The sequence below is a fragment of the Hyperolius riggenbachi genome, chromosome 3 (genome assembly GCF_040937935.1).
Source record: "Hyperolius riggenbachi isolate aHypRig1 chromosome 3, aHypRig1.pri, whole genome shotgun sequence".
NCBI lineage: Eukaryota > Metazoa > Chordata > Amphibia > Anura > Hyperoliidae > Hyperolius > Hyperolius riggenbachi.
Window position 1 is genome coordinate 133670293 of NC_090648.1, and position 576716 is coordinate 134247008.

Genomic DNA, 576716 nt, shown 5'->3' on the forward strand with positions numbered 1-576716 from the left:
ACACAGCATCTCTGCCTGCACGCCGTGTGATTGTCTGCACTAAAACTAAGTCAGTCCCCACACAGCATCTCTGCCTGCTGGCCGCTGCTGCCTGCCCCAAGACTAAGTCAGTCCCCACACAGCATCTCTGCCTGCAGGCCGCTTGACTGCCTACTCCACCACCACCAACAGGGTCCAGGACTCTAGGTGGATTCCTAAATTTTTATAGCCGCTGCTGCTAGCAGCGGCTGCTACCAAACATAATAATAATTTTTCTGATGCGTGTACATGCCGAATTTTTCTGGCTGCACTGCAGCTGCAACAACAAAACAAAAGGCATGTACATGTGTCAATTCTCCTTCGTGATCATAACCTTGCCGCGGTGAAGGGGCTTGCGAATCACATTGAAGCAATGACCTATATGAGTGTGTTGGGGGGAGACACACCCAAGATAATATGGTCATTGCTTCATTGTGGACAGTTGTTCTGTTATTGAGCTACCTCAGCCCAACCATATGAGCTTGAAAACCGCCATCGCCTGCACTCTTGCCATCGTGCACACCAGTCCAGCACAGCTGTTTGTGGTGCGTTACACAGCGAGTTTGGTCTGTCAGTGTGAAGCAGTACACTAACTGCTGATCCATGTATACACACGCAAGATGTTTTCAAGCACTTTAGGCCTCCAATTTAGCAATGCAATGTGATTTCTGCCCTTTAGGGATTATAACTCTGCTGTGCGTCAAATCTGTAATTTTCCCTGGGACTTTTGGCATGTATCCCACTCCGCCATGCCCCCCTCCAGGTGTTATGTTAGACCCCTTGAAACATTTTTCATCACTTTTGTGGTCAAAAACAGTGTTTGTAGTTTTTTGCCTGCCCATTGAAGTCTATTGCGGTTCGAAAAGTTTGCAGGTTCGCAAAATTTTTTGGAAGTTTGAGTTCGAGGTTCGCAAACTGAAAATCGGAGCCATCTCTACTTTGCATTCACTTTAAAAGGACACCCAGCACCGCTATCTAGAAAGGAGAGGTTGAGCGGTACCTTCCCTTGTATCCTGTCTACTGCTCTGCATGGCATGAAAGACGTATGTGAGGCAGAGTGAATTGTATATCCACAGAGGTGCCAAGCGTGCATTGGACCTGTGATACTCCGTATGTTTTAATGCCTGATGAAGTGGGATTGTGCCCATGAAACGCGTTGCGATTTGTTCGTGGAGTATGTGATTAAATTGTCTTTCTCTCAAGTGACAATTTCGTGTCCTCTTTGGAGTGACCGGTCCACCACCGCCACCCGAATATTTTAACCGTTTTAGCGTACTTTTATCCTTTTGGCGCCTCTGTACATCTTACGATCAAACTTTTCCACCCTGGTGGAAGGGTGATACACCCCTTTTTTCCTTCTTCAGAGAGCGACATCTTATTCCTGAGCGGGGACAGGTCTAATCTCCCCACCTGCCTACACAGTGGTTGCCTATGTGGTAACCCACGTTTGTGAGTATAATACTTACTTGTCATTGTATCTCCCGGTTCCAATACATACTACACTATACTGGGCTCTCGGTTTCTCTGTTTTATCTTGAATTGTATAAAGAGACTTTCTTCTTGACATCACAACAGCACCGTTGGTCAAATAATTTCAAGTTGATGCAGGATTATGCAAATCGTGTATGCATTTATTTATTCATCTTAAATATGCGCTCATCGAGTCCCAGTGAGGTGGTTTTACTTGGTCCATTTTCAAGCTGCATAAATTAGGAAAATCCTATATTAACTGAGAATAGTTGGTCTCTCACTGACCTACGCAAATCAGTAGTAGCAGAGCAGTACTACTGTTGAACACTTCACAGCAGACCCCCATATAACAATAACATTACACAACAATATTCCTGTCATCATATAAATTGCAGTCACCACATTACATTCCCACTCACAACACTGCAGTCCCGGAAGCAGGAAATTTGGGTACCTGCGGCTGATGGACAGTTTGCGTGCCGCCATAAGTGCTAATGCAAATGCGCCGAAAGCAGAAATTTGGGTGTCCGATAAATATTGTTTTGAAAATTAGAGCATTATAGTTTTTGAAATTGTTATCATCTTGAGAACATTAGAACATTATAGTCTTTGAAAATGTTATTGTTTTGAAAATAAGAAAGTTGTATTGTTTGAAATACTTTCGTTAATTGTTTTTCAATATATCGTTTGAAAATTAAAGGGTTAGGAAAGGGGGGTTTAGGTTTAGCCGTCATGAAGAGGGGCTTTAGGGTTAGGAGTCAGGAAGGGCGTTTTAGGGTTAGGCGTCAGGAAGGGAGGTTTACGGTTAGTTGTTTTTTTTTTTTATATGATGTGTACAGTGTTGAGAGAAAGAGTCCTAACCCTTCACAAACTTGTATTTCTTGTGGTATGGTGCAAACATTTTCCTGTTTATTAATGTAATACTGATATTTTTTTTTATCTGACAGGAAAACCTCTCAAAAAAGAATATACCCTCTTTCCCTGAAATTAAGACATCCCCAGAAAGCAAGCCCTAGCAAGAATTTCGAGCATGCTTGAAATATAAGCCCTACCCCGAAAGTAAGCCATAGCAGCAGTAAGGGGAAAACGTATGACAACTCGTGTTGTTACTGGAGCCCAGAAACACAAGTTGTCGTACTTCTTCCCCATAGGCAGAAGCTCGTGGGACACAGCAGCATGGAGCTGGGGGAAAGAGGATGCAGGGGAATATCAGAGGACATTGGGGAAAGTGGAAGACACAGGAGGACAAGGGGATAGAGGATTAGAGGAGGACACTAAAGGCACAACGGGAACACAGGAACACACAAGAGGTAGATCCTGCAGAGGAAGAGTCGGCGCAGTGGGAAGGCACAGCACAGAATCTTGTGTATTCATAGAAATTAAGACATCCCCTGAAAATAAGCCCTAGCACATCTTTTGATGCAAAAATTAATATAAGACACTGTCTTATTTTCGGGGAAGCACGGTATATATATATATATATATATATATATATATATATATATATATATATATATATATATATATATATATATATATATATATATATTTTATCACCTGAAATTCTTTGAGCATTTCTTCCAAAGAACAGACATACTGCATATAAAACTAGCTCTGATCCAGTTTGAATAAAACCTCCCCCAGCACTACCTTGTCAGTGGTCTCAATTATTTTATAGAATCAGCATTACACAGCAACAAATAAATATATGCCTCACTTGAGTCTTGGTTACTTTAGAGCAAATAAATGGCCCACTGTTGCACACATAAAATGCAGGACAGAGAAAATTGCACAGAACTGAAATATATCAGTTGCTGTCAGTTGTAACTGAAAGGACAACTAGTGAGCAAGGTAATGTCCATGTCTCACTAGGGCTCATGTGGGCTATATTACAGTTCAACAGTGTGCTGACCCAGAACCTGTTATGGGGTCACCGCCATTTTTTAAAATGGAAGATGGAGAATTCCATTGATTACAGTGAACAAACAGGACGCAGTAGAGGAGAAAGACATTAATAAGCAGACTATGCGGGAGGTATGTATGATGTTTATTGTGACTTTTAATTTTTAGTTCAGGTTTGCTTTAAAACTTAGCATACACAAGCAATAACTTTTGCTTGGCAGGGATCAGGAAATGATCCCTCAGACATCCATCTGGGGCCAAATGCCATACAGACATGTTGCTATCCTTCAGGCTAAGGATGTGTTCTGTTGCTATAGGTTGGAGGGTCGAGGTTCAATGAGCTGCGCATGATAGAGCTGCTTCCTGTGGGCGGGGGGGGGGGGGGGGGGAGAGAATGACAAGAGTAATAGGATTGAGGGTGCTCAGGTGACGAGGTTGTTAAAGGGGCACTATGGGGAAAAATTGTAAATTTTAAAATATGTGCAAACATAAACAAATAAGAAGTACATGATTGTTCACTCATCTAGTTTGTGTACAGTGGCTGTTTAAGGTCGGTTAAGGATCCAGCATGCTGGATCCTTAAAGGGGCACTATAGCGAAAAATTTTAAAATTTAATATAAGTGCAACCATAGACAAATAAAAAGTAAATTTTTTTCCAGAGTAAAATGAGCCATACATTACTTTTCTCCTATGTTGCTGTCACTTACAGTAGGTAGTAGAAATCTGACACAAGCGACAGGTTTTGGACTAGTCCATCTCTTCATGGAGGGATTCTCAGGGATTTATTTATTTTTAAAAGCACTTAGTGAATGGCAGTTGCTCTGTCCAACTGCCAAAAAACTGTGTAGTGAGAAGGGCAGCTGGCCAGCATCATTGTTTTAAACCTTTTTAGGGAATACCTTTATAAAGAATAAAAGCCTTGCTGAGAATCCCCTGTGATGAGATGGACTAGTCCAAAACCTGTCGCTTCTGTCAGATTTCTACTACCTACTGTTAGTGACAGCAACATAGGCAAAAAGAAATTTATAGCTCATTTTACTCTGGAAAAAAATTTACTTTTTATTTGTCTATGGTTGCACTTATATTAAATTTTAAAATTTTTCGCTATAGTGCCCCTTTAAGGATCCAGCATGCTGGATCCTTAACCGACCTTAAACAGCCACTGTACACAAACTAGATGAGTGAACAATTATTGGTCAAAGTGGTCATTATTGGTCGTTTTGGCTGACTTGTATCTAGTGTGTGTACGTATCTTTGTACCTAATGGGAATACTCATTTAACCTCATACCATCAAGGCAACATACCCCTCTCCACACTGACCTTAAAGTGAACCTCCGGACTAAAATCCGACTCAGCAGCACTGAAAAGGCCTGGTTTTTCTTTAACAGTTTCACAGCATCAGAACTTTGTTTCTCTTATACAAGCCTCATTTTTAGCTGCACAGAAGAAAACTGCCCGGGCTTTTTTCCCCTGATGCTGTGCAAAGCATGATGGGATTTTTGATGATGTTGTTCTCGTTCTGCTGTTTTGGTGCAATTTTTTTTTTTTTTACATTTTGAATTTGAGATGTGAAGCGTAGCGCGTGCAGCTGGGAGGGGTGATCCGGACACAGGACAGTTGGAACTGTGTCTTCTGCTCCCTGTCACCTCCTTTCAACCAAAAAGATGGCTTCCCCCATGAATCACAAACATTTGCCTGTTCTTTTAAAACAGGGTGGGTAAAAGATTATATTACCTATCAATTCTAATTAACATAACTAATGTAAATTAATGACAGTATGTTTGTTTAGGCTAAAGTTCCCCTTTAAATAGCATAAAAAAGATATCATTACCTGTCTGATGTCTCCCGAGGCTCCACACATCCCCAACACAATGTGCACATAATAAGCTTTCATAACAGCATCCCTCAAAAACGCCCAGAACACAAGTCAACAAACATCGTGTCAAATCCAGTAACTCCTCCTTATGGAAGTACAGCCAATCAGAGCCACCGGGAGGGGAAACCAGTCATCATGCTGATGAAAATCATGTCCAGGTGATTAGGGTATAAGAAGCCGTCTCTATTACCATTACTCGCAGTCACTTACAGTGCTTTTAGAATACATTATCCCCATATATATTATTCATGCAGCAACAGATTACACACAGAGATGCCTCTCTGTACTATTTACGCTAAAGATTTACAACGGTGGATCATTACATAGCATTAATTAGGAACATTTTTCTGCTTTCAAATGCCTCCAAATTAATTTTAATGAAAAGGAAAAAAAAACATATCACAGCTCAACTTTTCCAAATAGATATGAAAGTGCTTTGTGGAGGATTCAAGCATAACACAAATGCACAGTATTGTTTAGATGGCACATTCCTTCTCGTGTGAGTATAATGCCCTCCGAGGGATTTTAGAAGTGTTATTATCTCTTTTGTTTATCACAGGGTGAACAGAGGAATTCAGGATGTAATATGTAAATTAATTTATTTAGTGAAATGTTTCTGTAGCCAGAAGTGCTGCTCGCTTTGCTGTTGTGTTGCTGATCCCTTTCTTTGATGGCAGGCATGGAATACCTGCATGTCTTTTCACTTATTATTGTTATTATGCATGTACTGTGTATAACACTGACAATTTCACAACATAATCAGTGTTGCTTGCGAGTTTCCACCAAAGCCATTTTCGCATTGAAAATGCTCATTTTCTATTTTGAGAAAATTTTCAAAAAATAGCTTGTATTTTTGCACTTTTGAGATTTTAAAGAAAATGCAAAAAAAAAATCAATATTATACCATGAAAATGCGGTAAAACAATATTTTAACCATGAAAAATTAATAATTTACTGCAAAAAAATCACAAAAAGCACAAAACACGTGATTGATAAACTTATTTTTTATGCCATTTTTGTTTGAAAATTGAATATTGGCATTTTCGCTTATCACTGATATTTATTTATTATTTATAGGGGTTGATTCACTATCAGCCATTAGTATTGTCATGCACAGAGTACCGCTGCATGATAGTACTTCATATTGTGCAAGTAGCAATGGATAATGTATGCATTGCTATGGTAACATGCAGGGGCGTAACTAGAAATCACTGGGCCCCCCCTGAAAAACTTTGCATGGGGTCCCCTAAACCCTCCCCCCTCCCCAAGCTATCTGGGAGCTGATAGTGTGCTGTAGAGTGATGATTGGTGGCTGGCTGTAGCAGCTTGCACAGCACACACTATGCACACACTATATATACATACACACACGGTACATACATTGAATGCACACACTACACATACATACACACACTGTACATGCTACATACACACACTGTATATAGAGTACATTGACTGCACACGTTGTAAATATATACACACACTATACATACATTGACTGGACACACTGTACATACTTACACACATGGCAGTATTATTTTACTACAGGAGAGCACATGCTATATGGAGGGACAACAATGATATGCTGTAACATAAAATATAGTATTCACTGTAACTTAGGCAAAACAACACAACACAAAAATCAGAAGGTCACTGCTTCTTGATACTGTTATTACAGGATCTTGGACTCAGTATGAGACAACAAGCTTTCATTGAGGCAGCAACAGTGACAGTCAGACATCAATCTTACCCTCTCCACTGTCTCCGGAATCAAACACCATAAGGTCACTAGCCTGTGTGTGATAAGACTTTAGGAATGTCTTCCAAGGGCTGGCTGAATAAGGGCCAGTCTACAATTTTTTACAGCCTGTGACTCCATTGCTTGTAACATGTACATGAAGTCATCAGAACTTTGCTGCAGTCTGAGACAGATGATTTTTACGAACCCTAGGGTGGAGGGACAGTGTACAAATTCTGGCAATTCCTTATCTGTGTGAATGGCACATGCAGGAATTAGAACAATGGTACAGATGCCCTTAGTCATCAGTCTCACAAACTTTTTCTCCCACTGGGCCCCCTGTGGCTTCTGGGCCCCCCTGTGGCTGCATCCCTTGCAGGATCTATTGTTACGCCACTGGAAACATGCATTACACAAGTAGTTGCACATTGTGTAGTACTCTGCTGGTATACGTACTGGTTGTATTGCCGTGTGTTATCTGCACGTGTCAATATTAATGGCTGTTAGTGTATCAGCTCCATAGAGTTCTGACATCTTCCACAGTCTGTAGTCTTGTCACTAGCTGTCCCTCTGAGGCGAAGCAGGTCATTTTGGGGCTCGCTCTTCCTCATGCTGTGCATGACCTGGGCGCCACCGTAGTAGACATCATTTTATTATGTCTTTGGCCATGCAACAGTGTAATTTGGAACCCCAAATTACTCTTCCCTTTGAGTTGCTACATCTCGGAGGGGGAATGCTTTTTAATGCTGACTATAATTTGAGCCGCAGCAGGGTGAGCTGTCATTTGGCACACCCTAAGCCAAAGTGACCGGGCAGAGATAATCCATGTTCGCCCTCAGAGGATCTCACAATCTAATTCCCACTATAGTCATACTGTATGTCTCTGTCATGGTCTAAAGTCAATTTGGGGCAAGCCAAGTAACTTATCTGTATGTTTTAGGAATGTGGGAATACAACTGAAGGACCTGGTAGAAACCCACCCAAACATAGGATGAACATACAAAGTCCACACAGATAGTAACCTATCAAATCAAGGACCATACTGCTGCAAGTCAAGAGTGCTATCCACTAAGCCACCATGCCACACACTGAGCATATCATACCATTATCTGTCCTTCAAATAGGTTGACAATCTAACGTCACTTCCACAAGTTAGGGCTTATTATTGAGGGTTACCCAAATAGCCTACAAATATGTTTTGGATGGCTATGAAGAAACTACACAAACACAGGGATAAAATACAAAAGCAATACAGATGCTGTCCTGGTCAAACACCATGCCCATTTCTAGAGATGCACAAAGCGGGACCACACCCGGGGGTGCAGAAACTGTGGGCTCAGAGGGGGGCGCAGCAGTGGTGGGCACTTTCAGAGTGGCAGCGGGAGCGCAACTCACTTCTCCAAGATCCACACTTGCCGCCCGCATCTCCTTCCTGCTTCTCGGCTTCATGTCTCACTGGTAACAGCCTAACCAGCCACAATTCTTATAAAAAAATAAAGTGCAGGTTAATATGTTTCACTACTATATGCTTTTTTACTTCATACAGTACAGTACTTTGCAGTAAATATTTTTCTATGAATGTTTTTGGATTGAGCAACAAGACATCAGTTTCAAATCATTCTTAAGGGGAAATTTGCTTTGATATAAGAGTGCTTTGGATTACAAGCATGTTTCCGAAACTAGTTGTGCCAAGGCACCACTATATTTATCATCCTTGGCGGTAACCCCGAGTCAGGCTTGGGGTGGAAAAAAGAAGCCAAGATGGCTACCGGGAGGTATGGGGAGGCAGCGTAGGATGGCAATGTTTCTTACTCCCCTTCCCCTGAGATCCAGACGCTGGCAGCCATTCTTCTTCCATTCCTCTGAGGCCCTGGATCCCTCAGGTGAGATCGCCGTTTGTAGACATGACAACAGACGGCTATCTCACTATCGGGTTACAACGCCACGCGGAGAACAGAGAGGGAATTGCAGTGCTGGATCCCAGGGAGGTGAGTCTGTGCAGGGCTGCCACAGATCTTACTGTGGTATGATTATTTTTCTGCTTTTAGGGTCTAAAAAAAAAAAAATGTGTGAAAAAACTACACGGCTTTTAGACTCTAAAATGCAGAAATAATCATACCACCAGGGAATATATATATATATATATATATATATATATATATATATATATATATATATATATATATATACTGTATATACACCTGGATAATAGATATGTTCTTTCATTTATGCTCTATGTTGCCTTTGCCCCAGCAGGTTTGCATGGCACATGGCTTCCCCACACAATGACTCAGTGCCCTGGCTGCCCTGTTTTATAATATCGCTATACAGCCGCAGCAGATCTGACCAAGTCTGAACTGTGTTTGTACACAAGTCAAGACATATTACTTTTAAAAGCAGAAATTCAGAGGTGACTCGGCTCAGCTTCTTTGTGTTTATACACAGGCAGTTATTCAGAATAAGAATTCACAGACCACAATGCTTCCACTTAAGCAAAGAAGATGGCCCGATGCTTCCTCCGTCATCATCCTTTATAGCAGTATATAGCTTTTTTCCCTATGAAGTCGTGGACAGAAGAAAACATAAGTCACACGCTACACAGAAAACCTTTATGACAAAGGAGAAAGGTTGCATATATTCAGTACTGAACAAATGGCTACACAATAAACCCATCACATTTCAATTTCCTATCTGTACTTTGTGCATAATACTTATTCCTGTTATTATCCCATGTCTACTAAAGGACAGCCAGTTCCATGGTGTGCACTACTGCCAGTTACTGCTTCCTGCAAACAAATCTCGCTAAAGAACTTACTTCCACCTATTATAGTGTAAGTGACTTTTTACAATGTACTCAATATAGAACATATCCATGAAACTTGACCGCTTCAGGTCCCGGGATTTTTTAACCCTTCAGATTCCTGAGCATTTTGGCATTTTTGGCTTTGGATTTTGGCCCTATTGAAACAGCAATAACATTGTATTACTTATGCCATCAAAGTGATACTAGAGAGTGTTCAGCAATTTTACTGCTCTAATCGTGGGTAAAATTACCTGTGCAAAACGCTAGTGCTAAGGGCTAGCATTTTTCTATTGCAAGTGTGAATGGGCCCTAAATAAAAGTCAATGGGAGCATTTTTTAAAAAGCTCTCCGAAAGCTCTGGAGGCCGAAAAGCGCTCAGAAAAGCGTTTATAGTGTGTCTGAGCCCTAAAGTTGTCTTTGTACTGTAGAAATGGAAGTGCTTTAGACACCTTTCCTTACCTTTTATCTTTTAAGCAGGACAGGATTCATACAAATAACCTTGGCAGTGGAAACCATCCTTAAGTACAGCAGCCAGAGCAGCTGACTCACAAAATTGCAGAGAACTGTTTCTGAACCACAGATGCAGATTCCTCTACAGTGTTAAAGGCAAGGAGGGTTCCTAACCCCCTGAGAAAATAACTACCTGCTACATTTAATGGAACAGCATGTACTCTGCTCAGGAAAATAGCACCTGATGGCAAAGCCGCTGGCTCTGCAAATTCACATCAAAAGAAAAAAATCTTGGATGCCAAATTCGCTTATCAATCATCACGCCACAGCGTGAGCAAATCAAACCACCAACAGCACGGCTAATTTGCCCCTAATATGCAAAATTAGATTATACAGAATAAAAATCAACGATAAAGCCAGTTAAGGAAGTTTCCATTGAAAGTTGTTGACTTTGAACATTTTTGTTTCTACATATGAACAAGTTTTGCTGCTTTACTTTGTTATTAGATTATTGTTTTTAAATTAAGCTTTAATTAATCTATTTAATTACAGAAAATGATTGCATAAGAGTTAATTTACTGCCCTGCTCTAAATGGATTTGAGTGTTAATGGAAAGCCCAGTGCAGATTTTTTCACAATAATTCAGATATATTTGGCAATATTGAAACATGACAAACAAAACAGATTGTCTTAACGGGTCTGCTTGGTACTTTTTTCAAAATTGTATTGAAAAGTACTTATCCAATAGGATGAGGAGCCTTATGAAAGCTAAAATATTATCTTTATTAGATTTAAAACGTGAGTTTAAGGGTGACACAAACAAAAACACTGTCTATAAAAAAAAGTGGTGTTTTGCTGTTTTTAATAAAAGAAAACAGTATTATTATTATTGATATAGCGCCGACATCATTGTGCACATTGGTTCACACGCTAGTCCCTACTATTGTCATATGTCCATCAAAGTCAAGGTCCAATATTAGGGGCAAGCTAATTAACTTATCTGTATGTTCATGGGGTGTGGGAGAAAACTCACATAGTCACGGGGAGAACATACAAACTCGATGCAGATAGTGCCCTGGCTGGGATACAAACCAGGTACCCAGAACTGCAAGGCAAGAGCACTATCCACTACGCCACCGTGCTGCCATGTATAGCAACACAGACATAAACATTAATTGTTGGCAGCTCTTCTGATTAGATTTACTTTCTGATTGGATTTACAATAGCCAATCAGAGGTCCTCAACAAGTGCACTGTGCTGAGCCTAGCAAACAGCTCAGTGGCTACACAATGCTGCTGATCTACTGTATAAACTGAAAATACTGGTACAAACACATTGCAGAATAATGTTTTTTTTCTGACAAAGTGATGTCTACAAAATACCTACTTTAGGGATTTTACCAAGCTGGTGAATGAATTATCACATCAGCTTTTCTATGGAGTACAACCACTTGCTTTTTCTATGCACAATATGGAATTTTCATATGAATTTCAAATGTTCCAATCAGTCAAATCTGATAATAATGGATTAATTCAATTCTCACTGAGGCATCTACTTATATGAGTGATTGTTTTTCATGTGGTTCTTACCTGCACATCCAGTATTGTTTTTATGTCACTGATCATCTTAAGTGGAGTGTAAACTGACTATAATGGAGGTCATAAAGATGCTAGAGAAACCTCTATTCACTATTACTATTATTTGTCTTAGTTTGTTTCAGTGTAGACCTGCCGGCTCAATTATTTTGAACAGCTGAAGCATAAGAATGATACTGAAAAACACCCAAGACAGCAGTGTGCATGTTAAATAAAATGGTCAAATGTTGCCATCACTGATATAGAAAAAGCTGCTATACTTTGTAACAAATACAGTATTCCCATCTGCTCATGTATATGAGATTTCACTGTTTAACGTTCAACTCTGGGCTTACCTGCCTATTAACATCCTGCACACCACATTCTATTTATTTAGCTTAACATTCTTCCCCAAATGCCAAAACCCAGACGAGATCTCACATATCCATTGGTCACGAGCAAGGGTCCAACACTACTGGACAACTATAGTAGACCCTTCTGGTCTACTATAGTTGTCCAGGCATAGAGATCCAAATGTCCAGTTCTTCCACTCCTCTGAGACAACCTGGATACAGTGCTGCTCAGTTTGAGTGGCAAATAAATCTGCAGTAGTCACACCGAACTTACTTGAACGTGTCCCTTTCAGTGGAAGGTCAAATTGCCTTATGTCAAATTACGAATGGGGGGGGGGGGGGGGGGAAGGGATCTGAACTTCATGAGAAGGAGCTCACTAGTAAGTTCCTTCAAATATGATCCACCTTATAATGTTTTGATAGACTGCAACCAGATAGGTTGGTACTTTACAGAGAACTCACTCACTCACTTTTTCTGTTAAATTTTCTCAAGAGATAATTTTTAGTCTTCTGTTTAAAATAACTTTTGCATTCTCCAATTGAAAAAATACAAAAAAAGTGGGCAAAAAAGTACAGTCAAAATTATTCTCTTGCTTTCTGGGGACTTTTATTTACTATGTGAAAATATTACCTAGGAGAAAACTTAGGAGAAAAAGTTTATTGGGTCGGGCCCACTTCATTCATAACATTGCATATCATTTTAAAGACAATACATTAATTAAGTAAAAATCCACATTACTCCTAAAATATAGAATAATGTTGGTTTTGGACTGCTCTCACTATGAGACAGTAAAGAACAAATCTTTCAACGTGAGTCTTCAAGCTCTCTCATCTTTGGCAAAGCAGCAGCCAAGATCTTACATTTCTGCCATTCTCATGAATAATGTATCAGACGACTGTTGTAGCTTGGTGTGGGTTTCATAGTTAATTGCATCTCCCTCTTGGCCTGTTGCGGTCTCCCTCAAAGTCAGTCTGGTAAGTGCAGAGTGACTGTAGAGTTTAGACTTTCTCAAGCAAAGTAGAGGAATACTATCAGCATTCTCATTATGATGTACATTAGTAAATTGCTGGGATCACAGCCACTCACCCCTCTAGAATTTTTGCATAAACAATGTCAATTATTTGACTGGGAACAGATGAGATTTAGGGTTGATCCATACTCCTACAGCAAAGTACATCACACCACCTGGGGACCATTAAGAAGTTCTTTAACCTTCTTCTTAAGGGTAATTGTCTGTGTTATATAGTGAGACTTCACATGCTGAATATATTAAGTCTTAGGATGGTTTATGCAAAATCTTTGTTATATAGCTATACCTCTAAAACAAAATTATTGTAGGAAATTAGGATTTTTGATTTGTTCACTCCTTTTCCTTCAAATAACCCCAAAAGTGTGTGTGTGTGTGGTGTGTGGTGTGTGGTGTGTATAGTGTGTGTGTGTGTGTGTGTGTGTGTGTGTGTGTGTGTGTGTGTGTGTGTGTGTGTGTGTTTGTGTGTGTGTTTGTGTGTGTGTGTGTGTGTGTTTGTGTTTGTGTGTGTGTGTGTGTGTGTGTGTGTGTGTGTGTGTGTGTGTGTGTGTGTGTGTGTGTGTGTGTGTGTGTGGTGTGTGGTGTGTGTGTGTGTGTGTGTGTGTGGTGTGTGTGTCCGAACATAATGGAAGTCAATGGGGACCCGAACTTTTGTGCTTTGTAAAGCCTCCTTACATGCTACATACCCCAAATTTACAGGGTATGTGCACCTTGGGAGTGGGTACAAGAGGAAAAAAAATTAGCAAAAAGAGCTTATAGTTTTTGAGAAAATCGATTTTAAAGTTTCAAAGGGAAAACTGTTTTTTAAATGCGGGAAATGTCTGTTTTCTTTGCACAGGTAACATGCTTTTTGTCGGCATGCAGTCCTAAATGTAATACATATAAGAGGTTCCAGGAAAAGGGACCGGTAACGCTAACCCAGCAGCAGCACACGTGATGGAACAGGAGGAGGGTGGCGCAGGAGGAGAAGGCCACGCTTTGAGACACAACAACCCAGGCCTTGCATGAGGACAAGAAGCGTGCGGATAGCAATTTGCATTTTGTCTCCATGCAGTCATAAATGTAATACAGATGAGAGGTTCAATAAACAGGGACCGGAAACGCTAACCCATCACAGATGTTCATTGTTCATGTTACTTGGTTGGGGTCCGGGAGTGTTGCGTAGTCGTTTCCAATCCAGGATTGATTCATTTTAATTTGAGTCAGACGGTCTGCATTTTCTGTGGAGATGCGGATACGCCGCCGATCTGTGACGATGCCTCCGGCAGCACTGAAACAGCGTTCCGACATAACGCTGGCTGCCGGGCAAGCCAGCACCTCTATTGCGTACATTGCCAGTTTGTGCCAGGTGTCTAGCTTCGATACCCAATAGTTGAAGGGTGCAGATGGATTGTTCAACACAGCTACGCCATCTGACATGTAGTCCTTGACCATCTTCTCCAGGCGATCGGTGTTGGAGGTGGATCTGCACGCTTGCTGTTTTGTGTGCTGCTGCATGGGTGTCAGAAAATTTTCCCACTCCAAGGACACTGCCGATACCATTCCCTTTTGGGCACTAGCTGCGGCTTGTGTTGTTTGCTGCCCTCCTGGTCGTCCTGGGTTTGCGGAAGTCAGTCTGTCGGCGTACAACTGGCTAGAGGAGGGGGAGGATGTCAATCTCCTCTCTAAAGTCTCCACAAGGGCCTGCTGGTATTCTTCCATTTTGACCTGTCTGGCTCTTTCTTCAAGCAGTTTTGGAACATTGTGTTTGTACCGTGGATCCAGAAGGGTATAAACCCAGTAATTGGTGTTGTCCAGAATGCGCACAATGCGTGGGTCGCGTTCAATGCAGTCCTAGGCCGAAGAGGTCATAGCCTAGGGTCACAAAACCTGTTTATTTGGGCAATTTCAATGGTGGCGAGTCTGACGTACATAAATCGCAGCAATGGCCGTTAGCAAAGTCTGAATCTCACGAAATGTCTCATGCAGGTAGAAGACATATTGTTAGACTTGGGCTCCAAAGATGGGTTCCCTACATCTCTGCAAACCAGAGTTACAGGGCTCCAAATTTGGTAAAATCCCTCTAGGCTTTCATTGCGCCTCCTATTTACAGTTCCAAAATCTCACATCTTTTCAAAGGGCAATTACCCAGCAGTGGCAAATTTTCTAGCATTGTAGGGACCCTTAGGGGGAACATGACTGGTGAGTTTCGGGCCCCTAGGCCAAAGAGGTCATAGCCTAGGGTCACAAAAACCTGTTTATTTGGGCTATTTCAATGGTAGTGATGGTGACGTACATAAATCGCAGCAATGGCCGTTAGCAAAGTCTGAATCTCACGAAATGTCTCATGCAGGTAGAAGACATATTGTTAGACTTGGATTCCAAAGATGGGGTCCCTACATCTCTGCAAACCAGAGTTACAGGGGTCCAAAATTGGTAAAATCCCCCATAGGATTTCATTGCCTCCCTATTTCACTTTCCAAAATCTCACATCTTTTCAAAGGGCAATGGCTCAGCAGTACCAAATTTTCTAGCATTGTAGGGACCCTTAGGGGGAACATGACTGGTGAGTTTCGGGCCCCTAGGCCGAAGAGGTCATAGCCTAGGGTCACAAAAACCTGTTTATTTGGGCTATTTCAATGGTAGTGATGGTGACGTACATAAATCGCAGCAATGGCCGTTAGCAAAGTCTGAATCTCACGAAATGTCTCATGCAGGTAGAAGACATATTGTTAGACTTGGATTCCAAAGATGAGGTCCCTACATCTCTGCAAACCAGAGTTACAGGGGTCCAAAATTGGTAAAATCCCCCATAGGATTTCATTGCCTCCCTATTTCACTTTCCAAAATCTCACATCTTTTCAAAGGGCAATGGCTCAGCAGTACCAAATTTTCTAGCATTGTAGGGACCCTTAGGGGGAACATGACTGGTGAGTTTCGGGCCCCTAGGCCGAAGAGGTCATAGCCTAGGGTCACAAAAACCTGTTTATTTGGGCTATTTCAATGGTAGTGATGGTGACGTACATAAATCGCAGCAATGGCCGTTAGCAAAGTCTGAATCTCACGAAATGTCTCATGCAGGTAGAAGACATATTGTTAGACTTGGATTCCAAAGATGGGGTCCCTACATCTCTGCAAACCAGAGTTACAGGGGTCCAAAATTGGTAAAATCCCCCATAGGATTTCATTGCCTCCCTATTTCACTTTCCAAAATCTCACATCTTTTCAAAGGGCAATGGCTCAGCAGTACCAAATTTTCTAGCATTGTAGGGACCCTTAGGGGGAACATGACTGGTGAGTTTCGGGCCCCTAGGCCGAAGAGGTCATAGCCTAGGGTCACAAAAACCTGTTTATTTGGGCTATTTTAATGGTAGTGATGGTGGCGTACATAAATCTCAGCCATGGCCGTTAGCAACGTCTGAATCTCACGAAATGTCTCATGCAGGTAGAAGACATCTTGTTAGACTTAGATTCCAAAGATGGGGTCCCTACATCTCTGCAAACCAGAGTTACAGGGGTCCAAAATTGGTAAAATCCCCCATAGGCTTTCATTGGGCCTCCTATTTACCGTTCCAAAATCTCACACCATTTCATAGGGCAATGGCTCAGCAGTGGCAAAACTCACCAGTCATGATCCCCCTAAGGGTCCCTACAATGCTAGAAAATTTGGTACTGCTGAGCCATTGCCCTTTGAAAAGATGTGAGATTTTGGAAAGTGAAATAGGGAGGCAATGAAATCCTATGGGGGATTTTACCAATTTTGGACCCCTGTAACTCTGGTTTGCAGAGATGTAGGGACCCCATCTTTGGAATCCAAGTCTAACAATATGTCTTCTACCTGCATGAGACATTTCGTGAGATTCAGACTTTGCTAACGGCCATTGCTGCGATTTATGTACGTCACCATCACTACCATTGAAATAGCCCAAATAAACAGGTTTTTGTGACCCTAGGCTATGACCTCTTCGGCCTAGGGGCCCGAAACTCACCAGTCATGTTCCCCCTAAGGGTCCCTACAATGCTAGAAAATTTGGTACTGCTGAGCCATTGCCCTTTGAAAAGATGTGAGATTTTGGAAAGTGAAATAGGGAGGCAATGAAATCCTATGGGGGATTTTACCAATTTTGGACCCCTGTAACTCTGGTTTGCAGAGATGTAGGGACCCCATCTTTGGAATCCAAGTCTAACAATATGTCTTCTACCTGCATGAGACATTTCGTGAGATTCAGACTTTGCTAACGGCCATTGCTGCGATTTATGTACGTCACCATCACTACCATTGAAATAGCCCAAATAAACAGGTTTTTGTGACCCTAGGCTATGACCTCTTTGGCCTAGGGGCCCGAAACTCACCAGTCATGTTCCCCCTAAGGGTCCCTACAATGCTACAAAATTTGCCACTGCTGAGTAATTGCCCTTTGAAAAGATGTGAGATTTTGGAACTGTAAATAGGAGGCCCAATGAAAGCCTATGGGGGATTTTACCAAATTTGGAGCCCTGTAACTCTGGTTTGCAGAGATGTAGGGAAACCATCTTTGGAGCCCAAGTCTAACAATATGTCTTCTACCTGCATGAGACATTTCGTGAGATTCAGACGTTGCTAACGGCCATTGCTGCGATTTATGTACGTCAGACTCGCCACCATTGAAATTGCCCAAATAAACAGGTTTTGTGACCCTAGGCTATGACCTCTTCGGCCTAGGACTGCATTGAACGCGACCCACGCATTGTGCGCATTCTGGACAACACCAATTACTGGGTTTATACCCTTCTGGATCCACGGTACAAACACAATGTTCCAAAACTGCTTGAAGAAAGAGCCAGACAGGTCAAAATGGAAGAATACCAGCAGGCCCTTGTGGAGACTTTAGAGAGGAGATTGACATCCTCCCCCTCCTCTAGCCAGTTGTACGCCGACAGACTGACTTCCGCAAACCCAGGACGACCAGGAGGGCAGCAAACAACACAAGCCGCAGCTAGTGCCCAAAAGGGAATGGTATCGGCAGTGTCCTTGGAGTGGGAAAATTTTCTGACACCCATGCAGCAGCACACAAAACAGCAAGCGTGCAGATCCACCTCCAACACCGATCGCCTGGAGAAGATGGTCAAGGACTACATGTCAGATGGCGTAGCTGTGTTGAACAATCCATCTGCACCCTTCAACTATTGGGTATCGAAGCTAGACACCTGGCACAAACTGGCAATGTACGCAATAGAGGTGCTGGCTTGCCCGGCAGCCAGCGTTATGTCGGAACGCTGTTTCAGTGCTGCCGGAGGCATCGTCACAGATCGGCGGCGTATCCGCATCTCCACAGAAAATGCAGACCGTCTGACTCAAATTAAAATGAATCAATCCTGGATTGGAAACGACTACGCAACACTCCCGGACCCCAACCAAGTAACATGAACAATGAACATCTGTGATGGGTTAGCGTTTCCGGTCCCTGTTTATTGAACCTCTCATCTGTATTACATTTATGACTGCATGGCGACAAAATGCAAATTGCTATCCGCACGCTTCTTGTCCTCATGCAAGGCCTGGGTTGTTGTGTCTCAAAGCGTGGCCTTCTCCTCCTGCGCCACCCTCCTCCTGTTCCATCACGTGTGCTGCTGCTGGGTTAGCGTTACCGGTCCCTTTTCCTGGAACCTCTTATATGTATTACATTTAGGACTGCATGCCGACAAAAAGCATGTTACCTGTGCAAAGAAAACAGACATTTCCCGCATTTAAAAGACAGTTTTCCCTTTGAAACTTTAAAATCGATTTTCTCAAAAACTATAAGCTCTTTTTGCTAAATTTTTTTTTCCTCTTGTACCCACTCCCAAGGTGCACATACCCTGTAAATTTGGGGGTATGTAGCATATAAGGCTTTACAAAGCACGAAAGTTCGGGTCCCCATTGACTTCCATTATGTTCGGAGTTCGGCCATGTTCGGCCCGAACCCGAACATCTAGATGTTCGCCCAACACTACACGTGACCCATTCGGCCAATCACAGCGATAGCCGAACGTTCGGGTAACGTTTGGCCATGCGCTCTTAGTTCGGCCATATGGCCGAACAGTTTGGCCGAACACCATCAGGTGTTCGGCCGAACCCGAACATCACCCGAACAGGGTGATGTTCTGCAGAACCCGAACAGTGGCGAACACTGTTCGCCCAACACTACTTCCTACCACCTCCGAAGAGGTGATGACATTATTTTTTGCTTACATTACTTTGTCAGCTACAAGTAGTATACAGCCAACAGCATGCTGAAACTGAGTTGCACACATTGTAGAAGCAGAGAGAGCTGACACGCGATCACTAGATAGCATTTAATATATAAATAAATAATAATATATCCGTTGGAGAACGGGTGGACTTCCCCATTTAAGGAGAATTATCCTGTTGTGTTCCTATACCAATATTTGTGATAGGAATGTGTTATGTGATTTCTCACAATCATGTTATTTATACATGTTGTTTATACAAAACTAATATTACTAGTTTTATGTGCGCTTCTTTTTTTCTGTGTATCGATACATTTTATAATGTTTGTACCATTTTTGTAAAATAAAAATTGTGACTCATGATATACTAAATCTCTCCCCTTATCACTTAGCCAAACACTTTTCCCTAATTAAAGCCTTCAGGTACTTACAAATACAATATGAGCATCGTATTCAGGATGTGGTGATATCTACATGCATATTAGAGTTTATATATGAATTGTTTGCATCAAGGGTAATACCCTTTGGTTTTAGAACAAAGCTTCATGATTCAGATCTAGTATTTTATTTTTCTGCCTTATGTTTTTACATCATACACACTAACTGTTAAGACAGAAAGTTTTAAAATCAGGATGATGCCATCTATACAATAATTACTTGTCCACAACATGTTATTTCAATCCTGTCTTTTGTTCTTTTAGTCAAGTTTTTGAATTATAGGTTGCCTGTGTTTTGCAATGGCTGCATATTAATCCATTCATTTTAGAGTTTTGCTCAGTATTCTGCCATTTCATGAACATAAGTTGATGAAATTATGATACTTTCTGGTTCTGGTATGTGACCTAACAAATTTGCCCAGATTTGCCAAGCAGTTACACATCACACCCCCTCAGTGAAGTTCTGCTGTGGTTGCCTAAACACTAAGCTAGCTGCAGATAAGGCTCAGATGTGCAAGCTATTGTAATGAATGAATAGGGAAACAGTATACATCTCTGATCACCTCAGTGGCCCAATGGTTGCCCATCCACAGTAATATCAACAGATTAGTGGAGGCCATGCAGTGTGACACTCAGATATACCTCTTTTCACAGCACTGTAGCATGCAGGTAGGGGAGTCCAAAGAACTTGCAGAGCACCCTTGTCCAGTGGTATGGACAAGGAGCTAATCCACACATCATGCTTAGAGGGGGGGTAACTATGATAGAACTGTAGAATCTAGGTGCCCATTTTAGTAATAAGGTAACCCCAATATTCCTCCTACAACTCCCCCACCACCCATGTAATCTAAAATGGGTAATTTTTTTTATCCATACCAATACCTATAGGAAAGGCTTAAATGAAACCTGAAGATACTTACCACAATAGAGGGAAATCCCTGGATAATCCCTCCACCTTGCATTTACAGCACTGGGATACTTCTCTCCCCCGAAACCTGCAAGAAGGGGTTGTTGCTGGAGCTCAGCCACACTAGCACAAGCACATTATGATACAATTGTATATTGCACTATTTTGCACATAGATTTGTGATATTTTTGTGAATTTTTGTACTTTAGCAGCTTTTTTCCATTTTTTGTATTACTGTTTATGCATGTGCTCAGCACAGAATTTTTTGCACCAAGCACTGACACTTTATAATTGAGGTAGTCCGTTTACCTTATATATTGTGATCTTGTTATTTTGTGGTCTTGAGGTGATTGTTTATCTACAATATTGGGGGATTTTAATTGTATTCGTTTTTAACCTGTTTTTAAAGGGATATGTCCCTAATAAATTGTTGATATTTTGGAGACATTTTGAACTCATTATTGAATATATTTAAATACTCTAGGGTTTTGGTACCCTCCACCATTCAGAGGCAGTCTTTTTCTTTTGTGTGTGTGCATATATTTTGTGCCTAGGTGTATTTATATCAATGAATGGGCACTCTTACTCACTTTGTAAATGGTGATTGCTCCAGATAGGTAACATTTTGTTCTGTACAAAAAAATTGTGAATCACCCTCCATTTTTACCATGGCTACATTGCTGCATATGGCTGCATTAGATGAATCTTTCCCCAACTCATCAATCTGTAACGTGTTGGAAATTCTGTGAATGCAAATCGTCAAGGAAAAGAATGGCAAGTCAAACAAAACAGGTGGTTTTGGCACACGGCACTTAGCGCCAACACTACAGGGGTTGGACAAAATAATGGAAACACCTCGAAAATCAACAAAATATATTTTAATATGGTGTAGGTCAACCTTTTGCGGCAATTACAGCCTCAATTCTCAGAGGTATTGATTCATACAAATTGTGAATTGTTTCCAAAGGAATTTTAGCCCATTCTTCAGTTAAAACACCCTCCAGTTCTTTTAGAGACGATGGCGGCGGAAATCGACTTCTTAATTGAATCTCTAAAAACGACCATAAATGCTCAATGTTGAAGTCTGGGGATTGTGGTGGCCAGATAAGATGCTCAACTTCATTAGAATGTTCCTCGTGTCATTCTTTAACAATTCTAGCTGTATGGATTGGGGCATTATCATCTTGAAAGATGGCATTCCCCTCCGGAAACAGTTCTTGAACCATAGGATGAACTTGGTCGCCCAAAATTCCTAAATAGTCTCAGCTGTTAATTCTTCCATGAAGGGAAATCCTTGGCCCGACGGATTTCCAAGAAATAGCACCCCAGATCATCACAGAACCCCCACCATGTTTTACGGTTGGGAGAAGGCAGTCTGGATGAAATGCTTCTTTCGTCTGTCTCCAAACGTACACTGGGCAGGAGGTCGGAAATAAGGTAAACAATGATTCGTCAGAGAAAATCACATTTTTCCACTGCTCGAGGGACCAATTCTGGTGGTTTCTACACCACTGTAAATGCATTGAAACATTTTTCTTTGAGAGCAGAAGTTTTCTAATTGCAGTTCTTCCGTGGAATCCAGATTTGTGCAGCTCCCGAGTTTTTTGTGGAAACTGGGTTCTGTAGGTGTTCATTCAGCTCTGCAGTGATTTTAGGAGCCATGGTCTTGCGAGCTTTTCTAACAAATCGATTTAGAGTCCGACGGTCTCTCTCAGACAACTTCGACTTTCGGCCACAACTGTGCTTTGCTGAGGAAGTTTTTCCTTCTCTTTCAAAGGCAGTCTTTACTTATGAGACAGTGGGCTTGATTCACAAAGCCGTGCTAACTGTTTAGCACGGGCATGCTAAACAGTTAGCACATGAAGTGCCGTTCGCTTACTTTTGCGCGCGCAAAGTGCCGCGATTCGCGCAAACGCAGACTTTTGCGCGCGAATCGCGGCACTATTAGCGAACGGCACTTTAGCATGCTAAACAGTTAGCACGGCTTTGTGAATCAAGCCCCTTACCTCTTGAAATGCTAAGCATTTGGGCAGTTTCTGTTACAGTACCGCCTGCCATACGACCACCAACAATTTGGCCTCTTTGAAAGTCTGAGAGATCTGCCATTTTTATAAATTATAACCAACTTTAGTTTAAAGATCTGTAAAAAAAACAATAATTTTAATTAAACATATCAAATAACAAAAATAATAATAATAATAATAAATAAACAAAAAAATGTTCACGTATGTCAAGTTTTGATTGCTTAAAACATGTTCAAAAATTATGATGTCAAAATGTTAGGTGTTTACATTATTTTGTTCAACCCCTGTATATCACTATAATGCTATAGTGCATGACCGTAAGGATAATCCAGAGTTCTGGCAATCGTAGTATAGAATAGTATTTAATGCAATTATTTCAGAAGCAGCAGGGGGAGCCACCATTCAGCTCACCCTGCACCCAGGACTCCGGCGGCGTACCTATAGGTACACAAGTCAAAGGCTACAGAGCAGCATTTTGTGGTTTTGAGAAAAAACAGTATTCTCCCCACCTTCATTCTCGGATAGGCATCTGCCTATCTCTGGTTAATCTCTGATGTAATTAATCATATTTTTACACTTCACATTTTACATTTGAATTTAGCATTGAATACATAGGGAAGCTGTGCTGGTCTCCTTCAACGCATGGGGCACAGTGGGACTAATCTCCCAAGTTGTTCACAATGGAGAACACAGCAGGGCTTCCAAATGATCCTGAAGCTGGAAATGCCACCGAATTCTCCTGTTCTATGCTTTATCTTTGTGTTTGTATACAAATCATAAGAGTTATAAAGCAAGGCGGTAACAAGCCACCAAATAATAACGGTGGAAGAGGCATACAGCTGAGCATCATGCTGTGAGGAACTGCCATGTAGTCCTTAAACGCTAATAAAGAAAACTATTAAGGTGATGTAGAGGGAAGTAAAAGATATTTATTTCTAAGAAAGCTGCTAACAACGCCTTAAGTTCGCTTAACTTTTTCAATTGGAGAGTAGAAGAAATGTTCTGGTGATCTTTGTTATAGAGTGAGAGGAGATTTAACAATACTTACTGGGTCAGGCAAGTACAGTATTTTGATATTACATTTGCAGTAGCACTGAGCCAATGACCCAATAAACAAAAATAATAAGATAACTACAGGAGAATATTTCAAAATGTCTTAAAGTTTCAGCTGTTTTTCATGTGTCTGTAATTTTAGCCACTTTTTCTGTACATCTGTACATTTTTGGGAACTCTACACTGGATAAAGTTTCTCATTTTTAATGGGAAAATAAAAGGAACACACCTGTACATAGCAAACTAAGCAACAATTCAGACCTTTTCACATTCACACTTTCACTGATACAAAGCAAGGTAGTAGAAGTCCACATCAAATCTGGAGTTACTTCCATTTATTGTTTCCATTTAAAAGACAAACAATAAAAAAACTCTACTGCAGCTACTGAAGCACCCTTCTATATATATAGGGGGTCAAGGGGGCCATATATAGGGGGTCAAGGGGGCCGAATACTTTTGCAAGCCAATATATATATATATATATATATATATATATATATATATATATATATATATATATATATATATATATATATATATACATACACACATAGTGGCTTGCAAAAGTATTTGGCCCCCTTGAAGTTTTGCACATTTTGTCACATTACTGCCACAAACATGAATCAATGTTATTGGAATTCCACATGAAAGACCAACACAAAGTGGTGTACACATGAGAAGTGGAACGGAAATCATACACGATTCCAAACATTTTTTTTTACAAATAAAGAACTGCAAAGGGGGGTGTGCGTAATTATTCAGCCCCCTTTGGTCTGAGTGCAGTAAGTTGCCCATAGACATTGCATGATGAGGGCTAATGACTAAATAGAGTACACCTGTGTGTAATCGAATGTCAGTACAAATACAGCTGCTCTGTGACGGCCTCAGAGGTTGTCTAAGAGAATCTTGGGAGTAATAACACCATGAAGTCCAAAGAACACACCAGACAGGTCAGGGATAAAGTTATTGAGAAATTTAAAGCAGGCTTAGGCTACAAAAAGATTTCCAAAGCCTTGAACATCCCACGGAGCACAGTTCAAGCGATCATTCAGAAATGGAAGGAGTATGGCACAACTGTAAACCTACCAAGACAAGGCCGTCCACCTAAACTCACAGGCCGAACAAGAAAAGCGATGATCAGAAATGCAGTCAAGAGGCCCATGGTGACTCTGGACGAACTGCAGAAGTCTACAGCTCAGGTGGGGGAATCTGTCCATAGGACAACTATTAGTCGTGCACTGCACAAAGTTGGCCTTTATGGAAGAGTGGCAAGAGGAAAGCCATTGTTAACAGAAAAGCATAAGAAGTCCCATTTACAGTTTGCCACAAGCCATGTAGGGGACACAGCAAACATGTGGAAGAAGGTGCTCTGGTCAGATGAGACCAAAATGGAACTTTTTGGCCAAAATGCAAAACACTATGTGTGGCGGAAAACTAACACTGCACATCACTCTGGACACACCATCCCCACTGTCAAAAATAGTGGTGGCAGCATCATGCTCTGGTGGTGCTTCTCTTCAGTAGGGACAGGGAAGCTGGTCAGAGTTGATGGGAAGATGGGTGGAGCCAAATACAGGGCAATCTTGGAACAAAACCTCTTGGAGTCTGCAAAAGACTTGAGACTGGGGCGGAGGTTCACCTTTCAGCAGGACAATGACCCTAAACATAAAAGCCAGGGCAACAATGGAATGGTTTAACCATCTTAGCGGTATGGACGAGCTCAGCTCGTCCATCACCGCCGATGGCTGCCGCTCAGGCCCTGCTGGGCCGATTTCCATCAAATAAAGTGCAGCACACGCAGCCGGCACTTTGCCAGCCGCGTGTGCTGCCCGATCGCCGCCGCTCTGCGGCGATCCGCCGCGAGCAGCGGCGAAAGAGGGTCCCCCCAGCCGCCTGAGCCCTGCGCAGCCGGAACAAATAGTTCCGGCCAGCGCTAAGGGCTGGATCGGAGGCGGCTGACGTCAGAACGTCGGCTGACGTCCATGACGTCACTCCGCTCGTCGCCATGGCGACAGGAGAAGCCAAACACGGAAGGCTGCTCATTGCGGCCTTCCGTGTTACCTCTGGCTGCCGGAGGCGATCGGAAGAACGCCTCCGGAGCGCCATCTAGTGGGCTTTCATGCAGCCAACTTTCAGTTGGCTGCATGAAATAGTTTTTTTTTTATTTAAAAAAAACCCTACCGCAGCCGCCCTGGCGATCTTAATAGAACGCCAGGGTGGTTTAAAACAAAACATATCCATGTTTTAGAATGGCCCAGTCAAAGTTCAGATCTAAATCAGGTCTAAATCCAATCGAGAATCTGTGGCAAGATCTGAAAACTGCTGTTCACAAATGCTGTCCATCTAATCTGACTGAGCTGGAGCCATTTTGCAAAGAAGAATGGGCAAGGATTTCAGTCTCTAGATGTGCAAAGCTGGTAGAGACATACCCTAAAAGACTGGCACCTGTAATTGCAGCAAAAGGTGGTTCTACAAAGTATTGACTCAGGGGGCCGAATAATTACGCACACCCCACTTTGCAGTTATTTATTTGTAAAAAATGTTTGGAATCATGTATGATTTTCACTCCACTTCTCACGTGTACACCACTTTGTATTGGTCTTTCACGTGGAATTCCAATAAAACTGATTCATGTTTGTGGCAGTAATGTGACAAAATGTGGAAAACTTCAAGGGGGCCGAATACTTTTGCAAGCCACTATATATATATATAAGTACAGAGGGGCTGCAGCACACAACAGGAAAACAGTGACAGGGGCTCTTGGTTACGCTTTAACGCGCTTAAGCTAGTGATGCTCAAATACCCCTTTTTAAAATTCGAGTTTGGTCGAATTCGAATAGTAAATTATTCGAGGTCAGTCGAATATTCGAGTCGAATAATTTTTACTATTCGATTCGACCTCGGACTTCGAGCTCACTATTTGAGTCGGTATTCGAGCTAACTATTCGAGCTGACTATTCGAATTGGCCTTAAATAGCTTCCCAACACTTGTTTTGAGGGTTAATGATGCAAGAAACATATTTTTTTCCAAGTGACAACAGCAAGTGATTATGTGGGGATGTTCCTTTTAAAAAAAAAAAAGGTGAAAAGAGAAGTTGTGTCCAGAATTTTGTTCAGTACTGTATATACTTCTTCTTCTTCTTCTTCTTTATCTTCTATATCTTCTTCTTCTTCTTCTATATCTTCTTCTTCTTCTTCATCTTCTTCTTCTTCATCTTCATCTTCTTCATCTTCATCTTCTTCATCTTCTTCATCTTCATCTTCTTCATCTTCTTCTTCATCTTCTTCATCTTCTTCATCTTCATCTTCTTCATCTTCTTCTTCATCTTCTTCATCTTCATCTTCTTCATCTTCTTCTTCTTCTTCTTCTTCATCTTCTTCTTCATCTTCTTCATCTTCTTCTTCATCTTCTTCATCTTCATCTTCTTCATCTTCTTCTTCATCTTCTTCATCTTCTTCATCTTCATCTTCTTCATCTTCTTCTTCATCTTCTTCATCTTCATCTTCTTCATCTTCTTCTTCTTCTTCTTCTTCTTCATCTTCTTCTTCATCTTCTTCATCTTCTTCTTCATCTTCTTCATCTTCATCTTCTTCATCTTCTTCTTCATCTTCTTCATCTTCTTCATCTTCATCTTCTTCATCTTCTTCTTCATCTTCTTCATCTTCATCTTCTTCATCTTCATCTTCTTCATCTTCTTCTTCTTCTTCCTCTTCTTCTTCATCTTCTTCATCTTCATCTTCTTCATCTTCATCTTCATCTTCATCTTCTTCATCTTCATCTTCATCTTCATCTTCTTCATCTTCTTCTTCTTCTTCTTCTTCTTCTTCATCTTCTTCTTCATCTTCTTCATCTTCTTCTTCATCTTCTTCATCTTCATCTTCATCTTCATCTTCTTCATCTTCTTCTTCATCTTCTTCATCTTCTTCATCTTCATCTTCTTCATCTTCTTCTTCATCTTCTTCATCTTCATCTTCTTCATCTTCTTCTTCTTCTTCTTCTTCTTCATCTTCTTCTTCATCTTCTTCATCTTCTTCTTCATCTTCTTCTTCATCTTCTTCATCTTCTTCTTCATCTTCTTCATCTTCTTCTTCATCTTCTTCATCTTCTTCTTCTTCTTCATCTTCTTCTATATCGTCTTCTTCGTCACTTATTTCTCTTTTCATTTTTTTTTTTTTAAAGAAATGCAGCTATTTTTGAGCGTAACAACAAATAGCTGGTGGCGCACGCATGTTGGAAGCGCCATTGTATGTGCTCCCTGGCAGTGGAAACACACAGACAGCAGGAGGTAAATTTAGCAGCAGGAGGAGGAGGATGAGTGTGTGGCAGCATGCAGTCAATGAGGCAGGCAGCGTGACATAATAGCCCTGGTACCTAGCGGTGATACCATGGCTGTAAATAAACACAACAGGAGGTCCCAGACAGCGGTCGTGCAGCCCACATTGTGTCCAATACACAACTGGGACAACACAGTTTTCAACCCGGGCACCTCAGAAAAATTAAACCTTTTTTTGTAATGGTTTTGTAGTTTTGGTTTTACAACCAATTACACAGATATATAGCTATTTTTTGACGTAATAGCTGGTGGCAGAGTGGCAGCAGAAGGTAAATCTGTGTACCCTGGCGGTGGGAAACACAGACAGACAGCAGCAGAAGCAGGAGGAGGAATGGAGGAGAGTAATTATGTGAGCAGCTATTGTTTGACGTAATAGCTGGTGGCAGTGTGGCAGCAGAAGGTAATTCTGTGTACCCTGGCAGTGGGAAACACAGACAGACAGCAGCAGCAGGAGGAATGGAGGAGTAGTGTGAGTGTGGCAGCAGGTAGGCAGCGTGACATAATAGCCCTGGTACCTAGCGGTGATACCAGGGCCGTAAATAAACACAACAGGAGGTCCCAGACAGCGGTCGTGCAGCCCACATTGTGTCCAATACACAACTGGGACAACACAGTTTTCAACCCGGGCACCTCAGAAAAATTAAACCTTTTTTTTTTTTAATGGTTTGTTTGGTTTCGGTTTTGCAACCAATATAGCTATTGTTTGACGTAATAGCTGGTGGCAGAGTGGCAGCAGAAGAAGGTCATTCTGTGTACCCTGGCAGTGGGAAACACAGACAGACAGCAGAAGGGCAGTACACAGCAGCCCACTGTAGGTGTAAAATGTGTGGCTGCAGGCGACGTAATAGTCAAAGTGAACCAGGCTGGCTTAGTGAGCAGGAGCCAGGAGGTGGTAAAGGGTGGTAAGGCACATTAACGATGGTTCCGGCAGCCAGTTCATGTCCCCCTCTCGCCGACAACAGGGGCCAGGAACTCGCCTTCCACCCACGCCTGGTTCATCTTGAGAAACGTCAGTCTGTCCACAGACTTGTGAGACAGACGTGAGCGTTTCTCGGTGACCACGCCACCAGCTGCACTGAAGCAGCGCTCGGACAGCACGCTGGAAGGGGGGCAGGACAGCACTTCCAGGGCGTACTGCGCTAGCTCGCTCCAGATCTCCATGCGCTTGACCCAATACTCCATGGGATCAACAGGGGCATCGCTGTCAAGCCCGCTGTACGACCCCATGTAGTCAGCCACCATGCGGGTCAGGCGCTGGCTGTGACCGGAGGAGGATGCTGCTGCATGCATCTCCTCTCTAGTCACTGTTGCCGGAGCCTCTACAGTCCTGTAGAGCTCGTGGCTGAGAGACAGCAGGTCTGTGGGGCGCTTGCTGCTGCTGGATGCAGGCACCTGCTGCTGCCTCTGTGCTGGCTGCTGGACAGTGGGGGTGGAAGGCTGGGGGAAGGCTTCCTCCAAGCGCTCAACAAGGGCCTGCTGCAAGCTCCTTATTTGTTGCGCTGGGTCTCCTCCTGCAGGCGGCAGGAACTGGCTCAACTTCCCCTTGAGGCGTGGGTCCAACATCATGCTGATCCAGATGTCCTCCCTCTGCTTCATCTGGATCACCCTGGGGTCCCTGCGCAGGCACGCCAGCATGTGCGCTGCCATTGGGAAGAGGCGGGCCACGTCTGCTGGCACATCGACGTCAGTGCTGTCCTCATCCTCCTCCTCTGCCGCCTCATCCTCTCTCCACCCCCGCACCAACTCAGCTGCGCTGTGCTGATCCCCCTCATCAGCAGCCAGGTCAGGGACCTCCACCAAGTCCTCCTCCTCCTCCCCCTCAGAGGTGGACTGCGCAGCTGGTTGCCGCTCCTGCTGGTCCAAGGCTGCCGCTCCCTGTTCCAGCAAACCATCGAGGGCCCTGTTCAGCAGAGAAACCAGGGGCACCCACTCGCAGACCATAGCATGGTCCCTGCTCACCATGTTTGTGGCCTGCAGGAAGGGAGCCAGCACAAAGCACACCTGCTGCATGTGCCTCCAGTCATCATCGGGGACGATGGACGGGATGTTGCTGGTCTTGTCCCTTCTCCGAGCTGCGGAAACAGTGGCCAGGGCAAGGTACTGGTTGACAGCGTGCCTCTGTTCAACCATACGCTCCAACATCGCCAGGGTGGAGTTCCAGCGAGTCGGAACGTCAATGATCAGCCGATGGCGTGGCAGATCCAGCTCCTTTTGCACGTCTTCCAGGCTCGCACAGGCTGCAGCCGAGCGCCGGAAGTGACGCACAACATTCCTTGCCGTTTCCAGCAGTTCGCCCATCCCCTGGTAGGTGCGCAGGAACTTCTGCACCACCAGGTTCAGCACGTGGGCAAGACAGGGGATGTGGGTCAGGTTTCCCCTGTCTATGGCAGCAACCAGATTGGCCCCATTGTCGGACACCACCTCTCCGACTCTGAGGCCTCTGGGGGTCAGCCAAATCCTCTCCTGCTCCTGGAGTTTGGCCAACACGTGGGCTGCCGTCAGCTTGGTCTTGCCAAGGCTGACCAAGTGCAGCAGCGCTTGGCAGTGGCGGGCCTTCACGCTGCTGCTGAGGCGGGGGGTTTGGCCAGGTGTGGCGGAGGATGGCAGAGGATCGGAGGAACCCGCTGCAGTTCCCCTGACCCTGCGGGGTGGCACCACCCACTGTGTTGCTGCTGCTGCTGTGCCCGCTGCTGCTCTCCCATCCTCACCCCCTTCCACCAAGCTGACCCAGTGGACAGTGAAGGACAGGTAGCGGCCTGTCCCGAAGCGGCTGCTCCAGGAGTCCATGGTGACGTGGACCCTTTCACCAACCGCGTGCTCCAGCCCTCGCTCCACATTGGCCATCACAAAGCGGTGCAGTGCTGGAATGGCCTTGCGGGAGAAAAAGTGTCTGCTGGGGAGCTGCCAGTCTGGGGCTGCACAAGCAAGCAGCGCCCGCATGTCGCTCCCCTCCTGCACGAGCGTGTACGGCAGGAGTTGGGAGCACATGGCCCGTGCCAGCAAGCCGTTCAGCTGCCGCACGCGACGGCTGCTGGGAGGCAGAGCCCTAACCACCCCCTGGAAGGACTCGCTCAAAAGGCTCTGGCGTGGCCTTTTGCTGACACGGGAATCACCAGACACAGCGGAGGAGGCCACTGAGGACTGGCTGCCAGAACAGGCCTCAGTGTCGGCGGCAGGAGTTGCAGAGGGGGGAGGAGCAGTGCGTTTCCGCACTCCTGCTGGTGCTGCTGGAGGAGCAGGAGGGCGGGTGGCTGCTGTTGCTGCTGCTGAAGGCTGTGCAGTGATGGGTGTGGTGCCACTGCCAGCACCAGATGCCTTCAGCCTCTGGAACTCCTGATGCTGGTGGAAATGTTTAGCCGCAAGGTGGTTGATCAGCGAGCTGGTGCTGAACTTTAAGGGGTCTGCACCTCTGCTCAACTTCCGCTGACAGTGGTTGCAAGTGGCGTACTTGCTGTACACAGTGGGCATGGTGAAAAAGCGCCAGATTGGTGACAGAAACATCCCCCTACGGCATGGAAGCGCTGCTGCCTGTCTCCCTGTGGTGGTTGGGGGGGGGGCTTGGGTGCGGCTGGTGGTGGTACTGGCTGATGCTGCTGCTGCTGCTGCTGAGCCTGAGACACCAGCAGGCTGTGGGTCGCTGCCAATGCTTGCAATGATGCGCCTCCTTGCAAGGCCCACAAGCGCATCCTCCTCCTCCTCCGAGCTGCTGAGGACGACATCCCCTGGAGGTGGTGGCACCCAGTCTCTGTCTGTCACCGGGTCATCAACATCATCCTCCCCCTCCTCAAACATGTCCTGCTGGGATGATGACCCCCCAAACTCCTCTCCTGATGCATGGATGGGCTGCTTGACTGTCGCCACAGTCTTGCTGTCCAATCCCTCATCCCCCAAAGTGCCCATCAGCATCTCCTCCTCAAAATCGCCAACAACAGCAGACAATTGACTCATCATGCCTGGGGTCAAAAGAGTGCTGAATGAGAGGTCGGCGACTGACGGTGAACTGGCCTCCTCCCCAGACCCTGCTGGGCGGCTGCTGCGAACAGGGGTGGTGGTGGTGGTGAGGGTGGAGGCCTCGGATGCAGAGCTGATGGCGGGCTGCTCATCCTCCGTCATGAGTTGCACCACAGTGTCTGCATCCTTTTCCTCAATGGGACGTTTCCGACCCGGCTGGAGGAAAATCGGAGCAGGTGCTACACGCTGCTGCTGCTGTGTCTCTGCAGCGTGAGTTGCAGATGCTCCTGCTGGGCGGCGCCCAAGGCGTCCACGGCCAGTGGCTATGGGAGGAATGTTAGCCACTGACGCTGCTGCTGCTGCTGCGGAACTGTGCATGGTGGCGCGCCCGCGGCCGCGGCTTGCCACAATGCTGCTCCCTCTCCTCCTGATTCCCTTGCTGCCCTTCCCCTTGCCCAAACCGCGCTGGCTGCCACTTCCAGACATCTTAAATGTTTTGGGCGTATAGACAAAAGTTTTGTAAAAGGGCGGGTGAAAAGTGGGGTACTTTAATGGAGTGGGTTGGTTGGTGAGGTGACTGAGTGAGTGTCCCCTAGTACAGTAAGTAAGTAGTAACAGTCAGGAAGTACAACTAGCAGTTACAATAATCAGTAGTAATCACAAGTAAATTTAGTGTGTGTACACTCAGACAGTGAGTGCACGCACGCAGGAGCTAGTAGCCTATGAACACAGTGACTGAGTGTCCTAGACTCCTAGTACAGTAAGAGTAAGTAGTAACAGTAAGTAGAACTAACTAATTACAATAATCAATCAGCGATCAGAAGGAAATGGAGTGTGGGTGGTGTGTGTACACTCAGACAGTGAGTGACCGCACGCAGGAGCTAGTAGCCTATGAACACAGTGACTGAGTGTCCTAGACTCCTAGTACAGTAAGAGTAAGTAGTAACAGTAAGTACAACTAACTAATTACAATAATCAATCAGCGATCAGAAGGAAATGGAGTGTGGGTGGTGTGTGTACACTCAGACAGTGAGTGACCGCACGCAGGAGCTAGTAGCCTATGAACACAGTGACTGAGTGTCCTAGACTCCTAGTACAGTAAGAGTAAGTAGTAACAGTAAGTAGAACTAACTAATTACAATAATCAATCAGCGATCAGAAGGAAATGGAGTGTGGGTGGTGTGTGTACACTCAGACAGTGAGTGACCGCACGCAGGAGCTAGTAGCCTATGAACACAGTGACTGAGTGTCCTAGACTCCTAGTACAGTAAGAGTAAGTAGTAACAGTAAGTAGAACTAACTAATTACAATAATCAATCAGCGATCAGAAGGAAATGGAGTGTGGGTGGTGTGTGTACACTCAGACAGTGAGTGACCGCACGCAGGAGCTAGTAGCCTATGAACACAGTGACTGAGTGTCCTAGACTCCTAGTACAGTAAGAGTAAGTAGTAACAGTAAGTACAACTAACTAATTACAATAATCAATCAGCGATCAGAAGGAAATGGAGTGTGGGTGGTGTGTGTACACTCAGACAGTGAGTGACCGCACGCAGGAGCTAGTAGCCTATGAACACAGTGACTGAGTGTCCTAGACTCCTAGTACAGTAAGAGTAAGTAGTAACAGTAAGTAGAACTAACTAATTACAATAATCAATCAGCGATCAGAAGGAAATGGAGTGTGGGTGGTGTGTGTACACTCAGACAGTGAGTGACCGCACGCAGGAGCTAGTAGCCTATGAACACAGTGACTGAGTGTCCTAGACTCCTAGTACAGTAAGAGTAAGTAGTAACAGTAAGTAGAACTAACTAATTACAATAATCAATCAGCGATCAGAAGGAAATGGAGTGTGGGTGGTGTGTGTACACTCAGACAGTGAGTGACCGCACGCAGGAGCTAGTAGCCTATGAACACAGTGACTGAGTGTCCTAGACTCCTAGTACAGTAAGAGTAAGTAGTAACAGTAAGTACAACTAACTAATTACAATAATCAATCAGCGATCAGAAGGAAATGGAGTGTGGGTGGTGTGTGTACACTCAGACAGTGAGTGACCGCACGCAGGAGCTAGTAGCCTATGAACACAGTGACTGAGTGTCCTAGACTCCTAGTACAGTAAGAGTAAGTAGTAACAGTAAGTAGAACTAACTAATTACAATAATCAATCAGCGATCAGAAGGAAATGGAGTGTGGGTGGTGTGTGTACACTCAGACAGTGAGTGACCGCACGCAGGAGCTAGTAGCCTATGAACACAGTGACTGAGTGTCCTAGACTCCTAGTACAGTAAGAGTAAGTAGTAACAGTAAGTAGAACTAACTAATTACAATAATCAATCAGCGATCAGAAGGAAATGGAGTGTGGGTGGTGTGTGTACACTCAGACAGTGAGTGACCGCACGCAGGAGCTAGTAGCCTATGAACACAGTGACTGAGTGTCCTAGACTCCTAGTACAGTAAGAGTAAGTAGTAACAGTAAGTACAACTAACTAATTACAATAATCAATCAGCGATCAGAAGGAAATGGAGTGTGGGTGGTGTGTGTACACTCAGACAGTGAGTGACCGCACGCAGGAGCTAGTAGCCTATGAACACAGTGACTGAGTGTCCTAGACTCCTAGTACAGTAAGAGTAAGTAGTAACAGTAAGTAGAACTAACTAATTACAATAATCAATCAGCGATCAGAAGGAAATGGAGTGTGGGTGGTGTGTGTACACTCAGACAGTGAGTGACCGCACGCAGGAGCTAGTAGCCTATGAACACAGTGACTGAGTGTCCTAGACTCCTAGTACAGTAAGAGTAAGTAGTAACAGTAAGTAGAACTAACTAATTACAATAATCAATCAGCGATCAGAAGGAAATGGAGTGTGGGTGGTGTGTGTACACTCAGACAGTGAGTGACCGCACGCAGGAGCTAGTAGCCTATGAACACAGTGACTGTCTGACTGAGTGTCCTAGACTCCTAGTACAGTAAGAGTAAGTAGTAACAGTAAGTACAACTAACTAACAATAATCTATCAGTAATCAGAAGGAAATAGAGTGTGTGTACACACAGACAGTGAGTGAGTGCACACACGCAGGAGCTAGCTAGTAGCCTATAAACAGTGACAGTCAGTGAGTGTCCTACTCCTAGTACAGTATAACTACAATACTATTAGTAAAGGACAGCAGAAATACTGGTATAGATGAGAGAAATAAACAGAGGACAGCTGCCCACAGAGGCAAGGCCCCCCTGAGGCCTAAACCTGTAAGCTTGCAGCAGCTGCCTGTCTCTAATGTAACACACAAGCTACTAACTAAAATACAATGTCTATCTAACTAACAACAATATAGGTGTATATGGCAGGTGTAGGTGAGCAAAAACGCTAGGTAAATGATCACAATAGAGCACTTGCTAAGCCAAAGCACAAAGGAGCAACTCTCTCTCTGTACAAGTCTCAGGCAAGCATGGAGAAACGTAACATGGCGGCCGCTATTTATAGGGTAGGGGCTGGCCAGGGTCCCCCTCTGTGATTGGCTGCCGTCAGAGGGCCTGGGAGCCCTCTGATTGGCTCTAAGGACATCAATCTGGGCTATGACGCTATTCGAGCTCGGTACCGAGCTCGAATAGCGCCGAGTTGCTCGAATAGCTCGAATAGTGAATGGGCTATTCGAGTGTACTCGGATAGCCCATTCGAATAGCTCCAGCTATTCGGAGCTCGAATACCGAGCTCGAATAGCTGAAAAAGAGCTCGAATATTCGAGCTACTCGAATATTCGAGCTCTGCTGAGCACCACTGCTCACCAACTGCGCCAAAGTGTCCCCAATCTGGTGAGTCCTACTCTACCATGCAAAATGACAGTTTTTATAAGCAGTCTAGTGGGAACTAAACCAAAAACCCTAAAATGTCAACTAGATGGGAAAAAAAGGAAATTAAAAACACCTCACCCTTCACCTAGCTACCAAACGAACTCTCTTAACATGTGCAAAGCACTCATTTATATACTTAACTGTGCTAGAGGTGGGCGTGGTCATGCAGGCTCACAGGGGAAAATTATAAATAAATTACCAAGGGGTGAGCAGCACAAACCAAATTTTTTTATGCAATTCTATGCAAAGCATGCACGCAGCGCTGGAGGTCCCCAGACTCCATAAGAAATATATAAGTACAGAGGGGCTGCAGCACACAACAGGAAAACAGTGACAGGGGCTCTTGGTTACGCTTTAACGCGCTTAAGCTCACCAACTGCGCCAAAGTGTCCCCAATCTGGTGAGTCCTACTCTACCATGCAAAATGACAGTTTTTATAAGCAGTCTAGTGGGAACTAAACCAAAAACCCTAAAATGTCAACTAGATGGGAAAAAAAGGAAATTAAAAACACCTCACCCTTCACCTAGCTACCAAACGAACTCTCTTAACATGTGCAAAGCACTCATTTATATACTTAACTGTGCTAGAGGTGGGCGTGGTCATGCAGGCTCACAGGGGAAAATTATAAATAAATTACCAAGGGGTGAGCAGCACAAACCAAATTTTTTTATGCAATTCTATGCAAAGCATGCACGCAGCGCTGGAGGTCCCCAGACTCCATAAGAAATATATAAGTACAGAGGGGCTGCAGCACACAACAGGAAAAACAAAATTTGGTTTGTGCTGCTCACCCCTTGGTAATTTATTTATAATTTTCCCCTGTGAGCCTGCATGACCACGCCCACCTCTAGCACAGTTAAGTATATAAATGAGTTGACATCTAGTTGACATTTTAGGGTTTTTGGTTTAGTTCCCACTAGACTGCTTATAAAAACTGTCATTTTGCATGGTAGAGTAGGACTCACCAGATTGGGGACACTTTGGCGCAGTTGGTGAGCTTAAGCGCGTTAAAGCGTAACCAAGAGCCCCTGTCACTGTTTTCCTGTTGTGTGCTGCAGCCCCTCTGTACTTATATATTTCTTATGGAGTCTGGGGACCTCCAGCGCTGCGTGCATGCTTTGCATAGAATTGCATAAAAAAATTTGGTTTGTGCTGCTCACCCCTTGGTAATTTACTATATATATATATATATATATATATATATATATATATATATATATATATATATATATATATATATATATATATATATATATGGACTTGATGGGGAATTGCTAATTATGTATGCATGACAACTCCCACAGGCCCCTCCTCTATGATCCCATAGGTCAATGACTATAAACCACAATACAGCAATAAACCACAATACTGCCTGACTATCTGACTGATTATAATGCAAATAGTCTTTTAATGGAAAAGGTCTGGCAAATGTCTCTGTAGATTCACCTGTCCCTTAGTAAAGTGAATAAGTGAAACAGGTCAGCTTCTCACTACACGCACGCACACACACACACACACACACACACACACACACGATTTTAGTTATTAGCATTTTTTTAAGGCAGAAAAAGCAATAACAAAACAAATCAATAATAGGTTAACCTCTTCCTGACCACCAAATGCCGATAGGCGTTGGGAAGGTGGCAGGCTGAGGACCGCCTAAAGCCAAAAGGCGTCATGTCCTGGGGCGGGGTTTTACAGAGGATCACTGTGCTGATGCGTGCGCATCCCCGCTTGAGTGACAGGCCTCCGCTATGGCGATCGTCGCTAGCAGACTGTTAGACGGCGTCTATTTACATTGTACAGCACTGCAATCTACTGCAGCACTGTACTGGGGACAGCCATGTCACTCGGCTGTTTCCTAGAGCTGCTCTGATCGCGATCCCCTCTTATAAGCTGATGCCTATGAGAGAGGATCGCCATGATTGGCTGACGGGAGGAGAGAAAAAAAATTAGAGAAATTTATGAAAAACAAAAAATAAAAAACAAACAAATAATTTACTTAAAAAAAACATTAAACATGCCACAAGCGATCAGAGCCCACCAACAGAAATCGCTGTTGGTGGCACAAAAGGGGAGGGGGGGGGGATTCACTTGTGTGCTAAATTGTATGGCTCTACAGCAAGCTATTAAAGCTGTAGAGTGCTAATTTGTAAAAATTACATGCACCACCTTACAGGTTTTGTAGTACAGTGATAAAGCAATAGTATGACAACATAGGAGGAGCAGATGAATACAGTGGTGACATTCTAATAGCAAAAGCTCGTATAAATGGGTAAAAGCTCATAACTACTGGCAAAAGAAATAATATACTATAATTAAAGTAATAACATAAATGTATCCACTTAGAAGCCCAAACCTGGAGTTTGGCACTAAAGACGCGCAATAGAGTCGAACCCCATTCTGACCCAGGATAACCTTAAAGTTTGCCTTAAGAGCACACTTAATATCCATAGTAGAAAGGTTGTTTTAAATTGACCCAAGAAATCTCTCCCTGTCTTGTAGTACCTGAGCCCACCACCAGTGGCTTCACCCATAAACTCAGGGGAGACAACTAACAGAGGCTCCCACAACATCGTATGTGGTAGAGGAACCAGCAATATTTGACAACAACAAGGTAAGATGAGTAAAGAAAGGATAGAGTTAGAAGAACAAGAGTAAAGGAGAAAGGGGGACAGAAAGAAGGGGGGCAGAGGAGATCGGGAATGTGGACCTAACGCTGTGCAGATATCAATTATCGTTGTGTGGGGTTTCGATGGATGTCAGCATTTCTATGCATCAGGCAAGGCTATACTGCAGTCAAATAAAAGGGTGATGTGTCATCATTCATATAGTTCTCATAGTAAGGTGATCAGATAGTTTCAAAATTCTTAAGCGTATTGTCTTGGGTTGGTTTTATTCTCTAAAAGAACAAAACATGGCTCAATCTTGATTTGAATTGGTCTATATTAACCACTTCGGTACCAGCAGTCTCTGGCCCCTTAACCTCCTTGGCGGTCTGATTCTTTCCCGATTTTAGGGTCTAAAAGCGGTGCAATTTTTTTTCACTCTTTCAGACCCTAAAACCTGAAAAAAAAATCATTCTGGCAGGGAGATCTGCAGCAAAATAAAAAAAAAAAAATGTACCTTCCTGGGCTCCTGTGCTGCAGTTTTCTCTTTGCCCACAAGATGGCGCTAATATACATATAAACGAACTTCTCTATATTTCTCTAATATAGAGAAGTTCGTTTTCAATATTAGCCCCGCCCCCGATGACGTCACGCTGCCACCACTGCTCTGCTGCCACCACGGCTGCGCTGCTCCAACTGGCTGCCGGGTCCCCGGAAGAATAGCGGGGACATGGGGGATCCCGGCGGCCAGGGAAAGACCCCACACTGCCGGGGAGAGATGCTGGAGTCCCGCTGCGCAGCGAGATGGCGCGCGGGACTCCACAACTTCAAGTAAAGCTCTGCAATGCATACCCCGACCTGAGCTCGGGATAACCGCTAATAGCTTGTTTTTTCTACCCCGAGCTCAGGTCGGGAAAACCGGCAAGGAGGTTAAGGATCCGAGACCGCTGGTACAAAAAGTGGGCCCAGCCGATGTCACGTTGCAGAGATTTGCCGCTACTACCGATCACCCCTCTATCCTGTTGTTGAAGCTCACTCACTCTGCCGTCACTGTAATGGTGAGCCATTCAGGAGCCAATTTCATTGGCTCCTGACCCTGTGGTCAATGTGAACCAATATGATTTGCTCACAGAGATCATGGGGTCAGGAGCAAATTAAATCGGCTCCTGATTGGCTCACGGAGCTCTGCCATCGAACTGACAGCAAAGCAAGTGGGCTGCAGCTGCAAGAGAGCGTCGCGATCGGTGGTAGCGTGAGGCAGGCTAACAGTTCCAAAACAGGGCGTAGATTTCAATGAGCCCAGTCTGGAAGTGGTTAATGTTTTCTTTCAAGGCACACACCTGATTTCAAAGAGTTTTTATAAAACCTGTGAATACAATAGGGAGACTGAGAGGATGAGAGTGAGGCCTCTTGTTCTTCCAGACCACCGCTTCGCGCTCTAAAAGTTTGCCGCTGCGCCTTCTGTCTGTGAAGGAGTGCAGCTGCACTGCACAGGATCATTCAGGCCTACACAGAAAACAGAAGCCCAAGCAGCTGTGTGCTACTGTGGAGTCATGAGCATCTTGCGTTCCTGTTGACAGGCCCATGTTGATGAGGTTTGGGGGTCCCCAGCACTGGAAGAGGGAGATGGTGGGAAAGACTCTGGATTATCTCTAGAGGCTTACCTCTACAAAAGTATCTAACTCTAACCTCTACAAGAGTCTTTTTTTTAAAGTCACAGGTAAACTAAAATCCACCATCATAATCTACATACTGTTTATTTTCTGAAGCATCATTTTCTTTTCTTCATCTGTACTATTCTATTCTTTATCTGTAAAATTTTTTGTTTATTAAAAAAAAAAAAAAAAAAGTTCTGATAAACTGTTGGCTCCTGCAGCCTCTTCGCTGCACATTGGCTGAGAGCCCTAGAGACGAGAAGTTGAATTTTCCACCAAGACTCCGCCAATTTTCCTCCAAGACTTCCCATTGGCCCAAATGGGTGGGATTCCTCAGAACCTTATCTGGATATGGTCACTGTTCTTTTTCCTGCAACTGACAGAAAAAGCCTCCAACTGGCGGCAAAACCTCATTCAGAACTAACTACTTCATTTCTGTAATTCCCACTATTAGTGTGGCGCATTGTATTGTATAAGTGACAAGAGCTCTTTATGTTTGGTGATAAACATCTTTGTATTAGAACTCACCAGGTTCTTCAGAGAACCGCATGGTCCATGCTGTTAGAAATGTCAGATTCTCTAGTACGTAATATATTAATAAATCCAACGCACATCGCGGGATGTGTTTTTCCATCAACAGAAAGGTCACATTTTCCTGTTGGTAAATATAAGGTGAGTTGATTCCTGGATTTGATGATAAGAAAAGTGATTGACAATCAGACAAAAAAACAGCGAGAGCTGCGAACCGCTGGAATGTTTAGCTGAAGTAGAGCAACAGGACAAGTCCAGCTGGCCTTCTGTTTAAAGGGCCTGTTGCTAAGCTTTCATGTAAGACTGAAAGAATAGGCTTGTGTTATTGTGCATCTTTTCTATTGTATTATGTAGCACGGCGTACAATGAGGCACTAGAATACGCAAGATTTCCCCAGCTGTTCCTCTACAAGCATATCTCCTCTTGTAACACAGAGCATAATACAAAACAGAACACAAAAGTTACTGTGAGGAGAAGCTACCCTGTAAGTTTCCTTTTATTGTTTCACTATTTCTGAGTTTGACGCATTGTCTGAAAGTTTTTGTAGTCGTTACAAAGTGAAGCATATAACTCGACATCTGCAAAAATAAAATATTAAAGTATAGTTGCAAATGATAAAAGACATCTGGCTGATGTATTTGATAAGTTCAAAATCCCTAATGCTATAACATTGCATTATTAAGGCTTCTTTTCTGCAGACCGCTGAACTGCTCGTTTGTAGTTCAGTTCATCGGCCCCGCTTCCGTCCACAAGCTCCATTCGGCTGAAATTACATCAATTCTGTACATCAACCTTTTACCTGCTCTACTACCGCCGCTTTACTACTGCTGTCCAGATCAATGCAATAGAGATAAAACCTCAGCCTTGTGTATTAACCGGTGAATACCCAACAAGCTGGTGGCAGGTACACCACTCCTGTCTTCCAACACAAAATGAAATAAGGACATGGCACTCAGTAAGCTGTGAGCAGCAACAAGTTGTATTGGAGCTCAGTGGACACACAACATGTTTTGGGCGGAGCCCTCCCTTAGGTGTAACACCCACAGTCCAAACAGGTATTAAATACCCACACCCAGGAAGTGACATAATGTACATACCAATCAGGGAACCACACATTACTGCCTACCCTGAAAAAACAGAGGAAAACACCTGTGCATAACAAGAATTAGGATCAATCTTAAACATCATGTTATGCAGAATGATCGCTCGATGCTTAAAGAGACACTGAAGCGAAAAAAAAAAAAATGATGATATTATGATTTGTATGTGTAGCACAGCTAAGAAATAAAACATTAAAGTGGATCCGAGATGAACTTTTACTCCTTGCATAATTGTGTTCCTTACATATAGTTTATAGGGCATTCCTCAAGCCAAATACTTGTTTTGTTTTGTTTTAATACCCTAATTTCCTATAAACTAAACAAACCACACCCACAGCTTCTCCAGAGTGCCTTGGCGCTTGCAAAGGATTGTGGGATTTCAGTCTGGGCAGGTGAAAAAGGTGTTACTAGCTATAGATTTCAGAGGCAGAGTTTTCACAATCTGAGAGCTGCAGTGCAGATACAGATCAGTTGCCTGTGTAATGGAGGAGATAAGAGTGGAGTTTTCACAGAATATGCTGTCAAAGACCGCTAGGCCGGTCTGCGGATGGGGTAAATCGATCAGCGTCAGAAATCCTCTTACACGGTCATTTGTTCATCACGAAGGGTAACCCGCGTTCGCAATTTGATGAACTGACTCGCGAAGGGAGCGTTCTGATACCAACCGAATCACTCCACACACATATACAATTCAAAGATCTGCCACCAAGCGAGTTACACAGCCCGCTACTGTGATTTTACTAGGACATCGAGAACGCTCTAGTAACCCTTAGCAGTATGCTTCTATTAAACACAGGGTAGCGAGTTCAGGAGAATAGGTACGATTGTGTATGTTCAGCAACAGGTCATAACCGCTAAACGATTTTTAAACGTTTAATAACACAAATGCATTACATACAGTTATATACACCTATTAACATATAAAACACAGAGCTTAAAAATAAAAGGAATAAAATCAGAAAATTCTTACTTCGTTAGCTGAGCAGTCCATTTGAAAAATGAAGAAAATAGTCCAGTTTAAAGTAGGCATTCAGGTTAAAGTCTTTGTACACAACATGCGCCCGGTTCTCCTTGAGCTAGACCTTCCTGGTAGATGGGAATTGAAGAACTGGGAGGAGTTTCTTGCAAACGCTTTTTACTGACCAGAGTTTTGGGGCGGTCACTACCTGGAAAGTAGGTGTGTTTGAGGCAGGGTTACCTCCTGGCAGGCAAGTTACCACCCACAGACTTGGAGCAAGGAATGTACCAATTATTAATAATTTGTGTAATTCCGCCCCAGATGGGTGCAACGCAAATCCGAGACCATATTCATAAGCAGCACGCGACTCTGTATTAACTGAGTCTATACACGCCTAGTCTGTCGAATTTGCTCTATGCAGGCTGGATCAAGTGGATTCTCTATTGTTTCCTGATAGCTAGAGAATGATAATTCATGTGAATTATAGACCTGTTTCCTAGGTATCAGGAAATGTAATTTTGGTCTTGCTGTGCCAAACCTATTTTGAATTATTAATAAGTTAACGTTCCCTTTGTGTGAAGCTATACGCTTGGAGGGAAATTTTGAATCTCAACCAGTTTGAGCTGGGTTTCCTTTTGGGGAAAGATGAGCTATGTACCAAATGGCTTCTCGGCAGGGGAGCTAGCCACGTGTGAATTCTTTCCTGACCTGAACAGGATGTGGGGGAGGGCTGTCCTCTCTCAGTAAGAGAGAGGAAAATTGACATCTATTGTGCATTTACCCAAGACTGACAGGAACTGTGCACGACATGCGAAAGTCGATGGCGCTAGCGCACGACTTTTCCGTAATGTTCGTCACATATGCAGATTAGCATGCCTAGATACAGATAAGCTTGCCTGTGTGTGTAATTGTGTAATAGTGACAAGCAGAAAACATGTCTGCTCCCATTGTATCACAGGAAAAAATATTAATATACTGTTGAAGCTGTTTGAAGATAGATTTGCTGTGTAAACTATCTAAACTTTAGATAAGATATATATAGACAAGTCACTTGTTATATTTAGTTTTTCATCTCGGATCCGCTTTAAGATCAGATACATCAGTGTAATTGTTTCCAGTACAGGAAGAGTTGAGAAACTCCAGTTGTTATCTCTATGCAAACAAGCCATTAAGCTCTCCGACTAACTTAGTCGTGGAGAGGGCTGTTATCTGACTTTTATTATCTTAACCCCCTTGGCGGTATGAAAAATACCGCCAGGGGGCAGCGCAGCAGTTTTTTTTTTAATTATTTTTTTTTTAAATCATGTAGCGAGCCGAGGGCTCGCTACATGATAGCCGCTGCTCAGCGGCATCCCCCCAGCCCCGCCGATCGCCTCCGGCGATAGGCGATCAGGAAATCCCGTTCAAAGAACGGGATTTCCTGGAGGGCTTCCCCCGTCGCCATGGCGACGGGGCGGAATGACGTCAGCGACGTCGGGACGTCATTGGGAGACCCAATCCACCCCTCGGCGCTGCCTGGCACTGATTGGCCAGGCAGCGCTCGGGGTCTGGGGGGGGGCGCGCGCCGCACCGGATAGCGGCGATCGGGCGCGCGGCGGCGGCGATCGGGGTGCTGGCGCAGCTAGCAAAGTGCTAGCTGCGTCCAGCAAAAAAAAAATTAAGTAAATCGGCCCAGCAGGGCCTGAGCGGCACCCTCCGGCGGCTTACCCCGTGTCACACACGGGGTTACCGCTAAGGAGGTTAACTGTTCCTGGACTATTTACTTTTATTTTTACTTTTCCTCTGCACAGACTGCTCTGAAAGACTCATTCTGAATGCTGAGTGTTGTGTAATCTGCACATATTATAGGATGATGCAATGTTAGAAAAAACACTATATACCTGAAAATAAAAGTATGAGAATATTTTCTTTGCTGCTAATCTTCTAGTAATTATTCATAGTACACAACCAATTCACTATATCATATTTTTTTTTTCGCTTCAGTGTCTCTTTAAATATATATATATATATACATACACACACACACATACATACATACATACACATATATATATATATATATATATATATATATATATATACACACACACATACACACACACCCTCATCTGCATATCAGAATCAGACTTGGTCGTGCCCGGAATTGGGCTTGGCATAAGATGGTACAGGAAAAGACAGACAACAGATAACACAGTAGCATACATCAAGCAAATGCAATACAGTAGTACATAACAGAGAGAAACCTTGTTCACAGTAAATATGAAGTACTACAGACATGCTTAAAGGGATACTGTAGGGGGGGGGGGGGGGGGGTCGGGGCAAAATGAGTTGAAGTTGCCCGGGGCTTCTAATGGTCCCCCGCAGACATCCTGTGCCTGCGCAGCCACTCACCGATGCTCTGGCCCCGCCTCCAGTTCACTTCTGGAATTTGAGACTTTAAAGTCTGAAAACCACTGCGCCTGCGTTGCCATGTCTTTGCTTCCCCTGATGTCACCAGGAGCACACTGCGCAGGCACAGACCATACTGAGCTTGTGCTATACACTCCTGGTGACGTCAGCGGGAATGAGGACATGGCAACGCAGGCGCAGTGGTTTTCAGACTTTAAAGTCTCAAATTCCAGAAGTGAACTAGAGGCGGGGCCGGAGCATCGGTGAGTGGCGCGTGGGTACAGGATGGCTGCGGGGGACCATTAGAAGCCCCGGGTAACTTCAACTCATTTTCCCCCGACCCCCCTACAGTATTCCTTTAAAGGACGGATCTGGCTAGTTGAGTAAGAACAGCGCAAGGAGAGGGCAATGGGAGTGAGTCCAGAGAGTTCAGTGATTTAACCGCTGAGGGGAAGAAGCTGTTCCTGTGTCTTGAGGTCCTGGTGTAGATGGACTGGTACCTCTGGCCCGAACGGAGCCGACTGAAGAAGCAGGAGCCTGGGTGTGAGGGATCGTTAGCGATCCTCAGTGCTCTGAAGCTCAGTCTGGTGCTATAGAGGAGGCCTAGTGGGGGGGAGAGGTTTTCCAATGATTCTTTCCGCTGATCTGATGACCCTCTGTCTATAACATTCAGAGGAGCTGGAGTACCATACCAGGATAGAAGAGCACAGGACAGATTCTATTGTGGCTGAGTAGAAGCTTGTCAGAAGTTTCTGGTCCATGCCGAACTTCTTAAGCTGGCGGAGGAAGAATAGTCTCTGCTGGGCTTTCTTCTGGGTGGAGGTGGTGTTAGCCTTCGACCTCAGGTCGTTGGAGATGAATGTGCCCAGGAGTCGAGTGCAGGGGACTTGTGCGGCTTCCATGCCTTCTATATGGATTGGGGGTGGGGTGGGAGCGCGCTTCCTAAAGTCTATGATCAGCTCAACAGTTTTCGTGGTGTTGAGGACCAGCCCATTCACCCACCAGTTGCAGATACTTTCGACCTGGTGACGGTATGCCTCCTCATTGCTGTTGGTGATGAGGCCAACAATGGTGGTGTCATCCGTGAATTTGATAACTTTGACAGAGCTATCAGTGGATCTGCAGTTGTTTGTATACAGGGAGAACAGGATCGGTGACAGGATGCAGCCTTGTGAGGCCCCTTTGTTGGTGGTCCTTGGCTGTGAGAGGATATCCCCTAGCTTGACGACCTGGGATCTGTTTGTGAGGAAGTCCGTGATCCACAGGCGCAGGGTGGGGTGGACATTGAGCGCAACAAGGTTCTCCTGAAGTATTTTAGGGCTGATGGTTTTAAACGCTGAGCTAAAGTCAAGGAGGAGGATCCTGGTGTATGAGTTTGGTCTATCCAGGTGCTCGTATACTGACTCCAGGCAGATGTTAATGGCGTCATCTGTAGACCTGTTCGCCCTGTATGCAAACTGGTGAGGGTCTAGCATGGACTCTGTTGAGATCTTTCCCTACTAATCCATGGTAGATCTGATCGGCAGATGAATGTCTGTTAAACAAGATGTATATGAGATCTGCAAATATCATAGACTATGAGGCCCCAATCACACTAGAGCATTCTGCCGTGATTTCAGCAAAACGCTCAAACGCTAGCGCTTTTTAAAAGCGCTAGCGTAATGAACCCCTATGGGCCCGTTCTTACTTGGGCGATTTGCACTAATCGCCGCAAATTGCCCAAAAACAGGCAAAAACACCAAACGCATAGCCTGCACCATTTTCAGGCGATTTCCAGGCGATCGCGTTTCAGTGCTATAGAAGCGCAAAACTTGATCGCGCCAAAATCGCCACAGTGTTCAGTGATTTTTCCGCGTGAAATCGCGGAAAAATCACTCCTGCAAAACGTTTTGAAAACGCAGGTGTGAATAGAGCCTGAATGCATTCTGCAGAAACTGTTCTTTTTCAGGAACTGATCTTTTGCAGATACTGATCTTTTGCATGTGTACAGCATCTTTGTGTGCAGCATCTTGCAAAGATTCTTATCTGATGGGTGTACTCAGCTTAATAGAATGGACTGTGTTCTCATACTACATGCAAGGTGGTGAAATTGGTCCATGAGCTTTTTTTTTTCCAAAGGCTTTTGTCTCAAGTGTGTAGCTTAACATTGCTTGTAATGATGATCGGGCGGAAGGAATATCAGAATGAAGTGGCAGAGTAAAATCCTGTGCACTAGGGATGGTCAATGAGATGCTCAATTTGGTGAATTTCTAGTTGATGCTGTATTATGCAGATATATGCAGATCTATACAGCTTGAAAATGAACCAATCAAATGTAGCTGAGGTCCATTTTCAAGCTGCATACATTTGCATACAAAATGTGCATAACCCTGCATTAACTCAACATTATTTGCATCTCATTGACCATCCATCCATGGTGTGTACACACTTGAAAGATTAATGAAAGATATCAGACCAATTTTACCGCCTTCCTTGTAGTATGAGAGCCATACTCTATACAGTCTATTCTATGGAGCTGCACTCCCCATCAGATAATATCTTTGCAAGATGCTGTGCACATTCAAAAGATCAGTATCTGCAAAATGCATTCATAGTCTATGATATCTGCAGATCCTCATACACACCTTGTTTAACAGACATTCATCTGCAGATCAGATCCACCAGGATGGATTTTCAGATCTGCAGATGATTGTCAGATATGCAGATGAATGTCTGTTAAACCAGGTGTGTATGAGGATCAAGGCCGGATTTGTACTCTTTACCGCCCAAGGCCACTGTTACCAGTCACCCTCCTTAAGCATAGGTAGCGAGTTGACCCTCCCACCTTTCCCTCCAGTATAGGTAGCCAGATGACTCCCTTAATCCCTCCTTCCTCCCTCCCCCCCTTTCAGTACTGGTAGCCAGCTCGCCTTCACACCCCAGAAGCCATGTGCGTCACTCATTTCTCCACTCATCTTCAGTGCAGAAGCTTCATTTTCTTCTGCATCTACGAAGCTGCCCCAATCAATAGCCGCTGGCCACAATGCAAACTTGCAGCAGAGTACCACGGTCAGGCGCTCGCCTGATCTCCCTGCATTGCTGCATTTGCAAGCTTGCAATGCTGCACCAATTTAGCCTGCTGCGTTGGTGCCCTTGCAGCTGTGGTGCCCTAGGCTATGGCCTAGGGGGCCTTGTCCTAAATCCGGCCCTGATGAGGATCTGCAGATATCATAGACTATGAATGCCTTTTGCAGGAATGGATCTTTTGCAGATACTGATATGTTGCAGGTGTACAGCATCTGTGTGTGCAGCATCTTGCAAAGATTTTTATCTGATGGGGAGTTCAGCTCAATAGAATAGACTGTATAGAGTATGGCTCTCATACTACATGGAAGTGGGTAAAATTGGTCTGAGATCTTTCATTAATCTTTCAAGTGTGTATGTAGCATAATGTGCAAACACCAGAGGGTTCTTAGCCAAGGCAACAGGTCAATAACATTTTAATATAACTATAAAGGATATTACTATCCTGCTCGGTAATCAGAGGTGGGACAAGGTTCTCCAGCACCCAAGGCTGAGACACCAAAGTGCGCCCCTCCATCCCTACCACCCCAGCCGTCACACACTGATTGCTATTAGAGTAAGAGGCGCCACAGGGCCCACAACCTCCCCAACACCTTAATATCTAGTTATCTGGCTTGCAATCACTGCCATGTATCCCCTTTTCTTATTTATTTCTGTTTCAAACACAATTAGGAATGACAGCTGAATGAATTGTGTGCCCCCTCCTACACTGCGCCCTGAGGCTGGAGCCTCTCCAGCCTATGCCTCAGCCCGGCCCTGTCTGTAATCTACCTTCTACTTTAGCTTGTGTTGCCTGCCTAGCTGTGAGTATCAGCATTTAAATATACTATTCATTGGTATCCCCTCAAAGCATAATACCAACATTGGTCCATATTTAATTTAGCCCATGTCATGTGGAAAGCTAGTGCTACTACTATGTGGGAGACTACTATTTGTAGACTTTGACTTTCAGCACATCTTTATGGAGATACCTGCAATTGTAAATGGTCAGTGAAATACTAATAATTCATGGTCAATACAAATGTTTATGTTAGGTTTATGCAAAAATAGGCAGCTTGAAACTGGAGCAAATTTAGCAGCTAATGAGTTTGATGTACTCTCATTTCATGTTATATAATTTATTAAAATAATTGGCATTCCAGTGACCAAAACTAGCCACAACTCAGAGCAGCTAGTGCTAGCAACTAGTCATAGGAACTAGTTGCTATGGTTATAGACTAGTTGCTGCAACTAGTTCCTAGCAACCTAGTCATCTGTGTCACAAGGCCTTCAGAATGACAGGTAGGCAGCAGAGGAAGGACAGGTTTCACAACATAATTACGTGCCTCTGGTTTAAGCAAGAAATATTTTATAACGTTGATACAAAAAAACAACCCACCTCAGTAATTGCATTTAATAAAATGTCTGCCTGTCACCGAGCTGATGACAGATAATGTTGTGGAGTGAGATGTACTGAAAAATTCAGCTAGCTGAACCTGGGGATGTTTTGCATTGCAAAACATTCTGGGTCTGGGAAAATGTTTGCATTATAAACTAAATCTTAGCCATCTTAGGCAATGTTTATCCAACAGGTACTTTAAAACTATGTCATTACTTTCTCTGAAATGACTGTGGATGGAGAGAGTGGATGGCACCTTACAAATTGGTGGAGTTCTTAAATAAATATCTAAAAAGTATGCTATAATGCAAAATATCACATTTTCAATACGGACTGCTTTCCTGATATTTTGTCATTTGTCTGACCAGGACTGAACAAAGCAGGTGAATTTTGGAGCCCATTTGGCACCCGCTCTGTATCAGATTCAGACGCCATGAAAAAGGGGCTTTAAAAAATAATACTAATTTTATGCCTATTAAAGGAAACCTGAAGTGAGAGGTCTATGGTGGCTACCATATTTATTTGCCTTTAAGGCTTCTTGCACACAGGGACGTTACAGGCGCACGTTAGTGCAGCCTGTAACGCTCCCCCAACGCACAGCAATGTAACACAAGTGGGCTGTTCACACTGCCCACGTTGCGTTACATTGTAACGCAGCAAAGTGCTGCATGCTGTGCGTTCTACGCGGCTAAGCCATGTTAGACTGTTTGCACATGCTCAGTCATGTTGGGGAGGAGGGGAGAGCGGCCGGGCACATGACTAATTAATACGTGCTCACTGCACTCAGTGACGTGCAGTGTTTACTTCCTGGAGCGGCCGCTCTGTGCGGCGATTGACCAGGCGGGACCACGTGATGCCGCATGCGTCCAAGAGTACGCATCACGGCATCACAGACGCCAGAGTGAGCTGCTCACTCCGACCTCCACACCAGAGAGCACCAGGCGTTGCGTTAGGGGCACGTTATGTGCCCTATAACGTCCCCTAAACGCAATGTCCTGGTGTGTAACTAGCTTAAAGGGACCCTAAACTGAGAAGGATATGTTTTTTTTTTTCCTTTTAAAATAAGACCAGTTGCCTGACTCTCCTGCGTCTCTAATACATTTAGTCACAACCCCTCAACAAGCATGCAGATCAGGTGCTCTGACTGAAGTCAGACTGGATTAGCTGCATGCTTCTTTCAGGTGTGTGATTCAGCCACTACTGCAGCCAAAAAGATCAGCAAGACTGCCAGGCAACTGGTATTGTTTAAGAGGAAACATCCATATCCCTCTCAGTTAAGGTTCCCTTTAAACAATACCAGTTGCCTGGCTATCCTGCTCATCCTCTGCCTACTACACTACTGCAGCCAAATAGATCAGCAGGGCTACCATATCAATCTAACATCGGGTTCACTTTAATGTTATTGGGGTACTTATCCGTTAGCCGGGCGCATCCGGCAGGTGGCGCTAATTACTATTCCCCCTCCAGGCTGACATGGATAGTAGGGAAAGATGTAACTCTGGTGGAGTTTTGTCGCCACCTGCTGGATGCGCCCGGCTAACGGATAAATACCGTTATTGGATGTATGCACTTTTTTTCATGATTGAAGAGATTGTTTGTCAAATCTTTGCAATTTTGTACATTGAAGATAAATTTAGACAATATTTTGGTTTCCAAAATTCTACTTTTTTGATATCCTTGTAATAAATCTCTGTGATCATTTGGTGTAACTGGAACACCTCTAAGGATATACTTCCTGTACTAATCCCCCACCTATTTTTGCATACCGGATTCAGCTGCTGCCATAGCCCATTATGTTAATTATGGCTATAGCAGTGCTCACTGTGTAAGGCCTCTTTTCCAAGAACTGTTGATAGGCAGTTAAATGCCTCTCAAACGCCTGGTGCACACCAAAAACCGCTAGCAGATCCGCAAAATGCTAGCAGATTTTGAAACGCTTTTTCTTCTTTTTCTGTAGCATTTCAGCTAGCGTTTTGCGGTTTTGTGTAGCATTTTTGGTGTAGTAGATTTCATATATTGTTACAGTAAAGCTGTTACTGAACAGCTTCTGTACCAAAAACGCCGGCAAAACCGCTCTGAACTGCCGTTTTTCAGAGCAGTTTGCGGTTTTCCTATACCTTATATTGGAGGCAGAAACCCCTCTGCAATCCAAAATCTGCAGCAGCCCAGGAGTATGCGTTTCTGCAAAACGCCTCCCGCTCTGGTGTGCACACCCCCATTGAAATACATTACCCAGGCATATCCGCAGCCACAAGCGGATCGCAAAATGCTGCCAAAGCGCTCTGGTGTGCACTAGGCCTAACTCTCACAACTGCTCACTGCTGCCTGGTAATTGTTTGTTGCTGCCTGATATCTGCTCACTGCTGGCTGAGCACACAGCTCAACAGTCCATGGAAAAGAGGCCTAATTCAGGTGCAGGCAATAACCGGAGCCCAAAATAGGTGTACAAAGGAATAAAATGGTGATCACCAGTAGAAGATTTTTTTTTGTATATTCCCTTAGATTCCCTAGCACAGGGAGGGCCATCTTACAACTTTTCCCTGCGCCCAAATAAAGCACAGCTGTAACATATGTAGTCAGGACTGAGGTCACAACCAGAGCACAATTTGATCTTTAATAGGAGTGCTCAATTCAATGCAAATACTTCCATGTTGATGCAAAATTATGCAAATTCTGTATGCAAATATATGCTGCTTAAAAAAAATAAACCAATCGAATCCCATGGAGGTGGAATCCAAGTGGTTTCTTTTCAAGCTACATAAATTTGCATGCAAAATTTACATAATCTTGCATCAAATATTTGTATCTCACTGACCATCCCTACTCTACTGAGGGTCGAAGATTCAGGCTAGGCTAGCACACCAATATAAGCATTCCAGGATGTTTATTCCTTATTGTATGCACAACATAAGGAATAAACATCCTGGAATACTGATATTGGTGTGCTAGCCGAACCTGAATCTCTTACGTTGGACTGATATGGCTTTTGCATCTAGGCTAAGCACCCAACCACCCACGGTAAGGTGTGCCTCTCCAAAACTCGATATTACTCTTTGAGGGTAGGAACACACTACTGTATGTTTTATGAAAAACGCATATGCAATTCTGCCTGGTGTGTTTCTTACCTTGAATCCTTGTTCACCCGCACTGAGCGATCTCTTTTTTTTTTTTTTTCAAATCGCTCTACTCTGCATGTTATAAGCGCTTTTGTAAGTGCTTTAGCAGAGCAATTATTTAAATCCCTTCCTGACGTCAGTCAGGAAGTGATCACTTTGCCCCCGGGAATGAATAAACACAATGTATTTATTCAATAAAGCGCTGGGGAAATCGCTATACAAAGCGCTTTTTCAAGCACTTTGCAATTTCCCTATACATTCCATTCAGAGCAAATCACCTTGAAAAGGATACATGCAGCACTTTTGTTAGAGGAAAACAAACGGAACGCCCCAGTGAGAACTATTTCATTGGAAAGCATAGTGTAAGCGCTTTTAGGGCGATTTGTACAAATCGCCTGCGGTTAAAAAATCCACAAAACGCCTGTAGTGTGAACAAGCCCTAAGGCTACTTACACACTAAGACGTTGCGTTTTAGGGGACGTTATGGTCGCATAACATGCCCCTAACGCAACGCATGGTGGTGCGGGAGAGGACGTTAGAGTGAGCCGTGTTAGGCGGCTCTATCCGCATAAGGACTCCCAGAGTGGCACTGATTGGCCGGCGGGACCACGTGATGCGGAGCGAGACACTCCGCATCACGTGGTCCCGCCGGCCAATCAGCGGCCGCCAGTGCAGTGCATATTAAGTAGCCATGTGCGCAGCTACTGTAGCGGCATCTCCCCGCCTCATCTCCGCCCCCACTGAGCATGTGCAAACAGTCTAACGCGGCTAAAGCCGCGTAGAACACACAGCATGCTGCACTTTCACTACAACGTGCAGCGTTACATGTAACGCAACGTGGGCACTGTGAACAGCCCACTTGTGTTACATTGCTGTGCGTTGGGGGAGCCTTACAGGCTGCACTAACGTGCGCCTGTAACGTCCCACTGTGAAAGCAGCCTAAGGGTCCATATAGATGGATGTAATTCCATATCTTATGCTACATACACACTTGAGATAAAAGTCTTTGAAAAAGGCAAGATCACAGACCAATTTTACATGTAGTATGAGAGCCATACTCTACACAGTCTATTCTATTGAGCTGAACTCCCCATCAGATAAAAATCTTTGCGAGAAGCTGCACACAAAGATGCTGTACACATGCAACAGATCAGTATCTGCAAAAGATCATTAGAGATGTGGCGAACTGTTCGCCCAGCGAACATCTCTGAGGCTTTTACTACTTCCGGGTCGCTCTGACCCGGAGTAGTACGCCTGCGCTGCCTGGCGGAGCGCGTCCTAGATCGTGCTCCTGTTGCCGGGCACTCTCTGCACATGAGCGTGACATCGTTCATGATGTGACGCACATGCGCAGAAAGTGCCCAGCAACAGGAGCGCGACCTAGGACGCGCTCCGCCGGGCAGCGCAGGCGTACTACTCCGGGTCAGAGCGACCCAGAAGTAGTAAAAGCACCAGGGATTTAGAGATTTTCGCCGGCGAACGGTTCGGGAACCGTTCGCCACATCTCTGAAGATCATTTCCTACTAAAGATCCATTATTGCAAAATGCATTCATAGGACCAGTGTACACCAAAACCTCTAGCAGATCTGCAAAACGCTAGAGGTTTTTGAAGCAGATTTCAGAGCGATTCTAGGGCTAGCATTTTTTGGAGCGTTTTTGTGTAGCAGATGTCAAATATTGGGTACTTATCCGTTAGCCGGGCACATCCTCTAGGTGGCGACAAAACTCCACCAGAGTTACATCTTTCCCTACTATCCATGTCGGCCTGGAGGGGGAATAGTAATTAGCGCCACCTACCGGATGCGCCCGGCTAACGGATAAGTACCAAATATTGTTACACTAAAGCTGTTACTGAACAGCTTCTGTAACAAAAATGCCTGGAAATTTGCTCTGATCTAGCGTTTTTCAGAGTGGTTTTCCACTTTCCTATACTTTAACATTGAGGCAGAAACGCCTCAGAAATCTAAAAAATGCTGCAGCCCCAAGTTTGCATTTGTGAAAAAAACTAACCGCTCTGGTGTGCACCAGCCCATTCACTTTCATTAGCCAAGCGGTTTTCCCCCTGCGAGCGTTTTAAAAAATGCTCTAGAACCGCTCTGGTGTGTATACACTTGAAAGATTAATGAAAGATATCAGACCAATTTTACCCCTTTCTATGTAGTATGAGAGCCATACTCTACACAGTCTATTCTATTGAGCTGAACTCCCCATCTGATAAAAATCTTTGCAAGATGCTGCACACATTCAAAAGATCAGTATCTGCAAAAGATCCGTTCCTGCAAAATGCATTCATAGTCTGATATCTGCAGATCCGCATACACACCTTGTTTAACAGACATTCATCTGCAGATCAGACAATCATCTGAACTTCTGAAGATCCATCCTGGTGGATGTGATTAGTGTTGGGCGAACAGTGTTCGCCACTGTTCGGGTTCTGCAGAACATCACCCTGTTCGGGTGATGTTCGAGTTCGGCCGAACACCTGATGGTGTTCGGCCAAACCGTTCGGCCATATGGCCGAACTAAGAGCGCATAGCCGAACGTTCCCCGAACGTTCGGCTAGCGCTGTGATTGGCCGAACGGGTCATGTGGTTCGGACCCGAACGCGCTCTGATTGGCCGAACGGGTCACGTGGTTCGGGTAAATAAATACCCGATCCACGTCATTTCTCCGCTATTTGTCTGTGGGTTTAGCTTTGGGTAGGCAGGCAGGGTAGTTCTCTCTCCAGCCAGGCTAGCCAGGGTCCCCCCAGTCATTGTGTCGCTGCTGGGAACAGTAGTACACCGCTCACCCACACTATATAGCATTGTGTTTACTGCCACTCTGTGTCTCTGCTGGGAACAGTAGTACACCGCTCACCCATCACTGTTTAGCATTGTGCTCTGTGTCGCTGCTGGGAATAGTAGTACACAGCTCACCCACCACTGTATAGCATTGTGTTTACTGCCACTCTGTGTCTCTGCTGGGAACAGTAGTACACCGCTCACCCACTACTGTATAGCATTGTGCTCTGTGTCGCTGCTGGGAATAGTAGTACACCGCTCACCCACCACTGTATAGCATTGTGTTTACTGCCACTCTGTGTCTCTGCTGGGAACAGTAGTACACCGCTCACCCACCACTGTATAGCATTGTGCTCTGTGTCGCTGCTGGGAACAGTAGTACACCGCTCACGTACCACTGTATAGCATTGTGCTCTGTGTCGCTGCTGGGAATAGTAGTACACCACTCACCCACCACTGTATAGCATTGTGCTCTGTGTCGCTGCTGGGAACAGTAGTACACCGCTCACCCACCACTGTATAGCATTGTGCTCTGTGTCGCTGCTGGGAATAGTAGTACACCGCTCACCCACCACTGTAAAGCAAATTGCTATCCGCACGCTTCTTGTCCTCATGCAAGGCCTGGGTTGTTGTGTCTCAAAGCGTGGCCTTCTCCTCCTGCGCCGCCCTCCTCCTGTTCCATCACGTGTGCTGCTGCTGGGTTAGCGTTACCGGTCCCTTTTCCTGGAACCTCTCATCTGTATTACATTTATGACTGCATGCCGACAAAAAGCAAATTGCTATCCGCACGCTTCTTGTCCGCATGCAAGGCCTGGGTTGTTGTGTCTCAAAGCGTGGCCTTCTCCTCCTGCGCCGCCCTCCTCCTGTTCCATCACGTGTGCTGCTGCTGGGTTAGCGTTACCGGTCCCTTTTCCTGGAACCTCTCATCTGTATTACATTTATGACTGCATGCCGACAAAAAGCAAATTGCTATCCGCACGCTTCTTGTCCGCATGCAAGGCCTGGGTTGTTGTGTCTCAAAGCGTGGCCTTCTCCTCCTGCGCCGCCCTCCTCCTGTTCCATCACGTGTGCTGCTGCTGGGTTAGCGTTACCGGTCCCTTTTCCTGGAACCTCTCATCTGTATTACATTTATGACTGCATGCCGACAAAAAGCAAATTGCTATCCGCACGCTTCTTGTCCGCATGCAAGGCCTGGGTTGTTGTGTCTCAAAGCGTGGCCTTCTCCTCCTGCGCCGCCCTCCTCCTGTTCCATCACGTGTGCTGCTGCTGGGTTAGCGTTACCGGTCCCTTTTCCTGGAACCTCTCATCTGTATTACATTTATGACTGCATGCTGACAAAAAGCAAATTGCTATCCGCACGCTTCTTGTCCTCATGCAAGGCCTGGGTTGTTGTGTCTCAAAGCGTGGCCTTCTCCTCCTGCGCCGCCCTCCTCCTGTTCCATCACGTGTGCTGCTGCTGGGTTAGCGTTACCGGTCCCTTTTCCTGGAACCTCTCATCTGTATTACATTTATGACTGCATGCCGACAAAAAGCAAATTGCTATCCGCACGCTTCTTGTCCGCATGCAAGGCCTGGGTTGTTGTGTCTCAAAGCGTGGCCTTCTCCTCCTGCGCCGCCCTCCTCCTGTTCCATCACGTGTGCTGCTGCTGGGTTAGCGTTACCGGTCCCTTTTCCTGGAACCTCTCATCTGTATTACATTTATGACTGCATGCCGACAAAAAGCAAATTGCTATCCGCACGCTTCTTGTCCGCATGCAAGGCCTGGGTTGTTGTGTCTCAAAGCGTGGCCTTCTCCTCCTGCGCCGCCCTCCTCCTGTTCCATCACGTGTGCTGCTGCTGGGTTAGCGTTACCGGTCCCTTTTCCTGGAACCTCTCATCTGTATTACATTTATGACTGCATGCCGACAAAAAGCAAATTGCTATCCGCACGCTTCTTGTCCGCATGCAAGGCCTGGGTTGTTGTGTCTCAAAGCGTGGCCTTCTCCTCCTGCGCCGCCCTCCTCCTGTTCCATCACGTGTGCTGCTGCTGGGTTAGCGTTACCGGTCCCTTTTCCTGGAACCTCTCATCTGTATAACATTTATGACTGCATGCCGACAAAAAGCATGTTACCTGTGCAAAGAAAACAGACAGTTCCCGCATTTAAAAGACAGTTTTCCCTTTGAAACTTTAAAATCGATTTTCTCAAAAACTATAAGCTCTTTTTGCTAAATTCTTTTTCCTCTTGTACCCACTCCCAAGGTGCACATACCCTGTAAATTTGGGGTATGTAGCATGTAAGGAGGCTTTACAAAGCACGAAAGTTCGGGTCCCCATTGACTTCCATTATGTTCGGAGTTCGGCTCAAACACTCGGCCCGAACCCGAACATCTAGATGTTCGCCCAACACTAGATGTGATCTGCAGATGATTGTCCATTAAACAAGGTGTGTATGAGATCTGCAGATATCATAGACTTTAAATGCATTTTGCAAGAACGGATCTTTTGCAGAAACTGATCTTTTGCAGATACTGATCTTTTGAATGTCTACAGCATCTTTGGGTACCGCATCTTGCACAGATTTTTATCTGATGAGGAGTTCAGCTCAATAGAATGGACTGTGTAGAGCAGGGCTGCCCAATAGGTCGATCGCGATCTACCGGTAGATCGCGACCGCCTCCTCGGTAGATCGCGGCCTCTTGGCCGCGTCTCATTAAATTTTGCGGCCAGCAGCTCATCATGTTTAGCTGCTGGCCAATAAGAATGCACGCCGGGAGACGGGGAGAGAAGACGCGGCGAGCAGAGAGGGAGGAGAGAGGCGGCGCGGCCGCTACGTCATGGCTGGGGGCGGCGCCGGGCAGCCTGCAACGTGCGCTGCCCCAGCCGTGACGTAGCGGCCGCGCTGCCTCTCTCCTCGCCGCGTCTTGCCGTCTTCTCCCCGCCATTCATATTGGCCAGCGGCCTGCCTGCCGGAGGTTCCAGGAGTCCAGAGGACCCTGGCTAACCTACGCTGCAGGTACCTATACCTGTCTAAGCTACACTGGGGGCACCAATACCTGGCTAAGCTACACTGGGGGCACCAATACCTGGCTAAGCTACACTGGGGGCACCAATACCTGGCTAACCTACACTGGGGGCCCATATACCTGGCTAACTACACTGGGGGCACCAATACCTGGCTAAGCTACACTGGGGGCACCAATACCAGGCTAACCTACACTGAGGGCACCAATACCTGGCTAAGCTACACTGGGGGCACCAATACCTGGCTAAGCTACACTGAGGGCACCAATACCAGGCTAACCTACACTGAGGGCACCAATACCTGGCTAAGCTACACTGGGGGCACCAATACCTGGCTAGGCTACACTGAGGGCACCAATACCAGGCTAACCTACACTGAGGGCACCAATACCTGGCTAAGCTACACTGGGGGCACCAATACCTGGCTAAGCTACACTGGGGGCACCAATACCTGGCTAACCTACACTGGGGGCCCATATACCTGGCTAAGCTACACTGGGGGCACCAATACCTGGCTAAGCTACACTGAGGGCACCTATACCTGGCTAAGCTACACTGAGGGCACCAATACCTGGCTAAGCTACACTGGGGGCACCAATACCTGGCTAAGCTACACTGGGGGCACCAATACCTGGCTAAGCTACACAGGGGGCACCAATACCTGGCTAAGCTACACTGAGGGCACCAATACCTGGCTAAGCTACACTGGGGGCACCAATACCTGGCTAACCTACACTGGGGGCCCATATACCTGGCTAAGCTACACTGGGGGCACCAATACCTGGCTAACTTACACTGAGGGCCCATGTACCTGGCTAACCTACACTGAGGGCCCATATACCTGGCTAACTTACACTGGGGGCCCATATACCTGGCTAACCTACACTGAGGGCCCATATACCTGGCTAACCTACACTGAGGGCCCATATACCAGGCTAACCTACACTGGGGGCCCATATGCCTGGCTAATCTACACTGAGGGCCCATATACCTGGCTAACCTACACTGGGGGCCCATATACCTGGCTAACCTACACTGGGGGCCCATATACCTGGCTAACCTACACTGGGGGCCCATATACCTGGCTAACCTACACTGGGGGCCCATATACCTGGCTAACCTACACTGGGGGCCCATATACCTGGCTAACCTATACTGAGGGCCCATATACCTGGCTAACCTATACTGAGGGCCCATATACCTGGCTAACCTACACTGAGGGCCCATATACCAGGCTAACCTTCACTGAGGGCCCATATACCAGGCTAACCTATACTGAGGGCACGTAACCTATGCTGCAGGCACATATACCTGGCTAACGCGTGCTTAGCATTTGGGACGTTGGTAGATCTCCTGGCCTCGGCAAATTTTAAAGTAGCTCGCGAGCCGAAAAAGTGTGGGCACCCCTGGTGTAGAGTATGGCTCTCATACTACATGGAATGGGGTAAAATTGGTCTGGGATCTTGCCTTTTCCAAAGACTTTTCTCTCAAGTGTGTATGTAGCATAAATTGTAGCTAAGCATTACTGGAGACCAGACCTTGTATTTTACTGTCAGGACGTTTTGAATCAGGTTGATTATTAACTTTTGTTTTATACAAACAATAAATTAAGTTTTCTATGTATTGAATAGTTACATATAATTCTTACAGGTTGAATACACCATACAAGTTGGTCTGAATATTACAGCACGCCCAATCTCAAAAACAAATCAAAGAAACTAGTGGAAAAAAACTTTTGATTTTCTGCACAACCACTCAATTTCATCAAAATTATCCATGTGCGTTTTTACATGTACTCCCGCAGAGGGGCAGTTAATGGCATGACTATGTAAGGTGCTGACGGAAGGTGTCAGTGTTACATAAATTGACAATGTAGCAGGAAAAAAGAGCGTAGGACGAGGGTGGACGAAAAGGGCGATACATATCGTTAACAACATCAGAGTATTACAGTTTTTGAAGTAATTATCATTTTAGAAGCTTGCAACGTTTTGTTTTTGTCATATTATTTTGTTTATATGTACAGATTTTACGTTATCAAAGATATTATCGTTTTAGTGTGTAAAAGGGTGTTCCTGCAGAAGGAGTGGCTAGGGTGGTTGGGTTAGGCACCACCGGGGGTAATTAGGGTTAGGCACCACCAGGGGGGTGGTTAGTTAGGTACCTCGGGGGGGGGGGGGGATAATTAGGGTTAGGCGCCACCAGGGTAGTAGTTAGTTTTAAGCACCACCAGGAGAGGGTTCTGTGTAAGGCCTGGTGCACACCAAAATCTGCTAGCAGATCCGAAAAATGCTAGCAGATTTTTAAACACTTTTTTTTATTTTAATGAGACGTTTTGCTAGCGTTTTGTGGATTGCTGCTGCGGATTTCAGTGTAACATATTTCATATATTGTTACAGTAAAGCTGTTACTGAACAGCTTCTGTAACAAAACCGCCTGGCAAACTGCTCTGATCTGCTGTTTTTCAGAGCGGTTTGCGGTTTTCCTATACTTAACATTGAGGCAGAAACGCATCCACAATCCAAAAAAATGCCTCACCCAGGGAGTATGCGTTCCTGCAAAACGCCTCCTGCTCTGGTGTGACCCACCCCATTGAGATGCATTGACCAAGCGTATCCGCAGCCGCAAGCGGCTGCAGAAACGCTCAAAAAGCCACTCGGTGTGCACCAGCCCCGAGAGTAGGTTTGGGTTAAGCTGCATTGTTGAATTACGTAACGAATTTTAACGTTAATATATTTTCGTTATTATTTCACGTCTGTTTTAACAACTGTATTTATCGTTATTCGTTAACAAAGTTTGACAGCAATGTTTATCGTTATCAGATTTTGTTATCCACCCGCGCCATTTCATTATCAAGCCAAGCCCTATTTTCACTGCGCCCTTTTTTCATGCACGCTTGATAGCAATAATTTTTCAAATACAATATTATTCGATTAGTCATAAGGAAGGTATGCTGAACACTTTTTTTTTGTATTTCTGTTATCATGCCAGTTACAATTTAAACTACACTGGTGTTTGGGGTTGTTGATTTGCTCCCAGTACCCTTACAGTACAGGATGTTCCATTCAGAAATCAAAGATTTAAAAGACGAATAGGAAGCAGCTGGAGGAAGAAGAGGTATTTCAGTAATTTGTTTACACATCTTTTGGGATATTTGATAACATTTCTGCCCTAAGTTCAGCTTTAAACTATTTAGCCAGAAATGGTATAAAAGTTACATATTTTATTTTTCTGTGAAAGGAGGGCTTCAGCGCCTGAGTACACGTTCTGACAAACTTGGTATTTATTTATTATTATACATATCTCATTTATGTTGCTCTGACTTTATCACTGCGCTTTGCAAAGAAAACGGAACATTTCACATAAGCTGGTATTAAATTATATGTAGAGACTCATTTTGTGTGAAAATAATGTACTTTGTACAGGCTCCGTGTACAGGCACTAGTGAAGGAATGCTGTACAGAAAGCAATAGTTGTGAATAGTAGTGAATTTGCATTCTGCAGCTTAAAGAGACTCTGTACCAAAAATTACGTTTTTTCTACCATCCTACAAGTTCCTAAAGCTGTTCTAATGTGCTCTGCCTTACAGCAGCACTTTCTACTATAACTGTCTCTGTAATAAATCAATGTATCTTTCCCCTGTCAGACTTGTCGGCCTGTGTCTGGAAGGCTGCCAACTCTTCCGTGCTGGTCTGTTTATGCACAGATTCCAGGCCCCTCTATGCACACTCCAGTGTGTGTGTATTTACATAAGCCAGCAGCGTCTCTGCTATCTTATCAGTGATAGAAGAGAGCTGGATAAAAATCCTCCTCTGTTAAGGCCCATACACACGTCGGATTTTATCGAACGACCCGTCGTTTGAACGTTCCGTCGTTCGGACGTTTTCGCGTCAAATCCGACGTGTGTACAGACTATCGTTCGGGTGATAAGACTGGTTACCAGCGATCCGCCCGGCGGATCGTTGGTAACCAGTCTTATCACCCGAACGATAGTCTGTACACACGTCGGATTTGACGCGAAAACGTCCGAACGACGGAACGTTCAAACGACGGGTCGTTCGATAAAATCCGACGTGTGTATGGGCCTTTAGGCTGTGAAAGTAGCTGGATGACACATACTGAGGAATTACAAACACAGGCACAGGCAGAGCTGTCTGCAGGAAGCCTGTCACTTCAGTGCATGAGAGAAGCAGGGGACAGAAGGTAAACACACAAATGATCTTTTGAGATTCAAAAGGAAGGCTGTATACAGCCTGCTTGTGTATGGATGTATTTTCTATGTGTGGACATATTGTACATCAATCTACTTCCTGTTTTGGTGGCCATTTTGTTTGTTTATAAACAAACTTTTTAAAACTGTTTTTGACTACTTTTAATGCGGCGGGGAGCGGCGAAATTGTGACAGAGGGTAATAGGAGGTGTCCCCTAACACACTGGTATGTTTACTTTTGTGCGATTTTAACAATACAGATTCTCTTTAAGCCCGGTTCACGCGGGACGGATCAAAAACTGATCCATGTAAAAACTGATCCTTAAAATGGATCAGTTTTTAATAGACATTAGTTTTCGATCCGTTACAGTCCATTCCATGAAGAAGTGTTGCTTGCAAGTTTTCTCCAAAGTCATTTTCGCATCGAAAATGCTATTTTCGATTTTAATCTCACGTTGTATTTTTGCAAAATGGTCCAAGGAAACGAATTTACACAAATTCAGGAAAACCACAAAAAAAATTATTTTCACCACGAAAATTCACAAAAATTTGTGAAAAATGCAAAATAGGGCCAGATTTACTATAAGGCACTGTAGGCACGTGACTACAGGTGCCTGAAGATAGAAAGGTGGCTCACTACCCTCCCCTATTGCCTCCCTCCTTCCCTATGCAGAGTCCTGAGTGGAGTGTAAATGAGAGGTTTCTCACCCGCCTCTCTGCATTCCACTGACAAAATCTCCCTTCAGTCAGGGGCCCTTCTAGCTACTTAAAGAGAATCTGTATTGTTAAAATTGCACAAAAGTAAACATACCAGTGCGTTAGGGGACATCTCCTATTACCCTCTATCACAATTTCGCCGCTCCTCGCCGCATAAAAAGTGTTTAAGAAGTGTTTTAAAAAGTTTGTTTATAAACAAACAAAATGGCCACCAAAACAGGAAGTAGATTGATGTACAGTATGTCCACACATAGAAAATACATTCATACACAAGCAGGCTGTATACACCCTTCCTTTTGAATCTCAAGAGATCATTTGTGTGTTTCTTTCCCCCTGCAGCTATCTTCCACTGAAGTGTCAGGCTGTTTCTTCCTGCAGAGTGCAGACAGCTGTGCCTGTATGTAATTCCTCAGTATGTGAAAGCCCAGCCAGCTCAGAGGAGGATTTATCCAGCTTGTAAAAGATAATAGAGCAGAGAGAAGCTGCACTAATCTAAATAATACACAGGCAGTGTGCAGAGAGGGGCCTGGAGGGGGGAGATGCATCACAGAACCACAACACTGAAGAACTTGGCAGCCTTCCAGACACAGGCCTGACAAGTCTGACAAGAGAGAGATAAGTTGATTTATTACAGAGATGGTGATAGTAGAACGTGCTGCAGTAAGCCAGAACACATTAGAATAGCTTTTGGAACTTGCGGGATTAAAAAAAACAGGATGTAATTTTTGTTACGGAGTCTCTTTAATACTGAGGGTACCCCTGGCTACCTAATACTAACGGGTACATGTAGCTACCTATGTCAGGCAAAAGAAGTAAGGGAGAAGTGACAGCTGGTACAGCCAGCACACTTGCGGTGCGGCTCAGCAAGGGTTTGTAGGTTCATGGAGGGCAAAGTCTAAGGGCCAGTTCACACTTGTTTTAACAACATATCCATGGAATGTGTTTTTAAAGTGCTGCGGAAATGCTGGAAAAGAATCCTATATTAACCACTTCAGCCTACAGGGTTTAAATTTTTTTGCATCTGAGCAACTTTCACCTCCCATTCATTTGCCAATAACTTTATTACTACTCGGCACAATGAATGGATCTATATCTTGTTTTTTCCACCACCAATTAGGCTTTCTGCGGGTGATACATTTTGCAGAAAATTAATTTTTTCTAAATCAATTTTAACAGGAATATTAAGAAAGAAATGGAAAAAATTATTATTTCTCAGCTTTTGGCCGTTATAGTTTGAAATTAATACATGCTACCATAATTAAAACCCGTGTACTTTATTTGCCAATTTGTCCTGCTTATTACACCATTTAAATTATGTCCCTATCACAATGTATGGCGCCGATATTTTATTTGGAAGTAAAGGTGCAATTTTTCATTTTGCGTCCATCACTATTTACAAGCCCATAATGTTAAAAAAATATAATAATACACTCCTTTGACATGCATATTTATAAAGTTCAGACCCTTAGGTAACTATTTATGTTTTGTTTTTGTTTTTTTATTATTATTGTAATTTTTTTTATTAAAAATTGTATGTGGGTAATTTTTGGTGTGGGAGGTAAACAGTTATTTTTTACTGTAAAAAAAGTGTATTTGTGTAATGTAAAATGTATGTGGGTGTAATTTACTATTTGGCCACAAGATGGCCACAGTCAAATAGTCCTGGGAGCGATTGAGCTCGCTCCCAGGAAGAAGATTGAAGCAGGGGAACTTTTTGGAATGCAGAAAAGCGGCAGCGTCTGGAGAGATGCTGTTGGCTTTTCTCCGGTGGGATCCGATAAGTGAAAGGGATCTATAATCTCTTTCACTGTTCGCTGGGCTAACGGCCCGCGGGAGCGCGCGCGACCCGCGGGAGTGCGCGCAGCCTAACTGGACGAAAAATTTTGTCCAGTTAGGCTGAAGTGTTTAAAAATAGTACTCACAGATTCAGAAACACGGATCGCACATGGATCCATGTTGCACGGAAAGAAAGAGTCTGGATTTTACACTTTTTCCTGGACTGGACGGGAAAATGTGTCCAATGCAAGCCTATGAGAATGGACACTGTCTGCTCTCAGTAGGCTAGTCGCCGCATCCACATCGCCCATTTTGGCCATATCCTGTCACCATTGTGACGTCATACTCACGCGTCTCGCTGTCCATCACCGCCACTCGATCCATTTTCAAGAGCCCGGAGGCCGACAGAAGCATGGGGATTCTCCATTGGGCTGCAATAGACCAAAGGGTATCCTCAGCAACAGAGAGAATTCTCATTGGTTCATGCTTAACATTTTCCTATTTTTGGCCAGTCTTAGGACTTGGAAAAACTCTGTATTATTTAGCCAATCTGAGAATATGGTAGTTTCCTGCAAAAATCGGAATACCACGAAAATTTTGAACCCATCACAAGATTGGTTACAGTGGTATTCCGATTCCTGCAAGAAACCACCACATTCTCTGATTGTATTCGGTAGTGTATCAAGGACACCCTTAAAGAGACTCTGTAACAAAAATAGCATCCTGTTTTTTATCATCCTACAAGTTCCAAAAGCTATTCTAATGTGTTCTGGCTAACTGCAGCACCTTATACTATCACTGTCTCTGTAATAAATCAATGTATCTTTCCCCTGTCAGACTTGTCGGCCTGTGTCTGGAAGGCTGCCAAGTTCTTCAGTGTTGTGGTTCTGCTATGAACTCATCCTTTCTGGCCCCTCTATGCACACTGCCTGTGTGTTATTTAGGATTAGAGCAGCTTCTCTCTTCTCTCTTATCTTTTACAAGCTGGATAAATCGTCCTCTGAGCTGGCTGGGCTTTCACATACTGAGGAATTACAAACAAGGGCAAACAGGGCCGGATTTGTACTCTTTACCGCCCAAGGCCCATTACCTCCAGCCGCCCCATGACAACAACGTGGTTAGGATAGGGTTATCGTGCATTGAAAAGGGGGGAGGTTAGAAATACTAATAGATCAGGTTATTAGGTTTAGGTACTTACAAAAAAAAGAAAAAAGTGCTTAGGAAAGATTAAAAGCTGGGCCTTTTGGCAAATTATGTTGAGGCTAGGAATTTGAGAATAGAATTATGGGAAAAGGGTTAAAATTAAGTATCAGGTTAGAGTAAAGCTGGCCATACAATTATAGATTTCTACCCAATCCAAAGCGATCGGCTCCTTTCTGAAAGGAATCAATTCAGAAGGAATTGATTCCTACCACACACAGCACATTACTTTTTAATAGATTCCAGCAGGGAATCTATTGAAAACTGATCGAACCCCAACGCTGCACTGTTTGATTTAATGCAATGCTATGGCCTATCAATCATCTGCCACTCCTGCTCCACCCCCAATTGACCTAGGCGTCCAGTTGGATCTATACTTTAGATCATACATGTCAAACTCCGGCCCGCGGGCCCAATTTGGCCCTCAGAGCCATTAAATTTGGCCCTTAAGTGCTTTCCCTATTTTGCATTATGTTTGGCCCACTCTAGACCACCAGGAAAGCTGTATTGGAGGTGAAGCCCTAGAACACCAGGGAAGCCATATGGGGAGAAAGGGGGAAAGCACTAAACACTAGGGAATTGTATAGGGGAGTCTGGGCATCTCTAGACACCAGGGAACTGTATAGGGAGGGAGGACCTCTAGACAGCTGAGAACTTAATAAGGGAGGTAGGTGGCCAGTAGACATTGAGGTTGGCCCGCGACTGGGTCCCAGTGTACAATTTTGGCCAGGGACTAGGCCCCAGTGTACAATTTTGGCCAGCGACTAGGCCCCAGTGTACAATTTTGGCCAGGGACTGGGTCCCAGTGTACAATTTTGGCCAGGGACTAGGCCCCAGTGTACAATTTTGGCCAGGGACTAGGCCCCAGTGTACAATTTTGGCCAGGGACTAGGCCCCAGTGTACAATTTTGGCCAGGGACTAGGCCCCAGTGTACAATTTTGGCCAGGGACTAGGCCCCAGTGTACAATTTTGGCCAGCGACTAGGCCCCAGTGTACAATTTTGGCCCACGACTAGGTCCTAGTGTACAATTTTGGCCCACTCTGTATTTGAGTTTGACTCCGCTGCTTTAGATCAATTTTTGGTCAAAATCAATCAAATATAAAGGAATTGATTTCCATTTGATTTGATCAGAGTGAACAAATCCACAGGGAATCAAATTAGAAATTCAATGTGTGTGTATGATCACAATTCTAAGGTGATTAAAGGGAACCAGAGGCCCCAGGAAAAAGATACTATACATACCTGGGGCTTCCTCCAGCCCCATACGCACGGATCGCTCCCACGCCGCCGTCCTTTGCTGCCTGGATCCGCCGGTACCGGGTCCCTTCATGGCCGCCAGTCGGCCGGCAGACGCGGCCAATTGTCCGCATCACACGGCGCTCCCTCTATACAAGTACGCATGAGGCTGCCTACTGCGCAGTCGCATGCGTACGGGTATGGAGGGAGCCGCTGTGATGCGGACAATTGGCCGCGTCCGCCGGAAGTGACGGGACCCGGTACCGCCGATCCAGGAAGCGGAGGATGGCGGCGTGGGAGCGATCCGTGCGTATGGGGCTGGAGGAAGCCCCAGGTATGTATAAAAGCTTTTTCTTTTTTTTTCCTGTACGTTCCTCTCTGGTTCCCTTTAAAGGACCACTATCGTGAAAAAAGTAGGCCGTTACAATCTGACAGAACTGACAGGTTTTGGGCCAGTCCATCTTCTCATGGGGGATTCTCAGGGTTTTCAACAGCATTTCCTGAACAGCAGTTTAACTGCCAAAATAGTAAGATACCAGGCAGCCTCCCTACTCGCTTTCTAACTGACAAAATAGTGTGCAAGTGATAAGGGAGGCTGGCTGGTATCTTACTATGTTGGCAGTTAAACTGCTGTTCAGGAAATGCTGTTGAAAACAAAGAAAACCCTGAGAATCCCCCATGAGGAGATGGACTGGCCCAAAACCTGTCAGTTCTGTCAGAATGTAACTGCCTACTTTTTTCACGATAGTGGTCCTTTAAAGTGCTGCAGAAGATGTTAGCACTATATAAATACATAATAATAATGTAGGACATTAGACTATGACAGTGCAGTGCAAATCACGCTGGATCAATTAGATAAAAACAAGTGTAATAAATTTGTACGTGCTTTTATGCATATAAAATAGCTGCAGGGAGAAAGTGCTGGTGCTCATAGATACAGTTAGGTTGATTCATGAAATGTTAATGCGCTAAGTAGTGTTGGGCGAACAGTGTTCGCCACTGTTCGGGTTCTGCAGAACATCACCCTGTTCGGGTGATGTTCGAGTTCGGCCACATGGCCGAACTAAGAGCGCATGGCCGAACGTTCCCCGAACGTTCGGCTAGCGCTGTGATTGGCCGAACGGGTCACGTGGTTCGGGCCCGAACGCGCTCTGATTGGCCGAACGGTCACGTGGTTCGGGTAAATAAATACCCGAACCACGTCATATCTCCGCCATTTGTCTGTGGGTTTAGCTTTGGGTAGGCAGGCAGGGTAGTTCGCTCTCCAGCCACGCTAGCCAGGGTCCCCCCCAGTCATTGTGTGTCGCTGCTGGGAACAGTAGTACACCGCTCGCTCAGCCACACTATATATAGCATTGTTTACTGCCACTGTGTACCTCGCTCAGCCACGCTATATATATAGCATTGTGTTTTCTGACACTCTGTGTACACGGCTTAGCCTGACTAATATAGCATTGTGTGTACTGCCACTGTGCACCTCGCTCAGCCACGCTATATATAGCATTGTGTGTACTGCCACTGTGCACCTCGCTCAGCCACGCTATATATAGCATTGTGTGTACTGCCACTGTGCACCTCGCTCAGCCACGCTATATATAGCATTGTGTGTACTGCCACTGTGCACCTCGCTCAGCCACGCTATATATAGCATTGTGTGTACTGCCACTGTGCACCTCGCTCAGCCACGCTATATATATAGCATTGTGTTTTCTGACACTCTGTGTACACGGCTTAGCCTGACTAATATAGCATTGTGTGTACTGCCACTGTGCACCTCGCTCAGCCACGCTATATATAGCATTGTGTGTACTGCCACTGTGCACCTCGCTCAGCCACGCTATATATAGCATTGTGTGTACTGCCACTGTGCACCTCGCTCAGCCACGCTATATATAGCATTGTGTGTACTGCCACTGTGCACCTCGCTCAGCCACGCTATATATATAGCATTGTGTTTTCTGACACTCTGTGTACACGGCTTAGCCTGACTAATATAGCATTGTGTGTACTGCCACTGTGCACCTCGCTCAGCCACGCTATATATAGCATTGTGTGTACTGCCACTGTGCACCTCGCTCAGCCACGCTATATATAGCATTGTGTGTACTGCCACTGTGCACCTCGCTCAGCCACGCTATATATAGCATTGTGTTTTCTGACACTCTGTGTACACGGCTTAGCCTGACTAATATAGCATTGTGTGTACTGCCACTGTGCACCTCGCTCAGCCACGCTATATATAGCATTGTGTTTTCTGACACTCTGTGTACACGGCTTAGCCTGGCTCTATAGCATTGTGTGTACTGCCACTGTGCACCTCGCTCAGCCACGCTATATATAGCATTGTGTTTTCTGACACTCTGTGTACACGGCTTAGCCTGGCTCTATAGCATTGTGTGTACTGCCACTGTGCACCTCGCTCAGCCACGCTATATATAGCATTGTGTTTACTGCCACTCTGTGTACACCGCTCAGCCAGACTATATACCATTGTTTACTGACACTCTGTGTACACGGCTCAGCCTGACTATAAAGCATTGTGTGTACTGCCACTGTGCACCTCGCTCAGCCACGCTATATATAGCATTGTGTTTTCTGACACTCTGTGTACACGGCTTAGCCTGACTATATAGCATTGTGTGTACTGCCACTGTGCACCTCGCTCAGCCACGCTATATATAGCATTGTGTTTACTGCCACTCTGTGTACACCGCTCAGCCAGACTATATACCGTTGTTTACTGACACTCTGTGTACACCGCTCAGCCAGACTATATACCATTGTTTACTGACACTCTGTGTACACGGCTCAGCCTGACTGTAAAGCATTGTGTGTACTGCCACTGTGCACCTCGCTCAGCCACGCTATATATAGCATTGTGTTTTCTGACACTCTGTGTACACGGCTTAGCCTGACTATATAGCATTGTGTGTACTGCCACTGTGCATCTCGCTCAGCCACGCTATATATAGCATTGTGTTTACTGCCACTCTGTGTACACCGCTCAGCCAGACTATATACCGTTGTTTACTGACACTCTGTGTACACCGCTCAGCCAGACTATATACCATTGTTTACTGACACTCTGTGTACACGGTTCAGCCTGACTATAAAGCATTGTGTGTACTGCCACTGAGCACCTCGCTCAGCCACGCTATATATAGCATTGTGTTTTCTGACACTCTGTGTACACGGCTTAGCCTGACTATATAGCATTGTGTGTACTGCCACTGTGCATCTCGCTCAGCCACGCTATATATAGCATTGTGTTTACTGCCACTCTGTGTACACTGCTCAGCCAGACTATATACCGTTGTTTACTGACACTCTGTGTACACCGCTCAGCCAGACTATATACCATTGTTTACTGACACTCTGTGTACACGGCTTAGCCTGACTAATATAGCATTGTGTGTACTGCCACTCTGTGTACACCGCTCAGCCAGACTATATAGCATTGTGTTTACTTCCACTCTGTGTCTGCTGGGCCTGGGAACAGTAGTACACCGCTCACCCGCCACTGTATAGCATTGTGCTCTGTGTCGCTGCTGGGAATAATGGTACTGTATAGCATTTCTGTACTGCCACTGTACTGCTGCCAGTCAGCGTGTACTGTAAGGATAAGTGAAATGAGGAAGAAATCCGGTGAAAGAGGAAGGGGCAAGGGAAGAGGTGTTTCCCCTGACGGTTCACGTACAGGCCACAGGGGAGCACCCAAGAAAACCCACTCAATACCGCCCATGTTGTCCAGGACAACAACCCTCACAAATCCAAAAGAACAGGACCAGATAATTACTTGGATGACCTCTCAAGCGTCCAGCAGTGGGTTAAGCAGCACCAGCACATCACGCACGAGGTCCGAGTCCTCAGCCAGTTACAAGGAGCCAGTGGGCACAAAGCTGACACAACCGGCAGCGACACCACGCACACAACTGCCAGATAACCAGTCCTATGAATTACCTCAGGACACAATGGGGTATTCGCAGGAGCTATTCCCAGCCCAACAAACTTCCACCTATGAAAGGTCAATGGAGGAACAGCCAGAAATGTTGTGCCCGGATTCACAACCATTAACTGTGGGAAATGCACCGCGCACTGAAATACAAGGCGAGTCCGAGGAGGACTCGGAAACCCAAATCCCAGAGCAAGTTGGGCAGGAGGGGTTGCAATTGCAGGAGGTCGGCCGACAAGATCTGGAAGACGACGTTGGAGTGAGCTGCGCAGAGGTTGTTCTGGGGAGCTCTACTCCACGGCGGCGGCCCCCCACAATGACATATGACGAGTTTGAGGAGATGGAAGAGGAGGGTATGGACAATGTGGACAGAGACCCAGATTTTATTTGTGAACGAGAACATCGCCGTCGTAGCAGCAGCACAGATGAGTCTGTTGAAGAACCCACTGCTGCACGAGTTCGCCTTGTGCCACAAGGTAGGCGGCGCGCAATTTCAGGCACCACAAGCGTGGAAGTTAGAGTGAGAGGCAAAAGAGGAGGAAACAGAAATCGCCAGCAAGGAGGCAGGTGCTCCAAAGCCTGGGCTTTCTTTGAAGACTGCACTGAGGATGTTACCATGGCGATTTGCAAGGTGTGCAAGACTCGCCTGAGCAGGGGGAAAAGTATTAACAACCTCTCCACCACCAGCATGAGCCGCCACATGCTATCCAAACATCCCACTCTGTGGGCAAACGCGGCAGGACAGGGTACGAGCAACACTGCCTCCCTTGGGTTCACCAGACTCACCACCAGACCCGCCTCAGCAGCAGCAGTAGCCCAGCCATTGCGTGGTTCACAACATTCACAAACATCAGACGACGCTGACACTGTCACTTTCCGGAGTAGTGCTCTTGAGGTCTCCCAGTGTTCATCAAACACAACAACCAACAGCCCTTCCGTGTGCAGCGCTACGGTTCAGTTGTCTGTGTCGGAGATGTTTGAGCGCAAGAGGAAATTGCCAGCAAATGACCCCCGGGCCGTGGCAGTAACAGCCAGCATAGCCAAGCTTCTGGCCTGCGAAATGCTGCCATATCGAGTGGTGGAGACAAACAGCTTCAAGGGCATGATGTCAGTGGCCATCCCACGTTACGTGGTTCCCAGCCGCTACCACTTTGCGCGCTCTGCAGTGCCTGAGTTGCATGAGCACGTGGTCAGCAAAATAACCCGAAGCTTGAAGAATGCCGTTGCCTGCAAGGTTCACCTCACCACTGACACTTGGACGAGTGCGTTCGGCCAGGGTCGATACATCTCCCTTACCGCGCACTGGGTGAACCTTGTGGAGCCTGGCAGCGATTCCTCACCTGCTACGGCGCGGGTGTTGCCCACGCCGCAAACAGCTGCACCGCCGTCCCTCCCACTGGATAACAACAGCAGCAGCTACCTCTCTGACTCCTTCTCCTCAAACGCATCTCAAAGCTGTACCTCATCCGGAAACGCTAACCCAGCAGCAGTAGGATCGTGGAAGCAGTGCAGCACAGCTGTTGGCATGCGTCAGCAAGCGTTGCTGAAGCTGATCTGCCTTGGGGATAAGCAGCACACAGGGGAGGAAATTTGGAAGGGAATAAAGGAACAGACGGATTTGTGGCTGGCACCGCTGGACTTGAAACCGGGCATGGTTGTGTGTGATAATGGGAGTAATCTCATTCGCGCTTTAAGGTTGGCTAAGCTGACACACATCCCTTGCCTGGCGCACATGATGAACCTAGTAGTTCAGCGGTTCCTGAGGACATACCCAGGCGTGGCCGATCTTCTGTTGAACGTGCGTCGAGTGGCCAAACATTGTAGAAATTCCAGTACTGCTTCGGGGGCACTCGCCAAGATGCAGGAGCGCTTCAATGTCCCCCACCATCGCTTGCTGTGTGATGTCCCTACGCGCTGGAATTCTACGCTGCACATGCTAGCACGCTTTTGTGAGCAGAAGAGTGCAGTGGTCCAGTACATGACGGCGCAGTACCGAGGCGCATCCGGACAGCTGCCAAGCTTCTGTGGATCCGATTGGGCCAACATGTTGGACCTCTGCCAAGTCCTCCAAAATTTTGAGCAATCCACGTTGCTTGTGAGCAGTGACAACTCTTCAGTCAGCATTACCATACTACTGCTGTGTTTACTGAAGAGGTCAATGTTGAAAATCAAGGAAACAGCTGTCATGATGCAACTGGGGGAATCTGAAGGAGAAAACGATCAGCGTGATGGTACCAACATCAGGCCATCCGCCTCAGGGAACGCTGGCCCCAGCAGCTATGACGAAGAAGAGGAGGAGGAACAGCTGGAGTTGGAGCAGGAATTTCATGCCACCACTGACGAGGGCCAGAGCGGTGCACGTTGGACTTCCACAATTCAACGCGAATGGTCAGCAGAAGCAGACCAGGAGGAAGGTGACGACTATGATGCATCACAACAACTATCACAACGCTCACAAGAGGATGATGAGGATTCTGGTAGGACTCTGGCACACATGGCTCAATTCATGCTAGACTGCATTGAACGTGACCCACGCATTGTGCGCATTCTGGACAACACCAATTACTGGGTTTATACCCTTCTGGATCCACGGTACAAACACAATGTTCCAAAACTGCTTGAAGAAAGAGTCAGACAGGTCAAAATGGAAGAATACCAGCAGGCCCTTGTGGAGACTTTAGAGAGGAGATTGACATCCTCCCCCTCCTCTAGCCAGTTGTACGCAGACAGACTGACTTCCGCAAACCCAGGACGACCAGGAGGGCAGCAAACAACGCAAGCCGCAGCTAGTGCCCAAAAGGGAACGGTATCGGCAGTGTCCTTGGAGTGGGAAAATTTTCTGACACCCATGCAGCAGCAGCCCACTGAACAGCAAGCGTGCAGATCCACCTCCAACACCGATCGCCTGGAGAAGATGGTCAAGGACTACATGTCAGATGACGTAGCTGTGTCGAACAATCCATCTGCACCCTTCAACTATTGGGTATCGAAGCTAGACACCTGGCACGAACTGGCAATGTACGCAATAGAGGTGCTGGCTTGCCCGGCAGCCAGCGTTATGTCGGAACGTTGTTTCAGTGCTGCCGGAGGCATCATCACAGATCGGCGTATCCGCCTCTCCACAGAAAATGCAGACCATCTGACTCAAATTAAAATGAATCAATCCTGGATTGGAAATGACTACGCAACACTCCAGGACCCCAACCAAGTAACATGACCAATGAACATCTGGGATGGTGTAGCATTTCCGGTCCCTGTTTATTGAACCTCTCATCTGTATTACATTTATGACTGCATGGCGGCAAAAAGCATTGCTGCTATATCCGCACGCTTTTTGTCCTCATGCAAGGCCTAGGTTGTTGTGTCTCAAAAACCGTGGCCTTCTCCTCCTGCGCCTGCCTCTGTTCCATCACGTCTGCTGCTGATGGGTTAGCGTTGCCGCGTGGTCCCTGTTTATTGAACCACTTATCTTTATTACATTTATGACTGCATGGCGGTACAAAGCATGCTATCCGCACGCTTCTTGCCCTCATGCAAGGCCTGGGTTGTTGTGTCTCACAAAGCGTGGCCTTCTCCTCCTGCGCCTGCTCCTGTTCCATCACGTCTGCTGCTGCTGGGTTAGCGTTGCCGCGTGGTCCCTGTTTATTGAACCACTTATCTTTATTACATTTATGACTGCATGGCGGTACAAAGCATGCTATCCGCACGCTTCTTGCCCTCATGCAAGGCCTGGGTTGTTGTGTCTCACAAAGCGTGGCCTTCTCCTCCTGCGCCTCCTCCTGTTCCATCACGTGTGCTGCTGCTGGGTTAGCGTTACCGGTCCCTTTTCCTGGAACCTCTTATATGTATTACATTTATGACTGCATGCCGACAAAAAACATGTTACCTGTGCAAAGAAAACAGACATTTCCCGCATTTAAAAGACAGTTTTCCCTTTGAAACTTTAAAATCGATTTTCTCAAAAACTATAAGCTCTTTTTGCTAATTTTTTTTTTCCTCTTGTACCCACTCCCAAGGTGCACATACCCTGTAAATTTGGGGTATGTAGCATGTAAGGAGGCTTTACAAACCACAAAAGTTCGGGTCCCCATTGACTTCCATTATGTTCGGAGTTCGGGTCGAACACCCGAACATCGCGGCCATGTTCGGCCTGTTCGGCCCGAACCCGAACATCTAGATGTTCGCCCAACACTAGCGCTAAGCCGCATGGGTTACACCGGTGAGTGCACGCTATCAGCGTAGCGAGCGCCCTTGGCTACGCATGCTCCTTTGAAGTTTGGTATGTAGCACGACTGTGATAGTTTAATAGTGCGGCCGCTGCTACATTGCTGATAGTGTGCGCTCACTGGTTTAACCCATGCGGCTTAGCGCATTAACATTTCATGAATCAATCTCAATAGCCTTTAAACAACAGAGTGAACCACTGATCTCAAGAAGACTAAAAGTGCAATAAGAGCACCAGGCAGCCCTGTTTAAGTAGCTTCGGGAGTCACAGGCTCCCGGGAAGGAAGGGGGAGAGATAGGGGGATACCAGCTGGTCACTCATTCCACAGGACCAGTCAGGCACAGCGTGCTTCTAGTCTGCAAAATGCTTGCTGTTGTGCAGACACTTTTCCTCCCTCCCTTCCCTCTCACAGCGCTGCCACCATGCACAGATACCTGTATGCTGTGCTGCTGAGAGTAGCCGCCCTTCTTCTTGAACCTAGTCTCGCGGCTTGGCTTCTCTGCTCAGCCCCTCCTCCCTCAGTGTCAGAGCGGAGAGGAAAGGAGGGGAGGGGCGCTTTTCTCTATGCAGCCAGAATGTTGTAGATCGTAGGAGAGACTGGGGACAGCGCGGCTGTACAGTCAGTGTGTGACAGCCGCCCCAGCTCTCCTGCCGGCAGGTTTCCGCCCTAGGAGCCGGCCTAGGTGGCCTGTGCGGAAATCCGGCCCTGAGGGCAAAGCTGTTTGCAGGAAGAAAAGAGCAGCCTGAAACTTCAGTGCATGGGGGAAAGAAACACACAAATGATCTCTTGAGATTCAAAAGGAATGCTGTATACAGCCTGCTTGTGTATGGATGTATTTTTCTATGTGTGGACATACTGTACATCAACTTACTTCCTGTTTTGGTGGCCATTTTGTTTGTTTACTAACAAACTTTTTAAAACTGTTTTTAACCACTTTTAATGCGGCGAGGAGCGGCGAAATTGTGACAGAGGGTAATAGGAGATGTCCCCTAACGCACTGGTATGTTTACTTTTGAGCGATTTTAACAATACAGATTCTCTTTAATAACGGACATCCACAAACTATAGCCGATTCCATAAAACATTTTTTTTAAATATAATAACGCTATTAACAAAAATGGTAACCCCCTATTATCAGAAATCGGAAATGGGTATCAGAAATTCTGATATCAGTCATCAGCATTTGCAGGAAATTGGAATTTCCTTAAAATCGGAAATCACCATTGCTGACCATCCCTATTTCTGAGCTCTCTACATTCTACTGTTACTCAGAATAGTGATGTTTTGGTTGACAGCTCAGCTGTTCTCTCAATACCAGCCTGTGTAAAGAGGCTGGACAAAGGCAAGTTGGAAGTCAACATTTTTTTCTTAAATAAAGATATATATTTCAATCTTTTGTGCAACGTACATAGGAGGTCAAAAATAACCCCTTTTACTAATTATTTGGAAGGAGATTGGAATCTGGGGAGGGCTCCCAGGTTCAACTATTAGCCCCCCAGGACCTATCACTATCACTTCTATGGTATTTAGGTTGGGATGAGCCCCTTGTCCTTGACCTGGACAAGGGATGCTTTGTAAGAAGCAGAGAATGATTATCGCAGTGTCTTCCCAACTCTTTGACCATATGGACTGGTATTGTTCAGGTGGCAGAGTCCCACTCTGTATGACTCAGCTCACATGCAATTTCTTCAACCATTCCAAATCTAAACAAAAAAAACAACAAAAAAAGTTGGTTGTCACATGTTTATGGGTGGTGGGGAATTCAATGAATTCACTTGTTGTTGGGGGGAAGGGATGTGGTAAACTAATCATACTTGTTATAAGGAGAAAATGGGAACACATTTTAGGGAGAGGGAAAAAAAAATCAGAATTAAGATGGCTGCTCTTGTTACATGAACCAGGGGTCACCACGAAGGAAGAGAGCAAACAGAGAATGGGGACTGTCATAGTTTTGCTACCCCATGACGTATAGTTACATCTCCAGGGCTAATTAATGCTATCCCATCCATTTCATAGGCTAACCCCAATTGAAGGTGTTTAGCTGATCACTACATCCAAACTCCAAACACAAGTCACTCAGCAATGGACAGGTTTTCAAACACTTGACATATGTTTCAGAATAGTATCATTTTGAGTGGTTAAACTTCAGATATTCATTTTTTTTAAAATCCAAGTTTAGTTATAATGTTAGATGTTATGTCTGGTGTCTTTTACATGTTTACCGAATAAGTATTTGGAGTGTGACTAGCAAGACCTTGAAGAGCAAATCCAGACACGCTAACTATAAAGGGACCTTTATCTTTCCAATTAACATTTTCCTGCTGCATTCATTGTGCCAGCAAGAATACATTTCTAAACCTTTGCATTATGCCAGGCTCTTTCAGCTCCTGAAATATTTAAACAACGCATGCCTCCAATATTGACCTCGTTTGTGAGAAGCTCTGATTAAAATCCATTGTGTTTGGAATGTCTTTTCAATTCAGGCAAGTTGTACGAAGCTGCAGTACGCTGAGGCACTATTGCTGTGAAGTGGGAGAACGTGGTACAGGCGATGATGCTTCCGTCACAAAAAAAAATTAAATTATATAGGTTTCAGCCAGTAGAATATAGAGCAATGTATCACACCGTACCCCAGAAAACAAGTGAAAATGATGTATTTCACCATAGTAACCAATCAACTCTTTCTTTTACATTCTGTTATCAGCTACAAAAAATGATATATGCTCCTGCTAGGGATATTCGTTTGGATTCTGCGGAAATGAAATTTGTGCATTTCCAATGGTAAAACGGAAATAGAATTTCAGCAGAAATGCCCCATTACTGCAACTTGGTAATTTTAGCCCAATTACAGAGCTCGGTCGTAAGCATTGGGCCAATCAGAGTATGCAGAGTCAACCTGGAAGTATTGGGCCAATCAGAGGATGTAAAAAATGACTAAACAGAGACTCCACGGAAAATGGAAATTAGAAATCTGATTTCTGCAGAAATATTGCATTACTGCAACTGAGTAATTTTAGCCCAATGACAGAACTTGGAAGCATTGGTCCAACCAGTGAATGCAGAGTGATCTCTGAAGTATTATGCCAATCAGGGAATGCAAAAAATGACCACAAAAAAAAGACTCATCGGAAATCCGCAAAATCGGTAATTGGTATTGTTGTTGTTATAAAAAAAAATGTTATAAAAAATAAATAAAAGCTATGTAACTGAAAATAAAAATAAGAGACTCTTTTCTTTGCTGCTAATGTTCTACTTATCCATACTACACATACAATCAGGGCCGGTTCTCTTATGAAGCAAGGTGAAACATTTGCATCAGGCGCAGAGATTACAGGGGCAGCATTTTTATATTGAGTTTACACTAACAGCATGCAGTAATTGTAGGAGGACAAGCGAGAGGAGAGTGAGCGAGGTAAGGAGGTCATCATTGGGGAAAAGCAGCTTGTTGTGCTGTGTGAGGAGTCTGACAGTGATTGAGGAGGGGGAGGCTGGAGAGCAGCAGCGTTTCATTTGACTTGCACAGCAGAAGGGAGGAGGTGGCACTGCTGTCCTGATTGAGGAGGACGGCCCACTGGCTGAGGAGGATGAGCAGTTTGTTTGTGTAGTGTGTTATTGATGAGCTGCAGCATGTTAGATGAGAACTTTAATGAAGCAGGGTAAATTGTCGGGTGCTGTGTGATCATTACAAATCGGTGGGAGGGGGGGGGGCGCATCCTCAGAAGTTTGCCTTAGGCAGCAAAAAGTCTAGAACCCGCTGTGCATACAGTTTATTGTATCATACGTTTTTGTATTGTTTTTTCACTTCAGGTTTGCTTTAAAGGGGCTTTCTCACTTTTCCACTCCTGGTAGGCTGAAGTCAGTACATTTGTAAAGGAGATTTCAGCTTAGTGTGTCTGCACCCCTGTAATATGGAGTAGTTCTTTGTCCTTATCCACTTGTTTATAAACACTCTTCTTTGCATTAGCCTTTTAAACACGTATTCTTTGCATTAGATTGGATAAGCTAAGGCCTCTTACACAGTAAGACGTTGCGTTTGATGCAACGTTAGGGTCACATAACGTGCCCCTAATGCAACGCATTAGGAGTGTTTGGTGCGCCATTTTCGTCGCACAGTGATAGAACAAAAACGGCGCATGCATAAAAAAAAAAAGAAAACATTACTGAGCATGTGCAAACAGTCTAACGCAGCTAAAACCGTGTATGACACAGAGCATGCAGCACTTTCCTTTAACGTGCAGCGTTAGACACCAACGCAACGTCTGCACTGTGAACAGCCCATTGATTTTTCATTGCTGTAAGTATTTGTGCGTTACATGTTGTTGTAACGTGCAACTTTAACGTCACACTGTGAAAGAGCCCTAAAACAAGAAAAAAATGTTGGCCAAGATACAATGCTAGCAGTAGCTATAAAGCCTTGAAGACACAATCACACAAGGCGTGTCACCTGGCAGGGATTGGGACTCGATCCCTCGGTAGAGATGTCGCGAACCTCCGATTTTAGGTTTGCGAACCCTGTTCGCGAACCTCCGCGAAAGGTTCGGTTCGCGGAAAAGTTTGCGAACCGCAATAGACTTCTATGGGGAGGCGAACTTTGAAAATTTTAAAAAATTCTACCGGCTGGAAAAATGATAGAAAATATGTTTCAAGAGCTCTTATATCTGGAGGCACACCTGATTGAGTGAAATACACATCACTGCTGGAGGACCCACCCGCCCTCCTCCAAGCAAGGTCCTTATACCATTTGACTCAGTTGTCTGCCTACACTAATTAGTTATGGGACAGCTGCTACACACTCTGCTAGGGAGTTTTTAATTAGCCTCTTGTGGGTCTCCTCCCTCCTCCCCTTCTACCTTTCTACCTATTCCCTCCTCCCGGGGGGGAGGGGGGAGGAGGGTCTCATCTGCCAGGGAATTATCCTATTTCAAAAACCAGTATACATCATACCATGGCTGGGAATCGAACCCAAATATCACGGTGTGGTGGGCAAGCACACTAACCACTGTACCACTACAGTAGTAACTGAAGCTGGCCTAAAATTTACCATTTATGCTCAATGCAATAGAAACATTAGGTTGCTTAAAAGGAACCTTAACTGAGAGTGATATGGATGTTTCCTGTAAACAATACCAGTTGCCTGGCAGTCCAGATGATCTTTGTGACTGCAATAGTGGCTGAATCACACCCTGAAACAAGCATGCAGCTAATCCAATCTGACTTCAGTCAGAGCACCTGATCTGCATGCTTGTTCAGGGGCTGTGGCTAAAAGTATTAGAGACACAGGATCAGCAGGCGATTCAGGCAACTAGTATTATTTTAAAAGGAAAAATCCATATCCTTCTCCGTTTAGGTTCCCTTTAAGGATTTGTAGTATAAAAGCCAACTATAGGGATATAGGTATAAGGACCTTGCTTGAAGGAGGGAGGGTGGGCCTACAGCAGTGAGACCAATGTGTTTGGCAATAATGTGTCTGCTGACAGTGATATGGAGGGTCAAAGTTTTGCTCAATAGAGCATTATGGGGCGAATCGAACTTCCGCAAAAGTTTGCCTGATGCAGGCGAACGCGAACCCCCAAAGTTCGCCTGGAACCGTTCGCAGGCGAACCGTACGCGACATCTCTACCCCTCGGATGACACCGCAGGGCTGAAACGGCAGGCTAGTGATGCGTTCTGTTGCTATGTGGGATGGGCTGACAGAGCAGTGCACAAGTGATGTCACATGTCAGGCAGGGTAAACGGAGATAACAATGTTCTCGGCCAGCACTCGGCCGAATCGAATCAGGCGGATTGATGGCTGAGGCATTCCAGCGCAGTGCATCAGGGAGCTGATGTACACACGCTACATTCTCAGCAGAGGTGGTTGTTAACAGCTGCCTTGGAGGAGTTTCCGCTACCATGTCATGGGCATAACAATCACCCCTGTGACCCCTACAGGGGGGCCCAGAGGCTTGGGGGGCCCCTTCACCTCCCTCTCCACAACCGCAAGTGCAGCCAATTAGTACAAAATCCTCCCCGTTCACTTACAAAAACTGTGTGCAGGAGTGTGTGTAATTTTTCCAGCTTTCACTCACAATCATGTAACCCACATGGTGTTTGGGGGCCAAGGGGGCCCATGCTCTCATTTTTTGCAGGGGGGCCCTATTAAGTCTATTTACACTAACCATGTGTACAGTACACAACTTTTATAAAACTATTTTCTTCTGTCTGTGTTGTTTCTATCTATATTTTTTTTTCTAATACAGCAGAGAACCTGAATAAATATACCATTTATTAAACAAAATGTAATTCACTTCATCTTGTGTGAGAAATGGAATGGCTATGTTACTTTTTCAGAACAAACTAAAATCATCAGTCACATCATTTTATATATTCACTTTATAAGTCTATTTTCCTATTAGCTGAGGGGAGTTTGTGACAGAAAATGAACCCGTTGACTTAAATCAGGATATGTAATTATGGATTACACAATGAGCTGAGGTTAAGAGGAAAGTTCTCAGTGAAATAATTGTAAATCAGTGATTTCTCATTATAGGGTTATTGAGAAAAAAATACTGTATACTGCACAGTCTGTCACTATTATTTAAACAAGAATAAGGCAGAAGGGACAAATGAGCTTATTGGATGTTTTTGATAAGTGAATTGCTGCATCAAAATTAAAGCTACCACCGTGTTTAAAAATGCAAACATGCAAATGGGATTTTGTTTGTGTTTTTGATTCTGAGAGCCTGTTTCCCAGCATGCAACACATGGGCGGCATCGGGGGGCGAAGGGCTTTTATGGCCCCAGCATCTCCATGTTTGGGGCAGCCTAGCAGGTGGAGGAGAGAGGACTAGCAACAGCCAGCTCAGTGAAAGAGACTTAATCCTCTCAGATTGCCTCCAATGCCAAAGTTTCTTCTTCCCCTCCGTCATCAGATGCCACTGTGTATCTGTCTCTGCAGCCGGCATTTCCTATCATGTGATATGCCGGTAACATGCCGGAGGTCAGCAGCTACCCCCGCCAGTAGATCCAGCACTTACATAGTACCCTCAATAAAAAAAGAGGCTAATTATAGGCAGGACTCACAACTTGCATTCAAAACAGATGCACCAAAATGGACATTGTGGAGGATGTTAGCTTCCAAAACAGTTTGCATGCAGAGTGTTTGTACAAGACCCTTCCACCGCGAAGTGGTCATCCTTCATGGCAGAGACCCTAACCTCTAATTACCAAACAAACATAGTGTGAACTTGGGGGAAGCTGGCCATAAACACCATTACCCCACCAAGAGCAAGCAGGGGGCTGCAAAATCTACCTACCCTGGAGGATGGAGTGAACTTGTATGTTGGAGATAGGGTAAGTACGGCAGTTGGGCTCTCTGTACACCTGTATGGTCGCTGGGGCTGCTCTCTTATAGTTCTGTCTCCATCTGTACCAATTTCAAAGAAACTATGCGTATATAAGGAAAGGGCAGGGCCGGCCCTAGACTTTTTGCCGCCTGAGGCAAATTTAGGAGATAGCTGCTCCTGCCGCCGCCCCCCCCCCCGTCCGTGGGTGTGAGGGGGACGGCCGCCGAGCCGGAGGGGTAGCGGGCAGGTCGGGGGTATTGGGCCTAGCGGTGGGGAGGGGGCTGGACCCCCCCCTCCCTCGCCTGGGTCCCCCGATCTGCGCTCCCCTCCAGCCTGTAATTAGGAAGCTGCTGCCAGATCGTAAGAGGCACGGGCGGGGAGGACTCACCTTATCCGCGTTCCATCGTGCGCTCCACTGACGTCACTTCCTGCATCGCTGTCCACTTACAATACAGTGGGCGGTGATGCAGGAAGTGACGTCAGTGGAGCGCTCGCTGGAACGCGGAGAAGGTGAGTCCTCCCCGCCCGTGCCTCTTACGATCTGCCAGCGGCTTCCTAATTACAGGCTGAAGGGGAGCGCAGATTGGGGGACCCAGGCGAGTGAGGGGGGGGTCCGACCACCCCTCCCCACCGCTAGGCCCAATACCCCCGACCTGCCCGCTACCCCTCCGGCTCGGCAGCCGGCCCCCCGGGCGGGTGTCGCCCTTAGAAGTTTGCCGCCTGAGGCAAATGTTTCACCCCGCCTCATGAGCGGGCCGGCCCTGGGAAAGGGTGCATGTTTACGGTAAATATATATACTGACAGTTCAACAAAAATCTTTTCTCTCCATGTGTCTGAGATATTGCTTGTAAAAAGTGTTTTCTTTAGCTCTTTTTTCAGAATTCTTTTAGCACAAAATACTTATTTTCTCTGTTTACTCAAAAGTGAGATTACCCCATAACTAATAGACAGCAGTAGGATGAGTGCTGATGTATTATTTTGCATGTCACTGATACATTTGTGTGGCGCCTCCAAAGCTGATAGCCTGCTGTCACACCTGTGCTGGGGATACGGCTGTTTATCAGTCTAGTTTATGACCCGTCAAGCCTTTATCTGTCCTTCAAATAACAAAGCCAGAATTTATAGCTGTCTGTGTCTATTAAATTATATCATTGCTGTGTCTGGTAAGCATGTAACCGTAGACAGTTTATGGGTATGTGGGGGAGTTTAAGAAATGTAGTTTAGTGCTGAAGCGGGATAGCGTTTCTGTACAACTCAGAATCCCTCTGTAGCTATCTCTTTACTTACTGATAAAGAGTGACAATGTTTCTAACTTTTAAGAGACTCGCTCCTACATATGCACTACCAATATCCTGCAACTCCATTTCTAAACTGATAGTCTAGTTCTGTTTTTGTGTTAGGGGAACAAGAACCCTGGGGTCCTAGAAAATCCTTACACACATTTGTTCTCCAAAGAAGGCCTGTGCACACTATAAGGCCTGGTGCTGACAGGGATGAGCAGAAACTACGCCAGTGCGAATTTACGCATCGTAGTTCGCATCTACGCATCGTAGTTCATAGGCGAAGTTTCAAAACTACGCTTACGAATTTACGCGTAGCGAAGTACCGCTACGCGTAGCTTACGCCCACTATGCGTAGTTAACATGTGTATTGCGTAGTTAACTACGAATGCGTTACTCGCGTCTAATTTTCCGCATGCGATTGTATGCATACAAATTTACGCTTTGGAAAGGGGAATGTACGCATAGAAGGGTTCCCAGTAAATGCATTTATAAAGAAATTAATGTGTACAATTTTTTTGCATACGGGCAGAAGTATCCGCATACACTACACTTTGCACTACGCGTAATTGCGTATTTTAACGCGTATTCTACGAAATGCTTACGAAGCGAATATTTGTTGTCGGAGCCGTAGTTTGGCGAAGCGTAATTGCGTAAAACTACGCGTATTTCCAGCGTAGCGAAGTTGGCTGACTACGACCATCCCTGCACAGTGGTGCACACCAAAAACCGCTAGCAGATCCGCAAAATGCTAGCAGATTTTGAAACGCTTTTTCTTCTTTTTCTGTAGCGTTTCAGCTAGCATTTTGCGGTTTTGTGAAGCGTTTTTGGTGTAGTAGATTTCATGTATTGTTACAGTAAAGCTGTTACTGAACAGCTACTGTAACAAAAAACGCCTGGCAAACCGCTCTGAAGTGCCGTTTTTAGAGCGGTTTGCGTTTTTCCTATACTTAACATTGAGGCAGAAACGCATCCGCAATCCAAAATCTGCAGCAGCCCAGGAGTATGCGTTTCTGCAAAACGCCTCCCGCTCTGGTGTGCACCAGCCCATTGAAATACATTACCCTAGCGGATCCGCACCCGCAAGCGGATCGCAAACCGCAGCCGAACCGCTCTGGTGTGCACTAGGCCATAGGGATCATCAATTTATCATTCTATCACAACACTAAAGGTGGCAACACACCATACAATGTTTTAAATATCTGTTCAATTTAAGAATTGCAATAAATTTTTCTGACTGATTGTAACATTTCAAAAATATGACCAATGTACCACACACCTATGTTCAATTTTTCCCCAATTATGATAAAAATGATTGGAAACTCTTAGAAAATAGCTAGGGGGTGTATAGTAATAAATTGACAATCCAACACACACGATACAATCTTTAGTAGAAATTGAAGAGAAATATCTATTCCGAATCGATTTAATTCGAAAAAAACGGGAAATCCGATCGGATTTTTCAGTCGATTGAAAAAAAAGCTTTCAAATTTTGTTCAAGAGATACAATCGTTTTTAATGAATTGCTGTAAAATTGGATCATTTTTTTTGTATCGTGTGTGGCCACCTTTACAATGATCTGGCCAATCGTCAATCGTTTCGGGACACTGGAGGCCTCCCCTTTCTAAAGGGACAAGGCAGACGATAGTGTTTTTGTTGTTTATACAATACATTGTTTATACACATTTGTGACCCTCTTCTGATAAGGTTCATAGTAAGACTTAAAAAAAAATAAAGCTTTCACATATCTTAAAGCGGACCTGAACTCAGAACTTCCTCTCTGCTCTAAAAGATAAGCAACAGCATAATAACTTTTAAAGAAAAACATGTATTTGTTACAGCTGATACAAATCCTGCAATAAATCTACATTGTCTCTACTTCCTGTAAACACCTTTTGTGTTTACAAATTAGCTGCTCTGCCAAGGCAGCCAGCTGACATAGCTGAGAGATCAAATTACAGTTGTGCTTAGTCACAGACGAGGAGGAATTAAACAGGCTAAACTCTCTAAATACATACAGGGTGCATTTCTCTATTTTTTCCTTCTGTCCTGCACAAGAGTTTAGGTCCACTTTAAAACCAACCTGAACTGAATATACACGTATGAGCATAGCCGGCCTTTGACCTGTGCGACCAGAGTGGTCGCTCAGGGTGCCGGCTTCCAAGGGGGCGCCTAATAGCTGGTTACCTCTACTGAGGGCACCTACACCTGATTTCCTATACTGGGGGCACCTATAGCTGGCTACCTTTACTGAGGGCACCAACACATGACTACCTATACTGGAGGCACCTACACCTGGCTATCTATGGGGGGATGGAGACCTTCAACTGACTTCCTATACTGGGAGTACCTATGCTTGGCAACCTATATTGAGGGCACCTACACATGAGATTGGGGGGGAAGGGCATTTTTTTTTTGTTTGGGGGGTGTGTGTGCACTGCGGCTATAACGCGTGGTGCAAATTGTTGGTGCTGTGCTATCATTCTAAATGAGGGGGGAGGGGGGGGTAACTTTCTCACTGATTGTTTTTATTAATATTCCTGAAAGGTTCTAGCCTTCATTTTTAAGTATATTCAGGATAATGCACTCTTTCCATCCATTCGTGGTTATTAATAGTATTTTTCCTATTATACATACGTGACGTATCACAGAGATCTGAACATTTGGCGTGATGTGTCACGATGTCAAAAATGTTGGGAACCACTGTCCTAGGAGATATCTCAGGAGAAAAGGTGAATTGCATATGGGCCTGTGTGTGTGTTAGTGCGTGAGGGTCCGCGCATGCGTGAAGAGGATGAAGGGGGGCACAAAAATCAGGTTTCGCTCAGGGCGCTGTGAAACCTAAGGCCGGCCCTGCGTATGAGATCATTTATTGTATATGTAGTATTAAGGGGCTTAAAGAGAGACTGAAGCGACGCGAATATAAATTGTTATTTTTACCTGCTAGTTAGCATAAGGAGTATAAGGAGAGGTAAAACGCTGCATTGCCCCGGGGATTTGGGGGGTCTTTATACCCCCCAAATCCCTGGGGGAAAATCCTGGGAGCGCTTTCTGAAAGAGGCAGAGCTTAGTGCAGTAGCTCTGCCTCTGCTGAAGTCAATGCCGCTGATCGCCACTTCTCCCCGCCCCTCTCAGTCTTCCTTCACAGAGAGGGGCGAGGAGAGGTGGAGATCCGCAGAGATCGACTCCAGTAGAGGCAGAGCTGCAGCACAAAGCTCTGCCTCCCCGAGCAGCAAAATCCACGACTTTGAAAGTCATGGATATTTGCCCCGGTATTTGGGGGGTATAAAGCCCTCGTTTTGCCACTGGAATGCGGCGTTTCACCTCTCCTTATACTCTTTATGCTAACTAGCAGGTAAAAATAACAATTTATATTTACTTCAGAGTCTCCTTAACAATATCCCCCATGACCCCCATGAGGTCTGCTTCTCCTCTTTCCCCCCACCCACATGCAGAGTAGTGCAGGGAGCAACGTAATATTTTCCGGCTCCAGAGCTGAGGGTGTCCTCCATGCTTGATTGCCGCACAATCTCTTCTAACATTGGCAAGCTCCTGATAACATAACCGATGGAAGTCAGAGGATGCCAAAGGATGGCAGCAAACAGTATACATTTTGTATATGTATTTTCTCTTTATTTTCTGGCTGCTTTTTGGAGGGAAGAGGGGTTTAATGGGCCTGTGGTGCATCATGCTATCTGTTTTTTTGTTTGTTTGTTTGTTTTTGGGGGGGGGGGAGGTAGGGGAGGCATGCATTCTAGTTATGCCCCGGTAGTACTAATGATAAATAGAACATTAGTAATATAGAATGGAGTTTAAAGGGTGGATTTAAAAGATTGCCTTCTGCACAGCAGACATGACAGTCTGATGTAAAAATCAACTTCATTCTGCTGCAAAAAAAACAAACAAACAAAAAAAAAACGAAGTACCGCTATGACCCTTTAAACGTTTCAGTGGTAAAATGCTATCAACAGTCTTTTCTTAGCCAAATAACAAGGTTTTAGCTTCTATTTACTTTTCAGGATGTGGGATAAATTAGACTCTGTTTGACTGCCTCATTTGCATAGATAACAGAGCTAGTTTTTAATCCTTGTTTTGCAGGAAAACAAAATGGGACTTCAGAAAATGTCTAAGTAGGATTAGTATCACAGTATGTGCACATATGCTTTTCTCATCATGTCACATATAAGGTCAAGTACCGTTTAAAAATGTTTTTAACATCTTGATGTCTATCTGCTTTCTCTACATTCATGTAATCGTGTTTGCATACCTGAAGTCTCTGGCCCCTTAAAGACCAGACTTCTTGGCAACAAAAAAAAAAACGGGTCTCATCAACGTCACGCCGCACGGACCTGTGCTCTCCCGCCGCTGCAGTCTGGAATTCTGTTAGCAGTATAATGTTGCTGCAAAAAGTCACATGTTGATGTGGCGCTAGAGGAACTTTTCTCATATGCAAAAGATACAGCTTATTGGCAATTAACCTAGTAAGATTAAATTTAACATGTATTTTTATAATTGTTACCCAGGAATTTCACATTTAAGGGCAGTGATACATCTTAAAGTGAACCTCCGGACTAAAAATCTACTCAGCAGAACTGAAAAGGCTTGGTGTTTCTTTAACAGCTTCACAGCATCAGAACTTTGTTTTTCTTACCAAAGCATCATTTTTAGCTGCCTTTTTAGCTAAGCTCGACCCATCAAAGAAAAAAAGCCTGGGCTTTTTCCCCTGATGCTGTGCAGAGCATGATGGGATATCCTATGTTGTCATTCACGTTGCCTAGCAACTGGGAGAGGTGCTCAGGACACAGGACAGTTGGAACTGTGTTTCATGCTCCCTGTAACCTCCTTTCAACCAAAAAGATGTCTGCCATCATGAAATCAAACATTTGCCTGTTCTTTTAAAACAGGGTGGGTAAGAGATTATATTACCTATCTATTTTAATTAACATAACTAATGTAACTTAATGACAGTATGTTTGTTTAGGCTGGAGTTCCTCTTTAAGCATTTTACAATGGTTTTCCTATGCAAAGGGAACCCCGTGATGAGAATCCTAGGAAGAGATTGTAACTTGCATTGGCATTCCTTCCATATCACCCATAAGTCACTGCAGTGCCCCATGCATGTTGTTGCCAGAGAGGAAGTGTAAACTTCATGAATCTTGGATCTGTCCCCAATGACTGAACTTGTGTTTATGCAGCCTTCAGGAATGTTTTAATGGCACTTCTGTTTAAAGCATCGTTTTATTTTGCATTTTCAATGTTTTGCGCCTCCCTTGTAACTTAACCAATATCTGTTCTTAAAATGTAAGTTTCTTATTTGTCAGCATTGCTCAACATCTGGTATGTAATTTTGTGTTCCTCTGTCTAAACTACTTATTTTTCAAGTTAAATGACAGTAAAATCAAAATGAATGACATGCATCTACAAATACACTACAACTGGAACAATTGGAGTGAGTGAATATCAGCACCATGGACAGCAGCATTCATTCAGCATACAGGAGATCTTATTTTACACAAGTTAACATCCAACATTGATTTAAAGTGCAACTGTCAGGCATAAAATCAATTATTTATTTTTATCTGGTAAACAAGTAATAAGGGTGCTAACCAGGCAATCCAAAAGTTAAAAAACACTTACTTTTCTTCTCCATAAAACATAATTCCCTAGTGTCCCTGGCTCTTATTTGGTACATCTGCCGCACAAAGGAAGTTGCAGGGCATTATGTTTTGGGTTTTTTTCTCTTCATTTTCCCTTCAGACACTAATGCAGCCTGATTGGCTGAAGCCAATTTCCCTCCCATACCTCTGTTGCTGCTAGGGTCCCTGGAGATTGTTCTTTGATCTCTAACTGCAGTGCACAAAAGAGGGCATAATTTAGGTAATAGAGCGGGCAGTGGCGCACATACCATATGGCTGCAGGTGTAGCCATGGCTAGGGTTGCCTCTGTGGTGCTCAGCCACTGTGTTCTTCCACCTGGGACCTTTTCTCATACTTTGGCAACATTTGGGAAAATAGCAGCAGGCAGTGCAGGAGACTGTACTACTTCCTGCACTAGATGCAGCACCCCTCCCCCTTCCTGTCCCGTGGACAATGTGTCTTCTGGCTCTCTACACACAGCCTGCAGTGAGTGAATGTGCAGAACAGCAGGGTGAGTAGAGAGAATGACTGCTGTGCTGCAGCTGGGACATAAGCAGGGAGAGGTGGCAGGATGTGTTTAGTGCTTCAGAAGTTGCCTGTCATTAGTAGCCATGTGCACTGGCTGCTGTAATAACAGATTGCCCTGGATTATTGATTATTTATCCGGATTAGAGTAATTAATTAATAATACATGGTAGTCTGCTGTTGCAGAAGCCAGTGATACAGGTGCTGACAGCTGACTTCTGTAGTGAGAAGATAAGCAAGCTACAGGAAATTTAGATTCACTTGATTGCAGGTAATCTTACCTCTTTTTCCAGGTCCCCCTCCCACCCTGTTGTCTTTCCCAATACCCTTTCCTTTTTCAGATTTCAGTGGCTTCTTTAAACAGCACACCCCAGCCAAACAGCACTGGTGATGTCTGCAGTCATGATGAGAGATCTTCCTGCCATTTCTCCTCTCCCATCAGGCTCTCTGTTTTGTGCCTCTACCTCTTTACCCCCCCTCCTCCTATGCATCCCCCTCTTTCATATGTCCCCCTTTTCTGACTGTCCTCAGAGGAGCTCACAATCTAATTATATCAAAGTCATAGGGCCTGATTCACAAAGCAGTGCAAACACTTTGCACACCTGTGAAAAGCCCTTTATCATGCCTAAACTTAGTTTAGGCGTGATCTCTAGTAACTCTCGCGAAGCTCCCGCTCGCAATCGCGCAGGCACTCACGCGCAGCGTACAGTGCTGCGCGCGCAGCGCCCATTAAGCCCTATGGGACTTTGCACACGCGCCTGCACATTTGCGCGCACAAAACTTTGAGCGCGAGAGCTTCACGCGATCAGCAGCACAAAGCGGTGATAACTCTGCTAGTGCAAAGGTTATCACGCCTAAAGTCTTTTAGGCGTGATAACTGAGTTATCACCGCTTTGTGAATCAGGCCCATAGTATAATGTCCTACTGTATTATTATTGTGTATTTATATAGCACTGACATCTTCTGCAGCACTGTATAGAGTACAGAGTTTCATAACAAATAGCTCTGTCCACACCTTGACAACTCCTTTTCCCCAAAATCCCCTTCAATCAAAAAGATTGGTTGTTTTGGATGGGGGGGGACTGTAAATAATCAGCACTGGGTGTTAAATTCCCTAGGTATGCCACTGAAAGCGAGAATAAAGTTTATACAGATGACTACTTCCAATATGTACTGTTTGAAAGGCTTTTCTCCCTTCAAAGTCCAAAATTTGTGAGCTGGGACTAAAAACAAGGTGTATGTTTCTTCACACAACAATTGTAACTTGTCATTCCATGTGTTGTTCAAGACATTGAGGCTACTTGCACACCAAGACGTTGCGTTAGGTGCTACGTTAAGGTCGCATAACGTGCACCTAACACAACGTATGGTGCTGCAAGAGCCGACGGTAGAGTGAGCCACGTTAGGCGGCTCGATTCCTATAATGTCTCCTAGAGTGGCGCTGATTGGCCAGCGGGTCCACGTGATGCGTAGCGAGACACTCCGCATCACGTGGTCCCGCCGGCCAATCAGCGCCCGCCAGTGCAGTGAATATTAAGTAGCCATGTGCGCGGCTACTGTAGCTGGCTCTCCCCGCCTCCTCTCCGCCCCCCACTGCGCATGTGCAAACAGTCTAACGCGGCTATAGCCGCTCCAACGCCGTAGCATGCTGCACTTTGCGGAGAACGTGCAGCGTTACATGTAACGCAACGTTGGCTGTGTGAACAGCCCACTTGTGTTACATTGCTGTGCGTTGGGGGAGCGTTACAGGCGCACTAACGTGCGCCTGTAACGTCTTGGTGTGTAAGCAGCCTGAATGTCAAGACATTAAATGCCCCAGATGTAGAGATGGCCCGAATTGTTCGCCGGCAAACAGTCTTCTGCTGTTCACATTCGCAGCGAACATTTGGCATGTTCGATCCGCCCCCTATACATTATTGTTGAGCTAAACTTCGACTCCTTAACTCACAGTCAGCAGTCACATGGCACTCAATTAGCTAGCACCCCCTCCTGAACCCCCCACCCCCCTTTCAAAATGCAGTTGCAGGGGTCATATTGGATTAATTCTCTGCTGGCTGAAGACTGATAGTGAGAGCAGAGTCAGACTTGCTGAAGTTGCTGCAGATAGGTAGGGAAAGCATTAGCTAGGCCTGTGTTCTTGTTCCTCACTTTCTGTGAAAGCACCACAAACACCCCTTTTGAGGGCTAGCACTTTGTTCTCCTGTGGTTTTTTTTTTTGTGGTTTTTTTTTTTTTTTGCTGTGACACCCCACAGCCCACTGACTCCCAGAGCTGTGTGCACAATACTGCTATTGTTGTTGCCTTCTTACCTTGCAGGCACAGAACCACTCCAGTGCATTATTATTTCACTGTATTCTGATAGTACTATTGCATTTCTCTGTGTGTGACACTCCACGGCCAACTGACACCCAGAGCTGTGCAATGTGCATAATGTGATTTCTGCCCTTTAGGGATTAAAACCCAACTTTGCATCAACTCCGTCATTTTTGGTGGGATTTTTGGCATGGACCCTCCTCTGGCATGCCACAGTCCAGGTGTTAGACCCCTTGATACAACTTTTCCATCACTTTTGTGGCCAGAAACAGTCTTTGTAGGCTTTAAAATTTGTCAGCCCATTGAAGTCTATTGTGGTTCGCATGTTCGCAAACAATTCTATGTTCGTGACATCTCTACCCAGATGTACATTTTCCAGCACCCCTGCATTAAAGTAAAAAGCATGTGCCATTGTACACGATTGACTTGTAGTTCATAGAACATATATGCTGAGCGCTTGTAAGATTTTAAAAAATTGGTCTATGAAATCCCTCAAGTTTATAGGCCTTAAAGGATAACGTAAGCGAGAGGGATATTGCAGCTGCCATATTTATTTCCTTTTAATCAATACCAGTTTACTGGCTACCTTACTGATTCTCTGTATCTAATACTTTCAGCCATAGCCCCTGAAAAAAGATGCAGATCCGATGTTGCTGATATTTTGTCAAATCTGACAAGATTAGCTGTTTGTTTCTGGTGTTATTTAGACACTACTGCAGCCAAGTACATCAGCAGGGCTGCTAAGCAACTGGTATTGTTTAAAAGGACATAAATATGGCAGCCTCCATATTCTTCTCACTTTTTGTTGTCCTTTAAGTCTGTATGGATAGGTGGCTAGATGCAAAAGCAAGCAGAGCTACATGATGCCTTTTTGAACAAAATATGAAGGTTCAGTTCAGAAGGTAATATTTACAGTTTACTGTAATCAACATAATTGCTCTGAGAATTTCACTTGTTCAGCTTTAGGTTTAATTGGGCTCTAAAATCAAAGCTAATTTATTACATTTATAAAATTGCAGCCTTGTTGTGTTCATTTCAGTAGGATTCTGTGGCCTATTTATAAAAAGCCGTGCTAAAACAGAATTGTGAAATGTCATTTCACATTTTAATTGCAAAAAACCACTAGGTACTGCATATAAATGTGATGAGGCAGATCTGTAGTGCAGCATCACACGTCTTCTCAAGAATATCTTCCTCGCCTTACAGGTAGCATATGCAAGATCAGGTTATTTGGGCGCCAGGACTGGCAGGCATCTTATAGAAGCCAATGTAAATTATCGGTAGGCCAGATGCAAAAAAAAAAAAGCATAACATTTTTCACCATTACTACAGCCTATGGAGCACCACCCGTTAACTCATTAGTGCCACTTGCAGAAACATACACATTACTGTGGTAACATGAATTACATTGTGCGTTACCATACCAATGCGTGCGTTACCACAGTAACTTTACATTGCTTATTACATCTGGCCCAATGATTGCTGCCAATTGTCTATTTTTAGATGATCAGCTACAAATATTGGTCAGCTGGGCACCAGGATTAATGTTAGGTAATACAAGTGGGGTGGTGTGTGTGTGTGTGTGTGTGTGTGGGGGGGCGGGGGGGGTTGGCACTGGGGGGCAGAAAGGGATTTAGATGGGGCCCTAGGCAGGATAGCAGTTTTTGTCCAGCGCTGATGGTCACCTGGCTTTTTTGTGTAAGATTTTGGGGGGCTAGTACTCACCGGACCCCTAGACTCTCTCCATACCCCAGGCAACTGCCTACAATTGCCTTTTGGATAATCCAGCCCTGCGGGGGGGGGGGGGGGGGGTAATAGTGTTAGGTATTAGATGATGGGGTTAGTGGTGGGCAGTAGGAGTAGAAGGTTAGTGTGTGAATAGGGTCCAGGGTAGTCTATAGTACAATACTGGTAATAAAAATTACCAATATTTTTACTAGCGGCACCACCTGGTGCCCATCTCACACAGTGGTGCCACACTTTCTAAGCATATGCTTTTAAAGTGTTAGTGTCTCAAAGGAGCTTATGTTTAGCGATAAGCATAATCCCCTCCCAATCAAAGGGCCTAAGTTTGGTCAACCCTTACCACGAACCACAATCATTGCTTTCTCATTATGGGAAGAGTTGTTTTGCATCAGGTGACCTGATGCAGCCAATCCAGAATGGGCAGCCATGTAAGGTACAATCCTAGATCACAGAGGTGTTCTTTACCACAAAAATTGTCATTTTTGTGTTTTTTATTTTCATTTTATTTTTTATTTATTCTTTTTTTTTTTTTTGGGGGGGGGGGGGGGGGGTTACTCTGTTGATGTGCTGTGTAAAGACCAGAAAACAGTCAGTCCGATCCTGAGCCAAGTATTTTCTGAAGTAGGAGGTCATCATACAGCAGTCTTAGAGGAAAAAACACAACTTTTATCATAATCTTCACTTGACACAACAGCAGAAGAACAGTTCAGCAGCATTTTGTCATTTGAAATTTGTCATGGCACCACATGTATGCCAACTAGCAGCACAAGCCTGGCGCCGCGACAACCTGGAAGCAGTTATTTCAGACTGCAGAGAATTTGAAGTCCTTGTTAAAAGCTGACAAATGTTCGCAGGTAGCAATTTACTTTTCATTTGTGGTGCTGTGTTCCAGCCATTCTTTCAATTTGCCAACTGCCAAGTGTGATAAGGAGGGAGTTAGCACTCTATGGGCAATCTTTGGGGACATTTAATGCAAAGGGAAATGATACCGCTTAGAGGTGGAAACTCCCCTGCCAAATGACTGCAGAGAAAGGAAGGGGTAAAGCAATAATGCTCAGACATCTCTGAACAGTTCAAATCTCCTGGCTGCAGACAGTATAACAGAGAAGGGAATAGAGACCTATGCAGACAAACAAAGACACACAGAACCACCACACTGCCAAAAGGAGGCTGTGTTTATTCCATTTGTCACTCTTTTAAAGGACTAGTGATGTAGTTATATAATGCAGTACTGATTTTGTCTTCTTAAAGTGTACCTGAGCCTGAGGTGGCTTTAAAGTGTACCTGAGATGACTTAAAAGAAAAATTCATGTATACCTTAGGCTTTCTACCTCCTGCCCCTTTGGCCTGATTTCCATCCTACGCATTCTGGATCCTCTGCAATCCTTCCGGTAACTCAATCCTTCCGGTAACTTTGGAGAGTCGAGGCCATTCGGCACAGGCACAGTGCACACACTTACCCGTCGCACTTCCGCAGCCAGGGAGCGTTCTGCGTCTGCACAATAGTACTGAGCAGGTGCAGAATTCTCCTGGCGAAGGGGAGGTGGGCATGGCCGGGGAAGCACATGTGCAGTAAGCCCCCAACTCCTGCAGTTAACACATCGAAGGATCCAAGGCTTGGCGGTGTAGGATGGCGGCGAGGGACAGATCAGGCCAAAGGGGGCTGAAGGAAGCCACACTGTATGCATGAACTCTTTCTTTTCAGAGCTCTCAGGTTTATTTTAAGGAGGGAGGGGGGCCGCAAATGGGACACAGAGGCGTATTCCCTTCTAAATAAAATGCCTCTGGGTCCTCTCTGCACCGCTCTCTGCCCCCCCTCCTTTGTGCTAAACCTAACCACCCCCCACCCCAACGGCAGCTTATCAGCAGCCTTAAAGGGGACAGAGCATCCTTTGCAGGAAAGGCACCCCTGCACATTGCCCTATCTGGCATTAAGAATGTTAAAACTAAAGTCATGTTATCTGCTCCAATCTGCAAATAGATGGAGAATCAAACCATCTACGAATAGATGGAGAAAATGTAGAAGTTGTAACAGATTTCCTCTTCCTGAAATCGAAGATCTCTGCATATGAGATAAAGAGAAGCTTGTTGCTTGGTAGGAAAGCTATGGTAAGTTTGGACAAGGTACTAAAGAACAGAAATGTCCTTTTTAACAACGAAGATCAGGATAGTTAAAACCATGGTCTTCCCAGTAGTAACATTTGGCTGTGAAAGTTGAACTATAACAGTCATGAATAGAAAAATGTATGCTTTTGAACTGTGGTGTGGGGAAAGCTACTGATAGTTACCTGGACTGCTAGAAGATCTCACCAGCCAATGCTTAAAGTGGACCTGAACTCTTGCACAGGACAGAAGGAAAACATAGAGAAACGCACCCTGTATGTATTTAGAGAGTTTAGCCTAGCACAGCAAAATCGCAATCGCAAACATCAGGAAATTTTGGACTTTTGCTGATTTGCAATCGCTAGCGTTTAGCGCGAACGCTAGCAATTGCTAGTGGAAAAGGGCCCTTAGCGTGAAATGGAGAAATCAGGATCACACTGCATGTGTGTGTAAATCACACTTTTCAGTAGAAAAGGTTCCTTATTTGCTCCTCTCTACCTCGCAGTGTGAAATAGAAACTTCCTCTATCATACTAACCTGGAAGGAGCATTGGAACTTGAAGTGTCAGGTAGGATATACAATCATAGCACAGATTAATGCAGCTTACCTCTAAAAAAGGGAAGGAAAAACTAGCAATTTGATGCATATGCTTTGTGTCCCCGGGAATTTACACTACACACGGCCTGCACCATCTTTGATATAACAGAAAACAGACCTATTATTTGCTGCTTGCATCAATAAAGTGTTCTCTTGAATCCCTCCAGCCATTTCAACTATAAAAACAACACAAGCGCTTTCAGAGGAGCCGGGCTGTCAGAAGCGGGAAATGTCAGCTGAGCAAGAGGTTTGTTTTGCTAAAGGATTTAGTTAGAGGTGTGATTTTTTTATGTGTGTGTGTCTGCCTGTAAATGAATTGCAAAGAAGCTGCTGTACCAACGATCGGCTTTATGAAAACAGAGGAAGCATGAAGTGGCCAGGTGGCGTCCATGAACAGCAATGCAAATATTAGTCTGTGATATGCAGAGGGGCCTATACACCATTATAATGAGTATTTTTACTGTATTCACACATGAGAGATTCCCATATTCACATTACAGTGTTTTTTGTTTGTTTGTTTTGTTGGGGGGTGGGGGGTGGGGGGTGGTCTATGGTTGTAATGTTAATAATAGCATAATGTTTCATGATTAAAATAATGCATATTTGGAGGGAAATTAAAGAGGGGAATTACGGAGGCTGTCATCTTTGTTCTCTAGTAAACAAAGCCAGTTGCTTGACTTCTAGCTGATGTTATGCTTCTAATAATTTAAAGTGAACCTGTCAGAGTTCTTGTTTGTTTATGCAGGAAAAGCTGCCATATGTACCGTATTTTTCGCCGTATAAGACGCACTTTTTCTCCCCCAAAAATAGGGGGAAAAAGTCCCTGCGTCTTATACGGCAAAGGCAGGGAATTCCCGACTTAGAAACGCCCGCCGATACGGACCGCGACCCGCCGCCATGTCGGGAATTCCCTGCCTGTGTGGCTGCACCCGATGTATGCCTCTGCCCGCTCCCCATGCCTGTAATGTGTCGGCGTGTGTAATACGGTAAGTTCCCTCCCGCTGTGTGGCTGATCTCTGCGTGCCCCGCTAGTGTTTAATATGTCCGCTCCCCCGCCTGCCTTATCTCCCTCCCCCATGTGTTCGCTGGCCCCCCCGGGTGTTAATCTGCAGCGGCTTACCTCTCCGCCATGCCCGCGAGGATTGGAGACCTCCTTCACAGCCGCGCATCTCGCTCTAGTGATCGGCATGTGGTAATGACGCAATCTTCACATGGCGATCACTAGAGCGAGATGCGCGGCTGTGAAGAAGGTCTCCAATCCTCGCGGGCATGGCGGAGAGGTAAGCCGCTGCAGATTAACACCCGGGGGGGCCAGCGAACACATGGGGGAGGGAGATAAGGCAGGCGGGGGAGCGGACATATTAAACACTAGCGGGGCACGCAGAGATCAGCCACACAGCGGGAGGGAACTTATTACACACGCCGACACATTACAGGCATGGGGAGCGGGCAGAGGCAACGGTCGGGTGCAGCCACAATTTACACACATGCGGGGGACACAGGCACATGGGGCAGGCATGAGGGACACAGAGGACACGGCAGGCATGGGTGACACGGGACACATGGGGGACACAGGCACATGAGGGACACGTGAGGCATGCATAGGTGACACATGGGGGACACAAGCACATGGGGTAGGCATGAGGGACACACAGAGGACACATGGGACATGCATGATTGCCACAGAGGACACATGGGACAGGTATGGGGGACACAGAGAACACATAGGGCAAGCATATAGGGCAGGCATGAGTGACACAGGGCACATGGAGCATGTATGAGGGACACACAAATGACACATGGGGCATGCATGTGTGACACAGAGGACACATGGGGCAGATATTGGGGACACAGAGGACACATGGGGAGACAATGGGACACAGGAGGACAACATTTGAGGGGTAACATGTACAAGACTCTCCTGGAATATGGACGCACCAGGTTTAGTATATATCTTTTTTTCTCTGGTTTTTGCCCTCTAAACCTGGGTGCGTCTTATATTCCGGAGCGTCTTATACGGCGCGAAATACGGTATACGTTTTAAGTTTGAATGTGCTATGCAAAATTTCATAGTAAAACTGCGGAGTTAGAGTACTTTTTAAAATGTTGCTCTGGTCGTGTTTTGTGTTTTACGATACAAAAATGGTGAAAATTTGCAAGCAGCACTGATTACCATCAATGATGTTCCTGCTCATTACACAGAGAAGAACAAAAAAAAAACCCACCCTTCCAATGATTCACCTTCCAAGTAGTAAACATGCTGGCATCACCAATACATTTAAAACAAATCTGAAGCAATAAATACAATTACATTTTTATACAAAGCTATGCAGAGGGAAGACTTTGGATACCAAAGAGCCGTTCCTCACTCCATCTCATTTTTCTTCTAGGTCTTCAGCACTGCTTGTGCACATTTAACTGCTTTCTGTGAGAAAACGCAGAAGAGCCGCCGCAAATACTCAGAGTGAGGCGGCTGATTCCGCGTCTAGCATGGCATCTGGAGTGTTTAGGCACGCATCCACTAGCGGGACGGAACGCGGAGAAACCGCCGCATGCCCAGCGGTCAGGGCAGCGGAGTCCGCGTCCGACGCGGCAGTCGGTACGCATAGGCCTACTACTGACACAGTAGCTGAGCGCGGGGAAACCGCCGCATGCTCGGTTGGCGGTGCAGCTGCCCCCGCGCTCGAACAGGCTGACACATTACAACACATGTCTGGTGTGGCTGGGACTGATAGTCCACACTGGCTCAGGACGACGCGCGCGCGCGCAGAGAGGCAGGGCCTTTATGACAGTCAGAAGGGAGTCAGCTGACCAAGCCGGTCAGCTGACAATTTCAGCAACTTCCATTGGTCCGGCACTTAGGGGAGGCGCTAGTGAGCGCTGGTGTATATATACTGGATGCTGGTCATTTCTCTGGTGTCTGGCGTTGAGATCACTACGTGGTAGCACTCAGACCTTGTCAGTTATCTGTGTTATTAGACAGTTTCCAAGGTGTCGATGGCCAAGGATCTCACACCTTAGTCTAGGAAGTCTGTTATTATCTGTATTATATTCTAGATCAGTTTCCAAGGTGTTGACTAGTGTTGGGCGAACACCTGGATGTTCGGGTTCGGGAAAGTTCGCCGAACATGACCGCGATGTCTGGCATGTTCGGGCCGAACCCCGAACTCCCCGAACATCCCGCTTTTGGGGGCCCTATGGGGTCGCAGGCATAAGGGGGGAGCATACCCCGATCGCGGGGGAGGGTCGGAAATTCCCCCCACCCCCTCCACTAGCGCTCCCCCCTCTGCCCGCTTCCTCATACAAAAGTTTAAGGAAAGTACCGGTGGTAGTGGATGGCCTGGCAGTGGCACTGTGGAGTGAGGAGGAGGAGTCCGGAGAGTGACGCGTTGAGGGAGGCCGGGCAGCGGGCGGTTCAGCGGTAGTACCCTTGTGGTACTTCCGCCCTTTCTCTGACCTCACGCCTGCTGCCCGGACTCCCTCAACGCGTCACTCTCCGGACTCCTCCTCCTCACTCCACAGTGCCACTGCCAGGCCATCCACTACCACCGGTACTTTCCTTAAACTTTTGTATGGGGAAGCGGGCAGAGGGGGGAGCGCTAGCGGAGGGGGTGGGGGGAATTTCCGACCCCCCCCCCCGCGATCGGGGCATGCTCCCCCCTTATGCCTGCGACCCCATAGGGGGGCCGTATTCGGCCGAACAGGGCCCTGTTCGGCCGAACAGGGGCCCTGTTCGGCCAGGTTCGGCCAGGAATTGAGCCGTTCGGGCGAACGCGAACAGTTTGGCCGAACACCACCAGGTGTTCGGCCGAACTCGAACATCACCCGAACAGGGTGATGTTCTGCAGAACCCGAACAGTGGCGAACACTGTTCGCCCAACACTAGTGTTGACGGCCAAGGAACTCACACCTTAGCTTAGGCATTGTTGATTATTTGTTATGACCTTCTGCTTTCCTGACCATTCTTCTGATCTCTGATTTTGTACCTTTATCATTCTGATACTCTGTTGCCAAATCTCGGCTAGTCTCTGGATTCTGCATCTGCCTCCTGTCTCTGTACCTTATCTGTCCGTGTGTTTACGACCTGGCTTGTCCGACCTCAAGAGCTATCTCTCTTGTTAGGAGATAGCTCGCAGATCTGTCAGTGACACTTCTCCATTGGTGTCACTCACGCTCTGTCCTTCCCACTGTCAGTCTGACTCCTCCCCGTGGAGAGTCCAGACTTCGGAAGGAACCAGTTGCCGAGCAGTATTCCTATCTGCTCTTGCACCTGTCTTCCAGGTGCGATCCTCAAAGTATTACTGTTGTACCAAAACACTCTTATCACTCAGGTGTCCAGAGGTTAGAGATATATCTGATTATCGGTGATACTGCAGATCATCAATAATCTGGTATATATCTGCATTCTCGGTGATACTGCAGATCACCGGTAATCAGATCCTCTCTGTGTTACACCGATCGTTACAGAACGCCAGACCTAAAAAACAAATGGACGCACACACTGACTGTCTGGACACACTTGCCACTTCGGTGGATAACATCAACCAAGTGCTGGGTAGTCACAAGACGATGATTGACGCCTTGTCCGGTTCTTTACAAACCCTCCAGACGGCTGTGAATGAGGTGCGATCCCCTCCTAGCACAGACATACGTATGCCTGTACCTGAGAAATTTTCTGGTCACAGATCTGACTTTCGAAATTTCAGAAGTAGAGTGTTATCATACTTTGAGTTGAGACCTAGATCTTCAGGAACTATGGCCCAAAGGGTCACATTTATTAAGACCTTGTTATCAGGCGATTCCCAAACTTGGGCATACAGTCTGCCCGCCGGAGATTTAGCTTTAACCTCGGTAGATGAATTTTTTAAAGCTATGGCGATAATTTACGACGATCCAGACATTGCCTCGACTTCTGAGCGGAAGCTCAAGATGTTACGTCAAGGCAAGAGTCCGGTCGAGGATTATGCTGCGGAATTTAGGAGGTGGTCAGTTTCAGCCAGGTGGGACACCTATGCCCTTTTAGATTGTTTTTTATCAGGGTTATCAGATGAGGTCTCAGATCTTATGTTAAGTCAGCCCGAACCTAGAACTATCGATGAGGCCATTTCATCGGCCATTAGGAGTGATCGCAGATTACGATATCAAAAACAGACCCGGGGTAGAAACAACATTAAAATGGTGTCCTACACTGCGCCTCCTGTGACTCCATCTCCTCCCGCCTCACCTCCACCCGAGCCAATGCAGATTGGCCGGCCCAGATTGTCTCAAGTGGAGCGGAGACGCCGGATTTCGGAACAGTTGTGTCTTTATTGTGCAGAGGGGGGTCATAGAGTGCGGAATTGCCCTAAAAAGTTGGGTACTGCCTAGGAGTAGTTGGGGGTAATACCCTAGGCGTACGACTCTCACCCCTAGAAGATAAACGGTTACTTCTTCCTTGTACGATTAGTAGTTGGGGGTAATACCCTAGGCGTACGACTCTCACCCCTAGAAGATAAACGGTTACTTGTACGATTACATGGGAGAATAAATCTGAAGTCTCTGAGGCTTTCATAGATTCCGGCTCAGCAGCTAATTTCATGGTTTACGAATTTGCTAAGAGATTGGGTATCCCGCTTACCCCGGTAAAACCACCCATCCAGGTTACGGCAGTGGATGACTCCCCCCTGCAATGTAACCATCCTCTGTCTCAGACACCAGAGGTGGAAGTCACTATAGGGGTACTGCATAGGGAAAAAATTACAGTTTTTTGTATTACACATGTCTACCTCCACAGTCATCCTTGGCATGCCATGGCTACACCTTCACTCCCCTCAGTTTAATTGGGCCACGGGTCAGCTAACAAAGTGGTCAGCCCATTGTTTCCAGCATTGTTTAGTGAAAGTGACATTGGGTCAGACCGGGATTCGGGTGGAAGGAGTACCAGAACAATATTCCGAGTTTTCTGATGTATTTTGTCCCAAAGCTGCTGATCAGTTACCTCCACATCGCCCTTTCGATTGCCCCATTGATCTCCGTTCAGGTTGTATGCCCCCTAGAGGTCATCTCTACAATTTGTCTGGGCCAGAAAAGGTGGCTATGCAAGAGTACATCCGTGAAAACTTAGCCAAAGGATTCATTCGCCCTTCCCGGTCACCTGCCGGAGCAGGTTTCTTTTTTGTTAAGAAAAAAGACGGAGGCCTTCGGCCATGCATTGATTACCGGGGTCTGAATAAGATTACAGTAAAAAATCGCTATCCATTACCCTTGATAGACGATTTATTCACGCAGGTCACAAACGCTAAGATCTTCTCGAAATTGGATTTACGGGGTGCATACAACCTGGTGCAAATCAGAAAGGGTGATGAATGGAAGACGGCCTTTAACACACCCAATGGGCATTACGAGTATCTGGTGATGCCCTTCGGGTTGTGTAATGCCCCGGCCGTCTTCCAAGAACTAATCAATGAGGTATTCAGGGAGGTGTTGGGTAAATTTGTTCTAGTATATCTAGATGATATACTTATTTTCTCAGACAACCTTTCCGAGCACAGAACTCACGTCAAGTGTGTGCTGAACAAACTAAGACTGAACATGCTTTACGCCAAACTGGAGAAATGCATTTTTGAGAAAACTTCTGTCACCTTTTTGGGGTACATAATTTCCACCTCGGGTCTTTCTATGGACCCTGCTAAAGTCTCTGCTGTGTTGGAGTGACCCCAGCCAGTGGGCCTGAAGTCCCTTCAGAGATTTTTGGGATTTGCTAGTTTATATAGAAGGTTCATAAAGGGGTACTCCACAGTCATAGCACCCCTTACCAGTCTCACTAAAAAAGGGGCAGATACTAACCACTGGTCCCCTGAGGCTCAAGTTGCTTTCTCCACTTTGAAAAAGTTGTTTTGCTCTGCACCCATTCTGAGACACATAGAAACCTCTTTTCCCTTCATTGTTGAGGTAGACGCCTCAGAGGTTGGAGTAGGGGCTGTGCTGTCTCAGCGCTCTGGGTTACAGGGCAGATTGCACCCGTGCGCCTATTTCTCTCGTAGGTTTTCACCAGCAGAGAAAAACTATGATATAGGCAACAGGGAACTTCTAGCCATTAAATTGGCCTTTGAAGAGTGGCGTCATTGGCTAGAAGGGGCAGAACATACTATTACGGTTTACACAGAACACAAAAATTTGGAATACATTGAGGGGGCTAAGAGATTGAGCCCCCGTCAGGCTCGATGGTCATTGTTTTTCTCGAGATTTAGGTTTATAATTACGTACACTCCTGGTAGTAAAAACGTTAAGGCAGACGCCCTGTCCAGATGCTTTGAGCCAGAGACAGCACAGCCCTCAGATCCTGAGACTATTATTCCACAGAAAGTTGTGTTGGCAGCCACAGAAACTTGGAAAGATTGGAGGGAAACTTTAAGCCCTTTCCAACAGGATGTTCCTGAGGGAAAGCCTCAGGGGGTTATGTTTGTGCCACTGCCTTTTCGCCTTCAAATATTGCAGATGTTCCACTCACACAAGAATGCTGGACATCCTGGGGCCTCCAGAACACAGGACCTAGTCACTAGGTGTGCTTGGTGGCCGTCATTGGCAACAGACTGCAAGGAGTATGTAAGAGAGTGTGCAGTATGTGCAAAAAGTAAACCCTCCCGCCTGGCACCTGTGGGAACGTTGCAGCCTTTGTCCACCCCGAGTGAACCGTGGACCTACTTGTCCATGGATTTTGTGGGTAAGCTCCCGAGGTCTGAGGGCATGTCGGTCATTTGGGTGGTAGTTGACCGTTTCAGTAAAATGGCCCATTTTGTGCCCTTGAAAGGACTCCCCTCGGCCCAGGAACTGGCCGATCTTTTCATCATCCACGTTTTCCGACTACATGGTATTCCGGAAAACATAGTGTCAGATCGGGGACTCCAATTTATTTCCAGATTTTGGAGGGCATTTTGTCATCAAATGGGCATGGAACTGTCATTTTCATTGGGCTACCACCCACAGACCAATGGTCAGACTGAGCGAGTGAATCAGTCATTGGAACAATTTTTAATATGTTATGTTGCGGATGCGCAAAATGATTGGGTCAAGTTCTTGCCATTCGCAGAATTTGCGCACAATAATTTGAAAAGTTCTTCCTCTGGGTTTTCGCCATTTCAGGTGGTTACTGGGAAGTTGCCCAAGTTTTCCCCATTGCCAGTAGCTTCCACTCCGTTTTCAGCTCTGGAGGCATGGCGAACATCGTTTAAGGATAATTGGGGGATTGTAAAGAATAATTTGGAAAAAGCTTTTCAAAGTCAGAGAGGTCAAGCTGACAAGAGACGTTCTTTAGAGTGGAAGTTCAAACCAGGAGATTTGGTCTGGGTAGCCACCCGTCATTTGGCCCTGAAACAACCCTTGCCCAAGTTGAGTCCAAGGTTTGTGGGTCCTTTTCCAGTTACCAGGCAGATCAACAATGTTTCTTATGCCATTGATCTTCCTGCCAGCATGCGTGGGGTTAAATCTTTTCATGTGTCCCTGCTTAAGCCAGCAGTCCATGTGGGTGCCACTCCTGCTCCTCCTGTGATGGTAGATGACCAACCTGAGTACGAAGTAGAAAAGATTTTAGACTCACGGTTGGTACAGAACTCAGTACAGTATCTAGTTCACTGGGAAGGGTATGGTATAGAGGAAAGAACATGGGTACCTGAATGTCGCGTGCACGCGGACAAATTGAGAAAGGAATTCCACACTTTGTATCCTGAGAAACCCGGTAGGAGTTGTCCGGAGTCCACTCCTCAGGGGGGGGGGGGGGGTACTGTGAAAAAACGCGGAAGAGCCGCCGCAAATACTCAGAGTGAGGCGGCTGATTCCGCGTCTAGCATGGCATCTGGAGTGTTTAGGCACGCATCCACTAGCGGGATGGAACGCGGAGAAACTGCCGCATGCCCAGCGGTCAGGGCGGCGGAGAGTAACGTCCTTTATCCTCTATTCTGCGAGCTATGCCATCGCATAGCTCGCAGAATAGAGGATAAAGGACGTCACTCTCCGTGCCTCCGTAGCCCCTGAGGAGTTGCTAGGGCAACGAAACGTTGGGCGGAGCCACGGAGTGACGTCACAGCGCACGACGCTCGCTGGACGCGGCGGGATTGTCTGTGTGCAGCAGGCTCGGTATCTTTTAGAGCACTAGCCAGTAAGCTATTGCGGAGAGGGACGCTAAATGACAGAGGCATGCGCCTTGTCACCAGCTTAGTGCATCTCATCTCTGCATACCTCTGTACCTGGAATCAGGTATCTTGTAAAACAAGGGGCTGGCTGTGTTTTTTCATTTTTGATGAAGTTTTCTGACCCAATGAGTGGTTATACACCACTGATCTGTTTTTAAATTTTTTAAAAATAAACTGGTACGCTTTTACGCGATGTGGAATCCGCTTTTTGCTTACACAGACTGGGAATAGCCAAGAGAGGACTGCCAGAGAGGCTGCGGGGTGGCCAATACCCCGAATGCGAGCATTGGCCTTGGAGGCCTAGAAGTCTGGTGAGTCTCTCCCCGAAGGGGGGGCTTTTTCATTATATGACATATTTGCTGTGTCTAAGAAGGAACAGGCAGAGAAGAGCGCTTAACCATTTTTACTGAAGAACTTTATTTTGATGGTTGCACGCATCTAGGAAGAGCGCTCCTACATGATAATTATTATATGAGCAAGGACATTATACATGTGGTTACTGCCTGCTATTGTGTTTTTTACTTAGAATTTAGCACATGTAATATGAATGTTTGATGAATGTTTGATTCATTATCTTTTATATAAAACATTTTTTAGAGGTGACCTATATAACATCTGACTCAGCATATGAGCGCAGTATCAGGGTGCTGTAATTGTTGTGAATAATGTGAGCAGTGTTGCTTTGCGACTTTTCATCAAAGTCATTTTAACATTGAAAATGCTATTTTTAATTTTCGGGAAAATATTCGCCAAAATACATTGTATTTTGCAACTTGGTCAAAGAAAACTATTTTTATGTCTGATGCAAAAATTCACAAACATGAGAAAAATCATTATTTTTACATCAAAAATTCACAAAAAGTACAAAAATCTTTTTTATTTTAACGTGAAGTTTTGCGAAAAATGCAAAAAAATTTCCAAATTTATTACAAAATGATTTTTAACGGCATTTTCACTTGATAGTCGGATGTTACATTATCTTTGTGAAAATGAATGTGAAAATATCTGCAATTTTGCACATCACTACACTGACTGTGAATTGCATAGTTTACGTACACAAATACAGTTTAATGTCGGTTAGTGAATTTGGGCCATTGTTTTGTGCTTTTACAGATAAATTCTACAGCCTGAAGGAAAACTGAAAATAGATGCATTTTGTTTCTATGATCTGCAGAGTTTTGTTAGTCTTCTGAGCCAGAATTTGTCACCCCATTGTACATGTACATCGTGGTTTCTTCTTCTGGCAAGGCTGGCTGATCATTCATGTTGAAAGGTTTAAATTCTTGAAAGATGCTTTTTCACATTTGTAAGGAATAGAAATAACAAAGCGTTTGCAGTGAGATCAATACTCTTCCAACTTGAAAACATGCAATACAATGTTGGGTGAAAAAAACATAACAGATGGATATATTGGTTTTGATGTTGTTCAGTGTATATATCACCTTTCCATTGCCATGGATATTTATGTATAGCATTGTTCATCTTACAGTACTTTTAGTCTCCACAGTTACTAGGCACTTATGTTTATTATCTGGAGCCTGATTCAATAACATTTGCCAGCGTTAAAAAAAGACCAGTGTATAGTGAAGGTAAAAAAGTTAAATAAATAGCAACCATGTGGAGAAAAGTTAAATACTTCAGGAGAGGGAACCCTCAGGATGATCCAGAGATGCTCCAATCCTCCTTCACTTCATTGCTGCTCGCTTGGGACCCTCTTCTGCGTGGTTGGGTGAGTTCAAGGGGAAGGGTAAAAAAATGGCTCCGTTGGAAAGTATGGGGCAGTAGAGAATGGCCTGTATAGTTCGTATAAGACGCAAATGATGACTGTTCAATGGGAACTGTTCGCCTGCCCTTCCCTACAGGACCAGTGCCATTCTGGGGTCTATACACATACAAACAAGCAATGAATGCATCCAAAAATAGCATCCACATCTGGATGGACATCTGAGGTTGCTCATTGGTTGAGAAGCCCTAAACCTCACAGGATACAGCTTACGCCAAGTGAGTGTGAAGATGGGGAAAACCACCGTGAATATCAGGCTGTGTCACTGCATATATCAAACAAAAAAGAAAAAGGGTTCAATGAATCATACAAATAACCAGCATGTGATGAGCTCACTGGGCAATGCAATCACTGCTTTTGCAATCAATGCAATTTTGCTGATTTAACAAGAAAGCCAGTGAATTTACATATGACACCTCAAAAAATGGTTTCAGCTACTTGACCAGTGATGATGAGCAAAAATACCAATATACCTTTTGCACAAATTTTCACAAAAATAATGGAAAATTTGATTTTCGAATGGAAATCGAATTTGAAAATCATTTTTCAAGTTCTGAGAAAATACCATGGACGTTTGCAGTTTCCACAACATATTTTTGCAGAAGCAGCATAATTGTGAAAATACGTTCAGAGACATACTCAGGGGGTTGACTGTTGTCTGATTGGTTGATAGCGATGAGGTTCCTGAGTCAATAGTATGCATAAAATTATGGGAGTCTAAATACAGAGTGAAAGGCAATTGGTTCCTGTTTATTTTTACATTAGCAAGCACATTTTGAATTTAGCCCTTATTTAAAAAAAAAGAAAAAGTGTGTTTTTCCCTTACTTTTTTATATATGTATTAACGTGGTATGCAATACAGCATTTCCTCTTTGTTCTTCAAGATTATTTACAGTAAAAATCTATTACCTAAAAAAATGTGTAGCAGAACAGCATTCATACAGTCAAACACAGCACTTTCCTGTTTAGTGGAAGGCCCCTTGCTTCAGTGGAAAGCTTCTGGCCACATCCGAAGAGGTGTGTCTAATACTACCTGATGGCCAGGCGTTGCCTGAGTATGTATTTGGCTGGTGTTAGCTCCGCCCACTTTTTCTAACCCTAAAACACAATTACTCAATGACCTAGTTTTTGCATTGAAATAAAAAAAATCTGATTGTCTGTGGCTCCACTCCCTTTTCCGAATTTGAACCCCAGTTACCCAATGACCATCTGTACCAGGTTTGAGGCTTGTGTGATTAACAGTGCAAGAATGGCAACAATTAAATATTCCCCTTGAAAATCAATAGGTGAATTTTCATTGGCTTTTTTAGGCTTTTCTGAATATTAATCCCAGTCACCCAGTGACCAATAGTGATGGGCGAACAGTGTTCGCCACTGTTCGGGTTCGCCCGGATTTTGGCCTGTTCGGGTTCGGTTCGGCACCCCCCGAACACCTCATGGTGTTCGGGAGGGTGTTCGGGCACGCTCCCCTATCCCGAACAGGCCTTCTTTGTTCGTCCGAACACAGCCGTGTCCGGCCGAACATAGCCCCCTATAGGGTCCCAGCATAAAGGGACAGCATGCCCCGAGCGCGGGGGGGGGGGGGGGTCGGAAATGCCCCCCACCCCTCCCCGCTAAGCTCTCCCTTCTGCCGGTTCCCTATAATGTTAAATTTAAGCCCCCCAAAAGTACCTGAGGAGGAGGGCAGGAAGCGGGCAGCCGGAGATGCTAGGCGCTAGTACCATCTGGTACTTCCGCCCTCTCTTGACACACTTCCTGTTTACATTTGAAGTCGCGTCAAGAGAGCGCAGAAGTACCGCGATGACGTGTACGAGGGTACGTGTCATCATGTAGATGTAAACAGGAAGTGCGTCAAGAGAGGGCGGAAGTACCAGATGGTACTAGCGCCTAGCATCTCTGGCTGCCCACTTCCTGCCCTCCTCCTCAGGTACTTTTGGGGGGCTTAAATTTAACATTATAGGGAACCAGCAAAAGGGAGAGCTGAGCGGGGAGGGATGGGGGGCATTTCCGACCCCCCCCCCCCCCGTGCGCTCGGGGCATGCTCTCCCTTTATGCTGGGACCCTATAGGGGCCCCAAAGGGACATGTTCGGGTTGGGTTCGGGGTTCGGCTCGAACATGGCGAACATCAGGGGCATGTTCGGCCGAACCACACCGAACCCGAACATCCAGATGTTCGCCCAACACTAGTGACCAACTGTGCAAAGTTTGAGAACCCTGCCATAAACAGTGTAAGAATGGCTGCAGTTTACATTTTCCCAGTAAAATTTGTATTTGTCTCCACCCACTTTTTGGTTACGGATATAAAAAGTATCCTATATGTTATTCCAGGTAATGTACTATGTGTGTGCCAAATTTCATTCAAATCCGTTCAGCCATTGCTGCGTGATCAAGTAACAAACATCCAAACTTTACCATTTATAATATTAGTGAGATTAGTTGACCATATGTGAATATTTTTTCATTATAACAATAGTATTTTTGGTGCAAAAATTACTTTGGCGAATAACTGTTAACTTGACCATGAATAAGAAGGTTGGCCCATTATTGTGGGGTGAAGAAGATGTGTGTGTCAGTTATTCTTTATCTACTGTGTAAGTAATTTTGTAAATCTAATTACGGAAAGTATAACAGGCAGCTTTTCATTTTAATTTCTATGGTAGACTTACAAACACCTGTTTGTTTTGCAGTTTATTTAACGCAACATAATGTCACCCACAAGAGCTGATGTACTCTTATCTTAGAAGAGAACTTCAGCTTCCCACTATAGAGAAGGTCCTGCTGATCCGGTGGGTTGCCAATTTCTCCATAAGTGAAAAGGCAGTCTGAACAGCCGGGGGCAGTAAGTAGCACTAGTGGAGAACTTGTGCTAACAGCCAGACCCATTTCAGAGGTCAGAAGTGGATCAGCACACTCATTTATGCAGGCAATTAGTATTTGTTAGCAGAAACCAGCTAAATTATCATAAAACATCAACCATGGACTATTTTCAATGCGAGCCACTGCTGTGGGCAGAAGAATGGGAGCGTGAAGAGAGAGTTTCGTATTTGTGCCGCCAAGAGGTGGGAGGGCTACCTTAATAGAGTCTTAAAAACTTCCAGTTGTCTAACTGAATCAAACAGGAGATTAAAACCCGATATTAACATGGCCTGTAATTATTAGCTTATGCTGAATAGAGGAGAGAGAACAAAAATGAGCGAAATATTTAAGAGCTTTGGAAAAAGAACAAAATGAAAAAAAAAATACTATATGAATAATACAATCATGTCCTGAATTTATGTAGCTATTTCAATTGCAAAGCAATTTCCAATTATGCTTTGGAAGACATTCATGCATTCAGCCAAGTCTGGGAGCCTGGTACACGGGCAGGAAAGTGAAGAGGATATGTTCTTATTACAGGAGCTTAAAAACTGACAGAGGCTGAGAAGTATTAAACACTACCGGGGGCTCATATTTTTTTTCATCTGCCACGGATGCAAATGAGAGTTCAAAATTGCATCATCTTCTAACTGCTAGACAAAGAAGCGTTCTATTGCCGGTACACAGATCTTTAATAATGGAAGTTATTCCGCTTTAGATTTGACTGGTCAAAATTGCTCATGATTCCCAGGGCTGATCAATATCTATTCTGATTTTAAGAGACAGGAACGGTAGCTGGAAGAAAGCTGTATTTATTCGTATGTGATCATCATAACAACACCTTTCTGTTGGAAACATTGCACAAATGGGATATTTGGTTTCCAGTCTGCAAACAGTACCAAATTGTGAGAGGAACGAAGAGATATTTGGCCTGCATGTGTGATAAGCTGTGAAAATGGAAGGTTTTGTGATAGGGAAAGAATTACTAATGACTGCTGTATAGCTCGGCAACATTTAAAGGGGAATGCCACTATTGCACTAAAATTGCTAAAAAAAAACTATAGATCAGTGTTGTACAAGTCTGTTTGAAATGAAAAGGTAATTTGTCAAAAGAATAAATTATCATTTTCAGGCCGAGAATGGAAAAAATGGCAATAGGCTGATATACCGTATTTTTCTGCTTCATGAGATGCTTCAGACCATAAGATATACCAAGGTAGGGGGAGCTGTGAGCTGCTGAAAGAGCCTCTCTCTCTCTGTCACTTTGATCTCAATTCTCAAAATGGAATGGACAGGCAGAAGGGAAGAGGGGGGTACATCAGGCATTAGCCTATTTATAGACCTTTGCTTTCTAAGCTCTGGCTTGGTGTCAACCCCCTCTGCAGGTGACACATGGTACAGTCACACTTCACAAAGTAAAGCTGAACTGCTTGCAGCATACAGAGATGCAGCATTCACTCCAAAAAACATAGAAACTTTTCCTTCCCCGCTTTGGGGGCGGGGAAGTGCGTCTTATAGAGCGAAACATACGGCAATGCTTTTTTGCAGGCATGGCAACAGTACTTTGGTGTAGAGATTGTTCATAATAAAACATTTTCCTGCATGAGTAAATAGCTACATGCAGGGGCGTAACAATAGCTCCTGCAAGGGATGTTGCCACAGGGGAGCACTTAGGGGGAGGAGCCTGAGGGGGGCTGTCTCTGGGACCTTCTAGGGTCATTTTTAGGGGGGTCAAGCGCAGGAAGGAAGAGAAACCAGCACAAACTGTGGGGAGGGGGACCCGACTTCCCCCTCCCTCACCTCAGGCTACCATCAGCACTCCCCCCTCCAGCAACGACAGCTGGGGGGCCCCATCCAAAGTTTTGCAGGGGGGCCCAGTGATTTCTAGTTACGCCCCTGGCTACTTCGTTTGAAGTCTTGCTAAATGTTTATTTAATTTTGGGGCGCATTACACATGGAATTGCATGAAATTATCTTCCGTGAGTTTGAACCAGGGCCGTTGCTGGCCCCAAAGATCAGTGGCACGTGCCCCAGATGTCCCTCAGGCAAAGTAGAAGCACCACAGCGCCCAGCAGGGCAAAACACAGTACCCAGCATGCCCCACAGAGGCACCACAGCACCCAACATGGCACTACAGAGCACCCAGCATGGCACCACAGAAACTAGCATGGCATTAAAGTACCCAGCATACCCCAAAGAGGCACCATAGCACCCAGCATGGCACCACAGCACATGGCAATGAGGGGTAAGCTGGGTGCTATGGTGCCTCTATGTAGGCATATTGAGTGCTGTGATGCCATACATGCTTGGCACTGTGATGCCTTTATGCGGGCATGCAGGGAGCTGTGGTTCTTCTATAGGGGCATGCCGGGAGTTGTGGTGCCTAAAAGGGAGGCTCATAGGAGGGGGTCCACTAGAAGACCAGGGAATTCTATTTGGGGGGGGGGACTTGCAGTAGGCCAGCTCGCCCAGCAGAAAGCCACACCAGCCAGCACAGAAACCAGGTAACTCTGCCTATTTAGGTGACATGCTGCATTTAGGTTTTTTTTTTTGCATTAATGAAGAGGGGGCATCATCCAACATTTTGCTGGGCAGGCCTGCTTAGACCGCTGTTAAGTTCATGTAAATTTTGCTCCACCCATGGCCACCCCCACATTCTTGGCATGGCCACACCCATTTTTCAGCTGGAGTGCCCAAAAGTGCCCCGGATCTCTTAGGATTTGAACAGCCAATAGAATGCGCCCAGGTATGATGTGTAATGTCCAATGCGATACATACAGACTTGTCAGCCCATCTTGAATTATCTATCCTCCTGCCTATGTAAAATACTGGAAGGCTGGGCTACTGCCTACTACTCTCATCTTATGCAGTCATTAAGAAGAGTTAGTTGGAGGAGATCTGTGCTCCTGTCTGCAGAGAGGGAGAGACAATGCAAACTAGCTAGCAAGCAAGTCCCTTCCCAGTTTATTTCACTATGATTTTGGCACCTATATTTGTTATTACTTTTTGTTATATTTGTTAATTTTGTGTGATTTTTTTTTTTTTTTTTTGTGATTTTTTTGGTTTACATTGAGCATTGTGTGATAGTATCTGCCCACTGCCATTACTAGCCATTACTAGCATTAATTTATCCTAGCACTGGCAATGACCACAGCTGGTTTTTTTTTTTTTTAAATTTCAAACTGATTACTTCTGAGTTTTCCTCACATATTATTGCAAGCTGCTAGCTAACTGCCTGCCTGTATCTGCTGCATACGTATAATAAAGTAAAATATAACATTATGTTTCACTGACAGCTTGTAAACTGCTGCCAGTCTCAGTGTTTGACTATAGTTATATTGCCACACAGACACACCTTCCTATAAACACACTTTAAAACTGTAACGTTCCCTGTCTTACACACATCATGAATTGATTACGCTAAGTTTTTGTACACTTACGGGCATTTTTACAGCTCTGGAACCATTCTAGCTACGCAAAAACGTATAAGTTCAGCTTTCCCCATTAACTAAAGTGCAACAATACTGGATGCTTAAAGAGGAACTCCAGTGAAAATAATGTAATAAAAAAGTGCTTCATTTTTCCAATAATTATGTATAAATGATTTAGTCAGTGTTTGCCCATTGTAAAATCTTTTAAATCCCTGATTTACATTCTGACATGTATTACATGGTGACATTTTTACTTCTGGCAGGTGATGTAGCTGCTGCTTGCTTTTTTGGCAGTTGGAAACAGCTGTAAACAGCTATTTCCCACAATGCAACAAGGTTCACAGACAGGAAACTGTCAGGAGTACCACGGTCCTCAGATTTTGTTGTGGGAGAAGTTTCACCACAATATCAGCCATACAGCGCCCCCTGATGTTCTGTTTGTGAAAAGGAATAGATTTCTCATGTAAAAGGGTGTATCAGCTACTGATTGAGATAAAGTTCAATTCTTGGTCGGAGTTTCTCTTTAAAGCAGTGGTTGCTCCATAGGGAAGATGGCAAACCTGATACGCATAGGGGCTGGAGGAGTAGCCCCCTCCCCAGTAGTAAGTAATACACACACACACACTAGATTCTTGGCCAAGATGCTCCTTAAAGAGAACCTGAACTGTGAAATTAAAAGTCAAAATAACCATACACAGGTCATACTTACCTCCTGTGTAGTCTACTACTCAATCTCTTTCTCCTCTCCTGCATCCCATTTGTCCACTGTGATCAATGGATTTTGCTGTCCTCCATTTTAACCACTTCGCCATATCTGGACGCATATATCCGTCCAGACAGGCAGTGGTGCTGCAGCCGTGTGGTGCGCGCGATCGGGCGTGCACCCGCGCGCGCTCCCGCTGCCTCCCGCTGCCCCCCGCTGCCCCCCCCCCGATCAGTGAATGGGAATATAATTCCCATTCACCGATCTAAGTCCCCGGCAGAAATACCGACGCTTTCTCATCAGAGAGCGTGGTATTTCTGCCCCCAGGAAACTTCTTCTCTTCTTTTTAGTTCCTAGATGCGACATCGTTCGCATCTAGGAATTTTTTGAATGTGGCCATCTTGTGGCCAAATAGTAAACTGCACCCACATACCTGTATTGAATAAAAAAATACATTACATTACATCTAAAATTGGCTATTTACCTCCCAAACTAAAATTACCCAAATACATTTTTGTATTAAAAAAAAATAAAAAAAATTACAATTAAAAAAAAAAAACTACATAAATAGTTACCTAAGGGTCTGAACTTTTTAAATATACATGTCAAGAGAGTATCTTATTAAATTTTTTAAAATTATAAGCTTGTAAATAGTGATGGACGCAAATTGAAAAAATGCACCTTTATTTCTAAATAAAATATCGGCGCCATAAATTGTGATAGGGATGTAATTTAAATGGTGTAATAAGCGGGACAAATGGGTACATAAAATGCATGGGTTTTAATTACTGTAGCATGTATTAATTTTAAACTATAATGGCCAAAAACTGGGAAATAATGATTTTTTTTCAATTTCTATCTTAATCTTCCTGTTAAAATGTATTTACAGTAAAGTGGCTCTTAGCAAAATGTACTACCTAAAGAAAGCCTAATTAGTGGCGGAAAAAGCGAGATATAGATCAATTAATTTTGATAAGTAGCGATAAAGTTATTAGCGAATGAATGGGAGGTGAACATTGCTCGGATGCATAAGATTTTCGAAGCTGTAGGCTGAAGTGGTTAAAAATGGCCATTACCCCATAGCAGCTTCCTGGTCAGCACACTGTTCAACTGTAATGTCGCCCACTTGAGCCACAGGGAAACATGAACATTACCTTGCACATTCAGTTGTAACTGACAGCTGCTGATATATAACTGACAGCAAATGGTATTTTTCAGTTCTGACAAAATGTTGTCAGAACTGGAAGAGATCACTGTAAGACGAAAATGGTGAGCTTCTGAGAGGAACTGATTGTGAGGTTAGTATGTAATATTCATTTGCAGCTAAATCATGTGTTTACTTTAAATAATTTTCCTCACTTCAGATTCCCTTTAAAAGCCACTTCGGCTGAGTTTAAGTAGTTATCCACTGAGGGGATTTTCCTCTTATGGACCAGGGCAAGTGCTACTCTCTTTCATTTGCCACTAACTTTATCACTACTTATCACAACAAAAATGATCTATATCTTGTTTTTTTGCCACCAATTAGGCTTTCTTTTGGTGGTACATTTTTCTAAGAATTATTTTATTCTATATGCATTTTAACAGGAATAATAAGAAAAAATTGAAAAAAAAAAATCATTATTTCTCAGTTGTTGGCCATTGTAGTCTTAAAATACAACGTGCTATTGTGGATAAAAGCCATACATTTTATTTGCCCATTTGTCCCGGTTATTAAATGTTTAAATTATGTCCCTAGAACAATGTATGCCGACAATATTTTATTTGGAAATAAAGGTATTTTTTTTAGTTTTGCTTCCATCACTAATTACAAGCTGCTACTTGCAAAAATAACAGTAACATACCGACCTGGCATACATATAAAAAAAAAGCCAAGTACCTAAGGTAAATATTTAACTACCTTTTAATGTCTTTTTTATACAAATGCTTTATTTTAGTAATTATGGGAGAGTGGGGGAGGTAAGGGGTTAATTTTAATGTACGTATTTGTATTGAATTTAATGAGTTAGGGTGTAATTTACTATTTGGCCACAAGATCCCACCCCAGTTTAGTTCTCCTGTTTACTGTTTGTACACAGAAGTAATGTGTGTATGTTTCACTTTCACTTTTGTCAATGACCAGTGGCATCTCATTGTTGCCGGTGATCATTGATCACAGGCACTTAGGTCTATGAATGGGAACTGTGTTCCCTTTCACTGATTAGTGTACTAACATAGGGGTGTATGTGATGTCACACACGCACTCACATGGTCGCAGCCCTGTGGGAGAGTGTATGGACCAAGGACTGCACACAGAGCCAGCAGTGGACAAGCAACAGCCACAGACAGGTAATGTATGGGGCACTGGGCACTGAGGGGAGGGAGGTGGCACATTGCACATTATGGGGACAGCGTCGGGCCGGCAAGGTGACAGATGTGACATCACATGGCTGATTCCAGATCAATTTCCGCATGAAATTGATCTGGAATTGGCCTGTGGGGTATGAGCAGCCAACAGATCTCTCTCTAATCAAATTTTTAAAAAATTGCCACCGCCGCTGCCCCCCCCCCCCCGCTGAGCTGGAGGGGTAGCTGGCAGGACGGGGGTATTGGGCCAGCGGCGGGGAGGGGGGTCCCCCGTCCTCCGCTCCCCTCCAGCCTTAAATAGAAGCAGCCGCTATGTGTAAGAGGAACGGGCGGGGAGGACACTCACCTCTTCCCAGCGTGCGCTCCACAGACGTCACTTCCTGCAGCGTTGCAGGAAGTGACGTCAGTGGAGCGCACGCTGGAACGAGGAAGAGGTGAGTCCTCCCCGCCCGTTCCTCTTACACATAGCGGCTGCTTCTATTTAAGGCTGGAGGGGAGCGGAGGACGGGGGACCCAGGCGAGTGAGGGGGGGTCCGACCCCCCTCCCCGCCCCTGGCCCAATACCCCCGTCCTGCCAGCTACCCCTCCAGCTCGGCGGCCGGCTCCCCGCACCCACGGACGGGCGGGTGCCGCCCCTGGAAATTTGCCGCCTGAGGCAAAAGTTTCACCCCGCCTCATGAGCGGGCCGGCCCTGACTAGATGTATGGCTACTTTTACTGGTAAACGTTAAGATACACCCTTCAGACTTGTTCCATTAATAGGCTTTGTAAGCAGAAATTATTATTATTATTCCAACATATTGAAAAATCAGGTCAACCAGAAACACAAGTACAAATAAACTGATGTGTAGTTTGAGATATTACCAATGCTATTATAGTACTGATACTGGACTGGTATTTTTACAGAATTAGGAAATTCATCATTACACATTTGCAGGTCACAATTTATTGTATATACACAACATACTTTATAAGGATAGCAATTTATACTAATGATAGGCTGCTAGATTTTGGCTGAGCCACGTTGAACATTACCTTATTTAAATCATTGGATATCCACGCTAAATAGTATTTCCAGCCACAAACACGCTGCTCTGTCCTGTGTCAGCCACTATATTTGTACCAGTAGCAATTGGAGATAAAGTGGTTATGTGACAGTCCAATCATCTTTGCCTGAAACGCTGTAAAAGATTTGGAATGCCAGACTGACATTACCGATTAATGAGTCCAGTCAAACATAACAAAAGACATAAAATAAATGACTCCAGCTGAATATAATTAAATATTATAGTGTGAAGAAAATTACTTTTATTGGCAATCATGCCGTAACACCATTAAGAGTTGCATTTACAGCCACCTTGTATGTAATGTGTACGTGTACACTAAATTAATGAGCACGGACTTGTCACCTTCCACCAATTAGCTGAATTTAGAGCCAATGTGCCCGCCCTCTCTACCCACTCGCGGGAGCAGTGTGATTTCCAGCATAACACTGTCAGTGTTGTCAGCTTCCAGCGGCATTTAAAGTAAACAATTTTATTTGTAATTCAGTATTGACTTGTTTCAATATTGTGCTGAATTGACACATGTAGTACAATTCCCCAGAGGGATTGTTAGAACTTGAAATATAATTTTAGCTCTGAAACAGCGTATTAATTCAGCTGGCCTGCAAACAATAATGTCCTGGAAAAACAGGTCAGTTTCAGACGATTTATGTTTCAATGACATTTTTTTTCTATGTTTAATTCACAGAATAAAGTAAATATATTGTATGGCCACCAAGTTGAGGAAACTGTGCCTGTGTATAAGAGAGGGCCTTGGAAGAGAGGCTTAAAGGAATACTGTAGGGGGGTCGGGGGAAAATGAGCTGAACTTACCCGGGGCTTCTAATGGTCCCCCGCAGACATCCTGTGCCCGCGCAGCCGCTCACCGATGCTCCGGCCCGCCTCCGGTTCACTTCTGGAATTTCTGACTTTAAAGTCAGAAAACCTTTGCGCCTGCGTTGCCGTGTCCTCGATCCCGCTGATGTCATCAAGAGCGCACAGCGCAGGCCCAGTATGGTCTGTGTCTGCGCAGTACACTCCTGGTGACATCAGCGTGAGCGAGGACATGGCAACGCAGGCGCAGTGGTTTTCTGACTTTAAAGTCAGAAATTCCAGAAGTGAACCGAAGGCGGGGCCGGAGCATTGGGGAGTGGCTGCGCCAACACAGGATGTCTGCGGGGGACCATTAGAAGCCCGGGGTAAGTTCAGCTCATTTTCCCCCGACCCCCCTACAGTATCCCTTTAAGTTACCTGTATCATCAACATTTGCTTTCGCGCTCCATCTTACCCACACTTCCTACTTTAAATGGGAAGTTCTAGCCAAGAAGGAAGAAGTGGCAGAAAAATGGAAAAACAGCATGTTATGTGGTTGCAAGAGGCAGTGACACAGGTAACTTAAAGCGGAACTGTAAGTTTCCTTAAAACAAACTGTTTCACTCACCTGGGGCTTCCCCAAGCCCCCAGCAGCCGACCTGTCCCGTGACGGTCCTGCACGATCTTCCGTTTTCACCTGTAGTAATAAGCAGGTGCTGGTAATATGGAAATCAACACTTGCAACCAGTTAAAATCAAGAAATGCTGTTTCAATCTTGGTTTTGGTTGTCTATGTGTGCCACACTCAGCATGTGGAAGAGAAAGAAGAGTGAAGAATTGCCTGAGGATTAGAGATGCTAGAAAAGTATGAACAATCAAAAGGCTACAGGTCGATTTCCAGAGATCTTAATGTTCCTGTGTCCACTGTACACAACATTGTAAAGAAGGTTACAGCAGAGGCGTAGCTAGGATTTTAAGCACCTGGGGACAAAGTCCATAAGGGTGTCCATCATGCTTTCCCAGAGATGTTTGAGTTTTAGAATAATTTCCTGCATGTCCGTTCTGCACCTGATTAAGAACAGGGGCGATTTGCAGATCAGCACTGCACAAAATCGATCCCATTCTCCATCAGTGGCAGATTGGACATACCGGAAATGATCAATTTGACCCATCCACCTGACAGGAAATTGCATCGCAGAAATACATAGGATCTACTTTGCTGATGCATACATGGATGTCTCACCCTAACTTTCTATCCCTAACAATGGCCCTTAACTTTCTATCCCTTACAATCACCCTAACTTTCTATCCCTAACAATGACCCCAACTTTCTATCCCTTACAATCACCCTAACTTTTTATCCTTAACAATGACCCTAACTTTCTATTCCTTACAATGACCGTAACTTTGTATCCCTTACAATGACCCTAACTTTCTATCTCTAACAATTACCCTAACGTTCTATCCCTTACAATCACCCTAACTTTCAATCCCTTACAATAACCCTACTGTTCTATCCCCAACAACAACCCCAACTTTCTATCCCTAACAATGACCCCAACTTTATATCCCTAACAATGACCCTAACTTTCTATCCCCAACAACAACCCCAACTTTCTATCCCTAACAATGACCCTAACTTTCTATCCCTTACAATGACCCCAACTTTCTATCCCTTACAATCAACCTAACTTTCTATCCCTTACAATCAACCTAACTTTCTATCCCTAACAATGACCCTAACTCTCTATCCTTTACAATCACCCTAACTTTATATCCCTAACAATAACCCTAACTTTATGCTCCTAACAATGACTCTAACTTTCTATCCCTAATATCCAAACTTTCCACTATTCTATCTAAAGGTAACCCTTCTTATTTCTGTACTTAATCATAACCTACCTACCTGCCGATCACAGGGTTATTGGGTGCCACAGCCAGGCACTTTGCACACCAATGTTTTGGTCTATGGCACTCAACCTTATTGGGTTCCCTTATTTCATTATCTTACCCTAACAACACACTTTATCTGATTCTTCAGATACTTGCTTTCCATCATTCACTGTAGATTCAAAGTCCTGGCTCATTAGGATAGTTTCTATATCTTTCTGATATCAGGGGTTTTAGGTGCCCTAACCAGGTACAGTACTTTACACACACCCATAAGCCCTGGCACATGGCTCCCACCCAGATGCAACTTACTTCCAGAGCACAACAGCATGGCCGGACTTCTAAAAAAGGCAACAAAGGCCCAGTCCTTGGTGCGGCCGCAGCCCAAAGGGCTGGCTGGACATGGAAAAGGGGTTGCTGAATCTAGAAGAGTAGCATCAAAAAGGGAAAAAAAAGACTGTTAATGGGGAGCAACATATGGAAGAGGAGACATTTATGCTTAAAGAGACTCCGTAACAAAAATTTCATCATGTTTTCTACCATTCTACAAGTTCCAAAACCTATCCTAATGTGCTCTGGCTTACTGCAGCACTTTTTACTATCACAATCTCTGTAATAAATCAGCTTATCTTTCCCCTGTCGGACTTGTCACCCTGTGTCTGGAAGGCTGCCAAGTTCTTCAGTGTTGTGGTAATGTGATGCATCTCCCCCCTCCTGGCCCCTCTATGCACACTGCCTGTGTGTTATTTAAATTAGGGCAGCTTCTCTCTGCTCTATTATCTTTTACAAGCTGGATAAAATCATCCTCTGAGCTGGCTGGGCTTTCACATACTGAGGAATTACAGATGGGTAGAGCTGTCTGCACTCTGCAGGAAGAAACAGCCTGACACTTCAGTGGGTGATAGCTGCAGGGGGAAAGAAACACACAAATGATCTCTTGAGATTCAAAAGGAAGGCTGTATACAGCCTGCTTTTGTATGGATGTATTTTCTATGTGTGGACATACTGTACATCAACCTACTTCCTGTTTTGGTGGTCATTTTGTTTGTTTATAAACAAACTTTTAAAAACTGTTTTTAACCACTTATAATGCAGCGGGGAGCGGTGAAATTGTGACAGAGGGGAATAGGAGATGTCCCCTAACGCACTGGTATGTTTACTTTTGTGCAATTTTAACAATACAGATTCTCTTTAAGGCTCCCTGTACACTGTATGCGATTCCGATTCTGATTTTTAATCGTTTTTTACATCTGATTTCAATTTTTAATCATTACTGCATGCTGCGTTTTTTCCTCCGCTTTTCTGTTGATTGTATTTAGGGGAAATCTGAATTGGAAACGGAATCGTAATCACAAAACGGATTTGTAGTGTGCAGGGAGCCTCAAGGAGGTTTACTTAAAAAAGAAGGTTGCTGTATATGACTACACACAGAAAAGGGAGCTTAACGTGGAACGGTAGGTAAGCTGTGGTACATGGATAGGAAACAACAAGAAAGTTGGCCTAGAGGCTGAAAAAGTAAAAATGGCCTTGCACAAGAGGAGTGTTAAAGAAACAACACCTCGTTCAAATTAAAAAACTTGCAATGTATATCACTGTAACTGATTTGGTAAGGATTTTTTTCTTTAAGTGTAAAGATACATACATGCACATGCATGTGATAATTGTTGACCAGGACAGTGTACAGAGGCTGTCCGATTGATCCTGCTTTTGTGTCAGGTGTTATTAACGATCCATCATGCCAGATCCTTCACGGCCCCCACACCCGAGCAAGACCATTTGTAATATTATTTTGACTTCCCTCACCCACAGGAATCCACTCTGTTGTGCACCGATCATCATCCGTCCATCTCCCTCCATAGCATCAAAAAGTGCTAGCGATGTGTCTGTACAACACTTGTCCCCAATTTGTCACCCCAGGGATTGTTTCCTTATCCCTGGCAAGCGACAATTATGGCATCTGTGTACTTAAGTAGGGTTACAGCCATATCCCACACTCCCTCTATTAGCTTCATGCTTGGTGTGTGTCTGGGACTTGCTAACCACTGAAGACAAAGAGCAACAGTTAAAGGGAACCTGAACTAAGTAAAATTATTTAAAATAAACACATGACGTAGCTGCAGATGAATATTACATACTTACCTTGCTGTCAGTTCCTCTCAGAAGCTCACCTTTATCTTCTTACAGTGATCCCTTCCAGTTCTGACAATATTTTGTCAGAAATGAAATATACCAGTTGCTGTCAGTTATATATCAGCAGCTATCAGTTACAACTGAATGTGCAAGGTAATGTCCATGTTTCCCTATGGCTCAAGTGGTCAATATTGCAGTTGAACAGTGTGCTGATCAGGAGGCTGTTATGTTATAATGGCCATTTTCAAGATGGAGGATGGAGAATGTCACCAATCACAGTGGACAAACAGGACACGGGAGAGGAGAAAGAGATTGATGAGTAGACTACACGGGAGGTAAGTATGACCTGCGTATGTTTATTTTGACTTTTAATTTTCAGTTCAGTTTTTCTTTAAGAAATACATTATAATATAGAATAGAAATGGCGGCACCCATATCCCCCTCACTTCAGTTTTTCTTTATTGTCTAAATTGCATCAGCGCATAAAGCTTTACGATGCTGTACCAAACTCACTTGATTTCACTTAGGAAGTTCCATCTGCAAGATCATGTACCTAAGCACTGAAACATTCACAGAACTGTAAGATCACTCCTAGGAACAGAAAATCTGCAATTTGGTGTAATTACAGCCTACGTTAATTGCATGCTGATTGGAGGATGATATCTGTTATTCATGTGGCTGCCTGGCTATATTTTTAAACCGTACAATGTCAACATGTATTTCTTCTGCTGCGATATCGTGTATGAAATGATAGTGCATAAATTATACTGTTAAATTGTCATTTGATGCAAGGGTGTGAAATAGGTCATGGAAGCCTAGTTCTTGTTGCTTATATTAAGAGCCAGGTGAAAAGTTGTATTTTGTCTGGCTGGAAATGTCTGTAATCTGGTAGATAACCCTCTGTCCAGAAATGTGTTTATACAAAGCATTTCAGTGTGTGTCACTCTATAGCTGCTTGTCCTTGGCAATCGAGGTTTGCTTAACCCCCCTGGCGTTACAATAAAATTGCCAGGGGGGGCGGCGCAGCACTTTACATTTTTTTTTTAAAATCATGTAGCTAGCCTAGCGCCTAGCTACATGATAGTCGCTGTGCAGCGGCATCCCCCCTCCCCGTACGACCGCCTCTGGTGATCAGAGCAAACAGGAAATCCTGTTCAGAACAGGATTTCCTGTTTGGCTTCCCCCGTCGCCATGGCGACGGTCAGGATGACGTCATCCACGTCATAGCGTCGGAGGGAGTCCCGATCCCCCCCTTAGCGCTGCCTGGCGGTAATTGGCCAGGCTGCATGAGGGGTCTGGGGGGGCGTCGCGGCGGGTAGTGGCGAAACAGCGCGGAGCGGCGGCGATCGTGTAGTACACTTAGCTAGCAAAGTGCTAGCTGCGTGTAACAAAAAAAATGTGTGCAAATCGCCTGAGAAATCCTCCATGGCGGCTTAGCCCGAGCTCAGCTCGGGCTTACCGCCAGGGAGGTTAAGGGCTCGTTTCCACTGTTGCGGTGCGGAATCGCCTGGATTCCACCGCGGACGAAATCGCATGCGGATGCGTTTCCGCATGCTGTTTTCCCTGCGATTCCGCATGCAATTTCGCATGGCTAAGAAGCAGGCAAATTTAACCATGTCACTGCCTGTGTAAAATGTCATAGCAGTACATGCGAAATCGCACGCGAAATCGCGGGGAAAACCGCATGACAAAGCCGCATGCGATTTCCCTATTAAAAGCATTGCGGGCGATTCGCCCGCATTCCAGCCGCACGCGAAATCTGACGGCTCTGCCGTGCAGATTTCCCCCGCACACCAAAACGCACTCGCACGACGCACAAGTGGAAACAATCCCATCCACTTGTATTGCCTATGCGAATCCGCATGCGGTGCCTGCATGCAGATTCGCTATAGTGGAAACGAGCCCTGAGAGTAGTGTTGGGCGAACACCTGGATGTTCGGGTTCGGGCCGAACAGGCCGAACATGGGCCAGATGTTCGGCATGTTCGGCCCGAACGCCGAACTCAATGGAAGTCAATGGGACCCCCGAACATGCCCATTTTGGGGGCCCTATGGGGTCACAGGCATAAGGGGGGAGCATGCCCTGATCGCGGGGGGGTCGGAAATTCCCCCCACCCCCTCCGCTAGCGCTCCCCCCTCTGCCCGCTTCCCCATAAAAAAAGTTTAAGGCAAGTTAAATAGTACTTGGTGGCTGGCACTGGCAGTGGAGTGAGGAGGAGGAGGAGTCCGAGTAGCAGAGTGACGCGTTGAGGCCGGGCAGCGGGCGGTTCAGCGGTAGTACCCTTGTGGTACTTCCGCCCTTTCTCTGACCTCACGTCCTCTACGTGATGACGCATACGAGGGTACGCGTGACGCGTACCCTCGTATGCAGAGGACGTGAGGTCAGAGAAAGGGCGGAAGTACCACAAGGGTACTACCGCTGAACCGCCCGCTGCCCGGCCTCAACGCGTCACTCTGCTACTCGGACTCCTCCTCCTCCTCACTCCACTGCCAGTGCCAGCCACCAAGTACTATTTAACTTGCCTTTAACTTTTGTATGGGGAAGCGGGCAGAGGGGGGAGCGCTAGCGGAGGGGGTGGGGGGAATTTCCGACCCCCCCCCCGCGATCGGGGCATGCTCCCCCCTTATGCCTGCGACCCCATAGGGGGGCCGTATTGCGGCATGTTCGGGCGAACAGGGCCCTGTTCGGCCGAACAGGGGCCCTGTTCGGCCCTGTTCGGCGGCCATTCAGTAGTTCGGGGCGAACCCGAACTTAAAAGGCCGAACACCATCAGGTGTTCGGCCGAACTCGAACATCACCCGAACAGGGTGATGTTCTGCAGAACCCGAACAGTGGCGAACACTGTTCGCCCAACACTACTGAGAGTACATTTTCACATAAAAAGAAATGTTTTTTGGTGGCGGTAAATCTCAAAAATCCACGTATGGGAGCTGACCTATCAAGTGCATAGCCATACTGTTCATATTTAAAAGTCCTGTACAAGGTGCAAATGCTCGAATCAGGTAAAAAAGGCACAGGATCCCTTATGCAAAAACTAGCGCCATAATAAAAGCTACAATTATCCACAAACAAGGGAAATTTGGGTGCATGGTGGTGGCCGGTGTCAGGCACCTGAGGGGTGTCGAAATTTACCCTCTTTGCTGCTAAACGCGGCTTTTATAATGTGACAAAGAAGGTACATTTGGACGCCCTCATGCGCCTGATTACCGTAAAGCAGGTAAAATTCCAGCACTCGCAGGTGCCTGATAGTATTGTGGCCACATGGGGTTTAAAGAAATGCAAATTACGGCATTGAGTAGCTATGGCATGACTATGGCACAGCTATACAATGCCGCAATTTGCATTTCTGCAGCTCCCCCATGGCCCCAATGCTATCGGGTGTCTCCAGTGCAGAAATTCAGTCTGCTTGCAGTAGGGGGCCCCTGTGGGCAACCAAATGTACCTTCTTCTGGAACAAGAGGGTTAAGGTTTAGGGGGAGTAGGGTTAGGCACCATGGGGATCTTAGGGTTAGGCACGGGGGGAGGGGGGTCTTAGGTTTAGGTCCCACCGGGGGGTCTTAGGATTAGGCACCACCAGAAGGGTTTAGAGTTAGGGCCCTTTTACACTTAATCAGTTGCTCTCAGTTAAAACGGAAAGAAAACTGATTTTCAAAGTAATGCCCATGTTTTCCTATGGCACCTTTTACACTTAACGCGTTTTCACTGAAATCTTCTTCCCAATGCACTGCTATGGAAAAACGCGTACTAACGCGAACCAACGCGTACTAACGCACACTAACTGATTAAGTGTAAAAGGGGCCTTAAGCACCACTGGGGTAGGGGTTTAGGGTTGGGCACCAGCAGGGAGGATCTTAGGGTTAGGTATTGTAGAGGGAGAGTTCTGTGTAAGAGTAGGGTTAGGTTTAGTTATAGTACAATATTAGTAAATTTTATTGATATTTTACTATCGCAATCCAGCAGTAGAATATAGCTAATTTTAGTGTTATTCTACTAGTGGCAATCCCCTGCGTCCTTTTTTTTTAGGCACCTTTATTATATGCATGTGCAAATGCTTTGCCTTGTGCAACTACTTGAAGGCAGAGGTGTTTTGAGTAGAAGGACCCATTAGCTGCCACTACATGTAACAAAATGTATAAAGATTGTCTCGCACTATCTTATGGTAATGCCAGTCTTAGCAGGAGTGCTCAGTGAAATCTGGAGGGTGACACATCTTATACAAATCAGTCATCAAAGAAAACTGGCACTTCCTGATGAACTTTATTTTTATTTCTAGACAAATAATGCAAAAGCCAACGTTTAGGTATCATGCAGGTTCCCTTTATGAAGGCAAGATTGCTCTTTGGTAAAAATCTGTCTGCCACTCAGGACCATACCAAACGGGGAAGTTGCAGGTGAAATGATAAGAGAGGCCTGAGGAATGCCATAATTCCAATTAAGCAGACCCATGTCATATGAGTTAATTATAAAGTATTATAGCCAAATGATCAGGAATGCAGATAAAGAACTAGAGTTTATGTGGAATGCCAGCAATGGACTGTAAGAATAAAGTGACAAAAAGGTGAAAGAAAAATAAAACCCTGGACAACAATTCATGCAATAAACCACTATGAAGGAGCAGAAGTCTGCCAGTAACAACATATTAACAGATACAAAAGAAGATGTCCACAACAGGCTAGCACAGGATTTATTTCAGTATTTTATTGTTCTTCACACAGCATAACACAAGTAAGCTGACATTATTCAGACCTCAATGATCTCTGTAGTCATAGCTTAGTTACATAATACATTCCACAGTATAGAAATCACTTGGAAAGCAAAAAACAACAAAGAAACAAAACCAAATGCAAAAACTGAGCCAGGTGCTCATATATGATGGTCATAATACCCTGATACAAGTCCCGCCAATAAATACGTTTTTCACCTGTGTAATTAGACAATTCTGCATATTCCGAATGGCACAATTTCACCTCCACATAAATTCCTTCTTCAAAAAAGCTCCATTAGACCAGTTTGTAGAGCTCTAATAAATACTCAACCTCAACCCCTAAAAACTATATGAAGAAAGCCAGCTAGAAGTCACCATTATAGTTCTCTCACTACACTATTAGTTGGTTTTGGTCCATACTGGAATATCTTGGTCCTATTTGGGTAATATCCCCCCCCCCCCCAAAAAAAAAAAAATATCTCAAAGCTAGGTAGCGAGTCAAAGTCAGATCATCTATAAGGCAACCTAAGCTGGTGCGGAGAGAGACCAGGGGCCTGGTTGACGCTAGCCCCCACCAAATCTTACCAGGTGACCATCAGTGGTGGGCAAAAACTGCTATCTTGCCTAGGACCCCACTTCCCCTTAATTCATCTCTGGTCAAAGTGCAAAGCAGGTTATTTCAGTTAGTCACTACTTTGCACCTCCAAAGACCACAAACTAAATTCGCAGGCATGGGCCCCAGGTGCTTAGTTTGTGTGCAAGTGCTTGGTTATGATATAGCCAACTGCATGGACTGGTTATGAGTTTGGCAACACATAGCAGCGGGGATGGGAGTTTAGTGTAAGGGGAGAGCCGAGCTCCAAAGGATAGTGTTAGGTGATAATGTAGCTGGGAGAGAGGTAAGTATTAGGCAAGGAGGGAGAGGTTAGTGTTAAACATGGTGAGGGAGGCTTGTGTTAGGCATGTAGGGGGAGGTTATGGTTAGGCATGGAGGCATGGAGAGGTAGGTTAATATTTGGCATGGAGAGAGAGGTTAGTGTTAAGCATGGAGAAGAAGGCTAGTGTTGGAAATGGAGAGGGAGGCTAGTGTTAGGCATGGAGAAGAAGGATAGTGTTAGGCATGGAGAGGGAGGTCAGTGTTAGCAGGGATGGTTCTACACTTTTTGCTGCCTGAGGAAAACTTGTAAGGATGCCCCCCCCCCCCCCCCTTTCACAATTTGGAATGATCGCACAGCACCCAACAATTTACTCCGCTTTATTTAATGTTCTCAGTCAGCAAGGGAGCATATGACAAACACATAGCTCACCCTCAGCCAGTCGGCTACTCTAAGTCAGGACAGCAGTGACACCTCCTCCCTTCTGCTGTGCAAGTCAAATGAAATGCTGCTGCTCTCCTGCCTTCCCCATCCTCACTTACTGTCAGACTTCTCACACAGCACAACAAGCTGCTTTTCCCCAATGATGACCTCTTCACCTTGGTCACTCTCCTCTCGTTTATCCTCCTACTTTGACTGCATGCTGTAAGTGCACAAACCCCTGTAATCTCTGTGCCTGATGCAAGTGGATAAGGGAGGTTAGCTTTGGGAGTGTAAAGCATGGAGATATTACAGGTATTTGAACTATTTACAATATCTTGTGCCAAACTTCCCCAGCGGTAATGATAAACATACCAGTCTAAGGCCCATATGCAATTAACTTTTTCTCCTGGGTTTTCTCCTAGGAAATAATTTTTAATCTTCAATTAAAATAACTTTTCAGCACCCTGCAATTGAAAAAGTACTAAAAAGTCAGTGAAAGAATACTATCAAAATTATTTTGCATATTTTCTTGCTTGCTGGTCGTTTAAAAAGGAATTTTATTAACAAGTTTAAAAATATAACCAGGTGAAAAAGTGAATTGCATATGGGCCTATGTGTTTTAAATGCTATATGACTAACGAAAGAGATTCTTACAGGGAGACATTTCTAGAGTATGCAGGGCCGGATTTACAACTCATAGGCACAGGCGTCCTGGTGCCCTAAACTCCGCCCCTGAACACAGGCCATACTCCAAGTAAAAAATACTCTGAACTCTAATCCCTGCCTCATGTGACTGACTGTGACATGAGACAAGGATTAGGGTGCAAGTGCCTGAGGTCACTGATCTGAGGAGGAGGGGCGCCTCTACCACACAAGACGCATGTAGGCACGTGCCTACAGTGCCTTATGGAAAATCCAGCCCTGAGAGTATGATAAATTTTATATGCAGAGAGATGAAAGAATAACTTTACCTATGCAGAAAATCTAATAACCTAGATGTAATTATTTGTTATGTCAGTGTGAGCAGATCTGTATCAGTGACCTGTCAACAGTGGTGCTCAGCAGAGCTCGAATATTCGAGTAGCTCGAATATTCGAGCTCTTTTTCAGCTATACGAGCTCGGTATTCGAGCTCCGAATAGCTAGAGCTATTCGAATGGGCTATTCGAGTAAACTCGAATAGCCCATTCACTATTCGAGCTATTCGAGCAAACGGCGCTATTCGAGCTCGAATACTGAGCTCGAATAGCGTCATAGCCCAGATTGATGTCCTTAGAGCCAATCAGAGGGCTCCCAGGCCCTCTGACGGCAGCCAATCACAGAGGGGGACCCTGGCCAGCCCCTACCCTATAAATAGCGGCCGCCATGTTCCGTTTTTCCGTCCTTGCCTGAGACTTGTACAGAGAGAGATCTGCTCCTTTGTGCTTTGGCTTAGCAAGAGCTCTATTGTGGTCATTTACCTAGCGTTTTTGCTCACATACACCTCCTATACACACCTATATTGTTGTTAGTTAGATAGACATTGTATTTTAGTTAGTAGCTTTTGTGTTACATAGAGACAGCTGCTGCAGGCTTACAGCTTTAGGCCTCAGGGCCTTGCCTGTGTGGGCAGCTGTTCTCTCCTGTCCTCTGTTTATTTCTCACCTATACCAGTATTTCTGCTGTCCTTTACTACTGATTGATTGTATTTTGTATTGTAGTTATACACTGTAACTGTACTAGGACAGTCACTCAGTCACTGTTCATAGGCTACTAGCTCCTGCGTGTGCGTGCACTCACTGTCTGTGTACACACACTCTATTTCCTTCTGATTACTGATTGATTATTTTAATTTCTAGTTTTACTTCCTGACTGTTACTACTTACTTACTGTACTAGGGACACTCCCTTAGTCTCTGTTCATAGGCCAGCTCCTGTGCGTGTGTGCGCGTGCGTGCACTCACTGTCTGTAGTGTACACACACTCTATTTCCTTGTGATTACTACTGATTATTGTAACTGCTAGTTGTACTTCCTGACTGTTACTACTTACTTACTGTACTAGGGACACTCACTCAGTCTCTGTTCATAGGCCAGCTCCTGCGCGTGTTTGCGCGTGCGTGCACTCACTGTCTGTAGTGTACACACACTCTATTTCCTTGTGATTACTACTGATTATTGTAACTGCTAGTTGTACTTCCTGACTGTTACTACTTACTTGCTGTACTAGGAACACTCACTCAGTCTCTGTTCATAGGCCAGCTCCTGCGCATGTGTGCGCGTGCGTGCACTCACTGTCTGTAGTGTACACACACTCTATTTCCTTGTGATTACTACTGATTATTGTAACTGCTAGTTGTACTTCCTGACTGTTACTACTTACTTACTGTACTAGGGACACTCACTCAGTCTCTGTTCATAGGCCAGCTCCTGCGCGTGTTTGCGCGTGCGTGCACTCACTGTCTGTAGTGTACACACACTCTATTTCCTTGTGATCACTACTGATTATTGTAACTGCTAGTTGTACTTCCTGACTGTTACTACTTACTTACTGTACTAGGGACACTCACTCAGTCTCTGTTCATAGGCCAGCTCCTGCGCGTGTGTGCGCGTGCGTGCACTCACTGTCTGTAGTGTACACACATTCTATTTCCTTGTGATTACTACTGATTATTGTAACTGCTAGTTGTACTTCCTGACTGTTACTACTTACTTACTGTACTAGGGACACTCACTCAGTCTCTGTTCATAGGCCAGCTCCTGCGCGTGTTTGCGCGTGCGTGCACTCACTGTCTGTAGTGTACACACACTCTATTTCCTTGTGATTACTACTGATTATTGTAACTGCTAGTTGTACTTCCTGACTGTTACTACTTACTTACTGTACTAGGGACACTCACTCAGTCTCTGTTCATAGGCCAGCTCCTGCGCGTGTTTGCGCGTGCGTGCACTCACTGTCTGTAGTGTACACACACTCTATTTCCTTGTGATTACTACTGATTATTGTAACTGCTAGTTGTACTTCCTGACTGTTACTACTTACTTACTGTACTAGACACTCACTCAGTCACCTCACCCACCAACCCACTCCATTAAAGTACCCCACTTTTCACCCGCCCTTTTAAAAAACTTTTGTGTTTACGCCCAAAACATCGAAGATGTCTGGAAGTGGCAGCCAGCACGGTTTGGGCAAGGGGAAGGGCAGCAAGGGAATCAGGAGGAGAGGGAGCAGCATTGTGGCAAGCCGCGGGCGCGGCCGCGCCACCATGCACAGTTCCGCAGCAGCAGCAGCAGCGTCAGTGGCTAACATTCCTCCTATAGCCACTGGCCGTGGACGCCTTGGGCGCCGCCCAGCAGGAGCATCTGCAACTCACGCTGCAGAGACACAGCAGCAGCAGCGTGTAGCACCTGCTCCGATTTTCCTCCAGCCGGGTCGGAAACGTCCCATTGCGGAAAAGGATGCAGACACTGTGGTGCAACTGATGACGGAGGATGAGCAGCCCGCCATCAGCTCTGCATCCGAGGCCTCCACCCTCACCACCACCACCACCACCCCTGTTCGCAGCAGCCGCCCAGCAGGGCCTGGGGAGGAGGCCAGTTCACCGTCAGTCGCCGACCTGTCACTCAGCACTCTTTTGACCCCAGGCATGATGAGTCAATTGTCTGCTGTTGTTGGCGATTTGGAGGAGGAGATGCTGATGGGCACTTTGGGGGATGAGGGATTGGACAGCAAGACTGTGGCGACAGTCAAGCAGCCCATCCATGCATCAGGAGAGGAGTTTGGGGGGTCATCATCCCAGCAGGACATGTTTCAGGAGGGGGAGGATGATGATGACACGGTGACAGACAGAGACTGGGTGCCACCAGCTCCAGGGGATGTCGTCATCAGCAGCTCTGAGGAGGAGGAGGAGGATGCGCTTGTGGGCCTTGCAAGGAGGCGCATCATTGCAAGCATTGGCAGCAGTAGGCAGGTCCCACAGCCTGCTGGTGTCTCAGGCTCAGCAGCAGCAGCATCTGCCAGTACCACCACCAGCCGCACCCAAGCCCCCCCCCCCCCAACCACCACAGGGAGACAGGCAGCAGCGGTTCCATGCCATAGGGGGTTGTTTTTGTCACCAATCTGGCGTTTTTTCACCATGCCCACAGTGTACAGCAAGTACGCCACTTGCAACCACTGTCAGCGGAAGTTGAGCAGAGGTGCAGACCCCTTAAAGTTCAGCACAAGCTCGCTCATCAACCACCTTGCTGCGAAACATTTCCACCAGCATGAGGAGTTCCAGAGGCTGAAGGCATCTGGTGCTGGCAGTGGCACCACACCCATCACTGCACAGCCTTCAGCAGCAGCAGCAGCAGCAGCAGCAACAGCAGCCACCCGCCCTCCTGCTCCTCCAGCAGCACCAGCAGGAGTGCGGAAACGCACTGCTCCTCCCCCCTCTGCAACTCCTGCCGCCGACACTGAGGCCTGTTCTGGCATCCAGTCCTCAGTGGCCTCCTCTGCTGTGTCTGCTGATTCCCGTGCCAGCAAAAGGCCACGCCAGAGCCTTTTGAGCGAGTCCTTCCAGGGGGTGGTTAGGGCTCTGCCTCCCAGCAGCCGTCGCGTGCGGCAGCTGAACGGCTTGCTGGCACGGGCCATGTGCTCCCAACTCCTGCCGTACACGCTCGTGCAGGAGGGGAGCGACATGCGTGCGCTGCTTGCTTGCGCAGCCCCAGACTGGCAGCTCCCCAGCAGACACTTCTTCGTCCGCAAGGCCATTCCTGCACTGCACCGCTTTGTGATGGCCAATGTGGAGCGAGGGCTGGAGCACGCGGTTGGTGAAAGGGTCCACGTCACCATGGACTCCTGGAGCAGCCGCTTCGGGACAGGCCGCTACCTGTCCTTCACTGTCCACTGGGTCAGCTTGGTGGAAGGGGGTGAGGATGGGAGAGCAGCAGCGGGCACAGCAGCAGCAGCAGCAGCAACACAGTGGGTGGTGCCCCCCCGCAGGGTCAGGGGAACTGCAGCAGTTTCCTCCGATCCTCTGCCATCCTCCGGCACACCTGGCCAAACCCCCCGCCTCAGCAGCAGCGTGAAGGCCCGCCACTGCCAAGCGCTGCTGCAGTTGGTCAGCCTTGGGAGGACCAAGCTGACGGCAACCCATGTGTTGGCCAAACTCCGGGAGCAGGAGAGGATTTGGCTGACCCCCAGAGGCCTCAGAGTCGGAGAGGTGGTGGCCGACAATGGGGCCAATCTGGTTGCCGCAATAGACAGGGGAAACCTGACCCACATCCCCTGTCTTGCCCACGTGCTGAACCTGGTGGTGCAGAAGTTCTTGCGCACCTACCAGGGGATGGGCGAACTGCTGGAAACGGCAAGGGAGGTTGTGCGTCACTTACGGCGCTCGGCTGCAGCCTGTGCGAGCCTGGAAGACGTGCAAAAGGAGCTGGAGCTGCCACGCCATCGGCTGATCATTGACGTTCCAACTCGCTGGAACTCCACCCTGGCGATGTTGGAGCGTCTGGTTGAACAGAAGCACGCTGTCAACCAGTACCTTGCCCTGGCCACTGTGTCCGCCGCTCAGAAAAGGGACAAGACCAGCAACATCCCGTCCATCGTCCCCGATGACGACTGGAGGCACATGCAGCAGGTGTGCTTAGTGCTGGCTCCCTTTCTGCAGGCCACCAACATGGTGAGCAGGGACCATGCTATGGTCTGCGAGTGGGTGCCCCTGGTTTGTCTGCTGAACAGGGCCCTCGATGCTTTGCTGGAACAGGGATCGGCAGCCTTGGACCAGCAGGAGCGGCAAGCAGCTGCACAGTCCACCTCTGAGGGGGAGGAGGAGGAGGACTTGGTGGAGGTCCCTGACCTTGCTGCTGATGAGGGGGATCAGCACAGTGCAGCTGAGTTGGTGCGGGGGTGGAGAGAGGATGAGGCAGCAGAGGAGGAGGATGAGGACAGCACTGTCGTCGATGTGCCAGCACACGTGGCCCGCCTCTTCCCAATGGCAGCGCACATGCTGACGTGCCTGCGCAAGGACCCCAGGGTGATCCAGATGAAGCAGAGGGAGGACATCTGGATCAGCATGATGTTGGACCCACGCCTCAAGGGGAAGTTGAGCCAGTTCCTGCCGCCTGCAGGAGGAGACCCAGCGCAACAAATAAGGAGCTTGCAGCAGGCCCTTGTTGAGCGCTTGGAGGAAGCCTTCCCCCAGCCTTCCACCCCCACTGTCCAGCCAGCACAGAGGCAGCAGCAGGTGCCTGCATCCAGCAGCAAGCGCCACACAGACCTGCTGTCTCTCAGCAACGAGCTCTACAGGACTGTAGAGGCTCCGGCAGCAGTGACTAGAGAGGAGGTGCATGCAGCAGCATCCTCCTCCGGTCACAGCCAGCGCCTGACCCGCATGGTGGCTGACTACATGGGGTCCTACAGCGGGCTTGACAGCGATGCCCCTGTTGATCCCATGGAGTATTGGGTCAAGCGCCTGGAGATCTGGAGCGAGCTGGCGCAGTACGCCCTGGAAGTGCTGTCCTGTCCCCCTTCCAGCGTGCTGTCCGAGCGCTGCTTCAGTGCAGCTGGTGGCGTGGTCACCGAGAAACCCTCACGTCTGTCTCACAAGTCTGTGGACAGACTGACGTTTCTCAAGATGAACCAGGCGTGGGTGGAAGGCGAGTTCCTGGCCCCTGTTGTCGGCGAGAGGGGGACATGAACTGGCTGCCGAAACTTAGAACCATCGTTAATGTGCCTTACCACCCTTTACCACCTCCTGGCTCCTGCTCACTAAGCCAGCCTGGTTCACTTTGACTATTACGTCGCCTGCAGCCACACATTTTACACCTACAGTGGGCTGCTATGTACTGCCCTTCTGCTGTCTGTCTGTGTTTCCCACTGCCAGGGTACACAGAATTACCTTCTGCTGCCACTCTGCCACCAGCTATTACGTCAAACAATAGCTATATCTGTAATTGGTTGTAAAACCAAAACTACAAAACCATAAAAAAAAAAAAGGTTTAATTTTTCTGAGGTGCCCGGGTTGAAAACTGTGTTGTCCCAGTTGTGTATTGGACACGATGTGGGCTGCACAACTGCTGTCTGGGACCTCCTGCCTCCTGCCTATCACCGCTAGGTACCAGGGCTATTATGTCACGCTGCCTGCCTGCTGCCACACTCACACTACTCCTCCATTCCTCCTGTTGATGCTGCTGTCTGTCTGTGTTTCCCACTGCCAGGGTACACAGAATTACCTTCTGCTGCCACTCTGCCACCAGCTATTACGTCAAACAATAGCTGCTCACATAATTACTCCTCCATTCCTCCTGCTGCTGCTGCTGTCGGTCTGTGTTTCCCACTGCCAGGGTACACAGAATTACATTCTGCTGCCACTCTGCCACCAGCTATTACGTCAAACAATAGCTATATCTGTAATTGGTTGTAAAACCAAAACTACAAAACCATTGAAAAAAAAAAGAGGTTTAATTTTTCTGAGGTGCCCGGGTTGAAAACTGTGTTGTCCCAGTTGTGTATTGGACATGATGTGGGCTGCACGACCGCTGTCTGGGACCTCCTGCCTGCTGTGTTTATTTACAGCCCTGGTATCACCGCTAGGTACCAGGGCTATTATGTCACGCTGCCTGCCTCATTGACTGCCTGCTGCCACACACTCATCCTCCTCCTCCTGCTGCTGAATTTACCTTCTGCTGTCTGTGTGTTTCCACTGCCAGGGAGCACATACAATGGCGCTTCCAACATGCGTGCGCCACCAGCTATTTGTTACGCTCAAAAATAGCTGCATTTCTTTAAAAAAAAAATGAAAAGAGAAATAAGTGAAGAAGAAGAAGACGATATAGAAAAAGAAGGAGAAGAAGAAGAAGGAGAAGAAGAAGAAGATGAAGAAGAAGAATAAGATGAAGAAGAAGAAGAAGAAGAAGAAGAAGAAGAAGAAGAAGAAGAAGAAGAAGAAGAAGAAGAAGAAGATGAAGAAGAAGATGAAGAAGAAGATGAAGAAGAAGATGAAGAAGATGAAGACGAAGAAGATGAAGAAGAAGAAGATGAAGAAGAAGAAGAAGAAGATGATGATGAAGAAGATGAAGAAGAAGAAGATGAAGAAGAAGAAGAAGAAGAAGAAGAAGAAGAAGATGAAGATGAAGATATAGAAGAAGATATAGAAGAAGAAGATATAGAAGAAGAAGAAGATATAGAAGAAGAAGAAGAAGATATAGAAGATAAAGAAGAAGAAGAAGAAGAAGAAGAAGAAGAAGAAGAAGAAGAAGAAGAAGAAGAAGAAGAAGAAGAAGAAGTATATACAGTACTGAACAGAATTTTGGACACAACTTCTCTTTCCACCTTTTTTTTTTTTTAAAGGAACATCCCCACATAATCACTTGCTGTTGTTACTTGGAAAAAAAGATGTTTCTTGCATCATTCACCCTCAAAACAAGTGTTGGAAGCTATTTAAGGCCAATTCGAATAGTCAGCTCGAATAATGAGCTCGAATACCGACTCGAATAGTGAGCTCGAAGTCCGAGGTCAAATCGAATAGTAAAAATTATTCGACTCGAATATTCGACTGACCTCGAATAATTTACTATTCGAATTCGACCAAACTTGAATTTTAAAAAGGGGTATTTGAGCACCACGGCTGTCAATAAAAATGTCATTGGCCATTCCTCCCTCTCTACTGACTATGTCATGTTTACTCAATAATTACTTCAGACAAGCAGAGTCTTGAATTAGGGTGGCAATTCTGTTATCAGTGCCAGTGCTGACGTCTGGTTTGCATAATTACAGCAGCCTTATGGGGGATTAAGAGGTAGATGAGGGAGCAGCTCTCCACACATGCAAATCGCCAGGATTTGTGGCTGTATTAGTTGAACTTCTATTAAAAAGAGAGCGAGATAGTAGGCATGTGCCAGTAAAAGGCTAGTACACGACTTATGCTGTTCAAAAACAAATTCATGGTCATTTTGTCACCTGATGTCCATAGGCTTGTGACTAGCGATCAGATGTGTAAAATAATGCCTGCCGGCTCAGGGCCTGTTCTCACCTGAGCGGGAATCGTGCGATTCCCGCTCACGGCAAACCAAACCGCTACACAATGTAGCGAGTGGAAATGTTCTCACTGCCGCGGTTAGCGATAACCGCAACCGCGTTGCATGCAGCGGTTTGCCGGCGACGAGCGCTCTGCGATTAGCGATTGTGATTAGCGTGCAAATAGCGATCGCCCCAAAACCGCCGCAGTGTCCAGTGATTTTTCCGCATTAATCGCGGGAAAATCATTCCCGCAAAACGCCGGCGGTTATCGCCGGCGTTTTGCGATTATAAGTGTGAACGGGCCCTCACTCCTGCTCATCCTCTCCCCTCTTTATCCACAGGGCACAGCACACCGTTTGATGCTAGCAGCATGTTTATAGGGGATCAGTCATGGGATATCATTTTAAGAGATCAAAGCTTAAAGCCAAGCTGAACTCAGAACTTCCTTTCTACTCTAAAGATAAGCAAGGGCATAATGTCCTGTGCAAGAGTTCTGGTCCACTTTAAAGGACAACTGAAGTAAGAGGGATATAGTGGCTGCCATATTGTTTTCTTTTTACCAGTTGCTGATCTCTTTGGCTGCAGTGGTGTCTGAATCGCACACCTGCAAAAATCTGCTATCTGCATACTTGTACTGGGTGTATGGCGAAAAGTATTAGAGGCAGATGATCAATTGGACGCCAGGCAACCTGCATTGTTTAAAAGGAACTAAATATGTCAGCCTATATATCTTCTCTTTAGGTGGGCTTTAAAAAGTTATTTTACTGTACATAAAAGTGCGAATATTCTCAATATTCATTTATACATTGTAACCTAGGCTAAACATCACTAGGAGGGTGGGGTGACATACCTATATACATCAATATACAAATAGCGATGGTCATGTCTAGGGGAACTCATGGAGAAGCATGTGATTTGTTTGCTCAGCTGATAGATTTACAAAGCTCTGATTTGCTGTGATCACATCCTGCTTTAGCACATAATCATGAGTAGCAAATCAGACACTCACATATCTATCACCTGACCAAACTGATCACATGCATCCCCTTGAGTTCTAGACCGGACCATCACTGTATATAGAGATGTCCCGAACGCTTCGCCGGCTATTCACGCTCGCCGCGAGCACATGGCGCTATTCGACCCGCCCCCCTCATAAATTATCATTGGGCTAAACTTTGACACCTTACATCACAGTCAGCAGGCACAATCAGCCTGTACTCCCTCAAAGACCCACCCGCCCCCTATAAAAACACTGCAGCGCCCGCCATGTTCCAGTCTGTCTTTGGCTATAATAGAGGAAGGGACAGAGCTTGCTGGAGATGGGGGAAGAGTTAGCTAGGCTTGATCCTCGCTGGTTGATTGCTGTTTAATCACCCCAAACAGCCTTTCTGAGAAACTACTTCATCTTTCTCCTTTTTTTTTTTTTTTGTGTGTGTGTGCGACACTCCACAGCCCACAGACACCCACCATTGTGCCCAGTGCCCACTACAAGTAAAACAGTGCTCCAGGGCCTCTATTATTTATCACTAAATTGTGTTTGAACTGTTGCAGCAGATTCTCAGTGTCTGTCTGATAGTGCACAGAAAGAGCACACTGGCACTGAGTTATACCTATGCCCACTTGTAGTGATATCAAATTGTATACTGCATAAAGGCACAAGCACATTTTTTTTTCCACTACTGCTCCAGGGCCCCTGCCATTATCACTAAAGCGTGTGGGCAGGTATATCACCCACAGCTCTGCAGGGCTTATTCCACATCCAGCATCCCAGTGCAGTAATAGCATTTTTTTTTCAAAATAACAATTACATTTTCTTCATAAATAACATTAACAATATTTTGCTCATATTAAATTTGTATGTGTAAACCTGCGCCATCATGTGCAGAACCAAGTCACTGCATCTCTGGCACACAGTGTTGGGGCAAGGGTCCATCTAACCACTGACAACCGGTCTGCAAAGCATGGTCAGGGCACGTATATTACCTATGCCGCACATTGGTACACCTGGTGACCACTAAGGCAAGCCTCCACTCTGTGGCTCTGCATTGGAGTTGGTGACACCCACACCACAAATGGCAGGCAGGCCCTGCCACCCACTGAACACCAATGGCAACTGGCAAGCCTCCACTGCATGGCTCTGCATTGGAGTTGGTGACACCACCACGAAGGGCGGGCCTGCAGTAATTTGTTTTTTGTAATCTTTTTTTACAAAAATAGTTTTTAAATTTAAATTACATTCAAATTTAGTCTTTTTTTGTTTTTTTGTTATAACTTTGTGTTTGTGTTGTCTTTATTACATTTTTTTCATAAAAAAACTTTAAAAATATTTTTTTGCAAATAAATTTGACACATATATGCTTTAAGAAAATAGGTTGTAAAGTGAGCCTGTCTGGTATCTGCTTCAGTTGAGCGTGCATGAAGCACCACACACACACGCACGCACACACGCACGCACGCACACACACACACACGAGACTTACAGACCTGTTAGCGCTCAATCTCAGTAAACGCTGGTCTGTCACTGTGATGCGGGCATAACCCTTACATTTTCCACCCTGAACATTTAACCTCTTGAGGACCGCAGTGTTAAACCCCCCTAAAGACCAGGCAATTTTTCAATAAATTGGTCACTGCAGCTTTAAGGCCAAGCTGCAGGGCGGCACAACACAGCACACACGTGATTCTTCCCCCCTTTTCTCCCCACCAACAGAGCTCTATGTTGGTGGGGTCTGATCGTGTCACACGGCTGTCCCCAGTAGAGCGCTGCTGCTGATCGCAGCGCTGTACATGTAAATAGACGGCGACCGCTGCTCGGAGACAAGCAGGAGATGCGGGCGCACCCTGCGCGCGATCTCCTGCAAAACACAGCCCCAGGACTTTACGCCAATTGGCGTTAGACGGTCCTGGGGCCCATTGGCGTGACGCGGGCGGCAACAGGTTAAAAGCAGCCCTTTATTCCTCCAATGTAGGAATGTACGGTGAATTCTGCCCTTTAGGGATTAAAACCCGGCTCTGCGTCAACTCTGTAATTTTTTATGGGACTTTTGGCATGGATCCCCCTCCGGCATGTCCCTATCCAGGTGTTAGACCCTTTGAAACAAGTTTTCCATCACTTTTGTGGCCAGAAACTCTGTAGGTTTCTAAATTCGCCTGCCCATTGAAGTCTGTGGATGTTCACCCAGTTCAAGCAAACTCAAACTTTTACGAAAGTTCGCCGTTCGCGAACTGAAATTTGATGTTCGCGACCTCTCTAACTACATATAGATATAAGAACTGTTTCAGGGAGCGGATTCATATTTACCTGATCCAGACGTTGCATCAGGTCTCCACTTCCTCCAGTGAGCAGTGTGGTATGCTGACATCATCCTCTGGTTCTCATTCACATGGCATGTCATGTGATTAGGACTCAGAGGATGATGTCAGCATACAGCACCTCTCCCTGGAGGAAGTAGAGACCTTATACAGCGTTCGGATCAGGTAAACTACAAAAGCGCTCCCTGCTCTACTCTGCATTTGGAAGATGGCCTGGCTGTTGGAAGCAGGATAAGTATACACCGCCACAGAGTGCAATATAAAAAAAAAGTCAGCGGCCAAAAGGTTAAAAACTTAATAATATTATCTTGCACTTTGGATTCATTGCATTCCAGGCAGCACGGTGACATAGCTGGCTTTTAGCTCTAGGTCCTCGGTTCAAATCCCAGCAAGGGCCTTATCTGCACGGAGTTTGCATGTTCTTCCAGTGTCTGTGTGGGTTTCCTCCAGGCACTCCGGTTTCCTCCTACATTCCCAAAACATACAGATACGTTAATTGGCTTTTCCCTAAATTGGCCCTAGACTATTATACATACACTGCAATATACATACATAGACATAGGACTATGGTAGGGATTAGATTGTGAGCTCCTCTGAGAGACAGTTAGAGACAAGACTATATATACTATGTACAGCGCTGCAGAAGATGTGGGTGCTATATAAAAAAAAATATGTTTCCCAAAAACTTAACATTCACGCCAAACTTTTTCTATTTTTTATTTCTATGTAAAAAGTGATTCAAAGCGAAGTGAGTCTGCTTCAATCATTACTACACATAATGCTGTCTGTGCTGGCCTCTGGAAATAAAAAGAACATAGTCTAATGAAATGATTAAAGATGGACTGGAATGTAAGAATGAATTATTGTAACGCCGGTTGTATTTAGTTTACCTGTAAATTTGATCAGCAGTGCAGTTTATGCTGCAAAGTCTTCATTTCCCAAGTCTGCATATTGTATCCCAGAAAGCTTCATGCATCCATCAGAGGCACATTATGATGTGTAGTTTATAGCCTGCCTGCCATCCAGTAGGTACCCAGTGAGGAATTCATTGCCTCTCCACTCAGATAGGCCTGACTCCTCTCTCCAGAAGCAGACATTTCTCATAAACATGCTCTATGGCTGTAAACTCATATTGGGACAGGATCCATAAAATTCTGCTTCACTGAGACACACATTCAGATACCTGATAGCAATGCATGCAGGCTGTCTCTCCGTGTTTCCTATTTTAACGGTGGCTGGACAAGCTATCGGGCCACCTGCAGCGGAGGAGGTTTGTCTACATGCATTCCTTATCTAAAAACAGTGTTTGTAAATTATTCTGAAGAAATTCCAAGAGAGCTCCCATTCCTTTTATCACTTGAAAGATTTCTATTTTCCCTTTGCAGCTAAGCACAATTTTCTTTGTAAGGCTTCAGTGGTCAATCGCAGCCGAACCGAATGCCCAGAGAAGCAACATAGTCTTTCCTTTCATCCTAAAACTGGCACAGCTTGATTTGGGATGCAGCAGTTTTGGAAGGATACATCTCAGCACAGGGATGTTTGGCATCGGTAACATTCAGTTAGCAATCACTGGCGTAAAGTCACTGAGGGCCTAAAACACAAAGTCAAGTAAGTAGAAGTGCTAAAGCAGAATTACAGTCAAAATGTTACCTCTATAGGTTAACCCCACCAAACATAAAACATATTTCATGATTTATCTCACCTTACTCATGAAAGCAAACTGAAACGAAAAAAACAAACAAAAACAACTTGTGATATAATGAATTGTAGTCTTATTACATGTAACGAATAGAACATTAGTAGCAAAAAAAAGCCTCAAATTTTTATTTTCAGTTACATAGCAATTTATAACATTGTATCATTATGTCATATTTGCAGTTTACAAACCACATTCTGTCTTTAAACTATTAAACAAAGCAGAAATAATGACCCTTTAAAAAGCATAGAATAGCTATCAACACTCTTTATATCCCTAAGAAAAATGGAGGATTTAATCTTCCGAACATTCATTTATACTACTGTGCTTCCATACTAGAAACCTCCAAACATTGGTGGTCCCCTACAAGTCTTAATCTCTGATTTAACCTAGAGAAAGAACTCACATCTATCTACCTCAAAACGCTGATCTTTATTCAAAACACCTTATACTAGCAAACAATTCCCCCCTATGGAAGTCACTATAAAAGCGTGGAAATGTATACCTCATATCACCCATCAACAACCAGATCATATCCAACTAAAAATTCCAATCCAGATACTACAGCTAATAATTCCCAACTTCTCAACCAAACCTCGGATAAATGCTGGCATCACAAATCTGAACGATCTCCTCCTCAATGGGAAAATTAAATCCTTCCCTTCCCTTCAATCTCAATTTAAACTCTCAAAAGAAGATTTCTTAAAATATGCACAACTTTCCTATCTCTTCCACAATAAACCAATAAATATTCCTGCATTACCAAGAGCACTATACGCTAACTTAAACTCCACTATTCACCTCAAAAAAGGTATCTCACCTTTGTACGACTTTCTAATCCAAAACAACTCCCCATCTTTACAAAAATTTGCTTCTGCTTGGTCAAGTCTAACCAAATCTGATATAACCTGCAAACATCTGATACAAGCTTCATCCAACATTTCGAAAACATATTCCAACATACTCCATCGGGAGACTCATCAAAAGTTAACCTTTGATTGGTACCACACACCGACCAAACTTTCTAAACTTATTCCTCAACAATTCAATTTATGTTGGAGGAACTGCAATAACCCAGGAACTCTGTACCATATCATGTGGGAATGCCCTCTAATCAAAAACCTGTGGTTGAAAATAGAAAAACGAATAAGTCACCTATTATGATCCATTTTTACACCCCCCCCCCCCCTGTCCCCTCTTGACCATACTTCAAACCAATCTCCAAACTATTCTTATACCCTTCCAAAGAGCAGTATGCCACATTCTTTACGCAACAAGACAACTGATATTACTTCAATGGAGTTCTATATCCATACGGGAACCATCGCAAATAATATCCTTAACGACTCATAACATAAAATTAGAACTCATCTCCAACAAAAATCCAGAGGTAATAAACTCTCTCCAATTAATCACCAATTTAGGCCATCACAGTATGGTTTATTAAGTTTGTCTACATGCTCAACTGAAATGTAAATGCCAATGCCATTGTATTTGTTCCTTTTTACCTTATTTAAAAGGTTTGTGTTTTCCCATTTTACTATAAGTTTTCAACTGTTATATACATTACTGTATACTTGTTCTACTTCCCTTGTATACATAGTTATATTTCAAAACTCACATCTGGCTCGCTATAACATCCACTTTCGATAAAAATATACTTCTATAATTGCTCCTAATGATACTCTATACAAGGCAATCCCTCCCTTCAAAGTCAAGTTGCAGGCAGGTGGCTTTGCCCCTGCAACTACTGCAACTAATGCAAAATGTCTCTACTATCTTACAATTTCTACTGGGCCAAGTAATCTGACTAGCCCTTCCCCCTAGAACTTCCCACAAACAATGGAGCACAGCTTATTTTCTCAACATTAACACCATTCCCTAAGTTCACCCACGCTGAAGGTGACCCAGATACGGAGTCTACTCGCTTACTTACATGCAGCTACTCAATTACTGTGGTGTGAAAAACTATTTGCCCCCTTCCTGATTTCTTATTCTTTTGCATGTTTGTCACACTTAAATGTTTCTGCTCATCAAAAGCCGTTAACTATTAGTCAAAGATAACATAATTGAACACAAAATGCAGTTTTAAATGATGGTTTTTATTATTTAGTGAGAAAAAAAACTCAAAACCTACATGACCCTGTGTGAAAAAGAAATTGCCCCCTGAACCTAATAAGTGGTTGGGCCACCCTAAGCAGCAATAACTGCAATCAAGCATTTGCAATAACTTGCAACGAGTCTTTTACAGCGCTCTGGAGGAATTTTGGCCCACTCATCTTTGCAGAATTGTTGTAATTCAGCTTTATTTGAGGGTTTTCTAGCATGAACCGCCTTTTTAGGTCATGCCACAACATCTCAATAGGATTCAGGTCAGGACTTTGACTAGGCCTCTCCAAAGTCTTCATTTTGTTTTTCTTCAGCCATTCAGAGGTGAATTTGCTGGTGTGTTTTGGGTCATTGTCCTGCTGCAGCACCCAAGATCGCATCAGCTTGAGTTGACGAACAGATGGCCAGACATTCTCCTTCAGAATTTTTTGGCAGACAGTAGAATTCATGGTTCCATCTATCACAGCATGCCTTGCAGGTCCTGAAGCAGCAAAACAACCCCAGACCATCACACTACCACCACCATATTTTACTGTTGGTATGATGTTCTTCTGCTGAGATGCTGTGTTACTTCTACGCCAGATGTAACAAGACACGCACCTTCCAAAAAGTTCAACTTTTGTCTCGTCGGTCCACAAGGTATTTTCCCAAAAGTCTTGGCAATCATTGAGATGTTTTTTAGCAAAATTGAGACGAGCCTTAATGTTCTTTTTGCTTAAAAATCGCCATGCGGAGGCGCTTTACGGCTCTTTACGACGGGGAATGCGGAAGAAGAGGACGCTTTGCCCGAGGACGACTGGCAGTCGTCCGAAAACGAAACTTAGCGGCGGAGGAAGACCGGAGGGCACCGAAGGACCGGCGCGGGCACAGGATGGCTGCAGGAGGCTTGGGAAAGCCCCCAGGTAAGTGAATTTTTTTTTCCCCGCCGGTTAAGGTTCCCTTTAAGTAGCTTTGTGCACACTAAAAGATGCACAAAGCTACATCGCGCACTGCACCGCGCACGCGTAATGCGCCAATCTTTGCCCGTGGTGCGACGATAATGTCGCACCCGCTGTACTGTCCAATTTGTGATACCAATCCAGACTCGACCAATCCAAACCAGGAGATACTCCAAAAGATTATCGTTTATTTACAGCGGTTTTACAGCATAAACAGACTAGCACTAGAGATGAGCGTAATGACTTAATTACGATTTCGCGAAATTTCGTGTAATTAGTGTAATTACGATTATGGCCGTAAGTACATAATCATAATAAAGAAGGATTTCGCGAAATTCCGCGTAAGCGTAATTTTCGCGTAATTTTCGCATTACGGTGGGTATCGCGAAATTACGTTTGCCTTGCATGCAAACGTTTGTAAGCATAGTTTACACCCTTGAACTGCGCATGCTTAGTTTTTACATTATTTAACGCGAAAAAGCGTTTATATGCGAAAATTTGTTACCGTTCGTCTGACTACCGCTGATTCGCTTCTGATCGGCTAATGCGAACAAGTAATTTTTTTATAGCTAAGAAGTAATTACGAAATTTGCGAAATTACGAAGAAATGCGAAATTACGGTATGGTTTAACGCGAAATTACGTTATGGTTCAACACGAAATTACGTTATGAACGAAACGCGAAATTACGCGTTGAAAATTACGCTTACGGTATTTTCAATTACGATTTTAATGGCAATTACGCTACCATAATTTCGCATCGTAATAGCAAATTTTGCATGCGTAATTATAGTAACGCAAAATTTCGGCTCAACCCTAACTAGCACTAGTTTGTTTATGCTGTGCTAGTCTGTTTATGCTGTATGACCGCTGTAAATAAACGATAATATTTTGGAGTATCTCCTGGTTTGGATTGGTCGAGTCTGGATTGGTATCACAAATTGGACTTTACATTGGAAGTTTGATGGACCCTCTTTCCGATCTTTGACTCCCAATAGAAGTGTGTGTTACTGAGGCCCGCAGGTCATGTGCTTTATTGGTGTAGCACCCGCTGTACTGTACATGATGCGATCTTAAGGTTGCATAGGATGCGACCAAAATGGCGCATCATATACAGTATAGCGGGTGTGACATTATCGTGCAGTGCGCGATGTAGCTTTGTGCATCTTTTAGTGTGCACAAAGCTACTTAAGGGGCACTAAGTTCAGATAAGGCACACTAACCTCAGATAAGGCACATAAGGCACACTAACCTCAAATAAGGCACACTAACCTCAGATAAGGCACACTAACCGGCTTAGCGCTGGTTAGTGAATCAAGGCCCAAGAGCCCAATATAGTGTAGTATGTACTGGTAATGGAAGAGTTATAGAGTAATTCAAAATGTAATACTCACAAACCAGGGTTACCATTAGGCAACCACTGTCAAGGCAGGTGGGGAGATTGTCCTGACCCCACTCAGGATTAAGAGGTCGCTCTCTGTAGTAGAAGAAGGAAGTGGGTACAACCCTCCACCTAGGGTGGACTCAATGTAGCAATAAGATAACAGAGTTGCCAAAAGGATAAAAGGGACTAAATGAGCTTAAAAACCAATTTGGTAATAGAGGACGCAGTGGTGGACTTACCCCCTCCAAGCAGACCACACGACTGTAGATTTTCAGTGAAAAAACATTTATTGGGTACTCCAAAATAAAGTGCAATGCGTTTCGCAGCTTAAACCTGCTTCCTCAGGCAATACAGACTGAGTAAAAAAAGCATCTGCTAGTAACATCAAAGCTGAGTGTCTCTGTGGAAATCACAGGATTTACTTTTTCAATAGAAAGCTCCCTGCAGCGAGATTTGAATCCAAAGAGGTGATAACATTATCTTGTGTTTACTTAATCGTAGCAAGAGAGGAATGTAAACATTTCCTGGCAGTGGTGAAACTCCTTCTAACGTGCAGATCAGACAAAAAATCTACTGGATACATTACAATGTATAAATACTGTAGCAATGAATAAAATGCAATTGCAGCTTCCAGAGCAAATAAACTATACTATGGGAGTGTCAGGTCTGCGGAGCTTACCTCCGCTGCAACGGCCAGCAGCGTGTCTGCGACTTCCGGGTCAGCTGGCCGCGTTGCTAGAGATGACGTCAGCGGCTCTCCAGCGGGGCCTCAGTCGCGTGACACACAGAGAGTGAAAGAGGGTGGACGCACACACTGTCAGCATCGCGCCTCTTATGCTCTGAGGAAACGTGTCAGCTGACCGGCTGTTAGCTGACACGCCCGGCTCCACCTCCGGATTCTGATTGGCTGAACGGGTTTGGGGCGTGGTGATCTGCTTACCCGGGCTTCTTAAGCTCTGGTCTGACATTCACTCACTGTCTGCTCTAGCTAACACTTCGCAGTGAAGGCTTCAGACCTTAGTTAGTCCATGTGTGGCTTGAACCGGCAGGACCCCGAGGATTCCATACTAGATCAGCTATTATAATATTGATTACTTGTGTTTGACTTCTGCCTGTTTCTCTGAATTCTCTTTGCCTGGCGATTCTGTACCTTTGCCAATCTGATCTGTTGCCGACTTCTGCCTGATTACTCACCTAGATATTGCCTGTCGATTCTGTATCTTTGCCAATCTGATCTGTTGCCTGATTACTCACTTTGATTTTGCCTGCCAATTTTGTACCTTATCTGTCTGATCTGTTGCTGACCCGATTGTTTGACCATTCTCTGTACCTGTATTCAGTGTTAGTACTGCCTTCTAATACTTGTGCACAAAAGCAAATATGATAACTGTATGGGTTATAAAAAGTAGGAAAACACAGTTTATTGAATATTATGTCAGAGTTTAATACCATTTTAAGGTACATACATCTACACAATGCTCAAACCTTCAGATGATGGTTAGGAAGTTGAGTGCTGTTGCAGGGTGACACTTTTTTGTTGCTATGGGAAGAGAAGAAGGGACGCTATGCGTATTCTGATGTGAGGGGCAAAGAGGCAAGAAATGGACTCAGCTGCTGATCACCAGACTTCAGGGGACGCCTGTACACATGCCAGTTATCTGTCAAAGATGACCCCATCTGAGCAACGGTCTAGTTTACATGAATTCATTTTCCTGGGGTGATCATGGGAAACATTCACTATAATGCAATAAAACTGCAATGCACAGAGAGTGCTCAGCAATTTTACCAGTACTTCCCACAGGTACATAGTACACATGGAATTAGCTGCACCCACGTTAGCTAGGTGACAACACCATGGTACCCTACACCATGCAAGTAATGGTGAATGCAGTATAAGGCAACATATTACCTAGATAACGTGTGCTATGTACCGATGCGTCGAAAGTATCAGTAAAATTATGGTGCACTCCCTGCATGTAGCAATTTTACCACAGTATAGTGAATATGCCCAGGGCCAGTTTAGACTTTTTTCTGCCTGAGGCAAACTTGTGAGGATGTGCCCCCCACCCCGATTCAGAATGATCACATAGCACCCAACAATTTACCCTGCTTCATTAATGTTCTCACATGACATGCTGCAGCTCAACACACTGGCTGGCTGTGAGTCTGTGAAAAATAAACTGCTCACCCTCAGCCACTCCTATCTTCCTCATAAAGGTACACACAGTACAAAAGGCTGCACCTGAAATCTCTGCACCTGATGCAAATGTTTCACCTTGCTTCATGAGAGAACCGGCCCTGATAGATGCCCCAATGTTCGTGTAAAGAGAGCAAAAGGGGGACCCAGGAGTGGCACTCCCTATACCATGAGCATTAGTTATGTGAGTGTACAAAAAGCAATAGAATCTCACCATACCATCAGTGGTACCTCTGTCGATTGCTGGGACGTGTGCTCTGCGGTGTTTGACAAGAAGAAAGCGCCAATACGTCATGTAACTGTAGAAAAAGAAAAATCATCCCGGGCACCTTCCGTCCAGTGTAATTTATTGTTGCAGAAAGTGACAGACATCCATCTGGATCGTAGATACCACAAACAATGACTACCTCATCCTAGTGATGTTCAAAGGTGATGGTCCGGTGGAGGTGGAGGAGCCAGGGCACAGAGTGGGACAAGCGACGGCCGTTTCGCGTCTATGCAGACGCTTGGTCACGCTGCGTCACTTTCTGCAACAATAAATTACACTGGACGGAAGGTGCCCGGGATGATTTTTCTTTTTCTACAGTTACATGAGGAGATGCCCCAATGTTCCCATGATGTAATACCAACCGAACACCCCTAAGGATATGATTTCAGTGATAGCAGCCAGGGGCGTAACAATAGAGGATGCAGCCCCTGCACAACAATAGAGGATGCAGCCCCAGCAGCGGCGGCAGCTATACATACCTCTATCCACCACGGAGGTTTCCAATCTCTAAGTGCTTCATGCTACTTCCTGTTTAAACAGGAAGTAGCATGAAGCACTTACAGATCGGAACCTCCGCGGTGGATGGAGGTGTGTATAGCTGCCGCCGCTGCTGCCAGTGCCAGTAATAGATGCTGGAGGGGAGCGCTGAGGGGCGACCCCTCCTGCCCCCCAAACAGCCCTTAGCGGGCACCCGGGTGGGCATCCAGATTGTTGCAGGGGGGCCCGGTGACTTCTAGTTACGCCGCTGATAGCAGCTACTGAGCACATTTGAAAGTGAATTTAGCTTATTTCTCACTAAAATATGCACATTTTGAAAGTATTTGGTGACATTTCCCCATCTGTGATCACCGGCAGGCTTAGTACATGTTCAAAACAATTTATTTTTTATCAGCAATCAAATTTTCACACATGAAAGTGCCCTCTCTCCGGTCAGTTGTAATAGCCTCTGGAGGATGGATTAAGTAGGCACACAATAAATGACAAATTCATTTGACAGTGCAAACATTTCACATCACTTATTCACTCTTCAACAAGCAGGGAAACCTTGGCTAACATGAGGAATTTCTTTGGCAAATACAAACAGTAAGTTATTTTAATTATTGATTCGTTAAAGTACTGAGCAGATTAGGCTTAATGAGATTCCTTAATGGCTGAAATTTTTTTTCTAATGAAACCTCCAATTATTGAAAAAGGATTCCGTAAACGCTTGCAAGAAGGATGCTTTTCTTGTATATTTATGTCTAATTGTTTATGCCAGGGAACTGGTCAATAAGAGTCTTAGAGATCTTCTTCCTGATTTACATTAAAATTACTGAGATGTGGAGATTAGAGCCACAAGGAAAGATGCTCAGTGCAAAGTCTTGGTTTCAAAATATGTATGAACGTGATTTACACAGAATATAGGGTATACTGTAAAGCGGTGTTCCCCAACCCTGTCCTCAAGGCCCATCAACAGTGCATGTTTTGTGGAAATACACAGAGGTAGTTAATCAGCTCTGCTGCAACACTGATTACCTCACCTGTGCAGGTTTGTGGTTTTCTGCAAAACATGTACTGTTGGTGGGCCTTGAGGACAGGGTTGGGGAACACTGCTGTAAAGGAAAGATCGAGAGCCCACTATGGTGTAGTATTTTTAACCAATTAGGAATAAAGTAGTAGTGAAGAGTTATACTCACAAGTGGGGATTATTAAAGAGAATCTGTACTATAAAATTCTTACAATAAAAAGCATACCTTGCTGCTTCCTTGCAAAAGTCTACTTTACAATCTGTGACTGCAATCATCTGCACGTCTATGGTATGATTGTTGCATACATTGCTACTAAGACTGTTTAATATAAATTTGAGTAGTTCAGCAGTGTTTGTAAATTCACATATTACATTTGTGAATCCTTGTTCCAGCCCAGTGACCACCAATTATTTATGGCAGGGCTGTTTTTGGTAGCCACACCCATCCTCAGCTGAACTGTTTTTCCCAATTTCTAATTGAGAATCACTTCCAATCCACCATGGTAGCTATCATACCTATTTAAGTTCTGGAGCTTGGTCACTCGTGGCCTAGGTCACTCGTGCCATTTAATTCCGAAGTGCCATTTATTACAAAGTGCTTCACAACTTACCAAGAATTTACCAAGAATTCACCCAGGAATTCAAACAGGATTCAACAGCCACAGGACTCTGCTGGAAACTACTACGCTGCATCCACAACTTCCTCCCATGCTATTGCTAAAAATGCCACTGCTGGATATATGTTGCACAGCCAAGTAGAATCTGCTTCTTCATTTACACAGGTTTGCTTGCACTACCTGCATACTCATATAAACTGTTTAGTGGTTGGAAACTTCCTGGTTATAATCAGAGACCATTACTAGGTTTACTGCACTTTTTCTCATGTTCTGCCTGTCTGCAAATATCTACAAGTTGCATTGCAATATGCATCCTCCCAGTGTACCACACTCCATATTAATTTCACCTGCTCTGCTTTCCTCACCTTACTCAGCTTCTCATGAACTTTTAGCTCTCCTGAAATCTCTCTCTCCTTCCAGCAGCTCAAAAACCCCACAAACATTTAAATCCCATTCACATTTGTCTACTTTCTCCCTCCTACTCTTACTTGCAGCTGGTGATATATCACCCAATCCTGGACCAGAGCCTGCTGCCAGACAAGCATCCCCTGCTGACCTGCTTCATACACTTCACAGCCCTCTGTCCACAAATAACCTCAACACCCATCCTCGCTCCAACCTTATTTCCATCCATCCCACCCACAAACACATGCTCCCCCTACCCTGCGGTCTCTGGAATGCCAGATCCGTCCGCAATAAACTTACAGCAGTCCACGACCTCTTCCTCTCCAAATCCCTCACCATCCTTGCACTCACTGAGACATGGCTCACCCCCTCTGACTCTGCCACAGAGGCTGCCCTCTCCTATGGTGGGCTTCACCTCAGTCACACCCTCAGACCAGACAACAGGACCGGGGGAGGGGTGGGTCTGCTCCTCTCCCCATCCAGCACCTTCCGTGTCCTCACCCCACCTACCTCCCTACAATTCACATCATTCGAGGCCCACACCATCCGCCTCTACCACCCCCTCCCTGCCATTGTTGCGGTCTTATACCGTCCTCCAGGCTCCACCCCACAATTTCTCGATGACCTTGCTTCCTGGCTCCCTCACATCCTCTCCTCTGACCTCCCCACCATCATCCTTGGGGATTTCAATATTCCCATCGATGAAGCCCAGAACTCCGCTGTGACCCGGCTACTCACCATTGCCAACTCACTTGGACCAGTACAACACACCAACGCCCCCACTCACACTGCACGTCACACTCTCGACCTTATATTCACTAAATCCACCGCTATTGCAGACCTTGACATCGCACCCTTTCCACCCTCAGACCATCACCTTCTCACCTTCAACCTCCTCACGGAAGGCACCTCCAAACTACCCGCCCGCCCACCTGGTCGATGGCAGCGAGACCTACGCAAGCTCAACCTTAGCGTCCTTGCTGACCCCCTCCATGCCCTCTCCTCCACTCTCCCCACCCTAACCTGTCCTAATCTTGCTGCAGCTCAGTATCGCCAAACTCTCTCATCAGCCCTAGAGAAAGCTGCTCCACCAATATTTAGTCGCAACCGACCCCCTAACCCCCAGCCCTGGCGCACTACCCATACTCGCAACCTCCAGAGGGAAACACGCGCCACTGAACGGAAATGGAGGAAATCTAGACTTAACCAGGATTTCCTACAGTACAAGACCAACCTGCTGCAGTTCCACACTGCCCTTGCTCATGCGAAGCAGGAATACTTTACCAAGCTCATCGGAGCACAAGCTTCCAACCCCCGGCGTCTCTTTGCCACTTTCAACTCCCTGCTTAAACCCACTCCCCCACCCTCTGTTTCCTCCCTCTCTGCCACAGATTTAGCCACCCACTTCACCAACAAAATTGTCTCTATCCGCCAGGAAATATCCAATCTCAAATCTTCACCTCCCACCCCCTCCCAACCAGCTCCTCCTCCACCCTATCCTCCCCTCACATCCTTCACTCCTACTACCACCAAGGAAGTCATCCACCTACTGCAGACTTCCCATACCACTACTTCCCCCCTTGACCCCATCCCTTCTGATTTACTCCAGCCTCACTTCATGGAATTGGCCCCAGTCCTCACTACCCTGTTCAACCTCTCCCTATCCACAGGCACCTTCCCCTCAGACTTCAAGCAGGCCACTGTACTACCTCTGCTCAAGAAACCCTCCCTCGACCCCTCGCTACCCTCCAACTACCGTCCTATCTCCCTCCTCCCCTTTGCCTCAAAACTCCTTGAGCGTCTGGTTCACAAACGCCTGACCCAGTTCCTCAATGCCAACTCACTGCTAGACCCACTGCAATCTGGATTTCGGCCTGCCCACTCAACCAAAACTGCTCTCACCAAAGTGGTCAATGACCTTGCCTTAGCTAAAGCTGAAGGTAAATACTCCATTCTCCTCCTTCTTGACCTTTCAGCAGCTTTTGACACAGTAGATCATCCCCTACTCCTTCAGTCCCTCCAGTCCATGGGCATTCACGATCTTGCCCTGTCCTGGCTTTCATCCTACCTCTCCAACCGCTCCTTCACGACCGCCTTCAATGAGTCCTCATCCACCCCCATCCACCTCTCGGTGGGAGTCCCCCAAGGTTCGGTCCTTGGCCCCCTACTGTTCACCCTATACACATCCTCCATTGGCAAGGTTATCTCCTCCATGGGTTTTAACTATCATCTGTATGCAGATGACACCCAGATCTACCTCCACACTCCTGACATATCCATCACTACCATGGACAAGGTCTCCTCCTGTCTATCAGCCATCTCCTCCTGGATGTCCGCTAGGTTCCTGAAACTAAACCTAGACAAAACGGAATTTATGATCTTCCCACCCCGGACATCCATAAACCTCCCAGATGTGCATGTCACTGTTAACCACACTACCATTCACCCTACCTCTCAAGCCCGCTGTCTGGGTGTCACCCTGGACTCCGCACTCTCCTTCACTCCCCACATCCAAAACCTTACAAAGTCCTGCAACTTCCACCTTCGTAACATCTGTAAGATTCGCCCTTTCCTGACCTCTGCCACCACCAAACTCCTCATCCATGCCCTCATAATCTCCCGCCTTGACTACTGCAATGCCCTGCTGTCTGGTCTCCCTATGACCCGAACAGCCCCACTGCAGTCCATCATGAATGCAGCAGCCAGAATTATCCACTGCTCCGATCGCTCCACCATGGCGGATCCCCTCCTTGAATCCCTCCACTGGTTTCCTATCCAGTCCAGAATCAGATTCAAGATACTGTGTCTGACCTACAAATCTGTCCACAAAACCTGTCCAACCTACATTTCCGATCTTACTCAGAGGTACACACCTAGCCGCTCACTCCGCTCTTCCAATGAACTTCACCTAACCGCCCCCCGCATCACCCAGTCCCATGCACGCCTCCAGGACTTCTCAAGAGCTGCTCCAACACTATGGAACTCCCTTAAATTATCACACTATAGCCGCGCCAGTATTCTGTATCACTGTTTGTGATCCAAGCAATTCCTAGAAGTAAAAACACAGCAGACCAGGCCTTCTCATAGTGAGTATCGTCTCATCAGTGACACCCTTGTGCAATCGCACACACTGCGTGAGGGATGAAAAATGCTATCACCAGGGTAGATGGGGATCACACGCCCCCCCCCTTTCCTTCCCTGCTCACCAGAAGATTTCTTGTCAATACTGCATATCACAAAACATCCATGCCGTTAAGAACCTGTAACAATGGAATCTCATGATTGGAAACCTCTGCATCTGCCATGGCTCTGCTTCTGCAGATGCAGAGGTTTCCAATCATGAGATTCCAGGAGGTGAGTACTACTTCCACTATTTTTATTCATTTTAACATTGTTTTATCCTGATTAGCCCCCCCCCCCCCCCGTTTCATCGACATAGTATACACAAACTATAGAAACATTATTGCTAGATTGTTTTATTCAGTAACTGAAACCTGCTTATGTATATCTACTATAAATTCCATGCTGGATCATGTATAAGGTAAACTACATTCAGTAAACATTACATTCTAGAGGGCAATAATGCTGGGAATACACGAGTCGATCCGCCGGATCGACTCCTGCCGCGTCCCCATCCGGATCGATTCCCGCTTGTCCCCGCAGGCGCTTCCTTACCTTCGGCTCGATTCCCCACTATTGTCCGCCCGCGGGGATGGAGCGGGGAATCGATCCGGCGGGTCATCGGACTTGCGGAAATTATCAATTGAGCCATCAGCGGCTCAATTGATAAGGGCGCATCGAGCCGTGTATGCCTAGCATTACAGAGACAGGATCTAAAGTGCTTCCAGTTGAATTTGACTGTAATTTTAGTTCCAGTGTAAAAACAGTACGGTTTTCAGCTGTCAGCTTAAAATAGCCTATTATGTTCAATTTTGTTAGATCATGCAGTCATTGTCCAGAAATGCTTTTTACAGGTCATATGTGCTGTCTGATCAAGATTGTTGTTTGCATGGCTTCTGAGTTGGGCAGGTTACAGGATCTAACCTGTGGCTTCATCTAAAATGTCATCTGAATGTGTTTACTGTGTGACCTTGGGTATATGGCTGAGCCTGAAGTACCATTGATGTCCCCAACTTGTTCATAAACTGTTCGCATAAATAAAATAAAAGTATTATCATCATTATTCATATTATTTAATTACTATTGTTTTGCACAGTGTTTAGTGTGGTTTATTGCACTCCCTATGGAGTAGAGTCTGCTGCTGCTGATGTAAGATTAAGAGTTTATAAAGCCTACCTACAGATTAATTAATGCTGTGTGGATTTTATACAAGTGATGCATGACGATGGTATTTGGGTTAGGTGGTGATACAGGACCAGTGCTACCATATGGGCAAAGGGGGCAAAAGCACCCATAGGGGCCTCCAAGTGTCCACCTCCACGCCAATAAAATATGTGGATGCCAGTCAGAGCTCCCCCACTCACACTCCCCCTCCCAGCATTGCTGCTCTGCACTTCCTGTTTCTGCGTTTGGGCTCTAGTGCCCGATGTGAGAAGCAGGAAGTGCAGAGCAGCAGCACTACAAAGAAGGCAGACAGTTGGGACCTTCATCTCCTGAAGCTTGGAGGAGGTAAGTGTGCTTGCCTGTCACTAGAGATGTAGCGAACGGTTCGCCGGCGAACGGTTCCAGGCGAACGTTGGGGGTTCGCGTTCGCCTGCACCAGGCAAACTTTTTCAGAAGTTCGATTCGCCCCATAACGCACTCTGAGGGTCAACTTTGACCCTCTGCATCACAGTCAGCAGGCACATTGTAGCCATTCAGGCTACACTAAGCCCTGGAGCCCCCCCCCCCCCCCCCCCCCCCCTTATATAAGGCAGGCTCGCTGGCCATGACACTCACTCGTGTGCCTGCTGCAAATAGACAGACTAGGGAGAGCTGCTGCAGATTTTTTCTCCTAGGGAAAGATTAGTTAGGCTCTTGGCTTGCTCCTGGCTGATTGTTATTGCTAAAATAGCTCCCCTCAACAGCTCTTTTGAGAGCTAATGTTTTCCTAATGTGTTTGTTTTTTTGTGTGTGTTGCTCACTGACATTATACAGCCCTATCTGTTGTAGCTGGACCTTGGTAATTGTTATTACTGTGCCAGCCAGGCCCTGCCTAACTATCTATACTGGGACACCTACCTATGCCTACCTAACTTCTGGGGCACCTACTTACCTATACTGGGACACCTACCTACCTACCTATACTAGGGGACCTACCTATGCCTACCTACCTATAGTGGGTCTCCTACCTATGCCTAGCTAACTACTGGGACACCTACCTATGCCTACCTACCTATACTGGGTATCCTACCTATGCCTAGCTAACTACTGAGGCACCTACCTACCTATACTGGGTCTCCTACCTTTGCCTAGCTAACTACTGAGGCACCTACCTACCTATACTGGGTCTCCTACCTATGCCTAGCTAACTACTGGGACACCTACCTACCTATACTGGGTCTCCTACCTTTGCCTAGCTAACTACTGAGGCACCTACCTACCTATACTGGGTCTCCTACCTTTGCCTAGCTAACTACTGAGGCACCTACCTACCTATACTGGGTCTCCTACCTATGCCTAGCTAACTACTGGGACACCTACCTACCTATACTGGGTCTCCTACCTTTGCCTAGCTAACTACTGAGGCACCTACCTACCTATACTGGGTCTCCTAACTTTGCCTAGCTAACTACTGAGGCACCTACCTACCTATACTGAGTCTCCTACCTATGCCTAGCTAACTACTGGGACACCTACCTATGCCTACCTACCTATACTGGGTCTCCTACCTATGCCTAGCTAACTACTGAGGCACCTACCTATGCCTACCTATACTGGGACTCCTACCTATGCCTACCTACATAAAAGAAGATAATGATGTCGTTGCTTCATTGTGGACAGACCAAATTTGATCAGCTGGGCAGTCACTGTTCTATCATTGAGCTACCACAGCCCGGCGACCATATGGGCTGGAAAACTGCCACGGCCTGCACTCTGGCCATGTTGCGCATCAGTCCAGCACGGCCGTCACTACGCAAACAGCTGTTTGTGGTGCGTTACACAGTAAGTTTGGTGTGTCAGTGTGAAGCAGAACTCTAATTACACTCCCTGATTGATGTATACCCATGCAAGATGTTTGAAAGCACGTTGGGCCTGCAATTTAGCATTCAATGTGATTTCTGCCCTTAAAACGCTGCTTTGCGTCAAATCCAGATTTTTCCCCGGGACTTTGGGCATGTATCCCACTCCGCCATGCCCCCCTCCAAGTGTTAGACCCCTTGAAACATCTTTTCCATCACTTTTGTGGCCAGCATAATTTTTTCTATTTTTCAAAGTTCGTCTCCCCATTGAAGTCTATTGCGGTTCGCGAACTTTTCCGCGAACCGAACCTTCCTCGAATCGGGTTCGTGAACCGAAAATCGAAGGTTTGCGACATCAGTCACCCACTGCTTCTGTAACGCTGTCGGGGTGGGGGGGGGGCTTTGTCATTAGGGGCACATTTGGCTACAATAATACTGGGGAGGGGTCATTAGGGGCATATCTAGCTACTACACTGGGGGAAGCAGGTCTGACTATTACACTGGGGGGGGGGGGGGTATTGCTAGGGGCACATCTGACTACTGTCTGTGCTTTGGGTGAAGTGGGGGGTGGGTATCAGGGGGCCCCTGGCTACTTTTGCCCCAGAGCCCCATTGTAGCTATAACCGGCCCTGGGGTGATATTTACCACAACATTGCATTAATATTGATTCCCATTAGTCCCTGTAGGGAGGCAGTTTGATAGTTTACAGGCCCTGTTTTGATCATTGTTGTTTGCATGTCACACATTGTCTACATGCTTTTCATTATATTATAGCTTAATATAGTTAAGTATAGGTTTAGGGTTACATAGTAATCTGGTTTTCTATTATTTTGTACTGTAGACCGAAAATTTGGCTTGGATTTAAAACTGTAAAAGACTTGAGGCCTTCCCAACCTACAAAGATTCAGAAGTATCATCATGGGATGTTGCCTGTACCTCTCAATGCTGCCATTTGCATTATTTGGTCAATGTTCGGGATGGTAAATTGATGTTACTGGTCATTACAGTATTGTCCAAATGCACTGATGATTACATGGACAAAAACATCTTCTGCCTCCTCCTCTCTCTGTGTATCGTTACATTGTGTTTTTTTTTTTCAAATGATAAGCCACAGCTCGGTTGCCTCCTTGTATTGGCATGTCTATTATCCACACCTGCCCGTTGTTATCATTAGCCACTATGATTTTAGGTTTATTATATGTAGCTTTTTATCCATCTCTAAATTATGATTAGATTTTTACCTTTCTATTCTCAATGTTCTTGATTTTTTTTATATTTTTCTCTACTTATAATTAGTATTATTACCATCAGGGCTAATTCTGGGCATAGGGCACCCAGGCAGAGGCCTGGGGTGCCCTCTACTGTAGAGGATACTATACTTCACCCTCTTTGTTAATGGAGTTTTATTCCAGGGAGTCTGTAGCATACAGGCCAGTATATTCTAGATTTCTATAGTAACTGTGATGTACTACAGCGAACCAGTATAGTATAATCCTTGGCCGATGCTACTGTACATAAGCAAAGTGTGTGTGTGCATGTGTGTTTTGAGGAAGAGGGACACAAATTATCTTGTCTGAGGCACCAAATAGATAATAGATAGGTGGTAGTAGTAGTAGTAGTAGGAGGAGCAGTAGCAGCAGCAAGAGCAGCAGCAGTAGTAGTAGTAGTAGTAGTAGTAGTAGTAGTAGTAGTAGTAGTAGTAGCAGTAGTAGTAGTAGTAGTAGTAGTAGTAGTAGTAGTAGTAGTAGTAGTAGTAGTAGTAGTAGTAGTAGTAGTAGTAGTAAGGAATTTCTAAGAAGATAATTTCCATGGTGGAGACAAGTCGGGGAGAACTGACACCTAATAGGAGAAGCAAAAGGCAATGCTAAGCAGTAAAAAGGGGTGCAAAAGCTACCTGAAGCAATAAGCAGGATGCTCCATCCTGTTGTGTAACCTGGTGTCAGGGGTTTGAACTTAGTATAATGGTCAGGCTGATTTTAAGATAGGGAGGGATAATGGCGAAAGTTAATTGAAAGCATGTACTGTATACATGTAAGAAACCATGGTGGTTCCAGAGACAGGTCAGAGCTAGGAATCATTTAAAGTGTTAATTTTATGGTTAATTTTGGGTATATGTGAAAGGTCAGGTTAGTGTCAATTGTTTTAGAGGGCTAAAGTTTGATGCAAAGTTAGGAATGAAGCATGAAATACACCAAAAGCTTAGGATTAATCATAGTTGTATACTGTAGCTAGAGTTAGGCCGGGTGCAGTGGACTGACTCTAGGTTATAAGTCATCATCAAGTAGGGAAGCAAAAATCCTGCAACCAGTGAGATGGTGCAAGACCTCTGACAATGCAAATAGACCAGGTTTTTTCCCCTGTGTATTGCTTCAGAGAAGACACTCCCCATCATCAGTCTGTCCTTGCTTTGAAATCTGGGCCCAGGTCACATGACATCTGCTTTGGGTGTGAAAGAAAATATATATTGGGTTCATTCCTTCTTGGAAATACTTCTCTTTGTGGGGATTAAAGAAAAGTAGATATAAAATAATTTGGTAAACTCTCCATGTACCTTGAGTAAGAATCTCATCTGTTATAAATCATTATTATTTAAAAGTGAAACTTAGCGGACAGCTCATGTATCTTTATCAATGACTGAGAACATTTTTATGAGCTAAACTCTCCATGGTGCAATACCTGTAGGATCACAGATGTATGGTTAATGTGAAATATGGAAGTGTGAATCCTTGCCACTTATTATCCTTAGCTCTTACCACCGATCACTTATCATACTTAGAAAAAACTTTTTGGTTTTGTGATTTTGATGGAAAGGAAAGAAAAGTCCTCTGCCAAGATTTTATTGCTGTTGTATTGATCTGTCTGTACATCAAAGATCTACCCTCGGTTCATGCCAATTACAGGTGTGAATTAAAATAAGCAAATTAAAATCATTCCAGCTGTTATCATGATGGTATTAAAGCACTTCAGTTTATAGAGGAGGGGAGTTATAGAATGTACAATGGCAACCTTACTACCTCAGCAGTGCTAAGCCCTAGTGATGGGTGAACTTCTTGGAATGGTATGCTGGCCAAACTGCCAACCTGTAAGCTAGCATTTATGGACACATGGATTTGAGAACATTGCAAATCCTTACACAAACTCAGGTTCACCATTTACCCACCAAAGGCACCACATGTTTAGCCATCAAGCAACCTCCTGATTCCCAGCTGGGAACTCTTTGCCCTTTCCCCGCCTGCTCACTCACTCATTCACACATGTGGGGGATGGGCTGATGCCACATCTGTGTAAAGGGAGCATCAACAGTTGGATGGGAGGTGCATAAAGAGTGCTGTCTGGGAATCGGGAGTGAACTTATTTCAGTGCCTGTCGAACTGCAAACCCATGAGTGGGGTGAACCGCCATCACTACTTTGATGTCATTAATTGTCAAAGATAGTTTTTATCATATTCTGAACTTTTGATCTTCAATTTTCTGAATAACTTCCTCTCCTTCTGTCCCTGAAGCTAGTTGCTGCTTTTGCTTCGTTATAAAAATAAAGTTAGAGCAACGTGCTGCTTCATCTTAAAGTTTTAGCTCTTGCTCGAACAACTTTTTCTGCCTCTTATCTGCTTCACCAAGTCAATTGAACCTTTGGCACACCAAAACAGACTTAATGCTGGGAACACACGGTTCGTTCCATGCGTTTCTGCTCTTGATCGTTTTTGCCGCTTGATTCAGCTCTCGACTCTCTTATCTTCCGCTCGTTTTTCTTATCTTTTTCCATTCACTTCTATCAGAAAATTAGCGGCCAAAGAATCGAAAGCGAAATCGGACATGTCGGAAATTATCTATCGAACCATCTTATCAACTTAAAAACGAACCATGTATTCCCAGCATTAGAATTAAAGGACCACTCCAGCCAAAAAAGTAAGCAGTTATAATCTAACAGAACCAACAAGTTTTTAACAAGCCCATCTCCTCATGGGGAATTCTCAGGGTTTTCTTTGTTTTCAAAAGCATTTCCCGAATAGTAGTTTAACTGCCTTCCTATTCACTTGAACACTATTTTAGCAGTTAGACTTAGCAACTGCCATTTAGGAAAGGATTTTGAAAGCAAAGAAAACCCTGAGAATCCCCCATGAGGAGATGGACTAGTCCAAGACCTGTCAGTTCTGCCCGCCGTCACACACTGGTTGCTATTAGAATAAGAGGTGCCCTGGGCCCCCAATCCTCGCAACACTTTAAAGGGGAACTTCAGCCTAAACAAACATACTGTCATCAAGTTACATTAGTTATGTTAATTAGAATAGATAATATAGGTAATATAATCTCTTACCCACCCTGTTTTAAAAGAACAGGCAAATGTTTGTGATTCATGGGGGCTGCCATCTTTGTCATGGGGGCAGCCATCTTTTTGGTTGAAAGGAGGTGACAAGGAGCAGGAGACACAGTTCCAACTATCCTGTGTCCTGATTACCCCTCCCAGCTGCACACACTAGGCTTCAAATGTCAAATTCAAAATGTAAAAAAAAAATAAAAAAAAACAGCAGAACGAGAACAAAATCAGAAATCCCATCATGCTTTGCACAGCATCAGGGGAAAAAAGCCCGGGCAGTTTTCTTCTGTGCAGCTAAAAATGAGGCTTGTATAAGAGAAACAAAGTTCTGCTGCTTTGAAACTGTTAAAGAAACACCAAGCCTTTTCAGTGCTGCTGAGTCGATTTTTAGTCCGGAGGTTCACTTTAAAATCTAATTATCTGGCTTGCAGTCACTGCTATTTATCCACTTTTCTTATTTCTCTTTGCTTCAAAGACAATAGGGGAATGATAGCTGAGTGAGTTTTGTGCCCCCTCCTACACTGCGCCCTGAGGCTGGAGCCTCTCTCGCCTCTGCCCGGCCCAAATCCCATTTACTTATAGTTGATTGATGTAACAATTATTGTGCCTCTTTAACAATACTTTAATTGACCTGCATGTTCTGTACCAATGATTAGGTGATAGCTTTATGTGAATGCGAAAGGAATAGACTTGAAAAACGAGGTACAGCACAAATGTCACCTGCAGTTGGCTTGAGTCCATTATCTGACAATGGCAGCCCCATCTCCGAGCGCTCGTTTTGCAGACTCAAGTTGTTTTTGATATGTAATGAGGTGCATCTGGAGCACACTGAATTGCTTTGCTCTTTAAAAAAATAAAAACACCTCATCTCGGGGAGCAGCAAATATGGGATTTACTTCTACGGCTTCTGCTTCTTTATATACATCACTTTTTTCTTTTTTTTGGCAGATCACTCTATAGACCTATAACCTCACTTGTTATTCAGACAAATTAAGCACTTAACTTTGCTGTGCTGTCTTTTTGCCCCCCTTTTTTTTGCTTCCAGTATAAATTCCCAGGAAAAATAGATGTCTGGCATTAGAGAACAGTGTTTGTATAAATAAGAACTGAAGGGCATATTTGTTGAGCAAATAAAACTTGTTAGAGACCTCCTTAACTACACAACCATTACACTGAGCCAATTATTTACCAAGCCGGTGAAATGAAGCTTCAACCAAGTTAGTAATACAAAGACCCAGAGGGCATTAAAGTTGTTATTACACTGTCAGACTTTTCCCCTAGAATGTAAACGGATTGCCACTTTGGTCTTTGCAGAACGCCCGGTAAGGTCCTGTGGCTAATCAATATCATTAGGGCAGCCGGCCAATGATCGAGTCTTTGGCTTATGTTACGAGCAAGAAAAATGGGTGTCTAGCGTTTAAGCCTTGTGGAATTCCTCTGGCGGAAGTGAAAGCTTTATATGAGCATTAAAAACTAACTTTAATTGTACGGTACATGGGAGAACGATAAAAGTCAGCCTAACGTCAATAGTTCTTTAACTCTGCTGGGGCCGTATGTCAGGGTCATTGGAAATGGAGCTGTCTACACAACCTGTCATGGTGTGAATGCTTAAGCCTTTGTTTGGAGAGAAAGTGCAGAGTGAGCTAGACTACGCCCTTCACATAACTTTGTATTAGGGTAGAATTAAATTACGTGCTCCCCCCACCATCCTATGGAAAAGGAGACAGGGTGGAGGAAATTAATCCATTATGGGTGGAAGATCTATTTCAAATCATTTTAAAACAGTGTCTCTGCAGGAACTTGCAGAGCTATGCAGAAGCCAAGTCTTTAGGACAGAGATCAGAGCCCTCTGTTGACTATCTGCCAGCACGGAAGATAAAATCAGACATTGAGCACCGCCAAATCCCTGGAGACATCATCTATGAACTCCGTGAAATGAGCACTGCCACTGCTGTAACCATACACTGTACATATTGTAAATATTATGCGTCTTCCAAGATTTTCCATTTTGATAATGGCATTGGCTTTCTCCGTAATATAAGTAATGCTGAAATATGTAGTCACAGCAGTTCAAAGCCAGACAAAAGAAAAAGGAGCTCTAGATTGTAAGATCCAATGTCACTGGAAGAGTTTAGCATCCTGTTAGCAACACAAAGATTGTATAACCCAACCCTTTGTTAGAAAACTGATATAACAGATATACGGTACTTACGATACAAGATATTTTGCAATCTAATGCTATCAAAATTGGCTTTGATATGTTATTTTACTGTCAGTTATGATATTCTTAAAGAGTAACTGTAACCAAGGATTGAACTTCATTCCAATCAGTAGCAGATACCGCCTTTCCCATGAGAAATCTTTACATTTTTTCATATAGCTCATCAGGGGGATCTGTATGGCTGATATTGTGGTGAAACCCCTCCCACAGTGTGATGTCACAACCAAGAATATGACAGTTTGCTGCTTGTGAACCCCGTTGCATTGGGGGAAATAATGGCATTTCCAACTTCCAAGCAAGCAGTATCTCCCTCTGTGCATAGAACTCTCAGTAACAAACATTTCGTACAGATTGCCTGTCAGAACTAAATATGTCACCACCAGTGAAACATTTTGGAATGTAAATTAGGGAAAGGAAATATTCTACAATGGGCAAACACTGACTAGATAATCTATAAATGAATATTGTAAACAATAAGCAATTGTATTAATTATGTTATTTTTGCTACAGTTCCTCTTTAAGCCATCAGAAATTACACATTTGTTTATTTTTTAAAAGTGTACGCTATAGGCAGAATATCTCATTATGGGCCTGATGTTTTAAACTCCGGTAAAGTTGCCATGTACAGGGAGCATTCTGCAAATTTACCGTAACCAGCACAGGGGGAGCACCGGCCGTTAACTCATTAGCTCCACGTGCGTTACGGTGGGTAACATGTGCATTGCTATGGTAATGTGCCCTATCCCAGCAACGCACGTGGCACTAATTTGTCAATGGCCGGTGCTCCCCTTGCGCTAGTAATAATAACATTGCCGTACGCTCCCTGCACACAGCAACTTTACTGGAGTTTAATGCATGAGACCCCATATCCCAAGAAAGGCATCCACTATGTCAGTTATTTACAAGCATATGCAGACCTTGAGGTCAAATTTTAGTCATCTTTTCAACAAGTCCTATGCTCCTAAACAGGCACCTTGATCTTAGGCTGGTTCAACTCTACTGATATCAAACAAATGACAGCGCTCATAGGCTGCAACTGAATTGTAGACCAACAGAGGCATGCAGAGCCCCACAGGGCTAAATACATGCCTTGAATGCAAATCAGATGCAAATCATGTACTAGTCCTAATCTATAATTTGAATGCAAATTGGTGCACATGGATGCCGCTACCCATAAGTATACTTACATGAGTTTTGTACAGCAGGAGACATTGGCAGCGCTTCCAAACAGAGGCTGCACCCGAATTGACTACCTGCAATAGATGTGCATTTTAGTCCACAATTGTGGAGCTCTGCACATCTATTGCAGGTAGTCAATTCGGGTGCAGCCTCTGTTTGGAAGCACTGCCAATGTCAACTCTACTGATGCTGTTATTATATTACAGTTGGCTAAAGCTCCTAATCAACACTTTCTTTCAGAAAATAATATTGTATCTCTATAACGCAATTAATCTATATAGCCTTGGCCAATTTTGTCTAAAAGGGTGCACATGTAGTAACTGCAGTGCAGACCTGACGATGTTCTAGCTCTAACACAGGTTCTTAGCATATAGTACATGTACCACAGGGGGTATTCTTGGTGGTTTAGTAGTTACTTCTGCTTAAAGGAACACTATCATGCATGGTCCTGTCAGCGTAGCATGCTCGCTTCACTTACGCACGATCTTCCTACTGCCGCACGATGCATGGTTGCACTACCAGCACATCACGCGGAACATTGAAGGATCACGCATAAGTAAAGAGTGCTCGCTACGCTGACAGGACCACGTGTAGTGTGCGCTCACTAGTATTAGCCCACACTGCTTATGCGCAGTAGGCTTCATAAATAAGCCCCAAGATTAGCTGCATGCTTGTTTCTGGTGTGATTCAGACACCACTGCAGTCAAATAGATAAGCAGGATAGTCAGGGAACTGGTATTGTTTAAAATGAAATAACTATGGCAGCCTCCATATCCCTCTCACTTCAGTTGTCCTTTAAAATATATTAACCACCCTGGCGTTCTATTAAGATCGCCAGGGCGGCTGCGGGAGGGGTTTTTTTAAATAAAAAAAAAACTATTTCATGCAGCCAACTGAAAGTTGGCTGCATGGAAGCCCACTAGAGGGCGCTCCGGAGGCGTTCTTCCGATCGCCTCCGGCGCCCAGAATAAACAAGGAAGGCCGCAATGAGCGGCCTTCCTTGTTTTGCTTAGATCGTCGCCATAGCGACGAGCGGAGTGACGTCATGGACGTCAGCCGACGTCCTGACGTCAGCCGCCTCCGATCCAGCCCTTAGCGCTGGCCGGAACTTTTTGTTCCGGCTACGCTGGGCTCAGGCGGCTGGGGGGACCCTCTTTCGCCGCTGCTCGCGGCGAATCGCCGCAGAGCGGCGGCGATCGGGCAGCACACGCGGCTGGCAAAGTGCCGGCTGCGTGTGCTGCTCTTTATTTGAACAAAATCGGCCCAGCAGGGCCTGAGCGGCAGCCATCGGCGGTGATGGACGAGCTGAGCTCGTCCATACCGCTAAGATGGTTAAGAAATGAAACATGACAGCAGTCCGTGGGGCTACATATAACTAACAACCCCACTCCAAAAATCTGTGTAACTCTTCTTGCTATGCAATAGATAATACAGATGGAGAACTTACATCAGACATGAGATGCAGTAAATTGGAAAAAAAAACACCTAAATTACGATCTCCAAATGGGATGCTATTAAACCACAGGTGCAATGAGACAGTTAATTAACAATAATACATTGTAAAGGATAACTCAAAAGTAGTTTACACATTGCAAAAACATCCAGCAATATAAAAGCATACAATTTATTAAAAACACATGGTTATGCTTTACAATTTCTTATTATTGACTTATTGTCACAATACACTTTTGGTTTAATGATACTCCATTCAGTGGTAGTAATGTAACTCAACAAAATTCAAAACATTAAAAAATGTATCCAAGGAATTTACTTATACAATTCAATTCCTGGAAATGTGTCAATAGCTATTTATTACTGTTCAGTGCTAGTCAATCTTAGCTAGCTGGGTAATGGTGAACTTGCCCTCAAAATCAACTGTATTTTTCGGGAAAGCCACAGGTGAATATTGTGAGCAAACAACAGGCGTTTAATGAGACAACTACCCAACCGGTAAAGGAGTTTATGTTCAGATTTTCTCTCGAAAAAAACCCTGAACCAAAACTGAAAACAAGCAAGCAGAGCAGAGTACTGTTTTTTTCTAGTTCTGAAATTGCCTCTCTTTAGTTATCAATCTTGGGGATTTTATATCACAGTAGTGATGACTGTAATCAGCTAATAAAGATTACGTTAAATTTCGCATACATTTTTGCAATTATGCCCATATGTAATTATGATTGTTCATTCAATTTATTTTGTGTAATCATTTGTAATTTTGTGTAATTTTCGTGTCATTCTCTATAATAAAACCTCCGTGTCCCTGCGTCACGCTGTCCCTGTCTAGCTGGGTCCGTGCTTTTTGCTAGTGCGCATGTGCACAGCACGGACCCAGACAGCAGTTGTGAATGGAGGACGGGGCCAGTGAGCCGGGCGGGCAGGTATGCGCTCGCACGAGCGGCGGGTGCGCGTGCGGCGGGTGCATGCATGCTCACTAAGATGCAGCGGCGGTGGTGGCGGTATCACTACCTAGAGCCCGTTTTTAAATGGGCTTAAGTAGACTAGTCCCATATAATAAAACCCCTGTGTCTCTGTGTCCTCCTGTGACCCTGTGTCCGTGATTCCAGTTTGCTATCTGAGAACCTCATTGCATTGTGGGAAATAACAGCTTTTTCCAACAAGCAGGCAAGCAACAACTCCCTGTGTGCATATACTTCAGACAGTGGTGGGAAACGGGTGAGCTGGACACATCGGTATGCGTGTTGCCGGGGCTTAGCGGCCGTGGCCTTTTTACTAGTTTTCACATAATTTCATGTTAGTGGTGAATAGCAAAGCTCAAGTCGGCACAAAAATTATCACCAAATTTTCTACATATGTTAAAGGACTACTGAAGCGAGAGGTATGTGGAGGCTGCCATATTAATTTCCTTCTAAACAAAATCAGTTGCCTGGCTGTCCTGCTGAACCTCTGCCTCTAATACTTTTAGCCATAGAACCTGAACAAGCATATTCAGATCAGGTTTTTCTGAGATTTCCCCCCCACCTCCACCTTTCCCCCCATATGCATTTTCTGACATAATTGTCAGATCTGACAAAATTAGCTGCATGCTTGTTTCTGGTGATATTCAGACACTTCTGCAGCCAAACACATCAGCAGAGCTGTCAGGCAACTGGCGTTGTTTAAAAAGGAAATAAATATGGCAGCCTCCATATTCTTCTCTCTTCAATTGTCCTTTAAGGAGAATACAATGCAAGTAGATGTTGCCCTGTGCACAGGATCACTCTATGGCTACTCAGGGAGTGCTATAGATAGAGCAGTGGCAAATAAATTACTTCCTCAGTATCCTCGCAGCCCGGTGTGGTACTGTATTCCAAAAATACATAAATCCTTGGATAACCCACCGGGCCGCCCGATAGTCTCGGCAATTGGATGATTGACAGAGGCACTATCTCAGTTTGTGGATTTTCAGCTGAGGCCTCTGTTAAGATCCTTGCCATCATATGTAGGTGACACTACAGAGGTTCTCAATGTACTAGGTGCCTTTGAGTGGCAACCTGGTTACCACTTAGCATCAATAGATGTTGTCTCTTTGTATAGCCGGATTTGCCACATGGATGGTTTAAAAGCTATTGAATCTTTCTTACCAGAAGTTATTGATGATGAGTCCTTACAGTGGTTTGTTCTGGCGGGTCTGGAGTTTGTCCTCACCAGGAACTCATTCCTCTTTGACCGCCAGTGGTACCATCAGGAGGTCGGCATGGCAATGGGGAGCCCGGTGGCCCCCACCTATGCCGGCCTCTTTATGGGCCACTGGGAGGCTAATCACATTTATTCATTGAGGAATGGGTTCCTGAAGCGGATTCAACTCTGGATCCGCTATATTGATGACATCCTGATTGTGTGGGAGGGGCAACAAGAGGAATTTAATGAATTTATGAAATATCTTGGTTCTAACGATGTTAATATGTTCTTCATGCATGTCTGGGGTGACCAGCAATTACAGTTTTTAGATCTAGATATTAAGATACAAGAGGGAGTGATATTAACTAAAACCTACAGAAAGCAGACGGCAGTTAACTCCTTGCTGAGTGCAACGAGTTATCGCCCTACCTCAACCTTGAGGGGGGTCCCATATGGGCAGTTTCTCAGACTGCGGAGAAATGCCAGTAGCTGGAAAGACTTCCTTGAACAGTCAGAAGACCTGGGAATAAGGTTGCAACAAAGGGGATACAAATTTCATACAATTCAGCAAACGTTTTCTAGGGCAGCTTCTAAAGATAGGACCTCATTGTTGGAACATGGCAAGAGACAAGTCAGAATGATTCACAGGATAGATTCTATATGCACTTTTCATATTCACCAATGTTTCAGGTTATTAAAAAAACGATTAGAAAAAAATTGGTGGATCATCCAACAGGATAAAATGTTAAAATCCAGAAATGTACTCCCCCCCTGTGTGTCATATAAACGGGTCCCCAATTTAAAAGATAAACTTTCTCATAGTGAGTTTACTAGCTCACAATCTTTGTGCTGGTTAGGCTCAAATCGCCCAAAGGGGAATTTTAAATGCCAAAGGTGTTCCTGCTGTAATTTTATTGAGTTGGGCGATACCTTCACCCGCTTTGGACGGACGTGCAGGATTAGACAGTTCATTAACTGTCGATCAAGAGGCCTGCGCACTTGTTTGCCCTTGTCAGCGTATTTATGTGGGTGAAAACACGAATATGCTCAAGCATAGATACCAGGCCCACTGCAGGTCAGTTCACAGCGGGGAGTGCTGTCCAAGGGTCATTGATCATATGCGGGAGGTCCATAATAGTGATGTGACCAAATTAAGATTCCTGGGCCTAGAGCAGGTGGGACATGATAGAAGAGGGGGAGACTGGCATCGCAAGCTTTTGCAGAGGGAGAGCTATTGGATTTCATACTTTGATGCGGTCGGCCCTTTAGGTCTAAATGAAAGAAATAATTTAGCCGTATTCATCTGAGATTAAGTGTGTTGGTTTTAAATGATATTAGTATCCTGGTTTGTTATTTCTCTAGTATAGTTTTTAATATGCTTGCTCGATTTGTTCTAATAGAGACACCATAGGCTCTGACATGCAGTCCTCTGGGTGGTGGTGAGCATATATGATGTTAAGATCAATGTGTTGATACAAACTACAAGATTGCTCTCCCCCATAGAGATGGACTACTGTTGGGAATATAATCTGGTGGATTTGGATAGATAAGGGCATGTATACTGATATATGCTCCTCCCAGATTAGTGATGGTCGTTTCTGGTAGCAGCTGCCATCATTTTTTACCACCAAGTGGTCCATCTGCTGCTGCCAGCACTATGTATGTGTATTAGATGTTATAAGTATTTTTTGCCGCTTGATGGCAGCAGATGGTCTCTTTCTACAATTTGGGACGCTGAGTTTGTTTATATGCGCTTTTACAGCGGATTTTTTACTGCCCTCCGGTGGACGTTATGATAACCCGCGTAAAGGACGCATTGATCCCACGCAGTGCGTCATGGCCATGCGTACCGGAGCTGACGTGGCTGCGACTTCCGGTTTTGCGCTCCAATGGACGGATGTCCCTTGATGTGGCGTCTTTCCATGTTCTAGCGTGCGTTCCATACACAATGGGTGCGCTCTTGGCACAATGATGGCGGCTGCTCCGCATGTATTGTGGGTGAGTAGTTTTATTCTATATAAGGGGAGATGACTTAAGGGGTGGTTGTCCTGATGATGCGCCACTGCATATAATCGGCGCGAAACGGCTGTCGACCTCCCTTACTGCCTGTACCCCTCTTTCCATGTGCATGGACATGTAATGTATATTTTTACTTGACAAATTAAAAGTGAAGTTTTATAAGGGATGTGCAAGGCCTTTTTTTCTATTGTTCTGGAAGTCCTTTAAGGAGAATAGTGGGTACAAGTTAAAAAAGAATGTTTTTTAAACTCAGAAAAACAACAGTTAAAAACATTTTCCTTTGCATTTTTAAAATTAATTTTCTCAAAAACTGAAAAGTTCCGATTTTTTTTTTGGACTTGTATCCACGATTCTCCATAACATATGTAGCAATTTTGGTGGCAACAACATGTATGGGGGCTTTGTTATTAACCGCTAAAATCGGCACAAAATTACGCAAAATTTACACAGCATTATCAATTAGTACAATTACAGACACAATTAATTACGATCCTTACCGAAATTTCGCATCACTATTTTTTTCGTAGTTGTGAATTTCAATGGAAAATGACATCTATGCGAAATTTGTACTCATCACTACATCACAGAATCACGTGACAAGTGGCTGCAGTTCCACCCTCATGTATTGTGAAAAGCCTTTCTAGTTTGTGGATTGCCCAAAGCTGTGATTGAAGTTTATCTGCAGAGAATGTCCAGTTCAGCACAGCTGCAGCGTTCCTGAATAGCATATTACTGATTGTGCTTGTTCATCCGTTGTGATCTTTATTGGCATATTTTACATTTACCTTTATGAATGTGTATAGATTTCAAAAGAAGACTACACTGCTGTAGCCTGTCTGGCTTCTCTGAGCTCTTAAATTATTCTTCATCTCCCTGCAGTCCTTATGATAATATATGTTGTTTGTAAAAGTTTTATGTATTGCGGTAAATCCCGGCCAAACTCCAGAAAAGGGAAGAGCTTGTGTTACTGATGATGGATTTCTGTATGCAGAAAACAAACGATGGTGAACCTTCTCAAGATATAACGATGGATAAAAGATTAAAGACCTCAAAGAAGAGTGTCAAGGGGGTTATATTTGGACTACAACACAGAAAAATTATATCTCACCGGCAGGTGCAAATTTGCATTGTATTGTTTTGCATTGATGGAGTTATAAAGCGTTCAAAAAACCGAACTGAACTGTAGAATCAAAATTGTTGACAGAAAATGTAGGCAGTAGGAATAATTGCCCTGGGAAAACACAAACTGTAATGAATCTGTAGGCTTTATTTCTCTTATCCTATATACCACATCTATGTATCATAGGTAGATAGACACAGGTGGAGGGAGACCTGGGCAGCCAGGCAGGGGGCGGCTCCACAGATTTTGAATCAATGTCAGGCTGAAATAGATTCAAAATCTGTGTACAGTGTGTGGACAGCCAATACATTCCTCTCTGATCAGATGTAATCAGAGAGGGATCTATCTGATGGTCGATCTGGTGGACATTGATAGGTGTATGGCCATCTTTTTTTCTGAAAATATGCATGCAAAAATTTGCATTAGAATGGACAACAAATGCAAAATTATTGACTTGTATTAGAGGTGCGGCAACCACGAATTTGCAAAAAAAAAATGCATTCAAACGAAAATTCACGTACGATTTCTCGCAAGTGTGAAAAGAGCCTAAGCGCTTCTTTACACAAATAAATGCTTTGAAATTGATTATAGTGTAACTGTCAGGCATAAAACCAAAAATCAATTCTTTATTTTTATCTGGTAACCAAGTAATAAGTGTGCTAATCAGGCAATCCAAAAGTTAAAAATCACTCTTACTTTTCTTCTCCATAAATCATCATTCCGCAGTTTCCCTGGCTCTTAATTGGTACATCTGCCACAAAAAGGACATTGCTGGGCATGCTGGGTTTTGTTTTTTTCTTCTTTACATACCCCTCAGACATAGATAATGCAGCCTGATTGGCTGAAGTCTCTTTCCCTCCCGTTTTTCCCCTCCCACACCTCTTATCCTCTCTGATTGGCCAATATTTCTCATGCTGAGACAATGCACTTTCTACTGCATAGCTGAGTGGGAGTATCTGAAGATTGGTAGGAGGGCGGGCAGTAATACACAGACAATAAATCCTTGTTCACATTGCGTTCGGCTCGTGTGTTGCGTTGGACTGTTTTTGAGAAGCATTTTTTTCCCATTCCCAGCGCTTGAGTGGACGATTCGTTTTTGTGCTTAGCGGTTTTCTAAGCGTTTTTTTCCAAGCGGTTTTGTAATTCACTCCCTGACGCAAGTCAGACAGTGAACTCTGTGACCCAGAAAATAATAAATACAATGTATTTATTCTTAAAAATGCGAATGCAATTGCTACACAAAGCGATTTTGTGAGCATTTTGCATTTCTCCTATACTTTACATTGAGGCGGAATCGCCTCAAAAATGGTGCAGGCACTGCTTTGCTAGCTGCACAGCGCACGACTTGCGCTGATATGAACCTTCTTATAGACATTCATTGTCCACGCAGTCGAAGGGTGTTTTTAAAAACCGCACGTGGGCAAAAAAAAAAGCTGAATACGCCTGCAGTGTGAACAAGCCCTAAGGGAGGAAATGATGTCAGGATTGGCTTCAAGATAGACCCAGACAAATTGAACAAATCCTGAGATTTTCTCTTTTTTTTGCTATAGAAAAATGACTAAAATCAAAATGTGGACGGTGCAATACAAGTGTTATGTAAGTAGAGCAAGTATTTATCTACTTATAGATGTGTTTTTTCTCTGATAGTAAAAATTTATGAATTTGTCGGTGTGCTTTTGTGCATTTCATCATTCGTTTCTATGCCTTTTAATGCATTGTCAAACCACTGTGAAGTGATGTAGAGGGAAAGGAAACCAGCTGCATGGTGCATGCGCTGAAACACATGTAGCATGCATTATTACTATGCACTGCAGTGCAATTTAATCACTCCCAATGAGTTGAAATGCACTGCTCAGCAACTCACTGCTGTACTATGAATGTTAAAATGAAAGTCTACGGACTTTCATGTTACCATGTTTATTGCACACTATGTGCAGTGTGTCAACACTCACTGGAACTCGCATAGAGGTTGATCCACAAAAGTGTGATAACTGCTCTCACAGCTGTTATCACGTGATCTGCCGTCGCACCGAGGTTTGCGTGGTACACCATTACTCCGCGTGATAAAGGAAGGCTTGTGTGCGATTGGCCGTGTGAAACACGCAGCCGAGCCGATCGTGCGCAAACCTTCCTTTATCACCCGGAGTAATGGTGTATGCGCGCAAACCTCGGCGCGCCGGCAGATCGCGTGATAACTGCTGTGAGAGCAGTTATCACACTTTTGTGAATCGAGCCCATAGTGTGAATGAGCCCTTAGGCTTGCGATGTCTTGGTGTTATATTCTCCATTAACCTGCAGACTAGCATAGCCTTAGTAAAGGAAGAAATTCATCTTTGCTTTGGGTTTCAATATGTCCTCTTTCAGAGTGCTGAAAATGCTGCAGACCAATCAGGTAAGGTACTTAGATCTGGCCAGCGGTGTCCACAAAAAACAGCAATTAATCATATTCATAACTATGAACAGGCACGTCGCGTATCTAACATTTTTTACTTCCACTTGACATTTGTGTTTTCAGAATTAATTTGCATGTGTTCTTTTCAAAGTGTAATTGTTTTCCATTAAAATAGAAGAGATTAATGCAATTTAATTTCCCTCTAATATTTGTGTGTGTTTTTTTCAATAAAGCACAAGCCAAGTAATAATTATGTCATACAGGAAGAGAGGATTTTTAATTCTTTCTTTCATAATTCACAGCGGTTTTATTGTTACCAGGCGCCACTAAACAAGTCCGTCTGTTAATCACCTACAGATTCTGATAATTGCAGTTCATGCTCAATGCCCGGTGGTACCCTTTGGTAATGCAGACCACTGGCTTTGTTAATTCACAATGATGGAAGCATGCAGTAGATTGAATGTAGCAGTTACCTCAAGATTTCATCGGCCATTATTCAATCCACTTTTTCTCCTGAGTTTTCTCCTAGGTCAGTGTTTTTCAAACCTGTCCTCGTGGCTCCCCGATGGAGCATATTTTGCAGTAATGTATGCTTCACTGTATGCATCACATGATACTGATAAGTTGGGTACTTACTCAACTAGCAATAGAGTAAGATGAATTTAGCGGCGTCTCCCTGAGGATGAGTGCTCCCCAATCCATCTTACTGGTGGCAGGTGTGCGTGACGTCACACAACGGGCACAAACGAGACTTCAAGCGACTGTGGTATTTTGCAAAGGAGCCGTCAGGGATCTTAAAGGCGTGCATGAAAAAAGGGCGCCGTGAAAAAAAAGGCCACTTATTAACCAATTTGGCACCAGGTATTAATGAAATTTGCTAACGAGAACCATCGTTGTCAAGCTTTATTAACGATAATTACTGTTGCAAAAACAAACAAGAAATAATAACAAATAAATATTAACGTTAAATGTCATTACTTTTTTCGTCAATACGGCTTAACCCAACCCTACCCTCACACAGAACCCTCCCCTGGCAGTGCCTAAAATGAACCGCCCCCCTAGTGGCACCTAACACTAACCACCCCCCCTGGTGTTGCCTAAAACGAACCACTGTCTAGGTGGTGCCTAACCCTAACCACTCCCCCTGGTGTTGCCTAAAACTAACCACTGCCTAGGTGGTGCCTAACCCTAACCACTCCCCCTTGTGTTGCCTAAAACTAACCACCGCCTAGGTGGTGCCTAACCCTAACCACTCCCCCTGGTGGTGCTTAAGCATAAGCACTCCCTCTGCAGAAACACCCTTTTACATATATTAATGATAATCCCTTTGAAAATGTAAAATCTGTAGTTATTAATGAAATAATATTACAAAAACTACATCGTTGTAAACTTCTAAAACGATAACTACCACAAAAACTATAATGTTGTAATGTTATTAAAAAAAAATTCGTGGCGCCCATTTTTCTGCTTTTGTCACAGTATTAACGATAATTGCATTAAAGTCTATGCCAGGGCTCTTTGCGTCCACCGTCAGCTGGCACCCTTTTTTCCTGCTACCTCTTAAAGATCTGTTCTGCCATGATGGTATTTGTCGTTGCACAATGCTAAACTACAATCGCGAGATCGTGGAAACAACCACTAAAAAAATCGCCAGTCACCGGGAAAATCGTCAGAAAAATCGCAAGGTAGGTATGGACCTTAAACCCTCCATGTGACTTTTCAATATTGTTGGGTTGCCATCCACTCATCAGGATGGGCAACACACATGCTTGTTCCAAGTGTGGGGCTAAAAACCTATTCCAGCCCAAAAAAAAAATCCAGGTGACAGGAAACTGCTACTTTTTTTTCCAATGTAATAAAAATAAGGGATTCTATTTCCATATTACTCTCACTTCAAGTTTCTTTTATATAAAAAGGCCAGGCACTGTGCTTTCAGTGTAGATCTTCAAGCCAGGTCACTGCTGCTGTTACATACTTTATACTTCTTACAAACTGTGTTTAACCTGGCATAATGGAGACTGGGGAGTTCTGACTCCAGCTATGGGTAGCCTGTCACCTGTGATAATGTGTGCCAGCTGCAAAAGGACAGTTTCCTACTGCTACTAGCTTGCTTGAAGTGGCTCATATTTTTACTGACTACTCACTGGAAACTGTGCAGGAGGTGAAGAATATTCCCACGATGTGGGTTTCTTATGTATAATGGCAACTTCTTCAAGAATTGAAAACCTGTCAAAAGAAAAGAATTGTCTTCAGTACAACTAAAAACAATGTAATTAGCATTCAAGGATTTTCAAAGTTCCACATAAAAGTCACATGCAAATTAACTTTATGACAACTTTCCTATTTCAAGTGTATCTGAACTCACATGTGTCATGATTAGATACACATGTATACATGTAGTTCTTAGACTAGAACCTGCTTGTGTCCACTCTTCATTTACCTGCATGTAAAGAGTTAAAAGGGCAGTTTTATCTGTATGCAAATAAAGCAGAGAAATAGCAAGTGGAAGTGCAGAGCAGCTCAGTGGAGGAATAAACTGAAGCAACTTAATTCAATCTACTGTAGTTGAGCAAACACTACTGATAACAAAAAAGTTGAAAGTAAAAAGTTGAAATGCTTATTATTTATTTTCAGCATCTGAATGAAACAGATTATAGGTCACACTGAAATGGCTACTGAGCAGACTTCAGATTTAAAATGTAAATCAAAATTAAAATTGCCATTGCACAAATGTGAGCTTTGCCATCTGTATCATTAAACTTTATAGTGCTAGACTTCACCTCTCTCATTGCTTGTCCAATGTTTCCTTTAAAGAATACTAGAGCCTAAAAGCTCTGGTAAAAAAGTAAAGCTGTACTAGGCAGGGGGGCATAATCAAACACTCACTGTGCCTCTCGTTCCCCTCTGTCCCCCCATCATTCTCCTCCAGTCAGTTTGGTTCTCCTGGGCAACTCCAAACCCGGACCTACTGCTCTGCGCATGCACAGTATGTCCGTTCTGCTCCCCATGGCCGCGCCAAGTGATGTCCCAGGAAAAGAGACAATCAAAACTCATATCGGGATGCAGGAGCAAGCATACTCTTGTCCTGTGACATCACTATACAGCCACAGGGGAGTAGAACGGACATGGGGTTCGATTCATTAAAGCGTAATAACTGCTTTCACAGCAGTTATCATGCGATCTGCCGCACGCGGTGATTTGCGTACGCAAAAAATTACTCCCTGTGATAAACAAAGGTTTGCTTGCGATCACGTGCTTGTTTCACGCACGTGATCGCGCGCAAACCTTTGTTTATCACGCGGAGTAATGTTTTGCATGCGCAAACCGCTGCGCGCGGCAGATCGTGTGATAACTGCTGTGATAGCAGTTATCATGCTTTAGTGAATCAACCTCACAGTGTGCATGCCTAGCGCAGTATGTCCGGCTTTGGAGTCACCCAAGTCGCCCAGGAGAATGGGACTGACCGGAGTAGAATGGCGGGGAAAGAGGGAATGGGAGGCACATTGAGTATTTGATTATTCTCCCATACCCAGTATAGCTTTACTTTTTACCAGAGTCTTTTGGCTCTGGTATACTTTAAAGTAGGACCTTAATAGAAATGTGGCAACCTGGTAGGAAAGCCTAATAGATCTTAAGCCATGTCCATGAAGCCATCAAATCATATACCATTCTTTCAGTGAATATAAGCACATTTGCCAGGCTACTTTAAGCCTGGATACCTGAGAATGCAGCAAAGATTGCATACCATAGATGATTTCTGGGTGCTGGACCAGAAATACAATCAGAATAAATCCATAAGGTCTGTACACTGTAGAATCTATGAGGGTTTATTTTGTCGTAAACATATCTATAACCATTTGATCACCAACAATCTTTTAAAGGCCACAGTAGGTCCCCTTTGTGAGTCCGTAAACTCACTAGGAGCGATTTTCTGAGCGCTTTGCGATTTGAAAACTCTTGCTAATGTAATGCTATGGGTGTGATCCCACTGGGGCGATATGATTTTATAAAAATCCCCCATAGCATTGCATTAGCAAGAGCTTTTTCAAATCACTATCGATTAGAAATCACTCCTAGTGGGTTTCTTGCCTCAAGGTGTAAGACAGTATAATGAACAAATGGTGAAGTGTTGAAGAACATTTTCTCGTCTAAATGTTGACTACATTTTTTGGGGGGAAAATTATGTTTTTAAACTTTTTTTCTTTTAGATGAAGGATATGAGTAAACTTTAACCCATTCAGGTTCCGTCGTTTTCACGTGAGAAATGTTCACCTCCCATTCATTAGCCTATAACTTTATCACTACTTATCACAATGCACTGATCTATATCTTGTTTTTTCCGCCACCAATTAGGCTTTCTTTGGGGGGTACATTTTGCTAAGAGCCACTATACTGTAAATGCATTTTAACAGGAAGAATAAGAAAAAACGGAAAAAAATCATTATTTCTCAGTTTTCAGCCATTATAGTTTTAAAATAATACATGCCTCCATAATTAAAACTCACGTATTGTATTTGCTTATATGTCCCGGTTATAACACTGTTAAAATTATGTCCCTATCACAATGTATGGCGACAATATTTTATTTGGAAATAAAGGTGCATTTTTTTCCGTTTTGTATCTTTCACTATTTGCAAGTTTAAAATAAAAAAAAATATAGAAATATTTCATCTTTACATTGATATTTAAAAAGTTTAGACCCTTAGGTAAATATTTACATGTTTTTTTTTTTTATTGTAATTTTTTTTTTTTATATTAAACATTTTATTTGGGTAGTTTTGGGAGGGTGGGAGGTAAACAATAGATTTATAATGTAAATGTGTGTTAATTTTACATTTTTTTTTTTACAGGTGTAGTATTACTTTTTGGCCACAAGATGGCGGCCATGAGTTTGTTTACATGACGTCACTCTAAGTGTAACATACGCTTACAGTGACGCGTCGGGAAGGGAACGGCCAGAAAAGGCGCAGCTTCTGAGAGAAGCTGTCGCTTTTTCAGCGGGGGAGAAGAATCAATGATCAGGCACCGTAGCCCGATACATTAATTCCCTGGCTACCGAATTTGCGGCCGGGGGAGCGCACGGTGGCGCGCATGGTTCCTGGACGTAGAAACTACGTCCAGGAACCAAAATAGGTTAAGCAAAGTCAATTCATCTTGAAACAGAAAAGTGTAACTTGAATGTTGATCATTCAAAGTTTGAGAATCATGTCCTCGTTATATTATAATAAGCTGTAAAAATTCACAAACAAAAAATTCTGGTTAAAATGTACCCAACAAAACACGGACACTTACCTAGGTAGAGAAAAGCCTCTGGATCCTGCAGAGGCTTCCCAACTCTTCCTGGTCCCCACCGTTGCCGAACCCGGACAACCCCGGACAAGGAAATACGACAAGTGCTTGCTCCATTCTGATCACGGCTATACTGCAAGTATGAACATGCCTGCAGAGTGAGCCAGAGCTCATGGTGCATGAGCGGCTCTGTGCTATTGCGCAGGCACAGCCATAATCCTGCGAGAGCAGCACGGTCACACTTGTGCATGGAGAGAAGTATGGTCATGATCTTCAGAAGGGTCCTGAGCAGTGGGGGCGAGGAGGACATGCCCCTGCCTCCGAAGGATCCAGAGGCTTGCCTCTACCTTGGTAAGTATCTTCTTTTTTTGGCCCAGGTTCACCTTGGGTTTACTTTAAATGAATGACTATTTTTTGCCAATTACCGTATATAGTGCATTCCCTAGAGCTGAGATGGACATGAGCACAGAGGTGGGCAGATCGATAGTATAGGATGAGCACTGTAAAACTTACTTTCTTTTCCCATTATATTTGCCTCTTCTTTAGCATCCACAAGCCACTCGGCACAAATTCCCGCATAAACCATTGGGTCTACTTTTTTGTTAAAAGCATTTTAGAAAGCTGTCACAATTGAACATCATATCAATTTAAGCTGTCCCTAGAGTTTATGATAATTAAAGTCCTTTTTTATTTCTAAATTGACAATCATGCAATTCTAATGTGTATCATCTTTCTTGTTAAACAAGACTTTTTGTCTAGCAAATGCAGAGAAAATAAAAAAACCAAAAGCATATAGCCGATGATTGTCTGCAGGCAGCAGGGGTATGCGCACTCAGTGTCTCTACTGATTTTCTTGTTTTGCTTAAAACTAACTTTCAGGCATGAAAAAGTAAGACAGTGATATTCTTAGGGAATATTTATTACCATCAGGAAGACCATTAGTCAATGAATTTAGGGCATAATAATCAAAGCTGAAATTCAAAACAAATGCAATGGTAAACATACCTATATACAATTAAAACTCTAAGCAATGTTTTACATTTGCCTACAAGTGTGTGTTGCGTTACCCTGTTTTATCGCAGGATAATGCAATGATAATGCAATTCAATGGGGCCTAGCACATTTACCCCGCATCGCGTTGCATCTGAGGTGCCCAATCGGCCGCCAAGCCTCCGCAAGTCAACAGCGCGTTACTATTAGAGATGGCCCGAACGGCTCGCCGGCGAACTTGTTCTATATAGCGAGTTCGACCCGCCCCCTATACTACATCATTGGGCTAAACTTTGACCCTCTACATCACAGTCAGCAGACACATGGCAGCAAATCAGGCTGCACTCCCTCCTGGACCCCCGCCCCCCCTTATATAAGGCAGCAGCGTCGGCCGTTTTCTCACTCTGTTTGCTGCCTACTTTAGTGAGAGAAGGGAGAGGTTGCTGCAGAGATAGGGAAAGCGTTAGTTAGGTCTTGTTACCCTGCTCCTTGCTAATATTTGTTGCTGAAAAGCACCACAAAAAAAAGCTCTTTTGAGAGCTAATGTTCTTGTGATGTTTTTTTTTTTGTGTGTGTGTGTGTGTGTGTGTCTGTGTGCCACTGACACTGCATATACAGCCCTGTCTGTCACAGCTAACCCTTGCTAATTGCTATACTGTGCCAGGCCCAGCACAGTCAGTGCATACCTTTCACTGAATTTGTGTGACTGCACATTGTATTATATCAGCAGTCAGTGTATACCTTTCACTGAAACTGTGTGACTGCACATTGTATTATACCAGCAGTTAGTGTATATCTTTCACTGCATTTGTGTGACTGCACATTGTATTATACCAGCAGTCAGTGTATACCTTTCACTGCATCTGTATGACTGAACATTGTATTATACCAGCAGTCAGTACCTTTCACTACATCTGTGTGACTGCACATTGTATTATACCATCAGTCAGTGTATACCTGTCACTGCATCTGCGTGACTGCACATTGTATTATACCAGCAGTTAGTATATACCTTTCACTGCATCTGTGTGACTGCACATTGTATTATACCAGCAGTCAGTGTATACCTTTCACTGCATCTGTGTGACTGCACATTGTATTATACCAGCACTCAGTGTATATCTTTCACTGCATCTGTGTGACTGCACATTGTATTATACCAGCAGTCAGTGTATACCTTTCACTACATCTGTGTGACTGCACATTGTATTATACCAGCAGTCAGTACCTTTCACTGCATCTGTGTGACTGCACATTGTATTATACCAGCAGTCAGTACCTTTCACTGCATCTGTGTGACTGCACATTGTATTATACCAGCAGTCAGTGTATACTTTTCACTGCATCTGCACGACTGCACATTGTATTATGCCAGCAGTCAGTGTATACCTTTCACTGCATCTGAGTGACTGCACATTGTATTATACCAGCAGTCAGTACCTTTCACTGCATCTGTGTGACTGCACATTGTATTATACCAGCAGTCAGTGTATACCTTTCACTGCATCTGTATGACTGCACATTGTATTATACCAGCAGTTAGTACCTTTCACTACATCTGTGTGACTGCACATTGTATTATACCAGCAGTCACTCAGTACCTTTCACTGCATCTGTGTGACTACACATTGTATTATACCAGCAGTCAATGTATACCTTTCATGCTGTCCAGCCTGTTAAGGGACCCCCGTATAAAAAACTCAAGGGGAATGACTTGTGCTGGGTGGCAACACTACTAGACCCTCGGTATAAGCGCAAAGTGGCAGAGATGTTACCAAATTATCAGAAGGCACTTGCACAACAAGCTGGCAATTATGCTTTACAGTGCATTTAAGGGTGATGTCACAGCACAACGGAATAAAGGTGCCACTGCCAGTAATCTTCCTCCTCCTCCCATGTCCACGCAGGCAAGGACAGGACGCTCTAGCGATCTCATGGTGATGTCAGACATGTGGACATTCTTTGGTCCAACACCTCGCCTTAGCTCTTCTGGATCCACCCTCCACCAACTCCTCGACCGGCAGGTAGCCAAATACCTGGCTTAAGTGCGGATATAGACACTCTGAGCAGCGATGAACCCCTGGACTACTGGGTGTGCAGGCTTGACCTGTGGCCAGGGCTGCCACAATTTGCCATCCAACTTCTGGCTTGCCCTGCCTCAAGCGTCCTGTCAGAAAGGACCTTCAGCACAGCTGGAGGCATTGTCAGTGAGAAGAGAAGTCACCTAGGTCAAAAAAGTGTTCAGTACCTCACCTTTATCAAAATGAATGAGGCATGGATCCTGGAGGGCTACTGCCTGCCCAAAGACTAAGTCAGTCCCCACACAGCATCTCTGCCTGCAGGCCGCTTGACTGCCTTCTCCGCCACCACCAACAGGGTCCATGATGCCAGGTGGATTTCTGAATGTTTAAGGCCGCTGCTAGCAGCGGCCGCTAACACAGGGAATAATTTTTCTGGTGCGTGTACATGCTTAATTTTTCGGGCTACACTGTGGCTGCAAAAACAAAACAAAAGGCATGTACATGTGTCAATTCCCCTTCGTGATCGTTACCTTGCCGCGTTGAAGGGGCTTGCGTATCACAATGAGGCAATGACCTATATGAGTGTGTTGTGGGGCACACCCAAGATGAAAAGGTTGATGCTTCATTTTGGACATATCAAATTCGATCAGCTGGACAGTCACTGTTGTTCTGTCATTGAGCTACCTCAGCCTACCATATGGGCTTGAAAACCGCCATTGCCTGCACTCTCGTCATCGTGTGCACCAGTCCAGCACGGCCATCAATACATAAACAGCTGTTTATGGTGCGTTACACGGTGAGTTTGGTCTGTCAGTGTGAAGCAGTACACTACTTACACTACCTGCTGATCCATGTAAACACACGCAAGATGGTTTCAAGCACTTTATGCCTCCAATTTAGGAATGCAATTTGATTTCTGCCCTTTAGGGATTATAACCCTGCTCTGTGTCAAATCCGTAATTTTCCCCGGGACTTTTGGCATGTATCCCACTCCGCCATGCCCCCCTCCAGGTGTTAGACCCCTTGAAACATCTTTTCCATCACTTTTGTGGCCAGAAACAGTGTTTGTAGTTTTTCAAGTTCGCCTGCACATTGAAGTCTATTGCGGTTTGCACAGTTCGCAGGTTCGCAAACTTTTGCGGAAGTTCACATTCGAGGTTTGTGAACCCAAAATCTGAGGTTCGAGTATCTCTAGTTACTATCAAATTTCTTCAGCGATGCAGCAATGGTGTAAATAATGTTATAATACAAAGAAACTGCTGCACTCTCCAGATCCTAAACAAAATCAAACTCCACATAGGGAAATAACGTTCAGAATATGCAAATATTTCCACATAAAGTGACACTACTCAGATTTCAACAGAAGCATGTGCATGAATAGAACCTCCGTGCTTGGTGATCTCACTCAGTGCTCACTCAGTGCCAATCCCAAAAGAATGTATGCCAAAAGGCTCACCAGATGTTGACCACCTCTGCTTGCAGGTGGATTAAACGCTTATGTTTAGCTGTCACTCAATGCCACAGATCTGGTCATGTTAATTTTCTTTTGATCCGATAAAATTATCTTTTCTACATAGTATCCAGTCCCGACATCAACTAGCACATTAGACACGTTGTTGAGTGTGCCAGGCACATACATAGAACTTGTCAAAGGAACAAGCACTGGTTTCCCTTCATTGCTTTTACTGAGCGTATTCAGACATTCCTTGGCCTCTACAAATATGGTTTGCACCACTTTTAGCTGGGCAATGGATGAAGACAGGAACTCTACCTTCTGGTCCAGCTGCCTCTTTAGTCCCTCCAGCTGCGGCAGAGACTTGTCTCTGCCGCAGCTGGAGGGACTGAAGGGAAAATTACTGGCGGGAAAATTACGGATTTGATGCAGAGACTTGTCTCTGCCACAGCTGGAGGGACTGAAGGGGCAGCTGGACCAGGAGGTAGAGTTCCTGTCTTCATCCATTGCCCAGCTAAAAGTGGTGCAAACCAAGTTTGTAGAGGCCAAGGAATGTCTGAATATGCTCAATAAAAGCAATGAAGGGAAACCAGTGCTTGTTCCTTTGACAAGTTCTATGTATGTGCCTGGCACACTCAACAACGTGTCTAATGTGCTAGTTGATGTCGGGACTGGATACTATGTAGAAAAGATAATTTTATCGGATTAAAAGAAGATTTACATGACCAGATCTGTGGCATTGAATGACAGCTAAACATAAGCGTTTAATCCACCTGCAAGCAGAGGTGGTCAGCATCTGGTGAGCCTTTTGGCATACATTCTTTTGGGATTGGCACTGAGTGAGATCACCAAGCATGGAGGTTCTATTCATGCACGGGCTTCTGTTGAAATCTGAGTAGTGTTACTTTATGTGGAAATATTTGCATATTCTGAACGTTATTACCCTATGTGGAGTTTGATTTTGTTTAGGATCTGGAGAGCGCAGCAGTTTCTTTGTATTATATCATCCTAAATTGGACTTTCTGCAGCGATCCCAGGGACTGGTGAACAATTAATTTTTTATATGACAACTCTGGAACTGTGGCGCAGTGTTTTGTATTAATTATTGGTGTAAATAATGTAACTCAATGGGCAAGGCAGTAACATACTTCCTGTCCAGAAGGGGGTAAGCCATTGGGCAAGGAGCGTGCTGGGGGCGGCACTATGCATATGACCCTATTGGTGCACTCTGCTTTAGGGTCATATAAATGATGTTTTGCGTGTTGCAGTGTAATGCAATGGGGCGGGGCATCACATTGCAAATGCACTGGCCAGGTGTAAAACTGGCCTTAATGGAACCCAAGCACCTGTACATTGAAAAAAAAAAAAAAAAAAAATATATATATATATATATATATATATATGCTGTACATATACAGTAGCAGTAACAGGTATGTGAACCCTTTGATTTATATGGATTACTGCACAAATTGGTCATAAAATGTGATCTGATCTTCACCTAACACACAATAATAGACAATCTCCTGGGGAGAGTAGCAGCAGTGCTGAACTTTCTTCATTTATTTGTTCATTTGTCTTACCGTGGACTGTGATAAACAGCAAGGCTTTTGAAGATACTTTTACAACCCTTTCCAGCTTTATGCAAGTCAACAATTCTTAACTGTAGGTCTTCTGAAAACTCTTTTGTGCGAGGCATCATTCACATCAGGCAATGCTTCTTGGGAAAAGCAAACCCAAAACTGGTGTGTGTTTTTTATAGGGCAGGGCAGCTGTAACCAACACATCTAAACTCATCTCATTGATTGGACTCCAGCTGACTAACATCTCACTCCAGTTAGCTCTTGGAGATGTCATTAGTCTACAGCCGCGTTCACATTGGCTTGCATCCGCTTCTGCGCTGCCGCTGCGTTCCGCTCCGTGAAGCGGAGAGGAAGAATCGTGCATGTCGGGAACGTCCGCTCCAACGAGTGGAACGCAGGGAGCGGAACTGAGCGGAACGTAGCAATGTTAATTTTCCCATCGGGAAAGCATTGCTTCCGCTGCTGCGTTCCACTCAACGGAGCGGAACGTAAGCTATTTTAGCCTAATGTGAACCAAGCCTAAGGGTTTACATACTTTTTCCACCTGCACTGTGAATGTTTACATGGTGTGTTCAATAATAACATGGAAACATTTAATGATTTGTGTGGTATTAGTTTAAAGAGAATCTAAAAGTATTTAAAATAAACACATGACATAGCTGCAAATAAATATTACATACTAACCTTACCGTCAGTTCCTCTCAGAAGCTCACCATTTTCTTCTTACAGCGATCCCTTCCAGTTCTGACAATATTTTGTCAGAACTGAAATATTCCAGTTGCTGTCAGTTATATATCAGCTGCTGTCAGTTACAACTGAATGGGCAAAGTAATGCCCATGTTTCCCTATGGCTCAAGTGGGTGATATTACAGTTTAACAGTGTGCTGCTGACCAGGAAGCTGTTATGGGGTAATGGCCATTTTTAAAATGGAGGATGGAGAATTCCATTGATCACAGTGGACAAATGGAACGCAGGAGAGGAGAAAGTGATTGAGGAGTAGACTACTCAGGAGGTAAGTATGACCTGTGTATGGTTATTTTGACTTTTTATTTTCAGTTCAGGTTCTCTTTAAGCAGACTGTGATTGTCTATTGTTGTGACTTAGATGAAGATCAGATCACATTTTATAACCAATTTGTGCAGAAATCCATATAATAGACTGCCAAAGCACACAGCTAGTGATGAGCACAAATTTTAAATTGCAATTCGCAATCACAATGTGAAATTTTAATGCAAAATTTCTGGAAAATTCGTAATATATTTTGCATGTAAATGTAATCCATCCATGATATCATGTAATTTCATGAAATTTTGCATAATTTCTTGCAGACTTTGGCAGTTAACCAATTCTGCCACCATGATGTAACGTTTGTTGGTTTCTATTTCCGTGGTCAGTGCACAAGATGCTCGTTGACACAGCGGAAATCCTCCACAAGCGTATATTAGATAGTACCCAGCTTGGATGCAATGCACCAGTAGAGGGCAATTCCCACCGGCAGATGGAGCTATGGAGTGCAGACGAGCACAGTCTCTGCACGGCCACAGATGCCAGTGGGAATTGTACGAATAAAGGCAAAGTAGGGCACGATAGCCCTCTAAGAGAGAGAGCACAGAGACAGACTAAATGTGTGTTCCCCAATCTAGTCACCACCCGGCGACGGTGAACACACATCCGCAGAAACAAAGCGGGAACGCAATCGCAGGAGAGAGGCGATTGCCAGAAGTGACACAAGGCTGAACAGAACAGAGCATGAGAGTAGCAAAGGCACAGCAAACAACAATCAGAAGATAAAGAAAATAACAAACGCTAGCTAAACGCGAACACCGCACTCATTCGCAACAGCGAACATGTTTAAGCACGATCACCGCGCGATAGGCGCCCAGTGATAAGCATGGAACCCTAACTAACCAATGACACACAACACGAAATAGAGAACGCGAACACTTGCTAAACGGTTACCTCACCGAGCCTACAGCAAGCGTTCGTATCAGACAAGACAGAGAGATAGAGCAGCCAGCAGCAACCGCAGCTCTGGCCTACACTCCCAGACAGAGTTCAGAAGGAACCACCGCTGCTACCGCTAGAGCGAGTGCGATCCAGACAGACAAACAGATGGGGCTACCAGTAGCAACCGCTGCTCTGGTTAGCACCCCTGAGGCAGAATACAGAAGGAGGCACTGCCACTACCACTAGGGCGAGTGCGATCCAGACAGATGGAGCAGCCAGTAGCAACCGCAGCTCTGGCCTACACTCCCAGACAGGCAGAATACAGAAGGAGGCACTGCCACTACCACTATGGCAAGTGCGATCCAGACAGATGGAGCAGCCAGTAGCAACCGCAGCTCTGGCCTACACCCCAGACAGACAGAACGGTTTCCTGTCGACCGCCGCTGGTGACAGGACAATCGCAGCAGAGAGACAACACAGGCAAAACAGATAATGCAACCTGACTGCACTAGAAGAGCTGCCTAGTGCAGTCCCAAGGAATTACTCTAAGATAAACTTTAACAACAAACAGGGCTGATACTCTAGGAGAGTTCATCAGTAACAAACCATGAAAACGACCAGCCAAGGATTCTGGGAGAACATGGTATTTATACTGCCAGCCTTCAAAGGAGGCAGCTAGGCAATTTGCATGACAAGTGTATGCAAATTCCTCAGCAAAACAACTCTGAAACTTGAAAAGCAGAGACAAGTCTCTTTTCCAGAGACCTGCAGCCCTCAGACCTAAGGAATGGACAAACAGCTGTCTGCCCGTGCAGACAGCTGAGCAGATCATTACAGTAACCCCCTCTAGGGACGGATTCCAGACGTCTCTCCAAACTGCCGTTTCCAAAAAATTCTAACTGAAGACTCATGAAGGTCGGGTCAGCCCGACAAGGCCCAATTCCAGAGTCAATCCTCCTGAAACCGACCTCGTCGGAAGCAGAAGCCACCGAAACATGCCCATCAGCACTACAAGTCTCAGCGCAACACCCATCAGAACTGTGAATGCCAGAGAAGAAGCCATCGACACCCTCCAGGCAATACCCACCACCTTCCAGGGAGCGTCCAAAAACACCAAACCTGCCACAATACCTATTCGAACTGTCCCTTTCAACAGACAAGCCACTGTTGATCCCATCCAGGTCACCAAGAAAATATTCTCCCAGAATCTCCCTGAACACTTTGAAGCTCTGCAGAGATCCCAAGAGGCCAGAACGCTCACCAGGCTCACACGGAGAACTACCAAGAACCCCTATGGAACCTATGATTATTCCGGATTCAGGATTACCAGGACAACCATCAAGATCAGGGCTGTCAGGGACCACTTCTGGGCATGCAGGCAGGCAGGCAATATCAGAACATGTCTTCACCGAGGAAGCATCTGAGCATGCTGGTAACCGAGGCACACTTGGGCTTTCTGGGTCACAGAGCACATCAGGGTACACTAGCACAGGAGAAACCTCAGGACATGTCGGGGAACTGCCAACCTCAGAGTCCGTCACGACAAGACCAAAACCAGGACCGGGCAGAAAATCATCACGAGTAGAGGTCACAGGTACTGGTCTTTCAAAAGAAGACTTGGACTCAGACTTAGAAGTTTCTGTGACTGTAATATCATCTAACCAAAACTCATCATTGACTACACATGAGTGAAGCTCCACAAGAGCTGCAAAGGTAGTCAGCATAATAGCAATGCCTACTGAAGTGGGCAAAACCTCAGATGGATCTGGGGGGCAGGAGGCATCTTCCAGAAGTTCTGCACCCTTTAGGAGGGACTTGGAAACCTCCAAAACATCAAATAAGACCTCAGAAGTGTCATTTTCCAAGTTTTCTGACAAGGATTCTGAACTATCCATGTTACAGGGCCAAACATTAAATACCTTCTGCGGACAGGGCAAATGTCCCAGGAATGGTTCTACCATATGCTGAGACTGAATTTCATCATCAAGACAAGGATACACAGAAATATCTATTGAAACTAGCTCTGACTCTCTGAGTTTCGTTTCACTGCAGGCAGAATCTTCCATAGCAGTCGAACCAGACTGCAATTCTGAAATGGCAGGACAGCAGATGCAATTAGCTGCAATACCTAGAGGAGCTTCTGGGCTCCCTGCAGGAGGTTCATTGCAAGATAATATTGACTCATCCAGAGTACAGGGTGGAAAATCATTACTTACCTCAGTATCAGATTCGCAAAACCAAAGCGCTGTCTCACCCCTAGACTCGGCTAACAATGTCGAATCTGAGGAGACAGAACGCAAAATTTGCGAATCCAGGTTCGCTTTAGGTTGCGAAACTGACGCTTCCAAAGCGCAAGCCTCCGCAATCTGTGGAGCAGACTGCAAGGTGTTGAAAAGGTTACTTTTGAGGCTGCATGGATTAGGAATTTTCCCCATAGCAGGATCATCTGAAAAACAGGCATCAGATGGCACAGATTCAAACTCCAAACAAACAGAAGAAAATCCATCAAAATGCACACCCATTCATTTCGGGTCGCACAGTGTCCAAACTCACTTGCTTTACCCCAGAAAGGCAGGAATAATCATGTGACAACGGTGTCTGTTTATTGGAATCAATTGGTTGGTGTGTGTGCAATTCATCCAAAATCGTCTGCCACACACAAATCACTGGATCCACAAAACACTCATCACATTCATCAGAATCAATCAAAATATACATAGAATCAACACAAGCATTAAGGATCTCTTCGCTTTTTGCGATGTAAAAATTGCAAAAGGCCTTCCAATCAAATCCAAATTCCTCCATCAAAGCTCCCAACTCCCAGGGAGCAAATGGAGGTTCAAACAACCCTGTATCAAGGTAACATTCATATGGGTTGGGATCAGGAACATGCACAGATTTTTTAACTGCTTTAATATAATGTATGATCCTACCTATAATAGGATCCACATATGCCTTTGCCTTAGGCAATGAAATCTGAAGCAAATCGAACATTCCCTCTACCCTGGGAATTTTGGTGGGGCTCTTCATTCTGTAATGTTTGCGGGTGTCTATTTCCGTGGTCAGTGCACAAGATGCTCGCTGACACAGCGGAAATCCTCCACAAGCGTATATTAGATAGTACCCAGCTTTGATGCAATGCACCAGTAGAGGGCAATTCCCATCGGCAGATGGAGCTGTGGAGTGCAGACGAGCACAGTCTCTGCACGGCCACAGATGCCAGTGGGAATTGTACAAATAAAGGCAAAGTAGGGCATGATAGCCCTCTAAGAGAGAGAGCACAGAGACAGACTAAATGTGTGTTCCCCAATCTAGTTGCCACCCAGCGACGGTGAACACACATCCGCAGAAACAAAGCGGGAACGCAATCGCAGGAGAGAGGCGATTGCCAGAAGTGACACAAGGCTGAACAGAACAGAGCACGAGAGTAGCAAAGGCACAGCAAACAACAATCAGAAGATAAAGAAAATAACAAACGCTAGCTAAACGCGAACACTGCACTCATTCGCAATAGCAAACGTGTTTAAGCATGATCACCACGCGATAGGCGCCCAGTGATAAGCGTGCCACCCTAACTAACCAATGACACACAACATGAAATAGAGAACGCGAACGCTTGCTAAATGGTTACCTAACCGAGCCTACAGCAAGCATTTGTATCAGACAAGACAGAGAGAAAGAGCAGCCAGCAGCAACTGCAGCTCTGGCCTACACTCTCAGACAGAGTTCAGAAGGAACCACCGCTGCTACCGCTAGAGCGAGTGCGATCCAGACAGACAAACAGCTGGGGCTACCAGTAGCAACTGCTGCTCTGGTTAGCACCCCTGAGGCAGAATACAGAAGGAGGCACTGCCACTACCACTAGGGCGAGTGCGATCCAGACAGATGGAGCAGCCAGTAGCAACCGCAGCTCTGGCCTACACTCCCAGACAGGCAGAATACAGAAGGAGGCACTGCCACTACCACTAGGGCAAGTGCGATCCAGACAGATGGAGCAGCCAGTAGCAACCGCAGCTCTGGCCTACACCCCAGACAGACAGAACGGTTTCCTGTCGACCGCCGCTGGTGACAGGACAATCGCAGCAGAGAGACAACACAGGCAAAACAGATAATGCAACCTGACTGCACTAGAAGAGCTGCCTAGTGCAGTCCCAAGGAATTACTCTAAGATAAACTTTAACAAACAAACAGGGCTGATTCTCTAGGAGAGTTCATCAGTAACAAACCATGAAAATGACCAGCCAAGGATTCTGGGAGAACATGGTATTTATACTGCCAGCCTTCAAAGGAGGCAGCTAGGCAATTTGCATGACAAGTGTATGCAAATTCCTCAGCAAAACAACTCTGAAACTTGTAAAGCAGAGACAAGTCTCTTTTCCAGAGACCTGCAGCCCTCAGACCTAAGGAATGGACAAACAGCTGTATGCCCGTGCAGACAGCTGAGCAGATCATTACAGTAACCTCCTCTAGGGACGGATTCCAGATGTCTCTCCAAACTGACGTTTCCAAAAAATTCTAACTGAAGACTCATGAAGGTCGGGTCAGCCCGACAAGGCCCAATTCCAGAGTCAATCCTCCCGAAACCGACCTCGTCGGAAGCAGAAGCCACCGAAACATGCCCATCAGCACTACAAGTCTCAGTGTAACACCCATCAGAACTGTTAATGCCAGAGAAGAAGCCATCGACACCCTCCAGGCAATACCCACCACCTTCCAGGGAGCGTCCAAAAACACCAAACCTGCCGCAATACCTATTCGAAGTGTCCCTTTCAACAGAGAAGCCACTGTTGATCCCATCCAGGTCACCAAGAAAAATTTCTCCCAGAATCTCCCTGAACACTTTGAAGCTCCGCAGAGATCCCAAGAGGCCAGAACGCTCACCAGGCTCACACTGAGAACTACCAAGAACCCCTATGGAACCTATGATTATTCCGGATTCAGGATTACCAGGACAACCATCAAGATCAGGGCTGTCAGGGACCACTTCTGGGCATGCAGGCAGGCAGGCAATATCAGAACATGTTTCCACCGAGGAAGCATCTGAGCATGCTGGTAACCTAGGTACACTTGGGCTTTCTGGGTCACAGAGCACATCGGGGTACACTAGCACAGGAGAAACCTCAGGACATGTCGGAAAACTGCCAACCTCAGAGTCCAACACGACAAGATCAAAACCAGGACCGGGCAGAAAATCATCACGAGTAGAGGTCACAGGTACTGGTCTTTCAAAAGAAGACTTGGACTCAGACTCAGAAGTTTCTGTGACTGTAATATCATCTAACCAAAACTCATCATTGACTACACATGAGTGAAGCTCCACAAGAGCTGCAAAGGTAGTCAGCATAATAGCAATGCCTACAGAAGTGGGCAAAACCTCAGACGGATCTGGGGGGCAGGAGGCATCTTCCAGAAGTTCTGCACCCTTTAGGAAGGACTTGGAAACCTCCAAAACATCAAATAAGACCTCAGAAGTGTCATTTTCCAAGTTTTCTGACAAGGATTCTGAACTATCCATGTTACAGGGCCGAACATTAAATACCTTCTGTGGACAGGGCAGATGTCCCAGGAATGGTTCTACCATTTATACTGCCAGCCTTCAAAGGAGGCAGCTAGGCAATTTGCATGACAAGGTATGCAGATTCCTCAGCAGAAGAACTCTGAAACTTGCAAAGCAGAGACAGGTCTCTTTTCCAGAGACCTGCAGCCCTCAGATCTAAGGAATGGACAAACAGCTGTCTGCCCGTGCTGCTGAGCAGATCATTACATATGACATGAGCCTCATGTCCGCAGCTTCTACAGCCGAAGGGACGCGCTAGTCATGTCCCTGCAGTTTGGGATGCTGTGCATGCGATCTTGTGGGCAAATGTCCATGATCCGTGATATTACTGGCAACAGGGGCGATTGACTGCAGTGGACAAAAGTCCCCTGAGCCAATCCGTTCTCGTCCGCCGAGAATAAACACTGTTTTTGTTCCAGAACAGTGTTCATTCTTAAATACTGCATCCTCCTGCCACTGATTTCCACCGCTTACCGCCGCCGATTGTTAGATTTATGAATGGGAACAAAGTTCCCATTCATTAATCTCCCCACAGGCCACTGTGATCGCAGGCATACATTGATCTCTGCATCACTTCCATAGTTACAATGTAGCAACGTAGTACTTACTATTGTGAACTTATTGTACACAAATAGGTAGTGCTCAATGGGGACATCTTGTGGCCAAATAGTAAAATTACACTTACTGTGTTAAAGAGAATCTGTATCGTTAAAATCACACAAAAGTAAACATACCAGTGCGTTAGGGGACATCTCCTATTACCCTCTGTCACAATTTCGCCGCTCCCCGCCGCATTAAAAGTGGTTAAAAACAGTTTTAAAAAGTTTGTTTACAAACAAACAAAATGGCCACCACCAAAACAGGAAGTAGGTTGATGTACAGTATGTCCACACATAGAAAATACATCCATACACAAGCAGGCTGTATACAGCCTTCCTTTTGAATCTCAAGAGATCATTTGTGTGTTTCTTTCCCCCTGCATCTCTCATGCACTGAAGTTTCAGGCTGCTCTTTTCTTCCTGCAAACAGCTTTGCCCTTGTCTGTAATTCCTCACTACGTGAAAGCCCAGCCAGCTCAGAGGACGATTTATCCAGCTTGTAAAAGATGAGAGAAGAGGGAAGCTGCTCTAATCTAAATAACACACAGGCAGTGTGCATAGAGGGGCCTGGAAGGGGGAGTTCATAGCAGAACCACAACACTGAAGAACTTGGCAGCCTTCCAGACACAGGCTGACAAGTCTGACAAGAGAGAGATAAGTTGATTTATTACAGAGACTGTAATAGTAGAAAGTGCTGCAGTAAGCCAGAACACATTAGAATAGCTTTTGGAACTTGTAGGATGATAAAAAACAGGATGCAATTTTTGTTACGGAGTCTCTTTAAGGGAATACAAATTTTCAATATGTATGTCAAGGGCATATTATTATACATTTATGGGCTAAAAATGAGTAATGGATGTAATACTGAAAAAAATGCACCTTTATTTCCAAATAAAATATTGTCACCATACATTATAATAGGGATATAATTTCAATGCTGCAATAGCCGGAACAAATAGGCAAATAAAATGGGTGGATTTTAAATACAGTAGCATGTATTATTTTAAAACTATAATAGACAAAAACTGAGAAATAATGATTTTTCCCATTTTTTTTATTATTATTCTTGGTAAAATGCATTTAGAATAAAATAATGTATAACATAATGTACCACCTAAAAGAAAGTCTAATTGGTGTGTGTGTGTGGGGGGGGGGGCAAGGTATAGACCATTTCGTTGTGATAAGTAGTGATAAAGTTATTGGAGAATGAAAGGGAGGAGCACTGATATATGAAAATTCCTTTCGTCCATAAGGTGAAAAATTACCCACGGGCTGAAATGGTTAATACCAAAGCCCCCAAACATGCTATCATCACCAAAGTTGCTATGTATGTTAAGGGGAATACTGGGAACAAGTCAAAAAACGACTTCAAAAAGACCTTGTAGTTTTTGAGAAAATCGATTTTAAAAATGCAAAGGAAACATGGTTTTTACGTATGCTGACATTTTTTTCTGAGTTTAAAAAACATTTTTCCTTGCATTTTCTCAAAAACTACAAGGTATTTTTGAAAAATTATCTTTTGACTTGTTCCCAGCAGCAATTGTGGTGTCAATAGCATTTATGCGGGCTTTGCTTTTCACTGCAAAAGTCATCAGAACAATGACACGAACATTGCGCAAAAATGTAAGCGAAATTGCAAATGTGTATACGACATCACTTGAATTAACAAATCGTAATTTAAAAAAATGTATGCAAAATGTTGCGTAATTGTAATTAGCTGATTAAGATCAGCACTACACACAAAAAAAAATACTTTGTAAAGTTCTATAGCTGCTCCTCCCAGGCCTGGTCCTGTCTGCACATTTTGTTTTAATGTAGATTAGATGCAGTGAAATGAGCTCCCTTCTTCCTCTACCTCCCCATCTGTGAAATAATATTCCTCCCCCCAAACACCTTCTCTGCCTACATCCACTGCACATATCTCATGGTTATTATAAAATTGCTGTTCCTGTGAAAAGCCTTTAGTAAAATAATTATCTTTAAACTTCAAATCATGGTTCTAGTGCCACTTACTCAGGATAAGGATAGGGAGTTACTTCACATAATTAAGTTAATATATATACAGGTATACTGAACAATCTGGAATAGCAATAGTCCTACCCTATCGTTTAAAGTAAAACTCCCTTTGTGTTGCGTTGTTATGCTGGGAATACACGTTTCGTTTTTGCCTTCGTTTTAGCCTTCGTTTCGATTGTGCCTTTTGTCCTTTTCGTTCCCGAAATAATCGAACGTACGGTTAATATCACCACCCACGGTTTCGTTTTTTTTTTCGATTCTGATGGTTTCGTTTTTCCAATAATCGAAGGCTGCAAAGAAACGAAACGAAAATCCCTTTTTACAGGGACGGACTAACATAAACGAACATATAATCGATCTGAACAGCCATCAAGCCTACCAATGGCTCGATTAGATGGATAAAGAGAGATAATATCAAACATGTTCGATCACTAGTCGTTCGTTTTTGGGGTCTATTAATCGAAACTATAATGAGATTATGACTATTTTCACATACGTTTTCAACACTCGATTTGTTTACTGAACGAATTGAAGGCTAAAACGAAGGCAAAAACGAAACGTGTATTCCCAGCATTACTCATGGGTGCACTTTTTTTTCCCTTTGCAAGGCAATGAATAGAAACAAAATGTGCTTTTCTTTTGCTAGAAGTTTAGTATACAGTGTATTTAAAAGAATGCTCAAAACCTGTAAGTTGAAGACTATATGCCCAATATTCCATATGGTTAGTGTTGAGCCGAAATTTGCGTAATTTAGTGTTTCCGTAATTACGGATGTGAATTTTGCTGATATGTCGTGAATTCGTAATGTCGTAATTGCCACACAAACAGTAATTCGAAATTCCATACGCAAAATTTCCATCAAGCATTTTGGCACAAATTTGCATTTAACACAAAATTTTGTAACAGTTATTTTAATTATGAAGATGGATGTGATTTTGTTTTTAATAGTAATTATGCACATTTAAGTCATTACTGAACTCAGGAAAGTCACTCATTCATTACTGATTGCAATTACTGATAATGCAAAGGCATGCTGTTGCTTTAATTGTATCAGGAGGCTCTACCTGCAGCCACTTTTAAGACAGGTGCTCTTTGCCATGGTGCACTTAGTGGTCATACATGCTAAGACACTTGATTTTGGGCCTTGCAATATCTGATAATGCAAAGGTCCCTGCAGGTGCTGTCGCTTTAAATGTATCAGAAGGCTCTACCTGCAGCCACTTCTAAGACAGGTGCTCTTTGTCAAGGTGCACTTAGCGGTCATGCATGCTGAGACACTTGGTTTTGGGCCTTGCAATATCTTATAATGCAAAGGTCCCTGCAAGTGTTGTCACTTTAAATGTAGAGTTGGGCCGAACCTCCGATTTTAGGTTCGCGAACTTCCGCGGAAGGTTCGGTTCGCGTTAAAGTTCGCGAACCGCAATAGACTTCAATGGGGATGCGAACTTTGAAAAAAAAAATAATTATGCTGGCCACAAAAGTGATGGAAAAGATGTTTCAAGGGGTCTAACACCTGGAGGGGGGCATGGCGGAGTGGGATACATGCCAAAAGTCCCGGGGAAAAATCTGGATTTGACGCAAAGCAGCGTTTTAAGGGCAGAAATCACATTGAATGCTAAATGACAGGCCTAAAGTGCTTTCAAACATCTTGCATGTGTATACATCAATCAGGTAGTGTAATTAAGGTACTGCTTCACACTGACACACCGGGTTCACTGAACAGGTATACAGTGGCGGGTCCACTGAACAGAACAGGTATGCAGTGGCGGGTTCACTGAACAGGTATACAGTGGCGGGTCCACTGAACAGAACAGGTATGCAGTGGCGGGTTCACTAAACAGAACAGGTATACAGTGGCGGGTCCACTGAACAGAACAGGTATGCAGTGGCGGGTTCACTGAACAGGTATACAGTGGCGGGTCCACTGAACAGAACAGGTATGCAGTGGCGGGTTCACTGAACAGGTATACAGTGGCGGGTCCACTGAACAGAACAGGTATGCAGTGGCGGGTTCACTAAACAGAACAGGTATACAGTGGCGGGTCCACTGAACAGAACAGGTATGCAGTGGCGGGTTCACTGAACAGGTATACAGTGGCGGGTCCACTGAACAGAACAGGTATGCAGTGGCGGGTTCACTAAACAGAACAGGTATACAGTGGCGGGTTCACTAAACAGAACAGGTATACAGTGGCGGGTTCACAGAACAGGTATGCAGTGGCAGGTTCACTGAACACAACAGGTATGCAGTGGCGGGTTCACTGAACAGGTATACAGTGGCGGGTCCACTGAACAGAACAGGTATGCAGTGGCGGGTTCACTGAACAGGTATACAGTGGCGGGTCCACTGAACAGAACAGGTATGCAGTGGCGGGTTCACTAAACAGAACAGGTATACAGTGGCGGGTTCACTAAACAGAACAGGTATACAGTGGCGGGTTCACAGAACAGGTATGCAGTGGCAGGTTCACTGAACACAACAGGTATGCAGTGGCGGGTTCACTGAACAGGTATACAGTGGCGGGTCCACTGAACAGAACAGGTATGCAGTGGCGGGTTCACTAAACAGAACAGGTATACAGTGGCGGGTTCACAGAACAGGTATGCAGTGGCAGGTTCACTGAACAGAACAGGTATGCAGTGGCGGGTTCACTGAACAGGTATACAGTGGCGGGTCCACTGAACAGAACAGGTATGCAGTGGCGGGTTCACTAAACAGAACAGGTATACAGTGGCGGGTTCACTAAACAGAACAGGTATACAGTGGCGGGTTCACAGAACAGGTATGCAGTGGCAGGTTCACTGAACACAACAGGTATGCAGTGGCGGGTTCACTGAACAGGTATACAGTGGCGGGTCCACTGAACAGAACAGGTATGCAGTGGCGGGTTCACTGAACAGGTATACAGTGGCGGGTCCACTGAACAGAACAGGTATGCAGTGGCGGGTTCACTGAACAGGTATGCAGTGGTGGGTTCACAGAACAGGTATGCAGTGGTGGGTTCACAGCACAGGTATGCAGTGGTGGGTTCAATGAACAGGTATACAGTGGCGGGTCCACTGAACAGAACAGGTATGCAGTGGCAGGTTCACTGAACAGGTATGCAGTGGTGGGTTCACAGCACAGGTATGCAGTGGTGGGTTCACAGAACAGGTATGCAGTGGTGGGTCCACAGCACAGGTATGCAGTGGTGGGTTCAATGAACAGGTATACAGTGGCGGGTCCACTGAACAGAACAGGTATGCAGTGGCAGGTTCACTGAACAGGTATGCAGTGGTGGGTTCACAGCACAGGTATGCAGTGGTGGGTTCACAGAACAGGTATGCAGTGGTGGGTTCACAGCACAGGTATGCAGTGGTGGGTTCAATGAACAGGTATACAGTGGCGGGTCCACTGAACAGAACAGGTATGCAGTGGCAGGTTCACTGAACAGGTATGCAGTGGTGGGTTCACAGCACAGGTATGCAGTGGTGGGTTCACTGAACAGGTATGCAGTGGTGGGTTCACAGCACAGGTATGCAGTGGTGGGTTCACAGCACAGGTATGCAGTGGTGGGTTCACAGAACAGGTATGCAGCCAGACAGGAACAAGTTAAGCCTAACTAATCTTTCCCTGAGAGACAGTCTGCAGCAGCTCGCCCTACTCTCACTAACGCAGGCAGCACACGAGTGACCGTAATGGCCGCCGCTGCCTGCCTTATATAAGGGGGGGTGGGGCTCCAGGGGCTAGTGTAGCCTAATTGGCTACACTGGGCCTGCTGACTGTGATGTAGAGGGTCAAAGTTGACCCTCCATGTGCATTATGGGGCGAACCGAACTTCCGCAAAGGTTCGCCTGCGGGACACGAACGCGAACCACTGAAGTTCGCATGGAACCGTTCGCAGGCGAACCGTTCGGCCCAACTCTATTTAAATGTATCAGGAGGCTCTGGACTGGAACACAATTTTGAGAAAAGTATCATAATTACGGAATTTCGCATAAACGTGAAATTTCGCGTAATTGTAATTAGGTCATTACGCTCATCACTACATATGGTTTTAAACTGCACGTGGTTTTAAAACATACAAATGAAATGATGGTGGTCATAAAGTGTAAAGTGAACATTGTCAACACAAGTGACAGGTGTGTTGATAACGTAAATAAAGAAAGAAAATGTAGATTTCATTTCTTAGTCATTTGTTAGCCACTCCTGTCCTTCATAGGAGCCAAGTTCTGTGTTTACAGGGGTCTTCTCGCCTGCTTACCATATTTTTGGACCATAAAATGCTCCTGACCATAAGAATCAACTAGGTTTAGAGGAAAAAAATCTAAAAAAAATATATACTAAACCTGGTGTGTCCATGGTGCAAGGGCGTCTTGTGGACCTTTGGCCCCCAAGCTGTCTCTATCAAAACTACACTGCCCAGCGACACTAACCCCTTCTGCTCCCATCATCTACACTAATCTCTGCATAAACTAACCCCTGCATACACTAAAGGTGCGTACACACACACTACTGGTTAGAACGACGGGTTCAGCGGATGTGTCAGAAACAGCCTTATCAGTCTGTCTGACACACTGTACACACGCACTACTGTCAGGAGGGTCTGACGGACCCATCATTCTAACCAGTAGTGCGTGTGTATGCACCTTAAACTACAAGTACAGGCCTTTATCACCTTTCCAGCCAGCAGGTGTCCACCATCTGCTCCTCAGTGTCAGTCTGGGGCAAGTGGAGGGTCCAGAGGTACTTCGTCCAGTGTGGATAATCAGCAAAACTGCAGGCAGCTTGTCCCTGACTCCCTGAGTCAGGAGCCACGTGGAGAGAGTTCCGGGCAGATGATTAAAGGAGTATGAACTGTTGCAAAATGGAGCGAGATAATGCCCCAGGGGATGCAGGCAGGAGGCCCAGAATAACGTTCCCCCGGGCCGAACCGGTGCAGTGTAGCATGATCAGACACTGCACAGGCACACTTCGGCTCCTATCTTTTCTTACTCACTGGTCTCAATGCGGCTAATTTGACGGCAACGCCTTCTCCTGTATTTGCTGCCGGCCCTGCAGTACATGGGGATTGGTGGAGACAAGATTGCTAGGACCCATCTGCGAAGCTGTTTGAGCCAATAGTAATGTTTTTTAAAGGTGCACATAGTGGGACGTTCAAAAAAAATTTAAATAATGATTCTGTTCAAATAGAAAACTGAAAGAGAAAAAAAACTTTTTTGCTATAATTGCTATAAAGTTGATTTTGCATGACAAGCCAACTCATCGTATTATTAAGAAAACATCTAAAAGGCAAAACATTAAAAAGACTAAATTCCCTTAAACGCGATAATTAGATGTCTTGTGTTATCATTTCGTGATTTCGGCCCCCAACTAACTTAGCAGGTGGACACCAGAGGATTTCAGCAGGTAAAGCAAATAAACAGACAATTAAAAAAGCAAATACTTGGTTATTGCATTCTCTTCTTGAAAAATGCAATTACATTTCTAACAAGATTGCTTTTGGATTACTGGGATTAAGAGAAAGTTAAAGGCAGCTTTCACAGCAGTTGATCAGCTACAAGGGATTCAAGTTATATCAGTTCCAGAATTTTGTAACTTTTTGATCTGCTTACTGGTCTTCAGAAAAAGTTTTCAGTTGTTTATTATATAAATAATACAATATATATATATATATATATATATATATATATATATATATATATATATATATATATATAATTTTTTTTAATGAATTGCCTTGATTGGTTCCTTTTATTATTATTACTGTGATTTTTATCATATTATGAATTGCGATCATGCACATATATTTATTTACTTATTTATTAAGGACCACCTACAGTATCAAGCTATTGGTCCAATGATTTTTATCATAATTATCAATTTAATTATTAATGCCATTATTAATTCTTTATTTTACCCTCTCATGAGGACTGTCATTTAACATACTCAACAATAACAATAACAATAACATCTCTATTGCGCTTTTTTCCCATAGTACTCAAATCGCTTAGGCTCTCTCAGATTCAGTAATTGGTAGTAGGATGAAGTATTAACACAACAATATTATATTTCTGCAAATGCCTGACTGAACAGGTGGATTTTCAGTTTGAATTTAATCACGTCAAGAGATGGAGCTGTCCTGATCTGCTGAGGTAAGGAGTTCCATAACGTAGGAGCAGCATGACAGAAGGCTCTGGGACCAAACGTTTTCAGGTGGACTCTGGGTATGATTAGATTATTAGAACATGTGGCTCTGAAATTGCAGGGATTGCTACACGGCTGCAAAGTTTCTTTCATGTATCCATGGCCCAGATACATAATTATTTTCCTTATCACTGTTTATAACTGTTTACATTGTTATGGATATAAAGACCAAACTGTGAGCTTTTATATTGTTTACTTTAAAACTCTGTTATAAAGACATGAAGAAGCAGGTAAGGCCCATGAAATATGTTGTTTGTGTCCAGTGAATATATTTTTAAAATTCCATTCCTCACCTGAGATAAGATCACTTACCATTTCATCAGTGCCGGTTCTAGCTACAATGGGGCCCTGGGACTAGAGTAACCTGGGGGGCCCCCGACACCCACCCATGGCAACAACCCCCCCCCCCTCCCCCCACTGTGTCCCAAGACAAGTCAGGAGGAGACCTGGGGGGCCCAATAGCTCTTAGGGTCTTTGTAGCAATTGTCCAGGTTGCCCTTATGGTAGTGCTGGTGGCCCCCTCCCCCCCGTATTATAGCCATATGCACCCCTAATGACCCCCACCCCAGTATTATAGCCACAGGTGCCCCTAATGACCACCCCTCCCCAAGTATGATAGCCATATGTGCTCCTAAAGATTCCTATCCCCCAAGTACGATAGCCATATGTGGCACTAATGACCACCCCTCCCCCAATATGATAACACAATTTAGGGGAAGAGGGGGACACTTTGGATCCCCTAATGGCTCTGGGGCCCTGGGGCAATTGCCCCCTTTGCCCATATGGAAGCGCCGGCCCTGCATTTCATATAGCTTACAAGAGCCATTTACACCCTGGGGGTGCCTCCTCACACCTATTAAAAGGTCTATCCCAGGACTGGGCAAACTACGGCCTGCGAGCAGCCAGTGCGTAATACGCTGGTACGTCCTGACGGTGGACCATGTCATGCCCTGTGGCCATGGAGATGAGATGGTGGAATCGGCGTTCATGTGAGTTTTAACCCACCCTAATTTTTGCCCAATTGCAACTCTGCAGGGAGGAGGGAAAGTATTTTAGGAATGCGGCCCAGGGTCCGAAACATTGCAGCCTGGAGCGCGTAAAGTTTGCCCAGACCTGGTCTATCCCCTAGGGGCCAATCCTGTAATTTATCCAGTGTTTTTTTCTTGAGATTGGAAAGTGACAGATCCCCCAGTAGAGAAGAATCCAGACTTGTCTGCATGGAGACAGGCTTTGAATGTGGTTGCCCAAAGCAACCCACCTTTGTAAGTAGCATTCTTGTTGCTCCTTATTCAATATCCAGAAATACTAAACTATATTGGTACTCCTGATTTCCTGGAACTCATCTGCAGAGAGCCCCTCGCCAGACATATCTACTACTACTGTAGCAGTAGTAAGGCGAGGGATTGCTGGGGACAGTGTCTCACCTTAGTAAATCACAGTTAATTTGAACATCTTTGTCTATTGGAATACACTTCCAGGATCTAAAAATATATTAAAACAATAACACAGAACCAAAAAATGATTCCCGTTAATATTAGTAAATGTCCCAGGTGCTGTACTTAATTACTGAGATATTGTGCTGATCCCCCTGGTGTCTGAAGAAAGCAAGTCACTGCGCAGGGCTATGCGGCATGCCATTCTACCTTGCTTATTGTAGTGTATTCAGCAAAGACATGGCTTGGGCATGTTGTTCAGCAGTCTATCCAAATAGCTTTACAAACATGTTAGTAAATGGATTGTCATATTGTTACAGCTCTAATGTGCTGCATATGAATGAATTTGATACATTTTATGTGGCAGTCTCTTGGGATGACTACTTATCTGCAGATAGGCATGAGGACATACTATTGTTATTATCTTGTGCAGTTACACAATTCTATCTGCTGTGTTGGGATACTATTGTTTTACAGTTGCCATGGCAACTCTTTTATAAAAAAAAATGTCCTTGTACCACATGCACTAATTATTTTGTTGCATTCATCCCTCGCATTACAAAGATGTATGTCTAAAGTTAACCTCTTCATTATTATAACTAGCAGCGATGAGTAGAGATGGCTGGAACCTCCGATTTTCGCTTTGCTAACTTTGAACTTGAACTTCTGAAAAAGTTTGCAAACTTTTTGAACCACAATAGACTTCCATGGGCAGGCGAACTTGAAAAACTACAAAAGTGATGGAAAATATGTTTCAAGGGGTCTAACACCTGGAGGGGGCATGGCAGAGTGGGACACATGCCAAAAGCCCCGGGGAAAATTACGAATTTGACGCACAGCAGGGTTATAATCCCTAAAAGGCAGAAATCACATTGCGTTGCTAAATTGGAGGCCTAAAGTGCTTGAAAACATCTTGCGTGTGTATTCATGGGTCAGCAGTTAGTGTAAGTAGTGTACTGCTTCACACTGATAGACCAAACTCACTGTGTAACGCACCGCAAACAGTTGTTTGTGTAGTGATGGCCGTGCTGGACTGGTGCGCACCATGGCGAGAGTGCAGGCGATGGCGGTTTTCAAGCCCATATGGTCGGGCTGAGGTAGCTCAATGACAGAACAACTGTCCACAATGAAGGAACGACCTTATTATCTTGGGTCAGGTGTGCCCCCCCAACACGCTCACATAGCCGGATATTGCTTCATTGTGATACGCAAGCCCCTTCATCGCGGCAAGGTAATGATCACAAAGGGGAATTAACACATACATGCCTTTTGTTTTGTTGTTGCAGCCGCAGTGCAGCCAGAAAAATTAGGCATGTACACGCACCAGAAAAATTATTATTATGTTTGCTAGCAGCCGCTGCTAGCAGCAGCAGCCATAAAAAAACAGGAATCCACCTGGAGTCCTGGACCCTGTTGGTGGTGGCGGAGAAGGAAGTCAAGCGGCCTGCAGGCAGAGAAGCTGTGTGGGGACTGACTTAGTCTTGGGGCAGGCAGCAGCGGCCGGCTGGCAGAGATACTGTGTGGGGACTGACTTAGTCTTGGGGCAGGCAGTCAAACGGTGTGCAGGCAGAGATGCTGTGTGTGGGGACTGACTTAGTATTCAGGCAGGCAGTAGCTCTCCGGGATCCATGCCTCATTCATTTTGATAAAGGTGAGGTACTGAACACTTTTTTGACCTGACTGCTGGTGGTATAATACAATGTGTAGTTACACAGGTGCAGTGAAAAGGTATGCACTAACTGCCACTATAATACAATTGTGCAGTCACACAGGTGCATTGAAAAGATATGCAGTGACTGCTGGTATAAAATGTGCAGTCACACAGGTGCAGTAAAAACAAATGCAGTGACTTCTGGTGGTATAATACAATGTGCAATTACACAGGTGCAGAGAAACGGTATGCACTGACTGCTGCTATAATACAATTGTGCAGTCACACAGGTGCAGGGAAAAGATATGTAGTGACTGCTGCTATAATACAATTGTGCAGTCACACAGGTGCAGGGAAAAGGTATGCACTGACTGCTGCTATAATACATTTGTGCATTCACACAGGTGCAGGGAAAAGGTATGCAGTGACTGCTGCTATAATACAATTGTGCAGTCATTAATCACAAAACCTGATGGCAAAGTACACTAAACAAATGTTTCCCTCGTAGATAGATCTATTAAAACATAACTTTTAATAACTTACATCTATAAAATAAAACAATGTAGGATAAACTGACTGTCAAATATTAAATCTCCTTTATAATAAACTTGAGGTGTCTAGTAAGCATTAATGAAATATATCTCCACCTCAGAGTTCATTCTAGTAATAATCAATTACACATAACCCCCACCAAAACAATAACCCGACATGTTTCACTTCCTCAAGGAAGTGAAACATGTCGGGTTATTGTTTTGGTGGGGGTTATGTGTAATTGATTATTACTAGTCACACAGAGGCAGTGAAAGGTATGCACTGAATGTGCTGGGCCTGGCACAGTACAGCAATTAGCAAGGGCCAGCTGAGACAGACAGGGCTGTATATGCAGTGTCAGTGGCATACACACACAAAAAAACACATCAGAAGAACATTAGCTCTCAAAAGAGCTGTTTTGGGGTGCTTCATTAACAAATATCGTCAAGGAGCAAGCTAACAGACCTCCTAACTATCGCTTTCTCTATCTCTCCAATGTCTCTGCCTTCTCTCACTAATACAGCAGCACACAGAGTGAGAGCATGGCCAACGCTGCTGACTTTTATAAGGGGGGAAGGGCTCCAGGAGGGAGTGCAGCCTGATTGGCTGCCATGTGTCTGTTGACTGTGATGTAGAGGGTCAAAGTTTAGCCCAATGATGTAGTATAGGGGGCAGGTCGAACTTGCTAAGTGTTTGCTGGTTGACCGCAAACTCGAACCAGCTAAGTTCATGCGAACAAGTTCTCCGGCGAACTGTTCGGACCAGCTCTAGCGATGAGTGGTCTTGTTGATTTGCATGAACCATAATTGATTTTCAGGGATAGCACCACCTATATCAGTGAAAGATGAGGGAAAGGGGGAAGAGGGTGTGCAGGGGTACTGCTTATTAACCCATTCAGGTTCCGTGGTTTTCACGTGAGAAATGTTCACCTCCCATTCATTAGCCTATAACTTTATCACTACTTATCACAATGAACTGATCTATATCTTGTTTTTTCCGCCACCAATTAGGCTTTCTTTGGGGGGTACATTTTGCTAAGAGCCACTTTACTGTAAACACATTTTAACAGGAAGATAAAGAAAAAAATGGAAAAATTCTTTATTTCTCAGTTTTCACCCATTATAGTTTTAAAATAATACATGCCTCTATAATTAAAACTCACGTATTGTATTTGCCCATATGTCCCGGTTATTACACCGTTAAAATTATGTCCCTATCACAATGTATGGCGACAATATTTTATTTGGAAATAAAGGTGCATTTTTTCCATTTTGCATCTATCACTATTAACAAGTTTAAAATAAAAAAAAATATAGAAATATTTCATCTTTACATTGATATTTAAAAAGTTTAGACCCTTAGGTAAATATTTACATGTTTTTTTTTTTAATTGTAATGTTTTTTGTTTTTTTTTATAGTAAACATTTTATTTGGGTAGTTTTGGGAGGGTGGGGGGTAAACAATAGATTTATAATGTAAATGTGTGTTCATTTTAATTTATTTTTATTTTCAGGTGTAATATTACTTTTTGGCCACAAGATGGCGGCCATGAGTTTGTTTACATGACGTCACTCTAAGCGTAACACACGCTTAGAGTGGCGCATCAGGGAGGGAATGGCCAGAAAAGGCGCAGCTTCCGAGAGAAGCTGTCGCTTTTTCAGCGGGGTAGAGGAATCAGTGATCGGGCACCATAGCCCGATACATTGATTCCCTGGCTACCGAATCCGCGTCCGGGAGTGCGCGTGCACGCGCGCGATCGGCCACGGGGGCGCGCGGTAGCGCGCATGGTTCCTGGACGTAGTTTCTACGTCCAGGAACCAAAATAGGTTAAAGATCCCTGGCTTTCTCGAGAGTAAGGACAGAGCAGGGTAAACCTAGTATAGATGAGGATAAAACAAGGGGAAATTGGTAGACTCTGCACAGTATATCAAAAAGTCTTAAAGTAAACCTGAGTTGAAAGCACCACAAGGATTTATACTTACCTGGGACTTTCTCCAGCCCCCTGTAGTCTGTGGGCTTCCTCAGAGCCTGTCTGGTCGCATCCGCTCTCCCACTGTCAGCCATGGTAGTTGAGAATTACTGCGCATGCTCAGCCCTGGCCACGCCCCTACTTAGTCAGGATCCTATAGCTGGGACCATTCTGCACCTGTACAGTTAGCTAAGGCTTGTACCCACACAGGTGCAGAACGTCAATAGTCTTTGGCAGGCTATGTTGAGGACTTTACCAGGGGCTGCCAGTGATGGAATGGACAGGACTACAAGGGGGTGGAAGAAGTCCCAAGTAAGTGTAAATCCTTGTGTTGTTTATTATCTCAGGTACACTTTAAGGGTATAACAATACCACAAACTGGACATTTTATTTGGACACAGGATTTGGCTACACAATATCCAAGCACTGGTACACAACAAATCAAAAACCTAGTGCACAAAGCAGCATACATGTGCTAATTTCCATTAAATGAATACACAAGCCAGCTATTCACCTGCTTTGACTTCAGGGCTCTCTTGAAACCAAGGACTTATTAGCAAGTGACATCAAATACATCTTCACTCATCCATTTTATCTTAAAACATGGAAATTAATAGGTACACACAAAGTGTGTGTGTGTGTGTGTGTGTGTGTGCGCGTGCGCGCGCGTGCATGGTTTTATCCAGTTTTTAGAATGCTTAAAGATGGTAAAAATTCATTATGATGCTGGAGTTGCTGCTTTTTATCCACGTAATAAAATAAGTAATGTATACCTGCTTTCATATGCACTTTACAACTATATATATTCCTACTTTTAAAAGTAGATCACAGCTTTTGCATATGTAAACAAATGAATATGTAATGAAGCATACATTTATAAAAATGCAATTACAAAATGTATATTCATAAACTTTAGTTTCCTTTGGAAAACCAGAGCACTTGAACAAGGCTGTATACAGTGTTGCTCTCCACGAGCTGTTTTTCCTGACCATGACTTCGGATTCCGAATTTGTGAGAGCCTCTCGATCCCAGCTTCAGTTCCGAATGCACCCGTGATCGATGTCCAAATCCGGCTCATTGCACAAGGAAAAGTATATGACCATTGTCACGGACGGTTGCGGGGCCGCAGACGCGTCCTGGAACCGCCCGTGAAGAAAAAGCATTCGCACTCGATTCTCTGCATCGATTGCGCTTCAGATCACTAGAATCGGGATTGATTGTGTAGGAGCCTCTGCTGAACTGCAGGATGGCTCTTTTGATATGCTAATGAGCAGGAACAAACCCTTGTGCTCAGGAAGCTAATCCCAGCAGGGGGCTATTCAAAACCTGCTTCTTTCACAGACTGGCCGGAGCCACTTAGCCAGCCATAGGAAAAGCATGGGTGGTATGTTTTCCTGTCGGTATACGAATACCGTGTGTCGCACAGCTATAAAATTCATATCGTCTTGTTCGGTAAAACCTGGCTATCGTGCTGATATGACATTCATTGTGATAGCCTGTCCGGTTATTGAGATATGAATCTTCTCAGGAGCCTGACCCGCTGGCTTATCCATGTCTGATGTCATATTAATCTGCATTTTCCAACAAGTATGAATCTCTTACCCCCCTAAATATAACGTGTGTGGTTCAGGAGTTACAGCATTTCATAAGTTTAGCCCTAAAATCTTTCAGAGGGAATGAACTGTCATTTGTTGGTAACTCAGAGGGGGCCGGCATTGCCACACCCCCAAACCAGCTTCATCAAAAGCACAGAGCCAGCAGGCGGGCTTCAGTCCTCCAAATTCCACCTTCCTGAGAGCACATTGCCAGCCAGAGGACACATGGTTGGCGGCCATCCTGTCTAAACTGAAACCTAGGACACATGGCTAGCGGCCATCTTGATTGGCCATCTTCTGTAACCTGGAACAAAGGACATTTTCCATGTTTGCGTGGATTTTAAACTTTGCTGGAACTGAACAAAAGGAACTCTACAATTTTTCCCAGAACGGACATATTTCCACAAAATCCTAAGTATTTTCTCCCTTTTATTTCATACTGGCTATTACTGTTTTAATAGTTGTTGATTTTAATAATTGTCTGTATATATTAATTATTTATATTGCTTTCAATAAACTGACGCTATCGTCAGTTGTTGTTCTAGCTACCCTATTATTCAGCACACACAGAACTGATCCCAGGTCTCTGAAGAGACGCTACTATTGTTTGTTGTTGGCTAGACAGAATACAGCGTGTTTTAACCGTTTTTATTCGCAGGATCAGTCAGGCAGTCGGGTCCACTGGCCCATATGTGGTGGTGGCAGTTATACCCTGGAATCGTGTGTAAGTTGTAGTTACCGTACCTCACAGGCTCCCTTCTGGTTGGTCTGCGGCCAATTCCCAACGGTTCCTGAGCATTGACTGCGACCAGAGTTCGCATGATCCGTGCGCTGGCACCGTTTGGAAGGCCATTTGCGGTCTGACCACTAGGGCTTACTGTGACAACCATAAAATAGCACTCCATGTAATAGTATTCAAAAAATATAACAATATTTATTAGGAACAACATATAACACCATACATATAAATACATTAAAAAGACACCAATAGGTCAAACCTCTTCAATAAGATAATGAAATAATGGCACCTCAAATAGGTGATCCAAAAAAGTAATTATACATTGTCATTATCTGAGTGGCTCAATAAGAGCCCACGCAGTGATAGAACCCGGGTTCTGTAACACTCAATATGTGCCTGGAAAAAGTGCATATATGTAAAGTGCAAAGTACAATATAGGACAATAACCTAGAAAAAATAATCATATAATAGCTTCAAACAATGCAAATAGTGAGTAATTAGTGCAAAAAGGAGCAGCAAGGGATGCCATATAAAGTGTATATTATGATGCTGGAACTGACAGCAATGTGCAAGGAGAGAGCGCTTACGTGACCCAGGAATGAAGATCAGAGAGGTGATCAATAGGAAGGGACGCCCCCGGCACACAGCTCTACCGGTATCGCGGCAGTCACGCCGCTTTATCAAGAGAGGGGGATCCTTGTCCGTATAGGTGAATTACGCCATATTATATAGTGCGGAGAAGCCGGTCACGTGAGCGCTCATGATCACGGATTTAGCAATGATCACGGCCGTGATTATTAACTGAAAACTCGCCAATCGTGATCGGGGGGATCCGAGCAACACTGACTGTATATAGGGATAAATTAGCTTGGTTAGGGAGGTATTCAAATGTGCAATATCATCGATTTCTTCTAGATGGTTGTGACCCAAAACCAAGATAAAAAAAAAACACTAATATTTCAGACAGTCTTACACACTCTAATGACCTGAACTGCTAAGTCTCAGGTCTGATACTTACCGGGGGCCTTTTCCAGCCCCCTTGAGGCTTATAAGTCGCTTGCCCTCTCCCTGGGTCGCTCCTGTCCCATGCTGGGTGGCCCAGTATTCTGGCTGCATTACGTTTCATCGCTCATGCGTGGCCCGGCTTGTGTGCCCTCCCTCATTGCTCCGCGCCTGTGCGCCTGCGGTAGTTAGTGGGACCGGAGCGGCAGCAAGGGGCCGAGGAGCCTCAAGGGGGCTGGAGGAAGCCCCAGGAAAGTATAAAATCTGAGACTTAATTAATCTCAGTTACACTTTATATGTGTCATTGTCCTTCAATAGGATCTAGACTTGGACAGTTTTAACAGGAATTGTGGTGGAGCCCTGTACCATTTATCTTCTATCAGATGGGCTATTTCTGTACTGTGCACACACAAGCAGTCTGCTTTGATGAAACATCCTCCATCTGTTCCCATTTTATGACTTCTGACTGCACTATGGCCACATTTCCTCTTTCTTCACATGCCCATACTTTGCGACACGAGTAAAATAGATCACATAAGATGGCTGTCTCTTTATTCCCAAATGGTGCTTCCTCTTATTATGATGCGCACCATTTCTGAGCAATCTACATTTCAACATCGATTATTACACTGAATCCAAAATTACAGTAATAACAGCTGAGAGGGAAAGTTGGAGCTATAAAAGCAGATGGTATTTTTACAGTGATGAGAGTAAATATGTACCAGTAAATCTCTTAAAACACCGCTGACTGAAACTTCTGTTTTCTTGCAGCAAGCACATTTTAATAAACTGCAGAATATCATGTCAGGACTATCGTATGTCACATTCCCCGGCTTATACAATAAGTCCAAGCACTGAGAAAACTGTGCCAAGCATAGCAATCCATTGTGGACAATTCAGTAACACGATGGGGGCTATTTACAAATATTTTTTATCAGCTTGCCACATCACTCTTCTTCACTTTTTATAATCACTGTTATAACACCATATTTATATATGTGTGATTAGAAAACATACTGATAGGTTCATTGGCTTCCCCAAAAAATTTCACATTAGGAGCTCATTAACAACTGACTGTCTGTTCTGTTGCTATCGACCATTAATGATTGTTCTGGCCCACCAATGGATGAGAACATGATAGGCCATCCGATCAGACTAAAAGAAACATTAAAACATTTTGATTAACAGAACGATTGATAGAACAATTGTGCGTCATCAATCAGCACCTGATCCGATCAATCATATGGATGATTATACTGGAGATTGCACTGTTAATGGGCACCTTTAGACTGCAGTAGTACGATAAGAAAATGAATGACTATCATAGGGAACCCTTTGTTCCGTTAGCATGCAGTCAATGTGATGCATCCTTTGATACGGAAAAATAGCTGTAGACCCAAACTTGCAGTCATTGCAGCGGAATGGAATAAATGGATCCATTCGAACGGACCAATGTAAACAGATCCTTTAGTTAACATTCGATCTGTTTGCATCCGGTCTAGTCCATTCCGTTATGGTCCGCAACACCTTCCGTTTTTTTAGGCCAATGTGAACCAGGCCTTACTGTTTTGCTGCCACAGGACTGGCTTGGCTGGAGCTGCCTACAGGAACGTACAGCACAGTACAATCCACATAACAGCTGACTAAATTATACAAGAGATCACCTCATTCACCAGTGTCCAAACACTTTCATCATTATCCAGGTAAATAAGTCTCCAGAGCCTTATTTCAGTTAAAGAGGATATAATCCTATGTTTATTCCAGTCTAAAAAGCTCACTGGCCAACAAATTCTCTCATTCACTTCTGCCTTTCCATTAAATGCCAAAGCTGCAGGGTTGTAAATCCAGGCGTGACCTCTGTTCATGGCAGGGGTCATTGAAAACCTTTCCAAGCACAAGAGTAATGTTTAGAGGTTCCACACTCCCTGCTGCAAGAGCAGAGTGTACATTAGTCAGAGAGATGCAAGATTAGTTGCACAGTAGATATCTGAAATCTGTCAGCTTCATGAAAACTGTTATCCAAGCATAAGAAATATTTAGAAAATCATATCTGAGAGAAAAATCTTTAGATTACTGCCAAAAATGTGTGCTTGACGCTCACGGTAAGAATGGGTAGTCATTACCTGTTAAAAGTTTGGCAATATTTGTCCTGCTTATGGTTGTAAATATTTGAACTGAAAATCCAAGAACACATTTAAACATTAATCCAGTTGTGTGCAGAATTTTTATTTACAAGAAAAACTACTTGATTTTGTCTCGACATCATCTCAAGTATTGTATTGCCTTCCCAGTCTGCCTATGAAGGGCTGCATTGTAAGGCAGTATTTTACAATCTTTTTAGTCTGAGGGTCCTTTCACACTGGCGTGGTACAGCAAATTTCTGCACTGCTACAGCCTAATTATACCCTATGGGGAAGTTCATACTTTCCACGTTGCGGTACGCTGCACCGGAACTATGCAGAATGCAGAACTATGTTATCATGCGTGATCTGCAATGACCTGCAGCGATCTGCATTAGCTCGGTTAATCTATGGCGACGTGTTTTTTTTTAAAAAGTTGACATCGCAGCGCACGTGTGGAAGCATATTTTTACAAAATATCGCAAAGCAGGAAGTGACCAAAAGCGCATGTCACTTCCTGCTTGGCTGGTGGCCAGACAGGGAACACTAACGGGGTGTTCTATGAAGGCCTGTTTTTGGCTGACACCCTGACGAAGAACTAGTAGGCAGTTCAAAACGCGTAGGTGGGGGAAGCCTCAGCCAGGCGACATCCACATTAGTTGTGCTGTTGCATTTGACTGCCCTAACTCCCGGTGGTAATCCCCGCCATGCCTGTACCTACTGGTTGGTTGCTGCGGGACGGACGTGAGCCAAGATCCCCAGGAAAGACTGAGTGGTCAGTGTGATGACAAATTGGGTGAGATCAACCCCTCGTATATGGCATAACATTGGAATCTGAGAGACAGTTTATGAAGTAACAGCTGGAACCCTAGTGGTATTAGGACTCCATACAAATATTGCTTGTTGCCTTAAAGTGGACTTAAGTGGGCCCCTCAACTTATTTAACATAAAACACAGAGCACTTTAGTGTGTCAATGCGCGGACGTATGGAATTGTGTGGAATATTATCTGGCCAGTGAGAACTGCATAATATCCTTATTTATGTATTTATATTGCCAAACACAAGGGGCTGACTTATGAGGCTGCTGTCGGTTGTTTTTAATTGTGTGTACATTTGGTGTCAGATCTTTTTGAAAACATTTTTTTGTATTTTCTATAACTGAATTAATCTATCACATATTTAATTAGTTAAATGATGGATCCTTTGCAGACACAATGGCCTATTGCTTGATTGCTTGATTTGTTGTTTGCTGTTTTTGTCTGATGCCAGTTTGCAGTGTGAAACCAGCCTAAAGCTATGTACACAAACTAGAGTTTAATTACCTGAGATGATCATTTGTGAACATCTAGTGTGAGTAGTACTAGTCTAGTCTAGTCCATCTAGTGGAGTCTATCGACAGCGTTGGCTATCTATCATGTTGAATGCAGCTTGTCTGACTGCTGTAGTTCTACTGTAATTGCCATAGTGGGGTGACTAATTTCTCCATATAATAGGACTTGATCATCAGCAGATAGCCAAACATCATATTTGCTGAGAAAAAATACAATGATTAATGATTGTTTTGGCTTTGGTTTTAGCGGAATGTGGAATGACTAATATCACATCTCTGTAGATCTTTGATTGAGAATTCAAAATAATGAAAAACAGCAGAATATAGATCAGTGTTAGAGCTACAAATTGCAGATTTCTGTGCTTCAACCAGCAAGGTGAGCAAGTTGTGACATTAGGGGAGTATGGTGGCCCCCGTGTATTGCAGGTCTACTTGTACTATCTGTATAGAGTTCTTATGCTTTCATCTTTCTATGGCTTTTATTTGGGTGATCTGTTTTCCCCTCACAGCTCAAAAACATCCTGGTAGGTAAATTAGGTGTAGACCAGCGGTGTAACTAGATGGGTGTAGCCCCTGCGACCACAGGGGGGCCCAGAGCTTTAAGGGGGCCCCAGCTACTACTTCCCTCCCTGTGATAAAGAGGTCCATCCTTCAGATCAGGTGTTTTTGTGGCCACACTTGTTATGGGTGTAAACATCATGATGGCCACACTTGGTTTATGACCCTTGCAAGATGGGCCCTCAGGCTGTGAGGGTCACCAAGACTAGACAAGGGAAAGGGAGTGAACATTGGGGGGCATCATCAAGGTTTTGCTGGGAGGCCCCATGATTTGTAGTTACGCCACTGCTATAGACAGTGTCAGTGACATATAATAATTATTATTATTAAATATATAGCACCATCTTCCACATTGCTTTACAGAGTATAGAGTCTTGTTACTTACTGGCCTTCAGAGGGGATCACAATCTAATACCTACTCATATGTCCATTATAGTCTAGGGCCAATTTTACAGGGAAACTGTAACGATCGGTGTCAGCACACAGAGAGAATCTGATTATTGGCGATCTGCAGAATCGCCAAGAATGCAGATATATACCTGATTATTGGCGATCTGCAGAATCACCGATAATACAGATATATTGCTAACCTCTGGACACCCAGCAAAGAAACACAATAAATACAGTGATATATCACAGAAATGTGGAAATATCCACCACACGGCAATTCCTCAGAGGTGTGGTTACCTCTGAATGGGAACCCCGTGAGTGAGATCCTCTAACCAGGCAGAGTGAGGAATCTCGACCCCTAGCAGCAATCGTCTGCTTGGGGCAGGCGTGTCGGAGAGGCAAGCCTCAGAGATAACCCTCCAGTGGGAGACGTTCCACTGAAGGGAGAAAGGTCAGACAGGCAAGGGTCCAGCAACAGAGATGGCGGCAGCGGTACAGGAGCGGAAGGCAGGAGAGTAATCGGTAATCAGGCAGAGGTCGGCAACAAGAATCAGATAGGCAGAGGTACAATAGCGTAGAGAGAGAGAGAGTAGTCAAGGATAGCCGGAGTCAAAACACAGATACAATATCAAATACAATTCTAACTAAGGTGTGAAATCCTTAGTATCAACACCAGGGCACTGAGCTAAGGTCTGAGCGCTAACACAGCAATGTATTCACGACAGCAGACAAGGAGCAACTGAAGAAAGGCTCCTTATATGCTGGGAGCGCATCTGCAGCACCACCCAGCCGCCCAGCCAATCCTCAGTGCTCCAGCAGTCAGCTGACTGGAGAGTCAGCTGACCCTCCTATGTAGGAGGTATACCTCCTGCCTCCTTGCGCGTGCGCGTGTGACCCTTTGCCTCTGTGTAGCGGAGAGGCCAGGCCCGGGGTCCGCACGCGAACGCGTGCTGAAGGCTGCCGGCTGCACCACCGGACCCGCCGCCAAGTTGCCAGCCGCGGCGGCGGTGTCCCCACCAGCCCGTGCCAGCAGTTCCGCATGTGAGGCGGAACTTGCTGGCTGGGAAGCGGAGACCGCCGCCATGCTGCCCCGCGTGGCGGCGTCTCCGCGGATTCTCACAGTGCCCCCCCTTGAGGAGTGGACTCCGGACACTTCCTACACGGTTTCTCAGGATGTAAGTGATGAAATCTCTTCCTCAATCTTTCAGCATGCATGCGATCCTCTGGAACCCATGACCTGTCCTCCACACCATACCCCTTCCAGTGGACCAGATACTGGAGCGAATTCTGCACTAGACGAGAATCCAAAATCTTTTCAACTTCAAACTCTGTCTGGCCCTCTATAACCACTGGGGGGAGGGGGGAAGAGGAATCCACATACACTGCTGGTTTCAGTAAGGAGACGTGGAACGATCTCCTACATCTCATACTGGCTGGAAGATCAATGACATAAGAAACATCATTGATCCTTTTGACCACCGGATAAGGCCCTATGAACCTAGGACCCAACTTGGTGGACGGTTGTCTGAGTGCCAAATGTTTGGTTGACACCCACACCTTGTCTCCTGGAGCAAAGTGCCACTCAGCAAAACCGTCTCTTATCGGCTTGTTTCTTTTGTCTCTGAAAAGCTATGCCTAAATTTCTTTTCACCTGTCCCCAATGCTCCCTCAAAGCCCTCTGCCAATCCTCTAGGGCAGGGAAGGGGGAAGAACACACAGGCAATGGGGAAAACTTAGGGGATTTTCCTGACACAACCTGAAAAGGGGACAACCCTGTTGATGAACTCTTCAGGTTGTTGTGCGCAAACTCGGCAAAAGGCAAGAATTTAACCCATTTGGTTTGCACGTCCGTCACATAGCACCCCAGGAACTGTTCCAGGGCCTGATTAACCCTTTCGGTCTGCCCGTTGGTGTGTGGGTGATAGCCTGAAGAAAAGGACAGGTTCGTACCCAATGTATGGCAAAAAGCCCTCCAAAACTCTGCCACAAATTGGACTCCCCTATCAGAAACCACATCATCCAGGATTTCGTGTAACCGGAAGATGTGTAGTATAAAAAGACCGGCCAATTCTTGGGCTAAAGGAAACCCTTTAAGTGGAACAAAATGGGCCATCTTGCTGAACCTGTCTACAATTACCCAGATGACTGTCATACCTTCGGACCTGGGAAGCTTGCCAACGAAGTCCATGGACAAATGGGTCCACGGTTCACTTGGTACTGGTAAGGGTTGTAAGGTGCCCACTGGAGCCAGGCGAGAAGGCTTGTTCCTGGCACAGACAACACACTCTCTAACAAATTCTCTGCAATCTGAAGCCAATGATGGCCACCACACACACCTAGTGAGCAGGTCTAGAGTGCGAGTGACCCCAGGGTGACCTGCATTCTTATGGGCATGGAACACCTGCATGATTTGTAATCGGAAAGGAAGTGGCACAAAGAGAACCGCCTCCGGCTTCCCTTCCGGGGTATCTAACTGATAACCAGCTAGTGTGGCTGCCCAATCCTCCCAGGTCTCAACTGCAGCTAGCACCACCTTGGGAGGCAGAATACCCTCGGGAGATGTTGACTGGGCTGTCTCAGGCTCGAAACATCTGGAGAGGGCATCTGCCTTGACGTTTTTAAAACCTGGGGTATACGTAATGACAAATCTGAAGCGAGTAAAGAACAAAGACCAGCGGGCCTGTCTGAGAGTAAGTCTCTTGGCGCCCTCAATGTACTCCAGGTTCTTATGGTCAGTATAGACAACAATGGTATGTTCTGCACCCTCAAGCCAATGACGCCATTCCTGAAAGGCTAGTTTGATGGCAAGAAGTTCCCTGTTGCCTACATCGTAGTTTCTCTCAGCAGGAGAGAATCTATGTGAAAAGTCGGCACAGGGATGTGTCTTGTCCTGCACACCTGAACATTGAGACAGGACTGCCCCCACCCCAATCTCCGAGGCATCTACCTCTACCATGAAGGGAAGGGTGACATCGACATGTCTCAATATTGGTGCAGAGCAAAAAAATTTTTAAGGGTGTTGAAGGCTGACTGGGCCTCTGATGACCAATGGTAAGGGTCCGCCCCTTTCTTGGTTAGGCTAGTCAGAGGGGCTACTACCAAAGAGAATCCCTTGATAAATCTACGGTAGTAGTTAGCAAAACCAAGGAATCTCTGAAGTGCCTTCAAACCTACCGGTTGCGGCCACTCTAAGACAGCCGAAACCTTTTCTGGGTCCATAGAGAGACCTGATGTTGAAATAATGTATCCCAGAAAAGGGATTTGAGTGACCTCAAAGAGGCACTTCTCTAGTTTTGCATACAATAAATTTTGTCTCAACTTCTTTAATACATATTTGACATGCTTGTGATGCTCGACGAGGTTTGGAGAAAAAATCAGTATGTCATCAAGGTATACCAAGACAAACTTTACCAACACCTCCCTGAAGACCTCGGTAATCAACTCTTGGAAGATGGCCGGGGCATTACACAACCCGAAGGGCATGACTAGATACTCGTATTGCCCGTCGGGTGTATTGAAGGCCGTCTTCCACTCGTCACCAGCCCTAATGCGCACCAGGTTGTATGCCCCACGTAGGTCCAATTTTGAGAAAATACTGGCATTGGTAATCTGGGCAAAGAGATCGTCTATCAGAGGCAACGGATAGCGATTCTTTATGGTGATCTTGTTTAGACCTCGGTAGTCAATACAAGGTCTAAGACCACCATCTTTCTTTTGAAAGAAGGAAATCCCCGCCCCGGCCGGTGACCGAGAAGGGGTCTGAGAGAGAGGTTGTCTACACTGTAGGGGAGAATCATCCACCGCTGTGACGACTATCTGTCGGTCTAAGGGCTGTAGGGGAACACCCAGTCCTTTCACAAACTCGTAATCTATAAAATTGGTCGCGGACCCAGAGTCCACGAAAGCTTCCGTACAAACAGTAAAATTCCCCCAGGAAATGGAACACGGGAGGAGTAACCGATTATTCTGACTTAGAGGTAAACTCTGTGCGTCTAGGGTATTACCTCTAACTACACCTAGACAGCAGCGTTTCCGATTTCCTGGGGCAATTTTGAGCAATATGACCCTGCTCTGCGCAATATAAACAAAGATTTTCTGCCCTTCTGCGTTCTTTCTCGGCCCGAGTCAACCGAGAATGTCCGATTTGCATCGGCTCGTCAGTAGGAGGGGTAGGTGATGAGGACGCATAAGAGAGAGCTCTTACTGCGTTCCTTCCTCTCGATTGGCGCTGATATCGCAATCTGCGATCCGCACGTATCGCCAAGGAAATGGCGTCGCCGACGGACTTGGGTTCTGGGTGTCCTAACATTAATTCAGAGACTGCTTCTGACAGGCCTGAGAGGAAGCAGTCTAATAAGGCGTAGGACCCCCACCTAGATGACACAGCCCACCTTCTGAATTCGGCTGCATAAACTTCAACCGAATCTTGACCCTGCTTGAGAGTTTTGAGCTTCCTCTCAGCAGTGATCGAAGCATCCGGGTCATCATAAATTATAGCCATTGCTTTAAAGAACTCCCCAACTGACGTCAGTGCTGTATCCTCAGGCAAAAGACCATATGCTCAGGTTTGTGAGTCCCTGGACAATAAGGTCTTAATAAAGGTCACCCTTTGCTGCTCAGAACCTGACAAAGTTGGTCGTAGCTCAAAATAAGACAAAACCCGGTTGTGAAAGTTCTGGAAGTCGGATCTTTGCCCTGAAAACTTTTTCGGGCACAGACATACAGAGATCTGTGACCGGAGGGGATTGCACAGTCGTCTGCAAGACCCGTACAGACCCAACCAATTGGTTGATCTGAGTCTGTTGCGAATTAACCACCTCAATGAGGTTGTTAAGTGAGGTGGTTAGAGTCTCGATCTGACTGCGTAGTGCTTCCATACTAGTGGTCTGCTGTTCTGTAACGATCGGTGTCAGCACACAGAGAGAATCTGATTATTGGCGATCTGCAGTATCGCCAAGAATGCAGATATATACCTGATTATTGGTGATCTGCAGAATCACCGATAATACAGATATACAGTATTGCTAACCTCTGGACACCCAGCAAAGAAACACAATAAATACAGTGATATATCACAGATGTGTGGAAATATCCACCACACGGCAATTCCTCAGAGGTGTGGTTACCTCAGAATGGGAACCCCGTGAGTGAGATCCTCTAACCAGGCAGAGTGAGGAATCTCAACCCCTAGCAGCAATCGTCTGCTTGGGGCAGGCGTCTCGGAGAGGCAAGCCTGAGAGATAACCCTCCAGTGGGAGATGTTCCACTGAAGGGAGAAAGGTCAGACCGGCAAGGGTCCAGCAACAGAAATGGCAGCAGCAGTACAGGAGCGGAAGGCAGGAGAGTAATCTTAAATAAAACCACGATGTCTCAGCCGCTTTTGACGCCATAGCTCCCTTAAAGATTAAACGTTCCGCACCATTACACCACGCTCACTGGTTTGACAACTCTATAAAGGAACTAAAGAAACAGGGACGCAGACTGGAACGAAGGTGGCGCAAACATCAGTCTCCTGAGGACAAACTTTCCCTAATTGCTCACCTGAAAAAATATCAAACGATGATTAACAAAAAGAAGTCCTTATTCCTGTCTCACGAAATTGCAAATGCAGCCAACAGACCTGCCCAACTCTTCCGCACGGTTGACAGTCTCTGCAATCCATCTTGCAGGAAATCCAGCATCAGACCTTCACAGGAACTGTGCGAGAAATTTGCCCACTTCTTCTCAGACAAAGTCTCCTCCATACGATCTGCCATTGAATTCACAGCCCCAGAAACCCATGCAGAGCCATATAACAGGTGCAAAAATAGCCCACCACCATGGTCTGATTTTAAGGTAATCACTGAAAAAGACATCTTGGATATCCTCTCAAACCTTCGCCAGACTACCTGCGATCTGGACCCTGGCCCCACTAAGTTCATGTTAAAATGCCCTGAACTATTTACACCGGCATTCCACAAAATAGTCAACGGCTCCTTACAAGAAGGGTGGTTTCCCTCTACTCTGAAAGAAGCAATCGTCAGGCCTCTACTCAAGAAACCATCCTTAGACCCAGATGCTCTAAACAGCTACGGACCTGTCTCAAACCTCCCCTTTCTTGGAAAAGTTATTGAAAAGGCTGTCTACCTCCAACTTGAAGCCAGGCTCTCCAGAAACAACATCCTTGACCCTCTTCAATCTGGCTTCAGGAAATATCATAGCTGTGAAACAGCCCTCACCCAGATTTGCAATGATCTGCTCATTCCAAGAGACAAGGGTCAATGTTCCATCCTGATTTTGCTCGACCTCTCAGCGGCTTTTGACACAGTCGATCATGAAATCTTGCTCAACAGGCTACAAGAGTACTGTGGCATAGATGGCATTGTTCTCCGGTGGTTCAACTCCTTCCTGGCTGGCAGAACACAAAGGGTAGCCTTAGGGCCCTTCCTCTCCAACCCTGTACCACTAAAATACGGTGTACCTCAGGGCGCAATATTATCCCCTTTACTGTTCACCATATACATGCTGCCACTTAGAGAAATCATACAAAAACATGACCTGACATATCATTGCTATGCTGATGACACCCAGCTATACTTGTCATTCAAACCTGACGTCACAGACCCTACTCCACAAATAAACGCATGCTTAGCTGAGCTTCAGGAGTGGATGAATAATAATTGGCTAAAACTTAATGCTGACAAAACTGAGGTTCTTATTATCGAGGGCCAGGGCTCAAGAGCAAAGCAGCCCAAGTCTCAACCAACACCGCTAAGGATAGGGAGCTCAGACCTGAACAACTCAGACTGTGTGCGCAGCCTGGGAGTACTGATTGATGGGAAATTAAGCTTCAGGAATCAAATCTCAGCTGTTGTGAAACATTCCTTCTTTCACCTAAGGAATATTGCAAGCATTAAACACCTAATTCCTTCAGAGGATCTTCCAACCCTAGTTCATGCCTTCGTCACATCAAGGTTAGACTACTGCAACGTCCTCTACACAGGCCTGCATAAGAAAGACTTACGCCGCCTGCAATTAGTACAGAATGCCGCCGCAAGGCTGTTAACGAGCCAACCCCGCCATTGCCACATAACACCAACCCTGAGCTCACTCCACTGGCTACCGATAAAATGGAGAATTTTGTTTAAGATTGGCTTACTGACATTCAAATCCTTGCACAATCTGGGCCCTGGATACCTGAAGGACTTGTTGCAACAACATCACACCCCCCACAATCTTAGATCAAAAGGACGTAACACCTTGGTCACCCCCAGAGTCCACCTCAAAACCTTTGGAGACAGAGCCTTTTGTCATGCTGCCCCTACACTTTGGAACTCCCTGCCACACCCAATCAGGACAGCTCCATCCCTGGAAGCATTTAAGTCTAAACTGAAAACCTACCTCTTCAGTCTGGCATTCATGAACATCTGACTATCTCCTCTGTAACACAACCCAGCCTGCAACCCTATATTAATCTGAGACACAGCTATGCGCTTTGAGTCCTATGGGAGAAAAGTGCTTTACAAATGTTATTGTATTGTATTATTATTGTATAATCGGTAATCAGGCAGAGGTCAGCAACAAGAATCAGATAGGCAGAGGTACAATAGCGTAGAGAGAGTAGTCAAGGATAGCCAGAGTCAAAACACAGATACAATATCAAATACAATCCTAACTAAGGTGTGAAATCCTTAGTATCAACACCAGGGCACTGAGCTAAGGTCTGAGCGCTAACACAGCAATGTATTCACGACAGCAGACAAGGAGCAACTGAAGAAAGGCTCCTTATATGCTGGGAGCGCATCTGCAGCGCCACCCAGCTGCCCAGCCAATCCTCAGTGCTCCAGCAGTCAGCTGACTGGAGAGTCAGCTGACCCTCCTACGTAGGAGGTATACCTCCTGCCTCCTTGCGCGCGCGCGTGCGCGTGACCCTTTGCCTCTGTGTAGCAGAGAGGCCAGGCCCGGGGTCCGCACGTGAACGCATGCTAAAGGCTGCCGGCTGCACCACCGGACCCGCCGCCAAGTCGCCAGCCGCGGCGGCGGTGTCCCCACCAGCCCATGCCAGCAGTTCTGCATGTGAGGCGGAACTTGCTGGCTGGGAAGCGGAGACCGCCGCCATGCTGCCCCGCGTGGCGGCGTCTCCGCGGATTCTCACAGAAACCAATTAACTTATCTGCATGTTTTGGGGATATGGGAGGAAACCGGAGTGCCCGGAGGAAACACACACAGACACGGGGAGAACATACAAACTCTGTGCAGATAGTGCCCTGGCTGGGACTCAAACCAGGGACCCAGCTCTTCAAGGCAAGAATACTATCCACTACGCCAAACAATTGTGGAAAATATTTCAGCTGTGATGGTCTTACCTCCGGGATCCAGCGATGCGACCCTCCCCGCTGAAACTCCATCGTGCGCTGACACTTCCAGGTTGGCGCATCCCTTGCACGCTCGCTGCAGGCATGGCATCCTTAGCAACAGGGGCGGGTGTTTGCTTCCTGTCAGAAAGAAGGGATGGATGCAGCTGAGTAAGCGTCAGTCCTATGTTACTAGTAAACGGGTGGTTTCTGTCAGCTGACATGTCTGGTCAGCTGACACATAGGCAGGGCTCTGTTGCTGGTCTGTGATTAGATGTTGTTGTATATGTGGTCGGCCACTGATTGGGGGATGATTGTTATTTAAACCTGCTGTGTGTTCTGACAAATTGCCTGTGTTAGTGTTGGTTTGCTAACTGCTGGGTGTTATCTTGCTACTGTTTGGATTTCCTGGAATTGACCTTGCCTGTTTACTGGACTTCTCTTGCCTGCCACCTGCATTGACCTCAGCTTGTTACTAGACCTCTCTTGATCGTCGCCTGGACTGACCTTTGGAATTACCTTGATCTGAGCTTGCCTAATCCTTATCTGTACTGCGATATATCGGATTTCTGTGTATGACCTTGGACTGTTTCTGGACTATTCTCTGTGGCTCTGCTGAGTTATTTTACTGATCTACAATCAGCATTTATACCTTGTACCATTAAAGACCTGAGTGTAACCGTAGTCAGGCAGGTGTTACTTCCATACCTCCTATTCAAGCGGGGTCGCGCCACATAAAGTGAAGACGGTGGAGATAGATTGGGGCATTGGTGCTGATCTGCAGGTGAATAGCTTGGCAAGCCTCACATCAGCACTGTCCAAATACATAAAAAATAATTGTCACCTATCAATATACATAAAAATAATAAAAATGCCACCTGTCATTTATAATGGAGCAACATATTACGGAACACTATACAAAAATTAGGAGTGACATTTTGGGTTGTACAGCCCTGACAAAAGCAAATCATAAATCCTGGCATATTTTAGTCCTCTTGCGATTATTCATTCTCAACTAAATCATGACAGAAGAGGAGCAGAAGACCTTACATGCAAAATAATAAATAACCAAAATTAAAACATACCTTCATTAACATTTACCAGGGCTCAGCACAAAACTATATTCAAGTTTTATTAATGCTTCTTAATTTCCTCAAAAGTGTTTTGTAACCCAATGAAAACATAAATATTTCATCCCCTTATAAACATGCAATCACTTCTGGTCTTCCTTTTCCTCTCACAAAGCTTTATTGACTCAATGAAAATGTACAACTAATTACTTTTCAGTCCCTTGGGCCACACTATCACAGTTTTAATCTTCAGCATGTCCTGAAATTACATCAGAAAAGGAGGTGTTGTGACTTTTTTGGCTAGTCAAGTAGTCATACTCTAGTGGCAGCGCTAATTTGTCTTTTTTTACACCCTAGTACACATTCATCAAACAATCTTATTTTTTGTACCACAAGATAAATAAAATGCTGCGCTCTGGCATTCTTCAGGGCTGGTTGTGGAAGCCTTTCAAATATGACAGGTCTGGATAACGAGGCTATGTGGATGATGTGATATAAGGAGGCTATAGACACGTTGTGAACTAAGAAACATCCTTGGATACTGAAGCAATGTCACCAATCCCTGGATACCCTTCCCTGGATTCATAAACAGTGGCGTAGCAATAAGGGGTGCAGAGGTAGCGACCGCATCAGGGCCCTTGGGCCAGAGGGACCCTGAAGGGCCCACCCTCAACCACAGTATCAGCTCTCTATTGGTTCTATGCTGGTAATAATCACTTCTATAGGTGCTGTTATTAGTAGTAATCTTTAACAAACTGTTCTCCATCCCCTTCTTGCATCTCTGACACTGTGGTTGTCCTTGGCAGGTTTTGGTGTGCTGTAGCAATTGTTATGTATAGAGTGCTTGGGGGGCTCAATGTAAACCTTGCACTGGGGCCCATAGCTCCTTAGCTACGCCACTGTTCATAAACTATTTGTGCTCTATGAATGCAGTTTTTACCATATGGTCAAAGTGAATTGGAGGAATCATCTATGTAAATCACTGCAAAACAAAAAGTCATAATGAAAAAAAAAATCTCTGGATTGTTACTGTTAATCAGTGCGGGACACTCCTCATTTCAATGGCTACATTTTCTATTTCATAACAGAAATGTAGCTGTCACACTCTGCTCTTCCTTAAAGTGGACCTGAACTCTGGCACAGCACACAATGAAAAGTATTTATTTAACATATAGTTGCTAAAGAAATGCACTTCACCATGTTCTGAGCTTGTTTAGGCAGATCAACCTGTCTAATTCGTTCTTACCAGTATCTGTGAATAGACTGCAGGAGAGCTCTGCCCAGGCAGCTTTCCATTTAGTTAACCCTCCCAGTTCATTTTGCAAAAGTAAAACCTAATTTCAGTTTATTTGTTTATTATTATTAATATTTTTTTTCATAAAGGTTATCATGTTGTGGCAAATCTTTTAGAGCAGAGAGGAGGTTCTGAGTTTAGTTCTACTTTAAATGTGTATTGGTCCAAAAAGATCTCAAACCCATAGATTTTCAGCTTTTAGATGTGGTAAAATGGAATTGCACTGGGTCACATCAAACATCTGAGATGAATGCATTTGACATTAAAGGATACCTCAAGTGACATGTGACATAATGAAATTAGCCTACATTTATATATAACACCAATCCTATTTAGGACTTCCCTGTGATGACTTTTTATTTTGATTACATGGCTTAAAGTGCTGTGAAGGATTAAAAACAGGCATCTTTACATGAAAAAATAAAATCTGCAATGTCATGTTTTAGTATTTAAACGCAAACTTAAACTGGGGATTCCAGGAAGAATCTTTTTAAGATTAGGACTATAGATATGAGTTTTAACACATCAGATTATTTTTAGTTCGGCTTCACTTAAAAACTAATTACAAGCCATAAAACTTGTGTATGATTGTGGAAGCACTCATAACAATAACAATAAAATTTATATAGTGCTTTTCTCCCTGGGGACTCAAAGCGCTGTGACCCTGCATTATGCAGTCTCAAAGGCTAGGGAAAAGAGGAGAGTTTTTGGCCTTTTTTTAAAGCTGTCCAGAGAAGGAGCCTCTCCTACTGATTGTGGAAGTGAGTTCCATAGAGTAGCGGCTGCATAGGAAAAGGCCCGAGCACCAAATGTTAAGTGTATCCTGGCATGATAGCAGGACAGTGATCTGGGGATCTGCGCACTTCATAAGCAAGTGGACAAAAGGCAGATAAGCTTCAGCAGCACCATATATGTTGTATCCTCCAATTTGTAAAGGCGCAGTAATAATGAGTGCTTGCCCTGATTTCTTTGATTAAGCTTACATGGCGGTCCACCTGTTGGAGCTCAGAGCACGCTTCCTAGACATTGCCGGGCCTATAGCATAGGTGTGCAGGGTAAGCCTCTTGCATATTAATGTTTAGGATTAGGTCAAGATACAATTTACTGATATCATACGTTTATTTCCACCTCAGGTTTTCTTTAAGACGCTAGAACTGAAAGCAGTATTTTCAAGATCCGATTGACTTTATTTCTTGTAATTCTGTATAAAATTGCTGCCAAGTGTCAACTACACTTTACTATAGCTGAAAATAGCACTCATAAATCAGTTACACATCAAACTTGCATAAATGTCAAACTATATGTGGGTCTGAGTCATCATTCATTCTTCATGTAACAAATGCTATGTGTTGCTCTGTGACCTAAATTAGCCTTTTATTTTAGGTGTGCAGGTCTTTTTTTCAGATACTTTTCATGACCTTTATTATGAGTAAAAAAATCATTAGAAGCCACTCTGAACACAGAAGCTACATGCGTAGGTTCCAAGGATACATAAGCATAATAAGCCTACAATTAATCATGATAATGTCCTCATTGTACCAGGGACTCTTGCAATACAGTTAAAGAGACTCTGAAGTGAGAATAAATCTCGCTTCAGAGCTCATAGTTAGCAGGGGCATGTGTGCCCCTGCTAAAACGCCGCCATCCCGCGGCTAAATGGGGGTCCCTTACCCCCCCCCCCAAAAAAAATCCCCTCCGTGCAGCCGGGGATCTCTTCCTGATTGAGGCAGGGTTAACCGCCGCAGCCCTGCCCCACGCGCGTCTGTCAGCGCATATCTCCGCCTCTCCCCCGCCCCTCTCAGTCTTCCTTCACTGAGAGGGGCGGGGGAGAGGCGGCGATGCACCGCTGATAGACGCGCTGAGAGGCAGGGCTGCAGCCGTTAGCCCTGCCTCTAGGAGCAGCAAAATCTACGACCAATTTGGTCATTGATTTTGCGGGGGGGGGGGGGGGGTTTGGGGGGGGTGAAGGGACCCCCGTTTTGCCGCGGGATAGCGGCGTTTTAGCAGGGGCACACGTGCCCCTGCTAACTATGAGCTCTGAAGCGAGATTTATTCTCGCTTCAGTGTCTCTTTAATACGTCATAATGGATTTATAGCCTAGTAATTGGGAACAAGCAAATTAGTCAATGTAGTCACAATAGTTACATAGTCAATGACAGAATTCAGAAACAGAGTAGAAACTCAGAACATACATTGGTCATAAGCAATCCAACTGTAACAGGAATCTATGCATATAATGGAGTGGATTCACTATAACAAATCGCGTGCCCTATCAGAGTTAACATGCGTTATCAGGGTTAACGTGCCGTATCAGAGTTAACATGCCTTATCAGAGTTAACGTGCCTTATCAGAGTAGCATAGCGAGCGCTACAAAGTTATGCCTGCTAACTGGCAATGAAGAGAGCGCCACTCGTCATACCATGAGCCCCTGCGGGTTCAATCAATTAACCACTTGAGGACCTAGGGCTTTCTACCCCTTAACCCCCTTGGCGGTAATCCCGAGCTGAGCTCGGGGTATGCCGCCGGAGGTCGCCGCTCAGGCCCTGCTGGGCCGATTTTCAATCTGAAAAAAGCAGCACACGCAGCCGGCACTTTGCCAGCCGCGTGTGCTGCCCGATCGCCGCCGCTCCGCGGCGATCCGCCGCGTGCAGCGGCGAAAGAGGGTCCCCCCAGCCGCCCGAGCCCAGTGCAGCCGGAACAAACAGTTCCGGCCGGCGCTAGGGGCTGGATCGGGCGGCTCTGACGTCAGGACGTCGACTGACGTCCATGACGTCACTCCGCTCGTCGCCATGGCGACGAGGAAAGCGAAACAAGATAGGCCGCTCATTGCGGCCTATCTTGTTACTTTCGATTGCCGGAGGCGATCGAAAGTACGCTTCCGGAGCGCCCTCTAGTGGGCTTTCATGCAGCCAACTTTCAGTTGGCTGCATGAAATAGTTTTTTTTTAATTTAAAAAAAACCCTCCCGCAGCCTCCCTGGCGATTTTAATAGAACGCCAGGGAGGTTAAGGACCGGCCACTTTTTTTCCATTCAGACCACTGCAGCTTTCACGGTTTATTGCTCGCTCATACAACCTACCACCTAAATGAATTTTGGCTCCTTTTCTTGTCACTAATAAAGCTTTCTTTTGGTGCTATTTGATTGCTCCTGCGATTTTTACTTTTTATTATATTCATCAAAAAAGACATGAATTTTGGCAAAAAAATGATTTTTTTAACTTTCTGTGCTGACATTTTTCAAATAAAGTAAAATTTCTGTATACATGCAGCGCGAAAAATGTGGACAAACATGTTTTTGATTAAAAAAAAACCATTCAGTGTATATTTATTGGTTTGGGTAAAAGTTATAGCGTTTACAAACTATGGTGCAAAAAGTGAATTTTCCCATTTTCAAGCATCTCTGACTTTTCTGACCCCCTGTCATGTTTCATGAGGGGCTAGAATTCCAGGATAGTATAAATACCCCCCAAATGACCCCATTTTGGAAAGAAGACATCCCAAAGTATTCACTGAGAGGCATAGTGAGTTCATAGAAGATATTATTTTTTGTCACAAGTAAGCGGAAAATGACACTTTGTGAGAAAAAAAAAAAAAAAAAAAGTTTCCATTTCTTCTAACTTGCGACAAAAAAAAATGAAATCTGCCACGGACTCACCATGCCCCTCTCTGAATACCTTGAAGGGTCTACTTTCCAAAATGGGGTCATTTGTGGGGTGTGTTTACTGTCCTGACATTTTGGGGGGTGCTAAATTGTAAGCACCCCTGTAAAGCCTAAAGGTGCTCATTGGACTTTGGACCCCTTAGCGCAGTTAGGCTGCAAAAAAGTGCCACACATGTGGTATTGCCGTACTCAGGAGAAGTAGTATAATGTGTTTTGGGGTGTATTTTTACACATACCCATGCTGGGTGGGAGAAATATCTCTGTAAATGACAATTTGTTAATTTTTTTTACACACAATTGTTCATTTACAGAGATCTTTCTCCCACTCAGCATGGGTATGTGTAAAAATACACCACAAAACACATTATACTACTTCTCCTGAGTATGGCAATACCACATGTGTGGCACTTTTTTGCACCCTAACTGCGCTAAAGGGCCCAAAGTCCAATGAGTACCTTTAGGATTTCACAGGTCATTTTGAGAAATTTCGTTTCAAGACTACTCCTCACGGTTTAGGGCCCCTAAAATGCCAGGGCAGTATAGGAACCCCACAAATGACCCCATTTTAGAAAGAAGACACCCCAAGGTATTCCGTTAGGAGTATGGTGAGTTCATAGAAGATTTTATTTTTTGTCAAAAGTTAGCGGAAAATGACAATCAATTTCCGCTAACTTGTGACAAAAAATAAAATCTTCTATGAACTCGCCATACTACTAACGGAATACCTTGGGGTGTCTTCTTTCTAAAATGGGGTCATTTGTGGGGTTCCTATACTGCCCTGGCATTTAAGGGGACCTAAACCGTGAGGAGTAGTCTTGAAACGAAATTTCTCAAAATGACCTGTGAAATCCTAAAGGTACTCATTGGACTTTGGGCCCTTTAGCGCAGTTAGGGTGCAAAAAAGTGCCACACATGTGGTATCGCCGTACTCGGGAGAAGTAGTACAATGTGTTTTGGGGTGTATTTTTACACATACCCATGCTGGGTGGGAGAAATATCTCTGTAAATGGACAATTGTGTGTAAAAAAATCAAAAGATTGTCATTTACAGAGGTATTTCTCCCACCCAGCATGGGTATGTGTAAAAATACACCCCAAAACACATTATACTACTTCTCCCGAGTACGGCAATACCACATGTGTGGCACTTTTTTGCACCCTAACTGCGCTAAAGGGCCCAAAGTCCAATGAGTACCTTTAGGATTTCACAGGTCATTTTTGTTTCAAGACTACTCCTCACGGTTTAGGGCCCCTAAAATGCCAGGGCAGTATAGGAACCCCACAAATGACCCCATTTTAGAAAGAAGACACCCCAAGGTATTCCGTTAGGAGTATGGTGAGTTCATAGAAGATTTTATTTTTTGCCACAAGTTAGCGGAAATTGATTTGAATTGTTTTTCTTCACAAAGTGTCATATTCCGCTAACTTGTGACAAAAAATAAAATCTTCTATGAACTCACCATACTCCTAACGGAATACCTTTGGGTGTCTCCTTTCTAGAATGGGGTCATTTGTGGGGTTCCTATACTGCCCTGGCATTTTAGGGGCCCTAAACCGCGAGGAGTAGTCTTGAAACTAAATGTCGCAAAATGACCTGTGAAATCCTAAAGGTACTCATTGGACTTTGGGCCCCTTAGCGCACTTAGGGTGTAAAAAAGTGCCACACATGTGGTACCGCCGTACTCAGGAGAAGTAGTATAATGTGTTTTGTGGTGTATTTTTACACATACCCATGCTGGGTGGTAGAAATATCTCTGTACATGACAATTGTTTGATTTTTTTTACACACAATTGTCCATTTACAGAGAGATTTCTCCCACCCAGCATGGGTATGTGTAAAAATACACCCCAAAACACATTATACTACTTCTCCTGAGTACGGCGATACCACATGTGTGACACTTTTTTTTGCAGCCTAGGTGCGCTAAGGGGCCCAACGTCCTATTCACAGGTCATTTTGAGGCATTTGTTTTCTAGACTACTCCTCACGGTTTAGGGCCCCTAAAATGCCAGGGCAGTATAGGAACCCCACAAGTGACCCCATTTTAGAAAGAAGACACCCCAAGGTATTCCATTAGGTGTATGGCGAGGTCATCGAAGATTTTATTTTTAGTCACAAGTTAGTGAAAAATGACACTTTGTGAAAAAAACCCAATAAAAATCAATTTCCGCTAACTTTTGACAAAAAATAAAATCTTCTATGAACTCGTCATACACCTAACAGAATACCTTGGGGTGTCTTTTTTCTAAAATGGGGTCACTTGTGGGGTTCCTATACCGCCCTGGCATTTTACGGGCCCAAAACCGTGAGTAGTCTGGAAACCAAATGTCTCAAAATGACTGTTCAGGGGTATAAGCATCTGCAAATTTTGATGACAGGTGGTCTATGAGGGGCCGAATTTTGTGGAACCGGTCATAAGCAGGGTGGCCTTTTAGATGACAGGTTGTATTGGGCCTGATCTGATGGATAGGAGTGCTAGGGGGGTGACAGGAGGTGATTGATGGGTGTCTCAGGGGGTGATTAGAGGTGAAAATAGATGCACTCAATGCACTGGGGAGGTGATCGGAAGGGGGTCTGAGGGGGATCTGAGGGTTTGGCCGAGTGATCAGGAGCCCACACGGGGCAAATTAGGGCCTGATCTGATGGGTAGGTGTGCTAGGGGGTGACAGGTAGTGACAGGAGGTGATTGATGGGTGTCTCAAGGTGTGATTAGTGGGGGGAATAGATGCAAGTAATGCAATGGCGAGGTGATCAGGGCTGGGGTCTGAGGGTGTGGGCGGGTGATTGGGTGCCCTAGGGGCAGATGGGGGTCTAATCTAATGGGTAGAAGTGACAGGGGGTGATTGATGGGTAATTAGTGGGTGTTTAGAGGAGAGAACAGATGCAATGCACTTGGGAGGTGATCTGACTGCGGGTCTGCAGGCGATCGGATGGTGTGGGTGGGTGATCAGATTGCCCGCAAGGGGCAGGTTAGGGGCTGATTGATGGGTGGCAGTGACAGGGGGTGATTGATGGGTGATAGGTGATTGGCAGGTGATTGACAGGTGATCAGTGGGTTATTACAGGGAAGAACAGATGTAATTAATGCACTGGCAAATTGATAAGGGGGGGTCAGAGGGCAATCTGAGCGTGTTGGCGGGTGATTGGTTGCCCGCAAGGGGCAGATTAGGGTCTGATCTGATAGGTAAAAGTGACAGGTGGTGATAGGGGGTGATTGATGGGTAATTAGTGGGTGTTTAGAGGAGAGAATAGATGTAAACAATGGATTTGGGAGGTGATCTGATGTCGGATCTGCGGGCGATCTATTGGTGTGGGTGGGTGATCAAATTGCCCGCAAGGGGCAGGTTAGGGGCTGATTGATGGGTGGCAGTGACAGGGGGTGACAGGGGGTGATTGATGGGTGATAGGTGATTGGCAGGTGATTGACAGGTGATCAGTGGATTATTACAGGGAAGACCAGATGTAATTAATGCACTGGCGAATTAATAAGGGGGGGAGGGGGGGTCTGAGGGCAATCTGAGCGTGTGGGCGGGTGATTGGGTGCCCGCAAGGGGCAGATTAGGGTCTGATCTGATAGGTAACAGTGACAGGTGGTGATAGGGGGTGATCGATGGGTAATTAGTGGGTGTTTAGAGGAGAGAATAGATGTAAACAATGGATTTGGGAGGTGATCTGATGTCGGATCTGCGGGCGATCTATTGGTGTGGGTGGGTGAGGTGTGGGTGGGTGATCAGATTGCCCGCAAGGGGCAGGTTAGGGGCTGATTGATGGGTGGCAGTGACAGGGGGTGACAGGGGGTGATTGATGGGTGATAAGTGATTGGCAGGTGATTGACAGGTGATCAGTGGGTTATTACAGGGAAGAACAGATGTAATTAATGCACTGGCGAATTGATAAGGGGGGGTCAGAGGGCAATCTCAGCGTGTTGGCGGGTGATTGGGTGCCCGCAAGGGGCAGATTAGGGTCTGATCTGATAGGTAAAAGTGACAGGTGGTGATAGGGGGTGATTGATGGGTGATTGATGGGTAATTAGTGGGTGTTTAGAGGAGAGAATAGATGTAAACAATGGATTTGGGAGGTGATCTGATGTCGGATCTGCGGGCGATCTATTGGTGTGGGTGGGTGATCAGATTGCCCGCAAGGGGCAGGTTAGGGGCTGATTGTTGGGTGGCAGTGACAGGGGGTGATTGATGGGTGATTGATGGGTGATTGATGGGTGATTGACAGGTTATCAAGGGGGATAGATGCATACAGTACACAGGGGGGGGGGGGGGGGGGGGTCTGGGGGGGGGGGTCCTGGGGAGAATCTGAGGGGTGGGGGGGTGATCAGGAGGGGGCAGGGGGCAGGGGGGGAGATAAAAAAAAATAGCGTTGATAGATAGTGACAGGGAGTGATTGATGGGTTATTAGGGGGGTGATTGGGTGCAAACAGGGGTCTGGGGGGTGGGCAGGGGGGGGTCTGAGGGGTGCTGTGGGCGATCAGTGGGCGGGGGGGGCAGATCAGTGTGTTTGGGTGCAGACTAGGGTGGCTGCAGCCTGCCCTGGTGGTCCCTCCGACACTGGGACCACCAGGGCATAAGGCAGCCTGTATAATACACTTTGTATACATTACAAAGTGTATTATACACTTTGTAGCGGCGATCGCGGGGTTAACATCCCGCCGGCGCTTCCGTATGGCCGGCGGGATGTTACGGCGGGTGGGCGGAGCCAGTTGCCGGGGGAAGCGCGCGTCATCAATGACGCGATCGCTCCCCCGGCATAGGAAAAGGACGCAACGCCCTAAGGCGTATTGCGGTCCTTAAGGCATCCACTTTGCCGCCGCCCATGGGCTGTGGGCGGTCGGCAAGTGGTTAAAGGACATTATCCTCGTGGTTTGGCCCCATAGGCTGCCTGTCAAGTTTCCTGTCAAGTGACAGGCACCCTATTGGGCCAATCAAAGTTCAGGGATAATGTCCTTTACATTGTTAGGACTCGCAGGGGCTCAGGGCAGAACGAGTGGAGCTCTCGTCATTGCCAATTAGCAGCAGGTATACGCTTGTAGTGGTCGCAATGCTACTCTGATAAGGCATGTCAACTCTGATAAGGCATGTCTGATAAGGCACGCTATTTGTTATAGTGAATCAACCCCACTGTTCTAATTCTTGATGGAGATTTGAGATAACTGCTGAAGTCTAGTAAATAATCATTATACAAAAAGACAGGTCTTTGTGTAATTGTCAACATAATGCTATTATTAAATGTAATGGGGGTGCTGGCAATACACTGATCCCAAATTACTTTTCCCTCCGAGTTGCTCGAATGGGGAAAAGCATTTAACGGCGGCTGGAATTTCAGTGGCGGCAGGGTGAGAAATCAATTGTCTCACTCTGCGCCCAACTGACCGGGCAACAGGTCCATACCTACTCCCCAGAGGATTTGGTGTAGATGCAGAGCTTCTGTTTGGGTTCAAGGTGCGTTTGCAGTTTCTGGGGGGCCTCAGCGCACCTCTGATTGTAGGCCATTCGGAGGCGGCCTGGTGATGCGCTGATCCACCTTTTGCGCAATTTTAAATTTTCGATTTTACTTGGTAGTGCACCCAGGCTATGCATATGCATAGGTTAGGATTTAGTTAGTGTTAGGTCCCCTGCCATAGGGGGATGACTTCTCCGCAGTGGGAGGGACGAGTACTTAACAAGTTGCATGCAAGCTGTTACAGGAAACCAACATCCTCCAGTGGCAGACAGGTTATGTGTATACTAGGTGTGTATTTTATCCCACAAGTGGGGCTTGCACTCTCTTGCAGGTAGGCACTTATCTGTTTTTAAGTAGCGCTGTTCATTTATTTGCTATGTACTAATTTAATTCATTTTTGGTCAGCTGCTCCCATTTAGCAGCCTTGCTTTTGGTGTATATGCAGAGCTTCTGTTTGGGTTCAAGGTGCGTTTGCAGTTTCTGGAGGGGCTCAGCGCACCTCTGATTGTAGGCCATTCGGAGGCGGCATGGTGATGCGCTGATCCACCTTTTGCGCAATTCCCAGAGGATTTGCCAACCCTAGTTCAAACATCATTATATGGTCTACTGCAATGCCGGTACACAGATCTATCAAATAGGGACCCACACCACCTGCAGTTACTAGAGAATGCTAATGCCAGGCTGTTAACTTAACAAAGCTGCCAATGCCACATAGCGATTCTTTTTTTCATTCCACTGATTATCCATAAAATGGAGAATAGATAGATCCTCTTTCAGAGTGTCAAACTAACATTCAAATTATTATGCAATATAGGTCCTGGCTATCTAAAGGATTTGTTGCACCTACTGCACCAATCACATTTCCGAAAACCTCAACTCATCAGGATCTAATAACTTGATTGCCACTTCTGTCCACCTCAAAATATTTGAAACCAGAGCCTTCTGTTATAGTGCTACCCTTTGGAACTCCTACTACACTCACTCACTCACTCACTCACTCACTCACTCACTCACTCACTCACTAAGGACATCTACCTCATCGGAGGTGTTTAACGCTGAATTTACACTGGTATTTAAAAACATTTAGCTGTTTCCTCCATAACATATTCTACTACTGCAGTAAATACTGGTACTCCTGTGGGAGTACAGCACTTTACAAATGTTATTATTGTTGACCTGTTTGTTCCAGCAGTGGCATTGAAGGGGTTAATATTAACCAGTGGAGGTCCGTACTCTGTGGCACTTTTCCTGTGCATGATGTGTCATCTGATGGATAATGCTATTGATATTGATGCAAGACTACATCCAGCACTAAATCAGCAAGTACACTGCTAGAAAAATGTTTATGGATAACATCTCACTGCTGGGTTGGACCATCATTTATATACATGAAACAGCATGACAAAACTAATATTTCAGACAGGGAGATGCAGATTGCATTCTGCAGTGTAAGCATATCGTCTGCTTAACAAATTTAAGGTTTCCCAGTACTGACATTGACTGTAGCTCTACAGCATTCTCAAACATCCAACAATGAATCAAGCCTCGGTCTTGTACCGTCCATGCAAATAAGCCTATCAATCACAACATAAGGTTTTAAAAGTTTCTAATTACTGCAGATACGTAGCTCCCAGCTATACACAAAACTTTCATTGAAACACAGTAGATTGCAGTGGTGACCTCTGTATTTTTTTACCTCTAACTAGGACTCATCTAAAGTCTTGCTATGAATATTCAGTCATTGAATACCAAGATCATAGTGATAACAGCACTTTTCTGCATTATTTCACTATTGCTTTCAAACTTTGTTAGACTCTTGTGGAAGAAGCAGCTTAAAGGACAACCCCAGTGAAAAATGTAAGCAGTTATAAACTGACAGAACCGACAGGTTTTGGAATAGCCCATCTCCTCATGGGGGATTTTCAGGATTCTCTTTGTTTTCAAAAGTATTTCCTGAATGGCAGTTGATAAGTCTAACTGCCAAAATTGTGTGAGTAGGGAGGCTGGCGGGCAGCTTTCTATGGTAGTTAGAATGCTTTCGAAAACCATGATAACCCTGAGAATGCCCAATGAGGAGATTGGCTAGTCTAAAACCTGTCCGTTCTGCCAGATTTTCACTGCTTACTTTTTTCGCTGGAGTGCTCCTTTAAAGGATACCGCCAACAGTATGACCAACAGTGCATGTTTTGCGGAAATCCACAGAGGTAGTTAATCAACATTGCTGAGGGCCTTATTACTTCATCTGTGAATATGTGCAGTTTCCTGCAAAACATGTACTGTTAGTAGGCTTTGAGGTGAGGGTTATTATTATTTGTATTTATAAAGCGCCAACATATTACGCAGCACTGGACAATAAATAGGGATACATACATTGTAACAAGGGGTGACAGACAGAGAGGTAGCAAACAGTTATACAACATAACACAAGGTTATACATGCAATCAGGGTATAAAATGCGTTTTACAGAGACCCGGCAAAACAAGTCCGAGTTCGTCCATAAGAAGGGTGTCATTGCTGGGGTAGTATAATTAAGAAGAACACACTAAGGGAGGAGGGAGGCCCTGCCAAAGGCTTTCAATCTAAAGGGTGGGGGAAGGACACATAAGATAGGACTGTGGAAAAGATGGTTGATAGAGAGTTAGAGTGTGGTAGATGTGGGGTAGGCCATTTTAAAGAAATGTGTTTTGAGGGCTTGCTTGAAGGTGTTGAAGGAAGGATCGAGTCTGAGGGGGAGTAGAAGGGAGTTCTATAGGGTGGGGGCAGCTCTTGAGAAGTATTGTAAGCGTGCATGGGAATGAGAAATGCGTGGGGAGGTCAGGCGGAGATCATTGGAGGACCGCAGGGGGCGGGGAGGTATATATCTGTTAACGAGCTCAGAAAAGTAGGCTGGGCAGGTCTTGTTCACAGATTTGTAGGTAAGGCGCAGAACCTTAAAACTGATCCTGAAGCAGATAGGGAGCCAGTATAGGGCTTCACAGAGGGGAGAAGTGTAAACAGAGCGGTGGAAAAGATGATGGGATAAGTCTAGCTGCTGCATTCATGACTGATTGAAGGAGTGCAATACGTTTTAAGGGGAGGCCAGATAGTAGGGCATTGCAATAGTCAAGGCGGGAGATGAGGGCATGGATGAAAAGCTTGGTAGTGTCCAAGGTCAGAAAGGGGTGGATTTTGGAGATGTTGCGAAGGTGGCAGTTGCACGTTCTGGTAACATTTTGGATGTGTGGGCTAAAGGAGAGGGCAGAGTCTAGGGTGACGCCCAGGTAGCGGGCCTGGGAGGTAGGGCGGATGGTAGAGCTGTTGATAGTGACGCGAATATCTGGGAGTGGTGGTGCAGAGCGAGGCGGGGAAATTATGAGCTCAGTTTTATCCAGCTTAAGCTTCAGGAACCTAGCTGACATCCAGGAGGATATGGTTGAGAGGCAGGAGGAGACCTTGTCCATGGTGGAGGGGGAGAGATCGGGGGTGTGGAGATAGATTTTGGTATAATCGGCATATAGGTGGTATTTAAAGCCCAGGGAGCAGATGACTTTGCCGATAGAGGAGATGTAGGAGTAGGGGGCCCAGAACAGAGCCCTGGAGGACTCCAACCGAGAGTGGTGTGGGAGGATTGGGAATTAGGGGCATAAAAACAGCCCCCATGATCCCCACCATCGCGAAAGGTCTGGGAACTGGGGTGGCCTGGTAGCAGGAGCTGGAGGAGCTGAAGTGCAGCATATATTGCATTTGCAACTAATCAAGAATCGGATCACATTGCATCACAAGCAGTGGAAAGGGAATACCACCATTTGCATAAAAAAGCCAGTGCCTTTGCAATCAGTAAGTTTCATGCACTCTGAAAATCACATTGAAGAGCATGCTGTGGAAAGGGGCCTTAAGAGGGGATAGAGTGCCTCACTGAATGCAGGGCCGGATTTCTGGAAAGACCTGGGCCTTGGGCACCTGCAGCTCAAGGGGGTGGCTGAATATAAGAGGGAGTGGCTGAACATAGGAGGGGGGTGGCTGAACAGGGAAAACAAGGATATGAATTGAAAAGGGAGACTGGAAATGGGGTGCTGCTGCCCATGAGAGCTGTACATGAAAGAGTACACGCCATGGGGGGCGCTGCACATGGAGAGGAAGCAACAAGAAAGTTGGCCTAGGGATGCTAAAAGTATAAATCCGGCCTTGACTCAATGCTCAGTTCACTACAAGTTATTGCCTCATCCCACTATTTTTCCAGACACCAATGTGGGATGACATGTCATAGACCCAGGAGGTAAAATTGTTACTAAGTGGCTTAGTGTGTCAGAATCTGTCTGCAACTGAAAGTCATGTTTGGGTGAACTGACTGACCCTTAAATACAGAATGCATGCAAATATTTCCCTAAGAGATGGGGAGCACTATATTCCCATACTAGCCTTCTTTGCAGCTTGTGTGATACGAAATTGCAGAAACATATACTAGTTGTTGGGAAATAAAATGTCCTTTTTTTTCTTTTTCTTTTTTTACAGAAATGGAAGTAGAGCTGAAACTTTCTCCTTGTTCTATGACAGTGATCTGGAATATATAAAAGAAAAGAAGTGATGTCTGCACACAGGAAGCACACACGTAGATTGTCACTATCCCTATTCCCATGTTGTCCCTGGCTGTGTTCCAAAGCAATGTCAAAAGGTAAGAAAGCCCTAGTTGAAATCTATGTAGTGTGACGTCTCAGAATATGGTGTCATCCTGTAAAATGGCAGCAGGTAGCACAGGTCACATCTGTACCCGTCTTGTGTAATTCCTAAAATGGCTCATCTACCGATTTTCCTAAAATTATAGCAAGCTTGTCAGCGGTAATTACATTTGTGATGAAGGAAGATATTCCGTTTGCTTGCCAATGCTCTGGCAGAGGGCCTACTCTCATCTCATTGCTAATCTTCCACCCTCTCTGCCTGCCCTCACTCTCATGCCCTTCACGGCTGGAGTGGGCTATTAGACATGGAGATTATGCAGCTTTGGTAGCCCTGCTTCTTTCATGCTTATAATACCCCCTGATTTCTCACGGCGAGAGCTGGAGACTTGATTACACCAAGCTCTTCACAGACATGTAGATCTAGTTAGGGAGATTGCTCGCTTTGATGACTTGATTGATACTTTCAGCTATTTCCTCTCTGGCAGAATTAACCCCTTTCAGAACAAGCTTGGGCCAGAACATTCGGCGGGATGTTTAACAAGCTGCTGTTTACCTGTTTCTTGCTTCAGCCCTGAATGCAAATCGTGAGAAACATAAGACCAGGTCAACTAGAATGATACAGACAGTCCCAATCATGAAAGAACAGAGTATGATATACATAGCAATTACTGTATATATACAGTATAACATTTTAAAGAAGGACTTTGAACATTCAATGATAGGTGACAAATGGCAATATACTTATTGTTTAAAGGGAGATTTTACTTCTGCAAACTCTGTGCATTTGGTATAGTGTCATAATGTGTGTGAACTGCAATGGAGACTGGATATAGATGTTAATTCAAAGGCAGAAGTAAGCACAAGAAAAAAAAGCAGGAAGAGCAGGATCATCCACCAGGCGGCCTAGGCAGGTATGTGGGGCCTAGAGGGTGTCAAGGGGCCCACCTTCCACCTTCTATGACCTCTCTCCAAATCGGAGGAGGACGGCGTGGGACATTACTGCTACATGGGGCAGATAGAAGCCCCAGGTAAGTGGCGGTTTTTATCCTCAGGTTCCCCCCACAGAGCCCCTTTAAGTTTATGTTTGGTTAATATTGGTTTATTATATTCTGGTTCATGTCTTGTAAAACCCCAAAAAACAAAGGGCTGCTGTGGCCCATAAATGGCAAATAAGTGTGTAGGTGTCTTTAATTATAGTATAAGTCAGAGGTGTCTTAACCCATAGACAGTTCAGGTGGTGGCTTGGAGCGCAATGATGGGGAAATGCACAGTAATTTGCTGTCAGTCCAGGGAAAAGATTCCTGTCCTGAAAGACTGTTGTATGGGTTTGGAGAGAAATAGGCTTCTGCTCTCTTTGCAATTGTTCTAATGCATAGGGCCAGCCACTGATAAAGAATCAATCAGAGTTCAGATTTATAGACTCTTCCTAAGCAGAAGGTCTGGTTTATAGCTGTCCTCAACCTCTCCAAGCCCTCCAAAGGTGTTTCAAAACACAGAACTGATTAGAAAAAAAAACATTTTTCGGTTCTGAATTACTGACAACTAAGTGTACGGAAATAAAAAGTTTTCTGTTTTCACAATTGTTCTAATGACTCATCTGCTCAGCCACTGATAAGGATTCATACAAATATTTGTAGACGTAGATTTGTAGACACTAGACGGTCCCTATTCAGTGTACAGTGCCCTACACTCAAATTGCTGTACTGTAGTGATGCTGCTGGAAGGAGTCTGCAGAGCCGACAAACAAACAGGAAGCATTTTGTTTCAAGCTGAAGCAGACAGTGTTCTGCTCTGTTAGAATGTCAGGCACTGTGATTGCCATGACAAGCTACCCAGCAGTAAGATCCTCTCCTCTTTCAGGGACACACAGGTTGCACTTCTCACTGAATTCACAAGGACAGTGTTTGAAGTGTGAAATGGGCACAGTGGGAGATGCAGGTTTTGTTTGTCTTTCACTATGAGTGAGTGAATAGGAGGGCATAAGCATCTAACAACAAAGTACACTACCCTCTGAGCACACTACAGGGGAGCCAGTAGCATTTGGAACTATTTTTATTGTGTATGTATGTAGCACTGACATGTTCAGCACTTTACAGATTACTGTCCTCAGAAGAGCTCCCAATCTAATGCTACCATAGTCATAGTGCAATGTCTCACCATATTATTATAATGATGAATCTATATAGCACTGACATCTTCTGCAGCACTTTACAGAGTACATAGTCATGTCACTGACTGTCCTCAGAGGAACTCACAATCTAATCCCTACCATAATTATAATCTAATATTTTTTTTTAATATTAGATTATTTTGGGGTAAACCAGTTGACTTATGTGTATGTACATATGAAAACAGGTACCCAAGAGATTGAAAAACACAGCCTGGGGTATTCTGGAAAGCCTTTTTTGTTCTGCTCTTACCGCTGCTGCCTAGGAGATCGGGATTCGTTGAAAAGGGCGCCTGAGCTGCCTGTATGAAAAGGGCTCCTCCATAGACATCAATGTTATTTCTGCAAATATCAGCTACAAGGTGGTGAAAAAGGGCGCCCGAGTTTTGATATAGGCTACAAGCGGGCACCCCTTTGTAGCCCACATTTTATTTGGCTACTTTCGGCTATAGTAGAGCACCCCTTTGTAGCCCATATTTTTTTCGGCTACAAGGTTTTCGGCTACAGTTGGGCACCCCTTTGTAGCCCATATTTTTTTGGGCTACAAGGTTTACGGCTACAGCAGGGTGGCCCTTTGTAGCCAATATTTTTTTCCGGCTACAAGGTTTTCGACTACAGTAGGGCACCCCTTTGTAGCCCATATTTTGTATTCGGCTACAAGCTTTTCGGCTACAAGGTTTTTGATTCTGCTACAAAAGGGAACCCTTTTATAGCCGAGATTTTTGATTTGGGGGTGCAGGGGGGGGGGGGGGGGTTAGGATTAGGCATCACAAGCGGGGGAGGGGAGGATTTGGGTTAGGCACCACTAGGGGTGTTTAGGGTTAGGCACCACCAGGGGGGATATAGGGTTAGGTACCACCTGGGGAGTCTTAGGGTAAGCACCACCTGTTGAGTCTTAGGGTTAGGCACCACCAGGGGAGTCTTAGGGTTAGGCACCACCAGGGGAGTCTTATGGTTAGGCACCACCAGGGGAGTCTTAGGGTTAGGCACCACCTGGGGGGTCTTAGGGTTAAGCACCACCTGGGGAGTCTTAGGGTTAGGCACCACCTTGAGGGTTTTAGGATTAGGCACCACATAGGGGGTCTTAGGGTTAGGCACCACCTGGGGGGTTAGGGGAGGGTTCTGTGTGAGAGTAGGGAGTAGAGTGGGGCCGAACCTCCGATTTTAGGTATGCGAACCGGGTTCGCGAACTTCCGAGTAAGGTTCGGTTCGCGTAAAAGTTCGCGAACCGCAATAAACTTCAATGGGGATGCGAACTTTGAAAAAAAAAATTATGCTGGCCACAAAAGTGATGGAAAAGATGTTTCAAGGGGTCTAACTCCTGGATCCCCAGGTGGAGGAATGGGATACATGCCAAAAGTCCCCGGGAAAAATCTGGATTTGACGCAAAGCAGCGTTTTAAGGGCAGAAATCACAATGAATGCTTAAAGGGATACTGTAGGGGGGTCGGGGGAAAATGAGCTGAACTTACCCGGGGCTTCTAATGGTCCCCCGCAGACATCCTGTGTTGGCGCAGCCACTCACCGATGCTCCGGCCCCGCCTCCAGTTCACTTCTGGAATTTCTGACTTTAAAGTCAGAAAACCACTGCGCCTGCGTTGCCGTGTCCTCGCTCCCGCTGCTGTCACCAGGAGTGTACTGCGCAGACACAGACCATACTGGGCCTGCGCTGTGCGCTCTTGATGACATCAGCGGGATTGAGGACACGGCAACGCAGGCGCAGTGGTTTTCTGACTTTAAAGTCAGAAATTCCAGAAGTGAACTGGAGGCGGGGCCGGAGCATCGGTGAGTGGCTGCACCAACACAGGATGTCTGCGGGGGACCATTAGAAGCCCCGGGTAAGTTCAACTCATTTTCCCCTGACCCCCCTACAGTATCCCTTTAATGACAGGCCTAAAGTGCTTTAAAACATCTTGCTTGTGTATACATCAATCAGGTAGTGTAATTAAGGTACTGCTTCACACTGACACACCAAACTCACCGTGTAACGCACCACAAACAGCTGTTTGTGTAGTGACGGCCGTGCTGGACTGGTGCGCACCATGGCGAGAGTGCAGGTTTTGATGGCTTTACAGCCCATATGGTCGCCTGGCTGATGTAGCTGAATGACAGAACAGTGACTGTCCAGCTGATCAAATTTGGTCTGACCACAATGAGGCAACGACCTTATTATCGTGGGTGTGCCCCCCGAGACACTCATCTAGGCGCCGGTCATTGCTTCATTGTGATACACAAGCCCCTTCACCACGGCAAGGTAATGATCACGAAGGGGAATGGGCGCATGTACATGCCTTTTCTTTTGTTGTTGCAGCTGCCCGCAGTGCAGCCAGAAAAATTAGGCAGTCATGTACACGCACCAGAAAAATTATTACAGCGGCCGCTGCTAGCAGCGGCCTAAAAAATTCGGCAATCCGCCAGGAGTCCCGGACCCTGTTGGTGGTGGCAGAGAAGGTAGTCAAGCGGCCTGCAGGCAGACATGCTGTGTGGAGGGACTGGGAGCGACTTAGTCTTCTTGGGGCAGGCCAGGCAGCCAGTCACACGGCGTGCAGGCAGAGATGCTGTGTGTGCGGGGACTGTCTTAGTCTTGGGGCGGGCAGCAGCCCTCCGGGATCCATGCCTCATTCATTTTGATAAAGGTGAGGTACTTAACAGTTTTGTGACTTAGGCGACTTCTCTTCTCAGTGACAATGCCTCCAGCTGCGCTGAAGGTCCTTTCTGACAGGACGCTTGCGGCAGGGCAGGAGAGAAGTTGGATGGCAAATTGGGACAGCTCTGGCCACAGGTCAAGCCTGCGCACCCAGTAGTTCAAGGGTTCCTCATCGCTGTTCACAGCAGTGTCTACATCCACACTTAAGGCCAGGTAGTCGGCTACCTGCCGTTCCAGGCATTGGTGGAGGGTGGATCCGGAAGGGCTACGGCGAGGCGTTGGACTAAAGAACGTCCGCATGTCCGACATCACCATGAGATCGCTGGAGCGTCCTGTCTTTGACTGCGTGGACACGGGAGGAGGATTAGTGGCAGTGGTACCTTACTGGCGTTGTGCTGTCCCATCACCCTTAAAGGCATTGTAAAGCATAGTTGACAGCTTGTTCTGCATGTGCTGCATCCTTTCCACCTTCAGGTAAGTTGGTAACAGGTCCGCCACTTTGTGCCTGTACCGAGGGTCTAGTAGTGTGGCCACCCAGTACAGCTCATTCCCCTTGAGGTTTTTTATACGGGGGTCCCTCAACAGGCAGGACAGCATAAAAGACGACATCTGCACAAAGTCGGATGCAGATGTACCATCCATCTCCTCTTGCTCTTCCTCAGTGATGTCACGTAAGTCAACCTCCTCCCCCCAGCCGCGAACAATACCACGGGAAGGTTGAGCAGCACAAGCCCCCTGCGACGCCTGCTGCGGTTGTTCTCCTGCCGAAGTCCCCTCCTCCTCCTCCCCCAAAGAAACACCTTGCTCATCATCCTCTGAGTCTGACTCGTCTTCTGCACACGACTTCTCTTCTTCCTCCTCCTCCCCCCTCTGTGCTGCCGCAGGTGTTGAGGAAACAGCTGGGTCTGATGAAAATTGGTCCCATGCCTGTTCCTGCCGTAACTGTTCCTGGTCACGCTCATTCGCAGCTTCATCCGCCACTCTACGCACAGCACGCTCCAAGAAGTAAGCGTAGGGAATCAAGTCGCTGATGGTGCGACTTGATCACTGCGGCTCACCAGGTTGGTCACCTCCTCAAATGGCCGCATGAGCCTGCATGCATTTCTCATCAGTGTCCAGTTGTCGGGCCAGAACATCCCCATCTTCCCAGACTGTTTCATTCTACTGTAGTTGTAGAGGTACTGGGTGATGGCTTTCTTCTGTTCTAGCAGGCGGGAGAACATGAGCAGGGTCGAATTCCAGCGAGTCGGGCTATCGCAAATCAGGTGTCTCACCGGCAAGTTGTTTTTCCGCTGAATTTCCGCAAAGCGTGCCATGGCTGTGTAAGACCGCCTCAAATGCCCACAGAACTTCCTGGCCTGCTTCAGGACATCCGCTAAGCCAGGGTACTTTGACACAAATCTTTGAACAACTAGATTCATGACATGTGCCATGCAGGGTATGTGTGTCAGCTTCCCCATATGCAAAGCGGCAAGCAGATTGCTGCCGTTGTCGCACACCACGTTGCCTATCTCCAGGTGGTGCGGGGTCAGCCACTCATCCACCTGTTTCTTAAGAGCAGCCAGGAGAGCTGCTCCAGTGTGACTCTCCGCTTTGAGGCAAGACATGTCTAAGATGGCGTGACACCGTCGTACCTGGCATGCAGCATAGGCCCTGTGGAGCTGGGGCTGTGTAGCTGGAGAGGAGAACTGCCACTCAGCCAAGGAGGAGGAGGACAGCGAAGAGCATGTAGCAGGAGGAGAGGAGGTGGCAGGAGGCCTGCCTGCAAGCCGTGGAGGTGTCACAATTTGGTCCGCTGCGCCCTGCTTGCCATCGTTCACCAGGTTGACCCAATGGACTGTGTACGTAATGTAGCGGCCCTGCCCGTGCTTGGCAGACCAGGCATCCGTGGTCAGGTGTACCCTTGACCCAACGCTCTTCGCAAGAGATGACACCACTTGCCTCTCAACTTCACGGTGCAGTTGGGGTATGGCCTTTCTAGAAAAATAAGTGCGGCCTGACATCTTCCACTGCGGTGTCCCGATGGCCACAAATTTATGGAAGGCCTCAGAGTCCACCAGCCGGTATGGTAACAGCTGGCGAGCTAACAGTTCCGCCACGCCAGCTGTCAGACGCCGGGCAAGGGGGTGACTGGCCGAAATTGGCTTCTTCCGCTCAAACATTTCCTTCACGGACACCTGACTGCTGCTGTGGGCAGAGGAGCAGGAAGCGCTCAAGGGCAGAGGCGGAGTGGAGGAGGGTGCCTGTGAAGGTGCAAGGGAGAAAGCGGCAGAAGCAGATGATGCACCTGAAGGAGGAAAGAGGAGAAGGAGGGTGACTTTTCTTTTGTGTGCTGCTGCTGCTTTTGCTCAGGTGGCCATCCCATTGCTGTTTGTGCCTTTTCTCAAGGTGCCTTCGTAAGGTACTTGTCCCTACGTGAGTGTTGGCCTTTCCACGGCTCAATTTTTGTTGGCAGAATGAACAGATGGCTTTGCTCCGATCTGAGGCACACACATTAAAAAATTTCCACACCGCTGAGCCACCCTGGGATGTGGGCACTATGGGGACCTCAGCAGCTGATGCTGAAGGGAAAATTGGCTGGCTGTACATAGGTGGCGATACATGGTGCTGGACACTGCCACCAGCTGTTTCTGACGAAGAGCTGCCCCAGCTTCTTTCAGCAACTTCTCTCCTCCTACTACTCTCTGACTCCCCCTCTGAACTGTCCCCCTCTTCATCTCCTCTATTGGGAACATACAGAGGATCCGTATCATTGTCATCATCGTAATCATCCTGCCCAGCTTTGCTTGCCTCAGAAAAATCCAAACATGCACCATTTGTAAGTCCTTCATCCTCCTTACACGTTACATCCATAGTGTTGCCGCGTAACTCAGACATATGAGCTGGTTAAAATTCATCTGGCTGTAACAACAATGGCTGTGCATCAGTGATTTCACCACTAAATAATTCTTGCAAAGTGTCAAATGCAGCGGAAGTGGTGCTAGTAGTAGCGCTGGTGGCTGAGCAAGATGAGGTGTTCTGTGTCGCTAAATACTCAGCCACGTCCTGACAATCTTGGGAGGTGATGGGACGTGCCTTCTTCCGAGCACTGTACTGTGGGCCAGGTCCACACGAAATTACATTTACACGACCTCGCACAGACCTGACGGGTGGCCTTCCTCTGGCTCTGGCACTACCTCTTCCTCTACCTATTTTGTCCATATCGGGTATGCACGGAGTGATATATCACACTGCGTGCACTCACGTAGGTAGGTGGGTTCACTTAACTGCACAGGTATGCGCACTGATGCGGTGGGTTCACTGAACAGAACAGGTATGCAGTGGCGGGTTCACTGAACAGAACAGGTATGCAGTGGCAGGTTCACTGAACAGGTATACAGTGGTGGGTTCACTGAACACAACAGGTATGCAGTGGCGGGTTCACAGAACAGGTATGCAGTGGCGGGTTCACTGAACAGTACAGGTATGCAGTGGCGGGTTCACTGAACAGAACAGGTATGCAGTGGTAGGTTAACTGAACAGGTATACAGTGGCGGGTTCACTGAACACAACAGGTATGCAGTGGCGGGTTCACAGAACAGGTATGCAGTGGCGGGTTCACTGAACAGTACAGGTATGCAGTGGCGGGTTCACTGAACAGAACAGGTATACAGTGGCAGGTTCACTGAACAGGTATACAGTGGCGGGTTCACTGAACACAACAGGTATGCAGTGGTGGGTTCACAGAACAGGTATGCAGTGGCAGGTTCACTGAACAGGTATACAGTGGCGGGTTCACTGAACACAACAGGTATGCAGTGGCGGGTTCACAGAACAGGTATGCAGTGGCAGGTTCACTGAACAGGTATACAGTGGCGGGTTCACTGAACACAACAGGTATGCAGTGGCGGGTACACAGAACAGGTATGCAGTGGCGGGGTTCACTGAACAGAACAGGTATACAGTGGCAGGTTCACTGAACAGAACAGGTATACAGTGGCGGGTTCACTGAACACAACAGGTATGCAGTGGCGGGTTTACTGAACAGGAATACAGTGGCGGGTTCACTGAACAGAACAGGTATGCAGTGGCAGGTTCACAGAACAGGCATACAGTGGCAGGTTCACAGAACAGGTATACAGTGGCGGGTTCACTGAACAGAACAGGTATACAGTGGCGGGTTCACATGAACAGAACAGGTATGCAGTGGTGGGTTCACTGAACAGAACAGGTATGCAGTGGTGGGTTCACTGAACAGGTATGCAGTGGTGGGTTCACAGAACAGGTATGCAGTGGCAGGTTCACTGAACAGGTATGCAGTGGTGGGTTCACTGAACAGGTATGCAGTGGTGGGTTCACTGAACAGGTATGCAGTGGTGGGTTCACTGAACAGGTATGCAGTGGTGGGTTCACTGAACAGGTATGCAGTGGTGGGTTCACAGAACAGGTATGCAGTGGCAGGTTCACTGAACAGGTATGCAGGTATCCAGTGGGCTCACTGAACAGAACAGGTATGCAGCCAGGAACAAGCTAAGCCTAACTAATCCTTCCCTATGAGAGACAGTCTGCAGCAGCTCGCCCTACTCTCACTAACGCAGGCACACGAGTGAGCGTAATGGCCGCCGCTGCCTGCCTTTTATTAGGGGGGGAGTGGCTCCAGGGGCTAGTGTAGCCTAATTGGCTACACTGGGCCTGCTGACTGTGATGTAGAGGGTCAAAGTTGACCCTCATGGTGCATTATGGGGCGAACCGAACTTCCGCAAAACTTCGCCTGCGGGACGCGAACGCGAACCACTGAAGTTCGCATGGAACCGTTCGCAGGCGAACCGTTCGGCCCAACTCTAAATACAGATAAGAGGTTCCAGGAAAAGGGACCGGTAACGCTAACCCAGCAGCAGCACACTTGATGGAACAGGAAGAGGGCAGCGCAGGAGGAGAAGGCCACGCTTTGAGACACAACAACCCAGGCCTTGCATGAGGACAAGAAGCGTGCGGATAGCAATACATTTTGTCGCCATGCAGTGGCGGGTTCACTGAACAGAACAGGTACACAGTGGCGGGTTCACTGAACACAACAGGTATGCAGTGGATGGTTAACTGAACAGGTATACAGTGGCGGGTTCACTGAACAGAACAGGTATGCAGTGGCGGGTTCACAGAACAGGTATGCAGTGGCAGGTTCACTGAACAGGTATACAGTGGCGGGTTCACTGAACACAACAGGTATGCAGTGGCGGGTACACAGAACAGGTATGCAGTGGCGGGGTTCACTGAACAGAACAGGTATACAGTGGCAGGTTCACTGAACAGAACAGGTATACAGTGGCGGGTTCACTGAACAGAACAGGTATGCAGTGGCGGGTTAACTGAACAGGTATACAGTGGCGGGTTCACTGAACAGAGCAGTAATGCAGTGGCGGGTTCACTGAACAGAACAGGTATGCAGTGGTGGGTTCACAGAACAGGTATGCAGTGGCATGTTCACTGAACAGGTATACAGTGGCGGGTTCACTGAACACAACAGGTATGCAGTGGCGGGTTTACTGAACAGGAATACAGTGGCGGGTTCACTGAACAGAACAGGTATGCAGTGGCAGGTTCACAGAACAGGCATACAGTGGCAGGTTCACAGAACAGGTATACAGTGGCGGGTTCACTGAACAGAACAGGTATACAGTGGCGGGTTCACATGAACAGAACAGGTATGCAGTGGTGGGTTCACTGAACAGAACAGGTATGCAGTGGTGGGTTCACTGAACAGGTATGCAGTGGTGGGTTCACAGAACAGGTATGCAGTGGTGGGTTCACAGAACAGGTATGCAGTGGCAGGTTCACTGAACAGGTATGCAGTGGTGGGTTCACTGAACAGGTATGCAGTGGTGGGTTCACTGAACAGGTATGCAGTGGTGGGTTCACTGAACAGGTATGCAGTGGTGGGTTCACTGAACAGGTATGCAGTGGTGGGTTCACAGAACAGGTATGCAGTGGCAGGTTCACTGAACAGGTATGCAGGTATCCAGTGGGCTCACTGAACAGAACAGGTATGCAGCCAGGAACAAGCTAAGCCTAACTAATCCTTCCCTATGAGAGACAGTCTGCAGCAGCTCGCCCTACTCTCACTAACGCAGGCACACGAGTGAGCGTAATGGCCGCCGCTGCCTGCCTTTTATTAGGGGGGGAGTGGCTCCAGGGGCTAGTGTAGCCTAATTGGCTACACTGGGCCTGCTGACTGTGATGTAGAGGGTCAAAGTTGACCCTCATGGTGCATTATGGGGCGAACCGAACTTCCGCAAAACTTCGCCTGCGGGACGCGAACGCGAACCACTGAAGTTCGCATGGAACCGTTCGCAGGCGAACCGTTCGGCCCAACTCTAAATACAGATAAGAGGTTCCAGGAAAAGGGACCGGTAACGCTAACCCAGCAGCAGCACACTTGATGGAACAGGAAGAGGGCAGCGCAGGAGGAGAAGGCCACGCTTTGAGACACAACAACCCAGGCCTTGCATGAGGACAAGAAGCGTGCGGATAGCAATACATTTTGTCGCCATGCAGTGGCGGGTTCACTGAACAGAACAGGTACACAGTGGCGGGTTCACTGAACACAACAGGTATGCAGTGGATGGTTAACTGAACAGGTATACAGTGGCGGGTTCACTGAACAGAACAGGTATGCAGTGGCAGGTTCACTGAACAGGTATACAGTGGCGGGTTCACTGAACAGAACAGGTATACAGTGGCAGGTTCACTGAACAGAACAGGTATACAGTGGCAGGTTCACTGAACAGGTATACAGTGGCAGGTTCACTGAACAGAACAGGTATACAGTGGCGGGTTCACTGAACAGAACAGGTATGCAGTGGCAGGTTCACTGAACAGGTATGCAGTGGTGGGTTCACTGAACAGGTATGCAGTGGTGGGTTCACTAAACAGGTATGCAGTGGTGGGTTCACAGAACAGGTATGCAGTGGCAGGTTCACTGAACAGGTATGCAGTGGTGGGTTCACTGAACAGGTATGCAGTGGTGGGTTCACAGTACAGGTATGCAGTGGTGGGTTCACAGAACAGGTATGCAGTGGTGGGTTCACTGAACAGGTATGCAGTGGTGGGTTCACAGTACAGGTATGCAGTGGTGGGTTCACAGAACAGGTATGCAGCCAGGAACAAGCTAAGCCTAACTAATCTTTCCCTATGAGAGACAGTCTGCAGCAGCTCGCCCTACTCTCACTAACGCAGGCACACGAGTGAGCTTAATGGCCGCCGCTGCCTGCCTTTTATTAGGAGGGGAGTGTCTCCAGGGGCTAGTGTAGCCTAATTGGCTACACTGGGCCTGCTGACTGTGATGTAGAGGGTCAAAGTTGACCCTCATGGTGCATTATGGGGCAAACCGAACTTCCGCAAAACTTCGCCTGCGGGACGCGAACGCGGACCACTGAAGTTCGCATGGAACCGTTCGCAGGCGAACCGTTCGGCCCAACTCTAGTAGGGAGAAGTTAGGTCATAGAAATCACCAGGAACTGTCTTATGGTTAGGCACCACCAGGGAGTGGTTAGGGTTAGACACCACCAGGGAGGGGTTAGGGTTAGGCACCATCAGGAGAGGGTTCTGTGTGAGAGTAGGGATAAGTTAGGTCATAGTAATCACTTTTCTCAGCTATAGCTAGGCCCGGTTCACACTTGCGGTTCTCTGCCAAACGGACCGGATGACCTGACCGGATCCGGTCAGGTTGCATCAGGTGTTCATCAGGATGCGATCCGGATCCGTTTGGCAAAAGTTAGTACAAACCAAATAAAAATGTTGGGGTCTGGGAGGTCAGCAGAAGGGGGACCTGTGGAATCAGGCCCTCCGCTGTTTAGCACTCACCTCCACCTCCGACATGCTGCCAACATCTCCAGCTCGTTTAAAGTCACTGCTGCTCCACTCCAAAATGCTTGCCCATGTGTCCCCATCCAAAATCGCCGCAACAATCCGCATAGGAAGTGGGGTAGAACATCCGGATTTTTAGCCAGTGTGTTGTGCGCTCTCCGGTTCTCATAGCTTTGTATTGGCCGGATGGTGCAGTCCGGCTCCGCCCCGGATACGGCTGCCGGAGGAGCCGGACCAAAAAATAGCGCATGTTGGAACGGACGCCGGAGTCCGGATCCGGTCCGGATCCGGTCCGGCAGAACGGACGCATGTGAACGGACGCATAGGCTTTCATTGCTATGCCGTGCGTCCGTTCCGTCCGTTCTGCAAGCGGTCCGGCTCCGGCACGGCGATTCCGGACGGCCACCGCTAATGTGAACCGGGCCTAAAGAGCCCTTTTATAGCCTGACACATTTTGCCTATAACAGCATCCTTTTTATAAACTAAAACTAGCTTTTTTCGGCTACACCAGTAGCCCTTTGTAGCCAAATTTGGCATATATGGGCTACACCAGGCACTCTTTGCAGCTGAATTTGGCATATATGGGCTACACCAGATGCCCTTTGTAGATGAATTTGGCATATATGGGCTACACCAGGCGCCCTTTGTGGCCGAAGTTGGTATATGGGCTACTCCAGGCACCCTTTTTGTAGACGAATTTGGCATATATGGGCTACACCAGGCGCCCTTTGTGGCCGAAGTTGGTATATGGGCTACACCTGGCGCCCTTTTTGTAGCCGAATTTGGCATATATGGGCTACACCAGGCGCCCTTTTTTCCAGGCGCCCTTTTCAAATAGATGCGGGAGATCTGTCTCCAATAACTTTGCTCTTATCTGCAACCTTATCATCTCTTCAAAGCAAGCGGTATTCTCTGTCCCAATACTGCCTGCTCTAATCTTTATGAATTGGCATTTAGTAGTGACATGTGTTGAGATAGTCACTGCACAAGGCAGTAATTTACTTCACTGCTCAGGAATGTCAGCTTTTCATGCGGTAACAGCTTTTATGAATTGACATTTTGCTAAGTGGTTGGTAAAGTCAGCTGTTTTCAGCATTACCGCATGTGGGAATGCTTTATGAATCGACCCCTAAGTCAGTCCTTCAATGTCATGATATAACAACTTCAGTCCTATCCTAACAGGTGGTAACATATTTGCATATCCCATAATGTTTGTGAAAAATGATTTTGAAATGAAGAACGTCTTGCTTAATAATCTGATCCTGCAATGTGATTGACATGATGTTGGAGTATGTAGTGTGAGTGCTGTTTTATTTGAGGTCAGGGCCGGAGATACCATAGGAAAAAATGGGCAATTGCCCCAGGGCCCCAGAGCCTGTAGGGGCCCCCAAGTTGTCCCTCCCCATCTTAACTGTTGCTCCCCAGGGACTCTGCAGAGTCTGTTAAGTTGGGAGGTGATTGGGAGAATGTCAGCAGCCAGCTCAGGGGCCCAGGTGGGAAATTTGGCTGCAACAAAGGACCTCTAATGACGCTTTTTGGTCAGGGGGGGGTCTGTTGGGGGGCCCCAGGCTAATTTTGCCCTTGGGCCCAATTGTTACTTGAACTGGCCCTGTTTGAGGTGCATAGTGGCAGCAGGTGCTGTATGGCATATAATGCTGGATCATCCACAAGGGAAACCTAGGCAGCTGCTTAGGGTCTGGAGTCGAGAGTCTAGGGGCCTGGTGGATGCAAGCTCCCACCAAATCTAACCAAACAAACCAGGTGGCCATCATTGGACAGCAAAAAGTGTCATCTTGCCTAGGACCTCATTTCATAGTAATTATTTTCTGATGGCCTATTTCATGTGCGAAGTGTTCTATAATGAATGTGATTTTTTTTTATTTTTTATTATGTGTGTGTGTGTGTGTGTGTGTTTGGGGGGGCACAGGATTTCTTGTCTGGAGTGACAAAAAGGCTAGAAAAGCCCCTGGTATAAGTTAACTGTTATTTGCATTAGGAAGTGTACACGCAGTATCATGTTTGTTTTGGTACCCACTAATCAGAAAGCCGAAAGGGCCAGAGCTGTAGTATTTTTTTTTTATTACAGTGACAGCTGTCTAACCTGAAGTCCATTTCTGCTCCTAGCTTGTTATTTTCCTTACAACTACAGCAAGGAAAAGACAGATCTGAAGCTCAGTAGCAGCAAATAAAAACTAGCTATTTATTAAATCATAAGGACAAGTACAAAATTGGCTCAAGCGTATCAGAGCAGTAATGAGACCTTAATCATAGCCACAGACATAAACACAGACTGGATTTGTGCACAGATCCATACATCCCGCCTCCTTGTCAATTACCTGGGAGGTAGGAATTTACAGGGAAAAGGTAGTGAAAAGCAAATGAAAGCTACCTTTTTTTCCTTAAGCTATGTCAATTTCCTGGTTTTCCTGCTGAAACTGTGTCTCTTTGGCTAGTTCCACACAGAGGTGTTGTGCTAAAAGCAGGACCTTGATGCAGCAGAGGGGAAAGGTTGCATTGCGCATTATGCTTGTGGTGCGATGCATATGGTGAAACATCCCGTACATACAAAGTACGCGTCACCGCAACTGCTAATTCGCCCAGCCATATGGTACAACACCGCATGCATCGTTTATGCCAATGGATTATATATCACTCTGCTAATGCATGCTAGCAATGCAATTATTTTGTCCGACGCAACACAACATTACATCCCAGTGTAAACATAGCCTAAAGGGAAAGTCCACTTTTGTTGAGAAAAATGCAATGCATTCAGTTCAACTTTATGTATTTTAAGAATTACTTTAAGAATTACCTTACATCTCATTTCAGCTTACTTAACCATTTCAGCCCACAGGTATTTTTCACCTTATCGACGAGAGGAATTTTCACATTTCATGGCTCCTCACTTTCATTCCCCAATAACTGTATCACTACTTATCACAAAGAAATGAGCTATACTTTGTTTTTCCGCCACCAATTAGGCTTTCTTTGGGTGGTACATTATGTTAAGAATTATTTTATTCTACATGCATTTTAACTGGAACAATAAGAAAAAAAATCATTATTTCCCAGTTTTCGGCCGTTATAGTTTTAAAAGAATACATGCTACCGTAATTAAAATCCACATATTTTATTTGCCCATTTGTCCCGGTTATTGCAACATTAAAATTATATCCCTAGTATAATGTATGGTGACAATATTTTATTTGGAAATAAAGGTGCATATTTTCAGTTTTACATCCATCACTAATTTTTAGCCTGTAATTTAATAATATTATGCCCCCTTGACATACATATTAAAAAATGTTATTCTCTAAACACATTAGTTATAATTTTACTATTTGGCCAAAAGATGTTCCCATTGAGCGCTTCCTATTCACGTACAATATGTACGCTTTATGAAGCGTGTTGTTACATTGTAACTGGGGAAGTGACGCAGGCATCAATGGAAGTCTGCGATCACGGTGGCCTGCAGGGAGATTAATGTATGGGAACTTTGTTTCCATTCATAAATCTAATGATCCGCGGTGGAGGAGAACGGATTGGCTCAGGGGATTTTTGTCCCCTGCAACCAGTCTCCCTTGTTTCAGGCAGCATTGCAATTGCGGGCATCCGCCCGCATGATCGCCCACACAGCTCCCCTAGCTGCAGGGACATGACTATTGCGTCCCTTCCGCTGTAGCAGCTGCCGCTGCGGACGTGAGGCTCACGTCCCAGCGGCAGAAATGATTAATTTGCTTCTGTGTGCATATAAAACACAGCTATCTTATATGTTGTTAACCCAAACCATGGTTCTAGAATTAAAGAGGAACTTTAACCCAGGATTGAACCTCATCCCATTCAGTAGCTGATACCCCCTTTCCCACGAGAAATCTTTACCTTTTCTCAAACAGATCATTCATCAGGGGAGTCTGTATGGATGATAATGTGGTGAAACCCCTCCCACAGTGTGATGTCATGACCAACGTCCTGACAGTTTGCTATCTTGTAATCTGGGAAATGTGTTGTGGAGGGTGCACCAGCAGGTGTCCAAAGAGCAGCAGTGGATTTCTGACAGCAGGTGGTGGCAGCGGCTGACTGAGGTAGGGTGCTGAGGGCTGCACTGGCATGTGAGACTGCCGCTGGTGGCTGGAGTAATCCTACCTCAGCTGTTATGGGGGGCTGCACAGTCTAGTGCACAAGGAGCTACAGGGGAAATCTGGCTGCAGAGTGAAAGTAGTGACTAACTGAGGTAGGGTGCTGGAAACAGGATGCAGTGGGTCTGCAGCAACTCGAGTGGTGCAGCCAGAAGAGTGGGGTCCAAGGGCACTGTGGAATGGATCATTTCAGGTCCACAGAAGCTCTGACGGTGCAGCTGGGGTGCTCAGGGATTAAAGCTGCAGGCAGGAGCAGCATAGCTGGGGGTCCAGGTCAATGAGCCGATACACACTGCACAACTGCACAACATTCTGCACCCCAGCACAGCTGAAAAAAAGTAAATGTTGACTCTCATTTTAGGTAAAGCAATGGGGCTTTTTGTCTCCTCCAGTCTGCAGCTGCGGGCAGGGCCGGGCCGAGGCATAGGCTGGTGAGGCTCCAGCCTCAGGGCGCAGTGTAGGAGGGGGCGCAGAATTCATTCAGCTGTCATTCCTAATTATGTTTGAAGCAGAAAGATTAAGAAAAGGAGATACATGGCACTGACTGCAAGCCAGATAACTAGATATTAAGGTGTTGGGGAGGTTGTGGGCCCTGTGGCGCCTCTTAGTCTAATAGCAATCAGTGTGTGATGGCTGGGGTGGCAGGGATGGAGGGGCGCACTTTGGTGTCTCAGCCTTGGGTGCTGGAGGACCTTGTCCCGGCTCTGGCTGCGGGTGTCTCTCACTATCAAAATCTGGTCCTGATGTTGCGGACACTAAAATATGGCTAGTTGAAGAAACTTTACAGCACAGAATGATTAACAGGGGCCTGCAATTCAGCTCAAATGCACTCAAAACCATCTTGATTTGGCTGTAAGGTTCTTTGCGAAAATGATAGAATATCCAAATTTTGGGAGAGCTTAATGCTAACAAACAATATTTCCTGGATGGCATTAGCAGTTTAGTGAAGAATTTTACTGGCTGCCTGAAGCTGCACTTTTTAAGCAGCGATCTGGAGGCCGAACACATGGCAAGCTGAAAGCTCCATCAAACTGACCTTCTTACCTGTCAGTGCTGAAACTTTGCATACTAAACAATGATAGATCATCATTTTTATGGTTTGTCTCCAGGCTTTGTTAGGCATTCAGCGCAATCGTGTACTCTGTGCCTGGAAAAACACACAGTTTAGCAGAGCTGGTGTGTAAAATCAAACACACAATTCAGCAGGGTCTGTTCAGCAGAACCCAGAACTATGTACACTTGTATAAATGTTTAATTTGCTACATGACAGTAAATGTGTACTGCTCATTAACGGCAAGGAGGCGGCGTATGTATTGTAAATTCATAGGATACATATTTTACACAGCAGAAATGTATTCTGTCCTTTAATAATAAATGGGACTCTGCTGGAAGTGGGTGTACATAAAATTGTATGTATCTCACTAAAAATACAATATAGTGTGCATCTATTCTATTAAATCAGAAGGACAGGGTTGTATCCCTGGAAGCTGCAAGGGCATTTGTCACTACAGAGACCCACTTATTCTTAAAGACAGGGTGTGCAACCAGAAATTTCATTCGGGGACTGTTGATATACGCTCATATCATATATGATATACTATGCTTTAGTATATAGTATAATATATATATACTGTATATATACAGTGGGATGCGAAAGTTTGGGCAACCTTGTTAATCATCAAGATTTTGTTGTATACATTTTTAGTTATTAGAATAAAAAATGTAATGTAACCACTTAAAGGGGAACTGAAGAGAGAGGTATATGGAGGCTGTCATGTTTATTTCCTTTTAATCAATACCAGTTGCCTGGCAGCCTTGCTGGTCTATTTCTCTGCAGTAGTATCTGATTAAAACCAGAAACAAGCATGCAGCTAGTCTTGTCAGATCAGACTTATAAGTCTGAACCACTGAAACACCTGATCTGCTGCATGCTTGGTCAGGGGCTATGGCTAATAGTATTAGAGGCAGAGGATCAGCAGGGCTGCCAGGCAACTGGTATTGTCTAAAAGGAAATAAACATGACAGCCTCCATATACCTCTCTCTTCAGTTCCCCTTTAAGGACCAGGGCTGTTCACTGTGATCTGTGCTGCGTGGGCTCTCCAGCCCGCAGCACAGATCATGTTAAAGGCACTAGGGGGATGACCTGCTGGGGGGGTCTGATCGCCGCCGCTCCGTGTGGCAGAGCGTGGGGGGGGGGGGGCTCCTCCCTCCCTCCCCTTCCCTCCCTACCTCTCCCTCCATGGGCGGCGCAGGACGGAGATTCGTCCTGCGCCGCCTCTGATAGGCTCAGCCTATCACACGGTGGCGATCCCCGGCCACTCAGAGGCAGGGGATCGCCGTTCTCCTTTACGGCAGCGCCGTATTGATGTAAACAGCGGGGTTTTATTCCCCGTGTGTTTACAATTAGCCTGCGAGCCGCGATCGGAGGCTCGTAGGCTATTCATGAAGGCATCCTCTGTGAACTGACATGGAACGTTTCCATGTAAAACCACAAATGACCAGCCGCCGCCTATCGGCGTTAGCTGGTCGTTAAGTGGTTTTTAAATATATCATATAGGAGATACACATAGTGATATTTGAGAAGTGAAATTAAGTTGATTGGGTTTACAGAAAGTGTGCATTTGTGCAATAATTCCCTTTAAAGGTGTATGCGCTCAATACGGCCTACTAGGAAAGTTCATATATGCATCAATACAATAAAAGTCATCGATTTGAAGGTCCACTGTCCCTGAAGTACTCCTCAGAGAAAAAGATAAATAAGGAAAAAGACCATAATAGTGTAGTATGCCTTAATTCATATGCACCTCCACCTCCACTTTGTGGTACTTGATATGTGACACCCAGTAATCAGTAGTACAATGCGCTCACCAGAGATGTATGCTGCTCAGTTACAAACAGCTTTACAGGCATGAATCATATCACTGTTCCATCAATCCTCATAGGTATCCATCTATCCTCTGCCACAGATGAAGGATCAATTTTCCTCAAAAATAATTAGATGGTAACAATAGTGCAGTAACCTCCAGACTAGTTGAACCTCCCCCTTACCATGAGGTCCCCTTTATGTCCTATAGGCACGCAGTGCAGTGATTTTTCATGCAGCTGAAACTACGCCTCACCGTGAAGCTGAATGCACACTGTGAGACCACCTACGTGCCAACACAGATTGCACTCACCAGATAAAGTAGCTGCTCAATCACAAACAGCAAACTCATATATCATCATAACGTGGCATAGTATAACCTCCTGCTTGTTCCACTCCGTAGTACAGGATTGACCTTTAAAACTAAACACACGCCTCCATAGCGCAATAAAAGACTTTAATATAACATAAAATGTGGTATCACACTCACGTTTCTCAAGATAAAAACAGCATTTCAATAAAATCCAGCGTCCTGGAACTTTACTTCAAACACCTCTGTGTGCCATCCTCTAGCTCCGCCCAACACGTTTTGTCACGTGGACTCATCAAGGGCTGATGTGCAATAACTGTTTAAACAAAATTAGGCAGGTGCAAAAAAATGAAATCAATTTAGAGTAGATCCTCCTTTTGCAGAAATTACAGCCTCTAAACGCTTCCTGTAGGTTCCAATGAGAGTCTGGATTCTGGTTGAAGGTATTTTGGACCATTCCTCTTTACAAAACATCTAGTTCATTCAGGTTTGATGGCTTCCAAGTATGGACAGCTCTCTTTAACTCACAACATAGATTTTCAATTATATTCAGGCCTGGGAACTGAGATGGCCATTCCAGAATGTTGTACTTGTTCCTCTGCATGAATGCCTTCGTGGATTTTGAGCAGTGTTTAGGGCTGTTGTCTTGTTAAAAGATCAAGCCCCGGTGCAGCTTCAGCTTTGTCAATGATTCCTGGACATTGGTCTCCAAAATCTGCTGATACTGAGTGGAATTCATGCGTCCCTAAACTTTGACAAGATTCCCAGTCCCTGCACTGGCCACACAGCCCAACAGCATGATGGAACCACTACCATATTTTACTGTAGGTAGCTGGTGTTTTTCTTGGAATGCTGTGTTGTTTTTCCTCCATGCATAACGCCCCATGTTATGCCCAAATAACTCAATTTTAGTTTCATCAGTCCACAGCACCTTATTCCAAAATGAAGCTGGCTTGTCCAAATTTGCTTTAGCATACCTCAAACGTCTCTGTTTGTGCTGTGGGTGGAGAAAAGGCTTCCTATGCCTCACTCTCGCATACAGCATCTTCTTGTGTAAAGTGCGTCGAATGGTTGAAAGATGCACAGTGACTCCATCTGCAGCCAGATGATGTTGTAGGTCTTTGGTGCTGGTCTGTGGGTTGACTCTGACTGTTCTCACCATTCGTCGCTACTGTCTATCCAAGATTTTTCTTGGTCTACCACATCGAGCCTTGACTTGAACTGAGCCTGTATGTTTTCCATTTCCTCAATATGTTCCTAACTGTGGAAACAGACAGCTGAAATCTCTGAGACAGCTTTCTGTATCCTTCCCCTAAACCATGATGGTGAACAATCTTTGTCTTCAGGTCATTTGAGAGTTATTTTGAGACCCCCATGTTGCTTCAGAGAAAATTCACTCTTCAGAGAAAATTAAAAGAGGAGGGAAACTTACAATTGACCCCCTTAAATACTCTTTCTCATACCTGGATGCACCTATGTATGCAGGTCAGGAGTCACTGAGCTTACCAAGCCAATTTGAGTTCAAATAATTCATTCTAAAGGTTTTGGAATCCAATAAATGCACCTGCCTAATTTTATTTAAACAATTATTTCACACTTTCTGTAAATCCCATAAACTTCATTTCACTTCTCAAATATCACTGTGTGTGTCTCCTATATGATGTATTTAACTGACATTTTTTTATCCTAACAACCAATGATTTATACAAGAAAATCATGACGATCAACAAGGTTGCCCAAACTTTCACATCCCACTGTATATACATCACTAATATTACAGTATAAATGTGAAAGTTTGGATGTTTGTTACTCAATCACACAACAACGGCTGAATGGATTTGAATTAAATTTGTAACACACATAGTACATTACTTGGAATAACATATATGATATTTTTTATCCCCATAACCAAAAAGTGGGCGAAGACAAATACAAATTTCACTGGGAAAATGTATACTGCAGCCATTCTTACACTGTTAATGGTAGGGTTCTCAAACTTTGCACAGTTGGTCACTGGAAGACTGGGATTAATATTCAGAAAAGTGGGTGGAGCCAACAAAAGCCAATCAAAATTCACCTATTGATTTTCAAGAGGAATATTTAATTGCTGTTATTCTTGCACTGTTAATGGCACAAGCCTCAAACCTGTTACAGTTAGTCATTGGTGACTGGGGTTTGAATTCATAAAAGTGGGTGGAGCCACAAACAGCCAATCAGATTTGTTTCATTTCAATGCAAATTATTGATGTCAAAGACATCAAAGCTCACAAACTTGTTCATTGAGTAATTGTGTTTTACGGTTAGAAAAAGTGGGTGGAGTCAACATCCGCCAAATACATACCCGGGCAATGCTGGGCCATCAGCTAGTATACACACACACACATATATATATACATATATATATATATATATATATATATATATATATATCATGTTAGGGTGCTGCTGCTTGAAGACTTCTGGTATGAAACCCAACTTATGATCAGCTGTGAAGCCATAGGGGAAACAGATGTTGCCACTGCACCAGTGAACCTGGTCCAGTCACTGCATTAGCTCTTTATTGGTGCTATAGTGGTAATGATTGCCTCTATATTGGCGTCCTTATTTATTTAAGTTTAAATGTTATTAATTATAAGATTTGAGCATTTCGTGCAGCACCATGCACATTATAATTGTGAACAAGGTCTTAAAGCTAACCTGAGATGAGGGGGGTAAAAGAATTCATACTTACCTGGGGCTTCCTCCAGCCCCATGACCACCGTTGCCTCCCTCGCCGTCTTCCCGAGTGCCTCAGTTCGTCCGTTATCAGCCCTCAGTATTCCTCCTTCAGTCGCGTAAGTCAGGATCTTCTGTGCATGCCTGGACCGGCCGTGCGCCCCCCGCTGCGTTCACGTCGCTGAGAGCATTCTGCGCCTGCATAGTACTGCCAGTTACGGTCTCGAGAAAGCCCTCATTGAGGGGCGAAACGATCGTCGACCAGCCTCCGCACCACCTTCACTACCTCTTGTTGATAAGTATTGCCTTTTGATGTCTTTTACCTATGGGAATTTTTTACTGAAAGAATAGCATTAAAGTTTTGGATGTTTTATTGAATACTGGAATGGCGAAGTTGCTCCTGGATTACCTCTTTCTCAGTTGCTACTTATGATCTATATCTATTTTCATCCGGATGATGCACCGCTGTAATTTGATGTATTGGGATGTTTAAGGCATAGGTGTGCACTCGCTCTGTTATCTTGAACTGTCTAATTGATAGTACTGCCAGTGAAGGTGCAGAATGTTCCCGGCAACATGAATGCAGGTGACGCAAGTGGCCAGGCCGCCCTTACTCAGAGGAACCCGACTGATGTGACTGAAGGAAGATTACCGGGGCTGACAGCGGGCAAACGGAGGTTCCCGGGAGGTAGGCGAGGGAAGCAACAGTGGTCATGGCGCTGGGGGTAGCCCCAGGTAAGTATACATTCCTTTACTTTTACCCCCCCTTTGTCTTAGGTTCTCTTTAAAATGCCAATCTGTTGTGGTAATTTTCCAATAATCTGATTATGCTAAGCAAAGCTAGATCTTGTTTTGTTTTTATGTGGAAGAGTAAGCAAACTACTCAGTCTCATACCGGTGCTTAGGATGTATACAATGCAAATCACCTTCTGAATCTACTTTTTACTATATAAAAAAAAATACAGCAATATAATTACAGACATGGAAGCGATACTTTAACTATTTCTGCTTCAGTAATTTCTATAAAAGCACCCTTATCCTTTAATGCTCGCTGGCTTGTTCCAGTAATGAATTATCCCTATGTGTTTACTCTTTTAGTAACCATGGAAACACAGTTTCAGTGACAACCCCACAGAAATGTAACCTTGTGTACTGTAAATTTGACATTTCTTTGTTTAAACCCAAAGCTGGGCATTCTGCATAAATATTCCTAATGAACACAGTAAACCGTTCAAAACCGGGAACAAAATAAGTCAACTTCTCACCTCTGTAGGATTTCAGTAACAGTAATTTTACATGTCTGAACAAGTCTGGCAGTCTTGTGCAGATAAATACATAATGGGGAATATTTTTTCTTTTTTTTTTTTTTTGTGCTTGGCAAGCTTTCTATTTGATCAAAACGCCACATTCTGGCATCAGCTTTCTGCTTGACGCCTCTCAAAGATCACACAGCTAACATGACTTTCGGAGCATGTTATTTTAAGTGTTGAGCAGTGGAACAGGAAAATGTGGTGTGTCTTCCGTGTGCTTTGCTGGGGTGCCCATCTGGAGCTATTCCTGTGCAGTCATGTCTTTGCATGAAATAGAACTCCCTGGAAATGTTCTGTAAATAAACCCAACAGAAATCATACAGGCATGTGATGTGATTGATGTGCATGATGGGAACCTGGGTTTTTGAGGGAACAAACTGTGATTTCTTATTTCAGGCGCGCCATTGTGTATGTCACAGAGGGGGTTGTGTCAACAACATTGCCGTGAGCTGTTGTACTCCATGTATGTATAGCTGGCTGGTACCATAGCTTACTATATGTCTAATTCTAGAAATTAACACAAGGATTACCTCACATACAAGCCAGTATACAATGAGAAAAGACTGTGTAATGAGCAAGTATTGCTATACAGCTCCTTGGTGTTTAGTGGTTCTCCCTCCCTCCCCTATACAACTCCCTTATGTTTAGTGGTCCTCCCTCCCCTATACAGTTTGCTGGTCTCTAGTGCCCCCACCCTTTCCCTATATAGTTCCCTGGTGTCTTTTGCATCCCTCCCTCTCCTATACTGTGGCTGGATAGTGTAACGGTTAAGGGCTCTGCCTCTGACACCAGGGTTTAAATCTTGGCTATGCCTGTTCAGTAAGCCAGCACCTATTCAGTAGGAGTCATTGGGAAAGATTCCTTAACACTGCTACTGCCCATGGAGCGTGTCCTAGTGGCTGCAGCTCTAGTGCTCTGAGTCTGCCAGGGGAAAAGTGCAATATAAATGTTCTGTGTCTGTCTGGGTCTATACAGTTCCTTGGTACCTTGTGCTTTCCCCCTCCCCATATGGCTATCCTGGTGATCTAGGGATTACCTTCCAATATAGCTTCTCTGGTAGTCCTAAGTGGGTCAAACATAATGCAAAGTGGGGAAACCACCAGAGGGCCAAATCGGATGGCTCCGAGGGCCAGATTTGGCCCACGGGTTGGAGTTTAACATGTATGACTTAAAGCAAACTTGAACTGAAAATTAAAAGTCAAATTAAACATACCCATGTCATACTTACCTGTCGTGTAGTCTACTCATCAATCTCTTTCTCCTCTCCTGCATCCCATTTGTCCACTGTGACCAAAACAGCGGAAGCAGAACAACAACAGCAGAAATCCCATCATGCTTTGCAGAGCTTTAGGGGAAAAATGCCCGGGCAGTTTTTTCTGTGCAGCTAAAAATGAAGCTCGGATAATGAAAACAAAGTTCTGATGCTGTGAAACTGTTAAAGAAACACTGAGCCTTTTCAATGCTGCTAAGTATGCTAAGTAGATTTTTAGTCTGGAGGTTCACTTTAATAATTTTACTCAGTTTCGTTTCACTTTAAAGGGAACCTAAACTGAGAAGGATATGGATTTTTCCTTTTAAAATAATACCAGTTGCCTGACTCTCCAGCTGATCCTGTTTCTCTAGTACTTTCAGCCACAGCCCCTCAACAAGCATGCAGATCAGGTGCTCTGACTGAAGTCAGACTGGATTAGCTGCATGCTTGTTTCAGGTGCGCAATTTAGCCACTACTGCAGATCAAGAGATCAGCAGGACTGCCAAGCAACTGGTATTGTTTAAAAGGAAACAACCCTATCCTTCTCAGTTAAGGTTCCCTTTAAGGTGACCACACATGATATACTAAAATAATCAAATTGTACAGCAATTTGTTAAAACCGATCGGTTGTACAGAAAAATGTGAAGCTTTATTTATTTTTTATTAGAAAAATCTGATCGAATTTCCAATTTTCTTTTTATATAAGTCGACTAAGGTGACATGTAACATGATGAGATAGACGTGTATCTACAGTGCCAAGCAGACAACTAACTATGATTTGTTCCTTTTTTTACTTTCTCTGACTGAAAGAGTTAAACATCAGGTATGCAAGTAACAGTTTCTGTCCAACCTGGTCAGGATCTGGTCAACTATAGCGTAACCTTTACTGATAAGGAATTACAGCAATAAAACACTTTCCTGGCAGACAATGACTTCCATCTTTTACATAGGGGGGAGACTAGTTGGGGGTCCCTCAGTCATCAGGAAATTGAACACCACTATCGCCTCGCACTAAACCGAGCCCCTTCAGTCGAGATCTTTCCAGCATGCCGGATTTATTCTTTACTAGCTGGACGCCCGGCATTGCCTGGGTATGTATTTGGCAAGTGTTGGCTCTGCCCACTTTTCCTAACCCTAACACACAATTACTTAATGACCAAGTATGTGAGCTTTGCGGTCTTTGGCATCAATCATTTTCAATGAAATAAAATGAATTTAATTATATTTGGCTCCACCCCTTTTCTGAATTTGAACCCCAATCACCCAATGGCCAACTGTACCAGGTACAGGTGATTAACAGTGCAAGAATGGCAGCAATTAAATATTCACATTAAAAATCAATAGGTGGATTTTGATTGGCTTTTATAGGCTCCACCCACTTTTTTGAATATTAATCCCAGTCATCCAGTGACCAACTGTGCAAAGTTTGAGAACCCTACCATTAACAGTGTAGGAATGGCTGCAGTTTACATTTGCGCAATGAAATTTGTATTTTTCTCCACCCACTTATTTCCTAACATTGTTCAGTTATGTATTTAGCTGGTGTTGGCTCCGCCTACTATTTCTAACCCTAACACACAATTACTCAATAACCAAGTTTGTGAGCTTTGCTGTCTTTGGCATCAATAATTTGCATTGAGATTAAACAAATCTGATTGGCTGTTTGTGGCTCCACCCCTTTGTCTGAATTTGAACCCCAGTCACCCACTGACCAACTGTACCAGGTTTAATTTTGAAGAGGAGAAAACACAGTACCTGGCACCAAAATGCAGCAGGGCAGACACACCGGACCCAGGACCAAGGAGCGTGCACATCCACAAATGAGTTACATCCAGCAGAGTTGAAGACAAAAAGAAGGGGCACCGCTTCTTAAAATTCCTTTATTCCGGTGGGGGAAATAGCAGGTACACAGCAGTGGGGGTGGAAAGAGCCTGACAGCTGTTTCGCTGGTTTAAACCAGCTTCTTCAGAGGCAGAGTGCCTCTGAAGAAGCTGGTTTAAACCAGCGAAACAGCTGTCAGGCTCTTTCCACCCCCACTGCTGTGTACCTGCTATTTCCCCCACCGGAATAAAGGAATTTTAAGAAGCGGTGCCCCTTCTTTTTGTCTTCAACTCTGCTGGATGTACCAGGTTTAAGGCTTGTGCCATTAACAGTGCAAGAATGGTAGCAATTACATATTCCCCTTAAAAATCAATAGGTGAATTTTGATTGGCTTTTGTAGGCCCCACCCACTTCTCTGAATATTAATCCCAGTCACCCAGTGACCAATTGTGCAAAGTTTGAGAACCCTACCATTAAAAGTGTAAGAATCGCTGCAGTTTACATTTTCTCAGTGAAATTTGCATTTGTCTCCTCCTGCTGATGACCCGGCATTGCCCATTTATGTATTTTGCAGGTGCTGGCTGCGCCCACTTTTCCTAACCCTAACACACAATTAATCAATTACTCAATGACCAAGTTTGTGAGCTTTGCGGTCTTTGGCATCAATAACCTGCATTAAAATGAAAAAAAAATCATATTGGCTGTTTGTGGCTCCACCCCCTTTTATACATTTAAACCCCAGTCACCCAATGATCAACTGTACCAGGTTTGAGGCTTGTGCCATTAACAGTGCAAGAATGGCAGCAATGAAATATTCCCCCGAAAAATCAATAGGTAATTTTTTATTGCCTTTTGTAGGCTCCACCCACTTTTCTGAATATTAACCCCAGTCACCCAGTAACCAACTGTGCAAAGTTTGAGAACCCTACCATTAACAGTAGAGTTGGGCCGAACCTCCGATTTTAGGTTCGCGAACCCTGTTCGCGAACTTTCGCAAAAGGTTCGGTTCGCGAAAAAGTTCGCGAACCGCAATAGACTTCAATGGGGAGGCGAACTTTCAAAGTTTTAAAACATTCTATCAGCTGGAAAAATGATAGAAAACATGTTTCAAAAGCTCTAATACCTGGAGCAACACCTAATTGAGTGAAATACACATCACTGCTGGAGGACCCACCCTCCCTCAAGCAAGGTCCTTTATACCATTTGCCTACCTACACTAATTAGTTATGGGACAGCTGCTACACACTCTGCTAGGGAGATTTTATCCTCCCTCCTCCCTTTCTACCCATTCCCTCCTCCCTCCTACCGGAGGGAGGAGGGTCTCTTCTGCCAGGGAATTATACTATTTTAAAAACCAGTATACATCATACCATAGCTGGGAATACATACATGAGTATACATCATACCATAGCTGGGGATACATACATGAGTATACATCATACCATAGCTGGGAATCGAACCCAGATCTCACTGTGTGGTGGGCACGTCACCCTAAGCACTGTACCACTACAGAAGTAAGTGAAGCTTGCCTAAAATTTAACATTTATGCTCAATGCAATAGAACCATTAAGTTGCTTAAAGGAGAACTGTAGTGAGAGGTATATGGAGGCTGCCATATTGATTTCCTTTTAAGCTATACCAGTTGCCTGGCAGCCCTGCTGATCTATTTGGCTGCAGTAGTGTGAATCACACCAGAAACAAGCATGCAGCTAATCTTGTCAGATCTTACAAAAATGTCAAACACCAGATCATACCATAGCTGGGAATCGAACCCAGATCTCACTGTGTGGTGGGCACGTCACCCTAAGCACTGTACCACTACAGAAGTAAGTGAAGCTTGCCTAAAATTTAACATTTATGCTCAATGCAATAGAACCATTAGGTTGCTTAAAGGAGAACTGTAGTGAGAGGTATATGGAGGCTGCCATATTGATTTCCTTTTAAGCTATACCAGTTGCCTGGCAGCCCTGCTGATCTATTTGGCTGCAGTAGTGTGAATCACACCAGAAACAAGCATGCAGCTAATCTTGTCAGATCTTACAAAAATGTCAAACACCAGATCATACCATAGCTGGGAATCGAACCCAGATCTCACTGTGTGGTGGGCATGTCACCCTAAGCACTGTACCACTACAGAAGTAAGTGAAGCTTGCCTAAAATTTAACATTTATGCTCAATGCAATAGAACCATTAGGTTGCTTAAAGGAGAACTGTAGTGAAAGGTATATGGAGGCTACCATATTGATTTCCTTTTAACCACTTGAGGACCCACCCTTTACCCCCCCTTAAGGACCAGCGCTGTCTTAGCTGATCTGTGCTGGGTGGGCTCTGCAGCCCACTAGGGGGATGATGTGCTGGGGGGGTCTGATCGCTCCTGCCTGCCGGGTGTTGCAGGGGGGGGGGCACCTCAAAGCCCCCCTCCGCGGCGAAATCCTCCCCCTTCCTCTCCTACCTGGCCCCCCCTGGAGATCCGGGCTGCACAGGACGCTATCCGTCCTGTGCAGCCAGTGACAGGCTGTCTCCTGTCACATGGCGGCGATCCCCGGCCGCTGATTGGCCGGGGATCACCGATCTGCCTTACGGCGCTGCTGCGCAGCAGCGCCGTACAATGTAAACAAAGCGGATTATTTCCGCTTGTGTTTACATTTAGCCTGCGAGCCGCCATCGGCGGCCCGCAGGCTATTCACGGAGCCCCCCGCCGTGAATTGACAGGAAGCAGCCGCTCGCACGAGCAGCTGCTTCCTGATTAATCAGCCTGCAGCTGGCGACGCAATACTGCGTCGCTGGTCCTGCAGCTGCCACTTTGTCGACGCACGGTATAAGCGTGCGGTCGGCAAGTGGTTAAGCAATACCAGTTACCTGGCTATCCTGCAGATCCTCTGCCTCCAATACTTTTAGCCCTAGACCCTGAACAAGCATGCAGCAGATCTGGTGTTTGACATTTTTGTAAGATCTGACAAGATTAGCTGCATGCTTGTTTCTGGTGTGATTCACACTACAGTGGCTGGATAGTGTACTGGTTAAGGGCTCTGCCTTTGACATGGGAGACCAGGGTTTGAATCCTGGCTAGGTCAAGTACCTATTCAGTAAGGAGTTCAAGGCAAGACTCCCTAACACTGCAGGGTGGCCTCTTGAGCGTGTCCCTGTGGCTGCAGCTCTTGAGCGCTTTGAGTCTGACAGGAGAAAAGCGCTATACAAATGTTTGGATTATTATTACTGCAGCCAAATAGATCAGCAGGGTTGCCAGGCAACTGGTATAGCTTAAAAGGAAATCAATATGGCAGCCTCCATATACCTCTCACTACAGTTCTCCTTTAAGCAACCTAATGGTTCTATTGCGTTGAGCATAAATGTTAAATTTTAGGCAAGCTTCACTTACTTCTGTAGTGGTACAGTGCTTAGGGTGACGTGCCTACCACACAGTGAGATCTGGGTTCGATTCCCAGCTATGGTATGATCTGGTGTTTGACATTTTTGTAAGATCTGACAAGATTAGCTGCATGCTTGTTTCTGGTGTGATTCACACTACTGCAGCCAAATAGATCAGCAGGGCTGCCAGGCAACTGGTATAGCTTAAAAGGAAATCAATATGGCAGCCTCCATATACCTCTCACTACAGTTCTCCTTTAAGCAACCTAATGGTTCTATTGCGTTGAGCATAAATGTTAAATTTTAGGCAAGCTTCACTTACTTCTGTAGTGGTACAGTGCTTAGGGTGACGTGCCCACCACACAGTGAGATCTGGGTTCGATTCCCAGCTATGGTATGATCTGGTGTTTGACATTTTTGTAAGATCTGACAAGATTAGCTGCATGCTTGTTTCTGGTGTGATTCACACTACTGCAGCCAAATAGATCAGCAGGGCTGCCAGGCAACTGGTATAGCTTAAAAGGAAATCAATATGGCAGCCTCCATATACCTCTCACTACAGTTCTCCTTTAAGCAACCTAATGGTTCTATTGCGTTGAGCATAAATGTTAAATTTTAGGCAAGCTTCACTTACTACTGTAGTGGTACAGTGCTTAGGGTGACGTGCCCACCACACAGTGAGATCTGGGTTCGATTCCCGGCTATGGTATGATGTATACTGGTTTTTAAAATAGTATAATTCCCTGGCAGAAGAGACCCTCCTCCCTCCGGTAGGAGGGAGGAGGTAGAAGGGTAGAAAGGGAGGAGGAAGGCCAATTAAAATCTCCCTAGCATAGTGTGTAGCAGCTGTCCCATAACTAATTAGTGTAGGCAGACAACTGAGTCGGTGGGAGGAGGAGGGAGGCCAATTAAAATCTCCCTAGCATAGTGTGTAGCAGCTGTCCCATAACTAATTAGTGTAGGCAGACAACTGAGTCAAATGGTATAAAAGGACCTAGCTTGAAGGGAGGGTGGGTGGGGTCTTTAGCACTGAAAGCAGTGTGTTTCACAATAACATATCTGCTGACAGTAAAATGGAGGCGAAAATTTTTGCTCAATACAGCTTTATGGGGCGAATCGAACTTCCGCAAAAGTTCGCCTGATGCAGGCGAACGCGAACCCCCAAAGTTCGCCTGGAACCGTTCGCCGGCGAACCGTTCGGCCCAACTCTAATTAACAGTGTAAGAATGGCTGCTGTTTACATTTTCCCAGTAAAATTTGTATTTGTCTCTGCCCACTTATGACCCGGCGTTGCCCGCTTATGTATTTGGCTAGTGTTGGCTGTGCCCACTTTTCTAATGAATCAATTACTCAATTACCAAGTTTGTGAGCTTTGCAGTGTTTGGCATCAATAATTTGCATTGGAATGAAACAAATCTAATTGGCTATTTGTGGCTCCACCCCCTTTCTGAAATTGAACCCTAGTCACCCAATGATCAACTGTACCAGGTTTGAGGCTTGTGCCATTAACAGTGCAAGAATGGCAGCAATGTAAATATTCCCCTTGAAAATCAATAGGTTAATGTTGATTGGCTTTTATAGACTCCACCCACCTTTCTGAATATTAATCCCAGTCACCCAGCGACCAACTGTGCAAAGTTTGAGAACCCTACTATTAACAGTGTAAGAATGGCTGCTGTTTACATTTTCCCACTAAAATTTGTATTTGTCTCCGCCCACTTATGACCCGGCGTTGCCCATTTATGATTTATGCATTTGGCTGGTGTTGGCTGTGCCCACTTTTTTAACCCTAACACACAATTAATCATTTACTAAGTTTGTGATCTTTGCAGTGTTTGGCATCAATAATGTGCATTGAAATGAAACAAATTTAATTGGCTGTTTGTGGCTCCCCCCCCCCCCTTTCTGAAATTGAACCCTAGTCACCCAATGATCAACTGTACCAGGTTTGAGGCTTGTGCCATTAACAGTGCAAGAATGAAAGCAATGTAAATATTCCCCTTGAAAATCAATAGGTTAATTTTGATTGGCTTTTATAGACTCCACCCACCTTTCTGAATATTAATCCCAGTCACCCAGCGACCAACTGTGCAAAGTTTGAGAACCCTGCCATTAACAGTGTAAGAATGGCTGCAGTTTACATGTTCCAGTGAAATTTGTATTTGTCTCCGCCCCCTTTTTGGTTATGGGAATAAAAAGTACCCTATACTTTATTCCAGGTAATGTACTATGTGTGTGCCAAATTTCATTCAAATCCGTTCAGCCATTTTTGTGTGATCCAAACATCCGAACTTTCCCATTTATTATATTAGTAGGATGATCGATTTTCAACCAGAAATCAATCAAAATTATTATTGGGTGGCCACATTGTGGCACTGACCTCTGCCAGATGGCATCATTATGAATGAATCGGCTGGATATCGATGCCAAAAATGGAGTTATGTATGGGCAAAGTAAATCAGGTTTAAAGTATTCTTTTAGATCAACGGCATTTTTAACCATTGGTGTGTCATTTCTGTACCTGTTTCTAAGAGACAGGAGTTGCGTGATGGGGTTTTAACAAATGCAGCCATTTAAAAGCAAAGGAAACTCATTTTTTGTGCTGTTTTCTCAGAAATTAGAAAGACAACAATAATCTAACCACAACACATTCAGCAGGGTACATAACATAAAACAGCTTTTATAAAAAAAAAAGAATTAACAGATTAATCCTTTGTCACATACATGCTTGGTTAAAACTAAGTCCTGCTATGGTACAGCGTCCTGCTTTAGTCACTGGATCACCACCACAAGCTAAATGTACAGTCTGAATATGCTTACCAAGTGGGATCTGAGTAATAGTGGGTGTATACTTTGGCACCAGGGATGTTATTTTTATACAAAAAAAAGGGTGTGCGCCAATGCTGCATTAACTTTTTAACATGTAAAAATGCTGATAAAGTTGCACTTACATAAGTGTAGCAGTAACAAGCGTGTCTTAGGCCGCCAGCAAGTCCTCTCAAAGCATCTGAGCTTGGCCAGAGCTTGGAGATGCCATGTCACGCTGGGAGGTCCCTCGCTTTTATTTTGTTTTCACCTACAGACCACTGGCACCACCTAGTAACGGGAGCAGCTCTTGGAACAAAGGACTTTATTATCATTATTATTATTATTAAAGGGCCATAACAGTGGTTACTAAGCGCAAGGTTATAGCTTTCTGTCTTTCTTTGATGTTACTGTATTTTTATAGTTTGAGTTCAAATGGTGTTGTTGACCAGGTGCCCACCTACCTGTCATGGTCACTACAGCAGCCAAGGCCTCAGCAGATCTCAGTCCATGCATTGCTGGAGCCTAGTTTGCTAAATTTTGAGCATGACTGTGCTGATATATGAACTAGTTGTAATTAATTGTAGTGGTTAGCTATAGGTGAACATTATTTGGCATGTCACTTTTTTAGATTAGAAATAGAAACTAAAATTGTCTTTCCAGTGGCCAGTCTTGAATTTTCCATATCTGCTTGAGAGATGTTGTTGGATGTCAACCCCTACCACTGGGATTCTGTCACTTACTGCTAGTTTGCTATTGGAAAGACTTCAAGACATGTGTCTGAAGTTAACTCTGTTATGCTTCAGATACTTCCCTGTATGACAAAGGACTTCAGCAATCCTGATCATTCAATAGAGAACTCACCTTCGGCTACTTGGATATTAGATATTAGTGTTAAAAAAGAACACTGGACTGGACCTCTAGAGAAATGACATTTCTGACCCTTCTCTTAGTTTGTTCACTTTTACATGTTAAATAAAAGAAAGCTTGTAGATACCTTATTTTGTTTTAATATCTTGATTCCATCATCATCTTAGCCTTGCTCCACTATCCTAGCAGTTGGTCTATAGAGAGGGAATGATACTTCCTCTTGCACCAAACTGCCTTTTGGACTTGGGACTACACTCCCCATGATCATTTGGGGAGACTAAATGAGGTAGCTGGTAAAAATAATGATATTCTACTATTGGGCAATGGGATAGTAAAATATCTGTTATTTTTACCAAAAATGTATTATTGCTCAATGTAACAATGTTCTCACTTTGACCCTCCCTTTGTCAATGCCCGACCATAACTGACCCTCACCACAATACCACATGATATCTGCACCTTCACCACTAAAGGCCTCCTCCACCGCTGCATGCAATCCCTTAAAAATTAATATTATCAGGGACGGCCGGTGCCAAAATTATCCCCTGGATGCCATTATAGCTGCAGTTAACATTGCAGTCTATGTGGAGCCCATTTTACCAAAGCGCTGCTGGTGCCCAAATAACCTGCTTTAGTGCAGTAGGCCTGCAACTTTAGATGTGTGTCTGGCAATGAAGGAATGATGTCTGTGCACACTCTCCAAACACTATACTGAAGTGATGCATTATGGGTATTACTATGTCCGCAAGTGGGAGTGAAATTTGTAAATTCCTTCTGTTTTAATAAGGTACAGTTCTTTTTCAGTAGAGAGTTCTTAGATTGCTTTAGGTTCACAAAAAAAACAACATAGTAATAATCCCAGTGGTTCTATTTCTCCAGGCAAAGGGGGTAATTGCCCCAAGGCCCCAGAGCCTGTAGGGGCCCCCAAGTTGTCCTCATCCCCAAATTAATTGTTGCTCCCCGTGGGCCCCTGCAAAGTCTTTGGCAGATTAATGTTTTACCTGCCCTGGCTCAGACACTCTGGGGGGAAATGTGGCTGCAACAAAGGGCCCCTACTGACGCTTGTTGGTTAGGGGGTGTCTATTAGAGTGTCCCTGGGTTTATTTTGCCTGGGGGCCATTTATTACTTGAACCGGTCCTGGTTTTCCATAAGTTATCTGGACATGCATACTCTAGCTAGTGGTGTGTAATCCCTTCCACCCTTCCACCGTTTCCTTCTGCCATAACACAACGGAGCTAACTAAGCTACCTATGTTCAGCAATTTCTTGAAGTGTCCCTCGAGCTGCAGAACTGAGTCATTTTGTTCATTTTGTTTTTTCTTGTGATTGAGAAGAAATCCAATACCCAATTCTTTAGAAATTGATTCCATGATGTGTAAAAGGTGTGATGCCCAGATTTGCTGTAATGGTGCCCCTTCTTCTGCTACCTTGTTCTTTAGGCTAGTTTCAGACCAAGCCATGAAAATGGCTTGCCTGGTCGGATTTCAGCAACATGGCTCAGTGTGCAATATGCAAGGACCTCAGACAGTGCATAGACAGTGCAGTTCAGCAGTGTGTTGTCACAACGCACTTCTGGGGGCATTCTGAGTGCAACACTGAACTGTCACATTCAGCATAGTTAAATAGGACAGTGCTGCAATGCCGAGGAATGCATGTGCTGTGCTGTGTGTTTGTGTATGGTGCACGGCCATCTGCGTTTCTGAATAAAGGGCAGTATGTTTAGGCACTAAGTGTTATCCCTTCCCAATACAATTCTCTTAAGGCGGGTTTTACATATAATGCAGTGCGATTGTCCTGCAGCAGGAGAACCCAGACTAGGACAATCGCACCGCACCATATTCCCCTGCGGCAGAGTGTACTGACTGGGTAATATGCATCGCTCCACCCCCTGAGCAGTAATGTGCTCCCTGCTTGACAGGAAATATGTCTCTGTTTTTTCAGCTGATCACTGTTGCTGCATGCATCCTGCACTGTCACTGCAACAATCTAAATAGATTGTTGCTGTGCCATAGGGTCCACAGACTTGGCAACTTACCTCAGAGTCTGCATCAATTGGCCAGCTTACCGGGAGCTTTTGCAAGTGAACAGAGGGGCCAAAGAGGATGGTGAGGGACCCCCCACACCTCATGGGACAGGAAGAAACCGTAGGTAAGTGTAAATAAACCATATGGCTCCATCTCAAGTACCCTTTAACCACTTAATTCATATGTGATATTTTAACGACTTGTCAATAAAATGCCTTTAGGCCAACCAGCAAGCATGAAAATACTCAGAATAATGTTAATAGTACTTTTCTATCTACTTAGCCATCAGTAAAATAAGGAGGACGTTTTGAATCAGAATGATACCATTTATTGGCTAATTTAGAAGAAAAGGAATAAGCTTTCAAAGCTTTGTCAGACTTGATTCTGAGGAAGGCGTCATGTCCAAAAGCTTACTCCTTTTCCTCTAGGTTAGCCAATAAATGGTATCATCATGATTCAAAACTTATTTCATATATATTTAATCCACAGAGAGTTACATTTTTTTCCAACACCAGGCAGGGATGCGTATAAGAAGAGTTTGCAGAGGGCATTAGATTCATTTTTATATCATTTTATCACAGACAGATCTTTTTCAAATTCAACCAGTAACAAAAGAAAACATTATTTTAGTAGTAAACTCAGATCTTTAGTGATCCTCAAACCTAGAAAGGTAATTGTATCCTTGTTCCAGGTAAAAGGGAATGAATGTTGAGTATTACTCAAAGAGGAAGGAATAGATAGGTTGAGAATCGTACTTTTGAAATTACTAACCAAGTTAAATTCCTGAATGACTGAAAGTAAGCTAGGGAATGAAACAGTAGAATTTGTTTGACTAAAGAGCTTTGTAACAATCACCAAAATAGCCTATCAAATGCTTTTCTAGCGTCCAGCAATGGTAGCAGGGCAGGAGTCTTACTTTTTTGAACATAGTGCAACAATAAAAAAGTCTTCATAGTTTCTCTAGGTTCTCTGCCTAACACAAACCCCAACTGGTCTGGATGTATTAACTAAGGGATTACCTGCGATAATCTTGTAGCTAATATTTTGGAGAATATTTTTAAATCAGCATTGATTAACAATATCGTTCTACATTTGGCAGTTGGGGATGCATCTTTTCCCAGTTTTGGGATCATCGAGATATGAGTAGGGGTGCTATTTTGCATTCTGCGGCATTGAAATTTCCACATTTCTAATCGGAAATCAGCGTTTCCGATCAGAAAATGGAAATCGGATTTCCGTGGAAATACCGCATTACCACCTCGCTAATTTTAGCCCAAGCGATGGAATTTGGAAGCATTGGACTAATTTAGAGAATGCAGAGACAACTCGGAAGTATTTAACCAATCAGAGAATGCAAAAAATGACAAAAAAAAAAAGACTACTCAGAAATCGAAACGTAGAAATCGAAACACAGAAATTGGTAATCGGCATTGGCGAAAATTGGAATTTCCACGGAATCAGAAATCGGCATTTCCAACCATCCCTAGCAGTTTTTGCTTCCCTCCTGGTAACACAGAAGCTTTATGGGAAAATTACAGATCAACTTTAATAATTCACACATGAAAAGAGTTTAGACAGACTTATAGAGGAAAGAAACACAGCATCACCGTGCTCTATCCAGATTCCTCTTCAAAAATACTTTCATTGTTGTCAAAATGAAGACAGCATCAGGCGTTAAAGCCCTTCAACAGAAAAAATATAGTGGAAACTAATAAACTGCTTATTGTAATAGCGATAGCTCCAGGGCTTTAATAACCAGATCTCTCAGCGCCTGTCTGCGAAGTCTTCTGTAGCAGGCAAGACCTACAGTGGGAGCCGGAATGCTAAAACAGATCAGTTGGAGCAATAATGTTGACTCTATTTTTTTCCAGCGCTTTGCAATTTTTATAAACTTCTTGCAAAATTGACTTTATATTATATTTTAATGTTGCATTTGGAGGATTTTATTATAATGCCAAATATTAGCATTGCTACAAGGAGTGTACCAATAACAGAAGCTTTACTGCCCTCTAGTGGGAAAAAGGCATGGAAAGAAAAAGCAGTGTTCATACTACGAGTTTAATATGTATTAATGAGGATTTTGAAGGTGATATTAAAATGGAGAAAAGCATATGAATTAAGCACCCTACAGGAGAACTTAGAGGAGGGACATTAAAGTAAATGTGAAAATAAATGGATGGCTTCCTGGAAAAAAGAAGTGCCAGTGGTTGATGGGTGAAAAGCAGCGATCACAAATGTAAATCTTACATTTCAAAAAGCACTCCAATAAATGAAGAAAAGGACATTGTGTAACTGGTCTCCAATATATACAGGTTCCACAACAATATTCTCTGGCATGTATGCTGGAGCCACAGCTGTTACTACAGGCAATGCAGGAAATGTTTTCAGTCTGGACAGTTTGATCTCATAATGATGAGGCCCTAAATGATGAGATAGCTAAATGGAGAGAGCATCCTTGCTTCAGCCACCCTGTCAGGGTTTAGCAAGTTTGCAAACTGCCACTGCCCCTTAGTTGTACGGAGGATACTCATTCGGAGTCCCTGGAATTGAAATTTCCGCATTCACAATTTTTAAATGTGCTTACTACAGGTAATCAGAAGTTGATAGCTGAAATTGTATTTCCACAGTTATACCACATTACCACACCTTTAATTTTAGCCCAATAACAGAACTCGGAAGCATTGGACCAATCAATTAGTGAATGCTGAATTTTCCACAAAAACCTGTTTAGTGCATTATTTTTAAAAGCATCCTCACATTACAGCTTTCTTTTTCTCTCAAATTCGGAAGCGTCTGCACAGTACTCTAGATGCATTAATAACCACTAAACTCAAATCTTTTAACTCTAACTGCAGCACATAAATCACAAGCAGCATGGTGCACAGCCAGGGTGCTAGATCTGCATGGAGTTTGTATATTCTTGTGTTTTTGTGGGCTTCCGTCAAGCACACTGTTATATTCCGACATTAAGGATGGACATACATTTGCTAAAATCATAACCGTTTCCATGTAACGCGAAGAGCTGCACATGCAATGTGTTGCTATGGGCCACTTCGAACCGGCATGGGCGTAACAATCGCCCCTGCGACCCCTTCCATCGCATGGGGGCCCAGTGGCTTTAGGGGCCCCTCCACCTCCCTCTCCCCAACTGCAAGTGCAGCCAAATAGCTAAAAAAAAAACCTCTCCATTCAGTCACAAAAATGTGTGCAGGACTGTGTGTCTTTTTTGTCCTGCTTCCAGATGCTGCTTTACAGCAGAACACTCTCTGCTGCCATTCGCCGGCTCCCAATCAAGTGACCTGCATTGGGTTTGTGGACCAAGGGGGCCCCATGCTATTATTTTCTCAGGGAGGCCCTGTTAAAGGAATACTATCGATACCCAAGTGTTCTAAAATGACAATGTACAAATAATGTCTAAGTAGCTGTGTAAAAATGTTCCTACTTTTCATGGTAAATATCTGAGGCAAAAGCTGTAATTTATTGAGGGTTGGATTTAGCTATATTGGGACAAATCAATTGCAGAAGGGGTGTCTGCTTCAATGCACAGCCAGAGTTGCATATCAGACTACAGAAAGCAAATATCAAACATATCAAACTCTGAAAGCAAAAACAGTATGAAAAGCTGTGACAATTAGTTACATTTCCTCTGCTCTCTTCAGACACTTTAGTCAGAAGCACAGGACACATGAGCTGCAGCTGTTCTCTCTGTCACATGCAGAGTTACACATAGAGTTAACTGATCAAGTGTGAGGGGAATTTCCCCTCTCCTCATGGCTCAGTCAGCCATCAGTTTTGGCGTCAGTAAAGTTTGAAAGTATTTTGATAACAGTAAACAATGAAGTTGCTACTAAAATGTATACACCAGTACTTAGCAGCACTTCCCAAACAATTCCTGTGTCAATTGAAAAAAATATGTGAATCGATAGTATTCCTTTAAGTCTAGTTACTTCCCTGCGAGCCGACAATTTAAAGAGCAATGTATTTAGCACACGCAGTAACATTTCATGAATAGAGATGGCTCGAACCTCTGATTTTCGGTTCACGAACCTATAACGCGAACTACCATAAAAGTTCGGTTCGCGTGAACTTTCGTGAACCAAAATAGACTTCAATGGGGAGGTGAACTTTCAAAACTAGAAACATTCATTCTGGCCAGAAAAGTGATGGAAAAGATGTTTCAAGGGGTCTAACATCTGAGTTCTTGTATTTCCACAGATATACCACATTACCACACCCTTAATTTTAGCCCAATAACAGAACTCGGAAGCATTGGACCAATCGGTGAATGCTGAATTTTCCACAAAAATTGTATTACCATGGTAGTTTTAGACCAACCACAAGACTTGGATGCTATCGAGTATTTCTGAGTCTTTTGATCGGCCTAAAATTTCTGTGGTATTTCCATTAGCGCAGTAAAATTCTGCATTCTCTGATTCAGCTGCATGCTCTTTTCTGTGGACTTAGGCCTTTTTCACATGGGAGGATGAAGGCAGTAAATTCAACCTGTCAGCTTCTTCTGTGCACTGGCCAGGCGCTTATGTTATGCTTGGGTAATGTATTTCAATGGGCTGGTGCACACCAGAGCGGTAGGAGTTTTGCAGAAATTCATATTCCCAGGCTGCATCATTTTTTGGATTTCGGAGGCATTTCTGCCTCCAATGTTAAGTATAGAAAAAATGCAAAACGCTCTGAAAAACGGCAGTTCAGAGCGGTTTTGTAGGCGTTTTTGTTACAGAAGCTGTTCAGTAACAGCTTTACTGTAACAATATCTGTAATCTGCTACACAAAAAAACGCTACAAAAAAACGCAAAACACTAGCAAAACGCTTCATAATAAAAAAACTTCAAATCCGCTAGCGTTTTGCGGATCTGCTAGCGGTTTTTGGTGTGCACTAGGCCTCACTGCTGGTTGACCCTGCCAAGTGTCAAATGCTGACAAGTATAGGGCTACAAACACTGCCATTCAGCTGCACTAAATTGCATCCAAAAGGTGCTCATGGCTGGCAACAAGCAGCTGTGTCCGTCTGAAAGAGGCCTAAGAAAGTCCATGCTCGGAGCCGCACAGAAGAGAAGCTTATTCTGACTTTGGGTTCTGCCCTGTCTCTTGTTGCTGTTCACAAACCAATATAGGCACCATTATTAACAACGGATGTACTTTTACTGCGTACATTTATTAATAGCACCTTTTTACTTGGATGTCTGCAGTTGCCAATAGTTTGAATATTAGTAATTCAATATTGGCTTTCACAATCTACACCTTACTCTAACCCCACATCCCCCTGCAGTATCTCCAGCCTGATAGCTACAGCTAGTCTTACTGTCAAATGCATTTTCCTCAGCAATACAGTACTTTTTAAAGTAAAAATGCAGCGGTTCAAGTTTTGTTTTGTTTTCCTCCATTCCACAAAATAACACATTATATGTGCCCCAACCAATAGCGTTACAAAGTTATATTTATTTTGCTTGTGGGTAAATGTGAAAAACTACAGGTAGTGTGAATGGGGCTTAATACTTTCCCTAAGATAACAAAAACAGCACATTTCAGGCCTTTTCTAGTGTAAGTCCCATTGTCACCACAAATATATTGCTCATAGGAGATTGAATTGCCAGTGAGACACTGCTAGTCAGGAATTAATAACTGCCTCACTGCCACATGTGTAAGGTTCCTTTATCACAAAGTAAAATGCTTCTGATTGTCATTTTATCCCTTTAAAATCATATGTCAGACTATGGCTGACCTTGGCCTCTTTAGTATAGGCCTAATGCTCGACATAGTCCAACAAAATTTTCCACAGGATCTAGCCTTCAGTTTTGTGCCGCGTAATGTAAATACTTCAGGGGTGCATTTGAGCTTGTTTTAGAGACCTGGTCCTGGTCTGGTACTCACGATCTGGTACAGCGTCACCCTATGTGGATCAAAGTGTCGGACAAAGCGTCATGCTGGGCCATGTAGTAACGGAATTATGCTGGCACTTGTGCAAGGGGGCAGAGCTACAGTGCAGGAGCTGGCACTGGCCCACCCCCTGCTGATGCTCAAGTGTGAGGAGGTAGGGACCCCACCGGCACCCTGCGGCACAGCACAACCCCAATCACTCAAGTCCCCCCTGCACAGTGGGAAAAAAATGAAGTGCTGGGGGGGGGATGTGGGTGATCTGGAAAATGTATTGAAAAGGGTTAACAATAGTGGTGCTCAAATACCCCTTTTTAAAATTCGAGTTTGGTCGAATTCGAATAGTAAATTATTCGAGGTCAGTCGAATATTCGAGTCGAATAAATTTTACTATTCGATTCGACCTCGGACTTCGAGCTCACTATTCGAGTCGGTATTCGAGCTCATTATTCGAGCTGACTATTCGAATTGGCCTTAAATAGCTTCCCAACACTTGTTTTGAGGGTTAATGATGCAAGAAACATATTTTTTTCCAAGTGACAACAGCAAGTGATTATGTGGGGATGTTCCTTTAAAAAAAAAAAAGGTGAAAAGAGAAGTTGTGTCCAGAATTTTGTTCAGTACTGTATATACTTCTTCTTCTTCTTCTTCTTTATCTTCTATATCTTCTTCTTCTTCTTCTATATCTTCTTCTTCTTCTTCATCTTCTTCTTCTTCTTCTTCATCTTCTTCATCTTCATCTTCTTCATCTTCATCTTCTTCATCTTCTTCATCTTCATCTTCTTCATCTTCTTCTTCATCTTCTTCATCTTCTTCATCTTCATCTTCTTCATCTTCTTCTTCATCTTCTTCATCTTCATCTTCTTCATCTTCTTCTTCTTCTTCTTCTTCTTCTTCTTCTTCATCTTCTTCTTCATCTTCTTCATCTTCTTCTTCATCTTCTTCATCTTCATCTTCTTCATCTTCTTCTTCATCTTCTTCATCTTCTTCTTCTTCTTCTTATTCATCTTCTTCATCTTCTTCTTCTTCTTCTTCATCTTCTTCATCTTCATCTTCTTCTATATCGTCTTCTTCGTCACTTATTTCTCTTTTCATTTTTTTTTTTTTAAAGAAATGCAGCTATTTTTGAGCGTAACAACAAATAGCTGGTGGCGCACGCATGTTGGAAGCGCCATTGTATGTGCTCCCTGGCAGTGGAAACACACAGACAGCAGGAGGTAAATTTAGCAGCAGGAGGAGGAGGATGAGTGTGTGGCAGCATGCAGTCAATGAGGCAGGCAGCGTGACATAATAGCCCTGGTACCTAGCGGTGATACCATGGCTGTAAATAAACACAACAGGAGGTCCCAGACAGCGGTCGTGCAGCCCACATTGTGTCCAATACACAACTGGGACAACACAGTTTTCAACCCGGGCACCTCAGAAAAATTAAACCTTTTTTTGTAATGGTTTTGTAGTTTTGGTTTTACAACCAATTACACAGATATATAGCTATTTTTTGACGTAATAGCTGGTGGCAGAGTGGCAGCAGAAGGTAAATCTGTGTACCCTGGCGGTGGGAAACACAGACAGACAGCAGCAGCAGCAGGAGGAGGAATGGAGGAGAGTAATTATGTGAGCAGCTATTGTTTGACGTAATAGCTGGTGGCAGTGTGGCAGCAGAAGGTAATTCTGTGTACCCTGGCAGTGGGAAACACAGACAGACAGCAGCAGCAGGAGGAATGGAGGAGTAGTGTGAGTGTGGCAGCAGGTAGGCAGCGTGACATAATAGCCCTGGTACCTAGCGGTGATACCAGGGCCGTAAATAAACACAACAGGAGGTCCCAGACAGCGGTCGTGCAGCCCACATTGTGTCCAATACACAACTGGGACAACACAGTTTTCAACCCGGGCACCTCAGAAAAATTAAACCTTTTTTTTTTTTTTATGGTTTTTTGGTTTTTGGTTTTACAACCAATTTAGCTATTTTTGGACGTAATAGCTGGTGGCAGAGTGGCAGCAGAAGAAGGTAATTCTGTGTACCCTGGCAGTGGGAAACACAGACAGACAGCAGCAGCAGGAGGAGGAATGGAGGAGTAGGCGAGCAGCTATTGTTTGACGTAATAGCTGGTGGCAGAGTGGCAGCAGAAGGTAAATCATCTGTGTACCCTGGCAGTGGGAAACACAGACAGACAGCAGCAGCAGCAGCAGGAGGAGGTATGGAGGAGCAGTGTGAGTGTGGCAGCAGGTAGGCAGCGTGACATAATAGCCCTGGTACCTAGCGGTGATACCAGGGCCGTAAATAAACACAACAGGAGGTCCCAGACAGCGGTCGTGCAGCCCACATTGTGTCCAATACACAACTGGAACAACACAGTTTTCAACCCGGGCACCTCAGAAAAATTAAACCTTTTTTTTTTTTAATGGTTTGTTTGGTTTCGGTTTTGCAACCAATATAGCTATTGTTTGACGTAATAGCTGGTGGCAGAGTGGCAGCAGAAGAAGGTCATTCTGTGTACCCTGGCAGTGGGAAACACAGACAGACAGCAGAAGGGCAGTACACAGCAGCCCACTGTAGGTGTAAAATGTGTGGCTGCAGGCGACGTAATAGTCAAAGTGAACCAGGCTGGCTTAGTGAGCAGGAGCCAGGAGGTGGTAAAGGGTGGTAAGGCACATTAACGATGGTTCCGGCAGCCAGTTCATGTCCCCCTCTCGCCGACAACAGGGGCCAGGAACTCGCCTTCCACCCACGCCTGGTTCATCTTGAGAAACGTCAGTCTGTCCACAGACTTGTGAGACAGACGTGAGCGTTTCTCGGTGACCACGCCACCAGCTGCACTGAAGCAGCGCTCGGACAGCACGCTGGAAGGGGGGCAGGACAGCACTTCCAGGGCGTACTGCGCTAGCTCGCTCCAGATCTCCATGCGCTTGACCCAATACTCCATGGGATCAACAGGGGCATCGCTGTCAAGCCCGCTGTACGACCCCATGTAGTCAGCCACCATGCGGGTCAGGCGCTGGCTGTGACCGGAGGAGGATGCTGCTGCATGCATCTCCTCTCTAGTCACTGCTGCCGGAGCCTCTACAGTCCTGTAGAGCTCGTGGCTGAGAGACAGCAGGTCTGTGGGGCGCTTGCTGCTGCTGGATGCAGGCACCTGCTGCTGCCTCTGTGCTGGCTGCTGGACAGTGGGGGTGGAAGGCTGGGGGAAGGCTTCCTCCAAGCGCTCAACAAGGGCCTGCTGCAAGCTCCTTATTTGTTGCGCTGGGTCTCCTCCTGCAGGCGGCAGGAACTGGCTCAACTTCCCCTTGAGGCGTGGGTCCAACATCATGCTGATCCAGATGTCCTCCCTCTGCTTCATCTGGATCACCCTGGGGTCCCTGCGCAGGCACGCCAGCATGTGCGCTGCCATTGGGAAGAGGCGGGCCACGTCTGCTGGCACATCGACGTCAGTGCTGTCCTCATCCTCCTCCTCTGCCGCCTCATCCTCTCTCCACCCCCGCACCAACTCAGCTGCGCTGTGCTGATCCCCCTCATCAGCAGCCAGGTCAGGGACCTCCACCAAGTCCTCCTCCTCCTCCCCCTCAGAGGTGGACTGCGCAGCTGGTTGCCGCTCCTGCTGGTCCAAGGCTGCCGCTCCCTGTTCCAGCAAACCATCGAGGGCCCTGTTCAGCAGAGAAACCAGGGGCACCCACTCGCAGACCATAGCATGGTCCCTGCTCACCATGTTTGTGGCCTGCAGGAAGGGAGCCAGCACAAAGCACACCTGCTGCATGTGCCTCCAGTCATCATCGGGGACGATGGACGGGATGTTGCTGGTCTTGTCCCTTCTCCGAGCTGCGGAAACAGTGGCCAGGGCAAGGTACTGGTTGACAGCGTGCCTCTGTTCAACCAGACGCTCCAACATCGCCAGGGTGGAGTTCCAGCGAGTCGGAACGTCAATGATCAGCCGATGGCGTGGCAGATCCAGCTCCTTTTGCACGTCTTCCAGGCTCGCACAGGCTGCAGCCGAGCGCCGGAAGTGACGCACAACATTCCTTGCCGTTTCCAGCAGTTCGCCCATCCCCTGGTAGGTGCGCAGGAACTTCTGCACCACCAGGTTCAGCACGTGGGCAAGACAGGGGATGTGGGTCAGGTTTCCCCTGTCTATGGCAGCAACCAGATTGGCCCCATTGTCGGACACCACCTCTCCGACTCTGAGGCCTCTGGGGGTCAGCCAAATCCTCTCCTGCTCCTGGAGTTTGGCCAACACGTGGGCTGCCGTCAGCTTGGTCTTGCCAAGGCTGACCAAGTGCAGCAGCGCTTGGCAGTGGCGGGCCTTCACGCTGCTGCTGAGGCGGGGGGTTTGGCCAGGTGTGGCGGAGGATGGCAGAGGATCGGAGGAACCCGCTGCAGTTCCCCTGACCCTGCGGGGTGGCACCACCCACTGTGTTGCTGCTGCTGCTGCTGCTGTGCCCGCTGCTGCTCTCCCATCCTCACCCCCTTCCACCAAGCTGACCCAGTGGACAGTGAAGGACAGGTAGCGGCCTGTCCCGAAGCGGCTGCTCCAGGAGTCCATGGTGACGTGGACCCTTTCACCAACCGCGTGCTCCAGCCCTCGCTCCACATTGGCCATCACAAAGCGGTGCAGTGCTGGAATGGCCTTGCGGGAGAAAAAGTGTCTGCTGGGGAGCTGCCAGTCTGGGGCTGCACAAGCAAGCAGCGCCCGCATGTCGCTCCCCTCCTGCACGAGCGTGTACGGCAGGAGTTGGGAGCACATGGCCCGTGCCAGCAAGCCGTTCAGCTGCCGCACGCGACGGCTGCTGGGAGGCAGAGCCCTAACCACCCCCTGGAAGGACTCGCTCAAAAGGCTCTGGCGTGGCCTTTTGCTGACACGGGAATCACCAGACACAGCGGAGGAGGCCACTGAGGACTGGCTGCCAGAACAGGCCTCAGTGTCGGCGGCAGGAGTTGCAGAGGGGGGAGGAGCAGTGCGTTTCCGCACTCCTGCTGGTGCTGCTGGAGGAGCAGGAGGGCGGGTGGCTGCTGTTGCTGCTGCTGAAGGCTGTGCAGTGATGGGTGTGGTGCCACTGCCAGCACCAGATGCCTTCAGCCTCTGGAACTCCTCATGCTGGTGGAAATGTTTAGCCGCAAGGTGGTTGATCAGCGAGCTGGTGCTGAACTTTAAGGGGTCTGCACCTCTGCTCAACTTCCGCTGACAGTGGTTGCAAGTGGCGTACTTGCTGTACACAGTGGGCATGGTGAAAAAGCGCCAGATTGGTGACAGAAACATCCCCCTACGGCATGGAAGCGCTGCTGCCTGTCTCCCTGTGGTGGTTGGGGGGGGGGCTTGGGTGCGGCTGGTGGTGGTACTGGCTGATGCTGCTGCTGCTGCTGCTGAGCCTGAGACACCAGCAGGCTGTGGGTCGCTGCCAATGCTTGCAATGATGCGCCTCCTTGCAAGGCCCACAAGCGCATCCTCCTCCTCCTCCGAGCTGCTGAGGACGACATCCCCTGGAGGTGGTGGCACCCAGTCTCTGTCTGTCACCGGGTCATCATCATCCTCCCCCTCCTGAAACATGTCCTGCTGGGATGAGGACCCCCCAAACTCCTCTCCTGATGCATGGATGGGCTGCTTGACTGTCGCCACAGTCTTGCTGTCCAATCCCTCATCCCCCAAAGTGCCCATCAGCATCTCCTCCTCAAGATCGCCAACAACAGCAGACAATTTACTCATGATGCCTGGGGTCAAAAGACTGCTGAATGACAGGTCGGCGAGTGACGGTGAACTGGCCTCCTCCCCAGACCCTGCTGGGCGGCTGCTGCGAACAGGGGTGGTGGTGGTGGTGAGGGTGGAGGCCTCGGATGCAGAGCTGATGGCGGGCTGCTCATCCTCCGTCATGAGTTGCACCACAGTGTCTGCATCCTTTTCCTCAATGGGACGTTTCCGACCCGGCTGGAGGAAAATGGGAGCAGGTGCTACACGCTGCTGCTGCTGTGTCTCTGCAGCGTGAGTTGCAGATGCTCCTGCTGGGCGGCGCCCAAGGCGTCCACGGCCAGTGGCTATGGGAGGAATGTTAGCCACTGACGCTGCTGCTGCTGCTGCGGAACTGTGCATGGTGGCGCGCCCGCGGCCGCGGCTTGCCACAATGCTGCTCCCTCTCCTCCTGATTCCCTTGCTGCCCTTCCCCTTGCCCAAACCGCGCTGGCTGCCACTTCCAGACATCTTCAATGTTTTGGGCGTATAGACAAAAGTTTTTTAAAAGGGCGGGTGAAAAGTGGGGTACTTTAATGGAGTGGGTTGGTTGGTGAGGTGACTGAGTGAGTGTCCCCTAGTACAGTAAGTAAGTAGTAACAGTCAGGAAGTACAACTAGCAGTTACAATAATCAGTAGTAATCACAAGTAAATTTAGTGTGTGTACACTCAGACAGTGAGTGCACGCAGGCAGGAGCTAGTAGCCTATGAACACAGTGACTGAGTGTCCTAGACTCCTAGTACAGTAAGAGTAAGTAGTAGCAGTAAGAAGAACTAACTAATTACAATAATCAATCAGCGATCAGAAGGAAATGGAGTGTGGGTGTGTGTACACTCAGACACTGAGTGCACGCACGCAGGAGCTAGTAGCCTATGAACACAGTGACTGAGTGTCCTAGACTCCTAGTACAGTAAGAGTAAGTAATAACAGTAAGTAGAACTAACTAATTACAATAATCAATCAGCGATCAGAAGGAAATGGAGTGTGGGTGTGTGTACACTCAGACAGTGAGTGCACGCACGCAGGAGCTAGTAGCCTATGAACACAGTGACTGAGTGTCCTAGACTCCTAGTACAGTAAGAGTAAGTAGTAACAGTAAGAAGAACTAACTAATTACAATAATCAATCAGCGATCAGAAGGAAATGGAGTGTGGGTGTGTGAACACTCAGACAGTGAGTGCACGCAGGCAGGAGCTAGTAGCCTATGAACACAGTGACTGAGTGTCCTAGACTCCTAGTACAGTAAGAGTAAGTAATAACAGTAAGTAGAACTAACTAATTACAATAATCAATCAGCGATCAGAAGGAAATGGAGTGTGGGTGTGTGTACACTCAGACAGTGAGTGCACGCACGCAGGAGCTAGTAGCCTATGAACACAGTGACTGAGTGTCCTAGACTCCTAGTACAGTAAGAGTAAGTAATAACAGTAAGTAGAACTAACTAATTACAATAATCAATCAGCGATCAGAAGGAAATGGAGTGTGGGTGTGTGTACACTCAGACAGTGAGTGCACGCACGCAGGAGCTAGTAGCCTATGAACACAGTGACTGAGTGTCCTAGACTCCTAGTACAGTAAGAGTAAGTAATAACAGTAAGTAGAACTAAATAATTACAATAATCAATCAGCGATCAGAAGGAAATGGAGTGTGGGTGTGTGTACACTCAGACAGTGAGTGCACGCACGCAGGAGCTAGTAGCCTATGAACACAGTGACTGAGTGTCCTAGACTCCTAGTACAGTAAGAGTAAGTAGTAACAGTAAGAAGAACTAACTAATTACAATAATCAATTAGCGATCAGAAGGAAATGGAGTGTGGGTGTGTGTACACTCAGACAGTGAGTGCACGCACGCAGCAGCTAGTAGCCTATGAACACAGTGACTGAGTGTCCTAGACTCCTAGTACAGTAAGAGTAAGTAATAACAGTAAGTAGAACTAACTAATTACAATAATCAATCAGCGATCAGAAGGAAATGGAGTGTGGGTGTGTGTACACTCAGACAGTGAGTGCACGCACGCAGGAGCTAGTAGCCTATGAACACAGTGACTGAGTGTCCTAGACTCCTAGTACAGTAAGAGTAAGTAGTAACAGTAAGAAGAACTAACTAATTACAATAATCAATCAGCGATCAGAAGGAAATGGAGTGTGGGTGTGTGAACACTCAGACAGTGAGTGCACGCAGGCAGGAGCTAGTAGCCTATGAACACAGTGACTGAGTGTCCTAGACTCCTAGTACAGTAAGAGTAAGTAGTAACACCAGTAAGTAGAACTAACTAATTACAATAATCAATCAGCGATCAGAAGGAAATGGAGTGTGGGTGTGTGTACACTCAGACAGTGAGTGCACGCAGGCAGGAGCTAGTAGCCTATGAACACAGTGACTCAGTGTCCTAGACTCCTAGTACAGTAAGAGTGAGTAAGTACAAGTAGTAACAGTAAGTAGAACTAACTAATTACAATAATCAATCAGCGATCAGAAGGAAATAGAGTGTGTGTTGTGTGTGTACACTCAGACAGTGAGTGCGCACACGCAGGAGGTAGTAGTAGCCTATATGAACAGTGACAGTGAGTGTCCCTACGGGTACAGTAAGAGTAAGTAGTAAGTAAGTACAACTAACAATAATCAAACAGTAATGAGAAGGAAATAGAGTGTGTGTACACACAGACAGTGAGTGAGTGCACACACGCAGGAGCTAGCTAGTAGCCTATAAACAGTGACAGTCAGTGAGTGTCCTACTCCTAGTACAGTATAACTACAATACTATTAGTAAAGGACAGCAGAAATACTGGTATAGAATATGAGAGAAATAAACAGAGGACAGCTGCCCACAGAGGCAAGGCCCCCCTGAGGCCTAAACCTGTAAGCTTGCAGCAGCTGCCTGCAGTTCTCTAATGTAACACACAAGCTACTAACTAAAATACAATGTCTATCTAACTAACAACAATATAGGTGTATATGGCAGGTGTAGGTGAGCAAAAACGCTAGGTAAATGACCACAATAGAGCACTTGCTAAGCCAAAGCACAAAGGAGCAACTCTCTCTCTGTACAAGTCTCAGGCAAGCATGGAAAAACCGAACATGGCGGCCGCTATTTATAGGGTAGGGGCTGGCCAGGGTCCCCCTCTGTGATTGGCTGCCGTCAGAGGGCCTGGGAGCCCTCTGATTGGCTCTAAGGACATCAATCTGGGCTATGACGCTATTCGAGCTCGGTACCGAGCTCGAATAGCGCCGGGTGGCTCGAATAGCTCGAATAGTGAATGGGCTATTCGAGTGTACTCGGATAGCCCATTCGAATAGCTCCAGCTATTCGGAGCTCGAATACCGAGCTCGAATAGCTGAAAAAGAGCTCGAATATTCGAACTACTCGAATATTCGAGCTCTGCTGAGCACCACTGGTTAACAATGGTTGTTGCATTCAGATGTGCATAGCCCTAAAGTTTAAGAGCTTTTTAAGGTCCATTTCTTCTGCAGCGGGTTTATGCAAATAAAGTAATGGGCCTTGCGCAAATAACAAAACTTGTGTTATGTATACAATTAATTGTAGAACACTATTTGCAAAACTCATCCCCACCACCGATTGGAGCCCAGGAAGAGGTGGGGTCACTACACCCACATACTGTATGCCCAGGTAGTTCCCAGGGGGATGTCCAGTGCAATCTCTGCCCAATGTTTTCACCTGCAGGTAAAACACTATACGAAAAAGTAACAGACATGTACATTTATGTATTTAACTGTGCAGCCCTACCACAAACAAGGGCAATGTGGAGGGCTGACAGTGCTGTGGCTGGCCAAGGAAACTTGGTGCAGCAGATGAATAAAATATCATGCTGTCTTCTCTTCTCAAACTCAAGATTCCCATTGGCACCATCAGCAGTAGACAATTAGACCTGTGTCTACCTATCTGTTTAGGAGTGGTCTTCATGGAAAATTTTAAGCTAAAAAGCTTCCGATGTGGCAACAAGGGCAAACATTTACTTATGCAAAAAGACTTGAAAACCAATATACAGAGTAGTACCAGAAGGTGCTCTGGACAGATGAGTCTAAAACTTGAATATGTGTCGATGTGTGGACAGGTGAATCGTTGACCCTGACACCAGTGGTTAGCATGGGCTCTTCTAGGACTTCACCAGAGAACCCTGCAAAGGATGATGGGCTGCTACCTCTAGTGGGCAATGGACAAATTTGCTGCCTAGTAGCCACCAGGTCACCGCCCCAAGGATTGCCCCACCAGTGCCAAAGAGAACAACTAAATCTGGAAGTAGTGAGGAGCAGAGTTGATAACAACCCAGGGTCAAAAGGCAGGTGGTAGACAGGCAGATGGGTATACAGGCCAAGGGTCAAGGGTAAGCGGCAGACAGGCTGATGGATATACAGGCCAAGGATCAGGGCAGGCGACAGGCGAGGTCAGTCAAACCAGGCAGAGATGGCAATGGGTGATCAGATTGGAACATAGTTAAAACATGCAAGGTCAGGAACGGGTAATCACAGAGAAATAACTGGCTCTAGCCTACTAGCACCAAAGTGTGTAGAAGTGAAGCCCTGGGTGGCTGTCAGTGGCTTCTTTACATATAAAATATGGAATTTGTGGCAAAATTCCATGTATGCACACTATGGCATTCACAAAATCGTGCAACAGTGTTCCCGCATGTGCCATCTCGTAATTCCACGTGGCTGTTATGGTGTGCACCCCGTCACTTCCTACATAGTACTTGGGATGCGCCCACACGCGTGAGGATCCTCACTGGAGCGCGGCACGCCGAGGACAGGAGGTATTGTAACAGAATATTTGGCTGTAATTGGAGTTAATTAATGGAAGAACCTGGAGAGAAGGTGAAGGTTGAGTGTCTGCATGGAGTTGGGGATTTGTGATTGTCTCCTCAATACTGAAAAGACAGGTAAGTTAATTATCCACTATGCAATAACATCATATGGTTGTCTGATTCGGCCCAAAATCATAGTATAGTATGACAATTAAACCCCAATATAGGTCTAAACTATATTTAGTGTAAAGACCAACAACGGGTCCTGGAAGAAATGGTGTAGAATTCGCCAAACATCATGGAATGTGCCTGGAACTGCATGGAGAGACAGAAAAAGCAGAAACAATCTAAATCCATGGAGTTGTGCTCAGCAACCCTCCATGTTTGGAACAATTTCCCTACAGAGTGCCTTAAAAGCCCAGAGACGTGATGCTATTATTGTTTTGAACACAAAAGATTTGATAAAATGAATTGATTTAGGCCTTTTTGTTTATGTTTTGTTAGTTGTTAATGTTAAATGGTAGATAAAACCTGTTTAGTGCATTATTTTTAAAAGCATCCTCACATCACAGCTTTCTTTTTCTCTCAAATTCGGAAACGTCTGCACAGTACTCTAGATGCATTAATAACCACTAAACGCAAATCTTTTAACTCTAACTGCAGCACATAAATCACAAGCAGCATGGTGCACAGCCAGGGTGCTATATCTGCATGGAGTTTGTATATTCTTGTGTTTTTGTGGGCTTCCGTCAAGCACAAGTTATATTCCGATATTAAGGATGGACATACATTTGCTAAAATCATAACCGTTTCCATCTAACGCGAAGAGCTGCACATGCAATGTGTTGCTATGGGCCACTTCAAACCAGCATGGGCGTAACAACCCCTTCCATCGCATGGGGGCCCAGTGGCTTTGGGGGCCCCTCCACCTTCCTCTCCCCAACTGCAAGTGCAGCCAAATAGCTAAAATAAACCCTCTCCATTCACTCACAAAAACCATGTGCAGGAGTGTGTGTCTTTTTTTTGTCCTGCTTCCAGATGCTGCTTTACAGCAGAACATTCTCTGCTGCCATTCGCCGGCTCCCAATCAAGTGACCTGCATTAGGTTTGTGGACCAAGGGGCCTCATGCTATTATTTTTACAGGGGGACCCTATTAAGTCTAGTTACGGCCCTGCGAGCCGCCAAACGAAAATCACACATGAAAATATGAATGCAGTGAAACTCAGTTCCTGCAAAATGGTTGTGTTTTTGGACAGTTCAGATGTGTTTCCAGTCAAATAGAAGACAATAGGTCAGGTTAGTTGGCTTCACTCACTACAAAATTGGCTCTAGACTTTAATGGGAACAATACATTGTACCCACTGTCCTACATAAAGGGAACATGACTTCAGGTTTGATACAAACCAAAGTAAAAGGAAGGCTCTGGTCCATCTTGTACGCTTCCTGTGCGTCAAAAGAATGAAAAAGCTGAAACAAAATTAAAATCCACAGAAGTGTGCTCAGCAGCCTTCAATGTTTAGAAGAATTTCCCTCCCTACAGAGGTCCTTGAAAGTAAGAAGATGTTGGCACCATCATTGTAATTTATGCTCTTTTATTCGGGAAATAGATGTTACATAACGTTTCAGATCGATGAAGGTAGCTACTTTCTCAAGCCTATCCAGATCCCCAGATGAAACTCCTATTTATGCACATGACATACACTATGTAAACCAATCACTGATTAGCACTAAATGAGCTCAGGCAACACACACAGACCTGATGGAGAACTTGTGTCTAAATATGCAAATTTCAAACTTGCAAACCCATCAGAGCTCACCGTGAGTGAAAAAGGCAGACCAGCTGTGCACTCAAAAAGCCATTGGAAATATCCCATCCCAAAGTTTTAAATCAGGTCTGTGTGTTTTGCCTGATAGTGTGATCAGCTGATTAGTGCTGATCAGTGATTGGTTTACACAGTGCATGTCATGTGTATAAATAGGAAATGCATTGTACTTGATATCATTAGGGATCTGGATACGTAGGAGAGATATCGGCGCGGGAGACTTGGGCGCAGGATACAGCCGGTATATGGCTGATCCTGCTTCTGCACAAGTTCCCAGCCGTGTTAAATATTATTCCCCCTCCAGGCCGCCATGAATAGTGGAGAATGAAATAATTTGGCTTCCAGCAATTGCTGGAAGCTGAATTATTGTTTTAAAAGTACCGTATTTTTCGGAATATAAGACGCACTTTTTCTTCCCCAAAACTGGGGGGGGGGAAATTGAGTGCGTCTTATATTCCAAATGTACGGAAAAAAGTCATGCAGAGTGCACTGGGAAGCAGTTACTCATCCAGCCGCCGCTAGTTCACCATCTGCTCTGGCGATTACCTACTGCATGAAGTCCTCCAGGCAGCTCTCGTTTGCCATCTGCCCCGGCGATCCCCTCCTTCATGAAGTCCGCTTCCTCCAGGCAGCTCTCGTTTGCCATCTGCCCCGGCGATCCCCTTCTGTATAAAGTCAGCCCCCTGCAGGCAACTGCTGCGGCGATCCCTTCCGGCATGAAGCCAGCCCCCTCCATGAAGCTGACCCAGCGATCCCCTTCGGTATAAAGTCGGCCCCCTCCAGGCAACTGCCGCGGCGATCCCTTCCGGCATGAAGCCAGCCCCCTCCATGAAGCTGACCCGGCGATCCTCTTCTGCATAAAGTCAGCTCACTCTTGCTGCGCTTCTCCCGCGGCATACTTCAAAGTGACCCGCGGTGATAGCGAGAATTGCCCAATAGCAGAGGCCGCCGTATACAGGAAGTGACATCACTGGTTACTTCCTGTAGATTCCTGTATACCGTGGCCACTGCAATTGGTCGCTGTCACCGCGGGTCACTTTGAAGTGTGCCGCTGAGAAGCACTGCGAGAGAGAGCAGACTTTATGCAGAAGAGGATCGCCGGGTCAGCTTCCTGGAGGGGGCTGGCTTCATGCAGGAGGGGAGCAGATGGCAAACGAGCGCTGCCCGGAAGAGGCAAACTTCATGCCGGAGGGGATCGCTAGGGCAGATGGCAAACGAGCGCTGCCTGGAGGAAGCAGATTTCATGCAGGAGAAGAGCGCCCGGGGCAGATGGTAAATGAGTGGCGGCTGGTGAAGGGAGGGGTATTAACTATAGAGGAGGGGGGAAGGCAAAGGCTACCTACAAGTGGGGTGAGGGGCAAAGGCTACCTATAGGTGTGGTGGGTAAAGGCTACCTATACAATGGAGAAAGTCAAAAGGTACCTATACAGCGGGAGAGGGGTAAAGGCTATGGATACAGTGGGGGATAGGCAAAGGCTACCTATACTAGGGGAAAGGCTCGCTATACTGGTGCTAATGCTACCTAAACTAGGGGAGGGGCAATGGCTACCTGAGTGTAGTGTAACTGTGGGCAGAAGGGATAAGTTTAGTGTAGCTTTGAGACAGTTAGGGGGAAAATGTCCATAAGACGCTCCTGGACCTTGGATGCACCAGGTTTTAGTTTTTTGTTTTTTCCCCTGATTTTTGCCCTCTAAACCTAGGTGCCTCTTATAGTCCGGAGCGTCTTATATTCCGAAAAATACGGTAACTTCCGCTCCGTCTTCTGATGGCGCCAAAGTTACTCCCTGTGCGCTGCTATAGCTGTAATTCCTATTACGGCCTATGGTGGCGCCGGCTGCGCGCAAGTCTCCTGCGCTGGATTCACTGTGTTCGATCTGGATAGGCTTGCGAAAGGAGCTACCTTCATTGCTTCAAAGTGTCTCTGCTACGTAACATCCATTTCCTGATTAAAAGAGCATAAATTACAGTGATGGTGCTTTTATCTTCTTACTTTCTGAGGTAGGATCACAGTGCTGTGTTGTTCCTGCCGTGGCACATTGTGTTTACTACAGCTGAGTCTGCTGGGTGCTTCTCTACTCCTCCCTACAGAGGTCCCCAAAAGTCCAGAGACTCAGTGCTTTTTAGGATTAGTTCTACAGAAACACTTATTTATCTCAAACTTTTATTTTCACCTCAACAATAGCATTAGTAACGAGTGACTACTACTAAAGTTTAAAGTGTTACACAGAGGAGCTAGCAATTGTACAAGTCCTTCCTACTTTGTAACTGTCCCTCAGTCACCCCACTGCCATCAGTCACACCCATTTATTTAAACAAGAAAGTGAGATATTCATCCCACCTTCATTACTCAGAAATTCACATGACATTTCCAGTGTCATGTGTGCCGTGTCAGCCAATGGAGAACTGAGAGATGGAGGAGAACATTCACTGCACATTAGAGACGCAAAGTTCAGATCTTTTCAATGATCCGGATGATTCGAATCGGATTATTGAAAAGATCCGGATCTTTAATCCGAATCTCGGATCAATTTACTACAGAAGCATTCAGGGGTGAAATGACTAGCAGGAAAGGAGAAGAGGAGGGGGGGGGGGGGGGTGGACACACAGAGAAGGGGAGAAGATGGACAGAGGGCAGGGAGTGGACAGAGAAGGGAGGAGGGAAGCAGAGAGCAGAAATGTTTGTTTGCACACAATGCCCACATGCTGAAATCATATGCTTTACATATATTTCACCTATATGCTCATCTGTGTACTTTGAATGCAAACGTCGCACAGTGAAAGAAAGCATTCCCCAAAGCATTCCCAGAAGATAAGTGCAGCTGTTTAGAGCGAGTGCAGGAGGATCATATTGCCCTGCAATCACAGTGCCTGCAAAGTTACTGAGCTGTGCCAAAAGTTTCCAATTTGTTCACTGTGTCCAATTTGTTCACTGTGCACAACTACGGAACAGACAGCCTGTAGCCACGTTGTAGCCAGTATGTGTGCTCTACACATATCTGGCAGTGGCACCCATGTCCCCTCTCTCTCTCATCTACCTGTCCCTGGCTCACCTCCAACAGAGCGATCCATCTCTGCTCTGCTTCCAGGACCCCGCTGCCTGCTGAGAGGGGAGGCGTGTCGCTCCTGGCCCCGCCCCTTTTGCGATCCGAATCACTCATTTTGTTGATTCGGATGATTTGACTCGCAAAAGAGATTCGGATCAAAGATCCGAATCGTTCATGATCCGGACAACACTACTGCACGTTGCAGTAGCATTCTTTCATTACAGGAAGACATCAGCCTTTTATAAACAGGCCAGAATTTCTTTCTGTGACTTGTTTGTGAGGCACAGCGATGCAGGGTGAGGTGTAAAGCAGCAATCTATGGCAACTGACCAAATAGGCTTCTTATTTTCAAAGCACCATTGCTATACATTTGTGCTAGCTAAAAGCAAAAGGCATTCACTAGTTATGGGTGATTATACTAGAGAAAGGAAAACTGACAATGCCTATTGTTTGAAAGTGGCAACTGAAAACCTATTGGCTGCTGTGATCATACCTCCAACTACTTTAATAAACAAGTTCATAATTACACAGGGAATGGATTGGCGTAACAGCAAAGCACACCTGAACTTTGAGGAGAATAGAGGCTTATAATAAAACATAATGACTGCATGCTGCTAGAACAAATCGAAGATCACCATTTTTCATCCTGCCACAATAAACTCTCTAACTTAACACCAACAGGCAGGGCCAGTAATAACAGTAATATAATATGTGTTTTGCTGAATTGTAAACTGTAATTCACCTATAATGTTACATGTCAGCAAAGGTTTTCAGCCTTGAGGCTATTGAATAAAACTGGCGTTTTTTGCAATAAGGCGTACAAAAAAAAAGTCTACACAAATAGCAATAACTCTTAATATGGAAAGAATGTCAACATGTTTTTACAGAAGCCTTTAGTAAAGTTCACTGCTGATGCTTTTTGGGTTGCGACTGATACGCTCGATTTTCAAACTTTTGCTTCTGTTTAACCCCTTCCAGCTGCTGCACAGTGAAGTTCTTAATGTGGTAGGAAAGATAGGATGGATTTTAAAGGATACTTTAGTGCTGAACCGAATGGGAAATGGACGCCCTGTGTGTGTGTGAGGAGGTGCGCATAATGCACCTGCGCCTACCCCACCAACCAGGGCTTGTGAACAGGGCCAGTTACAGCTAAACAAAGATGGGCGCCGGGCCACAGGAGGTGCGGTATGCCTTTGCTTTTGCGTACCTCCCCCCACACACACAGGCCGTCATTTTGGTCCAGCTCTAAGGCACAGCTCCCAACTGTCCCTCTTTTGGAGGGACAGTCCCTCTTTGGGAGCCCTGTCCCTCTGTCCCTCTTTCCTCCACATTTATCCCTCTTTCAGGACTTTGTCCCTCTTTCTATGTAAATATATATATTTATTTTCTAAAATATGTGTTTGACTCTAAACTTTATTGCCATCCCAATTTAAATTGATATATTACTAATTTTAAAATGTTAATATGAAGTAAAATGAACCAGGATAGAAAGGACCAGTGTGGTTCAAATTATAAAACAACATATTTTTCTTATGAGATAAGTATGGTATGCATGACTAGAGGTGTGACGGGGCGTGATCATGGGGATGGCAGGGGCGTGGCTTAAGTGTCTCATCTCAAAAAGTTGGGAGGTATGTCTAAGGTATCCTTTAAGATACCACAACAGTAGATCTTTATTGCACAAGAATACAAAAATGTTTTTCTTTTTAATTTAGTTCAAAATTATCCAATCATTCAGTCATGAATATCACGAATAGAGGTTGACTCACTATCACTATAGCTCCCCTTACTGCACGCTTAGCGTGCCTTATCAGAGTTAATGTGCCTTATCAGAGTTAACATGTTTTATCAGAGTTAGCGTGCCTTATCAGAGTAACATAGCAAATGCTACGAGCTTATGCCTGCTAATTGGCAATGACGAGAGCTTCACTCATCCTGCCCTGAGCCCCTGCGGGTCCAATTACTTTAAAGGACATCATCCCCGCACTTTGATTGGCCCAATAGGCTGACAGGCAGCCTATTGTGTTTGTAGCTTGTAGTTTTGTAGCACTCGCTATGCTACTCTGATAAGGCACACTAACTCTGATAAGGCATGTTAACTTTGGTAAGGCCCACTAAGCGTGCAGTAAGGGGAGCTATAGTGATAGTGAATCAACCCCATAAGGTCTTAGATCACATTGAAAACATTTATTCATGAGGCAGAAAAGAATGTATAGTCTGGTTTGAAGTAATGAATATATATTTCTAGGCAACTACACTAGTTTGTTTCGGGCAAGGCGGACCCTTCATCAGGTCCTAATATTAAAGTTATTTAGGGACAGGAATTCAGCTGTCTGACTGGAAGGCTGCTCTTTGACTGGACAAAAAGATGTAGCCCTGTACTGAAATGCTGCTTTTCTTGTAATGCCGCTATAAATTAACTAATGGTGCCCATACACAGTACAATAAAAACTTAACATTTTCCCGTTTATTTGATTATTTGATCAAAATTACTCAACTGAATAAAAGCAGCAAATAATATTTTTTTCAATCAAGAAAAACGAACAATTTTTTAATAAAAATCCGATCGGACATGTTGGAAAAAGGCCCTGGCAACGCAGATGGTGGTGGCCAAAACCTCACCAGAAATTTTGGGGAAAAAATCACCAGGGCCCATTCTCCGAGAGGGGCGAAGCAATCACCTGCCTAGAGTGATGATGCCAGAACAAGTGTTTTAGCCTAACTCCCTCCTAAACCTCCATCATGAAGTCAGAGCCTGCTATGACAGGCTCTGTCATTTTACCTTAGGTACTTTTCGGGCTTGATTCACAAAGCCATGCAAATTGTTTAGCACTTGTGTGCTAAACAGTTAGCACGTGAAGTGCTGTTCGCGGACTTTTGCGCGCGCAAAGTGCCGCGATTCGCGCGATTGCGGAGTTTTGCACGTGCAATCTGCCGCGATTCACGCGATTGCAGACTTTTGCGGCGCAATTTGCCGCGATTCGCGCATATCGCGGCAAATTGAGCGCTCAAAAGTCCGCAAACGCGCGAATCGTGGCAGATTGCACGCGCAAAAGTCCGCAATCGCGCGAATCACGGCACTTTGCGCGTGCAAAAATCCGCCAACAGCACTTCACGTGCTAACTGTTTAGCACACAAGTGCTAAACAGTTTGCACGGCTTTGTGAATCAAGCCCTTCAAGTCAATAAATAGTTTTTATATTTGCTAAAATTACATTAAAATGTTAAAGAATTCCATTCTTGGGAAAAGGATCCTCCAGAGCCTCTCCCCGTCACCCTCCTCCTGGCTATTCCAGGGCTAAGACTGACGAAAGCCCTTGGACAAGGGTCTATTAACAGAGCTTGGTTGCACTAGCACAGAGCCGAAGAGCTTGGATTTTTATACCAAGCCCAAGTGGCAGCTCCGAGCTATGGCAAGAATGGGCTGTCCTGCGCCTGTACAGTGCAGTCGCACTCATCCTCGTAAGGGATCACAGCCGTGAACTTTGGGGGTCCAAGCGCTGGAACGGAGGTGGATAGGAGGAGTGGGATGTGGGGAGGATCCAGAAGCTTCCCCTCTCCCGAGGTAACAATCTACATTTTTGGCAAAAGAACCCCACAGGTTTGCTTTAGGCTACATTCCCATTAGGTGTTGTGATCCCGGTGACAGCAGGAAAGTGATGCAATGGAATAGGAAATCAGTGCTGCATGCTATGCTCGCATTGTGTCAGGTACAGTGAAGCATATAGTCAATGAAAAGTATGCTTAAATCTTCTTGTTAATGTGCTCCTTTGGCGGTAACGTACGGCATGCAGTGCATTATGATGCCGCAACCCTTTTAACCGCAAAGCTACATCCACACAGTAAATATCACACAGGCAGTGCACTGCAATGTGGTAAGCCCCATTACAAAGCGGCCGCTACACCATAACGCAGCACTGTGAACATGACCTTAAAGTGGACCTGAACTCTTGCACAGGACAGAAGGAGAGCATAGAGAAATGCACCCTGTGTGTATTTAAGAGTTTAGCCTGTTTAATTTCCCCTCATCTGTGACTAATCACAGTGTAATCTGATCACTCAGCAGTGTCAGCTGGCTGCCTCGGCAGAGCAGCTAATTTGTAAACACAGAATGTCAACCCTATGTCTGGTTCCATGAAAGCAGGGAGTAGACACACTGCAGATTTAGTGCAGGATTTGTATCCCCTGTAACAAAGCAATGTTTTTCTCTAAAGGTTATTATGCTGTTGCTTATCTTTTAGAGCAGAGAGAAAGTTCTGAGTTCAGGCCCACTTGAAATATTTTTATCAAATAAATTCTGAAAGTTAAAAAAAAAAAAACAGCATGTTGCCAATGGCAACACAATTTAAAATTGTATACTCCAGTATAAATAATGTAATAAAAAAGTGCTTCATTTTTACAATAATTATGTATAAAGATAGTCAGTGTTTGCCCATTGTAAAATCTTTTAAATCCCTGATTTACATTCTGAAATGTATTACATGGTGACATTTTTACTGTTGGCAGGTGATGTAGCTGCTGCATGCTTTTTTGGCAGTTGGAAACAGCTGTAAACAGCTATTTCCCACAATGCAACAAGGTTCACAGACAGGAAACTGCCAGGAGTACCACGGTCCTCAGAGTTTCTTGTGGGAGGGGGTTGAACACAATATCAGTCATACATCGCCCCCTGATGGTCTGTTTGTGAAAAGGAATAGATTTCTCATGTAAAAGGGGTATCAGCTACTGATTGGGATAAAGTTCATTTCTTGGTTGGAGTTTCTCTTTAAAGAGAACCTGAAGCGAGTAAAATTATTTAAAATAAACACATGACATAGCTGCAAATGAATATTACATACTTATCTCACCGTCCGTTTCTTTCAGAAGCTCATAATTTTCTTTTTACAGTGATCCCTTCCAGTTCTGACAATATTTTGTCAGAACTGAAATATACCAGTTGCTGTCAGTTATAGATCAGCAGCTGTCAGTTACAACTGAATGTGCGAGGTAATGTCCATGTTTCTCTATGGCTCAAGTGGCGATATTACAGTTTAACAGTGTGCTGACCAGGAAGCGGTTATGGGGTAATGGCCATTTTTAAAATGGAGGACGGAGCAATCCATTGATCACAGTGGACAAATGGGACGCAGGAGAGGAGAAAGAGATTGAGTAGTAGACTACATGGGAGGTAAGTATGACCTGTGTATGGTTATTTTGACTTTTTATTTTCAGTTCAGGTTCTCTTTAAGGCCAGAGAAGAAAATGATGTAGGGTTGATTAACTGCTGGGCGCAACCAAACGTTTTTTTTTCCCCCCAAACACTTTCAATTATGCATCCTACTGTCACTTGAAATCTATTGTATATTCTTTTTATCCCAGATAATTACCCCTCGTGCATGGAAATGCTTATGCAGAGATGAGTTTATCAAGGAGCTGCCAGTCACTAAACACTGAGCATTTATGAGTGTTGACATGTGCGACTTCCAGCAGAGCCTCGCTAAATATGGGCGGATTCTTCCGACCTATTTTACCAGCAGCGGAAAAAAAAGAAGCTGCTTAAAAAAATGAGTAATGTATTTCATGGAAAAATAATAATGCAGCACTTTACATAGTTCTGCGCCGGTCCTGCACATCATAAATTACACATGAAATGCCATAAATTGCTTTTTCATAATACCAGCAGCTCCTGGAAAATTGTACTGTCCTTTATTGTGTGGGTGCCAGAAGGAATGACACAGAACGGAGCAAAAATTACATGCAGGTCTAATAGTGTCTCATGTGTTACCATCCATCATAGCATTAAAGACAGACTTTAAGAACTCGTTGTTATTTTTTATCAATTGGATCCAGCTGTGTAACAATTAATTGATTGCCTGTAGCCAAAGAACATGTAAGGGTGAGCTTGTAACTCTACTGGCCGAGCAGTCCTAACTCAGCATTCCTAATCTATCATATAAAGGCTCTCCACACAGGAATGATGGCAATTTTACAATACCTGAAATAAGTAATCCTCATGTCTAAAGTTGGCCACAAACAATACAATTTTTTTACATTTATTTTTAATTCAAGGTTTACAATCAATTTTTCTGATTGATTTTAACATTTAAAACATCTGTCACAAATGTGTGTTCAATGTTTCCCCAATTATGAAAAAAATTATTGAAATCTCTGAGAAAATGGCTTGGGAGTATATATGTTACAGGCAGGCAATGTGTGAAAAGCAGGCATTCTATAAAATGCCCAGGCAATATATACAATGCCTGGAGTTTTTTTGGCAAGGTATGAAATAGCTGTGTTGTTACATACATTTCCTAGGCATTCGATACAATGCCTAGGCATTCTAAAGAATGACAAGTACTCATTTTGCAAAGTGTGAAATGGGATATAGGAGAGGTATTTTTCCCCCAACTAAATGCCTGAGAATGAAAGAACATTTAATAAAAAAAAACCTGTTTGCGAGAATGAATTTGGAATTGCACTTAATTTTCTTCTTTACACAAATAAGAAACACTGAGAGCCCAATATAGTGTAGTATGTATTGGAAACCGTGGATAAATGTAAGTGTGAGATGAATATACTCACAAACATGGGCAACCACTTAGGCAACCACTGTAGATGCAGGTGAGGAGATTAGTTAGACCTGTCCTCACTCAGGATTAAGATGTCGCTCTCTGTAGATCAGGAAAGTAGGGGTAGGTCACCCCTCCACCAGAGGTGGACACAGTATTATCGTAAGAGAACAGAGGCGCCAGCAGGATAAAAGGTAATAAAAATTTTAAGATTTGCTGGGAGGCAGTGGTGGACTTATCTCCGGAAAGCAGACTCAAAATACTGTCTGAATTAAACAAATACATTTATTATTGGTACCCCAAAAGATGCAACGCATTTCGCAGGCACAGCCCGCTTCATCAGGCAATAAGATAGGGGACAAACTGTGGACAAAGACAAAAGACGTTGCTGTAGCGAGCCACATAAAATTAACTAAGTATGTAGGATCATGCAAATTGTATGCAACATTTTCACAATATAAACACTGGATATAAGGTTGCACAATTAAAACAAGGTTGACAGACCCTAGCGTCATAAAATCCACAAAAAAGTCAGTGCATCTTGTAGCCTAAGGAATAATTCAATTTAGTGTAGAAGGCAAGAAAGTGCAGAGTGCTAACTATGTAGTGCAAAATATTGCTAATAATAAGGTGCCGTGGTGTAGCAGCACAAAATGCGTGACCGCAGATACAATTAATTGTAAAGTGCAGCAGTATAGGGCAAGTATAAGTAAAAATGCATTGCATAAAAGTATGTAGTATCATGCAAATTGTATGCAACATTTTCACAATATAAACACTGTATACAAGGATGCACAATTAGAACAAGGACTACAGACCCTGGCCTCATAAAATCCACAAAAAAGTCATTGCATCTTATTGCCTAAGGACAAACTCAATTTTGTATAGGAGGCAAGAAAGTGCAGAGTGCTAACTATGTAGTGCAAAATATTGCTAATAATAAGGTGCAGTAGTGTAGCAGCACAAAATGAGTGACCGCAGAAAAATAATCATAAAATGCAGCAGTATGGGGCAGATATAAGTAAAAATGCATTGCATAAAAGTATGTAGTATCATGCAAATTGTATGCAACATTTTCACAATATAAACACTGGATATGAGGTTGCACAATTGAGACAAGGTTGGCAGACCTTAGCGGTATAAAATCCACAAAAAAGTCAGTGAATCCTGTAGAAAAATTCAATTTTATGCAGGAGGCAAGAAAGTGCAGAGTGCTAACTATGTACTGCAAAATATTGCTAATAAAGTGCTGAAGTGTGGCAGCACAAACTGAGCAACCGCAGAAAAAATAATCATAGTGTGCAGCAGTATATGGCACAGATTAGTAAAAATACATTGCATAAAAGTCAATTGCATAAAAGTTGTAATAGTGCGGCAGGGTATAGTGAATATAAGCAAGGGATTGTGGAATATATTTTAGGATAAAATAGTAAAATAGAAATAGTAGTAGTCTTACCAGTAGCTCGTCAGTAGCACGAATAGCGCCTCTGTGATGAAGTGAGGACACTTCATGCTTTATATATGGTGCCTGGGATGTGTCTGCCAATGGAAGGAAGCAGAGGGTGTAGGGTAGGCGGGGCAGAGATACGTGGAGGGGGACATGCAGCCAATTGGCTGCTGCCAAATGTAATGTGGTCATTTGTATTGAAAACTACTATAGTAGTGTGTTGCTGCCATCATGTGGTTATTAAACGGTACGGCACCTAGTAAATTAAATAGAGGGGAAAAAAATAAAAATAAAACACAACACCCATACCACAATTTTAGCATCTTGCATAGATTTTAGTTCAAATGCCCACTTCTGTATTTGTACGAATTTTAGTCGGAGGATGCAATATATTGCAAAAACATAAAAATAAGATAAAAATAAACATACACAATATACACACAATATGTATATAATCATCATTAAATAAATATAATCATTAAAAGGTATGATAAAAGAGTTTTGATAAAAGAGAGCGGCAGAAATGAATAAAACGCTGCTAGATATGATAGTGAATTTAGTGAATTTTTTCGAGTTGCTTGTTTAGTCCCTCAGGGACGAGGGTTTTCAGAATTTGTATCCAATACATTTCAGTTTTTCTGAGACGATCAAGGGCATCAACAATGCTTTTCTAAATATTATTATCACAAAGAATGAAAAATTTTTTATCATCAATACTCAACCCAAAACTCCCCTATTCTACTATCTACCGAAGATACATAAGAACTTGCACAAACCACCAGGCAGGCCCATCATCTCGGGCATCGACTCCATCACCAGTAACTTATCAAAATTTCTAGATCAACACCTACAACCCCACGTTCAGCCTCTGGATTCCTTTCTCAAAGACTCTCAACATCTGATACTATTACTACATAACATCACCTGGCAGCCTGATTTTGTCTGGCTAACATGCGATGTCACTGCTCTGTGCACCAATATTCCCCACTCCTTTGGTGTCACCTCCCTTCAACACTTCCTTGCCTCTGATACTTCCATGCCACACACACAACAAGCCTTCCTTATACAGTGTGCTGAATTTATTTTGAATAACAATATTTTCACTTTCAATGATAAAATATACCATCAGACCAGCGGCACAGCGATGGGGAGCTTCTTTGCCCCATCCTATGCCAATCTCACCATGGGCTTTCTAGAACATCTCAATTTGACCACCAACAATCCATATTCACATAACATTATTTTTTATAAACGATACATTGATGATCTCATCTTTATTTGGAGGGGGGACACCACACTCATCCCTCACTTTGTCAGTTACCTTAACTCCAACACAGCCGGTCTCCAGTTCACACACCACCACCACACATCCTCCATAGAATTCCTAGACCTGACACTCTATATTGACATGAACCACATCAAAACCAAAACTTACTTCAAGCCGGTTGATGCTAACAATTACATTCACTTTGACAGCTTCCATCACCACCCCTGGATCACCAATACACCTTATAGCCAATATAGAAGAATTTACAGAAACTGTACAGATCCACAACAATATGAAATTCAATCCAATATACTCACCCAAAAGTTCACGGCTCGCAAATACCCCAAAAAGTTAATCAAGGATGCCAAATACAAAGCCAAAATACCGAAGTCCGCCACCAATCTGTCCACCCACTCCAACACAGAAGGTCCACCTAGATTTATTACACGTTACATTGCCCAACACGTGCAAATACAAAACATAATTTCTTGCCTCCTATACAAAATTGAGTTTGTCCTTAGGCAATAAGATGCAATGACTTTTTTGTGGATTTTATGAGGCCAGGGTCTGTAGTCCTTGTTCTAATTGTGCAACCTTGTATCCAGTGTTTATATTGTGAAAATGTTGCATACAATTTGCATGATACTACATACTTTTATGCAATGCATTTTTACTTATACTTGCCCTATACTGCTGCACTTTACAATTAATTGTATCTGCGGTCACGCATTTTGTGCTGCTACACCACGGCACCTTATTATTAGCAATATTTTGCACTACATAGTTAGCACTCTGCACTTTCTTGCCTTCTACACTAAATTGAATTATTCCTTAGGCTACAAGATGCACTGACTTTTTTGTGGATTTTATGATGCTAGGGTCTGTCAACCTTGTTTTAATTGTGCAACCTTATATCCAGTGTTTATATTGTGAAAATGTTGCATACAATTTGCATGATACTACATACTTAGTTAATTTTATGTGGCTCGCTTCAGCAACGTCTTTTGTCTTTGTCCACAGTTTGTCCCCTATCTTATTTCCTTATGAAGCGGGCTGTGCCTGCGAAACGCATTGCATCTTTTGGGGTACCAATAATAAATGTATTTGTTTAATTCAGACAGTATTTTGAGTCTGCTTTCCGGAGGTAAGTCCACCACTGCCTCCCAGCAAATTTAAAAAATTGTATTACCTTTTATCCTGCTGGCGCCTCTGTTCTCTTACGATAATCTTTACACAAAGGCATTTCATATTTTGGCACTTAGTCTTGCACATACACCTCCGAAACCCTTGGCTGCTTCCCGTGGACTGAGCAGTAGCAACAGATAGAAGAGGTATTTTGTGGTCAGGAACATCTTCAACTCTCAGTAAGCTCTTTGGACAAACTGTGAATTGTGATCTTGCATATAGTTGCTTTAAAATTCCTTGTGCTGTTCCAAGTCAGTAAAAGCTGTCTTCTGTCACATTCATAATTTTATGCAAAGAGTCAGTATTTGCAGTGTTGGCCCTTCTTTTTCAGGACCTCTGCAATTTGACTTGGCACGCTCTCAATCAACTTTTGTGCAAAATCCTGACTGATAGCAACCCATTCTTTCATAATCACTTCTTTGGGTTTTTCAGAATTAGTTGGTTTTGTTTGTCAACCCGCCTCTTGAGGAATGACCCCAAGTTCTCAATGGGATTAAGATCTGGGGAGTTTCCAGGCCACAGACCCAAAATTTCAACGTTTTGCCACTTAGTTATGACTTTTGCCTTATGACAGGATGCTCCATCGTGCTGGGAAATGCATTGTTCTTCACCAAACTGTTGTTGGATTGTTGGAAGAAGTTGTTGTTGGAGGGTGTTTTGGTACCATTCTTTATTCTTGGCTGTGTTTTTTTGGCAAAATTGTGAGTGAGCCCACTCCCTTGGATGAGAAGCAACCCCACACATGAATGGTCTCAGGATGCTTTACTGTTGGCATGACACAGGACTGATGGTAGCGCTCACCTTTTCTTCTCCTGACAAGCCTTTTCCAGATGCCCTAAACAATCGGAAGGGGCTTCATCGGAGAATATGACTTTGCCCCAGTCCTCAGCAGTCCATTCACCATACTTTCTGCAGAAGATCAATCTGTCCCTGGTGCTTTTTTGGGAGAGAAGTGGCTTCTTTGCTGCCCTTCTTGACACCAGGCCATCTTTCAAAAGTCTTCGCCTCAATGTGCGTGCAGTAGTGTTAATCAAACAGTGCTCAACACTATTCGTTATTCCCTGAATAATGGGCCTTTTGAGTTCGAGTCGAGCACAGCCGAACACCGCATGGTGTTCGTTACGATGCTCAGCCACGCTGCTCTAACTCCTCCCCCCTACTGTGATTGGCCGAGCGTGCACCGAACTTGGCCGAGTGTGCACCCGAACGCGTGGCTCGCGCTGTGATTGGACGAGCGGATCACTTGGTTCGGGGCTATAAATACCAGAACATGCGTTATCTACGCCGTTTGCTTTGGGGTTTTGGCTTTGGGTAGGTAGGAGGGAGCGTCAGCGTAGCGCACTTCCAGCCAGGCCAGCCACAGGTCCCTGGCCCCCAGCCTCACCGCTGACAGTAGCACCCACAGGGCCTCTGCCTCACACAGCACTGCTGCAGCCACAGAGGACAGAGCCTCTGCCTCACCACTGACAGCAGCACCCAGCCACCTACAGAGCCCCTGCCTCACCATTGCCAGCCAGGCCAGCCACAGGGCCCTATCCTCACCGCTGACAACACCCACAGGGCCTCTGACTCACCACTGCCAGCAGGCACTGCCAGCAGCAGTGTTGCACCAAAAGACAGTACTTTCAGTGGCAGGTGAGATCAGTTGTCTCCCAAAAAACACACTTTATTGCAATTAATTTTGTCTTAGTGTTGCACCAAAAGACAGTACTTTCAGTGGCAGCTGGGATCAGTTGTCTCCAAAAAAACCACACTTTATTGCAAATAATTTTGTCTTAGTGATGCACCAAAAGACAGTACTGTCAGTGGCAGCTGGCAGCATGCATTTTGTCCTCATGCCAGGCCTGGGTTGTGTCTCAAAGCGTGGCCTTGCTCTCCTGTACCTCCTCTTCCATCCTGTGTGCTGGGTTAGCGTTGCCGGTCCCATTTTCAGGAAAATCTCATTTCTATTACATTTATAACTGCATGGCGGCGAAATGCATTGCTTTATGCATGCATTTTGTCCTCATGCCAGGCCTGGGTTGTGTCTCAAAGCGTGGCCTTCTCCTCCTGTACCTACTCTTCCATCCTGTGTGCTGGGTTAGCGTTGCCGGTCCCATTTTCAGGAATATCTCATTTCTATTACATTCATCACTGCATGGCGACAAAATGCATTGCTTTACGCATGAATTTTGTCCTCAGGCAAGGCCTGGGTTGTGTCACAAAGCGTGGCCTTGCTCTCCTGTCCCTCCATCCTGTGTGCTGGGTTAGCGTTGCCGGTCCCATTGGTACTACGACAGCTTTTCAGGATCTCATTTTCCCCCCACCCCACCCCACTATTTCCAAGCCATTTTTCAGAAGTTTCCCTCATTTTTTTGTGTTTTTTCTGGTCTGCAAAGCAGGAATATTCGGGTCCCTATTGACTTCCATTATGTTCGGGATTCGGCACGAATATGCCGAATATCTGGACCATGTTTGGCCGAACCGAACCCGAATGTTCGATCAACACTAGCGTGCAGATGCGCTCACACCTGCCTGCTGCCATTCCTGAGCAACCTGTGCACTGGTTGCACTCTGATCCTGCAGCTGAATCCTCTTTAAGAGACGATCCTGGTGCTTGCTGGACTTTCTTGTACGCCCTGAAGCCTTCTTAACAAGAATTGAACCTCTTTCCCTGACGTTCTTGATGATCCTATAAATTGTTGATTTAGGTGCAATCTTAGTAGCCACAATATCCTTGCCTGTGAAGCCATTTTTTATGCAACGCAATGATGGCTGCATGCGTTTCTTTGCTGGTCACCATGGTTAATAATAGAAGATCAATGATTTCAAGCATCACCCTACTTTTAACATGTCAAGCCTGCCATTCTAACCAAATCAGCCTGACATAATGATCTCCAGTCTTGTGCTTGTCAACATTCTCACCTGAGTTAACAAGACGATTATTGAAATGATCTCAGCAGGTCCTTTAATGACCACAATGAAAAGCAGTGGAAAGTTTTTTGGGGGATTCAGTTAATTTTCATGGCAAAGAATGACTATGCAATCCATCTGAACACTCTTCATAACATTCTGGAGTATATGCAAATTGCTATTATAAAAACTTAAGCACCAACTTTTCTAATTTCCAATATTTTTGACAGTCTCAAAACTTTTGGCCAGGCCTGTACTTCCAGATTCGATGTCGATTGTCTTCTACCTTCGACAGCATTCTCAATGTTGAAGCAAATGTTGCACAAAACATGAACCCCATAACCTTCCATTTCCTCAACTCCATTGTCTTTAGTAGCATGCCCACAGATAGTGTGAATGATCCTGCTTTCCTTTAAACAGACACAACACGTGGCAGAAAAGGAAGACTCTTCAATATCCATGTCTTCACCGACATTTTGGCTTTGTTGATCATGAATTCTATAGAATGAATAGGCAATCACTAACTAGACTACTGTATTCTATACTCTGCCGGTTTACCTTCTGGCATTGTATAGAATGCCTAGGAAATGTATGTAATGACATAGCTGTTTCATACCTTGCCTGAACACTTCAGGCATTGTATACATTGCCTAGGCATTCTATAGAATGCCTGCTTTCAAACTTTGCCTGTAACATATAAAAGGAAATTGGCCGTGTGTTCAATTTTTCCTCAATTATGAAAAAAATTATTGAAATCTCTGAGAAAATTGCACTGGAGAGATTATCTTGCTGCAGGTCCTCTGCCATTGGAGATACTATTTTGCTGAAGGTCATCTGACACTGAAAAGATTACATTGCTGCAGGTAATGGAGAGATTATCTTGCTGCAGGTCCTCTGGCAATGGAGAGATTATCTTGCTGCATGTCCTCTGGCACTGGAGAGATTATTTTACTGTAGTTTCTCTGGCACTGGACACATATCCTGTTGCAGGTGTGCTGGTACTGGGGAGATTGCTTTCTGCAGGTGCACTGGCATTGGAGAGATTACCTTACTGCAGTTTCTCTGGCACTGGACACATATCCTGTTGCAGGTGTGCTGGTACTGGAGAGATTGCTTTCTGCAGGTGCACTGGCATTGGAGAGATTACCTTACTGCAGTTTCTCTGGCACTGGACACATTATCTGCTGCAGGTGTGCTGGCACTGGAGAGATTACCTTGCTGCAGGTCCTCTGGCAATGGAGAGATTTCTTGCAGCAGGTCCTATGGCAATGGAGAGATTACTTGCTGCAGGTGTTTTGGCACTGGAGAGATTATCCATTTATGCCTCCTGGACGTAGTACCTAAGTCCAGGAGGCCACGTGCACGTCCGCGCGCTCCCGCGGCCGATCGCGCGCGTGCACGCGCACTCCCGGCCGCGGATTCGGTAGCCCAGGAATCAATGTATCGGGCTATGGTGTCCAATCACTGATTCCTTTCCCCCGCTGAAAAAGCGACAGCTTCTCTCGGAAGCTACGCTTTTTCTGAAGCTCTGTCCCTCTAAGCGTACATTGTACGCTTAGAGTGACGTCATGTAAACAAACTCAAGATTGCCATCTTGTGGCCAAAAAGTAAAACTACAAGTAACAGTAAAAATACATTGCAATACACAAATATTTCCCCAAATAAAGCACTATTTATATCCCACCCTCCCAAAAATGCCCACATAAAATGTTTAATAAAAAAAAAAAAACATTACTATTAAAAAAAAAAAAAAAACACATAAATATTTACCTAAGGGTCTAAACTTTTTAAATATCTATGTAAAGATGAAATATTTATCTCTATTTTTTTTTTATAAGCTTGTAAATAGTGATGGATGCAAAACGGAAAAAATGCTCTTTTATTTCCAAATAAAATATATTGTCGCGATACATTGTGATAGGGACATAATTTAAATGGTGAAATAACCGTGACATATGGGCAAATACAATACATGGGTTTTAATTATGGAGGCATGTTTTATTTTAAAATTATAATGGTCGAAAACGGACAAATAATGGATTTTTTCATTTTTTTTCTTATTCTTACTGTTAAAATGCATTTACAGTAAGGTAGCTCTTAGCAAAATGTACCCCCCAAAGAAAGCCTAATTAGTGGCGGAAAAAACAAGATATAGATCAGTTCATTGTGATAAGTAGTGATAAAGTTATACACTAATGAATGGGAGATGAACATTGCTCGGATGCATAAAGTGAAAACGACTGAAGGCTGAACTGGTTATCTTACTGCAGTTTCTCTGGCAGTGGACACATTGGGCCTGATTCACAAAGCGGTGCTAACAGTTAGCACCCTGGTGAAAAGCTCTTTATCATGCCTAAACTCAGTTTAGGCATGATAAGTTTAGGTGTGAGAAGTTTAGGTGTGATAAGTTTAGGCATGATAAGGTTAGGTGTGATAAGTTTAGGCATGATAAGTTTAAGCGCCAACTGCGTTAGCACCGCAGTGCACAGCTGATCAAAAGTTTTGCGCTAGCAAAGACTGGTGCACTTCGTATAAAGTTTAATGGCGCTGCTTTGCGTGCGGGACTTTGCAAGCGATCTAAACTTATCTAAACTTATCATGCCTAAACTTATCACACCTAAACTTATCATGCCTAAACTTATCACACCTAGGCCTCGATTCACAAAGCGGTGATAACCCAGTTATCACGCCTAAAAGACTTTAGGCGTGATAACCTTTTCACCACTGAGTTATCACCGATTTTTCCTGCTCTTCGCGCGAAGTTACCGCGCGTAAGCGCAGTCGCGCGTACGCGCGTAAGAGCGCGCGCAAAGTCCCATAGGGCTTAATGGGAGCTTCGCGCGAAGCGTCGGGTGTTGCGCGCGCACTTACGCGCGAGTTTCTTCTTATCACGCCTAAAGTGAGTTTAGGCGTGATAAGGGGCTTTTCACCATGGTGCTAACACTTTGCACCGCTTGGTGAATCGAGCCCCTAAACTGGCTTTTCACCAGAGTGGTGCAATGGTTATCATGCCTAAAGTCTCTAACTGGGTTAGCACCGCTTTGTGAATCGAGCCCAATCTGCTGCAGGTTTGCTGGCACTGGAGAGATTACCTTGCCACAGGTGCACTGGCAGTGGAGAGATTACTTGCTGCAGTTTCTCTGACACTGGACACATTACCTGCTGCAGGTCCTCTGGCACTGGAGATATTACCTGTTGCATGTGTGCTTGAACTGGAGAGAATACATTGCTGCAGGCGCTCGGACACTGGAGTTATTTCCTTGCTGCAGGTACACTTTAGTTGGTATATTTTAATTGGTGAAATAGGGTGCTAAGGTGGAGCAAAAAAAGTATCATTAAGGTCTCATTCACACTATGGGCTCGATTCACAAAGCGGTGCTAACCCAGTTAGAGACTTTAGGCATGATAACCATTGCACCACGCTGGTGAAAAGCCAGTTTAGGTGTGATAAGTTTAGGCATGATAAGTTTAGATAAGTTTAGATCGCTTGCAAAGTCCCGCACGCAAAGCAGCGCCATTAAACTTTATACGAAGTGCACCAGACTTTGCTAGCGTGAAAATTTTGATCAGCTGTGCACTGCGGTGCTAACGCAGTTGGCGCTTAAACTTATCGAGCTCGATTCACCAAGCGGTGCAAAGTGTTTGCACGCTGGTGAAAAGGCCCTTATCACGCCTAAACTCACTTTAGGCATGATAAGAAGAAACTCGCGCGAAGTTACCGCGCGCAAAGTTTTGCGCGCACAACCGCGCACGCGCGCGCGCGCAGCGGCCCCGCTTCGCGCGAAGCTCCCATTAAGCCCTATGGGACTTTGCGCGCGCTCTCACGCGCGTACGCGCGGTAACTTCGCGCGAAGAGCAGGAAAAATCGGTGATAACTCAGTGGTGAAAAGGTCATCGGCCTCGATTCACCAAGCGGTGATAACTCAGTTATCACGCCTAAAGGACTTTAGGCGTGATGACCTTTTCACCACTGAGTTATCACCGCTTTTTCCTGCTCTTCGCGCGAAGTTACCGCGCGAACGCGCTTTCGCGCGTACGCGCGGGAGAGCGCGCGCAAAGTCCCATAGGGTTTAATGGGAGCTTCGCGCGAAGCGTCGGGTGCTGCGCGCGCGGCGTGCGCGGTTGCGCGCGCAAAACTTTGCGCGCGGTAACTTCGCGCGAGTTTCTTCTTATCATGCCTAAAGTGACTTTAGGCGTGATAAGGGCCTTTTCACCACGGTGCTAACACTTTGCACCGCTTGGTGAATCGAGCCCATCACGCCTAAAGTCTTTTAGGCGTGATAACTGGGTTATCACCGCTTTGTGAATCAAGCCCATCATGCCTAAACTTATCACACCTAAACTTATCATGCCTAAACTTATCACACCTCGATTCACAAAGCGGTGCAAAGTGTTTGCACGCCAGTGAAAAGCCCCTTATCACGCCTAAACTCACTTTAGGCGTGATAAGAAGAAACTCGCGCGAAGTTACCGCGCGCAAAGTCCCCGCTTCGCGCGAAGCTCCCATTAAGCCCTATGGGACTTTGCGCGCGCTCTCACGCGCGAACGCGCGAACGCGCGTTCGCGCGGTAACTTCGCGCGAAGAGCAGGAAAAAGCGGTGATAACTCAGTGGTGAAAAGGTCATCACGCCTAAAGTCTTTTAGGCGTGATAACTGGGTTATCACCGCTTGGTGAATCGAGCCCCTAAAGTCTTTTAGGCGTGATAACTGGGTTATCACCGCTTTGTGAATCGAGGCCCTAGGGCTCGATTCACAAAGCGGTGATAACCCAGTTATCACGCCTAAAAGACTTTAGGGGCCTGATTCACAAAGCGGTGCTAACAGTTAGCACCCTGGTGAAAAGCCCTTTATCATGCCTAAACTCAGTTTAGGCATGATAAGTTTAGGTGTGATAAGTTTAGGTGTGATAAGTTTAGGCATGATAAGTTTAGGCATGATAAGTTTAGGAGTGATAAGTTTAAGCACCAACTGGGTTAGCACCGCAGTGCACAGCTGATCAAAAGTTTTGCGCTAGCAAAGTCTGGTGCACTTCGCATAAAGTTTAATGGCGCTGCTTTGCGTGCGGGACTTTGCAAGCGAACTAAACTTATCTAAACTTAGCATGCCTAAACTTATCACACCTAAACTTATCACGCCTAAACTTATCACACCTAAACTGGCTGTTCACCGGCGTGGTGCAATGGTTATCATGCCTAAAGTCTCTAACTGGGTTAGCACCGCTTTGTGAATCGAGCCCTAGGCGTGATGACCTTTTCACCACTGAGTTATCACCGCTTTTTCCTGCTCTTCGCGCGAAATTACCGCGCGTACGCGCGTGGGCGCGCGCGCAAAGTCCCATAGGGTTTAATGGGAGCTTCGCGCGAAGCGTCGGGTGCTGCGCGCGCACTTACGCGCGAGTTTCTTCTTATCACGCCTAAAGTGAGTTTAGGCGTGATAAGGGGCTTTTCACTGGCGTGCAAACACTTTGCACCGCTTTGTGAATCAAGCCCCTAAACTTATCATGCCTAAACTGAGTTTAGGCATGATAAAGGGCTTTTCACCAGCGTGCTAACTGTTAGCACCGCTTTGTGAATCAGGCCCGATGGGTTTCATTCACTAAACCGTAGTAACTGATATCACGGTCGCGCTAGCGTTTTGCACACGTTTTTCTGCATTTTAATAACGTTTTAATATTCTCAAAAAATGGGCACGGTTTTGTGCGAAAATTCACAATTGCGCGTGAAAATCATTACGCAAAACGCTAGCACGACCGTGATATCAGTTATCACGGTTTAGTGAATCAAGCCCTATGAGCGTTTCTGTTTTTTTTTTAGGTGCTGGCAATTTTAGAAATTGCCCTAAAAGCGCTTGTGCAATGTTTTCCTATGAGAGTGTTCACATGTGAGCGTTTAGATTCCTTTGAAACCACAAATGCGCTACATGTACCATTTTCTGAGCGCTTTGGCTCAATGGAAGGTATAGGGAAGTTGCAAAGCCCTTGAAAAAGCACTTTGTATAGCGATTTCCAGAGCGTTTTTTATGAATAAATACAATGGGCTCGATTCACAAAGCGTTGCTAACCCAGTTAGAGACTTTAGGCATGATAACCATTGCACCACGCTGGTGAAAAGCCAGTTTAGGTGTGATAAGTTTAGGTGTGATAAGTTTAGGTGTGATAAGTTTAGGCATGCTAAGTTTAGATAAGTGTAGATAGCGTGCAAAGTCCCGCACGCAAAGCAGCGCCATTAAACTCTATGCAAGGTGCACCAGACTTTGCTAGCGCAAAACTTTTGATCAGCTGTGCACTGCGGTGCTAACGCAGTTGGTGCTTAAACTTATCATGCCTAAACTTATCACACCTAAACTTATCATGCCTAAACTTATCACACCTAAACTTATCACACCTTGGGCTTGATTCACAAAGCGGTGATAACCCAGTTATCACGCCTAAAAGACTTTAGGCGTGATGACCTTTTCACCACTGAGTTATCACCGCTTTTTCCTGCTCTTCGCGCGCGCAAAGTCCCATAGGGTTTAATGGGAGCTTCGCGCGAAGCGTCGGGTGCTGCGCGCGCACTTACGCGCGTACGCGCGTGCGCGCGTACGCGCGGTAACTTCGCGCGAGTTTCTTCTTATCACGCCTAAAGTGAGTTTAGGCGTGATAAGGGCCTTTTCACCAGCGTGCAAACACTTTGCACCGCTTGGTGAATCAAGCCCCTAAACTTATCATGCCTAAACTGAGTTTAGGCGTGATAAAGGGCTTTTCCCCAGCGTGCTAACTGTTAGCACCGCTTTGTGAATCAGGCCCATTGTATTTATTCACTTGTGCATCAAAGAGTTCACTTCCTGACTGACGTCAGGAAGTGAAAAAATGTATCGCTCAGAAAAAGCGCTTAGACAAGGGCTCACAAAACAAAAGCGCTTTTCTAAGCGCAAAATGCAGGGAAAAGCTCTTTTAAAAAAGCTCATTAATTCGCTCAGTGCTTGCAATTTGTAATTTGAACAAGGCCTAATACTACTGAAATGTAGAAATGTACTGAAATGACAAAAATTGTGGGAAAAAATAGATTCCACTGAATAGTGCAAAACTAGGAAAAAACACACACCAAATGGAAGAAAAATGGTCAAGATAAATGACACAGTATAAATGATTATTATAAATAGCATATGTTTACTGTATATGTTGTTCTTGATTGTTTTTGTTTTACATTATTCTGATTCATGCAGTATTTTAGTCATTACTGCACTGCGTGGGAACTGGAAACCCAGCTGTGATATTATTTGCATTTTTTATTATACTGGGCATATGAAGTGCATTGCTGTAATTCTGTAAAATGTATAGAAAATGGGTGATGCTGTTTAGTGTGATAACTGTGCGCCAATGTCTACAGACTGGCAGTAGGAAGCACGGACAATGAGTTAGTAGCTATTATATTCCTGCTATAAAACCTTCTTACTACTATCCAAGAAACAATTTGTATGCAATCTTTATAGGATACCAGAGCCCAAAAACTTTGGAGAAATGTGGGGGAGCAGGCATATATACTACTACCTGTCTTTATGCCCACCGCTCCCCCCGTTCTCGTATATGCCCCCCATAGCTCACCTAAAAGCCCCTCAGGATCCTCTCCCGTTTGGTAGGGTCGGGACTTACTGTGCAGGCGCCGGCCAGGCTGCATGCGTCCTACAGCGCGCACCGGTGGCTAGGAGCGCAGTGTACATGCTAATGACATCATGCGTATGACGCAGTGATGTCATACGCATGTGCAGTGTACTCCCGGCAACGAGTGCGCACTGTAGGACGCACGCAGCCTGGCCAGCACCTGCGCAGTAAGTCCTGACCCAGCCAACCGAAAGAGGGTCCTGGGGGGGGTTTTAGGTGAGCTACGGGGGACAAACAGAAGAACGGGGGGAGCTGGACATAAAGACAAGTAGTAGTATATGCCTTCTCCCCCCGTTTTTTTTCCAATGTTTTTGGGCTCTGGTATCCTTTAACCACTTACGGTAAGTACCAGCGGTCTCTGGCCCCTTGAGAACCAGAGATCTATGGTCACAAAAACTGGACCACGCTGATGTCATGCCACACTGAATTGCTACTGTCGCCATTCACAACACTCACCCGTCACCCCAGCCCACCTGCTCTGCGGTCGCCATGACGGCTGAGCTCTGTGAGCCGGTCAGGAGCCGAATTCATTGGCTCCTGACCCTGTGATTAATGTAAGCCAATGAGATTGGCTCACAGTGATCATGGGATCAGGGCCAATGAAATTGGCTCCTGACTGGCTCACAGAGCTCTGCCGTCATACCGACAGCTGGGCAAGTGGGCTGGAGCGAGGGAGTGAGCTGTGTGGTCAGCGGTAGCGGTGAGAGCATGTGGCGGTGGTGAGTTAAATCTACGTCCTGGCAAGGATAACAGCTCCCAAAGAGGGCGTATATTTCAATTAGCATTGTCCGAAGGTGGTGAAGTTGGTTGGTGTCATACATATTCTAAAAATGTTTTAATTACCCTTGTTTTTATTCCCTTCACTGCTCAGCTTTCCTGAGACAGAGACTCTCTTCTGGCATTTGCTAAGCCTACATTCAAATATGACTCTCACCCTGCTGTAGGCAAACTCTTACCCACCCTAAATACCATTCCCACTCCGTGTTGTAGCAAAAAGGGACATGTAAGGCTTAAAGGAATACTATTGATTCACATATTTTTTTCAATTGACACAGGAATTGTTTGGGAAGTGCTGCTAAGTACTGGTGTATACATTTTAGTAGCAACTTCTTTGTTTACTGTTAGCAAAATACTTTCAAACTTTACTGACGCCAAAACTGACGGCTGACTGAGCCATGAGGAGAGGGGAAATTCCCCTCACACTTGATCAGTTAACTCTATGGGCCTGATTCACAAAGCGGTGCCAACAGTTAGCACCCTGGTGAAAAGCCCTTTATCACGCCTAAACTCAGTTTAGGCATGATAAGTTTAGGTGTGATAAGTTTAGGCATGATAAGTTTAAGCACCAACTGCGTTAGCACCGCAGTGCACAGCTGATCAAAAGTTTTGCGCTAGCAAAGTCTGGTGCACTTCGCATAGAGTTTAATGGTGCTGCTTTGCGTGCGGGACTTTGCACGCTATCTACACTTATCTAAACTTAGCATGCCTAAACTTATCACACCTAAACTTATCACACCTAAACTAAAGTCTTTTAGGCGTGATAACTGAGTTATCACCGCTTTGTGAATCAGGCCCTATGTGTAGCTCTGTGTGTGACAGAGAGAGAGAGCTCCCAACAGCTGCAGCTCCTGTGTCCTGTGTTTCTGACTTACGTGTCTGAAGAGAGCAGAGGAAATGTAACTAATTCTCACAGCTTATCATACTGTTTTTGCTTTCAGAGTTTGATATGTTTGATATTTCTGTAGTCTGATATGCAACTCTGGCTGTGCATTGAAGCAGACACCCCTTCTGCAATTGATTTGTCCCAATAGAGCTAAATCCTACCCTCAATAAATTACAGCTTTTGCCTCTGATATTTAACATGAAAAGTAGGAAAATGTATACACAGCTACTTAGACATTATTTGTACATTGTCATTTTAGAACACTTGGGTATCGATAGTATTCCTTTAAGGGGCCCATACACCTAATGATTTTCCCGCCAATATACAGCAGATCCGATCACTGTGATCGAATCTGCTGTGAAATCGTTGCGCAAACGCTGACAGAGCGATCGATTTCCGTCCAAAATAAATCACTCCAGTCGATTTTCATCGATCCGTCCGTGTGGAAGATTTCGCTCGATCGCCGGCGGGTCGGGAGTGTGTCGATAGCGGCGTTCGAATGCCCGACGACCGACGCTAGCAGCAATACATAACCTGCTCTGTCCGGCGCGTGACCCCTGGCCTCCGCTGTCCCTACTCCGTGTTCGGCTCCTCCAGCTTTACTGAACTTCCTGTCCCGGCAGGAAGTTTGAAAAGTGGAGCACCCTCTACTGTTTAAACTTCCCCGGCAGGAAGTTCAGTGAAGCTGGAGGAGCCGAGCCCAGAGAAGAAGACAGCAGAGACCAGGAGACACGTGCCGGCCGGAGCAGGTAATGTATTTGGGCGAAGGGGGTGGCAGCGGCAGCTTCACAGATTGTGATCGGTTTATGCTGAAACCGATTCACAATCTGTTTGCCTGTTTGCAGTAAAGGCAGCCATACGATCCCTCTCTGATCAGATTCGATCAGAGAGGGATCTATCTGTTGGTCGGATCTGATGGCAAATCGTCCAGTGTATGGCTACCTGTAGAGGGGGAGATTAGTGTTAGGAATGGAGAGAGTGGTAAGTGTTAAGGTGCCCATACACGGTACAATAAAAACGTTTGATTTTCCCATTTATTTGATCTAAATGATCGAATCGAAAGTTGAAGATTTTTTTTTCTATCAAGAAATTCCAATGATTATCCCGTTTTTTTGAGAAAAATCGGACATGCTGGAAAAATCTTTATATTCGATCTAACAGAATAATCGAACTAAATTATCTAATCGAAAAAAAAATAAAAATTGTACCATGTATGTGCACCTTTAGAAGTACAATTTGCTTTGCTTTTTTTCTTTAGTTTTTTTATAAAATTGAAAACAAATAATTATATTAACATAAAACATATTTGAGCTTGCAGGGATATTTTACAAACATTTTTCCTGACAAAACTCATGTATACAAAGCAGCATTGGCAGCTGTTTGCTGGCAATCAGTGTAGCCATTGCCTGGAGGCTGGAGCATGACGCCTCATATGATGGCCAGGATGCGCATAGTAAATATCTAATGTGCCACCCTGGGCAGCATGCACTGTGAATGTATGTTCAGGATCTTACCCGAACCACAGAACATTGCCGCTTGCTGCGCCATTAGTAGTTAACCCCCAAAGTCCGCAGTGAGCTGTTACATGCTGAGGAATTATTCATGTGTTAAAGCTATGTTATTGCTTTCATGTTTGTTTCTGTTTTCAGTATATTTGTATTTCTTTTTGGCAAGTTTTGGCAGAACACTACTGGTTCATAGCACTTTTATACACGTTCCTAAGACTGTGCATGTGCACAACTTTTGTAAACAATGAATGTTTGTTTGATATCAAACGATAGCTAGCCATTGGCTATTGCCTCATCAGAATATAAAGTTGCATGCACATATAGGCCTAGTGCACACCAAAAACCGCTAGCAGATCCGCAAAATGCTAGCAGATTTTGAAACGCTTTTTCTTATTTTTCTGCAGCGTTTCAGCTAGCGTTTTGCGGTTTTGTGTAGCGGTTTTGGTATAGTAGATTTCATGTATTGTTACAGTAAAGCTGTTACTGAACAGCTACTGTAACAAAAAACGCCTGGCAAACCGCTCTGAAGTGCCGTTTTTCACAGCGGTTTGCGGTTTTCCTATACTTAACATTGAGGCAGAAACGCACCCGCAATCCAAAATCTGCAGCAGCCCGGGAGTATGCGTTTCTGCAAAACGCCTCCCGCTCTGGTGTGCACCAGCCCATTGAAATACATTACCCTAGCAGATCCGCACCCACAAGCAGATCGCAAACTGCAGCCGAACCGCTCTGGTGTGCACTAGGCCATACAGTATGTCACCTGTGATTGTTCTGGGTAATAATTTATCAAGAGTCAATAAACAGTAGGGGCGTTGCTAGCCCCAAAGATCAGTGGCACGTGCCACGGATCTATTCTATTCTGGGGTGCCTTGGATGTCGCCCAGGCAGAGTCAGAGCTGTGGAGCCTCAATGGCGGACATACTGGGAGCTGTGATGCATCAATGGGTGGTATGCTGGGTGCTGTGGTGCCTCTATGAGGGCATGTTGGGAGCTGTGGTTATTCTAGTTATTCTATGGGGACATGCTGGGAGTTGTGGTGCCTCAATGGGAGGTCCGTGGGAGTACGGGATGGGGCCCGGGCCCGCTAGAAGACCAGGGAATGCTATGGGTGGACTGACAGCAGGCCAGCTCGCCCAGTGGAAAGCCAGAGCAGCCAGCACAGAAGCCAAGTAACTCTGTCTTGTTATGTTTAAGTGGCACTGCCTATTTATGTGATATGCTGCATTTATTTATTTATTTTTTGTATTAATGGAGAGGGGACCTCATCCAACATTTTGCTGGGCAGGCCTAGTTAGACTTCTGTTAAGTCCATGTAAATTTGGCTCCACCCATGACCACACCAACATTCTGGTGCATGGCTCCACCCATTTTTTGGTGGGAGTGCCCAAAAGTGCCCCGGATCTCTTAGGATCTTAGCAACGCCCCTGTTAAACAGGAATAAGTAGTAGGCAGTGTCAATGCAAGCTGTAGTGGGAACAGTGATGATGGCTGGCCAAGGGTTTTCCAGTTGGACAACTTGCAAAAGAGGAACACCTAACACCATGAATAATGAAGATCTAGCCTGAGTTACAGATTTTCCAGAAAGCTTATGATGAACCAGAACTCCTAGGGGTGTGTAAGGGGCTGCAAACGACCAAAAGCCCTATGAAGAAAAAACTGCTATGAGGAAAATATTTCAAGTGACAGACTGCCTAAATGACAAGAAAGGCCCTAACTTATTTAGCATTACAGATTACCCAGCAAGCTCATGGTGAATTCCTTCTTACTAAAAAATTATGCAAAACAAAAGTTTGCCTTCTTAAAACAGAAGGTATTTGTGATTATTCAGGTTTGAGTGACCATATAGTATATCTCCCAGTGCATCATTGCTGAATATGCAAATCATCCTTTGTTGTCCCTGTTAGCTAAACACACCTCCAGAACCGCTGAAATGCAATGATGTGTCAGCTTGTTAATTGTACAGAGCCATGATAATCCAACATGCATACAGACTGTTTCAGATTGGTTGATCCTCATCAGTGCATGACATAGATTAATGTGGCTCTATGGGGTGGGACTTGAAGCACTCAGAGTTACAGAGTACCTAGCAAGCTCATGGTGAACCAGAACTCCTAGGAGTGTGAAAGGTGCTACAATGGACCTAAAAGCCGTCTTACTAAAATACTTTGCCAAACATGAAGTCTGCCTTATTAAAATCGAAGGTATTTGTGATTATTCAGATTGGAGTGAGCATATGATGTCTCTCATGATGCATCACTGCTGAGTATGCAAATCATCCTTTGTTGTCCCTATAAGCTAAGCACACCTCCAGAACCGCTGGGGATGTAGCCTATGTACGTAGCTCATAAGTACATACCTCATGCCCTGCAAAAGAGGTACTTGTTGAATGTACTAAACCAATGAGGCACCGCTATTCCAGTGAGTCAAACTAACCCAGGAATAAGAAGATATGATTATGTGGTAAAGGTGGTTATGCATGGGTCACTGTGATCCATTTTGCCTGTGAGTGTGACCCATTCACCACTACATACACCATTGATGAATGTCTTATTTTTAACTGTTAAAGAGCAACTCCGACCAAGAATTTAACTTTATCCCAATCAGTAGCTGATACCCCCTTTTACATGAAAAATCTATTCCTTTTCACAAACAGACCATCAGGGGGCGCTGCATGACTGATATTGTGCTGAAACCCCTCCCACAAGAAATTCTGAGGACCGTGGTACTCCTGGCAGTTTTCTGTCTGTAAACCATGTTGCACTGTGGGAAATAGCTGTTTATAGCTGTTTCCAACTGCCAAAAAAGCATGCAGCAGCTACATCACCTGCCAACAGTAAAAATGTCACCATGTAATAAATGTCAGAATGTAAATCAGGGATTTAAAATATGTTACAATGGGCAAACACTAACTAAATCATTTATACATTACATTATTTTCACTGGAGTTTCTCTTTAATGTATCTAAAGTATGGCAGGGCAAGTTTGTTGTGCAGATAAGAGTGGCAAGTGACCAACAGTCACATAATTTGACAATACATCGAGTGGCACAACACTAACCGATTCAAAGTCCCATTCCACTGACAGCTGATAGAGATTGAGTGTAGTAATGTAGCATATTGTTAACAACTACCCATTAATTTCCCAGGTGCAGTGATCAGTTACTTGCCAAATAGAACAGGGCCATTATTGATCTGTGTATAGTCAACTTAAAGAGGAACTGTAGTGAAAATAACATAATAAATATATTTGCACATTTTTTACCCTATTCATTTATAAATTATTTAGTCAGTGTTTGCCCTTTGTAAAATCCTTTCTCAGCCTGATTTGCATTCTGGAATTTATCAGAGGTGGCAGCATTTTTAGTCCTGTCAGGTGCATCAGGGAAAAATTGGCAGCGCATCCTAAGACTCAGCCACATCTGAAATTACTACCAACAGAGGTGTGCAGAGCCCCCTAGAGGCAAATACACAACTTGTATTCAAAACAGATGCTGCAATATGTACTAATGCCTTAACTTCTGATAAAAACGGAATGCAAACATGAAATAGCAAATGGGAGTAGTTTACCATCAAGTAAACTTACATTTTTTAGACAGCAGGGAGAGGTGGCAGCAATGTAAACCTATTTATGGCCCGCTGTTCCCAGGTTTACACTGTGTTTGTTTGGTAATTAGTTAGAGATTAGGGTCCTTTCCAGAAGGATGACCTCATCGTGGTGGAAGGGTCTAGTACAGAACACTCTGCATGCAAACTGTTTTTGGAAGCTAACATCATCTATTAATGTTAATTTGGTGCATCTGTTTTGAATGCAAGATGTGTATCCTGCCTATCATTATGCTCTGCACACCTACAGTATGCTGTTAGCCAATCAGATGCAGCCTGTCTTGGGAAGCGCTGCCACCTCTCCCTGCTGTCAGGTGCATCACTGTGAAATGTTTGTATACTCAGTGTTCCTAAACCAGTACAAATAATACCTAGTCTTCTAGAATGCTCTGGGAGGCAGAATGCCGCATTGCTAAACAGCCTAAACTAAGCATCACTGGGAGAGTAGAGCTATTTACCAATATGCAGCAATAAGTAGATATAGGAAGTATTTCTGATGCTAAAACAAGGATAATTAATGTAAAAGTGGGTATCCCAAATTATTACTACATGTCACTACAGTGCCTTAGGTAAGGATAACGTAGTTCTTAGACTTGGCACTCATTTGGTAGTTAGACTAAAAAGGCTGCTATGCAGAGCAGAATTGGTAGCTGTGCACAATGCCATATAAATCATATTGTGTTGATTGGCCTGCACTTCTGCAAAGGAAACAGCATCTCTCACCTCGGCAGGATCCAGAGTCGCAGCATATAGTGACAGCTTCACGATCTGAATTCAGGACAGCGCTTGGCTTGGGCTTAGGGAACAGGCAGATAGTGCAGGCTTTGAACAAAGCAGCCACTGAGTCTGTCAGGTATCAAAACATCTATTCAAAAGGGAGAGAGCATTGAGTAGCAGGCGTTTAAAGAAAACTCCCAACTGCTCTGTCAGTTACAAATTGGACGTGTCAACATCTCCAAACAGATTTAGCTAGAGCATTAACAATGCTAATGATGTATGGCCGAGCCAGGAAGGATTTCAATGCCTTGATATACACAGAGGAGACAGTTCATGCCGCCGCACAAAATTGCATATATATAGGACTTCATGCTAATCAGTAGCTTCAGTAATCTCCAGAGGGGGAAGGCAAATGGAAAGCAGAGGGGCTTCTTTGCTAAATTGTCCTCCGAGAATAAAAATTTCATTTGACAACTTAACGGAGAATGATGTATCCGGTAGCTTTAATTGTGATAATAACAGGTAGCAGTGCTTCAGCATAATGGAAGTTGTGTCACACCTTCATATTGGTCCAAAAACACAAGTGTATGCTGCTATGTTCTCATGTGCTTATTCCTTACTCCTTTACTCTTGTCATAAAGTGAGTAAGAGAAGTTGAAATGCAATGCAATCCCTCTCTGATTAGATTCTGTTCTGAGAGAGATCAGTCTTTTGGCCACAACTGGTGCCATGGGCGTAACAATAGGGGCTGCAACCCCTGCATCCGTGTGGGGGGGGGGGGGAGTCTCAGGGGCCTGCTCAGCGATGTTTTGGGGGGCAGGAGGGGTTGCAGCATAAGGGGAGAGCTTGGCCACACATCTCTCACCTCGGGCCCTCGCCTTCAGCTTCAATCAATGTCTGCAGAGCAGGCAGGAACACATACCTTCCTGCGTTCCACCGCTGGAGCTTCCTCTCTCTAAGTGTCTGACGCTACTTCCTGTTTAAACAGGAAGTAGCGTGAGGCACTAAGAGATCGGACCTCCGCGGTGGAGGGAGGTATGTGTTCCTGCCCGCGTTGCAGACACTGATTGAAGTGCTGAGGGGAGAGTCGATTGAAGCGCGGGGAGTGCTGACTGGAGAGTCAAAGTGTGGCCAAGCACGTCCCTCATGCTGCGACCCCTCCTGCCCCCCAAAACGGCCCTGAGCGGGCCCGAGGAAGGGGCATCCAAATGTTTGCAGGTGATGTCTAGTTACGCCCCTGACTGGTGCCCATATATTAGTGTATGGGCACCTTTACTTGCATTGATTTTGGAGCCTTATTACATCAGTAAGTGACAGGAAGCTACACAACACTCAGCTCTCCCCACTGCCCTGAGATTGTCCTTTGTGTCTAAGAGTCAAGAACTCACAATGAGCCTCTCACAGGTCCACTGATAACTGTATTTTTAAAACAGCCTAATTTGCCACAAATTGTATAAGGTCTGGGTTCAAAGCTAACTAAACAATCTGATGGTATAATCAGGCCTGTGTCTTTAAACCAGAATCCAGGGAAAATAAATTGTTTTTACCTTTGAAAAGCATGTGTGATTGTTGTCTGTATTATAAAATAGTAAAAGTCTAACTCACCAAGGATCACTAGGGCTTTGCAATGCAAATACAGAGTTCAGCACTAGAACCGACTGCCAGCCTGAAAACTGATGTTTTGTGCGGGGTTGTTTAGTGCCTGCTAGTGAAATTCCACTCTTGCTTAAAATTTCCTATAAACATGGGTCAATGGTGCACAATGTTTTTTTCAATTTAATGTTATTAAAACCCAACTATACCAAAAACTGAGCAAGGCAAATTCTAACCACTTTGATTAGTGTCAATGAAAGGCCATCCAAAGTGACATGTGACATGATGAGATAGACATGTGTATGTACAGTGTCTAGCACACAAATAACTATGCTGTGCTCATTTTTCTTCTTCCTCTGCCTGAAAGAGTTACAAATCAGATATGCAACTGACAGTTTCTGCCTGTGTCGGGACTGGTTCAGACTATAGCATAACCCTCATTTATAAGGAATTGCAGCCATATAACACTTTCCTCGCAGTAAATGGCTTCTGAGAGCAGGAAAGAGATAAAAACGGTCGATATTTCACAGATTTTAGCTCTGGTATACTTCAGTGAATGTGTCGTTGAGAAGAGGCCATAAAACAGTAAAAACTTAAAAAGTAGATTTAAACATAGAATAAAATTGTGGGATATCTAAAAAAGTTGTTTTTAGAAGAAGGAGGATAAATACAGATGTTTATCTCATTAGTTAATTTTCACCTTCGATGTCCTTTAAAAATATTACCGGTACTTCTTCAGCTGTACTTTTTGAAAATGAAAATAAAATGATTTGTGTAGATATGCTTTTTGTGGTTGTGTGCTTCCATAGGGGCAACCTGGACAATTATCCCAGGTTCCCCAAGCGCTGCCAGGCCCCCCACCCCCAGGTCTTCCTCTGACTCCCCGGTGCCCCTGCAAAGTCTCACTTGTCCTGCAAAGTTTTTGGCACTGCAGCACAGCATCTCACCTATCCGTAAGGATGTCACACTACTTCATTAGTCGGTGCTCACTGTCTTCATCTTTGCATGTGATCTGCTGTTTTGCATCAGCAAGTAGGGTTTTTAAACCCTCTAACTTCACGCACTAGTTATACTAGGCAAGAACAAAATTGCTGACAAAACTAAATACAAATCAATAATAGTATTTATTGTTCTATAATTCTGATATAAATGTAAATGTATCTTTAAGAAGATATTTGCAGAATCATAGTTTAAGGGTTAGTAATTATGAGTAAGCATCGATATACGTTACCCAGATTTCGTAGCTATCTCGATGGATAAGATACCTGGAAACAGCACTCAATACATTTACTGGTTGCTTCTACACAAAGGTCCGAAGTCTCTAATATCTTCCCCTGACTATAATAGAAGAATCCTTACCAATGCGCAAGCGCACGGAAGAAACCACATAATATTTATGTAAGCCCCTCATATCCGATGCATGTTCAGACCAGTGCGCTTTTTCAGTAACACCACGTGACCTTGTGCCCATTGAATGGGAAAACAATGTCTTACTTACTACGCCTGCGTACCTTGGGCACCAATATCAGTGGCAAAGCCAGGATTTTCAAGGGGGGGGGGGGGGGGGGGTTTCGAAAGGTCTCCCTTAACAATGCACAATACAGTATAATAATATGGTAGGACACCATGCTGGGTACAAATAATGCAATTTCCTATCCAACTGACAGGATCTGACAATTATTTCCTAAATATCTGATCTGCTCCCGATCGACAATAGGATCGATCAGGAGCAGTTTGGATACAGATAATAATGAGGACAGGCGACATTGCTAATGAAGGGGAAAGTGAAGCATTCACACAGCAGTGCACAGGCTGCAGTCATACCTGACTCTGTTAAAAAAGCGGAATATAACCCTGCATTTCAACTTTGCTCTAAAACATTATTTACAGCATATTATATGCAAAAAGCATTTTTTTTTTTTACTAGACCAGCATTGGAAGGATTCAACACAGAGGTTTAAAGTTCCGTGGAGAGATATGCAGAAGTTCAGATTGTTACATTCTATTTAGTTAAATGTATCTATTGAGAAATGTTACACACTCTTTGGCTGTCCTCCAGCTCCTTCTCAGTCAGAGAGAGTGAGTCACATTCAACACTTAGATACATTTATGTAAACAAAATGTATCTATGTCAGCTTCGGATGCGTCTGCAGAAATCTCCAGGAACTTTAAAGCCCTGTGTAACCCTTCCAATGCTGGTCTAGTAAAAAAAAAAATGCTGGTTGCATATAATATACTGTAAATAATGTTTTAGAGCAAAGTTGAAATGCAGGGTTATATTCCACTTTAAGTTCCCCAGAGCCGCTCAATGTTCTGTACACACACTGCTGCTACATCCAAAATCAACTGTAGCAGGGAAAGAAAGGGGCAGTGATGTGAGCTGCAGGATACCTGCAGATATTATGGTGTCTCAACTTGTGCATGTCCCCAGACACTGGCCCTCGTCTGAGGGGGGATTCTAGACAGCTGTAATCCCCCCGTGTTGCCTATGCAATATCTCACACCTGCCCACTGAAACTGCCGGTAGCAGGATTCAGGAAGCATAAGTCAGGAGGAGAAGATGCAGGGAGCCCTGGGATCAGGGAGCACAATAAAGTTGGGTGGTGGATACCTAGGAGATGGCAGCTAGCCCGAGGCCATGGGGGCATGAATTTGCTGCTGGGGAGGAGTGCCAGAGGCCCCAGGTACCTTTTTGTCCCTAGACTCCATTGTAGCTAGAACTAGATCTCAGACCATTTTACTTCTATACACTGATTATTATTTTATTATTTATTATTTATTAGATTTATATAGCGCCAACATATTACGCAGCGCTGTACAATAAATAGGCTTACAGACAATGATAACAGGGTTGACAGAACAATACAGGTAACGGACCATAGATACAACAATACAGGTAATAGCAATAAGATACACAACACGATGCAGATAATAGTACAATGCCAGATCATAAACTGGAATGGTAGTGGTAAAAAATTACCAGTTCCAAATTCTGGGTAAAGTGCACACAGTCAAGTATGATACACAAGGGAAGAGGGCATTGATTGCATTCATGTATCATCCTGAGGCTTAGTTGGGCATCAAAGATTGCCTTTGCATTGCAGTCAGCTATCAATTTCCCAAAATGACTGTAAGCCAAATCTGCTACTTCTGTATAGCCTGGACTCTGTCCTCTGTGTTTCAGCACACGTATCTAGTGGTGTAGCAACAGGGGAGGCAGAGGTTTGCAACTGCAGTGGGGCCCTCAGACCAGAGGTGACCACTAGGAACACCACAGTATTACAGTATTACGTATTCAATAGTGCTATGCTGGTAATGGACTCCTCTATATGTGCTTTGCATAGTGGTAATCAAACTATTCCCTTACTCTAAATACACCTCTCTGACACTGCAGCTGTATTTGGTAGGTTTTTGGGTTCCACATCAATAGAGAGCCTTAGGCCCCATGAAAAACTCACACTGAGGACCCAAGTTCCATAGTTACACCATTGCAAGTAGCCTATTTATTTCCTCATCCTGCATGAATGTTGAAACGTACCAGAGCATGCGCAGAAGACCCAGACTGGACATGACTGAGCTGTTACTGGGGCTGATCGCGGCTAAACGGCAGAGGGCAAGAGAATGGTGTGGGAAGCCCCGGGTAAGTATCAAATCTTTTGTTATTTTCATTTCTCGGTCACTTTAAGCCGCAGTTCCAGCCCTGCATGTGAAAGAGCCCTTTTGCCTCCATTTGTTAACCTAATTGACAGGTTAACCTAACTAATCTTGTCCAAATATCATTAGTTCACCAAGACATTAGCCAGAGTTATGAGTTAGCAGGACTGGGAACAAGGGGTTAAGCAACCAATTCCTTCTGATTGAAGAAATGCACTGTTAAGATATACATTGAAAAAGTTATAAGTCAGTTGGGTGAATGCCTACACTAGCCGAGTTTGACTTTAAAAAAGAGCTGTACCCCTTCAATCCATTGCTGCCCTATTTCACGCCTCGCTGCAGATGTCTCAGCTGTCAATAAGCAGAACCTTCATTGACCCTCAGTGACGACTCTATTCACATAACTTTCTCAATCATGGCAGATCTATAATATTCACGTATTTTGTAGTATATACAGGCGCTGATCCAATCTTTATCTCATGTGTATGTTCCACCAGCTGCTCAGGATCAACCACATCCACAATCGGTTCCAAGAAAAATTGCATACAAATCCACAGCGCTTGGTACTCAGATCGGCATCTGCAGTAACCCCACAGTGCTCAAAATCATGTTTCCATAGTGACCATCACTTCCAGGGTCCTTTTGACAGGGACCCGTAGTAGTTAAAAGCATATAGTGTAACCCAGTACACATTTAAAATCCAAAAACGATCTCATATAAGTTGCCCAGTCTCCAGTTCCTACCGGTTTCGGCCTTGCGCCGTCATCAGGCGCAAGGCCGAAACCGGTAGGAACTGGAGACTGGGCAACTTATATGAGATCGTTTTTGGATTTTAAATGTGTACTGGGTTACACTATATGCTTTTAACTACTAAGGGTCCCTGTCAAAAGGACCCTGGAAGTGATGGTCACTATGGAAACATGATTTTGAGATCTATAATATTGAGTGATGCTGGATCAAACTATCACATCTGTTAACTTCAAGTCAATGTAAAAGACCACTATCACACAAACACACAAAAATTAAAATACATGCAAACACATACATCTAAGACGTAAGTTGATTCCAGAGTAAAATGAGCCATAAATGACTTTACTCCTATATTGCTGTCACTGACAGTAGGTAGTAGAAATCTGACAGAACCGACAGGTTTTGCACTAGCCTATCTCTTCATGAGGCCTTTATTTTTTTATTAAGAGACTAGCTGAAAAAGATTTATACATTCTAAAAGTATTGGATATCTGAATTGTACTACACTATATTGGGCTCCTGGTGTCCCTCAGCTTTTTTAGGAACCCCTTGGGTACCTCTATTTCCCAAGTCTCCACTGCGTGTGCAGAGTACCAGCACTGAGCCGGTGCATGGGAGTAGCTGACAGGTGGTGGATTCACTGCCCTCAGCTTCTCGTGTGAAAGAGGCCTAATAAAGTTGTGGGATTATATTTTTTCAAAACAAATCAAGTTTTCATTACAGTATAAAACAGCCAAGATATGTGAAATTTCTCATAGATCTGATCCAAGACATCCCTATGAAAGTCATTCTTCAATATTGTAGCCTTTTGTTTCCTACTATTTTTGATTCAGGTATTTTTTGTCAGCTTTTGACATTTATGTCACTTAAAGAGGTGGTAGCATACTGAAATCCTAATAGCACCCAGAGGCATGTCATGTGCACACTGACATGCCTCTGAGTCATTGTATTGCTGCTGCCTGCCCCCCCCCCCCCCCCCCCTGCGCTCTGCTGTCCCCCCTTAGAAGATCGAAAGGCTAGCGACAATCTGCTTGTCGCCAGCCTGATTTGTTTACGTGAGGCTTGTCAGTAAGGGGGGCCAGCAGAGCGCAGCGGGGGCTGGCAGCGGTGATACAATGACGACCACAAGAAAATGTATGCGTGCTCAACACCAAGCTTAACCCTTACAAGTCTGGCTGTGCAAATCTGACTAAATTGGCTTATCATGAGGCATTGCTCATGCAAAATTGCATTTGCTTTCGCATGCCAAACTTTGCAGGGTCAAAAACTAATACCGCAAAGCGGTTGCCCTGCGGGAATTAGTTCATGCTACATAGCAATATCCAGGAGCGCCACAGGGAGGCTTCCCAATGTCCCCATACAACCGGGGGGGGGGGGGGGGGCTGCGGGGCCCCAGGCCCTCTCACTGCCTAGGGACCACAGCGACACCCTGGAGGGGGAGGCTGGGTGGCGCAGATGACCCCCCCTAGCGTGGCCAGCGCCGGGGAGGGCCATCCGCACCCACCCCCCAAAATTAAAAACAGGCACTTACCTTAACGTCCATTGCGTTCTGTTACTGCACATTAACTTGGGGGCACTGCATGGGAAAGGAGTGAGGCATGGGTCACCCCAAGCTATAGGGCTCAGGGCTGGCTCACACACATCACTCCAGAAGGGGGGGAGGACAGGCACAGACAGCCCACTCCAGGGCTCACACCACCTAGAGCAAGCCATCCACCACCTGCCTCCAAAGGACAGAAATTGCAAAATGCTAACCACAAGAAAATGTATGCGTGCTCAACACCAAGCTTAACCCTTACAAGTCTGGCTGTGCAAATCTGGCTAAATTGGCTTATCATGAGGCATTGCTCATGCAAAATTGCATTTGCTTTCGCATGCCAAACTTTGCAGGGTCAAAAACTAATACCGCAAAGCAGTTGCCCTGTGGGAATTAGTATATTCTACATAGCACTATCCAGGAGCGCCACGGGGAGGCTTCCCAATGCCCCCATACAACCGGGGGGGGCTGCGGGGCCCCAGGCTCTCTCACTGCCTAGGGACCACAGCGACACCCTGAAGGGGGAGGCTGGGTGGCGCAGACGACCCCCCCAAGCGTGGCCAGTGCCGGGGAGGGCCATCCGCACCCACCTCCCAAAATTAAAAGTGATACAATGACCCAGAGCCGTGTCACTGTGCACTTGACTGGCCTTTGGGTCCTATTAGGATTTCAGTATGCCGCCTCGGCCTCGGGTTCTCTTTAAAGTAAACCTGAGAGGAAAGATAATAAAAGTTTTATACAGGTTTACTTTAAGCAATAATAATAGTTTTTGTCAATTTTCCACAATGATCCTTTTATAAATATGGTGAAATTACACTAATGAAAGAGAGGAAATAGGAAACCTGATGAAAAGCTCAACTTTTCTGCATTTTCCTTCATTTACAAGTACATGTACTATATAAGAAGGCATTTTTTTAAGCACCCACTCACACATACTACAGTTATTAAGGCCCTACAGACAAAGCAATTGTCTAAACTAAGAAACATGTAAAAAAAAATCTTGTTGATGCAGCAGAAAATCCATTCATTATGGTCCAGTGATTAAGGTGTGAAGCACCCCGGGATATGGAGATTACATGTGCTTTACACCATAAAGAAAAATAATACCTGGAAATGCAAAGTAAGGCACTTAAACGAAAATATAACTGCTTCAAAACCATAAGATAATTACTGTAATAAAGTAATCCTGCATGAATTAAATGCTTAGGAACATTTTCATAGTTCAGCATGTATTCAATGCCATTATTGAAATTTGGAACGCATGCTTTTGACTTTATGTATTTACATGAAGTTGGATACATTGTGCAAAGCAAACGAACAATAAAAGATGTTATTTTGTTATATTGTTGCAGATAGGATATTAATATGAACTACACATCTCCATTCTATAGGTATGTAAAGGAATCTGAGCTGTGGGCACAATCCACCACCCTCAGCCATGTGTTCCATTGTAGACAGGGCCGGTTCAAGTAACAATTGGGCCCTAGGGCAAGATTAGCCTGGGGGCCCCCCAACAGACACCCACCGAACCAAAAAGCGTCATTAGAGGCCCTTTGTTGCAGCCAAATCTCCCTCCTGGGCCCCTGAGCTGGCTGCTGACCCTCCCCCAATCACCTTCCAAATTAACAGACTCTGCAGAGTCTCTGGGGAGCAACAGTTAAGATGGGGAGGGACACCTCGGGGGCCCCTACAGGCTCTGGGGCCCTGGGGCAACTGCCTATTTTTTCCTATGGTAGCTTCGGCCCTGCTTGTAGATAGGCACAATTGGTCCAGCTGAACATCCTGTTCATCTTTGGAGTGGGAGGGAGCAGCTGTGCTGAAAATCATCATAATATCATCCAGGACTTGATTGGAGGTTCCAGAAACAGTGCAGGAGGAGGGTTCATACTTGGTGGGTGTTACAGGGATAACAAGATTGGATAGGATTAGTTCTACCTGGTAGTAATTGCTTATCATTGCCATCGCAGAAAAAAAGTCCAATAGAATGTTCAAATTAAAAAAAAGTTTGTTTCTGGGCTGGGAGCCACTAGGAGCGCTTGCTGATCAGCAGCGTTAGGCAAAGCGCTATGCCACTAGATCCCTATGGGGTGGTCCCACTAGCTCGTTGCACTAAGCAATACTGGAGCACTTAAAGTGTACCTGAGGTGGGGGACTAAACAAATATGCATACCTAGGGCTTTCGCCAACCCCCTTCAGCCTGATTCATCCCTTGCCGTCCTCCTGGGCCACCTGGATCCTCAGCATCAGCATATGTATGGATTATGAGCCAGTTAAGTGACAAAGCTGTCCCCTGTACAGCGCAGTGCTAGATCGCAGGACTGTACACATGTTTATTAGCTTTTTTATTGATGGTTTCAGCCTGCCAGCTCCGATCACGGACGATCAAGGCTGGCAGGCTGATCGCTGTGGCCCCGCTCTGTTTACAGCAGGGAACGCGTATGCTTGTTCCCTGCTAATCTCGCGAGGAGCGAGATGAAGCCAATCGGCATTAGACAGGCTTAGGAGCGCGACTCTCCCGCCGCACCGGCTGAAACGGTCATTATTGGCTGTTTCAGCCAACAGTTATCACATGTTACTTGTTCTCTGGTTGAACTCGATGGATGTATGTCTTTTTTCAAACAAAATAACTATGTAACTATGTGTGTACATAGCTTAAAAGACTGGTATACACATCCAAGTAGTATGAGGGCCAACAGATTTGGAAATCTATGAACAGATTGTGTAGGTAAGCCCTCATACTATATGGTAGTGGTAAAATTTGGTAATTATTAGTAAATCAAAATTGGATGTGTACCAGTAATTATGATTGGCCAATCACTGGCCAATTTTACCACCTCCATGTAGTATGCAGGTGTACCTTCATAAATTGCTCATAGTATTCAATATCTGCTGGACCCCATGCTACATGGTGGAAGTAGAATCAGTCAGTGATTGGCCAATTGTAAATTGAAATTTGGTATCATTGGCCAATTACCGTACTGACCAATTTTACCACCTCAATATAGTGTGAGGGTTAACCTACACAATCTGCTCATAGTATTTATTATCTGTTGACCCTCATGCTACAGGTAGGAGCAGGGGCATAGCAATAGGGGTTGCAGAGGTAGCCACCGCATCAGGGCCCTTGGGCCAGAGGGGCCCCGAAGGGCCCTCCCTCAACTACAATATTAGCTCTCTATTGGTCCTGTGCTCATAATAATCACTTCTATAGATACTTTGAATAGTGGTAATTATTAACAAACTGCTTCCCATCCCCTTCTTGCACCTCTGACACTGTAGTTGCCATTTGGCAGGTTTTTGTGCGCCATATCAATTGTTATATATAGAGTGCTTGGGGGGCCCCATTGTAAAACTTGCATCAGTGCCCACAACTCCTTAGCTACGCCACTGGGTAGGAGGTTGGGTGGGGAACACATTGGAAAAAACACAAAAAATGGGAGCCCAGTAGTGCAGTATGTCACTTATTTTGTGCCGAAGGTAGACTTAAAGAGGAAATACATTCTCAAAGGTGGATTGCATAAAGGGGCAACCAACCACATGAAGCAGGTGGAGAACTTTAGCCACTCGGGTACCTCCAGGTATGGCTGGATGTAAGATGGTCGCACTCTTGTAAAATAATTATGGCCTGTAGGTGGTTGACCCACTGCAGACCTGAAATTCTATCCTCTTTCTAAGAGAAGGGGTAATGGCACAACAAAGGGAAAGGGGAACCCAGGGTAGGATCAAACTAGGTTAAAACCAAGTAAAAAACAAAACAAAAATAGAGGTGGCTTCCCTGTCAATATGACACAATCAGTGGAAGGAAACGATTTTTACGTGTGTGTGCTTGCTCACACAAAACGCATTGCCAGTGAAAATTAAACCGTTTTCTTCCACTGATTGTGTCTATTGAGAGGTAAGCCACCTCTTTTTTTATCCTAGTTTTATCCTATCCTGGGCGCCTCTTTCCCTTTGTTGCGTTCATGCTACAGGGATAGGCGTAAAATTGGTCAGTGATTAGCCAATCATAATTGAAAGTGTGTACCAGGCTTAAACAATTAAACCAGGCCCAGTATCCTGAAGTAAAATGATATGGTGCCAGCCAGGATATTGATATGATTATGTTTATAGATAGACACATAGACAGACTAGATGTAATACATATGACTCTGTACATTTTATCTGCCAGGAAGAGGGAGATGACATTGGAAAGAATATCCACCTCGCTTTTATCCTTTCCTTTCCAAAGAGAAGGTCAGATAAGGACATTAGAGAGTCTGATTACTGCCAAGTTATAACAATCTGCATGGATCGGACAACGAGCATCTGCTATACATTATATCGGTAATAATGTTTTTTTCCAATGATCATTTACTTTTTAATAACATTAAATCACAGAGAAAAAAGTCTTTACACTGCAATTATATATTTTCACATAAACTGACAGTTTTCTCCAACAAAATAGTGAAATACGTTAATAAAAATAATGATTAGATTCACTTTTTGCAATAAACTCAAACGCTGACCAGTAACCAAACATGAAAAAAAGGCCCACAAATAATTGTCGAAGTTATATAACAAAAAACGATTTCCTAAACATTGCAGTCATCTGAAAACTAGTTGTTTCGCAAATAAGCAAGATATGTAAAATATTTATCAACAGCGTCCAACCATAGCGGGAGCAAGTAATCAGAGCATGACCTGGAGTTCATATCTGGGATAATATATTCGGCGTTTATTGATTTGTTTTGCCGATAATTGCACTCATAACAAACTGAGCGTCTGAAAAACAATATATCCGTGTCTGCTTTTTATGCAGCCTTGCAATTGTCAAGCCGGAACTCTGTGCATAGGCAGTATGTGTGAGCTTAATGGCAATTTGTTATTGGAATGCTGCTATCTTAGGCTGTACGAGTGCTTGCTCGCGCCCATCCATCACTCTGACGTTGTTTTATTATACAAAGTTTATTCTTTTATTTTTTTTTGCAGCCCTGCTCAGCAAAGCGCTGCTTGTTTATGATATGTATTAACGGGGAGCATTGGCTGCGCTCTTTAAGTATGATTTAAACTGACTCTTAAGTTCCAGGTCTCTGCATTAATCCTGTATCAAACCTCACGGGGGACACATTAGGGGAGGTGTTCTGAAAATGTTTGTCACTTCTCCAGGTTTTGATAAACGTTGTACACAAGCTCTAGCCAAGTAACAATAAGCTGTTCACCGTGGGAGGTGCTTGTTGCTTTTGCTTGTTTGGGGGGATATTGTAACTAAATTAAATGAAATATCTCGAATGCTGTGTACACACTATGCTATTTCCCCGATAATTTTCAGCATGTCCAATCTGCTCTGTTTGATAACAGGATCAATATTCCAAAGTTATCACAGGAAAATTGATCCTGTTATCGATCGGGAGCAGTTTGGACATGTACACATGTGCAACTGCCAGCCATATTTCCCATTGATCGGATGGGAAATTGCATCATGTGTGCATCAAGACTGCCATATCTTCTCTACTGCGAACTGGGCAAGATAATTCTTGGTGACATGAATTAAGCAAAATCCTAGTACAGGTAGTCCCCGGTTTACGAACGCACGACTTACGAACGACCCGCCGATACGAACGCCCGCCGACCCGCCGCAATGACATCATGCAACTGGGGACTACCGGTACCTCTTCTGCTGCCGTTTTTAAAGCAGAGTAGGCGCAGCGGAAGGGAGATAGAGGACATCTCACCTGTTCCACAGCGATAGAAGGGTCCCAGCTTGCTGCCCGGAAGCTGCACGGCCCGTACTCTCTCTCTGTCCACTCTTCTCCGGCGGCCACTTATGCGTCGCATAATGACGCAATCAGGAGAAGCACCCTAGTGGAGGCGCCTCTTGATGAGTCATTATGTCCCCTATCTGCCTTCCGCTGCCCTACTCTGCTTTAAAAACGGGGGCAAAGGTGGCTTGCACAGCGTCCCGACTTAAGGACAGATTCAGGTTAAGAACGAGCCGACAGTCCCTATCTCGTTCGTTAACCGAGGACTACCTATTCCTTTCTAGTCTCCTGAAAACAGACTAGGGCATAAACCTTTAATCTTGTCTCCTCTAGACATTGCATTCACACCCTCTTCAACAACAAAAAATACTTATTGCCCCACTTCATCCATTTCCATACCAGATCAATGGCAGATCATTGGCAGATCAATGGCAAAAAAGACCGTTATATTTTTTCCCAGACTCCTTCATTTCATTAACCTTTTGCCAACCAGTTATATATTTTTTTCAACATGCATTGCGTCGCCACATTGTTTTAAGCCCTTCCCATGTTTCCCTTCCTCGGCAGGCTATAATGCTGAGTGGGCACAGGGAGCACTTTCGTATTTACCTGTTCCGAATTTCGACTCTTCTATTCCTTCACTGTAATGTGCTGTAATGCCATCATCGTCTTCTTGGTCCTGATCACATGATATGACATGTGATCGGGACCCGGAGGATGATGTCAGCATTGCAGCGCTGCTTGGTGGTGGAAGAGGGTTGGTGGAAGAGACTTTTCCACCACTGAGCTGTGCTACAATGCTAACATCATTCTCTGGGTCCTGATCACATGCCATATCATGTGATCGGGGCCTGGAAGAGGATGTCGGCATTACAGCATTCGCTCTGGAGGAAGAGGAAAGCCAATCCAGCTTTCAAAACAGGTAAACGTGAAAGCACTCCCTGCGCCCACTTTACATTAGGCCACCTAAGTTTAGCTGGCTGCATCTGCCCTGCCACAAAAAGAGGAGGGAATTTGGAGAAGGCGTTTCTAAGTCAAAAAGGGTCAAGCGGACAAGAAACGTTCTCTGGAATGGAAGTTTCAACCAGGGGACTTAGTCTGGGTTTCCACACGTCATTTGACCCTGAAACAGCCATCAGCCAAATTGGGTCCCAGGTTTATGGGTCCGTTTTCTGTGACCAAGAAAATCAACAATGTCACTTATGCTGTAGATCTTCCGGCCAGTATGCGGGGCGTAAGATCTTTTCACGTGTCTCTCCTTAAACCTGCGGTCCAGGTGGGTCCCACTCCTCCTCCTCCTGTGATGGTAGATGACCAACCCGAATACGAGGTGGAGAAAATATTAGACTAACGCATTGTACAGAATTCGGTACAATATTTAGTGCATTGGAAAGGGTATGGCATTGAGGAGAGAGAATGGGTACCGAGGAGTCGTATGCATGCAGACGAATTGAGGAAGGAGTTTCATGCCTTACATCCCGAGAAACCTGGTGGGAGCTGTCCGGAGTCCACTCCTCGGGAGGGGGGTACTGTGAGGCATCGCGGGAAAGCAGCCGCCTCTACTCAGCGTGAGGCGGCTGCTTCCCTCAAGGGCATGGCGGAGCGCGGAGAAAGCCCGCATGGCCCTGAGACACCGCAGAGCGGTGCTGGTGTGGCTGGGACTCATAGTCCCTCTAGATTCAGAGTAATGCGTGTGCGCGTGGAGAGGCAGAGCATATATGGCAGCCAGAAAAAGGTCAGCTGACCTGCTCGGTCAGCTGACGGCTAGGCCTCTTCTCATTGGTCCAGCACTTAGGGAGGTGCTGGAGAGATGCCTGTGTATATATTCTGCCGGCTGTTCAGTTGCTGGTTGTCTGGCGTTGCAAACACAACGTGGTAGCACTCAGACCTTAGTCAGATCCTAAAGTGTGCCGGGACCAGCTGAAGCTGTAATCCTACACTTAGCTAGATTCTGTTGATAGCTTAAAGTACTAGTTTGTTTGTGATTATTTGTTATGACCTTCTGCCTGCCTGACCATTCTCCTGAACTCTGATCCTGTACTTTGTCATTCTGATACTCTGTTGCCGAACCCCGGCTCGTCCTTAGACTCTGCATCTGCCTCCTGATTCTGTACCTCGATATTTCTGATACCCTGTTGCCGAACCCTGCCTGTTTATTAAGACTCCGCATCTGCCTTCTGAATCTGTACTTTATCTGTCTGTGTGTTGACTACCTGGCTTGTCCGACCTCGAGAACCGACCTTACTGTTAGAAGCGGTTACCAGTCCTGTTAGTGACACCTCCTCCTGAGTGTCACTATCAGAGAGTCCTTCCTATCTTAGCCTGACTCCTCCCTCCTAGGAGAGTTCAGGTCTTCGGAAGGAATCCGTGCAGTACTCCTTACTGCCTTAGGCTTAGGCCTCTTAGTGTTACAGTTACACCAAACACTACACTTTACTCAGGTGCCCAGAGGTTAGCTAGTATATTGGATTATCGGTGATACTGCAGATCATCTATAATCTGGTATATATCTGTATTCCCAGTGATACTGCAGATCACCGGTAATCAGATCCTCTCTGTGCTACACCGTTCGTTACATAAACATGCCTAGAATTGCTCTGAAATCAGCTCCAAAAACCGCTAGCGTTTTGTGGATCTGCTAGCGGTTTTGGTGAGCACTGGGCCTGACAGAACATGTGTGTCAAGCAGAGGAGATGGTTTGGGACCATGGGAGGGCCTTACTACTCTGGTTTGGTACTACTGTGCATATCCCACTTAAGGACACTCTACACGGCCCCGTTATGCATTGTTCATGGATAATGTATCACATATTTGAGGAAATAAGATAATGGCCACTATTCAATTAATTTTTTTTAATGAGTTTTCTTCTAGGTGACATATTTACACCTTTTCAATACATTTATTTTTAAGCCACCAGCAATACTGGAAAAAAAATTTAATATTATTTTTTCAAAAACTACTTTTCAGCACTTTTCAATTGCAAAGTGCTGAAAAGTTATTTTAAAGAGAGAAGATGCTAAATTATATTCTAGAGAAAACTCAGGAGAGTGAAAAATAGTAAATTGACTAAGGCCCAATGTATCACACATCTACTGTATATGAATAAATCCTGTGGACTTTTTACATACTATTTTTCTAATTTCCATACACTTGACATTTGATAACTATGGGTAATCATGTTTTTTGGCTATCATGATTTTCGCTTTTTCAGATTTCTAGATAATTTCCAGCATATTAAGGTCTATTTCAAAAGCATCAATGATCTCACAATAGGGGGTAAAAGCAAGTTTCATAAAGTACATACTGTAAGTGCTCATTTCCACTTATGCATTACTTTGTGCATTTCAGTGAAATGTACAGCATGCCTTACTCAAGAACATCAGGCGTGCATAGGTTGCAGTGTCTGATGCTGCCATGTATGTGCTTCGCTGCAGTGAATTGCAATAACGCACTGCTACATGCATGTGGTCTGCAGCACAGAGCTGTCCCATTGACCATCTGTCAAAGTTCCATTGACCTTGGCACTGGTAATTATTATGGGCAGTTTCATGTCATATATAAGAGTATAAGCAAGAAAGGGTCTTCTAAACAGTGCACCCAGCAAGGGATGATGGGCCATCACTCCTAATGGGTGGTGGACTACTTTGCTGCCTCGTGCTCGCCAGATCACGATCCCTAGGACTGCCCCACCAGAAATGAGAAGAACAGAAGGAGTACCTTGCCAATGTGGGAAGGAGTACTAAACAGGACTGATTGACTAAAACTAACAGAGCAGGACTAACTAGCTGGACAGGACGGACGGGATTGGATGGCCAGGACGGGATGGCCTGGACAGGATGGGGCAGAATGGAAAGGATGATAAACTTGACAGAAAGAACTGGACAGGATGGAACTAATGTTCCAGACCAGGCCCGGATTTACCACACAGGAGCCTATAGGCACAGATTTCCTGGCACCTTAGACTTCACCCTCCATGAACCTGCAAACCACCACAGAACTGCACTGTAAGTGTGCTGGCTGGCCCAGCTGTCACTTCTCCCTTACATCCCTTGCCTGTCATAGGTAGCTATAGGTGTCCCTTAGCATTAGGTAGCCAGAAGCACCCTCAATATTAAGTAGCTAGATGTGCCCCCAACTGAAGGGAGATTGTGATGATTTGCTCAGCTGCCTGTGCAGGCAGGCAGCTTTTTGACCATTGTTTTGATTTGCATGCTGCAGGACTCTGGAAAGAAGAGCTTCTGTCAGTTTTGCAGCTTGTGCTTGCAGAGGAATTTGCATACGTTGTCATGCAAATTGCCTGGCCACATTCATTGGAGGCGTGTACTATAAGTACTATGTCTTTCCCACAATGCTTCGCTGTTCACAAGGATTTCGTCCTATGTAACACTCCTGGTGGGGTGTCAGCCTTGCTCTCTGTTTGAACATCAGCTTAGAGTAATTCCTGAATCTGCGCTAGGCAGATTTCCCTAGTGCAGTTAGGATTGTATTATCTGTATTGCCTGTTCTGTCTTGTCTTGCCTGTTGCCATTGTCCTGTCCCTATGGTGGTCGACAGGAAATGGTTCTGATCTCTGTTCTTGGAGTATAGCTGGTGCAGCGGTTGCTACCAGCTATCTCTTCTGTTCTGTCTCCTGGGATCGCGCTAGATACTTTTCGCTAGCGCTGGGGATCCTTCTGTTCTGTCTCCTAGGATCGCGCTAGCTACTTTTTGCTAGCGCTGGGGATCCTTCTGTTCTGTCTTCTGGGATCGCGCTGGCCACTTTTCGCTAGCGCTGGGGATCCTTCTGTTCCGCTACTCTGTACCTAGATCGCGCTAGCCACTTTTCGCTAGTGCTGTGGATCCTATCTCTCGCTTGTCCCTGTTTTCATGTGTCTGTCTTGTCCGCTACGCTTGCTGGAGGCTCGGTGAGGTAACCGTTAAGCAAGCGCTCGCGTCCTCTGTTTCATGTTTGTCTGTTAATGGTTAGTTAGGCGTGCTTGTCTCTATTGTGCTTATCACGTGGAGATCACGCATAACCACGTGCACTGTTGCGAATGAGTGCGGTGTTCGCGGTTAGCTAGCGTTTGTTATTTTCCGTATCTCCTTATTGTATTATTTGCTGTGCCTTTGCTACCCTCGAATTCTATTCTGATCTGCCTTGTGTCACGTCTGGCGATCGCACCTCTCGCGATCGCGTTCCTATTTCATATCTGCTGTTGTGTGTGCCCGGTCGCGGGGTGGCGACTGGATTGGCGCACACACATACAACCTGTCCCTTTGCTCATTTTCATTTGCAATCGCCTCTCTTGCGATTGCGTTCTGCGCTTCGTACAATTCCTGTCTGGCATTTGTGGAGGTACAGAGGATTGGTTCCTCTGCACTCCCCAGCGCCATCTGCCGACAGGAATTTCCCTCTACAGGTGCGTAGCACCTTTTGCTGGGTGCCTGCAATTACACGCTTGTGGAGGATTTCCGCCGTGTCAGCGCACGCGTGGTGCGCTGATCACGGAGAAAGTTCCACAATCGTTACAGAGATATCATCAGTGGAATGCCGAGAGTTGGGTGAGTAACCTCTCATTTATGCTCTGCTTGGGACTCTGCATAGAGAAGGTGCAAGGAAGACACTCAGGGAGGGGAGTAGGCAGCCTTTCCATCATCAAGCACCTGTAGGCACGTGCCTACATTGCCTTATGGTAAATCTTGCCCTTGTCCAGACGGGAAAGGATGGACTGGATAGGCTGACTGGGACTAGCTTGATAAGTACCAAAGTACAAGGTCTAACTCAATACATAAATTGCATAAATGCCAATAAATGTCAATGGGCTGTCTGCACATGTTAAGTTTAAAGACCATGTGTTAATATACCTTTGTCTGTACATCTATTCTGCCAAGCACTTTAACGCCTTTAACGCTTATGATTTTTACATTATTTATCTTGTTTTTTATCTGTCTTTTATTCTTTCCCACTCCCAGCCACTTGACATTGTTATTTCAACTGTGCTTGAGACAGGATTGCTTTGGTTATGATTGAAATGGACTGCTTCTATTGTGGTTATTGCTTTTGACTAGAGTCTCAGTGGTCTTATGTACTATTATTGTTGGGTTGTTGCTGAATTTTGCTGGGGGGCCCTGGATATTGATAGTGTACTGGTTAAGGGCTCTGCCTCTGACATGGGAGACCAGGGTTTGATTCCTGGCTAGGTCAAGTACCTATTCAGTAAGGAGTTCAAGGCAAGACTCCCTAACACTGCAGGGTGGCCTCTTGAGCGCCCCTTAGTGGCTGCAGCTCTTGAGCGCTTTGAGTCTCACAGGAGAAAAGCGCTATACAAATGTTCAGATTATTATTATTATTATTATTATATTTCAGTTATGCCTCTAATACGCACCGAGTAGAACAAAAGACGAATTATAATTGGTTTTATAAGGAACCCCAAAAAAGAGGAGAAACAATATTGATAAATTATTTTCTCATTAAATAAGGCAATTTAAATGCTAAGACTGATGAATATGAAATATACCATGGTGCCCATCAGTAAATATGGCCTTTATGAAAAAACAAGTGACAATAGCATCGGATTGGTCCAATTAGCCTCTCTGAACAACCTTAGACTATCCAGCATCTGCTTTCCTTGTAGAGCTATTCACAAATGCACATGGGCTATTCCTGGCACTAAGGAAAACAGTCACATAGACCATGTGCTACTGGGGAAGAGGTAGGATATCTCCATTGAGGATGGTCAGACATACACAGGAGAAAATTGTAATTCTGATCACTGTCTTGTAAAAGCCAAATTTAGACATAATGTTTACAGTAAACTGGGGAAAATGGGAAATATTATATGGCAATTAAAGTAAAAAATGCCAACAGGGAGTTCAGGAGGTCCGAAAATGAAAAGAAAAAAAATGCAAAAGAAGAAAATTGTTAAAAATGAAAGGTTTGCATGACTATTCCTGCTCAAGATATTTTAGGACAATTTGAAAAAAAAAAATAGAATTAGCAATTAGCCTATCAGCCAAGGGGCCTGATGCATAAAAGGATGGAAATTTTGGAAAGCAATTTTACCAGTCCTAACTTAAGCACTGGTAAGAATACAGAGGAAAGTTTTTTTTTATTTAACCTGTTATTAACCTATACCCAAATCACAGACAGAGAGTTCCAAGATGGTAGCACTCAGCCACCCATTGACACCTTTACAAGGTGTGTCAGTATTACTCCACTGACACCTTTATAAGGCGTCTCCGTATTACCCCACTGACACCTTTACAAGGTGTATCAATAGTACCCCACCAGAGCAGGATCATTCACATGGGAACCTAGGCAGGTGCCTGGGGCCTAGTGTTTGACATGGGGACCAACTTCCACTTTCTTTGTCTCCTGTCCAGCCTCAGATTGCCAAAAGGACCATCAGGATGAGCCAAATCCAGTACCTTGCCTAGGGCTCCATTTCATCTTAATCAGGGGCGTTGCTAATCCTAAAAGATCTGGGGCACTTTGGGGCACCTAGGACAAAGGTAGAGTGCAAAATGGGCATGGCCATGACATGAGTGGAAAATGGGTGTGTTCATGATGTGGGCATAGCCAACTGTAATGTAGTAGGGTTGCATAGATCTGCCTCTGGCCCCTGAACCAAAGGATGCCCACCTGGGGACTTCCTTCAAATGCTGCATTAGCTCTCCGTTGTTGCTATAGCACCAGTGATCACCTGTATATGTGCTTTGAACACTGGTAATTATTCAATCTGTTTCCGTGCCTTGCTCACACCTTTGCCACACTGGAAGCAGAGCACTTGTTATCATGTAAATTAAATGTACTGTATAAAGTGCAGCAGGTGCAGATGGGGGAGCAGTGTGAAATCTGCACTGGGGCTGTGGCTCTGTAGTTACCCCCTTAGATGCATCACTTATTGCTGTTTCTTTCAGACTGAAGTTCATCTTCACACTTCCACAGCGGCAGCATACACATAATAACATGCAATATAAATGTACTCAATACTATACAGTGAATAACAATGCAATCACTTGTTCCTGCTTCAAGATGATAAATTGGAGCCTGGCTATGCAGTTAGTTTAGAAATTGTAATTATGCTCCAGTTATATTAATTTTAAGCAGAAAAATAAATAAATAATGGCACCATTATGATCAGAAAATATGGTCACATTAATAATACATGTAGTATGATTAATGGAATATTTTCTTTCCTCTGAGTGATGAATGGAGGGTTCTCGCACCATTCTCCATTTGTTTCCTCTTTACATCTGAAAGCACCCTGGGCTCGGCGACATCGCGGTTCAGAAATAAAACAGCGCTTTTCCTGGGATTGTAATGGTTATTTTTTTTTTTGCCAATCAATTCATTAATGGTAAAAGGTGTATCTATTAACATTCAGATTTGACCTTCATTAAAGCTTTTCATTAAAAGATACGCAACAGCATAATAACCTTTAAAGAACAACATTTCTTCGTTACAGCTGCTTTAAATCCTGCAATAAATCCGCGGTGTGTATACTTCCTGCTTTCATGAAAGAAGACATATTGCTAACATTGTGTGTTTACCAATTAAAGCGGCCCTGAACTCAGAACCTCCTCTCTGCTCTAGAAGATACACAACAGCACAATAACCTTTAAACAAAAAACATTTCTTTATTACAACTGATACAAATCCTAAAATACATCTGCACTGTTTCTACTTCCTCATTCATGGAAGTAGATCTATTGTTAAAGAGACTCTGAAGTGAGGTTTTTTTGTTGTTGTTTTATACTTTATTTGACTTCATGAAAATGTAGACAAAGTGTTCTGCCGCATACCCAAGGCAGAATGAGCAATCCTGTCCCCAGAAATTATCTATTTGTCTAACACGACCCATTAGGTTGCAGAAAAAGCTACCAGGAAGAGGCAGAGCTGTTTACCCAATCTCTGCCTCTTCAACAGTCAAACACTGCCTATCCCCGCCCCTCTCCACCCACTTTAAATCATTATGCCGCCCCTCATGCATATGCACACATCTATGCGCGCACTAGTGCATACCTCCCAACATTTGAATTATAGAAAGCGGGACACTTAGGCCACACCTCTGGCCACACCCCCAACCCCCTAGTCACGCCCACCAAAAAGTTTTTAAATAAATATTTTTAATTAATAAATAATATTAATTACTCCCGAAAGGGGAGGCACGTGAGGGTGCCAGTGGGTATGGAGGAGGGTGAGGGTGGCCGTGGGTGGGCAGAGAGGGGGAAAAAAACTATCGAGGCACCAGCCCTGGGGATGCGGTATACAGCATGGCATTAAATTTCTCCCTCCCTCCCTCCTAATGTGCCCCCAGTGCCCCCCCCCCCCTGCAGAGTAAAATGCGCAGCGGAGCGGGCTGTAAATCTTACCATTGCCTCTCCATGCATATTGGGATCTGACTCTTCTCGGCTTCCTGCTTCCTGTGACGTCACAGGAAGCAGGAAGCCAAGAAGACCAGATGTGATCCCTGTACGCACGGAGAGGCAATAGTAAGATTTACAGACCGCTGCGCATTTTACTCTGCAGGGGGGGGGGGCACTGGGGGCACATTAGGAGGGAGGGAGGGCAAAACTTAATGGCGGCAGCCATCCTTGCCGCATACCGCATCCCCGGGCTGGTGCCTCGATCGTTTCTCCCCCCCCTTTCTCCCCATCGGCCGAGACCAGGGGGGGCAGCGCGGGATAGCGGGATGGCCCCCCAAAATCGAGACCGACCCGATGAAAACGGGACGGTTGGGGGCTATGCTAGAACCGCGACCCGGAAGCAGTCACAGAGGTCACAGCCATTTCATCCAGGAAATCCTGTTTTTTTTTTAAACCATAAAAAGATGGAGAGGGGGCTTAGCGGCAGTAAGTGGATAGAAACAATCTATATTTTAAGGGCTATCCACCTAAGTAATTTTTTGATAAATGTATTGTGACTTCAGATTCTCTTTAACATCCTGTGCTTTCAAATGAGCTTATCTGCCATCTCTGCCATGTCAGTCATGTGACACAGGGAAAAGATCAAATTACAACTTGTGATGAGTCACAGATGGGGGGGGGGGGGGGAGTGTTAAACTCTCTGAATACATGCACGGTGCATTTCTCTCTGTTTTACTTCGGTCCTGTGCAAGATTTTAGGTCCACTTTAATGGTAAAAGGTGTATTAACATTCAGATTTGACCTTCATTAAGCAAATTCGCTGTTGTATTATCTATAGCCTGTGCGGTGGCATAGACGGGTACGAGTCTCTTCCTTCTTCTTAGCTTGTTTTCGTCTGTTTTAAATCCCCGAAGACGAGTTCATAAGTGCACTCATCAGTAGGTGGTACGGTTTAGCTAGGCAATTTTAAAGGCACAGCAATTAATTTATTCATTTCGTTTTATAGAATCCAAATAATTTTATGATAAAACTTAAAAAAAATGTTTTCTGCAATTTCGTACTCATTTGTGAATTGCTAATTTTATGCCAAAGTAATTATGCATGACTGCGAACTGTGAAACATTTTGCTCATCACGTAGTTCATTTTCATACCTTATGAAAAATATTAATTGAAGCAGATCTCCAGGCAAAGCATAAAATTGGGCATCGGCATAGTTTGATGGTGAATGAAAAAATGCACATATTAAACCACCTCAGAAGCTTTTTCTGTTACTCCCCAATGTGGATGTGGTGTGCCAAGGCTGGGTCTCATGGTTTGGCCACCTAATGCCACCGAGCCCCTGCTACCAGACAGGAAGTTAAGAAGTGTGGCAAGAAGTGCGGCCAGATTCTGACCCCCCACCCCCACCCACCAAGTGGAGTCGCACATACGCTTCCTAATCAGTGTTGCATGTGTATTTTCGGCAAAGTCGTTTTGGCATTGTAAATGCTGTTTTCAATTTTGAGAAAATATTTGCAAAATTGCATTATATTTTTGCACTATGATAAAAAACAATTATTTTTGTTTCCAATGCGAACACTTGCAGAAAACACGAAAATTCATAGTTTTTAACACGAAAATTAACAAAAGCACTGAAGCAGTTTATTTAGCACAAAAATTGCAGGAAAAAAAATCACAAACTTATTATGCAATGATTCACTCGACGGTCGAATTTTCCATGTTTTTTCGTGAAAATGAATGCAAAAAGAATATCTTCATTTTCACTCATCACTGCTCCCAATCCACACATGCAGAGCGGTCACAGCAGGAGCACAATTACCTGGTCCATTGCCTCTCCTTTTACCTTGTAGCATCGTCTTTCTGTAGGCTTCTAATGTCACATGAGGTGCATTGCTAGTCTAGGGGGAGATGCTAACACATGGTGATAGGAGAGGCACAGTGCAGAAGAGGAGCAGATAAGGCTAGGTCCACACTAGGTCTGTGACAGATTCGATCCATTTTAAACGGATCCGGTTTGGTATTCTCCCCCCCTGTTTTTAAACATATGCCTGGGGGGGGGGGGGGGGGCGAAGTGAAAAGCAGCCAGGACCGGGGTGGCCGTGGGGAGGGGGGTCGCTCCCCACCCCTCCCTCACCTGGGTCCCCCGTCCCCGCTCCACTCCAGCTATTTGCGCAAACTGTTAAAATATAATGTCCGCAGCGAGCGGGACGACTACCTTCTCTCCACTTCCACCACTCACCCCTAGACTTCCTGCAATGTCGCCCTCTATATTTCGGAGGGCGGCATTGCAGGAAGTGACGCGGCGAGCGGAGAAAGTAGAGAGAAGGTAATCTTTCCCACTCGCTGTGGACATTATATCTTAAAGGGACTCCGAGCTCATAAAAAAAATGAAAGTTGTACTCACCTGGGGCTTTCTCCAGCCCAGTGCTGGTCGGGAGGTCCCACGACGGCGTCCTGGCTCTTCTCCTTCTCCCCGCTCCGGAATGGCTGACAGGCCGCAGCCCGGGCGACACTCAGCCGAGTGTCGGGCTGCTCCTTCCGCGTATGATGCGGATTACGTCACACGCCGGCCGCCTCGCGTCATCACGGCGGCCGGCGTGGCAGTACGGCGCATGCGCGCTTTAATCGCGCATGCACAGTACTTTCCTGCCGGCCGCCGTGATGACGCGAGGCGGCCGGCGTGTGACGTAATCCGCGTCATACGCGGAAGGAGCAGCCCGACACTCGGGCGAGTGTCGCCCGGGCTGCGGCCTGTCAGCCATTCCGGAGCGGGGAGAAGGAGAAGAGCCAGGACGCCGTCGTGGGACCTCCCGACCAGCACTGGGCTGGAGAAAGCCCCAGGTGAGTACAACTTTCATTTTTTTTATGAGCTCGGAGTCACTTTAACAATTTGCACAAATATCTGGAGGAGTAGTGGGGACAGGGGACCCAGGTGAGGGGGAGGAACAACAGCAGCTTAATAGAGGAAGGGCATGCTTTGCAGGAGAGGCAGTCCTGGAAAAAGCACCCTTGACATTAGGAACATCTCTTTCCCACCTCTGTGCCCCTTCTCTGCCTCTGTCCTGCCCCTTCCCCACCTCTCCATGTTTCTTCCTCTTCGCCTCTTTGCTCTCTCTGGTAGGAAGCAGGGAGCAGAAAGCTGCCGGTGTGTGATCCTTTTTTCCTCACAAACCAAAACTAAAGAAAACAAAAAGATGCAGGAGTGGTGGGGAGTGGCTCTGCCTGATCTGGCTAGCCCTCCATGTCAGGTAGTTTTTTTTTATATAAACATTGTCCAACTCGGGTTCTCTTTAAGCTCATGGAGTTCTGTAAATGGTCCCAGGAGCAGAAAGCAAAGGGAGACCTTCCCAACGGGAACCCAGAAGGCAGTAAAATCCTAAAATCAGGTTCTAACCCCTTTTTAGGCTATATAAACTTCAAATAAACATGTTTCCTTGAGCTAGGTTTAATAAGCCTAACAGGAAGATTTTTCATTATCAATGGGAAGTCATAACATGCTGATCTAGAAAGAAAACGAGCCTGCATAAATAATGTTAATTGGATCACATTTGTTCAGTTATCAGCACTAAAATAATAATAATTATACTAATAATTCATCTCTAAAAGCTAAGCTAACACTGCTGAATTCTAAATTGCATATGTGAAGCCAGCATGAATAAACAGGGCAATGGCTCTAGTCACAGAGATTTGGATGATTATTAGGAATATCATGCCACAGGCTCTGACTCTAATTTGGGTTTGACGTGATTTCAAATGAAATGTTTCCAGCTTTGTCTACCAAGAAGCCTCGGTAATAGGCCAAACAACAACAGGGATGGCAGAGGATGATGCCACACGATGGGTACAGATGTAGCTGTCTAGATTTCTTCCTTTTTTATCAAATATTAATTAACGGTTAAAAAGGAAAGCAAAGGAAGCCCTAAAGGTAGCCATACATCTAGCAATGTATGAGCAGATTCTACTAAGAGAATAATCTCTCTCTAATTGAATCTGATAAGAGAGAGATCTGTCAGCTGCCCATACACCACAGGCTGATTCCTGATCAATTTCAGCATGAATTGGCCTTGTGACGCCACATCCATCCGCCTTGTTGCCTGTCTGCGGCCTGCACTTGTCCCCCGCTGGCTTCCGGGATACCTCCGTTCTGCATACACACGCGCCCCACTGGTTTCCTGTGTCATTTGTGGGACGTCACATGCGCGCTCTTACTAGAAAACCATGTGGGGCTCACGTGTATGGACAGTGGAATGCGCCCAGAGCAGCGGAGGGACAAGCGCAGACCGCGGACAGGAAATGTATACCTTGCACGGGGCACCGGGGGACATTTTTTCATTAGGCGGGACAACGCCGGGGGTTTCCTTGCGAAATTGCACGTTGTTCCCGCTGTGCACCCACCTGAGCAAGTCGGCCCAACATCTTGCAGAATGAACAATTGACAATGCGACCGACTTTCGTCCTGAAATTGGTCGCATTGTCGGTCGGGCATGCACTTGGCTGCACTGATTTTCATCCAATTGGATTATAATAATCAAATTGGATGGTCGATCCGCCGCCATGTCGCCTGATGTTTGGCCACTTTTAGACTGCCATAGACATCTACTGTATAAGTGTTCTGTGTTTTTGCATTCATATGCCACAGATGTATAAAGGCAATGTAGTACATAACTAAGGTACTACCCCCTATAAAAGACATCTATAATCGCTTTTGTTTCCCTCGTACTCCATTGCCACGGAACTCCAAAAGGCGTTTAGTACGAACAGCCACATTGTCTAAGTAGCAAATGATGTCCTATCCCACAATAGTAAGAAGGAAAGAAAAAATGTGATTGTGGATTAATGAATTAATTTGCCACACACTATCCCCAATGGGACTTCAGAAGTTCACTATATGATTCCCAGGCATTACCATGGAGATTTATTCCCCAAGCGATGACTGCAGTAATCCCCAACAAATGCCGTTGTTGCTACTTTTTAAACATAAATTCTGTAAAAAAAAATGTTTCTAAAATATCACTGCAAGCTTTAATGTGTTTTAAAGCAATAAATGTATTTGTATTTTCTTATCAAGCCCTTCCATCCATGCAAGTTGTATGGCCTGGCAGGTGGAGTTTGCAAACGTGGGGCTTCAACCCCTGACCCTTATCAACCAACATTGCTTTCAACTTTAAAAGCCCCCTTGATTCAATGTTGAGAGATTGGGGGTCCTTCTCTCTGCTGCCTAGGACTCGGACTGGAAGGTGGTAGAATGTGGGGCTTATGGTGATATCTGTTCACCCCCTACTTAACCCCCTTGGCGGTACGCAGTTTCTGACTCTGCGTCCGCCGGGAGGTTTTTTGACCCCCAATTTTTTTTTGCCGCTTTAGCTAGCATTTCGCTAGCTAAGCGTATGCTTTAGATTGCTCCGGTCCCCCCCATGCCCGCCGATCGCCGCCGGCTATACGTACCTCGCCACGATCCCACGAAGAGCGTAGTTTCCCGATCGGCTTCTGACGTTGCTATGGCGACGATCGGAGCTGACGTCATGACGTCAGCCGCAATCCCGATCGCCACCATCGCGATGCCTGAAGCCGATTGGGCGGCTGCGCCTGCATGGGAACGCTAGGGGGTACGTATCCCGAAAGTAACTGCGGGCGATCGCGGGGGACCTGAGCAACTTTGTGCATACGCTTAGCTAGCGAACCGCTAGCTAAAGCGTATTGCACCAGTTTCTTTGTTTTTTTAAGTCCTGGGGCCATGTGATCCTCCGCGGCGGCTACCCCGTGTGTAGCACGGGGTTACCGCTAAGGAGGTTAAAGAGACACTGAAGCGAAAAAAAAATTGATGATATTATGATTTGTATGTGTAGTACAGCTAAGAAATAAAACATTAAGATCAGATACATCAGTCTGATTGTTTCCAGTACAGGAAGAGTTAAGAAACTCCAGTTGTTATCTCTATGCAAAACAGCCATTAAGGTCTATGACTTTCAAAGTCGTGGAGAGGGTTGTTTTCTGACTTTTATTATCTCAACTGTTCCTGAACTATTTACTTTTTCTCTGCCAGAGGAGAGGTCATTAGTTCACAGACTGCTCTGAAAGAATCATTTTGAATGCTGAGTGTTGTGTAATCTGCACATATTATAGAATGATGCAATGTTAGAAAAAACACTATATTCCTGAAAATAAAAATATGAGAATATTTTCTTTGCTGCTAATCTTCTAGTAATTATTCATAGTACACAACCAATTCACTATATCATATTTTTTTTTCCGCTTCAGTGTCTCTTTAAGGAGGCAACCACATTGTTACAACCACTCAGATGAATAGGTTACAGGTAATTTCTGACCCCTTCACTGATTACACAAAAGGTTAGGCAGTGGCGTAGCTAAGGAGTTGTGGGACCTGATGCAAGTTTTACAATGGGGCCCCCCAAGCACTCTATATATAACAATTGATAAGGCGCACCAAATCCTGCCAATGGCAACTACAGTGTCAGAGGTGCAAGGAGAGGATGGGAAGCAGTTTGTTAATAATTACCACTATTCATAGTATCTATAGAAGTGATTATTATGAGCACAGGACCAATAGAGAGCTAATACTGCAGTTGAGAGAGGGCCCTTTGGGGCCCCTCTGGCCCAATGGCCCCGATGCGGTGGCTACTGGCTACCTCTGCAACCCCCTATTGCTACGCCGCTGAGGTTAGGAAAGAAAGAGGAAAAAAAGCCCACATCACGAAGTTAGTTTAATACATTTTTTTTTTTTTACTAAAAGTTTTTATTTGAAAATTTTCCATATTTACAACATACAACATGTCATTATATAACATAGCATATCATACTATAAAATGGTACAAGACAGAAGCTTAGTATCTGGTTTTAAAGAGATCTGTACATGCTATTGTATAGATACGTATGCATCAAGGGCTCTTTATCTATATCATGACTTCAAGGTAGGTCAGTTGCATAGATTTGTCATAATGCAGTTAAATAAAATACATCTAGAGTCTTATGGAGGGTACTGTATAGTTCTGCATAGTCTTGTAAAAGTGTTGCAGGAATACTTATACCGTTTGTAATCTCTAGCCCCTGGCTGGCTGGTGCTATCACTATACAATCTCATCAAGGTTTGTATTTTGTCCTTGACGTACCTGGTCTTGTTCTTGCTAATGACTAAGAGAGACTGACAAACTTTCTATTCTACTACTACTATCTCTATAAAAACACATTTCAAGCTTCCTCATCCTTCTATTTATTTATTTGTTTCCCTTATTTTCTTATACCCCTTGATTTTTCCAAAACCTCCATTAAATATAGTTAGGAATGATAGAGTCTTTATGAACCTAGGTGTAGGGCTGTTCTTCCGAATTTAAATGTGATACTTTAATAAAGGATTCTCTCAGTTTGTGCTCCATATTAAGGTTTAGGTTTGTAAGGTTGGCTATATAAGACCAGGGCGGGGGATCAGGGTCTTTCCAGTGTATACATATGGCCTGTCTTGTGGCACACAATAGGTGAGTGATTGTTAATCTATGTGTGTTTGGGAAGGAGTCTATCCCTATATGTAGGAGTGCGAGTTCTGGACTTGGTACGGTGCTGGTGGCTATTAGATTCGAGATTTCTTCAAATGTTTGGTTCCATATGGGTTTAATGCGTGGACAGTCCCATATTATGTGGGTTAAGGTACCATCTTCACCACAATTTCTCCAACATTTTTTTTCATGTGATTTGGAATATTTAGCTAACTTAGAAGGGGTGATATACCAATCTAATAATAATTTTAATAGGGTTTCCCAATGGGATGAGCATTTAGAGAGCTTAGAAATATTTTTGGCTGCTCGGCACCACATATCATTTGTTATATTTGTTTTGAGAGCCGAGGACCAGTGTTTTAAATATTTGTCAAGATTTTTTATTGAGTTAGATATTAAGGTTTCATAACATGTTGCTATTCCTTTTTCAAATTTGCCCGGACTGGCAAAATGGGAGTATAGGTCTGTTGGCCATTTAGGCCAATAGGGTTGTGTTGACTGTATAAAGTGGCGAACTTGAAGGAAAGTGTGGAAGTTTTGATTTTCCAATCCAAATTCTTCCTTCAGGTCTTGGAACGATTTTACCCCTGTTTTTGTGATTGTCTGTTGGAGAGTGGATATACCTGCTCTTATCCAGGCATTTATATTAATGTTTTCTATTAGGATTTTAAGACATGAGAGAGGGATGTTGGGCGTTGTTCTGGTCTGACCTTTGATTTCTGTCTGTGTCAACAGTTTCCATGCATTTATGGTGGCTATGATTGTGGGGTAGTTTGGTATTTGGATATTTTTCTGTATACATGTTGCTATTAAGAAGTCACTGGGTTGACATTTTAGTATAGAGCTTTCCATGGAGGCCCATAGTGGTCTATTATCTTTCAGCCACCATGCCTTTGAAATCTCTAAGTTGCAGGCTGAATACAGAGTTTTTAGACAGGGGAGGCCAAAGCCTCCACATTTTTTTGGGATGATGAGATTTTTGTGAGCTATTCTGTGTTTTTTCCCCGTTCCCCAAATAAAGTCTAAAATGATTCTATTTAGGTCTGAGAAATATCTGTTGGATATTGGGATTGTGACCACTCGAAATATATAGGTTATTTTTGGTAGGGTGAACATTTTAAAGGTTGCCAGCCTACCTACCCATGAGAGAGGGTGTTTATTATAGCCTTGTAGTTCGGTTTTAATTGATTGTAGTAGAGGAATATAATTAAGTTTGTATAGTTTACTCGAGGAGGCCGATAATTTGGTTCCTAAATATGAGATAGATTCCTTAGCCCAGGGGAAGGTGTATTGTGATTTAATTTTATTTTGAACCTCGATGGAGATATTAGATCCCAATATAAATGATTTGGATTTGTTTATCTTATAGTAAGAGACCTCCGAAAAGTGATTCAGGTCTTGCATAAGAGAGGGAAGTGAGTTTAGTGGTTCCGTAATGGCCAGGATGGTGTCGTCTGCAAACAGTCCAATTTTATGAATTTGTTCATTACAGTGTATACCTTTTGATTTGGGGGTTATTTCTGATCTTTTGTGCTATAGTTTCCATGATTAAAGTGAATATGAGCGGGTAGAGCGGGCACCCCTGACGGGTGCCGTTAGTTATATTAAATATTTTGGATTGAAACCCTGACGACACCACCCTGGCAGACGGTTTGGTATACAGGGCCATTATTCCAGAGTTAATGTCTCCAGTGATCCCAAATTTGGTTAAAACACTCCTCAGAAAATTCCAATTCACCCGGTCGAATGCCTTCTCCGCGTCCAAAGATAGGAACAGAGAAGGCATCCGACCGAGCTCTGAGAATCTCAACAAGTCTATAAATCTTCTGGTGCTGTCCCCTGCTTGTCTACCCTTCATAAATCCTACTTGGTCTAAGTTAATTATGTTGGGTAGGACATTTAGTAATCTTGAGGCTAGAATTTTCGCGTACAGTTTCAAATCACCATTGAGGAGTGAGATAGGCCTGTAGTTGGAGGGGCTACTAGGGTCTTTCCCAGGTTTTGGTATTATTGAGATTGTTGCGGCAAGAAATTCCTGTGGGATAGATCCTGCTTTTAGGAAAGAGTTAAATAGAGTTTTAAGTTTTGGAGCTAGTATTGTTGCAAACGCCTTGTAGTACTCATTTCCATATCCGTCTGGTCCTGGGGCCTTATTTGATTTAGAGGACTTGATTCCTTTGATGATTTCAGAGAGTGAGATGGGATTATTAAGAATTTCTAGGTTTTGGTCTGAGATTTTAGGCAGATGGATACTGTCTAAGAATGAGGCTATGGTTTGGGGGTTGGGTTGAATGATATTGCGGTCCTTGTTTAAATTGTACAAGGCGCTATAATAGTCGCTAAAGGCATCTACTATATCTTTTGGGTTTAGTAATTTGGTTTTCGTGAAGGGGTGGGTAATTGTTTTAATAGAGGATTTGGCTTGCCTATTTTTGATAATGTTAGCTAATTTTTTGCTGGCTTTATTTCCTTGTGAATAGTAAGTGGATCTGGATTTTTTTAATAGGAATTCATACTCATTTTGTAGTAGGAGTCTGAGTTCCTGTCTTAATTGAAATAAGGTGTTTGCAATTTGGTGGTTGAATGAGCACTTCAAGGCTGTCTCACATTTTTGGATCTCTGTCAAAAGGGCGTCCATTTTTTTCTTTTGTTCTCTCTTTTTATTTGCACCCATTTTAATTAGTAGACCTCTGATGTGAGCTTTGTGGGATGCCCATATAGTAGCCACTCCAACTTCGCCATTCTCATTTATCATAAAGAATTCTGTTAATGTATTCAATATTTTTTCTCTATTCTCCTCTGAGGCTATTAATGAGGTATTCAACTTCCATGCTGGCTTGTTAGGTGATGGACCTGACACATTTAAAGCTAGAGAAACAGGCGCATGGTCAGACCATGATATTTGATGGATTTTTACACTACGAACCCCTTGGAGGGTATGTTTATCTAAAAGGAATAGATCAATTCTCGACCAAGACTTGTGAACCTGTGAATAGAAGGTGAAGTCCTTTTCAGAGGCGTTTGCCACTCGCCAAGCGTCAAATAGTTGTTCTGTGTGCAAAGTTCCTTGGAGCGAGGGGACCAAATGTCTATTGGGGTGAGTGGAGTCCATCTTGGGATCATGGCATATATTCATGTCTCCTCCAATTATGATAGATCCTTCTCCTAGAAGTTTAATCTTCTTAATCTTAGCTTTGAGGAAGGCAAGTTGTTTCGTATTGGGCGCGTATAGGTTAGCGATGGTATATACGTGGTTGTTTATTTTGCATGTCACTACCAAAAATCGGCCTTGAGTGTCTTTAGTCTCTTTTAGGATGGTCACATTTGAACTTTGATGAAAGGCTATAGCTACACCTCTTTTTTTCTTGTTAAAGTTGTTGAATAGGATGGTTGGGAATTCCTGAATTTTACAGTGATGCTGTGTTGAATCGAGTAGGTGGGTCTCTTGGAGGAGAAGGATATCTGGGTGAAGTCTCTGTATTTCTTTCTTTAATGAGAATCTTTTTATGGGAGAATTTAAACCGTTGGTATTGAGAGATAGGAAGTTAAGGGTCATCATTCATAACAAGTGACGCTTTAGATGGCTTATGAGCTGAGGCTAGATTAAATGTGCATGGTCTCTGAGAGGTTTTAAAAATAAGGGTTAGGAGGATATTTTGGAGTGTAAGATGAGGACTAGTAAGGAAGCTTGCAGACAGTATATAACACATATTTTACTCACCTAGGTGGAACAACAAAGGGAGGTGAGTTTTAAACTGGGGGAAAGAATATTGCCTATACTAGTTGGCAATACTCACTGTTCACTGCAGCAAAAGGACAATGCTGAAGGGACGATGTCACAAACAAACACCAGATGTTACGTGTCTTGATCCAGCAATCATGTATTTACTCTCCTTCCTTGGTGGATCTTTCTGGGAGGTGCTGTAGCAGCGGCATAGGAGATAGGATCATCTAATTTGATTTTCCAACTTCTTATCAATTTCTGCCCTCCTTCTACATCAGTAATGATATGCGTGGAGCCGGCTCTTTTAATCAGAAGCTTCAGCGGGTATCCCCATTTGTATTGGATTTGATGGTTTCTTAATGTTGCTGTGATCTGTTGTAAAGATCTGCGGAATTTCAGGGTGGCTGCTGAGAAATCCGGATAGATCTGTATATTCTGGTACTCATCTTTCAGTGTATTTGGTTTCTGTAGAGCAGTTAAGATAGCCTCTTTTACAAAGTAAAAAGCAAATCTTACGATAATGTCTCTGGGAGAGGAAGCCGGTAGGTGCTTTGGCTTCGGGACTCTATGTGCCCTCTCAATGATAATGTCTCGCTCAGGTATGGAGAGTGCCAGAGAGCTGACTAGTTTCCGAATGTAGGGCTTAATTTGTTCATCTGCTATGGTTTCCGGAACTCCTCTAAGTTTGAGATTCTGCCTCCTTTTCCTGTCTTCCATATCTATCATTTTTAGTTTCAGCTGATCTATATCATCAGTGTTTTGGTCTAAGGATTCAACCGTTTTATTGTGTTCTTGTGTTAAGATGTTTACTCGATTTTCTATCAAGGCAACCCTCTCTCCCAGCACGTTAACTGAGGATTGTATTGAAGTGGATAGTGAGGCAAATTGTGATGTGATCGAGTTTTGGAGGATAATAAGCATATTCTTTAGTGTGTCCTGAGTTAGGGCCTGGTCGGAAGGGCTGATGTCTGCTAGAGACGTATGGAGCTCTGAGTCAGAAAGGGATGCGACCGTTTCGCCTACCTGTGTGGCGTCTTGCCTGTTTGATAATCTGGGGCGAGACTTCGCTGGGCTACCGCTCGTCGGGGATCCAGATGGCGGTGAGGGACCCTCTGTGTCTGAGCTTGTAGCGTTCGTTTCGTCCCGATAGGCTGAATTAGGAGTTTCTGCTGCCGCTTGGACTGGCTGGTCTGTCTCCTGCTGTTTGCCGGTTGGAGCGGCAGCGCCATGTTGGAGGCCTCTGTCGGCGCGTGGTACACGCTCCTGGAAAAAATCCGTCAGTTTTTGGGGTCTGCTGCTACCCATCTTTCTTTTCCGGGTAGCGTCTGTCTCCATTAGGTGTTCACCTTCCATGTGGCAGCTTGTTGCCGGGTTTAGGAGTCGGTAAGAGCCGCTTTAGCAGGCTGGATCACGGAGCTCTCTCCTCAAGCAGCCGTCCTCGTGCGCTGCTAGGCCACGCCCCCGTTAGTTTAATAAATTAAAGCACATAGCTGTTTTTTAAATTATTTTCTGACAACTCAGTTTTGCAATCTATTTTTTTTTTCTTCTTTTCCTCTTCTGTTTTTATATGTTTATTGCAAAAAACTACCAACCATCTGATCTACCTTGGAGCTCCGGCATTAATTTTTTTGCAGTTTTTATGTTCCATCGACTGGACCAATACGTATGTTCGGCAGTAGATTCAGTAGATTCAGGTAAGTCCTTAAGCGACACTTAAGTAAATTTTTTTTACCAAGGCGTATTTGAATTTGCAGCTAAGGATATCCATGCCCCCCCCCCCAAAAAAAATAAATAAATAAATATATCAATTAAAAATTAAAAATGTGCCAATGAGAAATTAAAATAATATTCTGAGGGTCCTGGTCCAGGGAAGCAAGGGCCAACAATGGTGGAATGCCATTCTGCAATCAACAAAAAGAAAGTACTGTGGAAGAACCTGTAGCATCACTAAAGGAGCCCCAAGAGCATTTCAGAGATGTATTTTCAGTGGCGTAGCAATAGGGGATGCAGGGGTTGTGACTGCACCGGGCCCCCTATACCAGAAGGGCCCACTAGGGGCCATCCTTCATGCATTTATTAGCTTTTTATTGGTGTTATACTGATAATGAACACCTCTATGTGTGTATAGAATAGTGGTAATCCTTAACAAGCTATTTCTTACTCTGATTACACCTCTCTGTTACTGCAGCAGTCCTTGGTATGTTTTGGGGCTCTATTTCAATAGAGTGCATGGGGCCCCATGTAAAACTCACACCGGGACCCCAAGCTCCTTAGTTACGCCACCATGGGGTTGATTCACAAAGGTTACTTATTTTTCACCTGAACTGGAAGGAGTGCTAATGCATAAGATAAACAATAAACACAAGGGGTTTGCAGCACACCAGCTCTTTTATTCAGAGCAAACAGGTTGCAAGCATCAGCAAGCTTTCGGACAATCCCTGTCCTTTGTCAAGCCAAAGTACAAATGAAACAGCTTTGCATATAAGCACCTAGCAGCAGGAAATTACATCACATATAATCACATCAAGCATAATTGACACAGGCATCAACCCTATACTCAAAAGCAAAAACAAAAGAATATTCACGTCATCCTGCAGCTTTCCCTTGCATAAGGTAAAGTCCATTCCCTTTTTTCCCTTGCATAAATGTTGAATGCAACAACGTCCATACATGACCTGTAAAAATTAGAGAAATAAATGCAAGTCAAAATCATGATTTAAACCCTGTGGGGTTAACGTATCCAATTCATTAATCCAGAGCACTTCCTTCCTTTTCAAAGCAAGTATGCGATCACCTCCCCTTTGTAACCTGGGTACATGATCGACTACCATAAATTTGAGGTCATCACAGGTATGTCCCTTCTCTCTGCAGTGCAGAGGGATAGGTAGATCTGAGGTACCCGTTCTCACAGTGGATCTATGTTGTGAGATCCTTCGTTTAACTGGTTGGGTCGTTTCGCCTACATAAAGAAAACCGCAGGGACAACGGATAATATAAATAGCAAAATTTGTTAGACATGTCAAAAAATGACGAATCTCATATTCCCTTGTTCCTGTGGAGTTCTTAAATGTGGTTCCCTTGAGTATATTAACACACTCCGAGCAAGATAAACAGGGGAAGCATCCCACATGTTTAGAAATAGGGGCCATACCAGCTGTGCTTGATGATTTGACATCTGCCCTTACTATCCTTTCACCAATGGTAGGATTCCTACGGAATGCCTGTAATGGAGGGGCTGAAAATTCCTCAACATGAGGATATGCATTGGTCAGTAAATGCCAATGTTTCTTAAGGATGGCAAAGACTCTGTCTGAAAAATAATGATACTGACATACAAATGGTAACCTTTTTGTACTGGACCTCTTGACCCCGATCTATCCCTGCATCTATTAATGAAATCAATGGGGTAACCCCGCTCAGAAAATTTGTGGCACATTTCCTGTTCCCTGAGCCCAGCCAGATCGACAGGGCCCACAATACGCTGGACCCTGTCCAGCTGGCTGCGAACAATGGAACTAAACACTCTAGGGTGGTGATAGCTGTCAAACCTCAAAAGTCGGTTGCGATTGGTGGGTTTCTTATACAAATCAGACCAGAATTCGTTATTCTCAAAATGGATGGTGGTGTCTAAGAAGGAGACCCGAGATGAATGATGCTCAATATTGAAAGTGATTGATTCATGAATGTTATTAAGGTAATCATTGAAGGCTATCAGGGAACCAATGTCGCCCAGCCATACCGCAAATATGTCATCAATGTAGCGCCACCACGCCACACAGTGGGTGGTGAACGCCACATTGGAAAAAATGGAGTTAACCTCCAACTGGTTCATAAACGCACCCGCAAAGGACGGGGCGACATTGGATCTCATCGCTGTACCTTTCCGCTGTAAGAAGAAAGAATCCTGAAAATGAAAATAGTTGTTTTCAAGCACAGTGAAAAAGATCCTCAAAAAGGATGCATAAGATAAAAAGATAAGGAGTGATAATTCATGAGATAAATAGATAAGGAGAATTAAACCACCATATCGGAGCGCTCCCCCTCCCCCCTTTCTTGTCGATACCATCTATTGGCTAATTTATAAAGAATAAGCTTAAGCAAGCTTACTCATCCCGATTGAAAGCTTCTTGCTTTTACTTATGGCTAACACTGTACAATACTCTACTGCTAATAATGTTTTCAGCAATACTTTTCAGTAAGGCTAGGAGGTTAGGTTCACAGTGAGACATTGGCTTTCATTCATAAAGCATTCCCGCATGCGGTAATGCTGAAAACAGCTGACTTTACCGAGCACTTAGCAAAATGTCCATTCATAAAAGCTGTCACCACATTAAAAGCTGACATTCCTGAGCAGAGCGATAAATTACCGCCTTGTGTGGTGATTATCTCAACACATGTCACTAAATGTCAATTCATAAAGATTAGAGCAGGCGGTACCAGGACGGAGAATACCGTTCCCTTGGAAGAGGCAATAAGCATGGGGATAACAGCTAAGTTAATGGAGACAGACCTCCCAGGCAGCAGCATTGAGAGCAGAACAAAAGATTGTTTAGAAAAACTAATAGACAGATTCAGTGCAGATTCAGGGCAAACAGAGGCAATTTTTAAAAAATGCACATCTAAAGGGAAGCTGGGGCTGCCTCTTTTATTGTAAGGCTGTCTCTGCATGGAGAAAATGTATCAACTCAGGCAGCTTCTAATGTTACGCCAGCCTAGTTCGGGAGATCACCGCACTGCTATCGCAACTGTAAACATTTTTATGAATGAGCACACAGAAGTCTAAAATACAGAATGCTGTATTTTCCCACACAGATTTTTTTTTACCGAACACACTTTTATTAGTGATAGCCATTGTGTTGTGTTCCCTGTTGAACAGGAACGCAATACAGCAAAAAAAGTTGTTCCGCACATTACCACAGCGTTACATCAAATACAATAGGCACAGTGAAGCATACAGACAATGACAAGTATACTTCACTGTACCTAGTATTGTGTACATTAAAGAGACACTGAAGCGGAAAAAAATATATGATATAATGAATTGGTTGTGTACTATGAATAATTACTAGAAAATTAGCAGCAAAGAAAATATTCTCATATTTTTATTTTCAGGTATATAGTGTTTTTCTAACATTGCATCATTCTCTAATATGTGCAGATTACACAACACTCAGCATTCAAAATGATTCTTTCAGAGCAGTCTGTGAACTGATGACCTCTCCTCTGCCAGAGGAAAAGTAAATAGTTAACTAACAGTTGAGATAATAAAAGTTAGAAATCAGCCCTCTCCACGACTTTGAAAGTCGTAGAGATAATGGCTTTTTTGCATAGAGATAACAACTGGAGTTTCTTAACTCTTCCTGTACTGGAAACAATTAGACTGATGTATCTGATCTTAATGTTTTATTTCTTAGCTGTACTACACATACAAATCATAATATCATAGTTTTTTTTCGCTTCAGTGTCTCTTTAAGGGGTAACGCTTGCATGCAGTGCGTTACCACAATGCAACACATTACACCACTACGCTAACGTCACACTGTTAACAGCGCACGATTTTACCATTGCAGTGCGGTAAGCACTGTTATAAGACTTTATAATGCACGACCATAATATCCAACTGTTAACCTAGCCTAAATATTCCTCAACTGGGTCACCAAAATAAGTAAATTTTCCTTCTGCGTTAGTAAATCTCTTTGACCGATTTCACCTGTTTATTAACTCTATCCAATAGAAATAAATCACACTCAATCATATCATTACTGTTGCATGTTTTTGTCACTTTTGTACTATGTGCATGGTCTAACCCTTCATGTTTAATACAATATCCTTTCATGACTATGGAAGCTCAGTTACACCAGCCTCTCGCAACGGTACTAATTAATTATCCCACTTCCTGATTGGCTGGCGGCTTCGTACTGGTGTGGATGAGTCACACTCTGCCTAAATTGGAAGCCTTCCATCCTGACAAATTACATCAGAGAAGTGAATAAGTACACCTCATACACACGGCTCGGAGACAATAAATGTTACCGCCGTACAATGAGAAGAAATGAGACATCTCGTCCCCACGGGACACAAAATACATCTCGGCTTATGACAAGTTGTTAGCATTATGGATAGCATCTGCTTTGGCCTTTATCATGTTTTAAATTTGTTTTCAACTGATCAGCCGCTCCTGCCCGATATTAGGATTCTGAAATGTGAGCCGCAGCATGCTGTGCATTATTGCCCTGCTGAAGCCAAACCGTATTAGATATATTATTGCTTATTTTTAATATGGTTCTAAAAAAAAGGAGGGTGATAGGATGGGAAAAGGCGAGCTGAAATTGGATAAAAAAACATGAGCACAAATAAATTAATGTTACAATTATGCTTATCAGTAGATTAAATCTACTAAGCAGAGGAGCTTTTATTGAGATGGAGCTAAACAAGTCTCTGTGCGCTTGTATTCATTGGGATGTAAATGTTTCCTTATGTAATGTGACGTATTAAGGAGGAGAGATAACATTAGTGTTTTATGCTGCAAGTACAGAATAGGTGTTATATTATATCAGGAGGAATAATATTTTTTTTTGAATTTTCACTAATAAAAAGTTCTGAGCTGTTTATCTGCAGTGGCGGCACTACCTTAGGGCATGCTGATGGCTCTGCCCCCCCCCCCTTCCCCAATCCCTGTGCCCCTCTGAGTGCCACCCTCCCCAGACAGGAATAGAGTGTGAAGAATGATTACTAGCTGAAAGCTTACTTAGCCAATGAATGGTATTATCTTGTTGAAAACTTCCTGTCTGTAAAATACAAGCTCTAGTCTGCAGCAATGCTGAGCTACTAAGATAAGGAATCACACACACAGTGTTTCTCTCCCTCCTGCCTGCCTCCCCCCCCCCCCCCCTCCTCTTGCTTGTATAGTCATCAGACACAGGCTGGGGGCTGAAATGATTTGTCTGTGATCTGTCCACACAGGAGAAGCTTGCTACCAAGTAAGGAAGGATTAAAGCATGCAAGCCAAATAGCCAAGTACATCTGTAGGTAACCTTTCTTCTATAATAGCACCATCATTTGGGCAATCTGCTCTGCTCAAAAGCCTTTGGTCCCTATCATTGCTGAGCTAGTTAGCTTTAATTTGATCACCAGAGTGATATCTAAAGCTCACAATACAATCATTGATTTTGATCACCCAAATTGGTCCCACCAGCCAGCCATTGTGCCTCTTTTGTGCCTCCCACCACAATAATAATAATTATTGGCCTCTGACGAAGCGGGGGAACCTGCAAAACGGCTGTCAGGCCGTCCTTTCTGTATCTCCATGTAACCTTACTGTACCTATTGGAATAAATTCTCACTGAAGCATTGCGACTGGTGCCGGACCTGCTTTTCTTCTCTGCTATAATTGTGATATCTTCACCAGGTAGAGAGCACAGTCTGCTCGGTTACAAATTCCAATTGCAACTTCCAGCACTATCGAGTGCCAGTCATCTGTACTCTTTTTTTTTGATCCTGCCTAGTTATGTAGTTTAGGAGGTTACCTATTTCTTTTGTTTGCAGGATTATGCTGCCTAATTATGTTGTTTGTAAGGGTACGGACGGCCTGACAGCTGTTTCGCAGGTTCCTCCGCTTCGTCAGAGGCCAATTATTATTATTATTGGCCTCTGACGAAGCGGGGGAACCTGCAAAACGGCTGTCAGGCCGTCCTTTCTGTATCTCCATGTAACCTTACTGTACCAATTGGAATAAATTCTCACTGAAGCATTGCGAGTATAAAGCATTTTTGTAATTTCTGCTGGAAAATCTCAGTTGTCCAATGGATCTTATCAATGGAAACCCTGCTCTGGATGGATTATTATTGGTGCAGTTAATGGACCAATGAGAAGCCCCATCAGGAGATTTCAATATTGTCTGACCTTACCCGTGTCATATGAGATCAAAGTTAGGATTGCTGATAGATGAGTGAAATATCAGTTGTGCAGTCGCAGCAGACAACCTCCTGCAGTGAGAACTTCTCATAATAATTCAGGACTTCCTGAATCTACTGTATATACTCAATTATAAGACTAGAAATGTAGGTCTGATTCACTTCATAAAAGTACAGGGGTCGACTTATACACAAGTCGCGGGTAACACTAAACTAAACTGAAAACCTACCTTTTCAGTCTGGCATTCATGAACATCTGACTATCTCCTCTGTAACACAACCCAGCCTGAAACCCTGTATTAATCTGAGACACAGCTATGCGCTTTGAGTCCTATGGGAGAAAAGCGCTTTACAAATGTTATTGTATTGTATTGTATTGTATTGTATTGTATAACACTGAGCACACTGAGTAATGTGTGTACTAATAGTGACATTCTCATTTGCAGCAATATACCCAGTGGTAAGTGATACTTTGAGGAAAGGAAATGCCAAGAAAACACAGATCTGAAAGTCCTGGCCACAACAATTATCAAGGAAAGGGGCAGGGGGGGAATACTGGGCTGCGTAAAAGGGAGTGAATAATTGCAGCACTTGGGGGCCTGGAGGAGGTATTGGCTGCACTTAAAGAGGAGCTGTTAGGTATAGAGTCTCAGAGAAAAAAAACACATATATCAGTAGCTAAATATTGGCTGTACTTACATTACGTATGCATTTCACTGTCCACGTTTGGATTTCACAGAATTTTTATATAGTATTTGCAGAGAATGATGCTCCTGACAGCTCATGGCAGGTTCCATGTTTGTCTGTCTCCTATGAAGCCAATTGTGATGTAATAACCTCCCATACCTTGCTTCCTGATGATTCGACTCACCAAAAAGATCAGGATCAAAGATCCTAATGGTTCATGATCCGGACAACACTACTGTGCAGAGAATGTTAATTAGCCATGTGGCTAGGAACAATAGCGGACTCACGCAGTATACTCTAACGAAACATGTGCTGTGAGTTAGGCTGCTGTTACAAGCTGCTGTAACATGAGCCTGTAACTTCCCACTGGGAAAGCAGCCTTAGGGTGGGATAGGGAAATGAAGGGAAGGACCAAGGGAGTGCACTGGGGAGAAGAAGCAGCCCCAGAATGCTTTGCAGTATCTGTTATGCGTCCTGCCGGCCTCCTTAGGAGCTTGGGAATAACAGCCTTGCTGTTCAGCAAACATCAAAGTAAGAGAGATTTTTAACTTCAGTATTGCCTTTTTGGCTTCCTTCTAAACTGTTTAACACAGGAGAATAGAGGTTTAAATGAGCTTTTGCAGCCTGACAGTTACTCTTTAAGGGACGGGGACGTGGTCGTTAGTGGCTGCAATACTGTATGCAGTGCAGTCATTAACTCCCCTTGAGCCCCAAGTGCAGCCATTAGCTTTGCTGGTTAGACTTATACTTCAGTCAATAAAAAATTCCAGCTTAATAGGGTTGAATAATGGGGTCGACTTACACTCGAGGTCAACTTCAAGTATATATAGTAGTATCAAACTTTGGCCCTATAGGTAGTGTACAGCTGCTATTTCTCTAACCTTTTAGCAAACCTCACTATTTTCTGATATAACACAGCTGAGAGTTGCAAATGTTTTTAAGAGTCCAGTTCAGATTTCTAATTTCCTCTCCAACCTAGTTGTGTATTTTTTATTGGAATACTTAGTGGTTAACTTGCTTTTTTATATTTAACACTAGAAAGTGTTACAATATTGAGTATATTTTACTGAATTAATTAATTTACTCTTTTTCTTCCAAATATATATTTTATTATCTATCACATTCCCACTTAGTCTGTAACATGCATAATCTGAGGTTAGATGCTTTTCTATAAAAAATAAAGGTTCAGAGGAGAAACAAGAAAAAAATCATATTTTGTATCTTTTTAGAAGCACAAACTGCATAAAAGGCAATTGGCACAGGATAAAGGTGAAAGCCATAAGCATAAAATGTAAAAATATGATTTACGACGGATTGTAGCTGGATTTTCTCTCAGCTTATTTTGCACATAAACAGGTCACACATAATGGATGGCGACGTGTTGTCGGCTTGATTAAGGTTGATTATCCTCCGGGGGGGGGAGGAAAGACTTATTGTAATATATACATTTTCAAAATAAATTGTCCGCATAATACAAAGCATGGTCATTTTTGACAAATGGCGCTGTATTCCAGGCAGTATGACTTAAATGTAGCATTTGCTCCCAGGGGGATTTTTACTAAATATTTATTAAAGGAACTAGTGCTGCTGAATAAATAACCTGTCATGGCCACCATTTACACGAGAGTGGTCGGAAATACTGCTGGGTTAACTACAGCCATATCATTAATATTATTAGTATATCTATATAGCATTTAAAGCATTTAAAATACTCCATGGACAGGGCTGGTTCTAGAGTTTTTGCTGCCTGAGGCAAACTTGTAAGGATGCCCCCCCCCCCTTCCCCGATTTGGAATGATCGCAGAGCACCCAACAATTTACTCTGCTTCATTTAATGTTCTCACATGACATGCTGCAGCTTAACACAATAGCACACTGGCTGGCTGTGAGTCTATGACAAACAAACTGCTCACCCTCAGCCAATCCAATTCTTCTCAGTTAGGACAGAAGTTCACTGACGTCAGTACTTTATTCAGAGTGAGATCTACACGTGTATTGGTGCACAGTAGTATTCCGGAATACCGATAAATGATAGCCCCAATTGGCGGGGGCTATCACTAGCTGAGAGCGTAGTCGTACAAGCAAGGTCGGTAACGAGTCGGTCAGCAGCAGTACAGAATCATTAGGCAATCTCGTAGTCAAATAACAGGCTTAGGTCGGCAGCAGGTCAGATAGGCAAGGTACAGAATCAGAAGGCAAAAATCAGAGTCAAAGGTTCAGGCAGAAAATCGGCAACAGATCAGATTGGCAGAGTACAGAATCGGAAGGCAGAAGAATAGTCAGAATTTCAGGCAAGGTTCAAAATACAATAAGATATACAATGATATTGAATACTACTGTTTACAGCTATCAAGGTCTGAGCTAACACAAAGTATTCGCAACAACAGACAAAGAGCAAATGACAGTCAGCTCCTAAAATACTGAGGAGCACTCAACAGCGCCGCCCAGAAAGCCCAGCCAATCAGGAAGCAGAGGACTGTCAGCCGACCCCCAGGTCAGCTGACACGCTTCCTCAACGAATAAGTGCGGCGGCGGTCCGCACGCATGCGAGCCAGACGCTAGCCCACACCATCACTCAGACCGGACCTCCCAGATGCCGGTGGGAGGCCCGGCGACGCCACGACGGGAGACGCTGTGATGCCTGATGCGGAAGCGGCGGCTGCGCCGCTATTCGCATCGTTTGCCTGCATGCCACACCTCCTCCCTTCTGCTGTGCAAGTCAAATGAAACACTGCAGCTCTCCTGCCTCCCCTGCTCCTCACTCACTGTCAGACTCCTCACACAGCACAACAAGCTGCTTCTCCACTCGCTCTCCTCTTGCTTCTCCTCCTACTCTGACTGCATGCTGTTAGTGTAAACACACAGTACAAACATGCTGCCCTGTAATCTCTGCACCTGATGCAAATGTTTCACCTTGCTTCATGAGAGAACCGGCCCTGTCCATAGAACACTAGAGATGGCTCGAACCTCCGATTTTATGTTCGCGAACCTCGAATGCGAACTTCCGCAAAGGTTTGGGTTCGCGCGAAGTTCGCGAACCACAATGACTTCAATGGGGAGGCGAACTTTGAAAATTACAAACATTTATGCTGGCCACAAAAGTGATGGAAAAAATGTTTCAAGGGGTCTAACACCTGGAGGGGGGCATGGCGGAGTGGAATACATGCCAAAATTGCCGGGGAAAAAAAATCAGGATTTGACGCACAGCAGCGTTTTAAAGGCAGAAATCACATTGCATGCTAAATTGGAGGGATAAAGTGCTTTAAAACATCTTGCATGTGTATACATCCATCAGGTAGTGTAATTAGTGTACTGCTTCACAATGACAGACCAAACTCACTGTGTAACGCACCGCAAACAGCTGTTTGTGTAGTAACGGCCGTGCTGGACTGGGGCGCACCATGGCAAGAGTGCAGGCGATAGCGGTTTTCAAGCCCATATGGTTGCCGGGCTGTGGTAGCTCAATGACAGAACAACAGTGACTGTCCAGCTGATCGAGTTTGGTCTGTCCACAATGAAACAATGACCTAATTATCTTGGGTGTGCCCCCAACACCCGAAGGGGAATTGACACATGTACATGCCTTTCGTTTTGTTGTTGCAGAAAAATTAGGCAGGCATGTACACACACCAGAAAAAAATTGTTATTGGTTTTGTTAGCAGTGGCTTTAAAAATTCAGGAATCCGCCTGGAGTCCTGGACCCTGTTGGTGGTGGCAGAGAAGGCAGTCAAGCGGCCAGGCAGAGATGCTGTGTGGGGAGCGACTTAGTCTTGGGGCAGGCAGTCACACGGCATGCAGGCAGAGATGCTGTGTGTTGGGACTGACTTAGTCTTCGGGTGGGCAGTAGCCCTCCGGGATCCATGCCTCATTCATTTTGATAAAGGTAAGGTACTGAACACTTTTTTGACCTAGGTGACTTCTCTTCTCAGTGACAATGCCTCCAGCTGCGCTAAAGGTCCTTTCTGACAGGACGCATGAGGCTTGAGTACCAGGAACAGGTGCAGTGACTGGTATATAAAACTGTGTGCTTCTGTCACGCAGGTGCAGTAAACATGAACAGGTATGCAGTGATTGGTATTACAAATGTGCAGCTGCCTGTCACACACATGCAGTGAAAAGGTAGGCACTGAATGTGCTGGGCCTGTCAGTGGCACAGTAGGAATTAGTAAGGGGCCAAGGGCCAGCTGCAACTGACTGACAGGGCTGTATATGCAAGTGTCAGTGGGACACACACAAAAATAGATCACAAGAACAATATTAGCTCTCAAAAGAGCTGTTGAGGGGTGCTTTTTAGCAATAAGTATCATTATCAGCAAGGAGCAAGCTAACAAGCCTAACAAGAGCCTAACTAAACTTTCCCTATGTCATCAGGTTCCTCTCCCTTCTCTAATTACTGCAGCCACACGAGTGAGGGAAGTGGCCGACACTGCCTGCCTTTTATAAGGGGGGGGGGGGGGTGTAGCCTGATTGGCTATCATGTGTCTGCTGACTGTGATGTAGAGCAATAGGGGGTGCAGAGGTAGCCACCACATCTGGGCCCTTGGGCGAGAGGGGCCCCGAGAGGTCCATCCCTCAAACACAGTATTAGTTCTTTATTGGTCCTGTGCTTATAATAATCACTTCTATAGTTGATTTGAATAGTAGTGATCATTAACACACTGCTTCCCATCCCCTTCTTGGACCTCTGACACTGTGCTTATCCTTGGTTGGTTTTGGTGCGCCGTCTCAATTGTTATGTATAGAGTGCTTGGGGGGCCCCAATGCTAAACTTGCACCGGAGCCAACAGCTTCATAGCTATGCCACTGGGGAAGAGGCATTGACCCATTTGCTACACAGCCCCATATTTCTCTACCTTATTCTACCCCATATTACCCCATATTTCGCTACTTTTCGACCTTTTCGCCTGATGAAAGAGAGTTGAGCTCACTGAAACGCTGTTTATTTAGAATAAATACTTTTAATCACACTACACAGCAGTCACCGTTTATCCTTTCTACCACGCACCTGCTTGTCAGTTCACAAACCTCTCCAGCTGCCTGCTGATTGCTTGTGTAATGCTGTGCATACACGGCTTGATTTTGCCCCTTGATTCTCCCACTCGATCGTTTCGCCGATTCTGCATTCAATTTTCTTATCTTCCACTCGTTTTTCTTATCTTTTTCCATTCACTTCAATCCGCAATCGAGCGACAAAACGATTGGGCGGGAGATCAGACATGTCGGAAATTATCTATTGAACCATCTTAATGGCTCAAAATCAAGCCGTGTATTCCCAGCATAAGACACGCAGAGCAGAGTGGAGTTTCTCCCAGCCCTTACCCCTCACACAAACTGAGCCAGTTCCTGGCATTATGAACTGCTGCAGTCTGTGGTGGCTTACAAGTGTAAAGCACACAGAGCACAAACTTGGTTACTCCTGCACATCCAAGACACCTTTGTGCAGACACTCCTAAAACATGAATGCGTCCACCTATAGCGGTAGGTAGCATTTGTGAGGAGTGGAAATACACCCGATCCAGGGCTGAAGTTTAGTGGAAAGAGGAGCATATGTGCCAGTTCATCTTGCGGAGGAAGATCGCTGGAAAGACCTGGTCTGAGAGGGACAAAAGCTCTTCAGCCGACCAACCCATATGGGCTAATCGGCAAAAAATCTCAGGTGAGATTATTCCATGGTTGGCTAACCAGTTTTTTCATATTATCTATTGAGTGCGCCCCCCCGCCTCCGTTTTCCCCTTGTCCTTTACAGATATTTCTCTACCTAGACATCCTAGGTAGGAGGTCCAGCTTAGTTTTTTAGGCAGTTTGGGGTGAGGGGAAACAGCTGTGTTTATATGCATAAGTATAGTTAAACTGCAGAGGGAGCCACAAATCTTAGACATCTATGGGCATTGAATTGATGCTTTATTGACCATACCCAAAACCTGCAAGGAAGTCAGTGCTGATAATATTATTATTTAGTATTTATATAAGACCGACATCTTCTGCAGCGCTGTACACAGTTTATTGTCTTATCACTTAGCTGCCCTTCAGAGGGGCTCACAATCTAATCCCTACCGTAGTCATAGGTCTATGTACAGTATGTATCGTGTAGTGTATGTATCATAGCTTAGAGCCAATTTTAGCAGGATGCCAATCAACTTATTTGTATGCTTTTGGGATGTGGGAGGAAAGAAGAGTGCCTGGAGGAAACACACACAGACAAGGGGAGAAAATACAAACTTTGTGCAGATGGTGACCTGGCTGGGGTTCAAATCGAGGACAAGGCGAGAGTGCTGATCACTATGTCACCATGCAGCCTTTTGATCTATTAATACTTGATCTCAAATATGAACAGAATTAAAGCTCAATTATCATCCAAGGGATATTGGGATGAGCAACAAATACGATGAAACCCCCTGCCGCTTTCCCCCTTAATGTCAAATGTAATTTTTAAAAAAATAATTTTTTTCATAATAATAAAAAAAAAAAAACTTTTTAGTGTTTAACAATTTAAAAACTACTAAAAAGTAAAACTTTGGGCAGCACGGTGGTGTAGTGGTTAGCGCTCTCACCTTACAGCACTGGGTACCCGGTTTGAATGCCAGCCAGGACACTATCTGCAAGGCGCTGCACCTATCTGCACAACCTCGGAGTTACTCCTGCTCTTGTATTTGCCTGTTGAAGCGGGCTTGGGACCGCGAAACGCGTTGCATAATTTTATGTGGAGTACTGATTATAAATATATATTTTTCTGGATACCATATATGGTGGTTGTGTCATATATATTGGGGAGACGGATGTTAGCGCTATATAAATATTGATAATAATAAAATAATAAAAACTTTAGGACACCTAACCCACTGAGACAAGAAGGTTACCTTTAAATGTATAGTACTTATTGATGAGGTGTGAGTGTCACCACATACCTCAGCAATGCCTGTCCTGCTGCTTTCTCCAATCAAGTAATTACCCTGTTGGGACTGTGCCTGTAGGAATATAGGCAGTACAGAATAGAGTACTCCAACAGATCTTTTAATCATATAACTAGGTCATCAGCCTCATGATGTTATTGCTTTATGATGAAACATGCAATGCCAGCTACATGACTGTGTTTCACATTGTCCTTGTTCTGTCAACCAATGTATTTTCTACATTGCAGCTTTCCCATTATGCCTGAGTAATATTGATGGGAAGACCCGTAAGGGCAAAGGACCAGGACTTTAATTCTGCCAGTAATCCATCTTCAGAGTGTCTGTTTTCCTCTGAGTTCACAGCGCTGAGCCTCGTGCACGTCTGCAACCATTGTTATGTCTGGAGAAGATACTTATTAGCTAAAATCTGAAGAGCTGGGAAGCTTTCTACTTCCCATTTTGTGGAAACTTCCAAAAGATCAGTCAAAATAAGTTGATGATGTTTAAAGTAAATACATTAAAAATACATTAGGTCAAAAATAATTATGGGAAGTGAATATCTCTCATCTGGATCGTGCATTTGGATACACTGTTGGGAATTGAAAAAATAAGATAAAAGTTTTGAGTTTTTGAAAGGACATTAAGACCTTTACTAAAACAGCTTAGTTACTTAAAGAGAACCCGAGGTGGGTTTGAAGCATATTATCTGCATACAGAGGCTGGATCTGCCTATACAGCCCAGCCTCTGTTGCTATCCCAAACCCCCCTAAGGTCCCCCTGCACTCTGCAATCCCTCATAAATCACAGCCGTGCTGCTGACAAACAGCTTGTCAGAGCTGGCTGTGTTTATCTCTATAGTGTCAGTCTGCTGCTCTCCCCGCCTCCTGCAGAGCTCCAGTCCCCGCCTGCATCCCTTCCCTCCCTGCTGATTGGAGGGAAGGGACAAGGGCAGGGACCGGAGCTATGCAGGAGGTGGGGGAGCAGCTGAGACTGACACTACAGATGTAAACACAGCCTCACAGCACAGCTGTGATTTATGAGGGATTGCAGAGTACAGGGGGACCTTAGTGGGGTTTGGGATAGCAGCAGAGGCTGGGCTGTATAGGCAGATCCAGCCTCTGTATGCAGATAACATTCTTTAAACACACCTCGGGTTCTCTTTAAAGGATACATGAGCTGAATAAAATAATAGCAGATTTACTTACCTGCGGCTTCCTCCATCCCCTAGAAGCCTAGGTGTCCCTCGCCGCAGCTCCACTCTCAGCCAGTCTCCTGGGATCCCCTCCACAGCAGCCACCGACCCAAAACCTCAGGTAAGTAAATCTGCTATTTTTTTATTCAGCTCATATATCATTTAAACAAAATATTAAAGCAGAATGAAACCTAGCATTTCTTCTTTGCTCTAAAAAAATATTTACAGCATATTATATACTACCACCATTTTTTTTTAACTAGAACAGCATTCAATTGGTTAAACACAGGGCTTTAAAGTTCAATGCAGAGAAAGCTGGACGCATCTGAAGTGAAGATAACGTTATCTTGTGTTTACTTAACTATATCAAGTGAGGATTGTGACACATTCTCTGACTGTGCACAGAGAGACAGTGAAAGCATTTCTGCCTTCACTACAATATGAATAACACCAGTTATGAATTAAATGCAAAGGCAGCTCTCAAAGCAAAAAACTGTACTTTTGGGAACTTGTAATTTCTAAATGAATAATAATACTAATGCACAAATGCAAATATGATAACCATATGGCATATACAAACTAGGAAAACATGTTTTTATTGAATATTATGTCAGAGTTTTATACCGCTTTAACAGATTGCCCAGCTAGCTCTTGGTGAACCAGAACTCCTAGGAGTGTATAAGGGGCTGAAAGAGACCAAAAAGCCTCTTTACTAAAATGCTATGAAAAACAGAAGTTTGCCTTCTTAAAACTGCAGGTATTTGAGATTATTCAGGTTGGGCTGAGCTGAGGTGTCCCACAACGCATCACTGCTGAATATGCAAATCATCTCTTTGTTGTCCCTAGAAGCTAAACACACCCCCAGGACCGCTGGAATGCAATGATGTGCCAGCTTGATGTGTCAGCACTGTTAAACAAAATATTCACTTTATAACACCAACAGCAAGTGACACATTTATGATCAATGAATTAATTAACAGAAGCATTTTGTGAGAATATCTTTGGATCACCTACAGTATTTTGCCAAGAGTTTATTTTATGTAGCAGAACAGATGAAGAAGCATGATTTTAATTTGGTGTGTTTACTTCCCATTTAGACTACACAGGAAATAGGACTGACACATGATTACAACCAACAAATCAGAGTCTTTCAAAATTACCACCTGACCAAACTGATCTCAGGCTTCTCCATTACTTATGCTACACACTAAAGTGTATTTCTACCTTTAACAAATCCAACTCCCTCTTACATTTTTTGAACTTTGATATAGGATCCTGTGTGGTCTGAAACATTATATGACAGCTATCTATGTTATTCTTGCAATTTATTAATCAGGCTTCCTTCCTATTAAAACACGGCTAATTCACCACCAATACTCTGTGGTCACTGACTCACTGAGTCTGTTGGACCCCTGTTACAACAGTCTTACAAGCCTGTGGGGCATTACATAGGCCCCTGTTGTGTCACCATCAGTCCAGGCCAAATTACACTTCTTCAGTTCAGTGCAAAGAGGGATAATATTCTTCAAAACAATGATAATGATATTGATGTGACTCATCAGGGGAATCTTGTTCAGCTATGTACTCTGCCATTATTCTCATTATTTTTCATTCAGTTATTACCTTCCAGGCATTCCAGTAACACAGCCCCAGAAAATACCAAGCTATGGCCCTGATGTAACATGACTTCAGCCACATCCTCATTCTACACAAGGAGCAGGCCTGTCTCAAACAATGAAGGGGGAAAGGCAGCTCCCTAAGATCTCTCCTCTGCCACGCTGCTCCTGTACAAATGTATTCATGAAGGGAGCAGTCTTTTCTCTCTGTTCACTTCTCTGTTGAAGCAGCAGCAACTGCAGACTGGAAGAGTGCAGCGTGCACCCTGACCACTAGGTGGCACCAAATGCCATAGAATAGATGGCCTATGTAAAGAAACAACTCTGTCCCATGATGTTTAGACTGCAGGGGCAGGGGCGGCTCTAGCCATTTTATCACTCTAGGGGAGAAAACCTGTGCCCCACCCCCATGAAAATAATCGTAATGCGGCAGCGTTTCACCAGGAAATAACCATAATGCAGCAATGTTTCACCAGAGAATAATTGTATTGCTGCAGCATTTCACCAGAAATTACACTTATTACGGCAGCGTTTCACCAGAAAATACATGTAAGAAAGAAAATACATGTAAGGAAGAAGGTATGCAGGGGGACAAAGGGAGGCACAGGGGGACAGAAGAAGGCACGAGGGTCAAAAGAAGTCACAAAGGAGGACAGACGGAGGCACACAGGGGGGACAGAATGAGGCACAATGTGGAACAAAAGGAGGCACAATGGGGGACAGAATGAGACACAAAGGAGGACAGTAGGTGGCACAGGAGGACAGAAGAAGGTACACAGAGAGGAAGCGGGAGGTACAAGGGGACAGAAGAAGGCATGAGGGCCAGAAGGAGGCACAAAAGAGGACCGCAGGAGGCACAGGGGGACATAAGGATGCACAAGGGTACAGAAGGAGGCACCACGTGGGGCAGGAGGTGGCACAATGGGGACAGATTTATGCACAAAGGGGGACAAAAGAAGGCACAGGAGACTGAAGGAGGCACAAAGGGGACAGAAGGAGGCACGATAGGAGACATATTGAGGCACAAAGGAGGCCAAAAGAAGGCACAGGAGGAAAGATGGAGGCACACAGAGGGGGACTGAAGGAGGCACACAGGGGACAGAAGGAGGTACAAAAAGGACAGAGGGAGGCACAATGGGGGATAGAAAAAAGCACAAAGGGGGGCAGAAGGAAGCACTGGGAGACAGTAGGAGGCACAAAGGGAGACAGAAGATGGCAGAGGGGGATGTAAGGAGGCACAGGGAGACAGAAGGAGGCGGGGGAGCAGAAAAAGCCACAGGGAGACAGAAGTAGACACAAAGGGGCACAGAAGGAGGCACAGGGGGACATAGGAAGGCGCAGGGGACAGAGGTGGCACATGGGGACTGAAGAGGCACATGGAGAGAGAAGGAAGCACAAAGGGAGACAGAAGGAGGCACAGGAGGACAGAAGGAGGCAGAGTGGGACTGAAGGAGAAAAAGGGGACAGAGGTAGCACAAAGGGACATAAGGAGGCACAGGGGGACCAAAGCAGGCACAAAGGGGCACAGAAGGAGGCAGAGGTGGCACAGGGGGACTAAAGGAGGCACATGGAGACAGAAGGAGGCACAAAGGGAGACAGAAGGACAAACAGGGGGTCAGACATGGCACAAGGGACTGAAGGAGGCACAAGGAGACAGAAGGAGGCACAAAAGGGACAGTAGGAGGCACAAAGGGGAAAAGAAGGATGCACAAGGCACAGAGGTGGCAGCTGTATGCAACTTACGATAAGTAGATGAAGCAGAAGCAAGTAATAAAACACCCATGGAGCGGGGTTTACTCTGGGGGTGGGGCTTAATCCAAGAACATGGCACCCCCCTGGACCAATGGTACTCCAGGCAATGGCCTGTACTGCCTATGCCTAGCAGGGCACAGACTATGTTTTCTGAAAGGATTAAAATCTACACCTATATACGTTTATGGTGCAGGAAGTGAGTGAGGAAGAGGCTCCTGACCATGCTCTTTAGTAAATTAAGTGGTGCATGGTGGACCAAGGAAACAGTGGACCAGAAAAACACAAAGGGAGAGAACACCGGAAGCCAATAGTGTAATATGTCTACACACCAAGGTATAGATATGCGCAAAAGGTACACTAACAAACTTCAGGTTGCAAGACTAGCAATCAAAATATGGCCTTCAGAGGAACACCTACCTCTGCTCGGGTCTGCAAGGGTTTTTAGAGGTCGCACTCCTGCTAGATTACTTAGTTTCTGGTGATAAGCATTACTCTAAAAATACAACCTCACACAGAGGTGTAATTAATACAAACCTAAAAAGATGACCGCATCCAAAATATATAATAGTTAAAACTAATTTAGTCAAGTATACCTCTTGTTTTTAAACTGTTTTTAAAGGGGCACTATGGCGAAAAATGTTAAAATTTAAAATATGTGCATACATATACAAATATGAAGTACGTTTTTTTCCAGAGTAAAATGAGCCATACATTACTTTTCTCCTATGTTGCTGTCACTTACAGTAGGTAGTAGAAATCTGACAGAAGCGACAGGTTTTGCACTAGTCCATCTCTTCATGGGGAGTCTTAGGGATTTAATTATTTTCAAAAGCACTTAGTGAATCAGTTGCTCTGTCCAAATGTCAAAAAACTGTGTAGCGAGCAGGGAAGCTAGCCAGCATCATTAATTAAATCATCTTTAGGGGAAATCTTTATAAAGAATAAAAGCCTTGCTGAAAATCCCCCATAAAGAGATGGACTAGCCCAAAACCTGTCACTTCTGTCAGATTATGGGTGCCTCCATATTTTTACGTTAGTAAATTAAGTAGCCACTATAAGATGTATTTACTGTAGGGCTGAGTTCACTTAGACAGTACTCAGGGCAGTGTCCTGCCACCCTCAAAATGGCTGTCCATACAACTAAGGCCCAAACACATATACGAGTTTGCAGAATGCCAGAGCTGAGTGTAGCCTGTGGTGTCCACCACCTGACCTCTGTGCTGTCCAGATGGTATTCCCAGTGTGACAAGTGAAGGTAGAGGTCCAGGTGGCTAAACTCCTGGTTTGGTTGCACCTAACTACTCCCCCACTGACTTGCAAACACCTGAAAATTTTGAAAAAACTGTCAGTGCAAACTCAGCCCAGGTGATTTGTTTGATAGCTCAGATGTATTCCATGATAAGCTAATAAAGCAGCTCAGAACAGAAACTTGCTTTTCCTAACTACAGTTCTGCTGTAAGAGTTAACACATGGTTTGGGTAGACAACGTGTCAAGGGATTTTCATAGCATATTGACCATGTCACTGATTTTCTAAAAGAGTAATTTTCCTCCAAGCTCATGTTCACATCAAAGACTTAGTCTAGTTCAGGGGAGCCTTTTAAAATCGGAATTTCCTCTGAATGCATTTAGGTATGACGAGACTGAAAATTATTCCAATAGTAATGCAGTCACAGACAGTATGACCGGCATGTTGGTCCAAAAGGACCTGAACAAAATCTACTGAATAATGATTAGTTTTAAAGAAATACTGGCTTACTGATTTCCAGTTAAGATAGACAAACGTTATTTATTGCCCCTATTCAGTCTTGTGGGTTTTTTTTAAATACACACAGTGTGGAATATATTATTATTATTATTATTATTATTATTTATTGTATTTATAAAGCGCCAACATATTACGCAGCGCTGGACAATAAATATATACAATGATAGAAGGATGACATACATAGGGTTATACACATAGAACAAAGTTATACATAGAAATTGTACAAAATACATGAAAAAATATATCATTCATTATTTGAAATGCACACATTTTTCTGTATTGTATATAAAACATTTTTCCCTTTTTCCCTTGTAAGTACATCTCTGGCTGGTTTTATAATGTTAACCTCCTGTGCTACTGTCAAATGCAGGGCCGGATTTGTACTTTCCAGTGCCCTAGGCCTGCTGTCATCTATTGCCCCGCCCCCCCTCCCCCCCCCCCCCCCCCCGCCGCCGCCATCACCACCACTACCAAAAAAACCATTCTGACCAACACTGACTATCGATCATTGGTTTGAATGGGCTCATTTCAGTTGTGCTGCTCTGCCTCCCATTCAGCCAAGAATCAGAGGATGTTCTGTCTGCTCAATAATTCCGGCCCTGGTCAAATGCTGCTTAGCTGGACAGAAAAACAGTCTATGAGCTGTCTAAAATCCTCCCCTATCCAATCACAACCCACAGTAGTTTTTCATGGAGGAGATGTGAGGGGAGTCCAGCCAGAGCTTATGATTTATGACCTGACTCAGTGCTTGTGATGTATGACATGACAACAAGTACTTGTACCCTGCCCTCTGCACCAATGCAGAGAATAGTTATGTTGTCCCATGGGCAAGGTGGGGAAAAGGCCAGGAGTGAAGTCATGTGGGGAAAGTAGAAGGGCCAATCAACACAACACATCAGAAGCATCAGCATTCCAGGGTTGAGGAAGGAACCAAGAAAAAAGGTGATTTATTGCAGGTAAGTATGCATAGTTCATGGAAACTCAATTTTTGAACATGTTAACTCCGGCACTGGTGGTTGGCGTGGACTCCACTGGTCTTGAACAGAGTGCTCTACTAGAGATGATGGGCCCCTATCCCTAGTTAGCAACAGACTGTTGTGCCGCAAATGGCCACCAGGCAACAACCCCAGGGTTCACCCTTCCAGAGGTGAAGATAACGGGTGAATCTGCATTCAGAAGACTCAACAAATAACTTGAAGTTGATGAACAAGCAGAGGATTTAGGCTGGCGGCAATGAACACAGAAAAGTCAAGGTCATTTAATAGGCTAAGGTTTGGTATAGGTTGTAGCCAGAGTGACATGGCCAAGTAGAGAAATCAAAGTCAGGGATATGGAGGTCATAATGGAGATGAAGAAAAAAACAGAGTTACTAGGACTATCAGAGTTGGTCTGAACTGTCAGCGCTGGTTACAGGGCAGAAGAAGCTGAAATAGGTATCCTGACGTAAGAGTGCCCAGAGGTGAATAGGCACCACTTTCTGTGAATGTGCCATAGGCTAGGCATGCCAGCATAACCGGAAATGTGTGGGTGTGCATAGCACATGCCTGTGAGTCCTCCCAATGATATATAAAACAGTGACCAGAGACATGTGGGCACATTGCCACAGAAGTGTCTTGGACACACAGTATCACCAACAGTTAGTACCCAAATCTACAGCAACACGCACTATATACAGTATAGCTGGCAATAAAATCATAAAACAAAACTCATCATGAATTATTATACGTTACCTTTAAAGTGGACCTGAACTCTTGCACAAGACAGAAGGAAAACAGAGAGAGATGCACCCTGTATGTATTTAGAGAGTTTAGCCCGTCTAATTCCCCCTCATTTGTGTCTAATCACAAGTTGTAATTTGATCTCTCTTGCCCCTGTGTCCCATGACTGCCATGACAGAGATAGCAGATAAGCTCATTTTTGAAAGCTCAGGATGTTAACAATGTGTTTGCTTCCATGAAAGCAGGAAGTAGAAACAGTGCAGATATATTGCAGCATTTGTATCAGCTGTAACAAAGAAATGTTTTTCTTTCAAGGCTATTATGCTGTTGCATATCTTTTAGATCAGAGAGGAAGTTTTGAGTTCAAGTCCGCTTTAAAGGTTCTGATGTTTAATTAAACCAGATTTTTATTGAAGATCCACACACTGTACGGAATAATTTGTGAATTCTCAATGCAGACATCCACCTCATTGATAATTGTGAGCTTATGTTGTAAGTTTCTGTTTGCTGGATGTGAAAAGCCCACAGACATTATTTGAGAAGTCAATATTAGTTTGCAGAGCTTCCTGAGCAATGATGAACAGGTCATTTAGCCTTTGCCAGCAGGTGGCCAATAGACTGCACCCTATATTTGGATTGCAGCAATGAATGAACAGGATGCTGAGAATCAGAATCAGAAGCGGTCTACTGAGAGGAGGGTGGTTAGACTATGACTTGTAGAAACATTATTTCAGTGCTTTGCCGTCTATAATGAAAATTATTGTTAATCATATTCATAAATCACTGTAACACCCCCAACATCTGTAATATATGATGATGGCAGGAACATAAAATCAAGTTTTCTTATTTCTCAGAACACAAAACAGTATTTACAGAGTTCATAACACACTTGCAGTTGTTACAAAGCTGCCAAATCTGAAGACTTGGCTTTTCCTTCTGTGCTTGCTAAATCATCATGCACCAATCTGAATGTGTACCTGTGCAAGGTTGTATCTAGAAATCACCAGCCTAATATATTCAGATTTAGCTTCACACAGGTTGACATGAAGGTTGATACCATAGTGTAGAAATTGCACCTCTTTCCATTAACCTCCCTGGCAGTACAATAAATCCACCAGGGGGCAGCACAGCACTTTTTTTTTTTTTTAAAACATGTAGCTAGCCTAGCGCTAGCTACATGCTTCCCCCCTCCCTTCGCTATCCCTCCCACCCCTCCAATCGCCGCCGGCGCTTTTACCCTGCAGGGAATCCCGTTCTGAATGGAATTACCTGTATGAGCTTCCCCGTTACCATGACAACAAACGCAATGACCTCACCGACGTCATCGACGTCGTGACGTCAGCAGGTGTTCCGATCCACCCCTCAGCGCTGCCTGGCACTGATTGGCCGGATAGCGGCAAATCGGCGGGTAGTGGCGACGATGCTAGCTGCGTGTAGCAAAAAAAATTATGTAAATCGGCCCAGCAGGGCCTGAGTGGCACCCTCCGGCGGCTTACCCCATGTCCAGCACGGGGTTACTGCTAAGGAGGTTAAAGGACATCGGAAGTGAGAGGGATATGGAGGCTGCCATATTTATTTCCTTTAAAAAAATACACATTGCCTGTCTGTCCTGCGTATTCTCTGTGTCTAATACTTTTAACCATAGACCCAAAACAAGCATGCAGATCAGATGTTTCTGACTGAAGTCTGACTGGATTAGCCACATGCTTGTTTCAGGGGTGATTAAGACACTACTGCAGCCAAAGAGATTAGCAGGACTGCCAGGCAACTGGTATTGTTTAAAAGGAAATAAATATGGTCATCCTCTAAAATGGAGGCTACATGCATGTCGGTGCAGATGTCCTTATACTTACTGCTCCTCCTGTTTACCGGCTTCCCCATTTGCTTGAAAGAAAAAGGCCCCATTAGTGTCTCTCGAGTTCCCCCGAGTCACGCTCTACCACACATGCTCAGTCCAGGTGGCTCACCTCCTTCCTTGACCACGTTTCTGTGGCTTATAGCATTTTGAACATGCCTGGCTACAAGTTTGACGTAGTGCACAAAAAGAGCAGAGCAGTCACGGAAGGCAATCTGGCAGCTAAATGATGCATTAAAGAGAAACTGTATCCAAGAATTGAACTTTATTCCAATCAATAGCTGATACCCCCTTTCCCATGAGAAATATTTTCTTTTTCTCAAGCGGATCATCAGGGGTTGTCTGTATGGCTATTATTGTGGTGAAACCCCTCCCACAGTGTGATGTCAGGACCATGGTCCTGACAGTTTCCTGTCTGTAAACCTCATTGCATTGTGGGAAATAACCGCTGTTTACAGCTTTTTCCATCTGCCAAAAAAGTAAATAGCATCTCCTTCCAGTGACATCACCTGCCAGCAGTAAAAATATCACGATGTGAAAAAATTCAGAATGTAAATCAGAGGGAGGAAAGATTTTACAATGGGTAAACACTGACTAAATCATTTATACATCATTATTATAAAAATTAAGCACTTTTATTATTACATTATTTTCACTGGAGTTCCTCTAGGCAGCATTTTGCTGTCCCTGTGAAAGAGGCCTAACCATGACACATGAGTAAAGGTTTGAAGTTTTCAGCCAAAATAGGGTTATAGAGGCAGCATGCAGATGCACTTTAAAAAGGCTCCTGATAAAAAGGGCATGAGGTAATACCAATATTCTATGGTCATACACTGCACAAGCAGATTCACTGACACAATCAGTTGCAGATCAACTCTCCAGCTATAAATGGCTCACAAACTACTTGTGTCGCATCCCACACCGCTCCTCTCCCAGCCACACAAATGCAGCTTTACTTCAGCTGAGCGCAATTTAATGCAGCAGCTTCTCGTGCACCTTTATGGGCACTAATTACATAGCAGCTCATAGTGGCTTCAAAATATAGCGGCTAATTACATAGTGGCCTATGTCAGCACCCAGATTAACTGGGCGCCTAGTGCCATTTTTACCTGCTCCACAGCATGCTGTTTGCTTTACAAACATAAAGTGGAATGTGTGACAGATACACTGTCAGCCTCCTGTGATGTGTTTGCTGTGGGACCAGTTCAGTTTGAGGCAGGGATGGTCGTAGTCAGCCAACTTCGCTACGTTGGAACTACGCATAGTTTTACGCAATTACGCTTCGCCAAACTACAGTTTCGAAATCAAATATCCGTTTCGTATGCATTTTGTAGACTACGCGTTAAAATATGCAATTACGCGTAGTGCAAAGCGTAGTATATGTGGATGCTTATGCCCGTATGCAGAAAAATGTACGCATTGATTCCTCTATAAATGCTTATACCAGGAACTATTCTATGCGTACATTCCCCTTTCCAATGCGTACATTTGTAAGCATACAATCACGCGCGGAAAATTAGCCGCGAGTAGCGCATTCGAAGTTCATTACGCAATACACTTGTTAACTACGTATAGTGGGCGTATAGTGGGTGTAAGCTACGCGTAGCGGCACTTCGCTACGCGTAAATACGTAAGCATAGTTTTGAAATTTCACCTATGAACTACGATGCATAGATGCAAACTACGATGCGTAAATTCGCACTGCCGTAGTTTCTGCTCATCCCTGGTTTGAGGAACCTTGTCACAGTGAAATGGCTTGTTGCAAAACACGACATGGTGTAAGGATTCCTCCTGTGGCATGTTCTGTCTAGTGTTGGGCGAACATCTAGATGTTCGGGTTCGGGCCGAACAGGCCGAACATGGCCGCGATGTTCGGGTGTTCGACCCGCACTCCGAACATAATGGAAGTCAATGGGGACCCGAACTTTTGTGGTTTGTAAAGCCTCCTCACATGCTACATACCCCAAATTTACAGGGTATGTGCACCTTGGGAGTGGGTACAAGAGGAAAAAAAAATTAGCAAAAAGAGCTTATAGTTTTTGAGAAAATCGATTTTAAAGTTTCAAAGGGAAAACTGTCTTTTAAATGCGGGAAATGTCTGTTTTCTTTGCACAGGTAACATGTTTTTTGTCGGCATGCAGTCATAAATGTAATACATATAAGAGGTTCCAGGAAAATGGACCGGTAACGCTAACCCAGCAGCAGCACACGTGATGGAACAGGAGGAGGCGCAGGAGGAGAAGGCCACGCTTTGTGAGACACAACAACCCCGGCCTTGCATGAGGGCAAGAAGCGTGCGGATAGCATGCTTTGTACCGCCATGCAGTCATAAATGTAATAAAGATAAGAGGTTCCATAAACAAGGACCGGCAACGCTAACCCAGCAGCAGCAGCAGCAGCACACGTGATGGAACAGGAGGAGGCGCAGGAGGAGAAGGCCACGCTTTGTGAGACACAACAACCCAGGCCTTGCATGAGGGCAAGAAGCGTGCGGATAGCATGCTTTGTACCGCCATGCAGTCATAAATGTAATAAAGATAAGTGGTTCAATAAACAGGGACCACGCGGCAACGCTAACCCAGCAGCAGCAGACGTGATGGAACAGGAGGAGGCGCAGGAGGAGAAGGCCACGCTTTGTGAGACACAACAACCCAGGCCTTGCATGAGGGCAAGAAGCGTGCGGATAGCATGCTTTGTACCGCCATGCAGTCATAAATGTAATAAAGATAAGTGGTTCAATAAACAGGGACCACGCGGCAACGCTAACCCAGCAGCAGCAGACGTGATGGAACAGGAGGAGGCGCAGGAGGAGAAGGCCACGCTTTGTGAGACACAACAACCCAGGCCTTGCATGAGGACAAGAAGCGTGCGGATAGCATGCTTTGTACCGCCATGCAGTCATAAATGTAATAAAGATAAGAGGTTCCATAAACAGGGACCGGCAACGCTAACCCAGCAGCAGCCAGGGATGGATCTAGACCAAGTTGCTACAAGTTGCGCCTGGGGCAAGGTCAGGTTTTGGCGCCTAAACTGCCATTCCCCATCCACATTTTGCCGCCTTTTTAAGAATTCAACAAATTGCGCCTGGGGCAAGAGACCCGCTTTGCCCCCCCCCTAGATCCGTCCCTGGCAGCAGCAGCACACGTGATGGAACAGGAGGAGGCGCAGGAGGAGAAGGCCACGCTTTGTGAGACACAACAACCCAGGCCTTGCATGAGGACAAAAAGCGTGCGGATAGCATGCTTTTTACCGCCATGCAAGCAGTCATAAATGTAATAAAGATAAGAGGTTCCATAAACAGGGACCGGCAACGCTAACCCAGCAGCAGCAGCACACGTGATGGAACAGGAGGAGGCGCAGGAGGAGAAGGCCACGCTTTGTGAGACACAACAACCCAGGCCTTGCATGAGGACAAGAAGCGTGCGGATAGCATGCTTTGTACCGCCATGCAGTCATAAATGTAATAAAGATAAGAGGTTCCATAAACAGGGACCGGCAACGCTAACCCAGCAGCAGCAGCAGCAGCACACGTGAGGGAACAGGAGGAGGCGCAGGAGGAGAAGGCCACGCTTTGTGAGACACAACAACCCAGGCCTTGCATGAGGACAAAAAGCGTGCGGATAGTATGCTTTTTACCGCCATGCATGCAGTCATAAATGTAATAAAGATAAGAGGTTCTATAAACAGGGACCGGCAACGCTAACCCAGCAGCAGCAGCACACGTGATGGAACAGGAGGAGGCGCAGGAGGAGAAGGCCACGCTTTGTGAGACACAACAACCCAGGCCTTGCATGAGGACAAGAAGCGTGCGGATAGCATGCTTTGTACCGCCATGCAGTCATAAATGTAATACAGATGAGAGGTTCAATAAACAGGGACCGGAAACGCTAAACCATCCCAGATGTTCATTGGTCATGTTACTTGGTTGGGGTCCTGGAGTGTTGCGTAGTCGTTTCCAATCCAGGATTGATTCATTTTAATTTGAGTCAGACGGTCTGCATTTTCTGTGGAGAGGCGGATACGCCGATCTGTGACGATGCCTCCGGCAGCACTGAAACAGCGTTCCGACATAACGCTGGCTGCCGGGCAAGCCAGCACCTCTATTGCATACATTGCCAGTTCGTGCCAGGTGTCTAGCTTCATGCCCGGTTTCAGGTCCAGCGGTGCCAGCCACAAATCTGTCTGTTCCTTTATTCCCCTCCAAATTTCCTCCCCTGTGTTCTGCTTATCCCCAAGGCAGATCAGCTTCAGCAACGCTTGCTGACGCATGCCAACAGCTGTGCTGCACTGCTTCCACGATCCTACTGCTGCTGGTGCTGGGTTAGCGTTTCCGGATGAGGTACAGCTTTGAGATGCGTTGGAGGAGAAGGAGTCAAAGAGGTAGGTGCTGCTGTTGTTATCCAGTGGGAGGGACGGCGGTGCAGCTGTTTGCGGCGTGGGCAACACCCGCGCCGTAGCAGGTGAGGAATCGCTGCCAGGCTCCACAAGGTTCACCCAGTGCGCGGTAAGGGAGATGTATCGACCCTGGCCGAACGCACTCGTCCAGGTGTCAGTGGTGAGGTGAACCTTGCAGGCAACGGCATTCTTCAAGCTTCGGGTTATTTAGCTGACCACGTGCTCATGCAACTCAGGCACTGCAGAGCGCGCAAAGTGGTAGCGGCTGGGAACCACGTAACGTGGGATGGCCACTGACATCATGCCCTTGAAGCTGTTTGTCTCCACCACTCGATATGGCAGCATTTCGCAGGCCAGAACCTTGGCTATGCTGGCTGGCTGTTACTGCCACGGCCCGGGGGTCATTTGCTGGCAATTTCCTCTTGCGCTCAAACATCTCAGAGACAGACAACTCAACCGTAGGGCTGCACACCGAAGGGCTGTTGGTTGTTGTGTTTGATGAACACTGGGAGACCTCAAGAGCACTAGTCCGGAAAGTGACAGTGTCAGCATCGTCTGATGTTTGTGAATGTTGTGAACCACGCAATGGCTGGACTACTGCTGCTGCTGAGGCGGGTCTGGTGGTGAGTCTGGTGAACCCAAGGGAGGCAGTGTTGCTGGTGGTACCCTGTCCTGCCGCGTTTGCCCACAGTGTGGGATGTTTGGATAGAATGTGGCGGCTCATGCTGGTGGTGGAGAGGTTGTTAATACTTTTCCCCCTGCTCAGGCGGGTCTTGCACACCTTGCAAATCGCCATGGTAACATCCTCAGTGCAGTCTTCAAAGAAAGCCCAGACTTTGGAGCACCTGCCTTGCTGGCGATTTCTGTTTGCGCCTCTTTTGCCTCTCACTTGAACCATGCTTGCGGTGCCTGAAATTGCGCGCCGCCTACCTTGTGGCACAAGGCGAACTCGTGCAGCAGTGGGTTCCTCAACAGACTCGTCTGTGCTGCTGCTACGACGGCGATGTTCTCGTTCACAAACAAAATCTGGGTCTATGTCCACATTGTCCATACCCTCCTCTTCCATCTCCTCAAACTCGTCATATGTCATTGTGGGGGGCCGCCGCCGTGGAGTAGAGCTCCCCAGAACAACCTCTGCGCAGCTCACTCCAACGTCGTCTGGTTATCTGGCAGTTGTGTGCGTGGTGTCGCTGCCGGTTGTGTCAGCTTTGTGCCCACTGGCTCCTTGTAACTGGCTGAGGACTCGGACCTCGTGCGTGATGTGCTGGTGCTGCTTAACCCACTGCTGGACGCTTGAGAGGTCATCCAAGTAATTATCTGGTCCTGTTCTTTTGGATCTGTGAGGGTTGTTGTCCTGGACAACATGGGCGGTATTGAGTGGGTTTTCTTGGGTGCTCCCCTGTGGCCTGTACGTGAACCGTCAGGGGAAACACCTCTTCCCTTGCCCCTCCCTCTTTCACCGGATTTCTTCCTCATTTCACTTATCCTTAAAGTACACGCTGACTGGCAGCAGTACAGTGGCAGTACAGAAATGCTATACAGTGGTGGGTGAGCGGTGTACCACTTTTGTCAGCAGCGACACAGAGCACAATGCTATACAGTGGCGGGTGAGCGGTGTACTACTGTTCCCAGCAGACACAGAGTGGAAGTAAACACAATGCTATATAGTGTGGCTGAGCCGTGTACACAGAGTGGCATTAAACACAATGCTATATAGTCTGCTATATAGTCACCCCGAACAGGGTGATGTTCTGCAGAACCCGAACAGTGGCAAACACTGTTCGCCCAACACTACTGGGAGGGAACGCAGATTTTAGTACCTAAACACACGATACAACATGTTTTCCGGGGTCAGACTCTGAGGCACATACAGATGGTCCCGATCATCATCCTCATCATACAACTCTTCTCCTGAGTCTGACCCACCCACCACCTCTGCCACCCCAACATCCCCAGACACAGACCCCTCATCGTCCTCAACATTAACTTGGGATGCTGGCCTGAGCCAGACCTCCTCCTCCACATCAGGCCCCATCATCTCCTCAATGGCAGCCCTCATTAATCGCTCTGGCGCCGGACCGATGGACACAACGTTCTCCTCCGGGGAGGGCTGCTGCTGACCACTGGCTGCTGGGGTGGATGTTATAGCTTGCGTGGGGCGTTGGCTGTTGCTGTTGTTGGGAGTGCTGCTCACAGCGGAGGTCTCTGGGGAACTCATGTTGAGCTCATATAGTGGTTGACGGTGAGTGGAGTATTACTGATCCCAGCAATATACACACTGACTGGCAGAGTACGCAATGCTATATAGTGTGGCTGAGCGGTGTACACAGAGTGGCAGTAAACACAATGCCATATAGTCTGGCTGAGCGAGCGGTGTACTACTGTTCCCAGCAGAATCAGAGTGGCAGTAAACAATGGTATATAGTCTGGCTGAGCAGTGTACACAGAGTGTCAGTAAACAATGGTATATAGTCTGGCTGAGCGGTGTACACAGAGTGTCAGTAAACAATGGTATATAGTCTGGCTGAGCGGTGTACACAGAGTGTCAGTAAACAATGGTATATAGTCTGGCTGAGCGGTGTACACAGAGTGTCAGTAAACAATGGTATATAGTCTGGCTGAGCGGTGTACACAGAGTGTCAGTAAACAATGGTATATAGTCTGGCTGAGCGGTGTACACAGAGTGTCAGTAAACAATGCAATATAGTCTGGCTGAGAGGTGTACACAGAGTGTCAGTAAACAATGCTATATAGTCTGGCTGAGCGGTGTACACAGAGTGTCAGTAAACAATGGTATATAGTCTGGCTGAGCGGTGTACACAGAGTGTCAGTAAACAATGGTATATAGTCTGGCTGAGCGGTGTACACAGAGTGTCAGTAAACAATGGTATATAGTCTGGCTGAGCGGTGTACACAGAGTGTCAGTAAACAATGGTATATAGTCTGGCTGAGCGGTGTACACAGAGTGTCAGTAAACAATGGTATATAGTCTGGCTGAGCGGTGTACACAGAGTGTCAGTAAACAATGGTATATAGTCTGGCTGAGCGGTGTACACAGAGTGTCAGTAAACAATGGTATATAGTCTGGCTGAGCGGTGTACACAGAGTGTCAGTAAACAACGGTATATAGTCTGGCTGAGCGGTGTACACAGAGTGGCAGTAAACACAATGCTATATATAGCGTGGCTGAGCGAGGTGCACAGTGGCAGTACACACAATGCTATATTAGTCAGGCTAAGCCGTGTACACAGAGTGTCAGAAAACACAATGCTATATATAGCGTGGCTGAGCGAGGTGCACAGTGGCAGTACACACAATGCTATATATAGCGTGGCTGAGCGAGGTGCACAGTGGCAGTACACACAATGCTATATTAGTCAGGCTAAGCCGTGTACACAGAGTGTCAGAAAACACAATGCTATATATATAGCGTGGCTGAGCGAGGTGCACAGTGGCAGTACACACAATGCTATATATAGCGTGGCTGAGCGAGGTGCACAGTGGCAGTACACACAATGCTATATATAGCGTGGCTGAGCGAGGTGCACAGTGGCAGTACACACAATGCTATATATAGCGTGGCTGAGCGAGGTGCACAGTGGCAGTACACACAATGCTATATTAGTCAGGCTAAGCCGTGTACACAGAGTGTCAGAAAACACAATGCTATATATATAGCGTGGCTAAGCGAGGTGCACAGTGGCAGTACACACAATGCTATATATAGCGTGGCTGAGCGAGGTGCACAGTGGCAGTACACACAATGCTATATATAGCGTGGCTGAGCGAGGTGCACAGTGGCAGTACACACAATGCTATATTAGTCAGGCTAAGCCGTGTACACAGAGTGTCAGAAAACACAATGCTATATATATAGCGTGGCTGAGCGAGGTACACAGTGGCAGTAAACAATGCTATATATAGTGTGGCTGAGCGAGCGGTGTACTACTGTTCCCAGCAGCGACACACAATGACTGGGGGGGACCCTGGCTAGCGTGGCTGGAGAGCGAACTACCCTGCCTGCCTACCCAAAGCTAAACCCACAGACAAATGGCGGAGATATGACGTGGTTCGGGTATTTATTTACCCGAACCACGTGACCGTTCGGCCAATCAGAGCGCGTTCGGGCCCGAACCACGTGACCCGTTCGGCCAATCACAGCGCTAGCCGAACGTTCGGGGAACGTTCGGCCATGCGCTCTTAGTTCGGCCATGTGGCCGAACGGTTTGGCCGAGCACCGTCAGGTGTTCGGCCGAACTCGAACATCACCCGAACAGGGTGATGTTCTGCAGAACCCGAACAGTGGCGAACACTGTTCGCCCAACACTAGTTCTGTCCATTGCGGTGGAGCCGCAAACGGACAGGTCTGGCTTGTCAGCCTGCATTCAATTGTGCATTCAAAATGAGTCACATTGTCGTTTGCAATTGCTCTGCAGTTCTGGGCAGCTCAGAATGCTGTCATCATTCCACCAATGGCTTACTACAGCTGAGCTGCAGCCAGATAGCCCTGGATTTCCTGCATGCATGTTTTTGCATAATACTGCATGCATTTGTTATGATAGTCTTCAGCTATCAAATGGTAATCAAGCCAGCTCAGGATTGAATGATTACCATTCAGCTGTGTGGAGATTTGCATGCCAGCATAAAAGTCTGCCTCCCCTTTTAGACCTCGCCCATCATAGCGTTCAGCTCTCTGAGTTGTCGTTGGGTCTATGCTGTGAAAGTTGTTATTGTAAATGTATAATGCCTTGCTCTGTATTGTCATGTCTACTGGATGTTTGCTGACCTGCGGGGGCTCAGTGAAATCCTTCTGATCCTGATAGTTAGATTATGCCAGCACCACGTTGGTGACTGGTAGTATTCCTTCTAGCCTTGTTCTTGAGGACGAACTATAGCAGCGGTTGCGATTAGTTCGCTCCTACCTGTTAGTCTTGTCTATCTCAGTGTGAATGTCACTGTCGCTGAAACAGCGACTAGATTGGCTGAGCATTCCGTCTGTCTGTCTGTTGTCTGTCTTGTTAATCACCATTACTTGTGCTTAGCTAGTTCTTGATAAATATACAGTATATGCCGACTTGCTAATATATATTTATCCATTAGTTGAGTCGTTTGTTATTTTCTTTATTCGAGCTACTGAGATTTTTCAGTTATTGTGTTAGCTAGTCTGTTTAGCACGTTTCGGTAGGTTGCACTTATCGTTATCACCCGTGCTTAGTTAGCATAGTTAGCATAGTTGTGTTGCTATTAGTTACGTTCTTTCTTGTGCATGTGTCTGTAGGTAGCGCTTATCGTGACCACCCGTGCTTAACTAGCTATTATTTATGTTCTTTTCTGTAGTCTTGCTTGTGTGGATGCTTGCTGGTGACTTTCTTTACCCTGCTTGCTCTGCTTCTGTGGACGTGACTGTGAACTGCGGTTGCTACTAGTTACGCTCCAATCTATAGTCCTGTCCTGTATCTGTCTAAATGCTTGCTATCGCAAGAGCAGCGCAACATCACACTGACCTGCCATTGCGTCTTATTTATAGCGATATCGGAAGCCCAGAGCTGCAGTTGCTCTGGACAGCCTGTGCGGCCTCTTCCATTATCCATCTCTTAAGGGGCCCATACACCTAACGATTTTCCTGCCGATATACGGCCGATTCGATCCCAGTGATCGAATCGGCTGTGAAATCGCCGTGCACACCTCTGACAAAACAATCGATTTTCATCCGAAATCGATCGTTGCCGTCGATTCCCGTCGATCCATCCGTGCGGAAGATTTTTCTCGATCGTCGGCGGGTCGGGAGTGCGTCAATAGCGGCGTTTTTCGAATGCCCGACGACTGACGCAATACAGCGGGTATACATTACCTGTTCCGGCCGGCGCGAGTCCCCTGGTCCCCGCTGTCTTCTTTCCGCGCTGGGTTCCGGACCGGCTGCAGCTACACAGAACTTCCTGTCCCGGCAGGAAGTTTAAACAGTAGAGCGCCCTCTACTGTTTAAACTTCCCCTGGACAGGAAGTTCAGTAGCTGCAGGAACGGTCTGGAGCCCAGAGCGGAGAAGAAGACAGCGGGGACCAGGGGACTCGCGCCGGCTGGAACAGGTAATGTATGCAGGGGGGCGGCAGCAGCGGCAGCTCCACAGATTGTGATCGGTTTCAGGCTGAAATCGATTCACAATCTGTTTGCAGTAAAGGTGGCCATACGATCCCTCTCTGATCAGATTCGATCAGAGAGGGATCTATCTGTTGGTCGAATCTGATGGCAAATCGACAAGTGTATGGCCACCTTTAGCCTTGTTGTGCTGGGTGGTCTGAAAGTATGACCCCCCAGCATTACACACGGCTTTGAAAATGTAGATCATCTTATTTCCTACTTTGTTATAGGCTGCTGCCCTGAATTTCGAAGTGCAACGGGTCAATATCCTTATGTATCACAACCTTACCCAGAGATTTTGTCGTCTGCTGGACAATAATCAAGGCCAGAATGCTGAGGGTAAAAGTCACTGAGCTAGATCAGCTGAGCTGTTAACTCTTAACTCACACACAAGATAGTATGAGGCACTCAAGCTTGCAAGCCACTCAAGGCACTATGGCTTAATTCACCTGAAGAGGTGGGCAGGTTCCTGTGAAAACGTGTTGTCCTTTTTAGTGCTTGAATAAAAAACTTTTATTTTCCAGTATACTGGCTTATTCTTCAGGAGAGGTAACTCCAACATTGACTCTTCTTTTTAAACACATGTATGTATCGTAGTCTAGTGCCAATTAAAGGGGGGAGCCAATTAACTTATCTGTATGTTTTTGGGATGTGGGAGGAAACCGGAGAACCCGGAGGAAACCCACACAGACACATGAAAAACATACAAACTCAGTATCCTGACTCAGTGTCCTGGCTCAGTGTCCTGGCTGGGATTTGAACAAGGGACCCATCGCTGCAAGGCAATAGTGCTAACCTCTACGATTCTGTGAAGCAGAAAAAGTGTAGCTGGGCACATCCAGTCTAAAATCCAGTTTATTAGAACATTGGAAAAAATCCATACATATATTATAGGCACAAAGTTCTATGAAGAGAGGGTATGCACGTAAGCATCAATAGCTTTGGTGTCCTGATGAAGCACCCCTAGACTAGAGTGCGAAACAGCGGTCAATGCTTACGTGCATACCCTCTCTCCATAGAACCTTGTGCCTATAATGTATGTATGGATTTTTTTATATTTTCTAATAAACAGGATTTTAGACTTGATGTGCCCAGCTACACTTTTTCTGCTTTATAGAACTTTGGGACTTTATCTTGCTTTCAGCACTCCAGCACTGGTTTAGCGGGGGTCCTGTGCACAGTTTTCTACCGTCTTGAAGTGCTAACCTCTACGACATCTGTGATTATTTGTGTCAATTATTTTTGTACTGTATCATGATTGATTGATATTTGCAATGTGCCCCTTTTTCTTTTTAATTGGTTTTAATTGATTGTGTGGTTCCCAAAAAAGTGTGATTATTTGTTCCATGGATATCTTTGTGTTTGCAATAGTTGTTAAACATCCATGGCTTATCTTGTTTTGTTGCTCCTTATTTGGTTCACTAGATGTACCCACTATTCTGCTTCTTCTTATGCCTTCAATATATAAACCAGCAACACAGCCATGGCATAAATAGGGATCTGCATCTAGGTGCTGCAGAGAAGTAGGTGAAAAATAAGTGCCATATCTCTTGGAGGATGCTTGTGGAAATTGTGGGCATATTGGCCTCGATTCATAAACAGCAGTGCGATAAAAAAAATCTTGTCGGGAAAATACCGCACTCGGTATTTTCCCGGTCTGTGTGCTAATTCATAAAGATTTCCCCAGCTGCCCTTGGAGGTCAGTAAATTACCGCAGCCCATTGAGCGGTAGAGTAGAGCAGTGTCTCGATCCTCTCTTTGCCCTGCAGAAATGAATCACAGAGACGGCTCTCTCCACTGATGACTCAGACAGATGAGTCACACAGTCTTTCCCTGCCTGCTGAAATGATTCACACAGAGGGCTCTCTGGCTCTCTCCACAGATGAATCAAACAGACTTCGGCTCTCTGCACTTTGCATTCATCAGAGCTGTCAGAGCTGTCGGTAACTTGTTAAGACCTCACCAGAGGTGTCGGTAACTACCGCCAGGCTTACCGCTTGTTGAAGGCTTTATGAATTGGCATTTGCTGACAATTTACTGACATGTGTTGTCGGTAACTGCAGCCAAGTCGGTAATTTATCTCCCTGGTCGGTAATGTCAGCTTTTCATGCGGTAACAGCCTTTATGAATTGACATTTTGCTAAGTGGTCGGTAAAGTCTGCTGTTTTCAGCATTACCACATGAGGTAATGCTTTATGAATTGAGGCCATAGAAGGGTACCTGATCTTGCAGAAAGACCATGGCACAGAATAGAATGTTCATGGACAAGTGCTGCTTGTAGGTGCTTCATTCAGTACTGTGCACAGCAGCATGGAGATAAATGAGTCTCATTACTAACAGGAATTCAGACTGGAAGAGGGATAAGGGAAATAAACTTGAATTGATTCCTCAGCATCAGCAGTGACATAAAACAATTAAGTCAACCAAAATGATGCAACTTTACATCTAACTATAGTATTTGAGTATCTAGGGTTTGATTTTAACACAATAAGGAGATGAAAAACCGTAAATAAGTAAAAATGCAAGCAGTAAAATAACAAGTGACTTCAAAGTGCTACAAAACCTACTCAAAATATCAGCTACCTAAAATACGCTATAATTGTATTTAAGTGTAAAAATATTAACAACTCATAGTAGCAATAATTAAATAAATCAGTGGAATGCTTATGTAATAATCAGGTTAAAATGTGTGACTATATGAGCCATACAGGTAAAAAGGACGCCGTGGTAATTTGGGCTCCAGAGACAGCCGCTAGTGGAATATCTGTAAACTGACAATATTTTACTATTGAACAGTGGTATTTCCGATAGTAAAATATTGGTATCTGCACCGCTAAATGCTCAGGCGTCAGCCATGTAATTATATTTTTATTTTGTGCCCGCTATAGCCTAAATTACCCCCTGGGTGGCTCTATAGCCACAATTAACATGGCAGTCTATGCCGCTCCCATTTTACAGTAGCAGCACTGGCACCTAAATTAGCTGCTTTGAAACCAAGCACTCCATAGATTAGCCAAACATGTGACAACAACATGTTCAGCTGAGACTGTAACAGACACAGTGGGGATCCAGCAAGCTAACAGAATCATAACCTCACCAAATTAACACCATTAAGAACACTGCTACTGTATATAAATGCAGAACATAAAACACCTTTGATTGCCTTTTCTCAGCAACTACTCATTTAGGGCTGGTGCACACCGAGAGGCTTTTTGGGCGTTTTCAGATCCGCTTGCGGCTGCGGATCTGCTTGGTCAATGTATCTCAATGGGGTGGTGCACACCAGAGCGGGAGGCATTTTGCTGAAACGAAAAATGCCTGGGTGAGGCATTTTTTGGATTGTGGATGCGTTTCTGCCTCAATGTTAAGTATAGGAAAAACGCAAACCGCTCTGAAAAACGGCACTTTAGAGCGGTTTGCCAGGCGTTTTTTGTTACAGTAGCTGTTCAGTAACAGCTTTACTGTAACAATACAGGAAATCTACTACACCAAAACTGCTAGACAAAACCGCAAAACGCTAGCTGAAACGCTACAGAAAAAGAAGAAAAAGCGTTTCAAAATCTGCTAGCATTTTGCGGATCTGCTAGCGGTTTTTGGTGTGCACCAGGCCTAACTAATGTATATCATGGTTAATGACCTTGAACTGTTTGGAGAAAAGTTTTGTTCTAAAATGTCCATATTCTTTCTTACGTGTTCTATTTATTTTTCATATTCATAGTAGAAAATCAAAATACATAAAGGTGAAAGTAAAGTACCTAAAGGCAGCACGGTGGCGCAGTTGTTAGCGCTCTTGAATTGCAACGCTGCATCCCCAGTTCAAATTCCTGCCAGGTCAAGATCTGCAAGGAGTTTGTATGTTCTTCCCGTGTCTATGTGGGTTTCCTCTGGGTACTCCGGTTTTCTCCCACATCCCAAAAACATACAGGTAAGTTAATTGGCTTCCCCCTAAAAATTGGCCCTAGACTACGATACATACACTACACAATACATACAAAGACATAGGACTATGGTAGGGATTAGATTGTGAGCCCCTCCGAGGGACAGTTAAGTGACAAGACAATATACTCTGTACAGTGCTGCGGAAGATGTCAGCGCTATATAAATACTAAACAATATTAAATAATAAAAGGCAACAGAGGAAAATCTCCTAACCAATTCAATCAGATTAATGAATTAATGACTTTCAGATCAATTCCGTTAATCTAACTGGATTTGTTAGGAGATTTTTGGCCGTAAGTGGTCCCAATTGATCATTTCCAATCATTCATATGAATAATCTTTCATAAACGATCATTTGGGAAACTGAATTGTTAGAGGCCACCTAAAGAGAGTCATTCATATTAGCTGGCATAGTTACATCTCATCATAACGGTAATCATATTTTATGGGAAAGTTAGTGAGAGAACTTGTACACATACCAGAGAAAGCCTTTGCAATCCTAGGAGAACAAAGTCCAACATAGAAATGTTCCTGATGGATACTTAACTTCGCAATCCCCTTTCTCCTGGATCCCATTTAGACATGATTTACCAAATATTTAAATATCTACATAGGAATAGGAATACCTACATTTATTTCCCCCATTCGTGGATATGTTCCTTCAACAGTACTATGACTGCTAGTTAATGGTGAAAAATGTTCTGGCCGCATATGGCTACTTACTTTATAAATAGAAATGCTAAGATGAAGGTCTCATAGCTTCAATATTTCCTATAAAAAATTAAAATAAGAAACATGGCCTACAAAAGATGTTGATGATTTTTGAATTCAGGCAGTCGCACATGGTGTAGAGAATAAGACCATGGTCTTCGCATCAGTACAAATAAATGATTGTTCTCAGATGTTACAACTGTTACAACTAAACTTTAATAGGAGAACCTCATTTGTGCTGGAGCTTTGGTTTTCTGAGCCACCTGAACCTAGTGTTCACCGCAATTGTAGTGGACCAGCAGATGCTTGACCAGAATGAGTAGACTAGTCACATGGGGAATCACTTGGTTGAACAGGTGTGTTATCAGCTTGTAACTTGTAGTGTTTGTAGTGAATGCCGCCGTCAATTGTAATAAATGCAGCACAATACCTGGGAACATCAGACAATGCAGTTTATGCACTCCTTAAAGTGAACCTTAAGTCTAGTAAAAAAAATGAGTTTTACTCACCTGGGGCTTCCCTCAGCCCCCTGCAGCCGATCGGTGCCCTCGCCGTGTCTCTGCGATGCTCCAGTCCCTGGCGGCGACCACTTCCGGTTTCGCCATCAGGACCCGACAGGCATGGGAACGCAAGTGATTCTTCGCGTTCCCAGCCAAAATATCGCCCCCTATGCTGCTATTGCCTTTATCTACCAGACACTTTGGACTTGATACACTACACTGCAGTAAAGTTGCCTGAGCAGGGAGCACATGGCAATTGTAGCATTGCTAACCCCAGGGGAGCACTGCACGCTAACCCTTAAAGAAACTCTGTAACAAAATGTTCAGCCTTATTTCTTCTATCCTACAAGTTTCTATACCTGTTCTAATGTGCTCTGGCTTACTGCAGCCTTTTCTAGTTGCACTCTTTCTGTAAAAAATGTAATCTTCTTTTCTTTGTCAAGCTTTGTCGGCCTAGAGAGGAATGTGCTGCCTCTGCTGTGATAGGGGGAAGTTATGCACGCCTCCTCCATGCTCCCTGCAGGCTCTCCGTGTGTGCTTTGTTTATCCCTCACAGACAGGTCTCTGCTTTCAGTTTTCTGAGTTTGTGAGGCTGAGGGGGAAGGAGCTGCTGCCTGTCATATGCTAATCCCAGACTGGAGTGCAGATAATTCCCTAGGTAATAAAAACTTGTAGTATACTGTAACATGATATATATACACACAAACATCACTTCCTGGTTAGTGGCCATGTTTTTTTGCTTGTAAACACTGCCTAAAACTGCTGATTAAAAGTCAGGATCACGTCAGTGAGCAGTGGAAATGGCAAAGAGGGACCCAGGAGATTACAGTGACTTGATTGGTATGTTTGTTATTGTACAAATTGGACAGTACAGATTCTCTTTAAGTGCACGTTGCTGTGGTAACTAGAGTGGGGCCGAACCTCCGATTTTAGGTTTGCAAACCGGGTTCGCGAACTTCCGCGTAAGGTTCGGTTCGCGTAAAAGTTCGCGAACCACCATAGACTTCAATGGGGATGCGAACTTTGAAGAAAAAAAAAATTATGCAGACCACAAAAGTGATGGAAAAGATGTTTCAAGGGGTCTAACACCTGGACCCCCAGGTGGAGGAGTGGGATACATGCCAAAAGTCCCCGGGAAAAATCTGGATTTGACGCAAAGCAGCGTTTTAAGGGCAGAAATCACATTGAATGCTAAATGACAGGCCTAAAGTGCTTTCAAACATCTTGCATGTGTATACATCAATCAGGTAGTCTAATTAAGGTACTGCTTCACACTGACACACCAAACTCACCGTGTAACGCACTGCAAACAGCTGTTTGTGTAGTGACGGCCGTGCTGGACTGGTGCGCACCATGGCGAGATCAGGTATGCAGTGGCGGGTTCACTGAACAGAACAGGTATGCAGTGGCGGGTTCACAGAACAGGTATGCAGTGGCAGGTTCACTGAACAGGTATGCAGTGGTGGGTTCACTGAACAGGTATGCAGTGGTGGGTTCACTGAACAGGTATGCAGTGGTGAGTTCACAGTACAGGTATGCAGTGGTGGGTTCACAGAACAGGTATGCAGTGGTGGGTTCACAGAACAGGTATGCAGTGGTGGGTTCACAGTACAGGTATGCAGTGGTGGGTTCACAGAACAGGTATGCAGTGGTGGGTTCACAGAACAGGTATGCAGTGGTGGGTTCACAGAACAGGTATGCAGTGGCAGGTTCACTGAACAGGTATGCAGTGGTGGGTTCACTGAACAGGTATGCAGTGGTGGGTTCACTGAACAGGTATGCAGTGGTGAGTTCACAGTACAGGTATGCAGTGGTGGGGTCACAGAACAGGTATGCAGTGGTGGGTTCACAGAACAGGTATGCAGTGGTGGGTTCACAGAACAGGTATGCAGTGGTGGGTTCACAGAACAGGTATGCAGTGGCAGGTTCACTGAACAGGTATGCAGTGGTGGGTTCACTGAACAGGTATGCAGTGGTGAGTTCACAGTACAGGTATGCAGTGGTGGGTTCACAGAACAGGTATGCAGTGGTGGGTTCACAGAACAGGTATGCAGTGGTGGGTTCACAGAACAGGTATGCAGTGGCAGGTTCACTGAACAGGTATGCAGTGGTGGGTTCACTGAACAGGTATGCAGTGGTGGGTTCACTAAACAGGTATGCAGTGGTGAGTTCACAGTACAGGTATGCAGTGGTGGGTTCACAGAACAGGTTTGCAGTGGTGGGTTCACAGAACAGGTATGCAGTGGCAGGTTCACTGAACAGGTTCACTGAACAGGTATGCAGGTACTGAACAGAACAGGTATGCAGCCAGGAACAAGCTAAGCCTAACTAATCTTTCCCTATGAGAGACAGTCTGCAGCAGCTCGCCCTACTCTCACTAACGCAGGCACACGAGTGAGCGTAATGGCCGCCGCTGCCTGCCTTGTATTAGGGGGGGAGTGGCTCCAGGGGCTAGTGTAGCCTAATTGGCTACACTGGGCCTGCTGACTATGATGTAGAGGGTCAAAGTTGACCCTCATGGTGCATTATGGGGCGAACCGAACTTCCGCAAAAGTTCACCTGCGGGACGCGAACGCGAACCACTGAAGTTCGCATGGAACCGTTCGCAGGCGAACCGTTCGGCCCAACTCTAGTGGTAACGTGCAGTGAAAAGCGTGTTATCATAGCAATGTGCACAAAGGGTTTAAGGTGTGGTGCTCCTCCGGTGCTAGTAACAATAAAATTGCTGTGTGTTTCCTGCACATGGCAACTTTACCCAAGTTCATTGCATAAGGTCCAATGGGCCTGATGCATGAAAGTTCGGTAGTATTGCCATGCACAGACATTGCACTGCAATATTACCCTTACTGTCGGCATTATGTACCGTAAATTACAATATTAGCGCGACCTGCAGTACTCGACTAGGTAACCATTGCTATGATAATGCACATTACTAATGAGTGTTAATGTTACCTTAGCAACGGTCCCACTAGCCAAGTACCGCAGGTAAAACTTATTGCAGAACTTGCGGTACTCAGTGCCAGAAGTAAAGGTAATAGTGGCGTGCAATGTCTGTGCACCACAATATTACTGCACTTTAGTGCATCAGGCCCATTATGTGTTGGTGAAATGCAGACTGCAACATTTATAGTGGTGACAAGGCCAAAAAAGTGCTGTGTTGCATAGGAAGATTTCACATCAGTAAGCTTGCCTGAAGATTACCTCCTCGGTAAAGCGGTTTGGTAATCTGGGAATTGGGGTTTCTATGCCTGGAGCGAGGCATTAAACAGGTAAAACCATTCTGCCAACATACAAAGATCTGACAGTATGACAGGTGAAATGAGCCCTCACACTAAAGTAAGCTGATTGATCAAGGCCAGTGTTGCTTGCAAATTTTCACCACAGTCATTTTCGCATCAAAAATGCTATTTTCGACTTCAAAAATATATGTTCAAAAATACATTGTATTTGTTGACATGTCAATTTTTGCAAAAAAAAAAAAAATCGGCAACATTTTTGCCAGAATTTTGCCTAAAATGTAATTCATGAGTTAAGAGCAAATCACCTTTTAAAGCTATAAATAGCAAAAAATAAAATCACATCTTTTAAAACTAAAAAAATCGCTAAAAACGTGAAAATTCATTAACGTATTACTAAATGATTTTCGAAGGCATTGCTGCTCGAAAGTCAAATTTTACATTATTTACGTGAAAATTAATGTGAAAAGGATTTTGGCAGTTTGGCTCATCACTGAGTAAGTATAGAAAATTTGACCAAACCTTGGCCTGAGCAGCCTGTAAGGTTTCAGCTGATAAATAAAACAAGCATTACGATTGGTTGTTTTAGACAGCTGTTCCAGAATTCTTTGCAACTGTCTTGATACATCAGCTGCTCTATCTTCAGTGCAGTTGTAGCATTTCCTTGACCACAGTCTCAGCACATGGAATGATTTAATATGTTGACTGGAGTTGTCCTTTAATTCCTTCAAAAAAGATATATTTGAAAATGTTTCCAAAAAGATGCGCTTCTCCCTTCTAGAACAATGTGAAGGGATTGTATTTCCTGTCACATATGTGAACTATTCTTTACGGTGTTAATCAATCAGGCTGATAATCTCAGTGCCGTTTTCCTTCTCTTGCTTTAACGCCTCATTTACAGATTGAGAACACACTCAACAGTGAAGCCCTGTGGACCCGCCAAACTTATTACAGAATGTGCTCCTTCCACAGAGCCGAGATTTCCAATCTGTGAGAGAACACATTCCTCTGTGGAAATGAAGGCTTATTTTGCACATTTAAAGCAGGAAAAGTTCTCACCTGTGGTAGCAGAGCCTTCAAGCATCATTCAGAGTCTTCGCTAAGTGAAAATGTAATTGGAATTACTTTCGGCTCCCGCTGGCTCCTCCTCTCCATGTAGCATTCATTTTGAACATGAATTGAAGGCTGGAGTACGGCACAAAAATAGCTTTTCTTCGCTACTCAAGATACTTTAATTATCAACAAAATGTATTCAATGCAATGATGGGAATTTAAAGCATGAACTAAAGGCAAATAAAGAGAGCAGCCTAGCATATAGTATTTGTTCATTAGTAACAATGTTTGAAGTCTTAATTAAAGTTGACCTCTGAGTTGGGGCAGTTTTTAGGCATAGACAAACCAGGCATAGGCCTGGAGTGAAACTTGCAATAGAGGGCACCACGGAGCTATTTTTAGCATGCATTGTTTTAGGAAATTTATACATTACTTTGCTTTAAAACATTCATACATTACTGCAATTTGATTAAGACAGGTGATGATTTTAACACCTAAATTGGAACTGCTGATTTGCATCACAAAGATCTGAACAAAATAACAACGAGATGGCATGATAACAATGAGATGACATACTATTGTCTATTTAAGCTGCAATTGTCTGCATTATTGATCTTTTGGCTGTCCAGGAGTCCAGGATAATATTCCAACCCCCTGATGAGTCACTCGCAGTGACGAAACGCGTAGGGTGAAGCTTGCCGGACGTCCAGGAAATTACGGTGATGTGGTAGCAGCGGCAAGAGCGGGACTACACCTTCTAGCCTACCCGGGAGGCAACGGGGGAGAGCCCGTTTCAAACTCTGTGCCTAATTAACCGCAACGAGACTGTGAGTGTAACTTTATAATAAAATTTAACATCTTTTAACTGAATTACGCTATGGAAGCTTTCTTCTTTATATGAGGTACGCATCAACCAACATACATCACTCAGGACACCGTGTTTTAAGAGGAGTTGGCAACCCTAAAGTGCTGGAGTCGCACATTGCTGGGCGCTCATTGACCAGTCTAATAGTGGTCAAACTTGCTGGGTGAGTTCAATCCCACACGGGGTGTATGGTGGTGGAAACAGGACACAGATGAGCGCTATCTTGTATATTGGAAAATATTCCAACCTGTTATGTCCTGTAGATTTTGGCCTATTTAGGCGTATCTTATCAATTTTGATATTCATACCCACATAACTATTAAAGGCTAGAAGCTTTTTGTTCACAATATTGGGGGAAAGGTGGGGTGGGACAATAGGTGCCTTGCCTGGAGCACCAAAATGGCTAGAAACGGCACTGCTCTGAGTATCACATTGAAATTAGTTTTCGTTATTGCCACACTGATATGACAGTTTAAAGGTACACTATCACAAAACAACTGAAAAATGTAAAATCCATGTGCATGCTTATGTATAAAATGTACGTTAGTTTAAGAGTAAAAATGCACTATGCATTATTTTTCTCCCTTGTTGCTATCCCTTGCAATAGGTAATAAACATCTGACAGATCTGACTAGTCCCATCTCCTTGTGAGGGGTTCTCAGTATTTCTTTTATTTTTTTTTAACAAAGCACTCCCTAGAATAGATCTATATAAAGATGCCAGCCACCTAACTCATTTGCACACCATCTTTGCAGTTGGACTGAGCAACTGCCATTTAGAAAGTGCGTTTGAAAATAAAGAAAATCATGAGAATCCCACATGAGGAGATGGATTAGTCCAAAAAAGATAGCGGTCCTTTAACTAAAATAAGTCTAACTTTAATTGTTTTCCTAAGGCTGGTTTCAAAGTGGGACGTTACAGGCACACGTTAGAGCAGCCTGTAACGCACCCCAATGCACAACAATGAAAAATCAATGGGCTGTTCACAGTGCCCACGTTGCGTTACATTGTAACGCAGCACATCCAGATAACGTACTGCATGCAGTACTTTACTAGACTGTTTGCACATGCTCAGTACAGGTGTTTTTTTTTATTTTGGGGCGGAAATGAGGTGGGGAGAGGCCGCTACGTAGCCAGACACATGGCCAGGCACACTGCACTTGCAGTGTTTTCTTCTTGGAGCGGACGCTGATTGGCTGGCGGGACCACGTGATGCGGAGAGCTCCGCTCACGTGGTCTCCGCAGTGCCTCCGACAGAGCAGGCGCACCAAGAGCTACTTGTAACACGGCTCTTGGTAGCGTCCTGCTCCAACACCACCAGGCGTTGCGTTAGGGGCACGTTAAGCGACCTTAACGTCCCCTCTAACGCAACGTCCTGGTGTGAAACCAGCCTAAATTAATCAGCACTTCCTGTCCTGCTGGTTGACAGATGCAGAGTTATGGGTGGAGAAACTTTTCCCCACTCCCACCCACCTAAGGATCGCAATGTTCTTTGTAACACCTAGTTAGTATATAAAGCTATTACAATGTCTATAAAGAGAGCAGGTTGCCATAGTGCTCCTCTCGGTCCCACACTGCACTGAGATTTTCTAGTGCCCGGCAAACTAAGTACCAGCAAAGTGAGAGTTGTGTCACGGTCAATGTTATCTAAACCCTACAAGCCTTGCCCACACCTGCAAATATCTTCCAGCTTATATCTTACGGTGGAAATATCCAATACTGTTATGACTCTGGCACTAGTGGCTGGTACACTCTCTCCCAGAGCACTGAGCCCATTAGCCACTGGTCTTCACAAGGGCCACAAAGGTCGATGCATCACTCCAATAGTGGGCAGCAGACAACTTTGCTACAAGTGGCTACCAGCTTAACCACTTGCCGACCGCGCACTCATACCGCGCGTCGGAAAAGTGGCAGCTGCAGGACCAGCGACGCAGTATTGCGTCGCCAGCTGCAGGCTGATTAATCAGGAAGCAGCCGCTCGCGCGAGCGGCTGCTTCCTGTCAATTCACGGCGGGGGGCTCCGTGAATAGCCTGCGGGTCGCCGATGGCGGCTCGCAGGCTAAATGTAAACACAAGCGGAAATAATCCGCTTTGTTTACATTGTACGGCGCTGCTGCGCAGCAGTGCCGTAAGGCAGATCGGCGATCCCCGGCCAATCAGCGGCCGGGGATCGCCACCATGTGACAGGGGATGTCCTGTCACTGGCTGCACAGGACGGATAGCGTCCTGTGCAGCCCGGAACACCAGGGGGGCCAGGTAGGAGAGGGAGGGGGGGGGATTTCGCCGCGGAGGGGGGCTTTGAGGTGCCCCCCCCCCCGCAACACCGGCAGGCAGGAGCGATCAGACCCCCCCAGCACATCATCCCCATAGTGGGGGAAAAAGGGGGGCGATCTGATCGCTCTGGATGCACCCTGATCTGTGCTGGGGGCTGTAGAGCCCACCCAGCACAGATCACAAATAACAGCGCTGGTCCTTAAGGGGGGGTAAAGGGTGGGTCCTCAAGTGGTTAAAATCCCTGAAATTGCCCCATCAGTGACAAGAAGAAAGGGTGACGCTGCAATATGGAGATAAATCAAAACTGGGATCTTAAGCAGAGTCATTGAAAAAATGCAGACGTCAGACCTGTAAGCATTCAGGCAGAATGAAGATCATAAACCAGGGATAGGCTAGGCGATAACCAAGCATGACGGTCAAATGATTTAAAATCATGTATGTAAAGAGACACTGTAACAGAGAAAAAACAGCCTCTGGGGGGTACTTACCTTGGGAGGGGAAAGCCTATGGATCCTAATGAGCCCGCCGCCCCCAGTGCTCTTCACCCTACGAGATCCAGTGCTGGCAGATCCCAAACATCGGCGATGTAAATTTTTACCTTGCCCCCTTTTGGCATCCAAACCCCCCTTGTGTGGCTGGTAAACCCCCCACCTACCTCAGTTTACCAAAAAGACTATGAGGGAAGCGAAGACTAGCATCTTGCCTTGGGCAACATTTCATGTTGATCCTTTTCTGCAGAAGCAGCACTGTGGAAGGTAACTATTAAACTGCTACTCTGCAGAAGGAGGAATAGGTGGACCCTCCATGTTCGCTATAGTTATGCCACATAGTTTGAGGCCATTCAATAAATGTTAAATCTTAATATACAATTTGGCCCGTGATTTAGTCTAGGTTTTTTTGGCCCCTTACGTGATTGAGTTTGACAACCCTGCCCTAAATGTACCTCACTCAAGGTCAGTATACATGACTTCCCTGGAAAGTTGAACCTGTTCTGTTATTTTCCAGCTGTATGCATGGATATGGAAGTTAGGAGATTTCTTGTTCGAAGGTGAAACAGTACTCATAAAAACCTGTGTTAAGTAGAAACTGAAACCATCCCTTTGTCAATATGGTAGCCTATTGATGCTTTTAGACTTTGCATGTCACTACAACACATGCATTGCTTGGTGTTTCTAATGGGCTGAACCTTTTCATCTCTGACAAATTCTCCCACCTGGTGTTGCTCCCTCTCAATGGTGGTGTAGCTTGACCACAAATGAAAGATTTGTATTATTTTCAGATTTTTCTCATTGCTTTCCTTGATAAAGAGGTACTCCGATACCTTGAAATATCGGGTAATTGAATTAGTAACAGCTTTTTTGAAGTCTTTATTTACTTCACCATATAGAGTGTATGAACTCTACCCTGACTACCTTGCCAATATACCTTGCCAATATGGCTGCCTCTGCCTGTCTTTGTCTTGCTACATGGATATGCATGAGGCAGGGGGTATATACAATGAGTAAACAGCACAGGCAGAGAAGGTTGGGAGGGTTCACCCCTCCCTCATTAGCATTGCATTTGCACCCCCCACATCAGTGAATGGGAGTTTCTGCTATGGGAGCTGTTAGCGATGAGTCAGTTTACACTTACAGATCATATAGGCGGTAGCCAAAGAGGTGATCTGGCAATAATGGGAGCAGTGGCTGGATTGGGTACTGGTTAAGGGCTCTGCCTCTGACACAGGAGACCAGTTTTTCCTGTTCAGTAAGACAGCACTTATTCAGTAAGGAGAACTTGGGCAAGACTACCTAACACTGCTACTGCCTACTGAGCAGGCGTGGCTGCAGCTCTGTCACTTTGAGTCCACCAGGAGAATAGCACTATACAAGCACTATACAAAATGTTCTGTGTCTTGTCTTGTTGCTGGATTACTAAAACTACATGCGTAAATAAAAACACTGAATGATTTATGTTTTTCCTGGCAGTACACTTCTTAGATTTCAATGATGCCACTTTGTAGTTACTGTATACTGTCAAGTAGCATGTCTGTTTCAGAAATTGTACAATGCTGAGTTACCACCCCTGCTGTGCTGATCCAATGCCCAGCAATCGAGGTTATGGTTACTACCCAGGCAACTATGTGCAGCTTTGATTATTATCTTGATTCTCTCCCTGTCTTATTCTTTATGAAGATTCTTTCACGGGACTCTAGAAGTAACAGGAGACTTCTTTCACAAAATCAGAGGCACATTTCCTTGCAGTCTGCTACTGCTATAATGGAGTATTGACTTTGTGACTTGCAATTTGATTTGGAAAGTTTAGGTCTGCTTTAAATGCTCTGCAGCTGCACAATAGTGATATATGGACTCATAAAGCAGATGGAAATAAGGATTGATATCTGACTTGCTGATACAGCTTATCATATCTACCTTTCTCTTGAAGATTCAGAGTCTCAAAACATTTAAGACACTAACTTCCATTTTTACAGAGCATTGGGAAAGTATTCACAGCGTATCAATGTTTCCACATTTTGTTAAGTTAAAGCCTTATTCCAAAATTGATTAAATTCCTTTTATACATAAGAATTCCACCCACAACACATTATAATGACAATGTGAAAAAAAATTACTTGAGATTTTTGGAAATGTATTGGAAAAAAAAAAGAGATCACATGTACGTAAGTATTCCCATCCTTTGCCATGCAGCTCAAAATTGAGCTCAGGTGCATCCTGTTTACCCCGATCATCTTTGTGATGTTTCTGCAGCTTAATTGGAGTTTACATGTGGTAAATTCAGTTGATTGGACATCATTTGGAAAGACACACACACCTGCCTATATAAGAACCTACAGTTGACAGTTCATGTCAGAGCTAAGAATTAAGACAAAGGAATTGTCTGCAGACCTCCGAGACATAATTGTTTCGAGGCACAAATATGGAGAGGGTTACAAAAAATTTCTGTTGCTTTGAAGGTCCCAATGAGCACAGTGGTCTCCATCATCCGTGAGTGGAAGAAATTCAAAACCTCCAGGACTCTTTCTAGAGCTGGCCAGCTACCTAAACTGAGCAATTGGGGAGAAGGGCCTTAGGCCGTGTTTCCATCTGTCCGCTTCTATCCGCTTTTTATCATCAATGTTACAGATTGATACATGTTGCTGAAAAGCGGACAGAAGCGGACGGAAGCACACAGATGGAAACAAGGCCTTATTAGTCAGGTAGACCATGAACCCGATGGCCACTCTGTCAGAGCTCCAGAGGTCCAGAGGTGGAGTGAGGAGAACCTTTCAGAAGGACAGTCATTTCTGCAGAAATCCACCAAACAGGCCTGTATGGTAGAGTGGCCAGATGGAAGCCACTCTTTAGTAAAAGGCACCAGTGGCGTAGCTAAGGAGTTGTGGGCCCCAATGCAAGTTTTACATTGGGGCCTCCCCAAGCACTTTATATGTAACAATTGATACGGCGCACCACAACCTGCCAATGGCAACTACAGTGTCAGTGGTGCAAAAAGGGATTGGGGAGCACTTTGTTAATGATTACCACTATTCAAAGTATTTATAGAAGTGATTATTATGAGCACAGGACCAATAGAGAGCTACTACTGAAGTTGAGGGAGTGCCCTGATGCGGTTGCTACCTCTGCACCCCCTATTGCTACGCCCCTGAAAGGCACATAGCAGCCCGCCTGGAGTTTGCCAAAAGGCACCTGAAGGACTCCCAGACCATGAGAGACAAAAATCCCTGGTCTTATGATATAAAGATTGAACCCTTTGGTGCCAGGCATTACATTTGGAGGAAACCAGGCACCACTCTTCCCCAGGCTCATACCAACTCTACAGTGAAGCATGGTGGTGGCAGCATGGGGGCCTTATGTAGGAGCACTGGTGCATGCTGCTGTGCTGTAGAGTGAAGAGAGTGGAGCCGTGGTCATGTACTGTAACTACTGATATGTGTACGCTTGCAGGGACCATTGTTATTACCATGCCACTGAGCAAGGGTTTATGCTAGTTGCTGTATTGGCCCATACACCTGAATAGTGTTTAAATAATGGGCAGCACGGTGGCATAGTGGTTAGCTCTCTCGCCTTGCAGCGCTGGGTCCCTGGTTCGAATCCCAGCCAAGGCACTATCTGCAAAGAGTTTGTATGTTCTCTCCGTGTCTGCGTGGGTTTCCTCCCACATTACAAAAACATACGGATAAGTTAATTGGCACCCCCTAAAAAAAATTGGCCCTAGACTACAGTACTTACACTGCATAATATAGACATATGGCAATGGTAGGGATTAGATTGTGAGCTCCTTTGAGGGACGGTTAGTGACAAGATATATATATATATATACACTGTACAGCGCTGCATATGTCGGCGCTATATAAATACTAAATAATAATAATAATAATAAAATTATGAAAAGTTACTATGAAAATATGTTGTTACAAAATTAGCATTTTCAAATACATTAACAATGATGTCATGCTTTTTGAATGAATACATCATTTAGATTAAAGTTGCTTTGCCTGGAGTTCACCTTGAAATGTAATTTTCTAACTTTCCCCTCAAAACTAGACTATAGCAGATTGGTGTAATGACACCTCGACTAGTTGTTCTGTTCTTTCATAAGGGTACCTACAGTGTAACTGCATGCTTGACTTTCTGCTAATTGTGTGACTGCTTGTAGAAATTGTTTTATCTTTGTGTTCCATCTCATCCACTGTAAAAATGAGTCTCCTAGTCTTTCTTACATGTGAATCTTACTCTATAATCATCTTTTTTTTTCTTATATTTTCCAATTAAAATGAGCTGTTCTTTTGCCTCGGATAATCTATCTGCACTATGTTTTGGGAGCTTTTATTTCATTATGAGACATGAAAGTGGCTATAACATTTTATTATGTCTGTGTCATATAGTGTCTTCACTTAAAAAAACAAAAAAGAAAAAGAAATCTTCCTAACCAGCAATTTAATGTAAATTGATTGAACTTTAGCATTCATGCAGAATGTCAAATCATAGGTATTAAAGAATAATATGCTCAAACTGAAGATACTGCGGTTAAAGTGATCTGAGAGTGAGATCTTTAGTTATGTAATTAGGGATGAATTAAAACCTCACAGAGGAAAAGAAAAAAAATCTCAGAAACCAAATGAATCAATCTAATATAAAAAAGAAATGCAAATGTAAAAGAGAAGGAGCTAGACCTCAGCAAGATTAACGCCAAATACGAGGACTTACCGGATGCATCTTGTTAACAGGAACATAGGCGCTGTGCTCTATGCAATGTTCCAGCAGGTGGCAAGCTGCCACACCTTTTTATTGTGTCGACAATGGTCATTCAGGATAGAATGGTTTTCAACTCCATGGCCCCAATTCAGGTACAAGAGAAAAAAAACTGCCAGGCATGATTAAAATAAAATAATTATTGGCATCTATATCACACACTGACTGATTCCATTAAAAGTTTAATTCTTACGATGCTTTTGAAAATACTGAGCTTGAGCTTTAGTGTACTGTTTTCTAACATTTTGATGGGGGGTTTCTATTGATTTGCCAGTCTTTCTTTAGCATCACGCATCACTTAATGCCATCCTCTTTAATAGCTTTTTTCCCTTTGCAGGCTGGTATTGCAAACAGAATTGCGGAGCCTACCAGAATGGGGCTCTACTATTTCACCAATATCGGCCTACGTGTTTCTTGACTTGGAGAATGCTCTTCATGAAATTAGACTTCAGAAAACCCACCCCTACCACCACCCCCACCATTTGCAAAAGCTGCCTTGTGCATTAAAAGAACAAAGGGATTATCTCCAACTCTAGTTCCGGGGAGGTAACTATTCCCACACATGACTCATGTGACATGAGGCAATAGTCTCTTGGGAGGAGGAATTGGTGGAATTTTGGAAGCTACTTTCAATAAGTGCATTCTTCGATATGCAATTACCCTCCTATCCCCTTTCATCCAAATGGTCTGGAAGGTGTATCCCTATACACCTTCCAGACCAATAGAAAATGTACATTTTCCTATAAAAAAAATATTATTTTCCATTATGTCCCTGCATGGATTCCTAACAAACTGTCCCAATCATTGCAATCCCATTGGGTTTCTGACACTCTTAGAAGTAGACCTTCTGATGACCATCCTCACTGCGACATTTCCTCCACAACGCTAAGAAGGAAATACAAGCATAAGCATCTTTGAATCTCCAGTTGGTGCTGCTCAATAATCCATTGGTTTGGACCAATTATAATGCTTCTTCATTGGTGAAATCTATGAACCAATAAGAAGCGGCAAACTCAAAGATGCTTTTTTTCCAGGACTTTCTTCTTGCCAAACATCACCACACTATAGAAATTATTGAAAATCCCAACAAAAAACATATTTAATTCTCCTAGGGATCCCACTTGTTCATTTAACTAACCAGTGAGAAAATTCAGCCACAAAAATTCTGACTACTCAGTTCAGTTGACCAACAGTTTAGTATTGTACTTAATACTAAAATTTGGTATTGCAGCAAACCTTAAAATAAAGCATCATCAACAGTGCTTCTCATTGGATGACTCATTCTTATGCTACTGTAAGGCCCCGTTTACACTTAATCAGTTGGTATGCGTTAGTGTGCGTTAGTATGAGTTAGTACGCGTTGGTACGCGTTTTTTCCATAGCAGTGCTTTGGGAAGAATATTTCAGTTAAAATGCGTTAAGTGTGAAAGGTGCCATAGGAAAACATGGGCATTACTTTGAAAATCAGTTTTCTTTCCGTTTTAACTGAGAGCAACTGATTAAGTGTAAAAGGGCCCTAAGAACAAGGATGGGAACTAATGTACCCCAATATTCATTCCAAACCCTAAGGTGGACCAGATATCTGGGAGCCCCCTAAAGTCAGTTTCCACTTTCCAGATATAAACATAAGTCACACCAGGGGGTTTAACCTCATGTCTGGAGCAGCAGAGGGCAGGAGTTCTGTGAACTGGGCACTGGCTTGTAATATATACATTTATTTTTACTTAAAGACTTCTGAATTGTAGTACCTAAGTCCCCAAGTGCTTCTAAAGATGGGTGGTTCCATACTGCACCTGCAGCTGCCCATGTTCGAAAGTAGTTGAGGGCACCATTGCCTCCTAGGATCCCCGAAGGCATATTCAACCAGTTGGTCCAATACGAGCAAAGGCCTGACAGTGCTGGAAAGAGGACACTGTGAGAGTACCTGGAAGGCTCTATAAGATCCAGAGCCTCCTTTCTCCATAGATGGGGATGTGCCTTTTTTTTCCGTTTTACTTTAAAAGTTAATTCAAAAGCTGAACATGTAGCACAGCAAAGAAAGGATTTCCATTGTGGATATCATCTGTGATCCAACAAACCTACACTGGATTAATTAAACATTTTCTATTATCAAGTTGTTAAGAATGTCTTTGTTGCCATCACCTAGGCAATATCTCATCACAGACAGGGTTGCTGCAGGATACATGAATTAGTGGTTGTGTGATTGCAGATTTATACATACATTCACAGCAAGAGGGTTTTTTTTTGTTTAGCTTCAGAATTTTAGTTAGACAACAAAACAATGAAATATGCAAGATGTTTGTTTAAATGAAATTCCACCTTTGTTGAAAATAAGGTATCCCTCCAGTTCAGCTTTATGTAGTTTGGGGAGTAATGGCATATATTATTTCATATTGCTTACCTTGTATAGTTCAGTTCAAGTGCTGTGCTGCTCCCCGACACATTTTAAAAGACTCTTTGAAGTCTGAGAGTGCCAGAGCTTTCTGCAGTCACTCAGTTTGTGCAGGTGTGGAAAATAAAACAACTGTTTCTGCTTTGTGCAGCTGGTTACTTGGTACATACATATAAGCTCACTGATCAACTGTAACTGCTTTGATCCCAACAGAAAAATTGGGAAAATAACCCAACACAGATGTGTGATACATTGGTCAGATTTTTCAAATGTTAATATACTGGCGAAAGGCAAGTGCTGCCAAAGTGTCCATAGTTGTTCCCAGCTCTTAAAGCAAACAGCACACAAACATCTGATATAATGAAATATATGTGTAATACAACTAAGAAATAGAGCATTAGTAGCAAAGAAGTGATTCTCTTGTTTTTTTTCCAGTACAGGAACAGTTGAAAAACCTTCAGTTATCTATGCAAAAGAGCTTCTCTGAGCTCTCTGACCTAACTTGGGTCACTACAGTGCTGTTTTCTGAAGCAATTAAACATCAAAGAAATAGAGAAATATTTAGATAAGGTTTTACTGCAGGGAAGTTCAAAGGGTAATTAGCTCTGCCCTGTTTCATAGTTTAACCACTTAAGCCTATCTGGACGAGTATTTTTGGCCAGATAGGTGGAGCTAAAGGCAAACTGGACGAGAATCATCATCCAGTTTGCAAACAGCAGAACCGCCGGGGTGCACAGGCCGCGCACCGTGCACCCCGGCGGTTTTCCGTGCCGGCGATTGGGGAAGAGAAGGAAAGCTTCTCTGAACCAATCGCAATGTCTGTGATGAAAGGACATGACCCCGATCAGAGGCCGTGTCCATTCATAAGAATGTTACTTTTTTTTAACTTCATGTAAAAATAATATGTATGTCGTGGGTATTTACAGGTTTGTTTGTTTTTTAATACAAAATCTGTGCAGGGTAGTTTGACTTTTCGCCACTAGATGGCGATAAACACTCCTTGGCTTACCAGAATCAGAATCAGAATCAATTTATTTTGCCAAGTAAGTTTGCACTTACAAGGAATTTGTCTTGGTAGTTGCTTAACAAACCCAAACACAAACAAAAAAAAATACAAGGCCAGACAGTATGTATATTACAAGTCAAGGACAGTATGTAAGTATAGTTGCTTACTGCCACTATACTTACATACTGTCCTTGACTTGTAATATACATACTGTCTGTCCTTGTATTTTTTGTTTGTGTTTGCGTTTGTTAAGCAACTGCCAAGACAAATTCCTTGTAAGTGCAAACTTACTTGGCGAAATATATTGATTCTGATTCTGGTAAGCCAAGGAGTGTTTATCGCCATCTAATGGCGAAAAGTGAAACTATCTTGCACAGATTTTGTATTAAAAAACAAACAAACCAGTAAATACCCACACCATACATATTAATGAAAGATAAGTCCCTAAGGCAACCATTAATGGATTTTTTTTTGGGGGGTGTTTTTTTTTTTTTATATATATTTTAAATTGTTTGCTTGGTAACTGGGGGAGGGGGCTTTGGAAGTGATTTAATTATATTAATTTTAGTAGATAAGGGCTAACAATTGATGGAACACAAAAAAAAATACCCACAGGAAAAAATACACCCTTATTTCCAAATAATATATTGTCGCCATGCATTGTACTAAGAACATAATTTAAATGTTGTGATAGCCGGGACTAATGGGCAAATACAATGGGTGGGTTTTATTTATAGTAGCATTGCTTATTTTAAAACTATAGGTAGTGGAATTTGAGAAATAGTGTATTTTTTCTTTTTTTGTGTGTATTTGCCTTCAAATTGCATTGAAAATAAAGTAATTACTGAAAACAAGTAATGCTCACAAAAACCTTAATTTGTGGCAAAAAAACAAGATATAGATCATTTACGTGTGATGAATAGTGATAAAGTTATTGGCGAATGAATGGGAGGAGTTCTGACAGGGGAAAATTGCTTCTGTCATGAAGGTGAAAACACCTGCGGGATGAAGTGGTAAAATACAGTGGCTTGCAAAAGTATTTGGCCCCCTTGAAGTTTTCCACATCTTGTCATATTACTGCCACAAACATGAATCAATTTTATTGGAATTCCACGTGAAAGACCAATACAAAGTGGTGTACACGTGAGAAGTGGAACAAAAATCATACATTATTCCAAACATTTTTTTTACAAATAAATAACTGCAAAGTGGGGTTTGCGTAATTATTCGGCCCCCTGAGTCAATACTTTGTAGAACCACATTTTCCTGCAATTACAGCTGCCAGTCTTTTAGGGTATGTCTCTACCAGCTTTGCACATCTACAGACTGAAATCCTTGCCCATTCTTCTTTGCAAAACAGCTCCAGCTCAGTCACATTAGATGAATAGCGTTTGTGAACAGCAGTTTTCAGATCTTGCCACAGATTCTCGATTGGATTTAGATATGGACTTTGACTGGGCCATTCTAACACATGGATATGTTTTGTTTTAAACCATTCCATTGTTGCCCTAGCTTTATGCTTAGGGTCGTTGTCCTGCTGGAAGGTGAACCTCCACCCCAGTCTCAAGTCTTTTGCAGTCTCCAAGAGGTTTTCTTTCAAGATTGCCCTGTATTTGGCTCCATCCATCTTCCCATCAACTTTGACCAGCTTCCCAGTCCATGCTGAAGAGAAGCAACCCCAGAGCATGACGCTGCCACCACCATATTTGACAGTGGGGATGGTGTGTTCTGAGTGATGAGCAGTGTTCGTTTTCTGCCACACATAGTGTTTTGCATTTTGGCCAAAAAGTTCCATTTTGGTCTCATCTGACCAGAGCACCTTCTTCCACATGTTTGCTGTGTCCCCCACATGGCTTGTGCAAACTGCAAACGGGACTTCTTATGCTTTTCTGTTAACAATGGCTTTCTTCTTGTCACTCTTCCATAAGAGCCAACTGTGTGCAGTGCACGACTAATAGTTGTCCTATGGACAGATTCCCCCACCTGAGCTGTAGATCTCTGCAGCTCTTCCAGAGTCACCATGGGCCTCTTGACTGCATTTCTGATCAGCGCTCTCCTTGTTCGGCCTGTGAGTTTAGGTACACAGCCTTGTCTTTTTAGGTTTACTGTTGTGCCATACTCCTTCCATCTCTGAATGATCGCTTGAACAGTGCTCCGTGGGATGTTCAAGGCTTTGGAAATCTTTTTGTAGCTTAAATCTGCTTTAAATTTCTCAATAACTTTATCCCTGACCTGTCTGGTGTGTTCTTTGGACTTCACGGTGTTGTTGCTCCCAATATTCTCTTAGACAACCTCTGAGGCTGTCACAGAGCAGCTGTATTTGTACTGACATTAGATTACACACAGGTGCACTCTATTTAGTAATTAGCACTCATCAGACAATGACTATGACTGCACTCAGACCAAAGGGGGCTGAGTAATTATGCACACCCCACTTTGCAGTTATTGATATGTAAAAAATGTTTGGAGTCATGTATGATTTTCGTTCCACTTCTCATGTGTACACCACTTTGTATTGGTCTTTCATGTGGAATTCCAATAAAATTGATTCAAGTTTGTGGCAGTAATGTGACAAAATGTGGAAAACTTCAAGGGGGCCGAATAAGTGTGGTTTGTAAATTGCAAATATGACAGGATGATGCAATTCTATAAAAATAAAACTATACAAGTAGTCCCCGGTTAACAAACGAAATAGGGACTGTAGGTTCGTTCTTAACCTGGAGCTGTTCTTAAGTCTGAACATTGTGCCATCTCTGTCCCCTGTACCTCCTTTGTGCCCCCCTGTGCCTCCAGTGTTCCCCTCTGTGTCACCTCTGTCCTCTGCACCTGTTTATACAAGTTTAAAAACCATTTTTTCTTTGAATTTTTTCAAGTCCAATTTGAAATTTTTTTGGACTTGTTTCCATGGAAACACAGAATCCATGCCGTTTGTATTGGCGGGTTCTTCGTAAATTGGGCGTTTGTAAGTCGGGGACTACCTGTATAATGGAAATAAAATATGAGACTCTATTCTTTGCTAGTAATGTTCTATCAATTATCCGTACTATACATACAATTCATTATATCATACGTGTTTTTTTGGTTTTTTTTCCGTTTTAGTGTTACTTTAAGAAATGAAAATATAGGATGAAAATATGCAGGCTTCGGCTCCATGCCTGTAGAATACATTCCTGCAATGCTTTGGCTTCAGCTTATCCTCTGTAAAAATCCTCTGATTGCTGGCAATTTTGTTCTCTGGAAACAGTTAAATCAAAGTCTGTCAATGTGCCAAGCGGTGCCCAGCTCCAATCCATTAAAGTCTGTTTTCTAATGAAAAACACCTCTGATGCGGTTTAATTATGCACACCTCCAATCATTCCAAAAGATATAATTCATGCACCTGATCCACTCCTACTCTAGTCTACAGGAAACAGTGCAGGCAGTTACATCTATGTTAGGCAAGGCATGCAGGGAAATTCCCTGCTAGCAAGGGATTGCCCTAATGCAATCAAGGATTAAGTTAGTAAAACTGTTAGTTATTTTGCTATCCCTATAGTCACATTAGAATCATTTTCTGAATGTAGTTTGTGTCAAAAGAACTTTAAGTGGACCTGAACTCTTGCAAGAAAACATAGATAAATGCACCGTGTATGTATTTAGAGAGTTTAGCCTGTCTAATTCCCCCTCATCTGTGACTAATCACAAGTGTAATTTGATCTATTAGTAATGTCTGCTGGCTGCCTCGGCAGAGCAGCTAATCTGTAAACATGGGATGTTAACCCTATGTCTACTTCCCTGAAAGTACTGCATATTTAGTGCAGGATTTGAATCAGCTGTAACCAAGAAATGTTTTAAAAAGTTATTATGCTGTTGCTGATCTTTTAGAGCAGAGAGGAAGTTCTGAGTTCAGGTCCGGTTTAAGCTTCCTTCTCTTCCGCAATGGCAAAAATAGAGCCAGTCTGACTAAGATAAGATTTATTACAGCAGAAACTCTTCTGAATAGATTGGAGTGCTTGCAATGCAGGGCGAGGTTCCAGGCTGCATAATGAACACAGTGCAGCGGGTAAATGGAATTTGATTTTGTGACTGACAATCTCTCTTTAAACCAAGTTAATTTCAATCCAAGGTTTTACTGTATCTGTATCTCTCCCTTTGATTGTGCAATTGTATATACTCCTAACTGTATATTATATAGCAACATGGAGGACGCTGTCATTAAGTAGGTCTACAATAACAATAAAAACTAATAAAATACGCCACTAACCCTGCAACATTCATTTGGGAGCAGAGAATGCCTGACATATTTATAAAGACTGGTTCATCCTGAAAAGCAAGCAATGCTAATATCAGCGATTGAGGTCATGGGAGATTAATCTATGGTTTAGGACAGTGTAATCAATGTGGGTTAGACTCGGGTCATCAGTTAGGGGTAGGTAAAAGTTATTGGTTACATTAGGTGTAATGGCAGCTCAGTTCAAGAGTTAAGGATCTTTTAATGGGTATAGATTACGATTAGGTTTATGATAAAAATGGTTAGTATATGTAATTGTAAAGCAAAGAGTTAAAGGGAACCTGAGATGGGGATAAAAAGACAAAATATACATACTCGGGGTTTCCTCCAGTCTCCTACAGCCTGATCGCTCCCATGCCTTCCTCTTCCAAGTGCCCTGGATGCACGCACGCTCCTGCCGCGTTCACATCACGTACTACTGTGCAAACGCAGAACGGGGAGCAGGTCTGGCTGGACTGCGCATGCGCTAACTGGCCCTAGCTGGAGGATTTTCCAGGGACAGTTGCAGGCAAAGTAGGTGACTGAGGACGAGGTGGGGGAAATCAGGCCAAAGAGGGCTGGAGGAAGCCCCAGGTATGTGTACGTCTTTTATTTCAACCCATCTTAGGTACACTTTAAGATTAGGAACAAAGTGAAAGTGAATCCGAGAGTGATATGGAAGCTGCCATATTGATTTCCTTTTACACAATACCAGTTGCCTAGCAGCCCTGTTGCTCTTCATACATCAGTAGTATCTGAAACACATACCTGAAAGAAGCATGCAGAAAATGCAGTCAGAAACATATGACCTGCATGCTTGTTCAGGATCTACGGCTAAATGTATTACAGGCAGAAGATAATGGAGGAGCCAGGCAACTTGCATTGTTTAAAAGGAAATAAATATAACAGCTTCCATATCCCTCTGACTTCAGGTTCCATTTAAAGTAAACCAGATATCTAAAAATAGCAAAAATTAATACTTACCCGTGGCTTCCTCCAGCCCTTAAAAACGTCTGAGACCCTCACCGTCCTCCTGTGGTCTGCCGCGGACTACTGCGCATGCGCAGGTGGTCCACGCGTGCGCAGAAGACCCAGACTGGACCTGACGGAACGTCAGACTGCGGGAGGATGCAGAGGGACTCTGGCGTTCTAGTAGAAGCCACAGGTAAGTATCGATTTTTGCTATTTTTAGATCTCTGGTACACTTTTAAGGTTAGCAGTAAGGTAATTAGATTAGCATTAGACATACGATGGGAAGGTTTGGGATAGGTAGACTGCAGTAAGTGAGATTAGAGTTTGGCTAGGTGGAGGAGTCGGCATCAGAAGAATTGTATATGAAGTACAAAGAAGGAATAGAACAGCGATGAAAAGACTATTTTCTTTAGTTAATCGACCCCGAAGTTTCTTAAAGGATACCCAAACTGACATGTGACATGATGAGATAGACATGTGTATGTACAGTGCCTAGCACACACATAACTATGCTGTGTTACTTTTTTTCTTTCTCTGCCTGAAAGAGTTAAATATCAGGTATGCAAGTGACTGACTCAGTTCTGTCTCAGACAGGAAGTGACTACAATGTGACCCTCACTGATAAGAAATTCCAAATATAAAAACACTTTCCTAGCAGAAAATGGCTTCTGAGAGCAAGAAAGAGGTAAAAAAGGGGAATTTCTTATCAGTGAGGGTCACACTGTAGTCACTTCCTGTCTGAGTCAGGACTGAGTCAGCCACTTGCATACCTGATATTTAACTCTTTCAGGCAGAAAAATAAAAAAAGGAACACAGCATAGATATTTGTGTGCTAGGCACTGTATATACACATGTCTATCTCATCATGTCACATGTCAGTTCGGGTATCCTTTAACTCTTCCTGTATTGGAATATTATATGAGACTTTTCTTTGCTACTAATGTTCTATTTCTTAGCTATTCTACATATACAATTCATTATGTCATAAGTTTATTTTTGCTTTAGGTTTGCTTTAAATGGTGTAAGGATTCCAGAAGTGAAAACATAAATGTAGTATGTAATGTAAAATCAATGTATACAGGTGATTCCCCAGTAGTTGGTAACTACCCATGTGATGGGAATGTCATAACATGAATAGATGGCAAGACTCTGTAGTCCTCCTGAAAACAGAATAAGTACATTCTTGTAAACTCCATGAATGTTATTACTTATTTACCTGGAAATATTACCAGGATTGCACTGGGAGAGTATTCTTTCTTCTTCTTCCTGTTATCCCTTATTTTTTTCTCACAAATTATTCAGGCTGTCAGGTAACTGTCTTTCCCTCCATCAGTTTCCTGCCATCTTTAGATTGTCCAGAGGACCCGAGCAGCACCGTGTGAGAACCGTGTAACTAGGCTGCTTGTGTGACTGTCACACCACTGACATCAAATGTGTCAGCAAGTGTCACTGTGTTCCAATCAGTGTAATTTGCAATGCTTCAGGTCCCTAAAGAGCCAAAGCGGAGCTGTGAAAGAAGCCACAGAGATGTTTCTCGCTTAAGTTCCTTGCATTTAAATAGTGACACTTCAGTGTTAGATGAGAGAAGTGTGGTTTTCTTTGCTTGCTCCTCCACATGGTCTCTCCTCCCCAAAGGTCTCCTCCAAGCTGTCTGCTAAGCATTGATAATTACATGCTGAAGCTGTCCTCTCAAGAACATTCTCTTATTAGACTCCAGTTTCTCCCAATCCTTACCCCCACCCCTTGCCAGGCGAAGAATTTGCTATCAGATAAAACATCATTTTAAAATCAAAGCTACAAGACAATCAAGAACATTATATAAGGCTGCTCAAAGCGCTCATTAGTGTTAAGTGCCTCCCAACTCAACTTTGCTATAATGAATTTCCCAGAACCGTAAAATAATACACAAAGATGAGTAAAAAATAATGTATATGAATGTGTTGTACTTAAAAAGGTAACAGATGTGTTTTTTTTAGATTGTTAACCTTTTTTTATGTGACATACGGAAAGTCAAGCCATACAGTTAGCAAACCCCAGACACCTCCTGCGGTGAGATCTGACAGATTGTCACCAGAAAAAAAACTAATTGGAGAATCACTGCGAGCTTTCTGTAAAATGAAGGTGTTCTGTGTAACTGATGAACTATATAGCTGACAGGATACTAGAACGCAGTAAAAAGCAAAACAGCAGCCTCGGATATGAAAACCAATGATTGGCATAATAACAACATTGTTTAAAAAGATAATCTCTCACCAGACAAATGTCATCAGAGTATATAGATCCTTTCCATTGCTCGATGGTCACTCTAATGCTAGGTACAGATGTTGCGATTTTCCGCTCGATCCACAGGATCGATTGGATCGATTCTATTATTTCCGACATGTTCGATCGAGTTTCGATCGATACAGCCATTGATTTTGCATGTTAAGTATGCAAAATGGACGGCTGTATTGATCGAAACCCGATCGAGCAAGTCAGAAATAATCAAATTGTTCCAGATCGATCCCGCGGATCGAGCGGGAAATCGCAACGTGTGTACCCAGCATAACAGTTCTTTCAGGCTGGGACTCATCGGAGGGTATAATTCAGGGGTGTCCAAACTCTTTAGGCCAAGGGCCATATTGCCGTTCTTGAGAGAGGTAGGGGGCCAAACTAGCTAAATTAAACATAATTTTGCTTATTGTCGTTAGGTACGCTATGCCTGTGATATTTTATCAAATAAAACATTTCCACAGGAAGTTACCCGTATACTGTGGCAGCTTCTAATCAGTGGCTGTTACTACTGCAGGCATAGTGGCAGCATCTAATCAGTGGCTGTTAATACTGCTGGCTTAGTGGCAGCCTCTAACCAGTGGGTTTTACTGTTCTTGGCCCCTGCATGTGGCACCGCAGCTACGGCCTGCGGACCGCATGGAATTAACAACTGTAGAGAGCTTTGGGGGCCAACAGATTTGGCCCGGCGTCCCGGCCACATTGACCCTCAGGCCGAAAATTTGGACTTGCCTGATATAAGTGATCCTGCTCAGTAGTGTAGCTTGGGAGCTCTGGGCCTCAGTGCAAGATCTACAGTGGCCTGCAGGCAGAGATGCTGTGTGGGGAACGACTTAGTCTTGGGGCAGGCAGTAGTCCTCCGGGATCCATGCCTCATTCATTTTGATAAGGGTGAGGTACTGAACACTTTTTTGACCTAGGCGACTTCTCTTTCACTGACAATGCCTCCAGCTGCGCTGAAGGTCCTTTCTGACATGACGCTTGAGGTAGGGCAAGACAGAAGTTGGATGGCAAATTGTGACAGCTCTGCCCACAGGTCAAGCCTGCGCACCCAGTAGTCCAGGGGTTCATCGCTGCTCAGAGTGTCTACATCCGCACTTAAGACCAGGTAGTCTATACATAACAATTGATATGGAGCACCGACCGAAACTTGCCAAGGACAGCTGCAGTCTCAGAGAAGAGTAAGCTATGGAGGAGAACAGCCTATTAATGGCTACAACTAATCAGAGCACACATCTACCAACATAGCATCAAAAAAGAGCTAATAAAGGGGTCAAAGAAGGGCCTCTCTGGTCCAGGGGAACCGGTGTGGTCACTACCTCTGCATGCCCTAGTGCTACACCACTGATTGATCCTGCTATCCTAGCTTGGACAAACACAACACAAGTTCAACCCTATTTTCAAATGATGGCATAAACACTCTCTGCATGGAATTTATATGTTCTTCTTGTGTTTGCATAGATTTTCTCTTGGCACTACTGTTCCTACAAAAAACATACTGATAGGTTATATGGTTTCCCGCCCCAAATAACTTAGTGTGACCCGTCAAGATCTAGCAGGATCCTTTGAGCAGCACTGCAGGGAACGAGTGCTGTACACATGTGTCGCTCTAGTCCAGGGTTTCTCAACTCAGACCTTGAGTATCCCCAACAGAGCATGTTTTGCAGAAAACCACAAACATTCACAGGCCCTGGCGTAATAATAGGGGAAGCAGCCCCTCATGGCCGTTTTGGGGGGCAGGAGAAGTCACAGCATGAGGGGAGAGCTTTGTACATCAGCGGGGAGGGGGGACAGTCCCCCCCCCCCCTCCCTCACCTCTGTGCTCCCCTCCTGCATATATCTAAGTGCCAGCGGCTGCGGCAGCAGTTATAATTACCTCCATTCACAACGGAGGTTGCTGATCTGCAAGGGCTTCACATTACTTCCTGTTAAAGTAATGTGCAGATCGGAGACCTCCGGTGATGAATGGAGGTAATTATAGCTACTGCTGCCGCCAACGCTGCTGACACTTAGAGGGGAGCGCAGAGGGGAGAGCCCGAGGTGAGGGAGGGGGGTGGAACTGTCCCCCCTCCCTGCTGATGTGCAAAGCTCTCCCCTCATGCTGCAACCCCTCCTGCCCCCCAAAACAGCCATGAGCAGACCCCAGGGTGGGGATGGCCCGCTCAAATTCTTGCAGGGGGGCCTGGGGACTTCTAGTTACGCCCCTGTTCACAGGTGAAGTCATTCATTTCTCAGCAGAATTTATTAACTATCTTTGTGGATATCCATAAAACAGGAAAGGGAGGAGCGATGAAAGTTTAATACACAATGAAGCGGCTTTTGATGGGTGAGGTTAGGAGGCAGACAATACGCTTTAAATGGAGGTTGCTGTTGTAATGGTAACCTCTAGGTACATATAAATACACACTAGATTCTCAGCCATTGCATTAATTTTTGCTCATGCTTGCATGTATTTGCAGTTATGTAACCTATATCTCCACTAACAGCTTCTCGGCTGTGCACAGCAGCTACAGCCAGTAACCTTCCCTGCAGGTGTACTTCGGATTCTTTCCAAATCACGCATGTGCCGAGCCTTCTGCGCCACGGCTGCCAGGCCTTGCAGCTCAGAAGCATGATCGAGAAGATTGCATGCACCATAGCTGGGACTGAGGCCAGTCACAGGTTTTTAAGTGAGGCAACAGCATACGGAGAGGAGTCTAAAGAAACTAAAGGGCCAGAACTATTATGGAGGCTGGAAGACACCTCTTGTGTACTCTGCGTCTCTGGCCCCTTAAAGAGGAACTCCAGTGAAAATAATGTAATAAAAAAGTGCTTAATTTTTACAATAATTATGTATAAATGATTAGGTCAGTGTTTGCCCATTGTAAAAGCTTTCCTCTTCCTGATTTACATTCAGACATTTATCACATGGTGACATTTTTATTGCTGGAATGTGATGTCACTAGAAGGAGATGCTGCTTGCTTTTTTGGCAGTTGGAAAAAGCTGTTATTTCCCACAATGCAACAAGGCTCCCACGGTGTGATGTCAGGACCTCAGAGCTGTGAGGCGCTGACATCACATGTGGGAGAGGTTTCACCACAAAATCAGCCTTACAGAGCCCCCTTGTAATGCCTGGCAGATCTCCTGCTTTCTTTCAGCTGCTATGCCCCAATCTACCCCCACCTTCTTCACCCTATGTGGTGCATCCCCGCTTGAACAGGAGGTGAGAAAATAACACCTGCCCGACTTCGGTTACACCCAGACCTTGGACGTGCAAGGTATAGCTCCTGAGGCGAGAAAGCCAGAGTAACACCAGAACAAACAAGACTATGTAGCTGGGTGATGGAAGAGGCTACACAGATCACCACAGGAGTTATGGACAAGGGAGCAAGATTGCCCAGAGCAACCGCAGCTCTGGGCTTCCGATAACCGCCATAAATAAACAAGACACAAAGGTTGCTCAGGACTACTGGTGCTCTGAGCCTCTGACTGAATAACAAGACAGACAGATTGGTTGTCAGTGAACAAGGCGCACTGGTTGCTCAGGGCGACATAGCCCTGAGCTTCCGACTAAGTAACAAGACAGACAATAGAGAGACAAACAGAATGCTTGCCAATCTAATCGCTGCCCCAGTTATGGCAAACATCCACACATGGACTTGGACAAGACAAACAAGTAAGTGCGTAACTAATAGCAACCGCAGCCTATAGTTACGTTCACAGGAACAGGACTAGCAGGAACAGACAGAAGGATTGTTTGCCTTGCAAATAGCAAAGACTCTCATGGCAAATGCAAACAAAACCAAGCAACCAAATGCAGGTAGAGAAATCTAAACTGCTCGGCTGCAGCTCCAGTGCAACCGGCTGATGACCCGATTCAGAAAAGGAATAGATTTCTCATGGGAAAGGGGGTATCAGTTACTGATTGGGATGAAGTTCAATTCTTGGTTACGGTTTCTCTTTAAGGACCAGAGACTTAAAAAAAAAAAACACAAGCAGTGATCACTGTGATTTGCCCACAGTGATCACGGGGTCAGGAGCCAATGAAATACAGATACAGAGCTCTGCTGTCAGGGTGACAGCAGAACAAGTGGGTTTCAGCGTTGCAGCATCGGCATGGATGATGGGAGCAGGGTGTAGGTGACAAATGTGGAAATTGAAATCTATGCCCTGGCAGGGATAAACGGACATAAACAGGGCATAGATTTCAACTAGCCCGGTCTGGAATCGGTAAGCACACCTTAACTGTGCTCACAACTGTGTACTTACCCGGGACTTCTTCCAGCCCCCCGTAGTCTGTGAGTCCCCACGGCATTCTCTGGGGCCCTCTGTTCCACCGCTGTCGGCTCCATAAGTTTGGCAACGAGAACTCCAGACACAGACTAAAATTTCAAAACTGCTCTGGTCCATAAGTTGAAGTGACCCCAAGAACTGGAGTGGCTAAAGCCTGCTTTTCAGATTTACTTTAAATATTTAACCTTTCTCTATTGTAAAAGTCCATCCATGAGTTTACGAGACTGAAGCTGAGGATATAAAATAATGAAGAAATAGCATGCAAATAGTTAATTGGACATGTTGGGCTCAGCTCCATGCCTAGGCACACAAGTGTATATGGGGCATTTTGTCAATATGCTTATGTCTGGCTGACAGTGGTGCTCAAATACCCCTTTTCAAAATTCGAGTTTGGTCGAATTCGAATAGTAAATTATTCGAGGTCAGTCGAATATTCGAGTCGAATAAATTTTACTATTCGATTCGACCTCGGACTTCGAGCTCACTATTCGAGTCGGTATTCGAGCTCATTATTCGAGCTGACTATTCGAATTGGCCTTAAATAGCTTCCTACACTTGTTTTGAGGGTGAATGATGCAAGAAACATCTTTTTTTCCAAGTAACAACAGCAAGTGATTATGTGGGGATGTTCCTTTAAAAAAAAAAGGTGAAAAGAGAAGTTGTGTCCAGAATTTTGTTCAGTACTGTATATACTTCTTCTTCTTCTTCTTTATCTTCTATATCTTCTTCTTCTTCTATATCTTCTTCTTCTATATCTTCTTCTATATCTTCTTCTTCTTCTTTTATATTGTCATCTTCTTCATCTTCTTCTTCTTCATCTTCTTCTTCTTCATCTTCTTCATCTTCTTCTTCATCTTCTTCATCTTCTTCTTCATCTTCTTCATCTTCTTCTTCATCTTCTTCATCTTCTTCATCTTCTTCTTCATCTTCTTCATCTTCTTCATCTTCTTCATCTTCTTCTTCTTCATCTTCTTCTTCTTCTCCTTCTTCATCTTCTTCTTCTTCATCTTCTTCTTCTTCATCTTCTTCATCTTCTTCTTCATCTTCTTCTTCATCTTCTTCATCTTCTTCTTCATCTTCTTCATCTTCATCTTCATCTTCTTCTCCTTCTTCTTCTTCTTTTCTTCATCTTCTTCTTCTTCATCTTCTTCATCTTCTTCTATATCGTCTTCTTCTTCACTTATTTCTCTTTTCAATTTTTTTTTTAAAGAAATGCAGCTATTTTTGAGCGTAACAAATAGCTGGTGGCGCACGCATGTTGGAAGCGCCATTGTATGTGCTCCCTGGCAGTGGAAACACACAGACAGCAGGAGGTAAATTCAGCAGCAGGAGGAGGAGGATGAGTGTGTGGCAGCAGGCAGTCAATGAGGCAGGCAGCGTGACATAATAGCCCTGGTACCTAGCGGTGATACCAGGCCGTAAATAAACACAGCAGGCAGGAGGTCCCAGACAGCGGTCGTGCAGCCCACATCGTGTCCAATACACAACTGGGACAACACAGTTTTCAACCCGGGCACCTCAGAAAAATTAAACCTTTTTTTTATGTTTTTTTGGTTTTGTTTGTAAAACAAATTACACAGATATATAGCTATTGTTTGACGTAATAGCTGGTGGCAGAGTGGCAGCAGAATGTAATTCTGTGTACCCTGGCAGTGGGAAACACAGACCGACAGCAGCAGCAGCAGGAGGAATGGAGGAGTAATGTGAGCAGCTATTGTTTGACGTAATAGCTGGTGGCAGACTGGCAGCAGAAGGTAATTCTGTGTACCCTGGCAGTGGGAAACACAGACAGACAGCAGCATCAGCAGGAGGAATGGAGGAGTAGTGTGAGTGTGGCAGCAGGTAGGCAGCGTGACATAATAGCCCTGGTACCTAGCGGTGATACCAGGCCGTAAATAAACACAACAGGAGGTCCCAGACAGCGGTCGTGCAGCCCACATTGTGTCCAATACACAACTGGGACAACACAGTTTTCAACCCGGGCACCTCAGAAAAATTAAACCTTTTTTTTTGTAATGGTTTTGTAGTTTTGGTTTTACAACCAATTACACAGATATAGCTATTTTTTGACGTAATAGCTGGTGGCAGAGTGGCAGCAGAAGGTAAATCTGTGTACCCTGGCGTTGGGAAACACAGACCGACAGCAGCAGCAGCAGGAGGAATGGAGGAGTAATGTGAGCAGCTATTGTTTGACGTAATAGCTGGTGGCAGTGTGGCAGCAGAAGGTAATTCTGAGTACCCTGGCAGTGGGAAACACAGACAGACAGCAGCAGCAGGAGTAATGGAGGAGTAGTGTGAGTGTGGCAGCAGGCAGGCAGCGTGACATAATAGCCCTGGTACCTAGCGGTGATACCAGGCCGTAAATGAACACAACAGGAGGTCCCAGACAGCGGTCGTGCAGCCCACATCGTGTCCAATACACAACTGGGACAACACAGTTTTCAACCCGGGCACCTCAGAAAAATTAAACCTTTTTTTTTTTTAATGGTTTTTTGGTTTTGTTTGTAAAACAAATTACACAGATATATAGCTATTGTTTGACGTAATAGCTGGTGGCAGAGTGGCAGCAGAAGGTAAATCTGTGTACCCTGGCAGTGGGAAACACAGACAGACAGCAGAAGGGCAGTACACAGCAGCCCACTGTAGGTGTAAAATGTGTGGCTGCAGGCGACGTAATAGTCAAAGTGAACCAGGCTGGCTTAGTGAGCAGGAGCCAGGAGGTGGTAAAGGGTGGTAAGGCACATTAACGATGGTTCTTAGCCAGTTCATGTCCCCCTCTCGCCGACAACAGGGGCCAGGAACTCGCCTTCCACCCACGCCTGGTTCATCTTGAGAAACGTCAGTCTGTCCACAGACTTGTGAGACAGACGTGAGCGTTTCTCGGTGACCACACCACCAGCTGCACTGAAGCAGCGCTCGGACAGCACGCGCTCGGACAGCACTTCCAGGGCGTACTGCGCCAGCATCGCTGTCAAGCCCGCTGTAGGACCTCATGTAGTCAGCCACCATGCGGGTCAGGCGCTGGCTGTGACCGGAGGAGGATGCTGCTGCATGCACCTCCTCTCTAGTCACTGCTGCCGGAGCCTCTACAGTCCTGTAGAGCTCGTGGCTGAGAGACAGCAGGTCTGTGGGACGCTTGCTGCTGGATGCAGGCACCTGCTGCTGCCTCTGTGCTGGCTGCTGGACAGTGGGGGTGGAAGGCTGGGGGAAGGCTTCCTCCAAGCGCTCAACAAGGGCCTGCTGCAAGCTCCTTATTTGTTGCGCTGGGTCTCCTCCTGCAGGCGGCAGGAACTGGCTCAACTTCCCCTTGAGGCGTGGGTCCAACATCATGCTGATCCAGATGTCCTCCCTCTGCTTCATCTGGATCACCCTGGGGTCCCTGCGCAGGCACGTCAGCATGTGCGCTGCCATTGGGAAGAGGCGGGCCACGTCTGCTGGCACATCGACGGCAGTGCTGCTGTCCTCATCCTCCTCCTCTGCCTCGTCAGCCTCATCCTCTCTCCACCCCCGCACCAACTCAGCTGCACTGTGCTGCTCCCCCTCATCAGCAGCAAGGTCAGGGACCTCCACCAAGTCCTCCTCCTCCTCCCCCTCAGAGGTGGACTGTGCAGCTGCTTGCCGCTCCTGCTGGTCCAAGGCTGCCGCTCCCTGTTCCAGCAAAGCATCGAGGGCCCTGTTCAGCAGACAAACCAGGGGCACCCACTCGCAGACCATAGCATGGTCCCTGCTCACCATGTTAGTGGCCTGCAGAAAGGGAGCCAGCACTAAGCACACCTGCTGCATGTGCCTCCAGTCATCATCGGGGACGATGGACGGGATGTTGCTGGTCTTGTCCCTTCTCTGAGCGGCGGAAACAGTGGCCAGGGCAAGGTACTGGTTGACAGCGTGCTTCTGTTCAACCAGACGCTCCAACATCGCCAGGGTGGAGTTCCAGCGAGTCGGAACGTCAAGGATCAGCCGATGGCGTGGCAGCTCCAGCTCCTTTTGCACGTCTTCCAGGCTCGCACAGGCTGCAGCCGAGCGCCGGAAGTGACGCACAACGTTCCTTGCCGTTTCCAGCAGTTCGCCCATCCCCTGGTAGGTGCGCAAGAACTTCTGCACCACCAGGTTCAGCACGTGGGCAAGACAGGGGATGTGGGTCAGGTTTCCCCTGTCTATTGCGGCAACCAGATTGGCCCCATTGTCGGCCACCACCTCTCCGACTCTGAGGCCTCTGGGGGTCAGCCAAATCCTCTCCTGCTCCTGGAGTTTGGCCAGCACATGGGTTGCCGTCAGCTTGGTCATCCCAAGGCTGACCAAGTGCAGCAGCGCTTGGCAGTGGCGGGCCTTCACGCTGCTGCTGAGGCGGGGGGTTTGGCCAGGTGTGCCGGAGGATGGCAGAGGATCGGAGGAACCTGCTGCAGTTCCCCTGACCCTGCGGGGTGGCACCACCCACTGTGTTGCTGCTGCTGCTGTGCCCGCTGCTGCTCTCCCATCCTCACCCCCTTCCACCAAGCTGACCCAGTGGACAGTGAAGGACAGGTAGCGGCCTGTCCCGAAGCGGCTGCTCCAGGAGTCCATGGTGACGTGGACCCTTTCACCAACCGCGTGCTCCAGCCCTCGCTCCACATTGGCCATCACAAAGCGGTGCAGTGCAGGAATGGCCTTGCGGGCAAAGAAGTGTCTGCTGGGGAGCTGCCAGTCTGGGGCTGCGCAAGCAAGCAGCGCACGAATGTCGCTCCCCTCCTGCACGAGCGTGTACGGCAGGAGTTGGGAGCACATGGCCCATGCCAGCAAGCCGTTCAGCTGCCGCACGCGACGGCTGCTGGGAGGCAGAGCCCTAACCACCCCCTGGAAGGACTCGCTCAAAAGGCTCTGGCGTGGCCTTTTGCTGGCACGGGAATCAGCAGACACAGCGGAGGAGGCCACTGAGGACTGGCTGCCAGAACAGGCCTCAGTGTCGGCGGCAGGAGTTGCAGAGGGGGGAGGAGCAGTGCGTTTCCGCACTCCTGCTGGTGCTGCTGGAGGAGCAGGAGGGTGGGTGGCTGCTGTTGCTGCTGCTGCTGCAGCTGAAGGCTGTGCAGTGATGGGTGTGGTGCCACTGCCAGCACCAGATGCCTTCAGCCTCTGGAACTCCTCATGCTGGTGGAAATGTTTCGCAGCAAGGTGGTTGATGAGCGAGCTGGTGCTGAACTTTAAGGGGTCTGCACCTCTGCTCAACTTCCGCTGACAGTGGTTGCAAGTGGCGTACTTGCTGTACACAGTGGGCATGGTGAAAAATCGCCAGATTGGTGACAGAAACATCCCCCTACGGCATGGAAGCGCTGCTGCCGCCTGTCTCCCTGTGGTGGTTGGGGGGGGGGGGCTTGGGTGCGGCTGGTGGTGGTACTGGCAGATGCTGTTGCTGCTGCTGCTGAGCCTGAGACACCAGCAGGCTGTGGGACCTGCCTACTGCTGCCAATGCTTGCAATGATGCGCCTCCTTGCAAGGCCCACAAGCGCATCCTCCTCCTCCTCCTCAGAGCTGCTGAGGACGACATCCCCTGGAGGTGGTGGCACCCAGTCTCTGTCTGTCACCGGGTCATCATCATCCTCCCTCTCCTGAAACATGTCCTGCTGGGATGATGACCCCCCAAACTCCTCTCCTGATGCATGGATGGGCTGCTTGACTGTCGCCACAGTCTTGCTGTCCAATCCCTCATCCCCCAAAGTGCCCATCAGCATCTCCTCCTCCAAATCGCCAACAATAGCAGACAATACCCTGATGGTGCCTGGGGTAAAAATACTGCTGAGTGACAGGTCGCCAACTTGTGACGGTGAACTGGCCTCCTCCCCAGACCCTGCTGGGCGGCTGCTGCGAACAGGGGTGGTGGTGGTGAGGGTGGAGGCCTCGGATGCAGAGCTGATGGCGGGCTGCTCATCCTCCGTCATGAGTTGCACCACAGTGTCTGCATGCTTTTCCTCAATGGGACGTTTCCGACCCGGCTGGAGGAAAATCGGAGCAGGTGCTACACGCTGCTGCTGCTGTGTCTCTGCAGCGTGAGTTGCAGATGCTCCTGCTGGGCGGCGCCCAAGGCGTCCATGGCCAGTGGCTATGGGAGGAATGTTAGCCACTGACGCTGCTGCTGCTGCGGAACTGTGCATGGTGGCGCGGCCGCGGCCTGCCACAATGCTGCTCCCTCTCCTCCTGATTCCCTTGCTGCCCTTCCCCTTGCCCAAACCGCGCTGGCTGCCACTTCCAGACATCTTCGATGTTTTGGGCGTAAAGACAAAAGTTTTTTAAAAGGGCGGGTTAAAAGTGGGGTACTTTAATGGAGTGGGTTGGTGGGTGAGGTGACTGAGTGAGTGTCCCTAGTACAGTAAGTAAGTAGTAACAGTCAGGAAGTACAACTAGAAGTTACAATAATCAGTAGTAATCACAAGGAAATTTAGTGTGTGTGTACACTACAGACAGTGAGTGCACGCACGCGCAAACACGCGCAGGAGCTAGCCTATGAACAGTGACTGAGTGAGTGTCCCTAGTACAGTAAGTAAGTAGTAAAAGTCAGGAAGTACAACTAGCAGTTACAATAATCAGTAGTAATCACAAGGAAATTTAGTGTGTGTACACTACAGACAGTGAGTGCACGCACGCGCAAACACGCGCAGGAGCTAGCCTATGAACAGTGACTGAGTGAGTGTCCCTAGTACAGTAAGTAAGTAGTAACAGTCAGGAAGTACAACTAGAAATTACAATAATCAATCAGTAATCAGAAGGAAATAGAGTGTGTGTACACTACAGACAGTGAGTGCACGCACGCGCAAACACGCGCAGGAGCTAGCCTATGAACAGTGACTGAGTGAGTGTCCCTAATACAGTAAGTAAGTAGTAACAGTCAGGAAGTACAACTAGCAGTTACAATAATCAGTAGTAATCACAAGTAAATTTAGTGTGTGTACACTACAGACAGTGAGTGCACGCACGCGCAAACACGCGCAGGAGCTAGCCTATGAACAGTGACTGAGTGAGTGTCCCTACTACAGTAAGTAAGTAGTAAGAGTCAGGAAGTACAACTAGAAATTACAATAATCAATCAGTAATCAGAAGGAAATAGAGTGTGTGTAGTGTGTACACACTACACAGACAGTGAGTGCACACACACACGCAGGAGCTAGCCTATGAACAGTGACTGAGTGTCCTAGTACAGTAAGAGTAAGTAGTAACAGTAAGTACAACTAATTACAATAATCAATCAGTAATCAGAACTTCAGAAGGAAATAGAGTGTGTGTGTACACTACAGTACACAGACAGTGAGTGAGTGCACACACGCAGGAGCTAGTAGCCTATGAACAGTGACTGAGTGTCCTAGACTCCTAGTACAGTAAGAGTAAGTAGTAACAGTAAGTACAACTAATTACAATAATCAATCAGTAATCAGAAGGAAATAGAGTGTGTGTGTACACTACAGTACACAGACAGTGAGTGAGTGCACACACGCAGGAGCTAGTAGCCTATGAACAGTGACTGAGTGTCCTAGACTCCTATAGTCCAGTAAGAGTAAGTAGTAACAGTAAGTACAACTAATTACAATAATCAATCAGTAATCAGAAGGAAATAGAGTGTGTGTGTACAGTACACAGACAGTGAGTGCACACACGCAGGAGCTAGTAGCCTATGAACAGTGACTGAGTGTCCTAGACTCCTATAGTACAGTAAGAGTAAGTAGTAACAGTAAGTACAACTAATTACAATAATCAATCAGTAATCGGAAGGAAATAGAGTGTGTGTGTGTGTACACTACAGTACACAGACAGTGAGTGAGTGCACACACGCAGGAGCTAGTAGCCTATGAACAGTGACTGAGTGTCCTAGACTCCTAGTACAGTAAGAGTAAGTAGTAACAGTAAGTACAACTAATTACAATAATCAATCAGTAATCAGAAGGAAATAGAGTGTGTGTGTACACTACAGTACACAGACAGTGAGTGAGTGCACACACGCAGGAGCTAGTAGCCTATGAACAGTGACTGAGTGTCCTAGACTCCTATAGTACAGTAAGAGTAAGTAGTAACAGTAAGTACAACTAATTACAATAATCAATCAGTAATCAGAAGGAAATAGAGTGTGTGTGTACACTACAGTACACAGACAGTGAGTGAGTGCACACACGCAGGAGCTAGTAGCCTATGAACAGTGACTGAGTGTCCTAGACTCCTAGTACAGTAAGAGTAAGTAGTAACAGTAAGTACAACTAATTACAATAATCAATCAGTAATCAGAAGGAAATAGAGTGTGTGTGTACACTACAGTACACAGACAGTGAGTGAGTGCACACACGCAGGAGCTAGTAGCCTATGAACAGTGACTGAGTGTCCTAGACTCCTAGTACAGTAAGAGTAAGTAGTAACAGTAAGTACAACTAATTACAATAATCAATCAGTAATCAGAAGAAAATAGAGTGTGTGTGTACACTACAGTACACAGACAGTGAGTGAGTGCACACACGCAGGAGCTAGTAGCCTATGAACAGTGACTGAGTGTCCTAGACTCCTATAGTACAGTAAGAGTAAGTAGTAACAGTAAGTACAACTAATTACAGTAATCAATCAGTAATCAGAAGGAAATAGAGTGTGTGTGTACACTACAGTACACAGACAGTGAGTGAGTGCACACACGCAGGAGCTAGTAGCCTATGAACAGTGACTGAGTGTCCTAGACTCCTAGTACAGTAAGAGTAAGTAGTAACAGTAAGTACAACTAATTACAATAATCAATCAGTAATCAGAAGGAAATAGAGTGTGTGTGTACACTACAGTACACAGACAGTGAGTGAGTGCACACACGCAGGAGCTAGTAGCCTATGAACAGTGACTGAGTGTCCTAGACTCCTAGTACAGTAAGAGTAAGTAGTAACAGTAAGTACAACTAATTACAATAATCAATCAGTAATCAGAAGGAAATAGAGTGTGTGTGTACAAGACAGTGAGTTCACACACGCAGGAGCTAGTAGCCTTAGCCTTAGCCTATGAACAGTGACAGTGAGTGTCCTAGTACAGTATAACTACAATACTAAATACAGAATCAATCAGTAGTAAAGGACAGCAGAAATACTGGTATAGATGAGAGAAATATACTAACAGAGGACAGGAGAGAACAGCTGCCCACACAGGCAGGCCCTGAGGCCTAAAGCTGTAAGCTTGCCTGCAGCAGCTGTCTCTGTCTATGTAACACAAAAGCTACTAACTAAAATACAATGTCTATCTAACTAACAACAATATAGGTGTGTATAGGAGGTGTATGTGAGCAAAAACGCTAGGTAAATGACCACAATAGAGCTCTTGCTAAGCCAAAGCACAAAGGAGCAACTCTCTCTCTATGCAAGTCTCAGGCAAGGACGGAGAAACCTAACATGGCGGCCGCTATTTATAGGGTAGGGGCTGGCCAGGGTCCCCCTCTGTGATTGGCTGCCGTCAGAGGGCCTGGGAGCCCTCTGATTGGCTCTAAGGACATCAATCTGGGCTATGACGCTATTCGAGCTCGGTACCCGAGCTCGAATTGCGCCGTTTGCTCGAATAGCTCGAATAGTGAATGGGCTATTCGCGTTTACTCGAATAGCCCATTCGAATAGCTGCAGCTATTCGGAGCTCGAATACCGAGCTCGAATAGCTGAAAAAGAGCTCGAATATTCGAGATACTCGAATATTCGAGCTCTGCTGAGCACCACTGCTGGCTGATAATCCATCTTAATATTGTTATTGTTCATATTATTCCTGATACTTTCACATTAGCCTAGTAGAACGGCCACAAAAAATAACACCGGTCTGTCATAAAAAGTAATGTGACTGAAAGTAATTATCTCTGTTCCCTGGGTAAATCTAGAGCTATTTTTACCTTACCGTCTCTACAGTTATTCTATAGGGAGTCACGGTAATGGAGATTCCAGAGGACTTAACCACACAGGAGTTACAGGATTTCATGCTTTCAAAAGAGGAAAAAATAAACCCTAATGCACCTTGTCTTTTACACAGACCTAAATATCTTTCTTAATTTTTAGCAGATCTTTATCTGAGAAACAGTATTTACTGGGCTTCACTAGTGTTGGGCGAACAGTGTTCGCCACTGTTCGGGTTCTGCAGAACATCACCCTGTTCGGGTGATGTTCGAGTTCGGCCGAACACCTGACGGTGCTCGGCCAAACCGTTCGGCCATATGGCCGAACTAAGAGCGCATGGCCGAACGTTCCCCGAACGTTCGGCTAGCGCTGTGATTGGCCGAACGGGTCACGTGGTTCGGACCCGAACGCGCTCTGATTGGCCGAACTGTCACGTGGTTCGGGTAAATAAATACCCGAACCACGTCATATCTCCGCCATTTGTCTGTGGGTTTAGCTTTGGGTAGGCAGGCAGGGTAGTTCGCGCTCCAGCCACGCTAGCCAGGGTCCCCCCCAGTCATTGTGTGTCGCTGCTGGGAATAGTAGTACACCGCTCGCTCAGCATTCTGTTTACTGCCACTCTGTGTACCTCGCTCAGCCACACTATATAGCATTCTGTTTACTGCCACTCTGTGTCTGCTGGGAATAGTAGTACACCGCTTGCACAGCCACACTATATAGCATTCTGTTTACTGCCACTCTGTGTACCTCGCTCAGCCACACTATATAGCATTCTGTTTACTGCCACTCTGTGTCTGCTGGGAATAGTGGTACACCGCTCGCTCAGCCACACTATATAGCATTCTGTTCACTGTTCTGTGTCTGCTTGGAATAGTGGTACACCGCTCGTTCAGCCACACTATATAGCATTCTGTGTACTGTTCTGTGTCTGCTGGGAACAGTAGTACACCGCTCGTTCAGCCACACTATATAGCATTCTGTGTACTGTTCTGTGTCTGCTGGGAACAGTAGTACACCGCTCGCTCAGCCACACTATATAGCATTCTGTTCACTGTTCTGTGTCTGCTGGGAATAGTGGTACACCGCTCGCTCAGCCACACTATATAGCATTCTGTTCACTGTTCTGTGTCTGCTGGGAATAGTGGTACACCGCTCGCTCAGCCACACTATATAGCATTCTGTTTACTGTTCTGTGTCTGCTGGGAATAGTGGTACACCGCTCGCTCATCCACACTATATAGCATTCTGTTCACTGTTCTGTGTCTGCTGGGAATAGTGGTACACCGCTCGCTCAGCCACACTATATAGCATTCTGTTCACTGTTCTGTGTCTGCTGGGAATAGTGGTACACCGCTCGCTCAGCCACACTATATAGCATTCTGTTTACTGCCACTCTGTGTACCTCGCTCAGCCACACTATATAGCATTCTGTTTACTGCCACTCTGTGTCTGCTGGGAATAGTGGTACACCGCTCGCTCAGCCACACTATATAGCATTCTGTTCACTGTTCTGTGTCTGCTTGGAATAGTGGTACACCGCTCGCTCAGCCACACTATATAGCATTCTGTTTACTGTTCTGTGTCTGCTGGGAATAGTGGTACACCGCTCGCTCAGCCACACTATATAGCATTCTGTTCACTGTTCTGTGTCTGCTGGGAATAGTGGTACACCGCTCGCTCAGCCACACTATATAGCATTCTGTTTACTGTTCTGTGTCTGCTGGGAACAGTAGTACACCGCTCGCTCAGCCAGAGTATATAGCATTGTGTTTACTGCCACTCTGTGTACACCGCTCAGCCAGACTATATACCATTGTTTACTGACACTCTGTGTACACCACTCAGCCACACTATATACCATTGTTTACTGACACTCTGTGTACACCGCTCAGCCAGACTATATACCATTGTTTACTGCCACTCTGATTCTGCTGGGAACAGTAGTACACCGCTCGCTCAGCCAGACTATATACCATTGTTTACTGACACTCTGTGTACACCGCTCAGCCAGACTATATACCATTGTTTACTGACACTCTGTGTACACCACTCAGCCACACTATATACCATTGTTTACTGACACTCTGTGTACACCGCTCAGCCAGACTATATACCATTGTTTACTGCCACTCTGATTCTGCTGGGAACAGTAGTACACCGCTCGCTCAGCCAGACTATATACCATTGTTTACTGACACTATATAGCAGACTATATAGCATTGTGTGTACACCGCTCAGCCAGACTATATACCATTGTTTACTGACACTCTGTGTACACCGCTCAGCCAGACTATATACCATTGTTTACTGCCACTCTGATTCTGCTGGGAACAGTAGTACACCGCTCGCTCAGCCAGACTATATACCATTGTTTACTGACACTCTGTGTACACCGCTCAGCCAGACTATATACCATTGTTTACTGACACTATATAGCAGACTATATAGCATTGTGTGTACACCGCTCAGCCAGACTATATACCATTGTTTACTGACACTCTGTGTACACCGCTCAGCCAGACTATATACCATTGTTTACTGCCACTCTGATTCTGCTGGGAACAGTAGTACACCGCTCGCTCAGCCAGACTATATACCATTGTTTACTGACACTCTATGTACACCGCTCAGCCAGACTATATACCATTGTTTACTGCCACTCTGATTCTGCTGGGAACAGTAGTACACCGCTCGCTCAGCCAGACTATATACCATTGTTTACTGACACTCTATGTACACCGCTCAGCCAGACTATATACCATTGTTTACTGCCACTCTGATTCTGCTGGGAACAGTAGTACACCGCTCGCTCAGCCAGACTATATAGCATTGTGTTTACTGCCACTCTGTGTACACCGCTCAGCCACACTATATAGCATTGCGTACTCTGCCAGTCAGTGTGTATATTGCTGGGATCAGTAATACTCCACTCACCGTCAACCACTATATGAGCTCAACATGAGTTCCCCAGAGACCTCCGCTGTGAGCAGCACTCCCAACAACAGCAACAGCCAACGCCCCACGCAAGCTATAACATCCACCCCAGCAGCCAGTGGTCAGCAGCAGCCCTCCCCGGAGGAGAACGTTGTGTCCATCAGTCCGTCGCCAGAGCGATTAATGAGGGCTGCCATTGAGGAGATGATGGGGCCTGATGTGGAGGAGGAGGTCTGGCTCAGGCCAGCATCCCAAGTTAATGTTGAGGACGATGAGGGGTCTGTGTCTGGGGATGTTGGGGTGGCAGAGGTGGTGGGTGGGTCAGACTCAGGAGAAGAGTTGTATGATGAGGATGATGATCGGGACCATCTGTATGTGCCTCAGAGTCCGACCCCGGAAAACATGTTGTATCGTGTGTTTAGGTACTAAAATCTGCGTTCCCTCCCAGTAGTGTTGGGCGAACAGTGTTTGCCACTGTTCGGGTTCTGCAGAACATCACCCTGTTCGGGGTGACTATATAGCAGACTATATAGCATTGTGTTTAATGCCACTCTGTGTACACGGCTCAGCCACACTATATAGCATTGTGTTTACTTCCACTCTGTGTCTGCTGGGAACAGTAGTACACCGCTCACCCGCCACTGTATAGCATTGTGCTCTGTGTCACTGCTGACAATAGTGGTACACCGCTCACCCACCACTGTATAGCATTTCTGTACTGCCACTGTACTGCTGCCAGTCAGCGTGTACTTTAAGGATAAGTGAAATGAGGAAGAAATCCGGTGAAAGAGGGAGGGGCAAGGGAAGAGGTGTTTCCCCTGACGGTTCACGTACAGGCCACAGGGGAGCACCCAAGAAAACCCACTCAATACTGCCCATGTTGTCCAGGACAACAACCCTCACAGATCCAAAAGAACAGGACCAGATAATTACTTGGATGACCTCTCAAGCGTCCAGCAGTGGGTTAAGCAGCACCAGCACATCACGCACGAGGTCCGAGTCCTCAGCCAGTTAAAGTCTGGGCTTTCTTTGAAGACTGCACTGAGGATGTTACCATGGCGATTTGCAAGGTGTGCAAGACCCGCCTGAGCAGGGGGAAAAGTATTAACAACCTCTCCACCACCAGCATGAGCCGCCACATTCTATCCAAACATCCCACTCTGTGGGCAAACGCGGCAGGACAGGGTACCACCAGCAACACTGCCTCCCTTGGGTTCACCAGACTCACCACCAGACCCGCCTCAGCAGCAGCAGTAGCCCAGCCATTGCGTGGTTCACAACATTCACAAACATCAGACGATGCTGACACTGTCACTTTCCGGACTAGTGCTCTTGAGGTCTCCCAGTGTTCATCAAACACAACAACCAACAGCCCTTCGGTGTGCAGCGCTACGGTTGAGTTGTCTGTTTCTGAGATGTTTGAGCACAAGAGGAAATTGCCAGCAAATGACCCCCGGGCCGTGGCAGTAACAGCCAGCCAGCATAGCCAAGCTTCTGGCCTGCGAAATGCTGCCATATCGAGTGGTGGAGACAAACAGCTTCAAGGGCATGATGTCAGTGGCCATCCCACGTTACGTGGTTCCCAGCCGCTACCACTTTGCGCGCTCTGCAGTGCCTGAGTTGCATGAGCACGTGGTCAGCTAAATAACCCGAAGCTTGAAGAATGCCGTTGCCTGCAAGGTTCACCTCACCACTGACACCTGGACGAGTGCGTTCGGCCAGGGTCGATACATCTCCCTTACCGCGCACTGGGTGAACCTTGTGGAGCCTGGCAGCGATTCCTCACCTGCTACGGCGCGGGTGTTGCCCACGCCGCAAACAGCTGGATAACAACAGCAGCACCTACCTCTCTGACTCCTTCTCCTCCAACGCATCTCAAAGCTGTACCTCATCCGGAAATGCTAACCCAGCACCAGCAGCAGTAGGATCGTGGAAGCAGTGCAGCACAGCTGTTGGCATGCGTCAGCAAGCGTTGCTGAAGCTGATCTGCCTTGGGGATAAGCAGCACACAGGGGAGGAAATTTGGAGGGGAATAAAGGAACAGACGGATTTGTGGCTGGCACCGCTGGACCTGAAACCGGGCATGAAGCTAGACACCTGGCACGAACTGGCAATGTACGCAATAGAGGTGCTGGCTTGCCCGGCAGCCAGCGTTATGTCGGAACGCTGTTTCAGTGCTGCCGGAGGCATCATCACAGATCGGCGTATCCGCCTCTCCACAGAAAATGCAGACCGTCTGACTCAAATTAAAATGAATCAATCCTGGATTGGAAACGACTACGCAACACTCCTGGACCCCAACCAAGTAACATGACCGATGAACATCTGGGATGGTTTAGCGTTTCCGGTCCCTGTTTATTGAACCTCTCATCTGTATTACATTTATGACTGCATGGCGGCAAAAAGCATTGCTGCTATATCCGCACGCTTTTTGTCCTCATGCAAGGCCTGGGTTGTTGTGTCTCACAAAGCGTGGCCTTCTCCTCCTGCGCCTCCTCCTGTTCCATCACGTGTGCTGCTGCTGCTGCTGGGTTACCGTTGCCGCGTGGTCCCTGTTTATTGAACCTCTTATCTTTATTACATTTATGACTACATGGCGGTACAAAGCATGCTATCCGCACGCTTTTTGTCCTCATGCAAGGCCTGGGTTGTTGTGTCTCACAAAGCGTGGCCTTCTCCTCCTGCGCCTCCTCCTGTTCCATCACGTGTGCTGCTGCTGCTGCTGCTGCTGGGTTAGCGTTGCCGCGTGGTCCCTGTTTATTGAACCTCTTATCTTTATTACATTTATGACTACATGGCGGTACAAAGCATGCTATCCGCACGCTTTTTGTCCTCATGCAAGGCCTGGGTTGTTGTGTCTCACAAAGCGTGGCCTTCTCCTCCTGCGCCTCCTCCTGTTCCATCACGTGTGCTGCTGCTGCTGCTGCTGCTGCTGGGTTACCGTTGCCGCGTGGTCCCTGTTTATTGAACCTCTTATCTTTATTACATTTATGACTACATGGCGGTACAAAGCATGCTATCCGCACGCTTTTTGTCCTCATGCAAGGCCTGGGTTGTTGTGTCTCACAAAGCGTGGCCTTCTCCTCCTGCGCCTCCTCCTGTTCCATCACGTGTGCTGCTGCTGCTGCTGGGTTACCGTTGCCGCGTGGTCACTGTTTATTGAACCTCTTATCTTTATTACATTTATGACTACATGGCGGTACAAAGCATGCTATCCGCACGCTTTTTGTCCTCATGCAAGGCCTGGGTTGTTGTGTCTCACAAAGCGTGGCCTTCTCCTCCTGCGCCTCCTCCTGTTCCATCACGTGTGCTGCTGCTGCTGCTGCTGCTGGGTTAGCGTTGCCGCGTGGTCCCTGTTTATTGAACCTCTTATCTTTATTACATTTATGACTACATGGCGGTACAAAGCATGCTATCCGCACGCTTTTTGTCCTCATGCAAGGCCTGGGTTGTTGTGTCTCACAAAGCGTGGCCTTCTCCTCCTGCGCCTCCTCCTGTTCCATCACGTGTGCTGCTGCTGGGTTAGCGTTGCCGCGTGGTCCCTGTTTATTGAACCACTTATCTTTATTACATTTATGACTGCATGGTGGTACAAAGCATGCTATCCGCACGCTTCTTGTCCTCATGCAAGGCCTGGGTTGTTGTGTCTCAAAGCGTGGCCTTCTCCTCCTGCGCCACCCTCCTCCTGTTCCATCACGTGTGCTGCTGCTGGGTTAGCATTACCGGTCCCTTTTCCTGGAACCTCTTATATGTATTACATTTATGACTGCATGCCGACAAAAAGCATGTTACCTGTGCAAAGAAAACAGACATTTCCCGCATTTAAAAGACAGTTTTCCCTTTGAAACTTTAAAATCGATTTTCTCAAAAACTATAAGCTCTTTTTGCTAAATTTTTTTTTCCTCTTGTACCCACTCCCAAGGTGCACATACCCTGTAAATTTGGAGTATGTAGCATATAAGGAGGCTTTACAAAGCACAAAAGTTCGGGTCCCCATTGACTTCCATTATGTTCGGAGTTCGGGTCGAACACCCGAACATCGCGGCCATGTTCGGCCTGTTCGGCCCGAACCCGAACATCTAGATGTTCGCCCAACACTAGGCTTCACTTAGGATATCGGAGCTGAAAAAAAAAAAAGTTAAGCTTCACTTACCTGACCTGGGACTTATTCCAGCCCCTAGAAGTCTATCTGGTCCAGTGCTACAGTTCCACTGCCTTCTAGGGTGCCACCAGGGCTAGTTCTTCCATGAAGCAATGTGCATTATGTGCTTTAGGTGGCAACAATTAAAGGACAGCGATTCCCCCTCCTCAACTGTTCCACTCCTTGACACTATATAGCGTAGATGCAGCGCCGTGTCACTCACCCACTTTCAGCGTTCAGCGATGGGATCTACAGGCATCCGTCCAGTTTCCCATATCCGTGGCTACAGCTGTACCTCATGTGACCTGTTAGTACATGCTGCCAGGTCACATGAGGTGCCACTGTAGTCAGAGAGAAAGCAGGATGTGTGGCTTGTAATCCCATCACTAAACCGCTAAGAGCGAGAGAGTGACGTGGCACCGCGTCCTTTTCCTGCAACTTCAGTGGAGGCGCAGTGTCCTCTTCACCCGGGAATGAAACAGCATCTTCCATTTCTTTGGCCAGGACCTCCTCGCTTCTTGCCGTGGCCATCCCACCTCCACTGCTATCTAGTACCTATGGCTTCTGCTGGCTTCTTGCACCAAGAGCCTGTGTGGCAATCATCCAAGACCGCTGTGCGAGAGTTCCTAACTTCCCTCTTCTTCCTCAACTCAACACTTCAACCAGGCAGAAGAAGCACAAGGACACAAAAACCAATACATCAAACCAAAGCTCCGCATGGATGGCTGCAAGTATGTATATACAGATACATTCCTTCTTCCATTATACGTTAAGATACTACTTTACAAATTAGAGTTATTCGTATCTGCAAATAACATGAGAAATAGTCAGATTTTATGTTCAGGGTCAGGAAATATATTGTCTATTTAGATATTCCTTTGCAGCTAGCAGCATAACTGATCTGTGAATTTTGGAATGCGCTGAAGTGGCACATAAGATAAATAGAACAATACAATTGTGGAACCTGCTCACTTAGCCCCAAGCCCCCCCCCCCCCCCCTATGAGGGTGGTTGTCAGGGGGGCTATTGGTACACTCCCGTATGGCAGTCTACCTCCACAGATCTGTTGCTAGATCTCCAAAATGTTTGGAACTACGTACCTGCCTAACAATTGCCAATGTACCCAGAAAAATAGAAGCTGTTTTGAAGACAAAGGGTGGTCACACCAAATATTGATTTAAATGTATGTTTCTCTTTTGTTCATTAACTTTGCATTGTTAATTAAAGTGGTCTAACACCCAGCATTTCAACTTTGCTTTAAAAGATTGCTTACAGCTTAGAAACTATTATGCCATATTTTTTTTTTAAGCAGAAATTCACTGAATGGATTAAACATGACATTTTAGTGTTGCATTTAGCTAGATATACTCCTCCATGCTGAGGTTTAGATACAAATGTATCTATTTACAATGTAAATAAACAAACACCTCTCTGAGAGAGCACAGAGGGCTTCCCAGAAAGGCGTTTCAGAGGTCTATTTGCATTCCAAACAAAGATACATTTGTAACTAAACCTCAGCCCAGATGCGGATTTCTAGCTAAAAGCAAAACTAAAATGTCATGTTTAACCCATTCAGTGAATTTCTGCTTAAAATTTTTTTGGCATAATAGGTTCTAAGCTGTAAGCAATCTTTTAAAGCAAAGTTGTAATGCTGGGTGTTAGACCGCTTTAATACATTATAGCATTTTTCACACTTCTGTATACATACAAGTATATCTTGTAAATGACAAAATCCATTACATCCACTATTAAAAAAGTTAAAATCAACAGTATTTACTTTCTCCGACCTTATCTCCAAAGCAAGGATTTTTTATTGCAATTAATGGTTAATTAGCATCCTGAAGCCGTGTAAATGTCACGCTGGTTTCACACACCCATCAAGACGCATCATATCTCAGATAAGGCTGAATTAAGTTATTTTTTTACAGATGGCCTTTGCTAAACTCTGCGAAGATGATTGAAGTCTATATATAACAGAGCTTTCTCTAAAAAGCAATTATGGTAAAGAGAGCTTAACTGAGAAATGTTTTATCACCGTTTTATGCATACCTAACACCATATATTTTTTTCCACAAATTTGCATATTACTTCCAGCGTCATTCACCCCTAAGTAGTTAACAACAACAACCAAACTGGAGCTCTGTCGTAGGGCAGGGTGGTAACTTTACTAGCGTGTATTTTTATCGCTCGGGGGGAGGGGGGTTTGAGGAGAATATTTTCAAGATGACTTTTCTGCAATATCTTTCCTATTCTAACACTTCTAACACTAACCTTCCCTATTTAAACACTAACACTACCTTTCCCTCTGCTCTCCAAATACTAACCTTCCCCTCTGCTCTCCAAATACTAACCTTCCCTCTGCTCTCGTCATAATACTAACCTTTCCTCTGCTCTTCTAACACTAACCTTTCCTTCTGCTCTCCTAACACTAGCCTTCCCCTCTGCTCTCCTAACACTAACCTTTCCTTCTGCTCTCCTAACACTAGCCTTCCCCTATGCTCTCCTAACACTAACCTTTCCCTCTGCTCTCCTAACACTAGCCTTCCCCTCTGCTCTCCTAACACTTACCTTCCCCTCTGCTCTCCTAATACTAACCTTTCCCTCTGCTCTCCTAACACTAGCCTTCCCCTCTGCTCTCCTAACACTAGCCTTCCCCTCGGTTCCCCTAACACTAACCTTTCCCTCTACTCTCCTAACACTAGCCTTCCCCTCTGCTCTCCTAACACTAGCCTTCCCCTCTGCTCTCCTAACACTAGCCTTCCCCTCTGCTCTCCTAACTCTAGCCTTCCCCTCTGCCCTCCTAGCACTAGCCTTCCCCTCTGCTCTCCTACACTAGCCTACCCCTGTGCTCTTCTAACACTAGCCTTCCCCTCTGCTCTCCTAATACTAGCCTTCCCCTCGGTTCCCCTAACTCTAGCCTTTCCTTCTGCTCTCCTAACACTAGCCTTCCCCTATGCTCTCCTAACACTAACCTTTCCCTCTGCTCTCCTAACACTAGCCTTCCCCTCTTCTCTCCTAACACTTACCTTCCCCTCTGCTCTCCTAATACTAACCTTTCCCTCTGCTCTCCTAACACTAGCCTTCCCCTCTGCTCTCCTAACACTAGCCTTCCCCTCGGTTCCCCTAACACTAACCTTTCCCTCTACTCTCCTAACACTAGCCTTCCCCTCTGCTCTCCTAACACTAGCCTTCCCCTCTGCTCTCCTAACACTAGCCTTCCCCTCTGCTCTCCTAACACTAGCCTTCCCCTCTGCCCTCCTAGCACAAGCCTTCCCCTCTGCTCTCCTAACACTAGCCTACCCCTGTGCTCTTCTAACACTAGCCTTCCCCTCTGCTCTCCTAACACTAGCCTTCCCCTCGGTTCCCCTAACTCTAGCCTTCCCCTCTGCTCTCCTAACACTAGCCTTCCCCTCTGCTCTCCTAACACTAGCCTTCCCCTCGGTTCCCCTAACATTAACCTTTCCCTCTACTCTCCTAACACTAGCCTTCCCTCTGCTCTCCTAACACTAGCCTTCCCCTCAGTTCCCCTAACTCTAGCCTTCCCCTCTGCTCTCCTAACACTAGCCTTCCCCTCTGCTTTCCCTCAACACTAGCCTTCTTCTCGGTTCCCCTAACATTAACCTTTCCCTCTACTCTCCTAACACTAGCCTTCCCTCTGCTCTCCTAACACTAGCCTTCCCCTCGGTTCCCCTAACACTAGCCTTCCCCTCTGCTCTCCTAACACTACCCTTCCCCTCTGCTCTCCTAATACTAGCCTTCCCCTCTGCTCTCCTAACACTAGCCTTCCCCTCTGCACTCCTAACACTAGCCTTCCCCTCTGCTCTCCTAACAGTAGCATTCCCCTCTGCTCTCCTCACACTTACCTTCCCCTCTGCTCTCCTAATACTAACCTTTCCCCCTGCTCTGCTAACACTAGCCTTCCCCTCTGCTCTCCTAACACTAGCCTTCCCCTCGGTTCCCCTAACACTAACCTTTCCCTCTACTCTCCTAACACTAGCCTTCCCTCTGTTCTCCTAACACTAGCCTTCACCTCGGTTCCCCTAACACTAGCCTTCCCCTCTGTTCTCCTAACACTAGCCTTCCCCTCGGTTCCCCTATCACTAGCCTACCCCTCTGCTCTCCTAACACTAGCCTTCCCCTCTGCTCTCCTAACACTAGCCTTCTCCTCTGCTCTCCTAACACTAGCCTTCCCCTCTGCTCTCCTAACACTAGCCCCCCCCTCTACTCTCCTAACACTAGCCTTCCCCCCGGTTCCCCTAACACTAGCCTTCCCCTCTGCTCTCCTAACACTAGCCTTCCCCTCTTCTCTCCTAACACTAGCCTTCCCTCTGCTCTCCTAACTCTACCCTTTCCCTCTGCCCTCCTAACACTAGCCTTCCCCTCAGTTGCCCTAACACTAGCCTTCCCCTCTTCTCTCCTAACTCTAGCCTTCCCCTCTTCTCTCCTAACTCTAGCCTTCTCCTCTTTTCTCCTAACACCAGTCTTCCCCTCTGCTCTCCTAACACTAGCCTTCCCCTCTGCTTTCCCTTAACACTAGCCTTCTTCTCGGTTCCCCTAACATTAACCTTTCCCTCTACTCTCCTAACACTAGCCTTCCCCTCTGCTCTCCTAACACTAGCCTTCCCCTCTGCTCTCCTAACACTAGCCTTCCCCTCTGCTCTCCTAACACTAGCCTTCCCCTCTGCTCTCCTAATACTAGCCTTCCCCTCTGCTCTCCTAACACTAGCCCTCCCCTCTGCACTCCTAACACTAGCCTTCCCCTCTGCTCTCCTAACAGTAGCATTCCCCTCTGCTCTCCTCACACTTACCTTCCCCTCTGCTCTCCTAATACTAACCTTTCCCCCTGCTCTGCTAACACTAGCCTTCCCCTCTGCTCTCCTAACACTAGCCTTCCCCTCGGTTCCCTTAACACTAACCTTTCCCTCTACTCTCCTAACACTAGCCTTCCCTCTGTTCTCCTAACACTAGCCTTCCCCTCGGTTCCCCTAACACTAGCCTTCCCCTCTGTTCTCCTAACACTAGCCTTCCCCTCGGTTCCCCTATCACTAGCCTACCCCTCTGCTCTCCTAACACTAGCCTTCCCCTCTGCTCTCCTAACACTAGCCTTCTCCTCTGCTCTCCTAACACAAGCCTTGCCCTCTGCTCTCCTAACACTAGCACTCCACTCTACTCTCCTAACACTAGCCTTCCCCCCGGTTCCCCTAACACTAGCCTTCCCCCCTGCTCTCCTAACACTAGCCTTCCCCTCTTCTCTCCTAACACTAGCCTTCCCCTCTGCTCTCCTAACTCTAGCCTTCCCCTCTGCCCTCCTAACACTAGCCTTCCCCTCAGTTGCCCTAACACTAGCCTTCCCCTCTTCTCTCCTAACTCTAGCCTTCCCCTCTTCTCTCCTAACTCTAGCCTTCTCCTCTTCTCTCCTAACACCAGTCTTCCCCTCTGCTCTCCTAACACTAGCCTTCCCCTCTGCCCTCCTTACACTAGCCTTCCCCTCTGCTCTCCTAACTCTAGCCTTCTCCTCTGCTCTCCTAACACTAGCCTTCCCCTCTGCTCTCCTAACACTAGCCTTCCCCTCTGCTCTCCTAACACTAGCCTTCCCCTCTGCTCTCCTAACACTAGCCTTCCCCTCGGTTCCCCTAACACTAACCTTTCCCTCTACTCTCCTAACATACACTAGCCTTCCCCTCTGCTCTCCTAACACTAGCCTTCCCCTCTGCTCTCCTAACACTAGCCTTCCCCTCTGCTCTCCTAACTCTAGCCTTCCCCTCTGCCCTCCTAGCACTAGCCTTCCCCTCTGCTCTCCTAACACTAGCCTTCCCCTCGGTTCCCCTAACTCTAGCCTTCCCCTCTGCTCTCCTAACACTAGCCTTCCCCTCGGTTCCCCTAACACTAACCTTTCCCTCTACTCTCCTAACACTAGCAGGTCCGGATTTCTGGCAAGGCCACATAGGCCATGGCCTAGGGCACCAGAAATTTAGGGGCGGCTCAGTGAGGGGCAGTAAAGCTATTCTATGCAGCCATCCATATCTATAAGAACAGATTTAACCTTCAAACTCCCTGTCCTGTACTTGTGTCATCCCTGCAAGACCTGTAAGCTCTATCCTGCAGGTACACATCAGCCTAACTCTCATGGTGACACAATGGTTCCATCATTAATCCCCTCTGCTCTCCTAACACTAGCTTTCCCTCGGTTCCCCTAACATTAACCTTTCCCTCTACTCTCCTAACACTAGCCTTCCCTCTGCTCTACTAACACTAGCCTTCCCCTCGGTTCCCCTAACACTAGCCTTCCCCTCTGCTCTCCTAACACTAGCCTTCCCCTCTGCTCTCCTAATACTAGCCTTCCCCTCTGCTCTCCTAACACTAGCCTTCCCCTCTGCACTCCTAACACTAGCCTTCCCCTCTGCTCTCCTCACAGTAGCCTTCCCCTCTGCTCTCCTCACACTTACCTTCCCCTCTGCTCTCCTAATACTAACCTTTCCCCCTGCTCTGCTAACACTAGCCTTCCCCTCTGCTCTCCTATCACTAGCCTTCCCCTCGGTTCCCCTAACGCTAACCTTTCCCTCTACTCTCCTAACACTAGCCTTCCCTCTGTTCTCCTAACACTAGCCTTCCCCTCGGTTCCCCTAACACTAGCCTTCCCCTCGGTTCCCCTAACACTAGCCTTCCCCTCGGTTCCCCTATCACTAGCCTACCCCTCTGCTCTCCTAACACTAGCCTTCTGCCCTTCTCCTCTGCTCTCCTAACACTAGCCTTCCCCTCTGCTCTCCTAACACTAGCCTTCCCCTCTGCTCTCCTAACACTAGCCTTCCCCCCGGTTCCCCTAACACTAGCCTTCCCCTCTGCTCTCCTAACTCTAGCCTTCCCCTCTTCTCTCCTAACACTAGCCTTCCCTCTGCTCTCCTAACTCTAGCCTTCCCCTCTGTCCTCCTAACACTAGCCTTCCCCTCAGTTCCCCTAACACTAGCCTTCCCCTCTTCTCTCCTAACTCTAGCCTTCCCCTCTGCTCTCCTAACTCTAGTCTTCTCCTCTTATCTCCTAACACCAGTCTTCCCCTCTGCTCTCCTACCACTAGCCTTCCCCTCTGCCCTCCTAACACTAGCCTTCCCCTCTGCTCTCCTAACTCTAGCCTTCTCCTCTGCTCTCCTAACACTAGCCTTCCCCTCTGCTCTCCTAACACTAGCCTTCCCCTCTGCTCTCCTAACACTAGCCTTCCCCTCTGCCCTCCTAACACTAGCCTTCCCCTCTGCTCTCCTAACACTAGCCTTCCCCTCTGCTCTCCTAACACTAGCCTTCCCCTCTGCTCTCCTAACACTAGCATTCTCCTCTGCTCTCCTAACACTAGCCTTCCCCTCTGCCCTCCTAACACTAGCCTTCCCCTCAGTTCCCCTAACACTAGCCTTCCCCTCTTCTCTCCTAACACTAGCCTTCTCCTCTTCTCTCCTAACACTAGCCTTCCCCTCTGCTCTCCTAACACTAGCCTACCCCTCTGCTCTCCTAACACTAGCATTCCCCTCTGCTCTCCTAACACTAGCTTTCCCCTCTGCTCTTCTACTGTAAATGACAGCAACATAAGAGAAAAGTAATTTATGGCTAATTTTACTCTGAAAGTAACATACTTCGTATTTCTATGTGTTTACATTTTTTTTAAAATTTTACACTTTTTCGCGACAGTGGTCCTTTAAGTTTAAATGGGGCCTTAGTATCTACAGATAATTGTACTTAACACACATTGATATCATTATTCAATAACTAGAAGGAAAAAACAAACATCCATTAGGTTTCTATTTTCATTGTCAGCAATTTTGTTCCAGATGAGGGCAAACTAGATACTGAAGTCTTCCATTGAAGAATAATTCCATTCCATAAAAAGGCTCTTTGATCAGATCCCTAGATAAAATATCTCATCTAATCCTCTTGCATTAATATCTCATGAACCTTATTACTTGTAACTATAATAATCTATTCCTTTTTTCACTATAATGGAGACCTCCTCCCCTCCACTAGTTCATGATAGGGTGCATCAGAAGCACAGCCAAATGTGAAGCAGGTGAAAAAGGTATATGCAATAAGGGCGCTGCATAGAGCAAAATGCAAATAGAATAAGGGTGCAGGGGAACATTATATCGATGATTATCAATAATATAACATGTATTAATAACAGAAATAGAAAATATATCGATAATAGAAAATGTAACAATAATAGATTTTTTACCCCCGCTCTTTTTGCACCTGGCGCCCAAGTGACCGCTAATAGCGGCTGTTAGCTTTGCAACACCAGCGGTGTGTGTGAAGGGGGGTCTTAGGCGTGGTGGGTTTTAAGGTAAGCCAGTGGCAGGGGGTCCTAAGGTTAGGCACCATTATGGGGGTATTTAGGCGTGCATGAAATAGGGGTATGAAGAACAATGGGCGCCGGGAGAAGCTGATTAAATTGTAAATGACAAACACTGTTGCGAATTGTGTGCCAGACTAAAAAAAAAATATTTATGAAGGTAAGGTAATGATCATACTAAAAAGTAAAAAAAAAGTTACTTTTACCGTTATTTTACTACAAATAACCGTAACCCTACTCTCACCAAGAAACCCTCCCCCATTGACGCCTAAACTTAAAACCCCCTTCCTGACACCTAACACTAAAATACTCCTTCTTGATGCCTAACCCTAATGGCCCATACTCACGGGCAGCAAAAGTTGCCTGTCGACAGGCCGGCGACAGCTCCTCGCCAGGTCCCTCCGCGTACACACGTGGAAGAGGGACCAGCGGCGCGACGGAAGCTGTCACCGACGTTCCTCCTCCCCTAGTACCCACGCGGACTAGCGACAGTTGCGGCGGAGGTGCCTGGCGACATCAACGACGGGCGACAGTTGGGGTGCGCGCCCGTGCGACGGCCCATACTCACGGGCGACCTGTCTCCGCAACACGCGTGCGCCGTGTGTTGCGGCGACAATTGTAGCCCGTGAGTATGGGCCATTAAACCCACATTCATGACGCCTAGCCCTAAAACCCCCTTCTTGATGCCTAACCCTAAAACCCACATTCATGACGCCTAGCCCTAAAACCCCCTTCTTGACGCCTAACCCTAAAACCCCCCTTCCTAACTGTATCATTTTCAAAATGATACACTTCAAAATGATGATTTTGAAAAACGAAAAATATTTCAAACACTATAACTTTCCAATTTTCAAAATGATAAAGATTTCAAAAACTATAATGTTTTAATTTTGAAAACAGTATTTCTACTTTCGTCGCCCAGTAGCCGATATTTGCATTAGCCACAAGCAACCAAATGTCCTGCTTCCGTATTTAGGGTTAGGCAGCAGTAAGGGGATCAGTTATTGTTAGGCATCAATAGGGAGGGCTCTGTGGGAGAATTGGGTTAGGCCATAGAATAAAATAACCGGGACTGTACTATCATAATTAACTAGTGGAACATAGGTAATATTATCAATTTCTAGTAGTGGCTATCTCCCGCACCCTTTTTACCAGATGCCTTTTTTACATGTATGTACTCGGAGCAGGTTATTTGGGCGTGCAACGCTGAGCACAGTGTGCCGAAGCTGGGCGTCGTCATAGCAGCAATGCAGCGCACCCTGCATAATGGTAATTTAGGGCTCTGGGGGTTGCCAGCAGTGGTGCTCAGCAGAGCTCGAATATTCGAGTAGCTCGAATATTCGAGCTCTTTTTCAGCTATCCGAGCTCGGTATTCGAGCTCCGAATAGCTGTAGCTATTCGAATGGGCTATCCGAGTACACTCGAATAGCCCATTCACTATTCGAGCTATTCGAGCAAACGGCGCTATTCGAGCTCGGTACCGAGCTCGAATAGCGTCATAGCCCAGATTGATGTCCTTAGAGCCAATCAGAGGGCTCCCAGGCCCTCTGACGGCAGCCAATCACAGAGGGGGACCCTGGCCAGCCCCTACCCTATAAATAGCGGCCGCCATGTTCCGTTTCTCCATGCTTGCCTGAGACTTGTACAGAGAGAGAGTTGCTCCTTTGTGCTTTGGCTTAGCAAGTGCTCTATTGTGATCATTTACCTAGCGTTTTTGCTCACCTACACCTGCCATATACACCTATATTGTTGTTAGTTAGATAGACATTGTATTTTAGTTAGTAGCTTGTGTGTTACATTAGAGACAGGCAGCTGCTGCAAGCTTACAGGTTTAGGCCTCAGGGGGGCCTTGCCTCTGTGGGCAGCTGTCCTCTGTTTATTTCTCTCATCTATACCAGTATTTCTGCTGTCCTTTACTAATAGTATTGTAGTTATACTGTACTAGGAGTAGGACACTCACTGACTGTCACTGTTTATAGGCTACTAGCTAGCTCCTGCGTGTGTGCACTCACTCACTGTCTGTGTGTACACACACTCTATTTCCTTCTGATTACTGATAGATTATTGTTAGTTAGTTGTACTTACTGTTACTACTTACTCTTACTGTACTAGGAGTCTAGGACACTCAGTCAGACAGTCACTGTGTTCATAGGCTACTAGCTCCTGCGTGCGGTCACTCACTGTCTGAGTGTACACACACCACCCACACTCCATTTCCTTCTGATCGCTGATTGATTATTGTAATTAGTTAGTTCTACTTACTGTTACTACTTACTCTTACTGTACTAGGAGTCTAGGACACTCAGTCACTGTGTTCATAGGCTACTAGCTCCTGCGTGCGGTCACTCACTGTCTGAGTGTACACACACCACCCACACTCCATTTCCTTCTGATCGCTGATTGATTATTGTAATTAGTTAGTTCTACTTACTGTTACTACTTACTCTTACTGTACTAGGAGTCTAGGACACTCAGTCACTGTGTTCATAGGCTACTAGCTCCTGCGTGCGGTCACTCACTGTCTGAGTGTACACACACCACCCACACTCCATTTCCTTCTGATCGCTGATTGATTATTGTAATTAGTTAGTTCTACTTACTGTTACTACTTACTCTTACTGTACTAGGAGTCTAGGACACTCAGTCACTGTGTGTTCATAGGCTACTAGCTCCTGCGTGCGGTCACTCACTGTCTGAGTGTACACACACCACCCACACTCCATTTCCTTCTGATCGCTGATTGATTATTGTAATTAGTTAGTTCTACTTACTGTTACTACTTACTCTTACTGTACTAGGAGTCTAGGACACTCAGTCACTGTGTTCATAGGCTACTAGCTCCTGCGTGCGGGCACTCACTGTCTGAGTGTACACACACCACCCACACTCCATTTCCTTCTGATCGCTGATTGATTATTGTAATTAGTTAGTTCTACTTACTGTTACTACTTACTCTTACTGTACTAGGAGTCTAGGACACTCAGTCACTGTGTTCATAGGCTACTAGCTCCTGCGTGCGGTCACTCACTGTCTGAGTGTACACACACCACCCACACTCCATTTCCTTCTGATCGCTGATTGATTATTGTAATTAGTTAGTTCTACTTACTGTTACTACTTACTCTTACTGTACTAGGAGTCTAGGACACTCAGTCACTGTGTTCATAGGCTACTAGCTCCTGCGTGCGGGCACTCACTGTCTGAGTGTACACACACCACCCACACTCCATTTCCTTCTGATCGCTGATTGATTATTGTAATTAGTTAGTTCTACTTACTGTTACTACTTACTCTTACTGTACTAGGAGTCTAGGACACTCAGTCACTGTGTTCATAGGCTACTAGCTCCTGCGTGCGGTCACTCACTGTCTGAGTGTACACACACCACCCACACTCCATTTCCTTCTGATCGCTGATTGATTATTGTAATTAGTTAGTTCTACTTACTGTTACTACTTACTCTTACTGTACTAGGAGTCTAGGACACTCAGTCACTGTGTGTTCATAGGCTACTAGCTCCTGCGTGCGGTCACTCACTGTCTGAGTGTACACACACCACCCACACTCCATTTCCTTCTGATCGCTGATTGATTATTGTAATTAGTTAGTTCTACTTACTGTTACTACTTACTCTTACTGTACTAGGAGTCTAGGACACTCAGTCACTGTGTTCATAGGCTACTAGCTCCTGCGTGCGGGCACTCACTGTCTGAGTGTACACACACCACCCACACTCCATTTCCTTCTGATCGCTGATTGATTATTGTAATTAGTTAGTTCTACTTACTGTTACTACTTACTCTTACTGTACTAGGAGTCTAGGACACTCAGTCACTGTGTTCATAGGCTACTAGCTCCTGCGTGCGGTCACTCACTGTCTGAGTGTACACACACCACCCACACTCCATTTCCTTCTGATCGCTGATTGATTATTGTAATTAGTTAGTTCTACTTACTGTTACTACTTACTCTTACTGTACTAGGAGTCTAGGACACTCAGTCACTGTGTTCATAGGCTACTAGCTCCTGCGTGCGGGCACTCACTGTCTGAGTGTACACACACCACCCACACTCCATTTCCTTCTGATCGCTGATTGATTATTGTAATTAGTTAGTTCTACTTACTGTTACTACTTACTCTTACTGTACTAGGAGTCTAGGACACTCAGTCACTGTGTTCATAGGCTACTAGCTCCTGCGTGCGGTCACTCACTGTCTGAGTGTACACACACCACCCACACTCCATTTCCTTCTGATCGCTGATTGATTATTGTAATTAGTTAGTTCTACTTACTGTTACTACTTACTCTTACTGTACTAGGAGTCTAGGACACTCAGTCACTGTGTGTTCATAGGCTACTAGCTCCTGCGTGCGGTCACTCACTGTCTGAGTGTACACACACCACCCACACTCCATTTCCTTCTGATCGCTGATTGATTATTGTAATTAGTTAGTTCTACTTACTGTTACTACTTACTCTTACTGTACTAGGAGTCTAGGACACTCAGTCACTGTGTTCATAGGCTACTAGCTCCTGCGTGCGGGCACTCACTGTCTGAGTGTACACACACCACCCACACTCCATTTCCTTCTGATCGCTGATTGATTATTGTAATTAGTTAGTTCTACTTACTGTTACTACTTACTCTTACTGTACTAGGAGTCTAGGACACTCAGTCACTGTGTGTTCATAGGCTACTAGCTCCTGCGTGCGGTCACTCACTGTCTGAGTGTACACACACCACCCACACTCCATTTCCTTCTGATCGCTGATTGATTATTGTAATTAGTTAGTTCTACTTACTGTTACTACTTACTCTTACTGTACTAGGAGTCTAGGACACTCAGTCACTGTGTTCATAGGCTACTAGCTCCTGCGTGCGGGCACTCACTGTCTGAGTGTACACACACCACCCACACTCCATTTCCTTCTGATCGCTGATTGATTATTGTAATTAGTTAGTTCTACTTACTGTTACTACTTACTCTTACTGTACTAGGAGTCTAGGACACTCAGTCACTGTGTTCATAGGCTACTAGCTCCTGCGTGCGGTCACTCACTGTCTGAGTGTACACACACCACCCACACTCCATTTCCTTCTGATCGCTGATTGATTATTGTAATTAGTTAGTTCTACTTACTGTTACTACTTACTCTTACTGTACTAGGAGTCTAGGACACTCAGTCACTGTGTGTTCATAGGCTACTAGCTCCTGCGTGCGGTCACTCACTGTCTGAGTGTACACACACCACCCACACTCCATTTCCTTCTGATCGCTGATTGATTATTGTAATTAGTTAGTTCTACTTACTGTTACTACTTACTCTTACTGTACTAGGAGTCTAGGACACTCAGTCACTGTGTTCATAGGCTACTAGCTCCTGCGTGCGGGCACTCACTGTCTGAGTGTACACACACCACCCACACTCCATTTCCTTCTGATCGCTGATTGATTATTGTAATTAGTTAGTTCTACTTACTGTTACTACTTACTCTTACTGTACTAGGAGTCTAGGACACTCAGTCACTGTGTTCATAGGCTACTAGCTCCTGCGTGCGGTCACTCACTGTCTGAGTGTACACACACCACCCACACTCCATTTCCTTCTGATCGCTGATTGATTATTGTAATTAGTTAGTTCTACTTACTGTTACTACTTACTCTTACTGTACTAGGAGTCTAGGACACTCAGTCACTGTGTTCATAGGCTACTAGCTCCTGCGTGCGGGCACTCACTGTCTGAGTGTACACACACCACCCACACTCCATTTCCTTCTGATCGCTGATTGATTATTGTAATTAGTTAGTTCTACTTACTGTTACTACTTACTCTTACTGTACTAGGAGTCTAGGACACTCAGTCACTGTGTTCATAGGCTACTAGCTCCTGCGTGCGGTCACTCACTGTCTGAGTGTACACACACCACCCACACTCCATTTCCTTCTGATCGCTGATTGATTATTGTAATTAGTTAGTTCTACTTACTGTTACTACTTACTCTTACTGTACTAGGAGTCTAGGACACTCAGTCACTGTGTGTTCATAGGCTACTAGCTCCTGCGTGCGGTCACTCACTGTCTGAGTGTACACACACCACCCACACTCCATTTCCTTCTGATCGCTGATTGATTATTGTAATTAGTTAGTTCTACTTACTGTTACTACTTACTCTTACTGTACTAGGAGTCTAGGACACTCAGTCACTGTGTTCATAGGCTACTAGCTCCTGCGTGCGGGCACTCACTGTCTGAGTGTACACACACCACCCACACTCCATTTCCTTCTGATCGCTGATTGATTATTGTAATTAGTTAGTTCTACTTACTGTTACTACTTACTCTTACTGTACTAGGAGTCTAGGACACTCAGTCACTGTGTGTTCATAGGCTACTAGCTCCTGCGTGCGGTCACTCACTGTCTGAGTGTACACACACCACCCACACTCCATTTCCTTCTGATCGCTGATTGATTATTGTAATTAGTTAGTTCTACTTACTGTTACTACTTACTCTTACTGTACTAGGAGTCTAGGACACTCAGTCACTGTGTTCATAGGCTACTAGCTCCTGCGTGCGGGCACTCACTGTCTGAGTGTACACACACCACCCACACTCCATTTCCTTCTGATCGCTGATTGATTATTGTAATTAGTTAGTTCTACTTACTGTTACTACTTACTCTTACTGTACTAGGAGTCTAGGACACTCAGTCACTGTGTGTTCATAGGCTACTAGCTCCTGCGTGCGGTCACTCACTGTCTGAGTGTACACACACCACCCACACTCCATTTCCTTCTGATCACTGATTGATTATTGTAATTAGTTAGTTCTACTTACTGTTACTACTTACTCTTACTGTACTAGGAGTCTAGGACACTCAGTCACTGTGTTCATAGGCTACTAGCTCCTGCGTGCGTGCACTCACTGTCTGAGTGTACACACACCCACACTCCATTTCCTTCTGATCGCTGATTGATTATCGTAATTAGTTAGTTCTACTTACTGTTACTACTTACTCTTACTGTACTAGGAGTCTAGGACACTCAGTCACTGTGTTCATAGGCTACTAGCTCCTGCGTGCGTGCACTCACTGTCTGAGTGTACACACACCCACACTCCATTTCCTTCTGATCGCTGATTGATTATCGTAATTAGTTAGTTCTACTTACTGTTACTACTTACTCTTACTGTACTAGGAGTCTAGGACACTCAGTCACTGTGTTCATAGGCTACTAGCTCCTGCGTGCGTGCACTCACTGTCTGAGTGTACACACACCCACACTCCATTTCCTTCTGATCGCTGATTGATTATTGTCATTAGTTAGTTCTACTTACTGTTACTACTTACTCTTACTGTACTAGGAGTCTAGGACACTCAGTCACTGTGTTCATAGGCTACTAGCTCCTGCGTGCGTGCACTTACTGTCTGAGTGTACACACACTAAATTTACTTGTGATTACTACTGATTATTGTAACTGCTAGTTGTACTTCCTGACTGTTACTACTTACTTACTGTACTAGGGGACACTCACTCAGTCACCTCACCAACCAACCCACTCCATTAAAGTACCCCACTTTTCACCCGCCCTTTTACAAAACTTTTGTCTATACGCCCAAAACATTTAAGATGTCTGGAAGTGGCAGCCAGCGCGGTTTGGGCAAGGGGAAGGGCAGCAAGGGAATCAGGAGGAGAGGGAGCAGCATTGTGGCAAGCCGCGGCCGCGGGCGCGCCACCATGCACAGTTCCGCAGCAGCAGCAGCAGCGTCAGTGGCTAACATTCCTCCCATAGCCACTGGCCGTGGACGCCTTGGGCGCCGCCCAGCAGGAGCATCTGCAACTCACGCTGCAGAGACACAGCAGCAGCAGCGTGTAGCACCTGCTCCCATTTTCCTCCAGCCGGGTCGGAAACGTCCCATTGAGGAAAAGGATGCAGACACTGTGGTGCAACTCATGACGGAGGATGAGCAGCCCGCCATCAGCTCTGCATCCGAGGCCTCCACCCTCACCACCACCACCACCCCTGTTCGCAGCAGCCGCCCAGCAGGGTCTGAGGAGGAGGCCAGTTCACCGTCACTCGCCGACCTGTCATTCAGCAGTCTTTTGACCCCAGGCATCATGAGTAAATTGTCTGCTGTTGTTGGCGATCTTGAGGAGGAGATGCTGATGGGCACTTTGGGGGATGAGGGATTGGACAGCAAGACTGTGGCGACAGTCAAGCAGCCCATCCATGCATCAGGAGAGGAGTTTGGGGGGTCCTCATCCCAGCAGGACATGTTTCAGGAGGGGGAGGATGATGATGACCCGGTGACAGACAGAGACTGGGTGCCACCACCTCCAGGGGATGTCGTCCTCAGCAGCTCTGAGGAGGAGGAGGAGGATGCTCTTGTGGGCCTTGCAAGGAGGCGCATCATTGCAAGCATTGGCAGCAGCAGTAGGCAGGTCCCACAGCCTGCTGGTGTCTCAGGCTCAGCAGCAGCAGCATCTGCCAGTACCACCACCAGCCGCACCCAAGCCCCCCAAGCCCCCCCCCCAACCACCACAGGGAGACAGGCAGCAGCGCTTCCATGCCGTAGGGGGATGTTTAAGTCACCAATCTGGCGATATTTCACCATGCCCACTGTGTACAGCAAGTACGCCACTTGCAACCACTGTCAGCGGAAGTTGAGCAGAGGTGCAGACCCCTTAAAGTTCTGCACCAGCTCGCTCATCAACCACCTTGCGGCTAAACATTTCCACCAGCATGAGGAGTTCCAGAGGCTGAAGGCATCTGGTGCTGGCAGTGGCACCACACCCATCACTGCACAGCCTTCAGCAGCAGCAGCAACAACAGCAGCCACCCGCCCTCCTGCTCCTCCAGCAGCACCAGCAGGAGTGCGGAAACGCACTGCTCCTCCCCCCTCTGCAACTCCTGCCGCCGACACTGAGGCCTGTTCTGGCAGCCAGTCCTCAGTGGCCTCCTCTGCTGTGTCTGCTGATTCCCGTGTCAGCAAAAGGCCACGCCAGAGCCTTTTGAGCGAGTCCTTCCAGGGGGTGGTTAGGGCTCTGCCTCCCAGCAGCCGTCGCGTGCGGCAGCTGAACGGCTTGCTGGCACGGGCCATGTGCTCCCAACTCCTGCCGTACACGCTCGTGCAGGAGGGGAGCGACATTCGTGCGCTGCTTGCTTGCGCAGCCCCAGACTGGCAGCTCCCCAGCAGACACTTCTTTGCCCGCAAGGCCATTCCTGCACTGCACCGCTTTGTGATGGCCAATGTGGAGCGAGGGCTGGAGCACGCGGTTGGTGAAAGGGTCCACGTCACCATGGACTCCTGGAGCAGCCGCTTCGGGACAGGCCGCTACCTGTCCTTCACTGTCCACTGGGTCAGCTTGGTGGAAGGGGGTGAGGATGGGAGAGCAGCAGCGGGCACAGCAGCAGCAGCAACACAGTGGGTGGTGCCACCCCGCAGGCTCAGGGGAACTGCAGCAGGTTCCTCCGATCCTCTGCCATCCTCCGGCACACCTGGCCAAACCCCCCGCCTCAGCAGCAGCGTGAAGGCCCGCCACTGCCAAGCGCTGCTGCACTTGGTCAGCCTTGGGAAGACCAAGCTGACGGCAACCCATGTGTTGGCCAAACTCCAGGAGCAGGAGAGGATTTGGCTGACCCCCAGAGGCCTCAGAGTCGGAGAGGTGGTGGCCGACAATGGGGCCAATCTGGTTGCCGCAATAGACAGGGGAAACCTGACCCACATCCCCTGTCTTGCCCACGTGCTGAACCTGGTGGTGCAGAAGTTCCTGCGCACCTACCAGGGGATGGGCGAACTGCTGGAAACGGCAAGGAATGTTGTGCGTCACTTCCGGCGCTCGGCTGCAGCCTGTGCGAGCCTGGAAGACGTGCAAAAGGAGCTGGATCTGCCACGCCATCGGCTGATCCTTGACGTTCCGACTCGCTGGAACTCCACCCTGGCGATGTTGGAGCGTCTGGTTGAACAGAGGCGCGCTGTCAAACAGTACCTTGCCCTGGCCACTGTTTCCGCAGCTCAGAGAAGGGACAAGACCAGCAACTTCCCGTCCATCGTCCCCGATGATGACTGGAGGCACATGCAGCAGGTGTGCTTAGTGCTGGCTCCCTTCCTGCAGGCCACAAACATGGTGAGCAGGGACCATGCTATGGTCTGCGAGTGGGTGCCCCTGGTTTCTCTGCTGAACAGGGCCCTCGATGCTTTGCTGGAACAGGGAGCGGCAGCCTTGGACCAGCAGGAGCGGCAACCAGCTGCGCAGTCCACCTCTGAGGGGGAGGAGGAGGAGGACTTGGTGGAGGTCCCTGACCTGGCTGCTGATGAGGGGGATCAGCACAGCGCAGCTGAGTTGGTGCGGGGGTGGAGAGAGGATGAGGCGGCAGAGGAGGAGGATGAGGACAGCACTGACGTCGATGTGCCAGCAGACGTGGCCCGCCTCTTCCCAATGGCAGCGCACATGCTGACGTGCCTGCGCAGGGACCCCAGGGTGATCCAGATGAAGCAGAGGGAGGACATCTGGATCAGCATGATGTTGGACCCACGCCTCAAGGGGAAGTTGAGCCAGTTCCTGCCGCCTGCAGGAGGAGACCCAGCGCAACAAATAAGGAGCTTGCAGCAGGCCCTTGTTGAGCGCTTGGAGGAAGCCTTCCCCCAGCCTTCCACCCCCACTGTCCAGCAGCCAGCACAGAGGCAGCAGCAGGTGCCTGCATCCAGCAGCAGCAAGCGCCCCACAGACCTGCTGTCTCTCAGCCACGAGCTCTACAGGACTGTAGAGGCTCCGGCAGCAGTGACTAGAGAGGAGATGCATGCAGCAGCATCCTCCTCCGGTCACAGCCAGCGCCTGACCCGCATGGTGGCTGACTACATGGGGTCGTACAGCGGGCTTGACAGCGATGCCCCTGTTGATCCCATGGAGTATTGGGTCAAGCGCATGGAGATCTGGAGCGAGCTGGCGCAGTACGCCCTGGAAGTGCTGTCCTGCCCCCCTTCCAGCGTGCTGTCCGAGCGCTGCTTCAGTGCAGCTGGTGGCGTGGTCACCGAGAAACGCTCACGTCTGTCTCACAAGTCTGTGGACAGACTGACGTTTCTCAAGATGAACCAGGCGTGGGTGGAAGGCGAGTTCCTGGCCCCTGTTGTCGGCGAGAGGGGGACATGAACTGGCTGCCGGAACCATCGTTAATGTGCCTTACCACCCTTTACCACCTCCTGGCTCCTGCTCACTAAGCCAGCCTGGTTCACTTTGACTATTACGTCGCCTGCAGCCACACATTTTACACCTACAGTGGGCTGCTGTGTACTGCCCTTCTGCTGTCTGTCTGTGTTTCCCACTGCCAGGGTACACAGATGATTTACCTTCTGCTGCCACTCTGCCACCAGCTATTACGTCAAACAATAGCTATATTGGTTGCAAAACCAAAAACCAAAAAACCATAAAAAAAAAAAAAAGGTTTAATTTTTCTGAGGTGCCCGGGTTGAAAACTGTGTTGTCCCAGTTGTGTATTGGACACAATGTGGGCTGCACGACCGCTGTCTGGGACCTCCTGTTGTGTTTATTTACAGCCCTGGTATCACCGCTAGGTACCAGGGCTATTATGTCACGCTGCCTACCTGCTGCCACACTCACACTGCTCCTCCATACCTCCTCCTGCTGCTGCTGCTGCTGCTGTCTGTCTGTGTTTCCCACTGCCAGGGTAAACAGATGATTTACCTACTGCTGCCACTCTGCCACCAGCTATTACGTCAAACAATAGCTGCTCGCCTACTCCTCCATTCCTCCTCCTGCTGCTGCTGTCTGTCTGTGTTTCCCACTGCCAGGGTACACAGATGATTTACCTTCTGCTGCCACTCTGCCACCAGCTATTACGTCAAACAATAGCTATATTGGTTGCAAAACCAAAAACCAAAAAACCATAAAAAAAAAAAAAAAGGTTTAATTTTTCTGAGGTGCCCGGGTTGAAAACTGTGTTGTACCAGTTGTGTATTGGACACAATGTGGGCTGCACGACCGCTGTCTGGGACCTCCTGTTGTGTTTATTTACAGCCCTGGTATCACCGCTAGGTACCAGGGCTATTATGTCACGCTGCCTACCTGCTGCCACACTCACACTGCTCCTCCATACCTCCTCCTGCTGCTGCTGCTGCTGCTGTCTGTCTGTGTTTCCCACTGCCAGGGTAAACAGATGATTTACCTACTGCTGCCACTCTGCCACCAGCTATTACGTCAAACAATAGCTGCTCGCCTACTCCTCCATTCCTCCTCCTGCTGCTGCTGTCTGTCTGTGTTTCCCACTGCCAGGGTACACAGATGATTTACCTTCTGCTGCCACTCTGCCACCAGCTATTACGTCAAACAATAGCTATATTGGTTGCAAAACCAAAAACCAAAAAACCATAAAAAAAAAAAAAGGTTTAATTTTTCTGAGGTGCCCGGGTTGAAAACTGTGTTGTCCCAGTTGTGTATTGGACACAATGTGGGCTGCACGACCGCTGTCTGGGACCTCCTGTTGTGTTTATTTACAGCCCTGGTATCACCGCTAGGTACCAGGGCTATTATGTCACGGCGAGCTGCCTGCCTCATTGACTGCCTGCTGCCACACACTCATCCTCCTCCTCCTGCTGCTGAATTTACCTCCTGCTGTCTTTGTGTTTCCACTGCCAGGGAGCACATACAATGGCGCTTCCAACATGCGTGCGCCCACCAGCTATTTGTTACGCTCAAAAATAGCTGCATTTCTTTAAAAAAAAATTGAAAAGAGAAATACGTGAAGAAGAATAAGACTATATTGAAAAGGAAGGAGAAGATGAAGAAGAAGAAGAAGAAGAAGAAGAAGAAGAAGAAGAAGAAGAAGAAGAAGAAGAAGAAGAAGAAGAAGAAGAAGATATAGAAGAAGAAGAAGAAGAAGAAGAAGATATAGAAGAAGACGATATAGAAGAAGACGATATAGAAGAAGACGATATAGAAGAAGAAGAACAAGTATATACAGTAACACTACTGAACAAAATTAAGGACACAACTTCTCTTTCCACATTTTTTTTTAAAGGAACATCCCCACATAATCACTTGCTGTTGTTACTTGGAAAAAAAGAGGTTTCTTGCATCATTCACCCTCAAAACAAGTGTTGGAAGCTATTTAAGGCCAATTCGAATAGTCAGCTCGAATAGTTAGCTCGAATACCGACTCGAATAGTGAGCTCGAAGTCCGAGGTCGAATCGAATAGTAAAAATTATTCGACTCGAATATTCGAATGACCTCGAATAATTTACTATTCGAATTCGACCAAACTCGAATTTTAAAAAGGGGTATTTGAGCACCACTAGTTGCCAGACCTCGAATAACATCTCCCTCTGAATTGCGACAACTCGGAGGGTGAATAGTATTTAACGCCGCCTCGGAGTTTAGCGGTAGCAGGGAGAGCCGTCATTTGACTCGCCCCACGCCGAACTGCCCACCGCCCAGATGACCTGCACTCATATTTACTATCTCCTGCACTACAGCGTTCTTCATAAAACTGTATGCTACTTTACAGATTGGCCTTGCAAGTGATTTGTAAAGGAACTATTGGTGTATTATACCGTAATTATATTACCTTCAAAATGGAACATACAGAATATTTAAGATTATTTTATGTACCTTAGGAGGAGCTGCTTGGCATGGAGTGATGCCGTTTAACTCATTTTTTACCAGTATGTCCCCAAGGCCTCCTCCAATTCAGCTTGGCCCAGCTGTGTTTCATCTGATGTAATTCTGTTGTTATTGCTTGAGTGTAAAAATCTTTCATTTATCAGCATTAAATCTCATCTGCTATTTGATTTAATTTACCTGTGTTACTGTTTTTCTTCAATATGCTTCTGTAATGTCTGACTATCCTACCGAATATAAAATAACTTGTACCTTTGGAAGAACAAGTGAATACATTAGAACATTATCATAAATAATCATAGTAATTGATATACAAAGCATGTCACACAGTCTCCCTTTTATTCATTCATGAAACATCTAAAAAAGGGTTTAACGGTGCCAGATGCTTTCTGTGGCATAGCATATTACTCTCTATTATCATATAAGTATATATTTCTCTCTCTCTCTCTCTCTCTCTATATATATATATATATATATATATATATATATATATATATATATATATATTTATATATATATATACATATATACAATATATATGGTATATACATGTATACGCACACACACACACCTCAACTGCAAATTCAGCATGAACAACGGATCCAGCCTGCAGTAGTGTGAACTAGGCCTAACACCAACCTCCCCTCTCCTCTGCCTAACACTAATCTCCCCCTCTCCTCTGCCTAACACTAACCTCCTCTCTCCTCTGTCTAACACTAACCTCCCCCTCTCCTCTGTTTACGACTTACCTCCTCCTCTCCTCTGCCTAACACTAACCTTCCCTCTCCTCTGCCTAACACTAACTTCCCCCATCCTCCGCCTAACACAAACCTCTCCCTCTCCTCTGCCTCACACTAACATCTCCCTCTCGCAGGGGAGGACTGGCCAGGGGGGAAGGGGGGAGATTTCCCCCCAGGCTGCCTCTCATTTAATGATTTAGGGCTGGCACTGTGCCTGGTGAATTCAGGTTTTTGTATAAGGCAATGTGAAACACTAGGCTGAATGAGGGAATTAAACGCCCAATTTACAGTGCAATTGCAGGGCGGGCAAGCTAGTAAATATACACAGCATGATACAGAGCAGAGGCTTGCCTGCAGGGTCCGTGGGAAAAAAATCTGTCTGGTCTCTCACCATTGTTAACTGCATGTGCACAGCTACATAAGATATTGTCTAGGTTGAAAAGTTTTCGACAGTCCCTAGACTCCAGAAGGGCTGCTTGCAGGAGTTGTGTAAAAGATAGAAACCCCGACCGTTGTAACTCAAAATGTATTATGTGCCCCCCTGGTGCCAGTGCATTTATACTTTACCTGTCACGCTGTCCCTCGAATGTCCTTGCTGTATTTCCCACGTGCCTACCGGCATATAGCACGTGGGGCACATGTGTGATGTCATTTGGGCTGGGGCTGCCGTGAAAACGGGCCTCTAGTTTGTGTTTTCCCCCAGGCCAAAAGGTCCCAGTCCTCCCCTGCCCTCTCCTCTACCTAATACTAACTTCCCCTCTCCTCTGCCTAACACTAACTTCCCCCTCTCAGCTGCCTTACACTAAGGCCCCCCTCGCCTCTGTCTAACACTAGCCTTCCCTCTCCTCTGCCTAACACTAACTTCCCCCTCTCCTCTGCCTAATACTAACCTCCCCCCCCCCCCCCCTCCTCTGCCTTAAGGTGCTAATGCATGGTACATTTTTTTTCGATTAGATAATTTTGTTCAATTATTCCGTTAGATCGAATATAAAGATTTTTCCAACATCTCCGATCTGATTGTAATGGGAAAAACGAGATAATTGATTCTTTTTTCTTGATTGACCAAAATATTCTTTTAAACTTTCATCCGATTTGATCGTTTTGGTCGAATAAACAGGAAAATTTAACGTTTTTATTGTACCGTGTATGGGCACCTTAACACTAACTTCCCCTCTTCTCTGCCTAATGGTGGCCATACATGGTACAATAAAACGTTAGATTATCCCGTTTATTCGATCTAAATGATCGAATCGAATGAAAGTTGAAAAATATTTTTTTTTTCTATCAAGAAATTTGAACGATTATCCCATTTTTTCGAGAAAAATCAGATCGGACATGCTGGAAAAATCTTTATATTCGATCTAACGGAATAATCGAACTAAATTATCTAATCGAAAAAAATGAAAAATTGTACCATGTATGGGCACCCTAACACTAACTTCCCCTCTCCTCTGCCTAACACTAACCTTCACTCTCCTCTGCCTAACACTAACCTACCCCTCTCCTCTGCCTAACACTAACCTCCCCTCACCTCTACCTAACACTAACTTCCTCTCTCCTCTGCCTAACACTAACCTCCCACTCTCCTCTACCTAACACTAACTTCCTCTCTCCTCTGCCTAACACTAACCTCCCACTCTCCTCTGCCTAACACTAACTTCCCCCTCTCCTCTGCCTAACACTAACCTTCCCTCTCCTCTACCTAACACTAACTTCCTCTCTCCTCTGCCTAACACTAACTTTCCCCTCTCCTCTGCCTAACACTAACTTCCCCTCTCCTCTGCCTAACACTAACCTTCCCTCTCCTCTGCCTAACACAAACTTCCTCTCTCCTCTGCCTAACACTAACTTCCCCTCTCCTCTACCTAACACTAACTTCCACCTCTCCTCTGCCTAACACTAACTTCCTCTCTCCTCTGCCTAACACTAATCTCCCCTCTCCTCTACCTAACACTAGCTTCCTCTCTCCTCTGCCTATCACTAACCTCCCCTCTCCTCTACCTTACACTAACCTCACCCTCTCCTCTGCCTAACACTAACCTTCCCTCTCCTCTACCTAAGACTAGCTTCCTCTCTCCTCTGCCTAACACTAACCCCCCCCCCCCTCTCCTCTGCCTAACACTAACTTCCACCTCTCCTCTACCTAACACTAACTTCCTCTCTCCTCTGCCTAACACTAACCTCCCCCTCTCATCTACCTAACACTAACTTCCACCTCTCCTCTGCCTAACACTAACTTCCCCTCTCCTCTGCCTAACACTAACGTTCCCTCTCCTCTGCCTAATACTAATGTTCTCTCTCCTCTGTATAACACTAACTTCCCCTCTCCTCTGCCTAACACTAACCTCCCCCTCTCCTCTGCCTAACACTAACTTCCACCTCTCCTCTACCTAACACTAACTTCCTCTCTCCTCTGCCTAACACTAACCTCCCCCTCTCCTCTACCTAACACTAACTTCCCCCTCTCCTCTACCTAACACTAACTTCCCCTCTCCTCTGCCAAACACCAACATTCCCTCTCCTCTGCCTAACACTAATGTTCCTCTCTCCTCTGCCTAACACTAATCTCCCCTCTCCTCTACCTAACACTAACTTCCACCTCTCCTCTGCCTAACACTAACTTCCCCCTCTCCTCTGCCTAACACTAACCTTCCCTCTCCTCTGCCTAACACTAATGTTCCCTCTCCTCTGCCTAACACTAACTTCCTCTCTCCTCTGTTTAACACTAATCTCCCCTCTCCTCTACCTAACACTAACTTCCTCTCTCCTCTGCCTATCACTAACCTCCCCTCTCCTCTACCTAACACTAACTTTCACCTCTCCTCTGCCTAACACTAATTTCCTCTCTCCTCTGCCTAACACTAATCTCCCCTCTCCTCTACCTAACACTAACTTCCTCTCTCCTCTGCCTATCACTAACCTCCCCCTCTCCTCTACCTAACACTAACTTCCACCTCTCCTCTGCCTAACACTAATTTCCTATCTCCTCTGCCTAACACTAACCTTCCCTCTCCTCTACCTAACACTAACTTCCTCTCTCCTCTGCCTAACACTAACCTTCCCCTACTCCTCTACCTAACACTAACTTCCCCCTCTCCTCTGCCTAACACTAATGTTCCCTCTCCTCTGCCTAACACTAACTTCCCCTCTCCTCTGCCAAACACTAACTTCCCCTCTCTGATTAGCTGGCCAAATCAGCTGTTCATCAGTGATGAGCGAAAATGCCAATATTCTTTTTGTATTAATTTTTGTGAAAATAACGTACAGTACATTTTTGAGCAAAAATTCCATCGAAAATAAGTTTTCTTATTTTTCACAAATTTGCAAGGTATAATATTGTTTTCGCAGGAAATTAGTCGCGATAAAAATATTACAAATATCTTTCTTTCCCATTTTCACATTACAAATACAGTTTTCCACGTTTTTGTGGAAAAGCAAAAATTCAAGCACTTTTTCACGAAAATTTTCTCGAATCGCAAATAGGATTTTCGATGCGAAAATTACTATGGTGAAAATTTACAAGTAACACTGCTGTTCATGCTAACACTGCAGTTGATGGACTAATCAGCTGTTCATGTCAACACTGCAGTTACTATAAGATAGATATACAGTATATATACCTCTGTACAAGAACACTTAGATAAAATCATAGGTTGGAGGAACACAAGATAACGCGCAAATTCGCGATTGCATGCAAATGTGAAAATGGCCGTGATATGAGGTATCACAGTTTAGTGATTCAAGCCCCATGTGTCGCTGGAGCTGGCATTGTTACATTGCTCCGCAGTGCTATCTTGCTATGTGGGTAGATGTTGTTGGAAGGCGGAAGGAGTGTAGGGGTGTGTGTGTGATTTACTAGTTACTGGGGGGGGGGGGAGGGGTGTCTTGTATCCAAGGAGGGAGTCCCAAGCTCATTTGGTTGGGGGGGGGGGGGGGTCCAGTGTGTTATTGCTGTACTCCGGCTCGAGCTGACAATGTTTCAGTCAGAAACACTGTCACCAGTGGGCTCCTTTGGACAGTGTGCTGTCTTTCTTTTGCTGCTTGCAATGGACATTGGAAGCTCTGAAGGAACACCTAAAAAGTCAAGGAGGGCCACATTCGTGCCTGCAGGCCTTGTGTTTGATACTTCTGCTCTAAACCATACAATTCAAACTTATAAGTGACCAGATCAGAGGTCAACTTCCCTCTTGTGCCTGTCATCACCTCAGCAATACTTCAGAAGTAACTACATCCACCAACAAATAAGATGCACTTCACATTATGTAAATAAGCAGAGAGTTTAAGCAGACCTATATGAAACACTGACAAACTAGATGTACCAGTAACCATGTACCATTAGTACCAGTAAAACTGTTGTACATTGCTTGCGAATGCCAAATTGACCAACCTTTCATGCATTAGGTCCCTTGGACCAAATAACCTTTTTTTTTTTCTCCTGAGTTTTCTCCCATTTTTCATATTTTCTAAGGGCCAGTTTCCACTACACGCGGTGCAGTGCGATCACCTCACCGCGCGCAAACTGCACTTAGTGATAAAGTGGCCACACACCATACATTTTTTTAAATATCTGTTAAATTTAAGAATTGCAAAGATGAATAATGAAGAAGGCACTCCAGTGGCAAATAAACTTGCTTTTATAATAAAGGTAGCAAACACTACATGTTTCGGGGTGAATTCCTTTCTCAAGTGTACAAGTGTAAAAGGGGTTCACCCCGAAACATGTCGTGTTTGCTACCTTTAGTATAAACGCAAGTTTATTCGCCATTGGAGTGCCTCCTTCATTATTCATCTTTGGTATGACTGTTGTGGAGTGGTGACCCACGGAGGGATCGAGCACTGGCGCACCAGGTTGATTGACCTGATGGTGGGTTTTACTCAGCACTCCTACCCTTTGACAATTTAAAAATTGCAGTCAATTTTTCTGACTGATTGTAACATTTCAAAAATATTACCAATGTACCACACCCATATGTTTAATTTTTAAATCTAACACACCATAAAATCTTTGGAAAAATAGAAGAAAATTTTCGAGCATTCCGGATCAATAAAAATCGAAAAAAACGGGAAATCCAATCAAATTTTTCAGTCAAATGAAAAAAAAAATTTTGATTTTTTTTGGGAGATCCGATCATATTTATGGAATTGCTGTAAAATCGGATCATTTTATTGTATCGTGTGTGGACTGGCCACCTTTAGTCAATGGAACCGTTTCAATTGACGCAAATTTCTGACTGCAATGCGGCTAAATGTATGGAACGCATGCTGCAGTTTTCCGCAGTTTGCATCCAGCTCCAATAGGGATTGTATTGACCCGCATCGCGGCTCGACCAGAAATGGCTGTGGCTGTATGCGATGATGCAATGTCGCCAGTGGAAACGGGACCTAATAAATAACTTTTCAGCACTTAGCAATTAAAAAAAACTGGTAAAAAAATAATATCAAACTTATTTTGAGAATTTTCTTGCACGGTAGGAGCTTTTTTTGGTAAGGCTTGAAAATATCTCCTTGGAAAAACAGCAGGAGAAAAGTTGATTGGATATGAGCCATTTTCTTAAAACAAAACTGTTATTAAGAAAATATTTAACGTGATAAAGGAGAGGAGAGGGAGACAATGAGCACTGCTTCTATTGCTATTTAATCCAGAGTGTGGTGGAACACATGTAAACAACCCAATACAGTGTATCTTCAAATAGTGGCATCAAAAATATTAATTCAACGTAAACATGCATGAACATACCCTTGTCTGAGGTGGTGTGGTAGTGGTGTGGTTGCTGGGCACAGATACCCTTACAGCCGTTTCACGCAAGATGTGCGCTTCTACGTAGGCTGACGATTGTCTCCCTCTCCTCTCCTTTATCATATTGTAACTTCTAATAAACCAGAGCACGCTATCAATACCAGAAGTGTGGATGAAGAGGTGTGTGTTATATGCTATATCCTTTCAAATTCAGCGCAAATACTGTAGTGCTGTGAGAATCTGCTCAGCTGCCTGTGCAGACAGGCAGCGTTTTGACCACTGTTCACGTCTGCATTCTGCAGGTCTCTTTAAGAGAGACCTTCTGTCAGTTCTGCAGCTTGTGTTGCTGAGGAATTTGCATACATTAGTCATGCAAATCCCTTACCTGCCTTCTTTTGATGACTGGCACTATAAAAGCATTCTGCTCCCAGAATGCTTTGCTGGACATTTCCCTTCCATGGTCTGTTCCTGATGGACAGTGGACACTAGTGTTGGGCGAACACCTGGATGTTCGGGTTCGGGCCGAACAGGCCGAACATGGGCCAGATGTTCGGCATGTTCGGCCCGAACGCCGAACTCAATGGGAGTCAATGGGACCCCCGAACATGCCCATTTTGGGGGCCCTATGGGGTCGCAGGCATAAGGGGGGAGCATGCCCCGGTCGCGGGGGGGGTCGGAAATTCCCCCCACCCCCTCCGCTAGCGCTCCCCCCTCTGCCCGCTTCCCCATACAAAAAGTTTAAATCAAGTTCAATAGTACCTGGGCTGGTGGCATTGGCTGGCAGTGGAGTGAGGAGGAGGAGGAGTCCGAATAGCAGAGTGACGTTGAGGCCGGGCAGCGGGCGGTTCAGCGCTAGTACCCTTGTGGTACTTCCGCCCTTTCTCTGACCTCACGTCCTCTGCGTGATGACGCATACGAGGGTACGCGTGATGCGTACCCTCGTATGCAGAGGACGTGAGGTCAGAGAAAGGGCGGAAGTACCACAAGGGTACTAGCGCTGAACCGCCCGCTGCCCGGCCTCAACGTCACTCTGCTACTCGGACTCCTCCTCCTCCTCACTCCACTGCCAGCCAATGCCACCAGCCCAGGTACACTACTATTGAACTTGATTTAAACTTTTTTTATGGGGAAGCGGGCAGAGGGGGGAGCGCTAGCGGAGGGGGTGGGGGGAATTTCCGACCCCCCCCGCGATCGGGGCATGCTCCCCCCTTATGCCTGCGACCCCATAGGGGGGCCGTATTGCGGCCTGTTCGGCCGAACAGGGCCCTGTTCGCCCGAACAGGGGCCCTGTTCGGCCCTGTTCGGGGGCATACAGAAGTTCGGGGCGAACCCGAACTTAAAAGGCCGAACACCATCAGGTGTTCGGCCGAACTCGAACATCACCCGAACAGGGTGATGTTCTGCAGAACCCGAACAGTGGCGAACACTGTTCGCCCAACACTAGTGGACACTGCTGGAGTGTCAGCCGTTGCTATGTAGTATACACTCCTAGTGAGTGTCAGCCATGCTACTTCTCGTTGAAGATTAGTTTAGAGTTATTCGTGGGACTGCGCTAGGCAGATTCCCTAGTCTAGTTAGGATTGTATTATTTGTATTGCCTGTTCTGTCTGTCTGTGGGGTGCTAACCAGAGCAGCGGTTGCTACTGGTAGGCCCTTCTGTTCTGTTATTATCTTCTCTGGATCGCACTAGTCTCTTTGCGCTAGTGCTGTGGATCCTTCTGTTCTGTCTTCTGGGATCGCGCTAGCCACTTTTCGCTAGCGCTGGGGATCCTTCTGTTCTGTCTTCTGGGATCGCGCTAGCCACTTTTCGCTAGCGATGGGGATCCTTCTGTCGCTTGTCCCTGTTTTCGTGTGTCTGTCTTGTCTGCTGCGCTTGCTGGTGGCTCGGTGAGGTAACCGTTAAGCAAGCGCTCGCGTCCTCTGTTTCATGTTTGTCTGTTAATGGTTAGTTAAGCGTGCTTGTCTCTATTGTGCTTATCACGTGGAGACCGCGCATAACCGCGTGCACTGTTGCGAATGAGTGCAGTGTTCGCGGTTAGCTAGCGTTTGTTATTTTCCGTATCTCCTTATTGTATTATTTGCTGTGCCTTTGCTACTCTCGTGCTCCGCCTTGCTGTAACCTTGTGTCACGTCTGGCGATCGCACCTCTCGCGATCGCGTTCCTGCTTCTTATCTGCTGTGGTGTGTGCACAGTCGCGGGTTGGCGACTAATTTTATGCACACACACACAATCTGTCTCTGTGCTCACTCTCAATCGCTTCTCTTGCGATTGCGTTTCTTCCCTTCGTACAATTCCTATATGGCGTGTGTGGTAGGGCAGCGGAGCTGTTCCTCTGCACTCCACAGCTCCACCTGCCGACAGGAATTTCCCTCTGTAGGTGCATAGCACCTAGCCTGGGTGTCCTCAATTATACGCTTGTGGAGGAAATCCGCCGCGTCAGCGCACGTCTGGTGCGCTGACCACGGAGACGATTCCGCAATCGTTACAAGTGCCGACGCTTTTCTTCTTCTGTCACGAAAATATTGAATGTGACAGACTGCCTGAATGACAAGAAAGACTCTAACTTATTTAGCATTACAGATTATCCATCTAGCTCGTGGTTAACCAGAACTCCTAGGAGTGTGTAAGGAGTTGAAAGAGATCAAAAAGCCTCCTTACTAAAATGCTATTCAAAACCGAAGTTTGCCTTAAAGAGGAGCTGTCAGCAATACTATCTCAGAAAAAAAACACATATATAAGTAGATAAATACTTGCTCTACTTTCATAACAGATGTTTTGCACTGTCCACATTTTGATTTGAGTGATTGTTCTATAGTAAAAAAAGAGAAAATCCTTCTTAGGATTCTCCATCTTAACTGTGTCTATTTTGAAGCCAATCCTGATGTCATTTCCTCCCTTACTCTCCTCTGCCTGATTGTGCATACATTGGCTGTCCTCATCCCAGTCTTCAGGCACTCCCACCCAGCTCTGCAATAGAAAATGCATTGTCTCAGCATGAGAAATATTAGCCAATCAGAGAGGAACAGTGGTGTGGGAGGGGAAACAGGAGGGAAAGAGGCTTCAGCCAATCAGGCTGCAGTAGTTAAGTCTGAGGGGAAAGTAAAGTAGCAAAAACAGACAACCCAGCATGCCCTGCAACTTCCTTTGTGTGGCAGACGTACGAAATAAGAGCCACGGGAACTGGGGAATGTTTTTTCATGGATAAGAAAACTAAAAGAGTAATTTTTAACTTTTGGATTGGCTGATTAGCATCCTTATTACTTGTTAACCAGATATAAATAAAGAATTGTTTTTTGATTTTATGCCCGACAGTTAGGCCCCGTTCACACTTGCGGTTTTGCAAAAACCGCACTGGATGTCCGGACCGCACCGGAGCCGGATCGGACCTGAACCGTACGGTTCCTGTCCGGATCCGATCCGGATCCGGTCCGGTTGCATACGGTTTCCGTGCGGTATGAACACGGTTCCGGTCCGGATCCGGATTCTTAAAGAGATAACAACCTGTATAAATACCTGGGGTTCTGGGAGGTCAGCAGAAGCTCTGGGGTCATTGTTGGAGACAGCTGGACGTGTGGAGACCATCCTTGGATACAGAGACAGCAGTTGGGACCATGGATCCAGTCATTTTTTACGCTTATTACCTGGGAATTCTCTCCTTCCTGTTGTTTACCTACTACTATGTGGGGAGAAGGCGTGCTCCTCGCAGGAGATGGTGGGTGCACCCTCTACTAGCCAGGAGGCAGAGGAAGGGAGAGTTCCAGGCCCTCTACCGGGACCTCAGACGACACCCACAGAAGTTCTACAGCTACACTCGGATGTCTATTCCCCTGTAAGTATATAGGCCTAAATACACCAACCCCCACCATTCCTAAACACCCCACCCTCACCCCCACAACACTTCATCCCTGTATACCTAGCTAAACACACCACCCTGACCCCCACACCCCTGTATACCTAGCTATACAGTACACCCCCACCCTCCACAACACTCCCAAACCTCTGTAAACACACCTCCCCCATCCTCCACCCAACACCTTGTCCCACAACATACTTTACAGCTTCTTCCTTTCCATCTCCTGACAGGTTTGATACCCTTTTGGAGATGGTGAAGGATGACCTTAGGAAGAAGGATACCACGTTCAGGAGAGCAGTCACACCACAAGAACAACTACTCATCACACTGAGGTATGTAAAAACAAATTTTTTTATTGCAAAAACAACCACTTTCCAACATGGAAACATTCTTCCAACATGGAAGACAAAAAAATAACATATCTATGGTATAGCCCGGTCAGTTTTAAGGAACACCAACCACCAACTTTGTGCTGGAAGAGTTGTAGGGCATAGCTGCCCAAGTGTCTTTCGGGGACACCAGGCCCTAATAAATTGAAGTGCTTCAAAAACCTAACCACTGGCACAGGACCCTCTGAGCCATGGATGAAGGACACAGGTCAGTGAAAAGGCTAGGCCTCTCACCGACCAGTGTAGGTGTCCTTCATCCATGGTTTCAAGGGTCTTGTGCAAGTGGTTAGGAACAAGAAAAAAGTGAGGAGCAAGAGGAACCGATGGCAGAGGTGCATGACTACAGGTGCAGTGCAACAGGCACAAGGTTGTGACCCAGGTAGTGTCTTTCGGGGACACCAGGCCCTAAAATTAAAGTGCTTCAAAAACCTAACCACTGGCACATGACCCTCTGAGCCATGGATGAAGGACACAGGTCAGTGAAAAGGCTAGGCCTCTCACCGACCAGTCAAGGTGTCCTTCATCCATGGCTCCAAGGGTCTTGTGCAAGTGGTTAGGAACAAGAACAAAGTGAGGAGCAAGAGGAACCGATGGCAGAGGAGCAGGACTACAGGTGCAGTGCAACAGGCACAAGGTTGTGACCCAGGTAGTGTCTTTCGGGGACACCAGGCCCTAAAATTGAAGTGCTTTAAAAACCTAACCACTGGCACATGACCCTCTGAGCCATGGATGAAGGACACAGGTCAGTGAAAAGGCTAGGCCTCTCACCGACCAGTCAAGGTGTCCTTCATCCATGGCTCCAAGGGTCTTGTGCAAGTGGTTAGGAACAAGAACAAAGTGAGGAGCAAGAGGAACCGATGGCAGAGGTGCATGACTACAGGTGCAGTGCAACAGGCACAAGGTTGTGACCCAGGTAGTGTCTTTCGGGGACACCAGGCCCTAAAATTGAAGTGCTTCAAAAACCTAACCACTGGCACATGACCCTCTGAGCCATGGATGAAGGACACAGGTCAGTGAAAAGGCTAGGCCTCTCACCGACCAGTCAAGGTGTCCTTCATCCATGGCTCCAAGGGTCTTGTGCAAGTGGTTAGGAACAAGAACAAAGTGAGGAGCAAGAGGAACCGATGGCAGAGGTGCATGACTACAGGTGCAGTGCAACAGGCACAAGGTTGTGACCCAGGTAGTGTCTTTCGGGGACACCAGGCCCTAAAATTGAAGTGCTTCAAAAACCTAACCACTGGCACAGGACCCTCTGAGCCATGGATGAAGGACACAGGTCAGTGAAAAGGCTAGGCCTCTCACCGACCAGTGAAGGTGTCCTTCACCCATGGCTCCAAGGGTCTTGTGCAAGTGATTAGGAACAACAAAGTAAGGAACAAGAGGAATCAAAGGCACAGGTGCAGGACTACAGGTGCAGTGCAACAGGCACAAGGTTGTGACCCAGGTAGTGTCTTTCGGGGACACCAGGCCCTAAATTATTAGTGCTTCTAAAACCTAACCACTGGCACAGGACCCTCTGAGCCATGGATGAAGGACACAGGTCAGTGAAAAGGCTAGGCCTCTCACCGACCAGTGAAGGTGTCCTTCACCCATGGCTCCAAGGGTCTTGTGCAAGTGATTAGGATCAACAAAGTAAGGAACAAGAGGAATCAAAGGCACAGGTGCAGGACTACAGGTGCAGTGCAACAGGCACAAGGTTGTGACCCAGGTAGTGTCTTTCGGGGACACCAGGCCCTAAAGTTCAAGTCCAGCAAAACCAAAAGTTCCCTGACATGGTCATCTGAACACCTCTGAACCTTGGTTGAAGGAGATGGGGCAGGGAAAAGGTTGAGCTAAAAAGCCCTGTGATGGTATCCTTCCTCCGAGGATCGGAGGTATTCAGAGGAGCATGTCCAGGAACAATTTGACTTTTTTTTTCAAATTGTATCGGCACCACTACTAGAAAAGGTGGGAGTTGCTGCCTGGAAATCTGGACTCTCTTGGGTGCTGGTCGTGGATGAGCTGGACCCTGACAGCGGTGGCCCATATTGACTGCCTCTGTAGACGGTGTACATCTGTGATGATTGCCAGGTGGGCACCGCTGTTGGTTGTGGGGGTCTAAAAATTGGTGGTTGCAATAATGGCGTGTCCATGTGCTGTTTAATCACCTCCAGCAAATTGGAATGGCACGCCATCAGGTTTTGGGAAGGCACCTTTTCCAGATATGGTATTAGAGACATCACAGTGTGAAAACACGGGTGTGCCTGCAATTTCAGTAGTTCCTTGCTTTGTTGATGCATTTGCTGCATCATGTTCTGCAGCTGGCCCACCGACTGATGATGCTGCGCACGCAGTTGGTCGATTTCTCCTCTGTGCATCTCATGCATCATTTTAAGCTCGTCCCTGTAGTGCCCATGTACAGCGTCGAGCTCACATTGCAGTGAAGTGATGTGGGACTTGTACTGCTCCATGATATGGCCCCTGTCCTCATCTTGCAACTGCCGGGTTATGAGAGTTTGGTGGCTCTGAAGAATCCCGAGAAGTCCGGAGACAGCCCCGGACATCTCGGACTCTGTCTCTCTCCTTGTTGGGGGGAGGGTACCTCGACGCCTCACTGGTGTGGTGGTCCTCACTGGTGGTGTGGCAGCATCTTCCCGTCCTCTGGCCTGTGTCGGGGTTGCCCTGCGCGCTGGTTGTGCTGCAGTCTCTCGGTGCTCCTCACTTTGTTCTTGTTCCCCTGGAGCTTCCATAGCGGTCGATTGTGGAGGTTCAGCTTCTTCCACACTCGGTCCTGCAACCTCAACATCCAAGCTCTCTTCTGCCAAGTCATCATCAAAGGAGAGAGTTGGGATTAAGGACTCCCTCCTCCTACTCCTCTCCTCGGGGCAATAGGTTACATCGGCGACGTCATCATCCACCAAGCTCTCCTCACTGCTGAACCGTGCCTCCTGGGTCGGTTCCTCTTGCTCCAAATTGTCTTCAGTCCTGTAGATAAAAACAATATTTATTGGTGTGCCAAACAGCATGTGGCGTCAATTCACAGAGCTAGCAAACACTAGCAATCACTTTATCAACCGTTTCTACCCAACATTTGATAAAGCTTGTGAGAAAAGTTCGCTAGCCATGGGAATTGAGGCCATAGCAATACATGGCCGAAGTCATGGTAAATGAGCTCTCAGTTCCTGCCCACAGTAGTGGTACTTACAGTCTAGGTTCCAGGCTTGCATTGATGAAAGACAATTGCTTGGCAAATTGGTAGTCTTTTTGTCGCCTTCCCCCGCCACTGCCACTTCGTTCGGCAAGTTTTTTCTTCCGTAGCCATTTCACGTATGCATCCCGTATATTGCGCCACCTTGTCTTGAACCTTTCTCCTGTAACGACATGAAAAATTGATTTCGATTATTTCTCTTGTAGGTACATCGCAACTGGACAAACATATACATCGCTACATGTCACATTTCGTATTGGGAAGAGCACGGTGGCAGGCATCGTCGTGAGGACTTCGAGGATCCTTTGGACGCGACTGAGGGCCAGATACATGCCTGTGCCGGACACCACGAAATGGGAGGAGATCGCCCAGGGCTTCTGGACCGAGTGCAAGTTTCCTAATTGTGTTGGCGCACTGGATGGGAAACACATCCGGATTCAGAAACCCGTGGGGAGTGGCAGCCATTATTTCAACTATAAAAAATACTTCAGCATTGTTCTAATGGCAGTGGCAGATGCGGACTACAAGTTTGTGTACGTGGATGTGGGGTCGTACGGTAGTTCCAATGACTCTGGAATTTTCCAGCGTACGACCCTTTGCCGGCTGATGGAGGAAGGCAGACTGCGTCTCCCCCGTGACAGACCCTGGCCTGGGACAAGGGCACCGGCCTACCCCTATGTGTTTGTGGGGGACGAGGCCTTCGCCCTGTCCGACCATGTAATGCGTCCGTACCCAGACAGGGGACTTGATGCCAGCCAGCTACACTTCAATGCTCGGTTGAGCCGTGCAAGGAGAATGGTGGAGTGCACATTTGGGATCCTGGTGTCAAAGTGGAGGGTGTTCCACACGCCCATGCTGCTGAAACCGGGCAACGCAGTTGTCGTGGTGAAGGCAGCATGCATCCTCCACAACTTTGTGCGGCAGGAGGAAAGAGAGACTCCGGAACCCTCGAATGTGCTTCCACTAATGCCCCTGCGGAGGTATGCAACCAGGCCAAGGGTAGTGTCACTGCGGAACAGGGACCAACTGAGACTTTATTTTACCACACCACCAGGACGAGGGTGAATGTTTGGTTTTTAATATGTTTTGTTGAAATGTGTTTATTTTGGAGTTTCAAGTTTTTGAGTGATTTTAAATGTATTAATTTTTTACAATAAATTGATGTATAATAATTGGTCATTGTGTATGTTTTATGTGCACAGGTGGGGTACATCGCAGGTGGGTGGGATACATCACAGGTGGGTGGGATACATCACAGGTGGGATACATCACAGGTGGGGTACAGGTGGGTGGGATACATCACAGGTGGGGTACTGGTGGGTGGGATACATCACAGGTGGGATACATCACAGGTGGGGTACAGGTGGGTGGGATACATCACAGGTGGGGTACAGGTGGGTGGGATACATCACAGGTGGGTGGGATACAGCACAGGTGGGGTACATCACAGGTGGGGTACAGGTGGGTGGGATACATCACAGGTGGGATACATCACAGGTGGGGTAGAGGTGGGTGGGATACATCACAGGTGGGGTACAGGTGGGTGGGATACATCACAGGTGGGGTACAGGTGGGTGGGATACATCACAGGTGGGGTACAGGTGGGTGGGATACATCACAGGTGGGTGGGATACATCACAGGTGGGATACATCACAGGTGGGGTACAGGTGGGTGGGATACATCACAGGTGGGGTACTGGTGGGTGGGATACATCACAGGTGGGGTACAGGTGGGTGGGATACATCACAGGTGGGGTACTGGTGGGTGGGATACATCACAGGTGGGATACATCACAGGTGGGGTACAGGTGGGTGTGATACATCACAGGTGGGTGGGATACAGCACAGGTGGGGTACAGGTGGGTGGGATACATCACAGGTGGGATACATCACAGGTGGGGTAGAGGTGGGTGGGATACATCACAGGTGGGGTACAGGTGGGTGGGATACATCACAGGTGGGGTACAGGTGGGTGGGATACATCACAGGTGGGGTACAGGTGGGTGGGATACATCACAGGTGGGGTACAGGTGGGTGGGATACATCACAGGTGGGGTACAGGTGGGTGGGATACATCACAGGTGGGTGGGATACATCACAGGTGGGTGGGATACATCACAGGTGGGATACATCACAGGTGGGGTACAGGTGGGTGGGATACATCACAGGTGGGGTACTGGTGGGTGGGATACATCACAGGTGGGATACATCACAGGTGGGGTACAGGTGGGTGTGATACATCACAGGGGGGTGGGATACAGCACAGGTGGGGTACAGGTGGGTGGGATACATCACAGGTGGGATACATCACAGGTGGGGTACAGGTGGGTGGGATACATCACAGGTGGGGTACAGGTGGGTGGGATACATCACAGGTGGGATACATCACAGGTGGGGTACAGGTGGGTGGGATACATCACAGGTGGGGTACAGGTGGGTGGGATACATCACAGGTGGGGTACAGGTGGGTGGGATACATCACAGGTGGGTGGGATACAGCACAGGTGGGGTACATCACAGGTGGGGTACAGGTGGGTGGGATACATCACAGGTGGGGTACAGGTGGGTGGGGAACAGGTGGGTGGGCCACGGGTGGGTGGGCAACACGTGGGTGACACAAATCCATAGCAAAAGTGGAATACATCACAAGCTTAAACCACAAGCCCCCCCAAAAAAACTTCTAGTCAACATACCCTCTGTGCCTTGCTGTCTCTTGCTCAAGTGCTCAAAGTCCTCCACATACAGCTTGGCAATTTTTTTCCACAGGCCTCTGCATTTTTTGATGTTGCTGTGGTCCGCATCCCCCTTGTCCCACAGGGCTGGTACCTGCTGCACCTGTAGGATGAGGTCTTCTGATGTGTAGGGCCTCACCCCCTCGCTATCAGACAGATCCTGCTCCATATTGCTGCCAAAGAGCTCCAGCATGAAGTCACTGCTGCTCCACTCTGTGAACGCTGGTGCCATGTGGTCCCCATCCAAAATGGCCACCATACCATAGAGTCAGCATAGGAAGTGTGGTACAACATGGTTTCCATTGGCCGGATGCAACATTCCGGCTCCGGTCCGGATACGTCAGCCGGACCAGCCGGACCAAAAAATAGCGCATGTTGGAACGGACGCCGGAGTCCGGATCCGGTCCGGCTCCGGTCCGGACGAAACGGACGCATGTGAACGGTCGCATAGACTTTCATTGCTATGCCGTGCGTCCGTTTCGTCCGGTCCGCATGCGGTCCGGCTCCGGCACGGCTCCGGCACGGCGATTCCGGATAGCAGCCGCTAATGTGAACCGGGCCTTACACTTTATAACTAAAGGTATTTGTGATTATTCTGGTTGGAGTGAGTTCTGAGGTGTCCCACAGTACATCACTGCTGAATATGCAAATCCTCTCTTTGTTGTCCCTGATAACTAAACTAAATAATAATCATGAATGTCTTCTGTTTTAAGAAGGGCTTGTTCACACTATGAGTGTTTGCAGATTTTTTAAATGCAGGCGATTTTAAAAAATCACCCTAAAAGTGCCTGTGCAATGTTTTCCTATGAGATTGTTCACATGCGAGCGTTTCAATTTCTCAGAAATCGCAAACGCGCCACATGTGCAATTTTCTGAGCTCGTTGGCTCAATGGAAGGTATAGGGAAGTTGCAAAGTGCTTGAAAAAGCGCTTTGTATAGTGAATTCCCGAGTGCTTTTATGAATAAATACATTGTATTTATTCATTCAGACTACAAGATTTCACTTGACTGACCTCACTTCATCTGACTGATATCTGAGCAAAAACGCATATAAAAGTGCTTTTCTATAGGCAGATGGTAAAGAAAAGCTCAGTATAAATCGCTCAGCGCTTGTGGTAGCGCTGGCGATTTATAATGTGAACAAGGCCGAAGGCAAACTTCTGATTGCATAACATTTTAGTAAGGAGGCTTTTTGATCTGTTTCAGCCATTTACTCACTCCTGTTTCACAATGAGCTTGCTGGGCAATCTGTAAGTCTGGGTGTTTCAAGTCCTACCCCATACAGCCATATTAATGCATGCTATGCACCGATGAGGAACAATCAATCCAAAACAATCTGTAGGATGGATTAGTGTATGTATGTCGGATTAGTGTGGCTCTGTAATCTTAAGAAGCTGACACATCATTGCATTCCACAGGTTCTGGAGGTGTGTTTAACTATCAGGAACAACAAAGAGCTGATTTGCATATTCAAGGGATGTATTGTGGGACAACTCAACGCTCACTCCAACGTGAATTATTGCAAATATCTTCTGTTTTGAGAAGGCAAACTTCTGTTTTATTTAGCATTCTAATGCATGACTTTAATGCAGTTGCGGAGTAGGTTTGGTCTTCCATATAACAATAAAGCCTATTCAAAAGCATTGTCAATATTCTGTATAATATGCTGTAATAAAATCAATAATCTACACAAAGCCAAAACTGAATAAAGCAACAATATAGATACACAGATACCACACATTAAGGCTTATTGGACATTCACAAAAGACAGTGTAACATATAAACAGTCTAGAATTATCTGATTATGTTGGTGATTTATATTATGGTTGTATGCTATGTTAACATTATGCCTTTGACAACTTACAAATTGTCTTCTCTGCAGTAGCCAATGAAGGATAGGCTTTGCACAATGATACAGGATATTGAAGCGGACTCATGACTTCTTAATCTCAGTAACTGCAAGTATCAGTTTCCTAAATGTCATTTCTCATGCCACAGTAATAGCTTTCTGTTGTCTTTGTAGATAAAGACATATGATGATGATGATCAGATATGACTGGCAGCTAATAAATGAAATATGTTATGGAACTAAGGTACAAACTGAAAATCTTTCACTCTTCCGAATTTTGCTTAAAGTGCACCCGTCAAAACCTCATGAGATAGGAACCTCATATATGTGTCCCGTGTACAGGGATTTCACTTTATCAATATGTCCAGGCCCCCAAAATATGCAAACTAGTCAAAGCTCCTGTCCAGATAAAAATGTTGGTAACTGGATTAGCTTCCTTTTAGACACAATGGTGTAAATGTAAATATACTGTATATATATATATATATATATATATATATATATATATATATATATATATATATATATATATATATATATATATATATATATGCGCACACCATATCTTACAGAAGTGGCTACACCTTTCTCTTAATATTTTCTAATAGCTTTTCCTGATGGGACAAACCTGAAGATTTGACACTTTGATAAACATCACTCTACACAATGTGAAGAATGTCAAACTTCTGCCCAGTTAGAAATTTTCCCTACCCGGGCTCCTGTTAATCATTAATGTAACAAGGTCTCAGGTGTGAATGGGGAGCAGATATGTTAAATTTGGTGTTAATGCTCTGAACACTCTCTCTCATACAGATCACTGAAAAACCAACATGGCAACTCATGGCAGAGAACTCTCTGAGGCTACATAGCAGCATCGGCACTACTCTGTCGCACAAGGGATCGAGTACAAACACAGTATGGCATTACTTGATCCGGTGTGTAAGGGGCTTTACTGGTGACCGTTGCAATGAACTTCTGAGACAGCTATGAATAAGGACTGACAGTCCGAAACATGTCAGCCATGTAAAGTTTGCCAAGGTTGTTGTTGGATACGTCCATAATAAAGATCTACACTTTTCTGACATTCTCCTTCCCCCTCTGACTTTGGATTTGCTGCCCAGGTCGAGCACTGCAGTGAAAGTTGGTGGAGTAGAGCGGTGTTCACCCTGTCTTCTGAACTTCTGAGACATTATTGTATATTAATTTGTCTTGCCTCTACCCCTTTCTGAAAATGTAACTTAACCATCAAAATCAAACTATTTCCCATGTCGTCCATCCTGTATTATATCATGAACCATAGTTAACCCCCAATAAATTGGCAAAAAGGGTCTGGGAGCCTGTAAGGGACTAAAAGGTTCCATGAGTCAAGGTATTTCCTGTCTCAGCTTGATATGTACAGTCCTGGCAAAAAGTTTTGAGACTGTCAAAAATATCAGTTTTCACAAAGTTCGCTGCTAAACTGCTTTTCGATCTTTGTTTCAGTTGTTTATGTGGTGTACTTAAATATAATTAGTTGGTTTTTGTTTGTCCACCCGGCTCTTGAGGAATAACCACAAGTTCTCAATGGAATTAAGATCTGGGGATTTTCCAGGCCATGGACCCAAAATTTCCACGTTTTGGTCCCCGAGCCACTTAGTTATGACTTTTGCCTTACGACAGGATGCTCCATCGTGCTGGAAAATGCATTGTTCTACACCAAACTGTTGTTGGATTGTTCGAAGAAGTTGTTGTTGGAGGGTGTTTTGGTACCATTCTTTATTCATGGCTGTGTTTTTTGGCAAAATTGTGAGTGAGCCCACTCCCTTGGATGAGAAGCAACCCTACACATGAATGGTCTCAGGATGCTTTACTGTTGGCATGACACAGGACTGATGGTAGCGCTCACCTTTTCTTCTCCTGACAAGCCTTTTTCCAGATGCCCCAAACAATCGGAAAGGGGCTTCATTGAGAGAATATGACTTTGCCCCAGTCCTCAGCAGTCCATTCACCATACTTTCTGCAGAAGATCAATCTGTCCCTGATGTTTTTTTGGGAGAGAAGTGGCTTTCTTGCTGCCCTTCTTGACACCAGGCCATCTTCCAAAAGTCTTCGCCTCACTGTGCGTGCACCTGCCTGCTGCCATTCCTGAGCAACCTCTGCACTGGTTGCACTCCGATCCCGCAGGTGAATCCTCTTTAGGAGACGATCCTAACACTTGCTGGACTTTCTTGGACGCCCTGAAGCCTTCTTAACAAGAATTGAACCTCTTTCCTTGAAGTTCTTGATGATCCTATAAATTGTTGATTTAGGTGCAATCTTAGTAGCTACAATATCCTTGCCTTTGAAGCCATTTTTATGCAACGCAATGAAGGCTGCATGTGTTTCTTTGTTGGTCACCATGGTTAACAATGGAAGATCAATGATTTCAAGCATCACCCTCCTTTTAAAATGTCAAGTCTGCCATTCTAACCCAATCAGCCTGACATAATGATCTCCAGCCTTGTGCTCGTCAACATTCTCACCTGAGTTAACAAGATAATTACTGAAATTATCGCAGCAGGTCCTTTAATGACAGCAATGAAATGCAGTGGAAAGGTTTTTTTGGGATACAGCTATTTTTCTTGGCAAAGAAGGACTATGCAATTCATCTGAACACTCTTCATAACATTCTGGAGTATATGCAAATTGCTATTATAAAAACGTAAGCACCAACTTTTCTAATTTCCAATATTTTTGACAGTCTCAAAACTCTTTGCCAGGACTGTAGTAGGCATCACCTTGTATAATAAGCTTAGGCTAAGATATAGACATATGACTATGGTAGGGACTACATTGTGAACCCCTCTGAGGGACAGTTAAGTGACAAGACAATATACTCTGGAAAGCACTGCGGAAGATGTCGGTGCTATATAATTACTAAAAAAAAAGAAGAAGAAGAAAAAGAGGCTTGCCTGGAATATGGAACACTACCAATGTAATTCTAAAGATTGGAAGAAGGTGCTATGGACTGATAAGTAAAATATTTGACATCTTTGGTTCATCACGTAAGATTTTTGTATGCCGTCGCATAAGCAAAAATGTGTGACATCAACTATTAAATAGGGAGGACGAAGTCTGGTGGAGTACGCATATTGATCCACCACTGCTTAAAGTGGTTTATAACCCTGACATAAAATTCAATAAAAACATGTTTTCCTACTTTTTATATGCCATACGGTTATCATATTTGCATTTGTGCATAAGTATTATTATTCATTTAGAAATTATAGGTTCACAAAAGTACCGTTTTTTGTTTTGTAAGCTGACTTTGCATTTGATTAATAACTGGTTTTATTCATTATGTATTGAAGGCAGACATGCTTTGACTTTCTGTCTGTGTCGACCTGCTTCTCCACAGTCAGAGAATGTGTCACATTCCTCACTTGATACATTTAAGTAAACACAAGATAACATAATCTACAACTTCGGATGCATCCACATTTCACTGCACTAAACTTTCAAGCTGTGTGTGTAACCCTTCGAATGCTGGTCTAGTAAAAAAAAAATGCTGGTTGCATATAATATGCTGTAAATAATGTTTTAGAGCAAAGATGAAATGCTGGGTTATATTCCGCTTTATTGGTAATCAATCAGATTACATAGTTACATAGTTTGGTTGAAAAAAGACATTCGTCCATCAAGTCCAAAGAGAAAGAAAAAATAAAACACCATCCTGAACCTGCACATATCCCAGTTGATCCAGGGGAAGGCAAAAAACCTTACAAGGCCTGGGCCAATTAGCCTTAAAAGGGAAAAAAATCCTTCTCGACTCCAGATGGCAGTCAGATAAATCCCTGGATCAACTCTTCCAGGAATTACCCAAAAATGATAGCTCTGGATGCCCTTTAATGCAAGGAAAGCATCCAAGCCCTCTTTAAATGCAGATATAAAGTTTGCCATAACTAGGACCAGGCCGAGGCAGAGGCGAGAAAGGCTCCAGCCTCAGGGCGCAGTGTAGGAGGGGGCGCACAACTCACTCAGCTATCATTCCCCTAATGTGTTTGAAGCAGAGCCAAATAAGAAAAGGGGATACATAGCAGTGAATGCAGGCCAGATAACTAGAAATTAAGATGTTAGGGGGTTGGGGGCCGTGGGGCCTCTCTTAGTCTAATAGCAACACTTGTGTGATGGCTGGGGTGGGAGGGATTGAGGGGTGCTCTTTGGTATCTCAGCCTTGGGTGCTAGAGTACCTTGTCCCGGCTCTGGCCATAATTACTTCCTGAGGTAAGGTGAGTCTCTGATCAAACAGGGTTAATCTCTGTGAAACAGCTGTCAGACATATTTTTTCCCCCACTGCTGTAACCACTGTGGCTACCCAGCCACAATAAAGGGTTTTTATGCAGCTGAGCCGATCTTTTTTTTTGCTGCAAACGTGGATGTCAACTGGAGCATGTTGCAGGTAAGCCCAGGTGTAGTATTGATCCATCCCTGATGCATTTTGGTGCCAATATTCTGCATTTCTACTTTGACTTTGACTTCCTGAGGTAAGATGTTCCAGATTTTAACCACTCTCACTGTGAAGGACCCCTTTCTAAATAGATGGCAAAATCTTTCTTCTTCTGCATGCAAATTATGTCCCCTCCCCTTGTCCGTCGTACAACCCTAGGGGCAAAAAGCTAATCTGCCAAGCTTTTTTATTGCCCTCTGATGTATTTATACATGTTAATCAGGTCACCTCTCAGTCGTTTTTTTTTTCCAAGCTAAATAAGCCCAGTTTGTCCAACCTTTCTTGGTAAGTGAGATCTTCCATCCCTCTGATTAATTGAGTTGCCTGTCTTTGTACCGGGCCGTTCCAGAAGGTCAATGGCCTCAATTCACGAAGGTTTATCAAACACTTTACCGAACGTTTGATAATTTATTTCATGGCTAAAATCTCATTTTGAATTCACTAAGGTGTTACATATTTATTGAATGTGTTATCGATAAAACATTTGATAAATATATAACACCTAAGTGAATTCAAAATTAGATTTTACCCATGAGATAAATTATCAAACGTTCGGTAAAGTGTTTGATAAACCTTCGTGAATTGAGGCCAATGTCTTTTCTATAGTGTGGTGCCCAAAACTGTATCCCATACTCCAGGTGTGGCCTCACAAGTGATTTATACAGAGGGAGTAGTATACTAGCATTTCAAGAGATTAATTCCATTTTTATGCGTCCCAGAATTTTATTTGATTTAGCTACCGCTGTTTGGCATTGTGTACAATTACCTAACTTGTTATTAACCAGTATTCCTAAGTCCTTCTCCAAGTCTGATGTTCCCAGCTGTATGCCAGTAGTTTTTTATGATGATCTACCATTGGTACATCCGAGGTACATGACTTTACATTTATCAACATTAAATGTCATCTTCCATGTGCCTGCCCATATGGTCATGTTCTCAAGGTCCTGTTGTAATATGTCACTATCAGTCTTAGTATTGATAATTTTGCATAATTTTGTATCATCTGCAAAGATGGCTACATTACATTGAGAAGACCAGAGTGGCAGAAGAAGACTGACAACACTCAATGGACTGTGGACAAGACTGAATGGACTACAGAGAGTACTGAAAGAAAGGATGAAATGAACCGCAGACAGAACTAGCAAGGATGACTGTACTGTGAACAGGACTAGAAGACAGGACTGATCGGGCAGAGAAAGAGACGTCATAAAAATACTGCACTGCAGCCTTAGGAAACAAACAGCATGGAGTGCTGTTCAGCAAGGCACAAGAGGGGTTGAAGGAGACAAGTGGACTGCCACCACATCATCCTAGAAGACGCCTTAGGCGGACCTCATGGGATCTGCAGGGTAGCCTGTGGCTGGACCAAGGTGTCAATAAGTGTAACACACATTCTGGTCTAATACCTGGTGTTGCAAGGTGGTTTATGCAGCTAAATGATCAATAACAGAGAGATAAATTGTAAATTGTCTTCCTAATAGTATAGTGTACTAGTACACCTAAGCCTGTTAATATAAGGGGCTCTAGTTCTGTCTCACAACCCCCTGTGACTGCCGCATGTCAGCATGCATGCACGCGCACCTGCTGCACGCCCTTACAGGCGCCTGCCAGGCCCAGTCCTCCTCCCGACGGCTGTCCGTGCTGCACATGCGCAGCAGAGCAAACGCATGGACACAGGGACAGGAGACGCAGAGACACTTGAGGATTATTATGTAGGATGACTACCATAGCCCAGTCAAAGCATGATCAAAGAAAACAATACAAACTTGAGTTTTTTTTTTTTTTAAAGGCCTTTGTTTTCGATTTAGATTTTAATTTGATTTTTTTTTCTTTTTTTTATTAAATCAAATCCAATATCCAATCTATCAAAACTGTCTTATAGTGTATAGTAGCCTTTACACCTGTATTCTCTGTGTGCTTTCCCCTACACTAATAAGGAAGAGCAAGCAGAAGCCACAACACACAGGATGTGATTTACAAATAAAGTTTCTCGCAGTTCCTCTGGAGTTATTTGTCTGTTACTTTTTTTTAAAACACATTACCATTTTGATGAAATCAAAGACTGAACACAGCACTTGCCAGGCATGATTGCTGTAGAGAGTTATTGCTTGATTCATCTAAATGGATCTAATTCTCAGCTTCAGATCCGAGCTTCATGGATATTAAAAAAAAAAAAAAAAAAAAGGATGCAAGTAAAAGAACTGAGTCAGGAGGTGACTGGATGCTGCTTGATGCACGCTGCACATGTCGGCTAAATAACATCTTGTGTAAGGACTACAGATGGTCAATGAGAATCTAAGAATTCCAGCTTCAAAGCAGACTGTAATGCAGCTTGGAATTAAGCTAATTAAATGCACTTCCTATAGATTGTGATTGTCTTGATTCCCGGCTGCATACAGTTTCATTCAACTCACATGCCAAACAGAATTATCAGCATCTCATTGACCTTCTCTGGTGAGTTTGGTTGTTTGTATTGTAAATTGACCAGTGACCTACCTAGGGAAGTTGACACACAGTGCTGATTATTTTCAGACCCCCCCCCCCCAAAAAAAAAAAAACAGAAAAAAAACGGTACTTACGTATTATTCTGCCTGGAAAGTTTGGCAGTTTTTTGTTAAAGTTCTGTTTGATCCCCTAGCCAGATCTAAAGCCCCATCAACACGATACGATTCTATTTACGATCCGATTAAATCCGACATGTCTGATCGGGATTTGATTCGATTCAGTTCGATTTTCCATTGTTTTGCAATGGCAAATCGAATTGAGTCAAATGGAATCCTGATCGGACATGTCGGATTTAATCGGATCGTAAACAGAATCGGAATCGAATCGTACAAACAATCATATCGTGTAGATGGGGCTTTACCATTTCTGGAAAGCTGAAAGCCCCGGCTTTCCTTTGCACTGGGTCCAGAGTCAATGCGATGCCCCATTCCCAAGTTAGGGGGATCTGGGGGATGGGTGTCCCCCGCACTTTGCTGCAGAGAGCACATTGGAATTGAGTCTCCTGCCCATGCCAGTACGACAGAGGGGAGACGAGGGTGCACAGCTGCGCTGCTCTTTCATCTGTAATTAGAGACTCAGGGCACTTGACATAAGTTTTGAAGACACAGAATTATGCTGTGAAGGAAGAAGAAGACTTACCGGGTGTGCTGCTTATCATCATGTCGGGTTTGTCCTGTAGTTCTGTAATTGCACTTTCTGCAGCCAAGTTCAGGGGACAACCCTCCTACAAAACCCTACAGCTTGGGAACTGAACTGAATGTAAGCAATAGATAAAGTTATCACCTCTTTGGATGTGACCAGAAGCTGAAGGAGCTTTCCACTGAAAAACAGTGCTGTGTTTAACTGTTTGAATGCTGTTCTGCTACAATTTTTTTGTGGTGGTAGATTTTGTGCAGTCAATAATCTTTTAACCAGTTCGGCCTATCTGGACGAGCTTCCTCGTCCAGATAGGCACTGCTGCTGCCGCCGCCTCGTGCGCGCGATCGGGCGCGCCCCCGCGCGCGCTCCCGCTGCCCGCCGCTAGCCCCCCGATCAGTGAATGGGAATATAATTCCCATTCACCGATCTATCTTCCCGGCAGAAATACCGACGCTTTCTCTCCAGAGAGACGGTATTTCTGCCCCCAGGAAACATTTCCCCTGCTTTTAAGTTCCTAGATGCGAAATCGTTCACATCTAGGACTTTTTTCACTGTGGCCATCTTGTGGCCGAATAGTAAACTGCACCACAATTCATTTTTAATAAAAAAAATATATATATTTTACATTTAAAATTAACAGTTTCCCTCCCACACCAAAAATTACCCACATACACTTTTTTTATTAAAAATAAAAATAAAAAATACAATAAAAAAAAAACAAAAACAACATTAATAGTTACCCAAGGGTCTGAACTTTTTAAATATGCATGTCAAGAGAATATGTTATTATATTATTTAAAATTATAAGCTTATAAATAGTGATGGACGCAAATAAAAAAAATGCACCTTTATTTCTAAATGAAATATCTACACCATAAATTGTGATAGGGACATTGTTTAAATGGTGTAATAAGCGGGACAGATGGGCAAATAAAATACATGAGTTTTAATTACGCTAGCGTATATTAATTTCAAACTATAATGGCCAAAAACTGAGAAATAATGAATTTTTTTCATTTCTTTCTTAATCTTCCTGTTAAAATAGATTTAGAAAAAAATAATTCTTAGCAAAATGTAGCACCCAAAGAAAGCCTAATTAGTGGCGGAAAAAACAAGATATAGATCAATTCATTGTGATAAGTAGCAATAAAGTTATAGGCGAATGAATGGGAGGTGAACGTTGCTCGGATGCATGAGATTTACGGACTGCGGTGCTGAACCGGTTAAAGCAAAGAAGAAATGCTGAGTTTCGTACCACAATCCTCCATTTTTACCACCGAATAAAATTTTGTAACCTAGGTGTTTTTATTGCTATTTGAGTTCTAAGTTGTTGTGAGTGTGTTGTGAGTGCAAAGGGTTAATGGTTGCTAGTATGTAAAATGACCACTTCCCTCAGCATTTGCTTTTCCCTTAACGGACCGCTATCACAAAAAAATTGTAAAATTAAAATACACTTGTGCACATATTCAATGGAAGTACATTTGTTCCAAAGTAAAATGCACTATATTGACTTTTCTCCTATGTTTCTGTCGCTTACAGTAAGCCATAAAAATATCAGAGGTTTTGGAGTTGTCCATCAATCCTCAGAGTTTCCTTTTTTTTATCAAAAGTTGCTCAGTCCAACTGCCAAAATAGTGGGCAATTGAGGAATGGACTAGTCCATGTGTTTACTGCTTACAGTAAGGCCCAGTTCACATTAGCGGTGAGCGGAATGGGAGCAGAGCGTATACTGTACAAACGGAGCGGTATGCGAACAGATCCAATGTTAAACCAATGGAACCATTCACATCCATCTGCTTGTACGGATCAGTTGTCCATTCCGCTCTACGGACAAAAAAATAAGCAGTAGGACCTAATTTCCCGGACCGTTTTGCCCAATGGACCGGAAACGGAAAGTTTTGCAGCTACATAGGAACAAATAGAAAACTAACCGTTTACAGCACACTGGCTGTAAAAACTGACAGTTTTTGCCTGATCCTGTTGGCCGGATCCGTATGGCCGGTTCCGTGAAAAAATGCAAATTTGAACCGGTCCTAAGCAATACCAACATTAGGAGAAAAGTGTTATATGTAGTAAATTGCAATCTGGGTGAAAAGCACTTCTTATAAGTAGGTGTACACATGTAAAACATTTATAAAATGTTTATATTTTTCGCGATAGCGGTCCTTTAAGTACAGTACACTTCACACATTACTCAGAAGTGGGCTTTAGTCTCTTTCCACTTTGTCTTTGACAAATGTAAGCTCTAACAGTAGGTGGGTGGATTCCTACAATTTTAATTCACTAACCTTTCAGCAACTCCCATTGTGCTGCAATATGACCCAGATGAAGCCATGTACCACCTGGTAACAGAATGTTTTTTAAAGCAAAAATCCAGATTGCTGGCTCACTTACAACATTCCCAATGGAGGTGCTTGATGACTTCCAGAGATACCTTATGCTGGGACTACACCATGAGTTTTTTGGGCAAATAGATGGCTTGATAGATTTTTCCAACAAGTCTGATCTGATTTTGATCGTTTTTCTGATTAATTTTCTCATAGAGGTAAATGGAAATCGATCAGAAAAAAACGATCAAAAAATTGATCAGAGAAATGATCGGAAAATCGATCAGATAGTAAATCTGAACAAAAACTCAGCATTAGTAAACCATGTACCGTCTAGTTGTCTAGTTATCCAACATGTCACTGTCTAGACAATCTCTACCATCAGATTTCAAAGGTGATATCTTTATTATGAGTTCCCCAGGAACAAACACAAAACAAACACAAAACATTGATACTACAGAGGTGAGTGACATGGGTACAAGCAGAGATTACCTTCTGGCACACACTAATGCTGGGAATACGCGGGTCAATTTTGCCGCTCGATTTCGTGCCTTGATCGTTTTCCGCGCTCGATTATGCGGGCGATTTAATTATTTTCCATACATTTTTCTTAACTTCTTCCATTGTTCCATATGCAAAATTGAGTGCACAATGGATCGGGCGGGAGATCGGACATGTCGGAAATTATCAATCGAGCCATCTAAATGGCTCAAAATCGAGCCGTGTATTTCCAGCATAAAGCTTGTGATCTTTTTGTACTGCTTACGCTACAGACATAATCTATGCAGACTATTTGGTCTTTGATTGTACTTTATCTAAAGGTAGCCACGCAAACTGAACCATTCTTATTCCAATAATGAATGAAGATAAACCAATTAGAGGAAATGAACACCAACAAGCAGGACATCAATCCAACAGACGGCAATATCTAGAGGACTTTGTCTACAGCTTTGGAATAATAATCAGCAATAAACAGGCACTATACTTACCACTATTTTGAGTGTTCTCATTGTGGGTGAACATGCAACTTCGCAATTAATTTCCTGAAATACTATGCATACAAATTCAATGGAAATTGTAGATTTAGAATTGGGTCATCAAATGCACTTACTGATGTTTTTTATGAACTTGGACCATGTTTATTACTTTGAATTAATTTATTATAGCCTTAATGTAAATGTATTCAATTTATATTAAGATTATAAAAGAGGCTGATGGATTCAATATGGTGATAGTGGAGGGAACTGCTACAAATGTTCTAATAATCTGATCAGGAGTCTAGAACCATTATGTCCATTCCATAGCTGAGTGAAGATTTAAAGGACAATTGACCCGAGGCAAAGCTACCCGAGGTATGCACAGCGTTATGTTCCTGCTGGATCCACACACGTCTGAGTTGTATGACGGCTCCGCCTGCGCTCAGCTCACCGGTGACATTATAATAGGTACACCTAGGGTGTACTTACCTTGGGATAAGGAAACCTCTGAATCCTAAAGAGGCTACCCCCTACCTCCCCAGCAGAGGGGATCCAGCACTGGGACCCCCGAAGATCCGCTTGTAGCCGCTTGCCTGGAGCCTTGTGCAGAGGCACTAGCTGCTCTTTGTTCAGGCTGCAATGGAAACAGTTAAAGGGGAACTTCAGCCTAAACAAACATACTGTTATTAAGTTACATTAGTTATGTTAATTAGAATAGATAGGTAATATAATTTTTTACCCACCCTGTTTTAAAAGAACAGGCAAATGTTTGTGATTCATGGGGGCTGCCATCTTTGTTATGGGGGCAGCCATCTTTTTGGTTGAATGGAGGTGACAGGGAGCATGAGACACAGTTCCAACTGTCCTGTGTCCTGATAACCCCTCCCAGCTGCACACACTAGGCTTCAAATGTCAAATTCAAAATATAAAAAAAACAAAAATTGCACCAAAACAGCAGAACGAGAACAACAACATCAGAAATCCCATCATGCTTTGCACAGCATAAGGGGAAAACTGCCCGGGCAGTTTTCTTCTGTGCAGCTAAAAATAAGGCTTGTGTAAGAGAAACAAAGTTCTGATGCTGTGAAACTGTTAAAGAAACACCAGGCCTTTTCAGTGCTGCTGAGTCGATTTTTAGTGTGAAGGTTCACTTCTAGCCTGATCAGGTCCGCTCTACTGGGCAGGCGCCAGTAGAGTGGACCCGATAGGGCTCGGCTATTTCCACCGGAGCCCGAGGTGAGAGCCGCTAGTGTGCCTGCGCAAGGCAAGCAATGTAAATATTATTGTGGCGCTGCATTACTGGCTGCCAGCACTGGATCAGACTGCTGGAGGGAGACGGGGAAGCCTTATTAGTAAGTACCCCTAGGGGCTCCTTTTTCCCTACAGGTCTACTTTAAATATTTCTATAATCTCTAATCTGTTGTCCTTAAAGAGGAACTTTAGCCTAAGCAAACATTTTGTCATTAAAGAGGCTCAGAGATGATTCATAAGGCTATTTTTTTACTTACCCGGGGCTTCTTTCAGCCCCATAAGCATGGATGCGTCCCTCGCCGTCGTCCTGCGGGCTCTGGTTCAGCCATGGTGAGCCCCGGTAAAGGGCTCAGTCGAAGCCAGTCTGAGTCTTCTGCGCATGTGCAGCCCTATTGCGCATGCCCAGTAGACTTGTACTGACGTCACGGAGCCTGTTACCGGGGCTCATTGTGGCTGAACGGGAGACCGCAGGAGGACGGCGAGGGACGCATCCGTGCTTAAGCCCCGGGTAAGTAAAAAAACAGCCTTATGACTCATCTCTGAGTCTCTTTAAGTTCCATTAGTTATGTTAATTAAAATACATAGGTGATATAATCTCTTACCCACCCTGTTTTAAAAGAACAGGCAAATGTTTGTGGTTTCATGAGGGCAGCCATCTTTTTGGTTGAAAAGAGGTGACAGGAAGCATGAGACACAGTTCCAACTGTCCTGTGTACTGATCACCCCTCCCAGCTGCGTGCGATGGGCAACGAGAACAACGTGAAAATAATCCCATCATGTTTTGCACAGCATCAGGGGAAAAATGCCCGGGCAGATTTTTTTTTTTATGGGGCGGAGCTTAGGTTCTGTGCAGCTAAAAATGAGGCTAGGGTAAGAAAAACAAAGTTCTGATGCTGTGAAACTGTTAAAGAAACACCAAGCCTTTTCAGTGCTGCTGAGTAGATTTTTAGCCTGGAGGTTCACTTTAAGCTGACCATAAATCACTCTTTACATTTTCTGCACGTATCTATATTAAACCAATATGCACAAATAAGAATTTCAACACCATTCTCATTCCTTCCCCTATCATGGCAGAGTACAACTCGATTTTGTAAACACTTCAAGATTTTGTTGACCACTTGTCACCCGTACGCAGTATGACCAAAATCTTGTGCAATGTTGCCCTCTTGTGGTTCATTTAGCACACCCACCGATGCGAACTGTCGATATTTTCCAATTCTATTAAGCAGGAACAAGAATAAGGAACGCAGAGATGTCAATACATCAACAAGAAAGGAGACAACCCATTAACATCTTATAATCATTTTTTTTTAATACAGTCATTATTTCCATTGCAGGAGCCCTCAGTATGCATGGCCTTTATAAATAATTATATAACTATAACGTGTGATTATTCACACAGTGCAGCGGTGAAGCCACGCGCATTACTATGTAATAGGATTTGATGATTCATCTGTTGTATTGATTAAGACCCTGCAGTAGCATCTTCATTCACTGTCCAGTAAATATGAATCAAAGTGTCATTGCTTTGGAAATACAGATAGAATGTTGACACTGAGTATTTCTGACATCATTCCGCTTACACAAGTGGTAGTTAAACCTAAAGTGAAATCGACTTTCTAGTCTGTACGTTTGTTAATTTATGGAATTTTTTTCTGCCCTTGTCTTACTGAATGAAGGGAGATATTCCTTTGATGTTCTCAAGTTAAACTGCATATTCCACATCTATTGAATAAAAACAAAGATTTTTTTTTTTATTTGACAGGTGAAATGTTTCTGTGAGAAAAGGAGTTTTTAGAGTAAGGACATTTTTTTTTGTTATTTAAAAGGGACCATGAGCAGTGGCTAAACATGGAATTCTGAACCTACCTGGGGCTTGCTCCAGAAGACCCCCCTCCCCATAGCGTTCTCTGAACCTCCTCCGTGCTCCCGTTGGCGGCTCCTCCACTCCGCCCAAAAGTCGTGGGCAACAGTGCATGCATGGCCCATCCGCATGCCCCGCTCTATCATGTGCCCATCACCGTGAGCATTTTGCTCAAGCGCAGTTCCCGACAAATTGAACTGCGCTTGTGCAGAAGGATCTCAGTAACGGGCGCGTGTTCGAGCTGGACGCGGATCAGTTGGGCAGGACTCCGGGCATAGTCACGCACCTAGCGGAGCTACCAACAGGAGCACGGAGGGGACCGAGAGGACACTGAGAAACCTTGCAGGCTATGAGGGGCTAGAGAAAGCCCCAGGTAAGTTCAGAATTCCATTTTTAGCCACTGCTCAGGGTCCCTTCCTAGCAGTAAATCAAATACAAGTACAGATACTTAAGGGCCCACATTAGAGCGGTTTCAGCGGTGATTTATAAACGGCCATGATCCCATGGGAGCGATTTGTTGAAAACGCAATTGCCCTGCATGCAGAATTTTCAAAGCCATTTCATAGAGGAAAGAAGGGCCCAGTACATTTACTATATTCTCATTCAAGAGGCTTGTTCTGTAAAGTCTCGGCTAAGTTTATTTTACTGTGTAAGGGAGGCCGGGAGCGGCAGGGGGGCTAAGAGGGCCTGCTTCTGCGGTTTGATGCAGAGCTTGGCAGAAGCATAGTCATACCGTTACCTGTTCTAAAGGGAGCTACACATCTTCCTCACTCCTCTCAGTCTATCTCCTTGTGGCACATGACTGTACAGCACAGCTAAAGAGAGGAGTGACAGGGAGGTATAGCTCCACTGAGAACAGGTAATGTATGACTGCTGCTGTTGTAAGGGAGGTGGGGGATGGTAATATAAGCTATTGCAGGGGGGCCTGGACAAAGTTTTGATTGGCGGTTTTGCAGGGGACCAACCGTCTTAGTCTTGCTGGGGGGCCCACCAGGCTCTAGGTATGGCCCTGTACGTGTAAGATACTTTACCTATGCATATATAAGCAGCAAACATGGCTGCTCTATGTAAATATATCATTTTAAATTATGCATAGAACCTAGTAATTTTTTTAATTTCTTTTATTATAAGAAAATTGACATGCGAACATCATAAAAGGAGTATATGAGAAAGTAATAATCATGGAACATAGCATAGAACAATACACATCATGCAGTGGAATAATATTTTGGACTATGCACAATGAAAACATAATAATACATGTTTGAGGGTAAGAGACATAGCCCATGTACAAATGTATATAAAGGTATAATAAAAGGAGTAGTATCACAACTATGAAATAAACTAGAAAGACTACTATCAAGCATATTACAACTGGTGTACATATACAAAAAAAAGAGAACATAAACAAGGTGTGACAACATGTCACGTCTATCAACGACAATAAACCCTGGGACCCGGGAAGGTTGGGGATCAGCGGGTGGCCAGAGAGGGAATGACCAAAGGTTACCAAGTAATCTTTACCAACCAACCAAGTGCCAAGTAATGTAATCAAGAACCAAGTAATTTAATCGCTTAACACAAATTAGTAACACAGAGGCTGACATATTTATTTCCTTTTGAACAATGCAGATTGCCTGGTTGTCCTGGTAAGCCTCTGTTTCTAATACTCTTAGGCCCCGTTTACACTTAATCAGTTGGTACGCATTTTTTTTTTCTTCTCCATAGCAGTGCATTGTGAAAAATATTTCAGTTAAAACGCGTTAAAGAGAAACTCCAACCAAGAATTGAACTTTATCCCAATCAGTAGCTGATATACCCTTTTACATGAGAAATATATTGCTTTTCACAAAAAGACCATCAGGGGGCACTGTATGACTGATTTTGTGCTGAAACCCCTCCCACAAGAATCTCTGGGACCGCGGTACTTTTGGCAGTTTGTTACAATGTAACAATGTTCACAGACAGGAATTAGCTGTTTACAGCTGTCTCTAACAGCCAAAACAGCTAGCAGCAGCTACATAACCTGCTCACAGTAAAAATGTCACCATGTAATAAATGTCAGAATGTAAATCGGGGCGAGGAAAGATTTTACAAAGAGCAAACACTGACTAAATCTTTTATACATAATTATTATAAAAATGAAGCACTTTTTTTATTACATTATTTCCACTGGAGTTCCTCTTTAAAGGGGAACTTCAGCCTAAACAAACATACTGTCATCAAGTTACATTAGTTATGTTAATTAGAATAGATAGGTAATATAATCTCTTACCCACCCTGTTTTAAAAGAACAGGCAAATGTTTGTGATTCATGGGGGCAGCCATGCAGGCAGGAGACACAGTTCCAACTGTCCTGTGTCCTGATTACCCCTCCCAACTGCACACGCTAGGCTTCAAATGTCAAATTCAAAATGTAAAAAAAACAATTTGCACCAAAACAGTAGAACGAGAACAACATCAGAAATCCCATCATGCTTTGCACAGCATCAGGGGAAAAAAGCCTGGGCAGTTTTCTTCTGTGCAGCTAAAAATGAGACTTGTATAAGAGAAACAAAGTTCTGATGCTGTGAAACTGTTAAAGAAACACCAAGACTTTTCAGTGCTGCTGAGTCAATTTTTAGTCCGGAGGTTCACTTTAAGTGTCAAAGGTGCCATAGGAAAACATTGGACTTACTTTGAAAATCAGTTGACATTTCAGTTATAACTGAGAGCAACTGATTAAGTGTAAACGGGGCCTTAGCCATAGACCCTGAACAGGTGTTTCTGACTGGAGTCTGACTTGATTAGCTGCATGTTTGTTTCAGAGGTGTGATTCAGGCCCCTTTAACACCTACCACGTTGCGTCGAGTTGCATTGCTTCTACCTAACATACCACATCGCTATGGCCATTATCATGGCACTGGAAGCAATGAAGGTCAATGATAAAGTGCAAATTTTGAATTTTTGGTACATTTTCAATACGGTGCGCATGCACAGATGCACAGATTTTCAGATGACGTATACACATGATTGAAAGGTGCAACTTTTTGTAGGCAGGTTGCCTCCAATTACCCCATCAGTACAGTCGGAGGCATATACTTGGTTGGTAATGGTGAGTTGTGGTAGCCATTTTGCCGCTCGCAAATTGCATTGCACCAAGTGTAACAGGACCCTCAGGCCTGGGACCCACCAGAAAGTGCAAAGCGCTATCGCAATTTATAGCAATTTGTGATAGCGTTTTGCAAGCGATTTTGGGAGTGATTTCCCTGCTCCTATACAATTCATTAGAATGGAAGCGCTCCCAAAATGCTGCATGTCTTGCAATTGTGATTTGCGAATCGCAATCACTCTAGTGGAATCTGTCCCATCCATTTACATTGAAATCGCTAGCGATTGAAAGTGATCCCTAAACGTTCTAAAAAGAACAGTAGTGGATAATTGGTGTCAGGACACCTTCTGGGGAAAAGGCACAGGAAACAAAAAACACGGGAGCCCAATAGTGTAATATGTTTAGTCAAAATTGTCAATATAGAAGATAAGAATCTACTCACAAGAGTGGGTTGCAAGGGGGCAACCGACCACAGGAAGCAGGTGGAGACAATTAACCCGACTCCACTCGGGGAGGTCACTAAGGACCTGGATGCGGTCGCTCTCCTTGGAAAAAAGAAGGGAGGCAGATGTCCACCGTGGTGTAAACCACATATGTTCTGCCTCCACCCCTCACACGGGTATCGTATGGGGGTTAGGGATGCACTAAATGGTTTAAAGAGGTGCCCTGGTGGTATATAAAAGCGTTTAAAAGCAGTTTAAAACCGAGAAAAGGTTTGAGGTTGCTTACCTCAAGGACGACAAATCTTTGTAGGGACAAAAGATTTTATTGGTAGCACAGGCAACGCGTTTCACGGGTCTGAGCCCGCTTCCTCAGGCCAATAGCAGTGCCAGGCCAATTGAAATAGCAAGCTAAGGGAGCCTCCTTTCTCGGTTTTAAACTGCTTTTAAACGCTTTTATATACCACCAGGGCGCCTCTTTAAACCATTTAGTGTTCTAAAAAGAAAGCTCTAGTGGGTTCCAGGCCAGCCCTCAGACACTTCTGCAGCCATGGAGATCAGGATTGCCAGGCAAGTAAAAGTGTCCATACACAGTACAATCACATATTTTGAATAGAAGAAATCTGATCGGGTGTGTTGGCAAAATCAGCTTTATTGCTCTGAAAATTGAATAGTGTATGGTAGGTTTGATAAAATAATCTAATAGATCAAATTGTTATAAAAAATGAATCGTATATTGATTAAAAGGAAATAAATATGTCAGCCACCATGTCCCTGTCATTTCAGATTTACTATAAGTTGATTCTTTTTAGCTACAGTATATATCTAAAGATAAAGTACATATTTAAAAACTGAAAAAAAAACTTTTGATACTTTACTGCCTTTATAGTGAATTCCCAGTCTTTGTAGCCTCAGGGCCCTTTTCCACTAGCGGCGTTTGCGATGCTGAATCGCAAAAACGCAAACCGCTAGCGATTTTACAATCGCTACGGTTTGCTTTTTAACATGGGAATCGCGGTAGGTCATTTCCACTACCGCGATTCGTTTTTGCGGGGAACGCGAACGCGCGGCGGAGCGATAATTGCCGCGATTTTGCTATGCAGTGCATAGCATAGCAAAATCGCGGCCGCAAACGTCGGGGGAATCGCCGGTTTTGCGATTCAGCAATCGCTAGCGTTCAGCGTGAACGCTAGCGATTGCAGGTGGAAAAGGGCCCTCAGGGTAAATGGCAGTGGTTCTACTGATAACAGACATACATTACAGCAAGTGATATCTTACCTATTTTTCAGCTATTGGATTTGAGCCTATTTTCTTGGTTATTTGCTATAGACAATGCCAACTTGACTTTTTTGCTCTGCTTCAGTTTTCAGAAATATGCCCTGTAATTATGGGCTAATTTGTGAAATTGTGGTGTCACTCACATCCCCCAGCTTTCACCCGACACGGACAAATCACAACTGTAATTCCTTGTCTGATATGGGCTGCGCCGCCACTTTCCTCTCCTGCATTTCTCTGTCCATCATGTAGCTCTTCAGATGTCAGAAGCCATGGTAACAGTGTACCTCTCAATAGCCACAATTTTACAGTTCTGAAGCAAATAGGGAATTTAAAGGCAGAAAGGGTCAGGGCAAGACAATTTAAAATGGGATTCAGCCTAATGGATTAAAATTAAAAGTGTACCAGTATTTAAAAGGCTGAAAAAGATGTGGATTTATAAGAACTGCATCAGAGAAAAGTAAAAAGCTTGCCAGTACTGGCCAATAGGCTTTCAGCTGCTGTTTCTGGGGAGATGAAAGCTAACAGCTGATTGGTTGCCGTGGACAACCTCTTTCCTGGCTTTGTGCTGTGGATGTGTAGTGAGCACAGGTCCTGCTGCTACCAGGGATAGGTTATGCAGCTTCCGATGGCTTTTACAGCACTCATTATAACTATGAATAAGTGGATGGTGGATCCACACTGTGCGGTAGACAAGAGACCATTTCTCTTCTCATCACTGGCTGTTTTTCTTGGTGGCTTGCTTGTAATATTGCTATGGCGACTTGTCAAGTTTTACCTAGTGCCAGGCCTCAAGCAGCACATAAATATGGTAGGTACCATAAAAAGGTAGCCAAAGATAAGATATACAGTATCTGTCAATGGCAAGTCATATTTTTAAAATCTCTTATATATAATTGTGGTGCATGTGCAAGGCTCCTCTAACACAGAGGAGTGGGTGAAATCTATTTGTGTTTGATCCTACTTACAATAGATGTTGCATCATATAAATGTGAAAATACCCATATACATAATAGCATAACGACCAATAAGTAATTATGAAGTCACATAGGTAATGAGTGATTAAGATGTGGAATGCATTGCCACAGGAAGTCGTTATGGCAAACTCTATACCTGCATTTAACCACTTCACCACTGAGGGGTTTTACCCCTTGAACACCAGAGCAATTTTCACCTTTCAGCGCTCCTTCCATTCATTCGTCTATAACTTTATTATTACTTATTGCAATGAAATGAACTATATCTTGTTTTTTTGGCCACCAATTAGACTTTCTTTAGGTGGGACATTATGCCAAGAATTATTTTATTCTAAATGTGTTTTAATGGAAAAATAGGAAAAAATGTGGGAAAAAAAATATTTTTCAGTTTTTGGCCATTATAGTTTTTAAATAATGCATGCTACTGTAATTAAAACCCATGAAATGTATTTGCCCATTTGTCCCAGTTATAAAACCGTTTAAATTATGTCCCTATCACAATGTTTGGCGCCAATATTTTATTTGGAAATAAAGGTGCATCTTTTTCAGTTTTGCATCCATCACTAATTATAAGCCCATAGTTTATAAAGTAACATTGTTATACCCTCTGGACATAAATATTTAAAAAGTTCAGTCCCTAAGGTAACTATTTATGTTTTTTTTTATTGTATATCTTTTTTTTTATTACAAAAAAAAATAAAAAATTGGGGAGTGTGGGAGGTAATGAGTTAATTTATTGTGTAAAACTAATGTATTTGTATATGTAAAATGCTTTAGGGTGTAGTTTTACTATTTGGCCACAAGATGGCCAAAGTGAGTCTTTGTTCATGCAACCTGTAAGCGTCCGGAAGGATGCTTACAGGAAGCACTATGAGGCTGGGAAAATCACAATGATCGCGCTGTTTCTCATAGAAGCAGCAGATCATTGCGGGGGCTTAGAACAACGAATGGGAATGGATTTTCCCGTTCATTGATCTCCAGGCGAGCGGGCGGCGGCGTGCACGAGTGGCAGGAGAGCGCGCACGAGCGGCGGGAGCGCGGACAGCAGTGGTAGCGCGGGAGGTACGGATTTCTCCGTCCCTTGGTTTTATAAGGGTGGAAAAAGGGATGGAGAAATCCGTACCTCGGGGGGTAAAGTGGTTAAAGGGGCTTAGATGCTTTCCTTGCGTTGAAAGACATCCATGGCTACAATTACTAGGTAATGCCTAATGATGTTGATCCAGGGATTTTATCTGATTTTATCTGATTGCCATCTGGAGTCGGGAAGGAATTTTTTTCCCTTTTGGGGCTAATTGGACCATGCCTTGTTAGGGTTTTTTAGCCATCCTCTGGATCAACAGGGATATGTGAGGGAGCAGGCTGGTGTTGTACTTTGTTCTCTGGTTGAACTCGATGGACGTATGTCTTTTTTTAACCAAAATAACTATGTACTGTAACTATGTAACTATGATTCAACCACCCACTCACATCCATTACAGTATATGGGTGCTAAGTGCTAGTTACGCAGGACCCTAAACAAACATTATTTAAAATACATAAACCTAAAAATGTGCAGACCTTGACTTAACATAATTGTGCACTGATATACAGTATATTGTGAGTGGGGCCAAACACAAATTATTTACCCATTCTTCTGTGTTTGAGGAGCTGATACAATCTGCCGGAAAATGAATTGTATCTGATCTGTGGCAAAATCGATAGGATACGATTGGTTGTGCCCACTAATGGGTTAAAACCTGCTAACCAATATGATCTGATCGATGGGATTGATAATTGTCTGGCAGATTAAATAGTTAATGGGCAAATCATTAATTATTATGCAACGCAACTGAGCACTAACAAATAACCCTCGGGCCTAGTTCACAGTGCTCAGCTGCATTGCGGAATAATTCTGCATGTCAACTCTGTCATCATACAATCTAATGGGCCTGTTCACAGTATTGCATTGTAATGGATCGCGTTATATTCATATTGTGTTATGAGACTGACCACTGTGAAGAGCGGGACTGTACATTGTGTTTCCTGTGTAACAGAAACACAACGCAACAGAACAAAAAAGTCAGGCCGCACATTACCGCTGTGTTACGTTGTATACCGTGAAGTACAGTGGAGCATACAGACAATGAAAAGTATGCTTCTCTGTACCTGTAATGTGTGCATTTAACACCAGTAACTCACTACAGCAGTGCATTACCTTAACGCAACACGTTACACCACAACGTTACAGTTGCACTTTTACATCCAGCACACATACAGAGAGGCAGAAACAGGAATCAATAATCAACTCTAGAACAGCATACATAAACTCATGCAATATCACAGTAATGTCACAGTGCCATCTACAGGCCAGAAGTATGAACACCACAAATGCCAGATCTATTCCCCAGTACAAAACTAGTCATTGGGGAATATAGCACTCAGGCTTGGTCTCTCCATAATGTGAGGCTAAGCCAGTTGCAGAAGCAGGATTGATCAGCTGTAGTCTAACATGTCTGCAGTTTTGGGGGTTAATAAACTGGTCTATGGACCTTGTCACATGACACGAAGGCCAAAATCACACAAGCAGAAAAATCTAACAATATTTGCTGCTAAATCACTTATTCCCAGCAACTAGCTGCAAATGGTTTTCCATAGGGAGTAACAGTGCGCAACAAACCTCTGCATTAAAAGGGAACTCCATAATATCTCATTGCATTGGGCATTCAGTAGAAATAACAGATCTTTGGCAATAGGGTGGAAGCATATTTTGGAGTAAAATGTAAAGTTACAGTTCCTGTTTTATTGCTCTTTAATAAGCAGGTCCCCAAGAGTCCCATATAAAGAATGGCAATGAGATGCAAATTATGCTGTTTACATGGACATTTAATGCAAATCATATGCAGGGCCAGTCAAATTTGTCAGGAAGTTAATTTGATTGGCTCAGTTCCAAGCTGTAGACAGTTTGCATGAAATTTGACTGCAAGCAGGAATGATAAGCATCTTGTTGACTCCCATCTAAGATATGGTCCTATGTTTCACTGGCTATTACATGATGTTTAAAGGATACCCGAGGTGACATGTGACATGATGAGACAAACATGTGTATGTACAGTGCCCAGCACAAAAATAACTATCCTGTGTTCCTTTTTTTTCTCTGCCTGAAAGAGTTAAACATTAAGTATGTAAGTGGCAGTTCCTCTCTGAGTCAGGACTGAGTCAGACTACTGTGTGACTCTCACTGATAAGAAATTCCAACTATAAAACAGTTTCCTAGCAGAAAATGGCTTCTGAAAGCAGGAAAGAGATAAAAAGGGTCAATACTTTATAGATTTGAGCTCTGGCGTACTTTAATGAATGTGTCATTGAGCAAAGACATTTTTAGGTGAAGGAAGATAGACACAATTGTTTATTTCATTAGTTTATTTTCACCTTGGGTGTCCTTTAAGATGAGTAGTAGGGATATCAGCGAGAAGAAGAACAGCCACATTTGAAGTGTAAATAATGTCCAGAAACCTGAATACATAGATAAAGAGAGGCGTTACATAGCTAATTTGGTTGAAAAAAGACGTCTGCCCATCAAGTTCAACCACACAAAAAAAACACACTATCCTGAACCCGCACATATCCCAGCTGATCCAGGAGAAAGTTAAAACCCCTACAAGGCCTGTGCCAATTATCCTTAAAAGTACAGTGACCAGATTTTTCTGCGTCCAACCTGGGATGGGGGGAGGGGGGGCATGGCAATGACATTGTATGAGTGGAGCGTAACCGTAACCCCAAAGCAGCAAATATAGCCAACTATGAATATTAAATAATAAATGCAGCTACAGTTTCCCCAGACACCAGAAAACAAACGCAATGTGGGCAGCATTTCACCAGAAAATAAACGGAATGTATGCAACATTTCAGCAGAAAACAAACACAATTTGGACAACATTTCAGCAGAAAACAAACGCAATTTGGGCAACATTTCAGCAGAAAACAAACACAATTTGGGCAACATTTCAGCAGAAAACAAACGCAATTTGGGCAACATTTCAGAATAAAACAAACGCAATTTGGGCAACATTTCAGCAGTAAAAAACCGCAATTTGGGCAACATTTCAGCAAAAAACAAACGCAATTTGGGCAACATTTCAGCAGAAAATAAACGCAATTTGGGCAACATTTCAGCAAAAACCAACGCAATTTGGGCAACATTTCAGCAGAAAACACAATTTGGGCAACATTTCAGCAGAAAATACAGGCAATTTGGGCAACATTTCAGCAGAAAAAACACGCACTTTGGGCAACATTTCACCTGCAAAAAAAAAGAATTTACTCACCTGACAGAAGTCTCCTTTCCTGCCGACCTCTGGCGCGCAGCTCCCCCGAAGATCTTGCTCCTGCAATCTCCTGCACTCTATGGAATAGCAGGGCTACGGGAAGATGGCGCCCAAAGCTCTGTACTGGAGACACAAATAGTCTCCAGTACAGGGCTTCGGAAGCCATCTTCCCGTAGCCCTGCTCTGCCTGCCGGAAGATTATGCAGGCTGGATCGGGGCTGTGGGCTATGAACTGGCGGGGCTGTGGGCTATATTAGACGCCGCAGCCAGTTCATGCAACGGACGGAGGCCAGAGTCCCGAGGCCGGGACCTCCCGCGGCTAAAAGTGGGACAGGGGACCCCGAATCCGGGACGCATCCCGACTAAAGCGGGGCGTCTGGTCACCGTATTAAAAGGGGAAAAAACCCTTCCCGACTCCATATGGTAGTCAGATACATCCCTAGATCGACTCTCCTGGGAATTACTGGCACATAGTAATTATAGCCGTGGATGGCCTTCAATGCAAGGAAAGCATCCAAGCCCTACTGGCTATTAATAAATCTTATTATACAAGGTGATGCCTACTACATAAGCAAACTGAGACAGGAAATACCTTGACTCATGGACCATTATAGTCCATCACAGGCTTCCATAACTTTTTTTGTTAATTTATTGGGGGTTAACTATAGTTTGTGATATACCATAATACAGGATGAATGACTAGGTAAATAGTTTGATTTTGATGGATAAGTAAAATTTTCAGAAAGCGGCAGAGGCAAGAGAAATTAATATACCATATACTGTCTCAGAAGTTCATTGGAGTGGTCACCAGTAAAGCGCCATACAAATCGGATCTAGTACTGACATACTCTGGCAACAGAGTAGTGCTGATGCTTTAGCAGATGTCGGGGAGCCACTGTATATGTAGTGGGTTGAATTAGGATGCTCGGCCGAGGTGGTCTTTATCATCCCCTACGGTCTCAGGGGCCCAGGACTGTGGGAGACTTAACCTCTTATGATCTCTCCCTCCGATACATGGGTCCTCCCTTCAGAGCAGGGGGTGTTGTCGTGGCCATATTTGTTATGAGAAGTGGGGAGGAGGGAGTCTTAGTGCCCACTCTTGCTATTTGACCCAGGACTTCAGCAGAGTTCACCACAGTGTTGCTGTGAGGTCCCATGGTTTGTACTTATGTCTCTACTTGGACTAGCATAATACTATTGATTGCTTACTGGTAATTAGAACTATCATAATGGTAATTTTCATAATAATGTAGGATCTGTGTTGTATGTTTTAGAGACGCACATTTACATCTACTGATGTGGCAGAAGAAAACAACAAAGTAGAGCGAGCTGGTCATGCCACTCGGATGATACATTCTGTGCAAGTGCTTCTGGCAGCTCAGACCTATATGGGTGTACTGTTGGTAAGTATGTTATTGTAAAGTATATACATAGATAATTGAGTCTGGCACTACTCCTTCTCACATTTAAAACCGCTTTATTAAGTTAAATTGCTGTCCATACTAATAGTAATAGATGTATGAAGCTGGTATTCAAAATCGACATTCCAGAAGCAGACGTAGGCTCTGAGGCAGCGTGGCGGTATGGGCTGCCTAGCAACTGTTTTGCGTGGTCCGCGTCTTCAGAGGCTACAGGGTATTGCTGGTTACTTTTTCAGAAATACCTACCGTATATTGTATTACAATTAAGTAGCCATATGTTTTTAAAATTAAAGAATTGCATAGTCACAGATAAAAGAATAAAATAACGGTAGTTTCATGACTCCAGATAAAGGAATCAAGTAGTTACATGTCTCCAAATAATTCATCAAGTAGTCACATGCCCCCCAGCAAAAATATTAAGTAGTAACAACAAGCATCAAAACCCCCCTCCCAGTTGAGGTAGAAACAGGGACAACCCCCCCCCCCTCCAGTTTAGGTAGTAACTGCCTCCCCAGTTTAGGTAGTGATAGACACCCCAGTTTAGGTAGTGACAGACCCCCACCCCAGTTTAGATAGTGACAGGGACCCCACAATTTAGGCATTGATGGACCCCCTAGTTTAGGTAGTGATATGGGCACCCACAGGTTAGGTGTTGACAAGGACCCGCAATTTATGTTGTGACAGGGACCCCCAGTTTAGGTTGTGACAGGGACCCCTTGCAGTTTAGGTGGTGACAGGGACCCCCCAGTTTATGTGATGACCGGGACCCCCCCAGTTTCAGTGGTGACAGGTGCCTTCCCCCCCTCGCCTCTACTCACAGTTCTGTCAGACCTCAGAACAGTGCCGACCCGCCACTGCTGTGTCCCGTCCGTCAGTCAGACCTCCGATCAGGAGCGACCAAAGTGAGAAAAGGGCGCATGATGATGATCGGAGGTCTGACTGATGCTGTGACATAGATCCAGTTGGGACGGGACTCACCTCAGTGACTGGCGTGGACGGCATATGAGGCGGCAGTGGTGGCAGCACAGGACGGGGGCAGGCCTGCACCCCTCAAGATACAACTGACAAAACACTAGCAATCTGGTTTTTTTTGGGGGGGGGGTTGCAGATCGCAGCAAATGGAAAAGCGGCCATATGCCTGGTACACACCATGCAATTTCCTGTCAGATAGAGGAGTCAAATAGATTATGTCCAACAGGTCCTATCTGATTTCCAAATGGTTTACTGATCGAGTATGTATAAACGATAGAAAATCAGATTGGACTAGTCAGAAATAATTGATTTGACCTCTCTAACTGATGGAAAATAGTTTGGTGTATACCAGGCATTAGAAGCAGAGGATCAGCAGCGAGCGCTGTAGTAACAGCGGAGGAGATTTGGGCGCAGCCGCCGCCATCATAGACCGTAATAGGAATTACAGCTATATCGGCGCTCAGTGAGTAACTTCGGCGCCATCAGAATAGCTGGAAGCTGAATTACATAATTCCCCACTATCCACGTGGACCTAGAGGGGGAATAGTATTTCATGCCGCCGGGAACTTGTGCAGCAGCAGGATAAGCCATATACCAGCTGTATCCTGCGCTCAAGTCTCCCGGCAGCGAGATCACAGGTAGCCATCAGCAGCATAGCCAGGCAGTTGTCATTGTTTAGAAGGAAATAAATATGGCAGCCTCCATAGCCCTCTCACTTCAGGTGTGCTTTAACCACAGGCATGCATAAGTGTTCCTGTTTTTTTTCCGTCTATTTGCCTGAGGTCACAGAAATCTGACATTTAATTTGTCATCTATTTCTTTAGCTGTTTATGATGGCTACTGATTCCCGAGTACTCTATTATCCTGTTAACAAAGGAAAGAAAAAATTAAAGAGATTCTCATTAGTTTAAACAAACCCTAAGAAAAAGAGCTATTGACTCATCCGAACACTCAGATCTAATAAGTGTAAATGTTCTCTTAATGAGCATGAAATCCTTCTGTGTTTATAGAGATGCAAATGAATGTATAAAGCCAGCAGCAAACACTCCGTTCCTTAACCTTTAATGTCTGCGGAAATAGGATGACATTAGTCACCCCCGTATATATCTATGCTGAGTGTTTTTTATTGAAAGATATTGCACTGGTCATAACACTTTTATTATCTATCAATATCGCTAATGTAGTATTCCTCATTACCTATAAATATGCTTTAAAGTTCTCTCTCCTTCTCTAGGTCATTTTGGTGTTTCTGCTCAGTATTGGAACAGTGATAATTTACTTTATAATATCGGCAGAGTAAGTGCTACACTATCTTCTTGGCTGTTTTACTAGGTGTAATTTATTAGGTCAATACAAAACTCACTGACACTGTAACACTGGCTGATTATTTCTCTATTAAAAGGGACACTGGCACCAAAAATGAATAAAGACTATTTAAATAAATTGAATGTGTGCCACTCGTGTGCAGAACCATCTCTACGGCTTTGGAATTCTCTTTTTTGTTTAATACGGCACTAGCAGATTTGATGACTGTCGGGCTTGGGCTAGTTTGGGCACATTCCTATTAGGAGAAGAGACAGAATCAGTAGTGAACGAAATGCCATTTTTGTAGACCAAGGAAGAGTCATAACCAAGGAAGAGTCATAGCCTTTGTTAGGCTGTTATTGTTGTCCCTTATTTCCTGTCCAGGTGACACATAGGCCTCGCAGTAGCTACACATAAGATGCCTGATGGAGCAGTGGCGTAACTACAATTCATGAGCCCCCCCACCCACCCATGTTCACACCCTTTCCCTTGCGTACATCTGGTCACCCTCACAGCCTGGGGGCCCATCTTACAAGGGTCCTAAAACAAGTATGACCATGATAATCTTCACATCCATAACATGTGTAGCCACAAAAACACCTGATCTAAAGGATGGACCCTCTATTGGAGGAAGTGAAGTAGTAATTGGGGCCCCCTTACAGCTCTGGGCCCCCTTGTGGTCACAGAGGCTGCTCTTCTCTAGTTACGCCCCAGTATTAGGTCAATCACAACAAACTCTGAACTGTTGGGCCAATCAGATAATCAGTACTGTGGAAATCAAAATACCGCAGGAATTTTAGACCAGTCACAAGTTTTGAAATTATTAGGCCAATCAGAGAATTTGGAAATGCACCATGGTTGGGCACATAATAGCGTACATCTGCAAAATATAGCGGATTCTAAAAAAAACTACTTTTAAAAAGAATAACTTAAAAGACTACTGTAGGGGGTGTCGGGAGAAAATGAGTTGAACTTACCCAGGACTTCTAATGGTTCCCCGCAGACATCCTGTGCCCACGCAGCCACTCACCGATGCTCCGGCCCCGCCTTCGGTTCACTTCTGGAATTTCCGACTTTAAAGTCGGAAAACCACTGCACCTGCGCAGCCGCGCCCTCCCTTCCGCTGACATCACCAGGAGTGTATTGCACAGGCCCAGTATGGTCAGTGCCTGCACAGTATGCTCCTGGTGACATCAGCGGGTGCGAGCACACAGCCGTGCAGGCACAGTGGTTTTCCGACTCTAAAGTCGGAAATTCCAGAAGTAAAACGGAGGTGGGGCCTGGAGCATCGGTGAGTGGCTGCACGTGCACAGGATGTCTGCGAGGGACCATTAGAAGCCCCGGGTAAGTTCAACTCCTTTTCCCTGACCCCCTTACAGTCGTCCTTTAACTTTGCTTACAAAAATGGCAAAGGGAAAAAAAAACATTCTATAGAAATCGAAAAGTAGAAAATGTGAAATTCAGATTACCACAGAATTCCATGAAAATCAGAAAGACACTTGTCAAAATGCGGAATTCCGTTGGAATCAGCATTTCTGCTCATCCCTATTACTGAGTAGTGATGTGAGAATATGACCATTTTCAATGTGCTACAATTTTTACAAAAATGTCACATTTCAATATTTGTGAAAAATAAACAGTAAAGCATTATTGCCAAATGCAATGAAGTCTATGTACATGAGAAAACACATTTTCATACAGATGTGTATATGCACGAAAATGTATGGGGACGGATGCTGACATCTTCAACGTTGCTTTACAGTTTATACAGTCTTCTCACTATTTACGCCAATTTTATGTGAACTTTATGCACATTTTAGCAGCTTGGAATTGGATCAAAATCATCAGCTCGTGCCTTTGATTGGTCCAATTATTGCAACCTGCAGACATTTGTATAAAATGAAGATATAATTTACAACAGCTCGGAATTATTCGCATCTCACTGACCCTCTTGAAAAGACGTAAATTACAGCATATATATTCACCGCCGTTACAGAGTGCAAGCAAGCGCCTGGCCAGTGCACAGGTGCATCTGATGGGGTGAATTCACCTCCTTCAGCCTCCCATGCGGAAGATGCCTAAAGGTGCCCACTAAATATATAATCTTGATTGTACAATCTTACCACTTCTACATAATATGAGGTAGTACTCATTCATATTCACTCTCAGTTTACCCATCTAATATACTGTATATGTTTGGTAAGATTGTATCATTAGTGGGCACGTTCAGAGTAAGAACCTCTTGGTTTTTCTATTGAACCTTTAGGGCTCTTTCACACCAGAGCCCTTTTTCGGCGTTTTAACGCAAAGTCTATACTTTGCGTTAACCAAGGTAAAAGAAAAGTCCATAGACTTTCATTTTACCTTTCACATCCAACGATGCGTTGAGGTATGACGCACCCAGGCGCATTTTATCGCCGGGAATCAGCGTTTCCCCTTTGGGTTAATTAACTACTACCGCCGCTACTCAGCGTCGCACTGCAGATTCCCGACGACACGCCGCAACGCGTGCAGGAGCCGTTCTCCTGCACGCTTTTAATGTGTAATCGGCCTTAGCAGCTAAATAAAACTTTGGCTGCAGGGCTGAATTTTTCCTGCTATTGGGGAAGTGTGTCTTCCCCAGCCTGGCAGGCTCGGCAGGGTATATGGCAGCAGAGTAGGGGTGGTGGCAGGGAGCTCTCCTACTTACCTGTCTGGACTGCTGGATCAGCTACTTCTTCCTCTACTGTGGTGGGGACTCCTGGCAGGTCTTTTCGGTTCCGATCACATGATATGGCATGTGATCATGATTCCGGAGTCTCTCCCATCACTCCTCTTCCACAACCTGGCGGCGCTTCTTACTGTAGGGCAGCCAAACGAGATAAGCCGGCAGAGGCTGTCACTGCACAATCAGCTTTAAGCTAAGCATTCTGTTTGAAGCTGATATTGGGTTGACGTCAACTTACCTGTTAAGTCACATTTCCCCTGCTTTCTGTACCCATGAGATCTTCTTGTTTCCTTTAAGTGGTGCCATATGTGGACATGAGAGTGAATCTCCCCAACACGGTCAAAGACAGAAGTAAAAAACCTTGCAGTACTAAAGCTGTGTAGAAATGTACAATGATTCTAGCACGTGTACAGTGGCTGCCTCTCACTGCCCGCTCCATCATTAACCACTCTGTCGTCTCTCCTCTCTCCTCCTCCACAGCAACAGAACGCATTGCTAGCCGGCAGCCTAGCGACGCATCTGTACAAAACTTGGTCCAAACTGTCGTCCAGGGTATCGAATTTCTGAATCCTGCCAGGCAGCATTCGTCATGCAAGTGTACCCAGCTTAACCACTTAAGGACCGCCCCCAGCCGATGGGCGGCGGCAAAGTCCGGGCCCAAACGACCGCAATACGCCCATCGGCGGGGGCGGCTGCGGGAGTGGCTATGCGGCGATCGCGTCATTTGTGACGCGATCAGCCGCCGGGGACTGGCTCCGCCCACCGCTCGCTGTAACCCGCCAGCCGTTCGGAAGCGCCGGCGGGTTACTAGCTGCCCGATCGCCGCACGGAAAGTGTATAATAGGCTTTGTAATGTATACAAAGCCTATTATACTGGCTGCCTCCTGCCCTGGTGGTCCCAGTGTCCGAGGGACCACCAGGGCAGGCTGCAGCCACCCTAGTCTGCACCCAAGCACACTGATTCCCCCCCCCTCCCCCCTGATCGCCCACAGCACCCCTCAGACCCCCCCCCTGCCCACCCCCCAGACCACTGTTTGCACCCAATCACCCCCCTAATCACCCATCAATCACTCCCTGTCACTATCTGTCAACGCTATTTTTTTTTTAGTCCCTAATCTGCCCCCTACTCCCTCCTGATCACCCCCCCACCCCTCAGATTCTCCCTAGACCCCCCCAGACCCCCCCCCCCGTGTACTGTATGCATCTATCCCCCCTGATCACCTGTCAATCACCCGTCAATCACCCCCTGTCACTGCCACCCATCAATCAGCCCCTAACCTGCCCCTTGCGGGCAATCTGATCACCCACCCACACAAATAGATCGCCCGCAGATCCGACATCAGATCACCTCCCAAATGCAGTGTTTACATCTCTTCTCTCCTCTAAACACCCACTAATTACCCATCAATCACCCATCAATCACCCCCTATCACCACCTGTCACTGTTACCCATCAGATTAGACCCTAATCTGCCCCTTGCGGGCACCCAATCACCCGCCCACACGCTCAGATTGCCCTCAAACCCCCCCTTATCAATTCGCCAGTGCAATATTTACATCTGTTATTCCCTGTAATAACCCACTGATCACCTGTCAATCACCCATCAATCACCCCCTGTCACTGCCACCCATCAATCACCCCCTGTCACTGCCACCCATCAATCAGCCCCTAACCTGCCCCTTGCGGGCAATCTGATCACCCACCCACACCAATAGATCGCCCGCAGATCCGACATCAGATCACCTCCCAAATGCAGTGTTTACATCTCTTCTCTCCTCTAAACACCCACTAATTACCCATCAATCACCCATCAATCACCCCCTATCACCACCTGTCACTGTTACCCATCAGATTAGACCCTAATCTGCCCCTTGCGGGCACCCAATCACCCGCCCACACGCTCAGATTGCCCTCAAACCCCCCCTTATCAATTCGCCAGTGCAATATTTACATCTGTTATTCCCTGTAATAACCCACTGATCACCTGTCAATCACCCATCAATCACCCCCTGTCACTGCCACCCATTCCCCCCTCTAATCACACCTTGAGACACCCATCAATCACCTCCTGTCACCCCCTAGCACACCTACCCATCAGATCAGGCCCTAATTTGCCCCGTGTGGGCTCCTGATCACTCGGCCAAACCCTCAGACCCCCCTCAGACCCCCTTCCGATCACCTCCCCAGTGCATTGATTGCATCTATTTTCCCCTCTAACCGCCCCCTGAGACACCCATCAATCACCTCCTGTCACCCCCCTAGCACTCCTATCCATCAGAACAGGCCCAATACATCCTGTCATCTAAGAGGCCACCCTGCTTATGACCGGTTCCACAAAATTTGCCCCCTCATAGACCACCTGTCATCAAAATTTGCAGATGCTTATACCCCTGAACAGTCATTTTGAGGCATTTGTTTTCTAGACTACTCCTCGCGGTTTAGGGCCCCTAAAATGCCAGGGCAGTATAGGAACCCCACAAGTGACCCCATTTTAGAAAGAAGACACCCCAAGGTATTCTGTTAGGTGTATGATGAGTTCATAGAAGATTTTATTTTTTGTCAAAAGTTAGCGGAAATTGGATTTTTATTGTTTTTTCACAAAGTGTCATTTTTCACTAACTTGTGACAAAAAATAAAATCTTCTACAAACTCACCATACCCCTAACAGAATACCTTGGGGTGTCTTCTTTCTAAAATGGGGTCACTTGTGGGGTTCCTATACTGCCCTGGCATTTTAGGGGCCCTAAACCGTGAGAAGTAGTCTAGAAAACAAATGCCTCAAAATGACCTGTGAATAGGACGTTGGGCCCCTTAGTGCACCTAGGCTGCAAAAAAGTGTCACACATGTGGTATCGCCATACTCAGGAGAAGTAGTATAATGTGTTTTGTGGTGTAATTTTACACATACCCATGCTGGGTGGGAGAAATCTCTCTGTAAATGGACAATTGTATGTAAAAAAATTCAAAAATGTGTCATTTACAGAGATATTTCTCCCACCCAGCATGGTTATATGTAAAAATACACCACAAAACACATTATACTACTTCTTCTGAGTACGGCGATACCACATGTGTGACACTTTTTTGCAGCCTAACTGTGCTAAGGGGCCCAAAGTCCAATGAGTACCTTTAGGATTTCACAGGTCATTTTGAGACATTTGGGTTCAAGACTACTCCTCACGGTTTAGGGCCCCTAAAATGCCAGGGCAGTATAGGAACCCCACAAGTGACCCCATTTTGGAAAGACTACACCCCAAGGTATTCCGTTAGAAGTACGGTGAGTTCATAGAAGATTTTATTTTTTGTCACAAGTTAGCGGAAATTGATATGTATTGTTTTTTTTTCACAAAGTGTCATTTTCCGACAACTTGTGACAAAAAAAAAATCTTCTATGAACTCACCATACTCCTAACAGAATACCTTGGGGTGTCTTCTTTCTAAAATGGGGTCACTTGTGGGGTTCCTATACTGCCCTGGCATTTTAGGGGCCCTAAACCGTGAGGAGTAGTCTAGAAAACAAATGCCTCAAAATGACCTGTGAATAGGACAGTGGGCCCCTTAGCGCACCTAGGCTGCAAAAAAGTGTCACACATGTGGTATCGCCGTACTCAGAAGAAGTAGTATAATGTGTTTTGGGGTGTATTTTTATACATACCCATGCTGGGTGGGAGAAATCTCTCTGTAAATGGACAATTGTGTGTAAAAAAAATCAAATAATTGTCATTTACAGAGATATTTCTCCCACCCAGCATGGGTATGTGTAAAAATACACCCCAAAACACATTATAATACTTCTCCCGAGTACGGCGATACCACATGTGTGGCACTTTTTTGCACCCTAACTGCGCTAAGGGGCCCAAAGTCCAATGAGTACCTTTAGGATTTCACAGGTCTTTTTGCGACATTTGGTTTCAAGACTACTCCTCACGGTTTAGGGCCCCTAAAATGTCAGGGCAGTATAGGAATCCCACAAATGACCCCATTTTAGAAAGAAGACACCCCAAGGTATTCCGTTAGGAGTACGGTGAGTTCATAGAAGATTTTATTTTTTGTCACAAGTTAGCGGAAAATGACACTTTGTGAAAAAAAAAATTAAAATCAATTTCTGCTAACTTGTGACAAAAAAAAAATCTTCTATGAACTCACCATACTCCTAACGGAATACCTTGGGGTGTCTTCTTTCTAAAATGGGGTAATTTGTGGGGTTCCTATACTGTCCTGGCATTTTAAGGGCCCTAAACCGTGAGGAGTAGTCTTGAAACCAAATTTCTCAAAATGACCTGTGAAATCCTAAAGGTACTCATTGGACTTTGGGCCCCTTAGCGCAGTTAGGGTGCAAAAAAGTGCCACACATGTGGTATCGCCGTACTCAGGAGAAGTAGTATAATGTGTTTTGGGGTGTATTTTTCCACATACCCATGCTGAGTGGGAGAAATATCTCTATAAATAGACAATTGTGTGTAAAAAAAAATAAAAAATTGTCATTTACGGAGATATTTCTCCCACCCAGCATGGGTATGTGTAAAAATACACCCCAAAACACATTATACTACTTCTCCTGAGTACGGCAATGCCACACGTGTGGCACTTTTTTGAAGCTTAACTGCGCTAAGGGGCCCAAAGTCCAATGAGCATCTTTAGGCTTTACAGGGGTGCTTACAATTAGGCACCCCCCAAAATGCCAGGACAGTGAACACACCCCACAAATGACCCCATTTTGGAAAGTAGACACTTCAAGGTATTCAGAGAGGAGCATAGTGAGTCCGTGGCAGATTTCATTTTTTTTTTTTGTTGCAAGTTAGAAGAAATGGAAACTTTTTTTTTTTCTTTTTTGTCAAAGTGTCATTTTCCGCTAACTTGTGACAAAAAATAAAATCTTCTATGAACGCACCATGCCTCTCACTGAATACTTTGGGATGTCTTCTTTCCAAAATGGGGTCATTTGGGGGGTATTTGTACTATCCTGGAATTTTAGCCCCTCGTGAAACCTGACAGGTGCGCAGAAAAGTCAGAGATGCTTGAAAATGGGAAAATTCACTTTTGGCACCATAGTTTGTAAACGCTATAACTTTTACCCAATCCAATAAATATACACTGAATGTTTTTTTTTTTATCAAAGACATGAAGCAGAATAACTTTCGCGCTCAAATGTATAGGAAATTTTACTTTATTTGAAAAATGTCAGCACAGAAAGTTAAAAAAAATCATTTTTTTGCCAAAATTCATGTCTTTTTTGCTGAATATAATAAAAAGTAAAAATCGCAGGAGCAATCAAATAGCACCAAAAGAAAGCTGTATTAGTGACAAGAAAAGGAGGTAAAATTCATTTAGGTGGTAGGTTGTATGAGCGAGCAATAAACCGTGAAAGCTGCAGTGGTCTGAATGGAGAAAAAGGCTCTGGTCCTTAAGGGGCGAAAAGACTGTGGTCCTCAAGTGGTTAAGTGTCATTTTTATAATTATTTGTTTTATCTCTCTTTAGCCCTTCAAAATTCTGTAGCCATTTAGAAAAACCCACTCTTATGGCAGATCTTGGATTTAACGTTTTCTTTGCATTGTACTTTTGCTTGCGGGTAAGTGCCTAATTCACAGTCTAACTGAAGTCTTTTACAGGGTTGCCAGCCTCATTTCTAAATTTTGCTTTTGTTACAACTCAGAGGGGGAATAGTATTTAGCGCCACCCCGAATTTGTGCGGCAGCAGGGTGAGCCGTCATTCAGCTCACCATGTGCCAAGAAGCCCTGTGTCCAGCTGCCTTACACGCACATAATTCAATACTGCTGAAGAGAGTCAGTCTAACGTTTATCTGTAGGCGGCACTACTGTTGTAAGGCATTTGTGTTGTCCCTAGATACCAGGATTGCCATAAGCAACTGGGTTATCCAACCACCAGAGTTTAATAATCCCCCCTGGATGTGTAAATTGAGAAGCCATGGTCACCTAGATATTAGAATTAAAGTGGGCCTGAAGGACAGAAGAAAAGCATAAAGAAATGCACCCCACATGTATTAAAGCCAATGGGTACTAGTTTAAAAATAAAAAAGTCAGATACTCACCTAAGGAGAGGGAAGGCTCGGTCCTAATGAGCCTTCCTTCTCCTCTCCCGGTGCTCTCTGTGCTGCGTTGGCTCCCCTGTACGTGTCCGCCGCCGCAGGGACTTCGGAGGTCTTCGGGAGCACTCGGGCTTCCGAAGACGGGCCACTCCATACTACACACGCGCATAGAGGACGCTCGCACATGCGTACTATGGAGCGTCCCGTCCTTGGGAGCCCGAGTGCTCCCGAAGGCTTCCGAAACCTCTCTTCGGTGGCGTTAGTGGCAGTATTTGACCAAACTGGTCGAATACTGCTACTCGAGATCCTGCGCGGGACCGGGCACAGTGAGAGGAGAGGGAAGGTTCATTAGGACCGAGCCTTCCCTCTCCTTAGGTGAGTATCTGACTTTTTTATTTTTACACTGGTACACATTCACTTTAAAGCGTTTAGCCTGTCTTATTCCCCCTCATGTGTGTCTAATCACAAGTTGTAATTTGATCTCTCCCCTGTGTCACATGACTGCCATGATAGAGATGGTAGATAAGCTCATTTGAAAGCACAGGATGTTAACAATATGTCTGCTTCCATGAATCAGGAAGTAGACATAGTGAAAATTTATTTTAGGATTTGTATCAGCTGTAACAAAGAAATGTTTTTTTGTTTAGAGCAGGGGCGGATTGACCATTCGGGCACTCGGGTACGGACCGAGGGCCTGTGGTTGGGGGGGCCACCAGAGCACCCTGAGCAGGAGGGGAGGAGCGCAGTGAAAGGGAGCTTTATGTACAGCGGCGGAGAAGGGGGGGGGCGTTCCCCCCCCTTCCCTCACCTTGGGGCACCCCTTTCTGGCTCTCCCCTCCGGTAACTTGGCGGCTAACAGCGGTCAGCGGGCGGAGACTTACCGCCGTTCCTGCCTCCAGCCGTAAGGGACGCTCTACTCTGTGCGCGGCTAGTCTGGTCTTCAGTAGACCAGACTAGCCACGCACAGAGCAGAGCATCCCTTGCAGCTGGAGGCAGGAACGGCGGTAAGTCTCCGCCCGCTGCACGCTGTTAGCCGACGAGTTACCAGAGGGTAGAGCCAGGAAGGGGGGCCCCAAGGTGAGGGAAGGGGGGGAGACTTCCCCCCCTTTCCCACGCTGTGCACACCGCACCCTTTTACTGCGCTCCTCCCCTCCTGGGGGACACCTATAGACCTAGGTACATACTGGGGACACCTAAGACCTATACTGGGAATAACTATACACCTGGCTACATATACTGGGAATACCTATACACCTGGCTACATATACTGGGGACACCTATAAACCAGGCTTTACTAGGGACATCTATACACCTGGCTACATATATTGGGAATACCTATACACCTGGCTACTTATACTGGGGACACCTATACACTTGGCTATACTGGGGACACCTATACACATTGCTACATATACTGGGAATACCTATACACCTGGCTACATATACTGGGGACACCTATAGACCTGGCTTTACTGGGGACATCTATAGACCTGGCTACATATACTGGAAATACCTATACACCTGGCTACTTATACTGGGGACACCTATAGACATGGCTACATATACTGGGAACAATTATACACCTGGCTACTTATACTGGGGACACCTATACACCTGGCTATACTGGGGACACCTATACACATTTCTACATATACTGGGAATACCTATACACCTGGCTACATATACTGGGGACACCTATAGACCTGGCTTTACTGGGGACATCTATAGACCTGGCTACATATACTGGGAATTACTATACACCTGGCTACTTATACTGGGGACACCTATACACCTGACTATACTGGGGACACCTTTAGACCTGGCTACATATACTGGCGATACCTATACACCTGGCTGCATATACTGGGGACGCCTATTCACATTGCTAAATATACTGGGAATACCTATAGACATGGCTACATATGCTGGGAACACCTATAAACCTGGCGATCTATACTGGAGACACCTATAGACCTGGCTATCTGTACTGGGGACACCTATAGAACTGGCTACCTATTCTGGAGACACATGTAGACCTGGATATCTATACTGGGGACACCCATAGACCTGGCTACCTATTCTGGGGACACCTATAGTCCTGGCTACCTATTCTGGGGACACTTATAGACCTGGCTATCTAAACTGGGGACACCTATAGACCTGGTTATCTATTCTGGGGACACCTATAGACCTGGCTACTTATACTGGGGACACCTATAGACCTGGATACCTGTATTGGGAACACCAATACACCTGGTTACTTCCACTGGGGATACCTTTAGACCTGTTACCTATACTGGGGGCATCTATTTTGGGGTACCTGCTGCCAGATTAACAATTTTTGGGGAACCGCTGCTGCTAGATTAAGTGTATTTTGGGGAACAGCTGTCAGATTATGTGTATTTTTGGGGAACCGATGCCAGATTGTGTATGTTGGGGGAACCGCTGCTTCCAGATTATGTGTATTTTGGGGGAATCACTGCTGCAAGATTACATGTATTTTGGGTGATCCACTGCCAGATTATGCATATTTTGGGCAACCGCTGCGAAATTATGTGTATGTTTGGGAAACTGCTGCTGCCAGATTATGTCTATTTTGGAGGAACCTCTGCCAAATGGCGTATATTTTTGGTGAAATTTGGACAGATTATATGTATTTTGGGGGGGAAACACTAAGGCAGAGCTCAAACTTCCCCGACAGACCCTTTACACCACTGCCAAGGTCATGTATATTTTGCTCCACCCATGGCCACGTCCACATTCTGTTGCGTGACCACACCCATTTTTCAGCGTGACACAGGGATGTTTTTTTTATCAGTATAAAATATCTGTCAGCAGTAAATTATTAGATCTTACTCTGTAAAAAATAACATGAAATGTTGGCGACACTGGTACGGGGCCCCATAACCTCCTATTGCCCGGGGGCCCCATGAGTTGTCAGTCCGCTCCTGGTTTGGAGGTTATTAACAGGGGTGCTCAGATACCAATTTTTAAAATCCGAATAGATTCTGATCCGGATACCCAGATATCCGGATCCGAATCGGATATCCGAATCCGAACTTTTGAGTATGGCCTTAAAATGCTTCCAAACCGTTTTGGAAGCTAAAAAACAAAATCAATCTCTCTATCTCTAAGAAGAGGGAGCTTCTTGTCTTCCAGGGATTTGTAGGATGTCAAAAGTAAGCTCACATACATTGGCCAGGTATCAAACCCAGGTCAACTGCTTGGAAGGCAGCTATGCTCACCACTATACCACTAACACTACATGCTGAATTTGAAGTCTGGAAGATTCCAGGGCAAGTGTGGTAAGGATGAAAAGCTAGGTGGCCATGCAACCATTCCTGCTACTTTACCAAATCCAATGCTCCAATACCGCAAACCATTTTGCCCATGCGATAAAGTGAGGTGCAAAAATGAAATCATGCCTAGCAGAGGATGGTCTCGATCCATCAACCTCTGGGTTATGGGCCCAGCACACTTCCACTGCGCCACTCTGCTTGAAAAGAGGCACAAGATGAAAATTGAAAAGAGGCACAGTGCACCATTGAGGAAGGTCCTTTACGATTCCCATTATTTGGCCAATGTCCTTGCAATCGGAACGCATGTGCATTGATAAATGGATCAAAGCACTTGTAGTTTGGAAGGGCCCTAACAGTTTTGTGGAATTTTTTTTTACCACAGTACAGGTTCTCTTTTACATTTTTAAAGTATAATGCAGCTTTTCCTAACATGCTCGGGTCATCATTGCCCTTTCATCTGCTTTTCTTTGTGGCATTCACTGCATGATGTCAATTCTCCTATCTTCCATGAAGTGTACTTTACTGTGAGCTAAACCCATTTCTTTCTTTCTTTTTTTTGAAATGTAATCTTTATTGGTGCCAATACCCAAGCTGTACAACATGCAGGACGTAAACCCATTATTACATTTAGTGACAAAAAAATGTAAACCTTAAGATAAATCAGAATTTCAGCGCGTCGGAGACGTTTTAGCGCACTTATCAGTGTTCCAAATATAAGAGAGCAGAGCTTTCAATTTACCAGCGAGATGCAGCGTCGCTGATAATCCGCGCCGTGGCTTCACGCATTGTTCTTCCTCGCCACCGCTACAACACGCGGCTCATTTTAAATGAGGTTTTAAAAGAACGATGCCTGTTTGTGAAATGTCTTCTTTATTGCTGTATAGAAAAAAAAATGTCAACCGTAATTACAAACTTTCTGAGCGAAAATTGATTGGACAATTAATGTTGTATTGACTGCGTTGCTGCAAAATGTGTTATCATTAAATAACCAGAATCAATATAAATCTTAATTGCAAAAAAAAAAAAAGTCCTATCTGTTCCTTGTGCATACCACTGTGCGATGTGTGGAGGTAATATATACTTTATGTCTTGCAGTTTATTGCGGCTGATGACAAACTGAAATTCTGGCTGCAGATGGCTTCGCTGGTGGATTTCTTTACCATCCCCCCCATGTTTGTTTCAGTTTATTTAAGAAGGAATTGGCTTGGTAAGGGGCTATTATTATTTTTTTGTCATACTTTATTATTTGTTTTTGTTAACACAACAATTTCTGTAATGGCACACAGTAAGAGCAAGGACTCTCTAGGAATCACTGCAGCACTTTTAAATTGCGCAAGGGCTGTGCGCCGCAATTCCTAGAGGGATTGAGATTACCGCTGTTTTGACCCATTGTACAGTAAACTGTACAGCACTTCCGATTTGCGATTTGCCTGTGTAAATAAAGTTTTATTTACTCCCCGGGTGCCCCTATGTCCAGATTCCACCTGTAGCCCTGCCCCCCAGCAGAAGAGGTGCTTCTCTAGCTCCAGTCAGAGAACTCCTCTGCTAGAGGGTTGGGCTACAGATGTAAGATGGACATTGGGAGTATAATTAAAAATGCTTTCTGTATCACATCTGGCTTCCATTTTCCATGCACTACAGTAATCCATCAAATACCAAATACCATATTTTTTGAACTATAAGATGCTCCTGACCATAAGACGCAGATAGGTTTAGAGGACAAAAACCAAGGAAAAAAAATATATACTAAACTTGGTGCATCCATGGTGAAAGGGCATCTTGTGGATTACTTTGTACCTCATGCCCCCTTGTAACTCTTGTCTCTCCCTGTGTCCTCCTCTGTCCCCTTCCTGTCCTCTTGTGTCCCCATGTGTCTGCCTCTGTCCTCCTTGTGTCCTCTTCTATGCTCCTGTTTTTCCCCCGGTGTCCTCCTCTATGTCCCTTTGTGTCTCCCTTGTGTCCTCCTCTATGCAACTTTGTGTCCCTCTGTGTCCTCCATTTGTCCCCCTGTGTCTCTCATGTGTCCTCCTCTATCCTCTTCTATGCCCCTTTGTGCCCCTCTTGTGTTCTCCTCTATGCCCATTTGAGCCCCTCTTGTGTTCTCCTCTATGCCCCTTTGTGTTCCCCTGTGTCCTCCGTTTGTCCCCCTGTGTCCTCCTCTGCATGGGCACAGTACAGGGAGTCCCTGACATTACGGCAGGTTGAAGGTTTGTATTGGGAGGTGTTCACAGGTCAGGACCTCCCTGCATTTGGACTATAAGACGCAGTGACTTTTACCCCCCATTTTTGGGGGAGAAAAAGTGAGTCACATAGTCCAAAAAATACAGTAATAATAACGAAATAATAAGGAATGAAATGCAGCAAGTGGCAGAAACGTTTGTGAGTTTTCATGGATTTTTTTTTTCAATCATTTAACGTTTTACCCAATAAGGTAAATTACCACACATGATATTTTTAGAGAACAGATTTTAGTAAATTGAGCCCCATGTTTAAAAATCCCAGTTCAGGTTTGCAGGATCGCTTATGTTCTCCAGATTTAGTGTATTAACTCCAGAAAGTCATTATGGAGGCCAAAAAAAGGCCTAGAATAGCTGTGTGCCAGTTGAATTACAGTATTCTATAAAATAAAAATGTGCAATAAACCAGCCACTGTATATTGTATGTCTGGCTTACAAAGGCATAAAGGAATTATTATTATTTTGCAGCTCCAGTTCATGGGTAAGATTCAGCAGGTAACTGTGATTTTTCACAGTTTTCATATTTGATGCAGCCATTCTAGTACGATTCCCTGTGGAAAGTGATTCCCTGTGGAAAGTAAGCCATGTGACCCAACAGTGTTGGTAGAAAGTATGGAGCTGGCAGCAGAGAGGGTGTTCTCTAGCTAGGGAACATCTCTCACTCTCCAAACATCTCCTATTGCTGCAAGATTAATTATGTATGGCCTTGCACTGCAGCTCAGCAGATTTTTGATATGATACTCTGATATAGCTGCAGTGCTGGCCAGAGAAAGTTAATTTCTTAGCAGAGGGAGGAAGTAAATAAAGTCAGGTGACCTGTGGTCAGTGGTCACTGGAAGAAACCTTTTCATAACTACTCTAATAGATGGGTGATGATGGAATGAAGGGAAGCAAATGGACAGCTTTCTGTCTGTTGTCACTTGGCAGGAAAAGAAGCTACATGATGCAGCCATCCAGGTACATGCAAGATATTGATGGTAAAAAGTACAGGCACGCAATGCACAAAGCACTACTTTGCTAATAAATGCAAATTAAATACAATTACTATTATATGCACTAAAAAGGGAGGCTGAACTAACAATAACAATAATGTTTATATAGCGCTTTTCTCCCTGGAGACTCAACTAGGGCTCCAACTGCAAATCTTGCATTTCAGATATAGGCCCTGTGGAAGCCGTGTGAATTGTCTGTTCTACTTTAAGTGAATCGTTTTAGAGTTCTGCATGTTTTAGCTAAATCTAGCTCCAAGTAATTAGAATTAAATATTTTATTAGTTGTGAACTCAGTCTAAGAGGCAAACTGATGTGTTGATTGATTCTCATTTAGGCTTGAGGTTTCTGCGCGCTCTCAGACTGATGGAACTTCCTAGAATCCTTCAAATGCTGAAAGTAACCAAAACCAGGTAGACATCACCTTGGCAAGCAGGAGTTTTTCTGCTGAACTATAGACTTATTTTTGTCAGTAAAGGATCTAGCGATAAACATCTCTGCTCAGATTGTGTAACTAATGGCATTGCTTTTTCAGTCTCCCTGCAGACTTCTATTTGTACTCTCACACTTTGCACACATGCATATTGTCAATTAAATTAAAATGTACCCTATCTACATGGGCGTAACTAAGGCCACCCCACCCCCTCCCGGATCAAAATTGTGCCCCACCCCATTCTAGCTATTCACTGCCCCCTTACCCTCCAGAGCAAGTACAGTGTGGCAACAGCAGCGGCATCCATTTCCTGTCAGCAGAACGAGTGACACGCCCTCTTCACTCCTCTCTTTAGCTGCACTGTACAGTTTAACTCCTTGCAGTTCCTGTTCCTGCGTCCCACGCAGGGGCGTAACTAGACTTAATAAGCCCCCCCCCCTGCAAATATGATAGCATGAGGCCCCTTTTGTCCCACGAACCCCATGAGATTGGGAGCTGGGAAATGGCAGCAGAGAGTATTGTGCTGTGAAGCAGCCTCTGGAAGCAGGAAATAATTACACATGCTTCTGCACATGGTTGGGTGGGGAATTTTTGCTAATTGACTGCACTTGCAGTTAGGGAGAGGGAAGTGGAGGGGCCCCCAAAGCCTCTGGGCCCCCCTGCGATGGCAGGGGTTGCAGGGGTTATTGCTACGCTCATGGTTCCATGTGATGTGCATCAGCATGACAGTGAGTTACACTGTACAGCGAGGCTGAAGAGAGGAGTGAAGAGGATGTGTTGCTCACTCTGTTTGCACTACCATGCTCTGCATCCGGGACTCCCTAGCCCGTGGCCACAGCCACATTGACTACTGTTACACCCCTGCCACTCTATATGGTCCTCTTGCATGAAAACAGGTCCAGGATAATTTTTACAAACACAAGAATGTTTACTAATTATACAATAGGGTATCAAAAAGTAATATGTATGTGTATATGTATGTGTGTGTTATCACTCCTGCCTGCACAAGTTGAGCTATGACCTTGCATCTGAAATGTGTCAGCTGCTGTACCTGTCTTCTGGGATGTGCTAACAAAGTTTACTGGATTTGGACCCTCTCCATGGTGTGCTGTGGGCTCTTCTACAGAAGTTTAATATGCACGTGTGATTTTATTCCATTAGAAGCATATAAGATCAACAACTTCGTTGTATTACACAATGACAATAAAGTTAATTAATTTGAATTGAATTGAATCTGCAAGGAGTTTGTATGTTCTCCCTGTGTCTGCGTGGGTTTCCTCCGGGCACTCCGTTTTCCTCCTACATCCCAAAAACATACAGATAAGTTAATTGGCTTCCCCCTAAAAAATTGACTAGACTACAATACATACACTACATGATACATACATAGACATAGGACTCTGGTAGGGATTAGATTGTGAGCTCCTCTGAGGAACAGTTAGTGACTAGACTATTTACTATGTACAGCGCTGTGGAAGATGTTGGTGCTATATAAATACTAAATAATAATAATAATCCCCTTCCCTCACATTATTAAAGATAGCCTTTGATTATTTGCTGTACTTGATAACACAGCTTGGACTATACTGTGTTGAGGTACAGTAGCAGAGAGATGATGTCTTTTCCAACCATGAGACTGCCCAGTCAGGTATGACTGTGTAGATGACGCTGGTAACATAGGTATCTGGAGAGGGAGGGAAGACCTGGTTGGTCCGCTTGCCATCTCTGGGGCAGAAACAAAGAGGCCTAGTGCCACTTGCAGGCCAGGGGAACCCCGTGTCATTGTTGTCCAGGCTTCAATAGTCCTAGAAATGGCCCTGCCTCTGGCCACTTTGGTTTAAGATCCCAAAACATATTAGTAAGTCAATATGTTTCCCAAAAATAATTAGCATATCACTATGGCAGAGATTGGCAGTTAGCTCCAGGGGCGTAGCAATAGGGGTTGCAGAGGTTGCAACTGCATCGGGGCCCTTGGGCCAGAGGGGCCCCAAAGGGCCCTTCCTCAACTGCAGTGTTAACTCTCTATTGGTCCTGTGCTCATAATAATGACTTCTATAGATGCTTTGAATAGTGGTAATCATTTACAAACTCCTCCCCATTCCCTTCTTGCACCTCACTTTGGTGTAATATGTAGGGATAAAGTTGTTGCTGATTAAATAGGGACATAGCTAAAATGTAAAAACTGCTGTGGTCCATAAGCGGTAAACAAGGTCTGGATGTGAAATGAAACACATAATAAGAACCAGTGGCGTATCTACCATAGGGCTGCAGGTGCTCACAGCACCGGGTGTAGCCATGACTAGGGGTGCGACTGTGGTGGTAAGCCACTGTGTTCTTCCACCTGGGACCTTTTTTCATAGTTTGGGCAACATTCGGGAAAATAGCAGCAGGCTGTGCAGAGGATTGTACTACTTCCTGCACTAGATGTAGCAGCTCTACCTCTTCCTGTCCTGAGGGCAATGTGTCTCCTTGCTCGCTACACACAGCCTGCAGTGAGTGAATGTGCAGAGCAGCAGGGTGAGTAGAGAGAATTATTGCTGTGCTGCAGCTGGGACAAGGAGAGGTGACAGCCTGGCAGGATGTGTTTAGTGCTTCAGAAGTTGCCTGTCATTAATAGCCATGTGCACTGGCTGCTGTAATGCCAGAGTGCCCTAGACTATTGATTGTTTATCCTGATCAGAGTAATAAATCAATAATGCAGGGCAGTCTGCTGTTGCAGAAGCCAGTGATACAGGTGCTGACAGCCAAGTTCTGTAGTGAACAGAGAAGCAAGCTAAGGCTTCTTTTAAAGGGATACTGTAGGGGGGTCAGGGGAAAATGAGTTGAACTTACCCGGGGCTTCTAACGCTCCCCCGCAGACATCCTGTGTTGGCGCAGCCACTCACCGATGCTCCGGCCCCGCCTCCGGTTCACTTCTGGAATTTCAGACTTTAAAGTCTGAAAACCACTGCGCCTGCGTTGCCGTGTCCTCGGTACACTCCTGGTGACATCAGCGGGAGCAAGGACACGGGCATGCAGGCGTAGTGGTTTTCTGACTTTAAAGTCAGAAATTCCAGAAGTGAACTGGAGGCGGGGCCGGAGCATCGGTGAGTGGCTGCGCCAACACAGGATGTCTGCGGGGGACCATTAGAAGCCCCGGGTAAGTTCAGCTCATTTTCCCCCGACCCCCCTACAGTATCCCTTTAACAGCAAGTCCCTGCCAAACAGCACTGGTGATGTCTGCAGTCCTGGTGAGAGGTCTTCCTGCCATTTCTCCTCTCCCACCAGGCTCTATGTCTTATCCCCCCTACCCCTCTATGCATCCCCCTCTTTTGTATGTCCCCCTTTTCTGACTGTCCTCAAAGGAGCTCACAATCTAACCGTACCATAGTCATAGTCTAATGTCCTACCATATTATTAATGTGTATTTATATAGCACTGAAGTCTTCTGCAGCACTGTATAGAGTATAGGGTTTCATAAGGGTTAACATCTGTCAACATCCTGGTGACTCCCTTTCCCCCCATATCCCCCAAAATCTGCGGTGACAGGTTCGGCGCCTCAACCCGTCAACCCTCCCATTAAAAAAAATGGTTGTTTGGGGGGGGGGGGGAACCTGGGATTCCAGGAAAGTGCTACATCAGAGTGGGGCTACAGATAAACTTTTTTTCTCATTACTTTATTTTCAGTTCAGGTTTGCTTTAGGATGGCCAGCTGCACCTCCCAGTTGTCAGTACATAAGATGGCAGATTGCTGCTTCTACAATACACAGATTTGCAAGCAAAAGAGCTGCTTTGGTACATTGCGGGGGACATCTCCTGCCGGCCAAGCAAAATGGCTCAGCAGGCCGGAATCTGGTCTCTCGGCCATCTGTTGGACAAACCAGCATTCGGGCGTATTTATTCAGCATTCAAAACGTTCCTTTCTGTCCAGAATCCTCATTTTAGTCAAGACATTGCGCTGCGGCTGCTGGGAATTGTAGCTTTTCAGCGTCTGCAAGATTTCTGGTCAAGGTTGACGAACCATCCCTTTAATTACAGACACATGAATTGCACAGGTTCGGTAGCTGATTAAACGCAGGTATGGCACTGACTGAATCTAATTAACCACAGAACTTGTATAGAACTTAGATATGTCAGTAATTAGAGAAACGAGTTAACAAGCCTGTGCCTAGAACATTATCTAAATGTATTAAGTTTTGCACAGCGGACGTTCTACATATGTGGCGAAGCTCTGATGTGGGACCACAGTGCCCCCTGCTGTACAAAGGCAGGCACAGCTTATTGCAGTACAATCAGGCAAGACGATGAACCTAATTGCAGTAAATGCCTTTGTTCTGTGTCTAATCTAAGCAAAGCCTAATATTGTTTAATAAGGCAGAAAACCCCTTTCAGGCACAATTTCAATATTATTTCTCCTCTGTGCGTAAAAAAGGCAAATGATCTTCCATACGAATCTCCAGTAAGAGAGAAATGGGGAGATTTTGTAATTTAAACATAGCGATGGTATGACTGCATTGACAGCTCCAGATTGTGATCTATCTCTTCTTCTCCTGACAGCACTGCTATCAAACTCTCCAAGCTCCTCGTTGTTTTCCTCAGCTCCTGGCTGACATCTGCAGGATTTATTCACCTGGTAAATATGTCATCTTCTTCCAGATGAAGAAAGTCTTCACATATTACATCTAAATTATGTTCTTTGTTTAAGTGTTCCTTTGCTTGCACTTTTCATCCCGTGCTCCTTTAGAAAGGCAACTTTAACTGATAGTTTTGGCTGGTATTAAAGCTGCACTCCGAGCAGAAATGTTTTTAACCCTTCAAATGTAGTTGTTATCTCTGGTGCGATAAGGAGGTGTGTTTCCAGGGATAATGTTTACAGATAGTTCTTTCATTACCTTCTCTTAAGGGGCCCATACACTGGTCGATTTCAGCCATTGATCGATCGATCGCAAATGGATTTTATCAAATCAGCTGATCGATCGATTTCGAACGATTTTGATCGATTTGATCTATCTGACAGGATTGAAAATCTGGCAGCAGATCCATGGCCCATAGAGTTGCATTGAATCTAATTGTCCAATAATGCATTTAGATCGATTTCCAATAGATTTTCAATAGATTTCATCCTGAAATCTATTGAAAATCTGTTCCTAGTGTGTGGCACACATCAGATAGATTCCTGTCAGATTCGACTTGACAGGCATCTGACAGAAATCTATCTGATCGTCAAACTGCTGCAAATCTATAAGTGTATGGCCACCTTTAGAGAAGGGATCCGATAAGATCAGGGTCAGATTTACCATAAGGCACTGTAGGCGCGTGCCTACAGGTGCCTCCCTCCCCAAGTGCCTCCCTCCTTAACTATGCACAGAAAAGTATTACGTTGAAATGGGGCTCTAGGCAAGTTAGCACTTTTTACCCACCGCTGATGGTCACTAGCATCCACCAGGCCCCTAAAATATTTTCAGGTCCTCGACAGCTGCGGGGTTTGCCTTGGGGATGATCTGGCTCTGCCTACACAGAGTCCTGATGAGAGTGTAAATGAGAGGTTACTCACTCAGCTCTCGGCATTCCACTGACAAGATCTCCCTTCAGTGTGAGGCACCTCTATCTAATTAATACTGAGGTTCCTTTAGCTACCTAATACTTGCAGGCACCTCTAGCTAATGAATATTGAGAGTACTTCTGGCTACCTAATACTAAGGGGCACCTGTAGCTATCTATGATGGGTAAGGGAGAAGTAACAGATGAGGCAGCCAGCACACTTTCGGTGCAGTGTGGTGGGTTTTTAGGTTCATGGAAGGTGAAGTCTAAAGTGCCAGGACAGGGGCGTAACTAGAAATCACTGGGCCCCCTGCGAATATTTGGATGCCCCCCCCCCCCCCATAGGTGCCAAATAATCGTAATGGGGCAGCGTTTCACTGTAAATTAATTGTAAAGTGGGCAGCATTTTACCAGACAATCGTAATGTGGGCCAGAAAATCGTAATGTGGGCAGAGTTCACCAGAAAATCGTAATGTGGGCCTTTAGAAAATCATAATGTGGGCAGAGTTCACCAGAAAATCATAATGTGGACAGAGTTCACCAGAAAATCGTAATGTGGGCAGAGTTCACCAGAAAATCGTAATGTGGGCACCAGTCACCAGAAAATCGTAACGTGAGCAGCAGTCACCAGAAAATTGTAACGTGGACAGCATTCACCAGAATATCGTAATGTGGGCAGCGTTCACCAGAATATCGTAATGTGGGACAGAAAATCGTAATGTGGGCAGAGTTCACCAGAAAATCGTAATGTGGGCAGCAGTCACCAGAAAATTGTAACGTGGACAGCATTCACCAGACAATCGCAATGTGGGCAGCGTTCACCAGAATATCGTAATGTGGGACAGAAAATCGTAATGTGGGCAGAGTTCACCAGAAAATCGTAATGTGGGCAGCGTTCACCAGAAAATCGTAACGTGGACAGCATTCACCAGACAATCGTAACGTGGGCAGTGTTCACCAGAAAATCGTAATGTGGGCCAGAAAATCGTAATGTGGGCAGAGTTCACCAGAAAAATCGCCATGTGGGCAGCAGTCACCAGAAAATCGCAATGTGGGCATCAGTCACCAGAAAATCCTAATGTGGGCAGCAGTCACCAGAATATCGTAATGTGGGCAGCACACACCAGAAAATCCTAATGTGGGCAGCAGTCACCAGAAAATCCTTATGTGGGCAGCAGTCACCAGAAAATCGCAATGTGGGCAGCAGACACCTGAAAATCGCAATGTGGGCAGCAGACACCTGAAAATCGTAATGTGGGCAGCAGACACCTGAAAATCGTAATGTGGGCAGCAGACACCTGAAAATCGTAATGTGCCATGCCCATGCGACTCTGGAGTGCACTGATCTCCTACTCACCCCATTATGGGAAGCCGCACCATTGAGCACCACACGTTGTCTCTCCTCCCCCTTCATAGCAACAGATGCATCGGTAGCCTATAGACTAGTGACATATCTGTACAGCATTGGGCCCTAAAATGCCACCTGAGGGATGAATCCTGATTCCCTGCAAGGGACAATCCTTGTACATGTGTATTCAATTTAAAGTTACATACATATGCTAGATTAAACTCGGCCAAGGCGGCTGATAAAGTCCACTTTGGGTGAGGCTCTAGTGTGTAGAGGAGCCCACATGTCACGTACTCTGCACAAGGAAAGCTGTTCCATCATTTACTACCCTTTGTCCCTCCTCCTCAACAACAGATGTCTTGCTAGTCTACAAGTTAGCGACATGTCTATACAGTCTCAGAAGCAAGCTGCCACCCGACGGATCGAGTTCAGATCCCTAACAGGCGACAGTCCTAGTACATACTTACTAGACTTAACACATAATCACAAAGAATGCAAATTGTCATACACAAGACTGCTTATACAGTGGGTTGCAAAAGTATTCAGCCCCCTTGAAGTTTTTCACATTTTGTCATATCACTGCCACAAACATGAATCAATTTTATTGGAATTCCACATGAAAGACCAACACAAAGTGGTGTACACATGAGAAGTGGAACGAAAATCATACATGATTCCAAACATTTTTTTTTACAAATAAATAACTGCAAAGTGGTGTATGCATAATTATTTGGCCCCCTTTGATCTGAGTGCAGTCAGTTGCCTATAGACATTGCCTGATGAGTGCTAATGACTAAATAGAGTGCACCTGTGTGTAATCTAATGTCAGTACAAATACAGCTGCTCTGTGAGGGCCTCAGAGGTTGTCTAAGAGAATATTAGGAGCAACAACACCGTGAAGTCCAAAGAACACACAAGACAGGTTCAAGACAGGTCAGGGATTAAGTTATTGAGAAATTTAAAGCAGGCTTAGGCTACAAAAAGATTTCCAAAGCCTTGAACATCCCAAGGAGCACTGTTCAAGCGATCATTCAGAAATGGAAGGAGTATGGCACAACTGTAAACCTACCAAGACAAGGCCATCCACCTAAACTCACAGGCCGAACAAGGAGAGCGCTGATCAGAAATGCAGTCAAGAGGCCCATGGTGACTCTGTACGAGCTCCAGAGATCTACAGCTCAGGTGGGAGACTCTGTCCATAGGACAACTATTAGTCATGCACTGTACAAGGTTGGCCTTTATGGAGGAGTGGCAAGAAGAAAGCCATTGTTAACAGAAAGCATAAGAAGTCCCGTTTGCAGTTTGCCACAAGCCATGTGGGGGGACACAGCAACCATGTGGAAAAAGGTGCTTTGGTCAGATGATACCAAAATGGAACTTTTTGGCCAAAATGCAAAACACTATGTGTGGCAGAAAACTAACACTGCACATCACTCTGAACACACAACATACCCACTGTCAAATATGGTGGTGGCAGCATCATGCTCGGGGGATGCAGCTCTTCAGCAGGGACAGGGAAGCTGGACAATGGAATGGTTTAAAACAAAACATATCTATGTGTTAGAATGGCCCAGTCAAAGTCCAGATCTAAATCCAATCGAGAATCTGTGGCAAGATCTGAAAACTGCTGTTCACAAACGCTGTCCATCTAATCTGACTGAGCTGGAGCTGTTTTGCAAAGAAGAATAGGCAAGGATTTCAGTCTCTAGATGTGCAAAGCTGGTAGAGACATACCCTAAAAGACTGGTAGCTGTAATTGCAGCATAAGGTGGTTCTACAAAGTATTGACACAGGGGGCCGAATAATTACGCACACCCCACTTTGCAGTTATTTATTTGTAAAAATTTTTTAGAATGATGTATGATTTTTACTCCACTTCTCATATGTACACCACTTTGTATTGGTCCTTCACGTGGAATTCCAATCAAATTGATGCATGTTTGTGGCAGTAATGTGACAAAATGTTGAAAACTTCAAGGGGGCCGAATACTTTTGCAACCCACTGTACATTTTACATTTCTGGCACCAGTAACTGTCATTCCTGGTCATATTGAGGGAGAAGTAGGGGTTATTTCTGATCATTGTACATGTATGCTCCTCAGCTCTCTGCTACGCAACATGTTCTGTTCTACTGAGAAGGGAGGGGGAACAGAAAGCGCCCTGCTGCTCTGACAGCATCATCCAAGGATTTTCTGCCTTGGTTTATGACTGAAGAGAGTCCACCAGTGTCAGGGACCAGGTACACCTGGACACAATCTAGATTTACATCTCAAGCATTCACAGACTTTACACTAGGACTTCTAGCACCATATAAATAACAATTGTATGGTGCCAAGTTCCAAAAACCTGGTTTCCAAAGACAGCTGCAAAACCAGGGAACACTTTATGAATGAGTACTACTATTCAAATACATAAAGAGGTGATCCTCCGCCAATGACAATGAAGACCTAATGGAGCAGCTGAAGGAGGGCCCCAGGTATGCCTTATGGTCCAAGGGTCAAGGTAGAAACGCGACATCTGCAACCCCTAATGCCATGCCACTGGCTTCAGGTGAGGAACATCTAAAGAACAGGTGTCAAACACAAGGCCCGCGGGCCGAATACAGCCCTCAGGAGCTTAAAATGTCCATCATTGTGGGTAGTAAAAGAACACTCCCTCCCCCACACACATCTTTCTCCTTCCCCCAGGCACCATCTCCCCACATTGCAGAGTAGCACAGCGGAGCAGTTTAATATTTACTTGCTCCATTTATGCGTTGTAGCTCCTGTTCTTCCTGGAAGTAGCACACTCTGTGCTTCCATACCTCCTTCTCCCAAGCATGTGACATTCATTCTGAGCCAGGGGTATGTCTCATAGAGCATGTGGCTGTCAGAAAGATTAGAAGAGACCAGAAGCAGCAATGGAGCAGGTAAATGTTAAACTGCTTCACAGTGCTACTCTGCAGAAGGGGGAGGAGTGAGCCCCCCACCCCCCCACCCCTGGTCGCTAAGGTTACTCCACTTAATCCTAAGAATTCTGGTTCACCATGAGCTTGCTGGGAAATCTGTAACTTTGAGACTGTTCAATAAATGTTAAGTCTTTCAAATTTGGCCCGCGACTAGACTATGCTTTAGATTTTGTCCCTTATGTGATTGAGTTTGACATCCCTGATCTAAAGTGCGACTATGCAGAAAATGCAGTATCCTTTATAACCACAAGTGTAAATTTCTGATTAGCTGAGCATGGCATGATAACAAGATGATGTAATGTTAGTGCCACTTTATTTATCTTATTTGAGTGCTCTTTATAATATAAATCAGTAGGAGAAATGTACAATTTATGGTCAAGGCACACAGAACATGGATTACAGAGGATTATAATTTACTCAGATGGTGGCTGTACACATAGCACAACAGAGAGGGGGGCACCTGGAATCTAACCTAGAAGTCCCTTTCTATCAGTAATGAAGGTAATGGATTTATACACACTGGGTTGCATTATGCTACCTTCATCGGAAAACGCAGGGGGGATTACAGCTCCCCAGAATACCCCGTCAGGCCAGGGTCGGTGCAGTGTCTGGGGACAGGCACAAGTTGAGACACCAGAATATCTGCAGGCTATTGGTTGTGATACAGAGGAAGCAAAGATTGGTTGGTTGATGGTGTAGTGAACGATTTTTCTTCCGATCAGAATTTCTGATTGCTCGAACAATTTTTCACTAGAAATTGGACCATTAGTGGCCACCTTTAGCTACCATTTAAAAGACTCATTGCTAAATGGAGATGTATGTGATATAAGAGACCTATACCCAGTGTAGTAGCTAGAGATTGGGAACCCCTAGCAGAGCTTTTATGGGGCCTTCAGATGCAGGCACTCGAGCAATGCCACCTGCCCCTACCCTATGGATAGGAGTTAAAGGAATACTTAAGTCATTTTAAAAAAATGACTTTTACTCACCTGGGGCTCCCCTCAGCCCCCTGCAGCTGAACGCTGCCCTCGCCGTGTCCCTCCGATGCGGCTGGTCTCGCCGGCGGCCACTTCCGGTTTGGCCGTCACCGGCCGACAGGCTGTGAACGCGGCTGATTATCCGCGTCCCCGGACGCAATAGCATTGTAGAAGGCGCTACAAAGTGAGAGTGAGGAGGAAAACAAGAAAGTTAATAGTGAAACCATCAAGAACCACCTGGGCCCAGTGATGATCGTAATTAGTAAATTACGATTACTCAGAAATTTCGTACATTTTCACAATTACGCCTATACATAATTACTCATTTTTAATTCAAGTGACTTTGTATAAGCATTCGTAATTACGCATGAATTTACGCATAATTTTGTGCTGACTTTAGCGGTGAATAGCAAAGCCTACATAAATGCTATTGCTACTAAAATTGCTACATATGTTTAGAAGAATAGTGGATACAAGTCAAAAAAAAAATTTCAAAAATACTTTGTAGTTTTTGAGAAAATTTATTTTAAAAATGCAAAGAGAAATGTTTTTTTAAACTCATAAAAATGACAGTTAAAAAAAAATCTTATTTGTAAAAACAATTTTCTCAAAAACTATAAGGTCTTTCTGAACAATTCTTTTTTTTTGTACCCACTATTCTCCTTACATATGTAGCAATTTTAGTAGCAATAGCATGTATCGGGGCTTTTCTATTCACCGCCAAAGTGCGTAATTACGAATGCTTAAAATTACATACAAAATTTGGCATTTCAATTACGATGCGTAAATACGAATTTTGATGCTTACTTATGCATAGGCGTAATTTCTGCTCATCTCTACCTGGGCCCCCTCTGCTCCCGGACCCCAAAGCAGCTGCTATGGCTATTGCTACGCCCCTGCCTGAGCCCACACACAATGAAACAAACGGTAAAGCTGTGTATTCAACAATTTCTGTTTACCTAAATGAGTGAAAAAATGAGAATAATTATTTTTGGAGTAAGAATTGTTTACTGCATATGGTGGTGTAGTGAATGGAACTCTTGCCTTGCAGCGTTGGGTCCCTGGTTTGAATTCCAGCCAGGGCTACATCTGCAAGGAGTTTGTATGTTCTCTCCATGCCTGTGTGGGATTTTCTCCAGGCACTCCGGTTTCCTTCCATATCCCTATCCCTGCATCATGTCACTAGCTGACACTCTAATCATCTAAGATCCTAAACAGTAGATCTTACACTCTAATCATCTTTAGTGACATGACACAATGATTAGAGTGTAAAATTTTAAACATTGTTAGTGACATGATGCAAGGATTAGAGTTCAGAATATTTTTACTTGGGGGTGTGGCCTGTGTTCAGGGGCGGAGCTTAGGGCGCCAGAACGCCTGTGCCTACAGGCTCCTGAGTTGTAAATCCGGCCCTGCCCTAAAACATACAGGTAAGTTAATTGGCCTCCCCCTGAAAACTGGCCTTGCACTACATAGACATATGACTATGGTAGGGATTAGATTGTAAGCCCCTCTGAAGGACAGTAATGACTCTATACTCTGTACAGCGCTGCGGAATATGTTGGGACAAAATAAATAATAATAATTCTCTCTCCCTTTATGCTAATGAGTCTGGTGCGAATGGTAGCTGCTAGTATAATATCTACAATTTTATATGACTGAAATTATACTATTTAAAATATAAAGCTCACATCAAACTCCTAATCACTTTTCTCACATAAACCTAGTGCTGTTACACCTAACACTAACCTTCCCTACTACAGCTACACGTGACCTGACACTAACCTCCATGCCGTTACATCTACAACCACTTAGCCTAACACTAACTTTACTACTACCACTATACATAACACTAACCCCACTGCCATTACATCTACTACCATTGAGCCTAACACTAACTTTACTATTTACCGCTACACATAATGTTAACCCCGTTGCCATTGCATACTACTGCTGTGCCTCACCACTAACAGCCCAATGCTAATGTTCTCTCTCATTACCTCTCCCATTTTATTATGCACAGCCCTTCGTCCCTCTGCCCTCCATCCAGGGTTGCTCTTCGGGTCACCCGAATGCGAATTTTACCCGAAAATGTGGGTGTTTTTTCAATGTTCCCGAAGGCGAAGCCAAACCTGAATGTAAAAAACCATGCCGAATCCGAATTCGAAGATTCCCGAATGTGCGCACTAGAATTCGACCGGATGACGCGGTGGGTTCGGGGTTCGGCTTCGGGATTCGTGGATGACGTCATTGGGCCAATCAGAAGTCCTCCAGCTGAGGACCTGGCAACCCTAGCAAGCAATCAGAGAAGGGGAGCCTGGCTCTCCCCTCCTCTATATAAGGTGGCGGCCATCTTGCAGAGCCACGTACTTGTTGCTGTCCTGCTGTCTGTGTAACCGCCAGGGTCCACTCCACACAATACATTGCTTGCTGCCAGTGCCACACGTCACTCCTCCTCCTCCTGCTGTATTTATCCTCCTGCTGTCTGTGGTCCCACCGCCAGGGTCCACACAATGCATTGCCTGCTGCCAGTGCCACACGTCACTCCTCCTCCTCCTGTATTTATCCTCCTGCTGTCTGTGGTCCCACCGCCAGGGTTCACGCAATACATTGCCTGCTGCCATATGTCACTCCTCCTCCTGCTGCTGCTGTATTTATCCTCCTGCTGTCTGTTTTCCCACCGCCAGGTTCCACACAATACATTGACTGCTGCCATACGTCACTTTTTTTGTTTTGTTTTTTAATTACACCTATTTAAATGTGATTTCCCTTTAAAAAAAAAACGCATCTGAATTCCCGACCACTAATTTTTACCGAATTTTGTTACCGACACCCGAACCAAATCTGAACCGAATTTCGTGGGCGAATCCGAATCCAAATGTCTTCCGGACCCGAATTCGAATGTACCCGAATCAAATTTTGGTACATCTGAGCATGCCTGCCTCCTTCATAGCAACAAAATGCGTCCCTAACCAGCAGGTTAGGAACACATCTCTTCCAATGTTCACCTGTCACACACCTTGTTAGGCCTACGTCTAGGCCTCCGTGCCGGTGCTCGCCTCCTGCAGGTACACCACTCCTGCCTCAGTGCAGTACAATCGAACAAACGGAGACAGCACACAAATGGCTTCAGTCAAATAACTGTATTGAATAGCATGCAGAGGCACACGTACGACATGTTTCGGGCGGAGCCCTTCCTCAGGTGTGCCACACCCATCATCAGTAACACCTAAATACCCACCCAACAGGAAGTCATGTGACTAACACAATCACATGACCTTAAAGTGCAATTACAATATAATAACATAATACAATATCCTTCTGGGGAACTACACAAACCAGTGTCTACCCCAGCTAACTGAGGAATAGATCACCCAGATGCTGTCATGATAAATATGAGCATATTACATATAAGCAAAATCACATTATTGCATTTCATCTCATAACGATACCAATCTTGCAAAAAGTCCTGTTTCAGATTCACTATGCGGACAGTTTCACCCTAAGAGAGGAAGACATCACAGAAAACATCTTAGGCTCAGGTTTTCATTTAAACCATGGGGGCATACACAATTGAATTTCCTTATCCATTTAGCTTCGCATTGGAGCAACAATTTCTTCCTATTACCACCTCTAGCTAGTTTAGGTACATCTTCAATCACAAACCATCTAAGTTGACTTGCTCTATGGCGAGTTTGCAAAAAATGTCGTGAGACCGATGTTTCATATTCTTTCTTGCCTAGTGCCAAGTTTGTGATATCTCTCTTATGTTCTTGTATTCTTTCTTTTACCTGTCTTTCAGTTTTACCAATGTACACATACCCACAGGGGCACTTGAGCCCGTACACCACATACGTGCTCAAGCAAGTGAACCTGCCCCTAATGGGCATGCTAGCACCAGTAGAGGGATGAGAAATGTTGCTACCCTTTATAATTGCACCACAGCAGTTACAATTTAGGCAAGGAAACGTACCTTTCTTTGTACTAAAAGAGACACCTCTCTTATGGATAGCAATGTCGGACCTGCATACCCAATCCTTTATTGTTTTACCCCTCCGGTATGCAAATACAGGGGGGTCAACAAATAGTTTACCAAACTGTTTATCTTGTTTTAATACAGGCCAAAGTCTCCGTACCACAGATCGAATCTGTTCAGACATGTACCCATAATTGCACACAAAAGGTAATCGATTTGACTCTCGCTTAACCTTTGGTGCCAGCAGTTCCTTCCTAGTAAGGGATCTCACTTCCCCACTCACCCTTTGAAGAGCATGCCTATCATAACCCTTATCAACCATTTTCTGAATCAGACCTTCGGCTGCTTCATCATAATCCGCAATATCCGACGATATCCGACGAGCCCTTAAAAATTGGCCTTTAGGGATGCCTTTTTTAACCGTAGCGGCATGAAAACTATCAGTGCGCAATAAATTATTACGCTCCGTAGGTTTCTGGTACAAACTTGTACTCAATCTGCCATTTTTGTTACTAATGGTTACATCCAGGTAATGGATACAACTGGTCGACCATTCGGCCGTAAATTTAATCGTAGGGTGCGCCAAATTCGCATCCTCAACCATTTTCTCAAAAAGCTCTACCGGGCCATCCCATAGTAACAAAATATCGTCGACAAAACGAAAAAAACGAAAAATATGTTTTCCATACGTTTCATGATTGATAAACATACTCTTCTCAAGGTTTGTGAGGAACAAGTTAGCAAAAGAAGGAGCTGCTGGCGAACCCATACTCGTGCCTTGACACTGAACGTAAAAGCTCTCGAGAAATCGAAAATAATTAGAACGCAAGATTAGTTCCAATGCATCCATAATAAAGAAAATCTTGGAGTTTGGAAGTGTGGTCTCTAATAATTTCTCCTCGATTCGCTGCATGCCCTCCTCATGCGGAATCGAGGTAAACAAGCTCTGTACGTCCAGTGTGCAAAGCAAAAGGCCCTCGGGGATGGTGTTCAATCCCTCTAGTTTACACAACAGATCTTTCGTATCCAACAAACACGTATCTATATTTTTCACCAAATCCTGCAAAAAGAAATCAACATATTTCGCCAAGGGGTACAGAACTGACCCCAGGCCAGACACAATCGGCCTGCCTGGCGGCATGTCCAGGCACTTGTGTATCTTAGGTAGAAGATACAGGATAGGTGTTTGTGGATTGTCTACTGTCAGGAATGCAGCTGTTTGTTTATCCAAAATGCCATCTTCAATACCCTGCTGAATCAAAATATCAACCTTCTTCTTAATCTCAACTGTGGGGTCACAATCACACAATCTGTAATGACCCTCCAAACTCAACTGACGCTGTGCTTCCTGAACATATTGGCATCTGTCCTGCACTACAATTGCACCCCCCTTATCAGCCTTGCATATAATTATTCCATCGTTTTCTTTCAAGCTTTTTAAGGCATCCCTCTCCATAGGAGATAAGTTATTAAACAGGGAAGATTTCCTCTTGCGGTCAAACTGTTCCCATAAACTGCGCACCTCGTGCAATACAGCACCTTCAAAAAGATCAACAGAGTTATTCATAATGTCAGGTTCCCAATCGCTTTTCCTAAAAAAAGGTCCTCTAGTAATACTGGGTTTATCTGCAAAAGTCATACGCAACTTGATGGACCGGACAAATCTGTAAAAGTCTACTTCCCAAGTAAAAAGGTCCCCAGAGGTTGTCGGGACAAAGCCCAGACCTTTAGCCAGAACGCTCATCTCTGACTTTGTTAGATTATATTGTGAAATATTTATAACTGGATTGCTTACCCCCTCTAGCGATTCCCTCCTCGCTTCGGATAATCGTCCCGAGGTAGGGGTTGTCTGGGGTTCTTGCGCCTTGCTGCAGCCTCTGCCCCGTCGATGCCTCCGGTGTCTGATGCTGTTTCTGCCTCCTGAAAATCCAAGGAGGATTCCACACTAGAGCCTTCTGGTAATGATTCGCCGGACGTGCCGGCTGGCGTACCACCTTGCCCACCTCCTTGCGGATGACCCTGTCGTGGGCGCCGGCGACGCTTCACAGGCCTCTGTTGACCGGACTGACCACTTCCGGGTTGCGGCTGACCACTTCCGGGTTGCGGATTACGCGGATGACGCGGCGGCTTGCCTCTGGGACGACGTTCTACCGGAACTTGCTGAGGATCACCCCGGGCTGCGCGTCTCTCCTGCTGCCAGGTATAGACTCTACCAAGTTTGTAGTCTTCAATATCTCTCCGGATTTTATTCTGCTTAACCGCAGCTAGCTCCTTTTTTAACGCTGCCACCTGTGTATTATGATCAGCATTAAGGGTAGTATACACCAAGGGTGGGAGGGAAAGCACCAATTCAGCTTGAATCTTCCCCACCTCACTTCGGATCTCCACAAGCTGGACCTGCAGTCTTTCAATTGTCAGGACCATTACATCTAGGCTTCCCTTATTAAGTATTTCAAAAAATCTTGCTTGAAAGATAGTGTCCTGAACAAGCAGAGTAGAACGCAGTGTGATTCGATAGCCACGAGGGATACGTTTAGCACGCACATAGTCCACCAAGAAAGACTGATGAGACATATACCTTGCTTCCAATTTTTTAAGGGTAAAGCAACGATTTTTCTTATATTCCACCAGGGACTCCTGGTCCTCCTCCACTGGTTCACAGGTCACCTGGCTCAGTATCCTCTCGATATCCTCCTCTCTATAGGCAAACGTGACCGCCAAAGCTTCCTCCACGGTACTCCCGGTGCCACCTCCTGACATGCTCACGATGGGACAAGTGCTGGTGGTTGTGTCAAATCTTCCAATGTTCACCTGTCACACACCTTGTTAGGCCTACGTCTAGGCCTCCGTGCCGGTGCTCGCCTCCTGCAGGTACACCACTCCTGCCTCAGTGCAGTACAATCGAACAAACGGAGACAGCACACAAATGGCTTCAGTCAAATAACTGTATTGAATAGCATGCAGAGGCACACGTACGACATGTTTCGGGCGGAGCCCTTCCTCAGGTGTGCCACACCCATCATCAGTAACACCTAAATACCCACCCAACAGGAAGTCATGTGACTAACACAATCACATGACCTTAAAGTGCAATTACAATATAATAACATAATACAATATCCTTCTGGGGAACTACACAAACCAGTGTCTACCCCAGCTAACTGAGGAATAGATCACCCAGATGCTGTCATGATAAATATGAGCATATTACATATAAGCAAAATCACATTATTGCATTTCATCTCATAACGATACCAATCTTGCAAAAAGTCCTGTTTCAGATTCACTATGCGGACAGTTTCACCCTAAGAGAGGAAGACATCACAGAAAACATCTTAGGCTCAGGTTTTCATTTAAACCATGGGGGCATACACAATTGAATTTCCTTATCCATTTAGCTTCGCATTGGAGCAACAATTTCTTCCTATTACCACCTCTAGCTAGTTTAGGTACATCTTCAATCACAAACCATCTAAGTTGACTTGCTCTATGGCGAGTTTGCAAAAAATGTTGTGAGACCGATGTTTCATATTCTTTCTTGCCTAGTGCCAAGTTTGTGATATCTCTCTTATGTTCTTGTATTCTTTCTTTTACCTGTCTTTCAGTTTTACCAATGTACACATACCCACAGGGGCACTTGAGCCCGTACACCACATACGTGCTCAAGCAAGTGAACCTGCCCCTAATGGGCATGCTAGCACCAGTAGAGGGATGAGAAATGTTGCTACCCTTTATAATTGCACCACAGCAGTTACAATTTAGGCAAGGAAACGTACCTTTCTTTGTACTAAAAGAGACACCTCTCTTATGGATAGCAATGTCGGACCTGCATACCCAATCCTTTATTGTTTTACCCCTCCGGTATGCAAATACAGGGGGGTCAACAAATAGTTTACCAAACTGTTTATCTTGTTTTAATACAGGCCAAAGTCTCCGTACCACAGATCGAATCTGTTCAGACATGTACCCATAATTGCACACAAAAGGTAATCGATTTGACTCTCGCTTAACCTTTTGTGCCAGCAGTTCCTTCCTAGTAAGCAATCTCACTTCCCCACTCACCCTTTGAAGAGCATGCCTATCATAACCCTTATCAACCATTTTCTGAATCAGACCTTCGGCTGCTTCATCATAATCCGCAATATCCGACGATATCCGACGAGCCCTTAAAAATTGGCCTTTAGGGATGCCTTTTTTAACCGTAGCGGCATGAAAACTATCAGTGCGCAATAAATTATTACGCTCCGTAGGTTTCTGGTACAAACTTGTACTCAATCTGCCATTTTTGTTACTAATGGTTACATCCAGGTAATGGATACAACTGGTCGACCATTCGGCCGTAAATTTAATCGTAGGGTGCGCCAAATTCGCATCCTCAACCATTTTCTCAAAAAGCTCTACCGGGCCATCCCATAGTAACAAAATATCGTCGACAAAACGAAAAAAACGAAAAATATGTTTTCCATACGTTTCATGATTGATAAACATACTCTTCTCAAGGTTTGTGAGGAACAAGTTAGCAAAAGAAGGAGCTGCTGGCGAACCCATACTCGTGCCTTGACACTGAACGTAAAAGCTCTCGAGAAATCGAAAATAATTAGAACGCAAGATTAGTTCCAATGCATCCATAATAAAGAAAATCTTGGAGTTTGGAAGTGTGGTCTCTAATAATTTCTCCTCGATTCGCTGCATGCCCTCCTCATGCGGAATCGAGGTAAACAAGCTCTGTACGTCCAGTGTGCAAAGCAAAAGGCCCTCGGGGATGGTGTTCAATCCCTCTAGTTTACACAACAGATCTTTCGTATCCAACAAACACGTATCTATATTTTTCACCAAATCCTGCAAAAAGAAATCAACATATTTCGCCAAGGGGTACAGAACTGACCCCAGGCCAGACACAATCGGCCTGCCTGGCGGCATGTCCAGGCACTTGTGTATCTTAGGTAGAAGATACAGGATAGGTGTTTGTGGATTGTCTACTGTCAGGAATGCAGCTGTTTGTTTATCCAAAATGCCATCTTCAATACCCTGCTGAATCAAAATATCAACCTTCTTCTTAATCTCAACTGTGGGGTCACAATCACACAATCTGTAATGACCCTCCAAACTCAACTGACGCTGTGCTTCCTGAACATATTGGCATCTGTCCTGCACTACAATTGCACCCCCCTTATCAGCCTTGCATATAATTATTCCATCGTTTTCTTTCAAGCTTTTTAAGGCATCCCTCTCCATAGGAGATAAGTTATTAAACAGGGAAGATTTCCTCTTGCGGTCAAACTGTTCCCATAAACTGCGCACCTCGTGCAATACAGCACCTTCAAAAAGATCAACAGAGTTATTCATAATGTCAGGTTCCCAATCGCTTTTCCTAAAAAAAGGTCCTCTAGTAATACTGGGTTTATCTGCAAAAGTCATACGCAACTTGATGGACCGGACAAATCTGTAAAAGTCTACTTCCCAAGTAAAAAGGTCCCCAGAGGTTGTCGGGACAAAGCCCAGACCTTTAGCCAGAACGCTCATCTCTGACTTTGTTAGATTATATTGTGAAATATTTATAACTGGATTGCTTACCCCCTCTAGCGATTCCCTCCTCGCTTCGGATAATCGTCCCGAGGTAGGGGTTGTCTGGGGTTCTTGCGCCTTGCTGCAGCCTCTGCCCCGTCGATGCCTCCGGTGTCTGATGCTGTTTCTGCCTCCTGAAAATCCAAGGAGGATTCCACACTAGAGCCTTCTGGTAATGATTCGCCGGACGTGCCGGCTGGCGTACCACCTTGCCCACCTCCTTGCGGATGACCCTGTCGTGGGCGCCGGCGACGCTTCACAGGCCTCTGTTGACCGGACTGACCACTTCCGGGTTGCGGCTGACCACTTCCGGGTTGCGGATTACGCGGATGACGCGGCGGCTTGCCTCTGGGACGACGTTCTACCGGAACTTGCTGAGGATCACCCCGGGCTGCGCGTCTCTCCTGCTGCCAGGTATAGACTCTACCAAGTTTGTAGTCTTCAATATCTCTCCGGATTTTATTCTGCTTAACCGCAGCTAGCTCCTTTTTTAACGCTGCCACCTGTGTATTATGATCAGCATTAAGGGTAGTATACACCAAGGGTGGGAGGGAAAGCACCAATTCAGCTTGAATCTTCCCCACCTCACTTCGGATCTCCACAAGCTGGACCTGCAGTCTTTCAATTGTCAGGACCATTACATCTAGGCTTCCCTTATTAAGTATTTCAAAAAATCTTGCTTGAAAGATAGTGTCCTGAACAAGCAGAGTAGAACGCAGTGTGATTCGATAGCCACGAGGGATACGTTTAGCACGCACATAGTCCACCAAGAAAGACTGATGAGACATATACCTTGCTTCCAATTTTTTAAGGGTAAAGCAACGATTTTTCTTATATTCCACCAGGGACTCCTGGTCCTCCTCCACTGGTTCACAGGTCACCTGGCTCAGTATCCTCTCGATATCCTCCTCTCTATAGGCAAACGTGACCGCCAAAGCTTCCTCCACGGTACTCCCGGTGCCACCTCCTGACATGCTCACGATGGGACAAGTGCTGGTGGTTGTGTCAAATCTTCCAATGTTCACCTGTCACACACCTTGTTAGGCCTACGTCTAGGCCTCCGTGCCGGTGCTCGCCTCCTGCAGGTACACCACTCCTGCCTCAGTGCAGTACAATCGAACAAACGGAGACAGCACACAAATGGCTTCAGTCAAATAACTGTATTGAATAGCATGCAGAGGCACACGTACGACATGTTTCGGGCGGAGCCCTTCCTCAGGTGTGCCACACCCATCATCAGTAACACCTAAATACCCACCCAACAGGAAGTCATGTGACTAACACAATCACATGACCTTAAAGTGCAATTACAATATAATAACATAATACAATATCCTTCTGGGGAACTACACAAACCAGTGTCTACCCCAGCTAACTGAGGAATAGATCACCCAGATGCTGTCATGATAAATATGAGCATATTACATATAAGCAAAATCACATTATTGCATTTCATCTCATAACGATACCAATCTTGCAAAAAGTCCTGTTTCAGATTCACTATGCGGACAGTTTCACCCTAAGAGAGGAAGACATCACAGAAAACATCTTAGGCTCAGGTTTTCATTTAAACCATGGGGGCATACACAATTGAATTTCCTTATCCATTTAGCTTCGCATTGGAGCAACAATTTCTTCCTATTACCACCTCTAGCTAGTTTAGGTACATCTTCAATCACAAACCATCTAAGTTGACTTGCTCTATGGCGAGTTTGCAAAAAATGTTGTGAGACCGATGTTTCATATTCTTTCTTGCCTAGTGCCAAGTTTGTGATATCTCTCTTATGTTCTTGTATTCTTTCTTTTACCTGTCTTTCAGTTTTACCAATGTACACATACCCACAGGGGCACTTGAGCCCGTACACCACATACGTGCTCAAGCAAGTGAACCTGCCCCTAATGGGCATGCTAGCACCAGTAGAGGGATGAGAAATGTTGCTACCCTTTATAATTGCACCACAGCAGTTACAATTTAGGCAAGGAAACGTACCTTTCTTTGTACTAAAAGAGACACCTCTCTTATGGATAGCAATGTCGGACCTGCATACCCAATCCTTTATTGTTTTACCCCTCCGGTATGCAAATACAGGGGGGTCAACAAATAGTTTACCAAACTGTTTATCTTGTTTTAATACAGGCCAAAGTCTCCGTACCACAGATCGAATCTGTTCAGACATGTACCCATAATTGCACACAAAAGGTAATCGATTTGACTCTCGCTTAACCTTTTGTGCCAGCAGTTCCTTCCTAGTAAGCAATCTCACTTCCCCACTCACCCTTTGAAGAGCATGCCTATCATAACCCTTATCAACCATTTTCTGAATCAGACCTTCGGCTGCTTCATCATAATCCGCAATATCCGACGATATCCGACGAGCCCTTAAAAATTGGCCTTTAGGGATGCCTTTTTTAACCGTAGCGGCATGAAAACTATCAGTGCGCAATAAATTATTACGCTCCGTAGGTTTCTGGTACAAACTTGTACTCAATCTGCCATTTTTGTTACTAATGGTTACATCCAGGTAATGGATACAACTGGTCGACCATTCGGCCGTAAATTTAATCGTAGGGTGCGCCAAATTCGCATCCTCAACCATTTTCTCAAAAAGCTCTACCGGGCCATCCCATAGTAACAAAATATCGTCGACAAAACGAAAAAAACGAAAAATATGTTTTCCATACGTTTCATGATTGATAAACATACTCTTCTCAAGGTTTGTGAGGAACAAGTTAGCAAAAGAAGGAGCTGCTGGCGAACCCATACTCGTGCCTTGACACTGAACGTAAAAGCTCTCGAGAAATCGAAAATAATTAGAACGCAAGATTAGTTCCAATGCATCCATAATAAAGAAAATCTTGGAGTTTGGAAGTGTGGTCTCTAATAATTTCTCCTCGATTCGCTGCATGCCCTCCTCATGCGGAATCGAGGTAAACAAGCTCTGTACGTCCAGTGTGCAAAGCAAAAGGCCCTCGGGGATGGTGTTCAATCCCTCTAGTTTACACAACAGATCTTTCGTATCCAACAAACACGTATCTATATTTTTCACCAAATCCTGCAAAAAGAAATCAACATATTTCGCCAAGGGGTACAGAACTGACCCCAGGCCAGACACAATCGGCCTGCCTGGCGGCATGTCCAGGCACTTGTGTATCTTAGGTAGAAGATACAGGATAGGTGTTTGTGGATTGTCTACTGTCAGGAATGCAGCTGTTTGTTTATCCAAAATGCCATCTTCAATACCCTGCTGAATCAAAATATCAACCTTCTTCTTAATCTCAACTGTGGGGTCACAATCACACAATCTGTAATGACCCTCCAAACTCAACTGACGCTGTGCTTCCTGAACATATTGGCATCTGTCCTGCACTACAATTGCACCCCCCTTATCAGCCTTGCATATAATTATTCCATCGTTTTCTTTCAAGCTTTTTAAGGCATCCCTCTCCATAGGAGATAAGTTATTAAACAGGGAAGATTTCCTCTTGCGGTCAAACTGTTCCCATAAACTGCGCACCTCGTGCAATACAGCACCTTCAAAAAGATCAACAGAGTTATTCATAATGTCAGGTTCCCAATCGCTTTTCCTAAAAAAAGGTCCTCTAGTAATACTGGGTTTATCTGCAAAAGTCATACGCAACTTGATGGACCGGACAAATCTGTAAAAGTCTACTTCCCAAGTAAAAAGGTCCCCAGAGGTTGTCGGGACAAAGCCCAGACCTTTAGCCAGAACGCTCATCTCTGACTTTGTTAGATTATATTGTAAAATATTTATAACTGGATTGCTTACCCCCTCTAGCGATTCCCTCCTCGCTTCGGATAATCGTCCCGAGGTAGGGGTTGTCTGGGGTTCTTGCGCCTTGCTGCAGCCTCTGCCCCGTCGATGCCTCCGGTGTCTGATGCTGTTTCTGCCTCCTGAAAATCCAAGGAGGATTCCACACTAGAGCCTTCTGGTAATGATTCGCCGGACGTGCCGGCTGGCGTACCACCTTGCCCACCTCCTTGCGGATGACCCTGTCGTGGGCGCCGGCGACGCTTCACAGGCCTCTGTTGACCGGACTGACCACTTCCGGGTTGCGGCTGACCACTTCCGGGTTGCGGATTACGCGGATGACGCGGCGGCTTGCCTCTGGGACGACGTTCTACCGGAACTTGCTGAGGATCACCCCGGGCTGCGCGTCTCTCCTGCTGCCAGGTATAGACTCTACCAAGTTTGTAGTCTTCAATATCTCTCCGGATTTTATTCTGCTTAACCGCAGCTAGCTCCTTTTTTAACGCTGCCACCTGTGTATTATGATCAGCATTAAGGGTAGTATACACCAAGGGTGGGAGGGAAAGCACCAATTCAGCTTGAATCTTCCCCACCTCACTTCGGATCTCCACAAGCTGGACCTGCAGTCTTTCAATTGTCAGGACCATTACATCTAGGCTTCCCTTATTAAGTATTTCAAAAAATCTTGCTTGAAAGATAGTGTCCTGAACAAGCAGAGTAGAACGCAGTGTGATTCGATAGCCACGAGGGATACGTTTAGCACGCACATAGTCCACCAAGAAAGACTGATGAGACATATACCTTGCTTCCAATTTTTTAAGGGTAAAGCAACGATTTTTCTTATATTCCACCAGGGACTCCTGGTCCTCCTCCACTGGTTCACAGGTCACCTGGCTCAGTATCCTCTCGATATCCTCCTCTCTATAGGCAAACGTGACCGCCAAAGCTTCCTCCACGGTACTCCCGGTGCCACCTCCTGACATGCTCACGATGGGACAAGTGCTGGTGGTTGTGTCAAATCTTCCAATGTTCACCTGTCACACACCTTGTTAGGCCTACGTCTAGGCCTCCGTGCCGGTGCTCGCCTCCTGCAGGTACACCACTCCTGCCTCAGTGCAGTACAATCGAACAAACGGAGACAGCACACAAATGGCTTCAGTCAAATAACTGTATTGAATAGCATGCAGAGGCACACGTACGACATGTTTCGGGCGGAGCCCTTCCTCAGGTGTGCCACACCCATCATCAGTAACACCTAAATACCCACCCAACAGGAAGTCATGTGACTAACACAATCACATGACCTTAAAGTGCAATTACAATATAATAACATAATACAATATCCTTCTGGGGAACTACACAAACCAGTGTCTACCCCAGCTAACTGAGGAATAGATCACCCAGATGCTGTCATGATAAATATGAGCATATTACATATAAGCAAAATCACATTATTGCATTTCATCTCATAACGATACCAATCTTGCAAAAAGTCCTGTTTCAGATTCACTATGCGGACAGTTTCACCCTAAGAGAGGAAGACATCACAGAAAACATCTTAGGCTCAGGTTTTCATTTAAACCATGGGGGCATACACAATTGAATTTCCTTATCCATTTAGCTTCGCATTGGAGCAACAATTTCTTCCTATTACCACCTCTAGCTAGTTTAGGTACATCTTCAATCACAAACCATCTAAGTTGACTTGCTCTATGGCAAGTTTGCAAAAAATGTCGTGAGACCGATGTTTCATATTCTTTCTTGCCTAGTGCCAAGTTTGTGATATCTCTCTTATGTTCTTGTATTCTTTCTTTTACCTGTCTTTCAGTTTTACCAATGTACACATACCCACAGGGGCACTTGAGCCCGTACACCACATACGTGCTCAAGCAAGTGAACCTGCCCCTAATGGGCATGCTAGCACCAGTAGAGGGATGAGAAATGTTGCTACCCTTTATAATTGCACCACAGCAGTTACAATTTAGGCAAGGAAACGTACCTTTCTTTGTACTAAAAGAGACACCTCTCTTATGGATAGCAATGTCGGACCTGCATACCCAATCCTTTATTGTTTTACCCCTCCGGTATGCAAATACAGGGGGGTCAACAAATAGTTTACCAAACTGTTTATCTTGTTTTAATACAGGCCAAAGTCTCCGTACCACAGATCGAATCTGTTCAGACATGTACCCATAATTGCACACAAAAGGTAATCGATTTGACTCTCGCTTAACCTTTGGTGCCAGCAGTTCCTTCCTAGTAAGGGATCTCACTTCCCCACTCACCCTTTGAAGATGCCCATTAGGGGCAGGTTCACTTGCTTGAGCACGTATGTGGTGTACGGGCTCAAGTGCCCCTGTGGGTATGTGTACATTGGTAAAGCTGAAAGACAGGTAAAAGAAAGAATACAAGAACATAAGAGAGATATCACAAACTTGGCACTAGGCAAGAAAGAATATGAAACATCGGTCTCACGACATTTTTTGCAAACTCGCCATAGAGCAAGTCAACTTAGATGGTTTGTGATTGAAGATGTACCTAAACTAGCTAGAGGTGGTAATAGGAAGAAATTGTTGCTCCAATGCGAAGCTAAATGGATAAGGAAATTCAATTGTGTATGCCCCCATGGTTTAAATGAAAACCTGAGCCTAAGATGTTTTCTGTGATGTCTTCCTCTCTTAGGGTGAAACTGTCCTCATAGTGAATCTGAAACAGGACTTTTTGCAAGATTGGTATCGTTATGAGATGAAATGCAATAATGTGATTTTGCTTATATGTAATATGCTCATATTTATCATGACAGCATCTGGGTGATCTATTCCTCAGTTAGCTGGGGTAGACACTGGTTTGTGTAGTTCCCCAGAAGGATATTGTATTATGTTATTATATTGTAATTGCACTTTAAGGTCATGTGATTGTGTTAGTCACATGACTTCCTGTTGGGTGGGTATTTAGGTGTTACTGATGATGGGTGTGGCACACCTGAGGAAGGGCTCCGCCCGAAACATGTCGTACGTGTGCCTCTGCATGCTATTCAATACAGTTATTTGACTGAAGCCATTTGTGTGCTGTCTCCGTTTGTTCGATTGTACTGCACTGAGGCAGGAGTGGTGTACCTGCAGGAGGCGAGCACCGGCACGGAGGCCTAGACGTAGGCCTAACAAGGTGTGTGACAGGTGAACATTGGAAGATTTGACACAACCACCAGCACTTGTCCCATCGTGAGCATGTCAGGAGGTGGCACCGGGAGTACCGTGGAGGAAGCTTTGGCGGTCACGTTTGCCTATAGAGAGGAGGATATCGAGAGGATACTGAGCCAGGTGACCTGTGAACCAGTGGAGGAGGACCAGGAGTCCCTGGTGGAATATAAGAAAAATCGTTGCTTTACCCTTAAAAAATTGGAAGCAAGGTATATGTCTCATCAGTCTTTCTTGGTGGACTATGTGCGTGCTAAACGTATCCCTCGTGGCTATCGAATCACACTGCGTTCTACTCTGCTTGTTCAGGACACTATCTTTCAAGCAAGATTTTTTGAAATACTTAATAAGGGAAGCCTAGATGTAATGGTCCTGACAATTGAAAGACTGCAGGTCCAGCTTGTGGAGATCCGAAGTGAGGTGGGGAAGATTCAAGCTGAATTGGTGCTTTCCCTCCCACCCTTGGTGTATACTACCCTTAATGCTGATCATAATACACAGGTGGCAGCGTTAAAAAAGGAGCTAGCTGCGGTTAAGCAGAATAAAATCCGGAGAGATATTGAAGACTACAAACTTGGTAGAGTCTATACCTGGCAGCAGGAGAGACGCGCAGCCCGGGGTGATCCTCAGCAAGTTCCGGTAGAACGTCGTCCCAGAGGCAAGCCGCCGCATCATCCGCGTAATCCGCAACCCGGAAGTGGTCAGCCGCAACCCGGAAGTGGTCAGTCCGGTCAACAGAGGCCTGTGAAGCGTCGCCGGCGCCCACGACAGGGTCATCCGCAAGGAGGTGGGCAAGGTGGTACGCCAGCCGGCACGTCCGGCGAATCATTACCAGAAGGCTCTAGTGTGGAATCCTCCTTGGATTTTCAGGAGGCAGAAACAGCATCAGACACCGGAGGCATCGACGGGGCAGAGGCTGCAGCAAGGCGCAAGAACCCCAGACAACCCCTACCTCGGGACGATTATCCGAAGCGAGGAGCGAATCGCTAGAGGGGGTAAGCAATCCAGTTATAAATATTTCACAATATAATCTAACAAAGTCAGAGATGAGCGTTCTGGCTAAAGGTCTGGGCTTTGTCCCGACAACCTCTGGGGACCTTTTTACTTGGGAAGTAGACTTTTACAGATTTGTCCGGTCCATCAAGTTGCGTATGACTTTTGCAGATAAACCCAGTATTACTAGAGGACCTTTTTTTAGGAAAAGCGATTGGGAACCTGACATTATGAATAACTCTGTTGATCTTTTTGAAGGTGCTGTATTGCACGAGGTGCGCAGTTTATGGGAACAGTTTGACCGCAAGAGGAAATCTTCCCTGTTTAAAACCTTATCTCCTATGGAGAGGGATGCCTTAAAAAGCTTGAAAGAAAACGATGGAATAATTATATGCAAGGCTGATAAGGGGGGTGCAATTGTAGTGCAGGACAGATGCCAATATGTTCAGGAAGCACAGCGTCAGTTGAGTTTGGAGGGTCATTACAGATTGTGTGATTGTGACCCCACAGTTGAGATTAAGAAGAAGGTTGATATTTTGATTCAGCAGGGTATTGAAGATGGCATTTTGGATAAACAAACAGCTGCATTCCTGACAGTAGACAATCCACAAACACCTATCCTGTATCTTCTACCTAAGATACACAAGTGCCTGGACATGCCGCCAGGCAGGCCGATTGTGTCTGGCCTGGGGTCAGTTCTGTACCCCTTGGCGAAATATGTTGATTTCTTTTTGCAGGATTTGGTGAAAAATATAGATACGTGTTTGTTGGATACGAAAGATCTGTTGTGTAAACTAGAGGGATTGAACACCATCCCCGAGGGCCTTTTGCTTTGCACACTGGACGTACAGAGCTTGTTTACCTCGATTCCGCATGAGGAGGGCATGCAGCGAATCGAGGAGAAATTATTAGAGACCACACTTCCAAACTCCAAGATTTTCTTTATTATGGATGCATTGGAACTAATCTTGCGTTCTAATTATTTTCGATTTCTCGAGAGCTTTTACGTTCAGTGTCAAGGCACGAGTATGGGTTCGCCAGCAGCTCCTTCTTTTGCTAACTTGTTCCTCACAAACCTTGAGAAGAGTATGTTTATCAATCATGAAACGTATGGAAAACATATTTTTCGTTTTTTTCGTTTTGTCGACGATATTTTGTTACTATGGGATGGCCCGGTAGAGCTTTTTGAGAAAATGGTTGAGGATGCGAATTTGGCGCACCCTACGATTAAATTTACGGCCGAATGGTCGACCAGTTGTATCCATTACCTGGATGTAACCATTAGTAACAAAAATGGCAGATTGAGTACAAGTTTGTACCAGAAACCTACGGAGCGTAATAATTTATTGCGCACTGATAGTTTTCATGCCGCTACGGTTAAAAAGGGCATCCCTAAAGGCCAATTTTTAAGGGCTCGTCGGATATCGTCGGATATTGCGGATTATGATGAAGCAGCCGAAGGTCTGATTCAGAAAATGGTTGATAAGGGTTATGATAGGCATGCTCTTCAAAGGGTGAGTGGGGAAGTGAGATCCCTTACTAGGAAGGAACTGCTGGCACCAAAGGTTAAGCGAGAGTCAAATCGATTACCTTTTGTGTGCAATTATGGGTACATGTCTGAACAGATTCGATCTGTGGTACGGAGACTTTGGCCTGTATTAAAACAAGATAAACAGTTTGGTAAACTATTTGTTGACCCCCCTGTATTTGCATACCGGAGGGGTAAAACAATAAAGGATTGGGTATGCAGGTCCGACATTGCTATCCATAAGAGAGGTGTCTCTTTTAGTACAAAGAAAGGTACGTTTCCTTGCCTAAATTGTAACTGCTGTGGTGCAATTATAAAGGGTAGCAACATTTCTCATCCCTCTACTGGTGCTAGCATGCCCATTAGGGGCAGGTTCACTTGCTTGAGCACGTATGTGGTGTACGGGCTCAAGTGCCCCTGTGGGTATGTGTACATTGGTAAAACTGAAAGACAGGTAAAAGAAAGAATACAAGAACATAAGAGAGATATCACATACTTGGCACTAGGCAAGAAAGAATATGAAACATCGGTCTCACGACATTTTTTGCAAACTCGCCATAGAGCAAGTCAACTTAGATGGTTTGTGATTGAAGATGTACCTAAACTAGCTAGAGGTGGTAATAGGAAGAAATTGTTGCTCCAATGCGAAGCTAAATGGATAAGGAAATTCAATTGTGTATGCCCCCATGGTTTAAATGAAAACCTGAGCCTAAGATGTTTTCTGTGATGTCTTCCTCTCTTAGGGTGAAACTGTCCGCATAGTGAATCTGAAACAGGACTTTTTGCAAGATTGGTATCGTTATGAGATGAAATGCAATAATGTGATTTTGCTTATATGTAATATGCTCATATTTATCATGACAGCATCTGGGTGATCTATTCCTCAGTTAGCTGGGGTAGACACTGGTTTGTGTAGTTCCCCAGAAGGATATTGTATTATGTTATTATATTGTAATTGCACTTTAAGGTCATGTGATTGTGTTAGTCACATGACTTCCTGTTGGGTGGGTATTTAGGTGTTACTGATGATGGGTGTGGCACACCTGAGGAAGGGCTCCGCCCGAAACATGTCGTACGTGTGCCTCTGCATGCTATTCAATACAGTTATTTGACTGAAGCCATTTGTGTGCTGTCTCCGTTTGTTCGTAGGAACACATCTCTACAGCCTGAGCCATGAGCTGTCGCCCAAAGGGTTGAACCCTGCTTCCTGCAGGGATTACAGTAATCTAAAGTGCATATGGGGCTCTTCCTGATGACCAATTAAGTTCATTTGATTACCAGTAGGGATGAGAACACAGATTTCACAGAGTTTCAAATTTCAATGTTCGCATCAGAATTTTGCAATTTAGGCCTCTTTCACAGTGGGACGTTGCGTTTGATGCGACGTTAAAGTCGCACAACGTGCCCCTAACGCAGCGCATGTAGGTTATGAAATTGAATGTTATTTTGCACTGCGTTATGTGCCTCTTAGTGCGCTGTTTTTGTCGCATACTGATGGAACAAAAACAGTGCATGCGTTACATTTAAAAAAAAACATTACTGAGCATGTGCAACACACATAACGCAGCAAATTTATTGCTAAACGCACAGCATGCAGTACTTTCTAAATATTGCTACACATTACACACAACGCAACGTGTGCACTGTGAATGTCGCACAGACTTTGTATTGCTGTGCGTTAGTTATACATTTTTATAACGTGCAACTTTAACGTCCCACTGTGAAAGAGGCCTAAAGCCTCATCTAGACTGAGCGATCTGGCGGCTCAATTAGCCGTCGGATCGCCTCCTCCGCATCCCCGCGCGTGCCCGCCGCGTCCCCGCTCGCCCGCGTGTGCGTCGGATTGGATCCGCCCTCGTCCCCGCCTTATCTTCTGTTCGATTCCCTGCCATTGTCCCCTCGTGGGGAACGAGCAGGGAATCGACTGTGGCGAGATCCGACCTGTAGGATCTTATCAATCGAGCCGCATAAGCGGATAAGCCAAATCGCCGCCGGATCGCTACGTGTAGACGTAGCTTAAGAGTTGAAAATCAGAATTCTCAAAATCACAAAGAGCAAATTCTGAATGTTATGCAAAATTATGTTCTGTATGTTATGTGCAATGCATGAGCATATTTTTGCATAAATAACAAAAATATCTACTTAGCCCGAGGAACATGGATGAGAAAAACCTAAAGGAATATTCTAAGCAAAATAGTAACTATTGTAAACATATTTTTGCAAATCTGCACTTATCATAGCCAATCTTATGGTTAGTGCGAAAAAATATTTGCAATAAATGACAAATTCATGATTTCACAATGCAAACTTGCAATTCTCAAACAATTGTTCAGAATTCCATGCAAAATTTTGCAATTTTGACGGGTTTGACTTTGGCAATTCCAACTATCTCTAATTAGCAGCATCTGGCTGCATGGAAGTGGTAACAGTGCGCCTAATTTTTTCAGTCATCGCTTCTGCATCTTTGTTAAAGGGAACCTGAAGTGAGCGGGATATGGAGGCTGACATATTTATTTCCTTTTAAACAAGAGTAGTTGCCCGGCAACCCTGCTGATCATTCAGACATCAATAGTCACCCACCTGAAACATGCATGCAGCTAATCTTGTCAGATTTTTGTCAGAGCACCTGATCTGCATGCTTGTTCAGGGTCTATGGCTAAAAGTATTACAAGCAGAGGATCTGCAGGACTGCCAGGCAACTAGCATGGTTTAAAATTATTTTTTTTAAATTAGCTGTCATATCCCTCTCACTTGTCAGGCTCCATTTAAATAAATGATGACAAGGTGTAATATGTCATGTGTAGTTCTTTATTGACCTATTTCTAAGGCCTGCTAAGAATCAGCTGATAATTAATATGATCTGGCCAAGCTAAACACTGATAATTAATTTGATCTGCCTGGCCAAGCTAAACAGCTCATACTATCCTCTAAAAAAATGTTTACAAGGTCTGCTCATGTTACTGCAATGCTTGATGGCTCTAAAATGAGGGGGCTCATCCCACCCCCACCCCCCACAATGCTTCAGCCAGGGGCGTAACAATAGACCCTGCAAGGGATGCAGCTGCTGGGGGGCCCAGAAGACACAAGGGGCCCTTCCCTGAAAGACTGACAACTAAGGGCACAGAGAGAAAAAAACTTTCTGCTCTCTGCACAATTGTTATAATGACTGCATCTGCTTAGCCACTGATAAGGAATCATATGAAGTCATTAGAGGCCCTTTGTTGCAGCCAAATTTCCCTCCTGGGCCCCTGAGCTGGCTGCTGACCCACCCCCAATCACCTCCCAACTTAACAGACTCTGCAGAGTCCCTGGGGAGCAACAGCTAAGATGGGGAGGGACACCTTGGGGGCCCCTACAGGCTCTGGGGCCCTGGGGCAATTGCCCATTTTTTCATATGGTAGCTCCGGCCCTGGTGTTCAGCAGGGTCTATTGTACAGCGCTGGTCTACCCCCAGCAGGAGGGGGCCCCATCCAAAGTTTTGCAGGGGAGGGGGGCAGTGATTTCTAGTTACGCCCCTGGCTTGAGCTCCATAGCCCAATCAAAGTCCCCTAATACAAGCTCTATTTCTTAAGGGCTCACAATCTAATTGCTACCATAGTCATATGTCTACATACTGTACGTATCATGTAGTGTATGTGTCGAAGGCTAGGGAATTTTAGGGGAAGCCAATTAACTTATCTGTATGTTTTTGGGAGGGAACTGGAGTGGCCGGAGGAAACCCACACAGACACAGGGACAACATACAAACTATGTGCAGATAGTGCCCTGGCTGGGAATTGAACCCAGCACTGCAAGGTGAGAGTGCTAACCGCTATGCCACTGTGCTGTATGTACTAAATTCTCCTTATGAATGTAACATTACCACACTACCAGTAGACTTATGTCTACAAATATTTGTGAATACAATATGAATATGAAATATGCAATATGAAAATAAAGAACCCATGATCATTATACGAATGGTCTTTTTAGCTGGAGAATGCCGGGGATCCATGGACGGAAGGCAAAAACGCCCATAACATCAATTACTTTGATTGCATGTACCTGCTAATGGTCACAATGTCAACTGTCGGCTACGGAGACATTACTGCTAAAACCGTGTTAGGTCGGCTGTTCATTTTATTCTTCATCGCCGGAGGACTGGTAAGCAGTACATCACAACACACTACAAAGTCATCTTCAAAAATGATGAAAAAAACAGCTTTGGAAAATAAACCTTAGTGAAAAGGACAAGGATGCTGAAATCTTTCTGACCTTTTTTTTTTATATACCAGTCCCATAGCTGTCATACAGTTCCTTTGTCTTCAGGATTGTAAATTATGGATTTTTCATAGCATTGGTGTTCAAATTCGGGATCCTGTATTTGGAAACCCAAATTACACCAAACACAGCACTTCAGCAACTAAGCTAGTGGACAGGGTCACGGGGTTGGAGTCAACATTGCAGTCCATGTGATTCTGAGCCTTCCTTCTTCCATAGCATAGGATTCCAGTGCCTGAATGTGCTCATTATGAAGCCCTCTTCTCTGCACATCAGTTCCCTTTCTAGCGAATTACATTTTTGATGAGAGTCTCATTATTTCTACTCGTGCCTCTTACTATACCTACAAAGAATTTTCAGGAGTGGTCAAAAGAAGGAAGGGGAAACACAGTACAGTTAACTCACATACTGCCATCCATGCCATCCACTGCGTAACCTCTTCTCTGTTATTGGTAAATGAGCTAATATATGAAAACAGCGTACGAGAGGAATCAGCGCAGGAGACTTGGACGCAGGAGAGGAATTGGCGCGGGAGACTTGGGGGCGCAGGATACAGCCGGTATGGCTGATCCTGCTGCTGCACAAGTCCCAGCCACGTTAATTACTATTCCCCCTTCAGACCACCAGGGATGGTGGGGAATTAAATAATCCGGGTTCCAGCAATTGCTGGAGGCTGATTTATAAGTGTTTTAAAAGTAACTTCAGCCCCATCTTCTGACGGCACCTAAGTCCCTCCCTGTGTGCAGCCGTAATTCCTATTACGGTCTATGGTGGCGCCTGCTGCGCCCAAGTCTCCTGCGCTGGATTCGGCGTGTTCGATGAAAACATGCTGAAAGGAAGAGGACTAACTTCCTGAAAGATTACATTATAGCACTTTTCTTTGGTTAGTGTTTACAAAGTATCATCATAACAAGGCTTGTTTTATTTAGTTTTTCTTTTTTTTCTCCTATTAAATAAAAAACAACTTTTCTATGTATTGTAGGTCCTGTTTGCTGGACATGTTCCTGAAATTGTGGACATTGTAGGAAGCTCTAAAAAATATAGTGGATCCTATGGAATCGTAGGAGGGAGGAAGTAAGAATTTTATGTGATATTCAATCAGTAAAATCTCATCCTACACAACAGTAGAATAGCGGATTCCACGAAATAGAATTTCCGCATTTCCAATCAGAAATCGGAATTCCACGGAAATCCAATTTGCGGAAACTCGGAAATTTTAGCCCAATCACAGAACTCGGAAGCATCTGACCAATCAGAGAATGCAGTAATTGTAGACCAATCACCAGACTGATTTTCCATTTTTCTGATGTCTGTTTTTTATTTTATTTTATTTTTTATTTTTTTTTGTATTCTTTGATGCAAAAAGTAACAAATAAAATATACCTCGAAAATCTGAATAACTGATTTCTGACCATCCCTACACAACAGCAAACTCCTGCTATGCAATAGATAAGTATGATCTGACTGATCTGATGTTATCCTTAAATTAATGATGGCAGCAAAGCCAGGAAGATGTGATAATATACAACATTAAAGCCTCATATTAGAGAAATGATGGCATATAAAGTGCAGACAATCAAATTAACATCTCATCTTTACTGGGCTGACTGAGTAATCAGAAGTTGTCTCTATTCATTATTCCTAATCATAGATATAAACAGCACATTGTGGGTCGATGCTGGCATGGGCTGAATCAGCCTCCTATAGTTTTAAGACCTACAATGGCAAGATCTCTCCATGTGGGTTTCTCAGCTTGTCATGAAGACTATACTCTCTCTGTGGGAGTTTGTTTACATTACATGAAAATGCATGATGGGATCACATGGGTTGACAACACAGAAAGGAGCTACTATTAAAAATAAAAGACACCACATAGACTTAAATGTGTTTATTGCAGATTACGGCAAGAACGGGCCATGGTCCTTTTACTGGGTAAATTAGCACTTCACATAAATAAGTTGTTAACAAAACAGACCAATATATACTTTGTAAATTAAAGAGAACCTGTCTATACTGCTGATCCTATTTCTCCAATACTTCTACCCATAGACCCTGAAGACTCTGAGCAAGCACGCAGATTAAATGTTTTGAGAGAGTCTGTCTAGATGTTTTAGGTGTGTTTTTTAAAAATTGTTGAAACCAGAAAGATCAACAGGACTGAAACTGGTATTGTTTAACCAGTTCACCCCCAAGGGTTTTTACCCTAACGGACCAGAGCAATTTTCACCTGTCAGTGTTCCTCCCTTTTATTCCCTAATAACTTTATTAATACTTATCACAACAAAATTATCTGTACCTGTTTTTTTTGCCACCAATTAGGCGCTCTGTGGGTAGTTCATTTTGCTAAGAATTTTTTTTATTCTAAATGCGTTTTAACGGGAAAAATAAGAAAATAATAAAAAAAAAATATTTCTCAGTTTTCGGCCATTTTAGTTTTAAAATTAAACGTTCTCCTGTGGATAAAACCAACACATTTTATTTACCCAGTTGTCCCGATTATTAGGCCTCTTGCACACTGCAAGAAAATCAGATTCAGATTCCGCTTTTTAATCAGTTTTTACCTCCGATTCAGATTCAGATTTGCAGTGTGCTGGGAGCAAACTGCAAATCTGAATCTTAATCGGAAGTAAAAACAGATTAAAAAGCGGAATCTGAATCTGAATCGCTTGCAGTGTGCAAGAGGCCAAAAACTGTTTAAATGATGTCCCTATCACAATGTATGGAGGCAATATATTATTTGGAAGTATAGGTGTTATTTTTCTGTTTTTTTTTTGTCTGGTCCATAATTACAAGCCCGTATGTAGTAAAGTAAAAGTAATTTTCCCTCATAAAATATAGATTAAAAAAGCTTAGTCCCTAAGGGAACAATTTATGTATTTTTCTTAACTTGGTTTTTTTTTTACAAGTTTTATTTTTTTTTCTGGGGGGGGGGGGGGGTACTTTGGAATTGTCAATTATTAATTGTATTTATATTGTGTATGCTTGTATGTATCTGTATGTGTAATTTTACTTTTTGGCCACAAGATGCCGCTAGTGAACACTTTCCAATTATAGGAAATGTTCACTTTTTTTTTTTTTTTTACATTTTACTAACTGTGACATTTTACTAACTGTGACTAACTGTTACATTTTACTTACTTTCCTGTTTTTGTGAATGGGCGTGGCCACTGTTCACGGTCACGTCCATTCATTCCAGGCATTGTGATTGGGTAGAGGATGTTTTAATAAGTCAGAATGCCGTTCAATGGTTAAAGGAAAACATAGCAGTCTCTGTATGTCTTTCACCAGGGGTTCCCTTTAAACAAGTAACCCAAGCAGCAAAACCTGCTTGGCTGTTAAAGAGACTCTGAAGCGAGAATAAATCTCGCTTCAGAGCTCATAGTTAGCAGGGGCATGTGTGCCCCTGCTAAATTGCCGCTATCCCGTGGCTAAACGAGGGTCCCTGACCCCCCGAAATCCCCTCCGAGCAGCGGGGGATCTCTTCCCGGATTGAGGCAGGGCTAACCGCCGCAGCCCTGCCCCACGCGCATCTGTCAGCGCGTATCTTCGCCTCTCCCCCGCCCCTCTCAGTCTTCCTTCACTGAGAGGGGCGGGGGAGAGGCGCCGATGCGCCGCTGATAGATGCGACTGGAGGCAGGGCTGCAGCCGTTAGCCCAGCCTCTAGGAGCAGCAAAATCTACGACCAATTCGGTCATTGATTTTGCGCACGGGGGGGGGGGGGGGGGTTGGGGGTGAAGGGCCACGGGATAGCGGCGTTTTAGCAGGGGCACGTATGAGCTCTGAAGCGAGAATTATTCTCGCTTCAGTGTCTCTTTAAATCCCAAGCAGCAGCTTTAAAAACAGTCCACCCTAATAAAGGGTGAAAAAATAAATAAAAGTACCACAACAGATATTTTTAAAAAGGGAGAGGGATGTTATGTCTATAGCTGCTCTGATGTAAGCTGGACACTGCCCTGCAGCATCTGGCTGCCAACCTTTGACCGCCCCTTACTTCCCCTCCTCTATAGGCTAACAACCCTTGACCCCTGTTTTAAATAAACCGATGAGCTGTTAAGTAAATTTAATTTGTAATAGTCAATTGTTACTGATATGTACATAAGGTACAAAGTAATTTGAAAAATATATCAATATTTACTTTAGTTACTCAACTTTTTAATATGTATGTCATGGGGTAATATGGTACTAATATTTTTGCAAGTAAGGGCTTGTGATTAGTGAGAGACGCAAAACAGAAAAAAAACACCTTTATTTCCAAATAAAATATTGTCGGCATGCATTGTACTAGGGAAATAATTTGAATTTAATAACCGGGACACATGGGCAAATAAAATGTGTGGCTTTTATCCGCAGTAGCATGTATTATTTTAAAACTATAATGGCCAAAAAATGAGAAATAATACATTTTTTTTTCATTTTTATTCCTATTAATCCCCTTAAAATGCATTTACAAGAAAATAAATCTTAGCAAGATGTTCCACCCAAAAAATGCCTAATTGGTGGCGAAAAAAGCAAGATACAGATTATTTGTTAAGTAGTGATGAAGTTATTGATGAATGAATAGGTGGAGTGCTGAAAGGTGAAAATTGCTCTGGTCCATAAGGGGAAAAACCCTTAGTGGTGAACAGGTTAAAGTGCATTTTTTTTCCTGCAGCGATTTTCTCGAAACGGTCTTAAAAAAAAAAAATAATTCCCACTATTGACCCTAACATACAGAACACATCTGGTGACAATAGCTTGTACAGAGGTTTTAAAATGAGCCAAAATCCACTCCAATATGACATTACACTGGCTTTTAAATGCATTTTCCACTTTGAATGTTACAATCAATTTTCTCAAAAACTAATTTGGAAAAGACGGTATTTTTGAATGTTTCCTGGGTTAGCCTTGATATATCCATGTATGAAGTGTTTGCAATCAACTGCAAACATCGGGTCCATAGACTTCAATGCAAATTCATAAAATAGCAAAAAATTTGCAAACATTTTGCAGAACATTTAGCGGAACAATTTTGCTCATCCCTACTGACCAGCAAGTAAAATATTCATTTTGGCTGGACTAAACTCTTAAAGTTTTTGTAGCCCTTAGGAGATGTTTATAACAATTCCCATTTTACAGCTTTGCTCTATTTCCCCAGGCATATTGTTGTGTGTGGATATATTACGCTGGACACTGTGTCCACATTCATAAAGGATTTTATGCACAAGGATCGAGGGGAAATCACTACAGAGATCATCTTTATGGAGGAGTGAGTTTACTTTATAAATATATTATTATCATAATATTCACTGATACACCTTCAGACTCACATTTAAGAAAAACCTCTCTGCTTCTTAGGCTGATTCTGCATAATGCAAGAATTCATTTTTTATTTCAATTTGACTGCATCGTTTCTATAGGCATACAAAATGTAAACATCCCACATTGCTTTGTTAGGCCTCTTTCAAATGGATTGTCGAAATGCACATTTGTTTGGCATTCTGTCTACTGCCCACATGTGCCTTCAGGTGCAAATTAAATGCAACCGAATTTCAGCCTTTGTAACACCACGCATGTCAGTGCTTGAAACTCAGTGATGTTACTCCACGACATGTTGCGTCACCGAACGCAGCCGTGGCCATGCCTAGATATGACTCCATGGAAGAGCCACCTCTCCCTCCCCCCAGCGATACCAAGTGCTAACAGGTACCCAGACAGTGCATGAAAGCAGCTGACAGGCAGCAAATTCAGCTTCTTCAGCTACCCGACTGAAGAAGGCCTAAGAGAAACTGAAGAGAAAATTTACTGCCAACCAGTGGACTTATACAGATGCCAAAAATGTGACCTTCATCCATCGTACTAGCTTTTCATTGGTACTATGCTGGTAATAAACACCTCTATATATGCATTGAATCTTTAGCTAACTGTTTTCTTGATTACAACTTTCTGATACTGAAATTGTCCTCAGTAGGTTTTGTGGCCTCATATTGATAGGGTGCTTGGAACCCCATGTAAAACTCACACTGGGGCCCCAAGCTCCTCAGCTATGCCACTGGTCCTCCCTCTTCCCCTCTCCATAGGACACATTGGGAACAAATGTCAAGTAGCATGTATGAACCAGGGCCGGATTACCGACCAGGCAATAAAAGCAGTCGCTTGGGGCACCATTCAGAGTCAAAGGGGCCCCATCAGCACATAAACCAGCCCTCGCCATCCTGTCAGCGGTGGCTGGATGGTATAATGGTTAAAGGGACTCTGAGCAGTGCAGTAACTATAGAAAGATGCATATCATTTTAAAGCTCTCTTCCTCCTCTTTCCAATGATATATAAATGGCCGCCCTATGCCTTTTAGTTTTCGCTATTTTCGTGATTGAAATCGCGGCCACAGGACGACTTTTCTCCAAAGCCGGCAGCTCGATTTAGCACAATGCAATGAAATATAAGGAACCCAGGGGGATATAATTACAAACCTCATGCTGGTAGGTGTGAGGATGTAATTAATTGGTTGTGGGTATGCTTAAAGGCATACCCACAGGCACTGCTCGGAGTCCCTTTAAGGGCTCTGCCTCTGACACAGGAGACCAGGGTTCAAATCTCGGCTCTGCCTGTTCAGTAAGCCTTCACCTATTCAGTAGGAGACCTTAGGCAAGTCTCTCTAACACTGCTACTGCCTATAGGGCGCATTCTAAGTGGCTGCAGCTCTGGCGCTTTGAGTCCGCCAGGAGAAAAGCACGATATAAATGTTATTTGTCTTGTCTTGTCAAATGATGCCGTGCGCTGTTGATTGTCTTCAGAGCCAGGCTCTCCCTCCTAGGTCCCCCTCCTGCTACTGTGCGCTCTGCCGCTGCCCACTCCCGCTCTCCCTTCCCACAGAGAACCACAGCTGCAGCAAGAATGATAGCAGCATATGGCAAACGCTCACTCACCTATCCATGATCCAAGCGATAGAGATCCCACCATCTGAAACCCATCTGTCTCTTCTACAGTGCAGCCGCTCGCTCTTAACTTCCTGATTCTCAGATCAGACAGGAAGTATGGAAGTAGTAATAGTAGTAGTAACAGAGCGGCAGCATTCTAGAGGAGACAGATGGGCTCCGGATGACGGGACCTCTATTGCTCGGGACCTCTATTGCTTGGATCGCAATAGGTGAATGTGAGTCATCTGGTGCTGTCATTCTCCCCCGCTGCGGCTGCCTTCTCTGCTGAACTATCGCATTCACTGGGATGGAGGCTGCATGGTGCTGTCTAGTTTGGGAGGAAATCGGTTGTTCGGTGGTTATGTAATTCTGTCTGGGGAACGGCTTCCGGTTTGGCGGTGTCCAGAGCTTTCTGCTATTGCCAGGCTGGAGATGCAGGGGAGAAGTGGTGCTGCTGTGATATCTGGCGCCCTCTTCACAGGAGGGGTGCCCCAGCCCCTGAGTGCATATGTCCCAGCCATTCATCTCTCACTCTGCATTTTTGCCGCTGCTATTCCCTGCATTGTGCACCCACAGAGGAAAGCGGACTGTTGCCCATAGCAACCAGTAGGCTCGGCTGCCCCGGTGTGTGTGGCATGTTGCTGTGCAGCTGCATCTTCTGATTCTATTACGACATGATGGGGGGCCCAAATCAGTTACTTTGCTTAGGGCCCCATTTACCCTTAATCCAGCTCTGGTATGAACAGAGATTGTGAATCAGCTGCCGGCCATAATTCTGATCAGCTGTAGGACAATAATCCCTGTTCACTGATGAACTGGTTCTGCATTTCTGCCATCTACTGATCATAGCCCGAGGCACTGGATGGTGGTACAGAGAGCACCTCACACTCATTGACATGCTTATTCAAGTTCTTTAACTGGCAGGAAGAGCATCAATGCAGAACAGCTGTCCTTGCGAACTATAATATCTCATTTTTGTGTATATTATTGAAGTTCTTACTGCTCAAAATTGATAAACTTCGGGATCTGACTTTCTTTTTTTATCTTTTTTATTCTGCTGAGTGAATAAGCTTACACCTCAGTTAACATAGTGTGTGTTTATACGGATTGGAAACATTTTACCACACAAGGCCTGTTGTTAATTCCTGTTTTCATTTTATTTACTTTAGAATTCAGCCTTCCCTTGAGCTGGAGGCCTTATTAAAATGCAACATGCAGACAACCTTCTTCTATGGATCTGTTCTGAATTACAATGATTTAGCAAGAGTCAAGGTGAGAGTTACCAACGTGATAAATAATGATTAACTGCCACGTTAATGTAACAAAACAGACACTGAAACCCATGGAAGCTGGTGGGCTTTCCAGAAGAATTAACATCAGATTCAAACTTCATGAACCTCCAGATTAAAAACACCTTCAGTGAGCACAATGGAAGGTAAGGTGTGGAGGGGGGTGGATTTTCTATGTCCAGAATGCACATAGCATGATTTATCAAAGCCAGAACACTTTGCTTGGAACACTTGGAAGTGCTAGGCCCCATTGACTTGCATTGCCGTTGTGTGTTACCCTGCGGTAAAACAGGGTAACATAACGCACACTTGCAATGCAAGTGTGAGTGCTGGGGTGCACACATAGCAGAAACGCTAGCATAGCGGGAAACGCTGCGTTTTATGCAGCAATGTTAGTCTATGGGATGCAGAAGAAGCTGCGCTTCACTGTGTTTGTACAGTATGCAGTCCGCAAACGCTTGAAGTGTTGCATACAATGCAGGCTGGCTGCCAAAACACACATAATGAAAGTCTATGGTAACGCATATGCATTGCGTTTTTAATGCGTTTTTTTATAGTTGTTTTAATTAAAAAGTGAAGATCTCTGATGGTGTTTCCGCTTCCTGTTGTCTTCCTAGTGATTTGCATAAATTAAAAAAATGCATACAAAACACACATGCGTTTTCCATTAGCGAACTGCAAACTCATTAAAACTCACGAAAAACGCATGAAAAACGCATCTGCGTAAAAAAACGCAAAGCCCACCAAAAAATGCGGTAAAAAACGCAATAGCAGCAGTACATTGTGGGTAACCACAAATGTTCACTTAAAGCTGAATTATTGTAAATTCCTTTTGTTTAAGAAGGCAAACCAACCTAAGCATTGCTTTTTAGTAGGACGGGCTTTGGGGTCTCTTTTAGTCCCCTATAGTAGTTACGTAGTCCCCTTGTAGTTTTGGGTCACCCGAGCTGCTTGGTTACTGTGTTGTATACTTTGTGAAATTCATTTTTCTGACCCTGTGCTTGGCTGGTCCCATGTCCACGTCTAGTTAATGTTCTGCATTTTCTATAAGTTTTAGCTAAAGTTTGACTCTGCCGGCTTTCAGTGCATGTTCTTCTTTGCGTCTTCTTGTTGTGCTTCCCTACCACACATGAAGCTTTATGAATAAAGGGATAATAACCACAAGCAAGTGTGCTTGAAGAAGCCAATGCGCAGCTACTGGGAGCGCTCATGATTTATTCAGCAGAAGGCGTTGTGCAAACTCCAGTGGAATGCCACGGGGGACACGCACTTATCTGCAGAGCAGCAACAGCATTCTTATTCTGCAGAGAAGTGCAGAAAAGTTTCTGAGATGATAAAAAGTTTTCTCCTTTGTTTGTGTGTGACAGATGGAGAGGGCGGATGCTGTGATGGTGTTATCCAACAGGTGCTGCTCTGATCCTGAACATGAGGATGCTTCCAATATAATGAGGTAAGAAGATTTCTCCTCTGCAAGACCTGATAGCCTGTGGAGCCTCTGTGACTCTCTTTCTGTAGAAACCATTTTTGAAAGCAAGAAAAAAAAATATTTCCTGACTGGGGAATTTGCTGGGACTGGCAACCCTCATAGGTCACTCTTCACTGGCTTACACCCTGGTTCCCAAGGAAAAGTACCAGCACACCAGTGGCGTACCTACCATAGGCAGGGGCGTAACAATAGGGGATGTGACCCCTGCCCCGCGGGGGGCCCGGGCCCCCCTAGGGCCCGCTCAGGGGCTTTTTGGGGCAAGAGGCGTCGCAACTTAAGTGGAGAGTGTGGCAGATCAGCGGGGAGGGGGGACATTACCCCCCCCCCACCTCACTCACCTCGTGCTCTTCCTCTTAGCACTCCCCCTCCTGCAATCATAAGTGGCAGCGGGCGGCGCGGCGGCAGGCTGGATACATACCTCCATCACACAGGAGGTCTCCGATCAGTATGAGTTTCATGTTACTTCCTGTGTAAACAGGAAGTAGCATGAAGCTCTTAGAGATCGGAGACCTCCTGCATGATGGAGGTATGTGTTCAGCCTGCCGCCACTGCCCACCGCCACCAATGATTGCAGGAGGGGGAGCGCTAAGAGGAGAGCCTGAGGTGAAGGGGGAATGTCCCCCCTCCCACTGATCTGCCACACTCTCCTCTTATGTTGTGACCCCCTTCTGCCCCCAAAAAGGCCATGAGTGGGAAGGGGGGGGGGGCTGCATTTTTTTGCAGTTGGTCCCAGGGATTTCTAATTATGCCCCCTGACCATAGGGCTGCAAGTGCTCACAGCATCGGGTGTGGACATGGCTAGGGGTGCCGCTGTGGTGCTCAGCCACTGTGTTCTTCCACCTGGGACCTTTTCTCATAGTTTGGCAACATTCTGGAAAATAGCAGAAGGCAAATTAGGGGACTGTACTACTTCCTGCACTAGATGTAGCACCTCTCCCCCTTCCTGTCCCGTGGGCAATGTGTCTCCTCACTCGCTACACACAGCCTGCAGTGAGTGAATGTGCTGAGCAGCAGGGTGAGTAGAGAGAATGATTGCTGTGCCACAGCTGGGGCATTAGCAGGGAGAGGTGGCAGAATGTGTTTTTAGCCTATCATTAGTAGCTATGTGCATTGGTTGCTATAATACCAGAGTGCCCTGCACTATTGATTATTTAACCTGATCAGAGTAATTAATCAATAATGCAGCGTAGTCTGCTGTTGCAGAAGCCAGTGATACAGGTGCTGACAGTCCGACTTCTGTAGTGAGCAGAGAAGCAAGCTCCAGGAAATTTAGATTAGCTTGATTGCAGGTAATCTTATCTCTTTTCCCAGCTCCCCCTCCCACCCCTGTTGTTTTCCCATGACCCTTTCCTCTTTTCAGATTTTGTGTGGCTTCTTTTAGCAGCATGTCCTAGCCAAACAGCACTGGTGATGTCTGCAGTCCTGGTGAGAGGTCTCCCTGCCATATCTCCTCTTCCACCAGGCACCTTATCCTGTGACTCTACCTTTTTATTCCCACCGGCCTCCTATGCAACCCCCTCTTTCATATGTCCCCTTTTTCTGACTGTCCTCAGAGGAGCTCACAATCTAATCCTACCATTGTCATAGTCGAATGTCCTACCAACCACATTATTATTGTCTATTTATGTAGCAATCACAATCAAATTAAAGATCAATTGATCAAAGCAGCTAGGGCAAATGGTGTGATAAAAATGGAAAACGTCAATGTGGAGCTCTTTCAAGATGTTTCACAAAGAACGATTATGCGAAGAAGAGCTGCTAAAACTGATCTTAGATAGGGTAATACAGAAAAGGAGGGACGCACCAGATGGGGATTTCCCTGTCAGTAAATATTACAATATCACAATCAAATGATGTCAGCACTCAGCAGGTCCTATCTGTATACCATTGACTTCCAAATGTAAGCCTGATCTGAAGATATATTTTCTCACAGAAATTGAATGATGATAAATAACTCAACTCCTTACTATTCTCTAATCCCTAAACACAAAATATACATAAGTTCCAGTACATATAACTTTTGTCACACAGCTGTTTACATATATTGTTCTTCAGGAAAAAAGGAACAATCCTAAATTCTCATATTCCACAATAATGGCCCTATCA

The 576716-nt window shown here is 44.9% G+C and overlaps 1 protein-coding gene and 1 long non-coding RNA gene across 6 annotated transcripts in view; both read left to right on the forward strand.

The window, feature by feature from the left end:
• The first annotated feature begins 89285 nt into the window (after positions 1-89285).
• Positions 89286-407229, forward strand: LOC137561157 (uncharacterized). Of its 2 annotated transcripts, none has more exons than XR_011029894.1 (4): positions 89286-89363; positions 97545-97624; positions 241196-241355; positions 407033-407229. It is a non-coding gene; the product is annotated as an uncharacterized lncRNA (long non-coding RNA). The 2 variants fall into 2 exon arrangements; XR_011029893.1 differs by lacking the exon at positions 407033-407229 and adding an exon at positions 338894-339043.
• A 96859-nt stretch (positions 407230-504088) lies between these two features.
• Positions 504089-576716, forward strand: part of KCNU1 (potassium calcium-activated channel subfamily U member 1) — a 330251-nt gene continuing 257623 nt past the window's right edge. For 2 of the 4 annotated variants that reach the window (XM_068274951.1, XM_068274952.1), the window contains exons 1-12: positions 506703-506980; positions 512725-512853; positions 515078-515139; positions 523335-523425; positions 528298-528409; positions 530766-530841; positions 535398-535473; positions 564655-564825; positions 565925-566016; positions 570077-570187; positions 573005-573107; positions 574492-574574. In XM_068274951.1, coding sequence (XP_068131052.1) covers positions 506786-506980; positions 512725-512853; positions 515078-515139; positions 523335-523425; positions 528298-528409; positions 530766-530841; positions 535398-535473; positions 564655-564825; positions 565925-566016; positions 570077-570187; positions 573005-573107; positions 574492-574574 — 1301 coding nt within the window. In that variant the 5' untranslated portion in view covers positions 506703-506785. Of the gene's footprint in view, positions 504173-504235; positions 504458-506702; positions 506981-512724; positions 512854-515077; positions 515140-523334; positions 523426-528297; positions 528410-530765; positions 530842-535397; positions 535474-564654; positions 564826-565924; positions 566017-570076; positions 570188-573004; positions 573108-574491; positions 574575-576716 lie in introns of those variants that run through there. The other 2 variants (XM_068274953.1, XM_068274954.1) reach the window with 2 other exon arrangements.